This window comes from Vulpes lagopus, chromosome 9 (genome assembly GCF_018345385.1).
Source record: "Vulpes lagopus strain Blue_001 chromosome 9, ASM1834538v1, whole genome shotgun sequence".
Classification (NCBI taxonomy): domain Eukaryota; kingdom Metazoa; phylum Chordata; class Mammalia; order Carnivora; family Canidae; genus Vulpes; species Vulpes lagopus.
Genome location: NC_054832.1, coordinates 10,681,042 through 11,133,465, shown reverse-complemented (window position 1 = coordinate 11,133,465; position 452,424 = coordinate 10,681,042). Strand labels below are relative to the sequence as shown.

The 452,424-nt window shown below is 46.0% G+C and overlaps 2 protein-coding genes across 3 annotated transcripts; one reads left to right on the top strand and one right to left on the bottom strand.

The window, feature by feature from the left end:
• Positions 1-21,311: 21,311 nt before the first annotated feature.
• Positions 21,312-376,478, bottom strand: ASAP1 (ArfGAP with SH3 domain, ankyrin repeat and PH domain 1). 2 transcript variants are annotated; one of them, XM_041769622.1, is made up of 30 exons: positions 376,365-376,477; positions 338,437-338,522; positions 296,762-296,888; positions 175,924-175,996; positions 149,400-149,545; positions 125,995-126,069; positions 125,442-125,491; positions 118,679-118,808; positions 117,383-117,468; positions 107,967-108,042; positions 106,355-106,441; positions 100,776-100,876; positions 95,480-95,549; positions 78,393-78,480; positions 75,801-75,849; positions 70,018-70,181; positions 67,913-68,046; positions 66,441-66,532; positions 60,795-60,981; positions 60,487-60,572; positions 59,024-59,139; positions 58,841-58,908; positions 57,743-57,850; positions 55,319-55,547; positions 43,902-44,072; positions 35,561-35,630; positions 32,747-32,805; positions 26,783-27,282; positions 24,911-25,033; positions 21,312-22,263 (listed from the first exon to the last, which is right to left on the bottom strand). In XM_041769622.1, exons 2-30 carry the CDS (start codon positions 338,493-338,495, stop codon positions 22,189-22,191), a joined length of 3,399 nt encoding a protein of 1,132 aa, XP_041625556.1. In that variant the 5' UTR covers positions 338,496-338,522; positions 376,365-376,477; the 3' UTR covers positions 21,312-22,188. The 2 variants fall into 2 exon arrangements, with proteins under 2 accessions (XP_041625556.1, XP_041625557.1); XM_041769623.1 differs by lacking the exon at positions 43,902-44,072 and having other exon boundaries at positions 376,365-376,478.
• LOC121498560 (translation initiation factor IF-2-like) lies at positions 376,108-377,913 on the top strand. The gene is made up of 2 exons (XM_041768578.1): positions 376,108-377,008; positions 377,367-377,913. The coding sequence occupies exons 1-2, from the start codon at positions 376,108-376,110 to the stop codon at positions 377,450-377,452; spliced, it is 987 nt and encodes a 328-aa protein (XP_041624512.1). The 3' UTR covers positions 377,453-377,913.
• Positions 377,914-452,424: the final 74,511 nt, after the last annotated feature.

The following is a 452,424-nucleotide window of genomic DNA, read 5'->3' as shown; positions in this document are numbered from 1 at the left end:
GGGTAAAGACCTTTCTGGCATGCTTGGGAACTGCAAACAGTTCGGAGCGAATGTAACACAGAGGGTAAATGTAGAGGGTTGGGAAGCAGGGACGAAAAGGTGAAGTTGTGCGCAGGGGCTGGATCACGCTTACCCTGCACTCCACTGAATTCAGAGATGTCCGAGATGAAGAGTCCGACTCGTGCTTACGAGTTTCCACTCAGTGGATACAGTGAGGCTAAGAGGATGATTCTGGGCCTCTGATCTTGCTCACCCAATCAGGTCCTGATAGATTTGACAAATTCAAGCATTATATCCTGGGGATAATAATCCCTGGGAAGTACCTATGGCGATCCACCCCTGCAGTGGCCTGCTCTGTGCCCCTGGGGTATCAACCCAGGCAGTGACAGGTTGAAGCCCAGGGCCTCGGGCTGTCGGGGCTGCTGCAACAAAACACCAGAGTCTGGGTGGCTTGCATGACATTTATTTCTCATGGTTCTGGAGGCTGGGAAGCCCACGATAAAGGCCCCTCCATCGCTGGTGGCTGGTGAGGGAGGGTCCGCTCTGTGGTTCCTAGCCTTCTTCGGTGTGCCCTCCTGACGGTGACCGAAGAAGGGAGGGAGCCCTCCGGGGTCTCTGTCACAAGGGCACTCATCCCATTTATGAAGGCTCCATCCTCAGGACCCAGTCACTCCCAAAGGCTCCACCTCCACCACCATCCCACTGGGGATTAGGTTTCAACATAGGAATCGGGGAGAAGCACAAACATTCAGTCCATGATATTTGGTGTCCTGTAAGGAGCATTGATTTGGGGGGTCGGGAAGGCTAGCCTACAATTCCCAGCTGCAATCATTTACCTTCTGACTCGTTTCCTCATCTGTAAAATGGGAATAAAAACATTATCTTCTGTGGTTGAGAAGAGTATATGAGATCATGAATTTTTAATGCTTTCTAGGCTGTAAAACAGCATGCACATTTTACTTGCAATCTCCGAATCCTATTCTCCCACAGCACATGCTGTCCACACATCTTTCAAGCAAAGTTGCTGGCTCTTTCCCTCGTATATGCAAAAGCCCTTCAAAAATATGCCTTTCCCTGCTGAGCATTTGCCTTTTCACCAGAGTGAATGATATTACGCGTGGAAGGCAACAGAAGGTAGAAGTTAGGAGACGAGAGAGCACTGGTTTGTCCTGCTGGTTAGTACTTTGCCATTAAGGAGGTTCCACATCCCGCGCGGTAAAGCAAACTCAGTGACACTTTGCGTACCCCGTTGTCAGGGTTCCTGTACCTCTGGCCATTCAGAACCAGCAGACGTAAGGGAGGAGACTCACAGCCCAAAGCCACTGGAGCTCCTGTCCTGGAATTTCGTGAGGGCCAAGTGGAAGGGGGCTTGCAGGTGGCTCAGAGAGCCCCTTCGGGTTGGAGGATTCCACTGGCCCCCGAGGCTGGAACAGGCATCTTAACCTGGGAACCCAGAGCAGGCTCCAAAAGCTAGCGAGTGGGATGCCTGGGTGGCTTCGTGGTTGGGCGTCTGCCTTTGGCTCAGGGTGTGATCCCAGGATCCAGGATCGAGTCCCACATCGGGTTCCTTGCATGGAGCCTGCTTCTCCCTCTGCCTGTGTCTCTGCCTCTCTCTCTCTCTCTCTGTGTGTGTGTCTCTCATGAATAAATAAATAAAATCTTAAAAAAAACACCCAAAAACAAAAGCTAGCTAGTGATGGTTTCCAGGGACAGGGAAATCGGACAGTAATTGCTTAACAGACACCCACTTTCGGGGTGATGAAAATTGTGGAACTAAGTCGAGGCCGTGGTTGTACAACATAGTGAACGTAATAAATGCCACCAATTGATCATTTCAAAATGGTTAGCTATAGATTACAAGATTTTCACCTGAATTTAAAAAAGGAATGGGGGTGAGGGAGGAAGGAGGGAAGGAAGGAAAACCTGGTGGGGTTGGGACTGGTGAGCAAAGCCATTAGCGTATTTTCAACATTTCACAATGTCCACAATCGGGTGCCACCAATGAAGTGAATGTCAAAATCCTAGCAACTGGGTACTAGAACTCCTTCCCAGCAGCCAGCTTATGTAAATGATTCTTTACCGATTGAAAGTAAGAGGAATTCGTATTGAATGATGCAGTTTTGATATTATTATTATTATTATTATAACTTAATTTCTGTCTCAGGAAAAAGATTGTGGATAGTGGAAAAGCTCTGGGCCCAGTTTGAGGGGCCTGAGTTCAAGTCCTAGCTCTGAGCAGCTGCAGGGCCCTGGGGAAAGTAAGTAGCCTCTCTGTGCCTCGTGTGTCCTGCTTTCATAAAATGGGGGGCAGTGACCTCTCCGTCACAGACAGCATTGCTGTGCGGACTGAAGGGATCGTGTAAGTAGAATTTCACCTGGAACGTGCAAAACCGGTGGCAGTTTGTCGTTGTCACTATATGGCACACAAAATTTTCCAAAACGTGTCTGTGGGGGAAAGCAAGCCAAAGACATCTTTGGGGGAGCTCTAGAAACTGTCACCTAGACTCTGATGACTTGGAACTACACAAATGAATTTTGCATGTGCCTGGTACACAGTGTGTGGTCAGCAGCCCAAAGGGGACCGAAGCAGGGAGAGCCAGGTCCCCTTCCTCTCCACGCCTCCGGGTCTCTCCCAATGACTACGGGGAGGTGAGAGGAGAGGATGTATGGCCACTGTCACTGCACATTAGAAAGTGAGAGTTACCGCTGGAGAACACAGCACATTTCCTGGGGTCATCTAGGGAGGGGGTGAGCAGCCTTTCCCAACCACCCAGAGCCTGAGTCTCCTGAAAAGCCAGGAAATGTGATCTGTCGTGGAGGCATCCCTGGAAAGCAGTTACCTTCAGAGGAATTGGCTTGCGAATGGGCCAACTTGTATTGGCCAGAAAAAATTAGTTATGTGGAGGGGTTGATCTTGCATCAGCGAGGGGAGGAATCAAATGTCCCCCCCTCTGATGGCACTGAAATAAAACCATTCACTCAATTGAATGTGAGTCATGTCTCTAAGCATAAAACGTCTCTCCACCCTGGACCACAGGCACAGATGTGCTGACACTCGCGTGCACACACACACACACACACACACAGGGAGGGGAGGGTGTTTATAGGAGTTATTCTTTCTAACTATGAAAGTAATGATGCTAATTCTAGAAACATCGCATGAGAAAAGTATGAGAAAGCAAGCAAAACCCATCCGTTATGGTCCTTCCAGGGTCAACTGTTCTTAACAACTTCATGTATTATCTCTTTTTATCTTTTTAAGATTTTATTTATTTATTTATTTATTTATTTATTTATTTATTTGAGAGGGAGGGGCACAAGCAGAGCATGGGGCAGAGGGAGAGGGAGAAGCAGGCTCCCCCTTGAGCACAGAGCCTGACTTGGTGCTCAATCCTGGGATCATGACTTGAGCCAAAGGCAGACGCTTAACCAACTGAACCACCCAGGTGCCCCTCCCTCTCCTTTTAAAATGCATTTTAATATACTTGCGATCACACTGTATCTACCTTGTTGAAGCTCGCTCCTTTACTCACTGATGTGCAAGGCTGTCAATCCCACAGAGGTTTAAACAATAGGCCTGGCACACACTGACAGCCTGGAACCCACACAGGAGAGAGAACTACTGGTTCTCCTTCAGTGTCATTTCCTCCAGGCCAGATACTAGGTCTTATTCAGCACCGTGGGCCCAGCCCTTAGCACGGTACCCAAAACATAGTAAGTGCTAAATACACGTGTGCTAAATACCGAATGGATGGACAAGCGGGGAAAGGATACTGATGTCATTGAGCAAAGGGTCCCTGACCTTGCCTGACACGTCCACCACGGAGTGGAGAGTCCCTGTAGACCCTCACCCTCCGCAGAGAAGTCCGCCCAAGCAAGCGCTAGGGAGCTGTGGAGACTGGTGATGGGGACAGCATGTACCCCACCCTCAGGCATCCACGTTCCAGTCTTCACCAAACCCTGTGCTCATCAAACGACAGGTGCCTGCCTGCAGGTTGCGAGCGTGCACCCACTCAGAGCGGTGTTCTCCGGGTCTGGTCTTTGGATCCGCAGCATCAGCAGCACCAAGAACCGATTAGAACAGGAAAGCCCGGGCAGCCCGGGTGGCTCAGCGGTTTAGTGCTGCCTTCAACACAGGGCGTGATCCTGGAGAACCGGGGTTGAGTCCCACATCGGGCTCCCTGCAGGGAGCCTGCTTCTCTCTCTGCTATGTCTCTGCCTCTCTGTGTGTCTCACATGAATAAACAAATAAAACCTTAAAAAAAAAAAAAAAGCAACAGGAAAGCCTCAGCCCTGTCCCAGACTCAGAGGTGGGGCCCAGCACCCTGGGCTTCACAAGCCCTCCAGGTGATTCCGCCGAAGCCAGCTTGAGCAGTGCTTCTCAGCTGGGGTGCGGGTGCGTATTCCAAGCACCTGGGGAACCCGTTTGTCCTCTGGTGCATGAGCCTCAGCCCAAGGTTCTGAGTTCATGGATTCTGGGTGCAGCTGCGATGTCAGAACGCTCCCGTGTGCCTCAAGGGCTTTGAGTGTGCAGCCTCAGAGGCCGCGGGGCCACCTCCTTTCTCCTGGACTCTTCTGCCTCCCAGCTGGGGGCCTCCTCCTTACCAAGGGCGGCATCGTAATGAGTCCCGCTGGCTTTTTTATTAGGGGACCTTTTATGCATACAAAGGCTTGTAGAGCATGGGACCCATGTGCCCGCCACCAGCCCGTCACGTCTCGTTATCTGACCAGGATCTGTAGGCTGAAGGTTGCCCACCTCCCGCCCCCCACATTCATACACTGAAGTCTTAACCCCCAGTACCTGAGACTGTGATTGTGTTTGGAGACAGGGTCTTCAGGGAGGTGATTATGCTAAAACGAGGCCACAGGGATGGGCTCCAATCTGCCGTGAACGGCATCCTTACAGGGGCGGTTAGGACGCAGCCGTGGACAGAGTGCAGGCTGCGTGTAGGTCTTCATCCTCCAGTCGGGGAGAGGGCTGAGAAGGAGCCGTCCCTGCAACCCCCCGAGCCTGGACCTCCAGCCTCCGGGAATTGTGAGAACATAACATTTCTATGGTTGAAGCCACTGAGTCTTCGGTCCTTTGTTATGGCAGCACCAGCAAACTGATGGTAAAGAAAAGCCCCAAACCTCAGAGAGTTGGAGCTCTCTGTACACCCTTCTGTCCCTCCTCCTCCTCCCTGGGATCCGCTGTCCTGACATTAGTCTCTGTCTTTGTCGCCGAGAGCCAGCACTGTAGTTGGGAGCATGGGTTCTGGACCCACGGTGACCCAAGGGAAACCAGCTTCTGCCGGCCACCTGCTGTGTGCCTTTGACTCATTAATTACCCCCCATCTCGGGGGCCCGCAGGGTCCTCACCCGCAGACTGGGAACATGAATAGTAGCTCATCTTAGCATGTTTTCAGGGGTAAACGAACTGTTTCTAAAACACCTAGAATAGGGTCCCTGGGTGGCTCCGTGGGTGAAGCGTCAGACTCTTGGTTGCCGCTCAGGTCACGATCTCAGGGTCCTGGGATCCAGCCCCGTGTCGGACTCTGTGCTGAGCGTGGAGCCTGCGCAGGATTCTCTCCATCTCCCTCTGCCCCTCCCCACCCCCACTCACGCACGCCGTCTCTCTCTCTCTCTCTCTCTCAAAAAAGCACCTAGAATAGTGTCTGGGGCCTTAAAAGCCCGTACAAGCGCTTGCTAAACACATGTATACTCTTACCACACCTGCATATATATGCACTTACAAAAGAGACATGAAATATTGCTTTACGTGTTTTTAACCTTTACATACATGGTAACCTTATCCATATGCTTCAGTCATGTGGGATTTTTTCTGTTTTAGTTCCAATGTCATTGCTCTAGATGCCTCCGCGTGGATACTGTGATTCTTGCTGCCCCCACTTTACTGCTGTGGCTCTTCTGGTCTCTCCATTCTCCCTGTGGTATGGAAGTCTCCTGCCTCACCTGGAAAGCTCCCTCCGTCTCCCTGGCCTCTTTGGACCCATGCCTAGAACATTCCCTGCCTTCCCAAGGATGCCCCCCTGGCCTGCACCCAGTCAACACCCCTTCACCTCCCGCTCTCCCTGAAGTCCTGGCTGCCTCCGGGATGCCTTTCACATCTGCCAGCTTGCTTGGCGGCTCTACTTCCATTTTCCATGGGACCGTATTTCAGAAGATCAGCACTTCCTACATTTCAAAGGATTTCCATAGCCGTGGTCTCCTGTGATGTCACTTAACAATCCCGGGATGAAGGTAAAGCAACACTATTCCTTTCCCTTTGCATGTGACGAAACTGAATCACGGAGAGGTTGAGTGACTTGCAGAAGGTCACAGAGCAAGTTAGAGGCACAGTCAGGACTAAAGCCCAGCTCTCCAGACTTTCAATGTTATGTTCTTAAAAAAAATATTTTAAGATTTTATTTATTTATTTGACACACACACACACACACACACACACACACATACAGCACAAGCAAGGGAAGTAGCAGATGGAGAAGGAGAAGCAGAGTCCCCACTGAGCAGGGAGCCTGATGTGGGGCTTGATCCCAGGGCCCTGAGGTCATGACCTGAGCTGAAGGCAGATGCTTAACTGAGTTATGCAGGTGCCCCAGCCCCCAATTTTTATTATAAAATTAATATCATGTAATGCTCATAACACTGGAGTTTTATCATTATTCCCATTCTAGGGATGACAAATTAAGTTTTCCTTAAAGCAGGGTCCCAGCCACTTACATCAGGGTCTTCTAGAGGAGTTGCTGAAAATACAGATTTCCAGACCTCACCCCATCTAGTCTAGTCTGATAGGGCCCTGGAACCTGCATGTTGATCACCTTTGCTGAGTGGGTCTAAGGCATGGTCAGTGTGAGAAACACTGGGCTCGACAGCAAGCCTCACCCTCCCTCTCACCCAGCATTTGGTGTGGCAGGCAGCTCCGAGCAGCTGGGCAAGGTCCCCCACAGCTGCCAGCGCTGGGGTGGGCACATCACCTGTGATGGCCAAGGTGGTGGAGGCCTGTACGCATGGTGCTATGACTGCCATCTGCCAGAAAACAAAGTCAAAGTGGCATGCCCAAAGTCATTTATTTAGTAGCAGGAACCGGACTCGAACCTGGTCTCCAGGCTATAAACCTGTGGTTAATCCCACTACTATTACCAAAAGTCACTCTAGAAAATTCACCTTTTGGGACACCTGGATGGCTCAGCGGTTGAGGATCTGCCTTCGGCTCAGGGCGTGATCCTATTGTCCCCAGATCGAGTCCCACATTGGGCTCCCTGAATGGAGCCTGCTTCTCTCTCTGCCTATGTCTCTGCCTCTCTGTCAGTGTCTTTCATGAATAAATAAAGAAAATCTTTAAAAAAAAATAGAAAATTCGCCTTTGGATACCTGGTAACCAAGTCACTGGGTAACCACATTGATATGATAGTAGGGATCACCAGTAGGAAGAGGCTTTACACGTAAAGACAGATCTGGGGAACTTCTAACCAAGATGGGGTAAACGAGGACTGGATTTATTTTCCAGCCTTAAAATACCTGGGGAAAAAAAAAACATAGGGAAAAAAATAGTGTTTGGGAGGCCTCAGTGGCTCAGTTGGTCAAATCACTGATTCTAGTTTTGAATCAGGTCATGATCTTAGGGTCGTGGGATTGAGCCCCATTTTGGGGTCCCCGCTCAGCTCTCTTTTCCCTCTCCCTCTGCTCCTCCTGCCTGTGCGTGCTCTTTCTCTCATAAATAAATAAATAAATAAATAAATAAATAAATAAATAAGTCACAGTCCTGCCACACCGAAGGTATTTTGGAGGGGCAAGGAGTAAAGCGATTCTTCCCAACAACTACCAGTTGGGAAAATGACACCGTTTTACCCCGAATCCTGTCTCTCTTCTTTTTTTTCTTTCTTTGTGGAAGAGAGTCATAAGCCTACAACAGAATTTTATTTTTTGGATAGACGAAAGTTCACTTTAAACCTCATTGAAAAAAAAAAAAATAAACCTCATTGAAGGAAAAAAAAAAAAGAAGTCTCTAAAGGACCCCGGGGTGGGATGCCCGGGTGGCTCAGCAGTTTAGTGCCTGCCTTCAGCCCAGGGCGTGATCCTAGAGACCCACATCGGGCCCTGCTTCTCCCTCTGCCTGTGTCTCTGCCTCTCTGTCTCTCTGTGTCTTTTATGAATAAATAAATAAATAAATCTTAAAAAAATATAGAAAAGGGGATCGTGAGCAGCTCGGGTGGCTCAGCAGTTTAGCGCCGCCTCCAGCCCAGGGCCTGACCCTAAGACCCAAGATAGAGTCCCACGTCAGGCTCCCTGCAGGGAGCCTGCTTCTCCCTCTGCCTGTGTCTCTGCCTCTCTCTCTCTGTCTCTCATGAATAAATAAAATTAAAAAAAAAAGAAAAGAAAAGGGGATCGTGCTCCCCCCACTCCCGAGCACGCAGTACAGGCCCTGGCCCCCAGCAGGTGCTCAGGTCCTATTTCCCCGGAAGAGGTCAGGGAGCAGGGGACATCGTGAGCCCTGGGGCTGCACACAGCACGAGACCGGCGCGGGCAGCGGAGCTGTTCCTGGGGGTCCCAGATGCTCTGTGACCAGGCTCTGAAGTTTCACAAGAAGGGAGGCCAGACGAGGGAGGAAACCAAACAGAGGAGCAGGGCGCAGAGAAGGACGGAGGGGAGGCCGCCTGCCCATGGCTTATGTCCAGGAGACAGAAATGGTTTGGGTTTTCATTTCTTTTGGGGGGGATAGAGTTTGCGGCCTGGGGGGAGAGATGGCCTGCTCAGCCAGCACCTCCTTCCGGAAGAGCCTGGCCCTCCTCACGCCACCAAACCGCCCCGCAGCGTGGCCAAGCGCTCGCCTACCGTCCCACGCGTGCTCCCCTCTCTTCAGGGTTTGCCACTTTTCCATCGGATCTCTCTCTTCCCTGCTCCCCTTTGCTCCTTCTTTTCTTCTTTCCTTTTCTGTGGGAGGAGGAGACAGGACAGGGACATCCCATGTCCCCCGCTGAGCCACCGCCCCCTCCCTTGGTCCCGCGTTAGCCCTTCATCGCTGCGTAACTACGGACAATGTGTAGAGTTGTGTTGGTTGCTAAAACTACCTATTATACAAATGGTTTCATTTTGCATGGATCCTTCTGCACCTTTCTTTTTTTGCTCAACGCTATTCGTGTGGCTACATGCAGCCCTGGGCTGTTCGTGGAGTGACTCATAGCGGTTCATTACCGCCACGTGAACCCCGGGAGCTGGTCTCTCCAGCCCTCTGTTCCCCTCCCTCCTCTACTGCCGGGCAGGCTCCACGAGAACGGGCCATCTTCTAGGTATTAGAACCGCACCTGGAAAAACCAGTTAATTCATCCCAAGAATTTGTCAACGCTTCATCAGCAAGCATTCCACTGTATAGGTGACCACGATTGTTTGGTCCGTTCTGCAGATGACATCTGCATTATTCCAGTATTTTTTCTCTTTTTGTTTTGTTTTGTTTTTTAGGTTTTATCTATTTATTTGAGAGAGAGAGAGAGAGAGAGAGAGAGAGAGAGAGAGAGGAATGAACAGGTGGGAAGGACAGAGGGAGAGGAGAAGCAGGGAGCCCAACACGAGGCTCCATCCCAGAGCCCTGGGATGGCGACCTGAGCCGAAGGCAGACACCTCACCGACCGAGCCCCCCGGGTGCCTGCAGCATTTTGCTCTTTTAAACAGGGCTTTTGCAGGGATATCCTTTGCCCTGTCTCCTTGTGCTCATGTAGGAAAGAATTTCATTCGTGCCCAAGAGGTGAAGCAGCTGAGTTATAGGTGAATATGTGTAGCTTCAAATTTATTAAAGCTGCTATGTGCTTTATGGCAAGACTTGTCATCACCACCACTTTATTATATATTTTATATGTAATCTATGTAATAGATATTTTTTAAACTTTTAATTAAAAAAATTTTTTGGTATTTAAGTCATCTGTACACCCCACGTGGGGCTCGAACTCACTACCCCGAGATCAAGAGTCCCATGTTCTTCTGACTGAGCCAGCCAGGCACCCACCCCTGTATTAGACACATAAAAAGCTGCGGACTTAACAGTTCTGACCTCAGAACTACGGTACTCAAATCCCTCCGGAATTTTTCCAAGCATAACCCGCGTACGTAACAGAGATCTCCTTCTCTTTTGGCAGGTGGGACGATGCCCACGTCCTCTCTGACAGCTGCTAGTGCTGTTGTCAGGATGCACCTCACCTCGTGAATCAGTCCTCTGTTGGTGGGTGTGAGGTTACGCCTGAAAACATCACGTATTAAGCACGTTTGTATGTCCCGCAGTTCTTTTTGCAGCTACGTATTTTCTTGGGCGGATGTGCTATAATTAACTAGTCACACGTGTTTGTTAACAGAATGGTATAAATCTTGTATTTTTCATAGGGAAGTTTCCCAAGAGTTGGAATTTCGGTCAGTGCGTTAATATTTCTTGTGCCTCTCATGTATTGCCAAAAGGATGATTAAAATTTAGGCTGCCACCCTCCTGGCAACTGCATTATGTAAGTATTGTGGCCGTTTTTGTTTTGTTGACTCGACCCTGAGTGTCCACATAGGCATGATTTTTCTCTTGGGAAAGGAAGCGGAGCCCTGGCACGCAGGTCGTAGATGGCAAATACTTGTTGAGAGCAAGGATGGCTCTCAGGAGGAGGCCTGGGTGCCATTCCAGGAAGAGGGGCATCCAGACACTGGGAGAGCTTATCTCCAACTGGAAAGAGATTAAAGACCCAGAGGCCTGGGGAGCCAGGCTGGGCTTCCTGGGGGCCACACTCCCTGTCCATTCCTGCCTGGGCTGCCCCTTGCCCTGGCTGCGGGGTGTGCGGCAGGGGAACCCACCAAGGGCCGAGCCAGCTGCGAGCCCTGTCCACCTGTCATGGGTGGGAAAGCTGCCGGGAACAGGAACGGATCAAAACGTGATGACAGTGGTTTGAAGAAGCAAGCCCCCTGGGCACCCCCCACCCAGACTGTCTACTCTCCAGCTGTGCAGGGGGGATGTGTAAGTCTCCGCCCCACACCACCACCCACAAGATGCCTGTGTCCTATTCCTGGCACTTGGGACTAGGTTACCTCAAACAGCAAAAGGCACTTTGCAGACGTGATTAAGATTTTTGAGATCAGCAGCTTATTCTGGAAAATCCGGGCGGGCCCAATGTCCTCGAAATGTAATTACGCACAGCGGCGAGAGGGGCAAAGCGGGAACAAGGAGATGTGACATCGTCACCACACACTTGGAAGATGCAGCCAAGGAAGGGCAGCAGCCTCTGCAAACCGCAAGAGCCAAGGAGAGGGCTTCTCCCCTAAAGTTTCCAGAAGGAACACAGCCCCGCCAGCACCTTGATTTAGAATCTTGACATCCAGATCGGTGGGGGAGTACATTTGGGTTGTAAACTACTGAGTCTGTGGTGATTTGTTATGGCAGCAACAGGACAGTGGGCCCACTAAGCCCCCGTGGCCCCACCTGTAAAGTGGAAATACTAATAGCACTTACTTTTTTTTTTTTTTTTTTTTTTTTAATTTATGATAGTCACAGAGAGAGAGAGAGAGGCAGAGACACAGGCTGAGGAAGAAGCAGGCTCCATGCACCGGGAGCCCGATGTGGGATTCGATCCGGGGTCTCCAGGATCGCGCCCCGGGCCAAAGGCAGGCGCCAAACCGTTGCGCCACCCAGGGATCCCACTAATAGCACTTACTTAATGTACTTTCTTTGAGGCTAAAACACACTAAGCTATTTTAAGTGTTTAGAAGGATGCGAGGCAAATAGTAAGTGTTCAGTAAACACCTGGGCAAGTCGCTTGACCTCCCTGGGCCAGGGATACCCGGGAACAGTGAGGCTTCTCCTGGGTGCAAATGTTCTCGGGGGTCCAGCCCACTCTGTCTTCCTGGACCTGTGGGATCCCACTGCCGCCCTCTCCTTGGCAGGCGCCTGAAGCCCTTGAACTGGGACAGAGCCTGGAAGGTGCCAGGACAGATACCATCCTGAAGCTCTGACCTGCCTCCCCCGGGGCACTGGAGGGGAAGCTGACTGGGGTCCATGGGAGTCAGGCTCCTAACCCCTGCAGCGGGTCATCACAGCAGAGCAGCCAGGAAGGCAAGAGATTGCACACCTTCCAGAAGGTCATGGCAAGTCGAAAAATCATCTCATCTAACAGAACAGTGATTTACCATGCTCAGAGCTTAGCACACAAGCACATGCTCACACGTACACACATAGCATGAGCACATGCCCCCCCCCCCACCCCTTGCACATGAGAAGTGATTCAATCTAGGAATGAGTAGTTTATCAGGGACCAAGTGGTTTCAAACAGAAATTTATTTCTCTGTATTTATTTTTCCCCAGAGGCTGGGGAGTCCAAGATCAAGGCCCCAGCAGATTTGGTGTCTGGGGGGGGTCTGCTTCTGAAGAGGGCTTTCTGCTTGCTGTGCCCTCACATGGTGGAAGGGGTGAGGGAGCTCTCTGGGGCCTCTGTCACTAGGGCACCGACCCCACTCGGGGGACTCCATCCTCATGACCTCATCACCCCCCAAAGGCCCCACCTCCTGATAGCATCACACTGGGGGTTAGGATCTCAGCACATGAATTTTGTTTTTTTTTTTGTTTTTTTTTTTTTTAAATTTTTTTTTTTTAAGATTTTATTTATTTATTCTTGAGAGATAGAAGGAGAGACAGAGCCAGAGACACAGGCAGAGACAGAGCCAGAGGGAGAAGCAGGCTCCATGCACCGGGAGCCCGACGTGGGATTCGATCCCGGGTCTCCAGGATCGCGCCCTGGGCCAAAGGCAGGCGCCAAACCGCTGCACCACCCAGGGATCCCCAGCACATGAATTTTGAAGGGACACTAACCATGGCAAGAACACACGTGTGCACACAGACACCCACAGAGACCAGTGCAGACACACACATGCTCCCAACAGCGCCAGGAGGGGCAGACCTATGGACTCCCTGTTTTCTAGATGAAGAAGCTAGAACACAGAAGGGAGAAGGCTTGTGCAAGGTCATCCCATTGGTTGGAGCCAAGCAAGGCCAGAACCCGGGCTCCACCGTCCTGGGACCAGCAGTGCTGGGGGGTGGTGACCCAGGGGTTCCTTCCTAGTCCCCTCCCGCCCCTCCTGCCCCTGCTCATCCCCCCGTCTCCGGGTTGCACACAGGCTCGAGTGGAACTGCATTCACGACAGTGCCAATTGCGTTTGATTTCGAGGGTCAGGACTCTGTTGTCTCGGACTCCCCTCTACCAGGCCGGAGGGAAGGAGCTCCACCTCACGGCATTCTCCTCTCAGCATAAGTTTGGTGGGATGGGGTCCGGCTTTTCTTTCTCCGCTGCCCCCCCCAGATGTTACCTGCGGCCCCATGATGTGCTTAGTGCTATGGGGAGCCCAAAGAGGGCAGATCGGCCGGGGCCTGGTAGGACCTTCAGTCTGTGCGGCGGCCGCAGGTGAAGGTGCAGGTGCAGGTGCAGGTACAGGTGCAGGTGAGCAGCCGAGGGCAGGACACCCCCCTCTCCCCCCAGGGGCTGGACGGGGCCACACCGGATTAAGGGGCAGAGGCCAGGCCAGGCCCCGGGCCATCTCCATCCTCGCTTTCATGGTCACATGTTGGTTTGATTAAAAAAAAAAAAAAAAGGCAAAATGCTTCAGTGTTATTTTTCAAAGTCCATGACCAGCGGCCTCAGAACCACTGGGTGGATCTGCTCAAAGTACAGAGTCAGGGCCCCGCAGGCTCCACCCCTGCTGCGGGCAAGTGGGGAGACCCCCAGGTGTGGGGGAGGACTGCCAGTCGGGGGGCGGCGGTGGGGAGCACTGGGCACCTGCTCCCGGCGTGGCTCCCCAGGACCTCCAGGCTGGCGGGGTCGCAGGGGGTGGTGGGGGGCGGTGGGCAGCTCCAGCCGGGAGGCCTGCCCTGCGGGGAGGGTTCTGCGACCTGGGGTGAGTTATCATCCCATCAGCATTTCCCAGCCTGACTCATGGAAGGGAGTGAACTTCCGTGGAAAGGCGGGGGGCAGGGGGGGGAGGGCAGAGGAGGAACTTCTACGAGAAGTTTCATTTTTATTTTTAAACTCACAGCTCCACCTTTGACCTTCATTGGTGTGTGGGTGACCCGCGGGGACAGCTGTCTGTGAAAGGCCCGGCTCCAGACCCCGCAGCCTCTGGGCCTGAGACCAGCACCGGCCGCACTGCCCCAGACCCCCAGTGCACCTGACTTCTGGGGCAGCTCCGCTGGGGCGGGGGGTGTCTCCCTCTGTGTGGTGTGGGTGGTGCTGTCGGGGAGACTAAGAAACCCCTGCTGGGGCCAGAAGGGTTTCCTCCACAAAGTGGGGGGAACCAAGAACAATTTTGTTTTGTCTTCAGTTGTTGGTAAAGTTTTTTTTTTTTTTTAAAGATTTTATCTATTTATTCATGAGAGACACACACACACAGAGGCAGAGACAGAGAGAGGCCTATGTGCACAGAAGCAGGTTCCCTCTGGGGAGCCCGATGTGGGACTCGATCCCAGGACCCCAGGATCACCACCTGAGCCAAAGGCAGACGCTCAACCACTGAGCCACCCAGGCGCCCCTGTTGGTAAAGTTCTCATTGGCCCAAGAAGCTGAGAAATCTCCTTTTTGCTCCCGATGTAAGAAGAAGCAAAAGCAAAAGCAAGGATGTTTAGCACTTTCATCTTCCCCCTGCTGCCCGATGAGGTAGTGGGTTCAAGCTTCCTCTTCTAAAAGCACTAGGAGCAGTTAAGAATGATCTGGAGGTAGAAGGGAGGGAGCTGTGCCAGGCACCTTGACACGAGCAGCAGGCTGAGGGAGGCGGTTATCACGTACAGGACCCCGGATTTATACTGGACCGGATGCAGGTCTTCTATTTTATGAAAAAGAGATATTTTTCAAAGTAAAACACACACACACTTCACAAATTATTCAGGAGGGCCTATTGTAGAATGCCCCAAGTTGTCCGTTCTCTGTTCATTTTGTGAGGCCAGCGGCGGAGGCCACGCTTCATGGACAAAGTAGGGGCTGAGGGGCAGGCCGACTTGCCCAGAGTCCCTCACCTGTGAGGGAGACACCCCACCTCAGCCCCAGGCCTGGAGGATCCGAAGCCCACATCGCCGCTTCCAGAGGCCACAGAAATGCTGAGTTCAGCCCAAACTGACCAGCATTACCAGAGAGGTAATTTGACTGGCTTTCAAGGCTTTAGGGTCTGTGATTCCTGGAAGTCCCATCTTCTTGAAGACACGTTCATGTCGAAGAGTGGAAGGAAAAGACCACCCCCAGAATGGGAGAACCACCCCCAGAATGTTTGCAAATCATATATTTGAAAGGGACTTGTATCTAGGATACATAAAGAACACCTACAACACATTAACGGAAAGACAAACAAGCTAGTTCAAAAATGGGCCAAGGTTCTGGGTAGTCCTTTCTGTAGAAGAGTTTGCACAAACTGAGAAAACACGTGCGAGCGGCACCCAGAGAAAGAAATAGAATATAGTACCTGCACCCCGAAGTCCACCAGGTTCTGTAGGTTCCCCTTGGGGCAACGGCCGTTCCTGGCTTGCAGCCCACATGGATGGTTTGCCAGACAGAATCAAAGTGCAGCCTCCAGAGTCTGGCTTCCTGCACTCAGCACGGGGGCACCCCTGTGCGCCGGTACGGTGGTCGCCCCCATCACCTTGGGCGATCAATCCGTTTCTGTGCCCGTGGTACTGCTGAGGACGTCTGGGCACTCTCGAGGTTTCCACGGTCACAGAGTCCCGCTATGGACACTCTGCCCTCTTGGTCTGCGTGTGCACACGCTTCTCCTGGGGAATCTCTGGGTTCTGGGGCATCTCTGGATGTCTCTGGGCCCTGGGGCATCTCTAGGTCCCCAGAGTGTCGCTGGGTCTCAGGGCGACTCTGGGTCCTGGGGTGTCTCTGAGTCCTGGGGCATCTCTGGGTCCAGGGTGGTCTCTGGGTCCTGGGGTGTCTCTGGGTCCCGGGGCGTCTCTGGGTCCCAGGGCATCTCTGAGTCCCGGGGTGTCTCTGGGTCCCGGGGCATCTCTGGGTCCAGGGTATCTCAGGGCAACTCTGGGTCCCGGGATGTCTCTGAGTCCCAGGGCAACTCTGGGTCCTGGGGCATCTCTGGGTCCTGGGGCATCTCTGGGTCCTGGGGTGTCTCTGGGTCTTGGGGGGTTTTCTGGGTCCCGGCGCATCTCTGGGTCCGGGGTAGTCTCTGGGTCCCGGGTGGTCTCTGGGTCCGGGGTGTCTCAGGGTCCGGGGGCATGTGTGTTCAGCTTTAGTAGACAGATTCCCAGGCAACTTCACTTTCACCCTGTCCCTATTTTCTGCCTCCTGCCCGACTCCCCCATCCATCTTCCCCTCTCCTTGCAAGCTGGCTCGCCCACCCCAGCATCTTCCCCTTCGGGCTGGACCAGAGGAGGCCTTGGCTTTAGGGGGAAAGGGAACCCCAGGCCACCGGCCCACTGTGGAAGGGAAGGCCTGGGGGCACCTGCTGCAGACCCTCCAGAGCCTTCCTCCTCGACCCGACCCGAGAGCCGAGGTCCAGGCAGGGCCGCAGTCGCCTGGCGTCGGGGGCGGAGCGGCCAGGGGAGTCCTGCGCTCGGAGTTTTCTAAGGGGACCCGCCGAGCAGGAACTCAGCCCGCACATTCGGACAATGCATTCTTGTGAATCTTTGTCCCGCGGCTTAGCGGCCACAAAAAGAGGACCATTGTCCAGGCGCCTGTTTACTGGGTGGGAGTCAGCAATGTGCAGTGCAAGTGGGCAGAGCAAATGTGGATCAGAGGCTCCGGGGCCTCGGCCCTCGCTGGGGCGGGTGCTCCCCAGGCCTTTGAAAGCCAGATGCTTCCCCTCTAACCTGACCCCCCTCCGGCGGGTGCTTTTGCCAGGTTTCGTGCAATCGCTCATTCAAGGAACATTTAGGCACCAACCGCATGTCAAGCGCGGCGTACGTTTGTTTGACTTTTCACCTGTCACTGGGGAAAGTGAGGTGTGCCCACCCCCCACCGCCGTGCATGGGGGTCACCTGGGGATGCCGGCTCCCTGCAGACTCCTGGGCCGCCTCTTGAGACTCAGAACGGTTCTCAGATCCTCAGTCTCTGAGGACAGGGCCCCCCCAGTCTGACTTGAACCCGAGGCCCCCAGATGATGCTAGTGCAAGCCCGAAGAGCTGGCCCTAATGTATTTTCAGGCCAGCGTGCAGACGGCACACGTGCGATCTCCGTTCTCAGATCTGCTGGGACCTGCAAGGCGGCACTGAAAATTCTGTCCACGGGAGCGGGAAGCCCAGCGCGGCCCAGCACGGCTTCTCCCGGGGCGCTTTTGCAGAAGGTCAAAGTTTTGGGCTTCTGAGCCCCAGTCTAGGGTTTTTGCTGTGTGGTAAGATTTTTGCAAAACAGCTGTGTTTATCTGAGCTTTAATTCCTGTTTTCAGGAGCTTGAGTGTTTCGATGTTTGCTTGCACACGAGGCTGCTGTGCTCACGGAGGCCAGCTCCCTCGCTGCTGCCTGCTGCCCTTTCGACACCCACCGGGACCCCGGGCCAGCCCCACCTCTGGCTCCGCTGCAGAGCAGCTGCAAGGATGCTCCCCAGGCCGGGCCGGCCCTCCGCAGGCCAACCCCCTGCTGGTTCACGACTCCGGCCTCCCGAAGGCTGACGTGTCCACAGGGGGCTGGGGCTGGCTGGCCTTGACTCCTTTCCCTTCAGAAAGGGCAGCCAGGGAGCCCAGTAGCAACACACAGACAGCCCCGGGTCATGGCTGGCGGCCACCCGGGCCCTGAGCTCGGGGTTCAAGTCAGATCCCTGCCCTGCTCACCTGGAAGGCAGGGAGGAGACCAGTCCAGAGGCTCAGGGCAGGTGAGGGGTCACCGTGCAAGTGGGGGTGCCCACCACTCTGGGGGCCCCTCCGGCCATTGCAGGGGAGGAGCACTCTCTCTCCAGCCTGCCCTGTGAGCTCGTTGCCTTCACCCCCCATCAGCAGGGGAGGGGGGGCTTCAGCTGGAGGGCAAACTGCTGACCCCAAGCAAGCTCCCCACGGAGAGAGGGGGGCCCCCCAACTGACCAGTGCCTCTCCATCCCCGTCTCCCCGCCTCCCTGCAGGCTCCTCTTTGCAACCACAGGCCGGCAGCCTCTTGATGCAAAGTGTTTGGGGAACTTGCACCCTCAGATAGGTGGCCTCGCCGGGGGTGGGCACAGGGGCAGCCCAGGCTCATCTGCAGAGAGGGGAGCCCGTCAGCTCAGAATTAGCTGATCCTGCAGACCCGGGGGAAGAAGATTCCACCTGGGAGGGATGAGAACACCCGCGGGTGGGGAGCAGCAGAGATCGAATTGTAGGTACCCTCTCTCCTCCACGCACCCCTGGACGCGGTGTGGGCTAGAGGAGAATCGAGCAGGCAGGGGCGGGGGGGGGGCAGGCTGCTGCTGAGGCCACCTGGACTTGGGGTCACCGTGCCACCATGAGTGACCCTGAGCCAGGCAGCTCAGCTCTGCGGGCGGACGTGCCTCAAGAGGATTTTCGCCCACGGAGGACCGAATGCACACACAGAAGTGGGCTCATCCACCATCTAGGCCTCAAAGGCCCGAGAGCCCGGAGATGAGAGGTTCCTCCGGTTTCCAGCATGGCTGGGGGAGGGCCGTCCGTGGCTCCCAGCGCTCCACGGCGACAGGTCTGTAGTTTCCACCAGACACCGTCCCAGGTGTACAATAATACAGAACCAATGGAACCAGGGCAACACCGATTAGAGAGAAAGCTGCTGCCCCTTTGCCTGAATGATCCAGAGGATTCCACTAGCCCGTCCCAGAAATACCCCGAGAGTCACTGGTTCCCAGGCCAAAGCCCACTTGCCCGGCAGCACGGCTGGGCGGGCCTACCTGGCCCAGGTGTGTGACCAGCACCGTGTCCACTGAAGCTCAGGGCAGGGAAGTGGAGGATGCCAAACGCTTCGGGGGCTTCGGTGCTGTAGCCTCGGGGGTTGCTCACCTCTGTGCCTCTGGCTGGAACTTGGCAATGCGACTAGGAACTTTCTAGCACAGCCTTGGTGCCAGACCCACTCTTTTAGACTCCTGACTTGGTCTTTTACCAGCCATGGCACCTCCCATGTGACAGTGAGCCCTTCCGAGCCTCGTTCTCGGGCTCTGTAAAGTGGAGGAGTGCACGCGTGCTTCTTGATGGGTTGAGGGATAGATGAGGTCATACAGGTCCAGCCCCTGGCCCTGGGGCTGCTCCCCACCCTCCCTCTTTTTTTTTTTTTTTTTAAAGATTTTATTTATTTATTCATGAGAGACACAGAAAGAGAGAGAGGCAGAGACACAGGCAGAGGGAGAAGCAGGCTCCATGCAGGGAGCCTCTCGTGGGACTCGATCCTGGGTCTCCAAGGTCATGCCCTGGGCTGAAGGCGGCGCTAAACCGCTGAGCCACCTGGGCTACCCCCGCCCTCCCTCTTCACATGGAGTGGGTGCAAGGATGGGGGGGGGGAACCCCCAAATGCTGAGATCTATGTTTTGCAAGCTGAGGAACGCAATGGACATTTTTATGCATCCAAAGCGAGCTTTTACACAGGAGCTGGACTGATCTGTTATCCATCCCCCCACAAAGCACAGCCAAGCAGTCTTGCTTCTCTCCACATGGAACACAGTGGACAAGTCACAAAATGGTTTGATTTCAGATGTTTGGGATCAACTGAGAATATGTTTATTTAAAAGCAATTTTAAATATTAAAAAAAGTAGAAATTAACACATACAGTACTGAAAAAACAGTCACATTAAATACATGTGAAATGACAAGCGTACTGATGTCTGGTGGTAACATCCAGATGAGAGTTTGGAATTTACCTGGTGGCGCTACGGGATCCCTACACAACATGTAGAAGTTCTAGGCAATAAAAAAATAAATAGCAATTGCTGTTCAACAGTAAAATAAGATACAGACTATTTGCAGAATGTAACTTTCCCCTCTGGGGGAAAAAAAAGAACTAATTAACTATTTTTTTTTTTCCATAAGGTTCCATAACCTTCAAAATACTATATCATGTACAGGATTGCAGATCGTGGTTCACTTATCAGACTCACACCCGACCGAGATCACCAAAGGTATTTATACTTAGCTTTCCTATGTCCCGCAGTAAGCTGGGTTAGAGAGAACTCAGATTCCTCATGAAAACAAAAACAAAACCGGGGCGGGGAGGCATTAAAAAAAAAATGCGTTTGTGTAAAGTTGTTGCAAAAGAAGAAAAGAAGAACAGACAATGACTCCATGTAATTTTAGACATCTAGGTTTTGAGTTTTTTTTTTTTTTAGAAAAACCAGTTTATTTTGAGATCAGCTGGAAATACGGTAGGCCACGAAAACGAATAGTTCTTGAACGCAACTAAAAACGTGTACTTGAATGAACCAGGGCCCTAAGTCACTCCGGACGGAGACCTCCTGTCCTGACACCAGCGCGGCCTGCGAGCAGGGGCTGCAGATGCCCCGGGAAGGGCTCCCCGACGCCCGCCTTCTGTGCGGGGAGCTCATGGGGTCACCCCCCCACCCCGCCACGGGCGACAACTGCTTAACATCACTTTCCAGAACAGCTGAGATGTTGTGTTGCAGGTTTGTCATGCAAGGTTTACCTATCAGGTGGTTATTCGAAGTTTTCATAGTACTCACTTAAGCGGAACTAAATCACTATTCACTGAGCGCGGAGACGCTGCTACGGGGGCTTCTCCGAGGGGTCGGTGGGGAGTTGTGCTTCTGTGAAGTGGACCTTTCCCTCTCGCCGCCGAGGTTAGCTGCTCAGAACTCTTAGCTCTCGGCGCTGTTGCCAGCAAAGCAGTTTAAGCAAACGTGATGCCAGAGGGACACACGAGCCTGGCAATCAAGAGAGCAGCCCCGCTGCCCTGGGAGGGCGGCTACTGTGTTCTTTCCAGAACCCGGACTGATGGCCGCGAGCCGGTCCTCACGGTGTTGGCACCAGGAGGCCGTGGAGGCAGACTCGCTGCGGGGAGGCCGCCCGGTCACGGCACTCGGCTGGGACCTGGCTTGACGGTGCCGCGTCTACGCAACGGAGCGTAAGCCCGGGAACCTCACCTATGACTGGGGCGTGATCTAGAGCACGGGGGAGAAGAGGCTGCTTGGGGCACCCGGGCTCGGTGGTGGGGAAAGCGTGGGGGCTGGGGGGTGGGGGCCTGACCTTTGAATCCGTCATCTTCGTGAATCCGTCTTTCACGAGCTTAAAACTGACCAGGGGACAAGACTAAGAAAATAATTTAAGTTGACGTATCGGATGCTTTTAACACGTGTGCGGGATGCGAATTCAGCATAGGATATGGAACTTCACGCTCTGGGAAAGCCAAATGACTGACTAGAAACAGGTGTTGTTGCGACCTTATAATTTCTGCTTTAATGGCGATCAAGTTAAAAAAAACGTACAGTTCCACTTGTCCGTACTATTCCTTTATAAAAGGCAGACCTCAGGTAAGCTTCTAATGCATGCATAACGTGGAGGCTAATGTTTCCTGGCGGTCCTCGGTTCCTCAGAGTTGAACTTCATCAGATGCGTTTTAAGCTTTTGTCAAAATAGTCGTGAAGGATATGTTATTTCTGCATAATGAGGTAATATCTCAGGGGCGGGCACGCGTCGCCAGAAGACAGTATACAGCCACCTGGCCTACCCTGCGCGAGGCGGTGGGGACCGTCAGGTGCCACCGAAGGTTCTGGGTCGGTGGACACTTTGCCGGAGGAGTAATAACACTTACACACTGAGCCGAGCACTTCTCTCTGTAATAAATAGCCACGTCGGCTGCGGCAGCTGTAAACCGTGTCCCCAGCTAGCACTACGGGCTGCTCTCGCGGAGCTGCGAGTCTCACCTGGACAACAGAACCCACCTGTCTGCTAAGGCTGCGCTGCGGGCAACGCGGCTGCCAATACTGTTTGGTGAGGAACAGAGCCGCCCCCCCGCCCCGCAGCGGTGGCCGGAGACCCTCTCTCCGCAACGCCAGCAGCTCCTGCGCTCCTGGGTTTGTCTGTCTGCTGGGAAAGGGCATCGGGATGGAAGTGCCGGGCCCAGGCCCCCCACCGCCGGCGAGGGCGGAGCCCACGGGGTATTTACAGCACACACCGAGTCCCCTCCTGAGGTGGCCCTTCCGGGAGTCTCTCGCTCTGTAACAGCAGCTATATACACACGTGTGCACGGGGTTACGTGCGGGCAGCAGTCTCGCGTGAGGATGTGGACAATCGTCGGGCTCTGCTTTCTGCTAGTCGGACAGGATGTGAACAAAGGACACCGGGAAGACCCCCTTCCGCTCGGGCTGTCCTTCGATGTGTCCGATCTGCAGGGAGGAGAGACAGGGGTCAGGCCGCCCCGCGGAGCCCACGCGCGCCTGGACTGGGCCCCGAGGCCCGGGGCGGGGCGTGCGCTCACCCTGCCCCGCTGTCAGCTGCGTACGGCCGTAACACAAGGTACAACCGCTCCGGCACTTGCACGCGGATGTCACGGAGCACACACGGCGGGCCCGTGAGGCAGCCCCACCCGGGATCCTCATCCTGTCCGCCGAGGTCTACACCCACCCCCGATGGGGGGGAAGAACCCACCTGTGCGCTCACGCAGGCTGCAGACCCCTGAGTGCATCCCCCCCCCCCGGGGGTGCGACTGCCGTTCTGGCCCCGTGACCTCACACAAACCTTGCGACGCCTCCTGTTTGTAAAACGGGGCTAAGATACCCTTTCTTCCCAGGCCTGTTGGGAGATTCTATGAAAAATCACACAGATGCGAAGGGCTGGCTCTGGCCCAGGGCTTGTTTCCTGGCTGCCGTGGGGAAAGGAGACGGGGAGGGCCTGACGTGGACGGTGGCCTCTGCGGCAGCTCCGCCGTCCGCCGCCTGCGCCTGTGACCACGGCCGCCTGCGAGGACTTCCTAACTACCTCGGACCGAGAGGCGCTGCGTTAAGGGAATCCTCGCCCGAGCCTTCAGCAGAGAGCGCGGACACGCACAGACAGGAGGGTGGCTTGACGGGCCGGGCCAGGCCAGCTCCCACCTCCGTCCACAAGCCCCCGTGGTGTCGGCGGTGGCTGGAGCTGGAGCTGTGGGCTAGCCTGCGCTGCTCCCTTTACCTACGGGGCGGTCACCTGGGCAGCCACCTGGGCTACTGTGCACGGTTCTCTCACCTTGAGGGTGGACCCGACGGCAAGACCTCACTTACCCACCCGGGGGGTGGGAGTGGGGGGTGGTCTTAGTTGGTGTCCTGCCCGTGAGAGGATGTGTGAATCAGAAATCTCTGGTGGCATGGGCAGCATTATTTTCACGTCTGGCTCGGCAGATGTGCTGACGGCACACAGAATCTCCACCAAGGGCAGCCCTGGTGGCTCAGCGGTTTAGTGCTGCCTTCAGCCCGGGGTGTGATCCTGGAGACCCGGGATCAAGTCCCACATCAGGCTCCCTGTGCCTGCTTCTCCCTCTGCCTGTCTCTCATGCATAAATACATAAAATAGTTAAAAAAAAAAAAAAAAGAATCTCCACCGAGGAGGATGCTAGAGGCATCAGGGAAAACTTTCCACTTAACTCGCTCTGGGCCCTCTGCTGTTGTTATCAGATTCCTAGCGAAGGATCCGACCACTGCTTGTTTATAGTAATACCAGCGTATCACCAAGCGAGTTCTTGGGACACCCTTGGGAGGCAGGTTACTCCTGTCTCATTTCTGAGCAGGAAACAGGCTTATGGGAGGGACGTGCCTTATTGGAGGCCACAGAGCTACAAAGTGACTCCCGCCGGGGTCTTCAGAGCCCACCTCCTTGTTGTGATTCTAACCTGGCTCTCTAGCAGGCTCCACGCCAGGAGCCGGCTGGACCTGGGAGAGGCAGGAAGGGCCACTGGGGCCGGGCCGCCCCCCACCCCCGAGAGAGAGAGAGGCCTCATCACTTCCTCCGGGATGTCTCGGCTGCAGCACTGTGCACATTGCAGGCCAGTCATCCTGCTCTCCCAAGCACCCCTGGCTTCCACTGGCCAGAGGCTCAGAGCACCCACCCTCCCAGGTCCTGACAGTCGGAACTCTGGGGGGCAAAGCTGCCCGGGCCTCTGAGCCGCTGCTTCGGTCCATGCAGAACCTGTGATCAGGAGTCTGGAGGTGCTCTCCAGGCCCAAAGGAAGAAAAGCCAAAGGAGCACACATGCCTGCTGCGTGTGGACGTGTGTTTGCATGTGTGTACACGTGTGCGTGCACCTGTGCTTCGGGCCCTGGCAGGCTCTGCTGGCTCAGCTGTGAACCGCAGGTCCCTTCCTCAGCACATAGAACGGGTCCCTCCCGTTCCCGTTCCTGTCCCTCCGGGCAGGTGGGACCCAGGCTGAGAGGAAGCAGCATCCCCAGCCAGGAGAGACACCTGCCACGGTGGCCACCACCCACGGTGCCTCTGGCCTGCCGGTTGTCACAGGAGGCTCAACCCTGACAGCCTCAACAGCACAGATGCGTCGGGCTGCCCTTGGAGCCGCTGAGAATCTCCAAGCTGTGTGAGGACACTTGGGCAGCAGGTTTTAATGTAAAAGGGATTTTTGTAGATATTTCTGTTTACTCCCGTAAAATCAAGGGAGGAGGGTATCATGCCCCACTTTACAAAGGCAGAACCGCCGGATTGAGGATGGAGCCCCCGGCCCTGACGCCTGGCCCAGGATGGCCTGACACGGGGACTCGGGCTCTGAGGTCAGAGATGCTTCCGAAGGCTGACTGCCTGCCTCCGACCTGTGTCACATGCTTAACCTCGAGCCTCAGTTTCATATCTGAAAAAGCAGGAAATGCCTGCGGCTCGCAGGTTGTACGATCACGAGGGCAAAGCACAGGCGCACGTTCGTTCTCCCGACCCGGTGTCAGAGCTCCACGCCTGTGTTTCTAGCACAACTCGGGGAGAGAAGACGCCCCACGAGAACGCTGGCGGACAAGTGAGGACCCCGGTCCCCGGGGGCGCCCACCCGAGGCGGCCTGGTACATACCCACCACTCCTGGTCCTCCTCCCCTGTGACGACAATCACTTCCCCCTCCATGAACGTGAGCTCGTCGTCATTGTCCGCCTGGCAGTCGTAGATGGTCTTCACTCGTCTCACCTTGTTTTTCCCCTTTAAGAAAGAACCTGGGTTTTAGCTGGACAAAAGCACACAGTGGCCTTGGGCCCGTGACTTGCCTCCACGTCTCCTCTGTGGAGGGGGCGGCAAGCGCGCGGGGGGCTGTGTGCTCCCCCACTCTGTGCCCCCCACATCAGAACAGAGGAAACCACGAGTGGGGATCGAAATCCAGCCTCGCCCAAACCCCTGAAGCACCCTGCCCTCCCCCACTCCCGAGAGCAGCTTGCAGAGATGACAGCAGAGTCTAAAAATGGTTTTGGGAAACATGATGTAAAGAGAAATGTGCAGCTTCTGCATACTGAATGCACAGCGTAAACAAATTTCTCAGTCCCCTCATGCAAAGTACCAAGTCAGCACATGCTGGTTAAACAGGGCGGCGGCCCAGGCTGGGAGGATTCTAGGCAGTTGCCCAAAATGTTTTAATTTCTGATCAGTTTTCACTTGTACTTTTATCTGCGGGACGTCTGGTTCTCTGCAGACAGACGGGAATGGAGAAACCATCTTCCAAAGGAGATTTTTGGTGCCTCACTGATTAAATAATTTGTTTTTTTAAAAAAAGAAAAAAGCAAGCCGTGGCTCTCAATGTGTTGGGTCAAGTGACTTCTCTCTGTCCCTGGTTTCTCCCTAAGTCACCCCACTCCCTCCTGCGGTTCCTCCCGGGGCGCGAGCGGTGGGGCTGGTGGGGCAGAGGAACCGAGGCCTTGCGAGTCTTCGTTGTCTCGGGCCCATGGCCCCTAGGTGATACTTGATAACGGGGAGGATGAAATGAGGTCATAAAACAACTGGCAAGTGCACGGCACGCGCTGGGATCCCGTACATCGAGGTGCCTGGCGGTGCCTGGGCTCTCGGGACATCACCCCCGTGAAGAGCAGAGGCGTCTGCCGCCGTACACACAGACTGCGGTGGTCACCAGCCCGAGGGACAACGGGCTTTGTTTTTCCTGCCCTTCCCTTAGCGTGGAAGTGACACACTTTTACCGCAATGCTGATTTGATAATGAGCGAGGGCGGATCCCCTGTGTGCAGTGGGAGGCCTTCCGGTTCCTCACTAACCGTGCTCCTCAGCCGTGGGGGTGCAGCCGTGGGCGGTGCAGACAGTACACTGAATGCTCCCGGGGCGCTTTCCCAAAAAAAGAGTGGTTTTTTTTTGGGGGGGGGAAGCATTTTTATATTAAAATAACATTGGTATATTGTAGAGTAGAGAGCATTTCAGGAAAAGGAGGGAATGTGGGGTGTCAGCCGAACTCTGCTTGTGCAAGTCTCATTGGGCTTTGCCTCTGGTTCCTCTGGGAAGATGCGGGGAGAGCTGAGTGGGAGATTTTCAGAACCCTGAGAGGGAACCTGCCTTCCTGTGACTCTAAGAAAGGGAAATGTCATCCTCCAGGCTCTAAGACAAGTGTGCGCGTGCTGCCGCTCATCCCTCACTGCACCGAACTGCCCGTGAGCTCAGCGGCTGCATTAGCTCCTTCCTGTGTACCAGGGGACCGGGCTCAGAGAGGGTAAGGAACGCGCCCAGGTCACACAGTGAGAGCGGGAGCTCAGGGCGGGTCCTGAAGCCCGCCCGGCTGGAGCCCAACACCCGCGTCCCTAACCGCTAGACTCTGCTCCACCACCATGCCTGAACCACAGCCAGCGTAGGTGAGCAAGCTCGTGATTTTTCTGTGTTAGCTGGGGCACAGACTCTCCCGCCAGGTTTCGGAGAGCAGCGGAGTTTTGCAAAAGCCTCAAAATTGATGTCTACCCACCGTATTGATTTTCCTGGGCAGTGGTACGGGCGTCTCTGGCAGAGTGGGCGTGAGGTCATTGGAGTCTTCAGATGCTTGCTTTTGGATGGCGTCTCGGGACTGCACATTTGGGGAGAGATCTGCCGGGTGTGCCTTCTGCGTGACGTCGGGGGGCTGCTGCGCCTTGGGTGAGACATCTCCGGTCTGGGGTTTCGCCAGCAGGTCCCCCAGCTGCGGTTTGGGAGGCAGGTCCTTCATCTGTGGCTTGGGAGGTAAGTCTGCCAGCTGGGGCTTGGGTGGCAGGTCGCCCAGCTGCGGCTTGGGGGGCAGTTCTCCTGGCTTCGGTGGCAAATCTCCAATTTGGGGCTTGGGAGCCAGTTCTGTGGGCTTCGGGGGCAGGTCTCCAGGTGGTGGCTTCTGCGGTAACTCTGCCAACTGCGATGACTTCTGGAAGATCTCGGGCGGGATGTTGGCTTTATCTAGGGAGAGGTGATGGCTGGTTTCTGTTTTCCTTAGTGCCACTGTGGGAAGCAACCACAGAGAGCAAGGTCACCAGAGGGGACCCCGAGGTGGGGAAGCGCTGCCCCCTCCTTCGGTCACCGGGAGGACCGATGGAGAGTGAGTGCCCGTTCTTAGAAGATGAAAGTTGGAAGCCTAGAAGGCGTCCACGGGACCGTATGTGATTTCGTGCCTCAGTTACATAAGAACAGGATGTCCAAACTAATCCAGAATTTAAAAAAAAAAAAATGACTATAATACAAACAGGTTACAGAAAATTAGAAGGATAGAGTTTAAGTTTTCTACAAGCCTGCCACCTAAATGTAGCCATTGACGGTAATGTGCCGTATTTCCTTCTGGACTTTTCTACGTGTTTTCCATAGGTAAAACTTTCATCTGCTTTTATCTGCACACCGCTTTAGCGAGAGGCAGGCATATGCCAGGTCAATAAAATTCCTCTGGCAGCAGTACATAATTTTTAGGGTTGCATTCTGTTCTGTAGCTGTAGCAGGATTCGTGATGAATGCCCCCGTCTCTAGGATCCCTATACTACAGGAGTGGTGAAAGGCCTCTCCTCTCGCCTCCTCCCCACCACCCCCTGAGCTAACCTCTGTTACATTTTGGTGATACAACCACACGTACTTAGGAAACCACACACCGGATTACAACACACACTTTGTCTGCAGCTTCGTGTCTTGCCTACTCAATATGTTTGGGAGGATTTCCTAGGCAGGTCCTCTCTATTCTCTGTACGGCCACGGCTTTGTAATTCTGCACAGCTTGGGGATTCTAGGTTGTGGAAGCGTTCCCAAGGCTTTTTGCACAGCTTTGTCGGTAGGACCGAGGGCACTAAGGACATGTCTCCAAGTGCAGCTCCACAACTTACTGAATTTGCTGTGTGATCTTGGGTAAATTACACAACCTCTCTGTGCTTCACCTTCCTTATTTCTAAAACATGAGTTAATACAGGTAAAAAATTGCCAGTATCATATAAGAGTATTATCTTTACTGTCAGGCAGGGTTCTTTGGGGCCGGGATTCATATTTTTACTTATTTTTGGAACTCTGGCTCCTGGTAGAGAGGCCAAGCACAGTGTATGCATCCTGCAAGGAGACAGCTGACAGAAGGCACACTGAGCAAGTCAAACGAAGACTTTCATTCTAGAAGTACGATATATTCAGAAAGATATTCTTCAAATTTATTAAAAGGAAAGGAAAGATGAACCCCAGTGTTGCAAACTGTCACAAGCTGTACTGTGGCTGCTTCTGCTCATGGCCTGCTTGGCCACGTCCCAGCGCACGGGACGGCCCCTGAACTTCAGCTGATGTGCCCCAGCTCAGAGTTCAAGCAAGCCAACGTCCTCTCTTGCAAATCGCCAACTGGGTAAACGGATGTCTGAGGCAGGCAGTGATGGGGGAAGCTGGGGGAATCCCTGAGGCAGCGGGGCTGGTGAGCGGTGCTGTGAGCCACTGGCAGGGGAACAGCAACTGTAGGTGCTGGGCAGAGAGAACCCCAAAACATTCACTTCCAGTTCAAGGAATTTATTCTGTAAAAAAGGATCAAAGCCAGGCTGAGGTGCTTGTGCTTGAATGCTCAGCACGGCACCATTCACATCGAAAAAGCTACATGCAGGCCGTGTGGAGGCAGGACGGCAGGGCCTGTCCAAGACTTCAAGGCACCAGACAACAGAATACTATGCAGCCAGGAAAAGTCAGACCGCATGCAATTTGTTACAGGAAATGCTTCTGATCTACTATAAGAAAAAACCAAACCAAACCAAACCAAACCAAATCAGGGACACCTGGCTGGCTCAGTGGTTGAGCATCTGCCTTTTGGCTCAGGTTGTGATCCCGGGATCAAGTCCCACATCGGGCTCCCTGCAGGGAGCCTGCTTCACCCTCTGCCTGTGTCTCTGCCTCTGTTTCTGTGTCTCTCATGAATAAATAAATGAAACCTTAAAAACAAAACAAAACATCACACGGTATCTTAAAACCTAAAACAAAAAAGTACAGTGAAAGTGTTTCTGTTGGGTGATAAAAGAATCGGGTGGTTTGTATTTTTCTTCTCTTTGATTGTATATTTTTTAAATATTCTAGAATGAATACATATACTATTATAATAGGCAGGAACAAAATGAGAAAATAGTTTCTCCTGTAGGGAAGCTTGCCCAACCTTTGGCTATTCTATTTCCAAGCTGGTTTTGTGTTTCCCTGGCTCCAGTGAAAAGTCCTTTCCGAACTGCTTTTTTTTAACTCTGAAGGAATGACCAGCAAACTCTCCCCCAAAAACTGGACCACAGGGAGTACACCGCTGGAGTGAGGCCCATTAAGAACAAGACAGGAACGGGCGTTCCCAGACGACCCCCACTCCTTACAAAAACCTGGGAGGTTATGGTGCAGCTGGTGTGCGCAGACAGGACTGGGTGGAAGGAAATGGATACGAAGCAATACCACCCAGAGTACAGCCTACTGAAACGCTCTTCCCTTGGCCATGATCATTCTACCCCTGAGAATGGCTTCTAAGCACACAACTGAAGAGGAGGAAGCAAATGAAGAAAAACCCTGCAAGACTGGGGTCCAGATTCCCAACAAAAGGGGTTGCTGCAGACGAGCCGTGTAAGAGTCAGGGCCGATACTCGAGCACTGGCCAGTGGCCTCGTGCAGTGATTCTAATGCAGGATGGATGGATGGGCCTTGGCTTTGAGCATGAACAGCCGCACACTTCACACAAAGAGAGACAACCAGACGGCATCCACTTCTTGTGAGAAGAACACACGACTGCCGCCCAGGAAGCAGTTTTGCTGAAGCCTGAACTTGTATCTGATTGGGTCTGGAGATCCAACTTCTGATTGACAGGAGACACAGAGGACAGAGGAGCATGTTAAACCATCACATGGGGATGAGGTCAGCAGAACCCAAACTGGAAAAATCTACTAGGATGAACAGCTCAGTTCCTTCCACACATAAACTATGAGAAAAGGGGAGAGATGCAGGGAGACCATTAGCCTAAGAAACACAAGAGACCAACTTGCCAATTGTCCCGTCAGCTGGACCTTGTTTCATTCACTCTTGATGTGAACAATTTGTTAAAGGAAGGAAAAAAAAAAGGGTATTTATGAGACAATCAGAAATGTAAACTGGGGATTTAAAGGTATTAAGAAACGTTGGATTTTTAAAATGCGAGAGCGTCTGAGACGTGATAATGGTATGTAGCGTGTCTAGGTGGTATGATGTGCACATCTGCCACGGACTTGCTGGGGGTGGGAGACAGACGAAACCAGCTCAGGCATAAACTGGTCATTGCTGGAGCTGCGTGATGAGCCTCTGGCGGTGAGGTGGAGGAGGCTACTCTGTGTTTTAAAGTATTTTTGTATAGGCTTATGGGTAATTTCAAAACCAGTTAAAAAAAAAAAGGCAAGAGAAAAGAAAAGGAGCAGTACAATGAGGCGGTGGTTGGAGGGAGCTGGTCCTGCTGGGATGCTCACAGCACACTTGCTTCTGGTGGAATGGCTCAGCGTGAACGCCACTGTGAAGAGGGGTGCGTGTGCCAAGGCACCGTCCCCGAGTCAGGAGGGGTGGGAGTGGGGCTCATGCATCAGCATGGGGTCCTCCCGAGGACGTGGCCAGCTGCTTTCTGGGGGACAAGTGCAGGCAGGCAGGGCACGTGACGGTGAGGGTGGACGGGGGTGGGCTTACGTCCTGTTCCCTGAGAAAACAGAAGTGAGGTTTCTAGGAGCACAGAGAAGGTGTGAAGGAGAGGAGGGCTAGGGCAGTGGCGAGTCAGTGGATCCCAGAGATGGAGGGTGCCAGGCACCATCAGAGGCCCGTGTGAGCCCAGCGGTCAGGAAGTAGAGTGGAGCTGCTGTCCTGTGCTTCTCTAGCACGTCCCAGTGTGTGGAGCAGCCCAGGATTGGTCAGGTGAGCAGAAGCCACACAGGAGGTGTGCGGAAGAGGATGGAGAGTGTTAGAAGAGAGATGCTGGCTGGGCGGGGAGGGGGGAGGAGCAGTGAGAAGGAGGCAGCAGCCACGGAGTGGGGGTGGGAGGGCAGTGGGGCTAAGGATGGCTGCGGTTTGGAAGCAAGAAGGGAGCTGGGGGGATCCCTGGGTGGCGCAGTGGTTTGGCGCCTGCCTTTGGCCCAGGGCAGGATCCTGGAGACCCAGGATTGAATCCCACATTGGGCTCCCAGTGCATGGAGCCTGCTTCTCCCTCTGCCTACGTCTCTGCCTCTCTCTCTCTGTGACTATCATAAAAAAAATAAAATAAAATAAAATAAAAAAAAAAAAAAAAATTAAAAAAAAAGAAGGGAGCTGGGCGGGCAGGTGGAAGGAATCGGTGGTAACGTGCAATTGATAATCGATGCGGGAAGAGCACAGGCTCAAATCTGGGCAGACTGCAGATAAGTGGGAGCAGTGCTGCCGAAACACCTCAAGCTTCTCTGGGACCAGGACAGCATCTTGGGCCGAGGTTAAAAGAAGAAAACAATGACCTGAGATAAAGACTCAGTAAATCCAGGGAAGCTTCCTCTGTGTTCCATGTAGAATGAACTGGAAGCCACCGGACTCTCACTGTACTACAGTACAGGAGCCTGGCAGGTGCACCTCCAAATACACCACTTGGCCAAAGGCCTCAGGAGAGGGGTGGATCCCAGCTTCCCACCACGGAGCCCTAACTTTGACTTCTGGGGTCAAAGGTCTTGACCTGAGCCTCTGCCTGCACCCAACGTGGGCCCTCTGGCCTCGTGGGCCTAAGTGAGGATGGATGGAATGAAACAAAGGCATCTGGGTATTCTCAGCCCCCGAGGGGGAGCTGGCAACAAAGGAGGGGGAGCAGATAAGACAACGGACATGCTGGTCATACGGATGAAAAGCTCGATCAGGATCAAGGAAGATTTGGTCAAAGAACCGAGTGTCTTCGCTTGGCAAGGCAGCGGCATTCACAGACACTGCTTTCTTGTACTTCTCAGAGCACGAGTATCTCTACTTTGCATGATGGATGCCATCCCAGGGAAGGATTTCTGTGCCCCAGAAAGCGAGGGGCTTTCTGAAGCCATGATCTCATTTCGTCCTTACAAAACCTCACGAAGCAGGTATTCTTGCCCATGTTTAGAGGTGAGGAATCTGAGGCTTTGGGGAGCTTCCGAGTCCTCTGCCCAGGCCACACGAGTGAGGGTGGAGGTGGTGGTGGTTCCCAGGTCTCTCTGGGAAGGAATGGTATCCCCATACCCAGGGATGATAACATATCTCCTAAAAAAGGACTGGGAGTTTTTTGGGTTTTGTTTTGTAAAGTATGGTGTTTTTGCTAATCACAAAACTTGAGTTTATAAATCTCTTTCTTCACTGAACAAATATTTATTGGGCATCTACGACATGCCAGGTACTGCTTTAGGCATCTGGGATCAAGCCATGTACGAAAGAGACGGAGGCACCTGTCCCCTTGGAGGGCACAGTGACGGTCTAGTTACATGAACACGAGAAAGAGAAATCTTACCTTTCTGAGGTAGTTTAGGAAGAACTCTTGGACCAAGGGCAGTCTTTGCAGAACCGGTGCTGGTTAACAAATAAGAAGCATTTAGAATCTCAAGATGCTACAATATCATTAGTGATATCATATTAAAAAAAAAAAAATCACAAGAGTTTGATGAATTCTCTAAAAACCCTTTCAAAATTTCTTTAATGAAAGAGGACGGTCTGTTTTCCACAGTTCAAAATGTGCCCGGCTGGGGAGGACCCAGGGAAGGGTGGAAAGGTCAACTCTGTGAGTGATGAAGTTACCACTTCTTCCCCTTGAAACCTGCCCTCAGAGGCAACGTCTGAGAGCACCTGGCGCCTGGTAGCGCGTGACCCAGGGTACTGCACAGAAGTCAGTCTCCTCGAGGGATTAGTGTCTCTCACCCTAACTCTCGCCACCCTCACTTCCGGGCGGGGAAACTGAAGTCTGGGGAATTTCAGCCCAGGGTCCCAAGGCTGGCCAAGGGGAGGAGCTATAAATTGAGATCTCAGCTTTGTTCATTGCCAGGGCTTTGCGTCCTCCATGGCACCAGAGTAGACAGCTTGGGCTCTCAGACCTCTGGGCTCTCTCCCTGAGCTTCCCCTCCTCTTGGGGCCCTTATAAAATGAGTAGGGAAAAACACTCAAGTGTTGGGAATAGAAGTCCACCCCATGTATTCTGAATCATCCAATGTTCCTCCCCACACACCTGCCATCATCAAAATGCCAGGGCTGCAGGTGCCACCTGTTAGCTGGCACCCACTGGGCTCCCTTAGCAAGAGGCTGGAGCTATTCTCAGAGGAGGCCAGAGCGTGCAGACCCAAAGAGAAGCAGCAGCCGAGCACCTGAGTCCCACGTGCCAAGAGCCCCTCTGAATCTCTCATTTGTCCTCTTCTGTCCTAAGAACTGGCTTTCCCCTCTTTCTCTCCTAACTGCGTTTAAAAGCAGAGGGAAGGATCCCTGTTGGCACAACGGTTTGGTGCCTGACTTTGGCCCAGGGCGCGATCCTGGAGACCAGGGATCAAGTCCCACGTCAGGCTCCCTGCATGGAGCCTGCTTCTCCCTCTGCCTGGGTCTCTGCCTCTCTCTCTGTGTCTATCATGAATAAATAAAACTTAAAAAAAAAAAAAATAAAAGCAGAGGGAAAGCCAAACCAAACAAACAGAACAAAGTTAAAGAAGAGGACATGCATCTCCTAACTGCTTTCTCCTCAGCTCTCATGAAATCCTACCGCCCCCGGGCTGCGAATCTGGAAAAGGTGAACACACAGAGTCTTGCCTTGGACGCCTCTGGAGCGTGTGTTTCTCACGTCCGGGCTCGGCATGCTCTCAGGGAAGCACACCTGCCGATTCCTGACGTGAGCACGGCAGTTATTCCTGACAGAGGCCCTGGGTCAGCACCAAACACTCACGGGCCTGGGTTTCTTCCCCAGGAGGGAACATAAGGTTGCCGCCGCGTGCATGGATGCAGCTTGATTCTGTTTAAAAAGCATTTTGTGGGCACTCTCCATGTGATCAGATGCCCCCACCCTCTGGAAGATGACCCCAGAACTGCAGTGTGAGTTGCCCAGAGCAGGCTGGAGAGGGGATGGAGTGGGAATGGGTGGGTGGACGTGAGGGAAGGGGACTATGGGCCTTGGAGTCTGGAGGACACTGGGCCGAGTCCAGCTCTGACATCTGCCACCACTCAACCTCTCAAACTCTCGGGGCCGTTCTCTCATCTGCAAAACTGAGGAAACAGTAATCGGCCTATCTTGTAAAGTTGAGACTAAATAGGACGGTGGCATTAAAATAAATGAGGACTTTGTTTTTCTCTTTGATAAACTCTGGAAAGTAACCCCCTATACCAGCTGACGCTCCCTGAGGTTTGGGGACTGGAAGTGGCTCTTTGTGTCTTTATCTTGGATCGCGCCTCTAGAGAAAACCCTCTGTGCTGCGATTGGCTACGTGGTGCCTATAGAAGATATTCCCAAGTATCCCATTTCCGTGGAAGGAGGGAAGAAAGGGTCGCTGCTTTTAGTCCTGCCTAAGAGAATCTTACAAAACAGGGCACTTAGAGTCATATTTTTAAGTCTGAAAATCTCTGGGCTGTCGGGTTTCCCTGAGGACTGTTTTCATTCCCAAGACAACAAGAAGGAGTCAAGAGGGAAAGTAACAAAACAGAGCAATTTCTCTAAACAAATTAAAAATAGGGGGCACCTGGGGGGCTCAGTGGTTGGGTATCTGCCTTTGGCTCAGGTTGTGATCCTGGGGTCGAGTCCCACACCGGGCTCCCCGCAGGAAGCCTGCTTTTCCCTCTGCCTCTGTGTCTCTCATGAATAGATGAAATCTTAAAAAAAATTCAAAATTAAACCTCATTCTGATGGACTCTGACATCAAGAAATGAGGTCTGGCCCTGCGGGGAACCTTGATGGGAGGAGAAGCTGGATGGGTGCGACTCGTGGTGGCCAGCCACCAGGGACGGGTGCATATGGACAGCGAATGTTAGGTCCTCTTCGCTATCAGCACCAGCTGGCAGACCACACTTCCAGCAGACTGCCGCTAAAACCCACTTATTTATTTATTTTTTAAAAGATTTTATTTATTCATGAGCGACACAGAGAGAGAGAGAGAGAGGCAGAGACACAGGGAGAGGGAGAAGCAGGCTCCATGCAGGGAGCCCGATGTGGGACTCGATCCCAGGACTCCAGGATCACGCCCTGGGCCAAAGGCAGCACTAAACTGCTGAGCCACCTGGGCTGCCCTAAAACCCACTTCTAGAATTCGGAACGGTCAGCTATGATCCCAGTGGCAGCAGGAACATGAAGGCGCCTTACCTGGATTGCTGAGACAGTCCCTCGAACTTGTTTGCGGTCTTACTTGATGATGATGGACCCACATCGTTACCTATGGGAAGAATCAGGTGTCAAGTTGCATCTTCAGACAGGGAAACGGAATGAGGGGGTTGAGGATTTGGCAGACGGGCACCCCTCTGGTTCCGGAAAGGAATTTAAAAGACTCCAGGGAGAACAGTATGCATTTGTAACTTCAAAACAAAACTGGTTGGGGCTACGATGATGTTTTTCTTGCTCTCCAAGGGCTATGCTGAAAAGATGAGCAGCCTGCTTCCAGGCAAGGCCTATAAGGTTATAGGACTTTGGGGACGTCCCGTTGGCTCTGGATCTTGTCCTTAGCTTGGGTGCAAGGAAAGAAGAGTAAAACCTCTAATGCGCCCAGAGGTGGCATGCCGGGTAGACCAGCCCTGGGAGCCAGGCTCAGAAGAAACACACAACCCACCAACTGTGTGTGTGTGGGCACTATTCAGCAGGCTGGTGATGACTGGCCATCTGCAGGGCAGGACCTTAGGGCACTTCTTCATCATTCACTTAGACAATAGCATTTATTAAGCATCTACTGTGTGCAAGGCATGAACATAAGAGCAAGAGGCACAAAAGCAAGTAAGATGTCCCTGCTCGTGCAGAGCTTCTGATCTGGCCTGGGAGATGCACGTGTATACACTAGACTAGTAATGTGGAGTGGGTGCATGTTGAACAGGGATGGGTGCTCCGAAAAGGAAACTGTCCAAACCTGACTGGTAAGAGCAGCAGGGCAGGTCCTCTGTGGGGGACAGGGCGCCCTGAACAGTGAAGCACTTTCTAATGCGGGAGCAGCAAAAGCACACACGCGGTCTTTGACCAGGACAAGGCAGAAAGACTGGTGAGAATCAAGGGGGCTCCTGTGTGACCCATGCCACGGTGGGAGGAGCAGAGCTCCAAGCTGCCAGGCGGCCAGCCAGGAGGCCTCCCTGGAACCTGCAGGGCACAGCTACCTCTGGGGCTCTAGCTTGCTTCCTTGCCCACCCTGCGGTGGAAACTCCAGGCACGGCCCTTCCTCCCCTGCCTAGACACGCACGGAATCCCCCAGGTGCCACTGAGGAGACTCAGAAACCGCAGGACAGGTGCAGAGGCCAGGACTGGCCAAAGCTCTGAGCTCTGCCCTACACGGTGGGTCAGCTCCACGGCACCCACAGTGGCCCCAGTGCTTTTCCTCCTCATAACAACATGAAGAGCTGGCCTCATTATCCTCATTTTAAAGATGAGGAAACGAAGTTAAGTGAACAGTGGCTGCAGGTCGCATGGCTACCTGATATACCTGGAAGTCCTGACCACAAGTCTACTACCTGTCCTGACCCCTGGATGGGAACGTCGATAATAGCGACCACCGTTCACTGAGCGTTTACTAGGAGTGACGTCCGGGGGTAAGTACATCACTGGAATCAGGTCCATGACGTACATAATACAATTGCCCTCCACGTTGTGTATGAAGAAACACACAAAGTGGTACAACCAAGCCCAAGGTCAAGTAGCTGGTAGGGGCAAGAGCTGGGATGCAGAGCCAAGCGGTCTGCCTCCAGGATCTGTACTAATCACCCCTCTATCACCGCTCGTCCCATTGAACCTCCCAGATAGGGAGAGGCTGCTGGAAGGCTAAGATGGGGCCTCCTGGGACAGAACTTTCTATAACTCGAGGACACTGCTGCAAGAAGCAACTAGCTAAACTGGTGTTACGGAGGCCAACGATTTTCAACAAATATAGCTTTATTTGAATAAGACACTCCTTCCAACCATCGGTACATTTCCGTGATCCGTCACAGATGCTGACGGACTCCGGGGCAGCCTCTCACGGAATCCTCCGAGCTCTGAATGCTGTTCGAGTAGGTGTTTCTTTTCAGCGTGGTCCTCAGTGTGAGTCTTAGGACTGGCTATCAGATCTCACACTTTCAGACTTTGATGAGCCGTAACAATCAAAATGTCAAAGAAAGTTCTATGGTAGGGTAAACTACTGCATCTGTTGATTCCCTTTCCAGGTAGAAAACACTCCAAACCAGTGATTCTTAACCCTCTTACGTGCGGGACGAACTATGAGACCATTTGGGTTGTAGAAGGCCACCCACTCTGCTGTCATGTGGATGAGCCACCACGCCAGGGTCTGTGGCCTGACACTGCAGCCCAAATGTCCATGTCCTCATTTAACCCTGCTCTTTGGCCACTTGAGGTGACTCTCCATCTCCAAAGACGCTGTGTTTCCATGCTCCGTAAGCTCTGCCCCTCTGTCCCCTCTCTCTGCAGCCCCAAACCCCTCCCACTTGTGGCGAACTTCTACGCAACCTGCGAAGTGTCTCTCCAGAGTCAACTTCTGAGAACTCTTCCTTAGCCAGACGCGGCCACTCCCTCCTTCCTGTTAGCCTACAACCATTCATCACAGGGCACTGGCGAAGGGTGCAGATTTCGGAGCCAGACAACCCTGGTTTTGAACTCCCGCCCTACCGTCACCCAGTGGTATGAGTTTCGGACTACAGTGCTTTTTCTACTAAGCCTCAGTCCCCTCATCTATAAAATAGGAACAAAACAGTATCTACTCCACTAGATGGGTATGAGCATCACAGAAGATAAACTATGCAGTGCAGAGCACAGGGCTGGGCCACAGGGAGCACGATACAAATGGTAACTACTATTCATAGCTCTCCGATGGAACGTAACACAAATGATGATTTACGTACTGAGCGAGCATTTCAAAGACAGGGCCTGCGCCTGGATCATCTCTGTAACCCTAGTCGCTAGGCCAAGCTCTGGCACAGAGCAGCCGCTACGTTTCTGCTGAATGAAGTCAGGGCTCTGACTCATCTGCTTCTCTGCCCATAGCTTCATTTCTCCCACACCTGGGGCAAGGCCTCCGTGGTTTGCAGACAGGAATCCCATCAATCTCATGGCAAGGCAAAGGCCAAGGCAAAGGCCACGGGGCCATGCCTGGAAAGGAAAGGGTGACTTAGGACACCTTCTCAAGAAAGGGTAGTATTCAAGGGAGAAACAAAAGCATGGAAGCAGTTCAATCCCTTTCTATATCTTCGTGCAACTTGAAAGAGGACTCTTACGTATAAAAGGTGCGTAAGAGAGAGTTGGAGACGGACGCTGAGGGGGCAGGTGAAGAAAGCTGTGGCCAAGACTCGGGGTCACCTGCTGTAGCTCAGAAACTTCAGGCCAAGGCTTTATGGACAGAGAGGATGACACTGGTCTGGCAGTGAATGACATAGGCTCCAAGAATCTTCTGGAATAGTGGATATATACACGAGCCCTGGAGTCTCCAGTGGGTTCAGATACCAGCTCTAAAGTCACCAGATTTGGGGATCCCTGAGTGGCTCGGTGGGTTTAGCGCCTGCCTTCAGCCCGGGGCGTGATCCTGGGGTCCCGGGATCGAGTCCCACATCAGGCTCCCTGCATGGAGCCTGCTTCTCCCTCTGCCTGTGCCTCTGCCTCTCTTGCTCTCTCTCTCTGTGTCTCTCGTGAATAAATAAATAAAATCTTAAAAAAAAAAATAAAGTCACCAGATTTGTGATTCTATACAAGTATTTGAGTGCTCTGTGCTTCAATTTCCTCACTGGTAACACGAAGACACTGACAGTCTCTAGCTTACAAGATGGCTGTGATGGCTAAATACAATGATGGAGGAGCAAGTGCACAGCACCTGGTACATGGTAAACCACCTACAGATGGTGGTCGCCAGTATTAATTTCTAGACTTGCATGCACAATGGGGGCGAGGGATGGGGGGCAGGGACCTGACATGAAAATATATGGGGAAACCCAAGAAAATGGAGGAACAAAAAAATTTCTGTCCAGAGGCCTTTTTTTAACAAACTAATACTGCTCCCTCCGGTAAGTAGATGCGCATGTCTTGGATCAGACATTCCAAATACTGAGTTTTTCACCTGAAGTTCTGGCCTTGAAATAGAAGTGAACCAATCTGTGGTATAGTTTTTTTCAACTATTGCCTGCTCAAAGCTTAAACAACTTTAAATCCCAATGATTGAAGACAAGGAATGTAAGTGATTTCCAGAGGTCACTTAGCTTGGGACTAGGAACTAGAACCCAGGCTTCCAGAATGTTCTTCTAGTGCATGTTACGGTTTCTCGTGAGAAACCGAGGAGACTTCCTGAATATCTACCAAAGGACGGAGGTCCTGGGGTAAGCTGTTCTTAGGTATTAATTATAAGACTCTCAAGTGTGAGAAGAGGGTTAATCTCACAGCCGCCACAAACTAGATAATTAGTTGTATCTTCCCTTTGCTCTTGCCTGTAAAAACTTCAGTGTCAAATCTGTGGTCTATTTCCAGCCACTGTATGTGATCTTATGTTACACATTTTGTGAAGAGATCACACTCCTGGACTTTTATCTTACTTTGTCACCTTTACTTTCCCTTTGTCCTCATTTCTTAATTAATTTTACTTACATTGTGTTAAAATGTGGGTTGGCTTACTACAAATTAGGTTATAAACAAATTATTTATTTCCAGAGGTGAGGTTTAACGACAAACCACTTGAAAAATCAAAGTCCCCATAAAACCCAAATCTGCCCATAAGCTTATTTGTTTTCTAATCAAAAGCCTGCTTTAGTCTCCTGAGACAGATGGCTGAATTCATCACAATAGGGGGACTTCAGTAATGTGATGCCTGGGCTATTTTGGGTGCTATGGACTCTGGTGCTGGCAGGGAAAAAGCCTGGAGCGGCCTTCCCTGCACGACAGGGCTCCATGCTACAGATGGGCCAGGAGGCAAAGCCAGGTGGAGTGTACCTTGCTGCCCGGCTACTTTCTCCTGTCTTCGCTCCATGGGCAAAGAAATAACTGCTGCAACGGGGAAATGGCCAAGGAATCACCAAGCAATCACATGGAGATCCCAGCAGGGCATGGAGAGGGGGAAGAGGGCAGGCTCTCCCAGCCACACAGGCTGGTGACCAATCCTGGCTCCCTGAGTACTGCCCGTGGGAACGTGGGCAGGTGATTTAATCTTTCCGTGTCTTGGTGTCTTTAAAGTTATGGTCCCAGCATTGCCTACTTTGTGGAACTGTGGTTAGGAATCAGATGAAGTACTGGGGTGCCTGGTTGGCTCAGCTGGGGAAGCATAGGGCCCTTGATCTCGGGGGTTGTGAGTTCAAGCCCCATGTTGAGTATAGAGATTATTTAAACAAAACTTAAAAAAAAAAAAAAGTTAAGTACTATTAACTAGCCTAGCCCCATTTTATAGTCAGAGAAACTGAGGTATGGAACAATTTGAAATTAATCACTAAAAGCCACCGGGCTACCAAGTGGTAGGGATGGATTAGAATCTGGGTATGGCACAGGGTCCACGCTGGAGCACTCTGCTCTGAGACAGAGACAGCACAAGCCCTTGTAAGGAATTCAGAATGCCCTGGGAAAGAAGAGATGCACCCACAACCCCTATGGCAAACCCCTGTGCCAGTGGGGCCAGAGTGGGAGGGTGGTGGTGGCTAGACTGGGAAAGCTCCTTGGAGGGGTCTCTGGAGAGCAGACCTTGAAGGATGGCTAAGCATTAATACAAATGAGTAGAATATTCCAGGCTGAGGCACTGTATGAGCAAACGCTCAGATCATAGAGGAAAGAATGTGGTTTGGGAATCTGGTGTACTTCAGAGTGGCAGGCATGTCATGGGTAGGTGAGACCTCCGGGGAGCCAAGGGGCTGTGCCTGTACCATCTCCTCCTGCTGGTTTCCATACCCTAGGCCCAGATCCCAAAGGTAGGTCCACAGAGGGAAGCTATAGGTTATCATAAATGTTGCCGAGGAATCTGACCCCCTATGTGTTTGAGCAATAGTCAGTCTGGATCCTGCTTCTGGCTTCTGGAACACCATGTCAGCGGGAGATAGGCAGGGAAAGACCAGGCCTTGAAGTCTATCTCACATACATGCACACACACCAACTACTTAGGAAAACGGCCCTGACCGCCTCAGCATGACTATTTAGGGTTGTTTGTGAGTGACCACCAAAGTCTATGACGTGGCGAACTGTCACTATGCCACAGACAGATTCTGGTTGTAGGTGGTAGGCTCTAGCTGGGGAGATCCGCCAGCAGATGGCTTGGGGCTCATGTCTTCGGAAGGCTCCCTGTTGGTGGCACTAATTTTCACAAAGTGGTGCCTTTCTTAATGAAAAATGCCCCCGGCCCACAAAAAAACAAAACAAAAAGACCAGTAGCTACTAGTCCTGCTGCTCACCGACGTGAAAGAAAGTGATGATTCTAAGTCAGAAAACAGAAATATCATATAATTCACTGCAGACCGACCAAGCCTGTGAGGTGACTATAGGTGCTATAAACTTTGCACAGAAATAAAAACCGATTAACAACAGCATCAACGCTTAGTGAAATGTGAAAAGAAGGTTAAGTTTATGATTTGTGGCATGAAAACCTGCACAGGGGGTGACCTTCAGTAGAAGGTTGTTTGGGTTTGGAACATCCTCTCGGATGAACCTGGGGACGTCTGAAGGCTCCAGAGACCAACCGTGGACGTGTCAAGGACAGTGAACACACTGGTGTGTGCCCGTGCCAGCCCCTCCATTGCTCTTCTCTGGCCTGTCTCACCAGGGAACTAACTTGTTAGCGCCCTCCACAAATGTCTCCTCCTCTGGGGAGCCTTCTCCTGCAGTTTGACACTTTTTCTCAGCATTTCCACAGCATGTGGTTAACATGTCAGCCCTAACGGTCAACAGTGCTCACCCACTGGGTTGCCTGTCTGTCTCCCTCACCAGGCCATGGGCTCCCTGAGCAGATGGACTGAGAAGGCCCACGTGACAGGCACACACGCATGCAGACTGGATGGCCAAACACACAGACACGTTCGCATGCACACCATGACACTGTGGCTGGATGGGAGGACAGACATGTGCCAACCCACAAATGGGTGAGTACGGCTTTTTCCAAAAACTCCAAAGATTCACAACACCTTAACACAGGCTTTAGAAGAGGCCCTGTAATGCATTCAGCTCAATTACCTGTCAGTTACGATCAGAAACTCATTGGTAGGAGGAGGTGACACATGCGAATAAGCATATTCCTCCGGCAAAACTTCTCTTTCTCTGCATGCCTGTCATGGGCCTGACCCCGCTGGGCACTGGGGAGACTCTCGGCTCTTGCCCTAAATTGTGGTGGGCTAGTGAAGAGTTTTGGGGAACTAAGAAAGTAGGAAAAGATGGGGAGGGGGGGTTGCCTGGGTGGCTCAGTTGGTTGAGCGCCTGCCTTTGGCTCAGGTCATGATCTTAGGGTCCTGGGATGGAGACCCGCATCGGGCTCCCTGCTCACTGGGGGAGTCTGCTTCTCCCTCTTGCCCCTGCTTGTGCTTTCTCTCTCCAATAAATAAAATTAAAACAACAACAACAATAACAAAAAGGTAGTAAAGATGGAAATGATGAGCCTTGTGGATATATTTTGTCGTCTGCAGTCAATGCCACTAACTGATTCTGAGCACATTTATCTATCAGGCAGTGACGACTGAGGACCTGCTATACGCGGGCTTGATTCTAGGCCTTGCAAACACAACGGAGAAGACAGACAGAGTCCCTGCCCTCTTGGAGCTTACATTCTAGAGAGCAAGAAGCCAAACAGAGTACTGATCCACAGTGATAGGTGCTGTGAAGCAACTGGAGCGGGGAGGAAGCTCCTTTAGAAAGTGGGGTCGTGAGACAAATGTTTCAGCAGAAAAGGACAAAAGGGAGCCAGCCTCTCAAAGCGCAAGGCCACAGTGCAGGGAGTGCAGCGGCCTCAGGAGGGACGGCCTGGTGTGCTTGAGAAAGAAGAGGCAGTGAGGCGTGAGCGGAGGGCAGGAGCTAAAGTCAGCCCCCTCAACCCTGCAAGGCCCTTTAGGTCCCAGGCCAAGGAGCTGGTGTTCACCCTAAAGCACAAAAGGAAAGTTTTAAAGGCGAGAAGTGCCTACGTCTGATTTATGTGTTGAGAAAAACTTTTGATTTGTATTCTGGCTGTTGTGAGAAAGGATTACTTTGCTTTTCTGAGCCTCCATTTCCTCATCTGTCAATGAGGTTGACAATACCCATTGCACAGAGTTGCTACTGTGAGCGAGAGAGATTTATTAGCACAGTGTCTGGTGTGCAGGAAATGCTCAGCAGTTTAGTATTGATTGGTTTTTAAATGATCCTAAATATCTTCCAAGATGTTTCTTGGCCTTAGATACAATCACACCGAATGTAGCCAAGCCCTCGTCCGGCGTGTGTGCAGTCTGGCCCGTCTGCTGGATGTGCTAAGTGTCCACTGCCCACTGTACCCCACGCACTGCCTGGCCCGGGCAGCAGTGGCCCTGACTTTAGGATGACTTACCCCAAGGAACTGCGCCTTTGTTTGGGGGCCCGTGAGGTAGTGGGCTGGGAGGGTCGGATAGGGTTCTCTTGTGTCCGGGTGGTGGGGGAGGAGGCCTCTTCTTGGACAGGGTGGAGCTGCCACTAGAGGTCTGGGTGCTTAGAGGGAGTGTTGAAGGTGGGCCAGTTGGACCTAGAAAGGAAATCGAATGGGGCAGGAAGGTTAATCCCAGTCTCATAGACAGAACAGCCAGTATGCAGTTACTTCCACACAGCAAATGTGGTATGGTTTGCAGACGAAGCACAAAGCTGGACGTGGCCAATTCCATCAACTCAGTTACTCACAAAGAGGGATTTCAAAATTGCTGGTAAAAAAAAAAAAAAAATCACAAGAAAAGAAAGGGAAGTTTGTGCTTTTAAGGAAATGCCACATGGAATGCTACTGGGTTTAGATCTTCATTTAGGTACGACAGGAAAAATAAAGCATATATTTTAAATGAAGAACTTAGTGGGAGCATCACAAAATCTACTGAGAAAGAAGGGCCCACAGCACTGGCAGCAAAATCAATGGAGAAGGAACAGAGTATGGGCTAACCCTTCAGGGGGCCACAGGGTGAGACATGGATGCATTCACAGAAAAGGATCTTTCTCTCTGCTATAACTTTTTCTCTTACTTGGTAAATTTTGCCTGAAGTTCTTTTTTTTTTTTTTTTAATGATTTTTATCAAGAACAAAGGATCCACTGTAAAGAATTACTTGGAAAAAAAAAAAAAATCCCCAAACTCTTTCTTCCTTCAATTCTGAATAGTTCCAGGAATCATAAACCACCTATCGGAAGCCTGAAAAAGTTACAGAAATTAGACATTGATTTCTACAGATTTGAAAAAAGACTCCACTTTCTCCAGAGGTAAAGACGGGATGGCAGTAACGATTAATATTACACACACACACAAAACCACTACTGCAAAACTTGACTTTTTTGACCTAATGTTTTTAAGGGAAAAAATGGAGTTTGTTTTCAAGAGCTGTTATGGGATTAGTATTACGGTCTTAGCTTTGTTTATCTGAAGTGACACGTTGAAGTGGTTGGTGTGTGCCAAGCACTATATGCTGGGCACTGTGACAAGCATCTCTCTTTACGGATATTCCCAGGTACATGGTGTAACTGTGTCCATGGACAACTGTTTCTGCAAGCAGTAGAAGGGAAAAAAAAAAAAAGGGGAAGAAACCAAAAAAAGCTAAGAACACTGTCACACCAAAATTTTCACACAGGATAGTAGATACCTGGTGATCCAGAAACGCTCCGAAAGAGCTTTTTACATTCTGTATATTAAAACAAAAGCTTGGGGCACCTGGGTGGTTCAGTGGTTGAGCATCTGCCTTTAGCTCAGGTCATGATTCCGGGGTCCTCTGGGATTGAGTCCTACATCGAGCTCCCCGCAGGGAGCCTGCTTCTCCCTCTGCCTGTGTCTCAGAAATAAATAAATAAAATATTAAAAAAAAAATAAAAGAAAAGAAAAGCTTAATTACTGCTGGCTTCTTTCCTTGGTATTATTTCCCATTACCGACTCCTGGTCAGCACCGACGCTGACTTACACCAGTGATTCTCAAAGATGGTCTCATCTTGGAATTAATACTGACAATCTCAGTAAGATCACCAGCTGCTTTTGGATAAAATGGCCTGAGCTCTACAGTTTACCCTCTGTCCTACTGATGTGATGTCTGATGGAAGCCTTACTGTTTCTCCAAACGAACACCTGGTTATGCTACCAGTCATGTAGTTTCAGAAGTGATCTTATAACAATAAAGGGACCGTTACGGCAGCCTTGCATTTGTAGGATGATTTGTTACTTCTCAAAAATGCGTTCATGGGGTGCCTGGTGGCTCACAGTCAGTTAAGGGTCTGACTCCTGACTTTTGGCTCAGGTTGTGATTCTGGGACTGTGGGATCGAGCCCTGCATTGAGCTCTGCACTCAGCGCGGGCTCTGCTGTACATTATCTCCTCCTCCCTCTGCTCCTCCCCCTGCTCACATGTGCTTTCTCTCTCTAAAATAAATGAACAAAATCTTTAAAAATGATAATGTGTTCATATATGCTATTCCCCTTGATTTTTTCATTATTGCCCCCATCTGCAGTCAGGAAAGCAGGAGTATGGGGGTTCGGAGGGTGTAAGGTTTCACTACCATGGGGTGTGAAGGTCTCTGGCCTGGCGGGGTGCTCGCCTGTCTCACACTGCCGTTCCTGAAAGCCAGGACTGCGCTCTGTGCGGAGCCCAGGGGGAGAACAACACGGACAACAACAACAAACGCTCAGTGTCAGGAAGTGTGACTTTCCTCTTGGAAATAGGCGGAGAAGAGAGATTAGACGATGATGAGATTCTCCAGCACTTTCATCTCTACCACCACCTAGGGATCTTCTGATGCAGTGCAACTAAAAGTCATGGCATCAGTTCCAAATCCTGTCTGCAAACAAAAATCGCCAGAGACAAGGCACTAATAGGGCTGTGTCTCTGAGCAAAGTTGTATGTGTACCTCATTTCAGGAGCGATCCGAACACAGAGTCGTCCTGTAACCATAAGCCGAGCAAAATCCAGCCTCCTGTGCCAGCATTCCAGAAATGAAGGGATTAGTGTTCTGTGGGATCATGTACCTCTGTCTTACTTTATCTGTAATCATATATTGCTGCTTACTTGTTTATTATTGCATGTCTCCCCCCTCAGACTGTAATTCTATCAGGGCCAGGCCTTTTTCTGGACTAGTTTAGTCTGGTGTAGACTAAACTAAGTTTAGTAATATAGTATTGGATAAACTGACGAATGACCATTACTTCTATCTTTTTAAGGCTGGTAACCTTTTAAAGAAAACAGAAGGGTGTCGCAGGGTGACCAACAGAATACTAGAAATCGGGGGAAATATTAGAGACATGTTAAGCGTGAAAAGAAATATTCAATACTCTAATTCCCTAGCCAGAAAACACACACATAGATCCACCTATTGTTTTGTAATAGAAGCTACATAAAATGTGGCTGGGAGGGCATGAGTTTAAAAAAAAAAAAAAGGCTGAAAAACACTGTATGAGGTCCCTGAAAAGCATAATTAAGCTTTCTTAAGATTTAAGGATCTTAGGGGTGCCTAGGTGGCTCAGTCAGTAAAGTGTCTGCCTTTGGCTCAGGCTGTGACCTCAGGGTCCTGGGATCAAGCCCCATGTTGGGCTCCCTGCTCAGCAGAGAGTCTGCTTTTCCCTCTCCTTCTGCCACTCTCCCTGCTTGTGTGCTTTCTTTTTTTTCTGTCAAATAAATAAAATCTTAAAACAAAACAAAACAAAAGAAAAAAAACGATTTAAAGATCTCAGAAGACTTTTAAAATTAGTAACTAGTGTCTCAACCACCAAAGGGGATGTTTCATGCAAAATAATCTAAGTCCTGGCGTGGTGAGGAAGGAAGCAATTCTGGCAGGATAAAGAAAGCTAAAATAAAACAAAATAGAAAAGAATAAACATGGCATCAAACAAACACAAAAAAAGGGTGGGAGGCAAGCTTAACAGGGTGGGGAGGATTGGAGGTGACCTGGACAGCCTGCTAGGGCTGGTGGAAATAAGGAGAAAATGCCTCACTCCTCATTTGCTACTAATACTGACTAGTATGTCAAATTATCTTCTTGCTTTTTTCTTAAAAATATGGCTCTCAAAAGCTTCCAAAGCTGTTATAAATAACTCTGAGGTTAGTGAAATTATTAGAAGGTCTCCTTGGAGGAGATCATGAACCTCACCTCTTCCCAAGATCGTGTGCCTTGTTCCACAACCCCACCAGCCCTCTGGGTCACTCTGTGTGGATGCTCTGCTGTGTCTTTAGCTCCAGAGATGCCCAATGGACTGCTGGGGGCTGCACTGCCATGCACGCCTCCATGTCATCAGTTCAGGGAGGCCCTGAGTGAGGTCCGTGTGCCCAGCAAACGTGTGCCCAGCACAGAGCCAGAGCTCAGGAAACTCATGTGCGAGGTCACTATCCACCTCGAAGCCACTGTGCTTGCTCTGGGCAGTTTGCAAAGCCCTTGCTCTGCAACCCCTCGCCCAACCATTCAGACTCACAAAAGGCTGTGGCTGTTTCCTGAGACCCGCCCAGGAACTGGTGTTTCCTCTGTTCGTGAAAGCTTCCCATGGAGATGGGAAAATAATACATTCATAGACTCCAGGGATGGTTTAAATGAAACCTCACCAGATAGGACTTGATTGTCAACAACAAGGAAATGAATCTACTTATTTTGGAAAAACTGTCCTGAAAAGCCATGCATGTACACCTAAATACATATTAAAAAAAAAAAAATCTGTTCCTGGGATGGCCAGGTGGTTCAGTCGGTTAGGTGTCTGCCTTTGGTTCAGGTCATGATCCCAGGGTCCAGGGACTGAGTCTTGCATCAGGCTCCTGGCTCTGTGGGGAGCCTGCTTCTCCCTCTGCCCTCTGTCTCTCATGAATAAAAAAATAAAATTAAAAAAAAAAATCCTAAATTCACCATCAGCATGGTTTTTTTTTTTTTTTTTTTCCAGCATGCTTTTCAAATCTCCTACATTCCCTAAATTTTGCAGAGCTACCATTTACTGAGTATTGTGTGCCGGACCTAACACTCAGAGAGGCTTATATACATAATTGAGAACTCCCCTTATGAAGCAGCACTGCTGTCGTGATCATCTACTTTCGCGGTGAAGACGCCTAAGGCTCAGAGAGTTTAGGAAATTGGCCACTCACAGTACATGAGTGTGGCTCTGTGTGACCCCAGGGCGGGTGCTGATCTTTGATGGTCGGTACCTGTTCTCCTCCTGTGACTGCCCCTACGTTCTCCCTGGCTGGGATACTCAGGCCCAACTACATTCCCTCCTCACCTCTGCACCTCATCTCTGAAGGGTCAGCTCAATCGGAACCTCATCCAGAGCCTTCTCTGACCCATCCCCTTTGCCTTGGGCAACTGCTTTTACCTGTAACCGTCCACAAGGCTAAATAGCACTGAATATTCTTCTCCCCATTGCATTATAGCTAGATTTTTCTCTTCTTTCCCAGGCAGAAAGCTCCCTTGGGGCAAGATTCATGTCTTCTTCATATCCCTCAGTGCTTGGCACATTCTGAACACTCAATACAAGTCTATGGAAATAATTCATGGTTTAACTCGGGAGGATGCTTTCTCATTGTCCTTGTACATTCGGTTTTTAGTAAAACAAAACACCCAAAGGTCCGCCCTGCTATTATTTGGGAGGCCAAATAATAGTACATCTTCATAATTTTAAGTAAAACAACAAGACCCAGAAGATGGCTTTCAATTTCTGAAAACACCATCTGTAGAAATATAATGTACATACTCTAAACACACCATAACATATACACTAAGTAATAGTAGCAGAAATTCTATCTACACACAACTCTGGATAAGATGAATGCGTTTCACGGTGTGGACCTGAAAAGTTTGTTACGTCTGGCTGGCTCAGTCACTGGACCTTGAGACTCTTGATCTCAGGGTTGAGTTCAAGCACCACGTTGGGTGAAGAGATTACTTAAAAGTAAATAAAATCTTAAAAAAAAAAAAAAGTGGATAAAGATATAGTGTATTTATATAGAGAAAGACGCTGTATGTAGCAGGAAGGCACTATCACTGCACTCAGATGGGGAAACAGAGGCACAGGAGGGCACGGTGGAATGCGCAAGGAGGCCACAGTCAGTCAGCAGGGCTGGGCAGGGCTCTGGTGCAGCAGGGCCATGCAGGAGCAATACCATGCTACATATGATGTGGCAGGAGCAATTCCCCATCCTTCAGACTCCTTCTAGGAGCCCAATAAATAATAGACTAGTGCCTGGATTTAAGGGCCTAAGTAAGGGTGGTTCTTTAACAACTACCCATGGGGCACCTGGGTGGATAAATAGGTTAAGCATCTGTTTTTGGCTTAGGTCATGATCTCAGGGTCCTGAGATTGAACCCTTCATTGCCCCTTATTGGGCTCCCTGCTGAGCAGGGAGCCTGCTTTTCCCTCTTCCTCTACCTGCCACTCCCCCTCTGCTTGTGCTCTGTGTCACATAAATAAATAACACCTTAAAGAAAAACCAAACAACTACTCATGCATCTCCATACGTTAAGAAGCACAACACGATTCCCTCTGATTCCCTTTGCACACCTGGCAGTCAGGTGACTTGGCTAGTGAACCTGTGCCAGTGGCCACCCCTGAGGGCAAAAATCCCAGACACACTCAGCCTGCAATGTGGCCAGTGCAAGGGCATAGATGCACCATGCTTTAAAAAGGATCAGGGGAGACTGCTAAAAACAGGCGAAAAAAAAAAAAAAAAAAGATAAAAAATAATCTGACATGGATCAGGGATGACAGCCCATGGGATGCTTCAATATAGAGCCACTCAAGTGGTTATCTTTTCATGAGATTTAAAAAAAAAAAACCACCCAGGAAACTATAGTCATCAGTATAGGAATAATGCTGTTATGAGGAAAATATACTTCCTAGGCCAACCGCCATCATCCTGCAATGCCCCTGACGGTGGCAGGCCACCTTCATGTCCTCCCTTCCTGCCCCCTCCCCGCCCTCTCTGATTACTGCCATGAGCCTTGAATGAAAGGTGCAGAAATGTCAAAGATGCTCATGCAACTATTTGGCTGTGATGCTGCACACATTCTGTAGACTTTCAGCAAGTCAACCATCACACCCCCAAGGTCTCTGGCGTAGTTTTAGGGGTGTCCCCTCCAGACTCTGGTCACACATTCCTGGGACAGGCTTTTCACTGGCCCTGCTGTGGTTTATTCATTCAGCAGTGACACAGCACACCCGCCCCACGCCAGGGACGCAAGGCCTGCTCACTCACAGCCCCTGTGCTGCAGGACAGGGAAACGGAGACTCCCTCGCCCCTCCTGCTGGGCCGCCCCTCACGGCACCCCTCGCTGCTCTCTGTACCCCTTGGCTGTGTTCCCAGGGCACCGCCCATCTGTTGAACCAAATACATGCACTCGGATCAAACGGATTCCCATCTGGTGAATGCTCGCTATGCGCTGGTTACCACGTTGTTTCACGGTCTCTAAGCGGTGAGCCTGCGAGGTCCGCAACCCAATCCTGGTTTTCATAGGAAGACCCCGAAGCTCAGCAAGGTGAGCTAAATATTCAGAAGAAGCCAGGGCGGGGGAGGGTTAGCATGTTCACAGAAGGAGCCCCATGTCCAGGGTAGACAAGAAAGAGGCTTCCTGGAGGAAGAGGAGGAGTGAGGTTTGCTCCACAGAGGTCACGGCTGCCCAGGCCCCTGCAGGGGGCTCTACAGGCCGATGGCTTGAGACGATGTGCTTTGCTCTCAAGCTTCACTCTGGGGTTCACGAGGTCTCCTCACCTAAGCGGATGGTGGGGTGGCACCTGTTCGCCATCCTCTGTGACGCGAGCACCTCCGAGCAAGGCCTGCCTGGGGCCGTCGGCCGGCCAGCACCATCTGCTGCGCAGACCGCCTGCTTCCCCTCAGCCCGGGCTGCAGCCTGTCCGAAGCAGGCATGCACCCTACAGAAAGCGTGTCTGAAGTGCGGCAGGAAGCCGTACAGGTAGCCGCCCGATAGTCACTGGGGCTACGTGATGCCAGGTTCTAGGGTTCCAACTCCACGAACTGACGGGAGAAAACTGTCACTAACGTACCATCGGTTTGTGTTTCTCAAAGCTTGAAAAGTTAGTTAAGTGAAGTAAGCTTCCTGTGGTCAGATTTGCCCTTCATTTCCCTAACAAATCCTTTCCTTGGTACATGGTGCCTGCACTTAGCCAGGTTCACTGGAGAGCACCTGCTCATTTATGAGACCGGGAGCACCTGCTCATTTATGAGACATCACCTCGCCTCTCTTTCCCCAAAGGAGCCTTTTTTAGAGGCGAGGAGCTACGGTGGCCGCGGTGTCAGCAGCAGGGCCCTCCCCGGCACTTACTCTAGGCACTTGGCTAGAGGCTTCCTGTGTGCCTCATTAACCTGTGTACCATCTTGTGTCAGGTCCCGTTTGTGTCCCTGTTACGTAAGACGTGTGCAACTGTATGGTGGGAGAAAGCCGCAGCTCTCCAGCTTTAAGTCACTTAGGAACAGTTACATCAAGCCAAGCAATCACAGGCACGCAGCATGTCTCTGGTCCTGCTCTGGGGGACGGGATGACGGCACCACCTGCTCACCATGTTCCTCCGTGTTCTAGAGACGTCTGTGGTTACGGCCTGACATGACAGTCCTAGGGGGCGCCTCTCCCAGGACTTCAGGGCTCTGCCTTTTACAAAATGCTTTCTCCACATACTATCTCACTGGATTCTGAGGATAATCCGTGAGGAAGGCAAGACAGTGATCGACCGCCTTCCTCAACTCGGGAAAGAAGAAACCAGACAGTCTGGTTTGATGAGTCTCTAAGGGCCATTTTCATTTTCTACCCTCTAACAGCCACTGTGTGGCCTGAGTTCAGTTCCTCACCCTTTCCCTGCCTCAGCTTCCTTGGCTGTACAATGGGTAGCAGACTGACTCACCTTTCAGCATCCTTCCAGCTCTCTAAAGTCCAGGTTCTAGGACATCAATTTTTTGCTTAATGGTAAGAAACAAACCAATCTTGGCAAGCTTGAAGAATTTCAAGTCTTTTTAAATTTAATTTAATTTATTTTTATTTTTATTTTTTTTTAAGAATTTCAAGTCTTAAACATAGTGTAACGTTGGGGGCCAGGGGGCAGGTCCTAATCACTGAGCAGAAAAACATTCTCGGTGAGAAATGTCTGCATACGTAATTTTACAACTTCACATTTCAAGAGGTTAGGCAGCAAAATATGTCTAAGGCTCAAGGGCGGTGAGTTGGGGTTCTGAATTGCCAAATCTCCCCACTCTGACTGGCGCTCTGCTCAAGCACAAGGGGGCTTTGCTTGATGGCAATTTAGGTCCAACTTCCCTGCATTTTGATGAGGCAGCTGGAGATTCTTGAAAATATTCCTGTGCTGAGTCAGAATAATTCTTTCTCCTTCCCCCCCCACCCCCCCATACTCCTCTTATTACTGGGGACTTTATCCTGAGTGTCTGCAACGCCTCGCCGGAAGCCGCCATCCGTCCAAGCCCTAAATTCACAGGGTGGAAATGACCATTGCTGCAAGCAGAGAGCTCGACGTCACTTCCATGGAAAATGAGCAACCAAACGACAGATTCAAGACATCCTTGTTTTCATGCAAATGGTTCAACAGAATGAAATGAAAAACACATAAGGGCCACAAAACAGAGGAGAATTATCTTTGCACGGAGCGTCAGCTGATTTTCAACAATGTCTTCTAAGATCTCCATTCTAAACATTACCACTTTCCCAAATGTAGGGACACCCGAGCCAGGCTAGCTGCAGGGCACAGCTCCCATTTCAAGCCCCTTGGAAAGTCAGGGGGAGCCTACGCTGCTGGTGTCTGTCCACGTCTGAAGCCCCACTATGAGCAGCCCGGAAGAGCACTCGGGTTCTAGTAGACAGGGATTTCTGTTCTCAATGTTCAGGATTTGGGGAGGTGGGCCTTGGGGTTAGTAGCTTGTCCAGGGCTGACCATGGTTACTATGGCCAAGTCTCTGAGCACTTGTTTTAGCAGCTGGATCCTTTAATACATTTGGTCTTTGTTTTCTGTGCCTCTGCTAGAGAGCTAGCTAGAATTTATTCAAGGCAGGAGACAGATGCTTGGCAGCGAGTCAGATAGTATATTTTATGGGTTTCTGTGGTCCCTTGAGATAGAATTATAGAAAAGGATGGAGGGAGGTGAGGCAGCCTCTTGGTTCCCAGGACTCTGGGGTCTTTCTCTTTTGTAGACCTTTTCCAAAATTCTCAGTGACCTGGAGGCCCACCCTGTCTAGACAGGTCATCACTCTTATGTTGGTGAGCACAGTCAGGGGACATGAGCCCTCTCGAATTTTCTTTGATAATTTTATATTTTATTTTCACGGTCTTCTTTGGGGTACAGAAAGGGAAATTTCTGGTCTTATCCGATTGCTACCCCGACAGGAAAACAGGATCACACAGAGGTGGGAAGCAGCACAGTTCTCTTACTGTGTAGGGCATACCTGCAACTTGAGAGGTGTTTGAATAAGGGATCTGATGCCTTATTTACGTGCATTCTTGTATAATGTATGGATGGGTAAGAGAAACACTGGAGGTTCAAAGCCCTGGCTCACGTGTGCTGTCACTCTTACATTATGGTTACTAGGTATCTTTGATGAGCACCGTTCATGCCAAAACCTTATTTTAGCTTTTCTCCACTATTTTATGATCTATGAGGCCATTTGGGGTCTCTCTAAGAACACAGCTCCCATTTATAACACTATTTCAATGGAGAATAAGCTCTGAAAAAACGCTGTTCTGAATAAAGCTCACATTTCTCAGAAAATAGCCCCAGTGTGATTCAAATAGGCATGGCATTGTGTAGGGAGAGGCCCTCGGAACCTGTGTGAGCATGAGCTGAGCACATAGGGAGAAGCCTGCACTTGGATTTGCTGGCCAAGACCGAACCCCAAGCTGCCGCTCTGGGTACCTCTCACTTTCCCCCTGGCCTGGTGACTCTTTAAATGTTGCCATTTCTGCATCTCAAGTGGTCTCTGTACAGGTGGGAACACTGACTTTCAGAGCTGGGCACTCTTTGTGGATGTGGGATACGGGACAAGCGCTCTGTTGCCACAGACCAGGCCAGCGGACCCTTGGCCCTTGGTGCTGGCCCCGGTGGAGGCTCCAGACGATGTGCTACACAGTGCCCCTCTTCTGGCTAAGAGTCTTCCCAGGTAGAGTTTCATGGGAAAACAATCCTCATGAGGAAGCACACGAGAGAGGGCTCAGGTCATATAGGACCTGGGTTAGAATCACAGAGATCTGAGAACATTAGGCCAATCACTGGACATCTCTGAATGCTCATTTTATGCTTTTGTGAGCATAAAATGAGAAGTGCTGGGCTTAGGGCCTGTCATGGAGCGAGTGCTCCATAACAACGACGTACCACTAACTATTACTACTAACATGTCCAGAAGACAGACAGCTTAGTGTAGAGAAAATTAATTTTTCGAAGGAATACTACAATTCCACACTACATCGTATAAGAAAGAACACAGGTTTGGTGCCAGGTGGACCTTGGGCTGAATCCCAACTCTACCTGTCACAGGCTGTGTGGACGTGGGCAAGTCACTCTACGTCCGTAAGCCGTAGTTTCCTCATCTGTAAAGTGGGCACCAAAGCACATACCTCACAGGACTGTTGTGAGTGAGCACGGCAAACGCACGAGGGGCGCTCTCAGCACCATCCTACAGCTGGTACTTAGCAAATGGCAAGGCCCCGGTTTCCAGCTGTCCCCGACATCACGGTCCGTACCCTGCCACTCAGAGGCACCTCGCAATTGCTACCTCGAAGCTGCGCAGACCGCCAGCTTTGAGGGCGGAGGGGGAGAGCCCTCCTCTAAGGCCGTACCTTTCCCGGCGTTTCTAGGAGGCAGCGGAGGAGCCTCTGCGGTCGGTGACGTGGGCGAGTCTGTGCTCGTGGAGACGAAGATCTGGTTGGTGAAGGCGCCGTAGGAGAGCCGCTGCTTGTCCCTCGGGGTGCTGAAGCCCGGCAGTGACAGCTTGTCCTGGGGGGAGATACTGGAGGAGTGGCAAAAGCTCTGAGGCCTCGGGGAGCGCTCTTTCTTGATGGGGCTCGGCTGCGGATGACAGAACAGAGCAGCGGGTGAGGAGCTCCCCGAGGCCCACACCTCAGGCTCCGCCGGGAAGGGGGGGTTCCCGCGGCTGCTGTGCCCCAGCACAAGAGGAGGACGCAGTTCCCCATTACCAGGGTCACAGCAGGGAGACACTGGCTAGCAATCAGGCATTCAGGAGCCGAAGGGCATGGTCACAGGTGACCTTTAACTTAACGGATACCTGCCCTCCGCAGGACACCGTGACCAGCACTGACGTGTGTTCCTTCCCAGCCCAACCCTCTCCCATCAGTTCTCAGTCCTCACCTCTTTTCTCTTTTTTATATTCCCTTAGAAAGTAGCCTCCACATTGTGGCCCTGAAACCCACCTGTGGGTCCGATCCTATCCCTTAGGATCCTAAACTGTCTTCGACTGCCTACAAGGCGTCCCTTGTGTTTGCACTCCTGGTGACAGCGGTGGCATCCCCATAACTTCCCAAGGTGGAAGCCTCAGGGTCACCCAGCGCCACCAGGGCCTGCGTGGACAGCTCAGAAACGTCCCTGGGATCTCCGCCTGGTGCAGGCGCCCACCAGCCGCCACTGAAGCACAGGCCTCCTGAATAGCCCTGGTTGCAGCTGCTTTCAGCTCCAGCACGTTTTCTACACTGAGGCCAGAGCTGCTGGGGAAACTTGCTCCCTTGACAATTAATCTCTGTTGGCTTCTGACTGCTTGGAGAAAGCCCAAAGGCCAAATTTGGCTCATAACTTGCTTCCCGATCTGGGATCCCTGATCCTGCTGGGCAGCCTCCTGCCTCTCCCACCCACCCACCCATCCACTTGAACACACCTCACACAAGGTGCTTCTAACCATTCCTCAGACTTCCAGTTCTATCACAACCCCTTGGCCTTTGCACGTGCTGTTCTCCCTCCCTGGAAAGATGCATTCCTCCCCACTTCTTTGGCTGGCAAGTTTCCTCCCTACTCTCAGAAAACCATCTTCAATGGTACTTTCTTGGTAATTTCCTCACTGCTTTCCAAGGCTGAGGCAACTTTTCTGTTCTCTGAATATATCTCAGGGATTTTCCCAAGCTCTTATTTGCATCTTCTTAAAGTAGGACACCTTTGTATGACTATTCCTTATGTGCTGCCTAGGGAAGAGCAAAGGCTCAATACATATCCAACGTGCGGCGCCTGAGTGGCAGTCGGTTGGGTGTCTGGCTCTTGGTTTCGGCTCAGGTCATTATCTCAGGGTTCTGGAATCAAGTCCCGCATCAGGCTCCATGCTCAGTGGGGAGTCTGAGATTCTCTCTCTCCCTCTCCTTCCATCCCTCCCCTTACTCTCTCTGAAATAAATAAATAAGTAAAAATATGTATCTGATGAAAACTGCATGAATGAACTTTCAAAGGTAGTTCTGAACTACCCATGAGGGTCAGAGAAAACTAGGTTTAATCTTGAGAGTATCTTTACTAGCCCTAAGACCTCAGGTTGCAAAAATCTGTGTGCATCAGTTTTCTCTTCTATAATATGGGGCAGTAACAACACCATAGTGGGCTTTTGGTAAAAATTACTGAGGTAGCACAGACAAAGTCCATACCCAAGTATGGACCCAAGTATGGCAGTCCCACTGCCTAGTCCATACCCAAGTTCTTACAATCTCCCAGCTTTTTATTTATGAAGTAGCTGTTCTAATGGCTAATTTTATGTCTTCACCTTGCTGGGTGGGCTATGGCACCCAGGTGTCTGGTCAAATACTGGTCTAGATGCTGCTGTGAAGGGATTTTCTTTAGATGTAGTTAACGTTTACATTAGATTTCCAATAAAAGGAATTACCCTCCATAACGTGGGTAGGCTTCCTCCAATCAGCTGAAAGGCTCTTGAGAAGATACTGAGGACCTCCAGACACCAGACCACACCATCAGTTGCCACCAGCCCACCTCATACCCCAGGTCCTCACTAGCCCCCACAATCACATGAGCCAATTCCTAAAGATAAATTCCGATCTCTCTCCCTCTGCCTTCAACCATACTGGGTCTGGTTTTCCAGAGAACCCTGACTAATACAGCTGTGGAACCCAACAAGGATCAAAGAATGCAGCAATAGCCAGCATTAAGTGGCCCTGGGTCAAAAGACCAGACACAGTCTTGCGAAGAACAATCTCATCTACGTGGCGCAGAAAACCTGGGAGCAGTGGCAGGAACTCAGAGGCGCCGTTTGCACTCACTTTGTCATCCAGGTCATCATCGCTCTCATCCATCTCCTCCTGTCGCAGGTTCCACTCATATTCCACGTGGACGTGTGGGTTGAACTTCCCAGATTTAGCCTGGGAAAGCTGAAAGTAACAGCAGGGATAGCCACGTTATTGGAAGTGTTAGCCATCCCACTTTTACATAACCACTGAGCAAATCCCACCTGGGGCCTGGTTTCAAATGAATCACCAGGAGCTGCCTGTAGGGCAAAACTCTGAGTCTACAGGGCTGAACTGCTGGAGGACTGGCTTCACAGGAGTCGCCCGGAATTACATGCAGAGTCTTTCTTAGTTTGGTAACATGAATTCTCTCTCAAATTAAAAGCTTTCTTAAACATTCTTAAAAATGAGCCTCTAAAGTGTAAATCCCTGGCTGGAAGGCAAAATCAAGAGTTAGTACAGTAGGAGAGGTAAGCCTTTCAAGTCAGACAGTCCTGGATTGATTCATGGACCACTTTTCTTATCTGTAAGATGGTAAGATCCACAGCTTCCTCACAGGATTCTCCTAAAAATAAAAACGTACACCTGCTGGCCTGCAGCTGGCACTGGGCAGAAACTCAGGGGATGGAACTTATTTTTCTTGTCTCATCCTTCCCCACTGGTAAGAGATTCATGCTATGCTAAAGTCCAGGTGATACACAAGAACCAATGGGGTCAAAACGCTGGGGCTGGAGGGGGAAGCCGTGCAGTTAATATTTTGAAAACCACTATATTCTGAACTTAACTCGCCCAGTTTTTGGACGTAGCTCCCAAATAATTCTTCTTTACTATTGAGCTGCAGGGAAAACCTAAGGGTCTGGCATATAAAAAGCATGACCTTAATTTATAAGCCTGTCTGGTAATAATATCTTTCAAATGCCTTTTAGCTCCTATGTCACAACTGCTCTGAGAAGACACGGAATGGCAAATTTATCATTCTACCACTTTTCCAAATGTAGCCTTAGTGCCTGTCTGAATTTCTTTAGCCAACGTTCAGAGAGATGAATCTGTTTCTTTTATCCCAATTCCAGCTTCTGAGAATGACATTTTAAGGCAGCTGGTGTCTAATGGATACCCCACCTCCATTTTGCTTACCAGATCTTCACACTGGGTGGCTTTCAATCTCTTTGCTATGTCCAGGGCAGTCTCCCCAGCTTGGTTAACTACAACAGGGGGGAAAGAAATTGGCATAATTATCTAAGGTATATATTGAAAAGGTTGCAGACAATAATCATGAATGCTGACTCTTGTTATGAAGACACTTGGTCACGCTCTTACCGACACTCACGGTGGGCTTGCTCCTGAGAAGAAGCTTCAAACACTCGGGTTTACCGTACATACTGCAGTAGTGTAGAGCCGTGTTGCCCAGGGCTGTCTGCTTATCCAGGTTTCCACTGAAGAATTAAAATGTTACCAGAAAAAAAGTATGACTTAAAATGCCATTTAAATAGGGCATGAATAATTTAAAGCTACAGATGAATCCCTTATTTCTGTGCTAACAACGGAGTCAAGTTTGAGAACTACTTATAAGCAAGGAAAACGATGCTGCTGCTAACATTACACCTCCATTTATAAGCCACATGATGACAGCAATAGCCAGCATTGTCTGAGTGCCTCCTCTGGGACAGACACTCTCAGCTTTTACATACCTTGGCTCATTAAATCTTCACAACCACCCAGTGGGTAGGTTATGACCATCTTTGTTTCACAGATGAAAACACCAAGGTGCAAAGAGAATGAAGTACCTGCTTTCAAGACTATCATGGCACGGAGGATGGAGTAGGGATCTGAAAAAAGGCAGTTTGTCCCAGAGCCAACACTCTTAACTACTACACTGTACTACCTCCAAGGAGAGGGGTGGACATTCATACAATGTGGCTTGTGTCCAGGCACCATTCTTCACATGTGGGTTCAGATCCCCTTGCTATTTTGACCACTTGTCTTTGGATGAGCTTCAGTTACTCCTAATAATCCGTGGCTTACAGAACTACCCACTGAAGAATATGGCAAGTCCAAACTTCCTGTGTTCAATACTGGACTCCTATTACTATGTCCCAAATTTGACTTAGCTATTGAGTCAGTCACACACACTGTACAGTTTTTTTTTAAATTATTTTTTAAAGATTTCATTTATTTGAGAGACAGAGAGACACAGAGCACGAATGAGGATGAGTGGGGGTGGGGAGGCACAGAGGGAGAGGGAGAAGCAGACTCCCCACTGAGCAGGGAGCCCAACATGGGGCTCTATCTGAAGACCCCAGGATCATGACTTGAGCTGAAGGCAGATGCTTAACCCACTGAGCCACCCAGACACTCCGACACTATAGTTTCATAGTGAAATTATGAACAATGAAAACTCATAGATGCTGTGGAGCTGTGCTGTTAAGTCTTCCCTCTTACAATCTTTCCTAATGCAGTGGGTTTTGACAGAGACAGGATTTTATATCTTTCTAGGCCAGAGCTGGTAAGCTATAGCCTATAGGCCATGTCTGGCCCTCCATTTGTTTTTTAAATAAAGCTTTATTGGAACACAGCCATGCTCAATCATTTACATATGGTCTATGGCTGCTTTCACAGTACAATGGACGAGCTGAATAGCTGTGATAGAGACCTCATGGTCTGCAAAGTCAAAAATAGTACCTGACTCTTTACAGAAAGCTTGTTGATTTCTGATCTGGGCCCCTGAGAAGACTGGTTTGCATTAACTTATAAGGTGTATTCAGAGGAGATGAAAAGCATACCAGTTTTGTACAAGGAAGTCAACCAAATGGAGAGACGTCTGGTCTGCAGTTCGGACTGCAAGATGAAGTGCTGTCTCCCCAAGCTCCTGAAAAGGACAGGATGAGTGTAAGTAGGGTAACCGCAGATCCTACTTTACCTATAGCAGCTCTGTTCATATCAGCTACCTGGAAATAATCATTAATGAGTACTCCTCTCACTCTCAAATTGGCCTGATTTAGACACGGTCACTCAATGTATTAGAATCTCAGTATCTTTTACATTCATTTTCCACATTCTGTTTTATCTTATGGTTTTAGTGGAGCCTCACCTGTCCGGATTCCAGCAGTGGTTCCATTAGCTCCACCCCCTCTGCATAGACTTGAATTAGTGCAAGTAAATCCCTGGATTTGATGGCCTCGAGCAATTCGTTCAGTTTAGCTGATGGAGATGAACAGGCCTTCCTTGAAAACTTATGATCTACATACTTTGCGGTAATATATTCTTTCCGTACAGTCCTAAAACAGGGCAAAACAACATGAACAAAGATTTTTTATTTTCTATGAGCTAAGAAAAATCTACATTTTTCTGAAAAAACAAAACAAAACAGTTCTCTTTAAGTGAGATAGATTCACCTGTACTTCTTTCAGGATTTAAACAAACCAGGTTCTAAACCAAGTTACCTCACCACAGACAGGATGAAGAGACCGACATATATATGTAGTAGTGTATGTGCAAGTAATATACAGTTACAGAATTAATGAGCTCACAGATCACAGCAGATTTCTTTTCTTCCTTGGACAACAGCTTGGGAAGTCTGGTATTTACTACTTCAAATTCAGATACATATGAAGTATACAAAGAAATTAAGAAATTTTATTACTTATTTTTGAAAGTAAATTTTAAAAGAACAATTCTTAAATACCAGTGAAATTTCCAGAGGTTTATTGAAAAAATTTTAAGTCATGTGGCACAACTCCCTATTTTAACAGGTAAGGAATCCGAGGCTCCTTTAGGCCAAGCACTGAGCTTCAGAATAAAGGGGAGTTGTCTTTCCTGCAGGTTCAGTTTGGGAGTTACTCCCTAAGTCTGAGTGTGTGTAAGCGTTTCTATTCTTGAGGACTCATCCTTTCTCCACTTCAGGTTTTGCCCCAAACTCCGGGACTGAGGCCAGCCACCTCCCAGCTACAGGGGTGAGGATCTGACCTAAGTGGCCCATGGTTACCTTTGTCACCTTTGGTGAAAGGCTGAAATGGAAGTCCACTCAGAGGAAAGGAAAGGAGTTGGGGAAGCGAGTTGGGATCCAGATGATACTGTTTGACATCCTGGAGCCGGCCATACCTGAACTTATCCCATGATTTTCCCAGTTACATGAGCCACTTAATAAAAAAGCAGTAAATGGATTTTGGGTTCAAATCCTAGTTCTACAGCACACCAGCTGCATGACCTTGGGCAAATTACTTCATCTTTCATAAGCTTTAGCTTTTTCGTCTGAAAATGGGGAGAATAGCACATTGGTGTATTTTGAATTAAAGAACGTACAGTACTTATAAGGGGCTTTCTTTCTGAGAAAGCTCTAACTCATGGGACATAAGATTTCTTGCTCAGGAAAAGGTATTCCATCTGTGAAGGCTGCTGCTGTTTCTTACCACTCCCCCCCCCCCCCCCCGCCCCCATCCCACAGCATCACTATTTAAAACCAAGCTGATGCCTCTTCATTTCATTCTGGGTCAGTAGTGAAGGGGTGAGCTGATTGATGGTAGCACACGCCCTTTGGTGACTTGCAGATTCAGCTCAGTGACTAAGATCCTACTTTTATGGGTATCCTTTATACTCAAGTCAAAGTCCTTTGAAGATGGCCACGGCCTGATGAGCTGGAGGACTTTCAGACATGTGAGAGGTTGGCCGAAGCCTGCCTTCTGGTCTCCCACTGCACATGACTTTACAAAGTTTGAAAGGCAGCTACTGTGTGACAGATGAAGTATCAGATTTAAGAATGAAATGGCTTGATTCAATTCTGATATCAGATGCTAGCCATGTGACCCGGGGCAAAGCTATGCCTCAGTTTCCTCATCTGTAAAATATTAGTAGTCCTACCAGTCTTCTTGCCTTCCGGGGAAGCAAGAGTAGATACGGAACAAAGAATGACACATCACCATGGGTTCATATATAAGCTTCCTTTCTAGTATTATCCAGGATGGTAGAGTGAGGATCGATGGTAGGAAGCTATAGGAGGGAAATCTGAGACAGCTGTCTCCATGTATTGAGCTAAGTTGTGGCACCATCTGTGGGAAGGCTTCTTAGCACTAGAAATGTCGTGCAGATGCCACACAATAATTTGGCAGAAATGATGCTGAGGGCACCTAGTATTGCATGGGGAGATGCCCCAGACCACTCTGAAGAGCACTTCTGCCTTGGGTCTCTACTTCCATGGCTACAGAAAGTGGCTGAGCTCTCCACAGGCATGATGTTTAACTCTTCCTGGGCTCAACCACAGTCCCCGGCAGTAAAAGGCTTTCTGACATGGAGTGACAGGGAAGATGGAAAACAGATGTGTCTGAAAGTTGACATCAGAGCTCTACCTGATGGCTGATGAAAGACAACTTGCCTTGTGTCCTTGCCAAACCTGGCCCTTCCCACTCACCCTGGTGCAGGTAATGGCATTCGCTATTTACCTAGACGCTCAGGCCCAAACCTTGGGTGTCAATTTATAGTTTAATTTTTTTAAAAATTTATAGTTTAATTAAATGTCCCATGTTTGAAGTGGTCAGCAAATCCTGTGGACTCTTCCTTCAAAACATATGGAGAATCCGACTACTTTCCACCACCTTCACCACCCCATCTTAGTCCACACCATCTTTGTTTCTCAGTGGACCTGGTGTTAAGTTTCTCCTTGGTGAAACCCGCTCCTCCATCTCTCTCTCACAGACCAGCCACAGCTGGGTTTCTCAGCCTCGGCCCTAGTGACACTGTGGCTGGATGATTCTTTGTCATGGTTGCTGACTTTCACATTGTAGGATGTTTAGCAGCATTCTGGTGACTCCCTCTGCTTAAAGCCTTCTAATCACACAGAAAATAAAATCCCCAAACAACCCATTACCTAAAAGGCCCTCTGCAACCTGGTTCCATCTCCACTGTGCATGGCGTCTGTGGCCACTCTCCTGCTCAGGCCTCTCTAGCTATACCTGCCTTCTTGTTACTGTGAGGAATGTGCCCAGCCCGTCCCTGCCTCAGGGCATCTTCACCTACCCTTCCATCTCCCAGGCTCGCTCCCCCATTCCTCCACCCCACGTGTGTCCTTCATATCCTTTAGATCTTCATCAAATGTCAAGTCCTCAGTGATATTCCTCGAACATCCTGATGACAATGCCTCCTATGCTTCATCTTCTTACCCTATTATATTTTCTTCAAAGTACTCATTACCATGCTTTGTGCCCTCCTCTCCACAGTTGGAATGTAAGCAGGACAGGAGCTGTCGTGTTCACTACTGTATCATCAGCACTTAAAAGAGTGCCAGGAACATAGAAGCTGCTGAATAGGAGGCAGTAAACTGTGCGTCACCAGGGATCTGCTTTGTTCCTCAGGGCTGCTGGCCAAATAAGAGGATGGTGATAATGAAGACTATGGTCGTGGGGACAGTAACGGTGAGTTCACTACATATTGCCCAAAGCACTGCTGACTCTACCACTTCTGTCCTCACCACACCCTCGGAGACTAGCACAGACAGGTGGGGTTACTTGCCCCAGATCAAGATTCGGGAATTGGGGGACACCTGGGTGGCTCAGTGGTTAAGTGTCTGCCTTCAACCCAGGGCATGATCCTGGAGACCCCGGATCGAGTCCCACATCAGGCTCCCTGCATGGAGCCTGCTTCTCCCTCTGCCTCTGCCTGTGTCTCTGCCTCTTTCTCTGTGTCTTTCATGAATAAATAAATAAAATCTTAAAAAAAAAAAAAAGATTCCAGTAGTGTGGAAACTTAGTCACTCCGTTAGAGATTATATGGAGGCTCACAAGCATTTTGGAGGGAAGGCCTGAGAGAAGCCAGATGGCCATGGGAGGTCACAGAACAGACGGGCCAGAGTGGGCTGCCTACCGTGAAGGAAGCAGGAAATACAAATCCAAGCAGGAAACACAAATACAAAGTTTATCCTAAAGTGATGCCTCCAAGGTATGGGCCACATAAACATTTAAAACTGCTGCTGAGGCAGGAATGCACTGTATATCGGAGCGCTCACTGCTTCCCGCTCTTTGGCGTAACTTCAGATAGTGTTTGTTCGTGGCTGTTTTGTGATCAAATTCACTTCTGAAAAAGCTTTACTTCTCAGTGTGTTTTGTGCTCATTAGTGTGGAAAGACAGCCAAACCGTTTCTGCTAGGACGGAGCTTGAGCACTGTTGTTTAAGCCCAACGTCCTGAGACAGGGTTAGGATATTAAGTAGGTGCCCAACTCCCTTGACTTCTTCTGTGACACTTTCACAGGAATAAGGAAGTGACTGTCTAATCTCTAGATTAATAGCCACCTTCCTCTCCAGATGGCAGGCATCACGAGGACAGAGTTTACATCTAGTTTATGTTTTGCCTATTCCCCAGCACCTGACACACTGCAAAGGATGCAGTGAGCATGCAGCACGCATTTGTTGGATTCAAGGAAAGACCACCGCTGAGAGGCCTGCTGGGAGATTGTATCTCATGATTTTGGAATGAAATCATGTTTCTTGACTGTGCCCCATAACTGTCTCAGTGCTCTGTGGACGTGGTGCCTGAGTAACTCCCAAGGAGGGGCTTGGCAAACATTTGGGTGGGCATCTACCTCACAAAGGCTCCCCACTTAGTTGAGCTGGAATAGGAACTGTCTTCCTTTTTTTTTTTTTTTTAAATATTTTATTTATTTATTCATGAGAGACACAGAGATGCAGAGACATAGGCAGAGGGAGAAGCAGGCTCCATGCAGGCAGCCCGATGTGGGACTTGATCCTGGGACCCCAGGATCACGTCCTAGGCTAAAGGCAGGTGCTAAACCGCTGAGCCACCCAGGGATCCCCAGGAGCTGTATTGCTATCCACGCATGGTACTTAAGAATTTTAAGTGTAAATTCAATGTGAAAACATTTTTTAATAAGTTCAAATATTCACATGACTCAAAAAATAAAAATAATACCAAAAATCGTTTACTGAGGAGGGCTCATGACCACGACCACCCCAGAGTAAGCACTTTTATTAGTTTCCTGTGTATTTGCCTGTGTTTCTTCCCATAAACACAAATAAATACGTTTATGTGTTTTTGACCACCCTTCCCCTGACTGGAAGGCAGGAGGTTTTGGTGCAGTGCTCCACACCTTGCTTTTTTGTCTAATGGTAATTCTTGGAGTTTGTCCTAAATCAGGATAAGTAGCTCCCTTATTCTTTTTACATCTGCATAGAGTTCTTCTATGTGGCTGTACCCTATGCTATTTTAATCAGAGGCCTACAGATAAATGCTTGTTTTTGTTCCTCATCTCTTCCTATACAGAACAGGAGTAAATTCTCAGAAGTGACACTGCAAAGTCAGAGTTGATGTGATGTTAATGACAGAGATAAATATGGTGACTGCTCCTCCTGCGCAGGGTACCATTAGCAAACCCATCAGCAGTGCCCAAGACAGAGCGTCTGTTTCCCCACAGCTTCACCGGTAAGCGTTTGGACTTTGGCTCATCTAATAGGAACGGGCCACTGCTTTTGTCTGTCTCTTGTTTATCATAACATGCCATGATTTGGAGATAACCACCCTTATGAAGACATATTCTCCACAGAGCAGCTGCAGCTGTAGCTACCTAGGGGACGGTGTAGTAAACATCATCTGTGCACTCCAGAAATGCACTGCAAAATACCTTGCTTTGTGTTTTCCTATTGGGTTTTCCTCTGGAGAAAAAAAATACTATAACCACTAAGCCGCTGCTTAATTAAAGAATGGTAAAGAATTCAGTGTATTAGAAGTACTTACATATCACTTGAAGGGGTGGGTTTTGGCGAGGGGCTGGGTAAATTTGCTTCCATAATATCATTAAAACTATTGTTTCCTACATTCTTGGCCAGCTGTAACATAAACAAAACACAGTTCAGCCACTCTTTACTTACTAGTTTAAACGTTTCCTATGATTTGCTTTTGAGATTTGTGAATGTGTATCTTTCCTTCATTTGACTCAGCATACAAACCATCCATTCATCTGGTCAACAGGTATTTACGGAGACCTACTATGTGCCAGGCATGGAACCTTAGAGTGCTGGAAATAAAGAGAGGGGTAAACCGTATTCCTTCCTGTAGGAGCCAACAGACTTGTAGGGCCATTGATCAGATAACCAATAATTTTTATAAATACAATGTTGATAAATGTTGAATAGGATATAACCCCCTCACCCCATACACCCTGAGATTAGACAGCAGGTTATACATGTGAATCTAGGTTAAATGCTTAACGGTAGCAATTGTTTTTCAATCTCTATCATACCTCATTTTTAGACTGAGAAGATTTACTGGGCAGAGGAGGAGATAGGACTCCTTTATATTTGGGGTACATGTAAAGATGCTGCAGGGAGCAGTTTCTGAGTTCAAGACCCTTCCAGGAAAATCTGTCCTGAAGGACCTCTGGTTGTTCAGATAATTTGGGGAGCAACACAAAACTTAAGAAACATTCATGCTATCAGGGTCTCTGAGGGAAAATTCTTGGGTTTATCACTGAGCAAGTGTCTAAGATTTGGACTATCCATATTTCTAGTTGTCAACTGGGTTTCATTACCTTAAATCAAGGAGATGGAGTGATACCACTTCCAGACTAAAGAAGAATGTGTTAGGTATAATAAGATCAGAGCTTTTTTTTTTCTTCAATTCTGATGTGAATCAAGGAGTTAAGCATTAGTATGATACTTCCTAAATTTGCGACTTCCTCAATTGGGCTAACACAACACAGACTGACCCACCACTGCTTAGAAGTTTCGGGTTAACGAGTGATGGGCTTTTTGGCGGTAGCTAACAGGTCACAATTCATGGGGGGCTTGTAACAAACTTACGAATAGTAAAAAGAGAGAAAAACTCTTTATTCACTATAGTAACTCAGGCCACTAAGAAAAGTGATTATTTGAGTTTAACACCTAATTCCCTTTACTGCTCTTTTAGTCAATCATCTTGAGTCAATCATGTGAAAACTAATTCTGAAAGAAGAAGGCAGCTTTGAAAAAGCCCATCCCAGGAGAAAAGAGCTAGTTTAGGTGAACTAATTATACAAATGTGTGATTCATCAGTTCTTTAGAAAGGAAAAAGAAATAGTCAACATTACATACCACAAATTTACATTTTAAATACCCATGCAAATTCACTAAATTCAGGAACTGCAATTCTTTGTACTCAGCAAAAAGAGCAGTCCAAAGCCGTGTATTATTTATGACAGCAGTCATTCCCAAGGACAGGTCACTACTTACCAAGAGTTCAGAAGTTCCTAATTTGTCTAGTTCCAAAGACTGAATGCGAGAAATGTGAACCCCCATTTCCCTATGGATGCCGGAACATTCTATACAGGTCAAAATACCCAAGTTGGTGGAAAGCCAGGTGGGTTCTGTGTGGAAAGAACATTTTGAAGACAATGAAACAAACACGATACCAAATTTTTAGTGTGCCAACTACAAAGGAAACTAAAACAAGAGTGGTAAACCTTGTTAAGAATAGGGAAAGATTTATTTATTTTTTAATTGTTATTTATTTATGATAGTCACACAGAGAGAGAGAGAGGCAGAGACACAGGCAGAGGGAGAAGCAGGCTCCATGCACTGGGAGCCCGACGTGGGATTCGATCCAGGATCTCCAGGATCGCGCCCTGGGCCAAAGGCAGGCGCCAAACTGCTGCGCCACCCAGGGATCCCATAGGGAAAGATTTAAATGGAAGACACAGATGCTTTCAGTTTAGCCTAGAGGCTCATATGAAGCTTACCAGCTTCTCGGAGAGCAATATGGGTGATAAAAGAAATTTAAAAAAATTTTTCTTTCAATATTGAATTGAAAACAAAATTAAGTTCTTCATTCTTGTGAAAATGTGAGAAAGATTTTTCCTGTGAAGCCCCATGAAACATCCTCTCTAAGCACCTGTGTCTTTCTTGGCAGCTGCACAGACTGATGTGCAGCTCATGGGGACATGGCATAAGCTGTCATTAACCTCCCAGTTACAACCTGCATTAACCCACAACCCTGGTCACGGCTTCTCCACAAGCACTTCCCGGTAATAAGACAGTTGTAAATACTGAACGTCAAGGACTTCTTTTCACAGGCCTAAGCTATTTCTACAGCCCCCAAGGGCTCCACACCAGGGAAAGTATTTCCTTGTTACCAAAACTGTCAGGGTTCACTCTCTGTGGAAAGCTTGTTTCTGAGAGGTCAATACTCGAGTACTAACGACTCCGCTGCCACATCCTCACTATGTGAGTGTGTGAGTCACTATCACATGCACATGAACATAGTAGAACCTGGAAGATTTGTCTCCGAGATGCTCGTGGCATGTTGTCCGGAGAGTCCATTTTCACAAGGAAAACCATTAGAAAGTATATCATAAAGCTTAAGAAGCACAGGCTTGTGTCCACCTTCTGATCCCTACTAGATGTGTGACCTTGGGAGGTCACTTAACTTCTCAGAGTCCCCTAGTTTTCTCAGCTGTAAAATGGCAAGGTTATCAGTGTATCACAGAGCATCTGCGAAGATTCAGTAAGAAAATACAGGCTAAAACAACTAGCAGGGATCCCAGAGTGGCGCAGCAGTTTGGCGCCTGCCTTTGGCCCAGGGCTCGATCCTGGAGACCTGGGATCGAATCCCACATCAGGCTCCCGGTGCATGGAGCCTGCTTCTCCCTCTGCCTGTGTCTCTGCCTCTCTTTCTCTCTCTCTGTGACTATCATAAATAAATAAATTAAAAAAAAAAATAAAACAACTAGCAGAATCCTTATTACAATGTAAGCACTGAATGCATGTTACCTGTCATCAATACCTACGTAATACAGAAGCTACCTGAAATCAGGAGCTTGGGGAAGGAGACACCCACGTGACATAGAGGTTGGGGGTGGTTTCACTGAGCAGAAAGGAAGGAAAGTAATGTACAATGTGTTGGGATGGTTTCATATGTAGCATTTCAGGAAGTCCTCAGAACAAAAGAGGTTTATTATCCGATTTTAGGATAGGAAACAGAAGATGAGGACAGTAAAGGCACTCGGCATGAGGTCATCCAAGCCGGCTGGTGATTCAACACCAGGATGATGGACTCCACGTCCAGTGCTCTCTCCGTATATCCATGGGGCTCGTTTAACTGGAAGCATTTGGGCAGGTAGCCATTTGGGGGCATATGAGGAGAGCAGGTGGGAGTTTGCCAGGCTGAGCAAACAGCATGTGTTAGAGCAGCTCACAGGTAGGACCATTCCAGTTGGAAATGTGTGGTGGGTGTATATCTATGCCCATAAGGAGATAAAGACTTAAATAACTAGCTCATTTTTATTCTATGGGAGGAGAAAGGCTGTTGAACAAGCTGGCTCAGGTTTGGGGGCAAATACCTGACGAGCCACAATCACAGCAGATGTCATTCCCGGGGAGCCGCTGGACATCCTCAATAATGGCTTTCGTCAGGTCTTCCAGGCTGTTCTCTCCCGTGCTCTGCTCTCCACGGAAGGCCATGGTTAGGGCCTCTTCTTTGCTATTCGTCAATACTGATATCCATCTGTTATTGAAAATAAAAGGAAGGAGACGTAAGAGCACAGCTACTGTTTTCTCCTCCTACTGCAAAAAAAAAAAAAAAAAAAAAAATCCCTTTTCGTCAAGAACATCCAAGAGATTCCCATTCACCCTAGCCCTAACGTGAGGGAAAATGTAAGAAATCCAAAGGAAAGAGAAAGTCAAAAGAATGCAAAGCAACACGTTGAAGAAAACAAAACAAGGGAGAGGAACAGAAGAGAGGTAAAATCAGGGCAACTGAGGACGCGCAGGGGTGACGAGGTGGGTGCATTTCCACTTGGACAGAGTAAAGTGAATGTTGGAATGAAGAGGACTCGGAGTGGGACTAACCCGATGCAAGGATGAGAAAAAATTGGCAGTAAATGGAAAGAAGGCAAGATAGTTTAGCACACAGCATCTGTTCTCTGGAAGTCCGTTTCATGAGCAACCATGAGAATTTATGCTCGTGGAAAAGGTATATTGATACGGAAACATGCTGATGTTAATAATATGAAATAAAAAGTACAGATTATTAAATCACACACACAGCATGATCACAGTATGAACTGAACAAAACCACTGTCTGCGACCAGTCTATGCATAAAACCACCCCAATACACAATAATAAGTGTTCGTTATTAACGTGAAATGACCGCAGAGTGGAACAGTTAATCAGGTGTTAAAATTTAAATTGTCAACTAGTTTTTCTAAATTGATTTTTTGTTTTTTTTTTTTTAAAAAAGCAAAAAGACTTTATTTATCTGACAGAGAGAGAGAGAGAGAGAGAGAGAGTGCAAAAGTATAGCCAGGAGGAGGAGGAGAGGGAGCAGCAGGATCCCTGCTGAGCAGGGAGCCCAATGTGGGGCTCGATCCCAGGACCCCAGGATTATGACCTGAGCCAAAGGTAAATGCTTAACCCCAACTGAGCCACCCAGGTGCCTCTAAACTGAGCTTTTAGAATCGAAGCTTAGTTGACAAAGTTTTCAACTAAGTTTTGGAGGGACACTGGGGAAATGCTGACAATATCATGTTTTCTGAAATAAATAAGAAAAAACTGTTTATGTGATATAATGCCAAATTTAAAGGCATATAGGGTTTAAGTACTTCTGTTTGGGGGAAAGACGGCTACAAAGAAATTCACCAAAATGTTAATACTGGCTGTCTCTGAGTAATTTTCTGTAGGAATAATGGACAGAATGCTTGACTCTGCCTGTCGATAATTTTCCAAACCTATAATGGGTTTGTATTACTTTCCTGATTGATTGAGGGGGAAAAAAAAAAAGCTAAGTTCATTTTTTTTTTTTTTAAAGAAGAAAATGAAAAACATTTCCAAACCAGTGTGTTCTCACCTGCTGCACGGACAGCTAGTAAGTGCTCCCAGCAGAGAACACAGAGGTCCAGAACGGAGGCTCTGGCTTTTCTGTGTCTGGTCGGAGGACACAGATATGACCCAAAGGGCTATACACAAAAAGCGCTGAATAAGTGATAGAGCAATGAGAATTACAAACCAAATCACCTGGAATATGAACTGCAAGGCACGCCGGCTACTGTAGGCGGCGCAAAGCTTCTGTGTGTTGGAAGAAATACATTTGTACAGCTCAGCGTTTCCACTGTGCTGCAAACACTCAACACCTCAAAACCAACAGCCTCGGAATGGGGGCGAGGGGGAGTGCCATTCAGTACCTTCTAAATTATATTTTTTCTATCATTTAGTCTCAAGCTAAAAACTAGAAACTGTCTTCTTAAAAACAATTCAAGGGATGCCTGGGTGGCTCAGCAGCTGAGTGTCTGCCTTTGGCTCAGGGCATGATCCTGGGTTCTGGGATCGAGTCCCCCATCAGGCTCCCTGCGAGGAGCCTGCTTCTCTCTCTCTGTCTCTGCCTCTCTCTCTCATGAATAAATAAATAAATCTTTAAAAACAATTCAAAACACTGGCTCAATGGTGTATTTAACCAGTGGCACCATGTTACTGGAGTTTTCAGTCTGTCTGCAGAGTCTCTGCTTTGCCTTCCTCAAGTATTATGGCATTTCAGCTATCTAATATACCAGGATCTGATTGCGTACCAAGGACTTAGGTTTTTTTTTTTTTTTTTTTTTTTTGAGACCGTGTGAGCACGAGAGGTGGGTGGGGGGACAGAGAGACAGAGAGAGAGAGAGAATCTCAAGCAGGCTCCACGTCCTGTACAGAACCCGATACAGGGCTTATCTCATGACCTTGTGGTCATGAACTGAGCTGAAATCAAGAATACGATGCTTTATCTACTGAATCACTCAGGCGTCTCCCCTTTATGATATTTGAGATATAATCCTCCAACAAGCCTCTGAGTTGGGGGTGACAGTTCTTTTAGAGGAGGAAGCACAAGCCTAGAAATGTTTATGACTTGCAAGGTCCTCCAGCAGGACCGGTGTCACACTGGACAGAGACATTCTCACTGATTCTCCTTTCCAGGGTTCCTTCATGATGCCACATTTACCTCCTCACTCAAGAGATCAGGACAGACGGACAAATAAATAAATAAATAAATACATACATACGTAAGTTGGTACTGATACTTAGAACCAAAGCCATCTCTGGCAATTAAAAAATAAACTTTTAAAATTAAAGTAACAAGCATGCCAAAAAGTATAAGAAAATAATGCATCGTTGTATTTTAAGATTCTAAGGTTGCTTTGAGTTTACAGGATTAATAATGTTGGCACTGTACTAGGAGTTTTACGCATTGTATCTCCAGTCTCAAAGCCCTGCGAGGAGCCAGGTCTGTAATCCCCTTCTTACTGACAAGGCTGAGGTGGGATGATCCGCTCAAGTTCAAAAGGCCACTAGGGGCGCAGTCTGGACCAGAAGTCTTCAGCCTGACTTGAAACAAACATGCAGGGGCTCCTGGGTGGCTCAGTTGGTGAAGCATCTGCTTTTGGCTCAGGTCAGGATCCCAGATCCTGGGATGGAGCCCCACACTGGGCTCTCTGCTCAGCAGGGAGTCTGCATCTCCCTCGCCCTCTGTGCTGGTGCTCTCTCTCTCATTTTCAAAATCCTTATTTTCTATTTTTTTTAAAGATTTTATTAATTTGACAGAGAGATAGAGAGAGAAAGAGAGAGAGAGAGCACACAAGCAGGGGGGGAACAGCAGGCAGAGGAAGAGGGAGAAGTAGGCTCCCCATGGAGCAGGGAGCCCGATGCAGAGCTTGATCCCTGGACCCTGGGATCATGATCTGAGCTGAAGGCAGATGCCTAACCAAATGAGCCACCCAGGCACTCCTAAATAAAATCTTTAAAAAAAGGAAAAAAAAAAAAAAAAAAAAGAAAAAAATGCAGCTGCTCTATTTCTGGCATCCTCCTGCTCCCTCAGGGAGAACGCAGTTCTATGTTTAATTTTACTGGACACCTTCACATGAGAAAGAAACTCAGTGACACCCTGAAGCTGTCTCTATGTAGCATGGAAGTAAATGAGGAACTGAAGCCTCCTCTGGGGGTGTGTGTGCACTTCCTCTGCAGGATGCCATTCCCTCCGACATCACTCAAAACGAAACCTCCTGTCACCACCACCAGCCCCAGAGAAGGCCAAGTGCAAATGTGCAGCAGCTGCTGGATGGGCCAAGCCAGCCTTTTACTAAAGGGTGTTAAGCCCCACGGGTGAGAAGCCTGTGCCTCTTTCATCAAACTGGGACTGAATTCTTGGTAAGTCACCGAGTAAAGACAATACTACAGCTTGGGTTTGAAATTCGAACAAAGAAGCGGATGCGTTCCCTCTCTCACACCAATCTCTTACCTGTTCTCCTGCATAGGGATTCAGGGAAGGTGGAAAAAAAGAGAGGAAGAAGCAGTGAAACAAGTCCCTTAACCTGGCTTAGTTTGTTTAATCTGCAAAATGGGCATAATCAAGCCAACCTCGTGATTGATATGAGTAAAGATATGGTGAGTGAGGCGCTGCTGGCTCACAGTGAGCACCAATACTGAGGGCGACGAGATACCCACTGGGCCGAAGGACCTCCTTCCCTAACTTGACCATAAGCCCCCCAGGCTCCTGGGACTGTGACCACGGGTACACTGCCTCTCAGAGCGCTCATTTTCAAACTGGAGATAATAGCCTCTGCTTTCTAGGGTCGTTGTGAGGATTGACAAGGTCTGCATTAAGCACAGTATGATCTCAGTAAATACTACCTGAGTCCACGGGTGGAAGGCCAGCCCTCCTGCTCTTATTTCTTTCCTAGCCACTTGCCAGTTGGCCAACCTCAGATCAGCAATAGACATCAACTGCTTCCTTTCTATTCCTCTCTGTTGCTTTCAGGCCAGCAAAACCTGCACCTAGTGTGCAGAGTATTTATAACCTTCCCGCACCCTCAGCAGCCAGCTTGGGCTGCTTCCTCTCCTCTTGGGAGTCATCTCTGAGTAACACTCCCAAGAACCACCCGAGAGGGTGCGTGTCCCCGTGTTCCCACAGCACCCTGTCCCCTGCCTTCTCTTCCAGCACAGACCGACTTTCTTCAGAGCAGGGGCTTTCAGCCCCGTAGTCTCACAATTTGCAGTTTTTGGTCTGGAATCAGGGTTCACGAAATCTTCAGATGAATGAATGGGTCCGAGACTTTTCTCCTCCTTCTCCTTCACCTCTCCTACCTTCCCTCTCAGAGCTGCCTCCTCAGCCTTTTTTTTTTTTTTTTTGCTATGTGTCTCTCAACTGTGCATCTTTCTGACCCATTCCTTATTCTCTTTCTGACCCTTTACCATTTCTCCTGAAATGGGGAAAGAGTGGGATTCTCCAGAGGAGGAAGAGAGAGGGAAGAGGGAGAGAGGAAGGAAGTGAACAGAATTCTGTGGCTCTCCAGAAAAATTCAGGAAAATAACATTTATTGTGTGTCACCAATGGGACAGGGCTTTGAAAATGGGAATGCCACACAAAGGCCTAACTGCCAGCTCCAACACAAACATCCTCCCTTTCTCCCAAGCAGCTGAGGATGTAATGGTTCCACACTGCCTGGCAGGCTACAGGAAGAAGAGGGAATGAGGATGGCCCAGGACTAGGGACAATATGAAGAAAGGCAGTGGGAGCTTCCTGAGGTTGCATACCTGGTCAGGTGAAGTGGGAGTCTACCCAGGAGAGTGTGACAGCAAAGCCAGTTCTCCTCTCTACCCCCGGCTCTTGAGCCAGGCTCACCCACAGGAGTCACCTGCCCATCCTGCTCCCTTGGGGCCAGGCTCTCCTCCCCCCTTGCAGTTAAGAGCCAAGTATCCAGGCAGACAGGCTCAGTACCAGGTAAGCCCCTCCTGAGTGCAGGCAGTGTGATTAAAGTGAGTATGGCACAGTTCTTGCCCTCAAGAGTTCTCTGTCTTTATAGGGCTCAGACTGAACCAGGGGATCACTGAGGAACGTGAGGAGGCCCAGGGGTAGGAGGAAGGAACAGAGCCCTGGGATGGTGAGGCTTGAGCTGAATCTTGCAGGAAGTACCGGAATTTACTGAGCACCTGGACAGAGACAGGAGAGGCTGTGAAGGTCCAGAGGTGAGACAGAAGCATGTGGAACCCTCAGGAGAGGTTCTCAGAAACAAAAAGGACATTTTTAAGGTACGGTGCACAGGACAGAGGCATCTTTTCAGTTGAAGATATTGTGCCAATATGTCAAAAACTACTTACGCTACATAATCCTGCTCATCTTCTGCCTGAAAGTGATATGTCCTATTATCTAAAATACAAAAAAGAAAATAAGTGAAACTTTAGAAAGTGGAATATCTTCAGGTATAATGTAAATTTTGAAAGTTTCTGGGAAAACAAAACAAAACAAAACAAATCACAGCGAAAGTAAGGTTTTAATATTATTTTTACACCATTCTAATTTAGCAGTTCTACAATTCACTTTGTCAATATTATTTTTCTGAAGTGCAACAGGAGTACAATAAAATAATGGCAAATACCAAACATCTGGCACTTCTTTTGAGAAAGAGACAGAAACAGGGATAGATCTTCCATGATCATAGCGGATGTCAGTGACCAACTAGAGACTGTATGTTACCAGTTCAGTATGTGACTTTTCATTTTCTTCTTTTTTTTTTTTTTGAATATTTTATTTATTCATGAGAGACACAGAAAGAGAGGCAGAGACACGGGCAGAGGGAGAAGCAGGCTCCTTGCGGGAGCCCGATCCAGCACTCGATCCCAGGACCCTGGGGTCTTGACCTGAGCCAAAGGCAGACACGCAAACACTGAGCCACCCAGGTGCCCTGACTTTTCATTTTCAATGTGTCTTTTACTATGTTTCCTCTAAAAAAAAAAAAAAAAAAAAAAAAAAAAAAAAGATGACTTTTCTGAAATGATTCGTTAACTCACGGGGCAGCTCCACCAAATAGGCATACGCTGCCCCATGTTACTCTCTGGCTGAATCAGGCTTCAGGGAGGAAGGGCTTTGACTCTGCTCAAGGTTCTCTTTTAAGCCTTAAAAGGTTCTCTTTTAAGCTCAGGAGGGAACAGGCTAATTTGGATAGTTTGGGCAGCTGTACTCAAGGGAGGCTCTTCCTTAAAATTCAAGATTTGCTAGAATGTTTCAACATATTCAGGTTGAACTAACTCTTCCTTATTCACTCACAACATGTCTATTCCAGGTCAGGTACTCACACCCCTCATCTCCTCGAGAGAAGCAAAGAATATGCTTGTCCAAGAACACGCCATGCACAGTGAGCCCAAGAGGCTTGGCTGAACCAGATTCAACCTCTTTACTGCTGTGTGACCTTGGGTAAGTCACTGAATATCTCTGAGCCTCAGTTTCCTCTTCCATAAAATAGGAATCTGATAGGGCTTTTGTGAGGCATGGCCATAACGTATATAGAGCACCTAGGACATATCAGATGTTCAATGATTGATGGGTATTATTAATAACCTACAGGTTCTCACTTCTAGGAGTTTTAGCTTTTCAAAGTCATATTATAACTCCGATTTTTCATATTTCTTTCTCATCAATAACCTGATAAATTTCTTGGTCATAAAGAATCATGGGGACTCTGAACTTTAACAGATGCTGCATAATCTGGTCTGGACTCCATCTAAAGGGTCTCATGAAAGATTCAGTCCCTTGGGTTGAAACTGTTTTGGGGCTTCCATTCACCCAACTACATCAGAAGGATTTCAAGGGGCAGGAAAGTGCTTCGGTGTTCTGCACACAGATCACGCACTTGCACTCTTGGACAGCTCTATGGGGCTTTAGAGAGAAGAAAAAATACTGAAAGTTAGTGTGCAGAGATTCATAATATAGGTGAGTCACCTTATTGGCACTATCATCCTCCTCCTTTATAAAAAGGTGTCCCTTCTCGGGTACCTGAAGGTACTCCATAAGTGCATGCCCAGGATCAGTGTAAGCACAGGGAGTCAGTCTAGAGGAAAACAATCTTTCCTCACTCTCTGAAGACCACGAGGATACAGGCTATAGGTCGGAGGATGGGAGGATCATTATGTGTCCTCATCACAAGAGAAAAGCACACAATGACCCATGGATTAAGAGAGTGATGGGGGGATGCCTGGGTGGCTCAGCGTCTGCCTTCGGCTCAGGGAGTGATCCCGGGTCCAGGGATCGAGTCCCGCATCGGGCTCCCTGCAAGGAGCCTGCTTCTTCCTCTGTCTCTGTCTCTGCCTCTCTCTCTGTGTTTCTCATGAATAAATAAAATCTTTTAAAAAAAAAGAGAAAGAGTGATGGGATGCAGTGTTTTCCGTTCGGGAAGTGGGAAGGCAGTTCTACTTGGAAGCAAGATGATTTTTTAAGAGCCCTATTTTGCAGGGACAAAACTCTGGGCATGGTTATAGCTCTTATAGGGTTATAGTGGCACACCTGCATTCTCAAGTCTATGCCAGAGATTCTTAACCACAGATACACATCAGAATCACCTGGGACTTCTTAAAAAATATTTATGTCCGGCCTTCATATCAAAGACTGTGATTCAGCAGATCCAGGAGTGACACTGAAATTCCTTAGAAACATCTCTCCAAGGGCACAAAGCTGTAGGCTCATGGTCAAGAACTGGTCTAGTTTAATGTATAAATCTCAATTCGATTCTACTGCAGGTCAGATCTGACACTGTTCTGCCTTCCCCGCCGTGGGTGGGCTCAGGGTAAATGAAGAGAGCTGCCCATGCAGAAATACCAGGGGCCAGGCCTTGGGAAAGCTGCTGCTTCCACGCCCAGACGTGGAGATGCCCAGGGTCAGAAGCCACAGTGAACGACCTGGAGAGAAAAAGGACTCACGTGATATCAGGTCAAAAGACTTCTTGTCCTCGGCATTTGGTTTTACTTGGCAGGTGAGAAGGTTCAACTTGGCCGGTTGCCTGTTAGACTAGAAGAGAAAGTGAGGGAGTTACACGTTGCATTGCCCTCTCACCCTCAGCGTCAGAGCCCTGTAGGGCAGGTGCACAGTCTCATGCAGCACATGTGATGGAGTCTCATTTACTCCGTTAGAATTCTGAATCTCCTCTAAGGAAAAAAATCTTACAATTGTTGTTTAACTGTACATAAATATCCTGGTGATTAATCAGAATGGAACTAAGACAATCCACCTCACTTGCAGTGAAGAGCGGGCATGCTCAATGGAAACGCACCTTTCTGAACTTATACACACCCAAGCACGAATCTTTGGCACTCTCAACCGTACTGTGAAATGCAGCGGATTCAAAATGACTCCAGTTATTAATCAGCCCAAACCCGACGTCTCATGGATCCGCAGATTTTGGTTGCAATGGAAAATTTAGTACTTTTCTCAAACGTGCAAAGATAATTGACCTGTGAGACACTGCTTAATGAGCCCCAAAATCTGGAGAGAGGGAAAATATAATAAGGACTTCGTATCATCTATCAGCAAATCTCTTGGTCACACAGATAACTCATTCAGACCCTGCAGGATTTAGATAGTTATGCTAATTTAGGCTTTGCCTACGTGGGAGTCTTGCTGCAGACTCACTCTGTCAAAACTCTTTCATGTCTCCTGCTATATTTGTAAGGTCACATGTTGGCCAGTGGCCGATGCCAGCATGCCTGCTTCCGAGAGGAGCTGACCAAGGAGTGAAAGGTCTACGTGCCCAGGCTGGCCTTCACTTGAATATGACAAGCCTGCTGAAGGGAAGCCCCAGAACTCCCTACTCCTGTATTCCTGCCTCAGACTGATAGCTGTGATCCTAAAAATCCCCATGCCAGGACCATTTACACCCCCAGGAACTTAAATTTTGGTGGAAAACAAAGGGGGAGAGTGTAGGAAAGGTCGCAAGCCAGTGACCCAAAGTCCCGAGTAGCAGAGATGGTGCATGATCAAGACAATGTCAATGACTCCCATTGCCGCGGCTCCCATTCTCGATGACGGACACTGGGCAATTAAATTGTTTACCTTCCTGCACTCGCCCAACAGTTTTTGAGATCCTCCTCCCTCTGTGACTTCAATGAGATTAGACACAGAAAACAATCCCTCTTGTCTTGAATCTATTCCAAAGCAAGCTGTCTGGGGGTTGGAAGTGAGAGACCCCAAGGGACTTCATGTTTACTGCACGTATGGTTTGACTCAGGCATGGACACCAGCCAGGAAATCCCTCGTGGGACTGTTCTGCCTCAGAGGAATGAGCACCGGGGCAGGGAGTCCTGTGCTACAGAACTGGCTGCCAAACCCAGAAGCAGGAGGCAGGGGTTTGCAGGCCTGCAAGGCTTTCTCAGAATGGATCTGGGATTTGGTTTGCCACAGGCCCGACTCCAAAACCCGCAGCTGCAGCCACCTCGAGGTCCCCCTCCCCTAGCCCCCTACTGCAAAAGGAATGGTCCTGCATCTCATCCTTCTGGATGCTGCTGAGATGACAATCATGTGGGACAGCCTGAACAGGTAGTGGTCCCGTTCACTGGGAGACTTTCCACAGAATACTGTGTTCCAATTTGGCATCCGCATCTAAAGAGGGACGGAGAAAAGCTTAGGAGAGATGAGGAGATGATTAAAGGAGTGGAAAATGGGCACTTTGAAGATTGGTTGAAGGCACTATTTAGTTCTGGGGAAAGAAGACCAGGGAAAGATTTAATGACCATCCTCGAGAACATGAAAGGCGGTTACAGGGGCAGGCAGGCCAGCTGTTTTCCATCTGCCCAGATGAAGAAGAAATGCACTCACATCGTGCAAGATCTGAGCCAGACATAAGGAAGAACTTCCCGAGCTTAAGATGATTATGCATAATAAGAAGTTTAGGTTTCTTATCCTAAGTTGAGAAATCTCTTAGAAAGACTTAAAGAATTGTTTAGACACCATTCACATTTGAATGTGAATGATTTTTTTTTCCTCCCCAAATCTATGTTACTCCAGTGCTTCTAAACAACTTCACCAACAGATATAAAACTTTCAGAGGGGAGAAAAATACTTAATATTAGTATTCAGAAAAGTTAAACAGTACTATTCACCTCTCATCCCTAAGCATGGATGACCTCAGAGTATATATTACCGGGAAGCTTGTGATGATGAGGGTTCTAAACAGTTTGAGTCATTTCACGGTTGGCCCACAACTTCAATCGTGAGGATGTAGAATATTTATTTCCCTTGGAATTTTGTCAAGCCATTATCATATCAACATGCACTTCATTTGACACGGGTACATCTCGCCTACAATATAGTGTTCTTCCCCCAAATGCTTGTGAGATATCTGACAAATGACCTGTCACCCCAAATGTCAATCTGAGGAGCAAAGAACACAATTTTTGACCGCTGAAGCAGCCAACATTGCCAAATCTGAGCCCACGAGTATCAGAAAGTAGCGTATGGTATGCTCAACCAAAGTCTGCAGACCAAGGCCCCAGAAGACTCAGAAATAAACGAGAGTAATAATAGGAACTCTGATTTGTATGACTCCCCAAAATTTCAAAGCACCTTCTCAACATGTAGTACTAATTTATAGGCATGTCGATTAAGGAAGGTATAATCTTCTTGGCATTTTGGCAGACTAAAATCAAAGTAAGACTAAGTGAATCGCCCTGGGCTACATCACTGTGTACAGTTTAGGAAATGCTTCATATTGTTTTAGTAGAGGAAAGAAAAAACAAAGCAAAGAAAGCGTGTATTTATTACGTCCTTCCTGCAGAATAAAAACCCCAGTCTGTACCACGACTCCAAGTTCTGCTTCCAGGCTCCTTCAGACCAGCTCCTGCCACTGTGCCTGCAGCTCCCTCTGCTGGGCGGTGACGGGCACTGGCCTCCCTTCTGTGGCTCACACCCCAGGGGGTGCTGGGGGCCCTTCCACATCTAGGTTGCAAACAAAGAGAGTGAGGGTGCCCCAGATGAACTTCTACTTTCTGTCTTCTCAGGTCCTCTGATTTTCCCCCCAGTTACTCCTGTAACTGATGAGAAATTTTAGAAGCCTCTTTGCTATACCTGTTTACTTATTTATTTGGCTAAATAGTTAATGAGCCTCTGCAACGTTCCAGGCACAAAGGGAAAGCACTCTGCCATCAAGCAGCTACAGGAAACACACAGAGGCACAGACCTAGAATGTAGATCCTGACTGGGGAGTGCTGCACGGAGGCAGCCTCAGCCCTGCAGGACCCAGAGGGGAACAGTGAGGAGGAACAGGTGCAGGCACCTGGGGGGCAGAGGGAAAGACCAGGGCAGCAGTGATGCCTATAGGGAGGTTAGCGGGGGTTTGGAGAAGTGCCTGGGGTGCTCCGGAGCTCAAATTCCTGCCCCAGTGGCTCTGGCAATCTCATGAAGGGGGTCCACCAGAGCAGTGAGTAGGTCCCGTGCATTCAGGAGGGTGGCGGGGGAGGAGGCCGAGGCCGTGAGATGGATGAGCAACGATGGGGACCTGAATCAAAGCTGCAGTCATGGTAATGGGGGCTGGGGACTCAAGATACTGCTAAAAAAAGGAGGTTTCTAAACAATTATTCCAAAGCCACCTCTCTATAGTATGTGTATCACTCAGTCCAGGCATCTGGACAGTGAGTGGAGGGAAGGCAGGTCTGCTGCTGAGCAGCAGCTTTCAAAAGCTATGGGTGCTTCTATTTCAAATACAAAATCAAAGATTTTACAGCTCTGTTCCCTGAAACTCTGAGGCTTGTCCTCTTACACATTTCACTTTTCATTACAAGAATGGTACTCACTGAAGAAACACCAGGGGACACAGATGGTGCAAAGAAGAAACTAAACGCTACCTGTTAAATCTCACTTTATACCCAGACAAAACAGTTAATCCGGTGAGTTTACAAGATGTATGTATGTGAGGGAGGGAGAGGGAGGGAAGGGGGAGAGAGAGGGAGGGGGAAAGGGAGGGGGGAGAAAGAGAGCGAGCGAGCAAGGATGTCTGTTTTAAAAAATCATGGGTCCAGGGGTGTCTGGGTGGCTCAGTTGGTTGAGCATCTACCTTCTGCTCAGGTCATAATCTCAGGGTCCTGGGATCCAGCCCCACATCGGGCTCCCTGCTCAGCAGGGAGTCTGCTTCTCCCTCTTCCTCTGTCCCCCACTTGTGCTTGCTCGCTTTCTCTCTAGTGCTCTCTCTCTCAAAATAAAATCTTACAAAAAAAAAAATTGGGGGTTGGTTCAAGTTGTATATATTGTTTTGCAAACTTTTTTTCAATTACCAATATACACAGATGTGTTCATTTTATACACACACACGGCAAGACCACCCTCGAGTTTTTCACTTTTGAAAATGCTCCAACTAGGGAAGCTCTGGACGCATTCCATGAGCAGAAGTGATGAAGATATTATCCTCTGACATAACGCTCTGCCACTCAAAATAGAAAATGCTGTTCAGCTAGGAAAATCATCAGACACGTAAGTAGAAATGCCTGTGGAAACGGAATGAGTCAACTCTGATTAACGTTTCTGCGTCTCCTGGAAGAAAACAAACACCCCACATTTGTCCTCAAACAGCTGAGTGTGTACCACGGTGAAATGTTTTTGCTGGAAGTGTGAAGTTGTTAGCACAGACGCATTTCTCTGTTAGCAGGAAGCAGCTGCTACTGGAATTAGTATCCAGAAATGAAATGATTTCCCTCCATCATCGTATTGAATTGCTCGGCTTCACAAACAACAAGTGAACATCATTAATTACTTGGGGGAATGAGCCTGACCTCAGCAGCCTGAGGCCGTTGTGTGGGAAGAGGTAAAAATAATAAAGCTCTGTTCACTTTCTATGCTAATATTTGGTAACAGGGCTGTTCTGATCATTTCAAACTTTTTGTTCAGTAAGTATTTATCTAGACGACACCTACTCTGCCCTAGAGGCACATGCAGTCAATAAACACAATAATCCTCCGGCAAGGTGTTAGGTACATACTGAACACCTAAAGTGAGATCTTATCTCTGAAGTTTTAGTATATTAAAACTACTGTGTTTCGGAAAGTATTTTGGTTTATTTGGGGGCAAGATAAGAGTATTCATTTACTGGGCACCTAAACTGCTAGATACTTTAGTAAACTTTATTATGGAATTCTTGCAATTGTCCCAATAGTGGGGTTACTGTTATGTACTCATTTCACGGATGAGGAAACTGAGGGTCAGGAAGGCAAAAGTACACTGACCAATGTTTTACAGAAGGTAAAAAGCAAAGCTGAGATCTGAACAAATTTCTTCCCAGAGCTCTTCCCATTTATTACACTGTTCCCTCATCAAGGCAAGCCCTTGGGACATTTGCGTAGTATGTGAAAACATTTTTCCTGCTTTTCCTTTTCTTGTTCTTCCTATGCTGGAATGGCCGGTCCCCTTATCTCCCTCCAAACACTTAATACTTCTGTTGAAAAATCCCACCAGTTCTGGACATGTTCCATGTTCCAAAATTACTATCTTGTGGCTACAATGAAAGTTCTCCTCCCCTTTAGCAGTCTTTCAGATAGCTTAGGGGAGGAGAAGGTACCATCTAACTGAAATAATTCTTTCTAGAGTGTGCATAACTATGGATTCCCTTAACCCTTCCAACCATTTACACCATGGTACTCATTTCCAGTTGGCAGACATATGTGTGAGAAAGACATATTCGAATATGCAGACATTCTTGAAAATCTCTTACTGTGATAAGGAACTCGTCACTTTACTTTTGAGAGTATGTGCTATAATGTAAATAGAAAAAAAGAGTTCATCTGGGCTTCTGGTAAGAAGTGGGGCTGATGTTGTCGTTACTGCAACTGACAAACATGCTGCACGTTATTTCATTTACTAATTTCTACAAGTGTTGATCTGAGTGCCTCTACTTGCCAGATAAAGAGTCTGGGCCAGCACAATAACTTTTATTTTATTTTTATTATTTTATTTTATTTTTTTTTAATTTTTAAAATTTTTTATTATTTTTAAAGGAATTTATTTTAGCGAGTGAGTGAGAGAGAGAGAGACAGAGAGAGAAAGAGAGAGAGAAGGGGCAGAGGGAGAGAGGGAGAGAGAACCTCAAGCAGATTCCCTACTAAGCGTGGAGCCTGACACGGGACTCCATCTCACAACCCTGAGATCATGGCCCGAGCCAAAATCAAGTTGGATGCTCAATTGACTGAGCCACCCAGGTGCCCCATGAGCCAGCACAAGGATTTTTAAACTCTTATTTCCTATGTAACCATAGTAACCACTGTAATCCATGCCTTGTTAACCAACCAGAGCTTATAAACCAAAACCCTTTTTTTTTTTAAAAAAAAAAAGAAAAAGATTTTATTTATTCACGAGACACACACAGAATGAGAGAGAGAGAGGCAGAGACACCGGCAGAGGGAGACGCAGGCAGGGAGCCTGATGTGGGACTCGATCCCGGGTCTCCAGGATCAGGCCCTGGACTGAAGGCAGTGCTAAACTGCTAAGCCACCAGGGCTGCCCAACCAAAAACCTTTTAAAATAATTCTACAAAATGCAGCAATTTGATGATAAAACATCCGAACTATAGGCTATGTTTTTTTTTTTTGTTTTTTTTTTTTAGGCTATGTTTTTTTAAAAAGTATTCTCATTATATTTTATAAAAAAATGGGCAGTGAGTAGCTGAGGCAAACATTTAGAACAGATTTCTATTGCCCTTACATTCACATACCTGCTAATTAAAATGAGGGAAGCATAAGTGTCTTGACGATTACAAAGACCCTGTACAAGACACTGTTCTAGGTGTTTCACATATATTTATGTGTTTAATCTGCAAAACCAACCTATAGTGAGTACCACTTACTATCACCCCCACTTGAATAGATGGTAAAACCAAGGCACAAAAAGGTGAAGTAACTTTGCCCTAAGGTCACAGCTAGCAGAATGTCAGGTGAAGGTAAAACATAATTTTAAGGACTCCCTTATTTCTTATCCTGGGGAGGATGGGGTAGGGAATAACATGTAAACCCACTAATTTCAGAGCACAGGTCATTTCTTTTATACCTTCAAATCTGTAAAATCAGAATTTTCTTTAGTCTTTTTACCTTTTAAGAACCAGTCACATCTACTGCAACCAAAGAGGCACTTTCTGGATCTGTGGGCTCTAAACCAATAAGGTTTTACTGCACTCTTCTGCTGGAATTCCAGTCATGTCAGATGCACACAGAATGACACCGAAGGACTGTGTAGGCTCAGCCCTCACAACCTGCAAGGCTGGTGCTTTTGATCTGTGACCTCTTTTACATTTGAATTCAATTTCACCCCCTCTTCTTCATCTAAGAAATCAGTTCCCTGAGGAAGCTCCCGGCAGGCTCCTTGCAACATGAGGCAGATTTACTTGGCAGTTCCTCAAATCCTAGGCAGCAGCATCAGCACCGTGAGGCCCTTGTGCCTCTGGAAGATTTGCTAGAAGGAATCAAGAAACTGATGCTTGCTGGTCTTCGAAGTCACAGTGAGAAACTACCCCAAATACCTGGCTTTCAGGGGCGCCTGGGTGACTCAGTCAGCTAAGCGTCTGACTTTTGATTTTGGCTCAGGTTGTGAACTCAGAATTGTGAGACTGAGCCCCATCTTGTGCTCCACACTGGGTATAGAGCCTGCTTGGGATTCTCTTTCTCCCTCTGCACTCCTCCACCCCTGGCTCCTGTGCATATGCTCTCTCTCTCTAAAAAAAAAAAAAAAAAGGTACCTGGCTTTCAGGGAGCCACACTTCAGGGTTTGGGGAACCTGAAGGGCTCCTGCCCTTTTGTCTGGAGCAATGCCAATATTTTGTTAATTTACAAAGGCAATTTATTCATACTACAAGGTATACAGTAGAATAGAGGAAAAATCCATAGTTTTGGAGACAATCAGACCTGGCTTTGGGTCTAGGCCTAACCATTTGCTAACAGCCATGAACCAGTAGCTTCACCCTCCTGAGTTCAAATCTCCTCATCACAAAGAAGGAAAACAATGCTGCTTTGCTGTGATAACGAACCAAAGCAATGCACAAGCATCTGGTGCCCCACCTCCCAAGTGGCAGATGTCCAGATTCTGGAATTCAACTTTTTGGGGTCAAATCTGGATCCAGCACCTGGTGGTTAGGGGACTTCCAGACTTGTCCCTTTAGATGGAATAGCAACTACCTCGCAAGGGTGTCATAAAAATTAAGTGGGAAAACCTACATAAAGCACCTAGCATGGTAGTCTGTGCCCAGTAACTGTTACTATTTTTAAGCTTACTAATGATTTCCCAGATCTCTTTTCTAATGGTGTCCATATACCTGGTATGTAAAATTCTACTGTAATCCACTTCTCTGTAGAATAAAACAGTGTTCCTTGTTAAAATGGAACCGCTTCTGGGAGAGTTACCCATTAACATCACTCAGGTTCAAATAGAACAGCAAATCTTGTCTGATAGGAGGGTGGCAGGGGGAACTGGTGGCTGTGGGCCACGGGTGGGGTGGGGTGGGGGAGCAGAGAGAGCCTGGGCAGATGTGGAGACACAGAGCATGTAGACAGAGTAGGAGTGAGGGGGTCAGAGCTGTTCCCAGAAATGCTTGGGACTCAGGCTGTGAAGACTTGCCCCCTGCTGATCTTACTGCTTCATTTATGAACAGGACCCTCTGTGGATAAAGAGGGATGTGAGAGTCAGACTTCAAACTGGCTGAGTTATCAATGAGGTCCACAAGCCAGCTCACGCACCTTGCAGAAGGCCTTGCAATCTGCTGCAGATGTCTACAGACCTCTTTGTAAGAACCCGCCCCCTGGTCTTCTGAATTGTAACACTGGCAAACGAGGGATGGGCTCAGTGGTTCTTCACCAGGGAAGCAAGCCTTGGGCTTCAACTCTAGACCAATTAAATGAGAGCCTTTGGGGATGGAACCTAATGGTTCTACTCTGTGGTCAGGGCTGAGAATCACTGGATTCATTTAGCCGATTGCAGCCTCTTCCAAGTTCATTCAGATGCCGGCACCTGAATAAAAACTATTTAGTATTTGCATCTGAAAAAAACTCTATACTGTTGGTGCTAATATATCATCCTGGAATTTAAATACAGTAAAAATTTCTGTTCAATGTATTGGTTAGAAGCATAAATAACCCGTAAGACACAACCAGACATACTTCTAAACGTATTTTCAGGGAACTTGAACTTGGGAAGTCCTCTAATAAATACTGATATCTTTGGTTCTGCATTTGCAATGAGGGAGAAGCCCACAGAGAATCCATGGTGACCCCCTGAGTTCTGGAACTGGTGGTGCTTATTTTCTATGTCCATTTAACATCGTCTAGAGCGGAACGGTCGTGTTTCTTCTGCGGGTGACCGTGACAGTTAGGATTCAACACCAGTGCCGGGGGGACCTGAGGCTGCTCTCTAAAGTCAGTCCTGGTCTGTAAAGAAAAGGGTCGGGCTGAGGGTGCCCTGTCACAAGGGCAGCAGGGTGAGACCGGGTGATCAGGTGAAGAAAAATGGCATCACCTGAAGCTGGCAGAGGAGACATAAAACAGAATTAACAGCCAAGTGGGGGAGAGAGCATTTTAAAAAGAGATTTACAATAATAGTGGTTCAGGATGTTGTTATGCCTTTAATGGTTCTTAATTGGACCTTCTGCTATTTCAACCATAAAGTAGTTTTTAAGTTCCTCCTTGAATGCTTTTTTTTTCTTTTTTTTTTTTTTTTTTTTTAGAACCCAGAATATATAGATAGCAATAGCTTTCAAAGACTGTGCTATTTAAGCCTCCAAAAGACTCTAAAACAGGGTAAGGAAAGTGATACCATTTCCACCCACACTGGTTTCTCCCAGGCTCCGTGAACGTGCTTTCTGGCCTCAGGAGTGGGGACTCCCCTCCTCCCTCTCCTGGAACTCCTCCTCCCTTGCTTTACTGCTGTCTGCTCAGAAAAGCCTTCCTTGGCCACACGAAGGCAGCTTCCCCTTCATCTTCTACCGCAGCATCCTGCTCACTTCTCCTGGGTCACTCCAAGCTCCAGAGTGAGGAGCTGCTAACTCATCCCTGCTTCTCTAGCACCTGGCTCAGGGGCTGCTTGGAATGAGAAAAATGTTTCATGAGTAAATTATACCCATTTTACACTGGAGGAAATGGAGGATCCAAGGTCCTATGGCTTGTTCAGGGGTTTGAGCCCAGGACTCAGGGGCTCCCAAGTTTGTCCTTTGACAATTCAGTATTGCTTCCAATCTCTTGGAGAAAGGAAAATACTCTCTTGCAGTGACACTGGTGACAGAGATGAGGAGTCCTTAGAACACCGTAAAGGCCGGTCAGAAACCTGTTGTTAAACCCACGACAAGGAGGGGAGAGCTCCACGGTGCGGGCTGCCCTGTGCCTTCTGACAGACGCCCGGAGCACCTGTTAAATAAACCTCTTGCCGCCCAATGTTGTCTTCAGGGCTCTGGACTGGACTGAAAACAACAGTCCTTGGGAAATGTCTGTGGATTCCAAAAAGCCCAAGGCAGGGACAGACCTCAAGCTCTGGGTTTTGGTGGAATGCCCCGGAGGTGCCAGAGATGCTGTTAACCTCTGACGGGTGCAAGTGAAACAACTGTGAGGACAGATACCTGAACCTGGTTCATAGAGATCTTGAGAAGGAAGGAGAGCAATACCAAAAAAAACCTCCAATACGTCCCAGTTTCAAATAGAGGTAGTAACACATCAGGGAAGAAGATAATTGGAATAGTAATAACAGCTGACATTTTTTGAGCACTAATCCTGCCCCACATCCTGTCCTAGTTGCTTATAATCAATGAGCTAATTTAAATCTTTACACCCACCTACAAATCAGGCACTGTTAAGGTCCTATTCTATTTAGATGGGGGAAAGCCTCATAGGGATTCAGTGCCACTTGGAATTCGAATCCTGGCAGTCTGGCTCCAGGATCTGATGCTGTGACCCACCTCAGCACATCTCACCTCCGAGATGGTGAGAGTAACCACTAAGTTTATGAAGTGCCCACTGTGGTCCAGGCTCCACAAAGCTTTAAATGCATCCACTCCTTGAATTCTCTCAACACTGGAAGACAGGCACTGTTATTACCCTATTTCACAGATGAGGAGTAAACTTAGATGTTCTAACAAAGTCACACACAGTAAGTAGCTGGAAGGGCATTAATTGCAGGGCGCCTCAGAAGACTGTACTCCTGATACCCCCTCCCACTTTTAAAATATTCAGCCAACTGAACACCTCCTAAAAGAGGCTTTGCCTGGTCTAGTCCCGCTGGATTCTCAGCCTGTTTGAGTAAAACACCAAACCTTCTTCGTGGATGTTTGTGTGATATTTTATGAAGTTGATTTATTTGATTAAAATTAAAGTATTTTATGAAAGTACTTTTAGGTGTTGGCTGATTGAGAAAAAGTGATTATGAACTTAATGACTGTTAGAGTGTTAAATATAAGAGCATCTCCAGGCATCTGAAAAATTAAGATTAAAAAAAAAATCAGTCTTCAGACCAATTCACGGATACTTTGTAGTATCTTTACAATCAGGATTTTCCATTTCCTCCTTCCAGGAAACCCTAGTAGACCTTTCTAACCCTAAGACCCTATGGTGATTCAGTGAAAGGATAAGGGCTTCCTTGCTTCATAAAATGGTTATTCAAGAGACTTTCAAAGACCTAACAACAAGTTGGCATCTGAGGAAAGGCTTATTTATGTACTAAAATGCGCAGAGGCTTTAAGGTTTGAAAACGGGTCTGGCTGTTTATAAACTGCATCACCCTAGGCATGGAATTTAATCTCCCTGACCCTTTGTTTCTTCTTCTATACAGAGCAGTTTCACTCAAAAGTATTCACTGAACACTAACTGCATGTCAGGCAGTGTGTTAGGTGCTGAGATCAGAGGTAAGCAATTTCCACCTCCTAAGAACTTGTAGACCAGTGCAAAGTAAAGACAGTGACATGTGTCTTGTAGCTCTAGCTTGGCACAGAGTTCAGAGCATGATCTAAGTGATTGGTAAATGGTAGTTATCTTTCTCTTTTCAACCTGTTTTCTGAACTGTATGTGATGCTGAGGTTAATAAATTCAGCAAATAAGGGTTTTTGAGAAGCAAAACCTCTTATGCTTTTGACATTAATTTTTCACTTCAACTATAATTCTTATATTCTTTCATAGTTTGCTTTATTAGTTTTATTATATACTATAATGCTTACACTGAAAAGGACAAGCAAATAATTAAAAAATATAGACATTTATTTATAATCGTTTAGTGGCTTGATATAAACTTCTTCACCCTTAAGCTTTGAGGCCGACTTAAATGTTTGTCGGAGCTTTCTTAGAATTGGTATTTCAAAATTAAAGCATTTTATACCTTGCTCAGAGCACACTAGATGGCCCATAAATGGGAGCCACTATCAACATTATTGTGATAGCAAATTCAGAGACTCTCACTGAATCTGATCCCCATAGGGATGTATTACTTTGAATAGTAATAAAAAAAATGTATGTCTTTCAACAGACATATGAAAAGCAGTGTTCTGCAGACTAACTCTTGTAGGGCACATTGCCCACCTTGCAGGTACGCAGATAAATGTATTTCTTCCTTGAATAGTAAGCTGAGGAGATGACTGGCCCCTGGCGCAGATCATTCACGAATGGTCAACCCAAAAGACCATGCCTCATCCATCTAAATGCATGCTTGACCCTCTTCTGAGTCACTTTGATAGGTGACACCAACTGGGGCCCTTCAAATGGGACGAATTCCCATTTGGTAAGGGGTCCCAAACAAAGGCCCTAAATTTTGTGAAAACAAAGGTTCTTTTATCCACTTTTCCAAAGATGACTCAATACCATTCTTTCCCAGGAAGCTCCTAGACTTGATTTTCAATTGGATTCTCAGGAATCAATAGTGTTTGCAAAGTCAGGAAAAGTGGCTCTGGAGACCTTTCTGCGGAAGCAGGGATGGGACTACGCGTGATGTCACTGGCTGCAAAAGAGTGTGGCTCAAAGCCAGTGAAAAGTGGGGAACAGAATAACACCAACCAGTGGGAGAGAATCTGAAGTTAGGTGGAGGAACCCATTTACCCCCGGGCTGCTCTGGGGGCAGGAGAGGTGGACCCAAAATTTCTAATGTTTGCAGCAGCAGAGCCTGCCCATTGGCAGATTTCAGTATCACCAGGAGAGCCAATGAGGCAATGCTAACATCAATGACTCCTGTTAACTGGATGCTCACACACAGTCCATTATCTCATTTTATCCCCACTATAATGTATATGAGCCAAATACTTTTCTCAAGGTGACTCAGTAAATGACAAAGGTGGGATTCAGGCTCAAATCTGACAGATGCCACAGTCCTTTCTCATGGCCACTGAACAATGTGGCTGATGAGATACCTGTTGTGGATTAGAGCCTTAATAAAGCACTGACACAGTTGGCTGGGCCACAGCTATGTGTACGGCAGGAAGAAAAGAAGGTGGAAGAGAACTTATTTTTTATTTTTAGCAATGACTACCACTGATTCAACTCCATTAACTCCATGATTTCCTCACATGCACTGCCTCCCACTGCAGGTTCTTAAGAAACACAAGTCGATGAGACGTAATAAGGTCATAGAACTTGTCAAAATGCTTATTGAGAACTGTCATAGCCAAATGAATCTAAGGGAAGAAGAGAGTAAAGAAAGGGTACATGTAGCAAATCTTTGACTAGAAGCTCCCAATCTACATAAAGTCAAATGGTCAGAAATTTTCACTGTAGTATATTTAACCCAAAGAATATTCCCTGGGGGTGGAGGAGTTCCTTGGGTCTTTTCTGGTTTTGTCTCTGCTCAGACTCACACCACTTAGGCCCAACTCAGCTAATAAAATCAGACGGTAATCAGACACAAATCTGGCTCAGGAAAGCTGAATGAAGAACAAGCATGATCACATCCAGGCAACTGCCGATCTCATGTTCCAGCTATACCATGCAGAGCTGCAGCTCAAACACCTCTCATGACACTAGATACTTGAGGAGCACCAAGTGCTGTAGGGTTCTAGCTGCTGTAGGGTTCAGGATCTGAAAACCCTGGATCACTCTGGAACTTGCCCAGAGACAGGTCAACCCTGCAGCTCCCCAAGAGTCAGGATACTGACCCAGGAGAGGCCGTTACTAGTTTTTATTACAAAAGTGCAGGGCTGCATTGTTCTTATGAATGAGTCACCTCCCAGGATTCACACCCTACTTCAGGCCATCAAAGAATTCTAGCTTGCACATGTAGGTACGTGCTTCTCTCACACACGGACACCTAGGCACTCCTGGTTTAGGGCTAACTATGTCTGTGATGGCCTAAGCTAGGATCCCATGCTGGGGAGGAACTAGAGTTGCAAGTGAGGAGGAGAGAATGTTCTGGAGTGTGTGGGAGGGTATAAGAGCAGAATTCTAACCTATGTCAGATTCCTAGCTGTGCCACTTGTTAGCAATGTAACCTGTAAGTGAACTTCTCTGAATCCCAGCTTCCTCATCTGAAAAGTGGAGGTGACATTGCCTATAACTTAAATTGTTGTTAAATGTTACAATGCATTAAGCTGATGAATGCCTATCACCTAGTGAGCATTCAACAATATTAGCCACAAGGATGGCAATGGTGCTGGTGGTGATGACGGCGGTGATGCTGGTGGTGATGATGGCGATGGTGATGATGGTGGTGGTGTTGATAGTGATGAAGGGTGATAGTAAGGAAAAATCAGATGGTGGGAATCAACTCTCATAGAGAGAAACATGGCCTAGAAATGGAAACTGTTTCATTGTCTATCAAATAGGAGCAACAGAAGCTACATAAAACAGATTGTGGTTAATGTCCTCGGAACAATGAATGCCCAACTGATGGAGAATACTCAATAATGCCATCCACCTATTCCCATCAGTATTTCTGATCTTGAATCATGTGACTGGAATTCTTCTGAGACAGATCCCTGAGTATTTAATCACCAACATAATGAGCAGAGTAGATCCCTGCTTGGCCAGCAAACACTGACCATTAAGCACTCATGGAGGCTTTAAGACTGAAATCCCAGCATTCACCGGTTGCGAGGTGGGCACATTACCTAACCTCTCTTAGTAATAGCATCTGTCTGGTGGGTTGTGGCAACAACTACCTATGGTCATACACGTAAAGCATTTCATACAACCTGGCTCACAGTAAGTGCTCACTTAGTGGTAGCTAATATTCTTGTGACTGACAGAACCATTTCATAAGGTAACTGTGCATGGAATTGAAAATGAGCAGGTCAAAATTAACTCATTTTCCATGTATCTGTGATGCCCAGTACAGCACCTGGAGTGGAAGCTTCATGAAACATTGCTAGATAAATGAATAATTGTTAGCCTCAGTGATAATTACTAACTGATCTAAGTCTGCCTGCGGGATTTCCAGGAGCAGATGGGTGGCTTGTCACAACTGGCATGATAGTTTAAAAATCCCTGTTGGGCTGAGGGAAACTAAGGACTTCTGAGGAATCACTCCAAGGGCTCTGCAAGGAGCAAAGGACAGAGATAATGTAATTGCTCAAGTTCCATAGAGTCCAATAATTATTAAGATGCATGGAATCTTCCAGCAGGAGGGTTTTGGCCACAGGTATGTACTGACTACCTTCCATGTGTCAAGGTCAGTGGAGAGGGGGTGTGCAAAGAAAGAAAGATGAACAGGACCTAGTAAATGCCCCCAAGAGAGCATACAGTCTAGTAGGATGAGAGTGTCCTGCAGGAAGAGGGGCAGAATGGAAGGGGCATACGGAATAATGTCAAACCCCAATCTGAATTTCTAACTCTGCCTACTATTAGCCAAGTCATTGGGCTTCTCTGCACCTTAGTTTCTTCATCTGCAAAATGAAGGTCAGATTACCACATGGGCTATAGAAGGGATTAAGTGAAAAAAATTTTATGAAGCGTCTGGTAGGAAGAAGTGCTTATTCAGTGGTACTTCTTACTCAACAGAGGGAAATCTTTTTTTTTTTTTTTTTAACAGAGGGAAATCTAATCTCGACTGTGAATCATGAAAACTTGCCAGTGTAATAAATGTTCATCCTTTATTTTTACCATCCTGTTAGCAATTAACTGCTTATCATAAATTCAAAGACATTACTTGGCACAGGATACTGAAGCTTCCCTCCAAGCTGGGATTGCTGGGTTTAACTGCATAGCCCTTTGTAGAGACTCTCAGTACACTGAGCTGTTTCCAGTCCTGCTTGATACACTTTCCATTCTAATCTTTACATCATTCAGAACAAAAAGTAATTTCTTGCTAGTGTTAAAAGGGCAAAATAGTAATTACTTGTTTTCTGGCACATGTCCTTGACTACCACCAGACTGAACCTTTTCTGACAGCATACAAATTCTCCCAGTACAGGACGTGTAGTTGAAAATGGGTGATCCAAAACATAAAAATTCTAGCTAGACTTCCAGTGTCAACTGTAAGGATGCAATATATATGCATATATAACTGACAATCTGAAGAGAAAACAGAATGTAAGTATTAGTAGCTTATTTTCTCTTTCCATGGAATTGCCTTTATTCCTAAAGAAAGGGGAGTCACAATTGAGGCAATTTTATTATTTCGCTATCTTATTTATATACATTTTAGCTCTTTAACATAATGATGGATTTTCGGAGTGATTTAAATAGTAAAAAACAAAAAACAATGAACATACTATATACATATTATTTCATTTCCTAATTATTATATCATGCAACAAACATCTCCTGTCATCTTTATAATTCAGAGAACTAGGTTTTTTCCACAAACACCAATAACATTTCCCGAAAGATAAGATTATAAGATAATAGAATACCTGATTTGGTTTGAGGGAACAAACATGAGACATTCTGGAAGGGCAACAGAATGAGGCAGGACACCTCAGGACAAGACCAATTCCTTCTGTAAAGGAATATCCTACTCTATCTGACCCAAATCCATACAGTACGCATACCTGGGGGAAACTTCAGCGCTGGTTACATCACATTTTTGCTTTCTAGTCCATGTGGCCAAAGGCCTTACAGGCACAACACAGTAAATCAGCAGACATGCTTACCGTGGCGTGTGAGATGGTCAGAATCCCGTTCTTGACAGCGCACTTCCTCCTCTGCCACACTTTCCGGAGCCTAAAACAAGTCAAACACAACCTGATACAGCAGCTGAACAGCAGGTTCACTCTGTGGCATGCAATCGTATCGTGGTATGTATGACAATCATTATAAAACAGTCACCACAAAACCACCCCAAACCCCAAAACCCCACAAACCCCAGCACATTTTGTTATCACTTTTATTATCCCAGGTGGAAGGCAGTTCAGACTAGAAGGCATATCCAAGGAGGCTCATGATAATACTGTTTTTGATAGTGGAGTGGGAAACACCAGAAGTCTAATTAGCAGGAGAATGAATAAACGCGTTACAGTTACATTCATACTATGGACTAGAATGTAGGAGTTTAAAAGAATCAACTAACTATGTGTGTGCGCTGATACACATTTCTAAAGCCTACTATATTGATTGAAAAAAGCAAGCTGTTTTAAAAGAATTCAGGTATGATCTAGTAACGTTAAAAAAAAACAAAACAAAACCCAAAAGATACCACATATAAAATGGTGCTCTACATTTTCTATGTGGATGTAAATATATGTACAAATAAACAGAATAGGGTCTGGAAAGAGGCACAGTACAGTCACCATCTCTAGGAAGGAGGCCCAGACCTGTATGAGGGGTGGTACTAAAGAGTTTTTAACCGTATCTGTGACTCATCTACAAGAAGGCTGTATTAATTTATTGCTTCTGTAATTAAAATGAAAGCTAAAGAAGTTAAGAAAGTTAACTCAAGACACCGGTCAGGCAAGGAGGAGTAGGGGCGAGGCTGCCTCAGGCTATAGAGAAAGGAGCTCTGAGTCATGGATCAACATTTTTGGCAATGTGTACACCTCTCTTTGGGAAGGTTGACACTTGTCGGAAAAAGTCAAAGAGAACTCCTTTCAACTTGGAAGCTTTTATTAGAGGATGGTCCAGGTCCAGGTGAGCCTCTGTGAGGTGCATCTGCACATGTGCAGGCAGGTACAAATGTACTAGTTCAGAGCATCTCCCTGAAAAAACAGACACGTACAGGGAACAGCGATTCCCTGGGCTAGGAGAAGGCTTCTTATGGAAACAGACGACATCACAGGAGAGGGCTGTTGCTTCTCCTTATTTAAAATAAGATCACTGTATGTGTCCTTCCCCCTCTTAAATGAGTCCTGTAAGAAACCTGCTGCAATATGAATTTAAAGCCAACTCCGAACACAGATAATGTTGTCTTCTTGTGTACGTTACTGCTAGTAGCACAGTTTATTCTACATGCTTCACGCGGGAAATAAGGACCTTTTTCTCTTAAGATTTTATTTATTTATCTGAGAGAGAAAGAGCACACAAGCACAAGTGCAGGGGGGCAGACGGAGAGGGAGGGGGAGGCAGGGAGCCCCCGGCAGAGCTCAATCCCAGGATCCTGAGATTATGACCTGAGCCGAAGGCAGATGCTTATTAACCAACTGAGCCACCCAGGTGCCCTAGGAAACAAGAATCTGATACCATCTGAGCAAAAGCAAACGGTACACACTGCTAGTATCTTCAGGACATAATGCAGAACTACCAATTATAAAACACCCTTGAATTACAGCTGCATCACTGACTAGGGAAATGGGGGACAAGAGGTGACATCTGTCCCACGATCATACCTGCATCTGGTTAACATAACCAATGCCGCAGCAGTTTTGCATCCCACCTTACCCTTCTAAAAGCCTGCTAGATGGGTGAGGTGTTTCCTGTACACACGAAAGCCCAAGGGAGTGTCATCCTCCTCTCTCAACACATTTTAAGATATCAACCCATCAACCTAACAAATTAGTCAATCTTTAGGAAATTGTTGCAACTCAGTTTATTCATTTTACTTAGCAAAATCTTTATTCCTTGTTTTTTTTAATTTTTTTTCCACATGTGGATTAAGGAAACACAAAATCAAATACAAAACCATATTCTTTTGTATTAGTAATAAAGCCAAGGGAAAACACAAAAGCAGTAATCTTTTTTGGCTAATAGACATTGCTCATGTGGTGCCCCCAGGTCACCAGGCAAAAGGGAGCAAAATCAAGTCAATCCTTTGTACAGTCCCATCGCTGTACACTTTGAGAGCTTTTATTCCCGAGATTTCTAGGGACTGCCTCAATGCCTGTGCTTTTCTCTCTGAACCCAGAGTTTTAAGGATGCTTGCCTGAAAAGCTCCTGAATGGACATACCAAGGACTTTTACCATCTATTCAGATAGTGCCAGAGAGAACACCAGTTACACCATGCCCTAACCTCAGAATTTCAGAAAAGGAACTTTCTATTAGAAGATGGCCTATTATAACTACACAAGTACCAGTTCTGATGCTCGATTACTTGGGCTTCAATCCCAGCACCATCACCCACCAACCATGGGACTGTGTTCACGTAAATGACCTCCTGAAGCCTTGCTTGCCTAATCTGCATCATGAAGATATTAATGCCCATCCTCTAGGGCTATTTTGAGAAAATATATGTAAAACAATTACTCCTTTGCCTCTCAATGAGTGCCTCTGGGTCATAAAGCTTTAAAATTACTTTAAAAAAAATTTAAAGTGTCTTTCAAATTGCCTAACAATCCTTTAAGTAACAAAGAGTATTCCAGAACTAGGCTCGAAAATTACTAAAGCAAATGATCCTCAAGAGAAAAAACACACGGCACAAAGGGCAGTCATTGTTAGCAAGTGAGTCTGTCTCCGTGTAGAAGCATTTCAGTTCTTTTCTCTTCCAGAGATACCAGTGACAGGCCACTCTGGGTTATCTTCATTCACCCTCTGCAGCCCATGCAATTACGGGAGGCTGGCCCACTGGACTTCCAGCCTCCTTAGCAAGAGGGCTTTCCTTATCTCTTCCCAACAGACTGTAGGCAAGGCTCGGGTGAGGCCCACCTCTCTTGTGACCACCTCTCTTGGAAGGTAAAAGCCTTCCAGCACCCAGCAGACTTAATAAATGTGTGTGGAATGAGTGCATGAATGAAGAACAGACCAGCAGAATGGAGTCAGGTGTGTGTATGCCAGCTAATGCCTTGCGTACCCCAAGGACAATCAACAGCAGTGATGCCTTCTTTGAATATGAAGGGGAGATACCCCGCATTAAGTCCTAAGACCCAGGTTAGAATTTGGGCTTTCTTGCTGGCTGTAGGATCTTAGTCAAATTATGTAACCTCTCTGGATGTGTTGGCTTGAATGAGAGCTCTGGCAGGCACACAGCACATGCTCACAAGGTGATGCTTCCCCTCAACATTTTAGGGTTTGAACCAAACAATATCTACGCAAAGACCCTGTTGACTTTTCTTGAACAGTTAGAGATTAATCACTTCACTTAGAAACAGTCAATTCTGATGTCAAGAAAACCATTGTGTCTTTTAGGTGAGTAGTGTTGAAACTATAATAATTTATGTCTACTAGATACCCCTGCCATTGGGGCTACAATTTGGTCACTGTGTCTGTTGAGAGAGTCCAGTTTAATACTGATTATGGTAACTGGTGTTTCTTTTCTTCTTTTACTTTTTGCAAGACTCAATAGCCAACATTCACTGATTTTCTAGAAAAAGCCACGTGTTGTGCTATATGCGAGGATGCTTTTCTTTCTCTACACCCGGATCTACAAATTCTGGTGGTCCTACCTGCATTATCTAGACTCTGACTCCTTCTTACCCCTCTGTGGCTGTTACCTTAATCCCTGTTCACTTGTGACCCGGCCTCCTGCTTCTGCTCTTATATCCTGCATGGCTATTCTCAGCTGGGCAGTGAGAGACACTTTCGAATGAGTCCAATTATGGCATTCTTCTGCTTCAGACTCTCCAATGACTCTCATCTTTCACTAGTGGCTTCCAAAGCCCTCCTGGCTTGGTGTCCTCCTCCCTCTAACCTTGTCTCCTGTGACGCCCCCCAGGTCCTCAATCTGCCCTAGCTCTGCCTAACTCCTCTGTGTATCACAATGAGAAGCATGTTCCTGGCCATCTCCACAGAGATCTGAGGGGATCACCTGAGGGGATCATCCCCAATACATCCCTGTAAAGATGATCCCCTTTGTAGAGATGATTCAAGTCTTTGCTCAAACATCTCCTCACTGAAGTCTTCCCTGCTCACCCTGTATGACTGCAAGGACCACTCCTCCGTGCCCAGAATCCCCTGCCTTGCTTGTGACCCTTGTGACCATCTGACCTCCCATATAGTTCTTATCTAACAATGTAAGCTCTGTGAGGCTAAGGACTTCCTTATCTTTCTTGTTCAATGCTATATTCCCAGGTGTCTCTAACAGTGTTTGACATGTATTAAAACTCCCAAAAGACATTTGTTGGATGCATGAGTAGAATGACAACCAAAACTGATTATGATCAGAAATTTAGGACTGTAATTTATAGAAGTAATGGTTAAAATTTTAATAAACAAAAAAAAATGCCTATGTCTTAGATACAGTCAAGGAGGTAAATACCTACAAGCAATCAGAAAACAAGAAGCTTTATTTCAAAAAGAAGGACAGTTAGTAAAGCGAATAATTAAGATTCTATTTATGCACTTATTGTGAAGCAGAATCACCACTGCAGCAATGGAAAGAAGCTGGTGTGGCAGGGCCAGGGCAGGAGATGGCATAAGATGAGGCTGGAGACAGAAGCAGGCGTCAGACCCTGCATGCACGTCAAGCATGGGCATGACCTGCCGTGCTTTATGTTTTTTAGAGGCTACTCTAGGTGCTGTGTAGAGAAGCAATGGAGAAGAGGGAGAGACACAGAGAGGCCAGTTAGCAGGCTACTTGAATATTCCAGGAGAGACAGCAGTGGTTCCTCCGTGTGCAGGGCAGCAGAGATGGCAAGAAATGCATTGTGTCCTGTTAGCAACGGAATAGCTTATTAGTGACACTGGCTGTGAAGTAAGAGGAAGGTGGGGACTCAGAGTTGATCCCCAAGGCTGGGTTTGGGTGGCCAGGTAGGCCCCCCCAGTAGAGAAAAGGGCGATGAATCAAATCATGGCGAGCATGAAGTCTTCCAGCCACTCGCTTGCTTCCCCATCCACTTAGCATCTGCCTTCCTGAGACGGCATGGCACGCCCCTTGTGTCACATATGGCCCACAGGGTGGGGCCTGCTTCCTGTCCAGACAGCAGCTTAAACCACCTGAGGAGAACCAGTGAGCTCAAGGTTGGAAGCCAGCACATTAAAAAACTCTGAAGGATGTTCTCCTGGCTGGCAGGTGGTAAGCTGCTAGGGTGCTAACACCCAGGAAGTGCTAAGCGCACAGGGACACCTGGACAGCTTACACGTACCCATCGCTCTTCTTTAGCAGGTAACCCTTCTTTTCACTGCCGTATTCCTTATTTCCCTGCAGCTGATGCATGCTGTACCCTCCTTGCCGGCTCTGGGAATCCTAGAAAGGAGAAGCCACAGATTAGATGGATGCTGGACACACTTCTCAAGTCCTTGACTCTCTTCTGCCATTGGGTCTCTGTGCACCGTTCAGTGGGGGGAGAGAATTATGGACCTTTATGGGCCGTCAGGTCTTGCCTTTGTTTCAGAGGAAACTTGACCAGGGAAACAATCACCAGAGTCACAGGCAAGTCCGAGCCTGGGGCCTGAGTCCCAGAACTCATTTCTAGTTTGGGACCCCGGCTCTGCTTCCAACCCTTTGCAGTGGCAGGGCGTCGTGGGACTGAACCAGGTTCTATGGGCGACACAGATGAGCACAGGGAAGGCAGAAAGATCTTAAGAGGCTCACAGACGAAGTGCATGCAACCTGAATGCATTCTTCCCTCAGGTACACCTTCTCTCTCTTCACATATTCTGCTAAAATACCCACAATAAAAAGTGCATCTTCTCAGTGAGGTTCTGGGAACTGTTAGAAATCCCTGGCTTGTAACTAAACAAGGGCTCTGTAAAATAAGCTGTTGAGCATGCTTTTAATTAAAAAAGAGGATTCTCTGGTCATGAAAAGTGTATGGTGGGGTAAAAGGGTGACCAGGACCAGAACAAGACAGATGCAAACCAGCTAAAGTTAACACTAGCACTCTGTTGATACTTCCCCCATTGTTCTTAAAGACTGCAATGACTAGATACAGCCATTCCACATTGAAAATGTTGGAAATAAACCGACAATGGCAAACTACAGGATGAGAACATGGGGTTTAGAGGTTTAGACACAGACGTAGGACAATGCATTCTCACGGAAAGTGTTGACTTACTCTCCTAGACTTCGATCAGGAAGGGCAAAAGCAACAGAGAAAAAAGGCAGAACAGTTGAAAATATAGTTAATTTCATGGATAGTCATAGCTCATGATTTAAGCACTTTTTATAACAGAGAAAACACCACTGTAAAGATAATTAACACCTGAACACATGCTACCTTCAGAATCACGATAAACTTCAGGTGATGAGACAATAAAACATCGTTTTATTCGTCAACTTTTATTTTAGGTTGCGTGAAAACAGAAGAAAACCCGCCTGGAAGAATATGAGGTACACACTTCACCAAGACAAAGCGGGTGACAAACTTCCAAGTGTGTGTCTAGGGAATCCAACACCTCAGCGAAACCCAGATTACTTTAGAAAATCTAAAAGGAACCCAAAGTTGTAGGAGGATTCTCATTTAGTTTTCCAAGCAAAGAGAACATAACAAAAATAATCCAGGTCAGAAGCAACACCTGCCACGTGATGGTGAAGAACCGGAAGTGATTTTAGCCACCGGTTATTACAGATGGCCAGTGTATGAGATCCCTTCAGGGTCAGGACGGCCTCTCTCTAGCATCCAGGATCCTTTTGGACCAAACAGTATGGGTTCAGTGGATGCAAACTGATGCTAATAATAGTGTTAGGAAGATCTCTAGGACAGCACTTCCTTGTGAGGCTACTCCACATGTGAGTGGTTCTGTGTTCAAATCCACGCCCTGGGGCAGCCTGGGTGGCTCAACAGTTTAGCGCTGCCTTCAGCTCAGGGCGTGATCCTGGAGACCCAGGATCGAGTCCCACATCGGGCTCCCTGCATGGAGCCTGCTTCTCCCTCTGCCTGTGTCTCTGCCTCTCTCTGTGTCGTTCATGAATAAATAAATAAAATGTTATTTATTTATTTATTTACTATTTATATTAAGATTTATTTATTTATTTTATGATAGACATAGAGAGAGAGAGAGGCAGAGACACAGGAGGAGGGAGAAGCAGGCTCCATGCTAGGAGCCCGACGTGGGACTCGATCCCGGGACTCCAGGATCAGGCCCCGGGCCAAAGGCAGGCGCCAAACCCTGAGCCACCTAGGGATCCCCAAATAAAATGTTTAAAAAGAAAAGTCACGCCCTGAACACCCAAGTGGTATGTTCCGGGAAGGCACTGAGGACACGGAGTGGGGGCACAGACCCCTGTCCCCGAGGTGGGCATGTGCAACACTGACTATGCATCTCTCTGCTCCCTCGTGAAGGGGTAACAACCCTGAATGCTTGCTTTACCACGCAGGCAGACTCACCCTGAAGAGGTTACAGGCTCTAGTCATGTCCTTAAATCTAAGTCTTTTGTCTTTAACTGGCCAGACTCCCTCCAGCTGAAACATCCAAAAGCACCATTTCAATCACCTGGGGAGTGGTAGGGAGTAGGTGGGCTTTCGAATCTCTTTAGAAATTCTTCTACGTGTTTACTTCTAATCAGGGCCCACAGCCTTGCACTTATAGTAACTTGGCTCCTAAGTCCTCCCTGAGAGCCACTTTCAGGCTTTGTGGACGGAGATGTGACTGCAGGACTCTGCTACAGATCATCCTCCACCAGCGCCTCTGTGACAGCCCCCCAAAACAGCAGCGACACACACAGTTCTCTTGAAGGAGGCAGCAACGTGTCCATAATACTAATAAAGAACAATGAGGACGGAAGATTAGATTAGGTGGTGGAGAACTGAGGCATGGGACAAAACAAGAGGCTGGGATAAATGAAATCCACGGAGCTTTCTGCTTCCACCCAATGACAATGCGTGAAAACCACTCAACTCTGGATCTGGAATCAGGGATTGTTCCCACATCTCTACCTCCCCGCAGCATTAAAAACAAAATCTGAAATCTCCCTGGATCAAAATTCTTATTAAAGGATAACTCTGTTCCTTGGAATGCTTTCCAGTGAACGGAACTGCTCTTTGTCTGCCCATATAATTTCTAGGTTGGTTTGAATGCTCTAAAACTATTATGCACCTCTAACAGCCTGTTTGCTAATTTAAGTTAAAACTTAAGTTTTAAAAATAAAGAGTACTAAAAAAAATAAAAATAAAGAGTACTTATTTTTTGTAAAGCAAGGATTTATATGTTAATAACTTCCAAAAAAGATCACATTCTATAAATGTGCCTCTAAGACATTCCTTACACATATTTACTACTAGCCTAAATAAACTTTAAGTTCCGAATAACAACTTGAATGGACCTTGCTTTACATCAGACAAATGTGCTTTTAAAGGTGAATACAGTGGCTGACCTCCAGGCTCTGCCTCCATAAAGCAGTACGTTTCAGAAATATACCATTGACAACTCTACATTAACTACTGATGAGTTCTGTGGCTTAAAGTGTCCTACAATTACTTCTGCACTCTGAAAAATGATGGCCATGTAGCTTGCTTTCTTGCAGGTAACTTTAGATGAACGGAAAGATAATATTTTTTTGGGGGGGGGGAATAAATCATGGAGAATTAACACTAATAATAATTAACAGAACAAAACATAATGGAAGGAATGCAATAGGTTCTGAATCCTTTGAACGCATAATAAAAATTAACATGGATTCAGGAAAGAGAAATGCAAGTGAGAAATTCATTCAGGCAAAAAATATAGAACTAAACTTACACAATGAACTTAAAATAAAACCTTGGAGAAATTCCATAATGTGAGCCAAGAAATGTAAACTATAGAATGAAACATGGTGTTATTATTTTTAGTTCAATTCCTTATTCTCTATTAGCAATATGGACCAATCACCTTCCTTTCTTCTTAGAAAACTATATTAACATATAAAATTATTAAGGAGTAAAAATATCTCACATCTTTTTCAACTGCAAGCAATTACTCACTGATTTAAGGGGGTTATAAACATTTGTGGTATCCGACCTAAAACGAACCTCTACTAACTATGGAAGCTTCAAATCTCTAATGTAAGGGATACATGGAATGGGCAAAGGATTCCTTCTGTGTCATCTTACTAAATATTTGAGTAGCTTCTGGGTACCAGATAGTGTCAGATACTGCAGAGACAGAGATGAGCAAAACACAGAATCTGTTAAACACCTTGCAAACCACGCTATGATAGGCTATTGAGAGATACTCAAAACGGTGGAATGTTGGGCAAGATTTACAGGTATCATTATTAAAAATAAAATATTTTCAACCCGAAAAATAGTCGGGTAGCGAACAGTTCTCTTGGGAAGTTAGGCTATTACAAAAGCTTACAATAATTTATTTCAGAGAACATCTGCCAGAAGTCAATGAAGAATTTTGACAAGAAAATACAAGTCCACCAAAAATGTGGGGAGCTGTCCTATTGACAGCTCACATTCTTGGAGTGTCCTTTCAAAGAGTTTAAAAGAGTCAAGTTAGAACCTGGTAGGGGTAGAGAGATTAAATAATTTCCTAGGTGCTTTAATTTGTCAGGTCATTTATCAGATTAGTTTATAGTCTTCTCAAATAGTAGTGCTATGGTAAGATCTCTAAGGTCGACAGTCTCCTTTCTTATTTGAGTCATTAGAAATCATTACCTAGTAACCTTACTTTGCAATGAGAGATGATAAACAGCATGGGAATGGGATAGGCATGCTGTGAAAGATCAATTTTACTTGTAAAATACTCAGGACATGGTGCTAATGAACAGGCAATCATTTACTAATTTGGGGTGGCTTTAAATAAAATCATGTGCATTTTATCATGTACACACTCCTCTAGCTTATATGCAACTCTGTTCTTTAGCTAACTGGGAGCAGATTACATCAGCCTCTAGGCAAAACAAAAAGGGACCGCAAAAGTCTCCCCCCCCCCCTAAGAAAGTTTCCATATACAGGATGGTCGTAATACTGCAAGACAAAGCAAAGGTAGGAAGTGGTTAAGTGCATTTCGGTAAGTACAAAACCTCGCGATTCTCTCCCTACACAACAATCTACTTCTTCCCCCCCTTCCTCTTGGGCCTTTCTATGGCTCTTAGGGACCACCTCTCCTAGGATGTCTATGCCAGTAACAAGCACCTTCAAAAGAGGCCTCAAAACACAGGTACACATGCTAGCTGAGGCCCTGGACAACATAGATCCACACCTTCCTGGCCACTGGGTGCCCAGGGTGAAAGGGCTGGAAACTCTGCTCGATGAAAACCCAGAGGGCTGTCTTCACTTAGTCAAGAGAACCTTCAGGGTCGTAACCTTCCTCTGTGCACGGCACTTCCCAGCAGATTTCTTCTGGCACCAATACCACTTAGGATATGACTGCTGGTTCATGTGACTAGCCACTAGCCGGCTCCTTACTAGATGATTCTAGAGGATTCCGCATCAGCCCCCCCTCTGGCTGCCCAGACAGATGACCTAGAGGGGACATGGGTGTGCACTTCACCCTGAGAGGACACAGTATTTCTGAAGCACACGTCTTCAAAGCTGGAATGGCAAATCTAGGGTCCTGGCATTGGAGCTTGGGTGTTAAAAACATCTTGTACGAGGAGGGCAGGGGAAATAAAGCACCGTTGCTACACAGGGCAATGCAGTAGGTATGCACTTGTATCTTATATCTCATTTGTCCCATAACATGGTGGCAGGAAACTGGTGACATGCCTTTTTGCAGATCAGGAAACACAAACACCAGCCCAGGCCAGCACACTCATACTGTTAACCCTGTTGGAAACATGCATATCACCTACTTCTTTCTGATCAAGTTGAAGAGAGGATTTTATTAAGTCCCGGAGTGCGGTTAGCTGCTTCTTTTCTTCATCCTGGGTCTGTTTTATCTGTGGCAGAAAAACATGACTTTGATCACTTTCATACACTTATGAGCAGAGTTAAATTCATCCAAATATATCAGTCATCAAACAGCTCAATTATATAGTTGATTTTCTTATTAAAGTCTTTTCCATAGTTTTATTTTTTTATATAAAAGGCAGGATTTTCTCCCCTTATGAAAGTATCAGTGAGTTCTGAAATTAGGGATTTAATGCAAAATGCTTTCTTATTAAATAATATACGTAGGTGAGGCAAATAACTCTGAAGTACCATTTTAAACAAAGTTAAGAAACAACACTGGGTCACTTGCTTCTGCTTTTTTCAAAGAATGGTGGCAGGAATCCCATGATGTGATTAAATGGGCTAAAAGAAAATGCTAAAAAGGACCAGAACCCAATGTGCTAATAATATATATATATATATATATATATATATATATATATATATATATAGACACACATATGAATGTTTGCACAGCGGCACCCAGGGGGTAAGCACTGGTGCTTTTTTTAATTAGTTGGAGCTTACTGCAATCTGAATCATGTTAACTATTAAAAGACAATTAGGGAGCGTCTGGGTAGCTCAGCTGGTTAAGTGTCTGCCTTCAGCTCCAGTCATGGTCTCAGGGTCTTGGGATAGAGCCCAGCATTGGGCTCCCTGCTTAGCAAGGAGTCTGCTTCTCTTTCTCCTCCCTTGGCCCTCATGCTGTGCTCTCTCTCAAATAAATAAAATCTTAAAAAAAAAAAAATACAGTTGGAAAAAATACACAGCTATGTGTTTTTATTCTATTATTTTTTGAAAATTTTATTTGTTTGAGAGAGAGACAGTGTTTTTATTTTATTTGTTTGAGAGAGAGCACAAGCAGTGGGGAGAGGGAGAAGCAGAAGCTCGACGTGCAATCCTAGGACCCTGGGATCACTACCTGAGCTGAAGGCAGATAGATGCTCAACTGACTGAGCCACACAGGCGGCCCCAGCTATATGTTTTTAAAGCTACATAAAAAATAGAAGTTATTACTTGTAACTCTGAAACCTTCTTTCAACTTATGTAGTTATACTCATAAGCCATACTTTTAATATTATTCAGTGTCAAGTAGATTATGGGGAACAAACTGGCCATTTCTACTCTGGCATTTAGGTTTTTTTCTCAAATAAGTTTTTTGTGACTTTGCTAACATAAAAGCAAAATCTACATACCTGACAAAAGAAAAAAATATAGAAGCAAACCCCCCTCCAAAAATTCACAAACTTGCCTACTCTGAGACAGTCTTAGGTTCTATCCTTCCAGGGTTAAACATTCTTTCTATAAGTGCTGACTGCAGGGCCATCCAGAACCGATGGTTATATCCCTGTTCCTCCTGTGCCCCAAAATATACTCTACTATTTATCCATTAAGGACTTCTGAATTCAACTGAGGCTTACCTGCACTTATCCTTGCCTCTTTTCTTTAGAGCTCTTCTAATCCAGATTTCAAATTTACTGATATTTACCTACAGAAGCAACTTAAAATGCATTTATTTTATAAAATACTTACATTATATAAATCAGCAGCCAGTTTCTCAATGTACTGTTTCAATTTATCAGCCGTTTTCAAGCCATCTTGAAAGAAACTATGATGGAGAACATCAGAGATTTATCAGAAGCATAAAAAAAAAATGAACCCTAGTTACCTGTAAAATCTGAAAATACTAATACATTTACTCTCTACCCACATAGCTCCATAAAAACACTTATAAACGAATTTCAGTGTTTTTATAAAGATGCACCAACAAACAGATTACGGGCACCATCTGACATGTGCTAGCAGCTGTCACATAGACAGTGCAAATTACAGCTGCGGCCCCAATAGAGTGATTTCATGTGCATATCCATCTATTCATAGAAACATTCCTCCTGGTTGTGCCATATTTGAATTCAAAAGAGAGAGATACACACGATAACCGGTGAAATATCACAAGCATGAATGAGACACTCTAAGGAGAGAGAAGATTCTTCTCGAAACAAAGACTGTGAAAAGTTGGCCATTTTTCAGTTCTCCAAAGACCCCCGAGCGCATGCTCGAAATCAGGAGGTCGGATCGATGGTATCCTGCATGTGTACAAGCAGATGCACCATTTCACCCTGAACAATTTTCAGCACTGACATGCACCGAGCCTGCCTAACTAGCTAAGCATGCTTGCATCTTACTTGAGTTATTTCATTCACTCCCCACCCCAACCCGAATGAGTTCACAAGCACATCAATCTCATCTCCTTTTCAGAGGATAAACTGAGGCCCAGGGCGAGTACATAACTTGCTCACACAACTAGTAAGTGGCAAAACTGGGATTTGGAGCCAGGCTCTGATTCGGACACCCCTGCTCATGACGACCAAGCGAAGAGATTTGTCTGATGCCTCCACTCAGGAGTCCTACTTGTTTCAGTGTTTTTAATTTTCTCTACACTTTTGGAGGCTTCTCTAACCCTGCCCACCTCTGTTGCTGTTTCCTCACAGAAGAATGAGGTCTTTGAGGACGAGGACTGTCTCATCTTGGGATCGCAGTGGGCCCAGCACCAAGCACATGCTCAGTGAGTGACAAGAACGCAGCATTATCAAGAAGTTTTAGGACACATCTTAGGATCTATATTTATATATACTTTTAGCTTAATGTAACAATACAATGGTAACAATATATCTTTAACAGAACTGATCCTCCAAGAGTGCATACTGAAATCCCACGTTTAGGAATTTTTTAAGGTTGACATCTTAAAGATGAGAGAACTCTTACTAAAGTAAGGAAGAGAAATACCATCTTCAGAAAGTCTACCCACAACAGGAATGGGAGGAAGGAGAGCTTTTTGGTTAACCATTTAACTGGAGAGCTACATTTAAACTCTTCTAACATTCAGCTGTTCACCCTTGCCTATTGGGATGAAAGTTAAACTCAGTACAGAATTGAATACAACTTATGTTCTGGCCCCTGAATATCTTTCTGGTTTTATCACCTACCATCTTCTTTAAAAAAAATTGGGACTCCAATCATGTCACTATTTTTTCCAGTTCTCACCTGGCCTTTGCATATGCTGTTCCCTCTTGCTGAAACGCTTTTCCTCACTACGCTTCTATCATAGTTCCCACAGCAGCTTTCCCTGGTCCTGCCAATCCAGGGGATGGCATTTTCCGGCACTGCCTTGTGCCAAGGCCTACTACCAGCCCTACAGCAGCTGTCTGTCTTCTGTCCAGGACAGGACATTTGTGAACATCAATCTGATCCAGTATCATCTACATGTGGGAAAAAGTGTCTGCGAAGGAGGCAGAAGTATGGCCACAAAGTCAATCCTAGAGAAACCACTTCTGATCTCTGATAATAAAATAATTTCTGGAGAAAAAGTCTAAAGGTAGAACACATTAGTGTAAGGTGGATGCTATTAGGACTCCTTACGACATAAAAAGTAAGGGCTTCAGGGTCAGAGGATTACAGCCTAGAATCTGTGCTTGAGAATTTACTAACAATGGGGCACTAGGGAGTCACTTAACTTCTGCTTGTGTTATCTGTATTCAGTGGGGCAGATAACACAGATGACACGTATGAACGCTCAGCAAGGCGCTGGGTAGTTAGGACATGCTCAGCGCATGTTAGCTTCCTTCCCTGGACAGCGTGGGTTAATCAGGTAAGGAGTCCTGTCCTTCCCCGAGGGATATGGATTCACTGTAGATATGTTTGTGTTTCATTTTCACTTTCAACATGAAGGAAATTTAATCATCTCTCTTTATTTTATTATTTTTTTAAAGGTTTTATTTATTTATTCATGAGAGAGAGAGAGATGCAGAGACACAGGCAGAGGGAGAAGCAGGCTCCATGCAGGGAGCCCGACATGGGACTCGATCCTGGGTCTCCAGGATCAGGCCCTGGGCTGATGGCGGCGCTAAACCGCTGAGCCACCGGGGCTGCCTCATCTCTCTTTATTTTTAACGTGAGATAAATGACAATTCTCTAGATTTGTGTGTCTTCAATGGGGTAGCCGCTAGCAGCTAACAACTTAACTAAAATTAGATAAATGTAAACCTCAGTTCCTAAAGTCTCACTCCACACATGGCCAGTAGGTACCACGTTAGTAGACAACACTTCCATTTCCATCATGGCAGGAAAGTTCTACTGGACAAGCTGAATAAGCAAATTTGGATTTGAATAGCACATAGGAATGTTATAAAACAGACATTTTAAGGAGAAGAAGGGCACTGTTTTAGTTTGAGGCAGCACTGTTGAAGTTATTTACCGGTAGTGAAAGCAAGCTGGAAGGGGGTCAAATTCCTACAATTCAAAGGCTGAAGAAAGACCCCAACAAGCCTGTTTTCCTACCTCAGAATTCTTCAGAATGTTACAAACACAGACTAGGAAAAATTAATATAATGAGAAATCATTTTAATCTACAATCTGACCCAATTCTTGTAAACAAATCATATACATAAATCCAGTCATCTTCTGAGTGAAAATTGTAGGTTTTCTTAACTTCATTTGCTAAAACAGATCATATTTTCATACATGAGGCAAAACAAAATTACAGAAAAGAACTGACATTTAGTCTGGAAGGAGAAGGCTGAGCTGAGCCCCTCTCTAGAAAGTTATGTTCCAGCTAACTTTTGGTTTTTGGTGAGAAATGGGAATAGGAGGCAGGGGACAGGCTGTAAGGAGACCATCACTCTTGATGTTAGTAACACAGTCATCAGTAAGCAGAGGCCAATGTGGTCCACTGCCCTGTCCGTCTGTGACCTTCCCTCTGTGCTTGACCGTCCTCCACTTGAGCAGCTCAGTCTCAGCCACTGGCTGGGGGGGGACTGTGAGTCACAGCCACACATCATCTGCCACATTTCACTGAGGGCATTGGCTCCTCTGTTCCCTGTTTCCTCCCTCCGGTTCCCCTGGCTCTGGTTCACTGGAAATGCATAAACTTCAGAGTCAAAAGCGTATCATGTCTTGGCTCTCAATCTCACTGTTACGTATAACCTTGGGCAGTTTATGGACCCTGTCTGCAAATAAGCCCGATCATCTCCAAAGGTGGACGTTCTCTGGCCTCCAGGAGCACCAGAAGAGACACTACAGATAAAAGTGTTCTGTTAATTGGAAAGTAAAGCACAAATGTCAGTTCTGATCACCTGTCACTCCACCCGAACATGTGAGCCTTCCCCATAGAAAGCCACATTACCTCTCTGACACCCAAACCTGTCCCTTGGCTACTTTCTCTGTACATTACTGAAATATAATGAGATCTTTGGAAAACAGATGATAATTAACAATAATAATAATAATGACAGCTGGCATGCAACTATTTACTCTGTGCCAGTCACCCACTATTATGCACAATTAAGTATCCCTTTTTAAGTCTCATTAGAAGCCAAAAAAATAGATAATTATTACTATTAACCTGTAACAGACAAGGTAACTGAGGCCCAGAGAAGTCAAGTCATTCAACTGGGGTCATCGAGTCATTAAGTACAGAGTTGGGATTTGAGTTTAAGTATTCCTAGCTCTGGAGCACAGGCAGTTAAACAAATCAGGCTGATCTAGGCCCAAATTCTGGCTCTTTCACTAGTAACGGCATAATCTCTGAATCCCTGCACCTCCAGGTCCTTATACAGGAAACAGAGAAGATCCCATGGACTGTGGAGAGTTCTTGTGAGCACTGCAATAATGTTCTTAAAATGCCAGGTACAGAGAAGCAGTTCAATACCTGATGGCCACAGGCCAGCAAAATGAGCCTCATTATTTCTCTGACCTTAGGGACACAGCTGCATTGGCTTCACTTTTTAAATAAGCAGCCTGCAAGAAATATGACCATATCTCAATGGCCATCTTTCTAGAGTGCTAGAAAGATGTAAGTTGCCAACTGATAGGCAGAAGGACCCCTCACACTTATCCTGACAGACTATAACACACGCACAGCTGCAGAGAGCAAGCTCATGAGCGTCGAACAGTCAGCTGTCCATCAGGCAGTTTTCTCTAACCTAAGAACGTTGCTATATACATCACTTCTTATTCTGTCCAAATAATGACAGGAAAGGGAGATGCTATATATTCTTTCTGCTTTTAATTTAATTTCAAAGAAAGACAGAAATATCTCCCTGCTACCCCAATCACATATACTGCTTGGCTTAGAAAGAGGTGCTATTTGGCCAAAGGCTGAAATGCTCAGGGAACATAAGATTATTTTCAAAAGAGGTCAGGATGCCCTATAATATCATAGAGAGTTTGGTTCTTTACAACAAATCAAATTATAAAACAAATAAAAAAATAAAGTGATTTTTTAAAAAAGATTTTATTTATTTATTCATGAGAGACAGAGAGAGAGAGAGGCAGAGACATAGGCAGAGGGAGAAGCAGGCCCTATGCAGGGAACCCGATGTGGGACTCGATCCCGGGACTCTGGGATCAAGCCCTGAGCCAAAGGCAGATGCTCAACCGCTGAGCCACCCAGGGATCCCTAAAGTGATTCTTTAATGCATCAACCACCAACCCCTCCTGAAAGCTTACTTCCAAACTTTAGATACTAATTTCCAGCTAGCCAGGTGACATTTCCTCCTAGACACATCCCACACACCAGTGTGTGGTGCTTAAGAAACTTAAAGGTACAGGGGTTAATCAGTATAAGTATAATGAACCATGGATACATCTCAACAGTTCAGGTCGAAGAGCTAGCTGAGAGTGATGTGTTGTGCTCACATATGGAGATTCTAAGAAGTAGAGATGTCTAGGCCCAAATCCAGGCTTATCAAATTTAGATTTCTGACATAGTAAGAGCATAGTTATAGAGACCTGGGTGAATGACTTGGTTCTGTCACCTTCTACATATAAGTTCTATGAGGGCATGATCTATGTTTTTGTTTTGTGGCTGTTTTGTGCATTAGAAAAAAAAAATCGAGATAAAATTCATGTAATGTAAAATTCACCATTTCAAAATGTACAATTAAGTGGTTTATAGTATATTCACAACCTGGTGCAACTGTCACCACTAACTCCAGAACACGTCCATTCACCTGTTAGCAATAGTTCCCACTTCCTCTCTTCCCCCAGGAAACAAAAATCTGCTTTCTATCTCAGTGGATTTGTCTTTTTGGACATTTCACTTAGATGGAGTCATATAGTATGTGGCCTTCCACATCCGGCTTCTTTCACTTAGAATAATGTTTTAGATGTTCATCCATGTCGTAGCATGTATGTCAGTTTGTGACCCTCCTGGGAGCAAGAGACCTAAAGAAGCAACAGGTCACTCCGGGTTGGCAGGTGGCAGTTTCCTTAACAGCACAGGGGGCTTGGACGTTTGAATGTCATCTTGGGTGGCAGCTATAAGACTGGATCCCCACAACCGTCCTCCTAATCCCTAAAGTTTACAGAGGCCTTAATTGTGCTTAGTCATGTATACATCATGCAGGTAGGTGTTTTCAACACATCACCATCTTAAGGCTGCATTTCTGGAGCAGCCTCTGGAGTGAGAAAGGCAAGCAGAACCCACGTTGCAAGGACAGGGGTCGGGGTGAGGAGCCTCTGAGCACCAGGGTCCAGCCCATGGACCAATCAGCAGTCATGTCTATTGTCTAAATACTTCATTCTCTTACACAGCCCCGTAATACTCCACTGCACTGCTATACCTTATTTTGTCCGTTCACCAGTTGATGGATATTTGGGTGTTTCTATACTTTGGCTATTGTGAATAACGATGCTATGAACATGTCTGAACACATTTTTGTTTAAATACTTGTTTTAAATCCTCTTGCGTATATACCTAGAAGTAAGATTGCAAGGCCATGTAATTCTAGGCTTAACTTTTTGAGTAATTGCCAAAAGCTCTTCTGAAGTAGTTGCACCAACCACCATTTCTCTCAGCAATGAACTGTGGGTTCCAATTTCTGTACATTCTCGCCAAGACCTAGTTTCCCTTTAGTTGTTGCTGTTGATTTTTAAATTGCCATCCTAGTGGGGGTGAAGTGATATGTCACTGTGGTTTTGATTTGTCTTTTCCCCAATGATAATGATGCTGAAGTTTTTTTCTTGTGCTTTTGGCCATTGTGTATCTTTTCCAGAGAAATAGCTACTTAAATTCTTTGCCCATTTTTAAACTGGGTTATCGTTTTGTTGTTGAGTTGTAGGAGTCCTTTTTATATGGACTAGATACTAGACCTATATCAGATAAATGATTTGGAAATATTTCCCTCCCATTCTGTGGGTTGTCTTTTTGCTTTCTTAATAATGTTCTTTCATGCACAATACCATTTTTGATTTTCAAGTTCAATTTATCTATTTTTCCCTTTGGTTTCTTTTGCTTTGTCCATTTTGACGCGTTTATTAAGTATTTACTAAATGAGTGAATGTGTCTTTGGGCAAGTTATTCATCCTTTCAGAGCTACAATATCCTGATTGCTCTTGATAAATGTTAGCTATTATTGTTTTTAAATCAAGGACAATATAGTAATGTTTGTACATGCTTTGTGATCCTGCAGATCATAATGATATTTGCTAGGTGGTAAAAGGAATGGGTGAGCAGTAGGATAATGTTTGTTCTGAAGGCAACATGTTTCCCACAATGTTCAAGTCTGAAAGTGATGAGCAGCTGGTGTGGGTGAGCTGGAAAGGGTAACGGAAAGTCAAAAGCTCTTCTTTTCTGCTCCCTTTATTGTTCCATTGAGGCAACTGCATCCCCACTGAGGTGCTGGACTGTCCATGGTATTACTGGAGCGAACTTACTCTTAGGCGCTCCCTGACTTTGAACTGAAAAGCATTTGGGGAGTAAGTACTTGGGATATGAAATCTCTTTCTCTTTTTGAATTAGGTAGAAATGCTTTACAAGTCCATTATCTATTAAGGGTTTTGAGGGATTGCCTGAAATAGGAAAGAAAAGAGTCTCCCTGAAAGAACACCGAGCTTCTTGCTGTGCAGGCATTCCTGAGGTTCAACCATGGAGCAGCTAGGGATGAACCCCATTATGACTCATGTCGTGAATACCACTCCCCACAAGGAGGTTTTCATCTGCTGATCCCTCTGCTCCCGGGGAAGACACAGATTCCAATGGCCAGATGCTAGCCATCTCCTAAGTCCTATCTCTACTGCTGCCACCCCCTTCAAGGAGTATGAAAATCTCTCCTCCTGATGCCCATATTACCAGTTACCTCCTAGGCCCATTGTGATGACTGATGACCCAACTTACTTCCTATACAAGAATTAGCTCTCAAGGGTGCCTACAAAGTATCTGGCCTTTATCAGGAGACCAATATATATTTCTGGAAGGTGAAAAAGCCAGGAATGAAAGAACAAAGGGAGGATACATTAGCTATCCAGGTCAGAGTTGCTCTTCTTTTCACCTTTATGAATGCAGGTTAAGAGCTGTATGGTCTACAAAACATCTTACATTTTGGAAAATTCATGTTTGTGGAGGTTAAACCCTTCTACAGGTAAGGAAACATGAGGTCAAAAGAGATTTCTAGGGGAATCTGGCTGGCTCAGTTGGTAGAGCATGAGACTCTTGGTCCTGGGGGTGTGAGTTCAAGCCCCACATTGGGCACAGGGCTTACTTAAAAAAAAGAGAGAGAGAGAGAAAGAGAGATTTCTAAAATCAGTTAAAGGCATATTTGCTGCCAAAGCGTTGTAACAGAGAAGACTGAGCGGCTCACTTTTTTTCTGTAGAGGTTTTAAAGCAATGTTGTTTCTAGGAAAACTGAATCGATGAAAAATAATTCCACTCGAAACTAAAATTAGGGACCACCACGACACATTTCAAAGTCTCCTATGTGCCCCACTAAGCTATGAAGCCAAAGGTTAGACCAGGTCTTCAGCATGAGGCTTCCACAAGCAAAATTTATCTTATAAATGTGCAACTGTGTCCACCTCAATGTATTATTTTTACATGTGGAGCACATTTATACAAGGTGGAATTTACTTTGAAAAGCAGGAAAAAGTTAACAAATCAAATTTATATAAATAAGATTCTGATCATTAAAAGCTTCTCCTGAAGAGAAAGAATTCTGTACAATACATGAATGAGTGAATGATTTCAGTGACACTTGAAATCCTCAGAGCAGCAAACATAGGCAATATAGCAGGTACCAGGCAAGGCTCCATCTGCATTATCTCATTTCATTTCACAACTACCAACCTTAACCCCACTTGACAGATGAGGGTACTGAGGTTTAGAGAGGAACCTGACAAGGATCACATGGTCACCTGGGTACAGAGCCACGGTCTGAACTCATCTTTCTGACTCATGCCTTGTATGCATCCCACAATATTAACACTGACCTCCTGAAATGTCTCAGTTGAACACAAAGATATTCTTATATAGAACATAAAAAATTTTAAAAATGGGCACATTTTCACATAAAATCTCTACCAGAAAGCCTATGAAAGCTAATCTAGTAAGTGAGAAGTAAATAAACAAAAGTAATGCCACAGAATCTCAAACATAATAAAAATGCAATGTTAGTAAAAATGGTGCTGGTATATACAGCAGAGGTACCACCAATTATGTAGGGATCTAAGCACAAAGGCAAAGTATTCTTAATGCCCAAAGTATTTAATTTCATCCAATTTAGATGAAAAAGAAAAAAAAATTCAAAGTACATATATGTGACCCAATAATAAGTGAGATGTCAGGTAAGGGAGGAGGGAGTGGGGGTAATAATGATAGAGTGCATCTGTCTGTAACAAGAGCTTCGCAGACTGTCAAGGCCATTGTTAGGATTCGTAAGTAAGACAGCACTTTTGAGCAGCCAGAGAGTTGTACTAATCTGAGTTCCTGATTTACAGAAAGCAAAGAAGATGGAAGATAATACATGCTATTTCTTATCATGTGGCTTTGGAAGGTTATAATATCACTATATACAGTGACCAAATAAAAACCAGAGAGAAAGAAACGTTTAGGAACAGCAAAGAAGTGAAGGGGGTCTTATTTGGGCTAATAATTATGATCACGGTATTCTACTTACTTGCACTGTGCATGATAATACTTTATAAGATTCTGTAGCAGATCCACACCCTTTTTAGTCTTGATTTCATTAACTTTAATGAGATACTGTGGAAATAAAACAAAATTGTATGTATTGTTACAAAGTATTTCAGTCATGGGTTTGGGTAGCAGGATACCAATCAAGAATCTACACAAGTTACTCAACCTTGGCTACCTTCAGACAGTGTGAATTTAATTTGGGAAATGCTGAGTTGGCAAAGTCACAAGTGTACAAACGAATTATTAAGAGTGTTAGCATTTTATAAATGCTCAGGGTTAGTTTACATGACAAGCAGAAATCAAACATAGCAAAACATTCTAGAATAACTGATTATTTCCCCCGGATGCAGTGGATCTCAAACTCAAGAGTTCACATGGTCAAAACCTGAAATAGTCGATTGTCCTTTACAGAAAACAAGTAAAATAGCATTCTCTTGAGGCGTATGCCATAGGATAGTAAAACTTCAAATTTTTAGTACTCAAGAATGAAAGAATAAAAATGAAAACTCATTATTAATTTATGCAGTTAACTAATACTACTAGGTCTGATTTTTACTAGTGGCCAAGATATCTGTTGATGCTGTTTGCTTCTTTTTCACTCATTTTACTATGAAGAAGTGTTTGTGAATGAAAGAAGCTAAAAGTTTGAAGAAGGGAAAAAATACTTTAAAAAAATCTTTAAAATTGAGAAAACTCCATCCATTTTACTATTTTTGAAAAACTGTGAAAGGAACTCTATGATACAACGTTAGTATCAGAATATATAGGACTGTAGGTCAAGGAGTGCCAGTGTTCCCTGGGAACCCAGTTTGAGAACCACTGCTCTAAGGGCGCATGCTTTCATTACATTTCTTTCATGAACTCAGAGTTTCTTAATGACAACTGTATTTAAGTTTTCATTCAAACTGGACACATGGTTAATAAAACAAAAAACATGCTCTAAACCTGGACCAGTAAGACTTCATATTCACCAGTGTTACTCCTCACCAAATGTTTTTTTTTTTTTCCACACTCACTCACAAGCAACATTAAAGTTCTCACCAAAGAATCCTGTTTTGGCATAAAGAGCCCCACAGAACCAAGGCTCAAAATATGAGACAACAGTGAAATGGCGGATCCCAAAAGGCTTGGAGAAAAATGGAGATGAGAACCCTTAAGAAACAGTCCCCTCCTCTAATAATCAAACAGCCTGCATTTAAGTATAAAAACTCCTGATTAGCAGGAAAGATCACAGTTAATGAAACTCCAGGCAAATGCTTGCAAAGGCTGTTCTTACTTCGCACATTTGGAGCTGAAAGAGGCGCCGTTCCTTCTCCATCTCCTCTGCGATCTCGGCTCCTGTGATCTCTGTGCGGATCATCCCGTGCTGCTTTGCATGCTCTCTTTTCTCCTTCTCAATTTTTGTACTGTAATTAAAGCAGATACCATCATTAAAAAAATTTTATGTCTTTCCTTTAACAAGAGGCACTGATTGTTTCTTCATTACTAGAGATAAGAGGCAGGAATTCTTACATTGGGAACATTGATCAAAAGAATCAAAGAGAACACACACACTATAGATTTTCACCTAGGAAACCTCTTACATTTTAACTTTGATCTTACACATGGATGGACTTATTTTAGAGGGAAGAGAGAGAGAGCGTGTGCACAGAGGGAGGGCAGATGGAGAGAGGGAATCTCCAGCAGACTTCCTACTAAGTGCCTAGCCCGATGCGGGGCTTGATCCCACAAGGTCATGAGTTGAGCAGAAACCAAGAATTAGATGCTTAATTGACTGTGCCACCCAGGCACCCCCACATGGATCAATTCTTATAAATTCCCTCATATTTTGGTTGGCATGATAAAATTTTGACAGTTGACTTTCTCTTGGGTAAAGTACTTTATGATGAAAAAGACTTGAAGCATATCTTGATTACCAACAAATTACGAGTCTGAGAATTATTTCAAGACAATCAAAGGGCATAATGAACGCATACAAAAAGTAGTCAAAGGTAATTTTCAATATTCCTCTAAGCCTGGGCCATTGCCATATCCCCACAACACGTTTTAATCATTCAACCACCTGGCACTGGATTCTATGAAATAAGGATGGGAGAAATCCCAGTCTATAACTTGGAATCCTATACAAATGTTCTTCAGTGGGGAAGGGCCAAGAGGGAAGCACATGAGTAAGAAGGAGGGCCCATATTAAACCAACACTGCCTGAGGCTAATGCTTGGCTATGATAGATGGTACAGTAACACCAACAATTACAACCCTCTTTCCGAAAATCCATCTAACTTGAAAACAGACTTCCAATGTCAGAAAGAGTAGATTTTAGTCGTGAATGCAAAGACAAACTGATTTAGCCTTCAAATCTTCTTTTAAATTGTGGTGGTGGGAAATCAGACCCCAAAGAAAGCCAATATCCTTGTCTATATACAAACAATGGTAGAAAATCAACCCATTGGAAAATCTACTACAAGTCTGGTTGGGATTCCTCGGACGCCATAATGCCGTATCTTACCACGCCATGTTGGCCACCAAGCAGGCGTGAAAGCAGATAGAGAACAAGCCTCAGCTCTCTCTACTGGTGTGGGTGGGAAGAGAAGCAGGAAGCTAAAGACATTTGAAAAGAAATGTGAGAAGTAGGCATTACACCATAAGAATAAACTTCTGGGTTAGCGTCATAACTTGACCACACGTCTTCATTTCTTCTTCCTTCCATAATCCCACTAAGAGGACATTAAACTTATAAAAAAATATAATCTCACAAAGACAAGAACTGAAGACAAAAAAGGATGAGAGAATTCATCAAATATTTGGAAGAGCAGGTGTACAGACAGAAAAAGAGAAAGTGTACCAAACAACAGGGCTCCCTGACTCCATGGCCAGGATACCATCATACATGATCACTAGACATGGACTGACGGAGCTGAATGGTGCCAGAGGACACACCTCTGGATACTGACATTTACAATACCCCTGATAAAGAAGCTGTCTTGGAGTACCTAGGTGGCATCTGACTCTTGATTTTGGCTTAGGTCATGAACTCAGGGTTGTGGGATTGAGCCTCATGTTGGGATCCACACTCAGTGGGGAGTCTGCTTGGGGCAAAAGAAAAAAAAAAAAGAAAGAAAGAAAGAAAAGAAAAGAAAAGCACTGTCTTCACATCCTAAAACCTAAAACCTTGCATTCTTGACAAGCGCTGCTAACACAGATGAGCTTTCCATCAACTTTTGGTGCTTTGCTCTGCAATATGAATGGGCAGTGAAGGAGGATAAGATAATTGAGGAAGGGCTCCAAAATGAAAGCAAGAGATCAAAATAACAAGTTGGGGGTGGGAGCAGGGGAACCAGACGCAGTAGGAGAGAAAATATTTTATAAAATATAATAAAATCCTCAGGTACTAAATACTGTACCTATGAAACAACAAGAAAATATAAAGAGACCACCAAAAACTCCCAATGACTTGAGAAAAACGGCTTTGGAAATCTAAAATATGGCAGCTAAAATAAAAAAAGTTGACAAACGGAATAAAAAGCTGAAAATAATCTAAAACATAACAGACAAATAGGACAGGAAAAAGAGGGAAATGATAAGAATCACCTAGTGACTCCAACATGATATGGTGAGGCATTTTAGGAGAATAAACAGAAAACAACAACAGCAACACATGGACACATGGGAGGAATAAGAAGAAACATTTCCAGAACTTAAGAACTAAAAAATTGCAAAGAGGTCAATGCACACACCATGGCACATGAAGAGACTCTGCAGAACGTTTGAAAAAAAAAAAAAGTCTAAGATTTTTCTTTTCAAAGATGTATTTATCTGAGAGAGAGAGAGAGAGAGAGAGAGAGAATCTGAGCAGGGGAAAGGGCAGAGGGAGAGGGAGAAGCCTCAAGCAGACTCCCCGCTGAGCATGGAGCCTGACGTGGGGCTTGATCCCAGGACCTGAGATCATGACCTGAGCCACAATCAAGTCAGATGCTTAAGTGACTGAGCCACTCAGGTGCCCCAAAAGACAAGTATTTTCTACTTGAAAATAAACAAACCCCCCTTCCCCAAATCCATGCCACATACAAAGAAATGGGAATTAAAGATGCATCATATTTTTTCATTAGGAACACTGGTAAGAGGAAAACCATGTAGCAATGCCTTCAATATCTCAAGTGAATATGGTTATAAAATTAGGATTTTACATTCAGCCAAACTCTTGTTCTGTGTGATGGCAGAATGAAGATATTTCTGGACATGCCAAAATCTGAAAAACTTCCCTCCTTTAGAGCTGTTCCCTGGAAACGACTGGCAGTAGTGTGCCAGCCAAATATGGGACTATGCCAGGAAGGAGGAACCCGGAGAGCTACCACGAAGGGGCAGCCCAGGACAACGGCTGCATGGCTGATCTAAAGAGCTCTGGAAGGATTCTCCAGGACAGAAAGGAAGGAACTGACAGAGAACCTAAGGCTAATACATATATAATCATTGTTACAACGTATACAGTGTGTTTTCTTTTGAAGATTTTGTTTATTTATATTTATTTATTCATGAGAGACACAGAGAGAGAGAGAGGCACAGACACAGGCAGAGGGAGAAGCAGGCTCCATGCAGGGAGCCTGATGTGGGACTCAACCCCAAGACTCCAGGATCACGCCCCGGGCCAAAGGCAGACGCTAAACTGCTGAGCCACCCAGGGATCCCCTACAGTGTATTTTCTAAACAGAAACATTATTAATAGGTTTTGGACACCCGAACAGATAACAAAAGTTTACAAAACACTCAAACAGAAGTAGGCAAATGAGATACTTATTTCATTTAAGAAAAGCACAAAATGGTGCTGTAAGAATGGAAATCCCATTATACGACACACCACTGGACTGACACTGGAGATTTGCACTCACAGACGTTGAAACACTGACAACTGATTTATTCATAGATTGTTGTATTAACCACACACTGGCTGAACAGGGTAGGGGTGGGAAGGGATGGGGGTGACTGTGCACGAGAGCTCACCCCTCACCTGCTGTAGCAGCACATCGGGTGAACCAGGAAGGAATGGCAAGAGAACACGGAAGACCATTGGGACAAACCAACTGGGGAGAGGTAGCAGTGGGGACAAGAGAGGTGGAGGAGGACGGGAGGGGTGGGCTGAGGACTGCTGTGTCTTTCCATGAGAAGCAGGCCTACTGCCTGCATAAGATTCCCTCTCCTGTTGCTCATTAGGAAAAGAAACCTGAATTATCGAGGCAGCACAAATTCCCTGAGCTCAGATTCTGGGGGACAGGACAGACATCTGAACAGCATGTGACGAGTGCTGTGACGGGCGCCTGCTGTGCCCTAGATGCTTTACATCCTCTGAGAAACTCTTGTCAAAGCCAGTTATTGGCTTATAGAGTAAGTCTTAACAGATACAAGTACTGTTTAATGTTTTATGTATGGGCTTAGTTTTTTTTTTAAATTTAAATTCAATTAATTAGCATATATTATCAGTTTCAGTGGTAGAGAACAGTGACTCATCAGTCTTATATAACACCTAGTGCTCACCACATCACGTGCTCTGCCCTTCATGCCCATCCTCCAGTTACCCCATCCCTCCCACCACCTCCCCTCCAGTGACTCTCAGTTTGTTTCCTAGAGTTAAGAGTCTCTTATGGTTTGTTTCCCTCTCTGATTTCATCTTGTTTTAGTTTTTCCCTCTCTGGTTATCATTTTTGACTAAATATTATTTGATCATTAAAAGACTTGCTAGAAACTACTGATTGAGTGCCAACTGTATACCCGACAGCAATAGCAGTGCTTCAACATACTACGTTATCTTGTCCTCAGAAGCCTTGAGAAGTAGGTGATTTTTCTATTGTTTTACAACAACAGAAGCTGTAAGTGAGGACCATCGAAGTATCTCGGCTCAAAGTCACAAAACTGGGTAAGTGGCACCACCCAGATTCTCCCACAGTCTCTGATTCTCCACGAAACCATTAGGGCTCACTGCCTCCTGGGTTCTAACTGAAGACCGTAGAACATCCCCCTTGGTTCTTGCAGCTAACAAATTAACTTTTTTTTTCTATATTGTTTGTTTTCTGTAATTCATAATCAAATGAGTCCCATCACATCAAGTAATCAAATATTTGTGGGTTTTTTTTTTTTTTTTAACTTCCTGTACCACTATAGCTAGTGAGGAAGAAGCCTATCTTAGGAAAATAATTTGATGCCAGGGATTTATTAAAAAAGAAAAAGAAAAATCTTTCTGGTAAAATACTAGTATCAGGACCCACTTAACAACACGATTCCTGCTATACATTTCCAGATGCAAATAACTCTTTCATCCTTTCAGTAACTGTTCCCTATGCACTAGTGGTGTGTCCAAGGTTCTGGTAGGCTGTGGGAGATTAGCACCCAACGATGTGGTCACTGCGCTCAGCAAGATCAGATGCTGGAGGACAATACAGAATAGTGAACGGCTGGACAAGTTCAAATACAGTTGAGGGAAGGGCACCTGGATCGTCCGAGAATGGCTTATATTCCATGATATTCATAATACCGACCACCAGGTACTTTAAAGTCTTACCCCAACACAAAGATTTGCATAAAAATACAGTTATATCATCCAATATAGGTAGTACTTTAGTTGACAAAGCACATATTATATCTTGTTCTGTCCTTTCCATGTCCTACAAAAGAGATCTATTCCACAAGTCTAGAGCAAAGGGTTCTCTCTCCCTTTTGTGGACTCCAGCCCCTTTAGTATGTACTTAGTTCCAACCCAAGCCCAGCACACACAGCTGCCTCTGGACAGGGCAGTACTAAGATCACAAGCATGAGCATTCATGATCCTCCTTCATAAAGAAGACAGGCTGGCTCACGGTATTCATTTACATCACTGACCATTTTTAAGAGCTTTTTTCCTAAAAAATAAAAAAGAACCTTTTTTCTTCTCAGCTGCATTTATAACTGATCAGTGTATAAAAGTATTCCTAAGGCAACAAGTCTGCAGCAATGCACTTCTCACATAAGCATTTACAGAAGTAGTTTGCCAAAAACCAAATTTAATCTTGAATCTGTTTTTCTTTTGTTTGTGTTTTCCTTCTGCTGTTATTGCTGTCGATGGAAATGACTTTTATTCTCTTATGTTTATAGCTATCCGAGTTCACAGCCAAGCTTTTCATTAAATGCTTTAAAATATATTTCTCCTCCCACCCCACCTCATGGTGATACAGATGTCTCCAAGCAATAATAATGAAGGAAGGGAGGGGTGCCTGGGTCTCAGTCAGTTAAGCAGCTGGGTTCGGCTCAGGTTATGATCTCGAGGTCCTGGGATCAAGCCTTGCATAGGGGGAGGACACTGCAGGGGTGGTCTCTGCTCAGCGGGGAGTCTGCTTTTCCCTCTCCCTCTGCCCCTACCTTCCACTTGTGCTCTCTAATAAATAAACACAGTCTTTAAAAAAAACAACACAGGAAGGTAGCATGATTCGTACAGTATGAAGACTAGCCAAGCCCATCATGCATCTCACATGCATCATCTCCACAATTCCCACAAAAATCCCGCCAGACACTGCTCCAGCTCTGGTGAAGGCCAGCATGACACCACCTAGCCCTACGACCCTGTGCAATCCCCTCAGCCTCTCTGGGCTTCAGTTCCTCAAACCAGACAGACGGTGAGGTCACCGTGAGGAGGTCACGCATGTAGAACACTGTGTGCAGGCCCTGGCAGGTAGAAGGATGTCATCAACACTAGCTATTATTATTTCCTAAGTGCTATGTGGGAATGTCAATAGTCTAGAGTTATGTGCTAACTATAATTAAAGAAAAGTTGCAACAGTCAGATCTACAGCCTGATAGCTCATACCAGCAGCCACGAGTGCTGAAACCCTCGGCAGTGACAGCACACCTCACTCCAGACAATGAGACAGGAGATGAGCCACTTGTAATTAGGTCGGCACACCCAAACCCTCAGCCCTTCCAAGGATGTACTACACAAGTCGTTCAGAAGGGAGGGCTCTTCCAGTTAACTTTGTCTTAAGAAAGTGAACACTATAAAAAACAAACAGAAAACTACTTACAACTTTGTCTCATAATCTTTCCAAGCTTTGTCAAATGGCTTCTTGAGATCCTTAGGAAAGAGAAAATGAAACTGAGATCGAATTTATTTTTGCTCAAAGGCAGATAAATAATCCTGAAATAATATCTCAGCAGAAGCGCTTTCCTTTATAGGACATGGGAAGCTTGGCACAGACACTCTCACGCACGGCACAGCAGGATCACCCATGAGAAGCCTGAATAGGCAGGAAGGATGAGCTTCTGGGCGATGCCCGTGAAGCAGGACCCAGCGGCTCCAAGGGACTGGGCCCCGGGGTTGCCGGTAGCGTGGCCAAGACTCAGCGCAGACTGCCCGCACCCACGGAGGCTCTCCCCGAGATTCTGGAAAGTGCCTCATCTTATTTCTCAGTCAATAACACTATGTGAAGTGGCGCCTCTTTCACAATGATTGTTTTCCAAGTACTTTTTTAATGCTAAAAATGTTCCGAGTACCTTTCAAATACAAGTACCACTATGATCTTAAAAGAAAAAAAAAATCAATCCTTTCCAATTTAAGTCAAATTTCTGAACACTTACTCCTTTGACTCCCTTCAGGTCTCCTTTTAACAAGGAGTCCAAGGTGAAGATCACATTGTGGCTCAGACCCTGGAGCTGGAAAACAAAGCAAAGAGGGGAGATGGTTAGAGAGAAAATTCATATAGAATAATAAAATCAGTTACTGTTGACTGAGCGTCTTACACATGGCAGGCTCTGTGTAAGGGGCTCTCGTGCACCATCTCAATGGCCCTGAGGGCTGCCCTGAGGTGGGCAGTAAGACCAGCATCGTGTCCAGCTTGCGGGCAGAGATGCCTGTACTCTGAATGACCACGCAGCATGTGTGCACCTATCATCTGTAGACCTGTCACTGCTCCCCAACTAATGTGGTTGACCTTAATTTGACATTTCTTCAACTGCCTCAGAGGAAGGAGGGAGCCACACTACTGGCTTGTTCATATGCTTCTATAGCATCTGTCACTATCTGAAATTACCCGGCTTATATGTATACTCTCTGTCCCCCACCAGAACAGAACCTCAACAAGGGCAGGGACCTCAACTGTCCTACTCACTGTATCCTCGCTGTGCCCAGATCAATTAAAAAGACAAGATATTCAGGAAGCACAATGTAGAGCAAAGGTGCAGGTTTTTCACTGTTGCAAGGCAGTGGCCTGCGTGTCCTTGATTTTAAGATAGTACAAAAAGGGATCTACAGAGGAGAGGGTGATGAATCTGGCATTCAGCTAGAGAGAAGAGTGGCAGGGAAGCCAAGGGAGGGATGGTCAAGTAGGGAAAGAGTGAGCAAAACAAGGACTTAAAATGCTTTATGATATAGTCCTAAAGAGCGAAGGAGACCCCAGGCACTTTGGGGAAACCAGGTTCAGTTGTGTAGAACCAAGATCGCAGGGAGGGACCTGTAGAACCAGGTTATAGCTGATGAGGTCAGTGGGCACGGCGCCTCATTCGGGAAATAATTTTACTCTTGGGTAGGAATGTACTCATTAGTCCGGCCACCAGCCAGCCAGCCACCCTTTCGTCGATCATTTATGGAGTACCTGGTTTGTGACACCTACCATGCTAGCAGCCGGCTAGGCAAAGGTGAATAAAACACCACTCCTGCCTTGAGAGGACTCACATCACAGTGACAGAGGAGGTCAGAGCACGCAACCAACTCTTGGTACTACATGTGCTGTACAGAGGTGGAAGGATCAAGGCTGACACTTGCAGGCTTTGTGCAGGACCCGCTGCACCACATCTGTAACTCGAGGATGCTATAACCTACTGCAGATGGCTGCTGTGAAGGGGTTAGTTAATATACCTGACAAGCGCTAGCTTGTTCCCAGACACCTAGAAGTGCTAAATACACGTTTATTTTTAAAGTCCAAACGGATGTTAAATAAGAGGTAAGATAAGAATAAGGCAATGTGGAGAGGACAGGGACACCTTCGGCCAACTCCTGCCTACTGTTCTCATGCTGGGCTTCCTGAAGCTGGCCATTCTACCTCTGCCCTCCTCGGCCACCAATGAACACACAAGAGAAGTTGTCCAGGGCACACACCACTAGGGGGCTTGTATCAAAATCTAACTCACTCTTCTTTCAAAGACAAAGAGATTCTGAAAAACCAAGACAATTCCATCTATGCAATTCTAGAGGAATCTGCCTGGGTGGCAGGTGCCAACAGCGAGAGAGCCACAGATTCAGAGTCTGTGTGCTGTGAGGTCAAGGGCATTGGTTCCTGGGAAGTGGGGTGAAAAATATCTTAGATATAATAATGGCTGTGGCTCTCCAAAGGGCCAGAGTACATAAACTTGATGTAGAGTGTATCTGTACTATTAAAACCTCACGGGAGAAGCGATTAGTCAAAAAATAGAAGAGGCACCTGGCTGGCTCAGTCAGTAGAGTGTGGCACTCTTGATCTCAGGGTTGTGAGTTTGAGCCCCACATCGGGTAGAGAGATTACTTAAAAATAAAATCTTAAAAAAATTACTTAAAAAGGCTCCCTGGGATGGGGTGGGGCAGTCTGCAGATAATAATAAAGAAAAATAAAGCTGTAAAACAAATAATGGCCGTGGGTGTGAGATGGGAAAAATAAAGATTAACACACTCACTCTCTGCCACAGATGAGTAGCTGCAATAGTATTTTGCTCTGAATCCTCAGCAAGCTCATTCCTGAAATACAAGCCTCCTGCACCCCACTATCCTGCGGGTTCCAGGGGTTTGTGTGGATGGTGGTGACACAGGGGCATCCGTGCCCTCCACTAGTTAGGCAGCATCTACCTTTTCTTGGTTTGTAGATATCCTTGTTATTTTCTTCAAAACATTTACCATCCCTCACCATTTATACTGAGGCAGAGCTTAGTGCTTGTCAACAGGGAACTAGTTAAATAAATTACGGAAGCTTTAAACAATAGCCATAAAGATGAGAAAGTTCTTTATATCTAACTCCGGAAATATCTCCGAGATAAATTGTTATGTGATAAAAGCCAAGTGTAAAACAGCATTCATAGCATACAAAGTTTTGTGTAAAAAGAACAGGGACACCTGGCTGACTCAGTGGGTGGAACATATGACTCTGGATCTCAGAGTTGTGAGTTCAAGCCCCATGCTGGGTGCAGAGATTAAACTTATTAAGTAAATAAAACTTAAAAAAAAAAAAAAGAAAAAGAAAAAGAGCCAAGAAAACTGGTTTATGTTTAAATTATTTCTGAAATGACAAGAGAGTAAGCTGCTGGTACTGGTTCCCTGCAGAGATAGAGACTGGATGTGTAAGGTCGGGAAGGGGAAAGAGCCTTTTACTGTGGACCTTTCTGCATGAAAAATTTTTTTTGTATCATGTACCGTATTGTTTGTCCAAAAAAGGGGAAAAATTCTGAAACAAAAAATGAGGCAATAGTGATTATAGGCCATTTTTTAACTTAGTCCTACATCAAGGTTTTCAGCAATGCCTCAAATTGATTGTGAAATGAAGCAGGGAAAAAAATACATTAATGTTATTGCCACGTTGGCCTGAAGGCTGTGTTGCAAAACAACAATGAAAGAATTATGAAACTCTGTGGTTAGTACTGAATATGGGAGTTGCTCGGAAGGAAAGGTCCCTCAAAAGCCATGTATTGACCACACAACAGACACAAGCTGTAAGCTTTCAATGACGCCGCTGTGGTCAGGCGTGGGGCAGGGGGTGGTAGGCTGTAGCTGCACGGCTGGAAAACCCCAAGAATTAAGAATTTCTCTGTGGTTATCCACACACATACTCTTGGGAGCTGATAAGAAACCAAGAAGGCCAAATATCGTGTATTATGAATGTAGAATCTTCCCAGGGATGAGCCTAGGACAAGGCCCCAGGAAAAAAAAATTGAGACTTAAACTTTCTTCACCTTATTTCCCAGGAAAAAGCAGGTTAAGTTGCAAAAACTGGCAAAGGAGACTGGTTTTGTTTTGTTTTGTTGAAGATTTATTTGAGAGAGAGCAAGAAAGCATGAGCCGGGGGAGGGGCAGAAGGAGAGAGAGAGAGAGAGAGAGAGAGAGAGAGAATCTCAAGCATCGCGTCCCATGGTGAATGTGGAGCTCACCGTGGGATTCGATCTCAAGAGCCTGAGATCACGGTGTGAGCCCAAACCAGGAGTTGGATGCTAAACCCACTGAGCACCCGAGTGCCCCCAAGGGAGACTGTTTTAAGTACAAAGTGAATAACAACTACCAGTCATTATGAAGATATGGAGTGAAATCAAAGAGAAGACAAACTAATTTCAAGAAAAGGAAACTTTTAAGAAATATTTACTGAGGGACCAAACCAAATATCCTTCCCTGGAGATCTCAATGAAGAGAAGACCTATTTTCTCCGATATTTGAAGGAATTGTGTGTGACAGCGACGGACTACAGGACCTCATGGTTGTAGGATTCTGTGATTCTCCTGCTTTTTTATTTTCCAGTTCTTTCAGGAATCCTTCCCATGGCCTGAACAAGGCTTGCAAACTGATGTGTAGCAAAAGCATCTTCAGGGCGACCAAGAGGAGGCCGACATAACACAGCAATAAAACAAGTGGACAGACTTCCTGTATCACCTTCATTATCCGCAGTGGATTTTTTTTAAAAGCCTCTCAAATGTATTATATCATTATTTCCCATTAATTTTACTAAAATTCTATTGATTAATCCATCCCCATTTACTCAAGTTCCAACCTATTTCCTTTCCTTTAATGATCAAGCTGAATTAACCTCAGCTCTTCCCATGAGTCAAGATAACATGAGGCCAAAGGGCAGGTTTCTAAAAGCACCTTCTTTCCCATTTTCTTAAGCAAATGCATTAACAGCCCTCCAGGAATGATGTCTGCGTGTGGTGAATATATCTGTTTTCCAAACAAGCTGCTGTTTCCTTCCTCACAAAGAGGAAACGTCCCCTGTGAGGGTATATATCAAGCCCAAATAGAAATTTGGAATAAAGACAGGAGGCTGAGGTCTATCCTTTCATTATGCAGAAGTGGCCTGTTGAAGCAAACAAACTGTAATTAATACTGGTTTTGATCAAAATAACCACTTGTTCCTTACAACTGCTAAGACACCACCAGACATTATACAAACAGCCCCGTCATCTCAGACATTAGAGAGGACTTCATGAACAGCTTTCTTCTATGCATCTGCCCTGATTTTTTTAACCCCTTTAGAGTTTTACTACAAAACAAAATCATCCTATTTCTTTACTGATTTATACCACCTGTCTTTCCTCTCCAGAAGGTATGTTTTTTTTTTTTTTTTTTAAGATTTTGTTTATTTATTCATGAGAGAGAGAGAGAGAGAGAGGCAGAGACACAGGCAGAGGGAGTGCCCCATGTGAAACTCCAATCAGGACTGCAGGATCACGCCCTGAGCCAAAGGCAGATGCTCAACCGCTGAGCCACCCAGGCAGGGTCCCTAAAAGGTGTGCTTCTTAATTAAGGGGAGGCATCTCATCTATTTTGTCCCTTAACTGACCAGGTCTTAAAGCAGCTGCAGGTCACCACGCTGTTTCTGGCTTGCCTGTGGGCCTGTGAGGCCCCCTGCCACCTCCCCAGGAGCACAGGTAGAGGGGGCAGTGACTCAGCAGCCCATCCTTCCCTTCCTCATGGTGAGAGCAGCACAGCTCTCTACAAATGGTGCCCCACGACGCCCACGTGCACATGGCACTGTATCAATTAACGAGGACAGAATTTGCTTGCTTTGTCATCCTGCATTAATTCTGACATTCCTTCTCCATTGCCCACTGGTTTTCTCTCCTTCCTCTCTACAGACAGAAACAGTTCTGCTGAGAAGTAAGGCTAATGCAAATGTGCTGACTTGCTCAACGCATTGGAAAATCCAATTAAAATAATGAGCCAGCTCCCAGCAGTTAAGTCTATGATTCCCTGGAATAAATTAGGTATTCCGTCTACTGTGTTAACTCCTTCACGGCACCCTGTGGTCAGGCCATTTCCAGGGTGTGATGATACACAGGGGAAGAGTTCTCAATGGGAGCTGAGAAGCCCAGAGGAAGCATGTGGCCACTTAAGCACTCTTGGCCTGGGTGACTTTGGGCAAACTATTAACTTTACTGACTTGGCTTCCCAATTTTAAAATGGGTGTCCTGGCACCTTCCTCCACTAGCTCAGGCTGGTGTGTTAGGATCAAGGAGAATGGATACCAACAAAGTTCCCCCTTTGCAGCAGGTCACGGGGTTGTCGGCCCCTACCCCACTCTGCTCCTGATAACCCTCAATGTGTTATTAAATAACGTGTTCAAACACACTGAGATAGTTAAGTGGAGGGATCAAACCACAGACCAGGGCTACCTCCAAAGTCAGTGAACTGTCTACAGCACTATCTTCCTGCTGATTAGCAGAAGACTATGCTTCTTGCCGATGTTTTAAAGACTATGATATACTACATACATGAATGGACAGTTCTCATCAGCATTGACTGACCTACTGAACTAATAAGCCTTATTGTATTTGGTTGCATATGCATTAGGGGGAAACAAAGAATACTGCTCACAGGTTGAGGGCACTTACAAATCCAACACAGATGAGAGTTCATGTTCCCACCTCACCTCACTGCTCACACATCTGTAACAATTGACGTTTCATAGCTACTGGAGTGCCCAGTGTTCACATGGCCAAGCAGGTGACATATACGTCATGAGGTGTGTCCCTGGACAAGTCATTCAACCTTTTAGAGAGTCGCTCTCCTTGCTTATAGTGGGGCTAATAAGGGCACCTGCTTAAAAGTGTTACAGTACGGATACTGGGTGCTATGCACGTGAAATCCTGCATAAAACAGACTCTTAAAAAATGTAACTAGGTTTACTTTCTCATGCTTGAAAAGTTCAGAGGTATTAGTGGGAAAAAAATACAATGACAGCGTTTAAAATTCTAGAATAGATCTTTTGAGGCTGGGGTGGAGGCTGGGAGGACTCCCAAATGTCCTTCATGTTGCACCACATTCTCTCCAAGGTAGGTTTTATGGTTGTTTCCCTGGTTCGTTCTGCAAGAGAGTCTCTACGAACCGTAAGGTAATGCATCCTATTATATACCATGCTCTAATCCAGGCAAAGCAGCCTGAATTAGATTTATTAAAGTGACAGATGGTACTGTGTTTAACATATGTTACCTAAAGTTTTTGCTCACAACAATTCAGTAAGATGATTCTTGGTCTCACCCAATTAACAAGGAAACAGGCTCGGAGAGGTTAAGTAACTTGCCCAAGGTCAAACAGCAAATATGCAGATGATTAGGTTTTTAATTAACATTTTTACTGACTCCATACTCATTTCTTTGTTTTTAAGATTTATTTATTTATGATAGAGATAGACACAGAGAGAGAGAGAGGCAGAGACACAGGCAGAGGGAGAAGCAGGCTCCATACGGGGAGCCCAAAGTGGGACTCGATCCCGGGTCTCCAGGATCGCACCCTGGGCCAAAGGCAGGCGCTAAACCGCTGAGCCACCCAGGGATCCCCTCCATTCTCATTTCTTGAGTCCTACTATTCAAGTGATCTTTTAAAGTGACTATCAGATCATATCACTCTACTCCTCAGAACCCATCAATGGTTTCCTATGGACCCAGACTCAAATCCAACCTCCAGGCAGAGTCTAGCCCTGGCAACCTGTCTGAAGCCCCTCTACCCATTCCCACTGCCCATCAATCATGCCACCCCTTCTTTTGGTTCTTGATCAGTTAAGCTCTCTCCCCCTATGCACATGCTTTACCCTTAGCCTGGACCACTCTTCCTTTGGCTACGGACAAAGAGTCTCCTACTTTAGTCTCCATGCCTCCTCTTCAGTGAGGTCTTTTTTTTTTTTCTCTTCAGTGAGGTCTTGAGCCCATTCTACACATCTCTCTCCTCCCTGATTTCCCTTTAGTCTCAATTAGGCAGAATAGGCTCACGTTCAGAGAACAGTGCATTTTACGGGCACTTGATTGTTTCTTTAGTGTCTAGAGCAAAGCCTCTTGAAGGCAGGAGCTATGGCTGTTTTGCCTACTACTATGTTACATCAAACCCCTAGGACAGCACAGGCACACTATATATATATATTTTTTAAAGATTTTATTTATTTAGTCATAGACACACAGGGAGAGAGGCAGAGACACAGGCAGAGGGAGAAGCAGGCTCCACACAGGGAGCCTGATATGGGACTCGATCCCAGGTCTCCAGGATCACACCCCAGACTGCAGGCGGCGCCAAACCGCTGCGCCACCGGGGCTGCCCCACACTATATATTTTTATCTTTATTTAGGTTTTATTTATTTATTCACGAGAGACACAGAGAGAGGCAGAGACACAGGCAGAGGGAGAAGCGGGTTCCTTGCAGGGAGCCTAACGTGGGACTCGATGATGGGGCTCCAGGATCACACCCTGGGCCAAAGGTGGCACTAAACAGCTGAGCTGTCCCAGCACAGACACATTAAATAAAATGTTTTTGACTGAATAAATGGCTGAACAAATGAATTCTTCTCCATGCCTGGGAAAGCTATTCCAAGGCTCCGAAGTGTTACAGAATCTGAACCCATTTTGGTCTCCCGGGAGCACTCTGTACTTCCAGATTAGAAGGTGGGGACGTGGGGACACATTTAGGAGAAGAGCAGAAGATTGCTTCTAGAATATGGCTGGGGGTGATAGATCAGACCAAGGGTACCTTCCATCCAGCAGCCACCAGGCCTTGTTTGACAACTGGGGAAGAAGGGTGTTCTAGACTTGAACCTGCCTCCACCTGGCTCTGTGGGTATAGGCCAGGCACTTCTTGTTTCTGCCACTGATAAAACAAGAGGTCTACAAGGTCTCTAATATACCTTCTGGTTATAGTACTACTATAGCTTAAAATGAGTTACTGAGATACCACTGAATGCACTAGAAAAAAATCCAGACCAACTGAATGAGAGCAGCCAGAGAGAGATACTCACGCTGTCTCACAAGCAGGATATGGCACTGTCCCCCTACCACCAACAAAGTAACAAAAACAGTAACTACACAATTCTGTAGTGATGCAGAAGAGTTAGAAGGGTCAGTTTATAGTTCCTATCAAAATCCTAGGTCTTTTTATATTGTCTGTAATGTCTACTATAAAACTTCTGGCACAATATAAACAGACCCTTTTGAAAAAGTCTGAAATATCTCAAGAAAAGTAAGATTCTTTAACCAGAGCAAGAACAGATGGGACTACCAGGGTCTTGGGTCCCAGGTAGTTTCTTCCCATTTTCTGACTGACTCAAACTATAGTGAAGGAAGGAGAAATATAAATGCATGAACTGAATTCACATAGTAATGAAGGCTGACACTGAAATAATCCATTGTCACAGCACATGTAGAAATTTCAAATGATGCCCTCGACTCTTGTTTTCAACAGTGAGAACGCGGCAATAATGGAGATGTTGAAAGTAGGAGACTGGGTAAATAAATCCTGGCGCGAATAAATGATGGACATTCTATGGAGCTTTTGGAAATGGGGTCGTGGATACCACTGAGGGATTCTGCAGACCCGCTGAGGGACAGTCACTAACCATGGGAGAGGCTCTGGGCTCCTAACCGCATCTCAACCACAGTTACTATGCTTTAAGAGGCTGTATGCTTCCAACTAAGCAAAGGTCTGAGGCTACAGGGCTTTACAAAACCAGAAAACATTTTCAAAATATATAAATAAATGAAAAATCAGGTTATAAAATAGCACTATAGTATGAAACCAATGTGGTTAAGAAGTTACGGAAATAAACACACGTACAAAAAACGATTTATAATAAGGAAAAGGTTAGAAGATACAGATGGCTCTATCTCAACACATACACAGTGGATTGTAAGGCTACTGGGATTTTTATTTCAGTGTTTTTTTCCGTGTATGTTCTAAACTTTTCAACAATGAACTGGTATTTTTGTATTTAGAATATTATAAAGAAATACGACACAAACACAAGAGGGCGATATAATCAACCAGCAGTCGATTTCTCATTCAACTTGTTATTTGACTTATTAATACAACATAGAAGCCAGGGGGTAGGTATAAAAATAAAACTAATGAATTAGGAAGTGAATTTGGCAGGAAAAATGACAGCTTCTTCTCTGCAACACTAGAATTCTGTATCTCTGTCCAGAATGACCATCCTTCCCTTACCAAGTCTGGTCCTCCAACCACTGGGTGTTTGCATCACCCAGAACTTGTTAGAAATGAAATCTCAATTCGAATTAATCAGACACTCTGAAGGGGCACCCGACAACCCACGCTGAAAACAGCTTTCTAGGCATGATGGCACCACTGCTTCACACTAAGGGCTGTCCAAAGTAGAAGGAAAACCAAAGTTCTTTTAGAGAAGGTAAGATCTACAGTCAAAATATGGAAATCAGTTGTCCAAGGTCTAAGGCATAATTACCATGAAAACAGAATGGAGGTGCAGTCTAAGGTGTAATCACCACAGGAAATACACAGGAGTGACTGCTCTGGGTGTAGGGGAGGAAGACCTATAGCAAAGGGGGCCTCAAATTATACCACTATGCTACAGGCATCAGGAACTGACAAGACTGAATTAAAGCAAAAAAATGCAGCTCTACTGGAAGTTTCACGGAGAAAAATGGGTAGGTGTGAGAGTATCGAGGAATATGGGAATTCCTTAATGTAAAATAATGCAATTATATTTTGTCTAATTCAATTTGAGCAAATGAAAGGTTAGATCTCCTACATCAAGAATGAAAATGAAAGCACTATTATCCCTTGCATTATGTGCAGCATCTGATTCCATTTGAGGATAATTATAAGAAAAGGGGGAGTAGCTAAGACTTTTAAGCCCAAGAAAAATGGGAAAGCAAAAGGAAGAAAGGCCCAGGCAGCTAGGCCTTTGCTGAAAGAAAAAAAAAAAAAAAAGACATTTCGACCCTAAGGATTTCCCTTATTGTGCTTGAAACCATCGATCGACTGGTTCACCATCAACTTTCAGACCCTTAATTTCATTTCCATGCATGTCATCTGCAATTTGCTATGGTTAAACTAGAACAAAACCATACTGTAGGTGACATCAAATTCCATTTTCCTTGCCTTCACCGAACATCTTTATCACACACTGTATGTTTGACAACAATAAACTTTTACTTAGCACCTTCCTAACACACTGAAAAATATAAAATAAATGAGTGCAAGCACACAGGCCTCACCACATGTCACAACAGGAGGACACAGCAATGCTTCATTGTAAGACACTGTCTTCATATAACCAAGTTGGGAGAGCAGGGAAGCAGAGATGGGCTGCTCCCTTTGACTGGACCGCCCTCCTCTGTCTGCTTGCTCCGTATCTGGTGCTACATTTGATCCTCACTGAAAATGCTTCAATTAGCAATAATTGCACCTCAGATAAACCTCATTGGCTATGATACTGTCACGTGCAAAGCTTGATCCTCATTGAAAATACCAATCCAAATAATTTGCTTCAATGGTGGCTGTAATATTCACCACCAGTTGATATATTTCTAGGCCAGCCTTGCAGAGAAAGAATCTTTTTTGGATATTATGCCTGTGATGCCAACTGCTGCCAGGACACACACATACACACACACACTTTCTTTATTTGCAGGCAGCAAAAAATAGGAAGTGTACAATACCTGGGCGCATCCCCATGTTCATTTTTTCCTATAAAATGAAGTATTGCTTTAGTGTAAACTATTAAAATATAGTCTGTGTAAACAGTCTCTTAAACACAAAGTGACAGCTAAGATCAGCACAGTGCTCGGAACAGGGTGGATATTTAGTAAACGCTGGCTAAGTCAAGACAATTTAGAAAGTCTTTACTTAAAAAAAAAAAACAATGAAACAACAAAACACAACACGGGCATATGGGCAGCTCAGATGGTTGAGCCAATTCTTGATTTTGGCTCAGGTCATGATCCCGGGGTCTAGAGAATGAGCCCCACCTCAGGCTCTGAGCAAGAGCAAGCAGGAATCTGCTTCAGATTCTCTCTCCTTCTGTTCCTACCCCCACTCATGCTCTCTCTAAATAAATAAAATCTTTTAAAACGAGCAAAAACAAAACAAAACAACAAAACCCCTGGAATATAGACTTTTACCTCATTCTCTAAATATCAAATGTATCAACCAATGCTTAATGCTCTTTAATGCTTCTAGTTCAGGAAAAGCCCATCTGCAAGCCTAAGAGAACAGTTTTATAAACATCTATTAATTATTTATGGTTTAGTTCAAGGTGTCTCTTCTGGGAAGCCTTTCTTGATACTCTTAATTTCTAGGTGAATAAATGAGTGAGTAACTGAATAAATGATTGGGACCCAGCTTGAGAAATGGTGGAACAGAAACGTGAACTCAGTTTTATCTGACTTCAGAGTCGTGCCTTTCTGCTAGCCCTCGGAACTTTCAATGGCTTAACACAGCCGGGCAACCAGTCAATAAAAGGGCCTATTCATATCTAGCAGAAGATGTAAGCTACTGGTTCAAGGCTGGATCAGCAGCCTGTTTCTTCATGGTTCACCTAAAGGTACCAAAAGGCACCAAAGGACATAATCTGAAAGAAGCAAAGTGTAAAGAAGCAACCACCTTAAATAATCAGAAATTACGTATTGAAATGTAAACAAGAAATAAATTCCAGAAGAGCAGATATAAAATGGGATAGAATTAAAACAAACACAACACATGAAAGGGGATCACCTGATCCAGAAAACATCTAAATCAGCGTGCCTCAAAGGGTTCCATGGGAAGTTAATGTTTCTTATACAGGAATATCTGTGGTCAAATAGGTTAAAAAAAAATGGAACTGTACAGGTCTCTTTGATAATAGGAGGTCTCCAAGCCTTTAATTCACAAAAGGGCACTGCAAATTCCCAAGAGCAATATGTAGTACTTTTCAATCTGGAACAATTACCAAAAAAGGTGGCATGGAGTTAGAATTTCGGGGAAAAACTCAGAGGGAAAGGCGCCTCAGATTCTGATATTCGTGTTCCCAGGCAGAGGGAGCCAGATGCACTAGGCCTAGCACGGCCACCACACACGGCTGCATAAGGTGTACGTAGCTTGAAACGTCCACCTGACTTGTATATGCCACCAGCCATGCTCCGCTCACTAATCTGTGTCCTTGGTGCTGACATCAGCCCAGAAGAAGGTGCCCTAGCTGGGTGGCAGTACCTGCCCAAAACTCTGGGTCTGGAGTGGGTCATCTCATCCAAAAGCTACCTGAAGCGGAGGTGAGGAGAAACTCAGAGGCAACACCCTGCAGAGGAATCTAAATCCAGTTCAAGAGAGAGCAGGTAATCTCTGCCAGGTGGACGGAATGGCAGGATCAAGGTAAGAGGTGAGGCCTGGGATGGGAAATGGGCAACAAGGAAGGGTGGCAGCGATCAAAGGTGTGTGAGGCTGAGTTTGGCGGAATTCTCTGAACAAAGGAAAATATCTGCATTTGCTTTTCACAATGGCCTCCAGATTTGGGCCTGGAAAAGGAGCTCTAGGGGCTTCTGGGACCAAGATCACGAGCACAGAAGGCTGGTAGTTATCTCAAAACAGCGTCTGCCTTACTCCTACAACGTCTGGACCACAGTCTCCCTTGCTGTCCTTTAAATCAATACTTTTTACTTAAATAAATTAAAAGTGAACCTTCTATTAGGCCCATAAAATGATGCCCACATTCTTGAGTCAGTCGAGTGCACGGGCTCTGGAGTAGATCACCTCGGTCTGAATGCTAGCTGCGATGCCTACCCTAGTCCTCTGTGCCTCTGTTTTCTCTACTGGTCGATAAGGGTGAGTGTGGCTGCTACCCGGTAGGGCTGCTGTCAGGAGCAATGAGGCTGACACAGACACCGTCACCAAATACTGTTTGCTCCCTTCTGTTTCCTGTCCCCTGCCAGGGGGGCTGAGAACACAGTTTAAGGGGGTGAACTAGTATGGGGGAAGTGGTGTTGGGCCTTCACATGATTCTGTAGTCTCTCTTGTGCCATGGTACACCCTGTGGTCACGGGGCAGCCTCCAGGTGCCTCGGTCTCTGCATGACTGCAGCGTGGGGAGCAGACCCCTCTCGGCAGACGTGGGACCTGAGGAGGAAAGACCCCCTGACCATGTGGAGCCACATCCTAGCCACATAAAGTGCTTAATTAACACAGTGCCTGGAGTACAGTAAGCACGTTCTAAATACGCTATTATTATTATTTATATACATAACATTTAACTATAGGAATAAAGAAAACTTTACCAGCCTCAGAGACCTTTCTGAGGGTGAGACCAGCTCAATCTTTGAGATACTGATATGCAAATGTTAGGGACATCCCAGGCATTCCCCATCTGAGTGCCCATCTGAGACTTCCTCCTCCAGGTTCAGTCCTCTCCCAGGGCTAAGGAAACCTTCTCTAACAAGCGACCAGTTTCTTTCTCCTTCCCCCCCATTTCCTTCTCCCTTCTTTTCATTCCTTTCTCATAGAACCACAGCTCTAAAACCTAAGTCTCTGCTTGCATCGAGATGCTGTTCTGAGTCTGTTTCAAGTGGAACGACACCCGACAACCACAAACACATACATTTTAAATGAAAAATGTTATTCATTGCATACAAAAGTTACAAGATGGAAATTCAATCCTGTTTTGTTTTTTTTTTTTTAAGATTTTATTTATTTATTCATGAGAGACACAGAGGGAGAGGCAGAGACACAGGCAGAAGGAGAAGCAGGTTCCATGCAGGGAGCCTGATGCGGGATACAATCCCAGGACCTTGGGATCACAACCTGAACCAAAGGCAGATACTCAACCACTGAGCCACCCAGGTGCCCCTCAACTCTTATCTGAGCTTCCTATTGACATTGTTTATAATGTTAATCCTTAAAAAGAAAAAAAAATCCAAAAGAAAAATAAACCATTTTTAAGTTGGGCATAGGGATACCATAGGATTTCTGTATATTGGATGTATTTATTTATGACAAGGTACCCCTGTACTAATGAATGTAAAATTTGAATTCTGTACTGAATCGATTATAGCTTAGTTATACAATGAAATATACTATGTAGTCTGTTACAGTGATTTTGAAATTTTATTTGTATAGTCCTAGAGAGCTAACAGGCTTTAAATAAAGTTTGCAAAGCATGCATATAAGTTTTATTTATTTAAAAAAACTTTAAAGATTTATTTTAGAGTGACAGCATGTGCATGAGTGGGGAGAGGCAGAGGACAAGGAAAGAGAGAGAGAGAGAGAGAGAGAGAGAATCTCAAGCAGACTCCCTGAAATGTGGGGCTGGAACTCATGACCCCCAGACTATGACCTGACCCTAAACCAAGAATTGGATGCTTAACTGACTGAGCCACCCAGGTGCCCCAAGTTTGTTTTTTCTAAAACTCATTTGGCAGCAAAACCTGATCTAATCTGAATTCACGTGGTAGTAAACTGGCCTGAATTGAGGTGAGACTCTTCAGAGTCTTCATCTCACTTCAGGTAAATATTCACAAGTTTTGTTGCAGAAAACAGATTGTGTTTAATTATGAGGAAATGCCCGAAATGTCACAGGGGGTCAGAGGAGGGATGTTATACAATATACGGCATGTGCACCCTGCCACCACTCTAGAATCTGTAAAATTCTGAATTTATCTGTTTCTCTGTGTATAAATCTATAAAACAGTATATTCCAAAGGACAGTATATTATTAGTATTAACAGAAGCCAGGATAATACAATCATTTTTATTTTATTGAAAATTTTCCCATATTTCTCACAATTTTATAAGTAAACATGTACAACTTTTTATAAGAGAAGAGGAAAAGAAAACCTCCCACTTATCCACGTGGATAGACCTCATTTCATGAAAGGTCTCACAATATCCACTACCAGTGAAGCATGTCAGGACAGGAGGGGAACGTCTGGCAGATCAAATGCTAAACCTTTCCAATTACGATTACCATTCTGCAAAAAGATAAGGTTGTTAGGACGTATTCTATAATCCAGGGGCTGCCAATTGCCTGTTGAACATACTCATGCTCTCTACATTTTTCAGTATTTCAAAGGTGACTTGAGACATAATTTGTTAGCTATAAATTCAGATCCAACCTGCATGTTTCTTAGCTATTCTCATTTGAGGGGGAAGAAGAAAAATTAAAAATAAATCCTTAACTTGACCACATACCCTGCAGTCAGACATTGCAAACAGGAAATGCTATGCAGCTGGAGAAATCTTTCCTTTGCTTCAACAGCTCTGAAGTAATAACTGCCCTCTAACTGTTAAAGGTGACTGAGGCTCTTATGCAAGCTCCAGAATTATCCAAAGGCTCAGGGAAGAGAAGGCATGGATAGTCCTGGCTGGACCACAATCCTTCCAGGCACCTCCTTTTAAAAGAGGTCTCACATATATTTTCTACAACTGCTGCTACCCTGGGGGTCTTGGGGTATGGTTCAAATAGTTTTCCTTACCCACTGAGAATCTATTTCAATCTACCACTTATTCCTTTCCCAACCCATTTTGTGCTTGGTGATTAAGCGGATGCAATCCTCTGTTGAGTCCTTAATTTCTTTCTCTGGATCACAGGGAATGATGGCCTGATGCTGGCAGGAGAGCCAACCTAGCACTATTTAGTAAGCAATAACTTTACTGCTTTCTTTGCAATGACTTAAAAATGAAAAAAAAAAAAAAGACTGAATATAATTTTGGTTCTGTGTATTTAACCAAATGAATAACAAAAAATACTTAGAAACAACTAAAACTCTAAAAGATCACCCTCTCTTTTCTTTTTTCCCCTTTTTAACAAGGAAGCTGCATTGTAAAGAAAATCTTTATCATTAATACGTTAACTACTAAATGACATTAAAAATAGAAGGAATGGAAGGTACAAAGGCATGGAAACAAGAAATGGTCTGGAATCCAGAGACAAGTCATGTGTTATGTCTGGAGCTGGCTCTGACTATGAAGGCATCTTTCACTAGAGGAAGGATGAATTCATAGAGACTGGTCAATCAACTAAAGAAATATTTCTAATCGTTAAAAAAAAAAAAAAAAGCTACTATCTACTAAGCATATACTGTGAGCCAAATGCTAGGACAGGCACTTCGCATAAAGGCCTGTACACTTAAAAGCAGGCCACACATGTATTAAAATCATCAACAAAATCGATCATGTCCATATTTCTCTGGCTTCTCGCCACTAAGAGGCAGCATTCCCTAGCTGTATTCACATGTGACAAAGGCTGGCTTCAATGTTTAGGGAACAGTGACCCAAAAAGGACTTTATTAGTTTGTTTTGTTTATTTATTTATTTATTTTCACAAAAAGGACTTTAACTACAGAGAACAACTGAAAACAGGGAAAGAGTGGTTTAGAAAACCTACTGAAGTGCAAAGGAAGTGGGAATACAGATCTGAGGTCACAGCAGAGAAGTGAGGTCTTGGGTTTCGCAGGGCACATTTGTTTTACGTTGGAATTTCCATATAACAACAGCTTTTATCATTCAAGATAAAATGTCTGTCTCTCTGACTAGAATTGGACGATTTATATACTTTTACATAAACTTTCCATTTTAGAAAGTTTACAAACTCACAAAAAGTCGCAAGAAGAGGACAGAGAGGTCCCTTGTGTCCTCACCCAGCTTTCCCCTAGGGCAATATCTTATACTTTACAAAGTCAACAGCTTCCACAGGACATTTTCCAAACCCAGGAAGCAACACTGGTATGAAATGATCAACTAGGCTACAGACCTGACTTGAATTTCACCAGCCTTGCATGCACTCATTTTGTGGTACGTTTGTATGTGGTTCTGTGACATTTTACCACATATATAGGTCGGGATAACCACATCACCACCAAGTTAAGAGAATTCTTCTATCAACACAAAGGAATTCCCTCAGGCTACCCGTTTATATAATCTTACCCCAGAACTCTCCTCCTCCAACCTCTAATCAGAAAAATATACAAATGGTGATGTTATCTTTTTTTTTAAAGATTTTATTTATTTATTTATTCATGATAGACAGAGAAAGAAAGAAAGAGAGAGAGAGAGAGGCAGAGACACAGGCAGAGGGATAAACAGGCACCATTCAGGGACCTCAATGTGGGACTCGAACCAGGGTCTCCAGATCACACCCTGGACCGAAGGCAGCGCTAAACCACTGAGCCACCGGGGCTGCCCAATGGCAATGTTATCTTGATGAAAGTCACCCTTTTATGGAATTTGTTATTTTCACTTTAAGGTGTCAAAAGCACACAGGAAGCAAAAGACACAAGACCTTTATGCACATATTTGGGTTGTCCTACTGGACAGTAAGTCCTGGGTCCTCCCTCTGCCCTAGTACTGGGGCTGCCATCAAGTAGATGTCCCAGCTCTGGCTCTCACCACAGGGGTGGAATGACATTGCCATGGGACAGGGGCTGAACTGCTCAGGATGATGAATCCATTACAGGGGGTTCTTCAGAAAGTTACATCCTCTCAAGTTTCAAAATCTGTAATTTGTCCCAACTAGGAGAAGTGCAAATGCTCTAATGCCAACACTAAGTGAAAACTAAAGTTCCTTACAACATATGATTTCATCTATTTGGAGTGGGGGAAGGTATAGAATAGTGGAATAGAAAGATAAACCCCAAATATCAATGACTGGTTATCTCTGGGAAGGAGGAATATAAAAAAGACACTGCAATTTTCTCTTTGGATTCTAAATTTTTCCCATCAGGCAAGTGTTCTTTTTATAATAAGAAAAATAAATACATAAATAAAGTTCTCCTGCAGTGGCTATTAATGTCCCAGCAGTATTAATATTAATGGAGTCTGTTAATATGGTAACAGCCCACTGTGTGTGACTCAAGGTCTCTGCAGCTTACACAGTTTCTCAATGTGTGTGGAATGATGATCCTCACACAAGCACAGCATAAGGAAGGTATTTTTCTCATTCTCCCAATGAGGACATTCATGTCTGTAAGTTAGGTCATGTTAATCCGCTCAAAGCCAGGCCAGAATCACAGCAAAGCCTTTGATTTCTTATGCCAGTGGGCTTTAAGTGGGTGGTCCATAGGCCTAGGGTGCCCCAACGTCAGAAGTACTTTCATAATAATACTAAGAGATTTTATCTGACTTTTCCACCATTAGATATTAGCACTGACAGGACGAAAGTAATGGAGGTGAAATCACTGGTGTCCTGATATGAACCAAGGCACTGCTTGACATCAACCTACGTCACTGTATTCTCATGGTCTCGCTCTTGCAGGAGGAAAAAAAAAAGAGGCTATTTTCATTTAAAAATGTCCATGATGAAATGGTAAAAATTACTGACTTGTTTACATATCAATCCCTGAGTATATCTTTCTTCTATTCTGTTTGATATAATAGGAAGTATGCACAAAGCACTCTTGGGCACACCAAAATATGATGATTATCTTGAGAAAAAGCACTGAGGCAATATTTTCAGTTGCAAGCTAAAATAGCTAATTTTGTCGGTCAGCTTTTTTTCCCCTCCCTTTTTCTTTTTTTAGGGAGAGAAAGAGGAAGAAAGTGAAATAGTATACGCAAGTGGGGGCAGGGGGGAGAAGGAGAATCTCATGCAGGCTCTGTGGTTAGTGTAGAGCCTGACCTTAGGATCCTAAGATCATAACCTGAGCCAAAACCAAGAGTCAGATTCTTAACAGACTGAGCCCCCCAGGTGCTCCTTGTCTGTCAGCTTTCTAAGGGGACATTATTTTTTTCCTTGAAAGAATGACTGACAAACTGGTACTGAGATGTGGGAATCTGGCAAATATTTTCCCAAAAATGAATAAAGTGAGCCTATCACACATAGGGTTTCAGATTCACATTGCTGTAAAGAAACTAACTATAAAGAAATTAACACTTGTCAAGTTTCGACACAGTATCAAAGAACAGTGATAATCACCTGAATTCTTAAAATACTCCTCTCTCTTCTCAATATATAGACTCGTGTGAGGCTGTATTTATTTGTCTACCTCAACCGAACTGCTTATTGCAACAAAAAGAATTAAGTGACTTTAACATACCTCAATTTTAAATTATAATACACTAAGTATAGATAGAAATGGTTCACATTAACAAGATCTCTTCAGTGCCCTTGATCATTTTTTTAAAAGATTTTATTTATTTATTCATGAGAGAGAGAGAGAGAGAGAGAGGCAGAGACACAGGTCGAGGGATAAGCAGGATCCATGCAGGGAGCCAGATGTGGGACTTGATCCCAGGTCTCCAGGATCCAGCCCTGGGCTGAAGGTGGTGCTAAACCGCTGAGCCACCGGGGCTGCCTGCCCTTGATCATTTTGAAGATTGGGGTCCTAAGACCATAAATTTGTGAACCACTGGCTAATACTCTCTCTTTTTCCAATCTATTATAACTCACTGATGAGGGAAATGAAAGGGAAAAAATAGACAAGCCAGAATTCTGCAAGCTAAACACAAGCAGGGGTTGATGGCAACTCGTATAGGTTCTAGTTAAGCCAGGTGAGCGATTAGCATCCACAATCTACAAAGGCAATGCTGTTGCTCTGTAACTGCTGGGGGGCAGCATCGCTGAACCACTGCAGGTCAAGGAACCTGAACTCAAGCCCCCACTCTACTATTTCCCAGGCATATTATTTTTTGGAGATTTGATGCACTTATCTGCAGAATGCGATAGGACTATCCATACCTGCCATTCCCTGGGGAGGCCATGAAGATTGAAGAAGACGTAATAATAAAATAATTACAAATAATATATAATTATAAATAATATAAAAGTTTGTATTTGTTAAGCAAATTCCACATACCATGTACTGTGTTTGGAGACTGAATCCTGTGATCTCATTGAAGTCCCAATGCTACCAGGTAACAGGTGAGGAAACTAGCCCTGGAGTTCAACCATTTGCCTGAGGCTGTAAGGGGACCTGCGCTTCCAGTCTCAGGGAGATCCAACTTCCACCCACCAGTTAGAAGTGGGATGAAGAAATACAGCCTCAGCCCTGTCTGACATTGACGCCAACATCTGTGCAGCACTTGGGAGTTTTCACAGAACTTCCCACCTGATCATCCTACCTCTACAATCACTGAAAGATAGGAAACAAAAACAAACTTTCTACATGGTGATGAGATCGCTATCATCACTGACTTAGTGGGTCATATTTCTCAGGACCAACCCTTTACATATTCCTCAACATGACACACTCGCAATATGAGTTACTTACAAGCAACACGATGGACGTTTTTCTCTTTCCACAGTTAGTCGAAAGTAGGAAGCGAGACCTGACCCCCAAACCTACCTTTTCCTCTCTATTTTAAGTAATGTTTCAATAAAAACTAATGAAATAATCATCATATGGACTATCTTAGTTAGAAAAATGACATTTTCTAATATGTACCACAGACCCTGGAACACAACAGACATTTGGTATTTGCTGGTTAGATTGAGAATACCATTTAGAAAGTCTAAAAATAGCCAAGCACCTTCTTCCATGTTACTGTCTAAATTCCAACTATATCCACTATTGCTTCATGTTTCCAGACCCCACTAGCTTAAGAGAACAGGATTTTCAGGAATCTCCTGGGAAATACTGAGAGCTTTGACAAGCTCTGGGATGCTTCCCCCCAACTCCTCATCTGCAGACTGGAGGTACTGCAAGCTGACCTGGAAGCCTCTCCCTCCTGAGCCTTCTGCTCTAAGGCCTGGCCCCATCCTCGTGTCTGCTCTGCTCTCTTCTTTCCTGGCAGAACATGAAAACGGAGGCAGCAAGCTATTGAAACTGTCGTCAGGTTTAAACTCCTGGGACTGGCTTTTTATTCAATCAGAATAGCGTTCCCTTAGTAACCAACTCTAGTACAGGAAGATTCTTCTACCTGTTTCCTCATCAGGAATGCCACCACGATCTCCAAAGGGAAAAATGTCTTTGTTTTTAATTAAATGAATTGGGCCTTCTAGCAATTTCTATTTGATTATTCTTAGACTTCTAACCCTTAAAGGAGAGTAGACAGTGAAGAAGGCCTGCAGCTTGGATATGTCTAGGGGACCACCTAGATCAGCATTTCTAGTTAAAGAAACACAACTACCAAGGTGACAGCCACCAAGGTAGAGTGACAGAGGCAGTATAATAGAGTAGGGTGGTAGAGACAGAATGTTCAAGTACACATCTGCTTACTAACAGTGTATCCGAACAAGTTAAATAATAATGTGCCTTAATTTTTTCATCTGGATTGAAGGTATAGTGACAAGATTGTTGTAAGATGCTGAATAAGAAATCTATACATGCACGTTGCCAGGTCCATCAAAGTGTTCAATAAACATCAGTGGTTTCTGTATGGTGATAAGCAAATATATTACTGGGTAAAAGCAAATACAATGAATGCTGCCTGAGTGACCACTGCCTCGTGGGGCCAACACACATTGGGGGAAGGGGCCCACAGTGGAGGGAAGTGTAGGAATGGACTGGTCTAGGAAACGTGCAAGTGATGAATCTCGACTGAAGCCAAATACATCTGGTGTCCTGGAAACTAAAGGTAAGCAAGATATCCCTGTAAAAACACCTACTTAGGGGGAAAAACAGAACTTCCTCCCTGAGCAAGTCTGTTACCAGTTATTACCCAAGTGAATAGTCAGAGTCCTGTTTCACTTCCTTTCTTCCCACCACACAGCCTTTGAGCAATGCCATCAGCAGAAAGACAGCACTCAGAGGAAGGAGAGTGAGGGCCCTCTTCTGAATATAAGAAATTTAAATACTCTAAGGTTTACAGGGATATCATGGATTTGTCACATAAACCCCAAAGTGTAGGAACATGTTTATCCTAACTTCAAAAGTACCCTTTCTGAAGTTTTTGAAAATGAGACCTATTTCTATTCTCAGCCTTTACTTTAGGATTAGCTATCACCGTATGAGATTAATTCAATGGCATAAACCACAAATTAGAATTAAATCATCAGGAAAAAAGACATACCCAAGTATTTATCTAGTACGATAGGAAAAAAAAAAAAGAATATTCTGATTGGTCGAATTTCCAGGTTAACACATTACAGAAAGGTCATTTTCATTTTTCTAATTCTGTGTACTCGTCTATAAGCTATCCATCTGTATCACACCGATCCATAACAAGATTCTCCTATAAGGCCACAGGAGCCTATCAGTGAGTAACTGATCCAGGGCCAAGACATCTTGAGTTTGGGTTCTTAAAGGATGCAAAGTGTCATATTGAGAGACAGGGGGAGAGGAAGAATCAGCTTCTGTTCTTCAGGAAGCAGATGAAGAAAAGTATAGTAGAGTTTTTCATTGACACCGTTCAACCTCCCTGTACTTCTAACACTTGGGGCTTTGGAGAAGAGACACTTGATTAATTGAATGCACAGGAAGTGTGGGTGGTAGCACTACCCAGAATGAACCTTCTCAGTGTGAACAGGGTGTGAATGCAGGTATCCAGACACTAGTACCTGCCAAATAGACTTTCCCACCCCAAATGCTGTCTGCTTTCTGGGGTCAGCACCTCTTATGTCCCAGATTTTTAGGGATTCTTCTTGTCATCAACTTCTGTAACCATGGATTCCCCAAATCTCAAAATCTTTTCCTTGGCAGGGGGTTGAAAGGATATGAGAACTGGGGAGGTTTATTACTTCTAAAGCAGGGACCAATGCTTGTCTTCGTACAAGTGAGGCATAACACCTGAAATGTGTATCTCCAGTGTATGTCTGACATCGTCACATTTTACTAATTAAATAGCAAAAGTTATTAAAAGCCATCCAAAACAAAACCCAAACCAAAACAATGGTAGAGTGTGGAAGAGAATTCAGGTTAACCACTTTCTCTGATTCAATAAATCTAACCTGCTATCAACTGGATCTAGGTATTTTACAATTTTTTTTATTTTAATTTTTTTTTTTACAAATTTTTTTATACGTGACTCTATTCCTGAGACTTTTTGTTTTTTATTTTTTAATTTTAATTGTTTTTAACCCCCAGGATGGAGGGTTAGGAAAAAGATTATTAGACTGTTCCCTTTATCTTCTTATTGTACTTTGGTCAGGCTGTAATTTTAAGAAACTTATGCCATGGCTTACCAGATTTTTCAGCAGCGTGGACAGTTCCTTTGTAAGAGTAGAAAATTTGACAAAAGCGGTGCCCAGATCTGGGTTGTCTCGACTTAAAAAATTACTTCCAAACTTGTCAAGAACTTGTGCATAGTTTTCTTCATTTTGTACGTGATCTAAAGAAGAAGGAGAGAGGAGTCTGAGCTATTATTTCCTACAATGACAAGTTATTTTGAACTCTGATTGATCACAAGAAACTTAAAAGGAAAGCAAAGAGAAACTGTGTCAATTATTCATTGACCATGTCCAGGGGTGGTCAGCAAGGCACTGAATGTCTTCACTCTGTTAAAGGTGGTTTCACCTTGGCCTTCTATAGCATCCATTCAGTTCACTTATATCCCAGTTAATCCATGGACCCCCACAGGTGAGGGGTAAATTACCATCACATTTTTAAAAATTTTATTTATTCATGAGAGGTAGAGAGAGAGAGAAAGAGGCAGAGACATAGCAGAGACAGAAGCAGGCTCCATGCAGGAAGCCTGATGTGGGGACTCGATCCTGGGTCTCCAGGATCACACCCTGGGCTGAAGGCGGCGCTAAACCACTGAGCCACCCGGGCTGCCCCCATCACATTTTAAAGCACATGTATTTCCATTTAGAAACTACGATTATCAGGGAACAAGGAGAAAATTCTCCATAAAAAAGTCAATCTTGGGTGCCTGGGTGGCTCAGTTGGTGAAGCGTCTGCCTTCAGCTCAGGTCATGATCTCGGAGGGTTCTGAGATCAAGCCCCAAGTTGGGCTTCCTGCTCAATGGGGAGTTTGTTTCTTCTCCTCTCTCTGCCTCTCCCTCAACTTGCTCACGCACACACACGTGTGTATGCTCGCTCTCTCTCACAAATAAATAAAATCTTTAAAAGAAAAGGATAGGGCGGGGGTGGGGTGGGGGTGACTGGGTGACGGGCACTGAGGGGAGCACTTGATGGGATGAGCACTGGGTGTTATTCTGTATGTTGGCAAATTGGACACCAATAAAAAATAAATTTATAAAAAAGAAAAGAAAAAAAAAAGAAAAGGATCAATCTTAGGGGATGCTTGGGTGGCTCAGTTGGCTGAGCGTTCAACTCTTGATTTTGACTCAGGTGTGATCTCATGGTCATGCTCTATATGGACTCTGCTTGAGATTCTCTCTCCGTCTCCCTCCCACTCACTCTAAGAATAAATAAAATCTTAAAAAGAAAGAAAGAAAGAAAAAAAATCTACCTTGAAACGCAAAAGAAGCATCCATGGGTTCTAACATGTTTCTTTCTCTGCAACTCAATTTCCTTTAATTCTGTCTAAGCTCTGGTCTGAGAAACAGCATTTTTTCCACAATCTCTTGGTGCAAGTTGTACAGGACGGACCAGATGGATTTATGTTTGAAGTTTTGTTTCACCACCTATTGCTATCTTTTTAGTTTTTTAACATCTCTGGCACATCAGAGGCATTAGTAAATTTCCTCACTCTGAGCTTTAGATTTATTTCCAATCTGTAAAATGGGACTAATGCTGTTTTACATGACTGTGGTACTGATGAGCTGATAAAAACTGTCCAAAGTTTCTCAAAAAGAGTGAGTGTTCCATAAATAACCACTCCCATCTGCTTGGGTCCCAGGATATCATACTTCTGACTGTCCTCCTACCTCATGGCTGCTCCTTTCCAATGTCTGTGATGGCTTTACCTCCCTGACCTGATCAGGTTGGAGGGCCCTGGGCCTTTCTTCTTCTCTATCTATGCTCACTTTCTTGGGATCTCATCTAGTCTATGGCTTTGAGTAACTTCTATCAGCTGACAACTCCCAAACTGATAGCCCCAGCCCAGATCCCACCCCTGAAATAGAGACTTCTATATCAACTGCTATTCAGTATCTCCACTGGGATCCCAATAACTCTCATCTCAGTATGCTAGAAGCAAACCCTTAATGTCCTGCCTCCTACTCTCTTTTTCTACAGACCGTTGTATCTCGGTCAGTTAACGACAAATACCTTCTTGTAGTTGTTCAGGCTAAAACCCATCCAAGTCATACTGACTTTTCTCTTTCTCTTACCCCAGATGCAGCCCACTGGGAAATCCTATTGCCTTTACCTTTAAAATGGAACCAAAATCTGAAAACTTCTCACTATCCCCAGGGCGATCAGCCCTGTTTGTTTGTTTTTTAAGATTTTATTTAATAATTCATGAGAGATACACAGAGAGAGGCAGAGGCATAGGCAGAGGGAGAAGCAGGCTCCTTATGGGGAACCTAATATGGAACTTGATCCCAGGACCCCGGGATCACTACCTGAGCCAAAGGCAGACACTCAATCACTGAGCCACCCAGGGGCCCCAGCTATCAGTCCTAACCAACATCATCTCTTGTCTTGACCACTGCAAAAGCTTCCCACAAAAGTCTCTATTGCAGCTCTTGCTCACCTACAGTCTACTATCAATACAGTATCCGGTGTGATTCTGTTAAATTGTGCATCAGATTTGTGCCTCTTAAAAGCAGATGTCAGCACTTGTCATAGAAACTCAAGTTCTTCATCCTTGCAGGCTCTGGAAGGCAGGACCACATATCTCTACACCCTTCAAGGAAGCAGGCATGGACACACTGACCAAGGAAGTATGAGTGGAGCTGAGATGCATCCCTTTCCATGTGATGGCATTTCAGATTCCTGTACTCCCTACTTCCTTTGTGGTGGACATGGAAGCATGGATTTGTATGGAGGCCCACAGAAGACACATAATATGTACTGAACGAATAAATGGAGATGCATAGTATTACTAAATGAATAAATGAACAGTAAGTATACCAAAATCATGTCTAGCAAAATCATGTATCTAAAGACTTCACTCAATATCTCTTATAAAGCCTTCCCTTAGTTGGCAATGATCCTTCTTGTAATTCTCTGAACCTCTTTTGCAATACTTTCCACCACATCACATATTTGTGTAAGTTCAGATCTTTATTTGCCACCATTACCTCTGGCTCATCTCTGTGTCCCCACCCAACAAATACCACTGTGTGGGTAGTTTTCTGTGAGGTGGGCTTAAGAAGGGAGGGCTCAGTAAATATTCGTTGACTTGGATTTGTTGATTTCCTCTTCAGGAATTTAAGAAGCATTCCCTTCTTAAATATCCTAGATTGCTGAAATAATTGTGAAGAAAATCTAAAGTAACTGCATTCTCGAATACACTCCCAATACCTGCCTGGGAACCATAGGCACTTATAGAACAAACAAACCCTGAGTCCACACTGGGGAGAACCCCAAGGAAGTCTCCATGCACAGATGGAGACAAGTGTCACAGTGCTCCTGGAAAAGCAAGTGAGGCCCAGCAGCCTTCCGATCACCACTGCATCAAAAATTCATGATGCCTACAGTGGATGTCAGCATTTCAGGCTGAGATATTAAAAACGATAAAATGCAGCTCTAGTTACTGCCCAAGTAACTGAGGGAAGTGGCTCAGAAAAACAAAAAAGAAAGGCCATATCAGCACGACAGACAGAATGCATGTGTTTGATCTCCTCATAAACTGGAGTTACCCCGGAAATCTTCTGTCTGAGGCCAAAGAGCCTCACCTCACCCCAGAGAATCCCAGCAGACCTGACCCCCTCTTCTGCTTTTGGAAGCCAGAAAAAAAAGGAATTCAGCTGCCTGCTCAACTGTGTTCAAAGAAGGGTCGCTGGTAAAACATAAGGAGAGAGGATTTTTATTTGTTTGCTTGGAATTACATTATTTCAGATGACATATATCACAATCTTTAGATTAACAGAATACTCATGTACCACCAACCAGTTTAAGAAATAAAGTGCTACGGAATGCTTCCTCTCTACCCCAATCCCAATCTCTTCCCTCCTTCCCTCCCTAGACACAGCCACTCTCCTGAGTTTGGAATTGCATGCAGAGTTTAAAAAGTATTACGAAAAGCTCTTAATCTATCAGAGATGATGGACTCATCAAAAAATAAGACAGACTTGGCTAAGGCAGAGACAGACCTCAGGAGGGGAGCTCTGGCATTTGTCAGGAACCTTCTCTGACCCAAATGCTTTTTACAATATTGTATTTAATCCTCACCAGAACCCTGTGAGGAAGAATGAGGTTTAGCGGGAAGACAGAACATGAAATGTAACGTGAGAGAGGCCGAAAACGAGGCTGGATCAGTAAGCAGAGGCTAGGTCATGGGTCCTGTATGTTTTTCTAATTCCACCAATGAACCACCAGCCAACACATGTATTTATGTGCATAAATAGGAGTGTGTTAATCATACATATGTACATACGTGTGAAATTTCCTAGTATAGATGTATTTATAAAAAGATTTTATTTATTTGAGAGTGAGAGCAAGAGAGAGAGCACAAGCAGGGGGAGGGGCAGAGGGAGAGGCAGGCTCCCCACTGAGCAGGGAGCCAGATGCGGGGCTCCGTCTTAGGACCCTGAGATCATGACCTGAGCCAAAGGCAGACACTTAACCAACTAAGCCACTAGGTGCCCCTAATACAGATACATTTTAAAAATCACAGTTTAGTGATGTAGATCTGGAGACAGTAATAATAATCCTGCTGAGGGCAGAAATAATGGGAATTAACTGTAAGGTGCTTAGAACAGTGCCTGGCATGCAGTACATGCCTCCCCCCAAAAATCAGTCACTATTACCTCTAGAGCTGGGATTAGTAATAATACAGAGAAACGTATTTAATATCAAACAGCACAGGAACATAGGTCTCATAAGTTTTAAGTTTCTGGTGCTTTTTTTTTAACATATATCACAAATCTAACGGTAACCATTCACTAGCAAAATTCTGTGAACACATGAATCCTTCTGTACAAATTGAAGGGTTTACCAAGCAGGTTTTGTCAGGTGCAGAGGGAGAGAGCAGAGAGACAGGGTTCTGGTGGAGGACAGAACAAGGGCGGGCAGTGGGGGAGTGGAGGAGGCTATTACTGAGAGCAGCAAGCAGAGAAATGAAAGGTAAATTCAGGGGTTTAGGGAAGAGAGAAATACAGGGCTCTGGTGGGGTGCACTGTCGCAGATACAGGTGTGACTGAACAGGACAGCTGATAGGGCAGAAAATGGCCTGATTAGGGCCTTCCAGGGAGAAGGATAAGCTCTGTGTTAGGATCCTTGGTCTATCTAAGTGCTGACAGACTTTTGAGAAGCTGGTACAGTGGGTGCTGGGGAAAGTAGGTGAGGATGGAAACTGGATAAAAAAATAAGGGAAGAAAGAAATTTGATCCATTCATTATGGAGATTCATGCTTTTCAAATATCTGTATGGAATTTCTGGAATTCATGGTATTGTTGCAGAATGTAAGACAATTCTAAGAGGTAGGTGACTCCTTTCAGTTCTGAATAAAGAACAAAATAATATAGTTTTACCGGCTGAACCAGAAAGGGCCACTTAGTCAGAATTTCAACTGCTGGTATTTCTTTGGGGTGATGACTAACATATACTAATCACCTAATATGTTCCATGCAGTTTGAAAGGGCCTTTATATACATTTCAACATTTAAGCCCCATAGCAATATCAAAGCAGTGATTTACTATCCCAGTAATAATAGTGATAATGGCTAGTTTGTCGAGTATTTGGCATATGCCAGTCACTGCACTAAGCACCTCAAGTCCACTGCTTAATTTACTCTTACCTAACAGGTATAGAAGATAAGTACTGTTTTCCTTCTCTTTCTTTCCTTTCCTTTTCTTTCTTTTTAAAGATTTTATTAATTTATTTGAGAGAGAGAGAGAGAGAGAAAGCATGAGCATGAACAGAGAGCCTGATGCAGTGCTCAATCCCAGGACCCCACGATCATGACCTGAGCTGAAGGCAGCTGCTTCACCGAGCCACCCAGGTGCCCCAATAAATACTGTTATCCTTCTCATTATTTAGAGGCATAAATGTGCCCAAAGTCAGCTCCTAAATAAGGGAATGTAATCTTAGGCTTTTTTGATCTCAGAGTTGGGGACTTTCCCCACATCCTAAAGTGAGAAAGATCTAGAATCAAATCCTAAATTCTATCCCTAACCCTATGTGGTGTTTTTGTCAAGGAACTTAACCTTCCTAAGCCTCATCTTCCCCAGCTGAAAAATGGACACAACAATAGTATTTACCTCATAGAGGTATTATGGAGATTAAGTTACTGCATGCCAAGTGCATAGGGCATATAAGCTCAAGAAATGTTTATGACAATGACAACAGTGATGACAACATCAGGCTGCCCTCGGAGGCCACTGCGGTGGAGTCAGGCTTGCATCCTCTGGCTGGGGACAGATGCAATGCTAGCAATGCTCTGAAGTCAGGGACAACCCTCAGAATATATGCTCCTAAGGGCCGGCAGTAACAAGTGCCCTGAGAATACATTAAAATTCAATATATACTTATATTTATTTACCTTTTATGTATTTTACAATATTCTTTAAAAATACCTCATATATACCTCCAACGAGGCCCTCCTTAGAATTTTCAAACTACTGCAAATAATAGGCCTTTCTCTGATGGATATCTGCCAAATTTTCACTCTGTGCTAGGCCTTATCAAACCGGGAAACTTTCACAAAACTTCCCAACTGGCCTGTGAACCCAACCTTTGATTCTCTGCCACTGAAATATGGCTGCTGCTTACTAAGCACGGATTGTATAGTGGGATCTGTCACACTGAGTATGCAAAAACTCCTTCAGGGCAATGTTTTCCAAATAAGAAAAATGAAGACTCCTGGTGAATTCACATTGGAACCCAGCCTCATCTGATGCCAAACCCATCCTTTTCCAAGGACAGACTCCGGAAAGACTGTCCACGACACTGTAAGGTGTGCCACAAACACCTGTTTGGAGTCTACCATATGACAGACACTAGGAAATGAAGGGGAATAAGACAGACCTCCTGTCCCTCAACAATGGCAATGACATAACAACAATGGTAATAATTGTTAAAAATTAATTACAACAATAATTAATTGCGGTTAAATTTTAGATTATTTAATGGGCCAGGTACTGTGCTTTTTTCCTGGATTACTCCATTAGATGCTCACAATGACGTGCTAGTCTCACTTCCATTTTCCAGGTACAGAGACTCGTTTAGAGAGCCATGCAGGTTGCCCAGGGTCACCCAGCTGAGTGGTGACGACAAGCACTGACCACAGAGCCTGCGCTCTTAACCATTATGCTCGGTTAAGTGCTAGAACTCCTGGACGTCTACTCGTTTTGAGCCAGATGTCAAGTGATTGAAGGACCTGAAAATCTAGGTCTTAAGCTCCAGCCTCTACCATGTGACCCTGGTCGGGTGACTAAGGCTCTCAGGGGCCAAATTTCAACTATAAAACAGGTCTAATAATACCTCCACACAGCCTACTGCTTGATGTTGAACGCTAAGAGGTAAAGATGTCATAATTAATGTGAAAGCTCTTTTGGGAAAACAGCAGCAGGAGACAACATTATAAAACCATGGAGGATTATTTCTATTTAATGAGTAAAGGCTTTGGAACGCATTCACAATAAATCCATCCTCAAGAGCTCCCCACCCTTGACCAAGCACAGCCTAATGTCTCCTGAGGCATCATCTGATGCAGGGACCCGGGCCTAAGTGGTACAGAGACATGGTTTTGACTTTCCCTCTGGTCCAGACGGGCCATCTGTAACCTTGGAAAAGTAACCTGGGTCTTGGTTTTCATGTGCGAAATGTGACAGATGTGTCATCTATAAAGTACATGGCGAGCCTCTAAAAATATCTCTATTTTTATTACTTTCATTCACCCTAAGACGGAGCACTGAAGTTCTGATGCTAATAGGCATTTGGGTATAATCTAAATATGGTATTTTTTTGGAGGGTTCCAGGATACACAACACAACCATGATCAGATCCTAGGTCTTCCATTTACCAGCTCTGGGTCTAAGACAATCTGTATAATCATCTTGGATTCTGCTTTCTTAACTGCAGTAATGCCTCTTGATAGGTTTTTTAAAAAAGGTTTTATTTATTTATTCATGAGAGACACACAGAGAGAGGCAGAGACACATAGGGAGAAGCAGGCTCCCTGCAAGGAGTCTGATGTGGGACTTGATCCTGAACCTGGATCACACCCTGAGCTCAAGGCAGATGCTCAACCGCTAAGCCACCCAGGTGTCCCTCTTGATAGGGTTCTTATGCGAACAGGATGGGAAAAGCCTCTAGTGCACCTCCCCTGGTGTCTGGCCTACAATGGGTGTTTATGATATGGGAGGAACCATCCCTCACCTGGAAGTCAGTCTCACTTCCCTAACTTCCCACACTTTCCTTCCTGAGAGCTTAGCTTCTCTTCCTGTGTCTTTATGTAAGTTATCTTCTGGGCTAAGGAAGAGTCCAGCCCAACTGTGTTTATCATTGCATCTTCCCGAGCTCAGAGAATTCTTCTGGAGCACAACTTGCGTCCAGGCATCACTGCGCTGCAGCCCAAATTCCCCAGTCCACCTGGCTCCGTCACAATTCCAGGCCTCAACCTGCCTCTTTCAAGATCAAAGGTAAGTATAACCTCCCAGGCAAGCTTGTCTTTACTCCCTCCTCAGCCTCTTGCAATGTCCGGGTTCCCAGCTTTGCCTGATCTCCTGGTGTTCACTCAGTCCCCAGCACTGGCCCTGGCACACAGTGCTCACTAAAGTGCTCAACGCGTGTAGTGAAGTCTCCTGGAACAAGTCCTTTTTCCTTCTTTCAGAAAATACTGAGTTGGCCACATGCCAGACATATAAAATACAATGAGCTATAACTGTAATAATAAAGCCATGTAATATGCGTCATAAATTATAGTACTGGCAGAGAGGGTGAAGTGATAAATTCTTTTATACTATCCTATACATACTTTGTAGCACTAATCACCCTTTAAAATTTTTAATTCCATTTGTTTTTAAAATTACTAAAATAATTCATACACTACTACAGAGATATATAAAGATAAAAATGATCGTTCCCTTTCCCTTTCTCCAATCCCATCTCCTTGAAATAAGCAAAATTAATAATAAAATTAATAATAATTTATTAATAATAAAATTAAATAATAAAATAATCTCAGCAAAGCTTTCTCTATGCTTAAAAAAATACATGGATATACATACAATAGGGGGTCTTCTCCATTTTAAAAAACCAAATGGGATTTTTTTTTAAAGGCTTTATTTATTCGAGAGAGATAATGAGTGAGAAAAAGAGCACAAGCTGGGGGGGGGGGGGGTGATGACAGGGAGGCAGAGAGAGAGAAGTAGACTTCCCACTGAGCAGGGAGCCTGACACTGGGCTCATCCCAGGACCCAGATATCATGACCTGAGCAGAAGGCAGCAGACACTTAACCAACTGAGCCACCCACATGCTCCCCAAATGGGATATTAAATACAAGATTCTATGGCTTGCTTTTTTCCAACTGCATAAAGATCTAGAGACTGAATATAATTAACTCTAATTCATTATTTTAACTGTGATTATATTCCATAGTAAACTCTTACCATGATTTGGAGAACTATCTCCTTGAGAGACTCTCCGTGTTTGCTACCAAAAAAACAATGCTGTGATAAATAGTTCTATCCATACGTTCTTACATGCTGTCAGTTTATCTCCGAAAAGATAAATTCAGAAAAGTAGAACTGCTGGGGGGGGGGGGGGTAGGGTGCACACTCCAAATTTTAATTACTACTGCTTTGTTTCCAAAGAGGCTGGTGGCAGCTATGCACAGACTCAAGAGCAGTACAAACAGATGAGTGTTTCTCTATAGCCTCGTCAGCACATAGATGTTATTAGTGATCTTTTTATTCTCACCACAGGGACATGAAAAACTGGACTATACAGTAAGCCTGAGTATTTTGTTGTATTTTATCGTCCACTCACGTTTCCTTTTCTGCTTGCTGTTTCCCATTGCTTGTCTTCTCCCTGTCAGTCTGTAAGGCTTTTTGCAGAGGGACAGCAATCTGTTGTAATATGTGTTGCAAGCGTTTTCTCCCATTTGTCTCCTCACTTGGTTTATGGTGTCCTTTGCCACACAGAACTTTTCTTTTTCTTTTTTTTTTTTATTTTTTAAAGATTTATTTATTTATTTATGATAGACACAGAGAGGAGAGAGAGAGAGGCAGAGACAGGCAGAGGGAGAAGCAGGCTCCATGCCTGGAGCCCGACGTGGGACTCGATCCCGGGACTCCAGGATCGCACCCTGGGCCAAAGGCAGGCGCTAAACCGCTGAGCCACCCAAGGATCCCCCACACAGAACTTTTTACATTTTATTCAGTCAAACATACCAATCTTTACCCAAAGACTTTTGTGATTCCTACTTTGCTTATGTTCCCAGACCTTCTTATATATAGTATTAAAAACAACAACACTGAAAGCTTTAGTTTGATCCAATATACCTCATTATATATAGCATGAGTAAGGGTTCTAATGTTAAAGAAAGTTCCTGAGCCTTCTATTTGGTTTAGTTTTATTCTCTTCTGGGTATTTAAATACTTCATCCATCAGCAGTACATTTCATTGTCTTTCCTCTGCATGAAAATATATTGCTTATTTAGCATAACCTCTTGTAAGCAAGCACCCATGTAGTATCTGATAAATGAACACACGGACAAAACTTGGATACAGTCCATGAAGTTTCCCAAGAGATGACAACTGGGCAACACCCTGAAGAATGAAGAGTAGGGGTGCCCGCGGGGCTCAGTTGCTTAAGCATCTGCTTTCAGCTAAGATCATGATCCTGGGGTCCTGGGGTTCAGCCCTAGGGTTGGACTCCCTGCTTCGCGGGGAGTCGGCTTCTCCCTCTCTCTTACCTCTGCCCCCACCCAATGTGTGCTCTCTCTCTCTCCACTCCTCCCCAAAAAATTTAAAAAAGAAAAGAAGAAGAAGAAAAAAAAAAGAATAGCCAGTAGAGCTGGGGTTCGAAGTAAGAGCACATTAAAGGAAACTTCTAGAACCCAAGTGCAAAGATGGTGCACTGATATGGAGACTAATGTGGGGCTACTGGTCTCTCCAGAGTCCACTGTCTTTGGCCTACAACCAGGGAGGTTAAGATTTTAAAAGCATTGCTCTCCACTCCTATTCATCATCAGATTGGGGCTCAGCTCTTTTTGTCACACCAATCTATAAAACCAGTACCACACAACCCATGACCCTGAAAACAATCTGTTTTAATTTTACAGACACCATGTTACTGGGGAATAAGCGAGTTTGGGTTGAGAGTCCAAACTGCATTTCTGAGATACAGCCTCTGCTAGTTTACTTGGTTATGAGCAAGTTATTTCACTTCCCCAGGCCTCTGTTTCCTCATCTGTTCCCAACAAGTGTGTAGGGAACTCACACTTGTTAAGATTAAAAGCAATATCCTTAGAGGCAGAAAGGCTTGCACACACATTTTTTTTTTAATTGCCTTCCTCCATGCCACTTGGGATGACTCATTCCTCTGATTTTTCAAGGTCATTTTGAATTTGGATTTGTTCTTTCAAAATTCTAGCCAAGCCTCTGCAAGAATCTGCTCCAGCCCCAAGGGTGTTATCTGGAAAGTCAGCGTGCAGACTCCCATTTCCGCAACAACTGACAAATCCATTAACTAACCAAGCCCCAAGATAAGATGCCTGCAGAGTTCCACAAGGCTATTACTCAGCATTTAAACAGCACTTGAGCATCGCTCCATTACAGCAGGAGCGGCAATGCCCTCTCTTCTGACTCCCTCACGCAGGCCTCCTAACTGCCAGATAAAATCCACATCACACTTGGGTTTGCTCATGGCTCTCTGGGTAATGTTCATGCTTTGAGATCTGCCCCCTAAGAAAAGGTAGGTAGGAGACGGCCATTCCTCTCCTATCCAGCCTTCTACAATGGATGGCCCACCCTCCAAAAAGGCTGAGCTTTCTTATTAATAGGTTTAATTTAAACACATGGTCCCACATTTCACTATAAATTCACAAACCTTCATTAAACCCCTACCCTGGGATGGAAAGGTTATGTAGATCATTAGGTTTGCAGCCTTAGACCTTCAGACCTTCAGCTTCTTGGTTTAAAAATTATGGGGCAGCCCCGGTGGCTTAGCAGTTTAGAGCCGCCTTCAGCCCAGGGCGTGATCCTGGAGACTGGGGATTGAGTCCCGTGTTGGGCTCCCTGCATGGAGCCTGCTTCTCCCTCTGCCTGTGTCTCTGCCTCTCTCTCTCTCTGTGTCTCTCATGAATAAATAAATAAAATCTTTAGAAAAAAGAATATATAAAAATTATGTGTTAAATAATTCAAGATAAATGAAAAAACTCACGGGGTTCCTGTCCTGTTAGATAAGGTAGGCTGTGATAGGACGTGACCACGCAGGTACTCCCTAGACTGGTGGTCTCTAGACTAATTTTGATCAACTATACCTGCCAGTAAAATATTTTATTTATTTTTATTATTAATTTATTTTTTAAAATTTATTTTAATTTTTATAGTAAAACATTTTAAAGCATACATTTCTGATATTTATTTTTTAACCATTTGTGTATTACTACTGTATATGTTCTATGCATATTATACATACTAATGTACTATTTGCATCAATCAGTGGTTCTGACCTCAACTTCAGGACTTCTAAAAACTCCTAAAATTCACTGAAAAATTCTGATTTGCAAGTTTTTATTAATTCAGAGAAGGTCTGTTGTTCTCTAATTATAAAGGGATCAATGAGCTCAGACTGTCAAGGATCACAGAGGAAAGTCAGCTGAATCTAAAGACAAAGCTCCCTGCTCTGGATAGGCGCAGAGTCCAAGAGTCTGAGGGAAGGCAACAACACACATGTAGAAAGAGATCAAAATATGCAAACGTGCAAGCAGGTCTCTCTCATTTTGGTGGCTGATGAAAGGCATTTTTTTCTTTCTTTCTTTTTAAAGATTTATTTGAGGGAGGGAGGGGGAGAGACAGAGAGAGAGAAAGAGAGAGAGAGAGAGAGAGACAGAACGAGCTAGGGGAGGAGCAGAGGGAGAGGGAGAAGCAGACTCTGCACTGAGTGTGGAGCCCGATGCAGGGCTCAATCTCACAACCCTGAGATCATGACTGGAAATGGAAATCAAGAGTTTGATGATTAAAACCAACTGAGCCACCTAGGTGTTCCTGAGAAAAGCATTCTTTACTGGGCCCCATGAGCCCCCCTTAGGGGATACATAGTGCCTTGTGGATTGCAAAGGAATCTTCATCTCATTACATAACCATAAACTATTTCATCAATAGACAAGGTAGGGATCATCTTTTCTTTCTCATCTGAGGTCGTAAGAAATGAAAGGACTTGCTAAGGAACACTCAGCTACTTATAAGCAGAGCAGAGATCATCACATCCCAGTGCTGCAAGCCTGGGAGCCATGGCTCTTTCAGAAGGCCTCCCCTGCCTTGTCACTGTGCAGGCAGCATGGAACACCCCCAATCACTGCAGCAATCCAGGTGTCTCCACCCCAGAGATCCTAGAAAAGGCATCACCCTGAATATGGACACATAAGAGAACAAATGTGATAGCGTACACAAATGTGCTAGTGCCACCTAAGTGTGCCATATGTGATTCGGAATATAAACAATGAGAAAGAGTTTAAGAAGGAAATGTGGCTGATTAGCATTTTCTTCTTTTATCTGAATTTTCTAATGCAAGTATGTTAATATAATATACTTTTATAATGAGAAAAACAAAAAGAAAATTGACCATTAAAAGAAAAGAAAAGAAAAAAAAAAAAAAAAACAGTTCCAGGTGTTCCAAAGTGGAAGCCCCCTGCGCATCTCCATAAAGAAAAAGTAGAAGTCTGATCAGTTATCAGAGACATGGAAGATCTGAAAATATCCTGTTGTCTGTGTATGCAAGTGACAAACTGGCCATGCAAAGTCATCCTCCATCAACCCCCAAGCACTCTGTCTTACGGCATTATTTATGAAAAACACTTCAGAATCAATAACAACTTGCTTGATTTCCATACCTAAGCAAGGTGTCAGAAAAATCAATAAGTAGTTATCTTCCTGGCTAACAAGTCAGCCAGAGAGTACTTCCAGTCCTAGACAAAGACACTTGAAAATTCATGTACACATCTAAACCACAAATGGAATTCAACACATGCGTGACCACTTTGTAGAGATGATCACAGAGCATGGCTACCTTAGGATGGGGACTTCTTTGAAGAGCTGTGGAGGGTTTGCCTCACATGGGACACTCCTTGTGGTCAGGCGAGCATGTGTGAGAGGGGCAGAACTTAAGCAAACCTTGGGAGAATACCATCCATAGAAATAAAACTGGAGAGACCCTGGCATTCCTCCAGACTCCTTGCTATAGTCTAATTGCACCATCATTACACCGGAAAACACAACCCTAGTTTGATGAGACATAAACCATCCAAGAATGTGGCCAAAATGTGACTTGGAATAAGAGGCTTCTAGAAAGGCATAGGCTGGCCGTAGATCTTGGCTGTTAATTGTCAAGGACTACTCAAGGTAGAAATGTGGTCCGTAAAGAAAACTAGATAGAGTCACTAAACTGAATCTTTATGTAAACAGGAAAAAGGATTAGTTGCGAAGGACTGAATATCACAGTGGTATCACACATCTGTACCTTTAATTGATAAGACTCAACATAGTAAATTTGGGAGAAAAGGGAAAGAGAGCAAAAACGATGTACATAGCCGCAGGCCCTCCCTTCCCACTCAATGATGAGTAGGTGGCTGGGTGCAGGAGGGGATTGTACCATCTGCTTTTTCCTCACCTGTTCACAGGAGGAGCTTCTCCCTGAGCTAAGGGTAAATGCCTAAGAGATTGTGTATGTGGTGTGTGTGTGTGTGTGTGTGTGTGTTTTAAATATCATGGCTCCTAAAGGAATGCCAATACTTTGTAAAAATATCAAATGAACTATAATTTCCTTGTCTTGGCCATATAAGGATTTTCAAGGGTTATTCTTACTCCATGGTTACTTCCCATTCATTTTTTAATTTTTAAAAGATTTATTTATTTATTTTGGAGAGTGAGTGAGAGTGTATGTGTGTGTGGGGCTAGGGAAGGGTACAGGGAGAGGGAGAAAGATTTTTCAAGCAGACTCCCTACTGAGCAGAGAGCCCAGATACATACACATTTAGTTTACAATAAACCAGAAGTTCAAGACTACAAAGGATCGCTGCTTATCCTGTCATATTATTAGCCATGCACCTCTCCTGTACTTTGTAAATAGTTTTGACTGAATAAACTAAGTGCCTATTTCTGTATTTAGGTATTTGTGATCCAAAACCTGGGCTGAAGACTTAAAGACCTTTCTTTAAGTCACTTCCATATACTGTCACACATAGAAGGCCAACTATGCTAACACATCTCTCTGTTGAGGCAAGTTTGTTCTGTCAACCCCTTATAGCTTAATAAATGAATTACTTGTATATAATTTTTATAATTAAAGATCTGCAGCTGATAACTCGACAGAGAATCTTATACCAGACTCATGCTCCTGTTTATAATAATTATGAATGATGGACAAAATATATAAAAAAAACAACCACTTCAAGCCACTGGAGAGCAAACAAAAGCAGGTAGAAACAGGAGGGGATATTACCCTTCAAGGAAGAGAACCATACTAGAAAAGATCATATTGAACTGGCTTTTCTCCTAAGAGCAGACTGCAGTCCATGCTGGGCAAGGAGAACAGAACTCAAGCAGCAAGTGGCCTCTAACTCAGCTGAGGTATCAGAAGTCAGAGTTTGGGATTGCTTGCTTCAGTAGCTGGAAATTGAGGGGGGGGGGGTGGGGAATCCTAGACAGGAAAAAGTCACAGAAAAGGAAGCCCTCAAATCCAGTCCTTGGCTGACCTAAACTGCATATGCTTCAAGAAGCCAAGCAGAAAACAACATCTAAAGCGCTAAGCAGATTCCAGCAACTTCCCAATGCTGCGGAAAGAGTTTGGAATTCAAATCCCACAGGGTTAGCCTGGCTTGGTAAACACTCTGGGCTGAAAGCCCAGTTGGATCGTGTCAGAAGAGTATGGATGATGTTGCAGGACTAAGGGCTGTGTCCTGGGACTATGAGCAAAACTAAAATAAACTTCCCCAAGATCAAGGTGATAGTCATCCTAGAACCTGACCATGTACTAAAATAAAACATCACACACTTTATAGGAAAACAAGGAATCCAGAGTCTCTATATCCTACAATTCAGATGTCTACCACACAAACAGAAATTACTGGACATGCAAAGAAAGAGAAAAATGTATACAAAAATCAAGAGAGAAAAACCCAGTTAAAGAAATGGAATCAGACAAAAACCTAGATGCTGGATTTCAAAGTAAGTATTACAAACATGTTCAAGAATCCATAGGAAAAGAAGGATAAAATGGGTGAAGAGATAGAGAACTTCAGGAAAGACAGGAGTTCTAAAAAAGGACCAAATGGAAATTCAAGAACTAAAAAAAATACAGTATCTGAAATCATTAATCGGATGAGATAGTAGACTGGATACTGAAGAAGAAATGAGCAGTAAACTTGAAAACAGGAATGTAAAAATTATCCAAACCAAAGCACAAGGAGTATCAAGTTTAAAAATAAAAGGTCAATGGCCTGTGCGAGACTATCAAGCAGTCTAACACAAATGTAACTCTAGTCCAAGAAAGAAAAAGAAAGAGTAAATCATTTGAAGGGTTGGTTATGGGCTAAAATTTTTCCAGCACCGATTAAACTTTTGCGACTAACTGTAATCATTGCAACCACCGCTGATGATCACTATATCCCAGTATCATATTAAGTATTTTAAATATGTTCTTTCCAACTTTCACAACAAAATGGGCATTACTGTGCCATTTTAGAGATGAGGAAACTGAAATTTAAGGAGGTGCTGGGAGTAAAGCGAGGCAACGTGCATGTATCTTATCTGCGTGGCAGTGGATCAAAGATGGCAAATCAGCTGTGTTTTGAATTTCCCCTCTGCTACTTCAGGAAGCCTCTTGAAGAGGATGAAGGAATCATCACTTACACCACTGGCAGAGACCTGCATTACCTATGAAGAAACAACCACTCAAAGTATTCTCTGACCAAGTGCTCCCAGCCACCAAGGAGGGGTTAAACCAGCATTTGATCCCAAATCTGTGTGACCTATTCCACGATAAATTACTGAGGCTGTGGGGGGAGCATTTTAGTCTATGTTAAGAGAATATACTGGCTAATGGGCTTCATTGTTCATTCATAAATTATGCCAATTACAGAGGACCTGGTAACAGGAATGAGGATGGAGAAATACTGTGTGGCTAGGCAATGCCAGTTCTGGTTTGTATGCATGTATGTATTATTTGTAAGATTTTATTTATTTACTTGAAAGAGCACAGGTGCCCACAAGCTGGGGGGGAGGGGCAGAGGGAGAGGGAGAAGCAGACTCCTCACTGAGCAGAGAGCACCACACAGGGCTCCATCCCAAGATCTTGGGATCATGATCTGAGCCAAAGGCAGACACCCGACTGAGTCACCCAGGCACCCCATTAGATTTATATTTAGAATGAGAAAGCTACTCCTCTCTTGAACAGACCCACCTAGCACTTTTACGCTTATGGGATTGCTGCTTGTTTTGCTTGCCTGTCTCTCTGCCCAGGTGAGGCACTCCAGGGCACTGCGCCCCCAAGTTCTACACTCCTCTGAGTTCTCAGTGTCCCATCACGGGTCGGCAGTCATTTTCCTCTGAGTTAATAATCGGGTAATTCTGCCTCAGCAGCCTTGGGATCACAAGGACCGGAGTTTCAAGTCTTGTAGCTAGCTACTTATTAGCTGTGTAAATAATTTAAATCAGGTTTAAATTTAAACTATTAAGCTGTGTTAAGTGATTTAAACTAGGCTACTTCACCCCTAAAGTGGGGGTAATAATGTCTTGCATATAGGACCACTGAGACAATTAAGTGACACTGTAAATGAATATAAGGCACCTGGCACATAGTAGGTACTCAACAAAGGTCAGCTATAATTTTTCATATCTGCAAAATCTGGACTATTACGGTAGAGAACATGTTTTTATATTTACCTTTTTTTTTTTTTTTAAAGATTTTATTTATTTGGGGGGAGGGTAGAGAGCAGAGAGAGTGAAAAAGAGCAGCAGACTCCCTGTTGAGCAGGGAGCCCAACTCAGGACTGGATCCCAAGGACACTTCGATCATGACCCCGGAGCCAAAGGCAGACACTTCACTGACTGAGCCACCCAGGCACCCCTGACATTTACCTTGACCAAGTATTCTTGTTCTTCATCTTGAGGCTTAAAAAAAAAGCCCAACATACTGGCTGTGGAATGAGCACTCCAAATTTTATTTTATTTTATTTTTAATTTTTTTTTTTTAAATTTATGATAGTCACACACACACACACACACACAGAGAGAGAGAGAGAGAGAGAGGCAGAGACACAGGCAGAGGGAGAAGCAGGCTCCATGCACCGGGAGCCCGACGTGAGATTTGATCCCGGGTCTCCAGGATCGCGCCCTGGGCCAAAGGCAGGCGCCAAACCACTGCGCCACCCAGGGATCCCCCAAATTTTATTTAAAAAACTTAATTTCTCATGAAGAATGTTCCCATAAGATGAGTGCATACGTCACAAGAAATTAACTCATCTTAAAGTCAAGAGCTCTCACTTCAGGCCAGCAAAATGACGTACCTCCCATCACACACCCAGACAGCCTCTGATTTCAAGTAACTGAAAAGTTCAGCCAATGACTTGAATGTGAAAACTGGAACTTCTTAAGCAGCCTGCCGTTGTAAGATTACTTTGGAAAGAGACTTCAATTTTCTAAATGTAGTTTTCAAAATTCCTCTGGTTTTATCCCTTCACAATTTGAGGAGTAAAACTCTCCTGGGTAAATATACTTCCTTTTAGACAAAACTTCCTCCCTTGACCATTTTGAAGGAACTCATTATTTCAATTTGTTTTCACCTCTTAAGAAGTAATGATGAACCCACATGAATGCAAAATGCCTTGCAGGCCTGAAGTAATTTGTTTAGACTTTGCTTAAATTACTACCACCACCAAAAGGTATTTACAATTTCAATCTAAAGCCTGCTACTTCTGAGGGTTTACAATAATTTCTTAACTAACAAGTTTGCTTTAATTCAGAATGAATTTTAAAATCAGATGATAATCTGCAAACTTAGAAAACAGTAAAATGTGTAATATGTAAAATTTCCTAAACACAGACCAGTTGCTCTTTGTATACCTTTTGACATTTTGTGCTTTTTAGTAAAATTCTTATCTATTTTATCTCTTAACTATTCAGGTTAGGAAACTTCTTCTCCCCTCTGAATTCTACAGGATTGAAATAATAGTTACAGAATGCAATGGTAAGACACCAGTTAATTTATCAATTTCGGTTACAATTTGCTTCCCACTATAACTTTAAATTTAACAAAATGTTAACTAAAAAAGCTAAAATGAACTTACTTGGACACAAAACCATTCACTTCCCATCCACTGATGAATTTTAGTACTTTACCTTTGAAATCTTAGATTTCGTCATGTGCTATGAGCGATTTCTTAAAATAGACAAATTGACAAAATGAAAATCTGGAGCGAACATCACACATTAATTTTGCTTTAGAAAACACAAATGTTCTCATAAAACTACTACATAATTCTAAACCAAGAAGGGGAAAGCAAAAAGGAAGGCCAAAGGAAAACTGCTTTTTTTCCCTAAAGTGAAAAGGCTATGGAACTGTTTATGACAATTGCGCTCTATTTTGGAAATAAGACTTCCATATCATATGCTTGCAATCAAATTACATACCACTGTCATTTTTTTATTCACTAAAATTAAAGGATTTAAAGAGTCCCAACTTTCAGACTAACAAAGTTCTATATTTCTAGGGGGCACCATATGTTACTAATAAGCTAAAATGTATTCCAAATAGATCTTGGCATGAATTTTAAGGAAGCCACTATTTAATAATAAAACCCACATTTCGATTTGTGGAAAAAAAAAACATAGAAAAAGACCTAGTAGCAGGAATAGTTTAGGTCTTTACTCCCAAGGAAAAGTGTACATGTATGTAATAATACATCTGTTCAAAAAGATTAACAAATTCAACCCAACTAAGTCATTGACAGAACAACAAATTTGGTGCACCCATGCTCACTATGAATTACATGCCTCTTTCATTTTATAAAAGTACAGTATGTTTCACTTTGGTTTTTTTGTTGTTGTTGTTGTTGTTTTTTTAACAGCACTGACAAGCAGTGAGCTCCTCTTTCTCAAGTGACGCACACACCACTTCCAAGGAACCTGGAATTTGCATGCACATGCCCATGTTTGCAAGGGCAAAAATCTTATGAATGCCAGTCCCCAGTCTGCTGCTCTGAGTCAGGGTCTTGTGCAAACACGGAGGCACCATGGCAGCAGGGCTGCAGGCAACTGGGCTTGACTGCGGCTGGCAAAGTCGCTTCAGTGGTGGTTCGCGGTATCCTCCCAAAAGGGTGGTTGGCTTCCTCCAAAGGAAATAACGGAGGGGCAGCAGAGACCCAGGGGGAAGCCAACTCTTTTATGAACTGGCCTTGGAAATCTCATGGTATCATTCCCATCATATTCTGTTCAGTAGAAGAGGGTAGTTAAGTCTGGGACGCATTCCAGGGGGAGAGAATTAGGCTCTATCTTTGGAAAGAGAAAAGTGTCAAAGATTGCGACATATTTAAAAACCTCTAGTGTTGGGGCACCTGGGTGGCTCAGTGGTTGGGCATCTGCCTTTGGCTCAGGTTGTGATCCCAGGGTCCTCGGATTGAGTCCTGCATCGGGCTCCCTGTGGGGGGCCTGCTTCTCCCTCTGCCTCTCTGTGTCTCTCATGAATAAATAAATAAAATCCTTAAAAATTTTTTTAAAAACCCTCTAGTGTTCAAAAAACTACTAGCTATTTAAAATATACATTAGGACACAGAGATGGGAGAGAGCGAAGGGGAGACACACACACCAAGGCAAACATTTTAGATGACAATGTACTTCACAGATTAATAATGTCAATACTTCAAAACTTAGAAACAACACAGGAAGGCTGAATAGCCTGGAAAATTTTCCCTTGATCCAAGCAGTTCACAGAATTCAGTCTTTTGTTTTTGAATGTCCTCATAGGCGACAGGAGCCATAGGAGAAAGAGACAAATTCCGCAAGCCACTTTCAAATGAAAGGGCTTCTGGAGAGATAACTGTTCTTTCCAACAAAATCTATTATACTGTGTTTTAATACTGATAAAGCTTATGTGTCATTATAATAAATACACTATAAAAGTAAGACCCTCATCATTCTCAACCAACTTTCAAATCATCTGGTGGGGGCTCTGGGTGGCTCAGGTCAGGATCCCAGGGTTCTGTGATGGAGCTCAGCCTCGGGGCTCCCTGCTCAGCGGGGAGGGGAGGGTTTGCTTCTCCACAGCACCCTTCCCTTTCCTGGGCTCTTCCTCACGCTTGCTCACCCTCAAATTAATAAATACAACCTTCAAATCATCTGGTGGGGTAGGTGGTAGTGGTGAGCTGGGTGGTCATCTCAAACCAGAAATACAGAAATGCTTCTTAAAACTTTAAAGAACATCAGATGGGTTTTGTGTCACTTAAGCATTGTGAGAAAACAAGAAAATTATGAAAACACATTGGGAAACAAATACCAGGGTTCAGCCTCTGTGGCTTCTCTGGATGAGGCCGAAAGCCCTTGGACGAGAATAACCCGGATTCCACTGAGCATGTATCATGGGAAGATCGGCAATACCACTGTTTTACTCATCTAGCTATTTTTTAAGAATTCAATGTCATAGGGCTTCCCACACAAGCTGACCAGAAACTTGGTGTGCTATAGTCGTTGGTGATGGCAGAAACCCTATCAGGTCCCAGCAGTCTGTGAGGTTGAAGGTTATTCCCACACTTCCGAGCGGTGGGCATGATAACTAACTACTGTGGCCCCTCTCCAGGAACCACCAAAATCAGCCCAGGATTACATTACACTGCTGGGAAGTTACACAGAATCGATTCATTCATGAGTGGTCATGATTAAACATTTAACAGCCATTCACAGAGAGATTCTTAGGGACCTATCTAGCCAACATGTAGCAATTCACTGCACATTTATTGAGCCCCTATGACATGTCAGATAGAAGACAGGGATAGAGAAGCTGTAAACAGCAAAGCTAGAGTCTGCCAGACTCTGGTCCTATTACTGTTAGGTGTGATACCTCCCAGAAGTTCATCTGGCTTTTGAAGCTTCAGCCTCACCATCTATCAAATAAGGGTAATGGTGGACCTACCTCAGAGGCTTGCTCAGCTTAGCTTATTATACATGAACATTCAATAAATGTCACTTCCTCTGAGAGGTGTTCCACTTAGCACCCCATCAGATTGTATTAGATCCCACTTTGTAAGCTTTCTGATTTCTAAATCATAAATACCTTCTGGCTTGGAGATCTGAGTAATGTCCATCTCTCCAGTCTCTCAGGCAGAAATTCTGTATGACTTGTCTAATATCCTCATAACCCCCAGAACAGTGCCACGTAACAGGTGCTTAATAGGGGCACCTGGGTGGCTCAACGGTTGAGTGTCTGCCTTTGGCTAGGGTAGTTATCCTGGGGTCCTGGGATGGAGTCTTGCATTGGAGCCTGCTTCTCCCTCTGCCTATGTCTCTGCCTCTCTCTCTGTGTCTCTCGTGAATAAATAAATAAAATCTTAAAAACAAAACAGGTGATCAATAAATATTTGTTGAAAAAGCTATGGTGAATATAGCTTATAATACAAATGCATAATATATAAAGATAAAAGACACAGCAGCACCTCTCATCAAGTGGTTCATGGGCTAGTAGTTTTCAGTCTTAGCTGCACATCACCTGGAGAGTCATTTTATTCTAACCCCAATACCCAGCAGGCCTTACTCTAGAACAACTCCTGGCAGTGGGCCTGAGGGACCCTGTGTTTGTGTTTTAAGTGTTCTTAGGTAATTCTAATGAAAAGGGTTGATACTTTCTGGCCTAATGCCAGAGAGACCAGTCAACAGGTATAATACAATGGGATATATGTTCTCATTCAGCAGCAAAACAATTTCCTGTGATGATGGAAATGCCCTAGGTCTCTACTGTCTAATACCATAGCTGCCAGTCACATGTGGCTACTGAGCACTCAAAATGTGGTTGAGACTGGAGGACCTGAATTTTAAATCTTATTTGATTTCAATTAATTTAAATTAGAAAGCCATATGTGACTAGAAGCTACTCTATTAGATAGTAGATACCTAAGGCAAAGTACACAGGAGATCCCCTAATCCTGCCAGAGGTGGGACTGGCCAACACACAGCTAGCTGTGGCCCCCATCTACCAGGCAAGAATAATCCCATGGAGGAAAAGGCAACCAAACTGCACACAACACTTGAGCTCTTGACCTTACACACATGTAGGGACAACCTCTCCCTCCTGTCCATATCCAGGACAGCTGTGATCAAGGAAGCCCTTTAAAGAGCAAGATGAAGCATAAGAGACTTTGTGTGAGCAGCTGAATAATGCGACTGTGGGCACCATGGTACGTGGAAGGGGATGAGTCTTGAGCAAGGACACTGGGGGAACAAAGGAGTTACATGGAGCCCCCAGCAGAGTAAATATGTCAGCAACTCACAGCTGCAAATCAGAGGTCTCGCTTCTGTGGCTCACAAGCTGAGAGCCTCAAGCATAAACCATAACATTACAGAGAACTGACACTTAGTCCTAAGGCAGATAATGGCTCATTAAGCTCTTTAGAAAATTGGGCTGGTCCAATGTGATCTGTAGAAGACTGAATTAATACAGGGAAGGAAACCATGCCACTATCTAGTGGTCATTCTTCCCATGTGTGAAGCACTTGTCATATGGCAGGAAGTTTGTTAGGTGGCCTTAAATATTACCTCATTTTATCCAGATGAAACTCTGCAAATTAGATATTATTTTCTCATTTTGTGGTGAGGCAATTTAAGATTTATGGAAGTTAAGAAATTTACTTAACTTTAACATGTAGTGATAAAGGTAGTGATCTATGCTGAGTTACTGTTTCATAAAAAACTGTATTTTATTCTATTAAATAGATATAGCATTATTTATTTTAAAAATCCCCATTTGGGGATCCCTGGGTGGCGGAGCAGTTTGGCACCTGCCTTTGGCCCAGGGCGTGATCCTGGAGACCCGGGATCGAATCCCACGTCGGGCTCCCGGTGCATGGAGCCTGCTTCTCCCTCTGCCTGTGTCTCTGCCTCCCTCTCTCTCTCTCTCTGTGACTATCATAAATAAATAAAAATTAAAAAAAATAAAATAAAAAAAATAAAAATCCCCATTTGTTGCTTGTTTTTCCAAAACGGACCCAGATGATCACAATCAATGCTTCAATAAACCTACTTGTATATAAATCTTATTTACACTATCAGTGATGCATAATATACCTGCATCCATATTAAAAAGTACATAAATCTTAAGAGTAACATTTGATGAATTATCAAAAAAATGAACTTAACTATGCAATCATCCCCAAATCAAGAAGCAGAACAGTACCAGCACCTCAGAAGCATCCCCACATGCCACCTCTTAGTTATTTGCTAGCTAATAACTTATATTGCTAGCCCCCACCCACCTCTCCCCAAAGAGCAAATATCTCTTAGGGACTACCGTATTTGGGGAGTAAATCAGAATGAAGCTAAGGTAGAAATTATATAATTTAGGTCAAGACTTAAAACATTATTACATAACTAGATCATCATCTACTTATCTATCTTAATTAGGAGTTAGTGGGTTCTTGAATATAAAGAAATTAGAGGTATTAAGGAACCAGGATACAGAACATATTAACAATTAGGCCCAAGGGCTTTGAAAAAGACAAGAGACAATTAGGTTTCCAGCTCACTGACACTACTGATTCCCAGGTCTGATAAGGAGGAAAGGGCCATAGAGCATCTGATGGTTGGGTTTTCCCTTTCTCAGTGTTCAACATGACAATTATGAGTACGACTATAAATAAAATAAAATATGAATGTATGACATTTGCTGAACTCCCTCTATAGATATTCGCTCATTATGTCCCTTCACTAGCCCTGTAATACCACAATCTCTTTTTTACAGCGAAGACGAAGATTCAAAAAAAAAAAAAAAAAAAAGCTGTTACTTCTAACCATCTTAAGGTCACACTGTTAGTACAGGGCAGGGTGAGGGTACAAATCCACACTGGTGCAACTTCAAAGCCTGTGCCCTTTCCAGTAGACTCTTGTTGCCATTCCCCTGGGGGTTTGTTATGCTCCAGACAACTGATTTCTCAGACCTTATCTCTGGGTAAGCGAGCTGGTAACCAGGGTCATGATAACAAAAGAGGTGAGTCAGAGACCTTGAAACCCATTTTACATTTCCAAGCCTCTCCTCTCCTTCCCTGGGGCGATGGAACCTCCGCTTTCTTGTGGTTAGTCATTGTTTATCTAAACTAGGTTTACTTCTTCTTATCCCAGGACAACATACTTTTGTTGCCAAGATGACAAAGTCACCAGACCCAGCTAAAACATTTAGTGACACAGGTTACTGGGTACGCCCTCGGCCACTGGATAGACTTCGGTTTGTAGGGGTGTCCAGGCTTCAGTTCACCCCATCCCCTCTCTCACCCCACACCGAGCACCAATACTGATTTCCAAATGTTACAGGTACCTGCAGAAGGGAAGATCCTTGTGTGCTTCACTGAGGCCTTGAAATTAAAGACTGGCCACCAACTCCACATGAGATGCTGAGTATCTCCCAGGTCACTTGTAGCAAAATTCCCTGTTAGGTCTGCTAAGTTTTTAAATGTATACTAAGGGCAGCCTGGGTGGCTCAGTGGTTTAGAGCTGCCTTCGGCTCAGGGCCTGATCCTGGAGATCCGGGATGGAGTCCCACATTGGGCTCCCCCCATGGAGCCTGCTTTTCTCTCTCTGCCTGTGTCTCTGCCTCTCTCTCTCTCTCTCTCATGAACAAATAAATAAAATCTTTAAAAAAATAAAATAAAAATAAATGTATACTAAAACCCACTGCAGGGGTGCCTGGGTGGCTCAGGTGGTTCAGTGTCTCCCTTAGGCTTGGGTCGTGATCTCAGGGTCTTCGGATGGAGCCCCACATCAGGGTCCCTGCTCAGTGGGGAGTCTGCTTCTCCCACTACTCCCCTGCTTGTGCTCTCTCTTGCTCTCTCTCAAATAAATAAGTCAGGGACTCCTGGGTGGCTCAGTGGATAAGTGTCTGCCTTTGGCTCAGGTCATGATCCCAGGGTCCCAAGGATTGAGTCTCGCATTAGGCTCCCTGCAGGAAGCCTGCTTCTCCTTCTGCCTATGTCTCTGCCTCTCAGTGTGTCTCTCATGAATAAATAAAATCTTGAAAAAAGAAAAAAAGTCTAAAAAATTTTTTCTTTTAAATAAAACCCCCTGCAACTCAGGTTCCTTAATTGTTTTACTTTGGAAACATAACTGGTTCAGACTGAGAAGAAACAGAAAAAAAGAGAAAAGCTAAATTTCTTTGACTTACTTGTTTTTCCTTTTGTATCAAGTCCCCTATAAACAAAGCATCTTACACATAACAGAGAAAAACTGTAGACATTATATATAATTCATGCTGTCTGCTCTGGTAAGTACTTACCTTGACCGGAATTATATATTGCTTTTACAGACTTCTTCACTTTCTGCAAGGCTGTTCTATCTTGGTCTAGAGCCTAAAAGAGAAAAACAAGGGGGGAAAAAGATGTTGGAAAACTTGGCAAATGAAAACTCATTCGTGATGGCATTTGTTTTGCTGAGTTGCCACAGTGATAGCAAGCTGACATATTTATGAACAGTGAACCATCTCTGAGACTAGAAGTGCCCAGGATCCGAGGAGTCCTGTTCGGAGGGTAAATGCTGAGTTGTTCTACAAAGCTCAGTGTTGGGTGAAGCTGACAACCTGGTGGTCAGTCAGTTATCACCCCAAGCTCTGCACGGGAAAGAAAATACAGGACACTTAAGATACTTGCTTCTTTCATTCAAGAGAGGTTGGTACCCAGGAAGGGACATATGTCAGCGTAAGATGTGAATGACACATATCCAAGGAACCCTTCGAACACATCTTATCACCTGATGGCAATTTCAGCTAGGAAGAAAACACTTAAAAGGGTGTAATGAGAGTGACCTGAGGATTTCTTTTAGTATCAAAAAAAATGATGACATAAGGCCAGCTGTATTTTAAAATTGTGTTTACTGAAAAAGGACAGCATGGAAAACGCTACCAGGATGCTGGTAATGCTTTTAAATGAGTTCTTAGATGGAGAATAAACACATCTACATCAATCTTGTGCTATAAAAGTTAGGGGAGGACCAAGGGGACTGTCACTGTTGATTCTTAATCCAGGGGTTGGATATACAATTGTACTCTGTTTGTGAGGACTGTGCACTTAGGATTTGTACTCTTTGCATAATGCGCATTTTAATTCGAAATCAAATTTAAAAAGGGTTGTATTCAATATAGATATACACATGGTACACTGGCCAAACTTCTTTAAACTCCTCTCTGCTTCCCGGAGGGTCAACGATCCAGAGACTGGGAACCCCCTGGTTGGGGTGTCAAGACTGGAGGGCAAGTGCAGTAACAGCAGTAATAAATGAACTTATTGACATAAAATTTAAGATGAATTACACTCACACTCATGACATCATCTAAACCTCAGAACTGCAGAGGAGAAGATAGAAGGCCACTGAGGGTAAGTCCCACCCTTGAGTCACAGAAGACATGAGAGGGTAAATGCACTGGCAGCCGGCAAGGGTCACTCCCTTGTCCCGTAAGATGGTCTTTCCTGCCACTCTAATCCTGTGCCCCAACTGGCCGCTTGCCCTTTTTCCTTGGCTCCAGTTGTGAACTGTGGCTGGCAGGGTGGGCACCTGACCCATGCTGGGCTCTGGCTCCTCACAGGACTTCTGGGCTTGGGGACTGGGACTGCAAGATGTAGATCCTTTATGGGGAGGTGAACCTGGGGCCTACCACGGGTTCTGTTTCCAGCTATGTGGAACAATCTGGCCAGAGAGAATGGTAACACACATGCAGCACCAGACACAAGAGTGCAGAAGGTCCTGGTGGCATCGGAGTCCTGATTTCCAGCTGCACCCACGGCACACAGGTCACTAAGCTTCCTGTAGACTGAATACACCAGACAATACATTCCTCTTGCCCCAAGCTGGCTGCAGTGGGGATTATATCACTTAAGACACACATCCTGAGTAACACAAGAATAAAGCTGCCCGAGCACCTGCTACACCAGGCATAAGCTTGCTAGAGCAGAAGTACCAAGGAGGCAAGATACATATGCTTTGACTTTCTTGTCTCTTTGCATTCCTTCTTCACAAAAACCTCATAAAGCAGCAACTACATGTTTAAGATAAGGAAATGTGATAGGCTTTCAATAAATATTTGTAGAAAGGGAAGTAGGCAGGGAGGGAAAGATTAATTAAGTTGTCCGAAGTCAGAGAGCCAGATGGTGCTGAAGTCACATCTCACACTAATGTCTATCGAATCTCAAATTTAACAGACACTGGGGTGAAAGCTGGGGTTTTGGAACTGCAAGTGCGACACGGTGTCCACCACGCCCACCGCTCAAAATCCACCTGCACACGTCTGTCACAGCCATGTCCCACATGCACTTCTGTTTAATATTTTTCTTTAGGGGCACCTGAGTGGCTCAGTCGGTTAAGCATCTGCCTTCAGCTCAGGTCATGATCTCAGGGTCCTGGGATTGAGCCCCACATCAGGCTCTCTGCTCAGTGGGAAGTCTGCTTCTCCCCCTGCCCTTCCCCCTGCTGTGTTTTCTCTGTCAAATAAAGAAATAAAATATTTAAAAATATATATTTTTCTTTAAACCCATTCACCTAAATAAATAAATAAATAAATAAACAAACCCATTCACATCTGCTACATTGTCCAGAACTGTTCTAAGTGGAAAACCAGGACCATTTACCAATAACAGAAAATACCCTAAAAATCACTGTGTATCTCTAACCATATAAAATGCTCATCTGGTTAGTACCCCGACCATCTCATCTAACACTATGATACTGTATGCCACGCTTAACGAACGAAACAGTGTTTTACGAGACAGCTTCGTGAGAGACAAAGTTTGAGTTACTTCAAAGAGTTGAGATTTGTACTCTAGAGGAAAGAAGGAAGAGAACTACCATTTTAATAAATGCTTAGTATGGCATAAAGGGTGCTGAGGTTTATACAGACTGTCTCATGTAATGCTCATGAAAACTCTGTGACAGAAGTACTGTTACTAAATTCATTTTACAGATGAGGCAAATAGAGGCTTAGAAAGTTCAGCTTGCCCAAGACAGCAGAGCAGGACTCTGAACAACAGAACCTGACGTCCTAACTGCTACCCAGTTCTGCATTCCTGTGATGTGCGTGATGAACTGGATCTAAAAATAGAGCCTCATCTTAATGGGGTTGGAGTGTGTGAGTGTGTGTGTGTGTGTGGGCGGGGTGTCCACCCACCTGTTTTCAGAGACAAATCTGAGTTAAGAAATTAGAAGCCATTTAGGGTGTTAGCAGTATTCAAGGGAAAGAAAGTAATGCAAATGAAGTGCAAGTAAGCATTCATTTAAGAGACTGAATCTAATGGGTTTATCTTTTGATGAATTGCTTTTGTGGGAAGGAGGTTTAAAAAACAATCCCAACAATAGCTACCCTTTATTTTGTTTTCTATCCATATTCTTGCCATCTTTTTTTTTTTTTTTTTTTTTTGGCGAAAAACCTCCAGCTTTTGAGAAGTAAAACAGCTTGCTTGCCAAGTGGCACACATCAAGTAAGAGAAGAACCGGCCTATGCTTTTTCAACCACATCACCTACCCACAGTAGCATGAATGTGTGCCCGTGTTCCCTCTGCATCTTACCATTTCTTAATTATTTCTGAGAAAGGGAAAAAGAAAAAGAAAAAAAAAGATCTTCTGGGAGAAAAGAACCTATCCGTTCAGCCCTGAGGAATGATGACCACATAAAGATGTCTCTACTCAGAGAGAAATTAATGAGTGGGTTTGAATGTCCTTGCACAGAGAGTTCATGAGTCCAAAGGAGTAAAGGGATGTAGAAGATTCCAGCCATAACATTTTATGAGACTAGCTATCTGCTTCCTTTTTTTCCCTCCCCTTTGGGAAAAGTCTCAGAATATGTTGAATTTTTACCAACCTGTCTATAAACTAACAGGGTGTAAAGTTCACGTTTGTACTTTTAAAGGTTATTAATAACATCCGCATTCGACAGCTACAGACACAGTTAGGTCTGGGTAACACCTCTCTTTTTCCACTCTAGCATTTGGCCACTGGCAAAAAGCAGCCCAGTGAAATGTACTTTTACAGGCCCCATGTTTAAGAGAACCAGGGGACACTGCTGTTCAGACAGGGCTGCCCTCCAGAATAACCCATGTCTAAACGTGGTACAAAGTGCCATTCCCTCAACTGCCAGAGAAGTAACACCTGCAGTGACATCCTTTCGAATGTCATATGCATAAAATTAAATAAAGGCTAAGAGGAAAGGGGGAGAGGATACAGGCTATGAAATTATTATTATATTTCCCAATGTTAGTATATGGACTAAGTATGCATCTTCAGTCCATATACTTGAATTTTTTGAATTTTTTAAAAAAGATTTACTTATTTATTTATGATAGAGAGAGAGGAGAGAGAGAGAGAGGCAGAGACACAGGAGGAGGGAGAAGCAGGCTCCATGCCGGGAGCCCGACGCGGGACTCGATCCCGGGACTCCAGGATCGTGCCCTGGGACAAAGGCAGGCGCCAAATGGCTAAGCCACCCAGGGATCCCCGAATTTTTTGAATTTTTAAACAATTCAAAAGGTACATGTGGTGGAGGGGGAGGGAGGATGAACCCACAAACGAATCCAGGAGAACATGCTGATCTCTAATCATAGAATAGCACTCTCCCTATCCTAAATTCTGTAATACAGCAACTTTGCATTTTCTACCTTACTAAGGAGCCAGGGTTTTAATATAGAAAAGCATTTCTGACCTGGATATGGAGACTCTTCATTGTTATTTCATGCACAGTCCTAACAAGTCTGGTCATCTGAACAGGAAGACACATGCTATTGCCAAGTTGGGAGAGAAGCCATGCCAATGGAGGCCTTACATTAGAGCCGGCAATCAGAGGGATTCAGAAGTATTATGCAAATGAGACGTAAGAATGCAAACTTCCCCAAGAGTCTGAGGTCACTCAGGGTAGGACATGGAACCTTTTCCTACCAGTCCAGGACAGGTGGCATCCCTCAGAGATGCACAGGGATCCAACCGTGCTTCTTGCCAGCTCAGGGTATCTGCATGAGCTGACCTCTTTGCCCGAATGCTCTTCCCTAGGTGCTACCCATGGCTGACTTTCTTCTTACATAGGCCTCAGATTAAAAGCCCCTTCCTCCAAGGGCCCTTTTCTGGTCAACCTGAAGCAGTGCTCGCCCTTGGCCCGCCTGGTTACTCTCTCCTGCACTTTCATGCTGGCTTTTCCACTGCACTACCACACCCTGAAATGATCCCATTAATGACTTATCTTTATTGTATTTATCTCCCTGCACAAAACCTCTATGAAGGGCCTGTATAACCTGTTCATGGCTAAATGCTCATTCCCAGGGCCCAGCAGATGGCAGATGCTCAAAAATGCTTATGAAATGAAATAAATGCTTGAAAAAATGAATTCCTCCGTACCTCGGATTCAAAACAGCACAGTATGCAACGTTAAGACTTACCTTGAAAATGGCTAAACAAAAAAAATTTTGCACTCAGAATGTGGCCCTCTGTAATCCTTTGTAAACCATTAAATCCTGATGGTTTTGAATAGCCTCAGTTTAAATGGCTGTATATGTGACATGTCTGAATAGTCACACAGGTATAAGAGGTAAGACTATATGGTACCAAAAGTGATGGTTTAGTAGGAGAGACAGAACTTACACATTCCAAATTAGCTTTCTATCTTAAAATAGTTATTAAATAGTTATTCTAGCAACTCTCTTAAGAAAACTTCATTAAAATAGGATATGCTTATGTTAAATGAACAACAATAACCCTGTTGTCATTATTCAGTAAGATTTTCCAATTCAGAATTAGTTCCTAAGTCTATGACACCTTCTTTTCAACATTTGAGTGGGAAAAATTTCTTGTTTTAGATAAATGTAATTTTTACGAATAAACACATTAGTCTTTGGAGCTAAATCTTCTGCATACACTTAGAAAGGAAACAGTGGTTGTCAGTAAGATAACAGCACATAATTTCTTAAGAGATATGTGAGGTAGACAGCCATCACACCTCCCTTCCCGGAATGCCAAGCACTGAATGTATTAATGTACACCTGGAAGCCGCTAGCACAAAGCCTTGTAGAGGCTATCGTCATCCTCACCTCTAAAGGTGATTCTAAGAGAGAAATTCCTAAAACTTTTGGGGGCAGTGACAGTAAAAAATCTTTGAAGCAAGTACTCCTACTAGCAGAGCGATTTCTTTGCTGACAAAAAGTTTTGTTCATTCAATAAAAAGGTGGGGGGGGGGGGTTCCATTTTATCACTTTTCAGTTGTTTTCAGAGAGGGAATTTGTCCCCTAATCACCACAAAGCAAACGTTCTTCTGTGTAATTCCTGTAACAGGGAAAGCATGGGAAGGCTACTTTGGTCTAATTCTGGTTCATACCTGATGCCTCAGCCTTCACCTTACCGAGCAATCACGCTACCTTGCAGGGAGGAGGGAGGACCAGGGAGCAAAGTGCTCAGGCTACCCGGAGAGGCTGGATGCCTAATTAACATCGGCATAAGGCCTCTGAGGATGAAACCGAGACAGAAGTTCTCATGCAGGCTCACAGCCAAATCGATACATTCATTATTTATCTGTCATAAGGGCCCATACACTAGAATGCATAAGTGTATAATTATAATGTGAGTCAGGAATAAACCCAGAAAGTCATCCAAGGTGACAATGCAGAGCACTGTGAATAAAGGTGCCAGTGGGGAATGACAATAGAAAATACCCATTAGCTCAAAAGAGAAGAGGGATCAGGCAAGGCAAATGATACGAGTATTTGCTCTGAGGATCATCCAACTTGGGTTTTTGCATCATCATCATTTACTCGCTCACCTAGTAACTGTGCTTGGCACATACTGAACACTACTCCGGGCCAGGCGCCGGTCAAGTGTGCCAACCAAACAGTGCATCCACCTCTGGCTCCCTGACTGCATGCTCCCTCCCTCCCTTATACCTGTCACCTCAAAACAACGACAGAGCCCTTTGCTAGAGTACATGGGGAGCTTGGCACTGCTTTTAATAAGACCGATGAAGGAAGTCATTAAAAAAAACTATTAATCCTTGTTACCCTAGGGCTTTACCCACACCTCATATCATTCCATCTAGAATTAAAGGTGTATAGGAAAAAACCAATACTCACCTTACCTTGGATTTTAAATGTTTAGGTGCCTGTATCTCTTCCCCTACCCAACCAACCAAAAGCTCTGTAAGGATAACACTTACGTGTTTGTTTCTGTACATAAAAGGCGCTCAGTTAGAATTTGCTAAATTGAATGAAAGGACCACACGAGAACACACACACACACACACACACACACGGAGGAAAGAAGGATGAATGAAGTGCCTGTTCTTACAATGAAATCCAGGTCCCTCCCTGCTGCCTGCAAGGCCCTATGCGATCCAGCTCTGCTGCCCTCAGATTTCTGTTCCCACACTCTCTACACTCATGTCTACACCATACCTGTGATCTTTCTGAACCCATCAAGCCTGTTCCCACCTCAGATCTTGGCAACAACCGAAATTCTATTCTCAAAGCTCTTCCCTAGTTCTAAGGGGGCCCAGCCTGCTATTTTTCCTTTCAGTGTTTAGTTCAAATGTTGGATGCGCAGCCCTTATTAACTTGAGATGTCGATGTACTGGGCCCGAGAATCACTCTGTGTGACAGCTACACCACACCAGCAGTTGGGATGGGGTTCGATGAGTTAGCAACAGCACAAAGAACCTGCAAACGGGGGAAAGGGGGGCATGGTGGCAGCAGCATATATGAAAGGAAGAGGTAAAGATGTTATCATTTGTTAGTTTCAAGATTAATACGGATTGAATGAGGCTGCTAAGCAAGGGGAAATGATCAACTTAAAATAAAATCTGATTTGCATAACCTAGCCAAAAAAACGGAAAGTTGACAGGTCATCCACAAATACAGGTTTTAACCTGTTAATGTGTTATTTTAGATCAGAAAAGGTGTCAAGATTCAGATCCTCTGATACTCATACAGATTTCAATCAGATACTTTAACATCCTCTACTGTACCTATGGCAGAAGGGTGGCATGGGGTGGGATTTGACCCACAGACGCTAAAAGATCCCTTTGCTAAGGATTTAGACCGACTTGGTAAGTTACTTCGCAGTTCAGGTCTGTAGCAAACACTCAATGTTACACCTTTGGCAATATTTCCTGACCGATTCTAAGGCTCTATTCCTTGCATGAAAATATCACCAACCTATCAACTTTCCAATCCAAAGAGGGCACTGCATAAAACTTTAACTCACACAAGTCCACTTTGCTGAATATGTATAAATTACCATTAGGTATGTAAACATCTTTGGGCAGGGTCTATGCCAGGCCAGTGGAGGGGCTCAATAAATGTCAATCAAATGACTCTGCCTCTATCTTAAAAGCATCTAAACTAAACATGTATAGAAAAGACCAATGCTCACCAAAATGCTACCATTTAGGTCTCATGAACTTTTTATTTAAAAAAACAAGTATTTATTCCAATCACTTGAAGGAAGTACCATCTTAAGTAATGTCAATACAGCAGCACTTAGTTTTTGCTTGGGTGATGCATATAGAAATACTCATTTTCTCATCTCCCTGGGGCTCATCCTGTTTGGCAAGTCAGTCACATCTATGAAGTACAGATGAAATCATTACAATTTCTTTGTGAAGGCCAAGGACCTTGATGAAACACACTTCCCCCACTTGATGAAAGCCACTGAGTCTGCAAAGGCAGCCTAACAAAAGTCCAATATGCAATGTAGGCAGAGGAAGCTGAGCAGGCTGTAGGGCCTGCCTCCCTCCACCCCCACGGCCTCTCCTCCTGCAGATGGGACAAGCAGACCCAGAGACGGAAACAACTGCCCTCTGAGTGAAGGGAGGGCCTGGTTCGTTTTCATATTCAGTACTCTTTTGGTAAACTACTCTGCCTCCTGCGCTTTCAGGATCCAGCAATGTGAACAAAGGAAGTGAAGAACTCTCCTTCAAGACCCTTAAGGTCAGTCGGGTCGTCATAAAGAAGCACAGCCACTGCATCCATTCTGTGATGAGACCCCAACCCATCTTCAAAGGGCTAAGCCAAGTCTTGCTCATGCTCTGCCCCTAACACCAAGAGTCCTTGTTGGCTCCACGCCATCTGGCACTAGTACCACCAGGTAACTAGCATTTAACTACCACCTGTCAACAGATCCAGGTGTTTATCCATGGACTTGGAAGAAGCAGAGCCTAGTGGTGGAGCTGGGCGCCATCCTGAGGAGAAGTATGATAGGATGGTGAGAGCAGAAAAACGGAGGCCAGAGAGACTCTGCATCACTTCCTGGCCCTGTGACTGTGGTCGGGTTCATCATCTTCCTTGGCTCGCCTGCCTTCCTCACATGACACACACAGGTGTTTCCTTCCTCTCTTCCTTTCCCTCCCTGTCCTCAGATTCTTGTAATTGCTCATTCCTGCCTCCTCTGTTCCCCATATTGATGATTATGAGGACAAAAATAACACAGCCGTGTTTTATACAGAGTATTTTATTTAATCCTCACAGTAACCATTAAGAAAGCCTGTCTTACCCATACTTTATAGATAAGGAGACTGAAGCTCAGAATGGTCCCAGATCCTGCAGCTAAGTCAGAGATAGAGCCAAGATTCAAAATCGGGTCTTTCAGGGCAGCCCTGGTGGCACAGCGGTTTAGCGCCACCTGCACCCCAGGGTGTGATCCTGGAGACCCGGGATCGAGTCCCATGTCGGGCTCCCTGCATGGAGCCTGCTTCTCCCTCTGCCTGTGTCTCTGCCTCTCCCTCTCTCTGTGTCTCTCAAGAATAGTCTTCCAGACACTAAAGCTGTACCCATAAGTGTTGTGGTCTCTAACCTTCCAATGTGACACAGTGGGGTCCATAGGATAAAGGAACCTTAATAAAAAAATCAGCCAGGGAGGGTCTAGCTGGCTTGGTCAGTGGAGGATGCGACTTTTGATCTTGGGGTTGTGGATTCAAGCCCCATGTTGGGTGTAGGGATGATTTAAAAATAATAAAAAATCAGCTAGGGATTTATTAATCAGGGCACTAGGCAACTTCAAACCCTTTTCCTTCCCATTCCAGGAGTTCTCTGTGAAGGAGCCAAAGAGGAACTGACAGAAGTACTTTGCTTGAAAACCCAAGTAGCTCTTCAAGGAGGGGACAGGACGTGAAGCAAAGTGGAAGAAGTCAATCTGTAGCTAGCTGAGGTTGTGCCACCCAAGCAGGCCAGGCCTAAACTGGCCATCAACCACTTCATGGTGATCCACCTGCTAAATATTGTACTTGGCATTGTGGGTGTTAGCCGAAACTACAGAGAGGCTTTCCACTGAGCTTCATGTGTACCCCAGAAACCGCAGTCTTTACAGACTTCATTAGCCAGGACCTACAACGCCTGACGCCAGGCATCATTTTCATGAAAACTGATAGTTGGCTTGTGTCCTGCACAGAGGATTTATGTTAATAACAAATCACAACAACATATGGAGATGCACAGGCTTGTGAAAGCTTCTAGGTGCACTGAAAAGTATCAGTGACCTAGAAAAACACCAGTGAGAGTTACTGGTAGAAAAATCCTTGAGAAGTAAAAATTGGTTGACCTGTCTATCCTTGGGGTCAGCAAAGAAAACAGGAGCTGATTTTGAAAAGAGGGACAGCTTCCCTACACCTGGTATTTCTAATCCAGCTCTGGCCCACAGAAAGGTCACTTGGGTACATAGGCCATGCAGAGGAACATGAGGGGGTGAACAGGAACCCCTAAAGACTAGGCCCATCCATCCACAATGATCCGCCCCTCCTGCATATCAAGGTCCATGCAGATGCAGGGATACCTGGCAAAAACGACACTTTTCTCTTCTTAATGGTGGATGACAAAACAACTGAGTGCACAGCAACATTTCTGAAGAGCTATGCTTGGTGTTTAGAAGTACCCACGAGATCAAGTGGCCAAAGCCACACAGAGGATAAAGAGTTGGACAGGTGCCAGACCATGCAAGAAGGAAAAGCCAAGGACTGGAGTTTGGTTTTTATTCTGAAAGCAATAGTTAGTTAAATACACAGCCACTGGGGTTTTAGAACAATGAGATGACTAGTCCCAAGTTTCAGAAAAGTGACTCTGGCTGTTGTATTGGGAAGGGAAGGTAGAGAAGTTTGGAAAGGGAAGAGCCAGCAGGCTGGGTATTTCACTAGCGTAAATTCTTGCAAGTCCTTCTGTTGTGGCTCAATCCACTTCCTCCTCTAGGACCACACCCCAAACTGAAGGCTTCCTCCAGAAATGCTTACTCCTCCCTGTTCCATACCTGCTCAGTGCCTCAGTGGATGGCATCAAGATGCTAGACTCCAGGTCACATCCCTCTTGCCTAATCCTCTGTGCCCAGCAGGCCATGGAATCCTGCCACTTCTACCTCTGCAGCGGTTCTTACACCCATCCCACACATCCTTACGTACAGGTGGATGTGGTCATGTCCCAGCCAGATCCCTTAATGGTCTCTGAGCGACCCCAGCCTCACCCACCAAACCCATGCCAGAGCAGCCTTTCTAAAAGAAAAATCTAATGGCATCACTCTAGCTTTCGAACCCAGAAGAAAACACAAGATGGCACACAATGCCCTTTCCTGACTCACTCCGCACTACTGCCGCAGACTCCATTTGTCCTTGGACAGCTCGCTTTGTAATTCTCAGCACTCCAAATTAATGGTACTCAAATTTAGGGGTCTCTATTGCTATTCCAGTGACTATAATTCTCTCCTTTCTCAATAATACTCCTGTCTTTTGTCTTCTTAACAATCTTGCCAACTCAAACTTAAGATGGGGTTTCACCATCTCTTCTGTGAATGCCTACCCTGGTCCTGCTGAGACTCTCTCTTCAGCCCTTAGTGCTATGAGAGCACTTATCATAAGGACTTTTTCTTTACATTTCTATCACCAACAAGTGGTAGCTGTTAATCTTTTAAGATACTACACGTGTATTTATTTTAATTCCCTCCTTGTAAGCCAGTTTCCTGACCCCCATCCCTGGGCTGCATGTGCCCAGATCTAGATGTTTGTAGCAGGCAGAGAGAACCCGGTACAGCACCCTGGACACCAGACACGTAAATCAGACTCTGCCCCTCAGACTTCTCAAGTTCCCAGCTTCCCGATGAATAAATCTAGAAAACTGGTCCACGTTCCACGTGCATCTCTTCTGGCTCTGATTCCCTGAAAGTCAAACGTTTTCAGGTCCTAGGGCCATTACTATTCAACTCTCTTACCTTGTTAGATTTTAGGTGAAAGATGGCTTAAATTTCTTAAAAGTAGCATAACTGGCATGGTTACAGTGAATGGTTTCAAGAGAAAGACCATACATATAGTTAATATTTCTATGTAATTAAAAGATAAATCACAGCTTTGGTGTCAGATTCTGATTCCAGTCATTTTTGTGTCCTTTTCTGTGTATCTCCTGCCCTCCAAGATATGTTTTGAGAAGTACATCTTGAATGTGGTATCCAAAGACTCCATCAATTACACAAAACAAGCATTACTAATGCCTTTTTATAGATTTAAGTCAGAACAAGGGTCCAGGGCCAAAAAACAAATATATGGCAAAACCTGACTTTTTCACTCTAAAGTCTAACTCTAAATTTGACCTGTGTTCTTTCTGCCACATCTGTTTAATTCAAAGGCACGTCTGATTCCACTTGTTATCATGCCCAGGTATGCCACCATGCTAAGCTTTCTACAGACTCATGAGCCCAGTTTCTGAGGACAGAAGTTTGAAGGGAATACGTGCCATACGCCACCTCATATGTATTTTTCAAGGCAAACCTCAGAGCTGTGGACTGCAGATCTGATTATCGTTAAAAGTAATGTGTTTACAAAGAATGACAGACCTAATTTGACAGAGGAGATCAAGAAAATCCAGTTACACACTTGCATGAAGATGATTACTAAAAATGAAGGCCTGTTTTTCATGAAGGAACTGATCGGGTTAAAAACAAAGTGAATTAACACGGCATTTCCCACACTGTGATCTGTAGAAAACGGTTTCTAGAGAGATAGCAGAAGGCATTTTTGGGAAAAAAGAATTCGCAACAAATTTGGAAAATACTATGGGCTAACTATACGTCCTTTTTGGAGACACTCAACGTACAACACAATATCAAAGACTGGGATAGTTTAAAGAAAACTTATTTATTAGCTTAGTAACTCAGCAATTCTCAATTAAAATAACAATAATTAAAATCAGAATACTTTTTTTTTTGGCACACCTATAGAACAATGTTTGTTGGGACGTCAATACCGGGAACTCCATTAAATATATATATACGAAAATAAAAGTTTGGGGAGCCTGGGGGGGCTCAGCTGGTTAAGGTCTGAGTCTTGATTTCAGCTCAGATCATGGTCTCTGACACCTGAGATCGAGCCCCATGCTGGGCTCTGCACTGAGCACGGAGCATGCTTCAGATTTTCTCTCTCCGTCTCACTGCTCAATCATGTGCACGTGCGTGCACACACACACACACACACACACCCTCTCTCTCTCTCAAAAAAAAAAAAATCTAACAAAAATTAAGCATCAAAAAATATGTGTATTAAAGAGGCCTGATGATTTTCCAAGGTAGACAACAGATATTATTAGAAAGAAGACAAATGACTGCAATCAATTTTTAACAAAACAGATATGAACTAGGAGGGAAAAATAATTACAGCAACAAAAAAGGGAACAAAGTTGACATCTGTAACATATAATTAGTATGTGGAATTCTTTTGCTGCTGCAGAGAGCGAAAAGAATAGGGGGACAAAAGACAACACGAGAAACTGAAAATGGTAAATATATGCAAATAATTTCGAACACATTATTGGTTTTTAAATTCCAAGTAAAACAATACTGAAGTGTCCCTTTATCCTTATAGAGCTATAACAAGTAGGAAAGGTGATAAAATTAATGAAGCGGCTTCAGAGAAATAGCTACAATTGATCTAAAGGATAAACTGTATTCCAAGTCACCAAGCTGCTCTTATATTTGACAAGTAATCCCACTCCTGATCATTCCTATCCAAATTACCAACACTCCCCCTCAATAATCAACAAAAAGGAAACCCCATGGAACACATCACCAGGTTTTACAGTACAAAAGGCTAGAAATAACCTACCTCTGACAACGGGGAAACGGCAAAGTAAGAAATGGAACAAATTGGAGGGTTTATTATATGGCCACTAACACATAAAATTAGCAACAATTAGGATAAAGAAAGGACTGCTACTTATTAAGCATCTATTATGTGCTCTGCAAATACTATGCAGTAGCACTACTTAGAATACAAAATGACATGTATTACAAAGATATGGATTTTCTGGAAATGCAAGTCTATAGAGGTATACAGAGGTGTTTAAAAGCTGTGGCTATCTAGGACTGTTACAATTGGGATTCTGCTTCTAAAATAATTTAGTGCTTAAAAAAGTTTAAAGCCTTTTAATAGTGTCTTGTTTGTTTATTCCCTAAGCAACTGCAAAAGATCAGTAAGATGTGAACTTTCATAGAAAATGAGGGAGAAACAGTACATGCCCTCAGTAATTTCCGTGTTGCCTTGCAAACTGTACATTTAAAAAATTAGTAGAATATTGTGTTTCCAGAGCTCCTGTCTGGGGCCAAAACGAAAACTATAATCACAGCAATTACCTTGTGAACCTCTAATTTCTGTTGTAGTTCTAAAGTTCGGAGTAGCGCACCCACCCACAAGCACCATGCTTTCATCTTGAAGCAATTTCAGCTCCATTCTTGGGAAAATAATAATTATAGGTACAACAAGGTATTTAAAGACCAAAAAATAGTCATGCAAACACCATTTCCATGTTATAACATAATGAGAGTTCCTTAAGAGAATTAAAACCTAGACCGGAAAGGTATTTCCTGAGTCACATCTTTTTAGGACTCAGAGTTTATCGGAACCCTACCTCAGAACAGAACAGGAGTCTTTGTGGGTGAACAGAGTAGGGACCACGTGGCTAGGAAGAGCCTTTCACTGTCCCATCAGTTCTGAAGTTCTGCAAGTGCCTTACTCAACTGTCTGTCTGGGTCCTGACCCGGTGATTCAAAATACACTGCGATGGCTTTGAGTCATTTAGGCCGAGTCAGACAATTTTATATAAAATGGAGAGTCATGTAACAGCTGACCAGATGCTGGACTTTAAACACAGTGGTTAAGAGCATAGAATTTGGAGCCAGACCACCAAGGTCACACCCCAGCCCCACTGCTAATCATGAAACCTTCCTCAACCTAGTTATGCCTCAGTTTCCTCAGCAGTAACCCATCTGACAGGCTTAAATGGATTGAGTGAGATGATCTATGTAAACGATGTGCTCAGAGCGGTGCTTGGCACAGAGGAAGCCCTCAACAAATGTTAGCTAGAATTTGCAGAGACAGTACTCTGATTTATTTTTTCTAAGGCTCCCACAAGACATATAATTAGCAAGGACAATTTTTACATGGCTGGTGGTGCTACTATAGAAGGAAAAAGAACAAGGAGATGCAGATATAAAACCTTCCACTCAGACGAGCTCTTTAGATCAGTGATCTCCAAAGAAGGCACAGGAGATATTCCACTGCGCTGTGAGGGAGGAACAATTTTAGAACTTCTATTTGTGCCTTTTGTGACATATAATTATACAGTATTAGCATGGAAGAGTATGTATAATATATGTGCATAGAGGTGCATGCACATGGATGCATGTACAGTGTGTACAAGGACACTGCCAAAGATGCAAACCAGTTTTCCTTAATCAGCAGCAACCAAATTAATGATGTTCACATACAACAGGTGGCATCAGGGACACCTGGGTGGCTCAGTGGTTGAGAGTCTGCCTTTGGCTCAGGTTGTGATCCCGGGGTCCTGGGATCGAGTTGTGCCTTGGGTTTTCCCTCTATGTCTCTCATAAATAAATAAATAAAATCTTTAAGAAAAAAAGAACAGGTGGCATCAAATGGCATTAACATTGTTCTGAAATAAAACAATACCTTATGTTTTTTTGGTCATTTTTATTATTTTGCATCTGCTTTCCCCAACTACCCAAATATATATTACAATTTTTCCTCTCTGAGGAAATGAAAACTCAGAGAGACTGGGTGACTTTTTCTAAGCCCATCTTGGTAATAAATGTGTTTTCAAACTCGTCTCCCCAATCAAAATTTAATTAAAAAAAAAAAACTGTTCACAGATGTTCCATGACCTTAAATATATTATATTGCTAGAATCAAATAAAAATAGATATTTCTCCCAAGTCTATGGTTTCCTATTGCAAGGCATGTCGGACATACACTTTCCTGGCAAAAAACAAAACACTTGAGAAAATTTTGGTTTTGTGTTTGAACATAATACTGAACAAATCAGAAATAAACATTTTAAATTTCACTTAATTGCACAACTCTGAAACACTATTTTCTTTTTTCTTGACTTCCTATCCTTGTTCATGGACCGCTCAGTTCATGTTTACTGCGTGTAAACAAACTTTTATATTCAGTTTTTATCCTGCTTTTCTCACTTAATGTTATAAGCAAACATTTTTGCTTATTTCTTCTGCATGGGCATATAACCATTTTGATGACAGAGGCTGCATGGCCTTCTATCACCCTGATCCATACATTCTTTGTCTCCCCATACGATTCCTGTTGCTGGAAGTTAATAGCCAGTTTTGTTACTTTTGTAAATAAAGGTATTTGCTTTTAAGACCTACTTGTCATTATGGTTGTCAAATAATGAGGTTTCTTTTTAATAGGGGTAATTTTAAGTTGTGTGTTTTTAAACATGATTATGAAGTACCAGCAGGCACTAATGATAATGTTTTACTGTATTAATAAATTCACATGCCACTAAGTCACAACATTGACAAAAGGTCTTAAGCTGACTTCTAAAAAAGCTGTCATGTACCAGAAATGTCACAAAGATCTAACTAATAATCCTCTTGCAAATTACCATTGAGTGCAATTCAGGATAGTGGTTAACTGGATGTGCAGGCATCTGAAAAGGAAGCAATGGCTAACATGGACTGCCTGCCCCCACCATAATACCTCTCTGCCCCACACACAATAGCTAGTATTTAGGGGCACCAGGGTGGCTTAGTGGTTGAGTGTCTGCCTTTAGCTTGGGTTGTGATCCTCGGGTCCTGGGATCCAGCTCTGCATGGGGCTCCTGGCAGGGGGTCTGCTTCTTCCTCTGCCTATGTATGTCTCTGCCTGTCTCATGAATGAATAAATACAATCTTAAAAAAAATAGCTGGTATTTAATGTGCACCCTTTCAGATAAAGCTTCCTTGGGAAGCCCATTCAGACAGAATGTCATTAGCAGAGAAGTGCTCAGGGACTTGAGACCTATTCATTTAGTAAAAAACAGGGACGAGGTTGGTATAAGAGTTTGCTCTGAAGCACAGATGAATATTATGCTCCACTGGGTATTGTTTCTATAAAGGTAAATCTTCCTGTTGACAAGAGCTGAAGTAGTTTTCCATAAATCAAACCTTTGAAATTAAATCTTATTTCCTCAAAGATGCACATTAACATTTCAGAGAAGCTTTCTTCAATTGGTGTCAAGTTGTGTTATTTTATCCCAAATCCATTAATAATGTAAGTGATCACCCACTTGTGTTCAGACTTTGGTATATCAAAGTTAATTGAAATGGGGATGCATCTACAGAATCTTTGCAAAACCACCTCAATCTCCACCCTGAATTCACTGATCTCACAAATATCCAGTAGGAACAAGGCCCCGGAGTCAAAAAATACAGAGATGACCCCTGACTCCAGGGATTGTGATGAATTACCTCAATCACATTTATTAGGTAGCTAGACACAAAACATTCTTAAAGCAAGAATGCTTTCCTATAATATGATATTTGGGGATACATTTGCCTAGGCATAAACATATTCACCGGGAAGTGACACATGTAGAAAATTTCAAAAAATATTTAAGAAAAAATGTAACTTGAAAGCAGGAATGATAAAGAAAATTCAAAGTCTTCTTGATAAATACATCTGAAAGCCTAAATTATTAAATGACATTTTGTGAATGAGCTATATTGTAAAGGAAGGGGCAAATTTCCTGTGAATGATTTGTTAAAAAGTGGTTTCTGTTTAAACAGCCAAATTAAAAGACGGAGCTGCAGCATGAAAGGATCTAAGAGAGCATCCAAGCTTATGGTCAATGGTTTTATAAACCCTCACTTAGCTGTTTTCCAAATGTCCGTGCCGATGCTTCAGTAAAGTCCATGGTTAATGGACACTTCCTGGAAAGCCTGGGTGAGTCCAGTGTGGGGATTATAATGGATATCCTCAAGGGAAGCACCCCCCTCCTCCAATAAATACATTCTAGCTGCTGTAGTGCCACCTAGCACAACGTCGAGTGACAGTCTGCAATCTAGAGATTCCCAATGACTTCACTTCTCAAACATGAACAAACAGCTCTCCCATTCTCCAATGACAAGGCCTGCTGTGGACAGACGGGTGGTTCAAATTCAGTTCTGGGCAAGTCCTGTAGAGTCTGGCTAACATTTCACGTGGCACAACTCTGCAGGACTTGGTGGTGTAGTTAGTACCTCCTTCCACGAGCTTTCATCTGACAGGTAGAAGCAAGCACAGGGTGGTTTTAGGGCTTTCGCATATTTAGAATATCCTTAAATTTGAGAACTCTTCCCTTAGATCAGAATTTCCTGAAATCTGAGCCCAAAGAGCCTAATTAATGCTGTGAGACGAAAAGGGATCTATAGTCAATAAGTTTGGAAAATGCTCCACACTATACACACCCTTTGAAAATTCAGAGAATTAAACGTTAACATAGCATGAGTTTCCTGTTTAAAAAAATTTTTTTTTAATTTAAACTTTAACAAAAGTATTTCCCAAACTTATTTGGCCTCAAAAGCATACTTCCCACCTCTATCCTTTTTTAGAAGCGCCTACTAACGTCTCAGAACTAGTTCTCCACAAAATACACTTTGGGTAACACAGACTTGGATCATAATATTCCAGAAAATCTGTTGTAATTTAGATCAAAGAAAGCAAATGGGTGGCTCACAGTCTAAATTCAACTTGCATGAGTTTATTTTATATGGCTTGCATAATTATCTTTTGTAAATTCTGAATTAGCTTCCAAACATTTAAAACTTGGGAGATTTAAAATAAAAATTGAGAAGTCCAACTTTCCCTGTAAAATGCATTGGTTGAGCGGAACTCGGCTTTTCCCAGGAACGACAATGATCAGGACCTAAGGAGGAGGTGCGAGGCACTCTTGTCTGGCCCTGGCACCGCAAGTTCTCCAATGGATCCTACCTGTGTTTTGGGTACTGGCTCTGTGATGGAAGTTGTTTGGAAGCGTTTGGGATGCTTGCGGAAAAAGTTGGTGCTAATCTACCCAGCCTCCTTCTATGGAGTGCATGGCCCAGGTGGTGTACCAAGGACAATCTCTGTTTACACTCATGGCCTTGGCATAAGTAATAGAGCCACTCATGGACACATTTCAGGACTTGAGGATGCCCTTTCTTATAATTTTCCAACTGTTTGATGTAAGTGTTGTACAAACACAACAGACGTCCGAGCCCATAAGACCTAGGTTTGATTTCAGGCCCTGCTTTTGAGTATAGGCAAGTCCCCATGTCCCTCTCAGATATGGGACCTGCATCCCACTGCTTCACAGAGCTAACAGGAAGGGTCAGAAATGTAGCAAGTGCATGGTATACCGCAGGTGTTCAATAAATAGCACTTTTAGTTCTAAGAATGTAACTCCATGCAATTATGGTTGTCTCCTAATGCTTATATTCCAAATGCAACAGCTTTGCGTTCTCATGGTAGATACATAATTTATGATTGGGACTGATTTGCTGATTTCTTCCTTTAAAAAAAAAAATCCCAGGAAATGTCTCAATTCTCATGTTTATTTTTTTTTAATTTTGGGGTAAGTGGTATGGGAACATTTTCCCTGTCTCATCAATTTCAAAAATAAATTCCAGAAGGGAATCTGTCCATTTATTTATGGAATTTAAAAAAAATGTTTTAAAAGCTAGGGGTAAGAAGAAAAAAGAAATTCTCCCCACAGAGTATATAGTTCACAAAATTCATGGACTGCATGATTTAAGAAATAACAATCTGCCTGTAATTCAGAGGAATAAAATGATGACTCACTCACTGACAAGGGCTGATTTTTTTCCTCCGTGCCTTGGGATTACTAAATAGCAGAGCACTCTCCCTTGGGATTTTCCCCCAAAGTCTTCATTTGTTCCCAACAAGCTTCAAACATTCTATTTTCCACTTCTTTTAAATGTGTCCCCTTTCATTTCAACTAATAACTGAAGTAATTTCTCACGAGTTACTGCTATGGAAAGAGAACCTCAAAGTGGATTCTTAGATGCTCTGAATTCACTTTAAACCCTTGCCAGACTTTCTTTGTGAGGCTACAGTGAGTGGCCCTGGACACAGGGCCTCTCCTGCTGACTTTCCTCTCAACTCTAAAGCTGATATTGAAGGAATAAATGGAAAACACGGAACAAAAGACAGTGGGACTCTGATCCATCAAGTGCCTTTTATTTTATGGGTTGGGTTATGACTACAGCAAATTCTCAAGTGGAATTAGCATAAATTAGGAATGCTGTTCTTAAAATCAAACCTAATGAGGCATCATTATGTTGTCATGCTCACTCACTAACTGGCTATGCCACGTCCCCTCACATGACCTCCACACATTCCAGTTTCTTATAATGGACAGGAAAGTGGAAAGGGAGGTGGGAAATACTTGCAATTCTGCAATATCTTCACTTGAGAAAGAATTTATAGAAGGTTGAATTGGAAATGAACCTCACACTTATAGAGTAAGAATTCCAAGACAAGCAAACTACATAGAGTTGGCTACTTCTTGTGGGATAATTAAAAATAGTAAGGCTTTCAGATTAATTGCATTTATCTATTAGGCCCTTGGCTGTCCTAAAGATTATAAAAAATATCTAAGTGCTTCCTCTGTCTTCAAAACATTTTTGTTTGATGGATAAAGGATATATTGCAATTCCTTTTTTTTTTCTTTTGGAAGGAAGAAAAAAGGCCAACCAACACTGTTTGTTTATACACTCTCGAGTTAGCAGAAAGAAAAAAAAAAAAAACCCAAGAATTCATTATTTTCTTTCCATTTAGTAGGCATTCCTAATGTTTCTTGTTATTTCTGTGACACCGTAAGGTATTTACAATGCAAGTGTAATGATGACTTGGTTAAATAAGTAAGACTAGAGACAGTGTACACAAGTCCTATACCACCACGGTCTCTTCCCACCAAATCACTGACGACCTCTGATTATTCTAAAGGGTCGTTCGTCTCACTGGGCTACTAGAACATGAACTTCATGTAAACAGGTGTTGGGTCTTCTACTTCTCATAAGTCCACTGCAATTCAGCTAATCTCTATGCTAACAACGCTTCTGCCTCTTTTCTCTATTTCTTTTTTTTTTTTTTAATTTTTATTTATTTATGATAGAGAGATAGAGAGAGAGAGGCAGAGACAAAGGCAGAGGGAGAAGCAGGCTCCATGCACCGGGAGCCCGATGTGGGACTCGATCCCGGGTCTCCAGGATTGCACCCCGGGCCAAAGGCAGGTGCTAAACCGCTGCGCCACCCAGGGATCCCTCTATTCTCTATTTCTAACAGCCCAAAGCTCGTATTTCACTTGACTGCAGAGCTGGGGAGATCTTAGAGATTTCACATTCTAATGTGAAAATCCTGAGAGGTTAAATGACTTGCCTAAGTTCACAATGGACAGTTTAACACCAGGACTAAAACCCAGATCTGTCTCCTATTCCCATGATTTTCTCTTCATCAAGATGCAACTGGACTTCCAAAATGGCCCTGCGATGGCACTTACAGTCCTCAGTGTGGAAATCCAGTGGGTGTGGAAGATGCCAGGATGACCTCAAGTGTGTAGGAAATGTGGGCCAATCAGGCCTCTAAGGGGACCCACTGGGTCCCTATGTGCTGAGCCACCCACTTTCACCAACCAGTAGACTGCATTATGAACAGAGGTATGCCAGGGGTAGAGAGGCCACAGGATAGACATGGGGATTCTTTCCAAGGCAATGAAGATTTGTGGGGGGAACAGGTTCACATTAAAGCAAATATAAACTGTATTAGGGCACATAAAGCCAAATTTGCTTTTACCCCCTCAAGATAAAAACACAATACTTTCAGGAAAGTTCAAGGCCTCTTAGGGTCTCCCTCTTCTCAAGGAAAGTGATGCAGAAATGTTATCCATACTGATTCAATTACATAGATTTAGAAAAAACTGTGGGAGTGGGAGGGGACTTACTAGCTAAAAAGTATACTTCTACCCACATAAACCCCACTGGGAGGAGGCCATGCCACCAAGACTGTGGAAGTCAGACCCCTTACTTCCTGCAGCCTTGTGTGTTCCAAGGATCTCACCATGTTGGAAATGAATCTAATGTTTAAACATGTGTATGTATACATATGTACATATGTGCACTTATGACATCACAGCCCCTAAATGCAAGCGAACCGCTTCGGTGCTCAAATGAACAAATAATGCACTGAGGGAAAACACAGGACAGACAATGTGCTGGCCAAGAACATGGATCTTTCCAAAGCAATTTTCAAGGGTATTCTCCTGCCCTTATGCCACTTTCACTTAACATTATGACTTAATCACCCCAGAAAATTCAACCCTTCCCCCAGGAATAAGTTTGAGGATGATCAAGGAGAGGTGCTGAGTAGCAGGATGCTTGAGAAATCCTGGGATGGGGGTTTTTGTAAGCCTGGGGTTCAGGGCAGGTTTGGGGAAACCCAGGGCATCTCTGATTGTGAGAAATTATGGCCAGTAAGACCTGGCACATGGGATGTCTCTCCACTCCAGTCTAAGTTAAAGGCTTGTAACCCCTCAGGTGGAGGGTTGACCCAGAATAAGAATCTCTGACACCTCAGAGTTCTTGCAAATGGTATGTGTGGAGGAGGCCAGGACTTGGCCTCCTGGGGAGGAGGGGGGGGACTGACCTCCCCTGGGGAGACTCTAGAGGGGGGAAGTTATGGTCACAGGTCTCCCTCCCTCAATTTTTGTTCTTTCCTGGCTCCGGGACTACTGGCAGCCAACCTCCAGCACCTACCGCAGTTCTCACATCTGGTACATACACAAGAAATGCTTGCAGAGTGAATAAATGAATACGGTTATCAGGTATGAAAGGAAAAACCAACCCAAGTGGGCTTTACAATTACAGCAAAAATTGAAAGACTACTCCAAAAATAAAAGTAGCCACCAGATATGAACGATATGCGCTAATTCATGTTTTTCTCATTAGCTAACAACCAGCATGTGAGAAAAACATGTAGTTCACAGATCGTCTTCATGTTCCTAGTTTTACTTCAGAAAAAAAAAAAAAAGAGTACATGTGGGATTTCAGAGAGGTTACAGAAGGTTTATTCACTGTCCTTTTCAGAAAACACTTAGGATGGAAAATGATTCTTTATTCAATATGAAGAAAGCAGTCTTTGAATGTTGGTTGGAATTCCTAGTTTCTCAAATGCCTTTAACTAATATTTAGACTGTAAGAACCCCTCCCATTCCATGATCCATGTTGGAATAAAGGCTATCACAAAATTCTGAAAATGTTTATAAAATAGGCTCCACTGAAAATTCCCCCCAAAAGTTCTAGAATAGACCTCAAATACAAGTTTATCTTCGGAGGTATTATTAAATGCTTCGAATATTTTACTTCTGCAGCAGGATAAACAGAGAGGCCTGTTCCATGACCCAAAAGCCAGGATTTCCTTGAATGACACGCTAATGAAAAATGCAAACCAGTGGAAGTCTTGACTCATTGTACCAGAGTTTGTTACATTCCAACCAAAGGTCTGCCTTGCATCAAGAGAGAAGAAATAGCCTCTGAAACCAAAAGTTATCCTTAACCCTTTGCCTCAAGAAAATTTCCATTTGGGTATAACATGGAAGCACAGAAAAAGATCCTCCTCTCCCAAATACCTAACATATTTGTTAATACGAATAGCTCTCATTTACTTGGCACATAGTGTCTGATTATGTGGAGTGATTATAACACCTATCCTCAAAGAGCCCCAACTCAAAGATCAGGCAAGAGACTGTCAGGTTTTGCAACAAGAGACCACACTTGTCCTCTAGCATTGCTAACTGGATCAAGGAAGGTAGCCTGACCCAAGGACTTCGCAGCAATCCATGACATGGCTGGGGAAAAGGAAGATGAGTGGGGCCAGTCAGATCTGACCCTCCAAGGAATTTGAACTAGAAAAGAGAAGAGGCGACAGAGGAGAAGCCATGATGGGCTAGGTATGCAGGCCCAAACTCTAGCTGAGCACAAAGCATAGGCAAGTCCTGGCCAGGCAAGAGTGCAAGGAAAAGGAAACACAGAAATGCCAATAAGAGCTGTCACTGAGAGCGATCATGAGGTGGTCTGGAACTAACTCCCACCAACCATCACGACTTCTGAATAAATGTCAGTGAGCCTCTGCTCATCAGGGCCTCAGTAAAACAGTGGTCTTTGTTATTTCACTTATGTCTCAGAACCAGTTTGTGAAGCATTATTGACCTCTGCAGGCCACGGCGCTATTAAGTAGCGTGATCAGAGAACCAAGTTCAACAGTGCCCTGCTCCAAAGCCTAGGGCTTATTCACTAAGCTCCGTGCATTACATGTGAATAATAACTATCAATTTTGAGTGCCTTCTATGAACCAGGCACATAGAGACACTTGACACAGATCATCAATCTTTTTTTTTTTTTTTAAACAGCCTTGCAAGGTACGCATTATTCATGATTTCCTATGAAAGGAAACAGGTTCAGAGAAGCTAAAGCAGTTTGTTTACCGCTTCATAGGGGAAAACACGGCAGTCCTAGGATTCTCATACCTGCACTCCTTGCTACATACCTCTGTGCTGTAGACACTGATATCTGTGAAATTCCAGCCCCTGCTTAAACTGGAGTGAAGAGAAAAAAAAAAAAAAAACACAACTACTAGAAAAGGCAGAGGATTTCTAACTGTGACCAGAGTGTGATGTGGTATGGGTTAAGCGGAGAGACACATACATCACTTCTTGAGTGCTCCTTCAGGTCCCAGGAGAGAAGACAATGAGACCTGAGAACACTGGGGCTGGGCTTAACCTAAAGGCAAATCAAATCAGGAATGCTGGCCCTATAGCAAGATTAAACAACCAGCTTTCTTAATTTATGGGCAAAGACTGCTGAGACCTCATCTCCCCAGCTCCTTCCACGTTTCCCCTGTGAGGCCTACCACAATTCCTTGAAGACCAGCACCTCACTCAGCAGACGTGGCTCCCGGGTCAGCCAAATCCCCTCAAGTCCCTCAGTCAGCAAAGGCAGTGGTGCCCCTAGTGACTCTCCTTGCACCCCCAGTGGGAAACCAGCAGTGCCTGAAGAACTGAGCCAAGTACCAACCCTGTCCATCAGCCTGTGTAGTTCCTCCCTTCTCAATACTGAAAACAATGATTATCTAAGCCATTTCTTTGTACTATAATAAAAATCTTAATTCTTGAATTGCTATTTAGCTATTCATACGCACGAATACTGCATTTCATTCAGGAATTTATTAATTGGTTAGTATATGTTGGGCAGTGTGCTTGTCCCTCACTGTTAGTACCAACATGATCAAAGGTAAAAATCCTTTCCTTCTAGAAACACATCAGGTGGTGACAGGACTGGTACAGCACAAGTGAACCATATGTCAGCCTGAGATAATAACTATACACAAAGGGGCTCTAGAAGCCCTGCTAGGGAGGTCAGGGAAGACTGTCTCAGAGGAGGTGGCGTCTCACCTGGCTTTGGAGAGTACACATTCTCCAAGCATCAAAGAAAAAACTTTTTTTTTTTTTTTTTAAAGATTGTACTTAAATTTATTTGAGAGAGAGAGAGAGAGAGAGAGAGAGAAAATGAACACAAGCAGAGGAAGTGGCAGGTAGAGGGAGAGGGAGAAGCAGACTCCCCACTGAGCAGGGAGCCCAAGGCAGGGGCTTGCATCTCAGGACCCTGGGATCATGACCTGAGCCACCCAGGTGCCCCAAGGAAGGACTTTTTAAGAGGAGCAAGCACAGGCAAGGAGGAGCTACACGGATTAGAATCCCTGGTGTGTGAGGGGAAGGGTTAATGAAAGGGGGGAGGGATCTTTCAAAAAACATTCTGAGCCAGCCAAGGATCTGGCCCTTTACTCAAGGCAAAAGAAAGTCACTGTTGGCTTTAAATAAGAAGTGTGACAGGGGTCAAGTCTTGTTTCCTCCATGGTTCCCCAGAGCATCTAGCACAGGAAGAAGAGGAGATGTTCATCAATGTTTCTAGATGTGAACCATCCAACAAGCAATCAGGATCTGGAAGGGAGTTCCCTCTATTTTTTCCAACACAAAATAACAAAGGAAAAAGGGACTTGTACCTGTACAGCTTCTGGATCAAGTATGAGTAACATCCACAGGGAACTTGCAAGAAAGGAGGAAATGAATACCGAGGAAAGACCTGAGCAGTAAGAGCGAGAGCCATTTAGCCTGGGAGGCTTTGCCCTTTCTTGGTAACCTAGGTGCGGCTCAGATTTCAACACCTATGTAGAGACAGGAAAAGATAACTGACAGGGAGGGAGCTGTATTCCCCTCCCAAAGCCAGACCTGCTTGAGGAACTTCAGTGAAAGGATGAACTGGGGAAAAGTGTACCCACTGGCAGAGGGAGATGAAAGAAGGCTGGGCTGTCTGTGACTGGGCCGTGGTGGGAGAGTAGTCTCACCTGAGATTACAGAAGCACTGGCAAGAGTGGTTCCACCTGCGTGTTATGGGGGGAGGCTCTCAAGCTGAGGAGTGATCTGGGGGTGGTGGGTTCCATGTCAAAAACTTCATCTCAGATGGTAGTGGTGGGGAGCTCTGTGAATTGTATCTGCTACTCTCAGTATGTCTGAGGTCTTAAAAAATGTTTTAAAATGAAATAAAACAACACCTGGTTGGCTCGGCAGTTGGGCACCTGCCTTCAGCTTAGGTCATGATCCCGGGATCCGGGTAGAGTCCCACATCGGGCTCCCTGCGGGGAGCCAGCTTCTCCCTCTGCCTGTGTCTCTACCTCCCTCTCTCTCTCTTCTATCTCAGTCTGTCTCTCTCATGAATAAGTAAATAAATATTTTTTAAGTAAATAAATCAAAAGAAAGAAAGAAAAAGAAAAGAAGAAAAGAAAGAAAAGAAGAAAAGAAAGAAGAAGAAAAGAAAGAAAAGAAGAAAAGAAAGAAAAGAAAGAAAACAGAAATGGCCTGGAGCTGCAAGCATCCTGGGAGAATTAAATATAAAATCACTCTGGAGAGTAAGGATCCAGTCAGGCCATATTAATTATCCACCGAGAAAGCCTTCCTGATAATCTTCCCCAAGTACAAAAACATAAAAGAAAACCACCCACCATGAATGAGAATCAACAGGTGTGAAAAACAGAACAAATTTTCCTAAGAATTAACGTATATAATTATTGAATAGGTCACACAATTGTAAAAAGTATAAAGACCTAAAATGAGAAAAGAATATGATGAACACCAGATACTTGTGAAAAATACTAAACAGATCTTCCCAAAAAAATGTCTTAAAAAAGGGAGACGCCTGGGTGGCTCAGCAGTTGAGTGCCTGCCTTCAGCCCAGGGGGTGATCCTGGAGTCCCAGGATCCAGTCCCACACTGGGCTTCCCGCAGGGAGCCTGCTTCTCCCTCTGCCTGTGTCTCTGTCTCTCTCTGTGTCTCTCATGAATAAATAAATAAAATCTTTAAAAAAAAGTATCAAAGGAATAGTTAAACATTAGCCGTGGCTGATAAGAGAATTAGTGAAGTGGAAGATACCACCTGATAAAATTATCCCAAGAATGCAGCACAGAATAGGCAGGATAATCAGAGACAATGAAGATAGGAGGGGAGGGTCCAATGCTAATCTCCAAGGAGAGACCAGAGGGAAGGAGTGGAGGGATAAGCAATGGAACAGAAAAGCTCCCAACCACAGTTCTCTGACCTCCCAGAATGTATCTCTTTTTTAATTTATTTATTTATGATAGTCACACATGGGGAGAGAGAGAGAGAGAGAGAGAGGCAGAGACACAGGCAGAGGGAGAAGCAGGCTCCATGCAGGGAGCCCGACGTGGGATTCAATCCCAGGTCTCCAGGGTCGCACCCTGGGCCAAAGGCAGGCGCCAAACCGCTGCGCCACCCAGGGATCCCCAGAATGTATCTCTTATCAACCAATCTTAAGCACCTCCTACGGGCCTCCTACGGGCCTCCTACGGGCTCCAGAACAAAAGTAGCCACAGTCTGGAAACAGCCAGCCCCTTTCATTCGCTCTGGTTTGGGGAAGCCCATGTCAAACCAGGAGAGAGCACGGGGTGCATTGCTAACCCAAAGCCCACAGTTAGTTCCCATACCAGCTCCTGGGGCGCGTGGAATTTAAAAAAGAGTTCATATTAGCTACAGTACTCCTGCATGGACTCTGGAGAACAGGAAAGAAATGGTGTGCCATGATCTAATGCTGATAGCGAACACTTACTGAGTATAGTCTACGCAGGACCCCTGTGCTAATTTAGATGGAGGATCAGATCAAATCCTCCCACTAACCTAATGTGATGGGGATAATTAGATCAGAACGCCAATGTCACAGATGAGCAAGGTTGAGTGTCTTGTCTTGCCTACCCCCCCCCCCCCCCCCCCCCCCCGCCACCCTGCAGCTCATGGGGAGCTGAAAGTCAAACCTGGACAGCCTAGCTTCACAGCCGGGACCTAAACCATTCTGGTATTTAACCAGGAGCTTCTCTCCCTGGACAGAAATCCAATCTGACATTAATAAATGAATTGCATATGAAGGAGCCCCTTTACCTCATCCTTACAGGAACAATGAGGTCGGTGGGAAGTGGGGCCGGGGGCCAGACCTCTTAGGACCTTTGGGTAGCATACATTTCCCTCACAAGAGCAGCGAACTCAGACAAATTTTCTCCTTGGGGAAAACCGCCTCCTAAGGAGTCTATTAGAGGTGAGGCCCTCTCTCTAGAGACCTAGTAAGTCACTAGCTGGCAGCTAGCTGGAGCAGCAGCGAAAGCAGTCGTTCCAAAAACCATGGCCTTCCCTGTGGCTAGTGGGATATACAACATTTTGACACAGTAATATGGCAGCTCAAGTTCCAAAAGATGGCGCTCCATGTCCCGTGCCCAAGAATCTCACTTCTGGGAAAGCATCCCAAAGAGATCACTCAATAGGGGACAACCGGCTAAATGACTCCAAGAAGTGGATTACCGCACTGATGGTGTCAGCCAAAATGCAGGCAATCTCTGGAGACTGAGAACCCTGAAATGGCTTCAGTTAATTAAGAAACATCTATGCAATGATGCTATTATATGGCCCTTAAAATAATGAAGGCGAAAGCTATCGAACAATCTCTGTGTCATTTGATAAAGTGGAAAAGCAAAATTCGAAGTGGCAGCTGTTTAAAAAAATGTATGTGAGCAACAAAGACTGAAAAGTAATAACTAAGAATAGTTTGGGTTAGGGTAGTGGGATCATGGGTAATCTTTACTCTCCAAATATATTGTAAAAATTCATTATTGTTGCATGGTATAGACTAAGTCTGGGAGGAGGAGGGAAGCATTTGGGCTTCTTGATAATTCTGCAGTTCAAGAATCATTTGCAGTGTCCACAAAATTCTACTACTGTTTGTTTGTTAGACTAAATGCTTTCTCCTCAAAGCATTCCCCCAACAATTTTGCCAACGTGAGCTGACATTACACAGGACAAGAGCAATATCGAGTTACTTAGCATGATTCAAGAAACCTGAGGGAGGAGATGGGCGAGGAAGAGAAGGAACAGTCAGAGGCACTTAAACCAGTAACAAAAAAAGTACTGTGGCTTGTACATAAAACCATTATTGGCCTCCGTGCCACATTATCAGTCCAATAATACATTTCTGTTTTAGACTTTTAAAAAAGTGTACTTGAAACCAGCACAGGCCTTGAATTTCAAACACACAGAGAACTAAAGGAATGCCACAGAGGGAGAATTAAGGTCAAACGAAATTGGCCTTTTTTCTGGGATGCATTCTTCAGGCTTCGGAAAAAGGCAGAGCTTGGGTGCAGCGGTGGATGAATTTGAAAGTAAAATCCATGGTTTTCTGAATTACTCACACAGAGACTGAACGCCAGGGTGCATTTCTGTGATATGGTTTCCACATAAAACCGCCACTGCGTGACCTTGAGTGTACCTCAAGCTCTAAGGAAGTGGACAGAAATTGCTAACAGGATGTCCTGGGAATGCAGGTAGTGACAGGTCAAATGGCTGTTTGCATATGTGCAGAGGGGCAACAGCAGGTGAGAAACAAGTGCACTACATGAAAAGTCAGCTTAGGTAAAGCGTGCCATCTACTGAAGTTCCCGGAGTCTCACCTAGACACGGGGACCATCTCAGCCTCCGGGGGTGCTAGTAACTGTGTGTAGCTGGCTCTCTCTCGGGGAAGGAGCCAGAGGTATCAGCTTCCTAACTCCACACAGGACTCCACCCAGACGGTGGGTGGCAGCCTCAGTGTCACTATCAGCGAAGTGCCTGTCTTGGGTGAGTAGGAAGCTGTATGAAGCTAGGTAGAAAGGCAGGCCTCTGCATCCATGTCGGGTGGGGTTATGCTTAAGTGTTGTATCATTTGTTCTCTGGATTGGATAAAGAGGGTAAATGTGGGCTCCTAATACCCACGACTTGATATTTTGATGCATTACCTCAAAGTATAAGACAAATATTCAAGACAAAAGGTCTACCTTTAAGTCACTCCCCGATATGGACCTGGGTTTTCCCCTCTCCTAAGACTGAACTATTTTTCAGTAAAAAGCACTAAATTCACTTCATAAGAGGCACCTGGGTGGCTCAGTGGTTGAGCATCTGCCTTCAGCTCAGGTCGTGATCCTGGGCTCCCCATAGGGAGCCTGCTTCTCCCTCTGCCCCTCTGTGTGTCTCTTGTGAATAAATAAAATCTTTTTTTAAAAAAATTTCATTTCGTGACCCACTAATGCATTATGATCTACAGTCTGACTAGTATATTTTAAGTCCCTTGTACTTTGGATACTGCCTCACTCTGACATTCAATTCTTTGTCATCTTTAATACAGAAACAGCTCTGTGTGTAAAAGTATAGGGAAATAGCTTCCCTTGTTAAAAAGGCTAATTGGATAACTACTTTTACCGACAAGTTTCTTATACAAGTCAAAAAACTTCATTTTGGTATCTTGCTTTAGTGAATAAAGACACTCTTTCAACTCAAATATGCATAAGAATTAAACGGACTAGACTAGATCTTCACCATTTCTTCGGGAAAAGGCAATCTGCTCTTAACAGAGTTTAAAAAACAAAAGAAACACAAAAAACCCCTCCAAAACAGAGTTACCTTTTAGGAAGGTAATTTCTGTCCAGCAAGTAGAGAGAAACAACAGTGCTTAATTATTATTTTTTAAATTTTTTATTTCAATCCAACTTAATATATACTATATGATCAGTTTCAGAGGCAGAATTCAGTGATTCATCAGTAGCATAGAACACCTGGTGCTCATCACATCACGTGCCCTCCTTAATGCCCATCCCCCAGCTACTCCTTCCCCCACCCATCTACCCTCCAGCAACCCTCAGTTCTCTAGGGTTAAGAGTCAGAGAAAGACAAATATTGTATAATTTCACTCATTCGTAGAATTTAAGAACTAAAACAGATGAACCTAGGGGAAGGGAGGGAAAAATAAGAGGACAGAGAGGGAGGTAAACAATTAGCAATGTTTAATTGAACAAGATGCTTAATTGATGCTACAGATTTTACTCTGGCATCTCCCTCTACCTTTAAAAGACACTTTTCTGGGCTGTTCAAAGTTAATACTTCCTAGTGAGTGACATTCATCTCCCTCGTTTGAAATAGAAGTCTTTCCTATAACCAATACCCACGGAGTCATTCATCTCATGGCTTCGGATGAGTCACAAACACAGGGGAAAAAAAAGCTCAACAAGCTGCTTGGCCAGACAAACCACGGTCTCTTCTACAGACTCCAAGGCCACCTGACGGCAGTTTGGAAATCACACTGTTCATCAGCAGGAACTGCTTTTCCAGGTCCCCAGGGACACCCTTGACCCGCAGAGCCAGCCGCCAGACTGCTTGGGCTTCTCCTACCTGCCCTGTCTGTGAGCAGTAAACCTCTTCCTCACCCTCCAGTCCTCATTCTTCCAACTGGAGTGAGGCTACTCTTAAGATTTAGCAGCACTAAGGAGCTACCTACTGACAAGTGCTCCAGACCCAGATGAAAGAGGATCCTTCAGCACATGTGTTAAATAGGGGCAGTGTCCCCCTACATATCTTATTCTGCTCTTAAAAAAAAAAGAAATGCAGGGGAACTGGGGTGGCTCAGTGGTTGAGTGTCTGCCTTTGGCTCAGGTCGTGATCCTGCGGTCCTAGGATTGAGTCCCACATCAGGCTCCCCATGCAGAGGGAGCCTGCTTCTCCCTCTGCCTGTGTCTCTGCCTCTCCGTGTCTCTCATGAACAGTAAAATCTTTTTTAAAAATGCAAAACTTAATGACGTGGTATGAAGACACTACATTACTTGTGTGCCATGTAATTCAAAAGTATTTTTCTTTACCCAGAAGTTAGACCTTACAGAGTTTTGAGGAAAAGAGTATCTATCACCTCAAGGAGAAAGAGTAAAGGGAACAAAATCAGTAGCATTTCTGCCATTTCTACATGCAGAGCTCAGATGCTCAGGCTACTCATCTAACTTTGAAATTGAGCTTCCAACACCTACCAACCCACATCACCATATTTCTTGGTTTTCTATTTTTGCATCCTTCAGACACATGATAAAAGCCATGAGATTTTTTTTTTAAATGGAACTAAATAAACTATTGGGTTGATCATCCACTGAGTTAAACTTGCTTTCACTATTGAAATTTCATATTAATAAATGGTCCCCACATTGAAACTTTTTTTACATGATTATCTCCACTCCTGAATTATTAAAGTTAGTTTACCATTCTCCTATCTCCTATTTACAACTGTGTGCCACTTTGTCTGGTTTCCATTTTTTTCCACTTTCTTATTTTTATACTGCATAAAATCTCTGTGGGAATAAAAACTGTGGATATTTATTCTGGGAGGGGGAAAAAAAAAGAAAGAATTACCAAATTGCTAATTGGCTGAATGAGTTGATTCTTTAATTACCCATTTATTTCAGGCCTAACTTTATACTCTTTATTTTGTTGTCCATTGCTTTGGTTGCCTGAAGACAGGTAGGTGCGTGCTTCAGTGTCTGGGGACAGCATCTTTCCCATCTGAATCTGAATGTACATTATACATCTAGTTGATATATTTCAGAAAAATAACAATGACAAAAACAAGTACATTTCCGTCCAAGGCACAAATTCAGACCTTTGGTCAGAGTGGTCTGTGTTAGAAAGCCTGAGTTGATTCCAGATGGTGATTCATATTCAACCAAGATTTGCTAAGCTCATCTTGCTCTTCCTACCCTCAAACTCATGAGCCAAGTGCTTTGCATGAATATTCTCAATCCCTAAATAGTCCTCCTGATGAAGTAATGATGCTAGATTTGTTTTACAGTGAAGAAACAGAGTTAGAAAAATTAAGTAACTTGCTAAAAGTCATCTGAAAATTCAAATACCACTTTCCCATGTGTTTTTCTAGGCCTGTTCATCTTTCCTTTAGTCCTCAATGTTCAGAAAACCCAACTAAATCATAATGTATGCTGTATCCTGCTATAATAAATCTGCTTGTTTTTCAATATTGCACAGATTTTCGAACAGCTATCACAAAACCTTTACATAATACCAGAGCCGTGTAAAGACAAAACTGAATCAATGGTTATAGATCACAGTAACAGGGTCATTTATGGTGTCAGGGTTGGGAAAGGAACTTCCCCTCTGCCCAAGTCTGCAGCTCTAAAAATGGTTTCCCCAAGCTAAAATCCTTTAGCACATCCCTAATCTTACCACCTTACACAAAATTAATCTGCAGACAAAATACAGTAAGTAAGCAGAAGACATTTGCATGTCTTCTAAGGGAATCCCTATACCTATGAAGATAAATTTCAAGAGGGGAAATATGCAGTGTTTCTTTTTTCTTTCTTTTTTAAAAAATATTTTATTTATTTATTCATGAGAGACACACAGAGAGAAGCAGAGACATAAGCAGAGGGAGAAGCAGGCTCCCTGTGGGAAGCCCAATGTGGGACTTGATCCCAGGACCCCAGGATCAGGACCTGATTCTCAAAAGGCAGATTCTCAACCACTGAGCCACCCAGGTGACCCAGCAGTATTTTCTTTAAAAATATGAAATTTTCAAATTTCAAGTTTCAGAAGGTGTCAAACAGAAATGCATTTTGCAGGTGTGCATTCCTGAGGGGTACTTTTTGTCCTTCACTTAAATTGTTTTATCTGTGGAATATCATTACACAGAGCAAGAAAACACCTATTTTGTTTGCTTTGTAATAAGCACAATATGAAACCCTAGAGCCAGAAAGAAAAAAAGTCAGTAGAGTGAAGCTTTCCATGTAATAGAAGTGAAAAAACTTAGAAGGGAGAAATACTGTCACTTTCCTTTTTGAGAATATTGCTAATAACTGCTAGTACATTTTTCTAGTATCACTGTTTTGTTCAATCCCTGTGTATATGACAGGAAAGTGGGAACCATTTTTTCTGATATGTTGAGGTCAGTGCTGAGTACCTGGAGACAGTCCTGTCTCTTAAGATACTGCAAAGGGGAACTTCACAAATGAAGCTCAAAAAAAGGATGGGCTAATGGAGAAAGATAGGATCCTACTGCTTATTGACCAATGGCTCAATATATATAGTTTCTTTAAATTAAAAAAAAAAAGGTTCATTTTAGTGTTGTAAACATCACTTTTAAAATTTTATATTTTTTAAAGATTTTATTTATTTATTCATGAGAGATGTAGAGAGAAGAGAGGCAGAGATACAGGCAGAGGGAGAAGCACGTTCCATGCAGGGAGCCCGACGTGGGATTCGATCCCAGGTCTCCAGGATCACACCCTGAGCCAAATGCAGACGCTCAACTGCTGAGCCACCCAGGCATCCTTCACTCATTGCTTTAAAATTAATACGGAGAAAAATAAAATAAAATAAAATAAAATTAATACGGAGAAAGCCTACATTCTAAATTTCTTTCACTTATGAAGGAGAAAAACCAAACTAATCTAAAACCCTGAAGTTCAGAGGCCCTTGCCAAGGCAGGGTCATGCCTGCTTCCCTCCACTCCAGAGGTGGCAATGCAGGAGGAAAAGGAGCGGAAGCAAAGTGGTAGGAGCGGTCAACAGGGACCTGGGGTTGGGGCGACAGACTAGAAAAAACACAAACCATGTCCAGTACACTGGTTTTGCATCAGAATCCCTTGGGGGAACTTGCTATAAATGTGGAAGCTCAGCTCCCAACACCAGAGGGTTGTACTCAGGAGAAGCACATAGGACCTTGTAATCTGTTTCTTAACTGGCACCCCTGGGGATCCTGATGGCGCTTACAGAGAACCTTGCAATGTCATACTGAGATGACAGACAATCTTAGGTGAGATAGGAGAGAGCGGTTTCAACTGGTCTGTGGTGAGACCCAGGCAGGTTTTTAAAGCTCCCCAGGTGATTCTGATGTGCAGCACTGCCTCAGATGTGTGCAAGTGGCATACAGATGAAACTTGGGATCTTGTTGGCTCTGATCACAAAGTGTATTATGCTGACCCCTAAGACTTGTTCAAAAGCCCGTTGGCCCCAGCACCCACTGTGGGATGAGGGGGTGGGGCAAGTACACAACACCGGTCTTCAAGTGAGGAGGCCTCTGTTCTAGTCCTGGCTCAGCCACTAACTGGCTGCAGGCCTTTAATGAGTGGGTTCTGAAGTTTTTCCATCCAAGAAAGGGAAATTTCTTTTGAAGCTAAAACGCTGTAACCCAGAGCACCTTAAGTGCGATCATCGTTTCATTCTTCTCATGCTGATGTGCACTTCCCTGCTTGCACTGCTCCGCCTTGAAAAGCACCATGTCAGAAAGGCAGGCTTGGAGACTACGACAGGGAACCAGACTGCTGTGACTCTGCAGAGGGACAGAGTGACTTGCCTGTCACCAATGCGTGGAAGATGGGCCCTGCTGGCATCCTGAGTTCCTTTTGGAGGAGCCAAGTCTTCACTTCCTCTGTACAGGGCGGCATAATGACAGTGCAAAAATAGGGAGGTTGAGTTTTCATTGGTAGAGAGAACACAATATCTAGTTGACATAGGACCAGGCTGAAGAATCAGGAAGCTGTGGTTTCTGGTCTAGACCCTTGCACTGGACCACACAATCTCTCTTGAACCATCACTTACCTTTAAGTATGCCCAAGTTTCTTAAATGATAGACAGTGAAAGGGATGCTTAACCTCCTCCTTGTGCCAAAGAAAAACAAAGTGATATGTCAACTTCTCTCTTCCCGCTTCCTCCCAAAGCATTCACTGTTGGGGATGTACCTTGGGAATTAACACCTGATGATATACTATTTTATTTCATTCAAGTTTGATCAACAAGAGTCCATTTCCCTGGGATCAAGAGAAGCAAATGGCAACATGCTCCTTTTCCTTAGCACAGGCCTAAGCACAGAGTAGATGTGTGTCGAAGTGAATGGGAGTCCTACGCAGCTCTGAAAGTCCTCCTTTATGGCCTATTCTGTAATTCTTACTTCTCCCACACTTGTAGGCAGAAATGGATAGTGAACCTCTCTTTTCCACCATAGTTCCCTGCCCTTAACTTGGAAGAGGGACCCCTTGGTGACGTGTAGGAGCACAGACTCCTCATACTATAGCTCCATGTTAAAATACTGTGTACTTTGTCACTGGGTGACCTTAGGCTGTTTTCTTTTTTAAACTTTCTTAGATTCTGTGGCTTCATCTGTAAAACAGGAGGCTATAATCTTATAATCTTAACCACGTCTAGAGGTTTAGAGAGAATGAAATTAGAGAGTATATGAAGCTCCCAGCACGAAGACGACAGTCAGCAAATGGCAACTCCTCCTCTTCCAAGTGCTCTGAAACCCGCAGCTGGGAGATTTCTGCATATGGAGTTAGATTTCTGGCCCCAACAGAAGAAAATAAATGGGTGAATAAATGAAGCCTGTATGAGGCTTTCTACAGGTCATCAAGAGCTACTACAGAAAGCCCACTAATTCATTTATTAAAGATTCCTGGAAGGCAGCAGTAATGGCTTTGGGCTGCTACTCACTTAGGCACATTCAGACTGATGACCACAAGGTCAATACCCCCCTCTCAATTACCAGTCCCCCTGAGACATCCTGGCTTGCTTATGTGCAAAAGCTCTCCTCATGGCCAGCACAGGAGCCAGAAAACACTTTGGAAACATGGGAATGCACAGAGCTAAGTGCTCACTCCGAGAAAATAAAATCGAGACTACAAGAAGTATCAGAGACTAGAAAGGTCTGTTTGCTTCTTTGTTCTAAATTTACAAAATGCATGGGGAAAATTGTTTATATTCCATAAAGAGTATACAGTATTTACCTTATATATGGAAAATATATATGGAATAGAGTTTTAGATAATAGTTCTAGAACAACTGGAAGGGATATAGGTACCTACAATCAAGCTAAAGGTAATACTAGCTACATTTTTACAGAAGTCAATGTCCTAATAATGTCTGGGCTTCATCAGAGGCTCCAGAAACAGGGAATTCTAAGATACAGTGATTAAGGAAAGAGTTAAGTTCCAAAAAACAAGCAGGCCTCGCTAAAGAAAAGAAAAAAAAGATCAGATACAGGATCTTCTATGAATGAGTGGATGCCCTGCACTGAAAAATGATATAAAAAGACCCCCTCGAAGGCCTGGCTCCTAGGTCTGGCACTGCTATTTAATGAGATATGGTGTCCTAGGCACTCCCAGAGCCCAGTTCCTCATCTGTTTAAAAAAAAAAAAAAAACGGGTAGAGGTGAGGTGGGATCAAAGGGCATAAATTCCCAGCTATAAGATGACTAAGTTCTGGGGATATAATATACAGCGTGATGTCTATAGCTAATAATACTGAACAGTCTATTTGAAAGTTGCTAAGAGAGTACATTTTAAAAGTTCTTACCACACACACACACACAAACTGTAACTATGTGAGGTGATGGATATGCTAACTCACCTTACTGTGGCCATCATGATATACATATATAACATCACGCTGTTGTATACCTTCAACTTACCCAGTGTTATGTGTCAATTACATCTCAATAAAGCAGGGGTGGTGGCCGGGGGAAGTCCTCAGAAAACAAAGGTGGGGTACTATACTGCCACAGCTGTCACAACAATCTCCTCTACTTCTGTGACAATTTATAGAGCAATTTCATGTACATTTCACATTATTACTGTGAGAGAAGTTGCAATAGCCCCCATATAAAGGAGGAAGCTGAACCCGAAAAGGTTAGTAGTGTGATCTGGGGCAAGTCATTTAACAAGTGTATGAGCTAGGACTGGAACTCCTAACTCTTAATTCAAGATTCAGGATCTTGTCTACTACATCCAATCATGAAATACAAAGGGTGAACTGGCTAAGACACCTGATGGCCCATATTACTGACAGGTAGCCTGAAAATGAAAAAAGCCAGCATGAGAGTCCTGGATAGATCCATCCCAGGGCCTCCTGCGACAGTAGCCCAACATAGCCGTGAACAACTGGGACCACATGACCTAAATTCTTACCAAACAGGGATCAGTTTGATTTGCAGGCCCAACATGAATTGAGAAAGGAATACAGCACTTAGGTACGTGAACCTAAAGTGGAAACGCTCATGCTCGGGAAAAGGCTCTGCAGCAGCACGAGTGACCTTCAACCATGAGGCAGAAACAGAGTCAAGAGAAGGCAAGCAGCAGAAGCAGAGGAATAGGTAGGGCAGCTCACGGATGGTGCCAGAAGGGCAGCGGCAGAGGAGGGAACCAGATGAGCCACTGGCAAAGGATAGAAGGACTGACTCGACCTGGTGCTGAGGGTGGCCAGTCCCGAGGGTGGGAGGGATGCTCCCAACTCCTCACCCGTGTTTCGTCTTTGTGAGGCTCAGCTTGTTAATGGTGGGCCCAGAGTTGCCCTCTAAGCCCTGCCCACACCTTTCACAACAGACTCGCCTGTGAGTGCTCTTCCATGCAGATTCCAGGGTCCCACACCAGGGGGTCCAGATCCAAACCTCCAAGAGGGAGAAGGTAGGATACATGCTCTGGCTGAGGACTACAGACCTTGGGAGACTGAGGAGAAAGTCACTGCCATCCAGGATCAGGGCACAAGAGGAACTGAGCTATTATCTCTGTCTCCTGTGGTCCAGCCATTCACCTACAGGGGATGACCACTCTGCAGCAAGGATGGAAGGAGGCAATGAGAGCATGTTGATAGACAACAAGAAAAGCATACCAGTGACCCTAAGCCACACTAGCTCTCCATGTCCAGGGAGTTTAAGACAACAAAAAAGATAAAGGAAAGTTGAGTTGAGGTGAACGAACCGGAAAATTCAATTCGATGCAATCAAAACAAATTCAGAGTATCAACTGCATTTTTGCCACATGGAAAAATTGCTTAGATAATCCCGTCTTGGAAAATGTAAGCAAAACCAAAAAATTTTAAAGCCCAAACGACACACACACAATAAGCAACATGATACTTAAGTGTTCTCATGACAGAACTCCAAAATTGGTGTCACAGTACTCAAAATGTGACAAACACGGCACCAGAAAGGAGAGTCTGATGGGTGGGAATAAAGGAAGTACAGATATAGAAGTGGTTTTCAAATGCTTTAGAAAACATCACAAAAGGCAGCCATTAGCTCACATTTGGAAATGATTTTTGTGAGATCTCTCCCAGGAGTTTCCAAATCTGTCCCCAGATTATATAAATGTCTTCTTCGGCTCATAACGTGTCTGCTCAGAGAGCTGCGGGCATCTGTTGGCCCATCTCACTGAAGTCGGCAGGACAGCTCTCCAACTACAAATGGCATTCACAGAGATGTCAAAAGTGCAGCAAGCCTGCCCCATCTGGGTGGAGCACAACTGGGCAAAAAAAAAAAAAAAAAAAAAAAAGTACTCTTAGCAAGGAAAGAAAGAAATTCTGAGCAGACTGGTTCTCAATGAGGCTGAACATTTACCTTCCCTGTGCTGTAGAAAATCCAAGGGCCATGTTAATAATAATATATGTAAATTAGCACTAACGTCCTAAAACTATGGGCTCCTCAATTCTATACAGTATCAAGTAGATAGTAAGAAGGGAACAAGCACAGTAAATAATTATTAGGTAGTGTTATGCCTAATATTTGTCACTATGGTTACATGAAAATTTCCAGAAGAATTTTCTGAGTCCAGATCCTTAGACGGGATCTAATTGACCACAGAAAGTTGCAGTCACATTCCGTATTCTAGACATATTTTATTATTTTAGAGGGGTGTGGCAGGTAGGATCCACCATTCCTATGCTAAATGGAAAAAGAAAACATGACCCTCTCCAAAAAACAAATCCACATTTTTTGCTGACATCAACAATGTCAGAGTGGAAACAAAGAAATAAACCAGAGACCCATTGGCTTCTGTTTCATTAGAAACACATGAAGACAATATCTGCCAATGAGAAAACATTCTTCTTTCTTCGCTAATGTCTTCCATGCAAATCAATGTTTCTTTTGTCTTTTCTTTCTTTTCAATACACACCGCCAGATTCTCTAGCTGGGGAATACAGAGCGGGGAATATTTGAAATAAAGGACAAAAATACCCCAAATAATTCCTCAAATAGTCCACATGCATTAGATATCCTTGTTAAATCTAATCTAATGCAGGAGTGGAGTACAGGAGAAACCACTGTTGCTTCTGGACCACCTAGCATCCTTTGACCCTACTCAGGAGCCACATTGAGGGCAGAACCGAATTCAATGAGACAAACCAGGCAGGAGCCCTCATTCACAGGTGAGGAAGCAGAAATGAGGGGAGTTCTAGAAGTTCATGCAGCTAATAAAGCCAACAGACCCAGGTTTCTGACTCTTAGTCTACCTACTTGTCAGGTAAAAGCAAAACCGCCAAACCTCCAGCACTTCATTCTCGATGAGATTGCGAGAGAGAAAATTAACAGAAGTACACAAATCCTACACTTTCCTCTGAACTTTGTGGTTGCTTTAGCCCGGAAACACACGGGGGAGGCAAAGGAAATTACTCTTTTCTCATGTTAGGCCTGAATCGTACAGCCAGCGTTAGGGCTTCTGAAGTTACCCACACCTTCTGCCACAATCTGCTTCTCTGCAAGATGGATCAGCTGTCTCATATGGAGCCTTGAACATAAAAACCAGGAAATATGAGGACCTGGCTCACACCACACTCAAAGTTAATGGCAGGTGTTAGAAACCCACTTCCCAGAGATATGTAACCATATTTTTAAATGGAGGTGGGGACCCCTTCCATGGGAATAAAATTTTAAAAGCAGCACGGTGTGGGGAAAACAGATCTGCTTTCAAAACTGAGCATACGGGGTTCAGCAGCTTGGCTGCTTATTAGCTGTGAGCTCTTGAGCAATACGCTAACCTCCCGGCCTTAGTTCCCTCATCTAAAAAATAAACAGATTTGACTAGAGTATTTCTAGGTCTCGCAACTCTAAAAATATTCACTAATTTCTATCAGGGAGATCAGAAAGAGTAAAAGATAAAGGAGTGGAGAGAGAAACAGAGGGAAGTGAAAGTAGGCAAGAAGGGCACATGGGGGTGGGTGGGGTCCACTGAGTAGTGGGGCATCCATAAACCAAGAGTGACCCTGCTCTGTGTGGAACCCACTGCCCCCTTGAACTAATAACCACCATCAAACTTGAGGCTAAAAAGAGATGGGATCTAACTGTGAGCGAACATAGACTTTGTACCAGATTGGAAACCTGAGTCTGGGTCTCAGGTCAGTACCTTTCTGCTGTTACAGAATTTCTCAAACTGCCACCTGAATGCTCCCTATTTTATGTGGTCATCAGCAAGAGACAGGCAGGGCTGATGTTCCTGCCTTCATTTTACTGAAAAGGAAACCACGGGTCAGAGGGATCGAGGGGCCTTAAAAGAAGGTCTCAACACCAGCGAGTAGCACAGCGGGACTTGAACGAGGATTATCTTACCTGTGCTCTTCTAATACTCCTTGTCCCTTTTCTCTCTTCTTTATTCCTCATCTATGGTTATCAAAAAAAATCCATCCTCATAAAACTGGTGGCTGACCTCTGGCCTAGAGTACAAATTTAGAAAAGTAGTGTGCTATGTACTTATTGTGATTATATTTCGGCAAAACCCTGAGCATGTTAATGTAGAGTCTAACTGTGATAATGGTTACAGCATTTTAAAAAAGACTTATTTATTTATTTATTTATTTATTTATTTATTTATTTATTTATTTGATAGACATAGAGAGAGAGAGGCAGAGACACAAGAGGAGGGAGAAGCAGGCTCCATGTCGGGAGCCTGACGCGGGACTCGATCCCGGGACTCCAGGATTGCGCCCTGGGCCAAAGGCAGGCGCTAAACCTCTGAGCCACCCAGGGATCCCCTGGTTACAGCATTTTTGACAGCTAAGTCTTCACAAATCGGCACCAGTGCGGGAAGGTGTTCTCGACACCTGGTCTCCTGTGACAGACAGGAGCCAATCATGTCAACACCAGGAGTATAAGGACTAGAAGGTTCTTAGAACACGACTCATGCAATATTAATTTAGTCACTACTGCGAACTCTTTCAGCTTTGAGCCACAGAGTTATTTATCCAAGCCAATACAAGGCAATAGAAAAGTGGGAGAGATGTACATAAACACTCATCAGATATTCTGTTTAAGAATGAAAATTTGTAATGAAATAATAAAAATATCCAGTTACTTAAAATTCAATACAATTATTTATTAGGAGCTGGGAAGAGTATCAAAAGTGAATTTAATTTTCTACATTAGAATTCAACCACATTTAAATGTTTACTGAAATTTACAAACAAGGATATGTGAATATCCCTCTACTGTTCTTCTTAGGCATTAATACCATCATTCCACTTAAAGTAACCCAGAACACATGCAGTGTAACAGGCACTGGTTTGTCCAAGAATGGCTGGACAAACGTGTGTGTTTATAGATTCACTTTTTCCAAATAACGTAACAAACAACATGTTATTTTTCCAAATAACAAGTAGGTTGTGACTATGTGTGTATGTGTATACACACGGAAAACACATCATATGTGGTGGGGCCTTGTTGGGCAGGAGAACAGAGGTCTGGGGTCAGACAACCTGAGGCATGAAACATTGGACAGGTTGTTTCATCTCAATGACTCAATTACCATGTTGCAAAACGGGGAATGATAAGTAGCCCAGAGGGCTGTTGGAAGGAATAAATAAGCCTGGCACTCAATAAAAGGCAGCTAGCAGTATTAGAGCCCTGCAGACCCACAGAAACAACGATTCCCTACCATTTATGGCTTGTCTTCCTGCTTTTAAGTTTTTACAAATCTCTTTATGGTCAATGCCATCACTACTGCTGGATTTTTTTCCATAGAAAGATTGATGTACACGTATTAGTTGGACTCAAAACTTTACTTTCAGGGAAGGGGAGAACTTCTTTGGTTCTTGATTCCCTAACTATGCCAGGGATTCCTGAGAACAGAGGCTTCTACCTCAAAGTCTGGGGACTATGATGCTACCACTAATGTACTGGTTCAGTTTTCCAGACTGGAATATTTATCAAAAGTTAAAAAAAAAAATTTTTTTTTAAAGCAACTTCATTCATTCTGTTCTGAGACTCATCTATACGATGATGACGTGGAGGACTCAGGAATCAAGATCACAGCCATGGCACATGTTAGCTCATTTTCCTCTAAGAGACTCAGCATCTTATACAAGTTCTCCATTTGGCGGTATAGGTTAATTACAATCCAATTTGCTTTGATCACACATTCAAAGCAGAAGTATCTAAGACTCTGCAATTATAGTGTTCCAGGAATTCGCTAATCTATCTGGCAAATAATTATTTCTCTACTTATCATACCAAATAAGGAAAAAAAGGAGAAACAAAGCGATATTGCAAGTCCATATTTTAGATGTCTTAGTCAAAACTATAAACTTCATTTGTATTTGTATATTTACCCTTCTGTTTTGAAAAATGGCTTAATTATTATCAATCTACTTGCAAAAACAATGGAATCAAAACATTTTAAAAATCTCATCTGAAACTGCTTAAGGTCCACCAACTGCAATAAAAACGGTGTCATCTGCACTCTGCAAGGATATCCATTATCCATCCTGACTCGTGAATGTGATTATGAACACTTAGTAAGATCCCTTTGGCAATCTGAAAGGCTAAATATTTTAAGTGCCTTTCCTTTTCTATAATACATACATGGCTACCCAAAAAGAAAAAGAAAAACAAAACACCTACTCCCAAATAAGACCACCAGAGAATTGAACTAGAAAGACAACCTTCCCCCACGCCCACCCTAGCCACAAATAAGCCGAGGAAAAAAATGAAACGCATTCACGTTTACTTCCTTTATCAGACACTTCCTGAGTGCCACCTTGATTTGGGTGCCAAGAGTACAAAAATAAGTAAACAATTCTCTGACTTCAATAGGTTCACAGATAGGAAAGCAAAGCCTAGCATCAATCACATGAGCACAGGGGGTTAAGCTGTAGGAGGGCAAGTTTATGAGGGTGTTAGAGCCTCACATTTGGAATCAAGACAAATTGGGATTCAAACCACTTGTTAGGAAACTTCTCACGTAACTGGAGAAGCTGATGCTGGAAGACAGACTTAAAGACTACAAAAGAAGTCTCCTCTTCTCTCTCTCCCTCTAGTACTCTCCCTTTCAGCAGAGAATCATCCTCCATGGCTCTGTGCTCTGGCCTCCCCTGGAGATGGGGAGGTATGTGGCATGGAATCCGTCCATGATAGTATTAGGGTGCAAAGGTTTACAAATGTCACTAATGCCAGGTAGGGCATATTAAATAAGAAAAAAAAAGTTCTTTCGTGGCATTCAAGCTAAAAATATCAAACTAATGATCAATTTGGTTGAACAGTTACCCATCAGAGTATGGACACTCCTGGGGAAATGATATTTAAAAAAAAAAAAAAAAGGGATCCCTGGGTGGCGCAGTGGTTTAGCGCCTGTCTTTGGCCCAGGGCGCGATCCTGGGGACCCGGGATCGAATCCCACATCGGGCTCCCGGTGCATGGAGCCTGCTTCTCCCTCTGCCTGTGTCTCTGCCTCTCTCTCTCTCTCTCTCTCTCTCTCTCTGTGTGTGACTATCATTAAAAAAAAAAAAACACATTCCTTTTTCCACAAAAATCCACAATAATTATTATTTATTATTATATTATATATTAATTAATAATTAATTAATTATTATATTATTAATTATTATTTATTAATTATTTCCACAAATAATTTGAAAACAGAAAGAGGGTAGAGGTAGAAGATGATACAGATTGGAAACCAAGGGGTCACACATGCAGATGTTTACTGGAGCCAGGCAGATAATGATAATAAGAGACATTATCAGAGCTTAATAAGGTCTGTTACAGGAAGAGGGTATGACTGTGGCCATCATGGGAACAACATGCACCACTTATGAAAGGCAGCTACTAGGTTAAGAGAGTTGTGTTACCCAATTGATTTTTCAAAACGAGAAACTTACTATCTCTGTGAAGTTTCTTGACACTTAAATGACAGCAACCAGGTGAAATTTGGTTGAACACAGAGAATGTCTATGGGCTGGACATGGTTAGTGGGCACTACATTGTGAGCTCTGCAGTGACCACTGTAGGAAGGAGGAAACTATATCCACACAGCCTGGCACAGTCAGGAGCACTCTGCAGAGACCACGGGATCTGGGAGCAGCTCTAATGGATGGTTGGGAGTAGGCGGCTAGAGAAGAATGGGGAGGCCAAGGCAAGGCCAGGAGGTGAGGACACTGGGAGTGCAGACAGGAGACAACCTGATAAAAAAGTGACAGGTGCATCTGGATATAGAAGAAGGGTCAGATAGTAGAGGCCTAAAAATCAAACAGAAGAACTCAGATCTGGTTTGATGGCAAAGTAGAATACTCTAACTAGTTGCCTAAACAGAAAAGCCAGACTAAATTCCCCAGGGATTGGGGGCTTAAAGCCCATGTCTGGATGGAAGGCAAAGTCTTCGTGAGCACATTAGTCTGAGGAGCTTCAGAACAAGCAGTTCTGAATGTAGGGAATCACCAGGAAGCAGGAGCAACTCATCTGGAGAGCCCACAAGTGGACATTTCATGGACTGTATGGATGTTCCCCCAGGAGGATATGATCAGGATTGCTCACTGCCACCATCACATCCTCCCTAAACCGCCAGTTCGCTGGCATGGAGGGCAGACATCCTCATAGACAGGACCCATCCCCAGAAAGGGGCCGAAGTGGCGAAGTGGCCAATGAGACGTGCAGTGTTTCTTGAAAGTTTTGGGCAAAAATTTTGTACATAAAATCTAGAAACTCAGTAATCATAACCCCAGATCTCAAACACTGGGCAAATGGGAACAAGAAAAGGAACACTAGGCAAACACTCCAAAAATACCTAGACCCCATAAATTGGATTTATAACTGGATTCGAGCGATCACGTGTAGTGTGATTCAGGCCCACAGGGTGCAAGGCTCAACTGAAGGCCAGAAAGGCCAAATTGTGATAACTATGCTTTCCCCGTAAAGGTGATGAGGGAGCCCAAGGAAGATTTTAAGCAGGGAGAGCTGTGTTTTGTGAACAAGCGCTAACAGGGCTAGGCTGAGAATAAGAGGGGATGAGCCAGGGTACAGCTGGGAAGTGTGAAGACTAGTGTCGCCACTCAATGAGACCAATAGCTTCCTCTAGTTACGTCTGAGATTCACTGACAATGAACCATGGTGACCACAGGTGGACTGTGATGGTTAAGATGCAGCCGGTGGAGGTGAGGGGGAATTTAGCAATGCAGTTCTAAGTATCTCAGCAGTCACCAATGGAGCATGACAGCTTTGCAAAGAAAACGTCATTCCTGACAACCCCTCCCTCCACAAAGAAACTGTGATCAATTCTCCTCAGGAGACAGTGAAACTGCTCATTCCTTTCTACTCCTTCTTCCCATTCATCCTAAGTACGTGGCTGCCCATAATCCTTGGGCCTAATACCAATGAAAGAGGAATGGGAACCTCTCTGCCCCACAACTCAAAGTCAAGACCGGGGGCTAACAGTGATGGTCCTGGTGGTTTCTTAACACCTGAATCTTCCCTGACTGCAAATTTAGAGTGAATTACTTCAGGACACACTAGACCAACAAGAAAGGGAAGGCTTGGCAACCCACACTCACTTTCTCACAGGAAGCATGAAGAGGAAGGATTAGCAAAAATAAATACTAGGACATAGTAGTAATGACTTTAAATAGTCTAGCTTCCTTCTGGAATTTCTAGAAACACGCACAAATAAAAATTTAATACTCAAGGAGTTTTTAACCATTAAGTTAGAAAGAAAAGAAAGGAAAAGAAAAAGAAAGGAAAGAAAAGGCCTGGTGCCAACCTGTGAGCCCTAGTGAACATGGAATCTCATGAATGAAGAGAATTTTGTGTAGGTCGGCCAAAACAAAATGATCTTATCACTAGAATAATTTTTGGTTGTCTAAATAAAACCAAGGAAAATGTAATTATAATCATATTTATCTATTCAAGAGCAAGCTTCAAAAAATTTTTTGTTTTAATTACTAAAATGGAGAGTCCTCATATGTGCAGCAGCTAAAATACCCAGCCAACGGCAACCCTGGTATCTTTGGAAAATGGAACAAACACAACAGGTTGGTTTGTTTTTTGGAGAGCTCTAGGAAGGCACCCATGATCAGTGTCAATCTGGTGTTCAAACTCGGTTGGACTAAAAGCTGGTATCGGTTTTGGGGTTCCACAGGCAGTAGCCAGATTTTTCTTTACAAATGCGAAATATTTTTGTACGCCTATCACAGTGGAAGGTTTGCTGCTACTGCTTTCTGCTCTAACTGTATTGTGTTTTAACCCTGCTGAGAAGTGCACTCATAGTGCTCCACAGAGGGATTAAAGATAAACAAAAAATAAGGAGCCAAGGCCTGAGTGGCACAGATACAATAAATACTTCAGCACCTACCTTGCATTAGAAAATCACCAAATAACGACAGATTTCTGAAATGTCTCTTCTTTCCAGCTCTCAGTTACGGAGCACCTAGTAGTGCCAGGTATGGGGCTGGTAGGGAACATATACAGTCTCCCTCAATCTTCATGAGACATTTACCAGGAAGAATTACTCTATTTCCCAGACAAAGAAAAACAAAGCTGGGAGAAGCCTGGTGATGTGCTCCACATCTCAGAGCAAGTTTTGGGAACGGGGACGGCATCCGGTACAGCATGCCCCCTCCCGCCCCACGCTAACGGGGAGCTCGGCTGAAAGTGAGGCCGTGATAAGAAGCAGCTACAACACAAACTGACAAAATTGCTCTCAATGAACGAAAAACAAAGTTGGCATTCATTCTGATGTTTATCTCACCATTTTTATGAGATTCTATTTCCACTCAGTGTCAGCCCATGGCTTAGTTCGATATTAAAAAAACAAAAAACAAAAAAATATTCACAGAATGAGGAGTCACAGCAGCGGGAAGAACCCTTTGATGTACCGATGGTGGCGTGGTTACAGACGTGTCCGGAGGCCAGAAGTCCTGCGGCTTTCGCTCCACTCGAGCAAGAGCCTTCCTACAGTGTGTTTCGGGTCCCTCCTCTGTAAAATGAGGGTGGCTGCAAGGCCTTCCAGGAGCATACGAGTAAAGAGCACCCAGCACGTGCCTGACACCCAATTAGTGCCCAGGAAGCCACCACCAGCACCTGCATGCTTGTACTTAGAGCAGCGTGGAGGTGGCCCTTCGAGATGCAGAGCATCCAACACATTTACTGGACTTAACGCAGCATTCGGCTGTCTCCATGATACACAAGTGAGCGGGTGCCCTTACTATCCATGTGCTCAGCCTTAGGAAATGACACGGAAGCAAATGTCTTCGCCCTTGGGCAGCATGAGCCCAGGCGCCGGTTCATGAACATGGTAAGACAGAGTGACACTGGAGGACACGCTCAGGAGGGCACAGATCTTCACGCCAAAGGGAGGTGCCTCAGATGGAGGAAGGGCTGACCCAGGTATAAAGGGGAGCAAGCACAACTTGGGGTTTGATTCTCTGTGGGCCAGCCTGCAGGGAGCCTGAGGAAGTCCCGCTCAGCAGGGCAGGAGTGCTCCCAGGCCCATCAGGCAGCCTTGGAACAAAGCCGAGGGACAGGGAGGAGTGTGGTACGAGAAGAGAACCAGAGGCTGTGAAGCTGAATTATTTGATTCTAATCAAACAAAACTGACTGCATACACACCTCCAGGTCAGGGGCTGAGGCTCACAGGTATTTGCACGTTCCCTTCCCAAGGCCTGTGCCTGGACAGGCAGGTATCAGGTAGAGGGATGGAAGGACCACAGGAAGGATAGTGGGTAATGATAAAGACAGGGTAGGGGAGGTCTGTGCAGGTTAGGGAGACCCTGAACCAGTGGAACATGCACCAATATAGAGGTGGCAAGCACACACTCATTCAGTCATGCCCTCCTGGATAGTGCTGAGCGTCCTGTCCAATCTGTCCATCTAATCTACCTATCTACCCATCTATCTGTGAGGAGGGCAGTGAGATGATTTGTCGGGGAGGCCTAGTTAGGCTACATTTTCTAACCCAAGGGGAACACAGTGAGATGAGGATATAAACTCTGAGGGCCAGGGACTGAAACTTAGTCCTGGCAGCAAATCACCCAAACTATGCACTTGAGTTTCTCATCTACGAACTAGGAGTAAGGCCAGTCTCACATGGCTGGTGTGCAAAATGTCAGAGCTAGATTATGTTAGGGGACATAACTCTGTCACAGTTTACACAGCATTACTACGAGAAACTCCCACAGGGTCATCCAGGCCTTGGTTTTGTCAACTCTGTATCCCTAGCCCTTCCCACTTGGCCTAGGACATAGGAGGGGCCAGGGAAGATTTGATAAATTGACCTGATGTTTCTCTAAAATTTCACATGTTGTCCCATCGGGTCCCTGCAATGAACCTCCTCTGGCCCAGGTCCCTCTCCCTGGAATGCTCCACACACAGTCAATTAAGCAACAAGCAGCAAAGAGGTATCCCAAAGCCCCACCTTCAAGCTCTGTTCCAGTCCTCCTACAGGAATGCCCCCATGGAACCCTTCTCACTTTGCTGAGGTTTGCTGAGCCACAGGCATACAGGTCCCTCAAGTCACATTAAATGTCTCTCCTAATTAATGCAAATGTGGAAAGCTTCTCTCTTCAACCAAGCTGGAAACTGCTTGAGACTTTTCATCTCAGGCTTTTTTTTTTTTTTTTTTTTTTTTTTTTTTATAATAAGACTGGGACTTCTAATGCATTTTTAACCTTTTGGTTCTAGTATATAACTTCAAAGGCATCATTCCTCAATTTAGTTCCCCAAAATGTACTCATCGGAATAATTCCGTTGTTCTGCAACAACTGCTACAGAAAAACATCCTCTGTTAAAACAACTGTTAATAAAAGAATATTTCAGAGAGCATACAGAGCCTCTCTGACAGGTAGGACCTCTCTCTGGCTGACCCTGTGGGAGTTTCTCGTAGTAATGCTGCTTACCAGGAAATGGTTCATTTGGGGCTGAAGTGTCTCACCTGTAGTCATGCCTTTACAGAGCTCAGCCAGCAATTACACATTTGCTCTGAGACTGAGGGAGAAAAGAACATTTAGGAGTTTAGTCTGCATATTCATTCAACAAATAGGCATTAACCTAAAAATTACTCGTTTAAAATTAAAATTAACCTAGAAAGCCAGAGTCCTTGGACTTAACCATAGGGTTTTATGGCACAGCTGAGGAGGTCCTCTTTAGATGCATAATGGGCATCAGGGTGGCTCAGTGAGTTGAACTTCAACTCTTGATTTAGGCTCAGGTTATGATCTCAGGGTCCTGGGATGGAGCCCCACATCAGTCTCCACTCTCAGTAGGGTGTCTGCTTCAGGATTTTCTCTCCCTCTGCCCCACTCCCTGCTTGCCTGAGCATGCTGGTGCATGCACTAATAATAAACAAATCTTAACAACAAAAAAAAAAGGTGCATACCTGAACCAGGGTTTTATGATGTCCTAGTCTAGCCTAGTCTGCGTGGGGATCTGTACCTGACTTCATAAAGAGACATCTAAATCCTTCTGGCTACCCTTCATTCCAGTGGCGGTCATTCCTCCCAGGCTGTGGGCCCATCTATGAGGCTCTTCAAAATGTGAAAGCCCTTCCACCAATCCCAAACCTTGCTGATCTTTACCTCAGGACTATTTGCTTGCAGGTGCTTTGAACCACCGCAAAATCTCGCATTTTAATACATAGGATGTTACTTCTCCTTCCTTTCCTTGTGCCAGGAAGGCACGAACAATTTTAATATCATATATACTGTCCCCCCTTGTTCCGGGCATGCTTTTAAGCCGATGACATGTACCTTGGGTTAAAGAGAATAAGGATTATAAGGGCTCTTGATGCATTCAACACAGCATTTTAACGAAGACTTTACAAATACGAGCTACTTTTCTTCTAAAACCAAAGATCGAAAAAAAAATAAAAAATAAAAAAAATAAAACCAAAGATCGTTTTGTAGGCTCAGAAACAGAAAAGATGAGTTGCCAAGTTACCATTTCAGGAATCCAGTTATCTTGACTTTTCCCCTGGGGCTTGCCTCTGCAGCAGCTAAAAAAGAACCTCAGATTCTTGTATATATTCACATACCCCTCCAGCCAAACAAACGAGGGAAAGTAGCATGTACATGGACGCACTGCACAGTGCTCTCAGAATGTGAATGTCAAGTTCTCCTGCTGAAAAAACTCAGAGATGAAACCAGGATTGACACTCAAAGAAAAATGCTGGAGCCAGAAATAGACAGTTGCTAGAGTATATATTCCAAGGGAATTAATTCCAGAGGAAAAAAATTATGTAAGACCCAGGCCAAATACTTTCTTGTTCACCTGCCCCCTCACCTCTGCCTCCACATGTAATCTAGGACTTACGCTTCTAAATAGGGAAAAGGTCCACAGAAAGTCCTCTCCTGTTACACAGCAAAAACACTTTGAGTGCTGTTTATTAGTGGCGTGAACATACGAAACAGGTTTTGTCCACACCTTGAAAAAGCGGCCGAAGCCCCCATGTACTTAGAGGGGGTTAAGATTTGTTCCCACTTACATTTCCAGACATAATTCATTAGATCCCAAGCCAGCATATGTTAAAGTTCTCCAAACTGTGGAAAAGCCTGGTCACTCTCAGGCTTCCTAGAATGTCATCTGTTACATTCCACTGGTTACAAGGGGACCGGTGGAAACTTGAGGAAAGATAACGTGCAAGCATTCCACATAAACTGTAGCCGTGTTTATTCACTGTAATGGATCCCACCACCCTGAAGCCCCAGGTGAGACCTCCCTTTCCTTAAAATGCTTTCCCAAAAGTTACTGAAGTGGAGCCAAACTACAAATTTTATCTGCCACCTTTATACTTCCTGCTCCCCTCTTTCAGATTCTATTAAAAAAAATCCTTAAAAAGTAGACAATGGGGTTATGGGTGAGAAAAGAAAAAAGAGAGTCTGGATCATGCATGCATGCATGCATTCATACATTTAACATGTATGCAGGGCCCAAACAAGCCAGGTTCTGGGGTATAGGAGTGAACAGGAGTCTTTCTAGGTCCCCAGGGAGCTTCTGGGCTGGCTGGGTAGGTGGGTCCTAAGGCAGGTAGTTGAGATGTAAGGATCAGCTTTGTAACAGGAGCACGAGTGAAAATAAACACTAATGGGGCAAACAACTATCTGTTCTCTCCACCTACTGGAGGTTGTGCAGAGCAGGATCCTCTGAGCTGGGCTACAAGGGAAAAACGGTTTGCTGTTCCAGGCTCTAAATCAGAAACAGCCACAAAACTTTCCAAAAGTTGATGACCGCAGAATTCCGTTCCTGGTCCAGATTCTTCTCCGCCTAAAACCGTCTCATATACCCTGTGTGTGCCAACCCAAGAGCAGTGGCATTGATAGAGGACTTCTGCTATCTCAATATGGAAACATTAGATGATTAAAAAACACACACACACATAAAGCTCTGAATTTGGAGTTTTAAGACTTAGGTTCAAATAGTGTGAGAGCATTTCACTATGTGACTCCAGGCATGTCACATCATCTCTCCATCCTTCACTTTTATTACCTATAAAGCAGAGACTGCTGTGGCACTGGAGGGAGAAGTATATAGCAATGGCTTTTAACTCTAACGTCCTATTGTTTTCATCAGCAATCACACCGCCTTCATGCACTTAGCAGCTCAGTCTGGAATTCTGTTGCTCACGATGTTTGGCAAGTATTAAGAAGTAAGGAAAAGTAGCCCTAACTGCACTGCTCAACAGCAGACAACTGTAATAATATTCTTGTTCCTAGGCTCAGCATCTACAGAATGGCCCTGTGTTTTCTGAAGTTTGCTTCCCACACTGCATACAAACACCTGGGGATCTAGGTAAAATCCAGATCTGATTCAATAGGTCCAGAATAGAGACCAGCCTTTCTAAGAAGCTCCCAGGTGACATGGATGCCACCGGTCTCCATGCCCCACAGTGAGTACAAGAGACTGAGGGATTCACCAAGAGCCTTTCAAACCTTGAGTGGCTGCCCCACAGGTAAGACTGGATTCAGTCACTTGAAGTAGCACTTGAATTTCTAGCTCTTTCCTAACCTCCAATATCCATCCCCGGCTCCCCACCAAACTACCATTTCTGAAAGCAAACTGCCTCATGATACACATTACATCACCCTTCAGTCACAGAGCAGTGATGAGACATTCTCAGGTCCAACCAGCTTAGAATGACAGCACAAGATCCAATTCTGACACCAAAGTCAGAAGTAGTGAGGACATCCCCAACCCTAGCATCATGAACCACACAGCTGGGGAAGGATTTCAAAATCAGCTTTGTGCTCCACAACTTCAAAGGCCACCGCCTGTCCTTGGGTCACTTTCCCTGGATTATGTTGGTAAATGATCGTATCTCACAAGATGACATATAAATGCCTTTGGTGTATTAAGTGCCTATGGCCTCCTTTGTCTGGCACAACACTAGGTCCCCAGGTATCTGTGTAGGAAATGAAGGCATAAAATAACTCACCAACATTTAATAAATGTGTACCACGGATGTGCCTTACAATGGCCTAGGTATGGAGGGAAGCAATGATGTGCTGGGTGAGGCTGTGCGGTAGCCACTAACACAACGGGAGCTCCTCCATGAGTGCTGGGCTCTCTGCTAATACTCTGGGTCATTATCTCACTTCTCCATCCCATATGATGCCATATCATCCCCGTGCCATAGATGAGGAAATGGGACAACGTAATCAAACGCTTTGTGTCAGGAAATGGCGCTTACTGTTAGAAGTAACTTTTCTCTCAATCAACCACAGAGGGTTTTTCCACTCAATAACCAAAACGAACTGCCTTTTGTCCACTGTGAAGAGATCTGAGAGTTGAACACTTAATGATTTTCATAGGATGAGTGTGCAGCACCTGGTGACAGGACCCAAAAGAGAGTGAAAGCAAGGGGCGTAGAAGATAGCAGTTCCCCTGGTGCCTTAGTTATGTCCCCTGTACCCCATGAAGTCCACCTTCTTAAGCCACCCCGGCCTTTTCCCTCACCATATGCTAATTACAGAAGGACAGAGTTGGGTTTGAAACCCAAATCCAGCACATATCAGGTGTACCTCCTGTCATCTCCTGGTGACAGCAACAGTGTCTTCCTGAGACTGTTGGAGAGTCCACAAGACAATGTGAAGTCCAAAGACTTCACGGTGACTGAAGTGTCCAGTGCACAGTGGCCTTCCCACAGGTCTAGGCTCTCTGCTCTCCCACCGGGGCCACTGATTTGCTCCTGGTGAGGGAGAGTCAAGAGTCATGTGTCCCCACCTGGCCCGAAAACAGAGAACCACTTTAACACAAGTCAAGCCAGCCAAAGGCCAACTCTAGCAGCCACTTAAAGTCACAGTCTAATTACTGAGGCAAATGACAAGTGACTCTCTGGTTTAACTTGGAAGAGAATGGAAGCCATTAAGAAGATGATAAGATGCCTTCTTTTTAAAATGACCATATCTGGAAGTCAAGAAGACGAACAAAGCCAATCTATGGGAATGTGGATAGGGCCTACCATACAGCAGAGAGGGCAATAATAAAGATGTCCTAAATTTTCTCCCAGAAAAATTTAGAGCCCTGATGTTAACTCCTTTTTCAGCAAAGACTGTACTAGAGTCATTACCCAGGAACTATTATGGAAAAAGCAGTGGTTTCTGAATCACACAGAGCTGAATTCCTTAAGTTCTGACACTTACCAGTGGTGTGACCCTAGGCAAGCTCCATAAAAATCCTTAGCCAGGCTGTTCTCACCTATAAAACAGGAGTAACAATGCTTGCCCTAGAGTTACCAGAGGGTTTAAATGAAATAATGTATACAAAACATCTGGCAAAAAACCCCCAATGAATGCAGCTGTTAACTACACGTGTCCAGTCCCTGGGAGGCTTTTGTAATAAGCTGCAAACCCGCTGATGGGCACGAGGTGGGCCCAATGCTGTGCTATTATCTGTGCTGTCACTGGTCTTCAGAATGGTTCCTCAAAATATCACGAAGCTGTGGCACAAGAAGATTTGTAATAATCAGTCCTTAACTAGATTTCAGGAACCTTTCTGGACCAGGTCTGGGCGGTAGTACACTGCAAAATGATATATATTAAGTTTAGGAGCTGGGCTCTATTAAACAGAATTTTTTTTTTCCCTTTTTCAGTTCCACTTTTGCTCCCAAAGCCCTTCCTTTGACAGGTCCCCAAATACCACCCATTAGAGAAGACTGCTGGATTCTCCTGCAATGAGCCAAAGGGCCACCTCGCTCTCCTGTGAAACCCCAGCCCAAGCCTTTCCCGGGAGCTGGTCAGACTTTAATGCCTCAACTCCTCTCTTCTCACAAGAAACCTCAGACCTGTCGAAACCCAGCCTTCCTTTCTGTATGCAGTCTTGCTCAGGGTACTGACTTCTCAAAGATTCCCCCCTCTGAGGATGGCACTTCCCGCAAGCAGAGATTTAGCTGACTGCATACCAGAGAAAGTGGATGTTTGCACCTGGATGCTTCTCTGTAATAAAGCAGGTTCTCCTTCATGAGATTTGCCCTTAGCTCCCTGAATGGGCTGCTCACCCCCCGGGGCAGAGTTCTTAGGGGGAATGGTAAGCAGGCTCGCCTGCATTATTTAAATCGTCCTTCCCACCTTCGCTTTCCTCTTTTCTTTTCCTAAGCCTGAGTTGTTACCTCGCTGAGCAGAAGCTGGAAGATGATGGTTCATTACATTTCCCTGTTCAAATATTAACCTCCTGTCACGCTCCAATCCTGCATCTAGGAAGGGTGGCTTTGTACCACCTTGCCCACTCCTGTGTTTCTTCAGAGCACAGGGGGGACTACACAAAAAGTTTCAAAGGAAAAAAAAATTCAGCTAACACTTGCCCCTCACGTATGTTCTATCTGTTCTCCTGCTTCAGGCTCAAGACTCTCACTGCCCACTGGTTCTCTCTGCTTCCAGAGTCTGGTAGCTTTCAAGGTGAACTGACATGGTTCAGGGCGGGTGAGAGAGACAAAAATTTATAACCTGTCACTCAGAAAGGTGGAAACAAAGATCCCATGCTCGTGAAATCCTATGAAAGAATCGACATAGGACAGCTGGTGGTCAATAGGTATGTGGTGGTAAATCTATGGTTTGGCAAACTGTAATAAAGGGACAGAGAACAATAAGCTGGTATAAACAGTCACCATTTACTGAGCACCAGCTAAGTGCCAGCCTCTGCACTGCATTTCTTAACATATATTTATTTGAGAGAGAGAGAGAGAGCACATGAGTGGGGGCAGAGAGAGAGTAGATTCCCCACCAAGCGGGGAATCTGACATCATGACCTGAGCCAAAGTCACATGCATAATTGGCTGAGCCACCCAGGTGTCCCAACACATGTTATCTTTTGAAATCTGCAGTTGGACTGTCCCTAATTGCACCGATGAGAAACTTGCCCAGGGGCAAGTGGCAGACCTGGGACTCAAACACAGTTTTATTCCCAAGCCCAGGCTCCTGGCTGCCATGCTGCAAAGGACACCTCTCACCACAATGAAGCCCTAAGGAAGCCCCGAGTCCTTCTGATCCTGATCCCTGCCACCCACCAAGTGGCTCAAGAAAGAGCAATCCAGGATTTGAGTTCATTGCTGTCAGGGACAAAGAAAACAAGCAGTTAAAAAATGACAGGACAGGCAAAGCTAGAAGAAAACACACTATCTCTACAGGGGAAGCTCAGGGCCCTAAAAGAAGGGCACGCCCAAGACCAGCCTTGATTTATTTACCTGCCATACATTTTCAGAAGGGTCCACTCCAGCTGAGAAAGAGTAAGGGACACGGAATGAGCAGAGTAACACACTTGTGAGTTAGAACAGTTCAAGCAGCAGTTGTTTGGCCCAAAGAATCACCTAACTGGTAGCCGAAACACCTGGTTCCAGTCCCAATTGTCAGAATGGGTTTAAGCAAGTTACTTCCCTTCCTTGGGCCACCAAGTACTCACTGCTAAAACATGGCGGACTGGCTAGGATGAACCTTAAGGAGTCATTCTACTCTAACTTTCTGGCCTCTAGGGTTCTACAGAGATGACAAAGAGTTACCTGATGGTTATGGATATTGCACAACCAATCCCAGCTTTGGCCCAAGGATCTGGAAACCCAGAAACCAGAAAGGGATAAGAACCCTGTAGGTAGTTGGATCCATGAAAGCATCTTGATGAGTAGGAAGCTTATGTTCATCTTCTTCTCAATGTGATGTGGGACACAGATGGAGACCTGAGGCAGCAGGAGGGCAGGAGAAGCCCTCACACTCAGGGGCCAGACATCAACTGTGTCCCCAGAGAGTAGTCTCGGGTTCAATATCACTTGGGTCCCTTCTCCGACCCATTTCTCCTTCCTGGGCCAGGCCCCCAGCAGCTCTCACTGGGTCATCCTGAACAGGCTACACACTGGCCACCTTTGTTTATTTTAGTCCTGTCCAGTCCACTCTCCACACAGTAGGACAGGTCCCTCCTATAAGTCAATCATGCCAATCTTGGGCTGCAAAGCCTGAAAGCTTTCTGTTGCTCTCAGGATAAAGCCCTGTGGCCTTTCCAGCCTCGGTTCCATCTTGTCTCCCCAACATGCTCCAGCTATAAAAGACGGTTTCTCAGAAGCAGTAGTTTCTCCCCCACCTCTATTCTTCAGGTCCTTGATTCAGGCCGTTACTTCCTTTGGAAATTCTCCTTCAGGTCCTCACTGAGGTGCTCCCCTGCCCTGGGCGCCCATCCCTCTCCCCATGCACATCACTGTCAATTCCTGTTTACTGCTTGCTGTCCCCCACCAGACTTTGGGTGTTGTGGGGGCAGAAACCACGTGTCATACACTCCGTTGCACCTCAGCACCTAAGTAGAATGCCTGGCTAAGGCTATGAACTTTAGAGACAAACAGAAAGCTTTATTGATGAAACAAATGGCCTCATAACTGAGAAGGCTGTGGAAGGTGGGGGACAGAGGGTAAGCTAAAGAAAAAGATTAAAAGGAGAGACTGAGAAGCAGTTGGGGTGGGCTGGGTGCTAACCAGGGTGTGCCTATACCCCTGCACACCTGCCCAGGGGCTGAGAGAGAGTGGGAACAGGTACAGTGGCAACCAGACAGGCCGGGAGCCGTTCAAGGGCAAGCTGTACACTGTGCTGTGTGCAGATGAGCCTGTGCTACACTCTGTGGTGCCCAGAGACTCTGAAAAACTGGCTGCTTGTCTCCCCAACATTTGGAGGCTCTGGCAATGACAATGCTGCTTTAGTGCGGCGTGTACGCATGGGTGATGTAAAAGTAGGTCACCAATAAACTCAGTAGTGCTAGTAAGCAGACATCACCCACGAGTCACGTCTCCTGCCCACTCTGCTGTGTGCCAGCACAGCCTGGCGTAACACCATCCCTACCCCTAAGGATGCATATCCGGACAGGACGTTTGCTAGAACACAGTGATATATGGGCTTGGTTGCTATACTATAGAAGTGCACACTGCTGTCACTCCCCATAAATTGTAACAAGGCAGAAGGGCACACCAAGCATTGTGTTACAATGAGGCTGGGGGAGGGGGGAAAGGACAAAGGGATGGAGGGTTTACAGAGATGGTAATCAAGAAGATGGAAATGTAGCAGGACCTTTCCAGAAGAGAGTTATGTAAGTCCCAAACCAGAAGGAACAACAGCAGCAAAAGCAGTTCAGCGAACAAATTCCTATTAAAAAATACATTGAAAAACATTACGTTTCGAGATCAGAAATAATGTGCTTCAGGGAAACAAACAGCACGAACAGACTAGGTATTTTTTCATATGAACCTCTGCAGTGGAAAAGAAAGCCACTAGCAGTTAAGACGGAGTGTGAAATGAGCCACATGTGCAGGAGATGGAAGTTAATTAAACGAGGAGTCAGGCAGTTCCCCAAAAAACAAGTTAGTCGAAACAAGGAATGAAAAATAAACACACTATAACACATACAGTTTTGTGGCCCAGTAAGAAGAAAAATCCCTGCGCGTGTTTACACACACACTGTATGGTCAATACAAGATAGAAGTTCCCAGAATTTCCCACTGATCGGGCCATGAAACAACATATGTGGCTTTCAGCCTTAATTAAATGCAGGCATTTAAAATCAAACCAAGTTTTAGGGCATCTCCATGAACTCACCCTGTCACATTTCTTCTTTTAAGGAAAGGATAAAATTTTTACGTTTAGAAGGTAAATTTCCTGATTTTTCAGAAGGTAAATGCCTTGCGTGGCATGACCGTATGTGCTGCAAAAGTTCTCAGTGTGGGCAGCACAACAGGATCACCTGGGGTCACCCCAGCCCTCCCCTAAGTTTCTGATTTAATTGGTCCGAGGTGTGGCCTGGGATTTTTAACAGTTCCCAGCGTGATTCTAATGTGCACACAAGGTAGAGAATCATAGTCATCCCATTTCTCAGACTAGTGTAGCAAATTCTTAATTTCTAGAACACATAATGAAGTTGATGCAACTCAAACTTGATCGTGCCATCAGAAAACCTATGATTTCTATAAAGAAAACATCTTTCCCTGCTTTACTTATCCCCCTTTTAAACAACTGGATTTTTTTTTTTTTTTAAGATTTATTTATTCGTGACACACACAGAAAGAGAGGCAGAGACACAGGCAGAGGGAGAAACAGGCCCCATGCAGGGAGCCCGACGTGGAACACGACCCGGGATTTCAGGATCACGCCCTGGGCTGAAGGCAGGCGCTAAACCGCTGAGCCACCCGGGCATCCCAAAACAAATGGATTCTTAAAGTAAAGCCCATGGAGGCTGGCCTCCATGGCCAAGAAGGGGAAGAAGAGACGTCCGGCCCTTCACCTCCGGATTGGGCCATGTCTCAGCAGAACAGTATCTGTCAGAGAGGTGATGGCTCGGCTCTAACAAGGGGGCTGATCGCAATTAAGGACTGACAGGGACCCTCCCCCCTTGCCTGGAGAGCACATCGTGTTATCACTAAATCAAAACCCTGTCTGACAAAGCTATAATGGGGGTTCTTAGTACAGAAATTCATTCCCTATGATGCATTTGAGGAGATGATGCCAAAAAGCCCATTAGTTCAGATGAGCATGTGGGGAACCAGCATAAACACAGGACATGACAAGAAATAGTATCTTATATTTTATCCAGACTATCCTAATGATAAGTGGCTCACATAACTAATTAGACTACCTTCCTCCACCTCCTAACCGTGAAATGACATGTATCAATGCTTACTCCCGGAGAAAACCTCATTCTTTCTATATGTAAAACGAACACGGTGGCTTCCTTTTTAATACCCACAAACAAAAGAGTGTGTTCTACAAAACAATGAAATTCTGGTGTGACTAATCCAAGTTTTGACTGCTGCTTCTTCCCTGTTATCTGGTAGCATTTTATACACATTTCCATAATTAAAGAGATGAATATAAATTGTGTGCTGGAACAGCATTCTATGGAGGCAAAGACTTTTGTCTACTGTGTTCACAGCTGTAGCCTGAGCTCCTAGAACAGTGCCCAGCATATAGCTGGCACTCAAAAGTTGCTGAATGAATGACCTGCATCTGCTACCCTGAATGGTCACTGCTATTTATGTGGGCCTGTCCAGGGCAGGAACACTGACAGAATGGTTTCTTCTTCCTCTGTTTCTCTGTGCATTCAATTAAATCTGTATCACACATTCACTATGACAAAATTAGGATAAAATCTGCAGAAGCAAAATGACTGGGTCAGACATGTAATGACAAGATTGCAACATCCATGAAGGCAGAGGTTCCCCAACATCCAGAGCCTGCTACTCAGTAGGTACTCCAATATTTACTTATAATCTCTGTGCTCCCAGAATGGACGGTCCAAAAGGAGAGAAAGGCACGTAAACAAAGAGCCTGGCCACGGCTGCTGTCTAACATTATACATGACATGTGCATGCATGCACAGACTTGACCCTCACTCATTTACCCAAAGACATAGCTTCTTACCCTAACCAACAGAAAGGCACTGTACCAACCTTGTATTTCAGAAATTTCTCTAAAGATTAAATTAGGGTGGCTCAGCGGTTTAGCGCCTGCCTTTGGCTCAGGGCATGATCCTGAAGTCCCAGGATCGAGTCCCACATTGGGCTCCCTGCATGGAGCCTGCTTCTCCCTCTGCCTGTGTCTCTGCCCCCCCCCCCTCTGTGTCTCTCATGAATAAATAAAATTTAAAAATCTTAAAAAAAAAATAAAAATAAAGATTAAATTAATGTATCAGAAACCAGCCCGGTTGCTAAAAAACAAAGATATCTTATGGGATGTGTGTTTGTGCAATGTGTTGGGGGTGGGGTGACGGTGGAGGGCGTTCCTTCTCCCCAGATACAGGACATGTGCCACTATGAACAGCTATCTCCATGGCTGAAAGAGATGAGAGAGAAATGCTAAAAATGAATAGGCAAAAATCCCAAACAAATAAAAATGCTGGCTTTTAAACCAACACTGCCAGCTGTTCTTCACAGCAAACAGGAAGAACAGATCGAGAGGGCAGGCCTCTAATGGGCACTGAAAAAGAACAACCAACTTCTTTATCCTGATCAGCTGCCATGTGCCAGGGAACTAGATTCACGGCCACAGGAGGAAGGCCAGAGATGGCAGCCAAGCCCTGAGACAGACACCAGCCGGGGTGCAGGGCGTGTGGATGCCTCAAGTTTCATTACTTCATTAAGTAAATGGCTCTCTAGAGAAGACAGGATTCTGGTTCTGGGATGAGGAAGAGCTGGGTCATGAGAGGACACGTATCACTGTATCTTTACCATCGGAGGCAGTCACATCGGAGGGGAGACAATGAAGAAAGACGGAATTGGAAGACAACTAGACTGAAAGTTCCCTGAGGACCATGGCTTCTCATCTTTGCTGCTTTGGCAATACTGGGTGACCTACTTGTACTCAAAGACCTACCAAATTGAAGTGAAAACATTACAAAACGTTTAAGTTATTAAGGAAAAAAGAAAAAAAGGAAGATCATTTTGGTTAGAACAAAAGCAAAAGAATCCATAAATAATGCAGAGGGAAGGACCAAAATAACACCAAGGGGGTGGCGGGGTGCGAATGTCGTACTTGGGCACAGATGCAGAGGCTACAGGTCGGAATCCTGGCTTTGGCCGTTTACTAGCAGAATGACCAGAGGCATGTTAGATTGTCTCTTCATCCACAAAATGGAACTCATGTGGCTGGGATTGCTGTAAAGCTGAGGTTCTCAAACTACACTCTAGCACAACAAAAAGTGTATGATTAAAATACTCTGCTTTATCCTACCTAGGATGTATTCTGAACAGGGCTTCTCCACCTCTGCATACTGACATTCTGAGCTGGGTACTTCCTTACTGCGGGTGTGTCCTGCGGGGCTGTATTGGAGGATGCTTAGCTGCATGCATCCCTGGCTTCTTCCAAGGAGGTAATAATCAAAACCATCTCCAGAGAAGCAACCAAGACGTCCTTCATCAGGAGAATGGATAAACCAACTGTGGTCCATCCAGACAATGAAGTATTTATTATTCAGGGCTAAGAAGAAACGAGCTTGTGAGCTAGAAAGAGGTGGAGGAAACTTAAACGCATACTGCTAAGGGAAAGCCTGTCGAAAAGGCTCCGTGCTGTGCAATCGGAAGCACATGGCATTCTGAAACAGGCAAGACTATGGAAACAGGAAAAAGATCAGTGGCTCCCAGGGGTTTAGAAGGAGGGAGTGAAGGGTCAATAGGCGGAACTCACCGGGATTTTCAGGGCAGTAAAACTACTGTGTGTAACACAGTAGTACTGGATACATATCATACTCATACGTTTGTCAAAACCCAGAGAATGTGCAAAACAAAGCGTCAACTCTAATGCAAACCAGGGACTTTGGTTAAAATAATGTTAACTCGCTAAATGTGATAAAAATGTACCACACTAATGCAAGGTGTTAATAAAAGGGTGACGAGAGGGGTGGTGAGGAAGTACAAGGAACACTGTACTTTCCACTCAATTTTTCTGTAAACCTAAAGTTGCTCTTAAAAAAAAAAAAAACTATTAAAAAAAAAGTTTATGGACAAGGGAAAAAAACAACCTTCAGACATTGCTAAATGTCCCTGGGTGGGCAGTGGGGGCACAGTCATTGTCACACCCATTAAGAACCACTGATTTGGAATATGGTTCCCTCTTTATGCTAAGACAATGATTCTTAGGACTTACGATAAAACTGAATATACTTTAATCTTTTATGATGTTCAAGAAAAAAAAAAAACACCTTGCATTACTATTTTTCTGTTCCAATGATAAGCAGAAACAAATATCTAATCTCCAGAGGAAAAGTCCTATTTGAAAATCCAACCCCTTCATCCTAAAAAGGAACATCACTCCCCTTGATTTCTTCTCTAAATCCGCTCTTAGCCCAATATTACTACTACTTATAATGCTAATAGAGGAGATGAATAAAGGTAAAAATAATTTTTTTAAAGATTTGTATTTATTTATGAGAGACACTGAGAGAGAGAGAGAGAGAGAGAGAGAGGCAGAGACACAGGCAGAGGGAGAAGCAGGCTCCATGCAGGGAGCCTGATGTGGGACTCGATCCTGGGTCTCCAAGATCACGCCCTGGGCCAAAGGCAGGCGCTAAACCGCTGAGCCACCCAGGGATCCCGTAAAAATAATTTTAATTAATCAATCTGATCATATCTAACAGTCTCATGTAATCATGGGGCAGGGCCAAAGCAACTTTCACAACTCCTCCTTTCTGAAGCACCATGTGTAATTTATGGTCAGAAAACCAATGGTCTGGTAAGCACCTGCCCAGCCCAGTGGTTGTAACTGACAATCTTAGTTTTTTCTCCATCTGTTCAAATGTCTGTGTATGTTTTCAGATCAATAAAGGAGATATATGATCAACTGGATGATAACTTCACCTGGACTACTCCTGTAGTCTAACCCAACTCCCTCTTCTACCCGGTACTCACTCCTTCCACAGCAGCCAGAAGGACACCGATTTTAAAGGAAATCATGGTTGTCTTGTTCTACTCAAAATTCTCCAAAGGCTCCCTATTCATTTAGAGTAAAAGCCAAAGGTTTTACAATGGCCACAGCCCCCCCCTTCCCAACCTCTCCTTCCATGTTTTTCGTCCACCATATGACCTCCTAATTACCTCTGCACTGCCCTGCCCTCATATCTACGCAGCTAACTCAGTGTCTGCTCTTGAAGCCTACTCTCATGCTCTTGTACCTCTCTTCATTCATTCTTCGTAGCACTAATCACCACCTAACAAACTGTGTATTTGCTTATCTCTTGACTACTCGTCTTAGGAAATAAGCTTGATGAGTGCACTCCTTGATCTGTTTTTCAATGCTCTAAACATAGTGCTTAAAAAATTCCTGCTGCATTATAGGCACTTACTAATGATGGATTATTTCATTCCTTCTTATAACCAATCATCCCCATTTTATTAGCGAAGGAACTAAAGACCAGACAGGTTACACTAGCCTCAAGTCACAATTAACAAGTGATCTGTGGCTTAAGCAACTCCCAAACTCCACTATTCAAATGGACTTCTCTATGAGCATTTCACTGGACCCCATGACATGCTAGGAAAGCTATCACAGGGATCTGTACCAAAAGCTTCACATGCAGTGGCCCTTTGCTATCCCAATGCACATTATTCGCTATTTGGATTCTTTGTATTCACATAGGTTTCCCTAATAATATTCATCACTTCTCTGCAGACGACATTCCCACAATGTCCTTTGCTTACAGTCCTAACATCATTAGAGGAAGATATGACTTGCTATGATTAAGTGGACTCAGGTTAGGAAGATCCGGTTCTCGGTTCCATTCAGCCACTGGCCGGTTGACCATGAAACCTTCCACAGGTTTAATATAACTCTTGAAGCCTGAGATGTTTGTTTCTCACCTGAAGAATAGCCCTGTGGGGCTCTTGGGAGGAGTCAGGAGTTAGGTACAGAAGGCCTCAGTACTGTGGGAAGTTCAGCAAAGAGCAAGCACTTCCTACCTGTTAGCTCTTATAATAAGTATTATTACTTAGGGAGTCATTCACTCATTCGCTTACATTCTGTTTATGCAAGTCACTCTACGTGGACATCCTAAGTGACTCCCTCTCCACCGGGCATTTGGATAATGGCTTCTTTTTTAATGCCCTCTCCCTACATCGACAATCTCTTTAGCCTTTGATAAATGTCCTGTTTTTAAGTCACAAAATCAATTCAGAAACAAAGAGAAAACCGGTATCCTTTGTCATTAGGGCAAAGCCCCCTGAGGGTTCAGATGATCGACTGGTCAAAAGTCCTAGCAGGGGAGCTAGTCCTTCATCTCCTTTTAAACTTTTTACAGGAGAGACTCGGGGATAGAGGCCAATAACCTTAGGGTAGGAGGAGGGACAAACCCAGCTCTCAGCACAAGATTAAATTAGCAGATGGAAAGATGAAAGGGACAGAGCTATCTCATACATATATTTAGGGCATACGGGTGAAGTAAACTAGTAAACTCGTATGAACCATATAGGTCTGTTAGTACTTCTAATGTACCATCCGTGTCACTTAACATTTATAGTCTCGATGATTTAGTTCTATGGTGCTTTTTCTCCTCCAATTAAATATATAAGCTTTTCAGGGCAGGGACCAGGGAATGAAACAAAAGTAGAAACCCGTAGTTCACTATGCCTGGCCACTCTAGTTTGGAGACTCTGCTAGACGCTCCCTGAGCCTGGAGCTCTGGCGGCCAGTACTTAGAACTCCCTGATGCATAGCAAGCGCTTTAGTACATGCCTGCTGAAGGATGAAGTACTAAAAATGTGACTGTCCTCATGCAGGTTGCATGGTGTGGGTTAAAATTTAAAGCTCCGACTGCCCCTTTTCCTTTGACTACCTGTGATTAGTCCCTTTGTTGTACACACTCAATCCTTGTTAGCTGACATGTACTGAGGGAGTTGAAACTATTTTTTATGTCAGTCAAAAACATACATGTTGAAAAGACTAAATCTATTGCTGAAAAGACGACAAAAATGACTTCTGAATTATCCATATTTGGGATTTTCTTTCTCCCTTTCTTCCCTGATGCTAATGTAAACAAACTTGACTACATCGTATTGTTTTATCAAAAGATCTTGCACTTGCTGAATTTTCTTATGATCCATAATAATTTTAAGATTTTATTTATTTGAGAGGGACAGACAGAGACAGAGAAAGAGACAGAACATGAGCACGGGGAGAGAGGCAGAGGGAAAGAGAGAAGCAGGCTCCCCACTGAGCAGGGAGCTTGAAGTGAGGCCCTTCCAGGACCCAGAGATCATGAGCTGAGCCAGAGGCAGATGCTTAACCACCTGAGCCACTCAGGCGCTCCCCCAACCCCCAGAACAATTTTTAAAAGAACATGTGTACCTCACTCTAAAGGGGTTATTTTTGTCTGCAGAGGCACAAGATCATAAATGTCCTGGGGCTTAAGGAAGCAAGTAAGAACAGATTCTGATTCCTCCAAAAGTCGACTTTAACACTAGTCAGTCTGAAGCTGTACTATCACACGAACTCATGGCCATGGCCACAAAAATGGAAGATGTGACCAAGCCAACTTCCTAGGTTTAGCTGAAAATCTCAAAGTCCAGTACTCCACAGGAGCCTCCCAACATACTTTCAAGATGTTAACAGTAGGGCCATCCAATTGCTAACAGACAACAAAGGAACAGAGGCTTTTAAAAAATTGTAATATCCAAACTATCACATTTTTACAGTGGGAGTGTCCCAGTTCTGCCATCTACTAGTCATAATGACTCAGCAAGCTCTCTCTGTAATTTTTTTGCCTCAGTTTCCCCACCTGCAAAACCCAAGGATAATAATATCTGCCATAGTGGGGCTTTTTGGGAGTCGAATGTGGGAATGATTAAATGACAGAATAAATATGAAAGGACCTTATTGACTTTAATTTTCCACAAATAATAGAAATAAGTTACTATAGGCTCAACCCATAGTATTCTGGAGCAGAAAACGAGCAGGAGGAAAATAGATTCAATGCACTAATTAAAATTTAAAAGATTGTTTTAATGAAACAAGACAGATTAGCCTATGCAAACAACCACTTATTTTTAATAGCATAAAACCACCTCTCAGCCTCTCCTTGACCCCAAGAGTCATCAAGCAAATGCTAGGACAGAAGCGGGTGAACCGTGCACAACTTCAGAGTGATGGATGTGTCATGAAGTGAATTAAACCACAAAGGCAATTAAGTCATGAAAGCAGCAGTGATATAACTAGACACAAGGTTCAGAGGATCATCTGTGGAAGATTTCATTAGCTAAACCACAAAGTCCTACTGAAAAGCACACCAGCAATCTAGTTAAAAATGGGTCACTTTATTTATAGATTCCATCACCAAATCACATATTCCTTGGTTTAAAAAAACATTCCTCTGAAAACTTTCTTTGAAAAGGCAGGTTCAACAGGGCTGCTTCAAGCCCGTTAAAGGAAATAAGGAAATAATCCGTTTAAGTTCTGCCCACACTCAGCAGAAAATTTTCTTAATGGGCTCTGTACAAAAGTGTCCCAGATTCACTATACATTTGAGCTTTACTATAAATAAACAAACTTCACATAATGCCAACACAGTGTATAGATTACACTTTACCAGAGAACACACTGTAGTAGTTTGGGGCTCAAGACCAACTGTAGCGGGGATAGTGTGTCCTCGGTAAGGTTCCTGTTTGGGCTCATTGTGAAGGCAGCTTATCTGTTAGACACTCAGCAGAGGCTGCTACTGAGGGGGAGGAGAGTCATTCTGTGAAAATATACTTGAGCAGACGGTCAGGAACCTGTGCAAAGGGGGAAAATTGCAGGTCTGGGGAATGAAGCACAGTCTGCTAGTCAGACTACAAGTGACAAGGGCAAGACACTAAAAGCCAGCTTTGGTGATCTGAGTGCTGGGTGATTTTTAAATTCTCTTCCCTCTATTTAACTCTTTTCAACTTTTTCCCAATGGCCATATTTTGTAAAATTAAGAAAAAATGGGGGATCCCTGGGTGGCGCAGCGGTTTGGCGCCTGCCTTTGGCCCAGGGCGCGATCCTGGAGACCCGGGATCGAATCCCACATCGGGCTCCCGGTGCATGGAGCCTGCTTCTCCCTCTGCCTGTGTCTCTGCCTCTCTCTCTCTCTGTATGACTATCATAAATAAATAATAAAAAAAAAGAAAAAAAGAAAAAATGACCACTTGGATGGAAATTGTGGAAAAGTACGGACAACCTCAGACTCAAATAGCAACGGCCGATTCTGTCCTAGAGACAATCTCTACAGACCCTGTGTTCTATCTTCTATCTATCGTCTTTTTTCAATGCACGTGCATTTTTTTTTCATTTGTTAAACCATTATTTTAAAAGGGCAAAATAAGCAATATCCATTACAGGTTATCTACAATTACAGAAAGCAATGCAATCATAACTAAACTAAGTTAGATCAATTAAAATTCTTTTTTGGGGGGGGCACCTGGGGGCACAATTAAAATTCTTTTGGTTAAGCATCTGATTCTTGGTTTCAGCTCTGGTGGTGATCTCAGACTTGTGAGACTGAGCCCTATGTCAGGCTCCACACTCAGTGCAGTCTTGTTGAGATTCTTTCTCCCTCTCCCTTTGCCTCTGCCCCTCCTGCTTGTGCTCTCTCTCTCTATAAAATAAATCAATCTTTTTAAAAAAAATTCTATTTTCAAATTTAAAAAATTTCTACAATGGCAGTAATTTAAATATGGCTCCAAAGGATTCGCTATTATTTATACTTCCTCTACATGAAGTGATCTGAACTTAGCCTGGAATATCTATGTGCAAGTACATACTTGCTTGTTCACCTTACGACACTCTAAATAAACACCATCCACTGTAAAGTTGGAAGTGATGGATGTCAACACACATCACTGCTGATCCCTGTAGCTGAGCCCCCGGCCTGGGACACTGATGGTGCCTTTGAATTGGAGCCTGAATATAATCGAGACCAGAATGAAGCCTTCTCTGACATGCTTAAACAGAACATGACAGCATGAAAGGAGAAAGAAGAAAAAGAAAACATTTGGAATTCTAGTTTAAGAAGCAATAGTGCAAGCCTCACCAGGTCCTCTGGGAGGGGACCTTTCTAATCCTAAGGATACAAGTTGTCTTAGGGGATCACAGTAGGAGGTGCTTTGGTCCAGGAGGCCCTGTGTATATGTGGTGAGAGGTTGAAGGACAGATAAATGCGGCCTCATAAAAGGCTGGCTGCAGTTCTCATTGGTCCCTTCAACAGATATTGCTACATTAATGTTTCCAAAAGACTAGTACATATGGAACCCCTGGCACAGGTCCTGGCACCTAGCAGTGCCATCAGTAAATGGAAGTGGATCTCAAGTCTATGTCTGTGCCTGTATCTATAGGTCCTACCCACCCCAAAAGCACGGGGTGCTCATACATGAGGATGATACCACTGATCACCTCAGACCTTCTCTTCCCACTGCTTCTTCTCAGCCATGGTGCTGTAGCTTTTCTTTAGCCACTGTGCTGTTCCCACCACCTTTCCGGATCTACCTGGTATCAGATTTGAAAAGCACAATGACACCAGCACGGGGATCCCTGGGTGGCGCAGCGGTTTAGCGCCTGCCGTTGGCCCGGGGCGCGGTCCTGGAGACCCGGGATCGAATCCCACATCGGGCTCCCGGTGCATGGAGCCTGCTTCTCCCTCTGCCTATGTCTCTGCCTCTCTCTCTCTCTCTCTGTGACTATCATAAATAAATAAAAATTAAAAAAAATAATCCAGCCTCACAAGTTTAAAAAAAAACAAAAACAAAAACAATGACACCAGCACGTCATATGGAGTCAGAATGGAATAAAATGACATGACTTCATCTGCACTGATGTGCAATCATCGAACATCGGCTTCACCTCACTAAGCCTCAGTTCCCTCATCTACAAAGTGGAGGTAACGGTGGTACCTATTTTCTTATTTTGGACAAGTGACGATTAGATGAGAACATGCGGGTCCAGAATGCTCAATGAAGTGGCTGGCACAAAGAAGGTGTCCAATAAAAGGTAGACGTTACTCTAGCGTAGGCAGCCTCATGAATGTCTTGCTCCTTAGGGACTTAAAATTACATGCTAGGAAAATACAGACCTACAAACAGGATGGATACCAGGCGACCGAGGGACACCACTGAGAGACACTGGTTGCCACATCTTCTTACACAGGTGCTGCTGGGAGGGTCTCGCGTTTTTCCCCACTCTGGCCAGATGTCCCTTTCCTTGCAAAAGCACCCCACTGGTGTGACACCCTGACTTTCTCCTGCTCCCATATTTACTTGATCTTAGGGGAGACAGAGAAACTGGCAGGACGGGAGGAGACCCTGTGCACGGAAGAGTCCAGCCACTTCCTGGCACCTCCCCGGGGGAGGGGGGTGAGCTGGTCACTTCCTACCCAGCAGGGGAGTCCTCTGGCTCTAGAGCTCAGCACCAGGACATCTGTCTACTGGCCCACAGTCAGGCTGTACTGGGAACGACAGTGGTTTGACTCCACTAGCCTCATTCCTTGTCGTCTTCACAAAGTAGCCAGGAACCTATGCAGCAGAGAACTGACTTAGTGGGTCTCCTCCACTTCCAGCCAATGCATCATCCCTTCCTCAGGATTGGAGAGGTTATTTCTCACACTCTTACTGAAAAATCATGATAAAACCAAATGTTCTAGCTTATAGCTGTTTTTGTAGTTTTGATTTTTTACCTCTAAACGGAGTAGCAGTTACAAGGAACTATGAAGCCAAAGACAGAGCATTAACAAGGGGCAGCCTGAGCTACAAATACGCAGCTTCCCAGACACTTTTACCTTCTTTCCTGGTTGGTGTGTTTGTGTGAATTAAAGAGAGTTCCAGAATATTGGTGCGGGGGTGAGGAGGTGGAGTTGGGGGGGGGGGGGGGATCAGTCCAGTCTCCTAACGCTGTGCTGAGAAAACGACTTCAGAGAGGTTAAACACTGTATAGGAAGTCACATGAGCTGGGCCAGGAGAGACAAGTTTAAACAATTAGCTCAAACCACTAGATTTGCATATGAAGAGACAAGCCCAGGAGAGTGGACAAACTTCTTTTTCTCTGCTTGGGGGCTGGGGACAGTGTTGGGGGTTGGGGTGCTGTAAAAGGTTGTTTCTGTCTTCAAAAGTTCTGGGATGCTAACACCCCTGCAGCACACTCGCCAAAATGCCTTATCCTTCAAATGGCAGGGGACAAGTTCAGATGGCTTAAGGACACCGACCTCTGCAGCTCTAGGTGCGCCAGGACCTTCTTGGTTCCTGTGGAAAAAGAGATGGTCTTTTCCTGGGCAAGAACAAACAGGGGTTAATTACTGGAGACACCTTCTGGGCCAATCCAGTTTTGCCACCTTATAGCATGGCACCTAACTCAATGTGTGATCTTGAGGAAGTCTCTTCTCTCAGGGCCTCAGGGACTGGCTTAGGTGATCATTAAAGCTCCTTCCTGAAATAACAGTCTTTTATTATATTGGGAAAACAATGGTATTCACTCTAGTACAATATGACATTTGTACAACATCTAACTCAAATTCTACCTAGAGATATGCCTTGGTCTTATGCCTTTGGTTTAGATTGAACTAGTCTGTTTTTACCTTTACTTCAGAGAATATAAAGGTATTAACTTGGGTGGCTCTGGACAGCCACACAACTGAATGAATACTGCCTAAGCTGTGTGCACGTATGTGTGCACGTCTGTGTGCGTGTGCATGCACGCACGGGTCATTAGCCAGTAACTCAATCTGTAGATTCCTGATTCCTGCTACATCCTTATCTACCCATAAGCCTTATTCTGGGCATATGTGTCATGGCAACAGTTTGCAATTCCTGACCAGTGTACTCAAAATAAACTAGGAGTCACTCTAAGAAAGTAGCTATTACAGGTATGGAATACTAATATGAAACAAAACTCAGAAGAGCATGGACAGTAAAATTTAATAGGATGAGGTAAGAACAGTACTCCCCTGAAGTTAAATTATCAGATGATACCTCTCATACTTCCCTATATTTTGTTCCTCCTGAAAGTTGCTAACCCAAAAGATATATTCAAAAAAAAAAAAAAATCTGGCCTCTCCCACACCTGAACCAACTGGTCAATCTTAGTATCTGAGAGAGAAAGGGAAAGAATAAGAAGGAACACACAGGCATGCCAGGCACCGAAAGACTCTGGATGCAAGTAAACAACATCACGAAGCTGCCATCAGGAAGGTGGTACTTTCGCCCCACCCCTCCTCACCCCCCACCAGAGACAATCAAACTTGAAGCTGATTCCAGATCAGACCTCCTGATCTGTCTCCAGGAAATCTAGGAGCAGTGGAACCATTTAACACCACAGGGATGCAATCAGCAAAATTCCAGCCAAGAATAAGCGAAACTCTACAGGACTAACGAATAGTTGCTTTAACAAATAAATTAAGGAGAAAAAGGAGGGGTGGGAGGGGGGAGAGCAAAGGACACAATCATCTAAACAGACTGTAGGACTCTTATTTGAATGCCGATTTGAACAAACTAACATTGGAGACCAATGAAGAAATGTAACACTAAATGAATATTTAATGATGCTAAGGAATTAAATTTTTAAGTGTGATAATAGCGTTATGGTTATTTTTTTAAATTGTTTTTTTAAAGAGCTCTTATCTTTTAGAGATACATCCTAAACTATGCCATCAGTGAAATAAATGATCTGTCTGGGACCTAAGATTAATCCAGTGGGGAATATCCCACCCAGGAAACTTGTGGAATAGTAAGGAAGCAAGAGTGGCCATAAACTGGTTGTTGTTGAGGCTGGATGCTGAATACAGGGGGGGGCTCACATACCCTTCTGCCTTTGCTATATTTTGACATTTTCCTATATACATTTATATATAAATATATAAAAAAATATATATAAATATATATAAATATACATAAACATATTTAAAATATATTTATATATACACATAAACACATATAAACTATACATAAATATATATAAATATTATACACACACACACACACACACACACACACACACAGGTGGAGATGTAAACAAGTTCTGCCAAAATCACAAGCAGAGTGGAAACCAAGAAACTCACAGGCCATTAATACACTGATGGACAAATTCTCAAAATGAGGATAAAGAGGAGAGAAACGTGCTCTTCCCCAGAGGATTCCTATTATATCTCCTTCCTTTCTGCTTTCTTTCTTTCCTTCCTCTCTTCCACCTTCTTTTCTTTCTCTTTCTCCCTTTCTCTCTACCTTCCTTCCTTCCCTCCCTCTTTTTTTATTTTTTTAAACATTCAGCTCTTTGCTTTTTCTAGGCTTTAAGAGTCAATCCTCCTAAATGGCCTGGTCAATCTAATACAGCGATGACTCCACAGGAGGAACACGCTCTTGAACTTCTGCTTTGCTTTTTTCAGCGGCCCTCAGAGTGTGGCACCTGGCCCAGCAACGTGAGGATCACGGGAGTACTAGCTAGTTCTCAGGCCCTATCCCAGACCTCCTAACTCAGAAACTCTGGGAAGATGGGGGCCAGCAGGGTGTTCTAAAAGGTCTTCCAGTTAGCACACCGAAGTCTGGGAACCACTGACATATTGTTTGGAAAAGGCCTTTCTTTAAATGTCAAAACTGGAAGGACCTGGAGCAAGTACCTACCTTACCAACTAGCACACTGGGGTGGAGGGGCAGGGCTGAGTACCACACAGGCGTCAAGCTAATGACTAAGGAGGCCTCCTGACCATTCTTAAGTAAATCTGGTGGGTCCTCAAAATAAAATATAGCCTCCATACCCACCTTTTGCCACCATCAACAAGAATAAAATAACATAACCTTAAAATTTTTCATTGCAAAGGTCCACTGCCTTTCCTCCCCTTTGCAGCCCTCACGCTCAGGGAGATCTCTTTACATGCAGCCCTTTTCCAAATCTCTTGCCTTAGAGAGGAAACAGCTATTCTGCTCTGCCTTACTGGTCCAGAGAAGAACACTTGAAAACTTGTTTCAAAGGAACATCTTCATGCAAATTTACTGTAGGGTATCTGCAGAGCCACACCCTAGCCTGTGGTATTCTCGAATTTCTTGAATTACGAAGTATGGTGCTACTGACCAACCAGCGTGCTGCAATTTGAAGGCCGGAAACTGGTGCAGTCGCAGAACAGGTAAAGTCCTCAAGGGACACCAGAGGTCTCAGTTGAAGAAAAAAAAATTAACATCCCTGCCTGAAACCACCGGCCCCAGAATACTCAAAACTTAAGCATTTTTATCTTAAACACTGTCTACATTCGGAGAAAATGGAACAACTCAAAACTTCCTGTGCTGATGGTGCTGGCCATCTAGTTGACCCCCCAGGGGGACAGGTGCAGGTATCCGCCACCTGAAGAAGGCTACCTGTCTGCACTTGGGGGTATCTCACCTGCTGTGCTGTCCCTCTGCTCCCCCTCTCCCTGCTTCAGTGCAGCCCTGAAGACTGCTGGCTTCCTTTGCACACATTTTCTGCGGTCCACCCCTACGTTGGCAGGCAGTCCACCAACCACCAACTCGGTGTGACAGGAAGTCAATCTGGAAAAAACAAGTACTGCACATAAATGAGCATCATCAATGAAAGGCTAGAGTGAGTCGCCTTCGGAGGCATCTCACATTGGTCAGAAAAGGCCCCGGTTCTGCAGTGTCATTACACAGCTGTGGCTCTGGGTCAAACAGGCAAATTTGCTCCCCACAACACAAACTTCGCCCATGAATCCTACTGAGCGTACAAGGTGTTCAGACTGTGACATCCTTGACTTGATTTTTAAACCTCCACATAACATTTTATGAGGCTCTCCAAACACTTTGAAAAGATGAAGAGAAAGAGAAAGGGGAAGGAGATGGAGCATTTGCTAAGCTCCAGCTACACTATACCGCTAGCCATGGCACTGACCTCTACTTCATTTCATCTTTGCAACACCGTTCAGTGGGTAGGCCTTATCTCCATGTTTACAGAGGAGAGGACTGAGGTTTGCAGAGGTAACAAACGGTCCAAGAACGACTTGTTTCTATCAGAATTGTACAAAGGCAAGGTAGAGGCCCAGAAATATTCAGTGGTGTGCCCACGGTAACAGAGCTAATACCCAGCCTAGGAACCACCCCCCACCACCCAGCCCTGCACAGTCCCAGCACCTGGGCCAGCTTTCTGTGATACAGCATGCTAAGCTTTGCAGGGATCCCTGTGAGCCTGGGACCTGCACAAACCTGCTTGATCCAATCAGAATGGAATTGCATATAGTAAAACAGTCAAAACACTCTAACTGGTGCCAACAAAAGGGAGCTGAGCCACAGATGATAACAAACATTAACAATCAAAGGCTGGTTTAGATGTGGTTGGATATGTAGACAACTGTTTCAGCCACATATCAATTAACGAGATTTTGTTCAGGCCAAGAGTTAACATTCATTTGCTTGCTCTGAACCTCTACACTCAAGAGAGGGAGACCAACAACCTGGGTTCAAACCCAGGTCTTCACAAACTGGCTGGGTGACCTCTAAGACTAGGCTTTTTTTTTTTTTTTTTTTTTTTAAGATTTTATGTATTTATTCACAGAGACACACACACACACAGAGAGGCAGAGACACAGGCAGAGGGAGAAGCAGGCTCCATGCAGGGAGCCTGACGTGGGACTTGATCCCAGGTCTCCAGGATCACACCTCAGGCTGAAGCCGCCGCTAAACCGCTGCGCCACTGGGGCTGCCCTAGGCCTTTTTTTTAAAAAAAAGATTTTATTTATTTATTCATGAGAGACAGAGAGAGAGAGAGGCGCAGAGGGGGAGAGGGAGAGGGAGAGAGAGAGAGAGAGGCGCAGAGGGAGAAGCAGGCTCCATGTAGGGAGCCCGACGTGGGACTCGATCCCAGGTCTTCAGGAGCACGCCCTGGGCCGAAGGTGGTACTGAACGGCTGAGCCACCCAGGCTGCCCTGAGACTAGGCTTCTGATTGGAAACAAGTAACATCTGCCTCCAACACTGTTTTATTATGAGTATCAGAGGAGCAAATGTGTGAAGAATGTCTGTAAACCATAAAGCACTACACAAATGGAAAGAAGATTACTTATCAGCTGGACAGGTGGAGAGTTTTATAAGGAAGTGTGAAGCAGCTCTTTATCATGCTCGTGGCACAGAGAAGTCAATCCAGGATTTAAAAAAGGGAAGGAACAAAGCCCCCCCCCCCCCCAAAAAAAATGCCTGTAAATACTTTACAAAATGGCTATCTCCTTTGCATAGCAGCAAGAAAGATCATGTAAAATAATGATCATGTCCTGTACGGGATCCGGGTTGAGATCTAGAAAGAGAAAAGTGAAACTGGGTTGCATGAGGTAAGAGCCAGGAACTGAGGTCTCAGGCAGGATGGCAAGTCTCAAACGAAACTACCCACAAATTGTGATCCTAATGAAGACAGATACAAACAAGTAACGAGAGAAATCCTACAAGGTGAGCAGATACAAAGAAAAGACTCTTCCTTTCCTTCCTCTATGGAAGAGAGGTCACACTCTAGGCAAAGCTGAGCTAAGGAACAGGTTGCTCTGTGCTCCCCGGTCCTGTGTTCTCACAGAGTCCACAAGGAAAAGTATCCATTAGCAGGACTCCCACCTCCCAATTGGGCAGGACAGACAGACATGCCTCCTGTCAGCAGCTGGCCTACCAGAATAGAGTTTTCAATAGTCTCGTCCTTTGAGGTCCATGCAACAACCTCCCCTTCCTGGACTCCATGTTACTAATCCTTCAGTGACTCTTTTTTTTTTTTTTTTTTTTTTAATTTATGATAGTCACACACACAGAGAGAGAGAGAGGCAGAGACATAGGCAGAGGGAGAAGCAGGCTCCATGCACCGGGAGCCCGATGTGGGATTCGATCCCGGGTCTCCAGGATCGCGCCCTGGGCCGAAGGCAGGCGCCAAACCGCTGCACCACCCAGGGATCCCTCCTTCAGTGACTCCATCATCTGACCCCAACTGTCTACACCCCAACATCACTCTCAGCAACTTCAGCATCCATGTGGGTGACAGTCAACCCTGATTCCCTCTACCTCTCTACCTCAAGGCTCCTCTGATGTGGCCCTGGGACAGACACTGCTCACTGCCTACACACATGCTCCTCTTCTCTGGAGTCTGAGTTCCAGTTTATAGCAGGAGATTCTGCTGCTGGAAACCAAAGAACCCATTTCCCAGTCTTTCTTGCAGCCAGATTAGCCAATATGTTGTAGCATTATGTGGGTTCTGGAAGAGAACAGATTCACTTGAAAGGGCTCGATTTTGCCTTCCTTTTTTTAGTATCTGCATCTCAGAAGTGATAGCTGGAGCTCCAGCATCTATCTTGAGCCAAGATGTGACCTGGTGGGCAGAAACCATGTGCTGAGGAAAGTAGGGTAGAAGCCTAAATCCCTGATGGCATTCCAGGCCAATGTCCACACTCCTTTTAGGTGACAGAGAAGTAAGTGATCATATTTAAACCTCATTTTGTTTTGTTTTGTTTTTCCCCCTGTAATATGCAGCCAACCTTATTCTAACTATTACAAGCCAATGATCAAATAACAGCAAGCAGTGAAATGGACAGGTACATGGTCTCTAACATGGCAATTCATTAACAAGGGTCCAAAGAGATTGAAGGTCAATGTTTCCTCACCTTGTGTCAGTATGGATACCCGACTGCATCTTCCAGACCCTACTATCATTTAGTACATCACATACCTTCAAACTTATTCCTACTTTACCTTTAATTTCATATCTCTCACTTTTTCTTTTAAATCTCTATAGTTGTCTACATTATAACCTTTTAGGAAATGACCATAAGCATGTTAAAAAGAGAAAAAAAGAAATCTAAAAAAATGTGCATAAACTGTTTCTTCATCAATAAAATTCAGAAGAACAGTACCCAACTAAGTATTCTTCACTCACCCACCCCGTCACATCATTACATGCTTCCATCATATGGCCTAAAATGGTCATGAAACACCCCCCCACACACACACTGTCAGCCAAAATCTGGCAAGAGGGAATGGCCTTTGCAGGGAAAAGACACCTCTGTGATAAACCAGAATACAATGCCAGGATTTCAGTTACTGCAGGAAAAGAGCTGAACCCTAGGACTCTCACTGAGCTGCCCCTGAGTTTCTAGGATCCTACTGTGGAGTAATTCAAAGTGAGGAGTGACAGGGTTGGACCTTCCGTGTGAATCAGGATGAGCCCATGTCCTACATGGAGACTTTTTTATAGCCTCTTCCCCCAAATGGAATAGTCAAGTCCATCATTTATGATCCCCTCCCCGCCCATTCAGCTACTATCATAACACCTCCTACAGTGGATGAACTTATTGGAGAAAATGGTTAACTTCATCATGAGCTTCTGAGGCCTGGGGCTGTGTTGCCCCTCTGTTTGTGTCACTGGTGCTAAGACCGAACACAAGTTCAAGAAACGGTCACTAAGTAAATGGATAAAAGTATGAATACATCAGTGAGCCAGCCAGGGAGCTGTACAGCTGCTCCTGAGACCTTACCCACCACCCTTTATAGATCATCTCCTGAGTCTACCAGTGATGACTGCCAGCCTAGTAAGACTGGCTAAAGAGATGACCATGAGACAGGAGGCCTTTCCCTCAAAGGGCTAATGGGCTGCCTGCCGACACAGAAGCAAGAAAGACCGGCTAATACTGGGGAATGGGGGAAGGGGGGAGAGCTGAGGAAGGCTGGTGAAGAAATGGTTGCTGCACTGCTAGTTACTTTTATAGAAATGGCTAAAATAAGGAACAGGAAACTGTTTGCAAACGGGTATGCAGAAAGCACCCCACTGATAATGTCCTATGACAAGGCAAGAAGGGAAAGCCCTGAGAGTCTGATGGCTCCATGAACAGACAGTGCTTTTCTGAGGAAGAGCACCTGCCTGAGGTGGGGTGAGAAGGGCTGGGAGCAGCAGGTGTTGGGGGGTCGAAGTCTATGTACCAGGCACTCCCTCCAGCCTCAGGCAAACACGAGGCACGAGCAGCAGGCCACATACCCTAACTGGGGGCAGCGACATCACAGTGAATTTCAGCACATCTCATGTGCCCTCCCACAGCCCAGAGAAGGGAACTGCCCCTCCTGCACGACGGCAAGGGGAAGTCAGGTTCCTTTCCCGAGATCTTAAAACTGATGTGCGAGAGAGCCGGGGTTCAGCCCATGTCATGTTTAAGTTCAAATGAAGACCAAATACTGAAAAAGACTTTTTTTTCCCTCCACCTGGGAAATAGGATGCTGAGTCAAACTGAAAGGAGAAGAGTCAATGGAAAGCAGGGTGGGCAGGTGGGAGCAGTGGGGCCCTTCCCTGGCAGCCCCAGCTAGCCTCAGGGGGCGCTGGGAGGGAAGAAGCTGGACCACTCTGGAGCCTGCAAGAATACAGGCCTCTGTTGCATCTGAATGGAAATGACAAGAAACCGAACGCAATTTATTAGAACTTTAAGAGCCGTCACTCCTACAATCAGCTCGGCTGTCAGTCTTCTAAAGCGTTTCTACAATTTCATTTCCTGTGTAGCAACCGCGGTGGTTACTTAGAGAAGAGGCTGCACGGGAGCTCAGCACCTTGGTGAAGAATGCTAAGAAGATGGCAAGGGGGCTGGCGACGCCAGAAATAGGATGGCTGTGTCCTGTAAGTTACTGCCGTGTTGGATCACGTAGCCAGAAGCAACCCCAGCTGCCACCCATCTTAAGAGAGCCATTTCTGTCGAAAGGAAAGGGCAAGGGCAAGGGCAAGGGCCAGGGCAAGGGCAAGGAAAGGAAAGGAAAGGAAAGGAAAAAGAGAAAAGAAAAGACTAGAAAAATCCTTGGCACTTCGCAGACAGATGATGCTATTAGTGAATGAAGACCTAATAGTAACCAGAGAGGAAGCAGCCAGCCTCTCAGGGGGGTGAGGACTTGCCCCCAGGCCCTGAACAGCAAGCAGTATGCTGCCCTCGGTGCAGGAAAGAGGAGAAACCCAGGCAGCCCAGAATGGGGCAAATATGTGCACCCTAAGAATGAGGAGCCAAAACCTCCCTGGCCCTGAGAACACACTTGTACCCCACTGGTGGGAACATTAATTGATGTAACATTTCTGGGAAGCACTTGGCAATGTGCCAAGAAAGCCTTCCCTGGAGCACCTGAAACCCCTTCCTAAAGGAGTCGTCAGAACGATGAGCAGAGCAAGGCATGTATTAAAAGACCAGAAAGACCAACGTCAGTGACAGGAATATGAAAAATAAAGGAGGTAGATCCATAAAATGGAATATCATGCAGCCACTAAAACAGAGGGTACAATTTTTTTTGAGGGTACAATTTTTAATGAGAAAAAAGTGTTTAAGTGAAATTAACAGAATGTAAGGCTGTAGTTACATGTCACCATAGCTATTTTATACAATAACCATTTCCATGTGCTACATATCATCTCAACTATTACTGCATAATACATAGAAAAGTAAACTTTAAACAAATTTCTGTCTAGTTAATACTATCAGAATTCTCAAAATTGTGGTATGCAATTTAAAAAATATTTCTCTTTATTTTCCATGTTTTTATAATAAAGACACATTACTTTTATAATCAGAAAAATCAACATATTTTAATGAAGAAACCAAATTTATCATGCCTACCAAGCAGTCTGGTTTCACTGCCAAAATGGAATACCCACGAGCATATGTCACCTGCTTTTAGGATCTGTGTTCACAAGCAATAAAAAAGGAGAGAAATCAGCCTTCATACCTAGATTTAAAATTTAGACACTGAGAAGCCTCCTGTAAGAGGCAGGAAAAGTTCAAATGAAAATTATAATCAACCTAGTTCTAAGTTTTCCATGCTCCTGGGGACACGTATCTTTCCTTTCAGGGTCAGCTAATAAAACAGTAAAGAAAACTCAGCTTCTCACAGTTTCTAGTAGGTCCCTCTGAAAGTGGAATTTATCTATGGAGAAGAGTAAAATTATCTACCCAGAGACACCGATCAGGCCTACAGACATCAACACCACTGCCCCAGTTCCCTTCGCCTGTGACAGCAATACGCTAATCTTCATTCAGGTAAAGGCAACAAAATGGTAAAACAAGAACTAACAGGCTAGCCACCTAACTCCAAATAGAGAAAACTAGAAATTTAAGGAAACTGTTTTGTCCCATCCCATATAAAACAAAGATGTTCGCCTACAAGACCTAAAGACCTTCTCAATTTTTAAATTCTGTGAATTCTAAGACATAAATTTGATCTCAAGCAGGTTATTTTGTCTTAGAAGAGCTAATTAAATCTTCCAAAAGGTAGTCCATTTCCTGCAAAAATGTGCAGAATACAGTGGAGTAGAGTATAAGTCCCAGTGGCTACAGAGACAGGTGACAGTGAGGAGGCAAGTGTGGCACTTACAACCCACTCAACAGCCTCACTTTGCTGTGGTACTTTGACACCTGTGTGGCAAAGTTCAGTTGTGCACAACCACCTGAGCTTCCACACAGGTATCATCTGGTCTAGTGCCCAAGCTTCTGAAGGGCAAGGAGAAACAGGCAACATGGCAACCAATGAAATGGGAGTTCAAGTCCCACCTGAGCCAACAGGGATATAAACTCTGGGGCCTGTTTCTGTGTCTACAAGAAGAGAGATGGATCCGACTCGATCGAGGTCCCTCTCCAATTCTTCCACAAAGTACCACTTAGAAGTCAAATGGTGCATCCTTGAGCACTCACTCTACACAATCCTCATAAATCTATTTTAGTGCCAATACTCAAGTATATTTTACTTTCTCCTCTTATTTCCTCCATATTTCTATACACTTCTAATTATGATTATTTAAATATATGCTGGTTGCTGGTCATTTAACCTGGCTAAGTTCACCCATCTTCCCCTTGCCCCCATTTCTGAGTAACACCTATGCTCCCGGCAGACACACTATACCTGTCCTGTCACAGCACTCATCCCATCCCAGTGCGCCACACAAACCCCCAGAGAACTCATTCCCTAGCAGGAGACGCAAGGTTCGTAACAATCAGAAAATTTTCTCCCTACTGGAATTTTCTATGAAACAATGTAGGTGCAAGTGCCTGACTCGTAAGAGATGGTTAGAAAAGAGAAGCTAACTCTGAATCTAACGGACTCGTTTTCTTTATGGAACTGAACCTGCTTTGAAAATGTGCAGCAAAGAATCCTGAGCTGGGAGAGCAAATCACAAATACTGCATCGAGGATGCTACTGCTGACACAGTTCCTAATGTCTAGAATTTCTTGTTGAGAAGAACTGAGGTACGAGGAAGACAAGACAGGCAGTGAGCAAAACACACAAAAGAAAAAAAAAATTCAATGCAACAACGTGGGAAGAAAGGCTGATAAGGTAAGTACACTCTGTGGCAAACTGCATGAGGACCAGAGAGAGAAAAATCCATACTCTAGTTCCAATGAGAAGTCACTTTGCAGATGAATTTCATGCCATCTGTGGTAAAAAATGAAAATGCTGTAAGTAACCATGATTCCTTCTCTGTCTTAGATGCAAATAAATGACAGTTACTATAATCTACTTAATTCATTCCGAGTCCCCTGCAGTTCCCTACAGAAGTGTTGTATTGATCTCATCATGTTCTGCCTCATTTTACCTTATATCCTCATTGTTAAGCTTCCATGTTCTTCAGGATGCAGATGAGACACATATTTTAAATAACTCACTAAATACGGAGCTGAGGGCAAGGAATTGGATAAGGAAAAGTAAATATTATTGACCTTTCTAAAAACAATTCCTGTTCTACTCCGATGAGGACTCAGCACAAAATAAATAATGCTATCTGGATAGAGTTCAACAAATATTTACTGAGCGATTATGGCAAATCCTCATGCTAGGGATCGTGAAGAATGTATAGAACTCGTAGTCCTTGCCAAGGTGAGTTTACAATCTGGTAGGAGAGACAAGATGAACACATAAATAACTAATGAGGAGTAGGATGAGATAAGGACAAAAGAGATAGAAAGACCTGTGTTGCAGAGAAGTGGGGAAAGGTCATTTATAGGCCAGGGAGAAAGCTTCCTAAAGAAGGCAGCACGTGTGTGTGTGTGTGTTGGGGGGGGGGGGGGGTGGCTTTCTTATGGCATCTGCACAGGCCTGCCTCCTCCTGGGCTTTGTGACACCATCGGCATGTATGGAATCAAACTGGATGAGAAAGACCAAGAGGTAAATAGGCAACCCAAAGAAAGTATCCATGCTCCTGTGCAAAGGAAGAGAGTCCCTTGCTCTAGTGATAGCTATGCACAAAGATGGAAGAGAACCTTATGCACCAAGAACAAAGGACTCTTCAGGAGGGTGTGGCTCATCACCATGTATGTGCTGGAGAGCAGGCCTCCCCACACTGAAGTAAACAGAAGCACTATGGACTCTTACTTAGGGATGTGGTGGAGAAAGAGGAGTGGAAACTCTCGATGTTTTTACACAGGACACTATGGACTCTTACTTAGGGATGTGGGTGGAGAAAGAGGAGTGGAAACTCTCGATGTTTTTACACACTGGTATAGAGAAGAGAGAACATACTTTGCTCAGTCCACTTTTCTAAAAACAAGTAAGCCTTCAGAAGCTATAACCAACACCAAGAAACAGAGGAAGAGGCAGTATTAGATTGTCCTGGCTCTTCAAGACAAATACACGTCTTTTAAGGCAAAGGTTTCTACCTGTTGGTCCCCGTACTGCTGGGAGAGAAAGCGAACACCATTCCAATTCCATCTGTGACAGAGAGGAGATGCCCACCTCACTCAAAAAGCCATGTTCCACCCTCCTCACTTCCTTCTGCTGTCCACGTGCCTCTTTCCCCCACCTCCAGCCAGAATGCTTCCCTCTCTCCCCTCTGTTCCCATTACCTTTGGTAGAGACTACTGTGAACTGCTCATCCCATCGTATTATTAGAGTTAGGCTGATAAGGGTACATAAAGCACAGAGCAAAATGCTGGGTGCTCCACAATGTACGGTAAACAAGGAGGTATCTCCCCTCTGGCCTGTGAGGTCCCTGAGTGCATGCTCCCATCTTTATATCCCACAGCTTAACGGAGTAACAGGCACAAAATAACTTACCTGGATAAATAGAGACCCAGAAACACAGAGGAACAGATACAGGAGAGCTTCTCCCTTCTTGCCCAGGGTTCCCAGAGATGCCCATAATTTCCTTACAATTCCATACCCGTCATTCCTCCAGGGGCCATCCCCCTCCTGCCCTGCCGACTTTGTTAGATGCCAACTAACTGAACCCTCAGGGTTAATCCACAAATCAGCAGAATCCAACTTTCTGTAAGGAGCTGGGAGCGTCTATCAGGAAGATCTGGCTGGTTTGAGCAGGGCTCTCCTGGTCCTGCAAGGATCCTCACTCAGCCCCACTTTCTCAGGCTGTTAACTTTTCCCATGCTTACAGAAATATTTAGGCTGGCTTCTCTTTTTCTAGAATGAGATGAGAAAGTAATCACCAAGGAATCAAACAAACAGTGGATCTGGGAGTGGCTGAGAGACACAGGTCCGTCTTGGAAGCAGGCAGGGGTTAAACGGTTGAATCCCATACCCAACTGGAGACAGAAAAGAAATTCTTTAAAGCTCCAATGAAGGGGTGCCTGGGTGGCTCAGTGGGTTAAACATCTGCCTTCGGCTCAGGTCATGATCCTAGGGTCTTGGGATCGAGCCCTATATCTGGCTTCCTGACTTCTCCCTCTCTCCCTCAGCCCTTCCCATCCCCACCTGTGTCTCTCAAATAAAATCTTAAAAAAAAAAAAATGCTCTAGTGAAAAGGCTTCGAAGTCTGACCGCTTTTTTCTACAGAAGAAATGGAGGCAGAATAAAATGAAGAGACCTGGGGAATTGCTTGGATGAAGCAAGACCATCAGATAGCCAGGAGCTGACTGCACATGCCCTGGATGACTCAGATGGGTTCAAGGAGAATTAACTGTGTTCTTTTTAACTCTACATATATTTATGAAGCAGAATTCATAACATCAGTTAAAACACAGGCCTCTGATTTTATGGACAGATGTACAGGGCTATGAAATTGCGGTGAATTTACACCTTCACATATTGTATCTATCCAGGTGCTTAAGATTCGGGTAACAAACATTCACAGGGCCCAGGTGCTAGCCACTCTGTTTCTAAAGCATTGCTTTGGAAAGCAAACAGCCCCTGGCTAGTGGCAGCTTGCTTCCTTAGCTAGGGTTAGCAGAACGTGGGCATCCTGTGCCAAAGCAGGAGAGGTCTCCAGAGAGCAGGCTCTGCAAAGCGAAGGTGAGGGAACCCGTCAAACACAGGCTGATGCTGAGACCACAACCCTCCCAACAGCCCAGCCCAGCTGCTAATCTCCGGCAGCCCTGTGCCACAGGGGCATCCTTCCGAATCCAGGCTTTCTCACCAACCCAGGGCCCAGAATTCCACTGGTGTGCTGGGGTGGGCAGGAAGATGTGGGAGAATGGCAGAAGAAATTAACGTGTGGGCTTTCAACCCTTCCTTTTCTGAACATGCAGACAAGTTTACATTTAGCTCTTTCTTGGGACCAAATTTTAACTGGGAAGAGCATCTGATGTATCGAAGAACTCTTTCTTTTCAAAGCATTCCAAAAGCAAACAGAATGTCTAAACACTGGCTCAGGTAATAGAGATTTCCTAGCACTGAGGTCAACCTCACTGGTGCACAGTAGGTATGCCGCTCTGTGCATGCACACCTTCTGTGAATTTGGGTAACTGCACCCCAAGCATCCTTGTTAAAAGAAAAACTTCTGAACCACTGACCACATCTTGCTCTCCCCCTGAGGATGTTAAGAGATACCTGGTCCTAAGCTATGTGCCCAGATCACACACACCTGTCTGAATGACCACTTGGTGACAAGCTACTGGGTGGAGCAAGGCATTCTGGGCAAAGATGTTTCAAAAGCATAGGCTCTGCTCTGCTTACAGTTTCTCCAAGGGGACTGATACCTAAATGACAACACAGTTACAGAACCTCAAGCACAATCCAGTGTCATAACCACTGGTACGCCAAGTGCCCTATACAAGGTGGGAGCGACACTAATTCTTTTCCAGCATTGCCTCACCCACACTTTGCAAAACTGCTGTCAAGATCGGTATTTTTGTCCTCATACTGTATGTGATAAGACTGGGGCTCAGAGAGATGGAAGTGACTCCAAATCATAGAGTCCGTAACAGTGGCCATGTTATTGAGGCCTATGCCGGAAGCAGTGCTATGCTGTACACCTGACATGGGATCTTTTCACTCCACCTTCACAACATCACTTTCAGGGAAATACCACCATTATCCCCAACTCACAAATGATGAAATAGACACGATTACAGTAACCTGCATGGCAGAACTGGGACAGAAACCTAGGTCCTGACTCCACAGCATGTACCCTTAATCACTGCCACCATTTCTAAGTGGTGGAGTGATGTGGGAAATCAGAGATGACCTGTGGAGGCGGTGGCCATGTGACATTGACGCAGAACCTCACGGCCGACCTACAAGAGCACACCCTTTGCTACTGGGGGCTGAGGAAAGAGAAGCCCCAACACGCTGATGCATGACCGTATATGCAACTGAGTCTGCTTTGAAGGCCCACTGTCACGAATGCTGGATAGCAGTACCCTGGTGCCTGCTTGCAAAGCCTGAGAATTCAGTTGCTTGCAAAGTCCATAATTTTCTACTTCATTCTTTCATTTTATGAAACAGTCAACATCGCATTAGGATCTCCAATTTAAGTATAAAGGAACTAAAGGGCCTCAAGCAACTTTCCAGCCCAAATAAAATACAGGTTTCAATACAAACCATGAACAGACTGGTACATATGAAAGGTAGCCAGTGCAAGACCGCTGAGCCCTTCCTGCAAGCACTTTCATTTCCATCTCCTCCAAAAGAGGGCTGAACAGCCTACTCAACGCTAATCAAACTGAATTAACATTTGGAACCCAGCAAAGAGTAGAGAAAACGCCCAAAATAACAAATGAATATAAATGTTCTAAACCTGAACTCATTAGGTAGCCAGATGGCAAATGTGCAGAAACAGATTCTCCTATGATAATCCCGACATTTAAAAGCAAAGCATGAACTTCGTGCATGTCTCCACGGCACATTCCCTAGCCCTGGGACTTGAAAACGATTCCAGAGAAGAGCTTCAGAGATGAAGAGTGGCCTATTTCTTCGAGATCTCTTCCTTTCCCGAGTCATCTGAACTTCAGCCTGTTTGTGGAGAGCACATGTGCCTACCACCCCACCTTAGCCTCTGCATCCCCGTTAACACCATCCAGACGAAAACAAACGGATGGGTGCCCCCACAGAAACAGGCGTCAAGTGGCTCGCTCTCTCTCTGCACAGATGTAATGAATAATTCTCCCAGCACTCTGGTTCCATTGGGATTTGTCCTTGGGCTGGAGACTACTTAAGAGTTGGTGACACCTGTGGTTCAAGAAATCACACGTTTCCTCTCTTTTCCCCAGCAGGCTGCTGCTATGGTCTCCAGAACAGACAGGGCAGGAGCTCAGCGTGGTGCGGTAGTGGGCCCGGGGCCTGGTCTCCCTCAGTGGCTCCAGGAGCATCTCAACAGCACCTGCATGTAGCTCTAAACAGTTCAAGAGTTCATACTACTTAACTGGAAGTATGTGACTCCAAGGTGACTCTACTGGCATGGTGAAAGGGGCCCAACAGGAACATTCCTTGCAACAATGGAAGTAACTTAGAAGTCCAACGGCAACAGAATGGCTGCTAAATTAAGGTATATCGTGTAACACAATGCTAGGCAGCCAGGAAAAGGAGTCTGGAAATGTTCAGAATAAGCATATCCAAAGAGACAAAAATTGCTTAGCTGAGGGTCTGGGAGGGTGGGTGTGGGGTTAGAAGAAAATAGAGAGTGATGGTCATGGGTACAAAGCTTCTTGGGGGTGATAAAAGTGTTCTAAAATTATACAACTCGTGAGTATACTAAAAACCATTACTCTGTACACTTTAAATGGATGGAGTATGGTATGTGAATTACATGTTGATAAAGCTGTTATAGAAATGATGGTTTGGGAGAAGAATGAAATGGAGAAATGCTCCATGTAATGTTAGGGGAAATGGCAGGCTGTAACGACAGACTATTTAATAGGATCCCATCCTTTTTTTTTTTTTTTTCAAGATTTATTTATTTATTCATTCAGAGAGAGCGAGAGAGAGACAGAGACACAGGCATAGGGAAAAGCAGGCTCCACGCAGGAAGCCTGATGTGGGACTCGATCCCGGGTCTCCAGGATCACACCCCGGGCTGCAGGCGGTGCTAAACTGCTGCGCCACCGGGGCTGCCCAATAGGATCCCATTCTACAAAACTCTTGGTGTACTCACTACTAGTAGGTCTACTTCCACTGCTACCACCACCTCTGTGACTGGTGAGCATTCACTCTACGTGCATCTCTCATCCACTGTCACGATGTTTCTCTGACACTAGTACTACTGCAGAGAAGTAACTGACCATGCCACCGGGGAACAAAAAGGACCCTGAGTTCACACAACTGGCATGTGCGGTCCAGCAGACCTTCAAGGCCAAGATTATCAGACCAAAGCCTGTGTGCTCTTAACCATGGTGCCATCCAACATGGTGGCTCAGTTTCCAAAGAAGTGAAGCACAGGGGACTTAACCTTTGTTGAGTTTAGTCGCAACAAACCTGTGTTCAATTTCAGAATCAGTTAAGGAAAGAATGATCTGTCATTTAGCCAAGTAAAAAGTTCAAAGCGTCCTGCCTTCTGTGGTAGGCCCTGGCATAAACAACACCTTCACCACACCAAGCTGCACCTAACTATTTCCAAGAGGTAGAGGAGTGGTGAGGCAAAACACTGTAAAAGCCAAATTAGTTAGTTATGGCTCAGGATAGTTGGAAGAGGCAAGAGCTCTTAGGCTAGCTGGAAATCCAGGCCAATACATTCCTTGACCAGGATCTCTCATAGCTGGAATATGGCACCTGCTTAAATCATCCCCTCGATGCCTTGCTACTTTTCTGAGGCCCCTTGTTTCAGTTCAGACCCAGATGTGGGTCCCTCTTCCTCACACTGAACTCAATACATGAGGCATGGGAGCTCCCCAACTGTCCAGAGGCTGACATGGCCCAACTCTCATCATCACTGCTTCTTCTCTGGGGGGCAGCAACAGCTCCCTATACCACTTCTACGAAACAATGTCCCGGTCCCTGTCACTCTTCCCTCGCCATTGCATCCAGCTGTGGGGCAGACGTGGCTGGGAACCTCCCTTGTGGAGGACACTTTAGAGCTTTGCACCTTTGACTTGGCTCCTTTCATTTACAACTATGCAAAGTTGCACAACTTCTACAGGACCAAGTGCTGAGCAAGGATCCAGGGCCTGGACTGATTCGCTCCACTTCCGAGTGGCTACTGTGTAAGAGGCTCTCTGAGGTCGATAGGTCTAAATCCATCATCTTCCTCATCTTATAGATATAGAAAGGGCTGGGTGGGTGGCCATGCAACTCGCTCTAGTTACATGGTGACACTGATGTGCTGACTGCAAATCTCCCAAGCAAATATGCTACTGGCTCACACTGAACATGTAGCTAACTAAAAACTCCAGGTACTTCAAAAAGTTGAGAGGAGTTTCCATCTTAAGAAAAAAAAGACAAGCTCTTAAACGGGGATTAAATAAAGTCACACAAGTGTGCTAATTCTTTCAATAATTCCTTTTGACCCGTCTATGATAATGCTCTACTACTCCACTGGGGTGGTTTTGGACCATGTCATCCTAAAGTTCTCCTTGGAGGAAACCCCCATGGCTTAGTGAGGAGGCATATTTATTAATCACCTGGAGCAATACAGCCCTATTTTTTCAAATAATTTCCAAGTCAACACACTCAGCAGCCCTAAATCACCACTTTCCCCCCTGTCCTGCCCGCAAAGGGAGGGATGTTTGATGTTACAGCTAGTGCCCTAGCTTTCAGGGAGAGATGGCTGTAATCTAATTCCACAATTTGTCAACTAGGACATTTTCATTGCAGCTGGACCCAGCTGGAAATGAATCTCTCCCACACACATCCCAACAAAACATAAAACATAAAAGGCATTTAACAGAGAAAGACAGAGGAAGAGAAAGAGAGAGACAGAGAGATTGATTGCTTCATCCAATCAAACTGAATAAGCATGAAATAAAGCCAGTACCACTGCCGAGGGGATGCTGACCCCTACTGCCCCTCTAATAATGGAAGTCTCTGTTTCACCCTGTACTTTCCCACTTTGGGCCTTGGCTCAAAGGTATCCTCCATCTGGAATATTCTACACATCTATCCTTCATGATGTAGGGAGAGAACATTTTAACGTCCCTCCAGGTGGAAATGGCTGCAGCTTCACTTGTACTCCTAGAGCAATCGCACGGTCACAGCACTGAGCATGGTCAAGGCTGTATTACGGTTCACTCTGTACCCTCCCCCAGGCCTCATTCACCTGTGAACACCGATTGAGCGGACGTCACATCTAATTCATTCTGTCACCTTCTCCTCAGCATCTACCACAGACCAGGCACACAGGAGGTGCTCAAACGATGTCAGAATTAAATTAAAAAGAATTTAGTCTGATGTGAGGCCCTCTTGAGCATCTGAGATTTATACTGCCAAAAGGATTCTGTCCTGTGGGTAAGCTTTTGATGGATCACGGTTTCCATTCCCACATTAAATGTGTATAGGTGTCAGCAAGAGGGAGAGAGGGAGAGTATGGGGCTCTATCAAATAAATCCATGGTTTATTTTTTGTCATCTTCTGGGAGTTCTCCCTGTCTTTATATACATCCACTTTGAGCCTAAGAAAATAATCCAAATTGAGTATTATACATGAAGCCATGAAGAACATATTGAATCCAATTTTCTACAGTCCGATCAGGGTGCTCCTGAAGGTACAACAAACCTACTTTCACTTTGACCTTTACTTTTTTCCTCAGCAGTAGCTTGGTATGTGTGCCAGTAATGAGCTTTGGCATCAGAAGGGTCAAGGTTCAAAACCTGCCTCGACCATTTTTTTTTTTTTAAGCTGTGACCTTGACCAGACAAGTCTGCCAATGCTCCCTTCCCTGGCTGCAAAATCAGGGTGAGACGACTTCCCAGCAGATTGATGTGAAGGCACATACTCACTGGCATTTAATCTGAAATACAAGTGAGGTGGGTTCCAGTGTTAAGGAGGGGAGGGGGGATGGCTGGGTGGCTCCCTTGGGCTCAGGTCGTGATCCCGGGGTCCCAGGATCAAGTCCTGCATCAGGCTCTGTGTGGGGAGCCTGCTTTTCCCTCTGCCTGTTTCTCTGCCTCTCTCTCTCTCTGTGTCTCTCTCATGAAAAAAAAAACAAAAAAGGAGGGGGGAGGGATGTTTTAGTTAAGGAAGAGATGAAGGCTGTGGCTTCTTTGAGGGGAAAGGGCAAGGACAGTCCCTATCACCACCTGGACCACATCTTAGAAGGTTAGTTGTCCATGTGGTTGGTTTACTTCACTTCCACGGGCATCAGCTGAGGAAAGGGAGCCCAAAAGGTAAGTAAAACAGAGTCACACAGTTAAGTTAGCATTCAAAGCCAACCACTGACTCCCTATACTCAACTTGCCAGGAACCCCCTCGACAACAACTTACATACATCCAAGTTTTAGCGAATCAGGCTTGCAAACATAGTAGCAGTTAAGCCCCCAGGCTGTAGAGCTGGAAGAGAGATCCAACCTTACTACCTGCTTTGGTTAGCGAGAAGAGTTACTAATTTCTGAGCTTCAGTTTGTAAAAACCGAGCTTGGAAAAACAGAATAGCTTGCTCATCCATATCAGATATTATGAGGAAAGTATGAGATGAACATACAAACAGTTTTAGCACAGTGACTGGTACCTCATCAAGAGGTACCAAACTCTCACGACGGTGCATCTCTCATTATTATTAACAGTATCAAGTACAAGAAAAAAGCATTTTAAAAATATACACACCCACAATTCAATAGAGGACATATCTAGGCATGCACGCATGCACACACACGTACACGCACACGTATGCACATCAAGTGGGAAGAATGATCAGAATGCACAAAAGCCAGAAAGAGAGAAGACTGAGGCCCGGAGCGGGAGAACTAGAGTGAGTCCCTGAAGATTTCTGTGGCCCTGAGGTCTACGTGTGCTTTCTCAGGACACTAATTCCAGACAGTGTGGTAAGATACACTGAATCACGGTTTACACAGAGAACAGAAGATATCGCTATGCCTACTATTTCAAATCCAAGAGTTAAAAGGCTCCCTTTGAGGCTTCTCTTTACTTCATTTGGGTCACAGAATAAAAATTTCAGGACCAACATCTGGAAATTTTTATTCAACTTTGATGAAACTATCTGATTCGTCAGAGCTTTGTATGAACTGTCCTGCTTCTGCTCTACACTGTTATGGTACTTCTTCATCACTTAAGACACTGTAGGCTTGCTTGCACCCCTGCAGGTCTGTCTAGACCCCCATCACCACTGGCATTGAGCATAATGAAACACTCTAACTCTCTCATCCTCTGCTGAGAAAGGAAACCCAAGTTTATCCATAAACCCATCCACACCATCTGCACTTTTTGAATATTCAATCTCATTTCAAATTAAATAACCCACTTTTATGTTAGTTTCCGTGTCTATGGGATGGTAGTTTAGTTTATGGTATTGTTATTTGTACACTGTCACATAAAAAATAAGACAAAGAACAACTAATTTTGCTCCAACACTTAAAAAACTTTGTAATTCCAAAGCCAAAATGGAATTCAACATCAGTAGCAATGTGTTTGGAAGGATTCCAGAATGCAAAAAGAACTTTTCTCTTTCTTATTAAAAAACTCTGGGTTTTTTTCTTCTAAATGACTGAGAGTAGAAAAAAGAGCCTGTTTCCCTAGTTAATCCCACCCTAATTTACCTTCAAGTGAAAGGGTGATCTTTGTTAATCTCCCCACCTGGAATAAGCAGCCCACAAACATGCCAACGACCATCTATAACTTAAAGGCACACACAGCACGGCAGAAACAACTTTCATTTTTATAACAAATACTTTAGAAAATATTTTTACAAAAAAGATCTAAAAAATCTGTAGTGGTTAAAGAGAAATGTTTTTTTAAAAGGGAAAATAGGAGGCACCTGGGTGACTCAGTAGGTCAAGTGCCTGCCTTTGGCTCAGGTCATGATCCCAGGAGTCCTGGGATCAAGCCCAGCATCGGGCTCTCCGCTCAGTGGTGAGTCTTCTTCTCCCTCTCCCTCCTCCACCTCCCTCTGTGATCTCTCTGTTCTCTCTCAAATAAATAAAATAAAATATTCAAAAAAATAAAAAGAGAAACTAATAAAGTGATGAATTATCCAAAAAAAATGTGTTCACACTGCAGAAAGAACTAACACTAACAGCATTCACAGAGATTCTGGTACAGAATGATTCAATCTTTCATGCTAAACTTTTGGTTGGAGGCCAAGCCATGTCATGCTGCATTTAGCCAAGTGGCTCTCAAAGCTCAAGGGGAAATGAAAGGATACTTTTAGACTATCCTCCTGCCCACCCTCACATCCTAACTACTCTCCCCAACCCACACTGGTTGATTTCCTAAAAGGTTATTCTCCAAAGAGTTATGCACCAAAATATTAACCCTAATAATATTAAGATGATGTGATTATAGTTGGTTTTCACATTCTTCTTTATTTTTTGTCACGAATAGGCCTGGCTATAAAAAAGAGAAAGTTATAGCAGGGCATTTCCCATTCTAAAGCAGAAAAGTTTATATTCAATGGTTGCATTACCAGAAGATTCACATTTTCACTGTTTATATTGATAAAATGAAACTATCTCAGACTATTGAATGTGTTTATTCATTTGGCAATATTTCTGGAGAGACCATTACATAATGGGCATGGTGCTGTCCCCAAGAAGCTGAGACCCCAGGAGTACATGCAGCTGAGAGCAAGCCTGTGAGGCCACACAGGTGGGGGTCTCATGTACTCAAGGACGGGGAGCAGAGAACAACAGTTAGTAAAGGTCTCTTGTAGATGGTGACACCTGAGCTTGGTCCAGAAAGAGGAGCGGGTGCTCGCTCACCTGCTAAGGAGAAGGCAGGGGGATGTGAAATAGCAAGAAGCTTTCAGGTCACTTCTGCTCCTTCAGGCAGCAGAAAAGGAGGGCCGAGGGACAGAAGGCAGAGGGACAGAGGAGCCCTTCTGCTAAGGAGCATGGACGTTATCCCACAGATGAGGAAAGCTAATGAGGTCTACACGCAAAGAAGGACGCCTTCATTTCCAGGTAACAGAAACTAGGTGTATCAAGCACACTTCTTGGGTAATGGAAAAAGTCGAGCATGTGATGAAATGCTATCACAGAGCTGTAGCAGCTCTTCATTCATTTACAAACCCAGCCTCCCCAGGGCTCGGTCTGTACTCTACTCAGATTCAGCAAGAGTTCAGGAAACAACTTATGTGCTGTTTTTCACTTTTAAACTAGAGCACAAGTCACCAGATTTGAATAGAGCTTCATGCCATACAGCAAACCACTCTGATGGCATAAAAATTACTTCTAGCTGTGGCATGTGATCAAAATAAACTTTTATTTAACAATTCAGAGCAAACAAAACACAGAATGAATGAAAGATCTATTACATTTCATGTGTGTAGTGACTGCCGGTTCCTTTTACTCTTGGCAGCCCCATACAGCATCACAGAGCACTTTCATACTACAGCATCAACAAAAATCCCTTTTCAGACTCTGGAAAAACTGGGCATCTCTCTCAAATACCAACAGCTCTGCATTTACTGGTATAAAATAGCAGCATGATTAGGAACAATTACCTTACTGACAAAGTACCTCTGTCACTAATAAATCTTCCCTTCAGATTATCCAAGCATGTAACAGACGTTCACACTTCCCTTTCAAAACATGAGGCCTCTCTCCGTTCTTTCACTACCTTCCTGTGCTCACTCTCATTCCCAAAATTATCTTCGTCACTGCTCTATCACTGACACAAGCAGCATAGAAATGGCTCATTCTCTCCTTGTCTCAGAGTGAACTGGGGTTCAGAGAGCTAAAGCATACTTCCTGCCCACTGCTTCCTGCCCTACTCTGAGCATTATCTGCTCCACACTGGCATCTTAGGCTGGTTCCCTTCCTCTTCCTTCAGACAAAGTGGACCACCTTCATTACCACCAGAAGGACCATTAATCAGACACCTGTCATGAAGCAGATCGTCCATCAGGCACTCACACAATCAATTCATCTCATCCTACCCCATCCATTCTACCACACAACAAGGTCCATGTAGCAGCCTATTTTCCACATAGAGAACTAAGGCTCAAAGAAACTAAGGCATTGAGAGGTGTAGCAAACGGACAACTAGTGAGTCACAGAGGACCCAAACCCAGGTCCCTCAGATTCAAGCCATGGCTGGCCAAACTCACTTCTACCCACAAGTGGCAAAGCAAATGGCAGGAATGGTCCTACTCACATACAGTGCATAAAGAAATACTGTGATCTAAAGCCAGACGTTGGAGTGTCTGGAGAGTATATAACCACTCAAGTAGACAGGGATACAGAAAGAACTAGGAAGTGTATTCTGGGCCCAACTGGGCCTCTTGTGGTGATGGGGGTGCAGCAGTCCCTGCAGCTGGAGATATGTTCTCCATCCCACCCACTGGTGACTCCTGGTGACACCAGGGAGAAACATCAGAAGTCAGCTGGGAACCCCAGCTCATGAGAAAGCCCTGTGAACATACCAGGAATAACTACTCCCAAGTATGAGCCCAAACAAGAGGTTATTAAAACTGTGAAGGAAACTTAATTCTTTTACAGTGCTGGCCAGGTGATCTCACTCATGGCTTGTGCTAAGTTTTCAGGACGTCAAAAGTAAGTGCGGGGGCACCTGGGTGGCTCAGTTGGTGAAGGGTCTGCCTTTGGCTCAGGTTATGATCCCAGGGTCCTAGGATAGAGCCCCGCATTGGGCTCCTTGCTCAGTGGGGAGCCTGCCGCTCCCCTTGCTTGTGTCCTCTGTCAAATAAATAAGATCTTAAAAAAAAAAAAAAAAAAAACAAAGCTAAGTGCAAACTCCAGGCACCTTAATGATTATGAAGTATGACCATGGAAAATGAGATTTCCAATAGAGATACGAAACTGGAGGCCCAGAACGGGGACAAGCTGCATGCAATGGAAACTGCTCGACTCCACATGCCATCCAATCACTGCTCACCAGACACGGACGCCTGGGATCAAAATACTGCAAAAAGAAGCCTCAGAAGCAGGCCATTGAAAACAATCATGCCTCCCACTCGCATGACCCAAGACAAATGTTTGTTGAAAGAATGGAATGATCAATCAATCCAAGGCAATGATTCTTGCCTCACACTTAACCACAAGGGCCTGCGTGTGTGTCTGTGTGTGCAAGCATGATAAGGATCAACGCTTCCCAACCTTGCTGATCATAGTGTGATCTGGGAACCAGCAGCAGCACCTGACAGCCAACTAGGAATGCAGAATACCAGGCCCGACCCCAAACCTACTAAATGAGAAAAAGCCTTTTGAACAAACTCCCCAGGTGACTTGGGTGCATGTTAAAGTCTGAGAAACACTGGCATATGCCTCTGAAACAAACTCAAAGCAAGTTGAATAAAAACAAAACGGACTAAAGGGACCAATCTGTGATGAATGTCTCCTGTGTACTAGGTATGATATTTAAGAGAAATAACGAAGAGGCAGGCAGGATGGATGATGTCAGCATCTATCATGTGATGCAACAGAAGGATTCAGGAAACCTGCAATCCTCTCATGATCTGGGTGGAGCCAACCATGGCTAAACAACTTTCTGACAGTCCTCACTGGGATACTGGTCATCAAACCAAAAAGTTTGTAGGACCCTGGGGATAGCTCAGTTAGTTAAGCATTTGGCTCTTGATTTCAGCTCAGGTCATGATCTCAGGGCTGGGAGGCTGAGTCCTGCATCAGACCCTGTGCTCAGCACAGAGTCTGCTTAAGTTCTCTCTCTCCCTCTGCCCCTCTCCTAGTTCACACTCTTTCTCTCTCTAAATAAATAAAATCTTTAAAAAACAAAAAAACAAAAAAGTACCTATTTGCATCATCAGTAAAAGATGCTAGAGAGCCAGAAAGGGAAATTTTACTCTATACCCAAACCAGACATTACTCAGTTGGAATGATGTTAAACCCCAAAAGAAACCACCAGAGAACATTTAAGAGCAACTATTTCTCCATCAAACAGCTCCAGTTAGAGGCAAAAATCCCCTCATGTCTCACCGTAAGAGAGCAGCTGGAGGACTTCAGCGAAGACTTAACTTACACCAGACGCTTTAGAGGCAGTTGCTGAGCTTGCATATCACAGCACTCCGCTGGTTTTGGCCTGGCAACAGGGACAAAAGGATCTCTTCCCAGTCAGGCTGCTTGCTTCTGTTGGCCAAACCAGCCTTCAATAAAATATCAATAATTAAATAGCACTCAACTAAAATTACTAATGCAATAAATGGACTGCGATGGGGGAGCTTCCCTCTTACTGCAAGGGGCTTGACTAATGCCCTGTGGGAAGCTTGAAAAATGTTATCAGAGATGATGAGTTTTTTCTTTTTTTTTTTTAACAGCCAATGCAAACACAAAACACACACCATATCTGTTCATCAAAGTCCATAATTTGGCACCAGAACAAGAAAAGTCCATAATGCTTCTTCTTTTTTTTTCTTAATGCTTCTAATATGAAATCACTAGCCCTTAAAAAACAAACATATGAACAAAAAGAGTTACATTCTTCCAGAAAAGTCAGCCACACAGAAGCCACCAGCAACTAAACACAAGGCAGTAAACTTAACTCACAAGGCCAGCTCCAGGGAAATGACTCAATGGTCAGAGCATTCCCCACCACCGAGAAGGCATTCCCTGCATGGGGGTGGGAGGTGGGGGTGGCGGCAGGGGGTACCATATTGATCTGCTCTCCTTCTTGGCTTTCTGTCCTGGGTAATGGAAAGAGAGCAAAGCTTGAGGGTCAGGAGAGGAAGAAGAGCTTAAGGTCCAGCTCTACTACTTATACTAAATCTGAGTCTGCACAGGTCCTAGAATTTACTCATCAGTTATCAATGACAACAACTACTCACAGTGCAGGATTAGATAGTAAACAGTAATAAAAGGAAGGAGATGGACAGAGACACACACAGAGAGATAGAGAGACAGACAGATAGACACCCTGAACTGACCCTCATCAATGCGAAAGAACTGCATTAATGCAAAAATATCCTTCCATGCCCTTCCTACTTGAATCATCCAGAAACCAGAGCCATTATACAAACCTCTCCCTATGTCCCAGCTTTTTCCTTCAGGGTCAAGGTCCCCCCAAGGTGCCCAATCAGGCCAACTTCCTAACATTAATGTGCTTTAATAAGAAAAAGCTGAATGCTGGCTGCAGGCCAATGCTCTCAGGCAACAAACATGTGCATTCATTCATTCTGGATCTGTGTCGTCGTCCATTTGTCCAGATGACCCGTGCTGGGCTGGGAGACCCTGCAGTAAGGAACTCAGGTAAAGAGAAACAAACATACATGTCACAATGGGCACTCTGCTCAAACTGCTTGGATCTAACCCAAAACAAGGGTGGACCAACTGGACCAGTGTTCAGGGCATATAACGTGTGTAAATGGAGCACTAAAATATGCTTGTGTAGTAACCAGATGGAGAAAAATATATCCTAGTATTCTCCTTGAGAGGGGTTCTAAATGTAGCTGGGAGGAATATAATGATAATTTCTCAGGGTAAAATGATCAGAGCTCCATGGGGCACATCAGATTAACAACATACATCACTAAACTGCCTTCTCCAAATGGGTGATTGCACCACCTACAGGGCCCTTGTCTGGCTAAGTGAGGCATGCAAGTCTGGGGCCAGAGCAGAACTGCTTGGAACAAGAGCAGTGGCGTGGAGCCCTGGCACCAGCAGTCTCTTTCTCTGAGGCCCCAGCTGCTGAATAAACGTATCACTCTGAGGGGGCACCTGTGGGCTCAGGGTGACCCCACCTGGAGAAAGAGGCCACTGAATGACCTGACCAATCTATTCATTAAACAAATATTCTATGAGCCACACATGATCTTTAAAAAGGCACTGAGTGGGGTGCCTGGGTAGCTTAGTCAGTTAAGTGGTTTTGGCTCAGGTCGTGATCTCAGGGTCATGGGATCAAGGCTCTGTTTAAGATTCTGTTTAAGATTCCCTCTCCTGGGGCATCTGGGTGGCTCAGTCAGTTAAGTGTCTGCCTTTGGCTCAGGTCATGATCCTGGGGCTCTGCTATCAAGCCCCACATCAGGCTCCCTGTTGGGTGGAGAGTCTGTTTCTCCTTCTCCCTCTGCTCCTCCTCCAACTCGTGCTCTTTCTCTCTCTCTTTCAAATAAATAAAATCTTAAAAAAAGGATTCCCTCTCACTCTGTCCCTCCCCTTGCTCATGTACCACTCTCTCTCAAATAAATCAATCTTTAAAAAAAAAAAAAAAAGAAGGCATTGAGTAACCAATATAAACAAAATATCAGCAAGACATGGTTATTCTGTAGATTTTAATCTAGTTACTGTCTAGACAAGGATGGGCCTGTAAATTAACAATAAGAATGTAGGGTGCTAAGTGCCTCCATGGTTGCCTAGGGCACAGGGTTGGGTACCCAACGCTTCACCAAGAAGGATCATAAGCTGTTAGAGAGGTGCTCTGTCGAGATCCCAAACCATTCTTTATTCTTATCAGATGGAGGCTGACACTTAGCACTGCCCTATGGTCTACACCTCCAATGTGTCAGAAGGAAGAATTTCACACCTGGAAAACAAAAGGGGTAAGGGGTGATCTCACAGCAAACCACTGAAAGGAAGGAGAAAAAAAAGGGAAGAGGTTCTGGAAGAAGGGTGCCACATTAAAATTTTACCATGCAGACCACAGAAGAGCCACACAATGGAAGAATTTTGAAGTTCTGTAATGAAAATCACCAGAGAAACTGCAATGTCCAACATTTCATCTCATGGATGTATCACTGAATTTCTGAAGAAAAATCGCTAACTCTACAATTGCTAATTTATTTTCATTCTAAAAACAACTCTTGCAAAACAGCTGCTAAAAGGGATCCAACTCCACTACACCCTAGTCCTTTTGTTTTCAAATTCTTTACGTGTTAACTGAAATCACATATATCACAAGAAAGATACCGTGCCTCGAGGAAGACAAGCTGAAATTACTCCATCTACAGAAATTAAAGGCCCCCTGGTATAGTATAAAGGAAAGAAAACAGGCTCAGTGGTCTATATAGGACATGTAAGTCAGCATGACTGCCATCCCTGGTGTGCCTTTGCTGGGAGAAAAAGCCTTAATGCTCTATGCCCAGGAAGGGCACCTCAGACAAGGGTAGACACTTGATTCATGGGAGGCTCCTTTATGGATGGCCAGTGAACCATGAGGTGGCCTTAGGACCCCTTTACATTCCTAAATAAGTAAAGAATCCTAAAGATGTTTGTTAAAATAGGTTGTATCTCTTGATATGGGATGCAATAGAAATGAAAACAGAAAATATTCCAAACCAAAAAACACATATTTAACTAGCCGTCACTGGCTGACATTGTCACACATCTCATGGCCTTTAGAAAATTCTCCTATGCATTTCTGACAGAATAAAACTGAAAAAGGCAAGTAAAATAATGCATCAGTATTGTTATGAAAGTCGTTTTGCCCCCCCCCCCCCCCCGAGTCCCTGAAAAGGTCTCAAGATCACCACAGAGCCCAAGACCATATCTGGAGAACCCTTCTAATAGAGGCAATGACAATAAGCTCAGCAGTCAAATTCACTCCAGAACTTGTATGAGCAAATAACGAAAGGCCTGGCCAGTCAACAGGAAATAATGGCATGGGCCAGCAAAAGGATGAAACTAATTCTAAAATATTTTACAAGATATTCATGTGTGGGGCACCTGGGTGGCTCAGTTGGTTAAGTGTCTGCTTTTGGCTCAGGTCATGATATCAGGTCAGCCCCCTCCTGGGCTCAAGCTCCGAGTTGGGCTCCCGGCTCAGCGGGAGCCTGCTTCTTCCTCTGCCCCTTCCCCTGCTCATGTGCACACTCTCTCTCACCCTCTCAAATAAATAAATGTCTTAAAAAAAAAAACCAAAACCACAAGATGTTCATGTATTTCCCAAGCTAAATTACATTTTTAAGTTTGATTTGGCATCTACTTATGACAATGATCATATTAACTCCAAATGAATGGTGCATACTGCAAACAGATTGTACAAATATCACTGGTGGGGGGGGGGGCACTTGGGTGGCTCAGTTACTTAAGCACTGACTCTTGATCTCAGCTCAGGTCTTGAATTTATGGTTGTGAGCTCAAGCCCCACATTGGGCTCCACACTGGACATGGAGCCTACTTAAATAAAAAGTAAAATTGTATAAACAAATAGCAAGCGGTATAACTCGTATACAACTGGCAGTTGGGTTCATTTTCTATACCACTAACCACCTGCCTGATTCCCCTCAGTGATAATGCAACATGTTACTTTTTCAGAAATCAGTCTCCACGGTGTAACAAAAATGAATATACTTCAGAGAGAAACTTATAAATTCTGAATGCCAATTAAGCATGCTAGTCCTCCCCACATAATCAAATCCTAACATGTCCATGATAATTAACAGAACAAAAAAAAAAAAAAAAAAGTTACTCCAATGGCCTGAAAGTCTGTATCCGCCCCCCTCCTCCTCTCCACGACACACACACAACAAATTCAAATATTGAAACCCTAACCTCCCAATGTAGTGGTGTCAGGAGGTGAGGCCTCATGAATGGAATTAGTGCCACATAAAAGGACCTCGTAGAAATTCCCTGTCCCTTCCACCATATGAAGTACCACAAAGCCAGAAGAGGACCCTCACAGGAGATTGACCATACTGGCATCCTGACCTTGGACTTCCAGCCTTCATAACAAGAAAACAAATTTCTGTTGTTTATAAGCCACCCTTTAGCAGACTGAGCTAAGACAGAACTACAGTCCTATCAGGAAATAAAACCGGGGGGCACCTGGCTGGTTCAGTTGGGAGAGCATGTGACTCTTGATCTTGGGGTCGTTAAGTTCGAGCCCCCACATTGGGTGCACAGATTACTTTTTTTTAAAAAAGCAGGATGGGTGTGTGGATAGAGTTGGTAGGTGGGAGGTTTCCTTTCATCCCGTGAAAATTAAAGCGCTAAAGGCTAGCAGAATCTTATCCACAGCTTCTCAAAGAGGCTGTCACATCCCTTTTCTTGTATTAACTGTTTTTTTTTTTTTTTATAATAACCTTGTACCTTTCCTCTTCTCCCAACCTGAAAACTCCCCTTTCGTCAAAACATTCTGCCCTGAATTAGAAGAGTGGCCAGCCTTGCTAACAGGACCCCTTGAGCCTATAAACTAATCTCCACATAAAAGGGTGAGGAGGGGGCAGCCCCGGTGGCCTAGTGGTTTAGCGCTGCCTTCAGCCTGGGGTGTGATCCTGGAGACCTGGGATCTAGTCCCACATCGGGCTCCCTGCATGGGGCCTGCTTCTCCCTCTGCCTGTGTCTCTGTCTCTCTCTCTCTCTGTGACTGTCATGAATAAATAAGTAAAATCTTTAAAAAAAAAAAAAAAAAAGGGTGAGGAGGGCTTCCCCACAGGACGGCAGTACCTACCTCATTGGTGGCTGTGAGGTTTAAACAAGCGGATGCAGTTAACTTAGAACAGTACGTGACACGTCAAGCACTTAATAAAAATTAGCTGCTCAATTAAAGCGCTCTGCGTACAGGAAAGGCCCAACAAAGAATAGCCAGCACGGCAACAGAAGATGCACATCCAGCAAATAAAGAAGGGGACCCTCCTCCAAGAACATTATCCCAGCACCCCCCGCAAACCTTCCACACTACCTCCAGTGACGCAAGCTGGTCATGTCCACCTGTGTGGTCTGTTCCAGCCCGCAGCTCCAGCACATCACAGACCTCCCTGACAATCCCCCCCCCCCCCCCCCCCCGCCCCGGGCAGCTGGTGCTGGGCTCTTTCTGCCGGGTGCCTGGCCCAGAACTGGGGCTGCTGGCCTGACAATCAAAGGAGGGACAAAACACCCAAGGACTGAGGGGCACTGATTTCCCCCACCCCTGAGGAGACAGTGGGAAATGAATCCTCAGGTTCAAAGAGTTCTAGGTAAGCTCAGCAAATACAGAGTAACTCTTCATCCGAGAGGCTTTTAAAGGAAAAATACAGTCTTTTTCAAGGAAAAAACCAGAACCACGAGAGTCACCTCACCAGGAACCATTATTTAACCAACATTCACCCTCTGTGAGCTTTTAAGCAAGTTACCTTCTCTGAGCCACTGTTTCTTCCCTGGTACCTCGCAAGTAAGAGAACATACAGAAATACTTTGTAAACTGTAAGGTGCTGTACAAACTTGAGATGCTGGGAATCCGTTCAGCTGTGGAAAAGAAGTGGACAGATTATTTAGGTCTCTGTGAAGAGCAAGCTCTAAAAGCCAGCGAAGTTACACGTGCTCTTGAGTAGAGCGAGGGGGCCGGGGGGACGTAACAACCAAGATGGGGAAGCAGGGAGGAGGGCGGAGTTGACGCAGAAGCGGTGCTAACACAAGGCTCAGCTTAGGGCCATTCTCTCCCACTGGTAAGTGGTGTTGTATCTGACTAATATCACACGTTTTTAAAACTGTTCTTCCTTCCTGACACAGCCATCTCAGGGTTCAAACATGAAACAAAATCAACTGCTTAAAACAAAACTCAACATGATCGATGTTTAAATTAATTTAAGTTGATAAAGGCACTAATATAAAGAGACCTGTCTGGTTCTGTGCCCTGAAGTGGACCGTGGCTACAAACTCAAGGCTGACAAAAGATCGCAACTGGAAGATTGGAAGAATGAGGTGGTTGCGCACTATGTTCTCTAAGACTACCATTTCTGGCTCTAAGATGCCCAGATTACATGACCTCCCCTGAACTTCTCTGCAAGTCCTGAAATTCCTCCCAGCTCCCCCATCGTGGTCAGTCCTACAGACAATACTTCTCCCAGACTCTCCCTATCCTCAATTCTTCCCCACGCAGAGCCAGGCTCACCTTGCCCTAAGATCTCAAGGCCCCTCCAATGCATTGTGGTGGGTGTGCATTCATTCATTCCAATGGGGTTCCTTCCAGTGATTCCCAGGCTTTGGAAACTGATAAACAGATTAATCATCAAACTGCTGAATCTTGTCCTCAACAGGAATACCGCAGGCTTGGAATAAGCATCTCCCCACAGTGGGCTGTACCCGGAGAAAAAGCTGGAGATGCGAGTGACCCCGAACTAGGGATGGTTTTCCAAGCATCATCACACAATCCTGAGGAAAAATGAGTGCCTGCAGGGTAAAGGGAGAACTTTCCATGAAATGAAAAGCCAACTCCATCTTCCTAAGCAGCAGAAGACAAACTAAAGTAGCAACATGGCTAACAAGAGAGTCAGGCCAGGTTAGGTCTCAGGAAGAGACCACTACCTCTTCAGAAATGAACATAAATTAACTCACCTTGGACAACAATTTCTGCTGGTTGTGGAGCAAGACTCTCTCCCCCTTCATGCTATAATGTTTCCAGGGGAAAGGGCACAAGCAGAAATTAAGTATCCGGTAATTGATATTTTTAATATTCATGCTCTTGTACTCAATGCATAAAATGTCTACATATTCTTAAACAGTGAATTTAAAATGTTTCCAGGCCCACTTTCTTTTCAACGGGCTGTGGATCCAACAGGCCTGGTTTGAAAATGAGCTCTCCCACATACCAGAGGTGCCATCAGGGCATTTGCGGATCTTATCTCAGCATCCCTTCTCTCCCTCGAAAGTGGAAAAACTCACGAAAGGTGTTTTAAGGACTAGAAATATTTACTTACAGAACTTAGCACAGTACTAGGCTCGAAAGAGAAGCTTAATAAATAGGTTATAATGGCTCCTGAATGCTTAACACAGCCTAATTACTACAATAAATGCTGATACTTTCCAAAAGGCTTTATGTAAAATACTAGATCTGGTGTTTTTGGAAAGGGGCTCTTTAACCCCTTTTGCCTTTGGGGTTAAAAAAACCCCAGTAATTTAGTATGATTTAGTAATGCCACATAGTTGTGGGGGGTACTAACAGATCAAGCTAAGTCACTAAGTCAAGTAATTTAGTGACATGATGTGTTACAGCAGGAAGTGAAATAGACACTAAGCTCTCAGCTGACAGCTCCAAAGTAAAGCACGCCCACCACCCACAGCATGCCTGGGTAGGCACAGGGCCCCAGGAAAGCCACCTTGCTCCCCAAAATGGGTATATGATTCAAGTGTCACAATGTCAGGTTCCCGGCCATTACTCCTGATTGTTAAGAGTTAAGCCTGGGCGAAGCGCCCACAGTGTCTCACGCCAAAAGCGGACTTGACCCTGCAGCACTGTGAGATCCTAGGTAAGAACTGCAAGCAGAGCAGTCAAGAACTTGGCACCTCTCCGAATCTCTCTCTCCACCAACTATAGAACGGGGACCTGAGAATCCACCTCCTGAGGCTGATACAAAGATTAAATTATGCAGTGTCTTTAACTGGGCACTGTTTCTAACAGTACACTGGGCTGACCTGTGGGGAAAGACAGCTACACTGTAAGGTGTGAGGGGATGCTCAAGCTCAGCACCTAAACTACCTCCCAACCGCCTCCCTGCAATGCCTGAAAGCCCCCCCATTCTGTTGGGCTGGGGTATCACACACTGTTAGAAGTGCATCCATCCAATTAAAAAAAAAAAAAAAAAAGAAGTACATCCAGCTCTGGGAGGGGAGGGGGCACTATAGAGCCTTATCACACGAATGCCTTTAGGTGACTCATCAGTGATTTTTCTTCCAGGGGAGTCACTTAAAAGCAGACCTTGGTAAGGAAGATACAGGTTTTCAACCAGGGCAATAACAGTGGGGTGGGGAGGAGGATATCCTGGGACCCTGAGAGGAAGCAAAAAGTCTTAAAGGAGGATGAAGGAGGGTACTGAATGGGCAGGGATGGAACCAGTCACAGACCCTGAGCCTCAGAAACACAAACTCCAGCTTCCCCACTGCCTGCACACCTGAGTTCAGTCATTCTTCCTCTCTCAGCTCAATTTTCTCACCTGAAAAAGTAAAGTTCATACTGTTTACTTTCCTGATGCTCTGAGGATTTTATAAGATATCACATGTAAAGTACTCATCAGGGAACCCACATTCTACCAGAGTGGACCCTGGCTTAAAGAAATCCACTCTATGCTGAAATCCCACTGAGAAAAATAATCCAGAAAACCGCTTCTTGGACTTGCCGGAGATGCAGAGACCTGACACATTCAGAGGCAATTACAGAGTTAAGAATGGGTCTCTCCGAAACCTCTGGAACTGAAAAAGCACCAACCCAGAACATCTGTGACTGAGTTTCCAGGTGAGCCCCGGGGGGGAACCTCCTTACAAGCCAAATTCACCAGAGTGACGGGGCTCCCTAGCCAAAGGCCATCTCAAGGACACCTGAAACACAACCTGGTTTCTAAAAATGTGCCAACCCTCAGAAACAACAGGTTAAAGTTGCTCTTGGCACCTTCTCCTCCTGAGTCTTCTTCCCTCAGGCTGCTCCCAAAGCCCCAACCCCAGAGTGCCCGCAGGCTCACCTCACTTCTGGGGGAGCACCATCCCCAGAACATCCCCCTCGCTACTTCTCAGCAAACTGTTAAGTAGAAAACAATCTGAATAACTCATGACTATGTGTGAATAATGTTGCAGTATTGGGTTTGTTAAAGATGCTTACTAACCCAGAAAAGCTTCTCAGCTGCAGAAAAGGTCCCCAGAGTTCATTAAGAGAAGTAAAACTGTGGAAGCAGCTCTCCAGAAGCTACCTGTGGCAAGGTGACACCCTGGTCAGGAGCTGGACTCCATGTCTTCTACTCATGCCCCCTCTTCACAGCGAGTGGTATTTCTGTACTTCTGAACCCACAAACTTATTTCCCTGATAAGCAGGAATTTTGGCAGAGAGGCCATACAGGTCAAAGAAGTTGCTACGAAGGGGCTGGTGGGCACGTGAGGCAGAGCTGCCCACTTCCCCACGACATGGAATGGACGATGGCTCTCTGCTGTCCACTCTGCTAAACAGACAGCTTGAGAACATCCACACTCGCCGTTTCTCTTCACTTGACTCAGAATGACGTCTAGCCCACGGACACACACGGAGGCAACTACACACCGAAACCCAATGTTCTCCTTCAGAGAAACTTTCAGGTCAAGGCCTCACTCCAAGCTGTCCCTGTGTGGAGAAAAGCTCTTTCATAGACTGTGTAGGGCTAGGGGTAGAAATGACACAGCCACCTTCCAGGGGGGTTGTGGCAACACGACAACTGTTTCAGAAATTTATGAACAGACTCGGCTTTTGACCTGGTAGGTAATTCAACTTCTAGGACTCTCTCAACACCCGTGAGGATTATGACAGATACATGCAAATAGCCACTGCTTTCTCTTCCACAGTAGGTCCTCCTCTGGGGCAACTGCTGAGCCAACTGTTTAAAACACACAAATTCTGGCCTCCTGGGTGGCTCAGTCAGTTGAGCATCTGCCTTTGGCTTGGGTCATGATCCCAAGGTCCTGGAATCAGCCTCACCTTGAGCTCCCTGCTCAGTGGGGAGTCTGCTTCTTTCTCTCCCTCTGCCCTCCCTCTGTCCATGCATGCGCAAGCTCTCTCTCAAATAAATATTTTAAAAATAAGTCTGTCACATAAATTCCTCAGTAGGGGGCAACCTGAGGGAAGGAGGGAAATCCCACTAATACAATGACAGGTCTTAAAAAATGTTATTAAAGACTTTTTAATGATATGGGGAAATGCTCATGGTGTGTTAAATGAGAATAAGCCGGATACAGTTATCTAGAAGAAGGAGCTGAAGTAATGGTACTGGCTATCTCTAGCTGGTGGGATTGTGGACTTTCAAATTTTCTTTTTTATGGGACACCTGGGTGGCTCAGTGGTTGAGCATCTGCTTCTGGCTAAGGTGGTAATCCCAGGGTCCTGGGATGGAGTCTTGCATCAGGCTCCCCACAGAGAGCCTGCTTCTCCCTCTGCCTGTGTCTCTGCCTCCCTATGTGTGTCTCTCACGAATAAATAAAATCTTAAAACTTTTTTTTCTAACTTTTTATGCTTTCCCCTAGTTTTCTATAAAGGGAAAGCATTCCTTTTATTCTTTAATATGAAAAAGTTATTCGGAAGAAACAAAAGTACGTCAAGAGGAGATTGTAGCACATGTTAAATGGCACCAAAAAGATGCAATCAACATTATCCAGACTATGGTAAACTCGACAGGACAAGCAATCCACTTCTTCCAACAAAACACTGCAAGGGGGAAAAAACAGGGGGTCCCCACAGATTAAAAGAAATTTTAAATATGCACCAGCCAATTTCAACATATGGATTTCATCTGGATCCTGATTTGACCAAACCATTTAAAGGGGGGAAAAATCACTCTGAACACTGAATATGTAATGATCTTGAGAAAATGATCTTTTTTGCAGATGTGATCATGGTAATGTGGTTCTTCGCTACCCCCACCCCAAGTCCTTATCTTTTAGGATACTTAAGAATGAAATAAAACCGTATCTAGGATTGAATTTAAAACTCTGGGGTAAAGGTTAAAATGAAAACATAGACCATGAGTAGATCACAATGAAGCTGGGTGACAGCTATGTGGAGGTTCACATCAGCCTTGCTTTTGGAAAGGTTTAAAAGTTCAAAATAAACCAACAAACTAAAACAGAAACAAAGCAAAAATCCACTTGAAGGACTGAACTACTAAGGGGGAAAAAAAAAGAACCACAAAGGATGTGAGTGTACCCCATATACACAGAGGGGAATCTAATAATGCAAGTAGTAAAATGTATGTTTTTTATTCAAAAGGTATTCTTTTGGTTAAAAATTATTGACAAAACATGTCCCACCATGTAAGTCTGTCTCTTTCAGAAACAGGACGCTGGTAACAGGGCTCAGCCTCAGCATGCCTTTTCAGTCTTGTGACCAATGACAAATCATTTTAACTTTCTGAACCTCTGTTTTCTTGTCTCACAAATGAGGAAAAGGTGGCCCTGTTGCCTAACAAAGTGCTGTGTGCATGAAATGAGACAACACATAAGAAAGTACTTGGAAAACTTAACAGAGTACAAAAATGCTGCAGAGTAAACCCAGAGCACAATGGCTCATTAAATCATATGATTCACTACTTGCCGCTCAAAGAAAAATCAGAGAGGTCAACTCTTTCTGAAAACACCAATTCTCTCATTAATCCCTCTGATACCACATCATGAATTGGCTGCCCCTGATTAGAGATATAAATTACCTAGCTTTAAATGCCTCCCACTCAAGGGAACAAATGCTTTCTTTTTCCACTGGCAGAAACAAGTCTAGTTTGTGTGTGTACGTGTGTGTTTGTTTCCACTATGAAAGTAAATGTTAACCTGACTCGCTGCCATTCCCTTGTGCTTTGCAGCTAAATGACAACAAAGTAAGGTTGGCACGGTGGAGGGAAGGTGTGGGACATGGAGCCCTACAGACTTAGGATCTCTGACTCCAGGCTCCTTCACGCATGAGCTGGGCAATGTGCAGGTGAGAAATAACCCAAGGAAGGCACCCAGTACAGAGCTGAGAACGCCAAAAGTGAGTGCGATCACTGTTACTGAACTCATTGATGCCGTGAAAGACTGTACCACCAGGATGTGGACACCAAAAGGACAGACCAAGATCTGGCTCAACATCCAGGTCTGCCATAAATCTGTGGCACAACCTTCAGAAAATTTGGTAATTTGGTAATTTTTCCAATTGCTCTACACAATCAGTAGCCATGTAACTGAAGTACACAGGCAGATAGCAATACTTGGAAAACCTTTACCAGATCTGCCTTCAACAATTATAAATCAAATAGCTTCACTATTATTTTATTTTTGTCAAATTTCTGAGTGCCAAGTAGGTAAAGAATGGGGGGGGGGATTCCCTGACCCCAAGGATATGTATGAACCTAAGTACATAACATAGTTCATTAACCAATCAACGACAAAATTATCCTAAAATCTGAGGGAAAGATGCTATTTCCACGGCCATCCAGTTGGCATTTTACCCTGTCAGGAAGTTCTCATTCAACCCTAACCTAAATATCTCATGCTTCAGCGGATGCCTATTTCCTGATTGCTCTATTTCATTTGCATTCCATTCACAATACAGGACATCTTTTCTTGAGGACAAGCTGGAAGTAGAAAGAGCCCAGATTGGGCTGAATTCTTTCTAAGCCTAGCCTGTCATCTGTAAAATGGGGAAAGAGCACCCATCCCCATAGAGCTACTGGAAGGACTGCGGAAGATGATGTGTGTAGGACATGAAGCACAGCACCGAACACAGGGCAGGTGCTTCATGATAGTGTTCACAGATTCTGTACTTGCTCAAACTCTCCAACACAAAAGGCGGACACCTTGGGACAGTGACAGCATTATTTGACTTGGCACCATTTTATTTACTGGGAGGCAGCGCATTCCCTTGCATTGCTATGAAAAATATTACCATTATTAAAGCAGCAGCAGCTGTTGGGCCGGCAGTGAATGCTTATTTTGATTTGCACTTTGTGGAAACAAGGAGTATCTAATTTTATGTAAGTGCTATTAACATGAATAAACATTACAAAGAAAAGGAAATGGGCTTCATAAAAAAATGATTAATGAACCATAAAGGAAGACTCCCTACGTTTCAAAACAATGAAGATGCTAGAATTTTATTTTGTGTGTAACTGGTCAGTGAGGAAGCCACTTAATGGAAGGAGAGCTGTCAAGCCCTCGTCAGACCTCTATGCAGTTCTGTTACTTAACACTGGGAGCAGACAATCAAACCAGAAAGTTTCCCAAACTGAGCCTAACTGCTCTGCAGAGTCCTCCATCCATCCTGGGTATCTATGAAGGATTATTTTTGAGTACCATGTCATCACTGTGGATTTAAATGGCAATGGGGTGTTTCTTCTCTGCCCACACCCTGTGTGGAATGTTGGTCTTTCTTGACCACATCAGGAAAGCTACAACGAGGCAGCACAGTGCTCTGACCACAGCCCTTCAAAATGTCCCAAACGAATACACTGCGGAAGGGTCAAGGGGAGGTGAGATTCGGAGAGGGAAGGGCAGAGAAGTAAACATCTTCCCGGTTCTGCTGGATGCCAGGCATGTAGCTGCCTTACCTTCCCCACTGGTTCTCTTGATAACCCTGTGAGGTACTGTGGTCTCCATTCTGCTCTCACGCCAATAAAGGAAGAAGACAGCGGGGCTAGAAGATCCGGATCCTAGTCCCAGCTTTGCTGTGTGATCTGGGTGTACAATGAGGGAGCTTCCCTACCCTCTTAACTGTTCTCTGAGGATCGCCATCATGCCCAGTCCTCAACGGAGGTGAGGGCTTAAGCCTACCCATCAGGTAACCCCAGCAACCTACCCAAGGCTGACTGGACTAGTGGTGGTGTCCTGACCCAAGCTGGACCCGTCTAATCCTTCTTCCCTAACATGTGAATCAGGCAGAGAGACTCAGCTGGTGTAGAGGGCACAGGGGCAAAAGGGCAGCAGGAGCCTGGGCTGCCATCCTGTCATCTGCCCCAGAAGAGAGTATCCACATTTCCTACCACTCATGTTCCAGGAAAGTCCTTAAAGCAAGTTCTCATTTTGCTTGATGGGGGTGGGGAGGGGAGGTAGAATCTATTATAACAGAAAAGCCCGACTTCATCATGCTTAGAAAGAGGAGGTGAACTAGATGGTCTCGAAAGGCCTTTTCCAGCTGTGTCAAGTTTACTTTATAACACAGTCATCAGGTCAGGTGCTACGCTGGGCACTGGGGACATGGCCGTCCTTGCTCTTGCCCTGAGCACAATGCTACAGAAATACAAGCTATCCAGGCTGTATTAATAATAAAAGGGCTTGGAAGAGCTTCTATTCTCCATCCAAAGCACACATGGCAGTGAAAAGGATGACCTAGCTTGACTCAGCCCATTCTGCTTTCTTTAACAGTTCGTACCAAAATGCAGTCTTCTTCTGGGCTTTACCTCGCTGGTGCATGAGGCTCTGGTTTTGTTTTTCTAGCTTCTGGGCGGCTGAACTGGGTGCTCTTATCAAAGGGACATACACTCCAGTTCTCTGGAGAATATTACACCAGAGCCTCAGCACTACAATTCCGTCCTTACGTAAGTGACCACAAACAGCACCAGGACACAGGGTGGCTCAGAACGGGCTCCAGGTCCCATTCTAGTTGGGTCCAGAATCTACCATGGACTCTCAGATGCTGGTAAGACTTAGTGGGGTCAAGTGCCTTCAGATCTGACCAAACCCCCACCCCACAAACAATTAAAACTCATTTTACTAACACTGAAAAGAAGCGATGAGACAGAAATGTAAAGTCAAGGATAAGTCCTTTTCACTTTAAGGCGCCTGCCTCCAAACCAAAATAGAATTCCTTGTGGTCTCAGAGCTTCAAGCTGTAATCAGTAAAGCACACAACATAGCTGCCACGCTCCATCCCAGTCAGAGCCAAGGACTAAATGCTTCCCCCGGCACTTCCCCACAAATGACCAGAATCGAATACCTGCATTTATTATGTAACAGAGAAAGTGGCTCATTACCCCAAAGCCCCAGCAAAAATCAAAAGGGGCATCGCTATCTGTGGCTTTGCTGCATCAATGGAGGGAAAATAGTTGACGTGGGGGGGGCAGGGAGGAAACAGAAAGAATCAGCAGTGGCAAAGGAAGTGCAGATGGTGAGACTGCACCAGTAGGCAGGGCCCAGTAGGCTGGTCTGGGTCAGCAGAGGCAGCACTGGTCAGTGGTTCCCTGGCTTCAGAGCAGCACCCACCCAGAGCTGAGTGTAGAGTAAAACGGAGCTGTCATGTGCTTCAGATGAAACTGGCTTTGACCATGATCCCCAAAGGTCAAAGTGTCAATGTTGCCCCCTAGTCCTCCAGTCTCATCAGCACTTCCACAGTCCAGTTCCCAGAAGGCACACAGCTGGCTCTGTTGCCTGACCTCTTCATCACCCACCGGCCTGAAATGAGTCGACCAAGTCTTGTCCTCTTAGCTACACATTTAAGGGTCTAACCCAATAATAATGAACAGCAACATCATGAGAATAATAAGTAGAGCACTTACCATGCAGGCACTGTCCCTAGGAGGTAGGTACTATCCCCATGAGGGAATGGAGACACACACTTAAAGATAACTGGGATGCAATTAACCCAGGTAAGGGAATCCAAGTGCTGCCCTGGCCCACGGTGGAGAGAACTGTGCCTGTCTCCCTATGAAAGAATGCCTCTCACCTCCTTCCTCCCCACCCCACAAAAGGAAGACTGACTAATCTTACTGGTCAGACCTTGACATCCATCAGACCACATTTTACCAGTAACAAAGTCATGTGATGAGTGCCTCATGTGTACTCTCTCCTTTAACACTCAATGCCATTGATTAATCACATAAGGAAACCAAGGCTTAGATGCAAAATGGTCTCTAGCCCATCCCTTACTCATGTTTAACAACTAACATGTGGGGATGGCTAAGGCCAAGGTATGGCTCTAGCCCCCCTTTCCTAAATGGAAACCACCTCTCTTGAGGTTCCCTTGGCTCACAGACATTAACGGAGAAGTCTGGGTAGTGTTTGAACATCCAAGACCATGATACTTCTGATGAAATCCTCCTAACCGAGCACCAAGGAGGGCTGCTGTGGCCTCACAGCGTATCTTGTGAGACCAAAATTTACACCAACAGGCTGGCTAGCAATACCAAGTTCCTGAATTCAGATTTACTCTCCAGTCCTCTGAAGTAGAAGCAAGTTCTAGAGAGCGACCCACCACCACATACAAACAGCCTCCATGGCCCTTCTGCGGGAGCACAGTGCAGAGCCTGGGCTGGAAGTTGAGACCTGAATTCAAATATGAGCCCAATTTCCTTCCCATTATAGGCTTCAGTCTCCGAAACAGGACTAACTTAGGTATATGTGGATCCTCATCCCTCGTGAGCTTTCTCCCGTGGGGATACAAAATTTGAAGTTTCTTTGAACAAACCAATCACAGGAGGGAGATCTTATTGTGCTTCCCAATGGAAGGAATTTCTAACAGGCAATCCAAGCATCTGATCAGCAGAAGATAATCAGTGCTACGCCACTGAGCTGATACATTTCAACCAAAACTGAAGACAGGTGGCATGAATAATGCTGAACCACGTTACTAAGGCATCTATTAGTTTTTCTAAATACTGCACGTAATTACTAGACTCCCATCACCACTTTCATGGGACCCCTCAGAGATCAGGCTCCTAAGCTGGGAAGCACCAGACTAGACTTTCTCCAAGCTCCATTAGACTCCGATGTCTAGTGATTCCCAGCACCTAGCAAAAAGGTGGGGCTATAGATGACCAGGAAGCCAGAGGCAGACAGCCAAAGTCCTGCAGCAACCCCAACCAAGAGCAGTGGTTCTTTGGCTGGGGCTGTGGGCAGCTCGCAGGCAAAGACAGGCTGGTCAACCGTCCCAGACTAAGTTAGTATGCCAGGGTACAGCTGGAAGCCACTGGGCCTTTTCCACTTCTGCTCAGCCCAGGGAGGACTGCTGGCAGCACCGTCTCTAACTATAAACAGCAGAGATTTCGAGAGCAATCCAACAAGAGGTCTTTGAGAAGAGGAGCGGTCTTTGCCTTTCCCGTTTTCTTCTCTACCCCAAACTCTTTATCTCTGGCCCTAGAAATCAAGTATGGATAAGAAACATCAGTGGATGTCATTTTTACAAGCCCTGAAAGACAAAACGAAACAAAACAAAAAACTAGCAGATGGGAAGCACAAAAGACAGTGAAATACAGAAGATCCTGTGCTACCTTGGTCAAGTAATTTACCTCTGAGCTTTAATTTATTCATATGTAAAAGAACGATAAGGACGCTACCACAACGGTGTTTTATTAGATAGTACACGTCGAAAATGTTTTTTAAACCCTAAAGATGTTTATAAAAGACAGACAGCATTAGTTTGGAATACCTGGCTAGCAGTTTGAGCCTTGTTTTAGAAAAAACACACATTCTGGTACATAAAGGCAATTTCCTTCTCTCATTGCCTCTGCAGGCAAATAAGTATATTCTTCACTTGCTGACCTTTGCTGCTTATACCCAGAGAAAACTCACCCTCAGTACTTCTGAACTGGATCTAATACCCCAGAGCCCAGAATTCTATGTAAGAGAACAGCATCAAGGGAAGACTTATCCTTCCTTTTGTTGTTTTATCTTTGAGAGGTTAGGGACAAAGAAAGCATATTATTTTGACCTCAAACAATGCACAGGACTAACTCAGATCTTATCTAAACTCTACGCAGTGAGTAGTAGATTTAGGCATGAATCCCGTTTCTGTAGCATCCCTATATGCATGGCTAGCCAGACTTCATCTGTAAGTGTTTCTTCATCCTCCAAGTCAGTCTTAATTTTTACTCATGTTCATTTAGGCATCATTGTCTATGCTGATGACAAGAGGTCATTAATCTTTGATAAATGCTTTTAGGTTCTCCAGTGTTATCTGTGGAATCTCACACACAGAGCCTCTGTGGCCAGGGCTTGAAGTCTGATCTCATTCACTAGCTCCAAGTTTTCTAGAATGCAATTGCTTTACTTCTCTTAAATTTTGAAAGCTGATAAACTAGGCAGCAAGTGCTAGTTTATGTAGCAGCTGTTGTAGTTGGTTATGGTCTTAAATAAAGTAAATCTCAGGCGGAGATTCAACTGTGGGAAGATGGGTCAAACATAATAGTGGAGCACATGTAAGCATTAGATAATAGTATGCATGGAGCTTGTAGATAACTGGTAACTATAGGTATTAAGAAAGAGGCCTGAAAAAAAAAAAAAAAGAGAAAAAAAAAAAGGAAAGAGCCCTGGATAATGGCTCTGCATTGTGTACCTTCACTTGTTTCTTCATCCAGCCAAATGTTTGGAAGGACCAAATCCAAATACATTCTATGTATGTGTTAAAACAAGTGAACTTCTCATGCAAGACCCACGCCTGTCAGCTCCCTTAAGAAAACTTGTACACTGTACACTTCTTAAAAACACACTTGATCATTTTAGTATCCCCAGAGTCTGACACACTGCTGGGCCCAGAACAATCTGTATACTGACTGGATGGTAATTTGAGTTATTGAGCCTGCACTGCTGGGGTCAATGTCCTAATATCATTCCCCCATTTGCAAACTGCCCCTTTCTGCCTTGTTAAGAATGACAGTCCTAGGGGCCCGTGGGTGGCTCAGTAGTTGAGTGTCTGCCTTCGGCTCAGGTCGTGATCCCAGGGTCCTGGGATTGAGTTCCCACATCGGGCTCCCTGCAGGGAGCCCGCTTCTCCCTCTGCCTATGTCTCTGTTTCTCTCCCTTTCTCTGCGTCTCTCATGAATAAATAAAACCTTAAAAAAAAAAAAAAATGACAGCCCTATTTACCTCTTTCTCAAAGACTATTACCTCCTCTGTAACACAATCCAGGCAACAATTCTAGTACCTCAGCTGGACTTAGCAACATGACTTGTACCTAGCAGGTGCTTCCCCAAAATGCTCTAAGTGAATGCTGTTCCTAAATTATGCCCAAATAAGTTCCCACATCTGAATCTGAAAAACCATATCCAAGTGAAAGTACAGGAAAAAAAAAAAAAGAAATGTATTTAAATGTATTTAAGAATTACTATTAAGAACTCCCTGGAATGCAAACATGAAGAAAAACTAAGCCACTTAGGAACTTAGGCACCCCTGTTTCGTGAGATCAAATTCAGAAGGTACAATGAAAAGTGAAGCCTCTTAAATTCTCTACAAAGCCACTGAAATACATCTTTGTAGACATTCAGAACATCTGTTTTATGCCTTAATTGTTTAGGGATTTCCAAACTCCACTGACTTACTAGCCATGTGACCTTGGGGACAAATCACTCTCTAGGCCTCAATTTTCTTCTCTGTAAAATGGAGATAACAATTGTCCCTCCTCCATAAAGCTCCCACGAGGCTTAAATGTGATCCCGTGTGCTGTGTGCCTACAACAAGCCTAGCACAGAGCAGTGTTTCAGTAAGTGGGCAGGATATGTCTCCTCCATCATCACAAAAGGTAAAGCGCTGGCCCAATATTAAATAACCAAGCAGACCTTCATTTATCATGCTGACTCTCCTTTTCATTAAGCACTAAGTACTGACCAGTCTAAGCCTTTATATGGAGGATCTTGTCCTATTGTCTCCCCACACAGTGATCCTGGAATGCCTGCTTGCCCTCCTTTCTCAGTAAAACTCTGTCTTCTCCTAGTCTCCTAGTCATTTACTCATAGTTTCCAAATGGTCACGAGTAAAATGGCACACGTCAGTGTGCTCTGCTGAATAAGCAAAACACGGCCTTTTTGCTTGGAAAACACTCAGACATCAGGACAAAACTAGGCAGCTAATCCATGCCTGCCTCCCAAAGGCAGCCACTCATCGTGTGCCAGCCTAACCGCAACTCCCACGGTCCTCTCGGACCCCTTAACCCCAAAGGTGAAGCCCAGAAGCAAACTCTTCGCCTCTTTCTACTCCACATTTCTGACCCATTTCCTGGAGTGCTCATCACAAAGAGATTTAAATAAAAGCACCAACATCTGCAAAGCAGTCTTTGCCAACGGGACACAAGAAAAGGAAGAGTGTGGGTTAATTTAGGCATCCAAGCCTGGAGAGCTACAGTTTTTTAGTTGAGACTTCTATAGGTTGATTAGGAACCCAAAGAACAAAAAGAATTTATAAATAAACAGAAAGGCACTTAATAACTGGAACTAGAAAAAGATTTTTTTAAAAAAGAATTCCAAGCTGCCCAAATGAATTCCTATTCCTGGGTTTCCACATCACCAAAAAAGTACCCAAAAGTCCTATTCCTAAGAATAACCCACAAAGTAACACAAACAGCATTCTTAAAGTTTCCAAGTATCTCATTTGTGAAACATATGCCAACAAGATTTTGTGGTCTGCCCCAGAACCTTTTCTTACATTTTGAGGTAATAACCTTTAGCCCCATATCTTTTAAGAACTGAATTCTGATCCACTTATTTATAACAATGTACTCCTTCCGTATATGCAAAATTAGTGGGGAAAAAATAAAAATTCAACTGTGGTGGTTACCTATCAGTAAGAAACTAACAGGTATATTTCACATATATGCAAAAGGCCATCACTCATGATGAGTTCAGCTTCATGGCATGTGAGTCAAGAGTTAAAGATGCAGATTAGGGCAATGACTCCTTGACCAGTACTACACTGAAGTGCAGAATAACAATTACAAAATTATTGTGTCACTCTGACTGAAACATTTACTGTAATATTTTTGAGGACATGAGTATTATCACCATAATCTAACATGACACTTTTGAACTTCTAGCCTGAGTCTGATTCCTCCTCAAGTTCACAGGTGACCACATGTATATGGCCACTGGATCTATTTTCTGACCTAATCCTGCAGAATAGTATTCCTCATTTAAAAAAAAAAAAAAAATATATATATATATATATATATATCTATTGCAGTCACGTTTAAATTTAGTTACCTCAAACTAAGATTAAGAGCAGCTGCATGTAATTAACATTAACCCTATGCTCTCTTGCTGCTGAAAAATATGGGCATATACCCCTACAAACAGCATTATCAGCTACTTACCCTTATCACACCCCACACAAACAGAATACAGTAACACTATCTAAATGGGCAGAAAGGAAAAGTTAATATAACTGACAGCTCTATTAGCAGGCACCGTAGAACTTATCTAAAAGGAAAATAACCACTCAGTCTAATCAATGTCACATCCTTCAGAAGGCATATACGATTAGTACACAAAAAGGATGCAAAATGCTCCTGTATCACCATGTTCCAATTTATCACAATTAAGTGAAGTGAAGGACAGACCCATTATGAGGTTGAATGCCTGGCAATTCCGTGTACTCCCGGACACTAAACGTCAGGGTATTGCAACAGAATGACAGGTCACAAAGACAAAAAAAATAAAAAATAAAAAATCATCCATTTACCTCTGGCTTTCAAACAAACTTAGTTGGGAGGTATTTCTCCAAATGAATTTCAAGATTCAGTTCAATAACCCAACATTAACTTCATAGAGAACTCTAGAAGCATCCTCAACTGGCATACGATGCTGAGACATTCACTGCACCAGGCAGGCAAAGACAGGACCCCGCAGGAAAAGAAATTTCTCCCCTCTTAAAATTTAGGACTTTGTGCTTCAGAGTACCAATTCTGCAAGTAATCTGGCCAGAAGAGTGAGTACCAAAGCCCGTACCAAGGGCAGTTTCCCACAGAAGCCCAAGCTTCTCAATATTAGAGAGCTGGCTGTGGTGAGCTTCTATCAGAAAGAGCTCCCCAAACCTCAAATAAACCAACCACAGGATAATCCACCCCAGGAAAACGATCTGCCTTCCTAAATTCCACGCCTGCCCCCCCCCCCCCCCCCCCCAATGCTGTCTTTTCCAGTTGAAATAGGCTTGGCTTGTTTGGAGGGGAGTGGTGCTTTATGGCACTTACAGATGGTGCAGAGTTCCAGGGCAAATGTCCTATTTTTATGGAGGTTCAGAGGCTTTTGCAGCTCTTGGGTTTGCGGGTTCCTCCTTACCTACCCACCCTGCCCTATCACGAATTCACTTCAATTTTAAAGGAAATCGCCATGCCCTTGGCCCTGCCCAGGACACCCACAATGCCTCTCTGGAGGGTCTAGATAAGGGGAGCTCTCCTTCTGCAGGCTCAGACCCCCCCCCTTCCCCTGTTCTGGCCAGCTCTTCCCCAGCAGGCAGGGCAGCCTCGGGTCTCCCTTCACAGCTTAGGAGCGCCCTGCGGGCAAGTCCTGCTGGCGCAGCAGCCTCGGCAGAACCAAACCCTCCCTCGGGTGCTGGGAGCCGGGTGGGGAACCTGTCTGCACAGATCTCTCTTTCCAACCCAGGGTTTAGGCACCAGAGACTGGCTGCGGGGAGACTCCTGGGGTGGAGGCAATGCCAGCCCGAGTCTCCTCTCGACCCTTTGGGGTTTTAATCCCGTGGGCCCCTGTCTATGCAGCTCAGCCCGCCTGGCGGAGCCGAGTCACGGAGAGGGGCACTCAGGGACCATCTCTCGGTCCCTTGCTGGTGACCTTGGCCCTGCTGCTTCGCCTCCCTCTGCCCTCTGGGGCCTGACGCCACTTACTTCGCGGGGTAGGACGGGGTCAGAAGGATGTGGAAAGAGCCTGGCAGTAGGGCACCCTCGAGACAAGGAGAGGACCTGCCTCTTCTTTTTCCTAGGGGTACCAGGGGCTCGCTCCATCCTCTCCCCGCCTCCAGCGCCCCGGCAAGTCCCCCTCTTCACCTGGGGGCGGGAGGTGATGGGGTGGGGGTGGGGGGTGTGGCTGCCCCAGCCCCCCCATCCCTCCCCGCTCGGAAATGCAGACGACCCAGCTGCGAGCGGGGGCAGCGAGGCGCCCCGCGGCGGGGCCGGGGTCCGGGGGGCGGGGGGGGGGGGGGGCGCCGGCCCGACCTACCTCCTCCAGCAGCGTGACGGTGTTCCTGCAGTTGTGCAGCCGCGTGGTGAAGCTGGACGTGGTGGGCGAGTTGTAGTCCTCGGTGGTCTCGGTGATGAACTCGGAGACGGAGATCTGGTCCGGCATCCTGCCGGGGGGGCGAGACACAAGCGGGGGCGGGGAGTGAGTCACGGCGCAGGCTCCCGGGGCCGCGGGCCGCCCGGCGGCTCATGAACGCCCCGCGCAGCCCCGCGCAGCCCCGCGCAGCCTGGCACCCGGCGCCCGGCCTGGCGCGGCTCCCGTCCCCGGCGGCGGCGGCGGCGGCGGCAGAAAGGGCGGGCGCGGCGGCTGCGGCGGGTGCAGCGGGTGCAGCGGGTGCAGCGGGTGCGGCGGGTGCGGCGGGCGGCGGCGGCGGGCTTCAAACTCCGAGCGGCGCGCGAGGCTGGGGGCTCTCGGGGACCCGCCTCCCTGTGCTCATGCCGGCGGCGGGGGAGGGGGCGCGGCGCTCCGCGGGGGCTCGGGCCGGCCGGCGCTGCCTCCCGGGGCGCTCTGACAGGCGGCGGCGAGGACACCGACGGACTGCCCGAGCGCACACTCCCGCGGGCGGGAGGGCGGGATGGAGGGAGGGAGGGCGGGCGGCGGGCGGCGGGCAGGCGGCGCTCCCGCTACAGTCACGGGGACAAACAAGGAAGTGCTCTGCGCACGCGCCGCCGCCCGCCGCGCCCCGCCCCCGCCGCCCGCGCCCCGCCCCCGAGCCCCGCCCACGCCGCCCGAGCCCCTTCGCCCCGCCCACGCCGCCCGAGCCCCTTCGCCCCGCCCACGCCGCCCGAGCCCCTTCGCCCGCCCCCGCCGCCTGAGCCCCGCCCCTTGCCTCCACCGCCCGCGCCCCGCCCCCGAGCCCCTTCGCCCCGCCCCCGCCGCCTGAGCCCCGCCCATCCCTGCCCCCGCCGCCTGCGCCCCGCCCCCGCCGCCCGAGCCCCTTCGCCCCGCCCACGCCGCTCTAGCTCCGCCCCCGCTGACCGAGCCCCTTCGCCCCGCCCCCGCCGCCGGAGCCCCGCCCAGCCCCGCCCCCGCCGCCTGCGCACCGCCCCCAGCCCCGCCCCCGCTGACCGAGCCCCTTCGCCCCCGCCCCCGCCGCCTGAGCCCCGCCCATCCCTGCCCCCGCCGCCTGCGCACCGCCCCCAGCCCCGCCCCCGCCGCCCGAGCCCCTTCGCCCCGCCCACGCCGCCCGAGCCCCGCCCACGCTGCCCGAGCCCCTTCGCCCCGCCCCCGCCGCCCGAGCCCCGCCCACACAGCGCTCGCCCCGCCCCCGCCTCCCCGGGCAGCGTTCCGACTCGGGCGCCCCGTCGGGGGGCGGCGGGGGTGTGGGTGTGGGTGCCGCCCGGCTCGCGGGGCTCCGGAAGCCTGCGCCCCGCCCCCGCCCGCCCCCGCCCCCGGAGCGGTTACTTCGTCGAGCTCGCTACGCCTGCGTTCTGCGAGAAGAGGGACCAAAAAAAGTTGTGCGCGTTCTTTTTTAGTCCCGAGTGGGTGCAGGAAGCGAGGCCGGGAGCGCCGCCTCCTGCTGCGAGGATGGAAGGGGGGGCGCGGGCGCGGGGGCGGGGGCGGCCCCCGGGGCTCCGGCTGCAACCCGCGCGCTCGCCTTCGCCTGCCTCCCGCCCTCGGTCCCGGGCAGCGTCCTTGGGAGGCGAGTTCTGTGCAGTTTTGCTTAGGCTGCTACAATGCTAAGATAAATGAAAAGATTTTTGCCTTTTTTTTGCTTTTTTAAAAATAATTCTCTAATCTTCCATTTGCATGTAAGTTTTTTGTTGTTGTTTTTTTTAGCCCGCAGGACACACGAGGGTCAAGAGCGCAAAAGGTATTTCCGGAGGTGCAAATGGTGTAATGTACAATGCCCAGCAGATGCCAAATTTCAGCGGATGAAGTACCAACAGATTGTTCATTCCTCGGTCCTGGCAGATGGCTGTTTTAACTAGCTCGGTCTACTTAGTCCAAAGAATCCCATTTAATGTCTCACCACTGATTTTGGATAAAATTGGTTTAAAAAAAAAAAAAGAAGAAGAAGAAAGCTAGGCCCTTGGGAGGCTTCCCACCATCCCTCTCATTGAAGCCTTATTGCAGTCTTATAAACTCGTCTCCAAATGCACCACCCCCTTAGGGCAGAAGGCTGGCTCTGTGGCCTCCCCTAGGACTGAGTTCCTGCCATCTTGTGTGGCTAAGTGTTATCTGGTCCTTACCCACAACTACAATGGAGTGGCCCAAGGCAGGGACCTTGCCTAGCATTGGGCCTGGCACAGAGAAGTAGCCAAGTGCTTGTCAAATCAAAATGCATCACCTTACTGTCCACAAATACGTGTAAGGGCCTACGACATGCCCTGGAGATTCAGTAATGACGATGTCCCTGCTCTCAGAAGCTTCCCTTCTAGTAGGGAAAGAGATATCCAACAAATCATGTGATACAACATGGAATACACGTAAAGTAAGACAGTGGTGGAGGTGCTACAGTATAAGGAATGTTCAGAGAAGACCTCTCTGGCAGGTGACATCTTGAGCAGAAGAGAACAAGAGGCCATGTCCCAAAGACATCTGTTAGCTATGGGATCTTGGCCTTCAGTTGCCTCATGTGCAGATTAATCAACCCCGTGAGGATGTAAAATAATAATGGCTGAGAAAGTACTTTGTGCACAGGAAAGCCATTATGAAATGAGTTCGAGGAGTTTGGTCTGCCTGTGTTGGCTGTACGGAACCTGCAGTACGCCGCCAGCAAAGTACTCATTAATATCAGGTAGGCAAGGGTTTCAGTTAACTATAGGAAGAAGTTCATACGACAGCGGATGTGAATAAAGATTTTTCTCTGGCAAAGTAAAGGGTTGAGAAATGAACCTTGAGAGACATTCTAAAAAATAAGTAAATAAACAGGCACTCACTTTCTCCTTATTAGCCCTTTAAAAGTTTGGTTTTGAGGGGTGAGCCTGGGTGGCTCAGTCAGTTAGGCACCCAACTCTTGGTTTTGGCTCAGTTCATGATCTTGCCCAGTGTTGGGCTCCATGCTCAGCAGGGGGTCTGCTAGAAGACTCTCTCCCCTTGCCCCACCCCCCTCAAATAATAAATAAATCTTTTTAAAAAAAAAAAAAGTTTGGTTGAGGTTCTGGGGAGACAGCCAGATGGCAACAGCAAGCAGTTGAAGCCCAGCACCTGGAGGTCACTTGCTCATTGGCAGTGTTTGACAGAAAATGAGCTTTTGGAGTATGAGTCACTCAGAAGAAAATCTTACCTCTTTTTCTGCATACTCACCTTAGCATCCTGCATCTGGCAAGTTCTGTGACTTGGAGCAAATATGGCTCCTACTAACTTGGGCTAATTAAGCTCTCTGATCTCAGTAACCCTATGCTACCCTAAGAAGCAGTGGAGTATAACACCCAGCACTCAGACTTACATCCACTCCAGGAAAGACTTCCTCTAGGCTGGAAATCCGTTTTGACTTTGATTTTGTATTTATTCTATTCTCCTCTGTATTGCAAGTCATCTAATGCCTATCACCTCCACTGGGTTGGTTGCTCCTTCCATCCTGCATGTTTGACATATATAAACACTTGATAAATATGAGCTGTTATTAAAAGCCTAGAGTCGGTGAATAATTGCCTCGGTTCCCAGAGCCCTGGATTCCGGAGCTTTCTCTCCTAATAACTGATGCTGTCACCTAGGGACTTTGTGCCATCACTTATAAAATAAAGGGGTGGGTGTGCCAAAATGACCACACAGATCCCTTCCAGCTGGAGCCGAGTCTGTGTATACCCCCAGCTCTACAACGCAAGGAATAATGTTTATTACGAGAAGCTAAGCTAGCTGCAATGGTAAACAGCCGGGGATTTCTTTCCAGACTGAACTCACTGGAGAGCTCAAAATGCTGCCATCAATTGTTTCAGTTTCACTTGGGGATTATGTTATACTTCTCCTCCTCCCCGTCTCCTCTGGCCAGGAAAGGAATACCTGAACAATGAGATATTGTGCCCCGGTAAGCATATACCTCCCTCAGACTGGTATGCAATTAGAATTTCAAAGGTTCACACCTCTACCCACAATTTCTGGGGTTCATGGGCCATAATCCTCTTTAAATTTAAAACCATGTCCCAGTGCAAGCCATCTGCACCTCTCATTTTCTCAAATAGCCTGAAAACTATTCCTGGATATCTCAAAGTGAATAGAGAGTCTGATGTAGGCAAAACTTAAAACGCTGGATTTCTTTGTGTGGAGCTGCTTGGGAATATATATCATCCTCTCCAGGGCCAGGAAACACACACGCATACGTATACTTGTGTGTGCCCAGCTTTGTATGAAGCATACTTCATCTTTGTTATCATCATCCCCATCAGTGCAGTTGAGCACCCTCACGCTTCTCCTGCAGTTTCTTACTCTGAGTGAGCACTGCTGACTGGGGTAAGACAGTAGTCCCTGTAGCATGCTTTAGTAAAAAGAGTGGTGGCTTATTTTCATGGACAGCGACAGCACTATTGACTCCATTGTCATCGGAGAATTGCCAGACTTCTATTTCCAAGTACAGGCTTCACTCCGACCCACCTACCTAACAACCAAGGGGGTGCATTTGCAAGATGTCCAACAACGTACCAGGGATGCGAGAGTGGATGGAGGTGGGGAGTTTGGGATGCTCTCTGGGAGCAAGATCAACAGTGCCAGCCAGCATCCCAACCTGATAGGATGGAACTTACATCATTCTTCAAAAGCTCCCAGTGCCTTCAAGGGACAGGGGCAACACTGTGGGAAGAGAATATGCGTTATGTTACGTGGACCAGGGTTGGGATCTCTAGGTTATCTCCCTTCTCTTCTCCTCTGCAAACTTAGCGTGATAATAAAACTATACACTACAGGGTATTGGGGGAAATAAACTGAGGGGATGTGGATAAAGCAGTTGACGCATAGTGAATAATCAACCAATGTTAGTTCCCTTTGAACTTGCTTTTCACATGAAGTATGACTATAAATACATTTCTTTTCATTCCAGGACTCAGATACATCTAAATTAGTCACCTGGAGGAGGAAAAAGGCAGGGGAGGGGGAGGCTGCATAGCAATTCCCAAAGTATGAGATCTCAGATTTGGGAATCCTCTTCAGAGACTTAGCTTATTCTTGTAAGTATCCTCTGGGAAGTCAAATCCATTCGTGATGGTTTTGGACTTTGGAAGTAAATAACCAGTATCTAGAGTCCAACAGAGTGAATACTAACCAGGATCAGAAATGAGTTAGAGGCCATAAAACAAAAGCCTCAATTTCATGGAATACAGTTCCTATTTTTAAAAAAGGACATTCCAGGCAAGGCAGCTTCTAGAGGATAGAACAGGGCATTTACTTTGCAGGAGCATGAGTTATAAGCTGTATGAATTTCATTTATTTTGAGTTTACTTACTTTTCAGGAATTTATTTCTTTTTCAGGAGCATGAGTTCTAGCTAAGAGGGACGTGGGCTCACATCTCTGCTCCACAGCAGCTATAAGACCTTGTGGAAGGAACTCATTTTTCTGGGTCTCAGTTTTCATGTCCGAAAAATGGGAGCAATGATAGTAACTATGCATTAGTGCTCTGAGACTTCAGTGAACTAGGTCACGTAAAGTGTCAGTCAAGATCTGAGATATCATAGTAGAAAATGCTTTTTGGATAGTATGGGACTATTGAAAACCTCATCTGGAGATATAAATTCTGATATTCCTTCCAAAAAAAAAAAAAAGAAGAAGAAGAAAGAAAAGAAACAGACCTGCTATATATCTGACACTTTGCTTAGTGAATAGAATTAGGATTTTGGACACATATATCATTTTTTTTTTTTAAGATTTATTTATTTGAGAGAGAGAGCTGAGCAGAGGGAGGGGCAGAGGAAGAGAGAGAATCTTAAGCAAGCTCCCCACTGCGAGTGGAGGCCAGACACCGGACAGACGCCAAGCTTGATCCCAGGACCCTGACAGCACAACTTGAGCTGAAATCAAGAGTCAGATGTCTAACCAACTGAGCCACCGAGGCACCCCCACACATCTCCTTCTTTAAACTTCATAACAACTTTAATAAAGTCAGTGTAATTATCTCAGATTTACCAGAGACACACCTGCGGCTACTGTGCTACCACTTTCTGAGCTCCCACCCCGGGCCAGGCATTGCACTGGTGGTTACGTACGCGGCATCAGGATTCATTCATATAACAGTCCTGATGTGGGAGTATAATAATGGAAACTGAGACACAGCGAAATCTCACTGCAAGTTAGATCCCTGAGCCTGGCAGGCTTTTCCCACAGCCTGCAAAATTGGTCTCTTGACTATACTTCCCATAGTGCTACTCTGTTAGATGTTTTTCCCAACCCAGGCAACCAGAGAAAGTATTCTTATTTCCTTATTTTACCTGATAACTTATGACTTCGTTTTCAATCATCTTAATGAAGTGCTAGAAGAGAGGAAAGCGCTGCAGAGTGGGGGTGGGGAGCAGGCGGAGAGAGGGATGCATTTGATTTCACGTGTTTTACTGCTAGGCTCCTGTTGCCATATTCTATACCTAAGCTAAATAAAGACTGCTTTTGTCGGGTGCCTTGTATGAGTGTTTCCCAAATGCACTCGTGCAATTTCATGCAATAAAAAAAAATAAAAAGCCTATTCTAGTCCCAAATGTACTTAATTTAAATCCTCCAAGTAAACCGCTTGAGTGTTTCTCAGGAAGTAAAGAGGAGAACTTGGTTGAATTGGAGACAAAAAAGCACTTTCTCTTCCACCTCCTGGTTCCCTGACTGTTCCTTCTGATGGAGACAAGAGAAGGGTCAGATAGAGTGCTGGAACCCGAAGACTCAGTATAAATATCAACTGAATGAACTCAGGAATATATTTCTGTCTGTCCTGTGAAATCCTATCAACTGACAATTGTTGTGCTTATTATATGCCCTGCACTGTTCTGAGTCATTGCAGGCCTGACCTCACTAAATACTCACAGCAACTCTATAAAGCAGGTACTGACATTGTCCCCATTTTACAAGAGGGGAAAACCTGAAGCCTAGAGGTCACCTGGCAAGACTGACCAGTCTGATTTCACAGTCCGTGCAATTAGCCACCTTGCGCCACAAGCTCATCCAAGACAGACGGTCCATAGCCCCAGGATAATTTTCTCTCGCATAGAGTCTACGGGTTATTACAAACTCATTACAAACCCAACTCAAATGCAAGCTTGGCTGGTCTGGAGAGCACCCCCTCGCCCATTCTTCCAGGTGAGACTAATCTTCCCGCGGATGCTTGCAAGATAGTTTTTCTCACTCTGCAGAAGGTGCTGGCATCATGCAGAGGGACTTCAGACTTGTTATACCCAGAGAAGACAGCACCACCCCAGGGACAAGTGGCTTTGTGGGTGGCAGGGCTCAGCTCAGAACTCAGATCTTCCTACTGATTTTCCTGCACTACAAAATTCCCAGACTGTCAACCCCTGAGGGCGCTGGGGGACTGAATCTATCCTTCTGTGTATCACCTACATCCCCGAGGTTCCTGGGGGCCGATGCTTGGCATTTTACAAGCACCGTCTCCTGAAATCTCCTCATGCTTTCTGCTGAGAGAGCTCAGAGACATGCACAAGCTGCTCAAGGTCAACGATTAATCAGTGGAGAACTACAGAACTACCGTTCACATTCAGTCTGAATGTAAACCCCGCCGGCTTCGGCCCACAGAAGGCACTGCCTAGTACAAGTCCCCCAGGGGCCCCCAATAAATGTGTTTTGGATTGAACCAGCTCCCTTTTATGAACTACATCATTTCTAATATGAGTACAACAACCTCCAGTGAAGAAGAATCGTGGTGTTATATGGGGTTCCTAAAAACCTGCAATCTACAGCAGTGAGTGGTTTTAAATCTTAGTTTATTTCTGAAAAACACACATTAACCTGAAAAATGAGAACTTACAGAACATCCAAGGTACTTTTCCTTCTTTTTTTTTTTTTTTTTTGACGAACATGTTTTGTTTTCCGTTGAGACTTCATCACACTCAGGCCCACTTTCTGTGCTATCTCAAGACTGAGAACATGCCTCTTTTAGGACTCCTTTCCACAGCACCATTTTTCAAATATTTATATTTCCCCAACCAGACTGTGAGCTCCTTGAGAGCAGAGGATTTTTTATTCACTATTACAATGCCAGAGCCCTAAACGCTTGAAAGATGCTCACTGAATAGGTGAAAAGAAGAAGAATGGATGGATGGATGGATGGATGGATGGATGAATAAATGAGCATTCACTGGGGCAGGGGTGTGGGAGGAATTGGGAGGAGAACTGGAAGGAGGAATTGTGGTTCTCCAAGTTGCTTTCATCATTGAAATCATCACAGACTATCAGAGCTACTTCCCCAGAAGATTTGTGGGGAACCAGGGCCAGATCCCAGGTATCCTGGTTCCCAAGGCTCCCCCTACTCCTCCACCTTTCCCGGTTACATTTTAGAGAAGGGACTCAAGACCGTGTCTTCAGAAAAATACCTGAACCCCTCCCTCCCCCATGTAAGAACACTCTGCTCACCTTTGTATCACAGTATCAAAGAACGCTTAGAGGCATTTGCCTACTATTTAAAAACCATAACTGCATAAAATCTAGCACAAGATCAGTGAACTGACACCCCTAATTTTGAGCAAGAAGATTGTGGGTACACTGCAGGACTGGAGTGGTACTCCTCCTCCTGTTTTTATTCTCTTGTCTCGTTTTCTTTCCTTCTCTCCAAAGCCAGGTAAACTGGGGAGCTCGAGGGCAATTCATGTCAGTGGATGGGCCTTCTACTTCCTCCCATCCTCTCCTCCCTCCTTTAAGGGCCCCTCTGTAAGAGATGAGAAGTCATGAGGACCAAGGAGAGAGATGTTCTGTGCCAACAGTGGGAAGTGGTGACTTTTCTTTTTTAGACAACCCGCTCATCTCTGATCCCAGCAGCCCTGCAGCTTGTGCAGAGCACAGGGGAGATTTCTTCTTTGACCAAGTCCACTTTACTTGTGGATTGACAAATCCTTCCTGCCTTGGGCATTTTCAGACATGAGACCATTGTGACCTGAGTACCTAAGGACATTCCCCAATTGGGTAGAGACATTCTGTTGGAACCCATCAGTTCATAGAAAGATAACCTTTCTGGTGGCTAACAGTGAGTAATCTGGATTCAGACAACCTGAGTTCAAGTCCCCGCCCTGCCACTTCACAGGGATTGTTAACTTCAAACAAAGTATTTAACATCAATTTCTTTACCTTTAAAAGAAGGATAACAAGAAGACCTTTCTCTCATAAGGTCGTTGTGAGGTATAACCGAGATACTCCATGCAAAGTGCTTATTAGCGCAATGCCTGGCATATATAAAATGATCAATAAATGCTAGCTACAAATATCACCACTTGTATTCTAAACAGGTCCTATGCTAGGCTCCTTGGGAGCCAAGAAGATACACAAGACAGTCCCTGTCCTCATACGCACGCACAGACACAAATTTTCATCACAACTGAGGAAATGTTCAGAGAATCCAAACAGAAATAAATATGTATTCCAAATAGGTGACCTATGAATATAAAGTTCAGAAAAAAAAAAAAAGTAAAGAAAGAAAGGTCGTTTCATGTATGGCTCTCTCTCTGATTTGTCCAAAGCCCAGTTAGACCTACTTTCATGAGCACTTTTCAAAGCTGCTGATCATCTGAAACACTACTCAAGAAGAAAACTTTGATAAATGACAGCTATTTATGACTTTGGCATCGAGAAGGAACATGGAATGCCAGACAGGCCAGCTCCTTTTGCAGAGCCAAATCATTTCACCTCCTTTGGCCTCCTTTTCCCTGTAGTTCAAACCAGGAGCCTGAGCCAGGGCACAGGCTCTCAGGTACTAGGACAATAACATCCTATAATTTGATGAATTCCTTTATGACATCAGTGTTACAACCAACCCCAAATGCCACAAGGCCACCAGCTCTGCCTTCAGATCCACCTTGCAAGCCATCAGCAGTCCACAGTCCATTGGTTCTGGGCTGGGGGGCCCCTGTTTGAGGCACCCTATGTTATATGAATCTATCACAGTATCCAGTTGTTGCTTTTCAAAAGTATGATTTCACCTGCAAGGTATTTAAACCTACATAACAATGAGCTGTATTATAACAGAATTTTTTTCCTAATTATGTCAAATGTAGGGCATCGCTCTATTTGAAAAAGGAAAATTGCCCACCCACTGCAGAGCTTTCTTCTTAGCATATGCTATTTGGTTAACATCTTTCTCAAATGTGAACATTCCACATCACACTAGGGGCTCTGATTTAAAAAAAAACAAAAAAACAAAAAACCTCTACAATTGCTAGCAAACCTTCTGACAGATACATCTAGCTTCTGTTCCCTGCTTTTTATTTTATTTTTTGTTTTGAAAAATTAGTCTTATTGCTCCAGCCGTAGGGATTTAGAGGTTATTATACAAACTACTTTACAAAATTGCTGTTTAAGTGGACAGCAGAGAACACACTGTTGATTGGATCTGGAGATGATTATTTTCAATATCTTTTATTTTATGAACCAACTGATTTTTTTCCCAATATCTACCTTTAGGAATTAACTTTCATTTACCCCCAACTCATTTCAGCATCCTGAATTTAGCAGTTCAGACAGACCTTGCAGGACACCGGCTATTTTTTCTGTCTGTCCTTCATATCCTTTTCTTTAGGAACTATCTGTTCCCAGACTCCACATGACTCTCCAGAGATTGTCAATCATAAGTTTCCAAGTGCCCAACAAGTGGGCTGGGTCCTGGCTGTTTACTCAGAGAATCCTAGATTCCTGAAAGCAGCACTAATGGGTATTCCCATCAATAAGCAGTCAGCCTCAGCAAGGCCAATCAGGGAACTTTATGGAGCAGTTCTCCATAAAGAGAACTGGGTAAAGAGAGATATACTCTAGCTCAAAGGACTTATTAGTAAGTCTTCAGCTACTGGTGATCATCTTTGCCACACATGAGAGAGCGTGCTTAAGAATGATGCTAACCAGGGATGCCTGAGTGGCTCAGCGGTTAAGCATCTGCCTTCAGCTCAGGTCGTGATCCCAAGGTCCTGGGATCAAGTTCTGCATTGGGCTCCCAGCAGGGAGCCTGCTTCTCCCTTTGCCTATGTCTCTGCCTCTCTCTCTGTGTCTCTCATGAATATATAAATAAAATCTTTTTTTTTTTTTTAAGATGCTAACCAAAAGACGGAAGGAGCTGGAGGGAGGGAAGGAAAGAGGGACAAAGAGAATCTTGGTGACATCATTTGAATCACTGGCTCTGCATAATCTATCTATACCATGCCTGCTGCCAGGCCAGCCCCTAAAGGTCCCCGGTATATAAGCAACTTCTTTAGCAGAAGTTGGTCTGACATGGGTTTCTACCAATAAAAGTAGAAGAGCCCTGACTTATCTTTTCCTGGGTTTCAGTACCATCTTCTGAGTTAGCAGGTGTGTTATCTTGGCCAAGCAGTTCACTGCCTCAGAGCCTCAGCTTCCTCTCTGTAAAATGGGGTAACAATATCCAACTCAAAAGATTGTTATAAAGAGTAAATCAGAAGGTCACCGGGATGGCTCAGCTGGTTAAGCAGCTGACTCTGGATTTTGGCTCAGGTCATGATCCTGGGGTCCTGGGATGGAGACCCACAGCGGGCTCCATGCTCAGCGGGAAGTCTGCTTGAGGATTCTCTCTTTCATTCTCCCTCTGCCCCTCCTCCATCCCCCAAATAAATAAATTTTTTAAAAAAGTAAGTTAGATAGTACACATAACAGAATGGGAGGGAAATATTTACAAATCATAAACTTGATAAGTATCCAAAATGTTATCTCTTGTAAGAGAGATTTATTCAACAATAAGAAGATAAATAACTGATTTTTAAAATAGGCAAGGGGGGGATCCCTGGGTGACTCAGTGGTTTAGCACCTGCCTTTGGCCCAGGGTGCAATCCTGGAGTCCCGGATCGAGTCCCACGTTGGGCTCCCGGCATGGAGCCTGCTTCTCCCTCTCCCTCTCTATGTCTATCATAAATAAATAAATCTTTTAAAAATAAATAAATAAAATAAAATAGGCAAGGGACTTGAATACATGTTTCTCCAAAGAAGATATAAGCACATGAAGAGATGTTCCATGTTATTAATCACTAGGGAAATGCAAATCGAAACCACAGTGAGACACCACTCACACTCACTAGTGTGGCTATAATGAAAAAGATGTAAACTAACAAGTGTTGGAGAGGATGTAGAGAAACTGGCACCTCATATACTGCTGGTGGGAATGTAAAATGATGTAGCAGCTTTGGAAAATGATCCAGTAGGTCCTCAAAAGGTGAAACATAGGATTACCATGTGACCCAGCAATTCCACTCTTAGGTATTTACCCAAGAGAGATGAAAACACACATCCACACAAAAGCTTGTATATGAATGCCCATAGAAGCACTATTCGTAGTAGCCAAACAGTGCAAACAATCCCCATGGCCCTGAATGGATAAACAAAATGTGGTATATCCATGGAATGGAATATTATTCAACCATCAAAAAGGAATAAAGTTCTGGTATGTGCTACAACATAGGGGAAACTTGAAAACACATTATGCTAGTAAAAGACACAAAGCCACAAATGATATGATTCTACTTATATGAAACATCCAGAAAAGCAGATCCATAGGCACAGCAGACAGAGAGCTGGTGGCTGACAGGGGCTGGTGGAAGGGAGGAAGGAAGAGTAACTGCCAGGTGATACAGGCTTTCTTTTAGGGAATAATGAAAATGTTTTGGAATTAGATCATGGTGATAGTTATACAACTTTGTGAACACAACTGACTTATACACCTTAAAAAGGTACATTTTACATTATGCGAATTATATCTCAATTTAACAAGCCATCATTATGCTGATGCAGTAGAAAGTACATCTTACTCTCCATTAATAATAATAACACCTATAGTGTGTGATGGCAGATGATGGCTGCATTTGTGATCATAGCACAGTGTGCAGAGAAGTTGGGTCATTGTGTTGTATACTTGAAACTAATGTAGCACTGTGTGTCAACTATATCGAGGTTTTTAAAAATTTAGGAAAAAGAATAACAATTATAACGGCTGTGATTCAGTATCTCCCATGGACAAGGCACTTGTTATACAAGATTTTGTTTAAATCTTCTGAAAATGGGACGCCTGGGCGGCTCAGCAGTTGAGCGTCTGCCTTTAGCCCAGGGCGTGATCCTGGGGTCCTGGGATCGAGTCCCACATTGGCTCCTTGCATGGAGCCTGCTTTTCCCTCTGCCTATGTCTCTGCCTTTCTCTGTGTGTCTCTCATGAATAAATAAATAAAATCTTTAAAAAAAAAATAAACCTTCTGAAAGCAAAGCAACTCTACAATGTAGCGGTTTTTCTCCTCCTGTTCAGAGGAAGTGATCTCACAACTAGTAGTGAGTGGAGAAGCTAAGATTCGAATACAAGTCCATCTGATTTCAAAGGACAAGTGCTTTCTGCTATACTATACTCTTTGACCAAATAGTAATTGGAGTGGCTTGCATGTGGCAGGGACCACTGGTTATGTGTGTCCCCTCTATCTGGTCTTTCTTTTTTCTTTTTTTTTTTTTAATTTTTATTTATTTATGATGGTCACACAGAGAGAGAGAGAGAGAGGCAGAGACATAGGCAGAGGGAGAAGCAGGCTCCATGCACCGGGAGCCTGATGTGGGATTCGATCCCGGGTCTCCAGGATCGCACCCTGGGCCAAAGGCAAGTGCCAAACCACCGCGCCACCCAGGGAACCCTGGTCTTTCTTCAGTAACACAGCCCCATTTGATTCAGGTTAGTAATGTATTCAGCCAAAAGACCTATCTTCCTGCCTCAATTACGGCTGGTATGTCTGTGTGCCTAAGTCTAGCCAGTTAGATATAAGCTGAAGTGCTACGTAGGACTTTTGAGCTAATCTGGCCAGAAGAGGACTCCTGTTACCCTTCTCCTCTTCCTCCATCCTGCTGCCTGTAGTGAGAATGTGATGGCTGACACTCCAGCAACCATTTTGGAACACGAGGTAATATGAAGGCTGGCACAACCAGAGACAGAAAACAGCTTGGATCCCTGGTAACCACAGAGGCACCATCTGGCTTTGGACTGTCTCTAGACCTCTCTGGTCTGAGAGAGAGAAGGAAAAAAAAAAAAAAGAACAACCTAATTGCTAATGTTATTTGGATTTTTGTTTATATGCAGTTGGAATCTAATCTTAACTTAAACAACAAGCCTGTGTACATGCTGAACCTACTAAGAATGCATTAAAATAGCTCATCTCAGAAGTGATCAAATTAGAAGTATTTTACCAGAGTCATCTTCCCCACCTTGTCCTCTTTTAGATTCTATATTCAGAGGCGTAGAGATTCTATTGAATTATTCTGAAGGCAGTCACTATGGCCTACTTTATGGAGTTATAGAATCATTGAAAAGACTGGTCTCAATTTACTGAGTAAAGGCATTACATATTATAAGACCTTAAATTTCATCTCAGGAATTACTTCAGAAATACAGCCACAGAGGAGTCAACAGGCTCCCACAGAGTGGATTTCTGAAGAGGCAAATGTATTTACACAACCTTTGCACAATTTGGTTAAGAGAGAAGAGACAGGACAGATTCCAAATAGGAAGTAAGATGATAAAGCTCCAAGTCTTCTTTTGCTTCAAAATCAATTTTCTGCCCAATCGTTCCAAAGTAAGCATTCAAAATTCCAGAATTATTCTCCTTGCCAGGCAGACAAATGGCGGTGGCCTTTCACAGCTGAAACAGGATCACAGTTTTGTCGTTTGTTTGTTTTATTTCCATAAGACAGATTTGATATTTACTAGTCGATTTATTATTTATAACCCAACAGCAGGCTGGTATCATATTATTGGGTCAGGAATGGGTTTTCTTTGGTTATCCTTCTTTCTCAATAGGGTTCTTAAGAATTCCAGCTACAATGATGTAAGTGAAGAGATGGAGGAAGGAAACATTTTTCCACACTGTTCTTTTTTCTGCAGCTTAATATATCCAATTTTGTACACATTATGGATAGAGCTGTAACCCAAATATTCCTTATGAGGGCAAAAAAAAAATCTTTTATTATTTTGTGTTATAGGCAGTGTATCTGTGTATATTAATTTATATATATAAATTTGTTTAATATATAAATGTATTTAATATATAAATTGAGTAAGTGAGAAGAGAGAATTCAGAGAAACTTTTTAGTTCTTTCTCCAGACCTGGATGGAACTTTTACCCTACTTTTTCCTTTTCTAAGAGGAAACGGTGTATGCATGTGGATGGATGGATGCACGTGCACACACACGCAGGCACACACACACACACACACACACACACACACACACACCCTATCTGATTTCTTCTAGAACACAGGAATTGGGGAGGAATCCCCAGAGATCCCCAGAGAGTCAAATTCATTTCTACAAAATCCATGCACCAAAACTGATGCATTCTGATCACAGGAGCACCCCTATTTTCTCTTACTATAGACACAACTCTAGCAAGTTTGGTGAGCTGGCTTTTAGGCCTTCGGCAAACTGAGCAGAGCAGTTATGCTGGGAATAGCGAGAAGGGGCAACAAAGAAGGGGAAAAAATACCCAAAAACTGTAAAAATCTGCTAACACCCCCACTAAAAATAAACTCTACACCCTGTGTCTGCTAATGAGGACAAACCATTCTGCTCAACTGATGCCAGCCTCAAGAAAAGGTGACATTCCAAATGATGAACTTTTGTCATCAAGAGGAGTTTTAAGACATGATGCTATATTCTAGGCACCATGCCAGATGCAGGACTTTTAGCAGAGCTTTCAAGGGGCGCCTGGGTGGCTGAGTTGGGTAAGCATCTGCCTTTGGCTCAAGCTGTGATCCCAGGGTCCTGGGATTCGGCCCCACATTGGGCTCCCTGCTCAGTGGACATTTGCTTCTCCTTCTCCCTCTACTGATTACCTTGATTCTGTTCTCTCTCTCTCTCTCTCTCTGTGTGTGTGTGTGTGTGTATGTGTGTGAAATAAATAAATAAAATCTTTAAAAAAAATAGAAGGGCTTTCAATCAGACCATCAAAAATAACATAAAATAGAAAGTATTTGGTGCTCAAAGGCTTTACAGAAAATGCAAATTTGTCAAAGAAAGTAGCCGCAGCTAAAGTGAGCATAGATTAAGAATCCAAAGAGGTGCCTGTGTGCCTCAATGGTGGAGCATCTGCCTTCAGGTCAGGTCATGATCCTAGGGTCCTGGGATCAAGTCCCATACTGGGTTTGCCGCGGGAAGGCTGCTTCTCCCTCTGCCTATGTCTCTGCCTCTTTCTCTGTGTTTCTCATGAATAAATAAATAAAATCTTAAAAAAAAAGAAAAAGAAAAGAGTCAAAAGACCTGGAATCAAATCCTGACCCTACCATTTACAAGCTGTCTGGTACTGGGGAAAAGATTCGACTTTCCACATCTCTACAATGGGGCCAACGACAACAACTTCAGAGATTGTTGTGAATACTGAATAAACTAATATATGTGAGAATACCACGCCTATATCTCACAAATGTCCATTCAATCCAAAGAACTGCCATTTTACTTTGTGTGTGAATCTTTGTCGGTTTCTACAAAAGTATTACTATTATTTGCTCTGATGATGTCAATCAAAATCAAAGAAGAAGATGAGCCAGCAATTTCATTCCTAGGTAAATACTAATAGAAATGCATACATATAAATGTTCATCAAAAGGCACATATGATAATGTTCCTAGAAGTATGGCATATATGAGGCACCTGGCTAGCTCACTCAAAAGAGCATGCAACAATCAATCATGAGGTCATGAGTTTGAGCCCCACGTTTGGTGTAGAGATGATCAGAAATAAAAAAATCTTAGGGGCTCCTGGGTGGCTCAGTTGGTTAAGCATCTGCCTTTGGCTCAGGTCATGATCCCGGAGTCCTGGGATGGAATTTATGTCGGGCTCCCTGCTCAGTGGGGAGTCTGCTTCTCCCTCTCCCACTGCCCCTCACCCCTGCTCATGTTCACTTTCTCTCTCTGTTCTCTCTCTCCCAAATAAATAAAGCCTTTAAAAAAATTAATGTAAAAATCCTAAAGATAAAAAGAAGGATGGCACATATAATAGTACATGGATAAAACCTCAGGAAGAAATGTGTAGTTTCAAAGTAACAAATCTCTAAGATCCTATAGTACATACACAGCTATGCTTCCACTCCCAGTCTTCACAGTCCAGCCTACCTAAGGTCCTGAAATGTATGCATTTCATGCATTTATCTTTCCACTGGTTCATATATTTTATAATATAATTTGACCTGTTCTCTGAGGAATATGATGGAATATAAATACATACGTAAACACATACTCACTTGCCTGCACGCGCACATGCACACACACACACACACACAGATCTGGCTCAGGCTGGTTTTCACATTCTCTGATGCTAAAAGGGGCCACGTCTCTGGCCAGAAAATGGTCCCGTGCTCAGGAAGCCTATGGCACCTCTGTCCCTTGGTCTTTCAGATCTTTGCCAAGGTGGATTCCAACACATGCATATTCATAGCAGGACTAACATCAACCCACTTGAGCAGGAAGGTGCTGAATAGTTTACGTAGGAAGGAAATGGATATGTTTATACTTATAATGTACCAGGCAAGGGACCTGGTGCTTTCAAATATTTCTCATTTCATCCTTAAGCACAACCTTGTAAAAGACAGTGTAACTGTACGGAGGTTTCAAAACCTACTCACTACCTACCTACCACCAGGTAGCTACTAAGCATTTGCCTCTGCACTGGAATCCAGTTGTGACTCCAGGATCACTTCTCTTTCAACCACACTACGGTTAGAAACCACTAGTCAGAAGAGACATGGATGTGCCATGGATCTGGGATGGATTTGGTCCGGGCAGTAGTTTGCGTCGTTGGTGCTTAAACCCCAGATCCTCCTATTACCACCCCGGACACTGCAAAGTTTGGGAATCATGGTCCCACGTAACTAAGTCTGCTCTTCAGAATGCAAAAAGGCACGGAGTTCGGGTCAAGCTTCTGGTCCACTGTGGCTATGTTATTTTAGCATAATAGCTTTTTAACAACCCTATATATCTGCTGACTCAACGAATCGGCTTCATCATTGCCTGGTTCTTTTTTTTTTTTTTTTTTTAATTTTAATGATGGGGTGATTTTATTAAGTTAATTTGCAGATAAAGAACATCACTGAAAAACTCTCTCAACAAGTACTTGCATGGCCAGATGTGCTTTCTTTTTCTTTGAAGAAGTTTTGACATTAATACACACTCAATTCATTGATCTGTGCTCATTGCCTGGTTCTTGCTGGGGAAGCATAGCAGATGTTAAAGTCGAGCTGACCTGAGTTTGAGTCCTCATCCTCATCGGGCCATGGTGTCTGGCTTCCATGGGAGGTACCCAATCCCCTAACCCCGGAAAACAGCAGAAACCAGAGGCATCTTGGCTTCTTTTCATACAAAAAGGAGAACAGAGCCACAGCGATTTACCCCTTAAGGATAGAGCCATAACTGTTCACAGAGCCCCCATCTGCTAGGCATCTGGGATTACATGTTCAAGGCAAAATGTAAAAGAGGCTTCTCCTACAAAGAATCATGTGAGGCTCCCTTAGGGTCTGTCCCTAAGCAGCATCGATCCCCACTGAACCTAAGACTGGTTGCCTTACTTCCTCTGCTTGCATTTTTACTGCCCGTTTTGTTTCCTAAGGGCTCCGTTTTGGTGGTCTCAGCTAGGGACCTTCCCTGGTAGGTACTTGGAGATCAATAGGTACAAAGGACCTAGACCAATGTCAAGGTGGTTTATGGTTATTGACTAGTGGTTAGCCTCAGGGTTCTAAGCCCTTCGATGCTCTGGTCCTCAGGCTATAATGCACCCTCCCCGGTTAACATGCGGGTGGCTGCCATAGGCTGGCCCATGGCCAGGGCACTGGAGAAACTGGGAAGAGAGGCCCCAGTGGGCTCTGGTTATGGCTGGGGGTAGGAGAGCGAAGACAAGTAATACACTCACAAAAGACAAAGAAATGAGGTCTCCTCCCTCTGGTTTCACTGGAGAGGATTTTGCAAAATGTAACAGAAAGAGTGGGCTAGGTAGAGCCCTACCAGAAAAAAAAAAAAAACCAGAGAGAAAAGGATGGGAAGACCCATTATTGCCAACCCACCATTACTCAGAGCTTTGCCTCTGTTATATCTCCTTTAATTCTTACACAACCCCTGTGATATCAGATGATCCCGGTTTTACAGACGAGGAAGTTGAGACACAGAGAAGTTTAATACTTGGCCCCTGTCCTAACAAGCAGGTCTGTGGGACTCCAAAGCCAGTCCTGGTTTTCAGCATCATGTGTCAACAGCTTTACCCCTGCAGATGTGTCTGAGAAACAAATGGGAAGACAGAAATTTCTTCTTGATCTGATGTCCTTAGAGAGAGGGGATCATGTACTCCTTCCTCTTTCCTCTTCAGAGACACAAACACATTCACACCACACACAAATTGGAAAAAAAAAAAAAAAAGAATAGTCAAGTTGGATTTACAGTTTCCTTTTTGGGTCCTAGCACCCAGCAATCTGGGTTCTGAGATATACCTCCTATGGTAACTCGGGTTGTTCTTCTCTCCCTCTCTCTGGTTGGGTGCTCTTCTTCAATGATTCAATCCAGAAGCATGGGGCGGAGGGCCTCCCGACCAGGAAGCACTGGGCCCGCTCTTCCTGCCCTCACCTCAGGAATCCAGGCAAAGGCTGAACGCCCAGGCCCAATTATCTCCATGACTGTGGCTGCGTGCAGCCTGTGTGAGGTCAGCACAGCATTCACTACCTTTTTATATTTTGAAAAAGTCTTATTTTCCACTTTCATATCCAAGTTCAAATGGGGTAAAGGGATGTGAAGAGTTTCCTGAAAGCCACTGAAAAGAATCAGATATCTCAGAGTTGGGAAGACTTTGCCATTCTCATTCCCACCACCAACCTCAGAGATAACACAAACATCCCCCCACACACACACTCAGAAATAAAACGGATAGGAGCGCCTGGGTGGCTCAGCTGGTTAAGCACCTGACTCTTGGTTTTGGCTCAGGTAATGATCTCAAGGCTCTTTGAGATCGAGCCCCACGTCAGGCTCTATGCTTAGCATGGAGTTGGCTGGAGAGTCTCTCTGCCCCTCCCCCCCACATGCACCTGTGCTCTCACTCTCTCTAAAAATAAATAAATCGTCAAAAAAAAAAAAAAAAAAGAAGAAGAAGACAGGCATACTCAGAAACAACATGGACACAGACACACACATACATACTCTCAGAAGTAACAGGGACAGACAGAGGCATGCACACACACCCAGAAATAACACAGGTAAGTGCACATATACACCCAGAAGTAATACACACACACATACACACACACACACACACACACACACATATATAGAAGTAACACAGACACATACACACACACACTCAGAAATAACAAGGACATATACCCACACACTTAGAATCCTGAGTCCACAGGATTGAGAAGCAGAAGTTTCAGAAGCAGCCTTTTTTACGACAGACCAATTGCTCATTATTTACACACGCCAAGCGCCTAGCCTGCTGGCTTCTGTGCAAGGTGCCACGGGCATACGTAGGATCAAGGCCAAGCCAGCCCTCGAGGAGCCTATAGTCAATGAGAGAGCGTGCCAGAGGTCCGCCAGGGCCACTCGCTACCCTTCCCTGTCCTCCTCTGGCCTCCAAGGGCCTGATTTGCTCTGAACACATCACAGGGCTCCTTAGTCCTCTGGCCTCGAGTTGGGTTCTGCCAATGAGAATGTCTGGAAGGCAACAGGGGGAAGAACACGCTGGGAGGCAGGTGTTTCCCTCCTCTCTGGGCTCCCACCCTCTCGGATGCCGGCTGGGGGTCCTCTGCACACAGACTCTGGCTCTGGCTTCCCAGAGGCAGCCTGTCCCTCAGCCTTCATAGGAGCCTGGAGTGCCCCACCATCCCTTGCGATTTCCCTACCCCCCCGCCCACACTTTTCAAATGAGTCCTTTATTAAACTCTGCTCAAATTATCCTATTTTTGAGTGTGCCATCTGCTTCCTGCTGGGACCCGGACTGATCCAGGGAGGCAGAGTAAACAGACAATTGCTGTAAAAGGCAGAACAATAAAAAATATTGTTTCCCAGTGGAGAACAAAAGCACCGGGGTCTGATTGCTGGGGTTGCACATCTTGGCCCCACCACTTACTATCACCACTTACTACCTCATTAATCCTCACTTCTACTTCTGAGAAATGGGGTCAACACTAGGGCCTACTTCATAGGGCACTTATGAGATGATATAAGTAGGGTGCTTAGTACTGCATCTGGCACTTCATAAGTGCGGACTGATACCAAGCAGCGGTTCTTAGAATTAACCGTGCAGTCCTTTCAATTTAGTTAAGTGCCCAATATGTAAGCTGTTGAATGGCTGACGTGCTAGGAGAAATAGGTACAGGGGACAGAAAAGTGACAGGGCAATGGTAAAGAGAGAATCAGGAGGGACTGCCTGGAGGAGGTGTTGCTGAGCTGCCTCTTGGAGGAGGCGATAGCTGGGAGGATGGCTGACAAGGGTGGTCCAGTAGAGGAAACAATCATGTGAAGGCCTGATGAGCACAGCAGATGGGGGGTAGTGCAAACAGCTCAGTGGCTATGGGAGCAAAGGGTGACTGTGGGCAGTTTAATAGCTGAGGCCAGAGGGGTAGGCAGGGCTACCAGGGAAAGCCTTGGATGTCAGGCTAAGGAGCTGGTCTTTTTTTTTGCTTTTTTGTTAAAGATTTTATTTATGTATTCATGAGAGAGACAGAGAGAGGCAGAGACACAGGCAGAGGGAGAAGCAGGCTCCATGCAGGGAGCCCGACATGGGACTTGATCCGGGGACTCCAGGATCACACCCTGGGCCAAAGCTGGTGGGTTTGATGGCAAGAAGGTTCCACCAGGGTACAATGCTGGCCCCGGACCGGGCCACAACAGGAGCACACGGTCAGTGCTTTGCATGCTTGATGAAGCAGAGATGCACACCAGCGGTTCAAGACCTGTCACCTTCCTGGCTCCCTCCCTCCTTCCTAAACGCACGCTAGCAGATACCACGCCACCATCCGGGCAACTTGCCAGCCACGGGTCTCCACACATTTCCTCACCTGATCTCATTCATACGATGGCCCACAGTGGCATAATGAAAATACATTTGGTCCTGGTCCCTAGTTTCTGGCACAGAGTTCCTGACACCCCTGGAATCCGCAGAGCACTAACAGTGTCTCTGATAAGCTGCAGAGATAACTCACGGGTAGGGGGCTAAATAGCTCATAGCTTAATAGGATGGTCATCAGGAAGATCTCCAGGCAGGGATGAGGAGCTGGAGACCGTTCAACCCCCAATGGCCAACGATCTAATCAATCGTGCCCATATAATGAAACCTCCACTAAAACCCTTACACAATGGGGATCAGGGAGGTTCTGGACTGGTGAACCCATCAATGTGCCAGGGGAGCAGGGAGCCCTCCGAGGGGATGGAAGCTCTGTGTACCCCCAACCCCAATACCTTGCCCTAGGCACACCTTTTCCATTTGGCTGTCCCTACATTGTATCCTTTATCATAAACTGGAACTAGTTAAGTTCAGTGAGCCATTCTAGCAAATTCTAGAACTCGAGGAGGGGGTCATGGAAACTCCAAATTTACAATCTTTTAGTCAGAAGCAGCCCTGCGACTTGGAGTGGGAGCAGTCTAGTGGGACCGAGCCCTTCATCTGTGGGGTCTGTGCTAAATCCAGGCACATGGTGTCAGAATTGAATTGAGTTGTTGGACACGCAGTCGGAGTCGGAGAATTGGAAAGTTGCCTGAGGTCAGGAGTGGTAGAAAAAAAAGAAGTCATTCTCATACACACTATACTTCGTGGCATGTGCTGGACACCCCTCTCCGCTGTCCGGATGTGAGCCAGTCCCAGGTCCCACTGCCAGACTGGCAAAGGAGGACAGTGCTCTCTGGGCAGCTCCATCCTCACTGACTCAGCTGCTGACTCAACTGTCCCTCTGGGTGTGGCAACTGGAGGCACCGGGAAGCAGTGTGACACCACGCCCCAGGCCTGGCAAGTGGCCTTGCTCCTTGGCCTCTGGCTCAGAGGTCCAGTGGTGGGGGAAGACTGGCCCAGAAGCCCATCCCCCTGCCACCCACACCCCACCCGCTATGGCCGTAACCAGTGATGTGCTGGAGAGATGATCCTTCTCCTTCTCTTGAGCACCTAGGTGTTGGGCATCCCTCATCTCTTGGATTCCCCCACAATCAGAGCCTGAGACAAAGATTTAAGGGAATGATCCCAGGTTGACGAGTGAGGAGATAAGACGGAGGAGGGAAGGAAGCCAATGCGGTGCCTTAAAGAGCAGGTTATCACCAAGGGCAACAGGCTCCCAGCCTCTGGGGACCTCTGGGAAAGGTTACAGAGCACACTTCAGAGCTGTGTACCTGCCGCCAAGGGAAGTCGATGGAGCATTTGTCCACCAGCTGAGGGCTGCCCCGGGAGAGCTGACTCCTAGCACCTGCTGCATGTAAAGGGAACCTCGAGAGGCACAGCCCAGGGCGCTCAGCACATCGGGACCAGCCTGTGCCAAGGAGATCCAGGTGGAGCACCGATGCTCTCCTGAGGACTCCACACCGGGAAAACCACCGCCGACCAGGTGCGCTGAGTCCTCGTGGAGGGAAGCAGACAAGGCAAGAGGCAATGATAACAGGCGGTACAAGCCATGGCTGCAGGTGCTTCGAGGGCACTGCTGTTCAACAGAAATACAATGCAACACAGGCCGCGCATATAATTTTAGCTTTTCAATCATCATATTAGGAGTCAAAAGAGGGGTGCCTGGGTGGCTCAGTCAGTTAAGCATCTGCCTCCGGTTCAGGTCTTGATCCCCAGGTTCTGGGATCGAGCCCCACACTGGGCTCCGTGCTCTGTGGGGAGCCTGCTTCTCCCTCTGCCTCCCCACTGCTCATGTGTGTGCTCTCTCTCTTTCTCAAATAAATGAATAAAATCTTTAAAAAAAAAAAAGAGGTGAAATTCATTTAAAAAACCATTATTCAACCCAACATATCCAAAATATTATTTTAATATGTCATCAATAGAAAAACTATCAGTGATACAGTTGACATCCTTTATTTCTCATTCAAAGTCTTTGAAAGCTGGCCTGTTTTATCCTTGCAGGACACCTCCAGGGCTCTGGAGCCACACGCAGCCGGCAGCTGCCGTACTGACCGCACAGCGTTTGGCACCAGTGAGGATCCCGGACCCAGGGCCGGACAAGGAACGGCAGCGATGCTTTCCCAAGGCACTTAGACTAAACTCCAAGCCCCTTACGTGGTCTCAAGGCCCTACCTGACCCAGCCCCTGCCCATCTCCCCAACCTGACCGTCCCCACCTTCATCCTCTCCTCCCACACCACGGCCCCACTTCCAGTTGTCACTCCTGGAACATGCCCCTGTAGACTCTTTCACATGCCGTCCCCTCCCTTGGATTTCCAGCACCCCAACCTCCTCCTGTTGGCTTCTTGCCATCCCTCATGCCACAGTCCATGGGGCCCCTGCTCCCACCCTGCTCCCCACACCAGTTTGTTTACTTTCTTAGATTATACACCCTCAGAAATTAACTCCTTCGTTAATATTATTTACTGATTTTATGGTCTCTACGCTATCTGTGGAATCCCTGGTAACTAGAACAGTATCTGGAAAAATAGTCCTTAATTTAAATATCTCTGGGATTGAGGCACCTGGGTGGCTCAGTAGTTGAGCATCTGCCTTCGGCTCAGGTCATGACCCTGGGGTCCTTGGATCAAGTCCCGCATCGGGTTCCCTGCAGGGAGCCTGCTTCTCCCTCTGCCTATGTCTCTGCCTCTCTCTGTGTGTTTCTCATGAATAAATAAAATCTAAAAATAAATAAGTAAATAAATAAATAAGCAAATAAATAAGCAAATAAAATCTTAAAAAAATAAAAATAAATATTTGTGGAATAAACAAACAAATGACCCTCGAATAGAGGAGACACAGCAGAGAGGAAGGACCACAGTAATTCCGACATGGGCACTGTGATTTGTCCTCTCTTGTCTTCCCAGGACTCAGTGCTGCCACCCCACAGAGCTTGTTCCAAAATGGAAAAGCAATGACAAGGGAAAGGGGCCGGGGGTGGGCAGTGGTGGTGGCTTCAGAAGAGCAGGGGCTTGGGGGCTGAATGGGAGTGTGCAGGGCGGGCAAGGCAGCCCCAGCGGAGGGAACAGCACATGCAAAGTCACAGAGGCACAGAAGAGGCAGCACACCTCAACTCTCACCTTCTCTACTGGTGTCCCCCCTTTACTAAACAAGCTTTGCAGGATGCCTGCGTGGCTCTGTCTGTTGAGCATCTGCCTCTTGACTTTAGCTCAAGTCATGATCTCAGGATCCTGGGATCAAGCCCTGCATCATCCCAGGAAGTCTGCTTGAGACTTCTCTTTCTCTTCCTCTCCCTCTGCCCCTCCCCCTGCTTGCATGCACGTTCTTTCTCTCTCTCTCAAATAAATAAATCTTAAAACAAAACAAAAACACACGGGTTTGCAAGGCCTCTTCATTCAGTCTTCCTGGAAATAGCATCCCATTCTCAATCTGGTGCTCACTCCATCCTTGCCCAACCTGGCAGGTGGGCTGCTGGCTTCTCCAACCCTCCCTGAGCTCCTGCCACCAGGAGGAGCCCTTGTTGGCTGGTAGCATGGGCCTGATGTCAGTGAGCCTGAGACCTATTATCCATGTCACTGACTGCCTTTCGGGAAAGTGAAATTTGCTTTACAGTAAACAAGAAGCCAGGAGACTGTGAGCCTCAAATCACTAGGGTCCAGCAAGAAGAAAGCCTGCCTGTGAATGAAGCCAGCAGAGAGGAGGGCAAAGCCAAGAGGACCAATGATGTGCCAGGCACTGTGCCAGCTGCTTTCATGCACTGGCTCATTTAATCCTCACTGCAGGAGGAAACTGAGGCTCAGAGGAGTTAGTGGCTCGTCCAAGGCCACACAGCAAGGACTCCCCTGTTAGACAGGAGAGTCTCTTAATGTCTGCATATATAGTCCAGTAGGGACTATATAGTCCAGAAGGGAGCAAGTTCAACCCCGGGAGTATCCCTGGATCCAGCAATGCCTGAAACCAGCCCTAGCGGTGGGCTTTTCTTTCTGTTCACGGCTTGCCACCGACAGATGCTCAACTGATACAGAACACTATGTCTCCCAGAGAGGCAGGAAGACTTACCCAGATCTCCCCATCAGTCTGGGGACCACAGGAGCACCCAGGTCTCCCGACTCCCCTCCAGAACTGGCCGCCTGCCCTTCCTACAGCTCCTGGTGAAGACCGCCCTTCATGTACTGCTTGAATTCATCTGAACTTTCATTTGAACCCCTGCAAAGGGGGAGCCAGAGTCCTTTAGGATTACATGTGTTCTCTCCAGGTTCCATCAGTTGCTCTATCCCCCAAATAAGATCACGGCAATCCAACAGCAATCAAAGGCTCAAACCAGATGGGACATTCTGAGGTGAAATGAAATGACCTCAAGTTACTGGCAGGGAAGGTCTTCTCAGATTAAAATAAACACACACGCATCAGACGTGCTAGAAAGAAGGGGAATCACAACTCCTCAGGGCAACATCAAAGTTGTTCACATTGCTATTGTAATTTATGACCTAGTCTGCAGATAAGCCTTAATTCTGTGTTATAATTGTCACCCTCCGTCTCCTGCTGCTCAGAGAGCCCCACTGCAGGGCAGAGGGGGCAAAGCAGGACATTGGGAGTCAGCAGAAGTGGGCTTCTGAGAGGGTGGAGCCTGTTATCTTCTGGGGCACTTGGGCAAGTCATCCTCTCACATATCACATCCCTCACTGGCTCCCCAGGGCCTGGTCATTCATTTACTAGGCACTGTTCTAGAAGCTATGGACAGTGGTAGGTAAAACTGCAATGGTCCTCACCCTCGTGGCAGTTATAATCTAGTGAGAAAGACTGAAAGCAAGACGGTCACACACACGCACACAGAACACATGGGGTTCCATGGAGGTGCACTGTGATGAAGCTAGCCAAGTTGGGAGCTGGTGTCAGGGAAGGATTCCCCAGGGAAGAGCCCTTTGAGCTGGGACTTGGATGAGCAGGAGTTAACTAGGAAAAGGAGGAAGAGAGGAGGGGAGCATTGGGAGTGTCCTCGCCAAGGGCAGCATCTGGAAGGCCCCAGGAACGGAGAGAATAGAGGTCCTTAGGGAGCCAAACAGAAGCTGAGTCTGGCTGGAGAGCAGACAAGGAGGGGTGAGCACAGAGATGTGGTGAAGCGGCGACAGGCCACGCCAGGGAGGGGGACAGGGGTAGACGAAGGTTGAGACTTATCTGAGGATAAGGAAGCCACAGGCAGGGGCTTCCGGAGCGTCACAGCCCCTGCCCAGGAAGCCTTCACTGCTCCCAAACCTGCTTCTGCTTCTGCCCATCTCCTGACCCTTGGATCCAACTCTCAACCCATCAGACCCCTGCCTGCCAGGTGGAGAATGTTCTCATGCAACGGGCACAAGATCTGGGGGCTGCTGTGCCAGGCACCAGGGGCAGAGACCCCAGACCCACATTTCAGAGGAGGTTTGCCTCAAGGTCCAAATGGGATGAGCTGAACAAAGGAGCTAAGAGTAGAGGATGGGGAACATGGGGCTGATGCTCACCACACTACAACTAATGGCCTGGAGTGCTTCCAGATGCTGCTATGCTTGAGCTTCATTTAAAGGAGCCAAAGCAGAACACAGACTCTTAGGCACCCTCTAAGGAAGCTGACGAGAACTTGCTGGCTCTCTCCATCTCCATCTCCACATCGGTTAGTGATGTGGGCACTTGTGATGTTTGCCTCCCTGGTATCCAGCACCGCTTCTTCAGGTGACTGTACTCCAAGTTTCCCCCTGGGGAAGCCACCCCTTCCCGGTTCCCATGGGGCTGACCTCCCCCAGCTCCGGATGGCCAGGTGACGGGGACCTGTCCAATCACCCTAGATGTCCAAGGTAACTTGACCCAAGTTGGACAAACGGGAGTGGATTCAGAGATTCTGCTGGGACTTCAAGAGGAAAAGCTCTATCTACTGGGGTTGTCAGACCAGCAATCATAGGACAGCTCCCGGAACCCACAACGTGCAGAACTCGAGAAGGAAGCCAGCACAGGGAATGGGCCACTGAGACATGAGGGAGGCAGGGAGAGATTCAGTGGTGATGCAGGGGGATCCAAATCTTTGAAGCCAACCATTCCTGGCACCAGATTTTAGCCCTTAACCCCTCCTCTCTCATGTGAGCAAATAAATCCCTTTATTGTGTAAGCCGGTCTGAGTTGGGATCTCATCATCCAAAACCAAGTTGGTACCAGTACACACGTGGCACATATTCCCTCATGCACAGCCTGCCCACACCCCATCCTCGGGCCTGGAGAGGATGGAGTGGCCATCGGTCATCACACCTGCCACAGGTCTGAGTCCAGAGCCCGGCACACCAAAGACACATAACCACAGGTCACAGCTTGCAGAATTTCCAGAGAAAATCCATCCCCAATCTCTTCTCTGACCAAACTCACCATTTGGAAACTTCTGACAACTAGACTTCACTCCGGAGAAGCTGCTAGAAGTGGACTCCCCTGGGCCACGGTTTGTGGCTTGGGCATCTAAGCATCAATCATCTTGCAGCTGATGAAAAGGGAGCAGTGATGAAGACCAGGGCAGAGGTTGCAGTCACTGCAGCCAGCTGTGTTCCTAACCTGTCTGCACTTATTTGCAAGCCTCCACCTGCAGTTCTGCTGCCAAGCCAAAAACACTCACTCCACACTTCAGCTTGGCAGGAGCGTTTCCGCTTTGCAAGCTATGGTGTTCTTGCCACGCTTATCAGTTTTCAGGAAAACCTGTGCTGTTTATGAGTACCAAACCCCAAATATTTGCAGAAAACCCCTTTCTGGCACTCCAGTAACCCACACAATGCGTTCCACATCTCATTCTTTTTTTTTTTTTAAGCAGAGAAAATTCTGTAAAATGCATTAGCTCATAGCTTCCATTTTAATCCAAAACCAAATCAGTTGGGTATCTATGGCTGTTGCTCTCCCTAAGATTATCTTTGTAAGGTCTAACATTACGGATGACCCAGCAAAGAGTAATATGAAAATACAGTCCAAGGTCCATAAAAAAGCCCAGGTCTCATTCAATTTGCAATCACTTGTATACACCTCGGCTGTGAAAGGGTTCTTCAAGTAACAAACCTAGAATTGGCACTGCATGTTGATGATCGACTTGGGAGCCACAGATTTGATTTCAACAACAATGTTTTATTTTTTGGTTTTGTTTTTTTTTTCTTAGAGGAGGAGGGTAGGGCAGGGGGAGAGAGAGAATCTTAAGTAGGCTCTATGTACAGCGTGGAGCCCGCTGAGGGGCTTGATCTCACAACCCTGAGATCATGACCTGAGCTGAAATCAAGAGTCGGATGCTCAACCAACTGAGCCACCCAGGCACCCCAACAACCATCTGTATTTATTGAAGATTTACTATGTATTTATTGAATGTCTACTATGTGCCAGGCTCTGTGCCAGGCAGCCATCAGTATTGTCTGCTGGGAGCTGGTGGTCTTGGCAGGGAAGGGGGCAGACATACCCAAGTAAACCAATAATTCCAGATTGTTACAGTGCTAGGAAGAAAACATACGGGGTGCAGCCAGAGAGAATGTGGTGGTGAGGAAAGATGTGTCTGAGAAATAGTTATTTATTTAAAAAAAAAAAAAAGGTTTTATTTGAGAGAGAATGAGAAAGAAAAAGAGCATGAGGCAGGGGCAGAGAGGGAGAAGCAGGTTTCCCTTAGAGCAGGGAGCCGGACATGGGACTCGACCCCAGGACCCTGAGACCATGACCTGAGATGAAGGCAAATATTTAACCGACTAAGCTCCCCAAGAGTCTCAAGAAACAGCATTTAGGCTGAGACTATAGGACAACAACTTGTCACTCTTATAAGAAGCAGGGAGGTTGGGGGACAGGGGATGTGGGGAGATGGGCTCTGGAGGCAGAGAAACAGCACGAGGCAGACTCCTGAGACCAGCCAGTGCTGGCTGAGGGTGAGAACAGACACCTGTTGAGAAAATGGGGCCTTTGTAAGGAATCTGGATTTCATTTTAAGTAAAATGGACAGGGGCATGGGGGCCACTGATGGGTGTTAAGCAGGGGCAAAGCATGATCTCGTGCAGGAGCAGTGGAAATAATCCATGTTGGACATATCAATCTTGAGGTGCCAGCTAGACTTCCAAACGGAGATATAATCAGGCATTTGGGATCATCAAGTCTGGAACTCAGAGGCCAGGGTCAGCAGGAGATAGAGTCTGGAGGAACAGAATTAGTCAGCATACGGGGGGGGGGGTCTCCAAAAACACTGCGAGGTTGGTTGGAGCCAGGGAGCCCTACTGAGAGACTGAAAGAGAGGGCAGAGTCCCAGGAAGAAATCCAAGTGGGCTTGGTGCCATGGAAGCCCAAAGAAAACAGAGTTTTCGAGGCGGGGTGGGGTGGCCAGCTGGGGCAAATGCCTCCTGGAAGCTCAGCCGACTTGGAGAATAATTCTGAAGCTTTAAGATCTGAGGCAGGGCCTCATCTTTTTAAAAGGCTTTCCTTTGGGCCAAGGGATGACATAGTGGCGGAGTGCCGTGGAAGCAGAAAGTCCCGGCTCCGGGGCCGGACTCCCTGCACCTGCTCAGCACTTCTGCCGTTCTGCAGCCACACGGCCTTCACCAACGTCCCGGACCTCCCTGAGCATCACCTTGTCTTCACAATGGCAATCACACTATGAGTTAATAAGCAGCAAGTGCTTAAGAGAACAGATCACCTGGCTCAGTGTTAGGATTTTCTTGCTGCCGTTGCTGTAAGAATGAACGCTAAGGGCCCCTGGGTGGCTCAGTGGTGGAGCGTCTGCCTTTGGTTCAGGGCGTGATCCCGGGGTCCTGGGATCGAGTCCCACATCAGGCTCCCTGCATGGAGCCTGCTTCTCCCTCTGCCTATGTCTCTGCCTGCCTGTCTGTGTCTCTCATGAATAAATAAAATCTTAACAAAAAAAAAAAAAGAATGAACGCTAAGTACCAAGTGCTGGGCTTTGCACGCACAGTTGATCCTTGAACGATCCGGGTTTGAACTATGTGGGTTTTTTCTGAGACATACGGTACAAGCACTGTGAATATATTCCCTCTTCCTTATGATTTCCTTACTAATATTTTCTTCCCTCTAGCTTACTTTATTGTAAGAATACAGTACGCACTACATAGGACGTACGAAATCTATGTGCTCATCAACTGTTCTGTGATCAGTAAGACTTTTTTCTGGTGAACAGCAGGTCAGGGGTAGTTACGTTTTGGGAGGAATCTGAAGTTACGTGCAGATTTTTGACAGCATGAGAAGTCAGCGCCCCTGACCCCTGCATTGTTCAAGGGTCAACTGTATTATCTCATGTGGCAGATATTGTGACCCGTTTGCAGATGGGGGAAGTTGCCTAGGACCGCCCAGTAAGTTCCTGAGGGTGGACTTGGCATTCACATCCAGGGCCGGCTCGGTGCTCTTAATCACTGCTCTGCAACTCCTCCTGTGATGCCAAGATGGGTGGTTGATGTTTAGTACAAGGAAGAACACGGCCCATAATGTGTTCATTATGTGCTATGGGCTGAATGTCTACACCACCACCACCACCCCCAAAAAAGATTTATATGCTGAGATCCTAGCCCCCAATGCGATGGAATTAGCTGGTGGGATCTTTGGGAGGTTAGGTCATAGGGTGGAGCCCTCATAAATAGGATTAGCGCCCTTATCAGAGACCCCAGACGGCGCCCTTGCCTCTACCACCACGTGAGGACGCCATGGAAAGACAACCATCTAGGAATCAGGGAGTGGGCTCCCACCGGGCTTGGAATCTGCCAGCAACCTTGATCTTAGACTTGCCAGCCTCCATAAGTATGAGAAATAAATGTCTGTTGCCGAAGCCCCTCGGTCTGTGTGGTACTTCTGTTCCAGTAGCTGAAACTAAGACATTGTGTTTCTGCTTCAACTGCCATTTCCAGCAGGAACTATTGGTTTTAAATTGGTTCTGAAATGCACATGGTTATTAGAAAACCACATCTTACTCAGCATTTCCCAGGGTTTCAGATTAATGATGTGATGAGGCCGTGCTAGACGAGATGGTCTGAACTGTGCTACAAGAAGCTTCCTCCGGGGAGGGTGAAGCGTGGTCCTGCACGTGCTGGAGCTCCAGCTCTCACCCCTCCTCTGCTCCCATGTGCTGTATACGGTGAGCCCTCTCTTAAGTTTTCACATGAAGAAAATATTCTGAAGATTCAAAAGTTTGAAAACTCAAGACTTGGCATTTCTCAAACTGCACCTGCATCAGAATCACTTGTTGTGGTTGTTAAACTACAGAAGTCTTGGCCTCACTACCAACTTAAGCAATTAGAAACACTAGAGGGAATTTGCGCTTTAAGCAGCTCCCCAGGTAACTCACGTGCATACTCAAGTTTGAGAACCACGTAAGAATCTCTATTACTGTCCGGTCTGACACACGAGCCATTCGCCACTTATGGCTAATTTCAATTTAAATGTAAATTCATTAAGATTAAGTAAACTTTAAAAATTCCCTCTCCTGGTGGCACTAAGCACATTCTTTTTTAAAAGATTTTATTTATTCATGAGAGACACACGGAGAGAGGGGCAGAGACACAGGCAGAGGGAGAAGCAGGCTCCATGCAGGGAGCCCCATGCAGGACTTGGTCCTGGGACTCCAGGATCACGCCCTGGGCCAAAGGCAGGTGCCAAACCACTGAGCCACCCAGGCATCCTGCACTAAGCACATTTTAAGTGCTCAGCAGCCACATGTGGCTAAATGGACACCGCAGACACAGAACATCCATCATTACAGAAAGCTCTGCTGCACAATCCAAACACCTAGACCTCTAAGTCTGCTTGAATAATGTATCTCATGCGTGTTACAGCAAGGCACTAAATTCAGTCATCATTTCCTACCACTTTTAACTGTATTAAGGCATCATATGCTACCTACAGATACATTATTATACCTCCCATATTGGACAGAAATTAGCTGCCATACACCTATTTCCCCCGACACACTTCGAGAGCCTGGAAGGCAAGAATCATGCATGTATTATTTAGGTCTGTATACTTAGTGCCTAGAACGTAAATAAATGCTTGGGAATTCCTTAATTGGTCCACGTAACATAAATGAAATATGAAGCTGACGATGATTTGTCCTTGCTAAAAGCATTCACCAGCAGCACGTCCATTATGATGGCTAGTATTACAAAACCAGAAAATGACAAGTGTTGGCAAAGATGTGGAGAAATAGGAATCCTTGTGCACTATGAGTGGGAATGTAAAGTGCTGTAGTCGTGGAAAATGGTATGGCAGTTCCTCAAAAATAAAAAAAAAAGAAAGAAAGAAAGAAAGAAAAAGAAACCTAAAGTTACCATAAGATCCAGCAAATCTAAACTTCTGGGTATATATACCCAAAAGATTTGAAAGCAGAGTCTTGAAGAGAGACCCATATACCCACGTTCACAGAAGCATGATTCATAATAGTCAAAAGATCGGAGCAACCTAAGTGCCCATCGATGAGGGAATGGATAAACCGTGGTACCTCCATAACAATGGAATATGAGCCAACCTTAAAAAGGGAGTCTGACATATACTACAACGTGGATGAATCTTGAAGACACTATGCTATGATAAGCCAGGCACAAAAAGACCCAATACCATATGATTCCCCTTTTAGGGGGTACCTAGAGGAGTCCAATTCATGCAAACAGAATAATAGCTGCCAGGGCTCAGGGGAACGGGCATATGGGAAATTGTCATTTAATGGGGGCAGAGTTTCAGTTGTGCAAAATGAAAAGAGTTCTGGAGATGGACAGTGGTGATGGCTGCCCAACAACATGAATATATTTTTAAAGATTTTATTTATTTGAGAGAGAGAGAGAGCAAGAAAGCACAAGCAGGGAAAGGGGTAGAGGGAGAGGGAGAAGCAGACTCCCCGCTGAGTAGAGACCTTGGGACCATGACCTGAGCTGAAGGCAAACACCCAACCGACTGAGCCACGCAGGCAGCCCAACATGAATATATTTAATACCATTTAAAAATTATTAAGATGGTAATTTTTCTAGGGGTGGTGGAAGGGGAGGGGGGCGGGGGGTGGGGGTGAATGGGTGACGGGCACTGAGGGGGGCACTTGACGGGATGAGCACTGGGTGTTATTCTGTATGTTGGTAAACTGAACACCAATAAAAAATAAATTTATTTTTTAAAAAAAGATGGTAAATTTTATGTTATGTGCATTTCAGCACAACTAAAAATATTTTAAATAAATTATTTATGTATATGTATGTGTGTGTATATAAATAATATACATATGTATGTATGTATTTAAAAGCATTTACTGGGACGCCTGGATGGCTCAGTGGTTGAGCATCTGTCTTCAGCTCAGGGAGTGATCCTGGGGTCCTGGGATCAAGTCCTGCATCGGGCTCACTGTGGGGAGCCTGCTTCTCCCTCTGCCTATGTCTCTCCCTGTCTGTGTCTCACATGAATAAATAAATAATAAACCTTTAAAATAAAATAAAATAAAATAAAATAAAATAAAATAAAAGCACTCACCAATACCAACCAGAGGAAACACATCAGCCTCACGCGCTTAGAGAAAAAGGCTTTAGAAGACAGCTGTTCACAGTCTATGCACTGCACCACAGGTGAGTGCTGGCAGCAGGGGGAGGGAGATGCAAAGGTGAACCACAGAGGGAGGCTTTGTCAAAAGCCTGACCTGGAATCACACCTCCTCAGGGGTGCTTTTGTGACAATCCCAGGATGAAAGGATCCCTCTGGGTTCTCTAGAATTGTTCTACCATTCAGAGGCCTCAACAATAGCTCTCTGCACCTAGCTGACCATCAGAACTTTCTGCAAAGACTTCACCCTGGGAGAGTGAAGTCTGATCCATACATCTTGGGGGTCTTTATTTTTACAGGTTTCTGCAGAGGAGCCAGAGCTGGGAGCCCTATTCTGCAGAACCTATATTAGCCTTATATTATGCTTTATCTTTTAATGCGCCTCCTGTTTCCATCTTCTCATCTGGTTTGCAAACTTCTTGAGGGAGGGAACTGTGCTTTATCTCAATCCTAAGAATCAAAATCACTTGTGGAACTATTTTTTAAGACTACAGATGCCTGGGACCTACCACACATTTCTTAAGTCAGCATCTCCAAGCATCTGTATTCTTTTAAAAAGCCCTTAGAAGGGATTCCGAGCACACTCGGAGACCGAGACCTACTGTTCTGTGAGCTAAGAGTGCTTGATCTAGACGTTGCTCCACATTTGTTGAGTGATTGACAGATTGCAGCCCCTTTGCATAAGTATCTAGAAGGGAAACTGTGTGTGTTTCATCTGTATTACTGATTCTTAGTATTTTATTTTATTTTTTATTTTTTAAATTTTATTTATTTATTCAGGAGAGACACAGAGAAAGAGAGAGAGGCAGAGACACAGGCAGAGGGAGAAGCAGGCTCCATGCAGGAAGCCCCATGTGGGATTCAATCCTGGGACTCCGGGATCACACCCTGAGCCAAAGGCAGATGCTCAACCGCTGAGCCACCCAGGCGTCCCTGATTCTTAGTATTGTATTATGGATATTTTGCACATGATTTAAACCAGACGGTAAATAAAAACAACAATTAACAGCTGGCAGGCACCTAACACGGTCAGGTTGCTCATCATGTGCTTTCTACGTATGAACCCACTGAATTCTCCATCCATGTCTAAAGAAGGTACTATGAATTGTCTCCACAGATGAGGAAACCAAAGCACAGAGGAATTAAGTCATTGCCTAAAAATTAAAGTTTTTTTTTTAACATGACATTTAGATTACAAGCATTCTCCTAACTCTAGAAAAGTGATCATAATTCTAATGGCTACAATCGTTTTCAGTGTTTTACTCTAATTTTTTTTTAATCATTTTGTCCTAATTTGTTAGTTCATTTCTCATTGTAGGACAGGTTTTTATCTTGTTTGCAGCTGTTTACCATTTTAAATGCACACCTTTGTGCAAGGGCGGTATTTTCCGTATTTCCAAAAAGCCTTTCCTTAGGAGAGATTACGGGGAAATGTTCTGATGGTGAATGGCATGAAATACTGAACAAAAGTCTCCTTTGAGGGGAATGTGCTGAGTGAGGGGGCAAGCCCACTCTCAGGAAGGTGCTATATGCCTTGGCACAGCCCCCACCAGCGAGCACCAAATATCTACGATGGGCCAGGTGCTCTCGTCAACATTTTACATATAGATTTGATCCCATCTGGTCCTCACAAGATCACTAGGGTGAGGTATAGATGGGATGCCTGAGGCAGAGAAAGGTGAAGAAATGTAGCCAGGCTCACAAAACCAGCAAGAGCAGAGCCAGGATAGGAACTCACAGTTCTCACCACCACCTGAAAGCCAAAGAATCATGTCCCCATGATTGCTTCATCAGCCACCCCATGAAACAAAAACATATGAGAATGGCAGGAAAGGGTCCTGCCTGTCACCTGGGACCACACAAGAACACCTCCCCGTAAGTGCACCATAAAAAGGTCTGCTTCATTTCCCTGGCACATATTCCAGAATCGCTTGCTCAGAGCAACACAGACTGGCTGACCTCTGGGTGCGCACCTTCTAGATGCAGAGAGGAAATGAAGAAGGGGAAGATAATGACACTTTCTCCAGGTCCCCTCATACGTGCTTTGCATCGTGATATATGTTTGTCATAAGCTGAACCATGTACCTCCTTCACCCAGTGTTAACATCCTGGAGTCAGGTGCCCATGCACGTAAGTTTATTTGGGTCTTTGCAGATATAATTAAAATATAAATTAAGATGACATCACAATGGAGTAGGGCAGGCCCTTATTCCAATATGACTGGTGTCCTCATAAGAGAGACCCACAGAGCAGGTTACGTGACAACCAAAGCAGAGACCAGAGGCTGTGGCTACCCAAGCCAAAGGACCCACAGCACATACCAGGAGCTGAGAAGAGGCAAGGGAAGGTGCTCCCTTGTGGGTTTCAGTGACAGCGGAGCCCTGCCACACCTCGATCTCAGACTTCCAGCCTCCAGAACCGTGAGACAAGAAACTTCTATTGTTTTAATCACCAGGGCTGGAGTACTTTGTTACAGCACCCATAGAGAGGAACACAGCATGGTCCACTCTTTCAGCTCCAGCAAGACAGAAGCTATATCTTGTTCATCTTGGCATCCCAGCTACTGGAGCAGTCCCTGGCACATAGTAGGTGCTCAGAATGTGTTTGCTGAGTGAGCAAGTGAAAAAATTAATAAAGTATACACTCAGTAGGAGAAGGAACTGTGTCTTTTATTTCTACTAAGAGACAAGAGCAACTTAGGTGCTCAATAAACTCTATAGAATGAACTTTTTTAAGTGAGTGCGTGATAAGCTCCGGAAGGCTTTGCAGCGAGTCCTATTCATCTATGAGCCCGGGACTCAGCCTAGGGCCTGGCACATAGTAGCTGCTCAATAAATTTTGAAGGAGGGGAGGAAAAAAAGCGAAGGGAAGGAGGGCAAGCATCACGATCAAAAACACAATTTCCCAGTCCTCGTCCAGGTGACACCTTCCTCCCTTTATGCGTCTAACCAAGGAATGGCCAATGCCACGAAGTCACCAGTGACTTTCGAGCAGCCTCCATGATACTGACGGGGCTTTCACAGTGAACTTGAATGTTGTTTTTCCAAAATGTGTTTTTCTTTTACATTTAGAAATCATAATGCTTCCCAACCCTTCCAACAATGTTAGAAATTCAGCTCAGAGTTGAGAGGTCAGCGCTTCTCTGTTCAGCCCGAGGGACACATTTCCCGTCCATGTGCAGCCTTCATTCCTGACCCCTGCCCTGTGGCCAAAAAGGGGCATCAGCTGGGCTCAGGGAAATTCGATTTGGGCTGACAGCTGGCGACATGATAATAACAGGGCGTCTGCCGTGACCCTTTGGAAAAGCAAAGGAGGGCGGGGGTGAAGGGGGGTCACAGACGTTTCTCTGGGCCTTGGCTTAGGAGGGTCTAGAGTTTCCACTGGTTAGTATCTACATATGGAGAAAAACCCTGGAAATAAGGCCAAACTGATTTCTACTGCTGGCTCAGAATCCAATCCCACTTCCAGTTGCTGTCCTGGTGATATTTGGGATGAAAAAAAGGAAACACATTGTTCTTTATTCCCCTGGACATGAGCCTTCCCAGGGGTGGCACGTGCACAGTGGTGAGGTGTGATTTTAGTCATTCGTTCACACACACACACACACACACACACAAACAAACCAAGCAGGAGGTCCCCAAATTTAGGTCTCAATACACGTAAAAGTCTCTGCAGGGTTCCCCTGCTTATCTACTGAGCTCCAAACTCTAACTCCTCTCTGCTCCAGGCGACACTAAGTGTAGAGCGACAACTTGCCCGGACAAACAAGAAAAAAGAAAAGCTGACCCCTTCTCAGGGCCGGTGAGCGGAGAACAGAGGGAAATGCTTCCTGCTTTCGGATGTAGCCCTCATGTGCCCAGCTTACCCACGGATGCTGGAGCTCCTCTCCCTCCCCGAGGCGTCTGTTGAGATGGAGACCTATGTTATGTTAGCAGACACAGATCTGCATGGGGGCGTGGGGGGAGTTGACATGTCCCTCCTGTGGCCCCGGAGGGTCCCCCACTCAGCCTAACCCTGTGGCTGTCATTCTGTATGGGATTTACCACTTTTCTTTTCCCCTGAGCAGAGAGCCCCATGAGGAGCTAGTTGTGCCTGCTGCTTGCACCTTTGTACCCCACGCACCCTGGCCTGGGTCCTGGCACCTAAATCATAAGCAGTTGATCCACCTGTTATACAAAAGAGCCAACAAACAAATAAAAAGAAGCAAAGGTGGTGGGTCTTATGTTACAGTTAAGAAAGTACAGCCTTTTGAAATCCGGCAGGTGTGGGTTTCACTCCTATCTACCGCCTACCTGCTCCATGATACGTTTTTATTGAGATACAGTATAAATACTTTATCGGTGTCACAGGTGTGCCATTCAAGGAGTTTTTATACCTGGGTCACCAGCACCCAGATCGGGGGACAGAACATTTGCAGAACCCCAGCAGGGGCCCCGTGCCCCACTTTCCCGTCACTGTCCTACCCACCCGACGGGAAGCCACTACCCCGCCAGCTGCAGGACGCCTGACACGTTTCCTATCCTCGCTCTTATCTTCACATCGGGAAAAGAATACTTACCCCACTGTGAGGATAACATGTTTAAAATGTGTGTACAGTGTCTGCCACGCACCAGTGGTATGTACAGTAGTAACAGTCGTAGTCACAGAAGTACTAGGAGCAACAGTACCAGCAGCAGGAACGGAAGTGGATGGGATCCCTGGGTGGCGCAGCGGTTTGGCGCCTGCCTTTGGCCCAGGGCGCGATCCTGGAGACCCGGGATCGAATCCCACGTCGGGCTCCCGGTGCATGGAGCCTGCTTCTCCCTCTGCCTGTGTCTCTGCCTCTCTCTCTATCTCTCTGTGATGACTATCATAAATAAATAAATTAAAAAAAAAAAAAAAGGAACGGAAGTGGAAGTAGCCGGGGAGGTAGTCAGGACAGGTAGTAGAAACAGTCATGGTGGTAACAGAGATAGTGGTGTTAATAGTAGAAGCGGTAGAGGCAGTGGCCGCTAACAGCTAGACAGCACTTATGTTCCATGCGCTGTTCCAAGGGCTCCACCTTAACTCATCGAATGCTCAAGGCAACCCTCCTAAGGATGCACAAAATACGATTTTACTGAAGCACACCACGGTTAAGTAGCTTTCCCGAGGTCATGTAACTATTGGAACCATGGACCGGGGTGTCAAACACCAGCAGTCTGGCCACAGGGCCCCTCCTCTTCCAAGCGATCTTTCAAGAACTTTTTGCTTGGCAAAACTAAGTTTGTCCTCTAGCATCTGCTCTCTTCTTTGTCTAGAAGAACAACTCTCCATTTTGGTAAGCACATGGTCTCATAGATTAAAGACCACATTTCCCAGCCTTCCTGCAGCTGTGCCAAGACTAAGTTCCGGCCAATAGACGTAGAAGCAGCAGATATGATACCCAGAAGCATCCTTATAGGGAAAGAGCCTGCCTTTCTTCTTTTCTTGCTTTCTTCCTGCTGGTAAATGTGATGGCTGGAGCAGCGGCAGCTAGAGTGGACCGTGAGGTGACTTGGGATTGGAGGCCCACAAGGCAGAGAAACAAGAGCAAGTGCCTGGGTCTCCCATAGACTGCTGTGGCAGCCCTGTACGACTTGTGCCTGAACTTTCAGGTAAGAGGGAAATAGACCTCTATCTCCTTTAAGCCAATGTTCACTTAGATTTTACATCATTCATAGCAAAACCTGATCGTAAATAATGCACTGGGTTTTGCAAGTATAATTAATGTTACCTGAAAAGACACCTGCGGAACTACCACTTTTGTGTTGGACTCTTGACTTAAAAAAAAACAGAACAAAATACAACATAACTTCAGCTATTCCTCTAGCAGACAAACTAGGAAAATAAGCAAACGAAGCATCAGTTACCCTGAAAGGTAGTAACAGTTCCTTGTCAGTTCATGTGGGGGTCATGTTAAAGCCTCTCAGGTTGGCCTCCCTGCCTCTAGCCTCTCTCATCCACTCAGGACACTTTTGCTTGTCTAATTATACTTAAAAACGATTTCCATCCTAAAACTTGAAATAATTACAACGCTCTATACGTGCCTACTTTTCAAAAGACACTTCATTGACTATTTTTTTCTAGCCCGCTCACAAAAAATATAAAACGTAAATATTGTGATTTCCCTTTCAGAGGTAAAAAAAAAAAAAAAAAAAGGAAGAAACAGAGAAGGTCAGTGACTTGCCTGAGGTCACACAGCAAGTTGGTGGCAAAGCCAAAATTCTACTTGTCCCTCCAGCACCCATGCTCTTTCCACCACACGAAGCTGATTTCTGGGGAACGCAGACCACAGCAGACTGACCCTAGGTCAAGTTACCCTGGCAAGTTTAAGATTCTCAAGACTCTATGATTTTTCTCTGCCTCTTCTTGGCCAGTGTAATTTTTCTGTCCTCCTCTAATACAAACCGCCACCCACTGAGGCCAGACTCTTTGGACTCTATCACATGCCCCTACACCAGGCCACCCAGCAGCAAAATGGGGCAGATTTTCCTGGAATCGGGAAAAACAGACTTCAGATCCAGCTGGGCATGTTCTCCATCTGTAAAATGAGTGTAGTAATTCCTCCCCAGTGGGATTGTTGCGTGGATTGAATGAAGTCATGTTTCTAAGCATCGCTCAGCTAAAATAGCACCTACTGTGGACGGTGTCCTCCTTGCTGCTACTCCTGGCTTCATTCTGGCACCACCACCCTGCCACCTTGCCTCCCGCACGAAGGACACAGGCGAGGTGATGGGAAGCACTTTGAAAAGTCTATCGCCCTACACATCTGTTTGCCACTAACGCACACCCACGGTGTCTTTGTCAGATTGCAACAAGCAGTTTGATCAAATTCTGAATTACCTCCCCCGCCCCCCCCCCCCCCGCCGTCCACTGCCCCCCCCCCCCAAGAACCCCTCCGCATTTCCCAGGCTGGGCTCTCCAGACAGGATGGGCCGAGGCCACTCACCGATTCCATAGTGAATCTCTCGACGAAAAACTGGAGAGCCTGGAGGCTGAAGATCTCATGTCTCAGCCGTCACATCAGAGAATTACCTGGATGGGGGCAGGAGAAAAGGTGACACGCGTCATCCAGAGGGATTGGAGAGAAGACATGGTCTCAGGCCAAGGTGATTTCACCTGGGGGCCGGCATCCTGCTTAGGATGTTCTCATAGCACCGAGTGGCTGTCCGGGCATGGGAAGGAAGGCAGCCAGCAAAGCGGGGCCTTCGTGATCCACCTTGGGGCCGGTGTCTCTATCCTCGGATCTGTGCAAGTGTTCAGGGATCCGTCGTGCGTTCTATTTCTAGCTCTACAGTCGAGAGCAATTTACAAGTCATTAACTCCTCTAAACATGAAATCAAAGTGTGCTCCCAGGTGCGACAGACAGACAGACCCATGCCGCTGGGTGCATGGAGGCGGGGGGGGGGGGGGGGGGGTTGGGGTGGAGGTGTTCCCCCACTGCTGGCCAAGGGGACCGCCCCGGAAGGAGGTAGAGCTATGAATATCCATATTTCAGGACAGCCCCTCTGAACCTGAGAGAGGATTTTAATTAATTCACGCATACCAAAGCGTAATTGCGGAGTGCACAGAGCACAGGAAGTCTGGGATAAAAGGTGTTATGTAAGGGAACAGCTTCAATATTTGCAGAATGGAGGGGAAATAGAGGTGGGGAGTGAAAACAAGATAAGCCAAGGGAGCTGCTGGGTCCTTCTCCAGTGATCCCTAGCTCAGCATGGTCCCTCCATCTGGGGCCAAAACCCAGGGACACTCTTGACCGTCATCTTCCTATCCCCATATCCGATCCATCCCAAGTCCTGTCTCATTTATTCCCTAAAGATCTCTCAACCTCTATTCTCCCACCAACACAGCCCTGGGCCAAGCCTCCACCCTTCCCACCTCGGCCCCCTTCCTGGTCTCCTCTCATCACCATTTCTCCCTCTGAAATCTGGTCCCCCATACTGCAGGCAGAACCTTCACTTTCCTTTTTTACCTTTTATTTTGTTTAAGGTTTTATTTATTTATTCATGAGAAACAGAGAGAGGCAGAGACACAGGCAGAGGGAGAAGCAGGCTCCATGCAGGGAGCCTGATGAGGGACTCGATCCCAGGACCACGAACTGAGCCAAAGACAGATGTTCAACCACTGAGCCACCCAGGTGCCCCCCTTTCGTTTTTACGTTTTATTGTGGGGAATTTTATAGATACAAAAGTAGAAAAGAGTGTCCTATATCCCACATACCCTCGGACCAGCCCCGATCACCATCAACTTATAATCTTTCCTCTCCCCACCTTATTGTCTCGAAGCAAATAATCTTAACCATTTCGGTCATACATAGAAGAGTATGTATCTGTAAAACCAGGTCTTTTACAAAAATACAAACTGCAATACCAGTATCACACCTAGGAAGATTGTGTAATTCCTTGACATCACCAAATATCCAATGTTCAGATTTCTAAGAGTCTCATAAATGTCAAAAATGCTTTCTTAAACAACTTCTTTTAAATTCCAGATCCAAATAAGCTCTATGCTTTACAATTGGCTGATATGCAGAACGAAAAATTTGAAACACCAGTCTGATTGTGTCACACACACATACACCCCCCCACCTCTCGACCCCCAGCTAATCATTCTTCAATGGCTTCTCAGCTCTTTAGGATAAAACCAGAATCGTTTGTATATGGCCTTCTTTCAGATTCTGGAACTTGCCAAGGTCCTTCTGTCCCGGTCCTCTGCCCATACTGTTCCCTCTGCCTGTAAGGCTTCCTCACTTACGATCTTTGCCTAGTTAACTTTTGTACTATCTCAAATCTTACTTCTTCAGGGAAACAGCTCTACATTAGATCATGGAATGCATTTGAGTTTTCATTCATAATTACGTATGCATTCATGTGAATATTGATTAACATCTATTGCTGTACAGGCTGGGTCACTGCTCTGACTTCTTCGTTCCCACCCTGAATCTGAATTACACATCGGTGCCCTTTGCCATGTGACTTTATAGTCCTTCCCACGAGAACAGGTGGTGTTTATTCCTCTTCCCACTGGGTTCTGGACCAGACCACTGACTTATTTAAGCAATGGAATGTGGATGGAAGTGCCAGGGTATGGTCCCAAGTCTATCCCTCTTGCATTCCTATGAAGTGCCATAAATATGTCTCCCTAGTCCTCGTTAACTGCTACCTCTCAGTCTGGACCTCAGATTGATAATATATGGAGCAGATCTGAACCCAACCAGAAGTCCACCCTGAGCAAGCTGAACCCAACCTGATCCAGCCAAGCCATAGATCCAGAACCCCAGGACCATGAATATAAATGTCTGCTGTCAAGCAAGCTCCTGCAATCCTGAGGGTTTTTTTTTTTTTAATTTGGTAAAATCTGACTAATATACATGGAAACACAAATTTATGGACACCAACAATTATCAATACAGTTTGGGAAACAATGGAAGCCATGCTCATGAATAGCACAGGTAATTGGCAAGAAGACCCACTTGGTGCCAACCTGACCCTCACCATAACCCTGTAAGGTAGACAACACTGGGCCAGCTTTACAGATGAGAAAATTGAGGCTCGGAGACAGGAAATAATGTCCAAGACATTGTGTGCAGAACTGGAATTCTAACCCCAAGTTGTCTGGCTCAAGGAGTCCAAGTCAGACTTCTCTTCCACAAAAGGGTCTTGTACATGCTCAAAGCAGCTACCACATGAGCCCCTGGTCCACCCACCCACCTCCACTCTTGTCTTGTTTCCTTTAATGGGTCTTCAGGAGGGGCTGCTGGGTGCCCAGCCCAGTATCCCTAAGTTCCAATCCAGCTCTGCCCCCTGAGCAGAGCCTTGACCCGGTCAGTGGGCCCCTCTGGTTCTCAGATCCCTTGTTTCTGAAACAAGGCCACTGATCCTACGTCACGTCACCGGACTGGTGTGAATCTCCAGAGAGAGGGCGTGTGAAAGAGCTGTGTGAGATGTGACAACAAAGTCAGCTTATATCCTGCTGCCCCGACTCAGAAACCACTCACACCAGCTTAGCATCTACGTGCATGTCAGTACCTCACCCATGCTGCTTTGGGACCCATTTATGCTCTGAATCTGGTTTTTGTTTTATTTGTTTGTTGGTTTCTTTCCTAATAGAGATTCTTTCTTTCCGCTTAGAAAAGGAATCTGGGTCCATCATGAAAAATACTAAGGCATAAGATAAAATCTGTAATTATCCTCATACCTACAGGTAAATACTGATGGGATTTTAAGGCTATTTCCTTCCTGGGATTGGTTTTTCTAAGGATGAAACAAGTAACGCCTTTGAATTAACATGATTTCCTCAGAACTGGAGAACTTGCGTTGAACTTGCGTTCATTCATTCAATCATTTAATTTTGTGAATGATTTGTGTTTTGTGCCTACCATAGGCCAGAGACTTTCCTCACTGCCTAAAGTCAGAGCCAAGAGCCAAAGAGAGTTCATGACCTTGAGCAACAAACATTCATTCATTCATTCATTATTTTATAATTCAACACATAGAGCCTACTACATGTGCGCACTTGCTAATAATAATTAATCACGGGAGCTTCTTTGCTAGACACAGTAACAGCCTTGCTTATTATTAGAAGTTGGCCCTTACGATAAATGCATCTGGGTTAGAACTCAGAATATGGCTCTTTGATGAGTTATTTATCTCCTCACACAACAGTTTCCTTTTAAAATTGGGATACTTGAAGCCCCTACATCATACGGTCACTGTGAGAATCAGTGAGAAACGGCTGAAACACTGAGCAAAATGCTTGGTTCCCAGCATCCGATAAACGAATGGGAGCCAGCAGTGGTGGCAGGGATAGTGGGACCTCTTTTATCCTCGTAGCCATCCTACAAGAAGGCGAAACTCACACACTAAGGAACTTGTCCAAGGTTAGGCAGGTTCCCGCTAAGGCGCCTGGAGCTCAGTTCCAACGAGGGGTCCTCTGCAAGATGTTGGGAGACCACGCCCCAGGACTGGCACGCAGGGGCAGGGAAGCTGGGGCATTTCTGCACCAACTCACTCCCATGCCTCCCTGGCCAGGCACAGCCAGGGGACAGCGTGAGGCAGACATACAGGAAGCCCTCCGTGGGAACAGGCGCCTGCCCGCACTACCTTCCAGGGTGGACTCAGACATACAGACAGGAAACACGCAGCACCTATAAATAGGTGCTCAATAAATACATGTGAGCGTCAGTGAGCGTGTGCCGTCAACCCCCGTGCTCTTCTTTACAACCTCTCAGTCCTCACTGCCGCCAGTGATGGCAGATTGAAAGCTGCGACCTGCTAGAGGGAAGCAGAATTCATTACCACGGAGCATCACGTCTTTTATCCACCCGTGTTTCTGCTGCTTCTACCGGATTCCATCCTGTGACTTACCGTATGTCAGTCAGGGTAGCGATTCCTGCATGCCACGCGGGAATGAGGGATGTTATTCACTTGGCACATAAACCCCTCTCTACGGCCGATCCCCAAAGAGGTGGTGAATTTTATTCAGAAGTGACTTCACAGATGTTGGGATGCGTATCCCTTTATAGAGGATGTTTTGAACTCCTGAGTCATCCGCAGCTGGCTACAGCTTGGACAATGTCTTTTTTTTTTTTCTCTTTCCCATAACATCATAGCCAACACTTGGCCCATTTACTGATGTGATTCTTCCCTCGTCTGTGGAAGTCGTCCCTTAGAAAATCAAGATGCTGGAGAAAGCAGCCTAAACACCTATCGTTTAGGTCAATCCTCCTCCTATCTATCAGAAGTGCAATGGGTCCAGGCACACTGGAAATTCCCTCTCTTCCCAGAGGCTTTGTCCTATAATCTGGCCATCCCGAACTCTCATCTCAGGGCACCTTAACGGCGGCAACAGTGACCCCTACTGGGCGCTGTCTCCGAGAGACAGACCCATTGGGGCACATTCCCCACCCCCATTCACTCCTCACCCTAATCCTGCAAGGAACTGTGATTGTCTGGATTTTACAGATAAGAAAACTGAAGCTCACAGAACTTAGATGGCATGTGGTCACACGGGCTCCCTGGTGGTGGCAGATGCAGGATTCAAACTTGGAATAGCCGGACTTCAAAGCTCAGGGCTTTCCTCACTACGCTGTATGAAGGAGTATAGATGAACCCTGAATATACCCCATTATTATCTCCTGATGGTTTCAACTTGGTAAGTCAAACCTCCTCTCCTGCAGCAACTGCTGAACGGTGAATGCTGGCGGGGGGGGGGGGGGGGTGGTCATGGGGATTCCATACTACTTGCTCGGTCACTCAGTTTCCATGTACACTAGCCTGCCTCCCTAATAAGTCCTGCCTCCCTAGCTGCCCCCAAGGAGCCCTGAGTTAGGCACCTGTGGCCTTTCTGGACAAGTAACTCTGGACTCTTGCTGTTTCTCCTCATCCATCTTCCCGCTGCCCGCCAGCAGGTGTTTGGGATTGACTCTGCCGGTCTACTCATTCAAGTATGATATAGAAGGAAGCGGGATCCCTGGGTGGCACAGTGGTTTAGCGCCTGCCTTTGGCCCAGGGCGCGATCCTGGAGACCCAGGATCGAATCCCACATTGGGCTCTCGGTGCATGGAGCCTGCTTCTCCCTCTGCCTGTGTCTCTACCTCTCTCTCTCTCTGTGTGTGACTATCATAAATAAATAAAATAATAAAGAAGGAAGCAGACGAGGGGCGCCTGGTGGCTCGGTCAGTTAAGCATCCACCTTTGGCTCAGGTCATGATCCCAGGGTCCTAGGATCGAGCCCCACATCAGGGTCCCGGCTCAGTGGAGAGTCTGCTTCTCTCTCTCCCTCTGCCCTTCCCCCCAACTTGTGCTCACTCACTCATTCTCTCTCTCTCACATAAATAAGTAAAATCTTAAATTAAAAAAGAAGGAAGCAGATGAGACTCTATGTAAGTCCATGCCAAGAAAGATCGAGGTGCTCTAACAGTGCCAACGTCTCTGGACCTTAGCCTGGGCCCCATCCCCCTGCCTCACTTGCTGGTTAAAACAACAATCAAAGACGGTTTGGGTCTCTCCTCTCCAAAGAAGGGGTCAGTGAAGGGCCTACGATCCAAAGGGCTAGGATTACTGTCTTGTTAGATTGTAAATTTATGATGACCGTAACCATGGAACTTACCTCCTATGGTCTGAGTGCACTACACATACAGCAGGGAGGGGAAGTCATGGCAGCTTGAGGTCATGGTCCAGTGGGGGCGGATAGGACAGGAACAGAAACAACAGACAGGATGAATGCTCGTAGGCAGTCTCATCTGGGTGTGACCACACCGTCCTAGGATCTGCCTCATAAACATTTACTAAGTGCCTACTGCATGCTATTTCCCATTGACCAGAAGGCTTCCTGTAAGGAGACTCCTCTGTTGGGGAAATGCGTCCATCCATCTATCTATCCACCAATCCATTTATTGAAAAAATATTGGTTAAGCTAAATGTCCAGGAGATTAAAAAAATAAAAATAAATGTCCAGGAGATAATGATGGTTAGTGCAATAGCCAAGGCCTCGGCTTAGAGCTCACGTTTAGAGAATGAGACTTTAATCAACCCCATGGGCGATGAGAGAAAGAAGTACTGCGTGTCAGAGGAATCTACATGCTACGAGCAAGTAATGATCCTCAACATTTTAAAAAGTCGCATCCTGAAAGTTTTGTGAATCTTAAAATAAGCGAAACGCCTAGACGAACAGCTTCTGTGAGCCAAGGAGAGAAGAACGAAGTAACCCTGGAAGCCCGGTGCCGGGAGGCCAGCTACGCTCACTCACTAGCCATGGCCCACTCCTCGCACCAGCACAAGCGGGCTGAGCTCAGCCTGTGCCTCCAACAAAATTACACGTTTCCTTCAGGGTCCCCTGGGAAGTGTGGAATGCGTGGGTGCCTGGGGTTTGTTGTGCTACCAACTGTTTCAATAGCGCGACTGAGGTCGTTTCAAACACTTTTGTGTTTACTCTCAGTGAGCACGCGGGGTGCAGAGCCATCTGGGTGGCTGCTCCCCTGTCCCTGTGCTGGGGGGCGGGGAGGAGAACCTCAAGCAGTAGAAAGAGGACAGCCTCTGAGGCAGGAAGACCTCCACTCCAACACTGGCTCTCCCACTTCACTGCTGCACGACTTTGGACAATACACTTCACTTCCAGGGACCCCCCACCCACCCCGCCCCAGGTGGCTCAGGGGTTGAGCACCTGCCTTCAGCTCAGGGCATGATCCTGGAGTCCCAGGATTGAGTCCCATGTCAGGCTCCCTGCATGGAGCCTGCTTCTCCCTCTGCCTGTGTCTCTGCCTCTCTCTCTGTGTCTCTCATGAATCAGTAAACAAAATCTTAAAAACAAATAAAAAACCCCTTCACTTGCACCAGCTTGTGTCTCCTGGACAATGGGGTGGTAGCAGACTGTACTGTGCCCACACACACACCGCGACACTCACAAATCAGGGCCAAGAGTGCACCCCTGTGAGCAACATCTGCACCAGCTCATCACTGTCTACAGGCAAGGCCCATAAGTCACCTTCCAGGAGCAGCATCTCAGGGTCCCTGCCTCGCCCTGCCCCAGGGAACAGGACCCAGGATGGAAAGGACATCGCATGGAAGGGTGTTCACCATCCCCGCCCCCAGCACGGTTCTCCAATGCCAAGTGCTCACCAGACCCCATGCAGGCCCTGTGTGGGCACCAGGGACTCTTCCCCAGCCCCAAGTCATGAGAAGCACAGTCATCACTGTGATCCTTACCTGACAGTGCAGGCAACAAACAGTAATGGAAAAAAAATATATATAGCTTCTTTAATCTTTGTAACAACCCCAAGAGACAGGTATTATCATTGTTCCATCTTACAGGGAAGGAAACTGAGGCTAATGCGGGATGAGCATCTTGCCAGAGTTTGCACAGCCCATAAATGGACTCTAGATCTGCCCGATTCTAGAAGACTCTTCTTTCCTTTAAATCCCAGCAGCCCTTCAGAGCAGCAGCAGCCTCAGGAGAGAGGTCTCCACTGTATGGATTTCTCCCCCAGAACTGGGACTAAAAAAAGACCTCTAACAAGCTGGCAAGACCAGCCTTGCACACAAGCGCACCCCTGGCTCCCCTGAGGGGGTCTGATCAGCATCAACTACCCAGCAACCCAATTTAACAACGCTCTTTGCAACCACCTTCCTCCTTCCATCCTGTGACAGCCGTAGTTGCACATTTTCCTATTTCTGAAACACAACGTGTCTTAACTGTCAATGAAATTTAATGTGGCGGAGCTTCTGTTTTCTCCCCCAGCCCTGCGATGATGTCAGGAAATGCATGTTCCAACTAAAGGCATCTCAGAATCAAAGGAAAGAAAGTACATCTGAGAAGACATGTTCCGATCCCGTCTAGTAAAAAGCCCAGAACAGTCCTCAGAGGGCTGTAAATCTGAGAAAGGAGCAGCTAAATAATCTCCTTCAGACCATCCGAAGAATCCATCGAAGTGCACCTGCCCCTGCGTGAGGTTCCACCTCACAGCCTCCCATCTAGCTGTGGCTCCGAATCCAGAATCCATACAGCCTTGCACTTCTACTAAGGAAGTGAATTCCTCACTTGTCAGTCCACAGGTAACAAGACCCAAAGGATGCCCATGACATTGCAAAACTGAAATAAGTATTTGGCTCCATCTTCCATTCATTCATTCATTCACTCGTTCATTCCTCTAACAGTTCAGCAGATGCCATCACATGCCAATTCAAGCTGGGCACCTTCCTCCAGGTGGCTCAAGAGCTGCTAGTACCTGTGAAGATGGAGGCGGTGCAAAGCCCAGAAACAAGGCAGATGATGGGACACAGAGGGGCTTCACCGGGGGAGGTGGTGGCAGCATCAGGTTTTGAGGAATAAATGGAGGGAATGCCAGACAGACAAAAAACAGGAAGAGGGACCTGTAAGTGCACGGAGGAGCAAGGTCAATGACACAGCCGAAGACACAACCTCTACTGGACACGCGCTTGCTGACCCCTCTGCCGCGCTGAAGGCACAGTGCTGACACCTGTCACAATCTGTGCCTGCTGAGCCGCGCTCCCGGGCGCTCTGTGCCAGCGTGCTGGGCCAGGACCCGCCCGGCGTGTCTGAGTTACTGCAACCCCAGCCAGCCAGACTCTCGCTCTAGGTGCTCAGCCCTCCTGCCCCCAAATATGGTTTGCATTCTGGGGATCTAGACATTTGTTTCACCGCTCGGCTTCCACCTCCTCATCTGTACAACGCGATAGTGAGCCACTAACTCTTAGGGTTGCTCTACAATCCCTGGCATGAAGTAGATGCTCAGTGTAGTGGAAGGTCCATGGCATGAGGGACCTTGTCTGGCTTGTACACCAGAAAGTTCGCAGCAGTTGAGCATCTGCCTTTGGCTGAGGATGTGATCCCAGGTCTGGGGATCGAGTCCTGCATCGGGATCCCTGCAGGGAGCCTGCTTCTCCCTCTGCCTGTGTCTCTGCCTCTCTCTGTGTGTCTCTCATGAATAAATAAATAAATCTTTAAAAAAATTTTTGCAGCAGGGGCACCTGGGTGGCTCAGTGGTTGAGCATCTGCCTTTAGCTGAATTCATGATCCCGGGGTCCTGGGATCGAGTCCCACATCGGGCTCCCCTCGGGGAGCCTGCTTCTCCCTCTGCCTATGTTTCTGCCTCCCTCTCTCTGTCTCTCATGAATAAATAGAATCTTTAAAAAAAGAAAAGTCGCAGCACTTGCAACCTGCCTGCTCTAAAAGACTGGATACATATATTTTTTAAATATTTAATTGTGGTTTAAATAAACAACATACCAGAGAACTTACCATCTTAACCATTTTTAACTGTACAGTTCAGTGTATTAAGTATATCCACTTAATTGTTGTTGTACAATCAATCTCCAGCACTTTTCACCTTGCAAAACTGAAACTCTATACCCATTAGACACTTCTCCATGTCCCCTTCCCCCAGCCCCTGGCCACCCCATTCCATTTTCTGTCTCTAGGAGCCTGACTACTTGAGATACCTCCTATAAGTGCAGTCATATAGCATTTGTCCTTTTGTGACTGGCTTATCTCAATTAGCACAATGTCCCCAAGGTTCTTCTACAGTGTAGCATGTGTCGGAACTTCCTTTTTTTTTTTTTTTAAAGATTTTATTTATTTATTCATGAGAGACACACAGAGAGAAGCAGAGGCACAGGCAGAGGGAGAAGCAGGCTCCCTGGGGGGAGCCCCATGTGGGACTCGATCCCAGGACCCCTGGACCATGACCTGAGCTGAAGGCAGATGCTCAACCGCTGCACCACCCAGGCGTCCCAGAACTTCCTTCCTTTTTAAGGCTGGGTAATATCCCACTGCTTGTATGCCACATTTTGTTTATCCACTCATACACTGATGAACGGGTCGGGTTGCTCCCATCTCTGGGCTATTATGAATCATGAACACGGATGCCTAAATATCTCTTTGAGATTCTGCTTTTAATTCTTTTGGATTGGGACGCCTGGGTGGCTCAGCAGTTGTGCATCTGCCTTCAGCCGAGGGCGTGATCCTGGAGACCTGGGATAATTCTTTTGGATATACACCTAGAATTGGAATTGGTGGATCATACAGTAGTTCCATTTTTAATTTCCAAAGAACTAGCATCCTGTTTTCCACAGAGGTTGTATCTTTTTATGATCCCACCACTAGTGTGCAAGGGGTTCCAATTTCTAGGACCGGATACAGAGTTGAAGAATAAACGAATGATATATCTGTTGCACGAGTAGCACAATAACACAATAGATGCATTCTGATGGGTGGACACTTTCCCTCTGCTGACTTACAATCTCCATAAGTTTCCTGAAGAATAGGAAATAAGAGTCAAATGCCACACTAACAGAACTGTGGGAACATGCTGAAAACCTCCACATACAGAGGCTAACTTTGCTCCCATGATCATACTCAGTACCAGAGGCTCCTCCAGGACAGGGACCATGACTTATTTTCCTCTAAATCTTTGACCGTGACTCTTAAGGCCCTTCTGACTAAGGGCCTGAAGTGCAGAAGGCACCCAACACTGTCTGCTGAATGGTTACAGAAGGGCACGTTCAATCAGGGAAGGCTTCCTGGAAGAAGATGGCTCTGAAAAAGGGAGAGGACAGGCCGGCAAAGAAAAGGAAGCACACGTGTGGCTACAGAGAGGGACCAGACTCATGAGTTTCATCTCGTTCCTGAAGGCAGAGGCAGTTTGTGGGGAAGCCTGAACACAATAATAGAGTCACCTGACATGATGTCGCAACACGCTTCACAAGTGTTCAGTAAACACCTGTTGACTGAATGAATATATGTTCAGAATCAGATAAAAACAAGGAAACATCAGAAAGAATTCTGTATGAGGTGTCAGAAGGGAAATGAGGGGGTTCCTTTTCCACTCTAGGGAAATACTCATGTGACCTGAATTCACCTTTCCTACCCCACCACCTCCAGTCAACAGGAATCTCTGGAAGAAACCACCTGTCAGCCCCACCCTGACAACGCCTTGCAACCAGGTGACGCCACTGTTGGGGCAATCCTGATCCTCACACTTCTTTCTGGAATGCCATCTTGCTTCTCAGGAATTTTGCTGCCTGTAAACCGAGAAGTATCAGCCAGCGTCTACAAAACTTCTTTTCAAAATTAAGTTTACCCCAGAGTCAAGGCTCTTTCCTTCCAATGAGGATTTAAAGCTCTTCTATTCTACAGCTGTGTGTCTCCCAGGTGCAGGGGGGACACCTGGGCTGGATGCACCCGACCCCTGTAGGCTTTGCGGCCTCTCTCCTCCTCGACCCTCAGTATTGCTGGAGACACCAAATTCAAGATGCCTCATAGTTTGGAAGGCCCCTGGAAAATCACCCAGGCGGGCACTATGAGCCAAAGCAGCCCCCACCCTGTCCCTATTCTTCTGGAGAAGACGCTGGGGAAGACCCTGCAGCTAGCACGCTGTCTGGCTCAGAAGATGTCTGCTGAATGCATTCATTAATAACTATCTTAACAAACACCCTCACACCCAGACTTTCCAGCCATACTCTCATTTGTCATCACGGCCCAGTGGCCAACCAGTCACTACCAGCTAAACAGTGCCCTGGGTTCCTTCAAGCCTTTTACTTTGCAACAGTCCCACACGCAGGTCATCCTGAGCATCATCTTCTGGGGCCTCGTGTGAACCCAACTTCTCTTAGAAAGCAAGGCTTCTTCCCACCTTCCCCAATTCTCTCTGAATGACAGAGAACCTCAGGGAACCCAGTCTGAGGCAGGAAGGTGAGTGCCCCCAAAGTGGCAAGAGATTTGGCCTCAGCTACCTGCCTTGGAGACAGAACAAGACAGTGGGTCCTCAAAGTCTCAGGAGCCACAGGGAGAAATCTGGAGTCATAATGCCCAGATCCCAGGGCTGATCGCAGTGTTTCCCAGGAGCCAGGGAGACAAAGCGGAAAGGGCAGAGACTTGCCACTCTGGTGGCACTCTGGTGCCACTCATGGTGACTCGTCGTGGACACGGGTCCCCTTGCCCCTGGTTACAAACACGTTACAGTCTTGAACAAGTATGACTCAAATGTTTACAAGATATAGCCCAAAATGGGAAGGAAAAAAGGCCCCCACTTCCAAACAAAGGCCTTGGCTCCCAGCACGTGTCTGAGTCTGGCTGCACACTCACACATCCAGGGGGCCAACCTGCTAGGGGAGTGCACGGGCCCCTCCCCGGGGCACAAGGAGGTCACAAGGAAAGGCCGCAGGGCGGTCCCCAGACGCCCATCCTGAGGTCCTCACCGAGGACTTCATGTGCTAGGTCAGGACATTCTAGCATCAGCCTGTTTCCTCTGTGGAAGCGGATTTCTTGGCTCGCTCTGATAGAAGAGATAGGGGCGGAAAGACCAGTCCCAGCTCACAGCCCTGGGATTGCTTGTGGAAAGGAGTCATGTGAACCGACGAGCCTGGAGGGCCCGCCTCTGCAGAAGCCACAGCTAGACTTATTCAGAGACAGAAAACCCAACAAATACAGGCTTAAGGGGGAATGCAGGGGGGATTTAGGGGCTGAGCACACTGCAAAGTCTAGGGTCAGATGTAGCTCGGGTGTGGCTGGAGTGGGGGGCTCCCAGCATGTGGTCAGGGAGGGTTCCTCTGCATCTCCTGGCTCTGCATTCCCAGAGGGAGTTGGGGGTGGTATTGCAGGCAGGCTTGCCCTCGAGGGGGGCCACTGGCCTTCCCGCAGCTATCCAGCCAGAGCTCAGCAAACCCCACGGAGGAAAGCCCCCTCCCAGTTCTAAAGACAGTCTCAGGGTGGCCTCTGACTATGAGCATCGTTGACCCAACCTCCATGGGGTGACCAGTGGCTGGAACATTCCACCAGCTGGGTATTGCTCACGTAACCCAGAGGATTCAGGGATTGGGTCGGGTCCACAGGATGCACATAGACTCAACGAAGGAAGGCACTTATCCGAAGGAAGGAACGGATGAGGGAGAAAGAAGGAACAGGAGAGAAAGAGGGAGAGGCAGGGTGGAGAGAAAGGAGGAGGGAGGGAGGGAAGGAAGGAAGGAGGAAGGGAGTGGGAAGTAGGGGGAAAAACCTAGTGTAAGGCTACAGATAAGTTTTATCATGAGGAAATAAAGTAGCAGCTGACTTCAACTTTAAATAAAACAGAACAAAAGCAGACTGAGCTCTGTCTACCCCCCAACCCCATAACAGCTTTATCAAGATGTAATTCATATGCCATACATTTCACCAAATTGTATACAATTTGGGGATCCCTGGGTGGCTCAGCGGTTCAGCGCCTGCCTTTGACCCAGGGCATGATCCTGGAGACCTGGGATCGAGTCCTGCGTCGGGCTCCCTGCATGGTGCCTGCTTCTCCCTCTGCCTGTGTCTCTGCCTCTCTCTCTCTCTCTCTCTCTCTGTGTGTGTGTGTGTCTCTCATGAATAAATAAATAAAATTTTTAAAAAAAATATACAATTCAATGGTTTTACTATAATCCACAGAGTGGTACAACCATCACCACAATCAATTTTAGAGCATTTTCATTGCCCAAAAAAGAAACCCCATTATCTATCAGCAGTTACTGCCCTTTCCACCCTCGGCTCCCTCCCAGCACAACAGTGTAACCCTCTATCCCTATAGATCCGCTTGTCCTGGACACTTCATAGAAGCGGGTCATACAGTAGGTGGGTTTCAAAAATTGTGTCTTTTGTGGCAAGATCTGCAAAAGACCCCACTGCCTGAACTTCTGGTTGAACTAAGGCCCCTGGCTCTGGCAGGCATCAGGCCTCACTCCCTGGGATGGTTCTTGCGGTGGTGACCACAGGAGGGAGGACAGGGGCTAGGAGACCCTCCCAAGGGAGGCCTGAGAACATCAGGCCCTGCAGCAGGGAGGGTGCAAATGCCTCCAGGAGGCTGTGGCCTGCACTTCTGGTCTCATACGAGGCAGAGCGGACAAAGTGAGGGCTTTAGTCAGATGTGTTTCAAGGAATTCCCCAGGAAGGGCACCCTTCCTCCTTCCTGAACTCATCTGGGATTCCCCTCCTCCCCAGAAGTGCACATTCCTGCAGGGGTGAGCAGCAGTCCAAAAGCATCCCAGCAATTTGCTAGTTATTCGTTTGGGGCGAGGGGGCATGTGACCCAGTTGGGGTCAATGAGACTTGCAGCTGGAGGCTGTTGGGAAAGCTCTTTCTCGATCTTCTGGAAGAGGTCTTGGAAATGGTATTTGGTCTCTTCCTCTGGATGTGACAGTACAGAAGCTCAAAACAGCTGCAGCCGGTCTCACGACCAGCCTCGGGGAGAAACCCACACGCAAAGCAAGACCCACAGAACTGCAGGACATGGGGCGCTGGGGTTCTGGGGAGAGAAGCGACATCACACGCCCCTCACGTTCCACTGTCCCCCACTCTGGGCTACAAACTGACTTCTTAGGGACTAATGCAAGGGCTCCCTACCCCTCTGGCTGCAGGATTGTTTTAGCCAACAGGGAGCCCCTGCTGGAGACCAGAGTGGGAGAGGATAACCCTGGAGTACCAGCCCCTGCCACCCCACTGCCTCTCTGATGGTCACTATGACCCGGCTGCCACCATCAACCCAAGTCTCAGCTCTCGTCAGGGCCCCTCCCCACGCCCTCACCCCTCACCGGCTCAAGGTTCCAGTTATCATTCCCTCTCCATCTCTCCAGCCAGGCATGCCACAGGCGTCCCAGGGCCACCTGCCCTGGGCACTACACTCTCCCTAGAGCCTCCCTACCCTTTCATGCCTTCTTTTTTTTAAAGATCTTTCCATCCATTCGATACAGAATACATGAACAGGGGGAGAGACAAACTCCCCACTGCTGAGGGCAGAGCCCAACATGGGACCCGATCCCAGGACCCCAAGATCATGACCTGAGCTGAAACCAAGGGTAGGAGGCTTAACCGACTGAGCCACCCAGGTGACCCCTCTCACGCCTTCCTAATGATCCCTTTATGTGGCCCAGGAGCACAGGAAAAGATGCTCAGAAGGATTAGTCATTAGGGAAATGCAAACTGAAACCACAAAGAAATACCACTCATACCCACTAGCTCAGCCTTAATAATTAATTTTTTAAAAACACAAAACATAAAATAACAAGTCTTGGCGAGGAGGTAGAGAAATCGGCACCCTCATACACTGCTGATAGGGATGTAAAATGACTCAGCCACTCTGGAAAAGTTTGGTAGGTCCTCAAAAAGTTAAAAATAGAGTTACCAGATGACTAATCCATTCCATCCATAGATACATGCCCCAAAGAATTAAAAACAGGGTTTTTTTTTTAATTTTTGTTTTTATTTCAATTATCTTGAGAGACAGAGCAAGCATGCACACGTGCAAGCATTGGTGGGGGGCAAAAGAAGAGGGAGAAGCAGGCTCCCTCTGGGGAGCCTGACGCAGAACTCGATCCCAGGACCCTGGGATCACGACCTGAGCCAAACGCAGACGCTCAACCACTGAGCCACCGAGGAGTCCCGGAATTGTATCCTTTAAAATGGTTAATAGTTAATTTTATGTCAATTTTACCTCCATTAAAAAATCCTTTATAAAATTCTTCTCGAACTATCTTAATTCAACTGTGTCTTGTCCGGAGAATGACTCACCCCCCCTCACCCCCCAGCCTCATGAACTTACAATTATATGAGTCAGGGTATTTTCTCCTTGTTCCGATGAAGCCAGTCTTGTGCTATGCATCAGGAAGCTTCCTAACCAGCATATGCACTCAACCACCTCCCAGCTGGGTGGCTGCAGGCATGTGTCTAAGCTTCTCTGAGTCCTAGTTTCCTCATCTATGAAGTAGAGCTAATAACACCAACGTCATCGAGTTGGTATTTACGGTTACTATGGCATTAACTCAAGAAAATGTATAAAAGCTTATCTAGAATGTTAGGTGGAGCTCTTTTAATACCAAACTATGACTGTCCCTCGGTGGCAATTAATGTACCCCTGGGAGCAATGGTATCAGGCTCCACTGAGGACAATGCAGTTGTTCCCCAAAACTCTGTCCCCACTTCTTGAGTGCACAGCTAGGCTACATTTCCAAGACTCTCCTGTGGTTAGGCATAGCCCAATGTCAGAGGTCCAGCTAAGGAACAAGGGTAGAAACATACATCATTTCTCAGGCCAAGACTTTTAAGACGTATGTGTGCCTCTTGTGTGTGTGTGTGTGTGTGTGTGTGTGTGTGTGTGTGTGTGTGTGAGTTGGCTCCATGCCCAGCACAGAGCCCAATGTGGGGCTTGAACTCACAACTCTGAGATCAAGACCTGAGCTGAGGCCCAGAGTTGAGTCAGATGCTTCATGGACTGAGCCACCCAGGCACCCCGCTTCTGTGTTCCTCATTCCTTCTGCCAATGGATGCAATTATGACAAAGCCACAGGGCCACAAGGTGGAAGAAGCCCAGGTCTTTGAGTCACCACGTGGTGGAAAGTCACCACTGAACTGGAAACATCCATTTTGGACTTTCACAGGAGTGAAGAACAAAGCACAACACCTCTTGTATTTGAGCCGTTAAACACTGTGGGGACTATTGGATCCTGCTGCTATTAACCCTGTACTACTGACACACCATTCCAGTCTCCTGAGCGTAAAATGTCTACTGACTCGAATTGTACAAGATTTCATTAATTTATCCAAAACAATCTTCAACTGGACGCTTTCTGCATGCAGATCCTATGCTGGATGCTTCGGGTTCCAAATAAGGTAACGGTAGAACAGTATCTGCCTTCGAGAAGCCACCCAGTAAGTAGTAAGGGAGACAGAGGTATAAACAAAAGCAGTCACTAAAATGTTTCAGATGTCTTGAGAAAAGCCTGTACAGGTGGATAGAGGACACGGGCGAGGAGATGCTCAATTCTACCAGGAATCAGGTGGGTCAGGAGTGGCCTCCTGGGAGGGGAGACACTCAGGTTCAGGAGAAGGGGCTCATCAAGCAGATGAATGTCACAGGCGTTCAAGGCAGGCGGACCCACCTGAGCAAAGTGTGGGGGCCTGAAATGGAGAGAGTGTGAGGGACACAGGTATATCTCCCATGGAAGCTGCAGGGCGGAGGAGAGGGAGGAGGTGGAGGAGAGAAGAGGAAGAGGGGAGGTAGGAGAGGGAGTGGGAAGAGGGGATTGAGGGCGGGGAGGAGGAAGGGGAAGAAGAGGATGAGTAGGGGGGGGGAGGAGGAGGGGGAAGAGAAAGAGCCAGAGGTTTTAAGGCACAGGTCCTGGGTTCAAATCCAGCTGTCACCTGTCTATTGTGGTACCGTAGGCAGGTCAGCAGGCAGACGGAAGTCCGGGTTTCTTCACAGCTGATTCTTCCCATTAATAAAGAATAGCTTAATAAAGACAGAGCTGCAAATGACCTCAATACCCATCAGCTTCCCCTCCCACACTTTCTGCCAAGGCAATCAAGGCCCTCAAGGTTGAGCAAGCTGCTTGAGGTCACCATTGAGGGCCAAATCAAGTCTGTATAAAAGCGCAGTATTAAATAGAACAAGATCACCAACAGCCTGGGTCAGTCTGTAACAGCTCTTATAGCCCATACTCATGCCACTTTATATTTGATTCATGACATTCTAATTAAAGAAACACGGCATAATATCTAAAACTCAATGATACTAAGTAAATACGAGGACCAGGCAGGCGTGGTACAAGTATCACACATCATAGAATTCCTTTTTCTTTACTTTGACCTCATCAGCCAACCCTCTCATTATATAGACAAAAAAACCTGAGGCTTCCCAGAGGGGAAGGTGACATTCCCAAAGATACAAACCCTGTCTGAGCAAACACTGGAATGCAACCCATGTTTCTGGTTTTCAAAAACTGGTTTTTTTTTCTTTAATATGCATTCATACCAACCAGTTATCACTGAATGAATGAGTTGGACCATCTCTGGGACAAATACATATGAGAAAAGGTATTAAAGTGGTGGTTGGGGTGCTTGCTTTGGCCACACATTCACTAAAATTGGAAGTCGTGGTTGGCAACTTTAATATATAAAGAAACTTGGGACGCCTGGGTGGCTCAGCAGTTGAGTGCCTGCCTTCGGCCCAGGGTGTGATCCTGGAGACCCGGGATTGAGTCCCACATCGGGCTCCCTGCATGGAGCCTGCTTCTCCCTCTACCTGTGTCTCTGCCTCTCTCTCTCTCTCTGTCTCTCATGAATAAATAAATAAAATATTTTTAAAAATATATATATATATAAAGAAACTGCTACAAATTAAAAATATATATAAACCAAATACAAACAGACAACTCATAAATTAGGAAAGCCAAGAGCTAAGAGATGAAAACATCTTCCACTTCAGTATTAAATTTAAATGCAAATAACGGGGGTGCCTGGGTGGCTCTCTGCCAGTTAAATGTCAGTCCTAATGTCGGGTCAAGTCACGATTTCAGGGTAGTGAGAGGGAGGCCCGCACAGGGCTCCACGCTCAGTGGGGAATCAGATTCTCCCTATCGTTTTGTCCCTTCTCCTGCTCGCGCTCTCTCTCTTGCTCTAAAATAAAGAAATATATCTTTAAAAATTTTAAATAAAAATGCAAATAAAAGCATTCATGTTTAGCCTATCAGCTGTGCAAAGGTTAATACAATTGATAATGTTCATGGCTGACATGGGTTTTAAGAAATAGGAATTCTTAAGAAACTGCTCCAGGCACTGGGTGTTATTCTGTATGTTGGTAAATTGAACACCAATAAAAAATAAATTTATTATAAAAAAAAAAAAGAAAGAAACTGCTCCAGGAAATGTACATTGGTAAAGTTTTCACAAACACAGTTTGGCATCACATATGACACTTTAAAGATTTTATTTATTTTTATATTTATTTATTTATATATATTTATTTTATATATATTTGTTTTTATATATTTTTATTTATTTATTTTTATTTATTTTATATATTTATTTTATTTATACAGGCAGAGGGGGGAGCAGGCTCCCTGCGGGGACTCGATCCCAGGACCCCAGGATCACACCCTGAGTCAAAGGCAGCTGCTCAACCACTGAGCCACCCAGGTGCCCCTAGTATGACACTTTAAACCGTGCCGATCCTTTGACTCAGCAATTCCACCTCGAGGCATTTGTCATAAGTAAGTATGTAGAGAAGCACATAAATGCAAAAATCAGAAACCACCTAAATGTCTACCAATAAGGAACGGATTAAGTAAATTATGGTATGCCCATGGCCATCAAAAATGATAATGTAGGGCAGCCTGCGTGGCTCAGCAGTTTAGTGCCACCTTCAGCCCAGGGCCTGATCCTGGAGTCCCGGGATCGAGTCCCACATCGGGTTCCCTGCATGGAGCCTGCTTCTCCCTCTGCCTGTGTCTCTGCCTCTCTCTCTGTGTCTCTCATGAATAAATAAATAAAATCTTAAAAAAAAAAAAAGATAATGTAAAAATCTCTGTGGAGACTCCCAATATATTAAGTGAAAATAAATCAGATTATTAAAGTACTTGTATAAGATTTTGTCAGTCTGTAGAAACCAGGTAGCTGTGAGTCTCTGCATAGTGGTCATTCCTGGGAGGCTGGAGATCACCATCTTCAGCTCTACTTTTTCCTCTTCTTCCTGGATTTTGTTATGAGCTCCTATTATCTTTCTCTCCAGCAGGGAGGTGTAGAAATGTGCATAATGTAGATTAGAGTTTGCCTATGGCTGGGGGTGAGGAGTTGGGGGAAATGATGAGCGATAGCTAATGGGGAGTATGGATAGAGTGATGCAAATGTCCTAAAGCAGGGACGCCTGGTGGCTCAGTCGGTTAAGCTTCTGTCTTTGGCTCAGGTCATGATCCCAGGGTCCTGGGATGGAGCCCCACATTGGGCCCCCTGCTCTGCGGGGAACCTGCTTCTCCCTCTCCCCCACCTCCCCTACTTGTGCTCTCTTGCTTGCTCTACTCTCTCTCAAATAAATAAATAAATCTTTTTTAAAAAATGTTCTAAAATTGTACTGAGGGATACACAACTCTAGGACTATACTAAAAACCACTGCCTTCTGCACTCTGGATGAATGACATGGTATATGAATTATACCTCAATAAAGGTGTTACAGAAAAATAATTTAAAAATTAACTGAAAAAGTATAAAAGGCCTTGAGGATAAAAAACAAAAAACAATGCTGGGCTGAGCTGGGAAATGGGAGCGGTGCACAAGGTTCCCATATGGGACCGTGGCCCATCCATTCTCTGGTCTACACAAGCAGAACCTGGCCAACACGAATTTCTGGGTACACTGCCCCAATCCGTCTGGGTCTCCCAACCCCACCAGGCTCCCCAGTCTCCTGACTCAGGTACCCACACGCCTCCCCCGTGTAGACAGGCCCTGGAGACCACGCCACCAGCCAAGGGCCCTACAGCACGCCGACCAGACGGCACCTCCCCACCTCTGCGCACTCGTCCTTCCTGATAGAAGGCCCAGAGCCACCTTGCAGGCTTGAGGCTTTTGAACAATTTAATCCTCCGGGTGATACGCTGGGATCAGAACCCACACTGGCTGTCACACTCGGCTCTTGGCAGGTGTCAAAGGGACTCCAGGAGGAGCGGCAGGCACCTGGTTGTGCACCACTGACTGTAGTGGACAAAACGCACTGGCTCCCGGAGATCCGAGACCAGCAGGGGGAAGGGACAGGGACAGACTGGTGTGACAGATGTTCCGATAAAGGTAAGCACAGGGGGACGCTGGGGGCACCAGAGAGGGCTCCAAATCCTATCTTGGGCATCAGGGAATGACAGGTCCATTATCTACATAATAAACCTTAGAAAGGGCTACCGTGTATGTCAGGCATTGGGTAGGTGCCAGCGACACCCGGAAAGGGGGTGCATCCCTGTCCCTAAGGAGCTCAATCTAGTTAGTGGACCTAGTGTGTAGTACTTACAAAGTTCTCCCCTTCTCCCTGGGACGGCTTGGTGACCGTTCAGATGAGTTGAGGGGTGGGGATCCACAAATCCAGAGCTGTGCCATCTCCACCACTGGTCCAGGCCACCTTCCCCTTCTGCCTACATTAGTCCTACAGGCTCCCAACCACCTCTCTTCTACTCTTGCCCCCTCCAACCCACTCTCCAGAACAGCAGACAGCAGAATCCTGGTTAAAAAATAAAGTAGGCCAAGATCCTATCACTCTTCCTCTGCTTAAAACCTTCAAAGAGCTTCCTTCTTCTTAGTATAAAAGCAAAAGTCCCCAAGACGCCCAACAAGGTCATGCCTCCACCCATGCCATCACCTTTTCCCCTCATCAACAACTGCCTCCTCATTGACTCCACGCCACACTGGCCTCCTTGAGGTTCCCTGAACATGGTTCCACATCCACCCCAGGACCTTTGCACTGGCTATGCCCACTACCTAGGATACATTTTGCCCCAGATTGCCACATGCTCACTCCCTCGGCTGCTTTGGGTCTTTGTTCAAATGTCACCTTTTCAGGGAGAGCTTCCTTGAATACTCCGTTTGACATAGCACACCCCCTCAGAACTCCCCAGTCTCCTTTGCAGTAATTTTTCCCCAGAAGCACTTTTCACCATCTTATATCCATACATTTGATGTCTGTCTGCTGTCTCCCCCGTTGGAACATTAGCTCCATGAGGACGGGGATTTTTCCGTGCTGTGTTCCCTGTTGCCCAGCCCCTAGCAAAATGCCAGTGTGCAGTGGAAGCTCAAATAAACAAGCGTGGAATAAAGAACAAGGTTTGTAGCCAGAGTGGCTGGGAGGAGGATGTCTCCAAGTCATCACCGGGCATTGGGGCAGAGGAGGGGTGGGTGGGGAAGGGGCACTTCAGCAGAAGGGGTCATGGGGAAAACAGCTTGGCCCCTCGGAGCCCAGGGGCTTTTTTTTTTTTTTTAAAGATTTTATGTATTTATGAGAGACACAGAGAGAGAGAGAGAGACAGAGACACAGGCAGAGGGAGAAGCAGGCTCCATGCAGGGAGCCTGACGTGGGACTCGATCCTGGGTCTCCAGGATCACGCCTTGGGCTGAAGGTGATGCTAAACCGCTGAGCCACCCGGGCTGCCAGGGGCTATTTTTAAGACACAGGAGGCTAAGAATCCTCTACCCGCTTTTCTGCAATATTCTGAGTAATTGGAGAGCGAGGAGGACATGAGTATCATTCTTGCCAGGGAGCATTATCGGCGCCTTCCCGGAGCCCCCGCATCTCACCCCTTCCTCCCAGGGACCCCACTCCCCACCTTTCTGATGGTGAGTCTGCTCCCATGAAGTACAGACCTGTGCAGATGCCACCTCTCTCTTCCCACCTCTGATTACAGACTTTTATAAGCAGCACGAGGGGATCCCTGGGTAGCTCAGCGGTTTGGCGCCTGCCTTTGTCCCAAGGTGTGATCCTGTAGTCCCGGGATCGAGTCCCGCGTCGGGCTCCCTGCATGAAGCCTGCTTCTCCCTCCTCCTGTGTCTCTGCCTCTCTCTCTCTCTCTCTCTCTCTCTCTCTCTCTCTCTCTATGTCTATCACAAATAAATAAATAAATCTTTAAAAAATATATAAGCAGCACGAAGCCCTTTGCCAGAGTTCCATGCGTACATAGGGTCGAGTGGACAAGAGGCAACTTTTATTATCTGGGGCTTCACAGGTGCCACAAACTCGTCCTACACGATCTCATTTTCATCCCCACTCGGCAGTGGGTGTCAGCAGTGCGAGCAGAGAGGGGGCTCTCAAAGCAGGGGCAGAGGCGGCATTCTCACCCTGGACCCTCGTGCCCATGGTCTCCCTCTTTCTACCACAGCACGGTCTCTACAACCCAGAACAACTCAAGCTTTTACTTTTTTTTTTTTTTTTTAAGATTTTATTTGACAGAGAGAGAGAGAGAGAGAGGGAGCACAAGCAGGGGGAGCAGCAGGCAGAGGAAGAGAGAGAGAAGCAGGTGCCCTGCTGAGCAGGGAGACCGAGGCGGGGCTCGATCCCAGGACCCCGGGATCACGACCTGAGCCGAAGGCAGATGCTTCGCCAACTGAGCCCCTCAGGCGCCCCCCTCTTTCCCTGCTTTCCTGCTTTAAGCTCAGGGTTTGTCCCTCCCGTTTGAATTTGCTCTCGGGGCACCACACGGGTGGGGGACGAAGGCGGAACAGCCGAGCCCCACAGGAGGGGGGCTCCTAAAGCACAGAGCCACAAGCCTCACTCCCCGGAGCAGGATTAGGGCCCACCTCTGCTCCGATCCGGTCCCAGCTCACTCCTCCTCGCTCAGGTGCTTCTGCTCCCTGAGTCCCCGGGGAGCGCCCTTTGCTCCCCACCGCACCCACGGAACCCTCCTCCGATCCCTGGCGCTCACTGGCTGTGGCTGCCGGCCAGGGCCCCCCTCGCCCGTCTCCCGACGGTCACACGGCAGATGGAACGTCACGTCGCCTCCAGAGGAGCTGCTCTCTCGTGTGCCTCTCGGCCCCCAGGCTGGGAGCCCCGACTTCTAGCCTCCTGTTCGTTCGCAGGGTCACATCAGGGAAGTCCTCTGGGGACGCCTGGGTGGCTTAGCAGTTGGGCTCCTGCCTTTGGCCCAGGGTGTGATCCTGGAGACCCGGGATCGAGTCCCACATGGGGCTCCCTGCGTGGAGCCTGCTTCTCCCTCTGCCTCTCTCTGTGTGTCTCTCATGAATAAATAAACAAAATTTTAAAAATAAAAAAGAATCTTTAAAAAAAAAAGAAAGTCCTCTGCAAGTGCCATGTGGAGGCGCGGCTGGGCCATGCAAGCGAAGCTACGTCCCGCCAGCGTTCGCTGAGTGAATGCCAGCAGCCCAGCGGCAGACCCGTGCCGCCGTCACTCTGGGCAGCCCGGGATTTCTGGGGCTGCCACTGCGGAGCCCCAACAACGAGGGGCTAAAACCAACAGGAACCCCCTGCCTCACAGCTCCGGACCCCAGGACCCCAGAGTCAAGGCGTCCGCAGGGCCGCGCTGCTCCCGCGGCCTCCGGGAGAATCCTGCTCTGCCTCCTCCTCCGTGGTTGGCAGCAGCCCTTGGCGCTCGTCGGCTTCCAGATGCATCCCTCCCTCCAGTCGCTCGGCAGCCGCCCCTGGGTCCCCTCCTTGGCTTCTCCGTGCGCATGCCTGTCTGTCTCCGCGTCCCAGGTTCCCCTCTTTATAAGGACACCAGTCACACTGGACTAAGACGCCCCCTAATGACCTCATTTTAACTCGATCACCTCTATAGCGATCTTCTAAGATTTTACTTATTTCTTTATGAGAAACACAGAGAGAGAGGCAGAGACACAGGCAGAGGGAGGAGCAGGCTCCCTGTGGGGAGCCCGACGTGGAACTCGATCCCAGGACCCCGGGATCACCACCTGAGCCAAAGGCAGACGCTCCACCACTGAGCCACCCAGGTGCCCTGAGACCTTATTTTTGAATAAGGTCACATTCTGAAGTCCTGGGGAGTCCACTAGGACTCCACGTGTCTCTTCTGGAGAATACAACTCAACCCCTAAGCAGCATCTTCATCATCAGGTCAGAGCATATTTGCACTGGTGGCTGACGTGTGCTCTCCACGTGCTACTGCACAGAGGTTCCCCCCACAACCCGGGAGATGAAGTCCTATTCTCACCATCATCTGCCCAAGGTGAGCAAGTTCCAAGGTCAGCCAGGAAAAGGCTGAGTCAGGCAGGACTCATCCCAAGGCCAGGACCCAAACTCTTACCCATCGTCTACACCACAGGAGCTTTGCTTCTGATGAGGTGATTACCCTCTGCAGCCTTTCTGTTTGAGCTCCAACACGATCCCTCTCTGCAAATGCTCAGCACTGTGACTATCTTCAAACCAGAAGCTTAAAATATCATCACTGAACTCAAATTACCCCAACCGATTCCCAGCTTCTTCCCAGGTGGGAATACCCCACACGTATACCACCTCACGTCCATTAAGATTCTTGTGGAAAAACACGCACATCCTTAATTAACTCATGCAGCCCTGCTTCTGCAAACTCTTCTATTTGTCGCTGTCTAGAAGAGCTGCATGGACGGCCTCACCCCTTTACAGGATGACACATTCCTGAACCCTGGCAACCCACCCCAGGATGCAGCTCCTGACAGCCTTGGAAGTCACAGAGTGGCCAATGCAAGGACTCAGGCTCAGGGCGTGGGGTCAGGAAGCCTGCACCCAAGTCTACTTCCCCTTCCTCCTCCACACGAACCCCCTGGAGTCTCAGGCCCCCACTCCTCTGGCCCTTACAGGCCTGGAGAGAGTTGCTCAAACTTATTGAAAAAGAGGCCATCAAAGCCTGAATTGAAAGGGAATAAAGGAATAATTCATCAAACACGAGTGAGGAGCACCTGGTCCGTTGTGGGGTGGGGACTCAGGACTCCCCGAGGTGAATAAGGCCATAGGGGCAAGAGGGGCACTTGGGGGCTCAGTGGTTGAGCATCTGCCTTTGGCTCAGGTCATGATCCTGGAGTCCCAGGATCGAGTCCCGCATCGGACTTCCTGCAAGGAGCCTGCTTCTCCCTCTGCCTATGTCCCTGCCTCTCTCTCTGTCTCTGTCTCTTGTGAATAAATAAATAAAATCTTTATATATATATATATAAAAAGACCATAGGGGCCAGAGAAATTCAGTGTGTGTGTGCATGTTCAGGCAGGCGCCGTAATACCTTCTCTCCCTCACCTGCCACTCAGCAAGGCAGCACATGCCCATTTCACAGGTGGCCAAACAGAGGCTCAGCAAGGTGAGTGGCTTGTCCCAGGGCACTCAGCGAATAAGAGAGCAGGGGCTGACCCCAGGCCTAAGCAGCTTTCTTCCCCCGCGTGACCCACCCGGGCACCAGGAGGGGGACTCCGATCTGGTCTTCAGGAGATCCCTCTGGCATAAGCTTGCGGGACAGTGAGCTAGAAGCTGGCCAGGTGATCCAGGAGGGATGGCACAGGAGCCGGGCCCCAGGCAGGCGTGCCAGGCGCGCACAGAAGGGGCTGGGATGGGCTTGTCCAGAATCGGGCTGCTTGGGGAGACCAGCGACAAAGAAGGGTGGTGGGGCTCCGACCTCGGAAGCAGGACCACCAGGAAGCCCATGTCACGGCTCCACTTCCTGAGCCCCTCAAACAGGAACTGAAGAGCCAAGCTGTGGGAGGAGAAGATAAGGAAGAGGGGGCAGCCTTGCTTCCTCCTCCTCCGTCTCCCATGCAGCCCGGACCAAGCACGCCAGGGGATGAGCAGACTGCGGGGACCAGGAGCCGGAGGAGGTTGCAGGCTTGCGACACAGATGTGACTCAGCCTGGCAAACGAGCCAGAAAGCTCAGTGTTGTCAACGGCAACCCCTCCGCCCCGGGCCCCGCATCCAGCCCATCTTACTGCCGATGCACCTTCCCCTCCATCTCCTGGGCTTGCTCCCACACTCCTCCAGGGGCATCCACAACGGTCCTCCCGGCTTCCAGTCCTTGCCCGGCACACCTAGTCCCCTCGATGCGACGCAGCCAGAGTCGTCTTTCTAAAGGACGGTGTCCCAAGACTCCCCTGCCTTAAACCTCCAAAGGCTCCTCCGTGGTCTCAGGGTGAAGTCTAAGCTTCTGGACATGGCTCTTCCTGCCTCCTCTTCCAGCCTTAATGCATCCCACCTCAAACATCAGGTTCCTGGCACGCGGGGTTAGTTAGATCCCGGCACAACCCAGGTTGTCTCTACCATCCACATCTTTGCTTCGTTGGTTCCCCACACCTAGAATTTCCTTCCTTTCCTTTCGCTCTTTCCTAGCTAACCATCCATTATTTAACATTCAGCTCCAGGATTACACTCTGTAGCAAGGCCTCTCTGCCCCCTCCCTGCAAGGCGGGGTCAGGCACCTCTTCAGAAGCACCTAGTGATTGATGCCTTGTGTCCCCACATGACCACACGAAACACACTGGCTCACAAGTCTCTGTGCGTGCCTGCCCTCCACTCATGAAGGATGATATCAGTGTGCAACACTACCGCTGGCTACTCGCAGGCACTCAATAAAGAACGAGAGGTGGGGAGAGAGAGAGGGATGGGTTACAAATATAATAGGTGCCCAAAGAATAAGAGAACGAATCACCACAGGAAGGACTGGCAACTGTCTTGTTCCTTCCATCCTTCTGTTCTGAACATGCTCAACATGGTCTCCCTAAGCAAGGCCCCTCATGGTCCCAAAACGGCTGCCACCACTCCAGGTATCACATGCTAACCCCACCATATCCCATCGCAGGAGATCTTATGTCTTCCTAAATGTCTCCTTTTAAGATGGAGAAAAATCTTTCTCTATCCCCCCAACCCCAGAAATTTCTCTTCTTTTTTTTTTTTAAATTGTTATTTATTTATGATAGTCACACACACACAGAGAGAGAGAGAGAGGCAGAGACACAGGCAGAGGGAGAAGCAGGCTCCATGCACCGGGAGCCCGACGTGGGATTCGATCCCGGGTCTCCAGGATCGCGCCCTGGGCCAAAGGCAGGCACCAAACCGCTGCGCCACCCAGGGATCCCTCTCTTCTTATTTCATAGCCAGAGTTGTGTCCGATGCCCATACCTAAGCAAATCACTACCAAGGCAGGCAGGACCACAGTGGTTCACCCCTGGGGCTGGGACTGACCTCCCTAAAGCCCCTAGAGGCTAAATTTCCAAAGATTAATGTTCTGGGAGCAAGGAAAGGCAAAGGGTGCTGGATAAGCAACCAACAGTGTCTGCTACACCTTCTCACCCACTCCCCTCCAAGTATACCTTTAAAAGGGAGTGTAGTCTGCAAATACCCCACATCTCCACCCTTCTACGATTCTATTTTAGGTCCGAGGAAGTAACTGTCCTAGGAGAGGAAATTTGCAAAAGGCTATTAAAGGAAGGTCTATAAACAACACTGCAGTTGGTTTTTCTAGATCAGGAGTTCTGTGGCAGGAGGGCGGACAGAGACGATTGCATTCCGGAGAGAACCCCCCGAAGCTGCTCTACTTTAACCAACTTTTACCTCTCTCCTTGAACAGATGTTTTCCTTAGACCTCCCAAAAAATAACCGGCACCTTCCTACCACAAGGACTTCAGTCTGGCGAGTCTCAGCCTTGAATACCCTTCCTGACTCTCGATTCACTGAAATCCTGCTCATCCTGGACGAGAGAGCTCAGACTCTTCCCCAGAGTTTTATGTGGCCACCTCCACCGGGATGACCGTCGTCTTTCCTTTCTGATGCTCGGGGCTATTTCTCTGTAACTTTCCTATGGTGTGCACAGACATGGTCCAAAATTATAAACACAATTATATTGTCCTCTCCTAACCAACTAGGAGAAATTCTAGCACGTGAGCTTTGATTTTCCAACCTTCTGCCCTCAGTGCTTCAGCACAGGGCGGGATGTGCAGGAAAAGTTGTGCTCTGAAGACAAGACTCTTTAAAAGGAATTAGTCCCTTCATGTGTCCTCCCTCGATTACGTAAATTAGAATTCTTATCCCACTGAGAACCCACTCTCTTTTGTTTAGTATCCATGACACGTCAAGCACTAAAGCCACTTTCTATGAGTATTGCTTAATTTTAACACCATTTTTAAGACCTGCAAGCTTTTCAAAAATTTACAGAAGAGGAACCTAAAAGCTCTGAAAGGCTAAAGGGCAGACTCTCCCAAGGCCACGCAAGGAACTGGAGCGTGAAATTCAAATTCAAGTCTTCAGAGGCAATATTGCATCATGGTCAAGAGTGTGGGCACCGAACATAGATCCTTTTGCTTCAAGTCCTATTACCCATGAGCTATAAGACCTTATAGAAGTTAGGGCCCGTGTATCTGTTTCCTTGCATATAAAATGGGGATTAAAAACAGTGCTCACCCCCAACAAAAAAAATCAGTGCCATTTTATCGGGTTAATATGAGGATTAAATGAGCTTATATAGTTAAACTGCTTAGAATAGTACTTGAGGTGTGTTAATGCACAATAAATATTAGCTCTTCTTATTGATTCTAAGCTCAGTGGTTTTCACATTGCATCATGACAAATGCCTCTATCCTCCATCCACCAAATCACTTCAGGCAGGAAAGAGGGACGTGGCCAAAGGACAGACGCCAGAGAGATCATGAGTTCCACCATCCAGAGGAGCAGCTTCAGAGAACAGGGGGTCAAAGGTCATGAGGGCAACACAATGCACAGATTTATCCTGCTTTTCTCAGGGGCACCTGGGCCCTCATTTGTAGGGTCCCCGGGGGAGCTTCTAGGGGAAGGACATCACACGAGATACGTGTCAGCTCAGCACCCAAATGCCCAACTACTGACTATACAACAAAGAACCACCCCTTAGTTTGAACAAGCTTTGAGGACTTAAAATGCTTGCTACCCTTCCCCGGAAAAGCCAGTGCCCGTAGTGGTTGTCAGGCCAGCTGGAGTCTCTGTTTTTTTGTTTTTTTCAAAGATTTTATTTATTTTTTCATGAGAGACAGAGAGAGAGAGAGGCAGAGACACAGGCAGAGGGAGAAGCAGGCTCTTCCCGGGGAGCCTGATGCAGGACTCGATCCCAGGACCCGGGATCACACCCTGACCCAAAGGAAGATGCTCAACCACTGAGCCACCCAGGGGTCCCCGGAGGGAGTCTTCAAAGCAAGGTGGCCTTGGAGGATACACTGCCCCACAGGCCTTGAAGACAAGAGAAAGGCTTCACCCTCCAAAGCCCCCACCTCCCGACTCCTGCTCCCACTATAACCGGGCCAGGGGCTACTGCCTTTATGCAGGTGAGAAAGTGTCATTCCGAAAGGGGAGTGGCACTTGTAAAGGTCCCCTAATAGTCAATATCTGTCCCTGGACTAGAACTCGGAACTCTGAGTCGCCATTCAGCGCTACTTTTCACGATCTTATTCTGTCTTCTGCATTGGTCATTTGTCTTCTGCAGCCACCTAATTTCCTTTCTTGCTCGCTCCCATTCTTCCTAAATGCTTGCTATCTGCTCTGTGCTGCGGGTTACAAGGAGGGACGGGCATCTTAAGACCCAGCCCCAACTTGCCAAGGCAAACCCACGGGCAGTGCTCAGTGAGGACTTCCTCATCTGAATTAAATCTCTTTGTTGCTACTGGTCTCATATGGGGATTCTGGTTTTCTTTTCTCAAAATGGCCATTTTTACCTTCTTGTAAATGTTCTTCCTTCCTAGTCTGAAAAAGAAGACTGACGATAAGCCGGCTGGTCTCTGCTTGGCATCTACAGAATGAAAGGAGAGCTGAGACCCCTTTACAAAGCTAGGACCCCCAAAGGGACCCCAGCCTCCTCTGAAAGGGGGCCTGAACCGTTCCCCTTTCCAGTGCAGAGAAATGGCAAGGAAGCTTGTGTCTACCTCAGGGTCTGAGTGGGGGAGAAAGCTCCTGTGCAAATGTTAAAGCCCTAATTATGGGTGTAGAGCCCAACCTCCACCTCCAGTCTGGTGTTAAACATCTCAGGCCCTAAAGCTACCATTGTCTGGAATCCAGGAAACCCTTGGAGCCTCTATTGAAGCATAAAACCACTCTGCAGAGACACCTGTGCTATCCAGGAGACGTGAGCCTCAAGAGCATGAACCACCATGCCCCCTCCAAACCAGAAGATCCAGGAAATGCAAACTGGTTCCTTTAGAATGAACATAATAGGTCAACTCAAAAAAGAATGTCAGTACATTTAAAACAAAGGTATGAAGTAAGGAAGAGAAACCCTAATGAAAGAACAAGACAAAAGGACTAAGGGCCAGGATGATCTGAAAGAGAACCAACGAGAGTTTCCAGAAGTAAAACATAAAGCCGTTAAAAATAAAAGCTCAATGATGAAGAAATTCAACAAACGTGGCAACGTTGCTGAATAACTAAAGCCAAGACACTTGACTCAGGCTCCCTGGTCACCACCTGCCATTGCTGGTGCCAGGATGGAGGGGTTGAGGCGCTCAGTCTGAGGGAGCAGCAACCATGTGAACAAACACGCTTCCACACGAGCTGGCTGTCGTGACGCTCCTGTTTATGGAATCCCTGCAAAGGATGCTTTTCCGACATTATCTCAGTTGGGTAGAGAAAGTGCGAGAGCAGAAGGAAAGGCAGGGTCAGAGGCAGGCCTCGGCGTCCTCGGGTTTCCTGTCCACTGACCGTGCTTTGGAGCTACCCTCGATCTGTCAAGGTCACGATCACAAAGGAATGGTCGAGCACTCTTTTTTTTCTCCCATCTGCAAAAACTTCTGTGCTTGGAAATAATTGCAAGATTGAGAATAGTGCCAAGAGCCCCCATTAGCCCTCCACGGAGCAGCTTACCTATAGTTAACATTCCACTCTATGTGCTTTCTCCTTCTCTTCCCCGTCACTCGTACTAATTTTTACAATATCTGGCATTTTTTTCTGAGCGGTTTGAGGACAAGTTGCATGTGTCATGGGTTCTGACTAGAGCCCTCTTTCCACCTTTCTGCTGGCAAAGATAATTATTTCCGTACATAGTGACAACACAGGCACACAGTGGTGCTGCACACAGGCGGAGTCTCACAGAGGCACAAGTCCAGCTGGGGAAACTCACACTTGGTTTCTTTCTTTTTTTTTTTTTTTGAAGTTTTATTTTTTTTATTGGAGTACAATTTGCCAACATATAGCATAAGACCCAGCGCTCATCACACTTGGTTTTGATGAGGGAAATGCAAGCCATTCCCCAGAAGCCGCAGCAGGCGCTGTCTCGGCTCCCTCCTTCCTGCTCTGCCCACGGAGGAGGAGGATCTGCACCCAGCGTGGGCCCCGGGCGCATCTGGAGGAAGTGAGGACGGGGAAGTGAGGATGGGCATGCAGGCTTCTTTGTCCCAAGTGTCACCAGACTCCGGTGGTGGAGGGATCCCAAGACACTGCTCGATCACCCTTCTGTTTTTCTAACTCTGTGCCTTTCGCATTTCCTGACTTAGAGCCGTAAAGGAAGAGGAAATGCCAAAAATATTACAAGATGAGTTAGTTTGTGGCATTTCCAAGGATGGGGACTGACGCTGCTGGCAGGGGAAGCTCAGGCAGTCGGCGACCTCGGCCCCCGAGCATCCCAGCACGCCAGTGGCCAGCAGGGCTCATGTGGCTCTCTGAAACACTGAAGGTTTGGGGGAAGCCGTTTGTTTCTGGGGAGCACCCGGGACAGGAGCCCATTTTCTCCAAATAACCAAGAGGATGTGAGAAATCTGGCCTCAATGACTCCCTGACTGCGATGTGGCTCCAGTCAACCCATCGTGGTGTGTTTGCCTCACTCTCAGAAGATGGGGCCACCTGCCGCACACCAACCACCAGGCCAGGCCTCCAGTTACTTTTTCCCCTAGCGGTTCAAATGGATGTGTCCTGATGGAACCACATGCTCTCTCCTGGGTGCTCTTGTGGCCTGCTTTGGGAACAGGGCTGGCTGAGGCTTGGGACACTAGCTGTGACTCTGGAACTGGAGGTTTCAGCTGCATTTAAAAGGTACACACAGTGCTAGGATTCACATTGTGCCGCAAAATCCACCACCGCATACTCAGAGTATCAACCCTTCACGGCCCTCAGCCCCTTCCTTCCTTTTCCTTTTTCTAAAGATTTATTTATTTGAAAGAGAGAGAGAAAGAGTGAGAGAGAGAGAAAGAGAGCATGAGCAGGGCAGAGAGGGAGAAGCAGGCTCCCCAGTGAGCATGGAGCCTGATGCAGGGCTCAATCCCAGGACCCCAGGACCATGACCTGAGCCAAAATCAAGGGTTGGATGCTTCACCAACTGAGCCACCCAGGCACCCCCAGAAGTTGTATTTAAATTTTTTTTTTAATTTTTTTTTTTTTTTTTTTTTATGATAGTCATAGAGAGAGAGAGAGAGAGAGGCAGAGACACAGGCAGAGGGAGAAGCAGGCTCCATGCACCGGGAGCCCGACGTGGGATTCGATCCCGGGCCTCCAGGATCGCGCCCTGGGCCAAAGGCAGGCGCCAAACCGCTGCGCCACCCAGGGATCCCCCAGAAGTTGGATTTAAATTATCCTTAAGGCAGGGTGAGAAGAATTAGTGTCCCTGGATTGAAAGTGAACAGTTTGGCCTACAGCCCAAAGAGAGCACAGTGACATGAATCCTCAATTTTCATGGAAAGCTGGGCAAGGAGGCAAGCTTGCATGAAAGAATGAATAGTTGAGAGGACAGTGAAGATGGGAATGGAGCCTGACCCCAGGGCTCCCATAATACCTTCCCTTACCAGCCCCAAAGATGTCTATATCCTAATCCCCAGGAGGTGCAAATATATTAGTTTACATGGGGTATGTGGCAATAGGGAATTAAGAGGGAAGATGGGATTAAGGTTGCTAATGACTGGACCTTAAAATAGGGAGAGTATTCTGGATTCTACCGGTGGCCCAATATACTCAAAAGCCTCCTTAGAAGTGGAACAGGGAGCCAGAAGAGAGAACCAGAAAGATGGTAGCATGAGGACTCAGACCAACACCGCCAGCTTTGAAGATAGAGGAAGGAGACCAAAGGCCAACGTATGTAGGAAGCTTCTAGAAGCTGGAAAAGGCAAGGAAACCGGTTCTTCCCCTGGGGCCTCCTCTTCTTGAATCTTCCCTGTTCCCTCTGGAGGGAAGCTTCCCTAGAGGTTCCAGAAAGAACAGGGCCCTGCCACCACGGTAATTTTGGCCCAAGGAGATGCGTTTCAGACTTCCGACCTCCAGCACTGTTAAGACAATAAATCTGTGTTGTTTAATCTACTAAGTTTGTGGTCATTACAGCAGGAAGAGGAGACTAATACGCCATTTATCATCATATTTATCCAATTTAACATACTTTGTATTTATATGCCTCTCCATCACTCCCAATAATAATAATAATAGCAGCTAGCATTTGTTGAGCACTTACCATGTGAGAGGGCCTGCACTGAGTTTTTCTTAAACATAAGATACTATAAAAAGGTAACTTAGTTAAATACTATCATGAGAGTAAACATAGGGATCTGGTGGCTGGGGGGATCTGGGGGCTGGGGGGATCTGGGGGTGTCCTCAAGGAGATAAAGACACGAGTGTTTTTTTTCAAAGATGAGTAGGAGTTAGGCTGAGAGAGAGGAAGAGCATCCCAGGCATGAGGAAGAACATAAGCAGACCCTTGGAGAAATGAAACAGTAGGGCGTGTGCTGGCAAGCACTTGGGTGGCTCAGCTGCAGCCTGACAATTTCCACGTCAGGGTCTCTGGTCCAGAGGCATCCTCTGAGGTCCGAAGCCACACGCCCTCCTGTCTGCCCTTAGTCTCCACCTGGATGCCTCCTAGACATCTCCTGCTCAGCACGGCCAACACGGAGCCTGATTTTCTCCGGAACATATGCCCCCTTTCTTCTTCCCTGTCTTCCCAAAGGACACCCAGCTGTTCATGCCAGAACCCAGGGGTCATCCTCAAGTCCCTCCCCACCCTCACCCCTATTTAATCCATCACCAAAATAAGAATAATAAGAATAATAATAATAATCCCTCACCAAATCTCATCCTTTCTATCTCCAGGTTCTAACCAGTTCACATGCACTACTTCCCTCTGCCTCCACTGGTCTAAGCCATCACCATCTTTTCTGGATTTGTGCAATGGCCCCCTAACTGCCTAGCTGGCCTTGGTGCTTTCCACTCTGCCGTCTGTGATCAACTCTTCATAAAGCAGCGAAAGTGACCTCTTAAAAATGTCAATCAGATCCCACACTGGAGCCAAAGCTCAGCCCCACATCCCTCTGTACTTGAGGGGGGAGGGGGAACAACACCTCCCCAGCATGGCTAAGAACCTGCCTTTCTCTGAAACCTCACCTCGTGCTGTTTTCCCCTTTGCTCCTTTACACTCTGCCCCCCAACCCTCCACCACCACCACCACCCAGGACTCCCCTTCCTCCCAGGAACACATTCAGCTCTTTCACGCGCATTCTGATCCCTCTGCCTGGAATGCTCTTTCCCTGCAAACTCTCTGCCCAGTTTCTTCTCAAGTCTTCAGTCTCAGAGAGGCCTTTCCCTAGCAAAACTTGGACCACTCCCATTTCCACCCCCACCCCACTTGGCTTCGGTCATGATTTCGAAAACAAGAATCACAATCTTTCATCTGAGCTGCTTTGTTTGGCCTAGCCCCTCCACCAGAATGCAAGCTCCACGAGGGCGGGGCCGGGCCTATCTTGCTCGGCGCAGTATCCTCAGGACTTTTATCGGGTGCTAGCACAGAGCAGGTGCTCAAATACAAGCTTGCTGAACTGACTAACCAAAAGAGCAAGTGTGAAGCTGACACCAAAGGATGAGGCTGGAAACAGAAGGCCTTGAACACAGGGTCCTATTCATCTTTGCAGGACTGGCACCTCCCACGGGGGAGCCACTTAGCAAACGGGGACTGGATGAATGAAAGAATGAGTCAATTCCAGATGAATCTGAAAAGTGCCATCCTTTCTGGGCAAGGCTCCCAAAGGAGTTCCCTCTCCTCCTTGGGACTTCTTGGCAGGTGACACGCCTAGGGCATCGAGCAAGTGCTCAATACATGTTAGCTGTCCTTATCACCACTGCTTTACATGGGGATCACTTGTGCATCCTACAGAAAAGACTTCTTTTCGAGCCCATGCCAGGTATAGCGACTGGGAGAGAACGGTGAGGAAACAAGAGAGGGAAAAATGAGAACGGGGTGGCAGGACCCAGTAAAACCCAAGTGAGAACAGGCAGGGAAAATTCAGTAACAACACTGTTCCAGGTAACGTGAATCTCCTTTTCCCTTTAGACGTCAGCCCCGTGGGTGCAGCCAGGAGATGCCAGCTGGGAGGTGGGTCCTCACCAGAGGCGAGGGAGGGCCCCATTTGGATGCACACATTCGTTTTGGGGCCTACAAGTCTCTGACTGATTTTGAAAATCTGGCTCCCTATGGCTGGTGAGAGGTGGAGAGAATTTCAATTTCCTTCACCAAATGGCAAGCCTGCGAACAAGTCCTTTCTCTCCGACATTATCACATACTAAAAATGAAAAACCAGCCACTCCGAGTTCTCCTAAGTAGAAAAATAGATGGGCTGCTTAGCTCACCAGAAACGGGAGGGCTGAGAATCAAGTCCAGGGAGCATCATGCGGGTATATTTCGTGCTAAGATACCACCCTTTTTTTTTTTTTTTTGGACTTAGGACTTGCTATTTTTCACAAAAGAATGGGATAGAGAAAAGTAATCCCCTATGTAATAAGCCACCCATTTTAGGTTTCAAATCCATTTGGTGGCTGAACAGTACGGGGCTAGGGAATTTTTTTTTAACTCACTCTCAAAATACAGAGTTTGAGATAGCCACACATCTCAAAAGCAGCAGCAGTAATAGGACAGAACAAGGGAAGGAGTAAAACAACAAGGGTTACAATGCAAATAAGACATATTCCCAAATGTCTCATGGCTCTCAGACCAGAAACTGCCACAGCGAAGGGAGCACTGGACTGGGAGTCCGAAGGCGGCCCAGGCCACCTGGGGCAAGCGAGGTCACTTCTCCCAACCCCACATGCCGGACAACACGGGGCTGAAACAGTCGTTAAGGGAAACCCTTTCTCTTTCTAAACCGTGCGGATTTGCTGTTTTCCAAAAAACCTCCATCTTTTGGCTGAACAGTCCACAGACCTCCCATCGCAAACCAGAAAAGGCCCTGGGGTGCAGGGTTCAGCAGAGAGAAAACAGGTCTCAAAACCAATGGTGTCTCACCAGCCCAACACTGCTCAGCGGCCCTGGCCCCGCTGTCATCCCAGAACCCAGCGTCCTGCCCAGACAACCTGACCGAAATCTACGCAAGAAGTGGAACAAAGTTCTTGCTCTTTCTTTCGGATGCGCGCAGGTAAACGGCGGAGAACACGCTGCAGACCACGGGAGGGTCTGCATCCGTCCATCCATCCATCCGTCCATCCATCCATCCGTCCATCCGTCCGTCCATCCATCCCCCCCAACCCCCACCCCTGCGCTCCCGGAATGAATCAATCCTCTAAGCGAGGAGCCCGCTCTAGGAACGCCCCAGAAAAACTCCCGGGATTGTAGGAAAACCGCAGGATCCCAGACACGCCGGCGAGTTTCTTTTATTCTTTTCAAACTTCACGTCGCGCCTCCGAAAATGCAGCAGGTCCCCAAAGGCTACGCGCGGGAAACACACAAGCCCTTTCCAGGGTTCCCGCCAGCCATCCCCGAGCCCCGCGGCTGCGAATCTCCAACCGCCCCAACCCCCCCAGGCCCCCCAAGCCCCCCAAGCCCCCCAATCCCCCCGCTTCGTTTCGTCTCCGTTGCTCTAAAAAAGTCCAGGGGCCTGGGGCCTGCGGGGCCGGGGTGGTGGTGGGGATGGGGATGGGGATGGGGATGGGGATGGGGATGGGGATGGGGATGGGGATGGATGGGGAGGGGGCCCGGGCCGCCTGCCCAGGAACGCGGGGAACTTTCCTCCCTCGCCCCGAGAGACAAAGCCGGGCGCCGCGGGGCCCCGGAGCCTCCCCGGGGGGGCGCGCGGAGCCCCCCGCCCCCTCCCCGCGCCCCAGGGCGCCCCCCTGCAGCCCGCGGCCCGCGCCCTCCCCGCGCCCGGGGCGCACCGCCGGGGCGCAGCGCGCAGCCCAGCCCGCCGCCTGCGGGGCGCGGCGAGCCCGACTCACCGGGACCGGGACCGGGCGGGCCGTGGGCATCATTCCATGGCTGGCGCGCGCCGCAGCCCCGGGCGGGCGCGGGCGGCCCTGCGGACGGAGGGCGGCGGCGGGAGGCGCGGGAGCCGAGCGGAGCGCAGCGGCGCAGGAAGGGGCGGGCGACCATGTGCCGGGGGAGGAGGCCGCGGCGGCGCGGGCGCTCGGGCCGCAGGAAATCCCAGCACTTCGACAGGAAATCGGGATCCTGACTAAGCATTCCCGGCCCGCGCCGGGGGCTCCCGCCTCGCTTAACCCTTGGCCCGCCGGCCCCGGTTGGGGGCGGGGGCGGGGGCGGGGGTGGGGGGTCCTCCCGCCCCGCCTGCTGCGCGCCCCGCCTGCTGCGCGCTCGGAGGTGCAGGGGCCCGGAGCTGCTCAGTCGGAACCTTGGCCTTGGCAGGCCCCCACCTGCGCCCCGACCCAGGAGGGGGCCCGCGGAGACCCGGCCTGCCACCTCCCTGCCGCCTCCTGCCCCGGTTTGCAACACTTTACCTGGCTGCCCCCCCCCCCCTTTCAGAGCTCTCCCTCTGCTAATTTCATTTGCGTCCAAGGGCAGGGGGCAGGGATGTTCTCCATCAGGAGAGTAGGGACAGTAAACTGGATGTCAGACCCTGATGCCGGTGAGAATCTGGTTTTTGCCTTTTTTTGTTTGTTTGTTTTTTGGTTTTGTTTTGTTTTCCTGGCTGTGTTCCCTTGGGCAAGTCACCTAACTCCTCTGGGCCTCCGTGTCCTCACCCGCTAAGTGAGCTGGTAATACCACCCTCTCCCAGGTTTGACTTGGAAATCAGATGTTCAGACGGGGCCTGGCACTTTTTGTAAATGCTCACACCGAGGATCCTTAACCATGGGAGACCTCTGAGAAAGGCAGGTTTTAACTCGGGGCCAGCGAGCGTGCTGGGCCTGTCTGTGTCCGCTTAGGAAGCCTTAGGATTTCGTTTTCTTCCTAATCACCGAGTGATTATTTGTCTTTCTTTGCAGCGTTTGAGAAACTGCTTTCTGCAGACCCCCTTCTGGTGAAATACGAAACTCACAAATCTCACGGAATTTGGGGATTTTGCTCTTAACCCAGGAGTCTGGACGTTTGTGGGGGTTTCTTTAAAAGTCAGGAGAGGAAAAAAAAAATACATAAAAATAAAAGTCAGGAGGGGCTTCAGGAAGCTTGAGAAAAGCAAAGTAAATCTCTGACCAGTCAGGCCACGACTGGGCAGCGGGGGTGGGGGGTGGGGGGAATGATTCTCTGTGGTTTCCCACAGGCATGGGGAAACCGCATTTAGGCGTTTCTACCTGGAGGATGCAGCTTGGTGGCTTTGCTGTAAGTCTTTCAAATTCCTTTGAAACCCAGTCAGACTTTGAAGAGGGAACAACATGCCCCTGAGTGAAAACAGAAGCTTGAAATGAACTTGCCGGGAACAGAAAATTGGGTGTCAGCCCCTCCGCTCCACGTCAGTTCTAGATGCAAGATGGTCTCTCTCCTGCAACAGTTTTTCAGGGGTCAGAAGCCTTGAGACCAACTCTGGGCTTGGCACCAGGGTCCTGCCCCAGGCCCTTTGCAGCTGCTGTTCCCTCCGCCTGGAAGACTCTGCACATGGCTGTTCTTGGCATTCAGCTCACAGCTCAGAAGTCAGCTCCTCAGAGGGGGCTTTCCCCCGCCACCTGGTCAACTTGTCTTTGGCACCCGCTTCCACCCCTACCTCTCCCGCACATTGCAGGCCCTGTTCATTGCTTCAGAGCTCCTGCCACTCCTTAATTGATCCTATTTAGCTGCTTATTTGTCATCTGTCTCCCCCTGCATGGGCAAGCTGCACCAGAGCGGGCTGCAGCCGTCTCCACCACTCCTGCATGCCAGTGCCAGGAAGAGAGTGGCTGGCCCACAGGAGACCCTCCCCAAAGTCATGTCACATGAATGAAAGGGGCAAACAAGATTAGAGTGACCGGTTCACTCTGTCCCTTAGTATCCTGTATCTTCCGCTTTGATGGGGAGGCGCTCAGATGAGAAAGCCCAGTGTAATGGAAGAAGCACTAGACGGCTCTATTAATGCTTCTGGAAAGTTAAAGGCATAAGTAATTAAGACTGTCGGATGACGTAACTGCAGTCTCCTTGGGACAGTCCCAGTTAACTCTTCCCTCCTTTGTGCTCCCCCCCGGCACTTCTGTTCCTTTAAGGCACGTATTTATCACATCATATGCTCGCTGGGTGAGCCCTCTCTTAAGTCCCATGGCAAGTGTAAGTGTATTATTATCTAAGTATGTCTTAACTTTGGGGGTGACTGGGTGACGGGCACTGAAGGGGGCACTTGACGGGATGAGCACTGGGTGTTACTCTGTATGTTGGCAAATTTAACACCAATAAATTTATTATTAAAAAAAAAAAAAAGTCCCATGGCAAACTCTTTGACTTGGAGGGAGAGGAAAGGAGTCTGCATTTATTGACCGCATACTCTGAGTGGGGCCCTGAGCAAGATGAACTTGAATTCATTAAAAGGCAGTCGTTAAATGCCTGTAATGTGCTCGAAAAACTTCTGGGCACTAGATCTGCAGAGATGAGCTATTCTTGCTCTCCAAGGAAGATAGACCAGAAGGTTCTATTTAGGAAGCAGGGAGAGGATTCCTCTCCTAGAGGTATGCCCAAGGGACCCCGGGGACTATAGAGAGCATGGGAAGGGTTCCTAAGTCAGCACGGGGGGTGGGGGTGTATCTTAGCAGCTTGGGCTGCTGTAACAATACCACAGACAAGGTGACTTATGAACAACACAGAGGGACACCCGGGTGGCTCAGTCCGTGAAGCATCTGCCTTCCTTTGGCTCAGGTCATGATCCCGGGGTCCTGGGATAGAGTCCTGCACCAGGCTCCCTGCTCAGTGGGGAGCCTGCTTCTCCTTCTCCTCCTCCCTGCTCGTGCTCTCTCGCACTATCTCTGTGTCTCATAAACAAACAAACAAAGTCTTTATACACACACATACACAAATTCATATCTCACAGTTTCGAAGGCCGGGAAGTCCAAGATAAGTCCGAACAGATTCGGTGTCCGGTGAGAACCCATTTCCTAGTTCATAGATGGTGCTAAAGTGCTTTTGGCACAGTTCCTCAGGGATCTCCAATGGAACTGGGTCCACTTGTCCCCTAATAGTAATCCACCGGTTAATAATCCACTTTTTTTTTAAAGATTGTATTTATTCATGAGAGACACACAGAGAGAGAAAGGGGCAGAGACACAGGCAGAGGGAGAAGCAGGCTCCATGCAAGGAGCCCGACGTGGGACTCCATCCCGGGTCTCCAGGATCAGGCCCTGGGCTTAAGGCGGCGCTAAACCGCTGAGCCCTCCGGGCTGCCCATTAATCCACTCTTTATGCCTTTTGTCTCTTTCCTCTCTTTCTCGCTCATTCATTCTCCCTGGGACAAATCACCTCCCAAATAAAGTAGCTGCACCCAATTCCTTATCTCAGAGTTTATTTCTGGGGGAGCCCAATCCAGGGCAACATTCCTTCGTTTATTCACAGATTTGTTCCCCAGGCACCCCCTATATGCCTGAGCAAAAACGGAGCACAAGTATGGGCATATAATATAGTTGTACAAGGTTCAGCATGGTCTGAGCAAAAGTGCATGTTCAGACACAGAAAGCAATGAGACTGAAAAGCTTTGCACCATTTTACAGTTGAGGAAACTGAGGCACAGAAGTGTTCGGTAACTGGCCCAAGGCTAAACGTGCACAGAGGAGCTTTGGAGTTCAGGCTTTTAACCACCACCCTATACTGCGTCTCCTGATGGTTAAAGCTATGGGTGCGAGCTGTGGGTGAATTCGCTCAAGTGGAATGTGTGGACCAAGAAGATAGTGGGATCAGGCTTGACCTCTGAGGGGCACTGTAGACGGAGGAAGAGGTGCTTCCAAGGGAGGCTGAGACGGAGGAGCCTAGAAGGGAAGTGGAAGGAAAGCCAAGGATAAGGGAAGAAATTTCGTCAAAGGTAAGAAATGGCCAACACTCAGATGCCCCAGAAAGTTGAGTCATTTAAGGATTGGAAAGCAGGTGTGCATTTTATTGGACAATTAGAAGGCTGATAACTTTTGCCAGAGCTGTTTCAATGGAGTACAGGGATTGGAAGCCAGATTGCAGTGGGTTGAGGAGCGAGTGGGAGATAGCAAGTGTAGACAACTCTTTTCAGAAACAAGGCTGTCTATAGCTAGTGGGAGGTGAGGGTGGAGGATTCTGTAAAGACGGGTGGGCGAGTGAGCATCTGTGGTTGATGGGAAGGTCCCAGGAGAGTGGGAGAGGGCGTACTGGTGGAACAGGCGCTGAGGATGAGGAGGGGCGGGAGGGGGAGGTGAGTGGGACAGGGCCTGGACCACCTCCTCCACTGGAGCAGAGGGTCAGGGGCTAAGGACGGACCCAGTCCCACGGTGAGCTGACCTCGGATTCCTCAACCAGGGGTTAGGTGGGCTCTTAAGGCCCCCTCGTTTAATTCCTCCTGACATTCATGCACTGGGTGAGAATAATCCATTCCAATGTGGATGAATACAAAGTGACTTCAGCCCCATAACTGGAAAAGAAATGGCACGGGAGGCTGTTTTGGCCCAAAGTAGGTAAGCCAAGTGGCAAAGGGGAGGATGAGCAGGGAAGATTTGGGGAGCCAGAACAGGCACAGCTTGATGACTGAAGGTTGGAGGAAGAGTGGGGGGCGGTGGTGAGAACACGGGAGGGGGCCAATGGTGCTCACCTGTGAGGGGGAGGGAGGTATTTTTAACCATGATAAAGAGCATGGGAGGGGAGGGGTTCGAGGCGGAAGATAATGAGTTCCTGTTTGTGCTTTGTGCTGGGAAGGCAGTGTGGGTGGTGGGTAAGAGTTAGCGGCTTTGCCTGGGGTATGGGGAGGTGGTGGGCTTGAGGGTGGTGGGAAGAGGGAGGCGGGGGACCTGCGTGGTTGGTGGGAAAGCATCTAGATGGCTAACACCCTTTACTAGCTTCTCATGGTCTTGCTTTATTCCGACTTCTCCGATGCAGGGCTCTTGTCCTTGGGGTAAACCTACTGGGCAATTCATTGTTGTGGGGGCTTCTTGTGCTTTGCAGGATGTTCAGCAGCATCCCTGGGCTCTACCCCCTGGATGCCAGTAGCCACAGCCCAGTTGTGACAACAGAAATGTCACCAGACTCTGCAAAGCGTTCTCTAGTTGAGAACAACTGCTCTATCATCTTTCCCTCCTGTCAGGATGTCACTTAAAAAGTGTGACTTTGGACAGTCTGACGTCCAAATAGCAGGAGCACCTATTCCCAATGGCGGAGTCACGTCTACAGGGTTCAGATCCTGGTTCCGCCACTTCCCTGGTTCGTGACCTTAGTCAACTTTCTTCCCTTCTGTCGGCTTCTATTTTGTTGTGCTGTTTTGTTTTGTGTTCTTGTTTTGCTTTTCCTCTGTGAAATGGAGTTTTTGATGAAATCAAGTAATCCGTGTCAAGTGCTTGGCTCCGTGTGGATGCTAGTTAGTCTTCATTCTGTGCTTGCTCGTACTAGTGATATTCCTAGTGGTAGGCAGACACAGGTGAGACATCCAGTGAGCATTTGGAAATTTGGGCCTCAAGATCTGGATGTCACAGGGACACCTGGGTGGCTCAGTGGTTGAGCATCTGCCTTTGGCTCAGGTCATGATCCCGGGGTCCTGAGATCAAGTCCTGCATCAGGCTCCCCACAGGGATCCTGCTTCTCCTTCTGCCTATGTCTCTGCCTCTCTCTGTGTGTCTCTCATGAATAAATAAAATCTTTAACAAGAAAGAAAAAGGATCTGGATGTCACAGATGTATCACAGACAAGAGGAAACATGTAAAGCTGTGGGCGTCTATGACATGACCTGGAGAGGGTGTAGATCGAAGAGACATTTGAGCAAGAACCCCAGAGGACACCAAAATTTACTGAGCAGCAGAGGAGGAGGAGTCTGTAGGAGTCCGTAGCTGAGATTTGGGTGGTCAGAAATGCAGAGTGGGGGAGCCAGGTGTGAATTTTTCATCTGGCCAACCGTAAGCAGCAACCTTGGCCTTTGGGTGGTGGGAGGCATGTCAGCCGACTGTGGAGTGATGTTGATGTTTGGTGCTCACTTTGAGAGCTCACCTGGAGTCAGGAGCTGTGTAGATAGTAACGTTCATTTAATGGTCATGACAAGATCCTATTTATCATCTCCATTTTATGGATGAAGAAACTGACATTCAGAGAAGGAGGCGAGCGAGGGTGAGTTCGACAGCAAGGAGGGTGGAAGGAGAAAGGGCTTTCACCCAGAGAGCCAAGGAGGACGTAGAGCCCCAACACCCGTGGGCATCCACCTGTGGTAGTGGAACAGAGTGTGAGGCAGGGGTGAGGGGCTGGGGGGCAAGGCCGGGAGGGCCCTCCCCCCCAAAGGGGAAATGTCCAGTGGTGCCGTGCCAGGCTGTACTGAATCCCGAGGCAAAAGGAAAATTCAGTCATGCTGACCCTTGTTTTTAAAAGTGTGATATTTTATTCATCCTGGAATGTTTGCATCAATTTTCTTTTACACAATATCGTGTTGAAATATTTTTTATCTTGATTGCTGAATTTGTTGGCGCACACTCAGCAGGACTGAACGGAATTCCAAACTCTTCCAGCCTCCTCGACTTTGCTGCTTATGATTCAGATTCCAGCCTGCCTCACTCCCCGTCCCTTCGCCAGGAGATGGCAAGGCTCCTGATTTCAGCCCCACATAACAAGAGCCAGTGGGAAAGAGGTCACTCTACGGGAAACCAAGTGTTTTTAGGAAGAGGAAATGGATACTGGGCACCAAAATCTAATCAATGTCCACTATGCTTGGGCCACCTGGAGATGGTGCAAAGAAGAAAACATTCTGGGGAGGGGGGAAAGAATGGAAGGTGGGTTTGGGACACATACACACAAAGCCAAGTACTTAGCCTGCATTGCAGTCCATAGGCTCGGTTTTTCTTTTTTCTTTTTTAAGATTTATTTATTTATTAGAGAGAGTACAAGTGGGAGAGAGAGAGAGGGAGAGAGAATCTCAAGAAGGCTCCATGCTCAGCATGGATCCCAGGAATCTGAGATCATGACCTGAGCCAAAACCAAGAGTCGGATGCTTAACTGACTGACCACCCAGGTGCCCCTGTAGCCTGGGTTTCAAATCTCGCTCACCTACCAACCCTGTGATTTTGCCTCACAACTTAAATTGTTAAGGTTCAGTGTTCTACAAAATAGGGACAAGGAAAGTACACATACCATAAAGTGTTAGGATTAAGGGAATCAAGCCACATGAAGGTACTTGAACATAATAAATATTCAGGGTTTCATTTCTATAGTGTGATATCAAGATTTTAACAATTATTTTTCAAGCTACTGGGTAATGAAGGAAAGAGAGATAGAAGAGTAACATGAAGCTTAGGGGGACTCCAGAAGGGATTTTTGTTTGTTTTTCCAGTTGGAGGAGCAAGAGAAGGAGTGAGGGGAGAAGGGCAGATGTATGTGGCGAGCAGTGATTGCTCACCTGAGTTTGGGAATACCTGTTATACCTTCCCAAGTTACATTTCCATCACAGGAAAGTTGTGATGGAGCAGGGCTGCACATGCCTGGCCAGCGTGGTCAGGGACAGAATCCAGATTTCCTAATGCCTAGGGAGGTGTTCCTCCCTGAAAACCTGGCCACTGTGCTATATCTAGTCGTTGTCAATCCTGGAGCCACTCCTTGAGCCCAGGTCACAAGAATATGAGAGGTGATGAGGTCTCTCTTACCACATTGTTAAAAAAAAAAAAAAAACCCTCTTTGCAAAAGCAAAACTTGAAAGGGCCCTGTAGGGTGAACACCCGGTGGCATTTCCTCCAGAGATGCTAAGCATCAGGGGAAAATGCTTCCCACCATTAGGTTATTAATTTTAAAAGCTCCATTTCCAGCTATAATGGAGCTTTGTGATAAAAGGGTCAGACAAATGGGTTATCGCAACAGTCTCTGAAGGAAGTAAGGTTCTCTTCTGGTTTGTGTGAGATTAATAAGGACTTCACCATCTACCCTTCTCGGGAACCCCAGATGACCCAGAGCAAGCCTTCCCTGATCTTTTGTGGGTAGAGTTGGCCTCTCATCTATGTTTCCATAACATCCAGGGATCAATGCTGGTAGAGCCTTTACTGCTATGCACTTCATCGCCCCCCCTGCAGACCCGAGGCCAGGGACTCATATTCGCCTCTGTACAGCCGGCACCCATCGGCGTGCTAGCACACAGAGCACACTCAACCCACATCTCCTGAATGAATGCTTGCATGCTTTATGAAGCAGCACCCCTCTTCAGCTGTGTGAGAAAACCTGCTCACTTCCTGAGTAAGCAGAGTTGGGCAAGGAGGATTTCAGGGCAGGCCTCTCGAGCGGGTACACTGTGCAGACTGGAAGCAACTGTGTGTATTGGGAACAGCATCAGTGATGATAAAACAGTAGCTAAAATGTATTGAGTGCTTTCTCTCTGCCGGGAGCTGGCATAGCGTGCTGATGATTCTAATGGCACTTTCCAGCAATCATCTCAGGTCATCTCAAAATAAACTTAGGACGTCAGACTATTAATACCGTACATTTTCCAGATGAAGCAACTGAGGCTCAGGAAAGTTGCACCCAGAAGATCTGTTCTGGAGCCGTTCAGCGGTTAACTTCATGTTCTCTTGTTGCAAACTGAGCTCTGGGGATCCAAATAAGTCATGGAGTTTGCAGACTCCGTATCTAAGGAGTTTATGGTGTATCCGAGCCATAGATTTATACTGTAAAATAGCAGGTCCCTCTAGTCGGCGCCTACTGTTTCAGAAAAAGTGGAAAATCCTCCCCCGGTGGTTTTGTAAATAGTCCTTAATTGAACTCAGCGTTGGTATCATTACCACCAAGTTCTGCAATTATCCAGCCTGGAGCTTATTTGCTAGGTCGCAGCAACAGAGATATTTACACATCCAACTTTTAACTCTGGGCAAGATTTTCAGCCTGTAAATTGCTTATCCAGCCGCAATCGTAGCTGCTAGGAAACTGCCTGGGGCCGTTTCGGGGGAATGAGAAAGAGAGAGGATTCCCCCAAAGTCAGCTGTTGCCACCCCAGAATAATAACACTAACAGTTAAGAACTAACAATTGTACAGTCCTTTACAAATTACAAAGCACATTCTCATACGGGTAATTCCTATGAGAGTGGGAGGAGAGGACTGGTGTGAGGGTTATTTAAAAAAACCCCAAAAAACCCAAAGGCTCGTTTCCCCCAGGGCTATAACATAATCTTACACTCAACCAACGTTTGGTGAGCACCTACTATGTGCTGAGAACTGTACTAGGTGCTAGAATGTACTGGTGAGCAAAGAAGATGCTGCTCCTGGACTCATGAAGCTTATAGTCTAGCTTCGGAGAAAGGAAGACTGTAATTCAATAGTACACACCGGAAAATATAAGGTTACGACTATTGCAGTGCTATCAGAGAGGTATAAAATGCAATTCGAACCCAAAATGGAGGGATTTAAGCTAATCCAGACTCTTCTGAGCAGCGATGAATAAGAGTTAAGTAGGCAGGGCAGCCCAGGTGGCTCAGCGGTTTAGCACCTGCCTTTGGCACAGGGCCTGATCCTGGAGACCGGGGATCGAGTCCCACATCAGGCTCCCTGTATGAAGCCTGCTTCTCCTTCTATCTGTATCTCTCTCTGTGTGTCTCTCATGAATACATTTTTATAAAAATCTTAAAAAAAAAAAGAGTTAAGTAGGCAAAGAAAGAGGGAAAGTGTTTTAGGCAAAAAGAACAGCCTGTGTAAAGGCCCTAGGACCAAAGGGAGTATATTCATTAGCTTTTGTCGCATAACTGAGCACCCCAAAACTTAGTGGTTTAAACATTGACCAGGCCATTTGGCCCTTAATTCTGTAGCCTGGCAATTTGGCTAAAATCAGCCAGGCATTTTTCCTCTGATCTCAGCTGGGCTCACTCATATGCTTGTGGTCATCTCCCGGATAAGCCAAAGCAGCTTATCTCTGTTTTGTGCAGTTGTACCTTGCCTGGCAGGTTCATCCAGGTTTGTTGATATAGCAGCAAGGTTCTGGGATGAGCAGGAGAGGAAGCTGTAAATCCTTTTACAACGGAGGCTCAGAACTCACACAACCTCATTTCTGCCACATTCTGTTGATCAGAGCTTCTTTACATATAATCACTACGGGGGTACCTGGGTAGTTCAGTTGGTTAAGCATCTGCCTTCAACTTAGGTCATGATCTTGGGGTCCTGGGATCCAGCCCCACATGGGGCTCCCTGCTCAGTGGGGAGCCTGCTTCTCCCTCTCCCTCTGCCCCTTCCCCTGCGCATGTGTGCACACATGCTCTCTCTCGAATTAATAAATAAAATATGAAAATAGAGGGATCCCTGGGTGGCGCAGCGGTTTAGCGCCTGCCTTTGGCCCAGGGCGCGATCCTGGAGACCCGGGATCGAATCCCACGTCGGGCTCCCGGTGCATGGAGCCTGCTTCTCCCTCTGCCTGTGTCTCTGCCTCTCTCTATGTGTGACTATCATAAATAATAATTAAAAAAATTTAAAAAAATATGAAAATAGATATATGATCAATAGGATATAGAATCTTAGAAATGGAAGAGATTTTCAGCAGAGTCTAGTCCAGGTAACAAACAGTAGGTATGTACCAAGTAGATGCATTTTAAAGAATGGAAGGATGCACACATCGTACATGCCCAGCTTCAGCATCTCTAGTCCATGGAATATTGTATGATGGTCTGGAACTAGTTTCTCTACCTTGGGTTCATTTTGACTCCCTATCTTTGTTCCTCGAGGGAAAGTGAAGTCAAAGAGGTTTATCTAAAATGCAAACTGAAAGAAAAGAAAAGAAAAAAGAACAAAAAGAAAAAAGAAAAGAAAAGAGAAAGAAAGAAAGAAAGAAAGAAAGAAAGAAAGAAAGAAAGAAAGAAAGAAAGAAAGGCAAGCAAACAAGTAAAAGGGGCACCTGGGTGGCTCAGTCAGTTAAGCATCTGACTCTTGGTTTTGGCTCAGGTCGTGATCTCAGGGTTGTGGGATTGAGCCTCACATTGGGCTCCACACTGAGAGTGGAGCCTGTTTAAGATGTTCTCTTTCCTTCTGGCCTGGCCCCTCCCGACACAGGCATACTTTCTTTCTTTCTAAAAAATAAACAGCAACAACAACAACAACAAAAAAGAATAAGTGCAAACCTAACCTTATAACCTTTGATGTTTCTCCAATGCTTGCCGCACCTATTGGTCCATCAAAATCACTAAGACGGGCTTTTTATTTTTTTATTTTTATTTTTTATTTTTTTAAGAGGGGCTTTTTAAAATACAAACTCCTGCCCTCCACTCTAGATTCATCAAATGAGAATTTTTGGGCTTGGGAACTGAACTGGGATCAATATTATTTAAAAGCCATCCCAAGGAGTTAGCTACAACTAAATTACCAGCTTTTTGGGAGCCACTATCTGCAAAGTAGTCCAGATGCAAGCTTTTCAAGAAAGATACTCTAGGATTATTGATCTCATCAGCTCAGGCATGGCCTCTTTAAGAAATAATCTCTCCTTTCCCTTTGTACCACCCCCAGAACTCATGTCTCCTTTCACTGTGTGCTCACTGTATCCTGCATAGACTTTTTATAATGTTATTATTCAAAGGCTATTATTAAAATCGGCTTATGTACTTGCCACATCCTCACTCCCCTGCCTCAGCCCTTTCTCCCACTCCCAAGGCAACCATGTGATCGTAGTTATCATATAGACTCCAGTCCTCCAGTACCCGAGGGCCTGGTACAAAATCGACCCAACCTAACTGATCCAAGTGTCCATTGATGGGTGGATGGATAAACAAAATGTGCATACATACATTATTCGGCCATCAAAAGGAAGGAAATTCTGACACGTGCTACAAGGGTGAAACTTGACATTATGCTGAGTGAAGTAAGCCAGTCACAGAGAGACAAATACTGTATGATTCCACCTAAGTGAGGTACCCCGGACAGTCAAATTCATTGAGACACAAAGTAAAATGGTGGTTGCCCGGGAATGGGGGGTGGGGGAAATGGGGAGTGAGTGTTTAATGGGGACAGATTTTCAGTTTTTTGAGAGGAGAAAAGTTCTAGAGATGGATGGTGGGGATTGTTGCCCAACAGTGAGATCGTACTTAATACCACTAAAATGTAAACTTAAAAACGACGGCAGTGTAAGAAAATTTAAGATGGTAAGTTTTATGTCATGCGTATTTTACCACGATTAAAATTTGAAAATAAAATTGAATCCATGAAAGTATGGATGGTCACCAAGCATTTGTTGAACACCTCTAGGATCAGAACATTTCCTGACAGGATGGCTTTGCCAGAGACCAGCTCTATTATAACTTGGACTCTTTAAGATAATGGCTCTGCACATATTCCATAGAGCCACCGATGGGTGACAGCCAGCTGAGGTTAGGCCAACACTGCTGGCTCTCCATCTATCTGTCTGGCTCCTGAGGCTTGGCCCTTTTCCCGTCTTCTCCATTCGTGCCTGTGGTCTCAGCACTATTGTCCCTGGCAGACTTGGTGTGGCTCTGCCTCAGACTCCCACAGCTAATGGACCCTGCCTCGCACAAATCCAAAGGACTTAGCTCCCAGCTCAGGCCAGCCTCTTTGGAAAAAGCAGTCAGATAGAAAGTTCTTTCCCAAATAGAGCCAAGACCTCTGTCCTTATAACTTTCCTTTCTATGGTTCAAATTCTACCTTCTGGAACATTACAGGGCAAGCTCAACCTCTTTTCCCATCCAGCAGCTCTTTGGACACTCACATACAGCTCTGATGATCCTTTGCAAATATTTCCATATCTTTAATTTCTCAGAAAACAGATTTCTAGATCTTTCCCTCCGCCCAGTTGCCATCGCCTGACTTCACAGCAATTTGTTCATGTCCTCCTAAAACATGGCTCTTGGGGGTAAATTCTCCAGGTAAAGGGCACCTGAGTGGCTTAGTTGGTTAAGCGTCTGTCCCAGAGTCCTGCGATGGAGCCCTGCATGGGCCTCCCTGCTGGGGGGCTAATCTGCCTCTCCCTCTTCCTCTGCCTCTCCCCCAACTCATGCTTTCTCTCTCTCCCATGTGCACAACTCTATCAAATAAATAAATAAAGGATCTTACAAATAAACTCATTCATTCCTTCATTCATTCTCCAGATGGCATCTGACCAGTGCAGAGAAGAGCTGGATTATTATTTCCACGATGTAGACCCAAATTTGCTGAATCCTGAAATAAATCCAGATATCCATTACATCGTTCAATTTAACTCTAAACCCAAAGTCGGCTTGTTTAACCACACACTTCCTATGTCGGCCCGAAGTGAAATCAAGTGAATGTTCTCCAGACTTCAGTTTGTCTGAAGTATCTATGTGCGCTACACATTGAGGGGACGTGGCGCTATTTCATTTTTTAAATAGCTTTTCATCAGTTTGTTTTAAAAGTTAATTAATCTGCCTCTGGAACTTCTCCACTTCTCACCGCATGTGCAGTCACATCTCAGATGTCACAGGCTGGTTGTCCTCACTTGCCCGGGCAGGATCCCACCTCCTTCCCCATAGAATCTGACCCAGTTATTTCTGGGAGCCCCAAGGGGGTCTCATGTGAGATCTAATACAGGCTCATGATTTACTCCAGGTCCCTTGTGGCTGTCCTCTGCCCTTAAAGCTTTCCCATCATGTGCATGGTCCTGCCACTGCCTCCAGCACCAGGCACCAAAACACAGAGCCCCATTCTGATGTGTCGCAGAGCCCCCAGCACCACAGATTCCACATACAGTTATGGTGCCTTTGTCTCGCCAAGCCCCTTCTGCTACAAGGGATACCTTCGAGGGGCTCCTGTCCCTCGTTCTCCATTAGTCACCCAAAAGCCAAACATAGCATATAAAATGTGAATAGAAGCATCTTTAGAGTGAACCCTGGGTGGCTCAGCGGTTGAGCATCTGCCTTTGGCCCAGGGCATGATCCTGGAGTCCCAGGATTGAGTCCTGCATCTGGCTCCCTGCATGGAGCCTGCTTCTCCCTCTGCCTGTGTCTCTGCCTCCCTCTCTCTCTGTGCCTCTCATGAATAAATAAATAAAATCTTTAAAAAGACAAAAAAAGAAGCATCTTTAGAATTCTTTGCCATCTTGCATCTCCACCACACAAACTAGGCAAAAATAGTCTGATTGCCCAGCGAGCATAGCTCTGAAAGAGATCATCTAACCCTTCTAACTTACCCACCCTCCACCCCCCTAATCTGTCTGGATGATAAAGCTGCAGGCCAACAGGGACAATCACACAAGCAGAGTGATTGTGTGAGGCTGTTAAAGCCAGGAAGAGATCTGTCTCCCGAGGCCCCCAGGAAATCATAGTTAAAAAACTTGCCTCATAAAGGTGGGCACCTTCGTGATATTTACCTGGAAATTTCAAGGTACTTTTTTAAGTCATTAAGAAAATAGGTTTTGTGTGAAACCTCAACCATTCCCCCAATCCTTCACTCTCCCTCATCCCAATCTTACACTCTTCTTGTCTATTAGATCCAAACTAGGTTTCAATTAGAAAAAAGATGTATGAAATCTAGCAATGACATTGCTAGAAACATAAAGTATTTTTTTTAGAAAAAACTGTAAGTTGAATAAGGTTTTCCCTGAGGACAAATGCTAAAAAAAAAAAAAAAAAAAAAAGAAGAAGAAGAAGAAGAAGAAGAGCTGCAGATGAATCTTGCCTTTTCTGGAAATTGAAAATTGAGAGCTGGTGTGCCTTTCTTATTGGTTTGGCTGCTTTCTCTGAATGTGGCCTCTGAGCCAGTCTTCTTGAGCTGTGGAAAAGTCATGACCCCTTTCCATGCCTCACTTTACTCATGAGTAGAATGTGCTTTGATGGTGCCCATTCTCCGACTGGAAAAATGATGGATAACATGATTCTATCACCTGGGTTACCTGGGTTACCCGGTACCACTTTCCAGTAGGAGATCCGCATCCTCACTGACACTTGTTTTCTGTTTTTTGTTTTTTTTTGGTTGGTTCTGTTTTTTTATAGTGGCCATTTGGATGGGTGTGAAGTGGTATCTCATTGTGGTTTTGTTTTGTTTTAAAAGTTTTATTTATTTATCTATGAGAGACACACAGAGAGAGGCAGAGACATAGGAGGAGGGAGAAGCAGGCTCCCTGCAGGGAGCCTGATGTGGGACATGATCCCGGAACCCCAGGATCATGACCTGAGCCAAAGGCAGATGCTAAACCACTGAGCCACACAGGCAACCCTCACTTGGTTGTGACTGTGGTTGTGACTTGCATTTTTCTAGTGATTCATGATGCTGAGTGTCTTTTCATATGCATATTATGATCTTCTTTGGAGAAATATCCATGCAAGTCCTTTGCCCATTTTTATTTTAATTCTTTTTAAGATTTTTTTTTTAAAGATTTTATTTACTTATTCATGAGAGACACAGAGAGAGAGGCAGGGACACAGGCAGAGGGAGAAGCAGGCTCCCTGTGGGGAGCCGGATGTGGGACTTGATCCTGGGACTCCAGGATCACGACCTGAGCTGAAGGCAGACGCTCAACCACTGACCCACGCAGGCCTCCCTGTTTATTTGTGTGTGTGTGTGTGTGTGTGTGTGTGTGTGAGAGAGAGAGAGAGAGAGAGAGAGAGAGAGAGAGGGAGAGAGCCAGCAGGAGCAGCAGGAGAATGAGCAGCAGACTCCCCACGGAGCAGGGAGCCCGAAGCAGAGCTCAATCCCAGGATCATGACTGAGCCGAAGGCAGATGCTTAACCAACTAAGCTGCTCCAACCTTTGCCCATTTTTAAATTGGGCTTTTTGTCGTTGAGTTTTAGGAGTTCTGTGTGTATTGTGAATATTAATCCTGTATCACATATGTAATCTGCAAACATTTTCTTCTCTGATTCTGTGGGAGTCTGTCATTTTAAATGGGCTTCATAGGGACACCTGGGTGGATCCTGGAGTCCCAGGATCGAGTCCTGCATCGGGCTCCCTGCATGGAGCCTGCTTCTCCCTCTGCCTGTGTCTCTGCCTCTCTGTGTCTCTCATGAATAGATAAATAAAATCTTTAAAAACAAACAAACAAATAAATAAATGGGCTTCCTAGAGAATGTGTCATTTGGGCATTCCAATGAATGGAAATGGTGGAATCTGAGAAGTGTAGATTGGGGGAATGAAAAGAACTGGAAACAAGCCCCTAAAGTCATTCTTAAAGGATTATAGGGTTATGCCACTGCGTGACGGATTGGGAATCAGGCAGGTATGGGGGCAGGAGGGCAGAGCACGGTTGTGAGGATGGTTTTCCTCCCCTTGCTTCCTTTGTCCACAGAGGGCCCCTCCTTGAGAGCAACATTCCAGGCACTCGCTCATGTGACGGGTGGTAAGAACCCGTGGGTGGAGCGGGGCCCAGACCCTCCCCAGGCTGGCTTCTCCCAGTCTAGAGGTCTAGAGGGGCAAAGAGTATTAGCAGATCCCTTTGGCCACGACCTGCCATCAGTCTTATTGGTGGTACAGATGACATTCTGCTATCCATCTCCCTATGTGCTGCATCTCTCCACTGCTTCTGTAGTCAGAAGCAGAAGAAAGAGGTTATTATTTATCGACCCCTCGAAGACCTCAGCGGCTGGTGTCAATCACGAGTGGGAAACAGGCCAAGCATCGTGCCGTTCCTTCCCAGCGCTAAGCACCTCGCTTTTGATTCCTCATCCATTTTATCCAACAGATGGTCAAGCAAACCAGAATCCATCGCTACTGTCTGCGGGCCACAGGGAAATGGAAGACAACTAAACCTTGTCCGCCTGCCTGGAACAGGCCAGGCATTGTGCCTGGTGGTTTGCAAGAACTTATTGTGATCCTCCTAATAAGTACATTTCATTGTCCCCAGATGGGGAAGCCGAAGCTCAGAGGTAAAGCTAGTTGCTCAAAGCCGCACGTCTGCCTGATTCCAAAAGCCAGACCTCCTGTTATGCCCACGGAAAGGAGTTCCCAGGGCCCCCGAGAAGCTGCCTTAGGAACCACCGTGGGAAGGGGAGGGGATGGGTCCCAGCCCACCTCACCACTTCCCCCTGAACCACAGACCTTTTGATCTGTTTTATAGGACTTGTTGTCTGAATTGTAGAAAATGTATTAATTTTCCCTCATTAGAACAATTTCTGTGCCATCAACAAGAAGCTCACCATCCAATTCTTTATTCCTGACCGAGAGTGTTCAATCAACGGCAGATTTTATATTCGGTGGCATCTTAGGGTCAGGAGTAGGTTATTAGCATCACACATAAAAATTCATTTGCAAAAAATGTTTTTCCGTTTAAATGACACGAAACATAAAGGTGTGAACAGCAGGCACGACACTATGTCACTGACTCCTTTCCTATCTCAGCCCTTACCATGGCCCAGACCTTTCCTTCTTACCTCCTCTCGTTGAAGCTCCTTGGCTTGGGGCCCAGCCCCTAAGAGCCCTGGCCTTGTGCTCTGGTCTCCTGTTCTGGAGGCACATGTAAGGAGAGGTCTCACTGACTGAGTAGAACATCCCAGATTCATGGTTTGTTCATTTCCCATCCCAAGATGTGAGTCTTTGTGGAAGGCAGCAGCCCCGCGTCCTATGAAAGCTGACAAGGACAGTGTTCTCTGCCCTAGGGCTACTGGGTGAGGGCAGGGGATCTGGGCTGGAATGATCAAATACCCCTAGGATTTTACATGTACAGGGAATGATGCAAAGGTGCAGGGACAGAAGATAACATTCATACTGGTCGCAGGACACTAGAAGCCCATCGGTGAATCTCTACACTGGGAAACCTATGCTTCCTCATGGCCCAGTAGTTCCACCAGAATTGGTGTACGTAATAAAAATTAGTGCACAAGTCCACCAAAAGGCAGGTGCCAGCCATTATCATGACAGCATTATTCATCATAATAAAAAACTAGAAATAACTCAAGTAGCCATAAAAAGTAGAATGAATGAAATGTTTTGGTAAAGTCATACAAGAGAGTGTTATACTGCACTGAAAACAAAGAAACTATGAACTATTACTACCAACAACCACATGGGTGCATCTCATAGGTATAATGAAAGGGCGGGGGGGGGGGGGTTGGCAGTCCTGGTGGCTGCACTTGAACTAGATAATTATAACAGGCTCTTGGCTATGATCTCAGCTGCCCAGACTCCCTAGATCCTGCTGTTTGAGCCAGGTTCCACCTGCCCGTTGATCCTGGAGCTACCTGCCATCCTGCCAGTAAATGCCTTTAATATTCACGTTTTCCCTAGTCACTTGCTCTGTTGGTGACCTAAGCCCCTCTCTAGCACGTAACCTAGGTCTAGAAGGCAGGAACCAATAAAACTATAAAGGTGATTGCATTTTGTCAAGTATAAAGAACCAGGATACATGAAAGGCATTATTATTAATTTAAAAAAGACAAAGGAAATGGGTGTATGAAATGCTCAATTGGTTTGAAACATTAAAATCATTTAAAACCATGCTTCCCAAGGCTACCTAATTGCAAAAAGCCATAAACTCTCTAGGGAAAACAACCATTAAAAAGAGCATGACATTTCAAAATGTGATACAAGTCAGGACCAACTAGCTTATGATGGCTATCGTAGCAGAATTGTTATTTTGGTTTAATGGGACACTTAAAAAATACAATTAGATCTTTAGACTCTGGCAGGATAAAAGCACATAAAGAAATGAAAATAGCAGGTATATTGGAAGATAATGTTACATAAGGAAATTATTTTGGTGAACTTTATTTGAATCAGGATGATTCATAATTGTATAATTAGATACTTCAATTTAAACGTGAAATGCAGTAAATTACTCAAGCAGCAAACAGAGCATCTCTCTCTCTCTCTCTGGTATTTCTCAATGAAATATATTAATGATTAGGGTTGGGTTTTTTGTTTTTTTGGGTTTTTTTTTTGTTTTTAGTTGTGAAAGTTGATAGCCTGATGTCTGCAAACAATTCCTGTTAGTTTGGAAAGTGAACATTCAGGGTACCAGTTCTATTTTATAGTAGGTCATCCTTCCATGAGGTCCGGGTGTCCTCATGTCCCATGATGGCCTTGGGAACCCTAGAGCTTCCCAAGTGGCCATATCAACAGTGCATTGTGGTTGCTGCTCACAGAGATGCTGGGATGGATGGAAGGGTCTTTGTCTGATGGGCAGACTGGCTTCCATGTCAGAATCTCAGACCAATGCTTTTTCTCTGGAATCAGAATGGCTCTTCTGTTCCTTCCTCCTGCCATGTTTGTTTAGCCATTCCAATTAGGGTCTATCTAGGTGGAGGTGGCTAATTTTTACTGGAGATTAAACATTCAGGGGCAGGGGCACCTGAGTGGCTCAGTTGATTAAGCATCTGCCTTCAGCTCAGGTTGTGATCCCAGCATCCTGGAATTGAGCCCTGAGTTGGGCTCCCTGATCAGTGGGGAATCTGCTTCTCCCTCTCCCTCTGCCAAACCCCTCCCCTCCACTAGTGTTCTCCCTCTCTCTCAAATAAATAAATAAAATCTTTGAAAAACACCATTCAGGGGCAGTTTTATCAATTGCACCTATGTTGCCTCATCTGAGACTCCCAACCATCCTAGTGCTAGATATTTGTTATTCAGCCCCTTTTTTTGCACATCCATAGGGGGATGGTCACATGTCCAAGACCTAGAGGCTAGCAGCAAAGGTAGGATCAAATTCAGGTTCAGGATCAACTAGATGAATTTTGTGGGGTTTAGTGCAAAATGAAGATGTGGAATCTCTGCTTAATAATTAAGAAATTTAAAAAATAATAATTAAGAAATTTGAGGCACCTTGGCAGTGCAGTCAGTTAAGCATCAACTGGATTTTGGCTCAGGTCATGATCAAAGGGTCTTGAGAAGGAGACTTGGGTTGGGCTCTGCACTCAGCTGGCAGTCTGCTGGAGATTTTCTCTCCCCCTCTGCCTCTCACCCTGCTCACATGTGTGCTCTCTAATAAATAAATAAATAAATAAATAAATAAATAAATAAATAAAACTTCAAAAAAGCCATTAAGAAATCCACAATGGTGACAGCAGAGTGTTCAATCAAGAGCAGAGCCCTGCTGAGTGCCAGTGTAGGTCACATGTCTATGCAGCTTGGCTTGCTCAGGTTAATTGGATTCCAAATCCAACTCTTTCAAGAGTGGCATTGGGGTTTGAAAGGGGCACCTCTCTTCCTCACCTGAATTCTAAGCCAATAGAGAGAACCAGAATTGTCAGGCCGATGGTGATAAAAACACCAGCTTTATTTTGGATAAAGGTAAGGCTGGGCATTGTGGCATAAGTATGCAGCCAAAGTGGGCTGCCTACTTCTCAACCTGGAATGAGGGAGTTGTCCCCAGTGGCTCTAGGAAAAGGAAGGTACCTCCTAGGAGGGACAGAGCCTTTTCTGCTCAAGTCCTGGCATGGCCAGCTGCAAAGCAGAGCTGGTTCTCCACAGACGGTGGATTGCAAGGAGGAAGGGAGATCATAAGGAGGAAGGGAGAAGGTGGGGCTGACCCACACATTCCAGTTTCTGTTCTCAAAACTCACTAGTCAGAGATGTCACTTCCCCCCTCTTGGGAAGGAGTAACTGAGGTAGCAGCACGGGCCCAGGTGTGCCTGGTCAGGCTTTACCCCTGAGTACAGTAGGCAGCTTCTAACATGGCTCTCGAAGATCCTGGCCACTCCTGTTTAACCCCTCACCTGGATGGAGGTGGGGCTGGACCTAGTGACTGGCTTCTAACAGAAGTGATTAGATGTCATTTCCATGGTTAGATTACAAACAATTGTGACTTTTGACTTACTCTCTCTGCCCATCGTACTTGATCTCTCCATGAACCCAGCTGTCATGTTATGAGCTGTTTATGGAGAGGCCAGTGTACTAAGGAACTGAGGGCAATGGCCAGCAGAGAGCAGAGGCCCTTAGCCTCACAACCTCTAGGGACCTGAATCCTGGCAACAACCACAGGAGTGGAGTGAGCTTGGAAGCAGATCCACTGAGGGTGAGACTTGAAATGGCAGGCTGATGGTCTCCTTGAGAGAGACTCCTCCTCCCACTCCCTTCTCTCTTATCCCTCCTTCCCTTCCTCCCCCTTCTCGCTTCTTATTTATGTCTCATTGTGTTTCACATAGATCAGAGGTTTGCAATTTTTATTTTAGTTTTTTATTATTTTATTTTTATTTTTATTATTTTATTTTTCATGTTGGGCTTGAATGCAGGGCTTGAACCCACAACCCTGAGATCAAGAGTCAGATGCTTAACTGAGCTACCCAGGCACCCCATGCAATTTTTGTTTTTAAACTAAGGTGTATTGTTTGCAAGTAAAGTAATTCATGGATCCAGTTGCTCTTTGAAATTCTACACAGTGCCTCCTGGGCCCCAGGTGACCCCTGAGGTACCCCAGTGGAGCATGTAGACTCTGCAGAACACAATTTGAAAAACAGTGACCAGGACTTGGTCAACAGCCTCGTTATTGGTCTTTCTGATGAGACTCTTGTCCCCACCATTCCATCTTTTCCCTGGGTGGTACATTCCTGACAAAACAAATCAGCCTTTCTTAAAAATTGTCGTGATGCCCCCGTTGCCATAAGTTAGGAGCTTACCTCTTTGGTATTTACAGTCAGCGTGTTTCAAAATCTAATCCAAACTGAGGATCTGGCCGCCTGACCCAGGGAGAGGGGGAGGGAACCACGATGGGTGAGGACATCAACTGAGACACTTGGGAAAATACCCAAGTCCTTCTCAAAGCCCTGCACTGGCAGGTTGCAGTGGTCCTATGGAGGTCATTAGGGTGGGCCCTACTCCACTATGACCATGTCCTCATAAAAAGAGGAGTTTAGAAAAAAAAAAAAAGAAGAAGAAGAGGAGCTTAGGACACAGACACAGAGGGAAGACCATGTGAAGACACAGGGAGAAGGTGGCCATCTGCAAGCCAAGGAGCGAGCCTTCAGATGAAGGCCAACCCTGCTGACACTTTGATCTCGGACTTCCAGCTGCCAAAATTGTGAGGAAATACATTTCTGTTGGCTAAGTTGCTCAGCCTGTGATACTTTGTTATGGTAGCTCCAGGCGACTCATACGTTGGTGTCCACTCCAAGGAAGAGTTGTGTGCTTTAAAGGAGATAATACGTGTAGAAGGACATTCACTCCTGTCCACAAAAATTTCATGAGCGCCTTCTATATATCATTGTATCTGACACACAGAAATGCAAGCACATGTTGGTAAATATTGCTTCGATTAAAAAGACACAAATTGGGAGGTGAATTTTGTCCTCTCTCTCTCTCTTTTTTTTTTTTTTCAAAATGGCAACTGCAGTATCTCATCCTTGGCCTGATTCATTAGGGAGCATGGGGATGATACAGTTTCATGCATAATTATAGGTTTCTCTTCCCTCTGTTACGTCATAGCCTTACTTCTCACTCAAGAGTCCATAAATCTCACTCAGCATGAGGTCATCTGGTTGGAGTGAAGTCCCCAAAGATCTTACTGAAAATCTGATGCTAAATAATCGATGACACAATTGCCAGCAAGGACTCCATGATACAAGATCTTGTTCCTTCCAGTTTTCCTGTGTGAGTCACACCCTGGTTTTCTTTACCCTGAGCTCGACGCAGGGGCCAGGCAGGATGCTCCAAGGCATTGTAGAAGGGACCCTTCATGGCAGCACTAGCCCAGGGTTGGGAGTTTCTCTGAGAATTCATCATCTGCTCGGGCCATCTCCCTGTACGACAGGTGCATTGGACCCCCCAAAAAGAAAGACCACCTATTCTAATCGGTGAAAAAAGAAAGACCCTCTAGGTCCCAAGACTGATGCAGGTCCCCTAGATGAGTCATCTGAATTCAGTCTCTTACAAATCAATTTGAACAAATCGAATTCAGTGCCTCTGAGGTGCTGGACACAGTGCTGGCACTGGAGTATAAAAATGAATTAGACAGACTTTGCCCTTGAGGACCTCACTGTCTAGTGGGTGACACACACACACACAAACAATGATGATGCACCCTGACAAGGGTTATAAAAGAGGTAGACAAAAAAATGTAGTGGGAAAACAAAATAATTTTGTCTCTCTGTGTGTGTTGTGGGGTGTGTCTGTGAGTTAAAGCTACAGATGTTTCCAAGACACCATTGATTGTAAGTGCTTCTCTGATTTACTAACAGCTTTTGGGTAAACAGTCAGAAGTGCTGCCACTTTAAATGATTACATTGATTATAAGATGCTGCAGAAATGTTAACACTGTGAAAATAACCCTGTTCGAACTCCTTTTCTGCTCAAGCCGCATCCCTGCCCTCGGGAGGGGAACTCTAAAAGTCTGTTCTCGGCATGAGGTGAGCAGAACTAGCTATGGGGGGCCCATTTTGGAGCTTAGGGAGTTGCAAAGGCAGGAGGGCTCCACTAGTCAGGCACTAAAACATGACCAGCCAATGCTGGAGAGGGCTGAAGATGGAGGAGACACATTCCAGTACCCGTTCCAGTGCATGACTGTAAGAAGTATTTTGACAAGATGCGTATGCAGGGGATCTCCAAAAAGCTGCTCAGGCTGAAAACTGCCCTCCAGGGAGGCTTTGACGGGGTCATTTGTGGGGCTTTGGTTTTGCGAGGTGGGAGCTAAACTGCTGTGATAAATGGGGAATGGGCTGGACCAGCCACCAGCAGGCCTTCTTGCAATCCCATCCCTTTCCTTTAAATCAGAGCTAAATGAATACTTAAAGAACATCCTTCTATTTTTAAAAGATTTTATTTATTTATTCATGAGAGACACACAGAGAGAGGCAGAGACACAACACAGGCAGAGGGAGAAGCAGGCTCCCTGTGGACCTGGGACCGACCGGGATCACACCCTGAGCCATAGGCAGACGCTCAACCACTGAGCCACTCAGGTACCCTAAGAACATCCTTTTAAAGGATGGGAGCTGATTCGCCTGCCCAGAGGCCCTGCCCTCTCCATCCAGCTTGGGCTGAAAGGCAGCATTCCAAAGCAAATGCAGCTGGGTGAAGAATCAACCCAGAGGCTGAACTCTGGGTAGAAACTGGGGAGAAGCTGTGAAATACACAGCAAGTCAGCTGAGAAAGGAAGGGGAGGGGCCCTGGAGCTGCTCCCCAGGCTCTGGACCCTACTGAGGCTTTATGGGGCACCAGCATGTCCCTTCCCTGGGATGAGAAGGAGCTGGTGGGGGTGCTGAGGCAATTGAGACCACATCCAACTTCCGGTATGTGGACGTTGTGGCTTCTTAACCACCAACTGGTAGATCACCTTTTCGTCCACCACTTTTCTAAGTTACCACCTTTACCAGATGTGTGTGTGTGTGTGTGTGTGTGTGTGTGTATAGGAATGGGAGTAAGGGCTGGAAAAGAAGCAAAATATAGACCAGAAAGCTTACTCGGGTTCAGCATCCTGCAGACTACTGTGAGTGGTGCTGGGGATCCTGGCTGATGGAGAATACTTGACCACTGTAGTCAAGAACACAGTCTGCACCTTCACTCTGGCAGTGATCCTACATGACCTTGGACAAGTTAGTTAATCTCTCTGCAACTTCATTCTCCTTGTCTTAATATGTATCCTGCAGGATTGTTGAATTAAATGAGGTCATGCCTTGTGGAGGGTATAGCATCGTGCCTGGCACGCAGTGAAGGCCTAGTGAATAGTAGCTGTCATTGCTGTGTGGTTATAATAATTATACTAATATATTCACATCATGATTCATTGTCGGCCTTTTGGCTCACTCCAAATCCTAAAATAACTACATTGAGAAGTTAATGGACACAAGACTCCATGGGTTTCCAAGCAAGACGGTCTCTATTTTGAAACCTAAGGTAAAGGGAAAAGGTGCAGGATCCCTGATTTTCTCTTTGAGAGATCTCAGGTAATTCACTTGACTTTTCTGGGTTCGGTTTCCTCCTTGAACAAATGGAGATGGAGGCTCTAGACGTGAGGATTTTTTGCTTAGAACAAAATAACTCCCATCCTAAAGAGTTGGGAATATGCACTACAACCCTCTTTTCAGGAAAAGGAATAAGTTGATGAGCCTATCTTATCACATAAGATTTCTTGTTTTTTAAGATTTTATTTTTTTTTTATTGATGAGAGACACTGAGAGAGGCAGAGACATAGGCAGAGGAAGAAGCAGGATCCCCTCGGGGAGCCTGATGTAGGACTCGATTCCAGGACCCCGGGATCACAACCTGAGCCAAAGGCAGGTGCTCAACCACTGAGTCACCCAGGTGTCCCTATCAGATAGAATTTCCACCTTGCTCCTGCCAAAGTCTGCTTTCTCATGCCTGTAACTGGTTTATAGTAAGGTATTGTATAGATGTGAATGTGTGAAGTCGATAAACGAGGTTCATCTATGCAGCCGTGTCCCCATCCATTCAATAGACACATGTGGCTCAGGAACATTTCTTAGCATGTGGATGCTTCCTGCCTCTGGCACCCTGCATGGCCCCCTGGCCACTGCTCACATTGAATCCTTTCCCTTCCTTTGGAGGGAAGATTTTGCCAGCCTGGTTCCTCTAGACTTGGGGAAGGGTACAAACATGGAAAATGGGTAGACAGAGGCAAAATACCAAAGAAATGGGAAGAAAAAGGGGTTGGACTCTTGCTTAAAGTGGAAAGGAAACAAAAAGCTAAGCTGATCTGTGTATTAAGGACTGGAGAGGGAAAGTGGCGCCGGGAAGAATAGGAATGCAAAGAGGGAGAACCAGCTGCTCAGGCTGCTGTGTGTGTGTGCACACACGCACACGTCGTGGGAGGGAAGGAGAGTGGGGGTGGCAGCTAAAGGCTTCAGAGCAATCCCAGAGTATAAGAGAATTAGGGGGCGAAGAGGAAAGGAGCTTAGGAAGTGTCATTATGAATTACATATTGCATCCCCTCCCATGTTCTTGAAGATAATGGGGCAAAGAATGCAATTCCGTCTTTCTTATATTGGTTGCTGGACTATGGTCCTTTCAATTTAACTGCATCCAAAAATAAGCCACATGGGCCTCAGGATTTATTAGCCTCATACAAATAATGAGCATTCGCTGCATGCCAGGAGTTGGGTGAGGAGTCGGGGATGGGGAAGAGAATCACAAAACAGTCATGCCCTTGAGAGGAGCTTACAACCTAGAGGCAGCACCAGATTTTACACATGCACACACGCACAGGTTCAGATGCTATGGTGGAAAAGTGTACAAAGTGCTGTGGGTGTGTGGGTGGGGGGTGGGATCTGAAAGGCTTCATAGAGGAAGTACGATCGGAGCTAGCCCTCGATGGAGAGATTTACCGTGGGGGGAAATGGTCCAAGTCCTGGTGGAATTCACAGCCTAAAAAGAGGGATAAATATGTATCTGTGGGGACGCCTGGGTGGCTCAGAGGTTGAGCGTCTGCCTTTGGCTCAGGGCATGATCCTGGGGTTCCAGGATGGAGTCCCACATCGGGCTCCCTGCAGGAGGTCTGCTTCTCCCTCTGCCTGTGTCTCTGCCTCTCTCTCTCTCTTTCTCTGTGACTATCATAAATAAATAAAAATTAAAAAAAAAAAAAGAAGAGGTTGTCATCACTGACCTCCCAAGGGCTTTGCTTATTGAAACTGTGTGCCAGTTATTAGCAAAGAAAGACTATCTCCTCTCCTAAAAGCCAAATAATCGACATTTAAAAAAAAAATCTTTAAAAAGATATGTATCTGTGTATATACACGTGAATATTCATATATAAAACAGAATATGCTCCCTTGAGCGTATCAATAAGGTACACTGGGAACACAGAGGAAGGAGGGCCTGAATCTGCCTCTGGGAGTCAGGGAGGAGTCATGGGGGAGAGGATCCTTAATCTGGGTTTTGAGGGGTTCATAGGAGTTCAGCAGCCAAAGCTTGGGAGAAAAATGCATCAGAAACTTGGCAGAAGGAATACTGTGTGCGAAGAGCTGGAGGCCTCAGGCCGGTGGTCCTGTGGATGGGCTCAGTGGTGCTCCGGAAGCTCCCGCTGGCCTGGCCGTGTTGAAGCATTAGGTTCCCTGGTGTTTCAAGGGGGCTGAGAGCAGCCCAGGGGTTATTGTCACACTGAGCGGTGTGCTTTAGTGATGGCTAAATTCCCCTCTGGTAATGAACAGTGTCACATAGGGCAGTGCCTTTCCAAGAGAGTAACGCCACCCGAGTTTGGTGGCCCGGAGTTTGGCTCCGCACACCCACCCAGATAAAAGCTCGGTTGTCTTTCAAAGAAAGGAGGCTCTGAGTTTGCAGCTCTGAAATCCCGAAGCCTCCTCCAGTTGGTGAGGGTGAGGCAACTGTGAAAAGGAGCCAGAGCTCCAGCCTAGACCTGGTGACAGCACTTAGGAGCATTACCCAACACATATTTATGTTTCTCTGGTTTAGATGTCTATCTCCCAAGTGTTCTGACAACTGTCATTGTAAGAATCTAGGGGCATCTGCGTGCCTCAGTTGGTCAAGCGTCTGCTTTTGGCTCAGGTCATGATCCTGGGGTCCTGGGATCGAGCAATGCTCCTACTTTAGGCCAGGAGGTAGACAATACTGGCCTGATTCTATAGCTGAGCCGGCTGAGGCCTGCCACAGAATAGGTGCTCAGTGAACCGCAGGAGACATAGTTGTCTTCACCACTGTCACCATCACCATCCTCCCGGGCACGTGGACAAGATAAAGAGCACAGACGTAGGAGGTTCCTGACTATTTTGTTGACTGTTTTCCCCAGTCCCTAGGATATCAGCTGCACGTGGAGGTCACTCAGGAGAGATTTGCTTAATTAATGAGACCCTAGCTCCTCCACGTATCCCTTTTGTGACTTTGAGCGAGCTACTATACCTCTCTGTATCCTGGGTTCCTCATCTGCATAATGACAATGATGTCATTATCATTGTCATGACATTACCATGTCATGAAATTGTTGGGACTAATAGAATAGTCCCTAAGTGCTCAACAAATGCTCCCTGTTTTTATGACTCCATCTGCTTGTTTTTAGAGCACCTTTACCTTGAAGACTATGGCCCAAAAGTGGCTACATTGCTCTCTTACCAGGAAATGAAGGATCCAGAGCTGGGAAGCCTGGTGGTCTGGGTAGAGCATGGGCAGTGTGTGTCAGGGTCAGATTGCTATGCTGATTGCTGTGTGACTCTTGGCAAAGGTGCCTGACTTCTCTGAGGCTCCCACCTGCCACTGCAAAATTGGGATGACGAATGCATTCCTCTTATAACCTTGACAGACAGAGCTCGTGAAATAGTAGTAAAAAAAGAAAAAGAAAAATGCTTGGCTGGAGGACAGCAAAGGGCAGGTCCTGGGCTGAACTTATTTTTAAATGAACTGCTTTCCCTCTGCAAAGACTCCAGAGGCCAGCAGTCACTGACGAAGGTGATTTAATGATACTGTTGGCAGGGGAAAGTGCTACGGACCTGCAGCTACTGTTATGCTGAGTTTCTGGAGATGCAGGTACGAGGTTGTTGGAGGATCCCCCTTTCGGATTCTTACCTCACCTCCCTCTACATGGCTTCCCAGCAGGATTTGTTTTCTGCCAAGATTTTTTTTCGCGTTGCACCTCCATGGAAAAGAGGCTGACAAGATCTCTTAACAAGAAACAAGTTATCCTGCTTGCAAACCACACAGGCATATAGTCAGGCCTTGGATGTGTGACAAGGATCCTTTTGGCTTTGGCAGAGGAGGCCCCAACAGGGGGCGGGGGAGGCGAAGTCAGTACCCACTGTCTTTGGCAGTTCCCTTTGGCCAACAGTCATCGGGCATCCCTTCCATGTGCTAAGCCCTGGGCATGTCCAGCCTGTCTGAGATAGGATCCCTGCCCTCAAGGAGCTCTCAGTCTCATGGGGGAGAGGCACAGGTACAGCTCAAAGCCACGTGAAGGACTCTGAGCAGGAGTTCCCCGAGTGACCAGCAAGGCCAAGGAGGCAGGGGCTCCATCTCTGGCTGGGAAGCACATTTCAGCTTCCCCCCCACGTTTCCCAGAGCTCTAGATTGCTCCCAGCTTTAACGTCACAGATCAGTGCATTTCTTGTTTGCAAACTTTCAGATCCATCCTCACTCCAGCTTGTCTTCCACAAATGCCACCCGTGCCTATGCATGGTGACTGATATTTGGGTCATTTATTAGGCTCTTGATCCAGTAGGCACATGGCAGCTAGACCGGAGGATAGAGAAATGGTGGGAGAATGTTGTACTGATCCCAGGGCAACGGATGAAGACCAGAGCCAGGAAAATGGTGCCACCAATGGCGATGAGGGAGGGATTCAAGAGATCTGATGGGGCAAAATCAAGAGGACCCGCTGATGGATTTGTGTAGAGCCAGGGAGAAGAGGGGGCCGAGACTGTACTCAATGCCATGTAGTCCATGAGAACGGCTCCCCAGTGGGTGGGCAGTGTTTCTACAGGGCTGCCTGGGCACTACCAGTAGAACCTGCCTTCGAACGCCTGCGCTGGTGTTAGGTGGCACGCCAAAGTGGAATTAATGGATCTTAAAACAGAGTGGGAAAGATCACTTTTCCCCAACCCTTCATTCCTTCTTGTGACAATAGGGAGAGAGTTTCAGTTTAGAGTTAGTTCGGTGTGACACCCTTCTGACTCATCCTAATCTTCTCCTGGAACAAAGAATGAAGACGTTATCAGGCAAAGAGCCCTCCGGAGGCAAGGGTATTTCGCTGGAGTTCAGTAACAGTGTTTTTGTTTTTACTGTAGTCGTATTGTTTTTGTTGTTGTTACTCCCAGTAGAGATCGGAAGTTTCATCTTCATCAAGTAGAGATGTTTGATGGAGCGGGGAGGTCGATGAATGAGTTGTTGGACAATTTTACTTACAGTGCACACTTTCCATTTTCTTCGGTAAGTTTTCTTTGTCAATAAAATGTATTTAAATTTGAAAAGTGAGTCGATGCAAAAAATAAATAAATAAAGCAGATATGGCAAAACGTGGACTGGTATTATTTGGATCAGAAGTGGACAAAAAGCTCCCACTCCCATATGCTGTGATCGAGGGTCACTAGGGTGATGGGTCACAGGACAGGGAATAGGGAGTATAGTATAAATAATAGCACCACCGGGCACCAAAAGGCAGATTATCCCAACCTTAACCCAACGGGCTAGATGAATAGCTATTCCTAGTGTACTTGGCCCAATTTAGAGATCATCATTTTATTCTTCCTTCAAGTAAGTTAATATTTCCACATTTTTGGATTTATTTGGAGAGAGCAACTTATTCACATCAATTTCCAAATAAAGGAAAGAAGGAGGGCAGAAATAAGGGATAGGAACAGGCAGCTCATGATATATCATGATACGGGGAGGGTATTCGTGTAATGTTTTTTTTCCTTCCAAGCAATTTCACATATCATACTGTCATCCGAGTGACAGTATGATCCGAACGATTGGGTTCGTTACTGAGGAGATGAGTGGAAATGACTTATGGGGCGTCTGGGTGGCTCAGATGATTAAGTGTCTGCCTTTGGCTCAGGTAATGATCCCAAGGTCCTGAGATCGAGCCCTGCATCTGGCTCCTTGCTCAGTGGAGAGTCTGCTTCTCCTCCCTCTTCCTTTCCCGTTTCTCATGCTCTCATTCTCTTTCTGAATCCATCTCAAGTGAATAAATAAAATCCTAAAAAAAAAAAAAAAAAAGACTGATAATGGGTAGATGACTTATCATCCATAACAGCAGAGGTACCATGGGTCAGGCATGGTGAATACCACGTGCTGTATTACTGTCTCATTCCAGAGACATCTCTATGAGGTGGGGACTACTGCTATTACCATCATCATCGCCTCTAATTTAGGGACTGGGAAATGACTTCATGGGGTTTGGTCAAGGTCAAGTCAAGGTCGCACATCTAGCCAATCGAGATTCAGGATTTAAACCAGGATTTAGGTAGTCTGGTGAAAGGCCCATGCACTGAACAACTGCCATCCTGGAAGGCTATTGGGACTTTGACTCGTGTCCTATATTCTGTGAGTGACAAACATTTATTGAGCATCCACTGTGTGCCAGGACTGTCCAGGCATGGGGACTAGAAAGATAACCAAGACTCTGTCCCTGCCTCAGGGACCTTAGAATTTGCTGGGGAGGTGGATGGACACAGACAATTCACATGACAAATGTAAGAGCAACGTCTAGCAAAGGCACAAAGGAGAGGCTGGTCACTCTGGGAAGGCCTCACTGAGCAAGGGTGCTTGGAGTTGACTTTACCTATGAGATTGCCTGGCGGGTTGACATGGGGAGGAGTGGGATGTGGAGAGCATCCCCAGGCAGTCGCAGCCACAAGTGCAAATGGCCTAAAGCAAGATGATCTGTTTGGATCCCTGTGATGGGGTCTGGCAAGAGCACGCCAGTGGGGGCCGGGGGAGAGTGGGAATGGAGACTTCAGGGGGAGGTAGGTGCCAGAGGGGCTTGTGTTTCCCACACCGGTCGAAACAACAGCACTCTCCGAGTCCATCCCTGGCTAGGGAACAACTGGTAAGATCTCCCTATATACACCAAGAAAGCATGATGGAACACTCCAGCAAAACGCAGACCAGCTCACACAGCCTCGAGGCTGCTGGTGGAAACCTGGGATACAGAACACAAAGTCACAGTCCTGGAAGCCTCTTGGGCTCAAGTTGAAATCAGCACTGAAAAGAACCTTCCCCCCCACCCTGCCCGCACCCGCAACCGCCCTGCTTCCTTAGAGAGACCTGCGACATTTGTCATCCGTCCATTCCCCTAATAGGATTGTTGCATTTAATTCTTCCTTTCTCTGCACTCGCTCTCCTTTGAAGAGAGTTGGTGCCAAACAACCCAGATGCAGCCATCCAATTATGCTGAATGTGGGGAGAGAATTACCATCCGAGCGCCCTGCCAGCGAAGCCCCGTGTTTACTCAATTCTGCGGCCCTGCAATACTCATCTTTGGAAATCATATTCGCATAAATTCCTCGTCATTTTTGAATAGCGTGATGAGCGGGGTGCTTGGTATGCGGAGACATGGAATTCCAAATTACCCTGAGTTGTCCGTGACGACAGCCGACAGGCCTCGCTCAGCACTGATGAGCACCGATGGGCACCGACAGTGCACACGCGCTGCGCTGAGGGCGGGAGGGGGCGGGAGTGCGAGATGAGTTAGGCGTGCAGCCAGGGCAGGGAGCTGAGGACTGCTGGGGAGAAGAAAGGCTATAAATAATCCCAGCGCAGACAGACGGTGCCGGGGACCTGAAGGGAGGCAGAGAACACGGCTTTGCCATTTAGAGGAGGGAGATTATTTCCAGCTCGGGGAGTCAGTGAAGTCTTTGTGAATGATGCTGCCTAAATTGAGCTCCGCAGTCCTTTACTCAGCAGTTAGATCCCTGCTATGGGGACGTGAATGCTGCCGGCCGCTAGAGACCCGCAGGTAACGCAGTGAGGCAGAGGAGGCTGCCCTCATGGAGTTGATGTTTGCTAAGTGGGAGGGGGGCCAGGTAACTATACAAGTGAACTGGCAATGAACAGGAACATTGAGACAAAATAAATCCTACATGGGGTGTCTGGGTGACTCAGTTAAGCGTCTGCCTTCGGCTCAGGTCATCATCCCAGAGTCCTGGGATGGAGCCCCACATTGGGGTCCCTGCTTGGTGGGGAGCTTGCTTTTCCCTCTCTGTCTGCTGTTCCCCCTGCTTGTGCTCTCTCTCTCTCTCTGTTGAAGAAATAAATAAATAAAATCCAAAAAAAAAAATACTATAAAGAAAGTCAAACACGGGGGGCCTGGGTGGCTCAGCAGTTGAGCATCTGCCTTCAGCTCACGTCATGATCCTGGGGTCCTGGGATCAGGTCCCCCATCAGGCTCGCTAGACGGAGCCTGCTTCTCCCTCTGCCTATGTCTCTACCTCAATCTGTGTGTCTCTTATGAATAAATAAAGTCTTAAAAAAAAAAAGACTCTTCAAGCTTTGGCCTCTTAAAAAAAAAAAAAAGTCAAACAGGTTGATACAATCAATCATGCCGAGGGCAGATAGGTCTACTTTAAATTGTGTAATCAGAATCGGTCTGAAGGTTAAGAGAGAGTCAGCCTTGCAAGAATTTGGAGGAACAGGCTTTGAGACAGAGGAGGGAATTGCATGTGCAAAGGCCCTGAGGCAGGAATGGGTGTTGGGTGTGTGGTGGGCACGCAGAAAAGGGAGGGGGGAAGGATCTGAGGTTGGAGACTAGTGTGGCCTATGGAAGGCATATGGATATTCCTGCAAGTGCAATAGGAAACTGTGGGAGGGTTTAGCCAGGAGAGGGGAGTGTTAGTCGTGTGGAGATGAGAAGGGGCCCATTATAGGCTGAGAGGCAGCACGATGGTATTTGGGAACGTGTGAAAGAGCCTCTTGTAGAGAAACATATTGGGAGCCATACCAGACCCAGATCAGGGAGACCCTTGAAAACTGCCCTTTGGCCTTTGCCCCTGAGAACCAGAACCATAAACAAATCTGTTCTTTAGATTCTGGGGATCTCTGATGCAAACAGCCACCTGCAAGCCATTCCATCTCTGTAAGCACGCCCTCTACAGAAATGTTCCCAGAGCTGTTAGTTCCGCCCCACCCCAATAAGAGATGCAGGGAACTTACCCCCGCAGCTCTGAGACCACGGGGCAGGGTGAGCCTCCCCGTCCTTCCCCTGTGAACCCTGGACATGCACTTGCCTTCTCTACCTTCCCTCCCCTCCACACACAAGCACACACTCACAGATTTTTAAAATGTGCAAATCTTTTTTTTTTTTTAATTTTTTATTTATTTATGATAGTCACAGAGAGAGAGAGAGAGAGAGGCAGAGACACAGGCGGAGGGAGAAGCAGGCTCCATGCACCGGGAGCCTGATGTGGGATTCGATCCCGGGTCTCCAGGATCGCGCCCTGGGCCAAAGGCAGGCGCCAAACCACTGCGCCACCCAGGGATCCCTGCAAATCTGTGATACAATGTTCTAGGGCCCCTAAATATTCCCACCAGTCCTGGAAAGAATACTCGTGTGGCACATTCAAGATGAACGTCTTCTCTACGCTCCCTTGGAAGCTCTGTCAGCTTCCTGGTTGGGAAGGGAGGGGGTCCCGGTGCTCTGCTGCTAATCACGGCTCCCTCCACTCTTCTGAGACAGAGGCTCTTTATTCTTCCTTCCCACACCCCGCCTCGTGGAGCCGAGGCTGTGTTTTCCTTGGGATAGAATGTAAGGTTGGCTTCTAGAAGAACCCAAAATATGAAGGGCTTAAGCAAGGGCTTTAGATGCTCCTGTCTGGTGCAGGCTGTTCAAAGCTAACGTGCTACAGGGGTGCAGACTCCTCCTCCCTCTTGGTTCTGTCAGCCCTAGGGCACGGCTGGGCCACGTGGCCCACTGGGCCTGTGGCCACGTTCACGCTCAGCAGCGGAGTGGAGGAAGAGATGGAGGAAGAAGGGCCGTGACCCTCCCTGGAGGTGGCCCACCGCACTCCCTGCACCATTGGCCACTCGGCTTCCTGTTGCCCAGAACTCGGTCATGTGGCCACACACCTGGCTGCTAGGAGGCTGGGAAATGTGGCCTTAGGGTGGAAGGAGGGGAGGGTGGTATTGGGGGATGGTTGGCAACTGTGCCAGTTGTGGTCCTTGCTGGGTCCATAGCACCCGGGACAGACAGCGTCTGACACGGCACGAATATTCGACATTTGTTTCTGGAATGAACAGCTAAACGCCTTGTAATAAATTGTTCTCTGTCCCTCCCAGTGGCTGTGACCAACTTGAAGGCAAGGATCTCATGTACCTAGTACATAGTAGGTGCTCAGTAAGTGCGTATTAAATAAATGAATACACGAATGCACAAGAATCAGTATTTTATTTCCTCTTCACATTTCCTGTTTCTTTTCTTTTTACTTTTTTCTTTTCTTTTCTTTTTAAAGAATGGTTTTGGTTTGGTTTTTTTTTTTAAATTAATTAATTAATTAATTTATTATTTGAGAGCAAGCACGAGCAGGGGAGGGGGAGGGGCAGTCTCCCCATGAGGAGAGAGCCCTCCACAGGGTTCTCAAACCCAGGACCCTGGGTTCATGGCCTGAGCCAAAGGCAGACGAGTAACCTGGGTGCCCCTCCACATCTCCTCTTCATCTCTGTCCTATGAACACTTCATCGACTCCTACCATCCCTGGCCCCTCATCCTTGTGACCCGCTTCTCTCTACCTCCAGCCTCAGCTCCATCAGCTGGGACGCAGCCCCTTTCCGTGAAAAGTGCTGGGCTAAGGAAGCATCAGATTTACAAACATGAATGAGGGATTGGCCTTGGTTTCCTTTCAGCTCTTGGGGGCCTGGGCGATCCCTCCACACCATCCTCAGGGACGTCTACATCCCAAGTAATGTGGCAGGACCTCAGGCTTCAGAGTGGTTGTTCACCCTCTGCATCAGGCTGTATCATGGATAAAGCTCGGACCTGGGATTTTGGTGCCAATAACGCGGTGATGAAGGGCATAGCTTTGGAATTAGATAGATCAGAGTGCAAACCCCAGCTCTGGAGTTAGAAAGATCTGAGTGCAAACCCCATCTTTGGAGTTAGATAGATCTGAGTGCAAACCCCAGCTCTGGTGATGAAAATATTCTGAAAATTAATTGTGGTAACGGGAATATATTTAAAAACCATTAAATCATACATTTAAGTAGATGAATTACATGGTGTTTGAGTTATACCTCAATAAAGCTGTTACCAAAAAAATCAGCTCTGCTTTGTTTAGTTGTGACCTTGCTACGTCCCTCTTGGTTTTGGCCTCTCTCGAAGAGGGGAGCTAATAATTATCTCACAGGGTTGCTATTAGGGTTAAAATGGATGATGCATGGGAAGCTTTCAGCACAGTGCCTGAAGCATGGTAATAAAGTTCCTTTATTGTTAATGTAAGTCTTGAATTCTGGTACTGACACTGCTGCTTGCTAGCTTTGGGGGCTTTGCGAAGTTTCCTCACATGCCCTGGGCCTCAATTTTTCCACTTGTGATATGAGACAGCATTATCTTCCTCACCTGTGTACTGCAGGATAGTTTTATAGGCTCAGGTAGTAAGACAGATGCATAAACTCTTCCTAAACTGGGATATATAAGGAAGTGAGAGTGAGGCTGAGAGGCTCCGTAAGTTCCCCCGGGAAAGCAGACCCCGTAGCAAGAATCCCCAGATCGACTGCTTGCTGGCCAAGGCCCCTAGGGCAAGTTCTTAAAGCTCTTGTGCCTCAGTTTCCCCATCTAAGAAATGGAGCAATCCTATTGTCTGTCTTGTAGGATTATTATGAGGATTTCATGGGTTAATATGTGTGTGCAAAGCACTAAGAATTTTTTTTTTCCACTAAGAACATTTAAAACAGAGTAAGCACTAACTAAATGTTCATTATCATTTATTTATTTAGTTATTATTATTTATTCATGAGCAACACGGGGGGTGGGGGGCAGAGACACAGGCAGAGGGAGAAGCAGGCTCCATGCAGGGAGCCTGACGTGGGACTCGATCCAGGGACTCCAGGATCACATCCTGGGCTGCAGGCAGTGCTAAACCACTGCACCACCGAGGCTGCCCTTTGCTATCATTTTTTAAAAGATTTTATTTATTTATTGTAGAGAGAGAAAGAGAGAGAGCACGGATGGGGGAAGGGGCAGAGGGCAAGGATGAAGCAGACTCCCTGCTGAGCAGGGAGCCCAACATGGGCCTTGATCCCAGGACTCGATCCCAGGACCCTGAGGTCATGACTAAAGCCAAAGGCAGACAGATGCTTAACCGATGGAGCCACCCATGCACCCCAGAAGTCTCACTCTTTCATGAGGCATACCAGAAATCTGCTAGCATTCTGGAAAGAACACAAAAGAAAGCAGTACTGCCCTAGCCACCAGGAGGGGAAGGCTTTTGTTCAATTCACAGGACTGTGCGCTCAAGGAACCAAGTAGGCTGCATCTCAAGACCCTTCCCAGGGGCACCATTTCTCCAGGAGCTTCTGTCTTCCTGTGGGCCAATGTTTCATCCCAGGATACATCCAAGCCACGGCTCCTCAGAGTTGTGCACGTGTGGATGTGAACCCCAAGTGAGTGGATCCTTGGAGCTCAGAGAACCAGACGGGTGGCAGGCAGTGTGCGACACGGGTAAGAGGGAATGGCAATTGGAAACATGTCTTCAGGGAAAGACATTGGACCTGCTTCTCTGCAGTTAATTTGTCTCCAAGATGTTGGCTTCTCAAACCCTGGCTACCACAGGGCTTTTGTTTCCTGAATGGTGGAAACACTGGTGAAAACTCTCATCCTCTTCTTTCTACCTGGTCTTGCAGGTCCCCAGGCCTTAAAAATTGGCAGCTCCCTCCAGGGGGAAGAGCAGTACAGAGTATCAGGCTTACCACGGGGTATTTCCCTCTCTCCAGCATGGTGACCTCTCAAATCCCGGGTGCCTTGGTGCTTCTCCTCTGCCAGGATAATTCAGAGTGGTCTTGAGGTAGCTTTGGCATCATCTGTGAACTTGTTGGAAAAGCAAATTCATGAGCCTGAACCTGAATCAGAATCTCTGGCAATGAAGTGCAGGAAGCTGACTTTACATGTTCTCTTACGTATGTTCATTGGAGAGCCAATGTAGTACGCTTTCAAACAATTTTGGTATTTTTAAAAAAGATTTTTGGGTTGCCTGGGTGGCTCAGGGGTTGGGCGCCTGCCTTCAGCTCAGGGTGTGATCCTGGAGACCTGGGATCGAGTCCCACGTTGGGCTCCCTGCATGGACCCTGCTTCTCCCTCTGCCTGTGTCTCTGCCTCTCTCTCTCTCTCTCTCTCTGTGTGTGTGTGTCTCTCATGAATAAATGAATAATACTCTTAAAAATTATTTATTTATTTATTCATGAGAGATAAAGAGAGGGAGAAGCAGGCTCCCTGGGAGGAGCCCGATGCAGGACTCCATCCCAGGACCCCGGGATCACGACCTGAGCCGAAGGCAGATGCTCAACCACTGAACCAGCCAGGCACCCCACAATTTTGGTATTTTTATCGGGATTTCATAGCTGTCCTCTGAAGGAGTGTTGGTTTGTCACAAGCTAGTGTATCACGGTTAGTGATGGATGTCTACACGGTACTTTTCAAGGGTTATCTCTGTTAGGTCTCACGAATTCAAGACAATTTTGCTCCAGCAAAACTTTTTACCTCTGATATCTGAAATCGTGCTTGGCACTTGCGTACGTGCTCAGGAGGCATTGTTTGAATACTTTAAAGTCCATGATGTAGGTTTCATTGTTTCTACTTTACAGATGAGTCAGTGGAGACCCGGATGATTACATGACCTGCCTAACATCGCCCTGATAGTCAGTGACAGACCAGTGTTTAGTACCAAAGATTCCAATACCCACACGGTCCCCATGGTGACACAGTGGCCCTGGGTGTGTGTGTGTGTGTGGGGGGGTGCTAGGTACTAAGGGAGGAGCAGTGCAAAGGGAGGAGCATCCAGCAAGATGGCCCTGTTGACTTGGGGACTGGCCTAACCCGGGCCCTGGCCTTGAGTCAGTGGGGGATGCCATCACAGGCGTGAGTCCCTCCTTGTCCACGTGGGTGTGTGGCACCAGTCTGAGCTCCACCAAGAGAAGAGACGATCCATTCCAGGTTTTCATTGCGAGGTTTTGTCCTCTGGTGTTGAGGGCTTGGCTCCCACAGCAGGGATTATGGAAAATTTCTCCTGTGTGGAAAGAACAAGCAGGTACCTGCAGGGGAGGAGGGATCTGTAGCCGACCAGACGAGAGCTGCCCGGGTGTCGCAGGGTGACACTGGGGTTGGACTGGCTCCACAGGGCGTCAGAAGGGCTGCCTGGCCCCATTTCCTTTCCCCAGAATGGCCCCGAGGCCTCTGGGATGGGAAATCCCTGTGGTTTCTGTGGATCTAGGGAACTGCGTCACTGGAGTGTGGGCTCCCTGGGGAGAGGAGGAGCCTTTTCCTGAAGGAAAGCTTTTCAATACCCTTTTGCTTTGTCCCTTATCTCCATGGAGACCTGTCTCCATGGAGGTCAAACAAGAAGTCACTTCCTTGGGGAAGGGAGGCTGCCCCATGGCAGAGAGCTTCCTGCCCTCAGAGTCTCAGCTCTGAGCTACAGCATCTCCACCAGGTGCCGTGTTACCGGGATCCCCCTGGGGGAAGGTGGTCGCCAGGAGAATGAGCTGTGACCTCGCTGAGCCCCAAGCAGGTCAACAGGGATGGTCTAAGAACACGATTCAGAAGGTCTGGGTTGGAAGAGGCCTCAGAGACCATCTAGGACCCGGTGGTGACATGACTCACCAAGGCCACACAGTAAGCTCAGTGAACACCAAAATCCCACCTTGTGTCTCTCCTTCCTGCTCCAGAATGAGTTTTTTTCAATCATAGCAACTATGCGGGGCACCTGGGTGACTCAGTGGCTGAGCCTCTGCCTTCGGCTCAGGTCATGATCCTGGGGTCCTGGGTTTGAGTCTCACATCGGGCTCCCTGCAGGGAGCCTGCTTCTCCCTCTGCCTGTGTCTCTGCCTCTCCCTGTGTGTCTCTCATGAATAAATAAATTAAAAAAAAAATCATAGCAACTATGCCAACAGAATCTGACATTTACTGAATGTTGACCATGTGCTGGGCCCAGGGCTGAGCCCTGACCATACGCCATCTCAGTGGCTTCTGACACAACAACCCTGAAACGTGCTATTGCCCCCCGTTTACAGGTAGGTGAACTCAGATGCTGTGAGTGTGCGGGTCAAGGTCACACAGCTGCTGAGGAGACAAGCTGGTACTGAAACCTCTGATATCTGACAGTAACCCCTGGGCCATGACCCCTATTCTCTTCCTTCACATTTCTGGGTCTGCGATTCCTTCTAGTGGCCCCGCTCACAGCCTAAGCCTCGGGGAGGGAGGGCTCCTAATCTATGTGCCAGGTATCCGTGGGCTTCTGATGCTTAAGTGCACATCGGGTGCTGTTTTGTTGTAGAACATGACGGCAAGGAAGAAGCTTGAGGCCTTTCTAGAAAAAGCTGTCTGGATGAATAAAATAATTCTTTTCTGATTGCCAGAGTAATATCAATGTTCTTTGCAGGACACCGAGAAACCACGAATAAATAAAAAGAAAGGAGAAAAAATAAACTCCTGTGTTTTCTGGCCGTTTCTCCTGGCGGTTGTTTGCATCTTTGCCCATTTATCCACTGATGACCTTAACGACGGCTTGATCAGTTTGCTCAAGGACGGTATACTTTACATTCGGAATTGTGGGAGGCATTTTTTTTTTCCTTTCCCACTTTGTCGTTTGTTATTACATTTTGAAGAATTTTTTTTGGAGGTTGGAAGAGGCTGCCTAGGTTTTAAGGGACTGGTCCTTTGCCCCGCGGAAACCCTCTCGGGGTGCTGGAGCTGCGCAGCTGGTGTGGCACACAGACAGGCCTTGATGGGCCGGGGGGATGCAGAAGGGTTTGCCCACAGCTCTTGTCCACCAGCTTGACCTGGTGAAAGTGGTTCTACCCTCAAAGCCCCCTGCCCCCTCCGGGTCAGAGATGCCAATGCCATTTATTTGCCCTTCCTGGGAAGAGCAGGGCTCTGCTTTTGGGGCTGAGACCAGTATTGCAGAGCCAGGGAGGTGCATCCTGGTCCCCTGAGCGTGTTGTGGAACCCCCGATAGTATCTCTCTCTATGCCCGCCACCCCATTCGGGTTCTATTGGCTGGAGAGCTGAAGTCATCATTGCAAGTACAGTTTGTGTGGCTGGAGGACCATCAGCTGCTGAACCTCGTCCTGGCTGCCTTGCTGTTTACAGAAGAGGTTTTCATACACAGCCGAGGAGGTGGGCAGAGCAGGTGGGTATTAGCTTACTTTGCAAATGGCAGATGTGAGGCTCAGGAGGACAGAGGCAGGGCTGGGACTAGAATTTCGTTTTGGTGGACTTCAGGATGAGGACAAGATCCTGGGCCAAGGGAGCTACCATTGGGAGGCCAGGGTGCATCAGAGAGCTCGTGGTGGGGAGAGAGGAGGAGGATCTCTGGGAGTCCCCAGGTTGGAGCCACAGACCCCACCTGCCTGCATCATTTTCTGGGTCAGTGTGGGAGAGTGTGAACACACACACATACACACACACACACACACAGACACATCCATGGGCTTAACCATGAAACCCCCAAAAGCAATCTCCCTACAGTTAGGAACATGACATACCCATGATGTTTATCAGTACTAGACAATGGTCACAAGGCACAGCTAATGTCATTAGAAGGAAGGAAGAAGGGATCCCTGGGTGGCTCAGTGGTTTGGAGCCTGCCTTTGGCCCAGGGTGTGATCCTGGAGACCCGGGATGGAGTCCCACGTCGGGCTCCCTGCATGGAGCCTGCTTCTTTCACTGCCTGTGTCTCTGCCTCTCTCTCTCTATCTGTGTCTCCCATGAATGAATAAATAAAATCTTTTTTTAAAAATTTAAAAAAATAAAAAAAGAAGGAAGAAGTGAACAGTAACGAGGTGTGCTTATAGATATAAATTTATACTTAGAACCTCCAGGTTATTCAGTTAGGAAACATCGGCAGTGGGGGTGCCTGGGTGGCTCAGTCAGTTAGGTGTCTCCCTCTTGATTTCAGCTCAGGTCATGATCTCAGGGTCTTGAGATGGAGCCCCAGGTCGGGCTCCCTGCTGAGTTTGGAGCCTGCTCAAGATTCTCCCTCTCCCTCTGCCCCTCCGCCCTTCTCTTGCCTTCTCTCTCTCTCTCAAAAATGAAAGAAAGAAAACATTGCTAACAATAGAATTCAGTTAGGTATTTGGGTAACAAAGTATCTTTTGGTATAATAGGAAAATTGGAAGAAAAAAGTCCATTTCCAATAGCTTCAAACAGATCGCATGCATCATAGTTACCAAGTTATATGTACGATGTATATGAATAAGATTTGGCGATGCTACTAAGGAACACACACAAACATGTGAATAAATGAAAAGACACATCCATAAGAGAGGAAGGCCCATACTACACATCTGTCAACTGTCTCTAAATTCATATCTAAATTTAATATAATTCCAATTTAAAAACAGGATTTTTTTTTCTCCTGGAATTAAACACACTGAAATTCTATGGGAAAGGAAACAGATGAGAATAATCAAATTCTGGAAAAGTAAAAGGTGGTCTAGGTCTGAAAGATATTAAACTATATGATAAAGCTAAAATAAACTAAGCAGTTTGGTACTGGTGTCTGAGTAGATAGACCAATGAAACAGTATGAAATAGCCAGAAATATGCCCAAATATACACAGAAATTTAGTTTGTGATAGGGAGGACATTTCCAATCAATTGTAGAAAAAGGGATTATTTAATTAGTAGTGTTATGTTTAGACAAATGGTGGCTAACTAAAACAAATCTTGGATCCCTCCTTAGATCCATCTACCAAAATAAATTCCAGATGGAGCAAAGATCTACATTTAAAAAAAGTCCACCGTAGAAGTATTAAAGGCAGACACAGGAGATTTTACTTAAAATAATATCCAAATGAGGAAGGACTTTGTCTTTTTAAACGTGACACGGAAATCCAGGCTCCATATAAGAAAAGAAGATTGATATAAATGATATAAAATTAAAAATTTCTGCATTGCAAAAATTATCATAAAGATGAAAGATCAGCAACAAACGTGGCTGGGCAAAGCGTTTCCCACATGTCAGATGCAGACAAAGAGCTGATTTCCCCCAATTAACTCCTCCAGATGAATAAGGGAGAAGACCAGCAACCCAAAAGGCAAGAGGAGGGCACAGAGAGTTCTGAGTTCATAGAAATATGAGGAACAGTGGCCCTAAACACACGAAAGATGCTCACTCTCACTGCAAGGAAGACCAGTGCAAATTACAGGTTCTGTGAGCGACCGTATTCACCTGTTACCCTCACTGGCGAACGTGAAGACGTCTGATGAGCTGTCGTTAAGGATGGGCAACCAGCACTCTCCACCACGGCTGTTGGAATGTGGTCCAGCCTCTCTGCGGGGCCATTCAGTGAGGTCTCTCAGAAAAAAAAAATGCACTGACCCCTGACCTAGCCCTGTCATTTCTCAGGATTTATTCCACACATGCATTCATGCCTTTGCTCGGGGACATAGACGCGAGGATATTAGGCGTAGTGAAAGATTAGCAATAACCGACATACGTATCAACAGAGGACAAGTTACAGGAGGCATCGCGCACTCTGTTTTTAAAATTATCTTTTAAATTGTATTTAAATTCAATTAATTAATGTATAGTGTATTATTAGCTTCAGAGGTAGAGTCTGGTGATTCATCAGTCGGCATCAGGGCAATAGAAACCAAAACCACAATGAGTACCACATATTCTTACAGCGAAACGCTCGGCGGCCTTTAAAAGCCATGTGACAGCTCTATAAGGATATGGAACAAGCTTCCAAATATACTATATGGCATCCTCTTATAGCTGTCCCTCCCAGGCTAGGGGACAGGGACTCAGGGAGAGGAGTGAGAAGTTGATTCCGTTATACCAACTTCTGGATTATTTAACTTTTTAAAACTAAGGACATATGTTAGTTTTTAAAAATATATTTAAACTGCTGTAAGGAAAAGAGAGAAAGCCTGAGAACAGAGTTGGACTCAAGTTATATTGCCTGTGTGGCGGCGGGTAAGTGGCTTCACGCCTCTGGGGTTCTCTCCTTTATCTGTCCTATAATCATGGTCTATTTGAATCCCGAGGCCCAGGCCTCTTAGATGTTGTAAGTGCCAGGTAGGAAATCTGGGGATACAGCGAGGGGAATGATGAGGAGCCTGATGTCAGGCATCAGGGATGCTCTCGCCACCTTCGACGTGCCTTGAATCACACGGGAATCTTGCTGGAATGCATCTTGTGATTTGTAGGTCTGGGCTGTGGTCTGAGAGTCTGCTCCCAGGGAAGTTTCTAGACCACAGGTCACATGTGGAGCCTGGAAGGTTTAGGCCTCCACATACATGGCAGCGCTGTGATTAGAACCCTGGTGGATTGGGCTGCATTCATTCTTCCATTTCTATTCATTCCTCTGTTCGTTTGACAAATTCCTGTTTGTTTTTTCTGTTGTTTAGTTACTTTAACAAACACAATGGAAGTGTTTGCTATGTGCCAGGCACGGTGCTAGATGCTCTACAGATAGTGACTCATTTAATTCTCGATACAATCCCATATGGCAGTTACTGTTATCACCCTCACTTTACAGACAAGGAAACTGAGGCACAGAGAGATGCAGTAACTTGTCCAGAGTCCCACATTGGGTAGGTGGCTTAGTGAACACCATCATTGCCAGGCAGGCTGCAGTGTCTGAGCCTTTTCTACAGCATCATATGGCATGTGGGGCATTGGTCCCCAGGTCAGTACTCATAGAGCCTGGAGGGGCTGCGAGGTAATAAGCCTGGAATCTTCTTCCCCTCTTGTACATCTGCTCATGGAACAGCCTGACCCATCCAGCTCCTACACCTATTGGAGTGGGGTGGGAGTGAGGAATAGAGCAGAGCAGCCCTTCTGGTGCCCAGAAAACACAAGTTCCCACAAGCCTAGTGGACCCCCTGAAGGGAGCAGAGCTTCAGCTGTCTTGCGGGTACCAGGGAATCCCAGAAACAAGAGGTTGCGGTGGCACAATGAGGGGCCAGGGGTTAAGGCGAAGCGGGTCTCCCAAGGTGGGAACAATGCTGTGGTGAGACCTCCTGCTTGTGGAGACGACCGTGGGCAGTTGTATGGTCAGGCCGGGAGCTCTGGGGGGAATGATCTGGATTCCTGGTATGTACTGGGGAGAGGTGGGCATGTAGATGGCAACCAAGGGCACAGGGGTGGCTGAGCCTATCAGGGAGAGCGTGTGGTGGGATGGCAAACCCTTAGGGCCGGGGCACCCGGGCACATCGCTATTTGAGAAACGGGCAGGTGAAAAGGGTTCATGAAGAAGATTGGAGGAGGATGATTAGAAGGATGGGAAGAGAATGGAGAGTGCGTGACCCTCTTTCATGACGCCTGCGAACAGAAGCCCTGAAAACATCCTCTTCAGATGCGGGGTTTATTTTCCAAGGTTAACTGGAGGGAGAATGACTTGAATAACAGAGCAGTTTTCAGCTGCCTCTTGCCTTGTTTTACATTTTTACGGAGATGACACAGGTTCCCATATGCTGTTTTGGCAGGGACCTGTGCGCAAACACGGTTACACACGCACATACACATGTATTGGCAGGCACGGATATTTAGATCAATCCAGCTAATATTTATTGAATCTCGATTATGTTCAAAGCACAGCACATCTCAGGGGGCTGCCAGAGTGTGATTGCCATGTGCTAAATACTCAGATCCAACAGCCCAGACCGATGGTCCCTAAGCAGGTGTCTCTTTAATGTAGGACTTCAGAGAGGCTTTATCAAATCATGCATCAGACTTGGTTGGTTGATCTCCTGGACCAAATCCTGGAGCAGAAGAACCCACCTTCGCTGAAAACCTCCTGCCAAGTGAGAAATCAGCTCTTGTCTTGTTTAAGCCACTGATATTTGGCTTCTGCGAGACTGTTAGTATCCTAATTAGTACTTAACAGACATATGGCCCAGAAATCACTGCGAGGAAAGGGCAGCAGGCTGTGAAGGATGTCCCTCGTGACGTTGCATGGGATGGAATCTCAGTTTTGGAACTCTGTTCGCTAAATTTGCCTCAAAGCCCAAGTTTGTGTTCCGCATGTGGCCCTGGCCCTGCCTTTGCACCTGTAATTCTTCTTGGCCTGATCATGAGACAGGGTGTTCCGGGCACACAGACCACACATCCAAGAGATAAGATGGGGGCAGTAGTGCCTGTGAAGGTCAGAGGGGTCCAGCCCCTGGGAGTCCAGAGCTGGGGGGCTGCGGCAGGAGGGGGGGCGGAGTAGGGAGGAGCTGAAGCTACAGGTCAGGATGTGTTTTGATGGAGTTTGAAATAATCTGGAGAAAAATCATTTTGGAAAGAGTGAGGCATGATTCTCCTTTGGAGACTGATTTTTAGCAGGTATAAAATAAAAAAGGGCGTCTTCCCTCAAGTTTCATTTTGCTTTGACAAGACTGGAAAGAAGTTGGCAAGTTGGGGAGAAGACGTGTCACTCAGATGCTGTCCTGTTGCTGTCGGGTGGGACGAGGGACCTTATAATAATGGAGCCCTAGGGGACCCACGTGGCCTGGCAACATTACGCCTAAAATATCTTTTATTTGGGAGCAGATTAGTTTTGCTGAATATTTATTTATTTATTTATTTATTTAATTTTTAATTTTTTAAAAGATTTTATTTATTCATGATAGACATAGAGAGGGAGAGAGAGAGAGAGAGAGAGAGAGAGAGAGAGAGAGGCAGAGACACAGGCAGAGGGAGAAGCAGGCTCCATGCAGGGAGCCTGATGTGGGACTTGATCCCGGGACTCCAGGATCGCGCCCCAGACCAAAGGCAGGCGCCAAACCGCTGAGCCACCCAGGGATACCCTTGCTGAATTTTTAATGTTATCATGATGGGGGAGGTTTTGACATACACAGAAGACAGAATGGTCTCCCGAAACCAGCATGCACCCAGGCTAATCCTATCTTATTTCCAGCGCTATCCATTTCCCCTCCCTTATTTTAAAGCAAATACCAGGCATCATATTACACGATCCATCAACATGACCCTTTGGTATATATCCCTTAAACATAATGAACATAACCAGAGGGCCATGAGCACATTAAAAATGATTTCCTTGATATCTTCAATTATACGGGTGGTGTTCAAATTTTATTTAGTAAATGTGTTTTTATTTATAATGTTCCTGTTTGAGTCAGATTTAGACAAGACTCACACACTGTGATTGCTTAATACATCATTTAAGTCGTTTACTATTGGGGCTCCTGGGTGGCCAGTCGGTTAAGTGTCTGCCTTTGGCTCAGATCATGATCCTGGGGTCCTGGGATTGAACCCTGGTCCTGGGAGCCAGCCCCACATCAGGCTGTCTCCTCAGTGCAGAGGAGGGGTTGCCCTGCTGCCCCTTCCGCTCCCCCTCCTTCAGTCCCTGCCCCCTGCTCCTGCACCTCTCTCTCTCAAATAAATAAATGAAATATATTTTTAAAAATCCTTTACTGTATAGATTCTCCTCCTGCCTTTCTCTTTTTTAATCCTTGCAATTGATTTGTACAAGAAACTGGTTTTTGTTCAGATCCTTCAGAATTTCTCCTGTCTGGACTTGACCAGTTGCATGCTCCGTGGTACATTTTATTCCCTCCATATTTCCTGTAAATTGGTAGTTTCATCTAGAGCTGCACTCTCCAATATAGTAGCCACTAGCCAAAAACAGATGAAATTAAATAAAATTTGGGATGCCTGGGTGGCTCAGTGGTAGAGCATCTGCCATCGGCTCAGGCCGTGATCCTGGGGTCCTGGGATCATGTCCCACATTGGGCTCCCTACTCAGCGGGGAGTCCGCTTCTCCCTCTGCCTGTCTCTCTCTCTCTCTTTCTCTGTATCTCATGAATAAATAAATAAAATCTCAAAACAAAATTAAGTAAACTTTCAGCTGCTCAGAAGCTACATGAGGCTCTGTTGCCCCGTCAGACCGTACAGATGAGAGAACACATGCATTATGGCAAAAACTTTTACTGGGCATTAATAGTCGAGAAGCTTAACCAAGCTTAAATTTAATTTTTTTTTTTGGAAGAGTGTTTCAGAGACGGTGTCATGAATGCCCAGAGGAGGCTCGTAGTATCTAGTGGTCTCTCCTACGGTCTTAGCAGCCTCTGATGCTGGTACCATTCATTCATTGGGAGAAAACTGTGTCTTTGAATTAAGTGACCCCAACGTCGGCCCCTCTGGTGTTCCCTCTCTCTATCTCTCTCCAGTTCTACAAACCTGGCATCCCAGAGTCCTCCATGTGGCTTTCTCCTCCCTGTGGTTTGTCGAGTTGGTAAATCAGGCCCCTCATCTCCACTATTGGAGCTAACACCCTGCTCCACGTCACCTCCGTCTCTGAGAAACCCCGAATGGCTGCTGCTGGGTGTCGCAGGGCCTCTTCCGCCTGGACCTGGTGCCTGCTTCCCCGTGCTCCCGCAGCAGGAGGGCTCTGCCCAAAGCACCGCAACACTGCGGTGCTCCTGGATCAGGCCCAGGCCCCCCTTGCGGCCTACCAAGCCCCGGCCCTGCAGGGTCTCCTCTCAACACCCTTCCTGCTTCCCAATACCTCCGGGGATTTAGCCTTGGAACCTGCTTAGGCTGGGTTAACACTTTGGCTGTTGGATCATGGGGAAGCCCCTGAGGCTCTGGAGGATGAGGAGGAAGGGGAGGAGGAGGAGGAAGAGGAGGAGCCAGGTCCCTGGGGACAGTGCTCAGGGGACTGAGGCAGCAGCTAAATTTATCAAGTGGTACAAAAGTATTTCAGTGTTTTGATGACTGGCTCAGCTCAAACAGCGTACTCGGTGAATTTTTGCCTGTGTACCCCCCACCCCTTATTCTGCTACTCTGACATTTATCTAGTTGCTGGAACTTTCTCAGCTCCCTCCAAAGGATATTCTCTCCCCCAACCCCTACCCATCCTTCAGATTCCAATGGAAGGTTCACCTCCTCAGGGAGGGCCTCCCTGACCACCTCCCGGGCCGTAAGTTTCCTCTTTCATCCTCCAAAGAAAATGTGTTTCCTCCTTGCTTTGTTTCTGATTTTACATGTGTTTTTGGCTTTGCTCAACATTGTATTCCCACCTCGTGGTGGTACGTGGTAGGTGTACATCATTTTTGTTAAAGGAATACAATGAGAATTGAGTTAATAGATTGAACTTTTATTATTTTTTTTCACTTTGGAATAGTATTTATTTATTTATTCTGATTATTTATTTATTTTCTTTTTTATACAAAAATTCTTTTTTTTCAAAGTTTTATTATTTATTTATACTTTTTAAATTTATTTTTTTATAAATTTATTTTTTATTGGTGCTCAATTTGCCAACATATAGAGTAACACCCAGTGCTCATCCATCAAGTGCCCCCCTCAGTGCTCGTCACTCAGTCACCCCCACGTCCCCACCCACCTCCCCTTCCACCACCCCTAGTTCGTTTGTTTCCCAGAGTTAGGAGTCTCTCATGTTCTGTCTCCCTCCCTGATATTTCCCACTCATTCTTTCTCCTTTCCCCTTTATTACCTTTCACTATTTTTTATATTCCCCAAATGAATGAGACCATATAATGTTTGTCCTTCTCCAATTGACTTACTTCACTCAGCATAATACCCTCCAGTTCCACCCACGTTGAAGCAAATGGTGGGTATTTATCATTTCTAATGGCTGAGGAATATCCTGCTGTATACATAGACCACATCTTTATCCATTCATCTCTCGATGGATACCGAGGCTCCTTCCACAGTTTGGCTATTGTGGACATTGCTGCTAGAAACATCGGGGTGCAGGTGTCCCGGCGTTTCACTGCATCTGTATCTTTGGGGTAAATCCCCAGCAGTGCAATTGCTGGGTCGTAGGGCAGTAGATTGAATTTTTAATATTCAATGTCGATTGCTCTGCTGGATATTTTCTTTTCTTTTCTTTTCTTTTCTTTTCTTTTCTTTTCTTTTCTTTCTTTTCTTTTCTTTTTTTCTTTTCTTTTTCTTTTCTTTTCCTTTCCTTTTCTTTTCTTTTCTTTTCTTTTCTTTTCTTTTCTTTTCTTTTCTCTTCTCTTTTCTTTCTTTCCTTCCCTTTCCTTTCCTTTCCTTTCCTTTCCTTTCCTTTCCTTTCCTTTCCTTTCCTTTCCTTTCCTTTCCTTTCCTTTCCTTTCCTTTCCTTTCCTTTTTTCTTTTTTATCATTTGGCATTGTTAATTTACAAATAATGGTTTATCATCACAGACAAACTGTCTGTATCTCATTTGTTACCTAGGGGATCTGGTTCATTCCGGGCCCACCGAGGCCATTTTGCTCATTTGTAGCTACTCAAACACCTGGCAACTCCATGGCACCTGGTGCCAGGGCAATGAAGGAGTGTACAAATATTGCCAGTGTGGACAAGAATCACCCCAGTGCAGTAAATGGTGATGCAGAAGAAGGCACAAAGTGCTGAGACCGGCAGAGTAAAATTGAGGAGCAGGCCACAGGGTTTCATTTACTGAGTCCCACTCTAGTTTCAGGGGCCTGGGAGTGAAAAAGACAGAGTAAATGCCCTCCTGGAGCTTATTTTCCTGTGGGGGAAAGACCTACTCTAATTGGGTAGATAATGAACAACAACTATGTAGAGCATGTCAAGTTTTCAGAAGAAAATGGAGTAGTTTGATAGAAACCAGGAGCATCTACTAATGAACAAAGGTCAGGGAAGGCTTCCTGGAGGAGGTGACATTTGAGCAGAGTCATGAAGGATGAAAAGGATGACGCTGGGGAGGAGAATGCCAGGCATGGGAAATAGCCAAGTGTGGAGGACCAGAGCTGGGAAGGAGCCGGCGGGTGACCCGGGTAAGAGGACCTCAACCTCAGTTTTGTCATACGTAAAATGGGGACATGGGCACCTGCCACCTACAGAGGCTGTAGTTATCATTGTCAAGATTATGACTATTTATTTATTTATGATTATCATTTAGTTCAGGAGTAGCTTTAACAGAGCAGATGCTTTCACCCAGTCCAGGCCACAGATTCATCCATTATGTGCTGTGAGTTCCCCTGGAGGATATGGTTTAAGCCCTAGAGCTGGTGATGACACTAGACCCTTACACACACACACACACACACACACACACACATCCATACACAAGTACACCTGTACATGGCACCCACAAGGGATTTTGGCTTGTGGCTGTAGGATTGCAGCTCCTGAACTCCCCCTTGGAGAGAATGCAAATGTTGACACTTCAGGCTTCAAGCTTTCAGCTCATTCCCTGCCCCCCTCCTCCTTCCTGAGTCTGTGGGAGGAGCCAGCTGTTAGCGGCACATAAGAGGAGGGTGGGCAAGGCTGAGGGTGGGGACCAAACCGCCTAATCAGCATACGCGCAGGGTAGTCTCCTCCAAGGCTCCTCTGCATCACTCTCCAGGGAGACTGGAGAACAGTTTGCAGCTTGCAGCCGGGGCTGGGTACTTAAAGGTAGCACAGAAACCAAGCCAGGGCGCAGGGAAGGCATCCTGTGAGGGGAGAGCTTCACCTGTGGAGTGGGGAGAAACAGGGGTTTCCTGGGGGACACAGAAACAGCAGGGAAGAGGAAGGGCTACGGGAAAAGCAAAGGCAAAAAAACCCCCCCACAAAACAAAAACAAACAAAAAGAGAGAAACTACAGAGATGATTCCACCTCTTTTAAATCATGGACTCTTTCCCAGGCTCAGATTCAAGATGACTTGCCTGCATCATGGGGTTGTGGGGCCACTGCACGGCCCTGGTTTTTAGCCTTCCTTAGCTCGGCCCATAGCAACACTGTCCTATTAGTGGCTCCAACCGGAACTGGGCAGTCATCCTTGACCTCTTCCCTTGTCTCACATCCCACATTTCATTCCATCAGGAAACTCATTGGTTTGACCTTCCACATCTATCCAGAACCTGGCCAGACCACCCCTCCCTGTCCGCACCGCATCACATCTCACTGGGTCAGGGAAAGGCTCTCCTTCCAGGGGCCCTCCTCCTACCTTTGTCCCTCCACGTTCTGGTCTCAGCCCTGGGCCAGAGTGACTCCGATAAACGTACATCAGGTTGGGGGTGAATCCACCGCTGGGCTATGGAAGCCTGAGGCTCGGGACCCCTCATTGCAGAGCCACTTGCAAAGTTCCGGGAGGGACCCTAGCAGCATCTTCATATACACTCACGCATCTTTGTAGAATCTGCAAAAGTAAGAGCTTGAAGCTGCAATCGGCCAGGACTGCTGCCCTTCTCGGCTCCTGGTTCCTCTCCCAGTGTCTCTCCTCTTCTTCTTCTTCTTCTTCTTCTTCTTCTTCTTCTTCTTCTTCTTCTTCTTCTTCTTCTTTTTTTAAAGATTTGGTTTATTTATTCATGACAGACAGAGCGAGACAGAGGCAGAGACACAGGCAGAGGGAGAAGCAGGCTCCATGCAGGGAGCCCGAGGTGGGACTCGATCCTAGGACCCCAGGATCATGCCCTGGGCCCAAGATGCTCAACCACTGAACCACTCAAGGATCCCCCAGCGTCTCTCTTTTGATGGCCAGCAGGGGACTGAGTGCCTGGGAGATTTGGGGGAGTCCAAAAGACTCGGGCATTCGTGAGTTGGTCATGCATTTTTATTTGATGAGGTGGATTTCTGCGATTCGTAGTGACTTTTGCACGTAGTACATTTATTGCTGGCCACTCCAGTGCGGCAATGATTTTCAAGAGTTCTGCCAACAGAGGTTGTACGGTGACGTGAGCGTGTCCCATGTGCCCTGCCCAGAAGTATGCGGGCGCTGGACGGTGTATGAACTTCCTATTGCTGCTGCGTCGAATGATCACAGTATCGTGGCTTAAAACAGAAATGTGTTCTCTCACAGTTCTGGAGGCGAGAAGTCCGAAATCAATATCGCTCGGCCAAACCCCAAAGCTCTAGGGGGAGAATCCGCTCTTTGCCTCTGCCAGCTTCTGGTGGCTGCTGGCGTTCTTTGGCTTGTGGCCACATGATTCTATTCTTTGCGTCCATGGTCCTATTGCCTCCTCCTGTTCTGGGTGTGTTTAGTCTTCTCCGGCCTCTCTCTTGTGAGGATGCTTGTCATGGCATTCAGGGCTCACTCAGATAATCCAGGAAAATCTTCTCATCTTGGGATCCTTGACTTTAATTACAATGAAGTCCCATGAGCTGCAAAAAGACCACTTTTGGGCCTTCTGGCAAAGACTTCGTGTTTTTCCCCAGAAAACAGTAAAGGAGTGAAGATTCGTGATCAGGGACTACGTTAGCCGTTTTTGGCTTCTGCAAGAGGAAGCCAACTGAAGATCAAAGCCAACATGGAGGAAGGAAGGGCCTGGAGAAGCAGAGACAAATGGAGCCAGAGTCCTCATGACATGTTATGAGCATCTGGATCACACATAGCCTGAAGCCCGTCTTATCTACCTCTGGTCTTTTTGGTTATGAGAGCCAGTACTGCTCGCTTTACCAGTTTGAACTAGATGTTAAAAAGAGTTCTCACCGGGTGGCTTAGCCGCTGAGCATCTGCTTTTGGCTCAGGGTGTGATGGGATCGAGTCCCCGTCAGCCTCCCCCAGGGAGCCTGTTTCTCTCTCTGCCTGTGTCTCTGCCTCTCTGTCTCTCTGTGTCTCTCATGAATAAATAAAGTTTTTTTTTTTTAAAAAAAGAGTTCTCATTGATCTTCTCCTTAAACCTCAATTTCTTACCTTAAAAAAGGAAGCCAAATATTCTACAGAATTATGGTAAAATTTAAATGCAAGGATGCATATGACCTATGTTGGTTCTGCTACATAGAAATTCTCCTTTTGAATGATGAGTGTTAATATTTAACAATTTATCATCATAAGATAAGAACGAGTGGGACTTAAATCAAGCCGGTTTGTTTGGGTTTATAGTTATTAAAATCTAAACCTTACTAGAATCCAATACCTGTGCTCCATCCTGACCTGAAGCTCCACTGTAAGAAGGCCTTTGAGTGTAGGCCTGGCCTCAGCATGGCTACCTCCTGGAAGGTCAAGGTTACCCATTCCCTTCTGCCCTCAGGCTGAGCTGACACCTGCCTCTCCAGCTCCCATCCACTGGCCCTGGTTCTGCTTCTTTTGGGGGCATGTAGTATGGGAGGCAGAACAAGTCTACTGTTCTACACAATTTTTTAAAAGATTTTATTTATTTGAGAGAGAGAGAGACAGAGACAGAGAGAGATAGCAACTGTGAGAGCACAAGGGAGAGGGAGAAGTAGGTTCCCCATCAAACAGGGAGCCCAAAGCAGGGTTTGATTCCAGGACCCCAGGATCATGACCTGAGCCTGAGGCAGATGCCCAATGGAGTGAGCCACCCAGGCGCCCCTCCACTATTCTTGATTTTCCAGTAGATTCATCTTTGGAAATCTTGTGTGTTTTCAGAGACTCTCCTGTGATACCGCCTTATCTTCTCAGGGTTTGAGGACCACCCAACTTGGGTAGGTGCCATGGACAGTGTGTGAGGCACATATCAAATATCTTTGCACACGTGCATGCACATGCTTAGGTGCAGTTGCCTGAGAGATTCGGGTCCGCCCTGCCTGTGTTCAGTTCCAGGGACGGTTGACTTGCTTCCACACACACTGCCCATGTGTCTGATGTACAATTTCTAGGCATTGCAATTGTGTCTCAGGGTGCTTTTCTCACTGTCTATTTTTTAAAAAGACTTTATTTATTCATGAGATACTGAGAGAGAGAGAGACAGAGAGAGAGAGGCAGAGACATAGGCAGAGGGAGAAGCAGGCTCCCTGCAGGAGACTTGGGACTTGAACCTGGGACATGGGACTTGAACCTGGGTCTCTAGGATCACGCCCTGGGCCAAAGGCAGGTGCTCAATCGCTGAGCCACCCAGACATCCCTCTCATTGTCTGTTTTGGCAGCTTTGAATGAGAGCCCCAGGGATAAAAGTTCCTGAGCAGACCCTCAGATGGCTAACTCCACTCAAAGTATGGCATGTTGCAGACGAAATGTGCCATGGAGAGCTGCAGTTTTTTGTGTGTGCACACGTGCATGTGTGCATACCCACGCTGGCTCTGGGGTCATAGAATTCCCTGCTATGTCCTTGGATCCGTGTCTGAGGTTTATGACTTCCATGTGTCTTTTTACTGGGGCTCTCGTGCCCTTTGGGGTGGGCTTTGCCTTCCCCAAGGACCACATGGAGCGCGGACAGCAGCCGAGTGGGACGGTGGTGGAGGGGAGAAACCACTGGGGAGGAATCTGGGAGAGACGGGAGCAGAGTTGATGCAGTCTTCCTGGCTGACCCTGCATCTAATCACATACTCAGTAATTGTTTAGTGTCTTGGGTGGCTGCAGGTGGGGCTTGTTCTTATCAGGAGCTCATGTTTTCTCTTGTCAGAGTTAAGTCTCATACCTATTCATCAAGCACCTTCGATGTTCCCAGCACAGGGCAGGGGGCTGGAGATGCAACAGGACGCAGCAGCAGGGCTCACAGCCAGCTGGAGGAGGAGCACACCATCCATCAATGAGTGGTGGTTAGGATGCCAGGGTGGCGATGAAATGTTGGAGGATCCGGGACAATCTGGGAAGACTTCTGGGAGGCAGTGGTGTTAGCACCGAGACCTGAAAGATGCACAGGGGTTTATGAAACGAAGAGCATTTTGGGCAAAGCAAACTGCATGTGCCTGGGACACAGAGAGTATATTATGGGCTGAATTGTATCCCTAACCCCCAATTCATTTTTTTTAAAGGGTATTTTTTATTTATTTTTATTTATTTATGATAGTCACAGAGAGAGAGAGAGAGAGAGAGAGAGAGAGAGAGAGAGAGAGAGGCAGAGACACAGGCAGAGGGAGAAGCAGGCTCCATGCACCGGGAGCCTGATGTGGGATTCGATCCCTGGTCTCCAGGATCGTGCCCTGGGCCAAAGGCAGGCGTCAAACCGCTGCGCCACCCAGGGATCCCGCTAACCCCCAATTCATATGTTGAAACCCTAACAGATGGGGCCTTTAAGGAGGTAATTAAGGTGAAAGGAGTCACAAGGGTGGGGTCCTAATCCCATATGACTGGGGTCCTTTTTTTTTTTTTAAAGATTTTATTTATTTATTCATGAGAGACACAGAGAGACATAAACAGAGGAAGAAGCAGGCTCCCTGCAGGGAATCTGATGTGGGACTCCATCCCGGGACCCCAGGATTACAACCTGGGCCAAAGGCAGATGCTCAACCGCTAAACCACCCAGGTGCCCCGACTGGGGTCCTTATAAGAAGAGGAACAGACACCAGGGATGTGTGAGCCAAGATTGAATAAAGATACAGAGAGAAGTGGGCCATCTATGAGCCCGGGAGAGAAACTTGAGGAGAAACCATCCCTACCAACACCTTGATCTTGGACTTCCGGCCTCCAGAGTTGCAAGAAAATCAATTCCAGTTGTGTCAGATGCCCAGTCTGCTGCAGCCCTCCCAGACTAATGCAGAGGGTAAGTCTGGGGAGACCCAGTGAGGACAGAACAAGACGGAGGTGGGGGGTGGGGGGTGTCTGGCCCCACAGGTCCTACAGGCCGACTTTGGGATTCTGGTCTTTATCGCAGGAGACACTGAAATATTATTAGTGAGGAGTGACAAGTGTATAGAAATCAACACACAAGTAGAAATTGAAGCTGACTTTGAGAAAGTCGGGGGATTTTGAATCTCCTCTCACTGTGCTTGATTTGTCTTCCCTGCACTGGAGCATCGGGTCTGTAGCAGCAGGGACTCAACTGTCCTCTTTGCTGCTGAGCCACATGGCCTAGAACAATCTCTGACACCCCAACTGGTGCTTGGCAACTCCTCCATCAAGAATCCTGGTGAGATTTATGGGTAGATAGTATATTTTGAGGTCCGGAGGAAGGAGGGGTTGTTCTGACTGCTTGGCTGGAGAGGGTCAGAGTTAGGAGCAGTTATGTAATTTGTGGGGCCTGGTGCAAAATGAAAATCTGAGGCTAAAATTTTAAAAATCATTTAAAAATGATTAGGAATTTCAAGATGGTGACAGCAGAGCATTCGCTCAAACATGGGTCCTTCTGAGCTCAGGGGCCTGCGTGACTGCACAGATCATAGGTCCAGGAAGGCAGCCCTGGTTGCAGTGCAAACTGGAAAGTTTCATGGAGGAGGAAGGCAGCAGTTGAGCTGGATTAAATCTGGGCCTGGGGGAGGGGCCTGGGGTAGCCACTAGAGTGACTCAGTGGTTGAGCATCTGCCTTTGGCTCAGGGCATGATCCTGGGGTCCTGGGATCGAGTCCCGCATCAGGCTCCCTGCAGGGAGCCAGCTTCTCCCTCTGCCTGTGTCTCTGCCTCTCTCTGTGTGTCTCTCATGAATAAATAAATAAAACCTAAAAAAAAAAAAATCTGGGCCCACAGAGGGACTCTCTCTGAGTAAGGGATGGAATGGCGCAGCAAGGAGATGGGCAAGCATTTCCGCTTATAGGAGCCCAGAGATAGCAGGTGGATACTTTCTTTTACTGTTTGAAAAGAAAAAAAAAAATCTGTCTGAATCTCATTCCTCTGAGCTCTATTTTGGGGTGAGGGTTTCATTAAGAACAGATGAACTCTGGCTCTGAGGATAGAGGTAACCTTTCTTTCTTTCTTTTTTTTTTTTTTTAGATTATTTATTTGTTCATGGAGACAGAGACAGACAGAGAGAGGCAGAGACACAGGCAGAGGGAGAAGCAGGCTCCATGCAGGGAGCCCGACTTGGGACTTGATCCCAGGTCTCCAGGATCATGCTCTGGGCCGAAGGCAGTGCTAAACCGCTGAGCCACCCGGGCTGCCCAACTTTTTATTTTCATCAGGGCTTGACGAGCTCAGCATCTCAGCCTTCATTGAAATGGATTCTCTCCCATTTCTCTCCTTTGCAAGGAAACAAAGGCCACCAGCAAGGAAGGCCTCACTGGAACGCAGGCCCCTCGCACGGTGCCTAGCCGCCTAGCCGAGGCCAGCAGCTGGGCTGTTGGCGTCCACTGTGTTGAGGCCCCTGTGCGGCACACCACCTCGTGTTTGCCTTGCTAGTGACCACCCGGCAGAGACAATACTGTGTGGCAGGAAAACATGACCTGGGGACACTGGTGGCTGAGTGTGGTCTGGGTGCCAGTGTGATGGGGAACCCAGCAAGGACAGGTGGCCTGGTCTGAGTAAATGTGTGTTCCCCACGGGTGATCTGGGGAAGGGGATGGTGGGGGGTGGCCTTATTAACTTAAAAGTTAATTTGTTCCTTATACTGGCTTCCTGGGGCCACTGTAACAACCAAAACTTGGAGGTTTAGGACAACTAGAAATGTATTGTCTCACAGTCCTGGAGGCTGAAAGTTGGATATTCAACTGTCTGCTGGCAGAGTTGGGAAAGTTCTAGGGAAGGATCTAGCTTTTGATGGTTCCTGGCCAGCCCAGTTGTTCCTTGGTTGGCATCCCTCTTGCCTCTGCCTCCCTTGTCACATGGCAATCTTCTCTCTGTGTCTGTGACCCAATTTCTCTCCTCTCACGAGGACACCAGTTATGGCCTTAGGAGGCACCCTGTCATGCTATGACGTCATCTTAAACTCGATGACATCCACACAAAGACCCCATTTCCTAATAAGGTCATGTTCACGGCTCCTGCGGGGTTAGCACTTGACCATATATTTTTTTGGTGGGGGGAGGGGGCACAATTCAACTCACAACTCGAGTCTCCTATGCCTGCAAGGTAGCAAGAATCACGAGTAACATCTGCACAGGGCATTGCACATCACAAATTATTTCCTTCAGCCCTTGCCCTGTCTCATTGGCTCAGCAGCTCTGTCAGCTAGATTGGGAGGAAGCCCTTGTACCCATTTTACAGCCAGGAAGATTGAGTCATAAACCATTTGAAGGGGCAGCAAGGGGCACATATAAGGCTGTTGTTAATATCTAGGTGGTAGGAGGAAGGAAAGGAGGTAAAGTGGGTAATAGAACTAGAGACGTGAGGTAGGCCAGCCCCTTGGAGGAATGGTCCTGAGGAAGGTTTTGGGATCACATCCTTGTCTCTGTAGCCCATCAGCCACAACGTAACATTGATGATGGAACAGGTACTGTGTGGCAGGCACCGGGCTAAGCCCCGTAACTACAGCCTTAGATTGAATCCTTACGCCCACCCGGTGCTGTGGGCATCATTACTACCCGCTGTTCACAGGGAGGCACTTGTGAGCCCCGTGGTGGTAAATGGAGAAGCCGGACGTCGGACCCAGGCAGTCGAGAGCCAAAGCTCATGCTCTATCACTGGCCCATTCTCACCGTTGGCAGGGCTGGGGGCACAGGTGAGGGCCAGTCAGCGTCCCGGGAGACCCGCTCTGCCCCGTGGTGGGGCATTAGTGTGGATGATGGAAGCTGGAGTCCCACGCAATGAGGAGACGGGCCGACTGTTGGGGAGGTATCATCACGCGGTTGGAGAAGATGTAGGATGAGGTCCAAGAGTGCTGTCAGAGTCTAGACCAGGGGTTAACAAACCTGTCCCCAAGGGCCACATAGTAAATATTTCAGGCTTTGCAGGCCGCGTAGCCCCCGTCGCATGTACCCTGCATGAAGTACGCAGATGAAGGAGCGTGGCTGTGTTCCAATAAAACTTTATTGACACTGAAATTTGAATTTCGTATGCTTTGCATAGGTCATGAATACCATTTTGCTTTTTAATTTATTTATTCCCCCGCCCTCTCCAATCACTGATGGAAAAACCATCCTGTTCAAAACCACACGCTGGGTTCGCCCTGTGGGCTGCGGTGTGCAGGCCCCTGGAACCGAGCCAAGCTGGTGCTTGTCTGCTGAACATGTGAGGACTTTGCCCCACTGGACGATGTCTGACAACATGGTCCAAGGACACGAAACTTTCCATTGAAACGGTACCACGCGCAACAGGGGCCAAATGAGTGGCGTGATTTCTGAGGACTGCATTTCATGTTGCAAACTTCTGCAGGTTGTGACATTCATGGTGGCACCGTAAAAAAAAAAAAATAGGAGACACAGGTCCTGCCTTAGGAACCTTGAGCCGGGTGGGGAGGTAAGCGCCCCTTCCTGGAGGAGCACCGAGTTCTGGGCACCTCCTGAGGCCTCCAGCGGCCATGCATGGTGGAAGCAGGACGGGGCTGGTCCTTGAGCCAAGCCGAGGACCCTCTTCACACCATTAGTGTTCAGAAGGCGCCTGGCAGCTGGTGGAGGCAGTGGTGGTAAACCCGATCTTGTGTTCTAGGGACGAGGAGGAAGGTGTGGGTGGCAGTGGCAGCTGTGGAGCAGCTGGGGGAACAATGCAGCTGGGGTGGGTTGAAGAGACCTGTGGTGTGGCCTTGTCGAGTGTGTGCGTGTGCGGGGTGTGGATCGTAGAGCCTCCCTGCTCTTAAGGAGGAAAGGAGGGACTGAGCCCATTTTCTTATGTTCTAGATGCATGCAGATCGCACCATGTTTTCTGGAGTGGCTGCGGGGTCCTGGAGCACTTGCTAGGCCCTTTGCGGCGAGGAGTGGAGGGAGAGCTAGCTGCTCCCCTCACATTCCAGCACCAGCATTAACTAGCTGTGTGACCTTGGGCAAGCTACCGAACCTCTCTGGGTCCCGGTTTCCTCTTGTATAATGAGATGGACCGAGATCCTCTGGCGGTAGGCTTGTTGGGAGGCTGCAGGTGGGAGAGTGCAGCGGGCCTCGCACACGCACACGCACACGGTAGGTCCTCCGTGAATGGTGGCTAACGCAGGGACACGCCACACAGCTGCCAAGCTCGGGAAGGTCACTGCAAACTTGGCCTCAAGGGACAAATCCTTTGCCACCAAGTCTTGGAGTTAAACCTCTCCCTCCTTATTGGCTTCCAGCCACCGGGGGTAGGTTAACTCTGTAAATTCTCTTTGAGATGCAAAATTCAGCGTCTGTCTTTGCCTCTCCCTCCCCCAATCCCATCCTGTCCTGGGGCAGACAGAAGGAACTCATCAGACATTCGAAGGCGGGAACTGCACATTTTCAACAATTGAGACGAAAAGGAAAAAAAAAAAAACCCACCACGAAATTAAATCCAGCAATTAAGTTCTAATTGCGCAATTACTTCACTTGGTGGCTCTGTGCCAAGGTTGGGAGTCTAGCTCCCACAAATGGTGTTTTTGTGCTAACTTGGGGAGGGGGGTTGAGGGAAAGGGGGCTAAGGAGGTGATATCCGGGGACAGGGAAACAAAGACATTTATAAATTAAGGCGGCCTGCCAATGACAGGATGCCAGCGTTCTAACAGTTGGGGTGTGGAGTGTGGGGTGGCTGGGGAACCCCAGGGCCTTCTCAGAACTAACATCGGTGAATCCAGCGAGCTCTGCGCTTTCTTTAAGCAATTCTCACTTTGAGCAAATCTTATCTTCTGGTAAGAGCCCATCCTTGTGGGCCTGGTAGGCACCTTTCTGCTCATACCTGCGGTGGAGCCCTCTGGTCACACCTGGAGCAAGGCCCTTCTGTTCACACCTGGGGTGAGGCCCTTCTCTGCTCATACCTGGGATGAGGTCCTTTTGTTCACATCTGGGGTGAGGGTCCTTCTCTGTTCTCACCTGGGGTGGGGCCTTTTCTGTTCACACTTAGGATGGGAGTCCTTCTCTGTTCACACCTGAGGTGAGGGTCCTTCTCTGTTCACACCTGGAGTGAGGCCCTTCTGCTTATACCTGGAGTGAGGCCCTTCTGTTTACACCTGGGATGAGGACCTTTTCTGTTCTTACCTGGGATGAGGCCCTTTTGTTCACACCTGGGGTGGGGTCTTTTCTGTTCACACCTAGGGTGGGAGTCCTTCTCTGTTCATACCTGGGGTGCGGCTTTTCCTGGCAGACAGGGAGTTTCAGGGCCTCATGGTTGACTGTGAGGGCAAAGAGCCATGGGAATGCCTAGGCCAGGCCACCTTGTAAGGCTTCTAGGGAGCCAGGAGGAGGTTGTGGGGGTCAGCCTGCCAAGTGGGTGTATATTTGCACCCTGAGAAGATGTGAGTGAAAGAATCGGCTGCTTAATCAGTGGATTCCCTGGGCTGTTTCTCTGCCTCTCACTCACTCATTTGCATGTTCTCTCACTCACTAATTCTTCAACTAATATTTATGGGGCATCTAATATGCAGCAGGTGCTCTGCAAGCCTAGATGTGTCGTGGATCCTGCCCTCGAGAGGACAGGAATCAAGACATGTGTACGATGACCTGATATTTACTGAGTACCTGCTCAGCTTGGGCAGCCACAGCAAAATATCATAGACTGGGTAGTTAAACAACAGAAATGTATTTCTCACAGTTCTAGAGACTGGAAAGTCCTAGGTCAAGGTGCCAGCAGGTTTGGCTCCTAGTGGAGACTCTTCCTGGCTGTGGATAGCTGCCTGTTTGCTGTGTCTTCGCACGGAGGAGAGAACTTGAGCGAGCTCTCTGGTGTTTGTTCTTAAAAGGACACTAATCCCATTAGACCAAGGCCCCATCCCCATGACCTCAACTAATCCTAATTGCCTCCCAGGGGCTCCACCTCCAAACACCACTGCACTGGGGGTTAAGGCTCCAGCGTATACATTTGAAGGAGCCACAAACATTCAGTCCGTAGCACCTACTATGTGCTGCCCTCGGAGCTTTACACAGTTAATTGCTAAACCTTATACTATCCCTCTGAGGTACGGATTACGATCACTTACTTCCATTTTGCAGACGAGGAAACAGATATTTGGGAAAGGTGAAGATGCTCCCCACCTAAGGCCCTAGAGTAAGGCCAATCTGTGGGATCTGGGACTGAAACCGAACTTGGTTTTGATTCAGAAGCCTGTGACCTTTTCGTGACCCCCAGGGAGAAAGAGATGGTGTGTTGCGGGAGGGATAACATCACATCGTGAGTGATGAAAACACAGACACAAACAGAAACACGGTGTCCCTGCTCTCCCCCTTCCTTTCAATGGAGAGGCGAAGGCGACGGGGTGGTGGTGGGGAACCAAGAACCAAAGGGATGTGTTACTGGTGCCACTACCAGAGGGTGGGACGTTTGGCCCTCCTGGCAGGAGCCCTGGCACTTTGGCTTAAGCAGCTGGCGTGGTCGCCACAGGGTGTCCTGGGCTCGCACCAGCTGAGCCCCCGCCACGTCACACAGTTGTGCCAAAATCACGCTCCAGTGGGTTGCCAAAGATGAAGAATTGCTCGGGAGGGAAACTCTGTATTATATGCTGCAGCCAACACAAAAGCTCCGGAACTCCAGCTATAAAATAAATCAAACGCAGGCATGAGAAGCGCCTGCACCGTGCAGTGGAACCTTCCAGATCAGAGCCCCAGAAGGGAAGTGGAGCGGGGGAAGGGAGCACGTGAGTCTCTCCCGTGGTCATCTGGCTGCCCCCACTTTTCCAGCCTTATCTGCTGGGACTCCAGGTGCAGTGGACGGTCAGCCACACGGCGCTGCGTCCCCATCGCCGCCCCATCCACATCCTCCCAGAAGCCCTTCCTCTGCTCGTCCACCTGGCAAGCTTGTCCTTGAAGGGTCTGCAAGGGAATCACCTCCCTTGGAAAGCCTTCCTCAACCACATCCTTCCACGGGACAATTTATTGCCTCCCTTTCTGGGACCAGCCGTGGGCACAGCGGTTAAGATCATGGGCTGGGCCGGCCTTGGAGCGACTCCCAGCTCTGCTACTTTCTCCGTGACCGTGGGCCTGGGACCTACCTCACTTCTCTGAGCCTCAGTCTCCCTAACTGTGAGCCGGAGGTACTTCTGAGACCTCACTGGGGTGTTTTTTCGCAGTGGAATACTGAGTTTTCTTTTCTTTTTTCATTTTTAAGTAGGCTCCACTCCCAGCACAGAGCCCAACATGGGGCTCGAACTCACAACCTACTGTGAGATCAAGACCTGGGCTGGGATCAAGAGTCGGACACTCAATGGACTGAGCCACCGGGGCGCCCCTCTGTGGATTACTTCTTGGGGGCCCCCTACGTGCCAAGCATCGTGCTTAGTTAGCCATGAGGGACACAGTGGCAAACAAGACAGGAAGTGTCTTCTGAGGCTTTGATGTGGTGATTTATGGAAAGGGCTTAGCACCATTCCTGGAACTTAGCATGAGCTCAGTAAATCAGTCATTATGATCGCCGTCCTGCAGGATTTTGTGCAGACCTCTGCTGCAAGACTTTTGGCACCGCCCTGGAATTCCTTGCACGCATGTGCTCTCCCGCACAGGCCGTGAGCACCCCCTTGGGGGCAGGGTTTCTGCTCTGGCCCAGTACCTGCCCGGTTCCTGACTTGCAGTAGGCTTACCGTCCTGTTTGCTTGCTGCAGGGTGTGACTGGAGGTGGTGACCCAGCAGCCACCAGCAATTTGGCTACGGAGGTGGCCAGCACACTGAGGTCCAGAGGCAATGGGCGGAGGCACAGTCTTCAGGAGACAAGGATTGCTAGCTTGCCCCAGGGGGTTTGTCCTGGTGCCAGAAAGGAATTGCTTCTTAGAAAAATAGGAACGGGGGGGGGGGGGGGGGCGGGGGGGGGATGAATCTCTGTGTCCTTTTTTAATCTCTCTGTCCTGCTCTGGCCCCCCTGAGATGTTGCTGTGTGTGGGGATCAAACCAGGGCTGGGGTTCCTAGTTCCCTGCTCCAAGCAGAGCTGAGAGACAGAGACTGAGAGAGAGAGAGAGACAGAGAGAGATAAGATGCTGGAGGGAAGGAAGGAAAAGGAGACAAGGGGTGGGGAAAGGGTGACAATAAACACAGCTCACTGCGAGGGTGCACCAGGTGGGTCCTCTCCACCCCCACTGCGCTGCCCTGTGCAGCCCTCCCCATCTCTCCCTCACCTCTCCCGGGGCTGTGTGACATCTCCTCCTTTGGCTCCAGGCCTGCCCCCTTCCAGACCATGCTGTGCCCCTCCATCCCTAGAACCTTTCCGTGGATGTAACAGATCACAGTCCTTTCTATGGTGACCTAACGGCCTCGTCCTCTGCTCTCAAGAGCTCTCAGTGACTCCCCAGTCCCCTAAGAATAAACCCAGAGCTCCTGGGAGTTCCATCTAAGACTCTCTGGGCTCTGGCTCCTGCCAACATCTGGCTCCGGCCATCCGCATGGCCAGCCCAACCTCCTGCCCTGCCAACCTCCCTGCCCTGTACCCTACGCTCCTATCACCCTGAACCTCTGTAGCTCCCTGAAAGCATTTCTCGATTCCCCCTTCCCTTCTTGGCAGGCATCTACTTATTTTTCAAGATTCTGTCCAGACAGCAGAGTGTCCATGAAGCCTTTCCTGACTCCCACATCCCCGGCTCCGTCTATAATTACCCCCTGGAAGCAGTACAAACTCCCTTCACGGTCCTGGCCACACGTGAGTGCACCCCGTCGTGGAGGCTAACCTTGGCTGGGTGCCTACTGGGGGTCACCATTGAACTAGGGGCTCTACATCATGATATACTCGAGTCCTCAAAACCATCCATGAGGTCATGAGGTAGCTGTTGTTGTTCCCACCTCCATTTTAAGATGAGGGAACTAAAGGACCAGCAAAGGTGATTAACTTGCCCAAGATCACAGAGCTGGTGAATTCAGAGGATACGTTTGAACCCAGATCTGTCTAATTCCAAAGCCCATGCACCTCATTACTGTTCTCTGGAGCAGAGAACTCCAGATGGTGATCTCTTGAAATTAGGGATGGCTTTTCTCTGTTCTTGCATCCTCAGCACCGAGCACAGTACCTAAGAAAACTTAATAGCACCTAAGAAAACTTAATAAAAATTGGTTGAGTGAATTGGTGATGGTTATGCCTGTTTTATAGATAAGGAAACTGAGGCTCAGAATTATTAAATAATGTGCCCAAGGCTGCCCCACTAGTAGGTGGCTGACCTGGAATTAGGGTCCAGGTCTCTCTGGATGCAGATGGTGCATTGTTCATCACCTGACACTATCCAGGAAACCTTCTCCCTCATCAGGAAAACTATAGTTTAGAGCTGAAAATGGCATCAACATTAGCAATAACCACCGTCACTACCACCAAGAACTTCCTTTCTCCATGGCGAATGCCAATGCCGGGAAAGCATTATGGGGACAGATGCAAGCCTGTGGGAGGAGTGAAAAGGGGGGGACCAGCCCAGAAGCATGGAAGTCACCCATCCATCCAGCTGTAGCAACAACTACATTGTCTCCAGCACCGATGGCCTGGGGTGGGAGAGGTGCTATGCTAAGTGCTCTGTGAGCATGAGTACGCTCAGTCTTCCTGACCAGTGGGGCTGCTGAGGTGGAGTAACTTGTCTGGAGAGGGTAGAAAGCCAAGTCTCTCCTGTCCGGCCCTGCAGCCCGTGTTCCTCACCCTGTGTACACTGTCTTCCTTCTGCACTGGTTCCTGCCCTGCTGAAATTTGCCATCAGTGTTGCCAGTGGTGTTGAATGAGGGCGCCATGTGGAAAGTAGAAACACCACACAGCTTTTGTCTTAGGGACAGGCCCTGCTTCTCCCAAGGGACCAAGGGGAGAGATAATTTTTGAGGGTTCTTGATTGCTATTTGGAATCTACCAAAAACAACTTATGGTGACAACATTTGGCCGCCCCTGGGTAAAAGGCAACAGCATGTGGGTCTTTTGGGGCTGGGGAAATCCTGGGACAGTAAGAGGAGAAAAAAAAAATAATCAGCAACTTCTGATCTCCTACCATTTCCAAAATCTGTAAAAGCACAATAACAAACAAACAGCAAAGAAGAGAAAGAAAATGTGAGAATTTATGCCCATCTGGTTAGACAGACCTTCTAGGGATGACCATCTGAGGAGGTGGAAGTAGCTCAGCGCTGGGGAATCCCTAGTCATCCCCTCACAATGAAATAAAGGCAAAATAAACACATAACTGTCCCAGCTACTCACTGATTCCTGGAATTCCCTTCCCCTGGGATGTAGCCTATCTTTTCACTGTCAGAGATAATTTTTTAAACTAGTGTTCTCGTTGGTATTATAAAAGGAAAAAGTAATGCATGTACCTTGTAAAGGAAATTCAAGCATAGGGAGGCATACAATGCAAAAAAAAGTCTCATTCTTACCCCAGATCTCATTTTTTTTTCTTTTTTTAAAGATTTTATTTATTTATTCATGAGAGACACAGAGAGAGAGAGAGAGGCAGAGACATAGGCAGAGGGAGAAGCAGGCTCCCTGCGGGGAGCCCGATGTGGGACCTGATCCCAGGACCCTGGGATCACAACCTGAGCTGAAGGCAGATGCTCAACTACTGAGCCACCCAGATGCCTCCCAGAACCCATTTCTTAAGCCCTGCATTCCTCCCTAGAGCTTTTGGGGGGAGCATGGCCCCAGTAAGAACTTAGTTACAGACTTCTAGGCTCCAGAACTGTGAGAGAATAAATTCCCAATTGTCATAATACACCCAGTTTGGGGGTAATTTATCACTGTGTCTCTAAGAAACTACTACAAAGATTGAATATGTTTACATTGGTAAGAAGAATGGTGCCTGGGTACGGTAAGTACTATATGTTTGTTTAATGAATTATTTTTAAAGAACTTCATGGCAACTCCCTGAGGTAGGTGTTATTTTTTATGCCCATCTTATAGAGGAGGAAACGGAAGCTTGGGTCAAGCACGTCAATGAAAGAAGTAACTTCCCTGTTCTGTAACCCACCTTTCCATATATTTGGGCTACATGATTTTAAAATGTCTCATTCAACTAAGGCTTCTTTAATGTTTTATGACACACCCTTAAAAATTCCTTTTAAAAGATTTTATTTATTTATTCATGAAAGACACACACAGAGAGAGGCAGAGACACAGGCAGAGGGAGCAGGCTCCATGCAGGGAGCCCGATGTGGGACTCGACCCTGGGACTCTGGGATCATGCCCTGAGCCAAAGGCAGATACTAAACCACTGAGTCACCCAGGTGTGCCTAAAAATTTTTTTTAAAAGATTTTATTTATTTTTTTTAGAGAGGCAGAGAGTGTGTGTGTGTGTGAGAAGCAGAGGGAGAGAATCTCAAGCAGACTCTGCACTGAGTATGGAACCTGCTGTGGGGCTCTAACTCACGACCCTGAGCTCATGACCTGAGCCCAAACCAAGAGTCAGACACTTAACTGACTGAGCCACCCAGGTGCCCCTTTATGATGACACCCTTTAAATATGGACTGGGAAGTAATAGAAGATCTCTGTTTTGTTCTGGATAGGCAGGCCAGGCTTAGGCTACAGAAGCCAACCAGACCAGAAGCCCACCAGACCAGAAGCCCAGTCTCTGACTCATGCTAAGTCCGATGACTCTCCAGGGCAGCTGTCTTCTCTGGGGTCATTCCCTGATCTAGGCTGCCCCGTTTTGTGGTGCCACCATCTTAGCCTCTAGCTTCCAATATGGGGAAATAAGAGCATGATGCATTGATACAATTTTTGCTCAGGGTCCATGGGCCTGAACTGGTCACATGGGCATCAAGTTCTCTGCAGAGCTTGCTGGGAATTGTAGTCTTTCCATGTGCCCAGGAGGCGGGAAGTGATACAGGATTTGGTGAACATTTGGCTTTAGCTTGGCCACAACCTCCAGATATTAAAGCCATATTTTCTGGGGTAATTTTGCTTGATAGGTCTCCATTGTGGATTTGCTTTTGTTTTTTCTCACCTTTTTTTTTTTTCTTTAGTTGAGTCTCCTCTTTCTCCCTTCCTTTATCTCTCAAGTTAGGAGAGTCAGAATGACTCACCTACTCTTCCGTTTCACCTGATGGGTGAAGGGAAGGACACTGCAGGAAATTAAAGGTGCTGTCTCACCGGGAAGCTGAAGGAATAGCTTTTCTGTAATTACAGCTAGAAGGAAGGCTCAGTCTTGCAGGAGATCGATGCGGTAAATAGTAGTAGGAGGTGTGGATAATTAAGGGTCTCAATTAGAGGCAGAAACTGCATTGCCTCAGTTAAAGAGATAAATTAACATCTGAGGAAGGCTTGTCGATACAAACAGCAAATCACCCTTTTTCTGCCTATAAGCAAGTGCAGTACTATTGGTATTTCTGGGAACTTGGCAGTGCAGGCATTTCCCCAGGGGCTGGTCCTTGGTGGGTGCTGGGTGGTGGTAGGCAGGGATTTTCAGCAGCCCTGGATCCTTTCCACAGGAGCTTGGATGGTGTGAGTTAAGCATTTATTAGCACTTGCCGTGTGCACAAAGCAATATACAGGCGTACTTTGGAGATGTTGTGGGTTTAATTCCAGACTACCGCAATAAAGTAAATATTGCAAAAAAAATGAGTCAAATACACTTTTTATTTCCCACTGCGTGTAGAAGTTGTTTACACTATACTGTAGTCTATTAAGTGTGAAGTAGCATTATGTCTAAAAAAACCCAATGTACATACCTTAATTAAAAAATACTTTCTGGTTAAAAAAATGCTAACCACCATGGATTTTCAGCGACACATAATCACTGATCGCAGATCACCATAACAAGTATAATAATATTGAAAAAGCTTGAGGGGCGCCTGGATGGCTCAGTCAGTTGAGTGCCTTCACCTCAGGTCATGATCTTGGGATCCTGGGATCAAGCCCCACACAGGGCTCCCTGCTCAGTGGGGAATCTACTTCTCCCTCTGCCCTTCCCCATCACTCATGCTCTCTGTCTCTCAAATAAATAAATAATCTTAAAAAAAAAAGAGTTTGAAATATTGTGAAAATTACCAAAATAAAAAAAAAGTGTTTGAAATATTGTGAGAATTACCAAAATGTGACACAGACATAAGGTGAGCACATACTGTTGGGGAAGTGATTCCAAAAGATTTGTCCGACTCAGGGTTGCCACAAACCTTCAATCTGTACAAAAGGCAGTATCTGCAAAGTGTAATAAAGCAAAGCACAATAACATGAGTTATGCCTGTAGCAAATGCTAGAGAAGAGGAGAAACTGTATTTCCTGAATACCTTTTATGGGGCTGTGAATAAACTCCCCACCGCCTTGCTTCCATTGAGGCCCACCAACTAAAGTTGCAGATGGAGGGTCTTGCTGAGGAGATTCATATTCCAAGTTCTCAACCCTGTCTGCCACCTTAGGTCTCATGGAAGGAGGTGCAGGAAAGATGTGTTGCCATGACATCCAGGAGAAGGTTAAAGTGTTTGAGATAATTGTTTACTAAGAATCAGGAAGAAATAAAATTAAAAAAAAAAAAAAAAAAAAGCACAGATGGCACCTGGCTGGTTCAGTCGGTAGGGTGTGTGACTCTGGATCTCAGGGTTGGGAGCTGGAGCCCCACGTTGGGTGTACTTAAAAATAAAATAAAGAATCAGGGAGAATAATTTTTGTTTGGAAAAACTAGTGAGATTTAAGGCCAGGAATTACAAGATGGTACTCAGAAAATAGTGAAAAGAACTATTATTTATTGAACATTTATACACTGAGTATATAGTGGCTATTCAACGAATGTTTTTTTGAATGTACATATTTTCATTCATTTTGTTCCCAAACTACTGATTGAACATCTAGTATATTCCAGGTACTTCTCTAGATATTGGGGGTTAAAAGCCGGACAAGACTGTTGCCCCTCGTGTGCCCACCATGATCCCTTGGTCAACTGCTGATTTTAGCTGTAGATATGAGAGATGGTCCCTTGTAAGCTCAGAGTTGCCTCAGATGGCTGGTGTCCTACCTATGACTCAGACTGTGGGGTTTCTGGTTTTGTTTTTAACCCCAAATGCAGTGGGAAGACCTTTGTTCCATGAACAAGTGCAGCCCAGAAGTGTGGAAGAGTTAACACCCCCCAGGAGCAGCCCTCAACTGTGTGGTTGGGAGTTGGGGGATAAAACCTTCAGCTTCCTGTCTCCCAGGACATAATTCTGGGAAGCATTCCTTAACTTTCCAGAAAGTCTCCATGACTTTCTGGAAGTGAATCCCTGCTACCCACAGCGATCTTGATAATGCAGGCCTTTATTGACTTTATCTTCTTAATACCATCCCCAGTTACTCACTTCTTCTTCCTGATGTCACATTCTAGAATAAACCATAGGCTCCCAAGTCTGGTTTCTGCTCTGCTTCCAGGGGAACCGAGTCCTGAAGGAGCCTATGTTGCAGTAGAGTGCCTGAAACACAATGTGAGCCACATGGGCCTCTCAGAAATTTCTAAAAGCCACCTAATAAGGGAAAAGAGAAACAGGTGTGATTAATTCCAGTAGTGTATTATGTTTAGTCCGATATACCCTAAATATTATCATTTCAACATGTAATCAATTGTAAAACCTTATTAATGAGGTATTTTGCATTCTTTTTTCTCTCCTCAAAATTTGATGTGTGACTTATGTTCAGGCACATTTCAATTCAAGTGCTAACATTTCCTTGGAAATACATGATCTTTATTTTGATACCATAATCTACAGCTGAATATTTTCCCCTATGCAAAAAATTTTTTTTTAAGATTTTAATTTATTTATTCATGAGAGATACAGAGAGAGAGAGACGGGGGGCAGAGACATAGGCAGAGGGAGAAGCAGACGCCCTGCTCTGAGAGAAGAGCCAGGTGGAAGGAACAGGTACAAGGGTCCCGAGTGGGAACATCTTTCGATGGAGGAACAGCAAGGGGGCCCCTGAAGCAGAGACAGGTGGAGGGAGAGGCAGGTGGTGGAGCCAGAGGGCTTATCATGTGAGGCTTTGTCACCTGGGTGAGGAATTCAGTTTTTGTTCTTAGTGAAATGTGAGGGTGTTTGAGGGGTTGAGCAGAGGGTTGACGTGATAATCACTTCCATTTGAATAGGATCTCTTGAGCTGCTCTGTTTAGGACAGATTGAAGGGGGCCAATGGCAGAAGCTGGGAGACCAGAGAGCTAGTGCCATAATCCTGGCTAGCTGTGATGGTGGCTTGCACCCAAACGGGTTGGGTTCTGGGTGTACTGTGAAGACAGAAATAGCTGCATTTATTGACTAAGTGGGAATGAGAGAGAGGAAGGTCAAGTACTCCTAGACTTTTGGCCCCTGTCGGGAGGGATGTAGGCTCCATTTACAGAGATGGGGAGTAAAGTTATATGTCAGGGGAAGGGCAGGGATCAAGGGTTTGTTTTGGGTATGTGAAGCTGGAGGTTGGAGACTCAAGTTCAGATGCTGAGTTGGCCTGCTGGCCTTCAGGGGAGATAGCTGGTTGGAGTAAGTTGGGAGGTGGAATTTAAAGCCAGGAGACTGGATGAGATCCCCCAGGGCAGTAAGTCTGAGTCAGAAAGAGGAAAGGTCCATGGACTGAGCTGTGGGTCACTTCAAAATATTCCACGCCTTTCAACAAGCCCAGGAGGTGACACCTATGAGAACTCCATCTCCATGGATGAAGGATTTGAGGCTTAGAGAAGGAAAGGAATGTGCCAAAGCCCAAGGTGGAGCCAGGGTGAACTTTCCTATCCTCTGTTTTGTTCTTTTCCCATTCCTTCTCTGCACGTGGAGACCAGAATGAGCTTTTTATTTTTTATCTTAGCATTGTGATAAAATAGGGTCTCCTCGTGGCTCAGTTGTTTGGGTGACTGCCTCTTGGTTTCAGCTGGGGTCATGATCTTGGAGTCGTGGTATCAGGCCCTGTGTGGGGCTCTGGGCTCAGCTCAGAGTCTGTTCGTCCATAAAATAAATAAATACAATCTTAAAAAAAATTGTGATAAAATACAGAGAACGAGGGACACCTGGGTGACTCAGTGGTTGAGCCTCTGCCTCTGGCTCAGGTTGTGGTGCCTGGGTCCTGGGATCGAGTCCCACATCGGGCTCCCCTTAGGGAGCCTGCTTCTCCCTCTGCCTCTGCCTCTGCCTCTCTTTCTGCTTCTCTCATGAATAAATACATAAAGCCTTTAAAAAAAATTTCAGAGAACATGAAACTCATCCTTTTAATAATGCTGAAGTGTCTAATTCACTAGGCTGTAGTTCCTTCACGATGTTGTGGGACCACCAAACTGTCTAGTTGCAGAACATTGCATCACCCCCAAAAGGAAATGCTGCGTCCCCATTAAGTGGTCATTCTCCATCCCTTCTTCCCTCAGACCCTGGCAACTGCTAACCTGCTGTTTCTATCGATTTGCCTATTCTGGATCTTTTACATAACTGGAATCGTGTGTGTGTGTGTGTGTGTGTGTGTGTGTGTGCGTGCGTGCGTGTGGCAGGTATCAGTACTTTATTCCTATTAATGGCTGAACAATATTCAATTGCATGGTTTTGCCATATTTTGTTTCTCCATTCATGCATCGATGGGCACTTGGGTTGTTTCTACCAGCTAGAATGGTTTTTTGAAAGAGAAATCACTGGATGCTATAAGCCCCATACATCCCTCCCATCATAAGCTTCCCATCACACTTAGGACCAAATTTGAAATCTTTACTGAGACCCCGAGGCCTCTTCTTGTCATGCCAGCCCCCCACGCCCCTGCACCCCCCAACACAGCAGAGGCCCCACAGTGCTCCCTGCACAACCCAGCAGTTCCCTTCATGCCTTCTCACTCACTCAGCTGGCGCCCTCTTCCCCAGATATGGGTCTGGTTTGCTCTCTCACTCATTCCGACCTGCTGAAATGTGCTCCCCCTGTGCCCTCTCTTGTAAAATTCCACTCGCCAGCTCTGCATTCTGCTTGATATTCAGAGCATTTATCACTACCTGGTATTGGAGTCTGAATTTATCTGTTCATCTGTGGAATATATTTTTCACTAGAACGTAAGCTTTTGTCTGCCTTCTTCACCACGCTGTCCCCAGGACCTAGAATAATACCCGTTGCAAGAACATTGCCGAGGCCCGAGGTTCTTCTATTTGCCCATCTGCTTCCCTTTTCGTGAGAGATTCTCACATTGAGAACTTGCATGGGGCCCGAGCACTTTGATTCCTGGTGGAGTCCTGGCCTGGAAAAGAAAGCAGCAGGAGAAAGAGTTTCTTTCTGTCCTTGAGGAGTATTTTGTTTTGTATTTTGTTGTTTTTTGTTGCAAATTTTTATTTGAATTCTAGTTAATATACAGTGTAATATTGGTTTCTGGAGTAGAATTCAGTGATTCATCACTTAGAGACTACACCCAGTGCTTATCAGAGCAAGGGTCCTCCTGAATCCCCAGCACCCTTCTAGCCTATCCCCCTTGCCTACCACCCCTCCAACAACCTTCAGTTTCTTCTCTATAGTTCACAGTCTCGTATTCTCTCTCTCTCTCTCTCTCTCTCGCTCTCTATTTTACCCACAATCTGCAAGTAGAGAAAAATTCAAAGGGCTGATGGCAATGGTGACAAGCAGTGCAACAGGTCCCCTTCGGGCTGCAGAGCCTGGTCCCTGAGGCTAAAGACCTAGTTTGAAGCCATACTCTGGTTACTTACTAGTTGTGTAGCCTGGTGCAAGGCACTGAACCTCTCTGAGAGCTGCTGGTTTGCACTACATCCAGAAAAAGCAACGGTGTAAAAAAAACCTTATTAATAGTAACAAATCAATGCTAATTCTTCTTATTTTTATTTAACTTTCTTTGTGATGAGGAACAGCAAAGTTTGGGTTCTTTGGATGTAAGCAACAGAAATAGGACTCTGGTTTCCTTAAATACAAAAAGAGTTTATTGGAAAGATATATTGGGTAGCTCTCAGAAGTGGAGAAAAGCTGCAGAAGCAGGTCTCTAAAGGGATAGGGACCGTCGCAGCTCCAGAGATTTGGGTGACCTTAGAGTGCATGGAAAGTCTTGGTAGGGGGAATCCACTCCATCCTGTTCAAGACAGAGAGCATCCAGTTGGCTCAGGCCGGGGCTCAGGGTCCAGCCACCTTCTGGGCAGGGGAAGGAAGGTCACCTCAATAGACAGGCCCACCAAGAATGGGGAAAGGGTGGTTCCTTCAATGCAAACTGGGGGATTTTTGCCCGGAAAAGGAACAATAGATGCTGAGGAAGGAAAATGAGAGATATCGATTAAAATAATCCAAGCAGAGCATTTCCTGTGTCCCTGGTCCTATGCAAGGCTCTGCGGGGAGCAGAAGCAAAAGAAGTCTTGATGCTGAGAGCTTTTGATTTCTATTGCAGGTAGAGCGGCCTAATGAGGGAGCTGGATTGGGGGTTTCTATGCTCGGATATTCTTCAATTCTGTAATGTGCTCTGTCTGCCGGCTTGCTTAGCTCCCACCTTGCAATTAATGTCATTAGTTAGACGAGCCTGGCCTTGCACAGTCCAGGGTCTGAACCTGCTGGCAGCTCTCCTGACCATGCTGCCCTGTGCCCTGAGCTGGTTTGGAGAGCCCCAATTCTCTGCAGAGCTGGCTGGCTGCTGCGGCTCTCAGCCCTCGTGTTCTTTCCTGACTCAGGCGCTGCCTGGTGTCAGAAGCCGCTTCTGAGTCACCGCTCTGTGATCTCACGTTGGGACAATGGTGAAGGCTCGGTGCCTTTTCATTTCTCAGGGCACGTCCTGAGATGAAAGAAAAGGGGAAAGGACGTGGGTGCATTTCTGTTTCCTTTGGGCTTACAGATCCTTTGCCCAGATCTTACTTTCAAAAATAGCAGTTTTTTTTTATGGCTACTTTTATGATTAGGAAATGAATACAGTCTCATTAGGGAGAACTACCAAAAAAAAAAAAAAAAAGCAAAAGTTTATGAAATAAAAGCAAGTATTATTCTCAATTTTATCATTGTCCCTCCATGCCGTGTCACCATTTTTGGGTCTGTATTTGTCATTTTATGTCAATGCACCCATATGCCTATATATATATATATATATATATATATATATATATATATACATATATATATATATAATTTTCTAATTACTAGATTATTAATTAGTATTTATTGGTATTATTTTTGATTCCAACTTCTGGTATCTATAGAGTCAGTTGGCATTGGCGAACTCTGAAGAAGTGCATTCTCAATTTGGTAGAACCAAGGAAGAAATTTATCGTCGTTTTTCATTTTCAGGATAGGAAATTAAAACTGTGGCCTAATAGCATAATGGTTGGGAGGCTTATCCTGTGGTGATGGCAGCTAACTTTTATAGAGTGTATCTTCTGTGCTAGGTACTAAGTATTTTTTAAAAAATATTTTATTTATTTATTCATCAGAGAGAGAGAGAGAGAGAGAGAGAGAGACACAGGCAGAGGGAGAAACAGGCTCCATGCAGGGAGCCCGACATGGGACTCGATCCTGGGTCTCCAGGATCACACCCTGGGCCAAAGGCTGTGCTAAACCGCTGAGCCACCCGGGCTGCCCCAAGTACTTTTTGAATAGGAACTCATGTATTCTTTGTGGCAAGCAACAAGGTAGCAATAATGATGATTATTCCCATTGTTACAAGATAAACTGAGGCATATTAAAAGTTCTAAGAGTTTGAGCAAAAAAACCTCAATTTGAATCAGGCAGGAGGCAATCTCACACAGAGAGGAGCTCAAAGGAGCTGTATAAAATGGAAGATTTTTATAGGCAGAAGGGAGAGGGAACAAGGAAATCAAACGAGGCAGAAGAATGGTTGGTTATTGCAAGGCTCCTTTCCCTTGAGGGGAGGGCAGGGATCTATGAGGCAGATCACCTAATAGTGCTGCTCTGGTGATTCCTAACTGACTGGTTTAGGATTCCATATCTGGGAGAGGCTGAAATTGTAATTAGGTCTCAGTTTGGTGAAGTGGGGCCTAGCATGAGCGACTCCATTTTGGGTGCATTTCTCATTTTTTTGTTTGTTCTTTTCATTTCTTGTTTTCAATTCCATCTCGCAGATGCTGAGTTGGAAACAACACTTCTGCATTTCTCCTTTGCTCTCGATGCTTCTGACACTTGACGTGTGGGTTTTCCGCACCGAGCAATTCTCTGGCCCTAGTCGGGTGTCCTGTAGCTCAGT

Bases quoted from the DNA above. Each gene is read 5' to 3' on its own strand.
- ASAP1 (XM_041769622.1), bottom strand. From the start codon at position 338,495: ATGAGATCTTCAGCCTCCAGGCTCTCCAGTTTTTCGTCGAGAGATTCA. The intron at 70,182-75,800 runs GTAAGTAGTTTT...TTTCAATAACAG, and splicing joins GATGAGCAGGATTATGTAGC to ATGGATATCAGTATTGACGA. The intron at 66,533-67,912 runs GTAAGTAGTGAC...TTTATGTTACAG, and splicing joins TAGGAACTTCTGAACTCTTG to CTGGCCAAGAATGTAGGAAA.
- LOC121498560 (XM_041768578.1), top strand. From the start codon at position 376,108: ATGGATGGGGAGGGGGCCCGGGCCGCCTGCCCAGGAACGCGGGGAACT. The intron at 377,009-377,366 runs GTGAGAATCTGG...CTTTCTTTGCAG, and splicing joins GATGTCAGACCCTGATGCCG to CGTTTGAGAAACTGCTTTCT.